Here is a 576,716-nt window from a genome sequence, read left to right as displayed (position 1 = left end):
CGTTCCACTGGAGTCCCGTCGATGGTGATGGGGGGGTGCTCACTGGTCTGCCTCCTGAAATCCACCACCAGCTCCTTGGTCTTACTGATGTTCAGAGAGAGGTTGTTGTTGTGGCACCAGTTAGCCAGGGTGTGCACCTCTTCTCTGTAGGCTGATTCATCGTCGTCGGTGATCAGACCTATCACCGTTGTGTCGTCCGCAAATTTGACAATGACGTTGGAGCTGTGCATGGCAACACAGTCATGCGTGTACAGGGAGTACAGGAGAGGGCTGAGAACGCAGCCCTGAGGGGCTCCAGTGTTGAGGGTCAGCGTGGAGGAGGTGTTGCTGCCTACTCTGACCACCTGCTGTCTGTCTGTCAGGAAGTCCAGGATCCAGCTGCACAGAGAATTGTTCAGACCTAAATCCCGGAGTTTCACTACAAGCTTAGAGGGCACTATGGTATTAAACGCTGAGCTGTAGTCAACAAACAACATTCTCACATATGTGCTCCTCTTGTCAAGATGGGAAAGGGCAGTGTGCAGGGTGAAGGCAATTGCATCATCAGTGGAGCGGTTATTGCGGTAGGCGAACTGCAGTGGGTCGAGTGATGCTCGCAATACAGAGCTGATGTGATCTCTGATAAGATTCTCAAAGCACTTACTGATGATGGGAGTCAGAGCAATAGGGCGCCAGTCATTCAAGCAAGAAGCTTTGGGTGTCTTTTGTATTGGCACAATGGTGGATGTTTTGAAACATTGTGGAACAACAGATAAAGAGAGGGAGAGGTTAAAATGTCTGTAAAGACTCCAGCTAGTTGGTGAGCGCATGTTTTAAGGACACGGCCGGAATGCCGTCTGGACCTGTGGCTGCGGATATTCACGTGCCGGGCGATCGGGTAACATCCGTTACAGACACGGAGAGTGGATGAGCCTCAGCAGTCTCGGCCGCGGGAGCACTCTGTGTGTGGGAGGAGCCGCTGACTTGAGCGGCGTGAAGGCGTTGAGCTCATCAGGAAGTGAGGTAGAGGTGTTTGTAGCAGGGTGTTTGCGATCCTTGTAGTCCGTGATGTTGTGGAGTCCTTGCCACATGTCTCTGTAGTTGGAAGTGGTGAACTGTGCTTCAATTTTTCTTTGTATTGGCGTTTTGCGGTCTTGATGGTTTTGCGGAGGGCGTAGCTGGCTTGTTTATAATCATCCGCATTACGAATTTAAGGCAGAGCTTGACGTTGAGAGCCGCGCAAACCTCGCCGTTAATCCACAGTTTCTGATTCGGGTAGGTTCTGATTGTTTTGGTCGGTACAACATCTTCTATGCACTTCCTTATGAAGCACGTGACAGTGTCTGTGTAAACCTCGATGTCGTCATCGGATGCAGCCCGGAACATATCCCAGTCGACGTAATCAAAACAGTCCTGTAACATAGAGTCCGATTGGTCCGACCAAAGCTGAATCGTCCTGAGGGTGGGTGTTTCCCGTTTCAACTTCTGCCTGTACGCAGGCAGGAGCAGAACCGAAGAGTGATCTCATTTGCCCAGAGGTGGGCGGGGGAGGGACTTGTAGGCATTCCGGAAGGGGGAGTAACAGTGGTCTAGAGTCCGTTCTCCACGTGTGTTGCATGATATGTGCTGGAAGAATTTTGGTGCGATCCTCCTAAGATCGGCTTTGTTGAAATCCCCGGTTATAATAAATGCAGCGTCAGGGTGCACAGTCTCCTGTCTGCATAAATGCCCGTACAGTTCCTTGAGTGCTACATCTGTGTCGGCTTGAGGGGGGATGTAAACAGCTGTAATGATGACCGCTGTAAATTCCCTCGGTAACCAAAATGGCCGGCACAGAAGCGTGAGGTATTCCAGGTCAGGAGAACAAAGAGATTGTATAGGATGTGCGTTCTTCCGATCACACCAAGAATTGTTGATCATGAAGCATACACCTCCTCCTTTGCTTTTCCCTGAGAGATCCGGTATTCTATCCGCGCGATGCACGGAGAAACCCGTGGGTTCGATGGCAAAGTCTGGTACCTCTCGAGACATCCAGGTTTCTGTTAGGCAAATAATGGAGCAATCCCTGATCTCACGCTGGAAAGAAATCCGTGCTCTCAGTTCACAGAGTTTATTGTCCAGGGACTGGACATTAGCTAGTAGGATACTTGGTAGCGGTGGTCGGTCTGCTCGGTGTCTTAATCTGACGAGAACGCCGGCTCTCTTTCCTCTCCTCCGGCTCCGTTTTCGACGTCGCGGTCGGGCGGCCCAAACAAAGGGCTCCGCAGTGTTGTTTGTAAACAATGGGTCGGTGTTGAAGAATTTAAAGTCCGGTTTGCGGTGAGTAACTGTAGAACCGATTTCCAGAAGTGTTTGTCTGTTGTAAACAATTAGGCAGACAACATCCAGAACAAGAAACATCCAAATTACGTACAAAACAAACAAAAAGCTGCCAGTTTGGCTCGGAGCTTGCAACACAGCTGCCATACTCGGCGCCATCTTGCATAGCAAAAATGGCAAAAATGGTGTCAGTGCAGTCAAGTCAGTAATATTGCTGAATATTAGGCGTCTTCAACCAAGCAAGACAAAAGGCAACAGTGACAAGGAACCCAAACAAGACCCGGCTCAGTCAGGAAACAGTCTCGTCTGGCCAAATGAGTGAATGTGGTGCGATTATTCCAGGCTGCATCAGAAGTCAGATTGTGGATTGATATCATTCAGAATATTTCATCCAACTTCTTCTGCATGAAGTAATATCACGCTAGCAGGTGAAGCTGGTAAAAAGGGTCTGCGCAGAGGGCTTGTCTGGTTCTCGTAGTCTTTGCTGAGGATCTGTGCTGGGGCCATCAGTGAGGTCTTCACCGGGATCTGTCATCTAGCTGACATGGTCTCCGCTGACAGTCAGGGATGTGTTGTGGTCGTTCCTGGGTGCAGGTCCACCATCTGGTCTGGATACGGCTGGATCAGCTGATTACTGTAACCTAGGGATAAGGGTGAGACAGTATATAAGCAACTAATATAAGCATTGATGTCATTCTTCTTACAAATTAACAAGTACATTAGATATTATAGGAAGTGTTGCTGCTTACCCTACTTGGTGCAGCATAAAGATCCTTTAAGAGATTTGAATTATAGAAATGTGATAGTGTGTCATGTGTATGGAAGGTTAAAGAGATGGGTCTTTTAAACTCACAGAGTGTGTCTGCCTCCTGAAGTCCTCACTTCTGATCTGCTGGAGCCACCTCTTCAGTCCCCTTGACCTCCATTTCAGCAGCATTGGCTTGAAAGTTTTTTCCAAATTGCAGCCTTGAAATATCCCTGATAGCATGTACATCTAGGAGATGTCTATTTGACCTCTGCATTTACATCTGCAAGACGTATTTTTTAGGGTGTTTGCTCATCTGCAATATGTCTATTGGACGTCTCCTTTTAGATGTCAAATAGACGTCTATTAGATGTCTCTAAGATGTTTATGATTTAGAATGTATGTAAAACAGACATCTGAAAGACGTCTGTCAGACGTTTGTAGACTGCAGATGCTTTCCAGATCAAGAGATCTTTAATAGACATCTTGCAGACGTACGTGTGCTATCTGGGTATGTATAAATATATATTGTAAGGTAATTATTTAATCTTAAGCATTACAGTTTTTTACAATCATTAGAACCAGACCCAGAGTTCGCACCTTATAAGTTTGATGAATGTTCATGCAGCAGCTCAGAATTTCTGTAAAAAAAAATAATAATAATAATGTCAGATTACATAATTTAATCTGAACACTATATATAAATTTGTTTGCTCCTAACCCAGATAGCACACGTACGTCTGCAAGATGTCTGTTAAAGATCTCTTGATCTGGAAAGCATCTGCTGTCTATAAACGTCTGACAGACGTCTGTAAGATGTCAGTTTTACATACATTCTAAATCATAAACATCTTAAAGACATCTAATAGACGTCTATTTGACATCTAAAAGGAGACGTCCTATAGACGTATTGCAGATGAGCAAACACCCTAAAAAATACGTCTTGCAGATGTAAATGCAGACATCAAATAGACGTCTCCGAGATGTACGTGTGCTATCAGGGAATAATCCCCACCACAGTAAACTAAGTATGATTTTAATCACATCACACGGCATATCTATGCTTCAAAAGTTTTCATTCACTCTACAAACTGAACCTGCTCAAGTGCAGCAGACAGATTAGGCCTCTATTGAAGAACAAAAGATGATGCACTTACATTTTACAGCGCTCTCTTACGTGTCTATAGTGTTTTTCTCTGTCAGAGCTTCCCACACGGCAGTGTTACCACAAAATAAATATTATTATTAAATTCAGATTGCACATATTGGATTGTCTTAGCAGGTGTAATGCTACAACAGCGTGCTCAGTTTGATTCACAAACAAATGACTCATTTGAATGGTTAAGTGAATCGAATCAGAGAGTCACTCGTATGATGTTTGTGGCGCCACCAGCGCAGTCCGACTCCTATGATTCAATAGCAATCGCTCGTTGAAAAAGACGAATCGAATGAATTCTAGCAAACAAAATAGAATTTAACTCATTAAAATTTAATTACCTAACCCAGCGGGCACCTTGACGTCAATTTGACATCAACAAATAGTCAAGATTTTGACCACCATGTATGACATGCATGAATATGCATATTTTCATTATATTTTGTAATAATTTTCTTGTGGTTGTAAAGAGGCCCAACAAAGGTATCAATCTGACATGTTTTTTCTGGTCCCTATATCTCAGGTCAATATCATTGACATTAAATCGATGTTGATTTGATGTCAGGAAATAAGACGTCAAATTTATGTCAAAACAATGTCTGAAAAAGTATATTTATTACTCATTGTAAATCAATGCGACTCATTTTCAACATCTTGAAAGTTGTAGGCCTAGATCTATGTATTTTGCATGTGTGTTTTTATTTATTTAAATCCTAGCATGTTTACATTTAGTTCACGTTTAAAATGACAGCAGACACTATAATTGCATATACTATAAAAGGTAAATTTAATCTGATATTGAAGCTGATTTTTTAAATAATCATCATGGACTACAAATTGACTACAAAAAGACGTCACATCCTGGCCATGTCACGCGGGAAAGTTGCAGATCTGCATAACCGCTCGCTCTCACTCACTGTCGTCTCACTGCCTAACTGCCACACAGCCCAACTGCCAGAGATTTGCAATTACAAAATTATTCATTTCCAAATCCTGGTAAGTAACCAGCTAGCATGCTATTGTTGTTTTTATGTCAATACACCATCTTATACACAGGCTACTTAATTTTAATGGGTGTAATTTTCCGAATTATGTCGAATAATTTCACAGCCATCCTTTTACCTGAGCGTGCTAACGCTAGCTAACTTAACCTGATGTTAGTGTAACGTTTACACTCCGGTATGATGGAATCGGTATGATCCTTTATATCTGCCATCGTATGATTTTAACAATGTGTGTGTGTGTGTGTGTGTGTGTGTGTGTGTGCGCGCGCGTCACGTAGCGGTCTGCTTCTGCATTCTGATTCTGATTCTGTGCAGCCAACGCGCATTTCAAAAGCAGGGAGATTACGTTCAAAAAAGTAGCTACACATAGGTCTCCTTTGTCAGTTTGCCATGTCTCTATTGGGCACAAATGCTCCCGTTGAACGGATATTTTTGCTCATGAACAGCACATGGACTGACGACCGCATGACCAAACCGAGACACGGCAGGCAAAAACATCGGGTTTTTTTTAATGGTCAATTTTTTTATTTTTGGATATTTGTCTTCAATAACATGTCTTCTTTCAGACTTGTGGTGAAAAAAAGTCCGAAATACACGTTCTAACTGCTCCGCGATCGCTGCCTGCACCGTCATCACATGCACCGCACCGCAATGCTGTCGGTTCCAAATATGGTCATTTCCTTTTTTATCAACAACCAATCGTGAAAGTAAAAGGGCTGAATGCGCAATCTAATTGGCTGATGATAAATATTAAAGCCCATTTTCTCTAAATGACTTTTCTCTCATACTCAAAGTCCGAAATCTCCACTTCAGTAGTACCTATATACACCAAACTTTCCAGTCTACAGAGGGATATTTACAAATCCTCTGTAAATGTCTTCATAATATTATATTATGAAGACATTTACAGAGGATTTGTAAATATATTATTCTAGCCTGATTTATATAACATTTTATTCCAAAAAACATGGCGGAAATCATTTTTAAGGCTATTGACAATATTCTGATTTACAGGATAACAAAAGTAGATATCCATAAATCCCTCTCATTTTTTTCCATTATAATATGTGAACACAATAGAATTTTTTTTTAACCTGGCTTTATCCAATACTCGTTTTTTTAAATGTATGCAAATTAGTGCATATTTAATTAGATATTGCCTAATTTGCTTATTTAAACATTAAATTACAGAAAATTTGTAATACATTTTTTTCTCATCTTAATGTAGGTAATCAACTGGGAAAATTTCATGGTGATATCTGCTAGTTAAAAATTTTTATTCACCTGTAGTGTCTCACCTTAACCTTAAACACTGTTTGTTGCTACCCCCCTTAATTTACTGTTCGCGGTCAAATTTGACGTGTGTGTGACTGTGTGTGTGTGTGCGTGTGCGACCATTGGTGGTTCACTTTAGTGACACGGGAACACGCTCCCCTTCAATCCTGAGCCCACGAAAATACACCCGATCAAATGTATGTTCTTGTAGTGGTAATAAAATATCCATATTATGACTAATAATACTTGAACTGTACAATTTTGTAAGAAGTATTTATTTTAATAAGGAGTTAACAAATTAACAATGATTGAATGTAAAATGATTTCCTAAGCATGTGAAATATTTTCAATTTTTTTCAGCATACAAGCACCGGAAGCTGTCACAGATTTTGCTCTTCCCAAATACAAGTAGCCAGGTGAGATGTTTGCAACTACATGACTTTTTATCAATCCAGTTGCAGTAGGTCTAATTCCAAACCACAATTGATGAACTGCCCTATTTGTGATTGTTTTTAGAGGTTTTATACCGATGCTACATAACTTTACCCATACAATGTGAATTTGCTCAGCGAGTCACTCTGGCAATCAGTAATGATGCTCATTACCCATGCCCGTGGATCCGAGCTGCTCCAATCACATCGGTGTATTTGATATAGGCGGGCCAGAAGCGTGCTTAACAGATGACGACAACACTGCAACGTCGAAGTCCGGAATCAGCCAGTAAACATTGGTCGTAGTGTTATCCAATGATATTTTCAAATGCATGCTTGGTGTGTGTACATGTGAAATACTTTTTATATATAGGCTATATTTTTGCGTTATAGCAAAATTAGGGCTGGGACAACGCTGACGTCGACGCAAAATATGCGCGTCGATTCGTCACATAGATATATACATCAATTATTAATTAATTACTATATGTAATATAGTCGCGTATTCAAGGTGTGAAATAACAGCTTAAGCAACCTAAGTCAACAAACGGTTGTAACGTTATGTCTTCATTGATTGTTGTTGTCCATTGGTCAGTGAGCATAGAGTGCGGATCGGGACGAATTTTTCTGTCCGAGCCCGGCCTGCGTCCGACAGGCATGACGATATTTATGTCCGAGACCCATTTCTCTGTTTTTACCCTTCCCCTTCGTTTTACGCCTACACCATGTCATTCTAAACAGAGTGGCAAGACATGGGGTTAAAAATATTCACCATGGAAATGAGACACCACTAGCCTTACATAGGGAAGAGCCAAGAGAATATGATGTTTTGAAAACGCTGCTCTCTGGCTTTGAATGAATGTTCACATTCTACAATTCAGTACAAAATGTGGACTGATTACTAGCAGTGAAATGAGATCCTGACATGTGACACTATTAACAGATATTAACAAAAGGTTTGATCCATTATCATATATTAGTACACATCTGCACCTCTGACTACTGCATGTGATTAGACTATAATGTGGGTTATCTTTTAGTTGTCTATATACTATTAATAATAATATAATATAATAATAAAGAGTAGCCTACTACTGATGGGTACTAAGCATTAGATATGTTAATGGACGGGGCCCATTTTAATGTTTGCTTTCTTGTTCTCTTTTACAGGCACTTGAGAGCTCTGGAAGTGTGAATCCATAGCGGCCCCACTATATTACAAAAAAATAAAATAAAAACATATCAGATCTCAAAGTATGTGTATGTTGTCAGTCATTGTACATTTAGGTTGAAATTGAGTAATGCTTGACATTGAAATATCAAAATATGTAAATAAATTTGTGATGTCAAAAATATGTCAAAAAATGTTTGATGTCACATTTATGTTGAATTGATATCGAAGCTTGATATTGAATGATATCAAAATAGCATTAAAATGACATCAACATCATGACATCCTGACATCAAATAGATGTAGAATTGACATCAAATGCCAACAAAGCATGACATCAAAATAACATCAAAATGACATCAGCAGAGGTCAAAATCTTAACATCAAATTGACATCGACACTTTGACGTCAAAATGACTTTCATTTTTGACCTATTTCGTGACGTAATTTTGACATCAATGTTTGATGTCATATTGATGTTAAATTGACATCAAATGCCCACTGGGAACATAATCGTGCACTGGATACAGCTCATCAGTTTGCAGCTGAAGATAATTCCTCTTGAGAACTGTGCCCGCCGAAATCTCCTCAGGATTAACCGCCAAATCTTTCTCTCAGCGGCTGATCTTCATTCTAGCAGCGGCCGCCGGAGACAAAACCAACTCCGGCCGAAGGAGACACACAACTACACCGAGTGCGGACTTGCCGCACGTACAACAGCTTTCAGCCGAGATCGGCCCAGAGAGAAAAAGCAGTCTGTCAGCCAGAAGTGTTTTGTAGAGTTGGCGCGGCTCTGGCCCATTATCTTCTCACCGACGTCGTGACTGAGCCGACAGTGCTGCATTTCAGCCAGAATCGGCCCGAGTGTGCTTGCTATGTGGGTATAGTTCGTCTTCGTGATGATGCCATATACAGTTTTGGGTGTTTCATTTTTAATTTTATGAAAGCTTCAAGTGCAGTTAATCATATGTACGTGCACAGACGACGGCAGTGTTGAAGCTCTTTTATTTGCCATCAAACGGTTTACGACTGCCGTGTGTGTGTCCTGTAGCAAAATGCGGCGAAAAGTCCAACACTACGGTAATAGTTTGATTAAGGTGTTTACATGTCTGTACTGCACTTCAATAATGCGACTAAAAGGGCAATACTCCACATGTCTTAATTCGATTTGTGTTTACTTCGATTATTACTTTAGCTGGATTAAGGTAATCAAATATATCTGTTTATACATGATAGACTCTTAATTGGAGTATTGTTTTAATCGCATTAAAATCGGAGTATTGATGGACGTTAGGTATACACCGGGAAATGATTTTGTTTAGGTTTATTTGACAGCTGTAACTGGGATTTGTTTAAAATGATCGAATGCTGTTGATATGTATGGTGCGTCCCAATTCTCCTATTTATACTATGCCCTAAACCAGGGCTATTCAATTAACTTCATTTGAGGGCCGGATTATCGAATTTAACATTTGAAGGGGGTGGGGGGCCGTCGCGATCTTTTTCTGGGGGGCCTATAAAATTGGAAATTAAATTTAAATGCATATTCAGCAGTAAAATTAACTAATATTACCAACAGTAGCATCTATAAAAGGTTAACATTAGTGCTGTCTGCCATTCAATAAAAAAAAATAATCACGCATTTCTGTAATTAATTTTAAAAATGTGACTAAATGTGACTAGTCATATAATTGTGTTGAACTTCCAAATTAATATAGAAACAACAAAGATGGTATATTTTAAATTGTGTTTAATGGCATCTTTTTACTAGCCTATTGTTAATGGAGAAGTATCATTGATACAAATAATGTTACTGTTATCTCTATTAAATCCATTTTTTCCCTTTTAATTTTAGCCATTATTTATAGCCATTTAATATTACAGTATAATTGAAATGTTATGATTATTTTTTAACATTTAATAGGCTTTGAAAAATATAACAACTTTTTATAAGTGAACTTAAAACAATCTTCACATAAACTATAAATTGTATGCATAAGCTATATTGATTATTCAAGCTACAAAAGTTAATCCGCAAGCAGAGCAGTCAAGTGATTTTCTTTAGTTCTTTGATTCACATCAATCACAGACTGCAGCAGGTTTCACTTTAAAAGCAGCGCTGTTTCTTTAATAAAACCTGATGCACATGACGCGGATGTGACACACATCCAATTTTCTCCCAACTCTTTACGGTCATTTAAGATTTTATAACTGATTTAAGACTCACCAAAACCATGTATTTTTACATCAGTAGGTGCGTTTACATGTACACTTTTTTGTCATTCCGATTAAAATCATTCCGATTGAAAGATTCGATGAACTGTTTACATGAGACGTTATCTAATCCGATATGGTGTTTACATGTGCCTGTGCTTTCGATTTTAGGATATGCTAATAGCCTACAGTGACAACAAAAACAAGTCACCAGAGGAAAAAACGCCCATATTTACGTTAATATTTTTAATATCTGTTTGCACTTGCTTAGAATAAACGGTTAATATTTGAATCCTTGCGTTTATTCGAGCGCTCATGGCCAGAACGCGATCATAGAAATCATATGTCCCTCTGTAATGCAGCTGAGATTAATTGTACTCTGATACTACAAAGTTGTACTGTACTTAAATGGAACAAATACACGATTTCTTACCAAGAGTTGCTGAACAATGAATCAAAGGAGCATTGCTTTATCACAATCGTGTTTCGTACAACATTCATGGCGTGAGCAAGTATAAATTCAAGCAGATCGGAAATTATGAATCTGTCATCTATACAAATACAAATGACAAAGGCAACTTTTGGTCAAGTTGTTTATTTTCATTGAGCTACTTTCACTATCATCACTGTGTTGTTTCTAAGCTGAAAAGCAGAATATTGCGCTTCATTTCAGATCTGTTTTTCACTCCGGATATGAGAGCAGATAGTCCGTCACACAGCAAGCGTTCTCCTTTCTAATGTGTTTTTAACTGTATAATGGAAATTTTAACTTTATACCTCCACTATTACCCAGTCTCTACTGTAGTGTCGGTGTCCCCAAATCACAGAATGTACCGTTGCCGACTTCACGTTCACGTTCTGACGACCCGACCTCTGGACGTGATGTAGACGCAAAGTAATCGGTTTAAAGTGTTTACATGGCAGGATTTTAATTTTGTTCGGTTTATAGAAAGGTTTATCCCACCCCCTCAAACCGATTACAATTTCATTCGGTTTGGGCATTTTTATTCCGATTGAGGTGTTTATATGGAGCATTTTCATTCGGATTGGACTTTTAAACCGATTACAGTGCTCCATGTAAACGCACCTAGTGTGTGTGGTTTTGTCCATTGAAGCTTATGAGTACAGCCAAACGTGCAGATTTTCAAACTATACTTCCTGCTTTGATAATCTTCGTCCAGTGTCGGCGCTATTTCTTGCCAGAAGTTATGACCGATAACACTGTCTTTAAACTTGTTTAAACTAACGTTAGAATTGTGGATCTCATAACCCTCACATAAACACTTGTCAAAACTGCCATGTTGCGGTCTCTGGCAGATTGTTTATTTTTGGCTGGCCCGAGCCAGAGTTGCCACCTTGTGGACAAACTAATTAGTGCAAGAACAATTCAAGGCGAATGTGCAACCTGCTTACTCTTCCTCGGGCCGGATGAAGATGATTGGCGGGCCGCATTTGGCCCGCGGGCCGCCAATTGAATAGCCCTGCCCTAAACAGTATGTATCCTTTTTGTGTAGACAATGTACATTTTTTGGTTTGTAGCAGATGATTAGGATCAGGAACACATTACATCTACACCAACCCTACACCTAAACCTACCCCTTACAGGAAACTTTCTGACCTCAATTTAGGTCCCCACCATGACAGGATTCCCCATGAGTCTGTGTGTATCAGGTCTGAACCCATGTGCTACAGATCGCCTGTATGCACTTCAGACAGGAGTATAGACCTCTCCAGGCCAGCAGACATGAGTGTGTTCAGGGCAGAGATCATTTATTACTCTGAGCTAAATACTTGTATGTATAAATACATAGTATATTAAAGATTTGAAAGCCATCTGAATAATTGTGTTTTCTTCAATTACAAGTTGCCTATATTTAGGTAGGTCACAACTACCTGTAAGTCACTTTTTGATGCCATTGGTACAAGACAATCAATACTGACAGCATACAGACAAGTTGTCCGCTGGGCCCGTGGTTTTCTGAACAGCCCTCACCTGCACGTGTTGTGTCAGCCACTAGAAGATAGTTTACAGAGGAAGGAGGTTTTGAATGGCCCCATTTTGTTGACCATCAATAAAAAAATCATCACAATCACAAATTGTCTTACTGTATAAAAACTTGTTTATGAAGTTTACATAAGATGTATATCAAGCATATCTGCATTTATGGTAAGTTCAATTCAGTTTTACTTATACAGCACTAAATCATAACAAATGTTATTTCATAGCACTATTAATATCCAACCAAAAACACAACATTGCAGCTGTTAATTAACAAATATATATATATATATATATATATATATTTATATAGATATAGATGCACAAAACATATTCTACCGAAAGAAAAATACTGAATACCAGCAGCGCGCGGCACACGACTCCCTCTCGTGACGTATTCATCTAAACTACTAAAAGAGCTGCTTCCAGAAGTCATAGATCCTCTTTTGGCTATTATTAATTCATCATTGTAATTAGGATATGTCCCCAAAACCTTCAAATTGGCTGTTATTAAGCCTCTCATTAAAAACCACAACTTGACCCCAAAGATCTAGTTAATTACAGACCGATCTCAAATCTCCCTTTTCTGTCAAAGATACTAGAAAGGTAGTATCCTCACAATTATATTCCTTCCTAGAGAAAATGATATCTGTGAGGAATTCCAGTCAGGATTTAGATCGTATCATAGTACTGAGACTGCTCTCATTAGAGTTACAAATGACCTGCTTCTATCATCTGATCGTGGTTGTATCTCTTTATTAGTTCTACTGGATCTTAGCGCTGCGTTTGACACTATCGACCACAACATTCTTTTGAATAGACTAGAAAACTTTGTTGGCATTAGTGGAAGCGCCTTAGCATGGTTCAAATCCTACTTATCTGACCGCCATCAGTTCGTAGCAGTGAATGAAGAGGTATCATATCGATCACAAGTGCAGTATGGAGTACCTCAAGGCTCAGTACTAGGGCCGTTACTTTTCACGCTTTACATGTTACCCTTAGGAGATATTATCAGGAGACATGGTGTTAGCTTTCACTGTTATGCTGGTGAAACACACCAAATTGAGAACCTAACGGAATGCATAGTCGATATAAAAAACTGGATGACGAGTAATTTTTTACTGCTAAATTCTGAAAAAGCAGAGGTGTTAATTATCGGACCTAAAAACACCACATGTAATAACTTAGAACATTATCTAACACTTGACGGCTGCTCTGTCAAGTTTTCTTCATCAGTCAGGAAACTAGGTGTGCTGTTTGATAGCAATCTTTCATTTGAAAGCCATGTTTCTAGCATCTGTAAAACTGCATTTTTTCATCTCAAAAGCATATCTAAATTGCGACCAATGCTCTCAAGGTCAAATGCAGAAATGTTAATTCATGCGTTTATGACCTCAAGGTTAGACTATTGTAATGCTTTATTGGGTGGTTGTTCTGCACGCTTGATCAACAAACTACAGTTAGTCCAAAATGCAGCAGCTAGAGTCCTTACTAGAACCAGGAAATATGACCATATTAGCCCGGTTCTGTCAACACTGCACTGGCTCCCTATCAAACATCGGATAGATTTTAAAATCTTGTTAATTACTTATAAAGCCCTGAATGGTTTAGCTCCGCAGTACTTGAGCGAGCTCTTATCACATTATAGTCCTCCACGGCCAATGCGTTCTCAAAACTCTGGCCGTTTGATAATACCTAGAATATCAAAATCGACTGCAGGCGGCAGATCCTATTCCTATTTAGCACCCAAACTCTGGAACAATCTACCTAACACTGTTCGGGAGGCAGACACACTCTGTCAGTTTAAATCAAGATTAAAGACCCATCTCTTTACACTGTAAAAAATAATACCCTATATCTACTCAATAAAATTGTGGCAACAGATTACAAGCAATGTTATTAATTAAATTCAACAACACTTAAGAATTGAGTTGGAATTAATCAAATGAGCTCCTTCCAAATCAACCATTCAAAATGAGTAACTGCAAGTAAATCACACAAAATAATTAAGTAAAATTTAAACAAAAATATTGGTTTCCTTGGACAAAAAACCCCACTATGCTAATGAATACTACTTAATGGAATTGATTTGATTTAACACAAAATTAAGTTGGTATTATCATTTTTAATGAGTGGATTAATTAAAATAATTTAATTAAATCTGATTGTAGGTATAACAGACATAGACATCAAAGATGAATTACAAACTCCTTTTATTGCCAACAAGGTCACAAAAATAGCATTTATTAGAATTATCAATGTGAACATTCACTATTCTTTACCAACAGAACTGCATCTTTTTTTCCAATTACATTAAGGCATATCAATTCAAAAAGTGCAAATTTGTCTCTTTTTAGGCACAAACTGTTCAAAATACACAATGCAGTTGCATTGTTTAAAATAAAATAAATATAAAAAACAAGGTTTCCATGTTTTCAAAACAAAAGAAAGTGTGACTTTTTCGGCAACATTGAACCACAGAAAAGATTACACTAATAATCTCATTTTAAAACAGCCTATAGATTTTATCAACTGGACTTAGTTAAACGAATAACAATCTCACCTCAAAACATTGTAGATTTGAACAACTGGAATTTAGTTAAACGAATAACATTCTCAGTTTAAAACAGCAGTGCAAACTTTTGCAATTGGACTTAAAATAAGCTTGATGCTTCAAATCTGTTTTAAGACAGCAGTTTAGATCTGAGGGACTGGACTCTGTTTGACAGCTTTGAAGCATCCAGCTCCAGGAGAAGTTTCTGAAATACCTCAAAGGTATACTTTAGATGCTTGGGATAATGGAGATTCAATGCATAGGTCAAACCAAGAAGGACACAGCAAGCCCTGGGAACACCTTCAAGGCCTTTGAGGACTTTCACGCCCTCGATAACAATTCCAGTGTCCTTTGGACTGTCACTTGAAGCTCCTGTCCTGGTCACAATTACTGCCATCACAAGCGGTTCAATTCCTGTCAGTTCTTCATTGTCCTGCAACCATAAACAGCAGTGAGACCCAAAACCTAAGAAATACTGATCAAAAGAGAAAATCTGAAACTCTATTTGTATCTTACAATACTGATCAAACAAGTTAAGTCCAATCAACAATATTATGGTTAAGTAACCAACAATAATTGATTTAAATTCACACATCTGGTATATTAAAATTAAGATGGCATACGTTGAATTCTTTGATGAGATCTCCTGCATGTTCCCCAAGGAATTCAGTCATGCAGCGGATGACCACCTCTCTTTTCATATCAACAGAACAATGCTCATCCTAAAAGAAATAAATAAATTAATGATATCTCCTCCTTGGTTTCTTTAATTTAGTGGTGTAAAATAGTGGTGCAATAATGTCAATAGGTGATTGTGAAATCTGCTTGCAAAGTGTGCATGGAATCTGTTCTGCACAATCCTCTTGTTTGTTAACATTCTTTAGTTTGAATCAGGCTTGAATTTGTTTGAAATTGATGCCATCCTTAATATTTAAATGTGACTAGAGCTTGCTGTTATGGTAAGGGACGTGACATTTACCGAACATGCTCTAATCCAGTGGTTCCCAACCACATTCCTGGAGGCCCCCCAGCAGTGCACATTTTGAATGTCTCCTCAATCAAACACACCTGATTCAGTTCATCAGCTCATTAGTAGCAACTCCAAGACCTGATGTGGGTGTGTCAGACAAAGGAGACATGCAAATTGTACACTGTTGTGGGGCCTCCAGGAACGTGCTTGGGAACCACTGCTCTAAACAGTCGCAACACACTGGGCCAGCTAACCAATCAAAATCAACCAAAACTAAACAGCGCCTTTTAGATATGTAAAATATGTGTAAAATAATGCTTTTTGGATCCCTTTAAATTTACTGAAGAAAACAAGATTGAAGGGTTAATTCACGCAAAAATGACATTTCTATCATTAAGTACTCACCCACGTCGTCCCAATTTTCGTTGCAGAGCTTCAGTGTTTACGTCCGAATGGTAGCTCAGTATTGGAGCCGGCCAATATTGAGCCCATGTTCAGACATAAACACTGAAGCTCTGCAACGAAAATAGCATAGCATATGACAGGAGACAGGAATTTGTTGAATAAAGTCATTATTTTTGTTTTGTTTTTGCGCATAAAAAGTATTCTTGTCGCTTCATAATATTAAGGTTGAACGACTATAGTCACGTCAATGGTTTTAACAATGTCTTTAGTACCTTTCTGGACCTTAAAAGGTGCAATGTCGTTGCTGCCTATGTGTGGATCAGATACCCTTGGATTTCATTAAAAATATCTTAATTTGTGTTCTGAAGACAAATGAAGGTCTCACGGGTTTGGGACGACAAGAGGGTGAGTACTTAACAGAAATTGAATTTTTGGGTGAACTAACCCTTTAACAGATTCCACGCAGCCTTACATAGAATAACTTGGAAAACAAATGGCTTACATGCTTCATTATAAACTTTACCTTCAGTAGTTCCATCTCCGTTTTCAGTCTTTGTCCAAGTACTCCTCCTTTGGCACGAAACAGTGTCAGCAGCTTGGGAGTGTGAAGATCCAATGAGGACATAAATTTAGGTTCCAGCTGCACGGTGGTTATTCTTTGAAATTCTGCAGTCACCTGAAATATGGAATGACAAATTAATTTAAGAAACAGTTTACAGAACAGACTTTAGATACATTATGTCTCTAAACATATAGCAACTCACTTGAGAAGGTTGAAACAGGGCTGGCCATCGTTCCTTTATATCTTGCACACTTGGACATTGATTAATGATTTCATGTCGTCTGTGTGCAAATGTTTTGTTCATCTTTTCCTTTATAATCTCTTCATTGTTCTTTTTTTTTAATTCTGAGACCAGCTCTTCTCTCTCTTTTTCCAAAGTCTTCTCATCTTCACCCACTGGGTAAGAAGGGAGGTAGTTGACTTCAGCTCTTCTTGGCTTTTTAACATTTTTTGCAGACTTTCTGTCATCTGGGTGTTTGTGTTTTAGAGCATTGCATGTGACCTCAGGAATGCCAAAACCTCTGAGTTTTGTACGGTAGTTAGCCATTTTGTATTTAATGCTCATCTGCCATGCATAAAGGCCTGAAAAGCTCCCTTGATCTGTCAGACATGGGTGTGCCTTTATAAGGGCTTCAGCTGCGGAAATAATCTGAAGGGAGGACGGATATGCAGTGTACGTGAAAATGGCCTGAGCTAGCTTTTCAAGTATGTCTGACTTGACATTTGGGGTAGTTAGCACTGTCCCATCTTTTCTGTAAATTTCATTGGCTCTTTCAAGAACCATTTCAGTCTCAACAGAGAACTGTGGAATGATGAATTCTTTTGGCCAGGGCTTCCTTTCTGGGCTGCTGCTTGGTGACAGGATGACCGTGCTTGCAGAGGAGTCTGTTGTGTCAGAGAAGTCCTGTATGGTAGTACACGTGGAGGTGGTCGTATCAAGGCACTGCTCTGTGATATCACCGCTTCGTTGGGTGAAAACAAAGTAAGAACTACTGGTGCGACAGTCACAACCTTTTGGTGGATTTGTGCTGAATTTGAGTTGTGGAGTGAAGAGTAAAAAAATCCTCAAAATCTGAATCCATATACTGAAGACTGATATCATCTGTAATATTTAAAGCCTGCTTGACAGCTGAGTGCAACTCCTCCAAGGACTCTGGTATTCCAGATGGCAATGTTATCTTCTCTATCCTGTGGTCAAAGATTACCCTGAGGGCTGCTGAATCCATGATTGGTTACCTGAAGAAACAAGAAAAACAAGTCACTGACACTCATATAATGCTGTGTTGGTGATTGAAATTTAAATAAGAGTTGTCTTGGACAACTGCAGTTATAAAGCAACTCACTATTATGCTAAACTGCAACAAATGTGTCTTTTCAGTGTAACCATGCGCTTTCCCTCCACAGTATAAGATGCCAGTGGATAGTGATCTTGAAGGCTATGGTGATGAACAAAAATCAATTCCCCACTGCTTTCTAACAGAAAAGACCTAAAATGCTCCAGGTACCAGGCACTGAGTTTCTTCACAATGAAGTAGAGATTGGTTTCCAAAATCACTGTCTGTAAAATCTCTACAAAATCAGGGAGTCCTCCAGTGGAACCATATGGCATGATCATTCCAGCAGAATACCGTGTCCCATAGTAAGTTACAGCATTTGACAACTGTATGCTGGTTAGTTGAGGAACAGTTCCTTAACTGACTCTTGGATTCTACCATCTAGAACTTCCAGAGGCACGGATGACACTTTGCTGACACTTAGGGCAGACATACTGGTATTTCTCTGCCAATGGTAGGCCATCATCATCTGATGCTTTGTTGAAAGTGACAACAAAACATTCTTGAAGTTACCTGTGAACCTGACTACTCGTTTAAAGAACCTATGTTTGGCCTCGAAGCGCATAGTCCATACATTAACTAGAGGACCAAAGGCTTCTATCAGAGCAGGGTAGTGCTCCAGATAGTGGTGTTTTGGTGTCAGTTTCAGGTTAGGGAAAACTTCTTGCAATCTCTGACGGTGCTCTGAAATTTTGAAATCAAGATAAGCTAGACTTTCACACGTGTGGATAGGAGTCAATGTGAGCTCTACAATGTCTTTCAATGTCATAAGTATTTGCCATGCTGGGTCATCACAGGAATCCTTGATCCAATAAGCAGTGGGAATGACCTTATGAGTGCCCAATTCTCATGAGCGTTTCCTCCTATGCTACAACGACTTGCAAAATTTTCTGGGATGGGTTGGGGACGGTCGACAACATCTGAAAACTTGAAGGGAAATTTCTTTATCAGGTCATTTAGCTCTGACAGTGTCAGATACCTATTGTTAATGAAAACAGAAAGGCAACGTGCTAATTCTGAAGGAACTATGCCTTCAAAAAGTCATGGAGTAAGTCAGGAGGATATCCTGTAACAAAATGAAAGTGATTCAGCTTTTCTGTCAATGGACAAGCTGTCTTGACACCATAACAATGTAGTAATGTGGGATTTTCTTTTATAGTCTTGACATGCAATTCATGGTCTTCTTTTGTTCTCTTTTGAAATTCTCGTCCCTGCTTTTGACAGTATTCAGAATGTGGTCCCAGGCAGAACCTGCAAATGTAAGGACCAGTAAAACTTTCGACAAGTCCACCAAGAAAATGCGCAGCGAGATTGTCAGCTGCAACACAATATACGGTTCCTTTAATGTTTTTTCCAGCACTGGGCACAAAAACTCCTTCCTGTTCTAAGACAGAAAGTTCTTTCAGAAGTGGCTCTAAAATAGCTTCATAACCAAATCTTTTAACATCCACGGCTTTGCAGAGAATGCTTAAATGTATCGCAGTTAGTGTGGAGCGCACTTCAGGTGGTGCATTTGCAAGTGCCCAGTACACTCCCGTAATCTTATGTTTCTTTCGTGACGTCCCTAACGGGTTGCAAACTTCAAAATCGTCAATATAAAGAATTAAAGAAATTCGTGGTTCTTCAGAGAAAAATTCATTGTTCTTGAAATGTGTGCCATTCTGATATGATTCATACTGAGTGGATGTGCAGGGCAGTATTTTCAAAACAGCATCTGCTAAATATTTTTTGGCCAATATATGCTGTAATGTCTGAAGAAGGGGCACATATTGAAAGCTTAGCTTTTCGTGTGAGTTGAGAATGTATTCCACAGGCTCTACAATATCAAAGTGTTCCTTTAAATATTTTTTTCTCTTAAATGAAGAACCAAAGGGCCCATTTACTCCTAGTGCACTGCTTAAAGGGTGCGACTTGCACAGTTCTTCCACCAATTCAGTAACTACATCCTCCTCAACAGCACAGCTGTACTTCTCTAAACTTCTATGAACAACTTGTTGGATAACGGGAGCAGAAGCGGTGCAAATGAAATTAAGCTCTTCTACCAGCTCGTCAATGCATTTACTAGAAACATTGTAAACACTTTCCAACTTTAAAAGAAGTGAACCAATTGTTCTAATAATTTCTTTTGAGCTCTCTGTTGATTGGTTTGGTCCGGTGTCTTCACAAGTCTGGTCACTCACGATCAAATCAGTTTCATTTGGTAAAGTTTGATGTTTCCCAATTACATCTGGCTTGAAGTCCTCAAGTGAATGAGGGTTGTGCTTACGGCTTTTGTGAGTAAAAAATGTCCCATATATATTTGTCTTAAATGCACATCCAATAAACACACACTCTGTGGTTTCGTGACTCTTCAAATGATTTCCAAGATGTTGAAAATATTCCTTTTCATTGGTATATATACTTGAGCAAAGCACACACTTAAGAGAGAGGATTACTTCTGGCTTCCTATCTTCATCTTGTGTATGATACCTTGACAGATGTGTGCGGAGAGCAGTCCACGTTTTAAAGGAGCATGGACAATCCAAATGAAGACACGCCACTGAGGTTCCAGATGGCCAATGTTGTAGTCTGTAATGCTGTAAGAGGTCACCTCTCGTTGTTGCGTTATACCTGCACACTTTACAGCTCCATTTCATTGCACCTATTAAAAAAGACACGAGTACATTTCACATTTTAATGGATACTGGAAAACATATACAGCCTAGGTAAGTATTAACTTAAAAAATGATTTAAAACTTTAAACTAGTGAAAATATGCACGGTAAAATTATATATATATATACACACACACAATGCTTATTTTCACTTCTAGTTTAAAGTATTGATTCATTTTTGAAGTTAATAATTAACTAGACTGCGCAACAAAATACATTTATGTTCAGGGATTATTAATTGTATTACATCAATGTAAGGGATTAAGTGCATGCGAGTGCTGGGAAAGGCATGCACACTATTCAACAGCAGCGCTAAATAGTTATCCACTTCAGCCATAAATCGGTGTAAAACACGATTTCCCATACTTTATGAGCAACACGTTCAAATGTACGAAGCCAGCACTACATGTGGATAATAGTAACGTTATGCAAATTAGCATTCCCCCCTCCCCTGCATGTGCTGTGCTCCGTACAAATGTGACTCAACGGCCATTTTTAAACATAATGTTGCTCGTTCCCCATTACAATTTACAGTAAAAATAGTAATCTTTAAACATATTGACGAGTTACTTTAATGTATTTAGTTGCCTTATTATTCACGAGCCCTATTAACGTTGCACTACCGTCAATATTTTTAAATGACGTTCACATTACATCATGTAGACAACTTCAACAATTTACAAGTTATTTTTATCATATAAATTAAATCTTCCTTACCTTTGTCAGGAATTTAACGTTGAAAAAGAGCACTGACGAGATTTTCCACAAGGTTGTCATCGGATAACTCCAGTGCAGGCCTCGTGAGCTGAAACTATTCGACTGGTGAATAGTTTTACAGCTGCCCTTTGACATTAAACAGTGTCTTGTATTAAGAACTAAGCAAATAAAAAAATATTGCGCAATCGGAAATCATTTGTCTGCAGCAGCATCTCCATTACATGTGTACCTCCTGTTTGAGAGCTGCTTGCTTAAGCGCACGTTTTAACAGGAAATGCTTGTAAATTGAAAACAACTCATTTGCATTAATTTGGATTCATTCAATAATCTCTCTATTTGGAATTATTCAAAAATAATAACTAAATCTTTAACAACAAAATTTAGTAGATTTTATCCCAGTCATTTTTAAATCATTTTAATGCAAAAAACTGTCGAAAAAACAAGAAATTAATTTTGTTAAATAAAGTTTACATATTAATTTTCATGAAATCTACAAACCCACAGAATTACTTTTTACAGTGTAGCCTGGCTTACACATAACACACTAATACGCTTCTATTATTCAAATCCTTTAAAGGATTGTTAGGCTGCATTAATTAGATCAACCGGAACCGGGAACACTCCCCATAACACACGATGTACTCGTTACATCGTAAGTAGAATGGCATCTACGCTAATATTTGTCTGTTTCTTTCCTAGTCTGTTTCTCAGTCTCTATGTGTTCTCTCAGTCAGATGGTGGATCAGCACCAAGAGATGATGTCTACAGCCCTGATCGTCAGCGGAGACCAGGACACCCAGATGACCCCCAGAGATATATCCCCAGTGAAAACCTCGATTGAATTCAATAAAACTAAAAAAATATAACAAAATAACTAAAATATAGTAAATTACCTAACTACATAATACTACTATTGTTAGAAATTGCAACAAAATTAAAATAGAAATATAAACTTTTGAACTGCGGGTTTCGTTTGGTCAGAGGAGAACTGGCCCCCCGACTGAGCCTGGTTTCTCCCAAGATTTTTTTTTTTCTCCATTCTGTCACAGAGGGAGTTTTGGTTCCTTGCCACTGTCGCCTCTGGCTTGCTCAGTTGGGGACACCTTAATTTCTAGCGATTATCGCCGATTTGATTGCACAGATACTATTTAAACTAAACTGAGCTAGACAATGACATCTCTGAATTCAATAATGAAATGCCTTTAACTGAAAATTGAAAATTGAGTGTTTAATCTTATCATTATACATTACTGACACTCTGTCCTCTAATTTGATACTGTTAAGTGCTTTGACACAATCTGTATTGTAAAAGCGCTATATAAATAAAGGTGACTTGACTTGACGTAATGTGACGCGATGTTGAGAAAAAAGGGCTTTTTGAGAGCTGTCAAGGAAACCGTCACTTTTTCTTTTAAATTTGTGCCCTCACGCCTTGTAAAACATTTTCAAACCCCGCAATAACGGTTCATATGACATTTTCATACAAGGTTATATGTTGCGCAGGCAAACAATCAAACGCAGAACTTTTATAACGATCAACCAATGGTGGCATAAGACCGCCTTCTTGTTAGCATGTTGAGTTGAGGAAAAATAAATACTGAACTACATTCAAAAATGAATAATCGTTTGAAAGGGGAGAAAAAAAAAACCTTTCAGTTTAGAATTTCCTTTAGCATTTTTTTTATTATTTCCCCCAACATTCATTTAATTTATTTAATTATTTATTTTCTCGCACATTTAATTATTTATATATTTATTTATACAGGAATTTGTGGATTTATGTATTTATTTGCACATTTATTTATTTATATATTTATTTATGTATTATTTTGTGGACTTATTTACGTATTTATTTATTTATTGTTTTTGCAGGTTTGGTCCTCCATATATAAGAACTTAAATCAACACAAAATGTATTGACTACTACAATCACAAAATAAAAGGGCAGCTGTTTCTTCAACAAGACCACAAAATGAGCAAATTTCATCAGTATCAAGATACTTGATAGATGAATTAAACCTGTCACTCATATCTTTTGTTGTGCTTTATAACGTCTTAGGTCACATGATAACGTCAACATAGCAGATGATATCCGAATCGCATTCATACTTAAGGCATTCAGGCTGTAGAGTATGTACTCTTTTAGCGCTCGTTAAGTAAGTACTTATTGAAGAAAGTATGTGGTTTCGGACAACATCTCGTTTTGACATCTCGCGTGGTTCTGTGTGATTTGGACAACTTCAAGTTACGCCCCTTTCTTCAAGTTACGCCTCCTTCCAGTTATGCCCCTGTTACAATATATTCAGTTCCTGAAATATTTGGTTCCACTGGGTGGCGCTTACGTGAATATTCATCAGGATAACGCCGTGGGCGGGGCCATCCAAATCCGGACGAGTGGAACTGAAATTATTAGCGTGAGCGATCGCTAATCGATTATTTCAAGCAGGTAGTAAAATTTATTTCAAAAAGGTAGTAAAAACTACTCATATGATTGTTCACATTTTGTAAATAATTAATTGTTTCTGTAACGTGTTTATTAGTACTCGGTTTACCTTCATCCTATATGATCACTATTTAGGTAGTGTTGAAATACAACTACAAAAAAAAGCATATTTCTCAGAATTTCTCCAAGATTACTTGTTGACTGTTGACGTTTTTCACGAATGTCTGAGATTAAGCGTTTTCAGTGTTTAAATAAATATTTACAAATATATTCTTGTGTTTTTATTGTCTCCCAATGTCGTCTGTGTCTAAAAATAGCCTTTAAATTATACACTGATAGCTTAAGACCACACAAGAACTTGGAATGGATGTTTGCGTGCTTGAATGTTGCTCTACACTCAACTCAACATAATTTTGATACACAACCCTCATGCTTTCTTTATCAACAGTTATCATAAATGTTAAGGTTCAGTGGCATTAACTGTTGTATTCTGTAACAATGCTTTAGAATGTTGGGCAAGTTAAGACATTTATTTCAATTGTTTTTATGTCTAACCTCTAAAGAAATTACAGCTCATCCATTTACATCATCCTTCTCATAAAATGCACTGGTGTTAATGTAATGTTATACTTATATTAGTCCAATAAGTAGGCCTAATTTTTCTAGTTGTTATTATTTGCCTTTTCTGCTGTAGTAATATTTTACTTTCCTAACCTCATTAGTAACAGCCATTTTTTGTGCCAACATGTTTACTAAATTACATAATGGGTTAGGTTTGCTTCATGAGTAATTTCAAACGGAACTGTAGCCTACATTTGATCCCATATATAGGAATTTGTGGTTGAAAAATTATTGAAAAGAGTTGAAAAAAAGAGTCTGTAAGAGATGTTCCTTGATGGCAAGCTCTGTGCATTGGACAAAAATCAAGAAGAAAAATAAAAAGCGAGCTCAAATTTGTTTAATTCAAATATGGGTGCCATTCCAAAGGTAAGTGCAAGTTGTAATAGCACAGAGACAATAGAAAATTTGTTTATTTTGTGTTTATTTTTGCACATAAAAACCACTTTCACGTTTGGCTTGTTTACACATTCCATGTGGTACCTGCCATAGCAACTGTCACATTGAATCTGAAAAAGACAGTAAAATCAATATGAAAATGTAAACTAGCAAAGTTAGAAAAAAAAAAAAAACTATATAAAGAACACCTTAAAATACCCAAGAGTCAGTGTCATCCTGAGTGTTAGGATATTTGACCCACATGACAAGCATAGACAGGTTTTCTGTGGAAACAAAGGCATTAAGGTATTGGTGTAATGATGCACATCACCACATCTTATTGGATGTTGAATATTTCACAAACTGAATGTATCATACACATATGTAACCAATTATTTCTTGGCCAGAACTGTGTACAACAGCAAATGCAAATCGCCAGGTGTGGTGTGTCAACAACATAAATAAAAATAGTGTCATTTAAAAGAAGAGGATAAAGCCATGTTTATAATATAATGTGATATACCTAATGCTATCTAAATGTCATATATACTATTTAGGCTGTTTAAATTTGATAACCATTCACAAATTTCTGTTTAAAATGTATTGAGGTTTATCAATGCATTCATTAAGTGGAAATTTCTTTAATACCAAGACAAAAGTGGCATTTTATTTATATTTATCTGTAAAAATGTTTGTCGAGAAAAATCATGGGATTAAGGACCAAATTACTACATCAAGACTAATAAAATACTTATTCAAATAAGTGTACATTTCCTTAATTTTTGTGATATACCTTTTTCTGTACCTTGTAGACCAGTATTGTTTTCGTGTTCAATTATTTACAAAAACATTACATAAGAATGATTACATAATTTAAAGGCTATTTTTAGACACAGACGACATTGAGAGACAGAAGAAAAACACAAGAATATATTTGTAAATATTTATTTAAACACTGAAAACGCTTAATCTCAGACATTCGTGAAAAACGTCAACAGTCAACAAGTAATCTTGGAGAAATATGCTTTTTTTTGTAGCTGTATTTCATACCTAAATAGTGATCAGTTCTGATATAGGATGAAGGTAAACAGAGTACTAAGAAACACGTTACAGAAACAATTAATTATTTACAAAATATGAACAATCATATGAGTAGTTGAAGCTTAACTTCGTTCAATTTTACTACCTGCTTGAAATAATCCGTAAAACAAAACGCGATCTGAGGCGCTCACGCTAATAATTTCAGTTCCACTCGTCCGGTTTTGGATGGCCCCGCCCACAGCGTTATCCTGATGAATATTCACGTAAGCGCCACCCAGTGGAACCAAATATTTCAGGAACTGAATACACTGTAACACCCCTCTCTTGCAGTCTGCAGACAGACCCTGCTCCCGACAGCACCAAGTAGTTATCGCTGCAGCCCGGAGACCTGCAAGTGGGAGGAGCCTACGCAAAGACCTGCAAGTGGGAGGAGCTTATGCCGCAAGTAGGCGGGATTTCATCTTAGATTAAAAAATGATAGAAATATAACGCATTTCCATAGTATTAAATTGAAATTTATAGTTTTGTCATCATTGTGTATCCAATATCATTCACTGTCAATACTGAAATCACATCTTTACACCTTGCCATTGTCTTGATGGTGTCATTTTAAATCCTTTAACTGTAATGTAATTCAAGCATATTTCTGGATATTACATTTTACTTCTACAATTCTTCTACAGTAGCCTACCAAGGAACATATTAAAGTGAGATGCAGTTGCACTCGAGAGGTAAATATGTGTTACATATAGAAAATGTTGCTGTTACCATCCACCTGTACTGCACATTTTTTTTTATTTTGCATATTTTTAAAAATCGAATTACAGCAAATGACAGACTAATGTTCTTCAGAACATGTTAAACAAATCCATGAATTAATTTGAAATATCAGGGTGGGTAAATGATTTTATTTCTGATTAATCCAATTATGTACAATCATTCATTCAGCACAATAGGCTTGCATAGAGTGGACACTGCAGAATCCCAGTTGAATTGCTTGAAGTGAGCCGCCACCTGGATTCTGCTGCACGTCTATTTGTGGTATTACGGTACGGAGACACGGAGCGGCCAAACAGCTGATGAAGACCTATATTTCAGCGGTTATGAATTAAATGTGCCCCAAAACACAAAAAAATAAAAGATACAATTATATTATTTTCAAATATATTATACTGTGGAGTTTTCCATAAAAATAAAGTCTGTTAAAATACATTATAGCACTGATTATTTCCTACTATTTTCTACATGCATTATTCTAATTAGTTAATACAAAAATGTCAATAAATTTTTTTTCTGAACGACCAAGTCTCTGTCTGTGTCAACTTTCCCTGGGTTTTACTGTAGAATTTGGGAGATAATGAATGGCAAAGTCTGCCACAATGCATTATAGCACTGACCATTCCTTGACATTTAGACAGGCATTATTCTAATTCCTTCAGAGTTAACATGAAATTTTCAATGCATTCTTATTCAGGACACCCAAAACTCTGTCTGTGTCAACTTTCATGAGATTTTACTGTAGAATTTGGGAGAAAATGAATGCCAGTCTGCCACAATGCATTATAGCACACCTTCACATTTAGACAGGCATTATTCAAATTCCTTCAGAGTTAACAAGAAAATTGGAATAAATTCTTCTTCAGGACACTCAAGACTCTGTCTGTGTCAAGTTTCATGAGATTTTACTGTAGAATTTGGGAGAAAATGAATGCCAGTCTGCCACAATGCATTATAGCACACCTTCACATTTAGACAGGCATTATTCAAATTCCTTCAGAGTTAACAAGAAAATTGGAATTAATTCTTCTTCAGGACACCCAAGACTCTGTCTATGTCAGCTTTCACTGGGTTTTAGTGTACAAATGTGTAATATTCAAAAAAGACAAAAAATGTGGTCCAAAACACTAAAAAACTATTAACATGCATATTAATAATGGACATTATAAAAGATACAGTTATATTATCTTCAAATATATTATACTATGGATATGGAAGATTATATGTTGTGTACTTAAATGAGATTAATGCAATCAATGCAAAAGCAACAAAATTAAAAAACAAAATTATATAACAGTCCTCTCTTCTGATCATTACTGATCACTTATAATGATTAAATGTAAAAAAAATTTTTTAAACACATTACCCTTAAAGTTTACATCAAGCGTGAAAATTCACTAGGATTCAAAACACACCATCACACTCATAAGGGTGAAAAGAAGCATTTTGCATTGTTTTTATTAGCATGTCAAATTCCTAGGTGTCTCTTTTACAGAAGCAGTCTCCACCACATATTGTTTGCTTACAAATGTTGAGGGTCTGAGTGGTCAAGCCAGTGCTCATCTACTGTCTTTACTTCTCTGACTTGTGTTGTAGATATTTTTCTCTTTAATAAAGAACACGGTCAGAGACAGAGTCTTTTGAGATTTTACTCTTGCAAGAAGGTCAGACAATACAGCAGTGAGCTCTGCAATATGTGTGACAAAAATAAGTGAACATGGTTCTCTGCTTTTATACCCCCATGTTTTCAATAGCTATCTCCCAATATGACTATATGGCTAAGCAAGCCTCATGAACACATTCGATATGATTCATTCCTCACGTCACATCTTCCCAAAAGCATCATGATATCCTGTTTTTCCTAAGCAAGCAAGAACAAGCAGGTTATTGTGACATATTCTCATGCAAGGCAGAGAAAGGCAGAAGCAGGCCTCATAGGCCCTGTGCTCAAACAGTTATATGATGTTATATGATTACTTATGATATAAAAGAATATTGGAACATGTGAATATGAAATATATATGAGTAAATATGAATAATATGCATATAGTAAATATATGTAGGCTAAATATGATAAAATTATACATTTCTCACACAATTTCCCCCTTTTAGTCATTCTTTGACAAGTTTAAGGATACATATTCATCAGAACATCGAGTGCATGTGCTCCTTTAAGGCTTTAACATACCCCTTCATTAGCTGATAAGTGAAAAAGACATCACAAGCTTAAGGCATTTTTTTTGTGAAGAAAATTATATAAATCTCCTGACACATAGCCTATCTCATCTCTTCATCTCTTCATTAACCTTCTGTTTACAGTACCTCATACCATGGATACAGACCTGCTTGTACCCCTTTCATTAAAGAAATTTCTGTTTACTCAGTCTCAGAATCAGTCAAATAAATAGTGTCATGCATAGGTGGTTTTGGTACAAAGGATGGCGCCGGATGCACAACTGCTTTCTGTGTCAGGGATGAAAAACACCGAAAACAACAAGGTAGCACACAAATCAGCAGTATTATCCCCAATGCTACAGGTAAACATGTATGAAACAGCCAATTTCCCCAACCTCCCCACAATGATGTCAACCACGCAAACCATAAATCATCTGCTTTCACTCAAAAAAATGATTTGGTCTAAATTGACATTTTATGTGATTCAATTGTTTAACAATTTTTCCATCCATTTAGATTACATAGTTTTAACATAAACAAATCAATAAACTTAATATGATTCATATCCATCAGTCATACGTGAATGAAACAGGTAAGATTTATGTAATAATTCACAGCAAAGTCCCCACACTGCTCAGTGTTCATGTGTTTCCACACTACAGAGTGTTCAAGTAGAATTGAAGCAGTGCTGGAGTTAAGAAGATAATTATGTGATGATTGATCATTAATGATGAACAGCTGCTGTTATCAAGAGGAATCACCGAAGAAAGAGAAACACAAGAACTACAACTGACTTCAGCCACAGCTGAAGATGAAATCAACTGAAATAAAAGAAGACATTAAATCTCTCAAGATCTGATTAAACAGCATCAGACTGACCAGATTGACTTTATTTCTGTCAGACTTCTAGAGAAGCTCTTACTGAGAATTAACAGAGGTTTAGATGATTTATTGTTTTGTTTGAAATCACCATCAAAGAGACCAGTGTTTTCTTTTGTTGGGCTCTGGGCTCTTGACCCTTGACATGTTGGTGTTAATATTATACTGGTTGCTTTAACTGTGTGTTTATATAGAACACACTTAGCTTAGCCAGCAAAGCTAAGAAAAAAAAAAAAAAAAAAGAGTTGTGGGCAAATGATCCACCAATCTCATTTCAAGTCCAACATTTGATTGTATGGATGTAGTACTGCTTTAGATTTTTTTATATAGCTTCAGATCTAGTAGTCTTGTAAAATCAGATAATTTAAATAATTTACAAATCACTTTGTGCACAAAAAGTTTTCATCTGTAACAATCCAAAGACCACAGACATCAAGAATCAGCGTATGAATCTCAACAATGGTGACAGTCAACAAAATGCTTCATGTTGCAATGCATGCTGGGTACCAGCATAGTATGAGACTCTCCCATGTATCCCAGCATGCATTGCAGCATGAATAAACAACGCAGCTGAATTGTCTGATTATTTTCTTTTATTCTTACTATTTTATTTTACGTATGCTGGTATAGTTGTGCCTTTTTGTAGCTTGTTTTGTGATGTTCAGAGTTTAATCTGAATATTTTCTTGACTGTCACCATTGTTGAGATCCATATACTGATTCTTGATGTCTGTGGTCTTTGTGTTGCTACAGATGAAAACTTTATGTGCACAAAGTGATTTGTAAATTATTCAAATTACCTGATATTTACAATACCGCAAGATATGAAGCTACGAAAAAATCTAAAACAGTATAATGTCTACATAATCAGAAATTGGACTTGAAATGAGGTCAGTAACAAGTGACAAGATCTACCCACAACTCTTTTTCACTTGGTTTCGCTGGTTAAGCTAAGTGTGTTTTAAATGATCACACAATTAAAGCAACCAGCGTAATATTAACACCAAAATGTCAAGGGTCAAGAGCTCAACAAAAGGAAACACTGATCTCTTTGATGGTGATTTCAAACAAAACAATAAAGCATCTAAACCTCTGTTAATTCTCAATAAGAGCTTCTCTAGAAGTCTGACAGAAATAAAGTCAGTCTGATGCTGTTTGTGAAGCTGTTTAATCAGATCTTGAGAGATTTAATTTCTTCTTTTATTTCAGTTGATTTCATCTTCAGCTGTGGCTGAAGTCAGTTGTAGTTCTTGTGTTTCTCTTTTCTTCTGTGATTCTTCTTGATAACAGCAGCTGTTCATCATTAATGATCAATCATCACATAATTATCTTCTTAACTCCAGCACTGCTTCAATTCTACTTGAACACTCTGTAGTGTGGAAACACATGAACACTGAGCAGTGTGAGGACTTCTGTGAATTATTACATAAATCTTACCCGTTTCATTCACGTATGACTGATGCATTTGACTCGCATTAAGTTTATTGATTTGTTTATGTTAAAACTATGTAATCTAAATGGATGGAAAATTGTAATGCAATTGAATTACATAAAATGTAAATTTAGACCCAATCATTTTTTGAGTGTATACATTTCAAAGGTCATAAGGTCAGGCAGTTATAGCTGAGGCAGCTTGCTGTTAAATAGAATAAATGATTAATAATGCATTATGCATATACATTTGAAATAAGTCAGAAATAATGAAATGTGCTTTTCAGTATGATGTCGGGACCACACAGATCATGGATCATTTCAGAACAACAATGAAGAGTGCACCACTTGACCTTAATGGTGATTCCAACACTTACTGCACACCAACATTTATTTCCCGTTTGACCAAATACTTCCTCCCGCATGCCGTTCTGTGGTCTGGAATAATGTAAGGTAGGTTTACGTCAAGTTAAATTGATTTAAGAGAACTATTTATTAAACAATACATCAATACACTATTTGTGTCCAGTACTTTTACAATGTTCTAATTGTCTTCAGGGGATCTAGAACGTCATGGGACAAGGCAAGCATACCAGAATTTGAGTAAGCTCTATAACAAAGTCAAACAATCAAAGAGACAGGTAAAGTGTTGCAAGAAGCATCTCATTTTTTCTAATTAAAGCATACTTTTTGATGGCCCTTATAATTTCAACAGATTACAGATGTACTTTAAATTTTCAGAACTTCACTGAAGATAACCGAACACAAGGCATCATGGAGAAGAGTCAGTGGGACCTAAAGCGAATTCGGCTCCAAAGAAGGCAGTTTACAAGACTGGATGACTTTCTTAGAGTATACCAAAAGATGCATGATGCACTGCTCCTTGAATATGGAGACATGGAAAGAAGCAGGAAGAAAGTATGGGATACTTGTTTTTAATAAAGTCACTTCAGTGGCAGTATCTAAGTACCAAATAAGATTACTGCTTTTTGCCTGATCACGTTTTAAAAACAATAAAGTACAGAGTACAGATTTTTGTTTTATTCTTTTTAATTGTGTGTAAAAGTATTTAACTTTGTATGTGTTTTCAAGTCCTTTCAAGTGGAAGAGGAAGTATGGCGAAAAACTCCCCTTTAGTGCTGGACCTGTCATTGAAAGTAATTATGAATGATTATTATTAAGAGGTTAATTATTATTAAGGGATTTATTATTATTAAGAGGTTTGAAGTGACACTGAAGTACACTTGCATTTTGTAATTTTTACTATTGCTACATCCTATTGTAGTGCTTAGAATTTTTTTAAAGCAAATGTAACTAATTGAAACTGTCACTTTTTCTTTAAACAGAAACAAAGAGAGAACTTTTCACAGCAACAGCCACAAATAGCTGAGGAACAAAATACAGTTATCATCCAAACACAGGTATGTCTATAAAAAAAAAGTATATGTCAAAACAGGAAGAAGCATATAGATTTCTCAAGTAACATGATTTCATTCTGTATTTTAACATTGTTTGCATTCAATATGTACATTATATTCATTCAATAATCAATTTATTATTTTTTGGTAAGACCACATCTGACTTCACTGAGCATCAGCAGGAGGACACAAAGAGAAGTATCACTCAAAGAACCAATGATGCTCAATCACAGGAGATTTTATTCAAAATGAAGTATTGTCATTGCACTAACAGCAGTAATTGTTTCATATCTATTTTACAGTATTATTTTTTTCCCTCACCCTCAGCTAACTGCATTGTGGGACAAAAATAACACAGAAGTGGTATTACTACAGTATTTTAACATATGCAAACTGATCCATGATCCCTGGTATGCGATAAATAGGCCCAACACCATAGTAGGAGAAACATGCCCATATCATGATGCTTGCACCACCATGCTTCACTGTCTTCACTGTGTACTGTGGCTTGAATTCAGAGTTTGGGGTTCGTCTCAAAAACTGCCTGTGGCCCTTGGACCCAAAAAGAACAATTTTACTCTCATCAGTCCACAAAATGTTCCTCCATTTCTCTTTAGGCCAGTTGATGTGTTCTTTGGCAAATTGTAACCTCTTCTGCACATGCCTTTTTTAACAGAGGGACTTTATGGGGATTCTTGAAAATAGATTAGCTTCACACAGACGTCTTCTAACTGTCACAGTACTTACAGGTAACTCCAGACTGTCTTTGATCATCCTGGAGGTGATCATTGGCTGAGCCTTTGCCATTCTGGTTATTTTTCGATCCATTTTGATGGTTGTCTTCCGTTTTCTTCCACGTTTCTCTGGTTTTGCTCTCCATTTTAAGGCATTGGAGATCATTTTAGCTGAACAGCCTATAAGTTTTTGCACCTCTTTATAGGTTTTCCCCTCTCCAATCAACTTTTTAATCGAAGTACGCTGTTCTTCTGAACAATGTCTTGAACGACCCATTTTCCTCAGGCTTTCAAATGCATGTTTAGCAAGTGCTGGCTTCATCCTTAAATAGGGGCCACCTGATTCTCACCTGTTTCTTCACAAAATTGATGACCTCAGTGATTGAATGCCACACTGCTATTTTTTTGAACACACCCCTTTCAACTAATTCAACTAATTGCCCAATTGCACAGCCTTAAGAGGGTCCATATCATGAATGCTGGGTCTTGTTTGTTTTCTGAGAATCTACTGTAACTTGTTTGCCACGTAGCAATAAAAAATATACTAAAAACCTTGATTATTCTGGTTAGTCACATTGTACTGCTATTATTTTGAACAATACTGTACATGACCAATTTACAGTTTACTTTATTCTTGAAATTTCCAAATAACAACAACAAAAAAAAACTTTTGTCGAAAATAATAAAAGTACTTCATATCTGAATGTTTTGGGAAAGTTACTGAATAGAGCTTGGATTTCAACAACCCAGCCTTGAAGAAGTTGCATTTTTTCTCTATGTATATGTGTTATTGTCTCCTGCCATTACGAATGTGCTATATAAATAAACATGTCTTGCCTGTAAAGTATTAAATAACAGAACTTTTGAACCACATTTTATGTCTTTTTTGAATATTACTCATTTGTACAGTAAAACACAGTGAAAGCTGATATAGACAGAGTCTTGGGTGTCCTGAATAAGAATGCATTGGAAATTTCATGTTAACTCTGAAGGAATTTGAATAATGCCTGTCTAAATGTGAAGGTGTGCTATAATGCATTGTGTCAGACTGGCATTAATTTTCTCCCAAATTCTACAGTAAAATCTCATGAAACTTGACACAGACAAAGTCTTGGGTGTCCTGAAGAAGAATTAATTCCAATTTTCTTGTTAACTCTGAAGGAATTTGAATAATGCCTGTCTAAATGTGAAGGTGTGTTATAATTCATTGTGGCAGACTGGCATTCATTTTCTCCCAAATTCTACAGTAAAATCTCATGAAAGTTGACACAGACAGAGTTTTGGGTGTCCTGAATAAGAATGCATTGAAAATTTCATGTTAACTCTGAAGGAATTAGAATAATGCCTGTCTAAATGTCAAGGAATGGTCAGTGCTATAATGCATTGTGGCAGACTTTGCCATTCATTATCTCCCAAATTCTACAGTAAAACCCAGGGAAAGTTGACACAGACAGAGACTTGGTCGTTCAGAAAAAAAATTTATTGACATTTTTGTATTAACTAATTAGAATAATGCATGTAGAAAATAGTAGGAAATAATCAGTGCTATAATGTATTTTAACAGACTTTATTCTTATGGAAAACTCCACAGTATAATATATTTGAACATAATATAATTGTATCTTTTATTTTTTTGTGTTTTGGGGCACATTTAATTCATAACCGCTGAAATATAGGTCTTCGTCGGCTGTTTGGCAGCTTCGTGTCTCCGTACCATAATACCACAAATAGACGTGCAGCAGAATCCAGGTGGCGGCTCACTTCACTTGACCGGGTGTTCACAGATGGCGGCTCACTTGACCGCGGTGCGCTCCGGGAGAGATCGACACAGACTGACTTCAGTTTCACACTAAAACAGCTTACAAACACCTGTATTTAGCTCTTGTTGTGTTCTTATGGGTTAATTACATGCATTCGCCGGAATATTGTAATCTAAAAGGCTCTAAAAATAAGTAAAAATGCTGTTGTTGTGAGCACGTTCGGACTGCACTCGTTGTGATCGGTGCGGTGAGAGTTCGCTCGCCTTCCACACTGTTCTCTCAAATCAAGTCAAGTCAAAGTTTATTTCTATAGCACGTTTAAAAGCAACAGAGTTGCACCAAAGTGCTGTACAACAGAAACAAATACAATACAGCAAACACAGTATATAAAAAAAAAAAACATCATATGAAAATTAAAAACATAAAACAGAATCTAAGCTAAATTGGCAACAGAGCCTTAAGTAGGCATTATTCAAATGCCAGGGAGAACAAATAAGATTTGAGAGCAGACTTAAAACTAGCTAGTGAAGAAGTGAGTCTCACATTTACAGGCAGACTATTCCAGAGTTTCGGGGCAGTAGCTGAAAAAGCCCGGCCACCCTTGGTTTTACAGCGACAACGAGGGACCGTTAAGAGAAACTGATTACTGGACCTAAGAGCTCTTTGAGGAGAGTAAGCCATCAGAAGGTCACTGATATATTTTGGTGCAAGGCCAGCTAACGCCTTGTACACAAAAACAGCTATTTTAAAATCGATTCTGAACTTTACAGGAAGCCAGTGTAAAGATGCTAAGATAGGAGAAATGTGATCCTTCTTTCTTGTTCCAGTAAGAAGCCTTGCTGCAGCATTCTGGACGATTTGTAAACGAGAAATCGCCGTTTGAGGCAGTCCACAATAAAGGGAATTACAGTAGTCCAGGCGAGATGTTATGAAAGCATGTATTACAGTCTCCAAGTCTTTATGAGGCAACAACTGTTTCAACTTAGCAATGGATCTCAGATGGAAAAAGCTGCCCTTTACCACTGTACTAATTTGTTTATCGAAGTTGAGAAACGAATCAAATGTAACCCCAAGATTTCTTACATAAGGCTGAACACTAGCGGAAAGGGACCCTAAATTAAAATCGGATGAAGTTCTAGAGTGACCTAAAATCAAAATTTCACTTTTGCTTTCGTTTAACTGTAGAAAAGTATCAGCCATCCAACCTTTTATCTCCTCAAGACAATCGTACAGCACATCCAAAGAGCCACCGCCGTCAGTTTTTGCTGGAAGATAAAACTGTGTATCGTCAGCATAACAGTGGTAGGAGATTTTATATTTCTTAAAAATGGCACCCAAAGGAAGCATGTATAATGAAAAAAGAAGAGGGCCTAAGATGGAACCTTGGGGCACGCCACTTGACAAAGGAGCCAATGAAGAAGAAAACTTCCTAATACTCACTGAGAAGGTTCTATCTTTAAGATAAGAGGCCAACCACTGCAGAGCAACACCCTGAATACCCACCAACTTTTCCAGCCGCTGTAACAGAATACTATGATCGATTGTGTCGAATGCCGCACGAAGATCCAACAAAACAAGTACTGCATAAGAACCAGTGTCAAGAACTTGCAGAAGGTCATTGCTGACTTTCAACAATGCAGTTTCAGTGCTGTGTAGTGATCTAAAACCCGACTGGAAAGTGTCTAGAACATTGGACATACTAATGTAGGAATCCAACTGACTGTAGACAACTCTCTCTAACAGTTTTGAGATAAAAGGTAATTTGGAAATAGGCCTGAAATTACTGAAAATAGAATGGTCAAGATGAGGTTTCTTTAGCAGAGGATGAACTATAGCATGTTTAAAACTAGCCGGTACAACTCCACTTTCCAAAGAGTTATTAATGATAGCTGTTACAGCCGGACTCAAGGTTGCAAACACTTCCTTAAGTAGACGAGCTGGAATGACATCAGACTCACAGGTGGACAATTTAACCTTAGAAAAAATACCAGCTAGCTGTACAGAGGAAATGGGGTGAAAACAGGTTAACAACTCTGTAGGTGAACAGCTCAATGGAGGATCAAATATTGATGGCTTAATAGAAGCTCTGATATCCTGTACTTTATTGTCAAAAAATTTAAAAAAGCTCTCACAGGTCTCCCAAGACGGGGCAGGTACGGGATTTAGTACCAAATCAAAAGTCTTAAACAGCATCCTCGGCCGGTTCACATTTTCAGTAATAAGTTTAGAAAGAAATTCAGACTTGGCCTCTTTGACTGATTTTTGGTAACTAGCTAAGCATGCTCTTAGACACTGATATGAAACTTGGAGTTTGTCCCTTTTCCATTTTCGCTCTACCTTACGACACTCCTGTCTGAGAGCACGGGTGTTAGCATTTAACCAAGGCTGAGTAATGTTGTTTCTCTTCACTTTCCTTGGCTTAAGGGGAGCAACAGAGTCAATAGAAATGGAGCAGGAATTAGTAAAAACCTCCAACATCTCTTCTGTATTTAATTTGTCGAAAAAGGCGGCATCTGCAAAGTTTGCTAGATAGTGCTCTGAAAATAAACTGGCAGTGAATGGTTGAATAAAACGAGAGTAGCTTACAGACTGAGGGCAAGTAGGGGTGGTGGAAACACAGACAGATTCAAACACAATTGGCAAATGGTCTGAAAAGGCAGCATCAATTACTCTCAGATTTGTTATTGGGAAGCCATAAGACAACACCAGATCCAATGTGTGTCCCAAATTGTGAGTAGGGCTAGACACAAATTGTGACAGATTCAAGGAATCAATAAGGTGTAAAAACTCTTTCACCAGGGGTTTGGATGGACAGCAGAGGTGAATATTAAAATCTCCTAGAATCAACAGTCTATCACAGCAAGACACGATATCAGCAAGAAACTCTGAGAATTGTTGAATGAAGTCTTTGTTGTATCTTGGAGGCCTGTAAACCAGTGCACATAACACAGGGCCCCCTATATCAATTCTCATTAACTGTACCTCAAAGCTGGAGTACACATCAGTATGCAATTTCTTGTTTTTAAAATTGCTTTTAAAAACAGTAGCGACACCACCACCATGACCAGTATGCCTTGGAGTGCTAAAAAATTCACAGTCAGGAGGAGCAAGTTCACCAAGAGATAAAAAATCATTCTGTTGCAGCCATGTCTCAGTCACAAATAAAAAAATCAAGCGACTTTGTGATGAAAAAGTCATTTAAAATAAATTATTTGTTTGATAAGGACCTCACATTTAACAAGGCCATCTTCACCGTCTGTGGCACGGCATTTACAGCATTTGACGATGATGACTTAATTGAACAGAAATTTAGTGGATTTACAAACCGGGATACCGCCTTTGATGATGAACGACGTGATGAAATTAGTACTGGGATATTGTTACTGGAGGTGAGTTGAGCACCTATGCAAATACTGCGACGAGATCCTCTGTGGACATATCGAGGACGGCGCAGAATTTCCAAGGAAGCACAAGATTTAAAAATGTCAGCGGGAAGAGGATATGAACGATTCAAATTATGCAAATCCAAGGATGAATAGAAAAGAGTCATAACTACCCAAGTATAATAACCAAAATCCGAAGAAACAAGGTAGAGAGAACTGAAAGCAGTAGCACAGATGCACCATGTTCTCTGGCCAGACCCGGCAATAATCAGATTTGTTGGTTTAGCTTGTCAGTGTGAATGAAATTTATGTATTTATTTGTATTTTTAACCGATGTAAAAGTGAAACTTATCGAGTAATTTGGCTCCGCCCGAGAGGTCTTCCGCTGCCATCTAGTGGTTATAAATAGCAATTTCTCATACAATACTGTTTTTAACCTTTATAACTATTATCGCAAAAGTAGGTCTCAGATATAGCTCAATTTTACGAAAAAAAAACGTGCATTTTAGAGAAAATCTGACCCAAGTATCGCAATGATGTTAAAATTTTGAGAGAGTGCATGGCGAACGTGGATGCACAGAGGAGAAAGCAAAACAAAACACCTGTCACAAACTTATTTAAACATCCCGAGTATTGACACGAATGCACCATTTTAATCAAAACATACAATTTACTCGATCACATGGTTTCTCTGTGCTATAAACAAAACTTGGTTCTCGTGAGATTACACGCTTCTCCCCATAGCTTACTCTTGCAAGATACAGTCTTCTTTCCAGATCTTATGTTGTGCCTTTCGTTACACCCACGTCATACGCTCGACCGCCTTGTCGTGAACGCGCCTGCTTGAGTGACCGGAAGCTGGACATTACAGTTTATAAAGTTTTAAGAATCGACATTTTTCTTAAACTAACGCATCGTTTCACTTGAGAAGGCCTTTATTAACACCCCGGAGCCATGTGGATTAGTTTTATGATGGATGTATACTTTTTTTTCGGATTCAGAAGAGTCAATTTTGGGCTAATTTTCATTTTTGGGTGAACTATCCATTTAAGTTCGTCCAATGAAAAAGCATTCACTGCATTTGTATTATTTTTACACTGCAAAAAATGTCTTGTCTTACTTAGTATTTTTGTCTTGTTTCTAGTCAAAATATCTAAAAATTCTTAAAATCAAGATACTTTTACTAGATAAGCAAAATGACTTAAGATATTTAGTCTTGTTTCGAGGGGGAAAAAACTAAATTAAGTGCATTTTGCTTAAAACAAGTAAAATGATCTGCCAGTGGGATAAGTAAAATATTCTTAAAACAAGAGTATTTTACTTATCCCACTGACAGATAATTTACTTGTTTTAAGCAAAATTGACTTAATTTTGTATGTATGAGGACCATAATTTCCTAACATTTGTTTCTGGTCCTAAAAAAACGACAAAATTTGTGCCAACTCTCTTTTTGCGTCTTTTATGACTCTTATAGCTTTTGCCCTGAGTTTCTTATATATAATTGCATGGTCTTCTATTGGATTTTTCCTCAGTTGCTGATATGCTTTATTTATAGCTCTAACAGCAAGAGCACATGCCTCATTCCACCATTTCAATCTACTGTTCTTTTGAGAGTCCAGTTTTTGGGATAAATTCATCAGCAGCCTTTATAAACATGTCAGAATTATTCGAATTATTCCACATAATATTAATTCCACATATCGAATTATTCCAACTGTCTACATCTCCTCAAAACATTAGGCACTATTTCCTAAATTCTTACTTTAAACCCATCCCACCTGGTTTTTGAGGAATTATATTTCTTAGGCCTGTGGTCTTGTTCTTTAATTAGCTTTCTTCCAAACCTACTTAAAATTGGAACATGACCACTTCCAATAGTATATTGTGGCTATATTGTGGCAGTGAATGGAGAGGTATCATACCAATCACAAGTGCAGTATGGAGTACCTCAAGGCTCAGTACTGTTACTTTTCATGCTCTACATGTTACCCTTGGGAGATATTATTAGAAAACAGTGTTAGCTTTCACTGTTATGCTGATGATACTCAGCTCTATATTTCTTCCTGGCCCGACGAAACATGCGAATTTGCAAAACTCACGGAATGCATAGTCGATATAAAAAACTGGATGACTAGTAATTTCTTACTGTTAAATTATGAAAAAAAAAAAAAAAAAACAGCTGTTAATTATAGGACCAACAACCTCCGCAAGTAATGACCTAGAACACTGTCTAATACTTGATGGCTGCTCTGTCAATTCCTCGCCATCAGTTAGGAAGCTAGGTGTGCTATTTGATAGCAGTCTTTCCTTCAAAAGCCACATTTCTAACTGTTACGGAGTGAACAGAATGAGAGATGTACGGATCCATTTACAAGCATTTAGTTCAACAAAGGCACGGTCATTAACAGGCATGGGTCAGAATCACAGCCAGAGGTGGGTAGAGTACCCAAAAACTGTACTCAAGTAAAAGTAAAAGTACTCGAAGAAATATTTACTCAAGTAAAAGTAAAAGTAATAGTCTGAATAGTTACTTGAGTAAGAGTAAAAAAGTATTGGATAAAAAAACTACTCAAGTAGTTAGTTACTAGTTACTTTGGATCATATGCTGAATGTAGTCTATTTTTATTTAGATATATAGATATTTAGATACATTTGTATACACACACACACACACACACACACACTGCCGTTCAAAATACTTTTTTTTAAAAAATTTTTTTATGTAATTTATTTCAGTGATGCAAATCAGAATTTTTATCAGCCTGATTTATTATCAATGCTGTTCTTTTTTAGCTTTCTATTCATAAAAAAATCCTGAACAAACTGTCACAGGTTCCAAAAAATAATAAGCAGCAAAACTGTTCCCTGTTGAAAAAAACAGCATATGCTGGTATGGTATGTTTTGAAGCATGGGATGCTGGTTTGAGCTACATTACTCTGAAAACTGGAGTAACAGCTGATACAAATTCTGATTTTCATCACTGAGTTAAATTAAATTATATTTTAAAGTTTAATTATGTATTATAAATGTATATAACCTCTGACACGGAGAAGAGTGAAAACTCCTCACATGACCGTTACAGAACATTTGAACATAACGAAACAAATGCACTTCTTCCGTCTGTTCTGCAAAATGTAAACAAATGTAGCCTTTATTTCTGCAAGCGTAAATATTGTGAAAATATCCATATTAATTGTGTCTAGGCAAGGCATTCCTCCTGGAACTAACGCAGGTTTGGCGGGTGTTTATTTCATACTCTGTCACAGCTTATTTAATGAATAGTTTATACATTGTATTTAATGTATAAGGTACATGTACAACAAACTGGTAATGTCATAGTGGTATCGTGTACTGTAAGCGAATCTATACCTGTGGAACCGACAGCACACGCAGTGTTCGTCTAATAAAGATCTTCATAGCTAGCAAACCATAGCCTTTGCAGATTTGCTTTCAACTGACTGTAGATCCAAATTCAGATTCTTCAACGCTCTTGATGTTACAACTCTGAGTGAGAACCGTTTCAGGCGACTCAGCGCGTGCGGCAGGGAAGTGAACGAATCATTCAAACTGATTCGCGAACTGATTCATTGGTCTGCCAACTGGTTTGATCAAGCCTTGAACAGAATTGACTCAAAAGAATGAATCATTCGCGAACGGGCATCGCTCATTCCCCAGAAAAAAAAAGTAGATGGAGCGCTTAATAAATTGAAGGATTTTTAACTTGTATGCATTAAGATAAAGTAAGGAGAGGAGCGTCGCCCACAGTAACGAAGTAAAAGTACCGTTTTTTCACTAAAAATGTACTTGAGTAAGAGTAAAAGTACCCATTTTTAAATATACTCTAAAAGTATTAGTTACCCAAAAAATTTACTCAAGTAAATGTAACGAAGTAAATGTAACTCGTTACTACCCACCTCTGATCACAGCAGACAGATATGAACATGGCAAGATGAAAGAAGACGGGCCAAAGACAAGCGTGCGTCAGCACAGCAGTGAAAGAGTATCCAGAGGGCTAGGTGAGAGAATAATCCAAACACTGGCTGGAGTCCTGGCGAAGGGCAAACAATATCCAAAACAGCAAGACAAGAGGGTAATCCAAAATTCGGGTGCTGATCGAGACATAGGAAGGCTAAGCGATAACGGGACTAGGCTAGACTTAGACACAGGCAACCAGGAAACAGGCTCCGTAATGTAGCTATCAACAAACAAGTGATATGTGCTAACGATACTTTGCAACCAGAAAGGGGAAGTGCATGGCTTATTAGCAGTGTCTGATATATTACACATGTGTGTGATCAATGCAGTGGATGATGGGAAATGTAGTCCGGGGTGTAGTGTGATGGTATGTAAAGCGTGAGAGTCCTTGTGGTGATGAATGACCTCATTTGTAACATTTGAACTAACATTTGTAAAACTGCATTTTTCCATCTCAAAAATATATCTAAATTACGACCTATTCTCTCAATGGAAAATGCGTTTCATGACCTCAAGGTTAGATTATTGTAATGCTTTATTGGGTGGTTGCTCTGCACGCTTAATAAACAAACTCCAGTTTAAACTCCAGCTGGTTCAAAATGCAGCAGCTAGAGTTCTTACTAGAACCAAGAAGTATGACCATATTAGCCCGGTTCTGTCAACACTGCACTGGCTCCCTATTAAACATTGTATACATTTTAAAATCTTGCTAATTAACTAAAACTAAAATGGCGGCGCGCACAGCGGATGCAGCGGCTTCTCTCTCTCCCGACAGAACGGTGTTTTCGTGTTTTTTGTCTTGTAAGTCGCAATGTTTTTGTACATCTTCGTCTCGTCTACCTGTCTTTAAGCGCGCATACAGTCGTGAGTTTCTGCTCGATGTCGGCAGAACCACATTTTTAGAACTACACTTTGCGCACGCCGAAGAGCTGCGGGACCTCTGTCTGCTCCGGAGGCCTACACCATCACCGACCCCCACTACTGCATCTCGCCCACAGCGGAGGCGCCACAAGCGGTGTGAGAGGAAGCAGAAGAGGGGTAAGCGCGGAGGTATCCGGGCTAGGCTAGCGGCTAACCCACACAAGCCAGCTATCCCCACCATCGTACTGGCGAACGTACGCTCTTTGGACAATAAACTGGACTACATCCGACTGCTTCGCTCTGCTCAGAGGACTGTAAGAGACTGTTGTGTTTTTGTGTTTACGGAAACATGGCTTAACAACAGCGTACCGGACTGCGCCATTCAGCTCGACCAGCTAACATGCTATCGAGCAGACAGAGCTCTCGTCGAGGGAGGTAAGAGACGCGGCGGCGGGCTCTGTGTTTACATCAATGATGTATGGTGCCGCGACGCTGTTGTGGTCTGCAAACACTGCTCACCCCTGGTGGAGTTTATGATTATCAAGTGCCGGCCGTTCTACCTACCGAGGGAATTTACAGCCATACTGCTCGTTGCTGTATACATCCCTCCCAGCTCCACCAACAACAACAGGAGTGAGGCACTAAACGATCTGTACCAGCTCATCAGTGAGCAGCAGACAGCCCACCCAGATGCTTTTCTAATCTTGGCTGGGGATTTCAACCACGCAGACTTAAGGAGCGTGTTTCCAAAAATTCACCAACACATAGACTTTCCTACAAGGGGAAAAAATACCCTGGACTTTGTTTACACCACCCAGAGAGGAGCTTACAAGGCCCTTGCCCTCCCCCACCTCGGAGCCTCAGACCACATCACTGTCATGCTAATGCCTGCATACAGACCACTCGTAAAAGCCATCAAACCAGTACACAAACAGATAAAAGTGTGGCCTGAAGGGTCGTCAGAGGCACTTCAAGACTGTTTTGACACCACTGACTGGGATATGTTTAAGCAGGCTGCCACAAACAACAATACTACAGACCTTCAAGAGTACTCGGAGACTGTCACTGCCTACATCACCAAGTGCATTGATGATGTAACGGTCACAAAGACTATCACTGTCCGGGCCAACCAGAAGCCGTGGCTGACAGGGGAGGTCTACAGACTTCTGAAGGCTCGGAACGTTGCCTTTAGAGCTGGAGACGAGGAGGGCTTGAAGACAGCTAGGGCCAACCTATCCCGCGGCATCAGAGAGGCCAAGAGACAGTACTCCAGGAGGATAGCTCATCGCTTCAGCGACAGCAGGGACACTCGGAGCCTGTGGCAGGGGATTCAGACCATTACGGACTACAAGCCCCCACCACGGACCTGTGACAACACCATCCCACTGCTGAACGAGCTGAATGCCTTCTTTGCTCGCTTTGAGGCACAAAACAGCACCACTGCACAGAGGACTCCACCTCCTCCCGGCGACCAGGTGATGACGCTGTCCCCGGACAGCGTGAGGAGATCCCTCAGCAGGATCAATGCACGCAAAGCTCCGGGTCCTGACAACATTCCTGGGCGTGTACTGAGAGACTGTGCAGTGGAACTCACTGATGTCTTCACAGACATTTTCAACATCTCGCTGAGTCAGGCTGTTGTCCCCACATGCTTCAAAGCTACCACCATCATTCCAGTCCCGAAGAAGTCATCTCCATCCTGTTTCAATGACTACCGTCCAGTAGCACTCACTCCCATTCTCATGAAGTGCTTTGAACGACTAGTCATGCAACACATCAAGTCTGTCCTCCCCCCCTCCCTGGACCCATTCCAGTTTGCATATCGGCCCAACCGCTCGACCGATGACGCCATCGCCACTGCCCTCCACCCAGCACTCACACATCTGGATACGTATGTCAGATTGCTGTTCATAGACTTCAGTTCAGCATTCAACACTATCATCCCAAATCAGCTCATTCATAAATTGGCCCAGCTGGGGCTCAGCACGTCGCTGTGCAACTGGCTGTTGGACTTTCTGACCGGGAGACCTCAGGCAGTACAGGTCGGCAGTAACACATCCAACACCATCACACTGAACACAGGGGCCCCCCCAAGGATGTGTGCTGAGCCCCCTCCTCTTCACTCTGCTGACCCACGACTGCACACCATCACACAACTCCAACCTCTTCATTAAGTTTGCGGATGACACGACTGTGGTGGGTCTCATTAGCAACAGAGATGAGGCAAATTACAGGAGTGAGGTGAGCCGCCTGGCCGGGTGGTGCAGTGACAACAATCTCTCTCTGAATGTGGAGAAGACGAAGGAGATTGTTGTTGACTTCAGGAGAATGCACTCTCTGCATGCTCCTCTGACCATCAATGGTGCGACCATGGAGAGAGTGAGCAGCACCAAGTTCCTGGGTGTACACATCACAGAGGACCTCTCCTGGACCAACAACACTGCAGCACTGGCCAAGAAAGCACAACAACGTCTCTACTTCCTCCGTAAACTCAGAAGAGCCAGAGCCCCGGCCCCCATCATGTGCACCTTCTACAGAGGCACCATCGAGAGCATCCTGACTAGCTGCATCACTGTGTGGTATGGCGCCTGCAACGCGTCCTGCCGCAAGTCCCTTCAACGGATAGTGAGAGCAGCTGAGAAGATCGTTGGTGTCTCTCTCCCCTCCCTCCAGGACATCTACAGCACCCGTCTCACCCGCAAAGCTCTCTGCATTGCAGGCGATCCCACCCACCCGACACACAGCTTCTTCAGTCTGCTGCCATCAGGGAGGAGACTGCGGAGTCTCCAGGCCAGGACCAACAGACTGAAAGACAGCTTCATCCATCAGGCTGTCAGGAAGCTGAACTCCCTCCCGTCCTTGCCCCCCCCCCCTCTTACCCCACGCACTACTGAACTCTGACCCCCCCCACCACCCACATCCACACACACACACACACACTGTGATCAGCACCAGTCACTTTGTACAAGCATTGGACTGACCTCATTCAGCTACCTCTTCTGTCAGTCTGAAAAAGAATGCTCTTCGTCACTTTAAAAAATAGTCTCAATAAGCTCTTTGCACTACCATTTATAGTCTGCACTGTTTGTTTGTTTGTCTGTCTCACTGGTTTGCACTCTATTTACCATGTGCCTTATGCCACTTTATCCATTTCATATTATTTTATTTTCATTTTTATTTTTATTCTACATGTCCTTATTTGTATATTTGTAATAATTGCATTTTGTGTTTGTGTATGTGTATATGTGTATATATATATTTGATTTGTACTTATCTGTATTTATGCGTTCTACTGTTAGTACTTAGTGTTATCTGTATGCACCAGGGAGTAAGAGAGTAACGAAATTTCAGTTCTCTGTATGTATGTACGGTACATGTGGCAGAATTGACAATAAAACATACTTTGACTTTGACTTGACTTTGACTATAAAGCCCTGAATGGTTTAGCACCTCAGTATTTGAGTGAGCTTTTATTACATTATATTCCTTCATGTCCGCTATGATCTCAAAACTCTGGCCATTTAATAATGCCTAGAATATCAAAATCAACTGCGGGTGGCAGATCCTTTTCCTATTTAGCTCCCAAACTCTGGAACAATCTACCTAACGCTGTTCGGGAGGCAGACACACTCTGTCAGTTTAAATCTACATTAAAAACCCATCTCTTTAACCTGGCTTACACATAACACACTAACACATTTCTATTATTCAAATCCGTTAAAGGATTGTTAGGCTGCATTAATTAGGTCAACTGGAACCAGGAACACTTCCCATAACACAATGTACTTGTTACATCGTTGGATGAATGGCATCTACGTTAATATTAGTCTGTTTCTTTCTTATTCCGAGGTCACCGTAGGCAACAGATCCAGTCCGTATCCAGACCAGATGGTGGATCAGCACCTAGAGATGACCTCGACACCCCTGAATGCCAGCGGAGACCAGGACAACTAGATGAGCCCCAGAGACAGATCCCCTCCGAAGACCTCATCATCTATACGGTCATCGGGACAAGACCATGGGAACCAGATGAGTCCTCTGCACAATCTGACTTTGTTGCAACCTAGAATTAAACTGCTGGTCTCGTCTGGCCAGAAGAGAACGGCACATTATTTCAACACACCACTTCCCATTTTTAATACTGTAAAGCTGCTTTGACACAATCTGCATTGTAAAAAGTGCTATATAAATAAGGGTGACTTGACTTGACTATATCAATCTGTTACATCCCATTCTCCCACTATGGCAAGTTCAGGGGAAGTAAAGGTTAAATCAATACATGAGGTTACACCCAGACTAATTTAAAACCAATTTGGCCTACCATCATTCAATACTACCAAACCATGATTGTCATCTCGAGTACTACTCCCCCAAATTTACTCGATCTGCTTTTACACTTTCATACCCTGGGATAACAAAATCTAAACAAGGTTTGAGCCAAGTCTCTTGAACACATTAAGTCAGGTTTTTCAGCAAAAGCATCAATAAATCTCTTAAACAATCCTTCATGCATATACTTGTACAACATCTCTGGTTGAATATCCTTAATCTTGAGAAATTTGTCTGCTACTGCAATCACCATGATCTTGTCATGATCTTCACTACAATTTCCACATCTGCGTTTTACTCTGCATACTGCTGCTATGCGCCCAAATCTCTGACACTTATAGCATCTCAAAGGAGGCCTTTCATACTTCCTATAACTCTGAAACACATGTAACTTTCTCTGGTATAACTTCTTCCATGAATGTCAACAGTACTGCAGAGCTTTCACTGCCTTCTACTCTTTGGTTCTTTCCCATGCAAGTAGCTTTAACCACCTTTCCTCCTTTTAAATTGATTATTAATTCTTCCTCTGAAATTTCAATGGACACATTATAGATAACTCCCTTTGCCCCATTTGATCCAGGAATGAAACCCTCTACACTCTTACCGCTCCAGATTTTCACTTTAAAAACGTGGTGCAGGCACGAAAGTTGCTCCCTATTGAAATACATTAGATTGAAAGTTGTGCTGAGTGACATGAAAAAAGGGAAATTCATGTCCGTGAACACGAATCAATTGATTCAAATTTCGTGACTATGTCACAAACTGCCGTGAGACTGGGTTGACAATTCACGTGAATGAATGCAAGAGCATGTCAGGGGAGGTAGAATAATAATGAATTATTGATTACTAATTTGAATCAGTACGTCATAAAAACAATACCTTAAAAATGAAAATAAGTCTTTTTGCGATCACAATTTTAAACCTGTAAACTCCTAGAAAGTCCAAGGATCCAGTAAGTGAATTCAAACAGTAAGTTCAAAAGAGCGCTAATGCAGAGAATTGAGATTATGTCCAGATGTCAGTAAATAGTTTTTTCAGTGTGTATTTGGCTTAAAAGCAAGAGTGTTTTATAATGCACGCTGGATGAAGGTGTTTTAGATTATGCAAGGGTATTTGATATTAAAAAAAAAAATTAGATAGCCTAAACAAGATGGGGAGTACCAGCACTTCTTTTTTTCCACTTCAAGCACTGGTTATAGATTATATTATTGTCTGTATTAGAGATTCATTTTTCACCATTTCCCAGCAGTGACTGTATGATTTTGAGATCTACTTTTTTCACAATGATGACAACTGAGGGAGAATCATATGCAACTATTACAAAAGGTTCAGATATTCACTGATGCCCAAGGAGGAGCCAGGGGTGAAAACTTTTTGAATTAAAGATCAGGGTAAACTGCACTTATTTTGTCTACTGGACTTGACTGTATATTCTTGTTAATGTATTTATTTATTTTTTTAAGTTAACATTAAACTTCTTTAATGTAGTTTTTAAAGATTTAATATAAATAATATACAAAACAAACAAACAAACAAAAACATTTAGTTTTAACACATTTAAATGTTTTGTTGACATTACCGTATTATGCATTAATACTGACAAGACACAAATTATTTGAAAACAAACTATCCTAATAATGTTGAAACATTAATCTCATCCAAAGCTGAAATGCCTCAGGGAGTGACTTTTTTGACTTTTTGAGGTCAAGGGGCATCCTAATCCAATAAGAAATGGAAATAGATTCATTGTGAAGATGAGGTGGGAAGCCCCTCATATAATTATGTGATAACAGGTGCTGTTGTTGTAGATTTCAGTGACTGTAGGAGGAGGGATCCTGCTGGAAATGAAACAGAGAGACTCTTTCATGGCATAATTTGTCATGCATTATGATCATTTAAAGAAGGGAGAGCTGGGCAGGAGAGAAATTATTTTCAAAACATCTCACATGATGTCCTTTAGTCATGCTCATGAGCCATGTGATCTTGTTTAAGAGGAGGCTATTCACAAACCTACTACTGTCTTTTAGGTTCATTCCTACATGTTGTCATCTTTGGTTTACATTGGTAAAAGAAGAAAAATTGGGAAAATGAAAATTTCCTATCAAGAAAATGTTCGTTTAACTATGAAACATTAGACTATTTACTTAATACCACATAATATGACCAGTAGACATAGAAGATGCAACAACTAAATATAAAACACAGCATAAAATAAGGACAAGACTTAAAATGAGTTGTCCAATCTAATAAGTGCATTTTCCACTACAAATATACGATCTTGTCTTCCTTAAGTAAAATGTAATTAAGAGGTTAACCAAACAACCTGACAAGTACATGTCTGCAGAGTGACAAAATAATTTTTCACATTTTTCCCTGACAGTGAAGAATAATTACACACAAAATCTACCCCTCTATTTGGCTACATGGCAGACAGATTTTGTTCACTACATAGTTGTCTCCATGTTGTTAATTATTTTAATGTCCTAATGCTGTATTTTTAAATTTACATGTGACATCGGCTTTTAGAAAAAAAAACGAAAAAAAAAAAACTTATATTAAAAGTTGCATCTGTTAACACTGTTGCACTGTGACCTAATATGAATAAATAAAAAAACAATTGTTTTTTATTTAACTAACATTATCAATGATTAGCAAATGCTGTATACAACATATTGCTCATTGTTAGTTCATGTTATAGTATTAACTAATGTTAACAGAGACTTTATTGTACATTGTTACCACAATTAACTGGAAATGGTGTAAACATGTTTTTGTTTTTATTGTCTTAAAATAAGCTTTTTGCAACACATTTAAGATTAAATAAAGTCTTACATAATAGATGGACAAAGAAATATACAAATTAGTAAAAAGAATTACAAAGAAAAAAAAAAACTAAACAGTCAGCAGGAATTATAACACAATTAAATGATTATTAAAATGTCTGAGGCCTTGAGCCATGTGGAAGATTAATCATACAACTTCTCAAGTAAATCTTGATCTTCCACTAGGCAGATGAGATAATCACAGTATAAGTTTGCAAGCATGTGCAACATTGACAAACATTGACAAATATATTATCATCAAACACATGGCCGAACCCCCTCAAAACAAACAATCAAAAAAGTATAACATCTCAAAGCTAATAGTAGTAGTAGCAGTAGTAGTAGTACTAGTAATAATAATAATAATAATAATGATAATAAAAAAATTAAAATCACAATCACATAAGAAATATACTCTATTTTAGGGTTAATGTATTTTCTGCCATAAAAGAGCTATTGAAATGAGGTTCTTGACTTGAACTATGCTGCAGGGCAACTCCATATATGTACACCAAAAACAAACCTAGCATTGTTCTTACAATCAGTTGCTTTATTGCATTTGGAAATTCCTTATATCAGGGGTTTTCAAACCAGTCCTGGAGCACCACCAGAACTGCACATTTTTTATGTCTCCCTGATCTAACACACCTAATTAAACTCTTCAGCTCATTAGTAGAGACTGAAATGCATGTGTCCAATAAGGGAGACATAAAAATGTTCAGTACTGGGGATGGTCCAGGACTGGTTTGAAAACCCCTTCTTTCAATGTACAGGGAACCACAGAGAACATGTGAAGTCACTTTCAAATTTGGTTGAATATTTCTGCTGTTGAATATTTCCGATGTTGAATCATTGTTAAATCATTCAGTTGAATTTGACTTTTTTAACCTTCCCAGAGCATCTAAAATATTATCATAATGTTAAAAACTGTGGATAGCAGTTAGGAGTTCCTAACACTACATGTATGCCAGTCAGGAGTGAATAAAAAACTGGGACTTAAAGCAGGGGCGTAGAATTAGGGGGGGGATGCAAGGGATGTGTCCCTATCAATATCCAGCGACTACCAAACTGCCCCTAGCAATAATTTTGATCAGACAAATGAATATATGTATTATGTTTTTGTAATTTCAGACGCATCTGAAAGGTCATGCCTGTGACATATACCTAAGAAGTTAAAGTAAATACGCTAGAAAACCGTGCACTTTCAAGGATGCGCATTTAAAACATGGGAGGAATGTAGTGGCACACCGGACGAGAAGCGCAGCGCCACATTTAGAACAACTCACAGTTATTGCACCCAATTCAAAACAGCAGTCTAAAACAGTAAATATAAAAGTTCAATTCAGGAATTAACAAAAGTTAATGATTTTAACGATGAGTTTGAAGTACGGTGTTTGACAAAACAGAGCAAATGGAAAGAGAAAGCGCGACCTATGGCTATTATTAGATACAGACAGAAAGACAAACGTTGTGCGGAAGGATACACAATCTTCCAGCCTAGGATAAAGTCATTATGAACATAAACAATTTAGGACAAATATAATGTGGATTTTATGGTAAACTATGTAAGTGGCACTCTGTGGTGCAGCAGGATTTGGAACATGCAAACATATTAATTTAAAAAAAAACAAAAAAAAACTCTGTATATGAATTATGAATATGTTGGCTATCATAAGCTATAAATATAGGGAGGGTGTTGGGTTTATGTCCCCACAAATGTCAAAAGCAAACCTACGCCCTTGACTTAAAGATATATCGACTTCTTTATACCTTTCATAGCACCACATTTACTTGTAATGAGTATACCTCCAGCTGACACAGAGTTAGGTTTTATGGCATTAGCTAAATGTTAAATGCAATTTGTAGGCCACCAGTACCTGTACGCAGATCAGTGCCTAAGTTGAAGTGTATTTGTTGGAGGCACGGCTATTGCTTTGTTCAGATCCTCGCTCTGTCACCTTCAGCTTCATGCAGGACTGCTTGTCATCCATTGCTAACATTTCAGGAGGGAGGCACCAGCAACACAGACATGACTGGAAGGGAAGAAATATTTGTCATGTAAACTACAGTAGGAATCAAAACATCAAGTAGATAAGCCTAATAGCTCACACTTGCAAGAAAAATAAGTTTTATGATGCCTTTAAAAGAAGGCAGTAGAATGAAAAAAAGTGTGTTCTATGTGAAGTGGCACTAAGTATTAAACATTTTTATTAATATATGAGGGAACTTTGATTTCAGTACTAAGACATAATATTAACTATTCTTGTTTTCACTGACAACATAATATAAATGGAAGCATCTATCTAGACATTATTTAGTACATAAAAAATGTGTTATTTTACTATATTTATTTTTTACATTTTTAAATCATAGCAGTCCATCATTATCTGTCAGTCTGTTCTTACTCTGAAGCAACTCTTGAAGCGCTTGCTAACCATATACAAAGCGATTGGGTTTATGCATGAGTTCACTGATGCCATGTTGATCCCGATATAATCAAGAACCAGGAAGAAACTACAGGTAAACAAACACACAAACAAACAGTTTCATTATTAGTAAGTCTGTGATTTAACAGAAAGATTTTAAGTCTGTGATTTTAACAGAAAGAGTGTTTATTTCTAGATTACACACTGGAACTCTTGTCCTTCAAGTGTCAAATTTAACAGTTTAGAGGAACACTGTGTAGTGTTTAACAAGAGAAGTCTGTGAAAATAGAGGATGTGTTCTTACCTCAGAAGCTCACAACGGTTGGGGTCCCTTTCATCATAAATGGTAAGCTTAAGAATACGACTGAGATGCAGAGGAAGCCAGCACAGTGCAAAGACTAGCACCAGACAGAACACAGTTTTAGCCACCTCACGCCTCTGTAGGGCACAATCACGTCTGTTGCTGAAATTATTTTTTTTGGACAATTTCAGTGCATTAAGACATAATGACAAGTAAACCATCTGCAGAGTATTAAAGGGGTCATGAACTGCCTTAGTTTTTAAATTTTGTACTGTTCTCTGAAGTCCACTTATATTGTTATCAAGATTTTTACGTCAAAAAAACATCATAATTTAGAAGTGCCAAACTATTTTCTGTCCTGTTTTTAACCCCCCTCATCAGAACGCTCCGTTTGAATAAGCATGGCGGATTGTAGACTCAGAAGTAAACGCCCATTGCTATGATTGATTAATAGTCGTCTATGTTTGACAGCGTACATTCCTCATAGATGGAGGCTGTTGTGATATAGGTCAAAAACGCATGAATAACTCAATACATATCAAATGATCTGTAAGAAGAGACAAAGCAATAGTGACCATGTAATGAAAACAGTTACTCACACTTGTGTTGCAACATTCCAATATAGTCGGCACAGCATCTTTTAGCTTCAATCTTTTTGAAAATCCTGTGTCGAAATTGTGCCTTGTTTGGAAACTTGTTTTTTCCATGGTAAAATGAAGTGAACAAAGGTCCAAGTTCTTACTGATGTGGTTTGGATCTTCATTAAAAATAAAGTTCATTCACTCTTAGCTAATGTTGGAATCAGAAGGAAGGCAACGCAAACACTGTTTTTCCACTTGGCACTGCACAGCATCTTGTTGTCTTCAGAGCCATCTTTATCGTTTGGTTTCTGCGTAGACCTGCACATTTGCCTCTCTTGTAAACACTTCATGCGCGAATCGATGGGCGGGACTAAACGGGCAGTGATTTCGAAGCAGGTGTTGATCTTCTTCTGCAGAGGTGGTGCTTATCCACACTATTACATCATAGAGTAGAACATTCCAAAAGCAGTCAGTTTGGCAGATTGCCTTATACAAGCTGTTTTTAGACTAACGACAAAGTTTTGAGTTCTGAAACTTGCAGGATGTTTTTATACAATGACCTCTTATATGTCAAAAGATCAAGAGAACGGGTTTCTCAGTTCATGACCCCTTTAATAAACTTTGGGTACTACACTATGTGTAGGGACTGTATGGTCTCTCTCGAAAGAAAATACAGTAAACTTTCAAAAGGACAGAGGAAGTACAGAGTGCACTGACCTGTTTTAGTTGATCGCTGAGTGCAATTTGGACCCCATTCTTCTTTCGAAGCATTTCACAGGTCATGAGAGTGTAGAAGATAGCAGTACACGTCAGCGGCATGCAGAAGTAGAAACTGAAAAGCCACCAATCTTTGGCTGACTTATAAAACTGGAATATAACAAAGATCATTATTAACATTCAGTAAGGCAACTGAAATAATCCAGTTACTATGTTTCCTGCCTAAACTTTTGTTAATCCAAACATTGTATGACATGCACAAACACAACAACATGGAGCCTCTTTACTGTACATATGCAAACTGACCTGCATGAACTTGTTTTTCTGCATAGGGTGGAGCAAGCAAATTCTAAGTTGCTCTCCTTTGTAGTCCATTGTGATCATGTCAAAGGCAATGGCCTCTGGCACTGCAAGTATAATGGACAGCACCCATATCAGAATGATTTCAATGGCTGTCCATTTAGGAATGCCGATGCCTTTGATGCGGTTCCACGATGCCACTGCTCGAAACCTTTGGGGAAAAGTCAGTGCCAGATGGCAGATTAAATGGTGTTACTAGGTACTGAGGTACTAAGAGCAAACAAATACAACAAAATACAGATACCTATCTATGCTCAGTGCACACAAACTCAGCACTGTGATGCCAACTGATGCCTTTTGTACAAAGGGAACCATTTTGCAAAGTCCAACACCAAATGGCCAATCTTCAGCCAGAAGCTGAAAGACAGGTACTTTTGGGTCAACAGGTGCCAAAATTACACAGAAACAGAACAGAAAATTACAGCAAAAAAAAAAAAAAAAAAAAAGATTCAGTCAAATTTAATCTAACCTGTTTTAGTGACACACTTATTAATAGCACCGTGTTCTAGAGGCTGAGGGATTAGAGTTTGTTTTGAAAATTGTTTTTCAGTTTCATAAGAGTCAGATCATGGATGTTCTGATGACCTGAACCGAATAATTTTCCTATCCTATGTTCTCATGTACACCCATTAACTTTATATACTTCATGAAGAGTTCAGATATTAATTAGGCCATAACCCATGAGAGAAAATATCAGTGAACCTTAAAATTATTTTTCAGTTTGATACAAAACCGATGTAATCTTTATATTAATTTATATTCGTAATTGGATCTAATTGCCACTTTTAGATTTAAAATATTTGCCTTTCAAGGCAAATAATGCTAAGTTCATGTTATGTAGCAGGCTTTGAATATCATACATAAAGATAAAAGAACAACAGAATACAGTTCACAGTGCATTGATAAATGCTAAACGATATTTAGTTGCCTTGAAAAGATTTTTTAATTAAATAGACTGTTGTCAGAAACTGCAATTAGAGTTGGACATAATTATTTGGGTTCACAAATAAAAATGTAGTGTGAATTTTTTTACATTGCGTAAGATACCCTTTTGCAGTGGCATTGTCTCAGGATTCCTGAAGTTAAATTAGAAGCATGTGTGTATTTAACTACAGCTGAAAATTGGAATGCTTATTAAATGCCAGTGAAGACCTGTTTGTCAGATTCCAAAACTGCTACTGTTAACGTTGCAGACAAGGAAAATGAAATAATGGCATACAACGTCATGTTTACTTATCGTTTATCTGTTTGTTTGTTTGTTTGTTTATTTAAGGTCATAAAAGAAAAATATACATATATGTGCTTATAAAAGTGTTATTATTATTATTAAAGATTAAATAAAAACTGTCCTGAAAATTGTGCTTACCTTATAGACGTTAATGGGAATGTCTATGACAATATGCAAAAGGTCCCCAAGCGCCAGACTTGCAATGAGGACATTAGGACCGTTCCGCATGCATTTATTTTTATAAATGATTCTGAGCAGTGTAGAGTTTCCGATTATCCCAACTACAAACACAATGCATGAAACCACGGTGTTAATATACTTGAAAGTATCTCTTATTTCTGTGGGACCCGTGCACATAGGCAGCAAAACTCTTGGTCGTAGAGGCATGGACTCATTGACCACACTGCCTTTTCCAAGTGCAGATGTCAGGGTTGGAGACACGAGTCCCGTGGCAAGTTTCCCCTTCCCTTGAGCACTTATCAAGACGAAGTGTCCAGTCAGGAGAATGAGGAAACAAACAACGCATATTGTTTCCATTATTTGTATGAAACGTTTGACGCTGTGCTAAAACGGTTTATGAGTTTAATTTAACTTTATATTGATTACCAAATATCTTCAGGCTGGAATTTCAAAATAAATCTTTGTCAATTGTCTGTTCACGGTTATATTGCTTGTAGATACAAATACCTCAAAGCGGATATTTTAACCCTTCGTTTAAGTTATTCGTATCGAGAGAAAGTCATTGATGTCTTCTGACAAGTTAGTCCATTAAAACTCCAGATGACTCAATTCGCCCACTTTTCCTTCCAAACGCAAGGATTTCTTTCACATGACCACAACGTTACGTTTAAGTGTGTTATCTGTATTTGCGGCGTTTCCTCAGGAGATGACTCCTCTTTCCCACTGGCCCTCCCCCCGACTATGGAAGCCCGTTTCCGCCACGCTTGAGAGAAGAATGGAAGAAATAATAATAATAATAATAATAATAAACTAAAAGGTCCCTGCTGAAAACAAACAAACAATAGAAGCCCAATAGAAACCATCACAGAAATTCCAATAGTTTCCATTAAAATACCATTATGAACCATTAGCTTTTTCCAGTAAAACCATTACAAAATTCCTTTTTGTAGTGTGTTATGGGCATTTTTCCAATAGGATTTAACATCCCACCAGTAGAATCCATCACATACCAGTAGACACCATTATAGTTTCCATTAAAATCAATACAATTCCCATTATACCATTAAAACCATTACATTTTCTATTGTGTTTTGGGCATGGTTCTATTGTTTTTTTTTTCAGCAGGGGTATGACTTAATACCTCACTATACTGAATAATAATAATAATAATAAACTTTCTAAAAGGTATGACTTAATACCTCACTATACTGAACAATAATAATAATAATAACAATCATCATCATCATATTCTGAAAAAATCTCTAAACAATGAGAAACCGTCTTATAATAATGAAGATTTTTTTTCTTATAATAATACTTAGTTTCTCGTAATGGTTTAAATGGGTTAACTTACTGACATACAATTATTCATTGTTGTTCATAACTTCAGATTCAACTCCTTCAGAGGATCAACTCCTCTCACTCAAGGTGTCCCTGTCCTATTCTTTACAATATGTTACCCATTGGTCACATTATTCACTGTTGCAGTCTCAGCATTATGCTGATGACCTCCACTTCCTCTTGACTCATTAAATGTTTGTATTGCTGACATCAAAATCTGGTTACATAAAAACTTTCTTGAATTTAATAATGATAAAACAGGGGTTATGTTTGGCCCATTCTAATCTCATACAGGCTAAACTTTATTTTCAAAACCACATTTTGCATCTTCACAATATTGCCCAACTATGGCCTGCCCTCTGTCTCAAAGACATTGAAACACTTGTTTATGCTTTTTATAACCTCACTCCTTGAATACTGTAAATCCCTCTATTGGGTTACCTCCTAAAACCATAACTAGATTACAATATATTCAAAATCCTACTGCCACACTGTAAAACCCAACAAATTAGGGTAACTCAAAAGTTTGAGGAAACTGATTGCCTTAAAACATTTAAGTTTTTAAAACTAACAATTATGAGTGCTCTGAACTTATTTCAGTTGAGTTCACTAAATAAGATATACATTGCAGTTAAGTAATTAAGTGATTAATTAAGTGCTGATTGAGCATTAGTGATGAACACCTGCTGTTAACAAACAGAATCACTCACAGAAAGAGAAACACAAGAACAACAACTGACTTTAGACACATGCTTAGATGAAATCAACTGAAATAAAATACATTAAATCTCAAGATCTGATTAAACAACCCCACAAACAGCATCACCAGCTCCACTTATTAATAACCAGACTGACTTTATTTCTGTCAGACATCTACAGAAGATCTTATTGAGAATTAACTAAGGTTTAGATATTGATTTATTGTTTCATTTGAAGTAACCATGTTAGAGATCAGTGTCTGCTTTAGTTGGGCTCTTGAGCCTTGACTTCTGTGTTGGTAGCTTTTTTTTGTTTTCTCTGGTTGTTGTAACCATGTGTTTTTCAAACATATTTGTTGCAACTCAAAAGCCCAGAGGAAGTGATCAGTAGTTGGTTGTTATATATTTATAATGACAATCATCTATTAGTGAGCTGATCTCATTGAGAATAAACACAACTCATTGTGTGTCTAACCTCTGGTTAAATGAATGTATTGATTATAGTAAAAGCGATTCTAGAAGCCACTGGTTCTGTGACAGTAAGCTAATATAAAGGACTTTCTAAACAGTTTGTCCACAAAAAGTTTTAAGTTACAGAAGCAATTAGACTCACACAGACATCAAGAATCAGCTTATGAACCTCAACAATGGTGACCATTAAAAAAATATAATAATAATTTTGCAATGCATGCTGGGTACTAGCATAGTACAAAACTCATCCATGGCTCCCAGCATGCATTGCTGCATGATTTTTTTTAAATTTATTTTTTAATGGTCACCATTGTTGAGGTTCACAAGCTGGTTCTTGATGTCTGTGTGAGTCCAATTGCTACCATAGATTAAAACCTTTTGTGGACAAACTGTTTGGAAAGTCCTTTATGTTAACTGACTATCACAGAAACAGTGGCTCTTAAAATCGCTTTTACGGTAATCAATATGTTCATTCAATCAGAAATTAGACACGATGAGTCTATGTTAAATCTCTATGAGATCAGCTCACTAATAGATGAATGTCATAAATATATAACAACCAACTACTGATCATTTCCTCTAGGCTTTTGAGTTATAGCAAACATGTTCGAAGAACACATGGTTACAACAACCAGAAAAAGAGAAGAAACAGAACTACTAACACAGAAGTCAAGGGTCAAGAGCCCAACTAAATCAGACACTGATCTCTAACATGGTTACTTCAATTGAAACAATAAATCAACATCTAAACCTTAGTTAATTCTCAATAAGATCTTCTGTAGATGTCAGTCTTGTTATTAATAAGTGGAGCTGGTGATGCTGTTTGTGGGGTTGTTTAATCAGATCTTGAGATTTAATGTATTTTATTTCAGTTGATTTCATCTAAGCATGTGTCTAAAGTCAGTTGTTGTTCTTGTGTTTCTCTTTCTGTGAGTGATTCTGTTTGTTAACAGCAGGTGTTCATCACTAATGCTCAATCAGCACTTAATTAATCACTTAATTACTTAACTGCAATATATCTTATTTTAGTGAACTCAACTGAAATAAGTTCAGTGCACTCATAATTGTTAGATTTAAAAACTTTAAAGTTTTAAGACAATAAGTTTCATCAAATGGTTTGAGTTATCCTTGTGCCGTCCTCGATATGTTTACTTAATATCCTGACGGCCAGCTAAACTTTTTCCCCACACCAAGACTCTGAAGATTAATTCTTAGTTCCACAGGTTTATTGGCGTTACAGAGAAAAGGTGTAACTGCAACATACAAAAAAAAACACGGACAAATTAGCGTCACGTCAACTTAATCAACCTAAATTCCACATGAATAAAGGCTAATTTGCACAATTACAGTTGCATTTCGTTTTTACTAATTTTAATACTAATATAAGAAAAGAAATACAGGTGAACAACATTCTGGTCATTAATAAACGATACACGTGAGCTAGCATACGCCTAGTCAAAGTACATTAGACCATCCCCAGATTATACTTTACAAACTTAAATTACTGTCAAAAATAATGAAGAATACCTCCAGATAATCTCACAAAATAAAGAAAGATATACATACCGACGATGCTAGGCCAGACAAGGAGACGACAGACAAGAAGAAATGAAAAGGATCTGACAGCCTTGAACAAACCACTGAAAATGCGCATGAAGTGCGCGAGTGTTTACTTCCCAACTACGGGTCGCGTAATAGGACATTTGTAATCATGCGATCTTAAAGTTAACATGACCTAAATAGAAACACATTAGGATTCTGTAATGCTGACTAAATGTAAAGCATGTTTATATTCTATAACTTTAAACTTAATGCTTAATTAAATTCTTACTCATAACAAAACACTCCCCGCCTGACGTGGACACACGTCACCCCAAAGTCCATGCACAGTCCATGTGTAACACAGTCCAAAGTTTTTTTTTTTTTTAAAACAGTCCATCACTGTGCCTCTGGAGGTAGGAGGAGAACTAGTTCATTGACTGGCCTGAGAAAAAGGCTAGTCCCGCCTGGTTTGATGATCTTCACCTCAACCTGGCGCACTTTCCCATCTTTGCCAGGGAATGCCTGTGTAATCAGTCCAAGAGGCCATTCATTCCTAGGTGCTTGGCTGTTCTTAAGGAGAACAATGCTTCCAGACTGAATGTTTGGCTGAGTGGACTGCCATTTCTTGCGGGCCTGCAGTGTTGGGAGGAATTGTTTCCTCCAGCAGTCCCAGACGGTGTTGGACAGGTGCTGAACCTGCCGCCACTGGGACTTGTAGAGGTCTGCAACTCCAAACTCACCAGCAGGAGCAGGCACAATGTTCGTCTTTTGTGTGAGAAGAGCAGCTGGCGTGAGTATGAACGAGTCATCAGGGTCCATAGTCACTGGAACAAGTGGCCTGGCGTTGATGATCGCTGCGACTTCTGCCATGAAAGTCACCAGCACTTCGTGGGTGAGCTTGTCTTTCAGCTGAAGGAACATTGCGTCCAGAATCCTCCTCGCCAGCCCTATCATTCTCTCCCATGAACCACCCCAATGAGATGCATGTGGGGGATTGAAGGACCAGATGCAGCCCTTATCTGAGAGGTAAGTCTTTACAGTAGTGTTATCAATGTTTGAGGCTATCTTCAGTTCCTTACAGGCGCCAATGAAGTTTGTGCCGCTGTCGGAACGAATGTATTTGACCGGCCCACGCACTGAAAGGAAGCGCCGTAGCGTGTTGATGAAGCTAGAGGTGTTAAGGGATTCTATGACTTCAATGTGCACAGCTCTTATGCTCATGCACGTAAAGATCACTGCCCACCTTTTACTTTGAGCGAAGCCACCTCTGGTCTTGCGTGAGGAGACGTTCCATGGGCCGAACACATCAAGACCCACGCTGGAGAATGGAGGATCTGTTGAAAGACGATCGGCTGGCAGGTTAGCCATTTTCTGGAGGCTGAGTGGAGCTCTGAGCCTTCTGCATGTTATGCATTGGTGGATGATGCTGCTTACTCTTTTCTTCCCTCCGACTATCCAAATGCCAGCTGAACGGACCGCCCCCTCCGTAAAATGACGGCCTTGATGATGGATTTGCTCGTGGTGGTGTCTGATGAGCAAAGTGGCAATGTGATGCTGGCCAGGAATAATCAGGGGACTCTTTTCACTCTGATCGAGACTTGAATGATGAAGACGGCCTCCAACTCTGAGAAAGCCATGTGTGTCAATGAACGGGTCCAGATTTCTGAGAGGGCTTGTTTTTGGCATCTTTTCCTGTTTTTGAATGCACTTTAACTCTTGGCTGTAGACTTCCTGTTGAACTGCTTGAATGATTACAGCTGATGCTTTCTCCGATTCCTCAATTGTGAATGCAGCTTTGCAGTAATGCCAGCCCTTGCATGCTCTGTTCCCTCTGTGAGCTGCCTTGAAATGACAGGCTATGTGAACGAGGCGGTGACTGCACGAGTTAATGACTTCCAGGAAGAGAACTTAGCAAAGCGTTGTGAATCCAGTTGCTTGTTTGAGGCTGTAGTGCTCAAGGCAGACACCAAAGGCGGATGTCTGAGTCTGTGCTCGGGTCAACAAGGTCATAAGTGCTCTCAGAAATGCTGGGCTCCGGCTTGGAGAGAAATTTGGGCCCACTCAGCCAGTTGGTGTGTTTTAGTTGGCCAGCAGGGACAGAACGTGTTGCGTGATCTGCAGGGTTCAGGTCTGTTGGCACGTAACGCCACTGGTCTGGTCGGCAGGATCTTAGGATGCGTAACACCCGGTTGCTGACATAGACAGTAAAGTAGTCCTGGGCTATATTTGCAATGAGACCAGGCGCTTTTATGTCTGAGTAGTAGGTTACGGCATCGAGCTGTAAGTCTAGTTCTGCTGAGACCAGGTCTGCTAACTCAACAGCAAGCACTGCTGCACAGAGTTCAAGTCTTGGCACTGTATGTTCAGGACGGGGGGCCAGCTTGGCTTTGCCCATTACAAATCCAATCTGGTTGTTGCCACTACTGTCTGTCACTTTCAGGTAGCACACAGCACCGATAGCTTTGACTGACGCATCACAGAACACGCACAGTTCTCTTCTTACCGCTGCTGACGGTGAGGCTTCTGTGTAGCGCCTTGGGATGGATAGCTCAGCAAGCTCGGACAGAGAGGCTCTCCATGATGTCCAGGCATCTTCCATGGCTGGAGGTAAGGGCGCGTCCCAGTCACCATTCTCCACCGTAAGCTCTCGCAGGATAGCCTTGCCTTGGACTGTGACGGGCGCAACGAATCCAAGTGGATCGTAGAGGCTATTGATTGTGGAGAAGACACTCCGCCGGGTGTAGGGCTTGGTCTCACTGGAGACGTTAAAAAGGAAACAGTCTGTCTTGAGATTCCAGTCAAGCCCGAGGCTGCGCTGCAATGGCAGCGCGTCTGCTTCGAGGTCAAGGTCTTTGAGGTCACTCGCGTGATCACTGGATGGAAATGCGTCCATGACCTCTTTGTTGTTCGCTGCAATCTTGTGGAGTCTCAGGTTTGACTTGGAGAGCACATCCTGTGTCCTTTTTAACAGGCTGATAGCAGCTTGAACTGTGGGCAGGGACTTCAGCCCATCATCGACATAGAAGTCATGCAACACGAAATGCTGAACATCCGGGTCGACATGGAACTCGTTGCCTTGAACAGACTTGTGTAGAGCGTGAATAGCCACTGCAGGTGAAGGGCTGTTGCCGAAGACGTGGACGTTCATGCGGTAATCCACGATGGCTTTGGAGAGGTCATTGTCCTGGAACCAGAGAAAACGCAAGTAGTCACGGTCTTCTTCTCTTACCAGGAAGCAATAGAACATCTGTTCTATGTCGGCTGTGACGGCGATGGCCTCCCTTCTGAATCGAATCAGCACTCCCAGCAGTGTGTTATTCAGGTCAGGTCCCGTTAACAGCACGTTGTTGAGTGATACGCCGTTGTATTGGGCACTGGAATCAAATACCACACAGATTTTCTTTGGTTTCTTAGGATGATACACACCGAACGTTGGTAAGTACCACTTTTCTTCACCCGGGCTGAGAGGGGGAGCTAACTCTGCATGACCGTTCCGAAACATGTTGTCCATGAAGGCGAGAAAGTGGTCTCTCATCTCAGGCCTTTTCTCAAAGTTACGCTTGAGAGACATGAGACGCCTCAGCGCCTGTGGCCTGTTGTCTGGGAGCCGTGGGCGTGGGCTCTTGAAGGGTAATGGTGCCACCCAACTGTTGTTTGAGTCCTTATGCAGTCCTTCATCCATTATCTCCATGAACATCGTATCTTGAATGGAGGGAGCCACCTGGTTGTCATCCCTGGTCCGCCTGAACACAGAGCATCCAAGGTGGTCAGTTTCACAGATAGGCTGGTCCTCAGGATACACTGGAGGCTCACTGGTGGCCTGAGTGTCGCTGAACCTTTCCTTCACATGGAACACGTTGGGGCAGGCGTCAAAGAGAGTGGGACGTTGCAGCTCGGTGGTATTTGTGTGGAATGTGCTAATTGTCAGTGGCCTATGAACATTACCTAGGCACACATTTCCAACAATAACCCAACCCAGGTCTAACTTCTGTGCATACGGCAGGTTGTGAGGGCCATTCACCTGTTAGCGGACTTTATGCACTCTGATAATATCCCGTCCTAAGAGAAGCATAATGGGGGCTTGCGGGTCAATGTCTGGAATGAGATGTGCCACTGACCTTAGATGAGCATGATGAAGAGCTACTTCGGGGGTTGGAATCTCCTCTCTGTTATTCGGTATGTCATTACATTCTATGAGGCTTGGCAACGGGATGCGAACAGTTCCATCCAGAGACTCCACTTCATAGCCACTGGCCCTTCTGCCTGCTGTTTGCTTCACTCCAGCAAATGTTCTCAGTGTGTTAGGAGCGTTTAGACTTTGGTCATTGAACATGTCAAAGAACTGCGAGCGAACCAGTGACCTATTGCTCTGCTCGTCCATGATTGCATACAGTTTCACAGCTTTTCCTCTGTGGCCGGCTGGGAACACTTTGACGAGGCATATTTTCGAGCAGGAGCGGCCTGTGAGTTCCCCTCCGCAGACTTTTGTGCATTTGTTAGTGACCTGAGACTGCAGTGAAGCTTCATCCTCCTCCCCGCCGTGCTCAGAAGCAGGGTCAGCCTCCTGCTGCCAGGGTGCGGGTCCAGGGTGAAGCGCTGTGTTGTGTCTGTCGCTCTTACATTCAAAACACTTGACTTTGAGTTTGCAATTCTTTGCTATGTGAGACGATGAAGAAAGACATTTAAAGCACACATTGTTTTCTTTAAGGAGTGTTTTGCGCTCGTCAATGGGCTTCTCTCTGAAAGCCCTGCACTTACGGATAGGGTGTGGCTTTTTATGCAACAGACACAGTTTGTCGCCGTCGTCGGATTTTGTTGGAGGCTCACCCGTGTCAGATGTGGCTCTGGGTGACACCTGTGTCTTGTGGACGGAGACTTCCCGCTGTCTGTTCGGCTTCCACGCTGTCTTCTCTGTCCTGGGGGTCATGTCTGTGTTACCGAAGAGGCTGAAGCTTGGGTCATTTGCAATGCGTGCCTGCTGGCTGACAAAATCAACAAAGAAGCCAAAGGGAGGATAGTTCACCTGGTTTTGACATTTGTAGGCTGCACCAGCTATCACCCACTTTTCCTGGAGACGAGACGGGAGTTTCTGTACGATTGGGTTGACGCCTCTCGCCGTGTCAAGGAAAGCCAGGCCTGGTAAGTCTCCTTCAGCTTTAGCGGCCTGCAGTTCCATTAGTAGATCACCCAGCTTTGTCAGCTTAGGTCCATCTCGGTTTATTATTTTTGGAAAGCTGTCAATGCGTTTGAACAGAGCATTTTCTATTGCTTCAGCTGAGCCATATGTTAGCTCGAGCCTTTCCCATGCCATGGCCAGTCCTGCTTCTGGCCGATTAATGTGTATTGCTCTTATCTGCTCAATATGTTCTGCTGACTCCTTCCCGAGCCACTTTAGCAGAAGATCCATCTCCTCACTCGGTTCCAGGTTTAGGCCTCTGATGGCAGTCAAAAAGGAACGCTTCCATGATCTGTAGTTTTGGGGTTTGTCATTGAATTGAAGCAAGCCTGTAGCCACAAGCTCACGGCGAGCTAGATACCTGACAAAGTCGTTTAAGTGTGAGCCGCCATCATTTATGTATGAGCTGCCGTCATTGGAGTCTGGCGGTACGGCATGGTGTGCGGGAGGAGGCTGGGTATTGTGATTTTGTGTTCTTAAGTGCTGTGCAGGAGAAGCATGCTCACCACTGGACTTGATGTGAGGTAGACGAACGTTTCCAGGCGTCATATTGAATGGCTTGTGGCTCTCCTCGTATGTGCTGATGTAAGGCTGCTGTGAGATGAGACGATGTGGAGCAGTATTGCTCTGCTGCAGATAGAAGGGACTGGCTTCAGGCTTTAGTGATGGAGGTGACACGTTGTGATTAGGGACCAGCGCTGTCTTTGCTTGTGTGTCACCGTTTTCACGTGACTTAAATTCTGAATCCCTTTCTTTTAGTTGATCAAGTACATACTGCTTTGTGCGTTGTGTGGCTTCAAAAGGAACAGCGTCTATGTTCAGGTCACAACTATGTTTCTCACTCTTTACATCAGCAGCAGCTTCAAATGCCTCTGCTTCGGCAATGGCTGCTGCAGCCTCTTTTTTATGTTTTAACATTTCTATTGACACTTCCAACTTAGCTTGTTGTAGCCTCAGATTAGCTTCCTCTTCAGCATAGCATAAGCATGCCTTTGCTGCTTCGGCTCTTGCTCTTGCTCTGACTGCTGCAGACCCCGCTGACGATGAACTAGACCTCACTGAACACCATACTTGCGAGCGTGTCCTTAACGATGCATGCTGTGGGTTTTCCTGTCCTGCTGTACTTCCATGTGAACTCTGCTCTGTAGCCTGTAGCTCGGTGGTGTGCACTGCTCCAGTAGCACTTGGCTGTAGAGCATGGTCTGCTGATCGTCCACTGGATGCGTGTGACGACATTTCATCTAGCTTTCAACTCGCTCTGTGTTATCTCGTTTGCTTGATAGATGTCGTTTCACTGTGCCGTCCTCGATATGTTTACTTAATATCCTGACGGCCAGCATCTGACAGCCTTGAACAAACCGCTGAAAATGCGCATGAAGTGCGCGAGTGTTTACTTCCCAACTACGGGTCGCGTAATAGGACATTTGTAATCATGCGATCTTAAAGTGAACATGACCTAAATAGAAACACATTAGGATTCTGTAATGCTGACTAAATGTAAAGCATGTTTATATTCTATAACTTTAAACTTAATGCTTAATTAAATTTTCTTGGGTTTTTAAGGCAATTGGTTTACTCAAACGGTTTGAGTTACCGTGACTTGTTGGGCATATATCTTATTTAGTGAACTCAACTGAAATAAGTTCAGAGTACTCATAACTATTAGTTTTAAAACACTTAAATATTTTAAGACAATAAGTTTCCTCAAACGGTTTGAGTTAACCTAACTTGTCAGGTTTTTAAGGCAATCGGTTTACTCAATCGGTTTGAGTTACCCTAACTGTTAGGTTTTACAGTGTGGTAGATAATTCAGAACCCAAACTCTAGAACTCACATCCACAGACTCTTTGCAACATCTCCACCACTACTTGTTTATATCTAGTGGTTATTATAGGGCCCAAGCCACTAAGGCCCCATTGATCCCCTAAGGATTATTATTATTTATTTTACATTTTTTTATTTCGACTATCAGGTTTTTGGGGGCCTTAACGTGCTCAAAAACACTTGAAAATTGGCACACACATTTGAATCTGTGGTCAGGACACTGCAGAGGCTGTCAAGTCAAGTCAAGTCACCTTTATTTATATAGCGCTTTTACAATACAGATTGTGTCAAAGCACTTAACAGTATCAAATTGGAGGATAGAGTGTCAGTAATGTATAATGATAAGATTAAACACTCAATTTTCAATTTTCAGTTAAAGGCATTTCATTATTGAATTCAGAGATGTCATTGTCTAGCTCAGTTTAGTTTAAATAGTATCTGTGCAATCAAATCGGCGATAATCGCTAGAAATTAAGTATCCCCAACTGAGCAAGCCAGAGGCGACAGTGGCAAGGAACCAAAACTCCCTCTGTGACAGAATGGAGAAAAAAAAACCTTGGGAGAAACCAGGCTCAGTCGGGGGGCCAGTTCTCCTCTGACCAGACGAAACCCGCAGTTCAAAAGTTTATATTTCTATTTTAATTTTGTTGCAATTTCTAACAATAGTAGTATTATGTAGTTAGGTATTTTATTATATTTGAGTTATTTTGTTATTTTTGGTTGATATATCTGGGGATATATCTCTGGGGGTCATCTGGGTGTCCTTGTCTCCGCTGACGATCAGGGCTGTAGACATCATCTCTTGGTGCTGATCCACCATCTGATCGGATACGGACTGAGAAACAGACTAGGAAAGAAACAGACAAATATTAGCGTAGATGCCATTCAACTTACGATGTAACGAGTACATTGTGTGTTATGGGGAGTGTTCCCGGTTCGGTTGATCTAATTAATGCAGCCTAACAATCCTTTAACGGATTTGAATAATAGAAGCGTATTAATGTGTTATGTGTAAGCCAGGCTAAAGAGATGGGTCTTTAATCTAGATTTAAACTGACAGAGTGTGTCTGCCTCCCGAACAGTGTTAGGTAGACTGTTCCAGAGTTTGGGTGCTAAATAGGAATAGGATCTGCCGCCCGCAGTCGATTTTGATATTCTAGGTATTATCAAACGGCCGGAGTTTTGAGAACGCAGCGGACGTGGAGGACTATAATGCGATAAGAGCTCGCTCAAGTACTGAGGAGCTAAACCATTCAGGGCTTTATAAGTAATTAACAAGATTTTAAAATCTATCCGATGCTTGATAGGGAGCCAGTGCAGTGTTGACAGAACCGGGCTAATGTGGTCATATTTCCTGGTTCTAGTAAGGACTCTAGCTGCTGCATTTTGGACTAACTGTAGTTTGTTGATCAAGCGTGCAGAACAACCACCCAATAAAGCATTACAATAGTCTAACCTTGAGGTCATAAACGCATGAATTAACATTTCTGCATTTGACGTTGAGAGCATTGGTCGCAATTTAGATATGCTTTTGAGATGAAAAAATGCAGTTTTACAGATGCTAGAAACATGGCTTTCAAACAGCACACCTAGTTTCCTGACTGATGAAGAAGAATTGACAGAGCAGCCGTCAAGTGTTAGATAATGTTCTAGGTTATTACATGTGGGGTTTTTAGGTCCGATAATTAACACCTCTGTTTTTTCAGAATTTAGCAGTAAAAAGTTTTTTATATCGACTATGCATTCCGTTAGTTTCTCAATTTGGTGTGTTTCACCGGGCCGCGAAGAAATATAGAGCTGAGTATCATCAGCATAACAGTGAAAGCTAACACCATGTCTCCTGATAATATCTCCCAAGGGTAAGAAATATAATGAGCCATAAATGGAAATAATCGGCTGTCTTTTTAATCTTTTTAGAATGATAAATTAGTACATAGAATAAATTAATATGTACTGTGCTGATAATATAGTTTTATATAATTATTTCACAAATGCTTATATCATTAAGATCATTTAAAAAATGTATAGATCATTAAAAGATTTGGTAACACTTTACAATAAGCTCTCTTTTTTTTATAATTTAAAAAAAAATTTTTTTTACAGTAGTTAATGCATTACCTAACATGAACTAACAATTAACAATATATTTTTTTACAGTATTTATTAGTGTTAGTTAATAAAAATGTTCATGTTAGTTCATTGTACATTAACTAATGTACATTAACTATAAATTTTAATTAATAATGTAGTAGTAAATTTTGAACGTAATATTAACTAAGATTTAGAAATGCTATATAAATATTGGGTAACACTTTAGATTACAGCCCGCAGTTTACAGCGCAAGTAAACAGAATTTAGCAATTATAGTGTACCTATTTAGTACCTCCATGTGGGTATAAGGGAATAATATGCGAAGTTTGACGAATAAGGGGTAACACCTAAAAAATTACAAATAATTTATACTGTAAGTATTTTCAAACTAAGGGGTACCTATTCTAATATTAAGTGGTATGTATGACCTACTATGCTAAACAACAATCTTATGTTTGGGTGTAACGGGGAGACAGAGGCGTGAGGCTTGCGGATCCATATGCAAGCTTTTATTAATAAACATGGTCAAAACGCAGGCAGGCTCAAACACCAGAAAACAGATATGGCATGGGCAAGACACAAGAGTAGTCCAGTGAACAGACGGGATCGATCGGCAGCGAACGTGATCCAGGGAGCAAAACAAAGAGAGACAATCCAGGTACACGATAATAGTCCAGGCAGGGGCAAACAGAGTCCAAATGACAAGACGAGAGAGAGATCTAAGGCAGGCTATAAACTTCAGGGCAGGCAGAGATCAGACAGGAAACGAGATACACAGGCTAGGATCAAGACACAAATGACTCAGGCAATAAACAGGATTAAACTAGACTTAGACTCAGAAAACTCGGAATGGATCCGTAATGTAGCTATCACTAGGAGAGCGATAAACGCTAAACAATACTCGGCAGTTTGAGAAGGGTCTGAGTGGGTGTAATATAGTGTGTGTGTGTGATTGACTGCAGGTGGAACCAATCAGTGCCATGGAACATGGGAAATGTAGTCCCCCTCAAAACAAGCTTACCTCTTTCCAGCTGTTCACATGAAAAAATACAACATGATACAACACTTGTATTTCAGTGGATGTATACTGTGATGTTTTTAGAGCAAAAAAATAAAAAATAAAAAATTATTTGGTCATCAAACAATTAAATGAAATCTAGTGCAACATTTTTCTCTGTAATTACTGTGCAAATATACGCTTGTTTAAGTCCAACTTGTTCCCCTCTTGTTCTATGTAGTTACAGGGTAAATTCAACATTTGCGGTCTGTAAATTAAAGTGGTGCTTGTTCACCTATTGTTCCATTTAGTTACAGAGTAAATACAACATTTGCGGGTTGTAAATTGAAGTGGTGCTTTTTTAACTCTTTGCTTGAGATAACCCGGTTCTATGTAGTTACAGGGTAAGTGGCTACAACAAATTGCTCCAAAATAATTGTTGCTTAGTATGTAGCCCCTGCTACAGAATTTGTTATGGTTTTATATTTCATATGCAAGTAAAGTTTGTTAATATTGCATAAAGTTATAAGTTAAAGTGTACTGAAAAAATACACTTTGAGAGAACCTAAACTGTTGGGCCTGTCAATTTTATTTATTTCTAATGTAATTGGGTGCCAATAATGACCAATCAGGTATCAGGAGATGGGAGGGGGCGGAATGAAGAACGAGGAAAGAGAAAGATACCAGCGAGAGAATAGTGATGGGAAGTTCGGATCATTTTACTGACTCGGACCTTTGAGTCTCGTTCAGCAAAATGAATGAATCTTTTTTCGAGTCATTTCGCTCAGTTCATTCATTTTAGCAAAATATAATTAAAATGTTACGTGCTACTTCCCTAACACATCTACTACTTATGCAAACGTTGATCACACTACGAACAATATAAAACTATAATGGTATAAGAAACAGAAAAAAAAAAAATTCATTGTTTACCTGGGTCTTTAGTCTATGAATAGCTCACCTCACCTCTTATCTGACAAGTCTTCAGGTTTGAGTCGTTCGTTCATCACGTGAGAGCCTCATAAGCTAAACCTATGCAGTCAGAGCCGGAAAGAGAATTGATTAGTTCATCTCCGGAGTCTTTGGGTTTGAGTTGTTCATTCATCACGTGACAGCCTCATAAACTAAACCTATGCAGTCCGAGCCGGAAAGATAACTGATTAGTTCATCTCCCGAATCTTCGGTTTGAGTCGTTCGTTCATCACGTGACGGCCCCATAAAGCTAAACCTATGCAGTCCGAGGGAAAAAGATTGTACAAAAACTTTTACTGACATAAGATTATTGTAGAGTAAAATATCATATAATACATGTTGATTACTTTTTTCTAATGCTTCGTTGATAAAATGGATGCAAAATCTTGTTCCATTGTATTTAAAATTTGGTTGTAGGACCATAAAAACATTTTCAAAATTAGTGTGTCATTTACCTCAAACCTTACCGTTTTTTTTTTGCTTGTTTTTTTTTCCAGATGCTTTGAAGAGGTGGAGCCCCAATACTACAGACTCAGACTACAGACATTGATGCAGCTATGGGGGAACACCTGAAGCATGCTCCAAGAAGAGCTGGGGGTGGTGGATATAAAAATTGAGCCATAAACAACTTTCACAGACTCTAAAAACATGTACATATGTGTTAATCATATTCCAGTATTTTTGTTGTTTACTTGTTTGATTTATGGCTGCTTAACAGTAATGCAAGACTGTTAGAAAAAAAAAAAAAAAAAAGAGTACTTCCATAGCTCTGACTTCCATGCATCAATGGTGGAACACATGAATCACACTCCTGGAAGAGCTGGTGGTTTGTGGACCAAGAAAATGAGAGTAAACATTTTGAAATTGTTTTTTGAAAGACTCTAAAAATAGTTACATATGTGTTAACTATGATCCTGTACTTTTATTTTCTTGTGTAAATAATGGCTGCTTAACATTAATGTAAAACTGTTAAAGAAAATGCCATTGCCACAGATTTAGAATTAACCACATTCTACTATTTTTATTTTCTTGTTTGGATAGTAGCCGTTTAACAAATGGAAGACATTTTTCAAAAATGTAATATTCACAATAAAATATGTTGTGCTAAATTACAACACTATTCTTCTTGCTTAAGTCCACAAATAATGTTATTGTTTGTGATGTACACGTGATTAAAACGTTTTATAGATGTTCAGGTCAGACTGGACCGATTTTGGACCTTTTTTCAACCTTTGTCAAGTTTAGATGTGTAAACCTCAAGACATAATTTAAAGGTCCCATGGCATGAACATTTCACTTTATGAGGTTTTTTAACATTAATATAAGTTCCCCTAGCCTGCCTATGGTCCCCCAGTGGCTAGAAATGGCGATATAGGTGTAAACCAAGCCCTGGGTATCCTGATTCGCCTTTGAGAAAATGAAAGCTCAGATGGCCCAATCTGGAATCTTCCCTTTATGTCGTCATACGGGGAAAGGTTACCTCCCCTTTCTCTGCTTTGCCCGCCCATGAGAAAATGAGCTACTACCGTGCGTGGTTTTTTTTCCTCGAGAGACATCATGGCTTGCAAACGAGCGAAGCATGATAGTTGCTCAGTGTTTGGATGTACAAATGAACACCAAAGTATTTTTTTAGTTCCTTCATCCGAGCCTATGGCTAGCATTAGCTACATGATAATAACTGTAACAGCATACATAAACAAACCAACTAAAGTACCATATCCAGACACAATATTTTAAACTAACCATTCGGAGACGTCCTGCTGTAGCCGCTGAGTTGCAACTTCTTCATCCGGTGCTTCTCCATCCGGATCAGATTCTGGGTCAAACTGAAAAGCTTGAATGACTGCGTGTCTTTGAGCCATTGCGATACGTCCACTGTCAACATTAGCGCATGGTAGCGCAAGCTGGTTAAGGCCACACACCCACCCTCCACCTTGCCCCACCTCTCTCGTCCTTAAAGCTACAGACACAGAAATGGCACGTCTGAAGGAAAGCTCATTGTGGGACTGGCTCATAGTGGCTGAAATTCTGCACCAAGGCTGAATTTCGGGAAACAGACTTCAGATACACAAAATAGACATCCAGAAGATGACACATTTAGACGTCCAGGGACGTGCAGAAAAGACGTGTAATTCACGGCCAGAAGACGTCAAAAACGTCGGTTCAATTTTCATTTTGGATATATTTTTCAACCACAACGGGACGTGTCGGAGGGACGTCTTTTCAACGGTCATTAAACGTCCAAATGTTTGTTGGGATAGTTCAAGAACGACCCATCACTATGAGAGAAGGGAGTTGTTGGCTAGATATCGCCCTGTATATGTGGTTTTTCGGTAGAAATTTGAGTATTGTAGTCCATCTCGAACACTGTAAAACCCAACAAGTTAGGTTAACTCAAACCGTTTGAGGCAAATGATTGCCTTATAACTGTTAGTTTTAAGAAACTTAAATGTTTTGAGTACTCTGAACTTATTTCAGTTGAGTTCACTAAATAAGATATATGCCCGACAAGTCACGGTAACTCTAACCATTTGAGTAAACCGATTGCCATAAAAACCCAAGTTAGGTTAACTCAAACCGTTTGAGGCAACTGATTGCCTTAAAACATTTAAGTTTTTAAAACTAACAATTATGAGTGCTCTGAACTTATTTCAGTTGAGTTCACTAAATAAGATATACATTGCAGTTAAGTAATTAAGTGATTAATTAAGTGCTGATTGAGCATTAGTGATGAACACCTGCTGTTAACAAACAGAATCACTGACAGAAAGAGAAACACAAGAACAACAACTGACTTTAGACACATGCTTAGATGAAATCAACTGAAATAAAATACATTAAATCTCAAGATCTGATTAAACAACCCCACAAACAGCAATTGAAAATCACAGCATCACTGGCTCTTAGAATCACTTTTACTATAATCAATACATCCATTTAATCAGAGATTAGACACACAATGAGTCTATCTATATTCACTCTCAATGAGATAAATTTACCAACAGATGATTGTCATTATAAACATATAACAACCAACTACTGATCATTTCCTCTGGGCTTTTGAGTTGTAACGAATATGCTCGAGAAACGTATGGTTACAACAGCCAGAAAAAAGAGAAAACAGCTAACACAGAAATCAAGGGTCAAGAGCCCAACTAAAGCAGACACTGATCTCTAACATGGTTACTTCAAATGAAACAAATCAACATCTAAACCTTAGTTAATTCTCAATAAGATCTTCTGTAGATGTCTGACAGAAATAAAGTCAGTCTGGTTATTAATAAGTGGAGCTGGTGATGCTGTTTGTGGGGTTGTTTAATCAGATTTTGAGAGATTTAATGTATTTTATTTCAGTTGATTTCATCTTAGGCTATGGCTGAAGTCAGTTGTAGTAGTTCTTGTGTTTCTCATCTTCAGTGATTCTGTTTGTTAACAGCAGGTGTTCATCACTAATGCTCAATCAGCACTTAATTAATCACTTAATTACTTAATTGCAAGTTTTAAAACTTACATGGTTTCAGCCAAGGGGAATTGGTTTACTCAAACGGTTTGAGTTACCCTAACTTGTTGGGTTTTACAGTGAAGACATTAGAGTGGACTTTGAGTAAATTAACTAAGCCTGCCTGCGAAGTTCCCGACTAATTAAAAGTGCGTCACGGACATTAAGAGGAGAGCTACTGGCGGCGAGACAATGCATCTCGCATAAACTGTCTAAGATCGCGCTCGTAGATAAAGAGAGTGATAAGAGGAACGATACCCAGCTAACATAAGACCAGCGGGCCACTGGCGGCAGAGTCGGTGGCCCACCGGCGGACGCCGAACCGCGGTTCACCGGTGTTTTGCTCATCGTTATTCCAGCGAACCACCAGCCACAGCTTTTCCGACAGCGGTCTGCTGACGAGCCGCTGGTTTATAATTACTGTTTGCTGGCGGTCCACGGTCGGTCCGTGGTTCATAATCAGTTCGATTACGCTAACCAAAATATCCTTGCACACAATAATGGATCAAAAACAATGTACAATGGCAATTGAAAATTTATTTTCAGTGAAAAGATTAAACATACAAATGCATACAGTATATTTATCAGATGGTTTTATCCAATGTGACTTTCAAATAGAAGCATTCAATTCACATATGTCCATACAAAAGTCAAGCACAAAATTAACCATGGTTTAACTATGATTGTTGTAGTAAATTCACAGTAACTACCATAACCATGGTCTCACTACAGCATAGTAGTAAACCTATAGTAAATACAAACTTCACCATGGTTTCAAAAACTATGGTTACCACAGTTTTACTCAAGCATTACTAAAATATTACTTTAGTAAAACCATGATATCAAAACCTTAGTTTGAGAAAAACTAAAAAACCCTGATTACTACAGTTATGGTTACTAGTTTTACCATAGTAAAAACATGGTTAACTGTTGTAAGGGTACAATGCTTTTCACAATCAAAGCAGCTTTAGAAAATTTCAAGGTTTCAAAAAAAATAAATAAAATCCTATTAACAGCCTGAGATGACTGTGACTCAATGGGGAGCATCTTCTGGCAACAAATTAATGTCTATATGTCAATAACTCTAAGATAATAAAAGTTATGTGTTCAAAGTCATGTTCAGTTAAAGGGACAACCATTAAAGGGTAGGTTCGGGGAATTTAAATCTACTTTATACTGTCACAAAGTCTGTAATATGTAAATAAACAATATTCGGATAATGCAAAATATTATTTGGCTGACAAATAAATGGGTATATCTCATGGAACTATAAAGATTAAACATTGTTCGTTCACATATATTACCATCATAGTAACAATACAAAGTGGGTTGAAAATCACTCAACGTATACTTTAAGGCAATGATTACAATACATAACATTTGTCAGGTTGGTATGTTCATCTATAGTTGCCATCATCTGGGGTCTTCATGAGTGTTGGCATCATCTGAAGTAACCACAAGTGAGGCTGGATCCAAGCTGTAGTATCACTGGGATGGGAAACCTGAAAGATAGAAACAGGAAAACAAAAGGAGAAGAATTAGCATAGATGCTGTTCATATTATTTCAGGCAAAAGATGATTGTGCATTTATTACTAGAGTACAAGGTTATGAGTTGTTATGTGAATGCTTGGCTAAAAGATGTATTTTTAATCTAGATTTAAACAGAGAGAGAGTGTGTGTCTGAGCCCCAAACATTATCAGAAGGCTATTTGAGAGTTTAAGAGTAAAATGCGAAAAAGCTCTGCCTCCTTTACTGGACTTTGATATTCTGGGTACTATACTAGTACTGGGTACTAAAGAGTTTTGTGACATTATTTAGCTTACTTTGCTATAATTTGGTCAAATCGCAATCTGATTTTATTGTATATCCCTTAGTAAGCATATAATTTGTCCTCAATATTCAGGGAACAGACACAGTCTACACTCTAAAAACTAGTTTTATAGTCCATTAAAATAAAATGTTTTAATTGGTCAAACATTTAAGACCACAGCAAGTTATGTCAATTAAAATTTAACCATTTACTCCATGTGTTTTATGTTACCTCAACTAAAATTTATTATTTGGGCATCATAAGAAATTGCGGGGGAACTAAAACATATATTTTTATAGTTTAACAAAATTATTAAAAATGATTAACTGGTGTTTATCAATCACTAAAAACACAATTTACAACACATAATAGCCATAATTTAATAACGATCTCCATTTATAACATTTGTCATACAGACTAAACATACAGGCTTAAAGAAAAAAAGTCACTTACATCTCGGATGACCTAAGCGTCAGTAAATTAACAGCAAATTTTCATTTTTGGGTGAACTATCCCTTTAAAGCTCCAGCTGACAAACATTACATCTGTAATACAACTGCAAAATTCAGTTTAACCTTTAATGAACTAAGAAAAACCTAAACAAGCTAAACAAAATGTTAGCAAACAAACATTTACAAACATTACAAACTAGAACAACTGTTCATAATTACATCTTTAAAATGATGCAGAAGTCAAAAAAAAAAAAAATGAACCAGGTGTTACAGTATATAAAATCAAGTGAAGTCACCTTTATTTATAATGCACTTTATACAATACTGATTGTGCGAAAGCAGCTTTACAGTCAAACAGGAAAATAGTTTGTTAATAATGCAAGAGGACATTAACAAGTCATTTTTCCAGTTAAAGTCAGTTCATTGATGATTCAATGAAATCATCATTCAGTTCTGCTCTTTTCCAATAGTGTCTATGCAATCAGCCAAGCGTCCCATATAAGCAAGCCAAAGGCGACAGCGGCAAGGACTCAAAACTCCATCGGTGACAGAAACTGAGTAGAAAACCTTGGGAGAAACCAGGCTCAGTCGAGGGGCAGTTCTCCTCTGGCCAGACGAAACCATCATGGCATGGTTTAATTCCTGCACAGGTCAGATTGAGCAGAGGACTTGTCTGTTTCTCGTGGTCTTGTCCCGATGGCCAACGAGGTCTTCACTGGGGATCCGTCTCTGGAGCTCATCTAGCTGACATGGTCTCCGCTGACATTCAGTGCTGTAGAGGTCATCTCTAGGTGCTGATCCACCATCTGATCTGGATACGGACTGGATCTGGGTGGCTATGGTGACCTCGGAATAAGAATGAAACAGACTAATATTAGCGGAGATGCCACTGAGAACAATAAAGCACATTTTAATTGTAGTAAACACTCTAAACATTTACACATGGAATGAAAACAATAAACTCCTATTCTTGAAGGTACACACAGCGTGTAGTTGCAGTGGAGTGGTCTGGTCTTTGGTGCCTTGGAAGAACTGACTGGGTTGCATCTGAAATCTTGCAGTGATGACAAAGCACCAATGAAACCTTTGGCCACACCCTGATGGAGAAAGAAAAGTACATTTTAAGTTAAAAAAAATTAAATGATGCCTTTTAAATCACTTACAATGTATCAATATCAGTTGATTAAGTCAATTTGTGATGAAACAGAAGTTGAAACCTCTGTTTTTTTTGTTTTGTTTTTTTTGGCATAAATCCATCCATTGCACAACAGGGAGCATTGATGCTGACTGGATTTGTAATAGAACATGTACATTTCATATTATAGGGCTAAGTTACTTTAAATAGCATGAAATAATAGCATAATATAACAGTCCTGCCTGTTGTTGATAAATACCAATGGTGACGTTTACAAATTGATTGATCAGTTGTCCCAGTGATTACTGAGCCACGGTCTTTCCCTGTGCAGGAACTATATGTAACTATATAATATATCTAGTGATTCACTAACCTAGAACTGACTGAGACGCTTTGAACGGCCTCGTGAAACGATTCAGTTGTTCATTTTCGTTCGGAACGACAAACTTCTCTTACGAAGCGCCATTCACGAGACAAGAATTCATTATAGTAACACAGCTTTTGACATTGTGTTTTATGGATTAAACAATGTGAGAGCACGTTCCCTTAACCTAAACTTCCCTCAGACATAACATATCATACAACTCTTATTCAATGTTTTTATGTTGTACGCTTGTGTATAAATATATACATTTTAAATAAAACATTTACACCTTTATAATATACGTTTTTATAAATGCAGTATAACGTTAAGTACAAATATTTATTCAGTGCCACTTGACTTACTTGATGCCTGAACTTAACATACACTGTCTTATATCCACTTTTCTTCAGATATACAACTCGTAAAACACTTTCTAAATGTCCACTCAAAAAAATTGGATATGTTGCATGATTTTCTCGTTAAATTTAGTCTAAAAAATAACATTTATTTAGTGCAACTCACCTGACTCGTGAACTTGACAAGATGGCGCCGCTGTTTCTCCTGCGAAGTCACTCAGGCTTGTGCACATGCAAGTGTTGGCTGGATTTGTTTTTATTAGTTTAGTCAACATTTAGCATTCTGAATGTTGACTGGATTTGAAAATAACCATTCATTTAATATTTTTTAAATATATTTGTGCAGACTTAATATGTCTTCTCAACTAAGCACAAGCAATAAAAAGAGTTCAACTTAAATATTTGGTAACACTTTATTTTGATAGTCCACTTTAGACATTCTACTAACAGTAAGTAACTTTGCAACTACACGTCAACTAGCAGTCATTAAGAGTATTAGTAGACTCTCTGCTTAATAACTTCTAACACTTTATTTTGATGGGTCCACAACATACAGCATACTGACTATCAGAAACTTTATAAGTATATGTCAGCTTATTCTACTAACCCTAAACCTACCCTACTGAGAGTTAGTAGACATGTAGTTGCAAATTAATGAGAATTAGTTGACACGTAGTTACAAAGTTACTTATAGTTAGTAGAATGTCTAAAGTGGACTATCAAAATAAAGTGTAACCAAATATTGTACATATGCCACAGTATTATTGAAGTGGGAGGAACATCATAACTAATTTACACAACTGTTAAAAAGTCTGGGGTCAGTAGGATTTTTACATCTTTGAAAGAAGTCTCTTATACTCACAACTCAAAAAACAGTTAAAACAATAACATTGTGAAATGATATTACAATTACAACTGTTTTTTTTTTTTTTTGAATGTGTTAAAATTGTAACGTATTGCTGTGATCAAAGCTGAATTTAACATCATTACTCCAGTCTTCAGTGTCACATGATCCTTCAAAAATAAACCTGATTTGCTGCTCAAGAAACATTTCTGATTATTAACAATATAAAAAAAGATGTGCTGATAAAAAAAGTGTAAACTTTTTCTTTTTTTTTCAGGATTCATTGTTAAATAGACTCCAGACCTTTAAATGGCATTGTACAATACTGTTCTAAAGTTTACAGTCAGTGAGGTTTTTTTAATAAATTCATTTTTATTCATTAAATTGATGAGAAGTGAGAGTAAATATTTTTGTTTCAAATAAACACTGTTCATTTTAAACTTTGTTCATTAAGGAATCCTGAATAATAAACACAAAACACAAAATAAAATACAAATCAGGAATATTTCCTGAGTGTCACAAATCGGCTGACTCCAGTGAGATGCGGAGACGAGGAACTTCCGGATGAGGAGTTTATTAACAATAATCAAAATACTACAACGAACACGTTCAACGATAAACATATACCATTAACATATAGATTGACATGTAAGACAACACCAAGACTTGACGGAACACAGGACTTAAGTACACTGGGGAAAACTAGATAATTAAAGACACAGGACTGGAGACGAATTAACTAATGATGACATAAACTAGGACACGGACAGGAACTCCAAATAAGGACACGAGAGGAGGGGAAAACACAAGACGTGGAGACACAGTCTGACACTGAGCAGCAAATCGGCATATTAGAATGATTTCTGAATAATCATCATGTAAAATTGAAGAGTAATGATGCTGAAAATTCATCTTTGATCACAGAAATAAAATACATTTTAACATCACTCACTCATGTTTGGATGTCAAACCTTCTTAAAATAACTTTAATAAAGAATTGTAAAAGATGCATGGTGATATGCATTTTGTCACTACATATTTGCATATATGAAGTGATTTAATGAGCTTTCTCATGCAGCTTACCTATGTTTCCCACATCTCTGTCAGCAGCTTCCATCAGAAATTTAGATATCTTGGAGCTTCTCTTCTGTTGTAGAACTGTTACTCCTGAAACCACAGAACAATTTTTATCAATAATTGTTTGCCATTAAATATCAAATCACGTTTTAACTAGATTCAGTTAATACATGCTCTCTTAAGTGACGTCACCAATTAACAGTAAAGTTGCAGCACATATTTTAGGCTAAATAAATTAGTCTAATTCCGATAACCCATTGACAAAACCTTTACAAATCTATTAAAATCTCCCAACTACACATAAATACGTGATGAAAAGTCAAAACTTTGATAAATCAGAGCTCAATATACAGAGTTAGCATACATCGTCTGAAAACAGTTGAGATGCTAACGGACTTTTTCGAAGACACTAAACCGTCTTATTGAAGTAAATATTCAACAGAAGCGTATCAATTACAAGAAAGAAAAGTGTCAGGAACAGTTGTATGTAATATTTGTGTGATTTTAGGGACTAAACTCACCTGAAAACGGTGAAAACAGCAGCGAGAGACACAGTGTTGCAGCTGTCAGTTGGAGAGTTGCCGCAACGTTTCCATGGTAACTCCCTCGCTGCAGCGTTTGAATGAGACTCAGGGCGCGCATCCATCAAAACACGTCACAGTCACACACCATTTAAATAAACATTATATAGAACATAAACAACAACAAAAAAAACATTATTTAATTTTGAATTTTAATCGTTTTGTAGTTATATGACCCATTCATACATAGATGTAAACTGCAACCCACACGTGATAGTGGGACAAAGTAGCACTTTTATTTTTATTTAATTTGTATAGATTTTTTTTTTCATTATATTTTGTATTGTTGTTTTTACGATCACTGTCGGCACACCATCGGCGAGCCGACCAATCTAAAAACGCTGTCGGTCAGCCGGCGTTTTTTGGGTGGCACACCACCAGCGGTTTGCCGCGGCTGGGCCTCCGTTGGTGCACCAGTGGGCAAACGGTTCTGTCCCGTGTTTCTACTGATCTCTTACATGACATCTTTGTTTTATAAATTATATATATATATATATATATATATATATATATTACATTTATGTTTTACATTACATTTTTACAGTTAAAAGGAATCTGAAGCACTGAATAAAAATAGTGAGAGTTATAATTATTAACAAAAGTTTAGTATAAAAACTGCAAGCACATTTTTAAATGAAATGAATAGTTTGAATGATCGTAAAAACAACAATACAAAATCTAATAAAGCAAAAAAAAAAAAAAAAATCTATAAAACTAAAAGTGCTACTTTGTCCCACTATCACGTGCGGGGTTGCAGTTTACACCTATGTATGAATGGGTCATATAACTACAAAACGATTAAAATTCAAAATTAAATCATTTTTTTGTTGTTGTTTATGTTCTACATAATGTTTATTTAAATGGTGCGTGACTGTGACGTGTTTTGATGGACGCGCGCCCTGAGTCTCATTCAAACGCTGCAGCTAGGGAGTTACCATGGAAACGGGGCGGCAACTCTCCAACTGACAGCTGCAACACTGCGTCTCTCGCTGCTGTTTTCACCGTTTTCAGGTGAGTTTAGTCCCTAAAATCACACAAATATTACATACAACTGTTCCTGACACTTTTCTTTCTTGTAATTGATACGCTTCTGTTGAATATTTACTTCATAAAGACGGTTTAGTGTCTTCGAAAAAGTCCGTTAGCATCTCAACTGTTTTCAGACTATGTATGCTAACTCTGTATATTGAGCTCTGATTTATCAAAGTTTTGACTTCATCACATATTTATATGTAGTTGGGAGATTTTAATAGCTTTGTAAAGGTTTTGTCAATGGGTTACTGGAATTAGACGAATTTATTTAGCCTAAAATATGTGCTGCAACTTTACTGTTAATCGGTGACGTCACTTAAAGGAGCATGTATTAGCTGAATCTAGTTAAAACGTGATTTGATATTTAATGGCAAATGGCAAAAATGCATATCGCCATACATCTTTTACAATTCTTTATTAAAGTTATTTTAAGAAGGTTTTGACATACAAACATGAGTGAGTGATGTTAAAATGTATTTTATTTCTGTGATCAAATATGAATTTTCAGCATCATTACTCTTGTTGTACATGATGATTATTCAGAAATCATTCTAATATGCTGATTTGCTGCTCAGGAAATATTCCTGATTCGTATTTTGTTTTGTGTGTATTATTCAGGATTCCTTAATGAACAAAGTTTAAAATGAAAAGTGTTTATTTGAAACAAAAATATTTACTCTAACTTCTCATCAATTTAATACATCCTTGCTGAATAAAAATTTATTTATTAAAAAACCTCACTGACTGCAAACTTTTGAACAGTATTGTACAATACCATTTAAAGGTCTGGAGTCTATTTAACAATGAATCCTGAAAAAAAAAAAAAAAAAGTTTCCACTAAAATGTTTATCAGCACATCTTTTTTAAAATATTGTTAATAATCAGAAATGTTTCTTGAGCAGCAAATCAGATTTAATTTTGAAATATCATGTGACACTGAAGACTGGAGTAATGATGTTAAATTCAGCTTTGATCACAGCAATACATTACAATTTTAACATATTCAAATAATAATAAAAAAAAAACAGTTCTCTTGAATTGTAATATCATTCCACAATGTTATTGTTTTAACTGTTTTTTGAGTTGTGAGTATAAGAGACTTCTTTCAAAGATGTAAAAAGCCACTTTAAACTGAAACTATATACTATAGGCTACTATATCTTACGATTTTTTTAAAAGCCTTTCATATAAAGCCTGATATATGTAGAACAAATTGTATTATGCACTTTCTCCGCAGCAGTTCAGTCTGTGTCGTCCCTAGATATTTTTTTCAGATGCGCTCGTATCAAACTACTTATATCTATATTAACGGTATTGCTTCATACTGTATCGCTTATAAAGATTATATCGATATATCGTACAAACTCAATATACCGCCCAGCCCTACTGAAACACCTGGTTCATTTTTTTTTGTGACTTCTGCCTCATTTTAAAGATGTAATTGTGAACAGTAGTAATATTTGTAAATGTTTGTTTGCTAACATTTTGTTTAGCTTGTTTAGGTTTTTCTTAGTTCATTAAAGTTTAAACTGAATTTTGCAGTTATATTACAGATGTAATGTTTGTCAGCTGGAGCTTTAAAGGGATAGTTCACTCAAAAATGAAAATTTGTTGTTAATTTACTGACCCTAAGGCCATCCGAGATGTAGGTGACTTTTTTTCTTTAAGCCTGTATGTTTAGTCTGTATGACAAATGTTATAAATGGAGATTGTTATTAAATAATGGTTATTATGTGTTGTAAATTGTGTGTTTTTAGTGATTGATAAACACCAGTTAATCATTTTTAATAATTTTGTTAAACTATAAAAATATATGTTTTAGTTCTCCCGCAATTTCTTATGATGCCCAAATAATAAATCTTAGTTGAGGTAACATATAAAACACGTGGAGTAAATGGTTCAATTTTAAATGACATAACTTGCTGTAGTCTTCTAAATGTTTGACCAATTAAAACATTTTATTTGAATGGACTATAAAACTACTTTTTAGAGTGTAGACTGTGTCTGTTCCCTGAATATTGAGGACAAATTATATGCTTACTAAGGGAAATACAATAAAATCAGATTGCGATTTGACCAAATTATAGCAAAGTAAGCTAAATAATGTCACAAAGTACCCAGTATAGTACCCAGAATATCAAAGTCCAGTAAAGGAGGCAGAGCTTTTCCGCATTTTACTCTTAAATTCTCAAATAGCCTTCTGATAATGTTTGGGGCTCAGACACACACTCTCTCTCTGTTTAAATCTAGATTAAAAATACATCTTTTAGCCAAGCGTTCACATAACAACTCATAACCTTGTACTCTAGTAATAAATGCACGTGATCATCTTTTGCCTGAAATAATATGAACAGCATCTATGCTAATTCTTCTCCTTTTGTTTTCCTGTTTCTATCTCTCAGGTTTCCCATCCCAGTGTTACTACAGCTTGGATCCAGCCTCACTTGTGGTTACTTCAGATGAAGACCCCAGATGATGGCAACTATAGATGAACCCAGGGGCGCAGATAGGATTTTTTAACTGGGGGGGACCAAGCTGTCAGCAAATTATTTAAACTCAATTCGTTATTTTGCGTAATTTGGGCTTTAACTAGTGCTCAAGTAGTTACTTTGCGTAATTTGGGCTAATGATTTGCACTAAAAAGCCATTGGGGGATTCTTATTTGAAATCATGGATAAACAACAATGAACAAAGGTAAACAAAGGCCTACCTGATCACCACTAGCAATTCATGATCAGACTGTTATTTGACTAGTATGCCAATCACCCACCAAAACTTCATGTCTTCAGCAAAGTATGTTTTATTTAAACATTTGCTTATCTCAGCATACAAAGTCTATCATTATGAACAAAAAAATGAGAATGTTTTTCATAGTCCATAATTTAAGAATCTATATCCTCCGATTTCCTGCTATAAGAGGATGTCAAAAGTTTATGTAGGCCTTTATTTGTTGTTTGCATAAACCTTCCACCACACAAATTTACTTATAATTATTTTTATAGTGGCTTACACGACAGTGAACATACCTCAGTCAATTTATACAGTACAATGGGTTAAATGATAAGATAAAACATTATTTCCTGACGATAAATAGTTTTTGCTGTGTTTGCTAAGTGCAAAAACATTCTTGCCATTATTGTCAGACTAGTTATTCCCCTTAACAAATCTAATCTGCCACATCTGGGAAAGTCAACAGGCATAGGATACTTACATTGTTTGTTTTTTGAAAAAACGAGGTGATTGTTTTTTGTCTCTTCATTGCCTTTATGTGGCATTTGCAGTCGATTTTTTTCAGTTCAGAAAATCACCGACTCAGCTCAGTCATAAATTGTATATGATCACTATGGTTACCGCTCATACAGGCACGAGGTCCCGCCTTTATCGCCTCTGATTGGCTAGAAGGGCTCTCTCCGATTGGCTACACTAACGCGACCCCTAAACCTACATAATAGGAGGAGACCCTTCTAGCCAATCAGAGGCGAAAAAGGCGGGACCTTCCCATACCATCCTGGGAAAAAAAGATTCGCGCCCCGGCGGCGTCACTCAGAGAGAGTGCAAACACTGGTTAATCCTCTGTTTTACCGATTTTTGTCGCCTTTCGTAGGGATAGTGAGGGCGGGGGACGGATCGGGTCACTATGAATTTGGGGGGGTCATGTCCCCCCCGTCCCTAGTGCCATCTGCGCGCCTGGATGAACCTACCAACCTGACAAATGTTATGTATTGTAATCATTGCCTTAAAGCATACGTTGAGTGATTTTCAACCCACTTTGTATTGGTACTATGATGGTAATATATGTGAACGAACAAGATTTAATCTTTCTCTGAGTTCCATGAGATATTCCCATTTATTTGTCAGCCAAATAATATTTTGCATTATCCGAATATTGTTTATTTACATATTACAGACTGTGTGGTAGTATAAAGTGGATCTAAATTCCCCGAAACTACCCTTTAATGTTTGTCTGTTTAACTGAACATGACTTTGAACACATAACTTGTATTATCTTAGAGTTATTGACATATAGACATTAATTTGTTGCCAGAAGATGCTCCCCATTGAGTCACAGTCATCTCAGGCTGTTAATAGGAATTTTTTTTTTTTTTAAACTTTGAAATTTTCTAAAGCTGCTTTGATTGTGAAAAGCAGTGTACCCTTACAACAGTTAACCATGTTTTTACTATGGTTAAACTAGTAATCATAACTGTAGTAATCAGGGGTTTTTAGTTTTTCTGAAACTAAGGTTTTGATATCATGGTTCTACTAAAGTAATATTTTAGTAATGCTTGAGTAAAACTGTGGTAACCATAGTTTTTGAAAGTATGGTGAAGTTTGTAGTTACTATAGGTTTACTACTATGCTGTAGTAAGACCATGGTTATGGTAGTTACTGTGAATTTACTACAACAATCATAGTTAAACCATGGTTAATTCTGTGCTTGACTTTTGTACGGGTACAAATATGTGAATTGAATGCTTCTATTTGAAAGTCACATTGGATAAAACTATCTGATAAATATACTGTATGCATTTGTATGTTTAATCTGTTCACTGAAAATAAATTTGTAATTGCTATACTCACAACCTGCGCAACGTCATAGAATGTCTCTGAACAGGTTCACGCCCACTTTTGGGGGAAAACAAACCGCCATACAGCATCGGATCGAGGAAGTGGACTAACCTTACAACATGCCAAAGAGTTGTTGTGTGGTTGGGTGCACCAATAATGTTTGTAAAAACCCAAATTTAGCCCAGGCTACCTGCCACCATCATCCATATCTTGCTGTTATGGAAATATTATGAATTACGGATGATGCTATCGAAAGCGAAGCCAGGCTAGTTGTATGGCTGGACAGAAAAGTGCACTCAGTACTCTAAATATAAGGACATAATATATACATTTAAAGATGTTTACTTTCAAATGAAGTAAAATCATTCACTGGTTTACCTGGTGATTAGATTAGGTATGAGTAAATGTCCGGCAAGACACCTCTGGCCACTGGGTGGGGTTGTTACACCAATTTGACGCTGGGATAATGAGTTTTTAAATTGACCAAATTAAGTTTATGGATGTATCTTTCACGCTCTATGGCAGGCAGGGTGGACATATAATTACTTGACATGATTAATCCTAGTGATTACTTAAGTTATTCACGTCTGTCGGCTGTGTATGGACGTTGCTTTTTGCCGCTATTTTGTATTGAAGCCTATGGGAAGTCTAGTTTGTTTTCCCCCAAAAAGGGGCGGTAACGAAATTGACAGTTAAGTTCCCGGATGTGCCGGTAGTGCGTATTGTACATTGTTTTTGATCCATTATTGTGTGCAAGGACATTTCGGTTAGCGTAATCGAACTGATTATGAACCACGGACCGACCGTGGGCCGCCAGTAAACAGTAATTATAAACCAGCTGCCGCTGGTGGTCCGCTTGAATAACGATGAGCAAAACGCCGGTGAACCGCGGGTGGCGTCCGCCGGTGGGCCGCCGACTCTGTCACCAGTGGCCCGCTGGTCTTATGTTAGCTGGGATTATAACTCACTATTTTTATTCAGTGCTTCAGATTCCTTTTAACTGTAAAATGTAATGTAATACATAAATGTAATATATATATATATATATATATAATTAATAAAACAAAGATGTAAGAGCTCTCATGTAAGAGCTCAGTAGAAACACAGGACAGACCCTCCACTTGCCACTGGTGTACCGACGGAGGCCCAGCCGCGGCAAACCGCTGGTGGCGTGCCACCCAAAAAACGCAGGCTGACCGACAGCATTTTTAGATTGGTCGGCTCGCCGATGGTGTGCCGACGGTGGTCCGACCGTATTAAGCTGCTGAATTTGTGCCGCCCAAAAACTGCTGGTGGACAGCCAGGTCATTGTTTGCTGGGAAACCAAACGAGGCATGAAGAAAAATATTTAGACAAAAATAGATTATATAGATATAGATTATAGGGTAGCCTATAGCCTATATAGGCCTATGCCAGCGGTGTAAAAAAAAAATGTCTGCAAAAAAAAAATACAAAGCTCGAGTTAAAATGTTTTGTCATTCATTGTTTTTAAAACTTTCATCTTCCGCTAATATTTAGAGACAGACGGATAAATATAAAATAATGAATAAAAATAAATTTTAGTTACCCGGGTACAGTTACAGACCTGTTCATAGGCGTAAATCCCGGGGGGGACGGGGGGGACAGGACCCCCCCTATCTGAGGCTTGTCCCCCCTAAAAATATCATTACAAGTGACTCTGTGTATTGAAAATAATATAATGGACATATACTTAAAATAACTGTGTGACTAGTAAAACAAAATAAACGCAAAAAAAACGTTTTAAGTTCAGAAATGTTTTGATTCCCCCCTCCCTTTCCTCACAGTGGTTTGGTCCACTGCCTGCTTTCCTTCTTTACCGATACACACACACACACACACGAGCAGTGTTGCCAACTTAGCGACTTTGTCGCTAGATTTAGCGACTTTTCAGACCCCCTAGCGACTTTTTTTCCAAAAAAGCGACTAGCGACAAATCTAGCGACTTCTTGGACAAACCTTAGCGAGTCTCTGTGATCGCTCGGACTGCCGCAACGGCGCGAGGTCAGCGCGTACACACCTCTTTCTCTGCATCTGCTCTGTTCAGCGGCGGCTGAGAGGAGCAGCGTTCAGTTAAAATAGATATTATGTTGTTTCTCTAATTTTACATGCAAATATAGCCGATATCACAGCACAGAAATTGTCTCGTCTTTTGTGTATTTGATTTAATCAGAAGACAGCTCAATTATAAATCAGGATTTTTGTGCAGATTTTGTCTTGAAAGGGAGATGTAACGTTAGTCTTAAAGGGCAGCGTTTCAGTCACTATTTCATATTTTATTCTTTTGTCTGACATCAGAAACAGTAAAATATATAAATGAAAACAGTTATTATTAATTTGGCTGCATTAAAATACAGTATGTGAGCACAGAGAGACAAACAATGTAAAAGGCAATACAACGTGATGACGTCATGAATATGCTAATTAGCGTATGACGTCATTTAGCGACTTTTCAAACTGGCTTTAGCTACTTTCCATTGAAAGAAGTTGGCAACACTGCACACGAGTCCGGCGGGAGAGAGCAAGTTAGTTATGTGTAAGTAGGCTGTCAAGGCTATTTTATTCTCTTTTAAACATCGGGTGAAATGATTCTTTTCTTTAATACAGATGATGCTGGATCATTAATAAATTAGTCATTACAAAAAAATTATGACATCCGATGTATTTTCTATGAGCGATTATAAGTTTGACAAGCTTAATACCGTAGCTTGTCACCCACTACAACTAACACTGCGATAAGCCTGTGTGTGAACTGATATTAGGCTAATATTGTAGACCTATGTGTTGGGTTTCGTTCAATATTATGTTAAGTGGCAGATCAGTGGGTTTAATGCGGTTGAATTAATGCGAAAGAGACATACTAGGTTTCAGACGAAACCTAAAATACTATGGATGAAGCAAAATAATAATTATAATATGACCGCGTGGTGAACCATGAACTCATATTTAAACACGGTCTCCATGCTATGTACACATGCTGTGTACACATATCTATCCTTATAAGTACAATTTTGGCTGTATTATTTGTGTCCCCTTCAAATATTGCTCTTGAGAAATTTTACGTTTATTGTCCCCCCCTACTGTCAGATGAAATTTACGCCCCTGGACCTGTTCCACTCTGAGAGAGTGCAGGCGCAGATCTCCGATTCCTCTGACCAAGCTTCAACCTGTATCAGACGTTATGATTTCGATCAGATGCGTCGGCTGTGTCGGTTGATAAGCCAACGTGGTTTCGACGTTGAATCGATGTTTTATTTTCGACGTATAACGTTCTGATGTACCGACCAAATAATGAACGTTGATTCAACATCGAAATTGACGATCGATACTGACCGTTACAACCAAAAATCGACGTTGATTCTATGTCAATTTGCTATCTGGGGTGCCCACGACGTTTCTGGGATGTCAGTCAAGATTCTAAAAAATGGAACTTTACCACGACGTCCTCACAATGTCGCCATAAAGCAATGTCGCGCTGACCAAAGGACGTCGAACTGGCGACGTCCTCACAACGTTCTGTGTTTGCTGGGTGTTTGGATTGAAACAATAACCTAGTGTGTTTAAAAAGTCGCCTACACAGTGTACATTTTTGCTAAATAGCTTGCAAATAAAAGATTGTTGGGGAGGGGGGTAGTTGCAGAGACAGAATAGCTGCCTTAAAGGCTTTATTTGCAACATGACATTAGAAAAACAGCATCCATTGCATCCTGGAGGGACATTTGGTCCTGTGGTCAAAGACCTTCCATCTCCAGGCTCAGAGAAACTCCTCATTGGGGTTGAGGAAAGGGGAGTAAGGGGCAAGGAAAAGAGACATCATTCTGGAATGGGTGTCAAACCAGGCTCTGACTGCACTGGGAATGGTGGAATGCCACATTGTTCCATGTGATCACATATATTGGCAAGTGGTCTCCCACTTGTCCAATGGCACCAGTCTCTGGCACCAGTCTTTGGTGCAGATCTTCTAAAATCTCACATTTATGCAAGAGTGCACTTTTCCACACAAGATCAGAACATAGAGGTCCTCTTTTACTATATATCATATGGTCATGCGATTGAAAGAACCTCAACACCTGAGTGTGTTTCCTAGATGGGAATCAGCTGTAATTTATATATTTGCATAACTTCAATCCGCTGTTTCTCATTAGCAATGGAATGAAATTAATTAATTGCATAGCCCACACAGACAGATGTTGTACTAACTGTGTTAAGAGTTTAGGAACATTGTTAAAAGCATTGAAAAAATTGTCATAGCGATCGTATAAAACTGTAATACAGCGCCATCTGTTCATGAATAAAGATCAGCATAAACATATACTATTTAAATACCAATAAATATGCTTTTATCAGTGTTTTTTGATAAACATGACTCAATATAACAGTGTGACTACAGTAAAAAAGCTCGGACAAGCCTAAATATACAAATACATTTACATTTAGTCATTTAGCAGATGCTTTTATCCAAAGCGACTTACAAATGAGGACAATGGAAGCAATCAAAATCAACAAAAGAACAATGATATGCAAGTGCTATAACAAGTCTCAGTTAGCTTAACAGTACACGTAGCAAGGTTTTTAAATTATATAATAAATAAAAAAGAAAACAGATAGAATAGAAAAAGAATAGAGCAAGCTGTTAGGGGCCTTTTTTGCTTTTGTTAATTGTATAATAAATAAAAAGAAAACAAATAGATAGAATACAAAAAGATTAGAAAAGCTAGTGTTAGTATTTTTAATATTTTTTTTAAAGAATAGAATTAGAATAGAGAGTGCTAGAGTTAGAGGGTCAAATAAAGATGGAAGAGATGTTTTAGCCGATTCTTGAAGATAGCTAAGGACTCAGCTGTTCGGATTGAGTTGGGCAGGTCATTACACCAGGAGGGAACATTTAATTTAAAAGTCTGTGAAAGTGATTTTGTGCCTCTTTGGGATGGCACAATAAAGCGACGTTCACTTGCAGAACGTAAGCTTCTAGAGGGCACATAAGTCTGAAGTAATGAATTTAGGTAAAGGGGTGCAGAGCCAGTGGTGGTTTTGTAGGCAAACATTAATTCCTTGAATTACGCGAGCAGCTATTGGTAGCCAGTGCAAATTTGTAGCGTAGCCACATAGTAGTAGGCATGCCCTTGAGAAAAATAAGTGTGCTTAATTGCAGTAAAAGTGTACTTTCTGTGTACTTCAATTATTAAAAGTATACTTTTTAAAAAGTGCACTTGCAGATGATATAATATAATTTAAATTAAAGGCCACTTAAGTGTACTTAAAGAAAGTACACTTTAATGACAATAGGTCTTAACATACTTAAGTGCACTTTTTTAAAATGCACTATATAATAATGTCTAATTAAGTATTACTTATACATTTTACATAATTATGATTTTATTGTGTTTTAAATAAGTATACTTATTTTGATATATGTACATGTAAAATAATTGATTTTAATTTCAACTTAAGTGTGTTCTCCAAAATTACATTTGTTAATATATTTTAAATGTATTTAGTCTATAATATATACTATGTGCATTAATGCACTTGAAATGTATATTTCTTCTAAACTTAAATACACTTTCTTATACAGAATACTCCATAAAACTTGTTGAAATTTTCATCACCAGCTCTTGCACTATGAACTCTATGACGTTTAATTTTCGACATAATATTTGACATACAGTGTCATTTATGAGAGCACTGTATTTGTATGTAATAGTACTGTACTTTACATCTGTGTACAGAATACTTTCAATATCATTATGTTGTTCTAAGTCACTTTAATTGCAAGCAAAAGTTTAACAGATCTAAACAAAATTCATTTGGATTCAAATACATTTTAATTAGACTAGGCTACACTGCACTGTAAAAAATGAAATTTAGTTAGGTGAATGAGTCATGGAGGAGTCTAACAATAGTCTTTGGTCTAACTACACAATGAATTAGGACAACTTGAACAGAAATGAAAAGCCTGAAATAACATGTAACCACATGTAACAGTATCTCTTTTGTTTTATGCTCATGCGCCAAAAATACCATGTCATGATGGCGCGCTACTTCAGCAGAGTTGCTGCGCGCCATGTTTCTGTAATCACGACGCGTGAGGGAGCTTTGCTGATCAAACGAGAACAAAGGAGAGGTGCGTTTGGATGATTACAGATGAGACTTATGTACTGCAGATAATGAGTCAAGTAAGTGTATCTTGATATAAGCTTTCTTTATTCTTAATTTAGTTTTACCAGTCCTGCGGCTTTCACCGGCAGTTCTTGCTATATGGACTCGGGAGGTGAATTAATCGCGTCCTATAATTTATCTATGAATGCATTCTGATATCGGAATGTTATCGCGTGCATGGACCAAGAAATTTGGCTACTGAAAATACAATATTGTATTTTAACTAAACGATTTAAAATTCAATTTAACGCTACTGAACAAAATTCAAAAGATCCAATCTTATTATAACCACCAGTATTATATACTGTATCTGTAATGAGTCATCAGAGGGAAGATCCATTTGCAGCTTTAATAAAAGTTAACAGTTGTACAGGCAGTGGTCAGTAACAGTAACAAGGATATCAGAGGAGAGACAAGAGCAGAGTAACAAGGCAGGCAAGAGGGTCAAAAGGCAGGCAGAGAACAATCCAAAACGAGAGAAACAGTCCAGAGTCCAAACACAATCCAACAGAGAAGGGTAAGAATGCTCAGAAATGTCAGCCGGGGCAATACAAGACTTCACGATGAATGTGTGTGTGTGTGTGTGTGTGTGTGTGTGAGAGACTCAAGTAGTCTCATAGATGAGCATCAGGTGGACTAGTAATCAGAGTCCTGGTACGGGGATGATTGGAAATGGAGTTCGGAGAGAGAAGTCAATACTCAGGTGATGGCGACCTTTTGGCCGGATTTGTTACAGAGCCCCCACCCTGTGAGCGGCTCCTGACGTGAGAAGGCAAACGACGCCAGGGTCTTCCACAAGGATGGGGGGCCGGTTTGTTCGGATGGGTCCTGTGAAAGTCAGTGGTAAGTGATGGGTCAAGAATGTCCTTGGCCCCAACCCAGGACCTTTCCTCCGGTCCGTACCCCTCCCAGTCAACGAGATATTGCAGAACACCTCCCGGCGCTGAGTCAAGAATCTCCTGAACCTGATATGCCTCTTCACCATCGATGATGAGGGGGCCCCTGGTTCCAGGCCTCGTCTAGGTCGTCGGCCCCTCTCGGAGCACCAGCGGCTTTGAGCAACGAGACATGAAAAGTGGGTGAGATACGATACTGAGGTGGTAAAGCTAAACGATAAGAAACAGGAGTTATTTGTTTAATGATTTTGAATGGACCCACGTACCTGGGACTCGGTTTACGACAGGGTAGTCGGAGCCGAAGGTCCCGAGTGGAGAGCCAAACCCTTGATCCCGGGACATACTCAGGGTTGGGACGTCGGCGACGGTCAGCTCGTTCTTTGTGTCTTCTGACAGCACGTTGGAGATGAGTATGAGCCTCGTTCCAGGTAATTTCACTCCTCCTTAGCCAGTCATTGACTGCAGGTAATTCTGAGGGTTCCCCCGACCATGGAAAGAGAGGCGGTTGGAATCCAAGTACGCATTGGAAGGGTGTGAGTCCAGTAGATGGCTTGCGAAGGGAATTTTGTGCATATTCTGCCCAGAAGAGATATCTGCTGCAATCAGCCTGATTACGGTGACAGTAAGATCTTAGAAAACGAGTGATCTCTTGATTGAGGCGTTCAGTTTGCCCATTAGATTCGGGATGATAGCCAGAGATCAGGCTGATGTTTACATTGAGGAACCTGAAGAAGGCTGTCCATACACGAGAGGTGAATTGGGGACCTCTGTCAGAGACAATATCGTCTGGAAGTCCATAGAAACGAAATACATAACTGCCTAAGACCTCTGCTGTTTCTAGGGCTGTGGGTAGTTTGGGTAAGGGTGTGAGACGACAGGCCTTGGAGAAGCGATCAATGACAGTGAGAATGGTGGTATTGCCTTTGGAGTTGGGAAGGTCAGTGATAAAGTCTATAGCAATGTGGGACCAGGGTCTCTGAGGAACAGGTAGTGGCTGTAGCAATCCTGCAGGCATCTGTTTAGAGGATTTGGAAGTGTTGCAAGTTACACAATTCTTGATAAATGAAATGATGTCAGTGCGAAGTGTGGACCACCAGAATTTATTTGAGAGAAGCTGGATGGATGCAGTTATTCCCGGATGTCCAGAACTGGGAAGATCATGAACCTGTTGAATGACTCGAGTCCTCAAGGAAGGAGGTACAAATGTCCTGTTGGGTGGACATTCAGTAGGTATCGGATTTGTGCCCCGTGTCTCCGCGATCTCAGTCATGACATCCCACTGCACCGGAGCTACAATGAGAGTAGTAGGTAAGATGGGATCAGGTGAAAGAGGCTGAAGTGTTGACTCAAATTGGCGAGAGAGTGCATCCGCTTTGGTGTTCTTGGAACCAGGACGATAGGTTACTGTGAACTGAAACCGTGTGAAGAAAAGAGCCCATCTTGCCTGTCTGTGATTGAGTCTCCTTGCGCTGCGAAGGTATTCCAGATTACGATGGTCAGTGAGAACGGAGAAGGGAAATCTGGATCCCTCAAGCCAGTGTCGCCACTCCTCCAAGGGTGCCTTCATTGCTAGTAACTCACGTTATCCCACATCATAGTTCTGTTCGGCTTGGTTTAGCTTGCGTGAGAAGTAGGCACAGGGGAAAAGCTTGAGTGGATTGCCATGACGCTGTGAAAGAACTGCCCCTACACCTGTGCAGGAGGCATCTATCTCTACCACAAACTCACGTTCAGGATCCGGGTGATGCAGTATGGGTGCCGTGGAGAAACGTTCCTTGAGGTGACCAAACGCTTGGTCAGCTGCTGGTGATCAGAATAGGCGACTTCCCCTCCTTTTAGTCATAGATGTTAGGGGTGCTGCGATGGAGCTGAAGTCTCTGATGAAACGTCGGTAAAAGTTAGCAAAGCCGAGGAATCTCTGCATCTCCTTGACAGTCATAGGTTTGGGCCAGTTCAAAACAGCTTGCACCTTATGGTCATACATTGCCACTCCTTCAGAGCTGACTACATATCCCAGGAACGTGGTAGAAGTCATTTCTCTGTTTTAGCATATAACTGATGGGAGATTAATCGTTGTAAAACAGCTCGGACATGGCTAACTTGTGTCTCTAGGGAGTCAGAGTAGACGAGAATGTCATCCATGTAGACGATGACCCATCTATTGAGTATGTCACGGAACACATCATTTATGAATGCTTGAAAGATTGAGGGACTGTTGACAAGCCCGAACGGCATAACCCGGTACTCGTAGTGCCCAGACGTGGTGGAGAAAGCAGTCTTCCACTCATCCCCTTCTCTGATGCGAATTAAACTGTAAGCGTTACGTAGGTCGAGTTTAGTGAAATATTTGGCTGAACGAAGCTGTTCGAGAGCTGGAGGGGCCAGAGGCAGGGGGTACCGGAATTTAACTGTTATATCATTTAACCCTCTATAATCAATACAAGGCCGAAGAGTCCCCTCTTCTTCTTGACAAAGAATCCAGCAGACGCAAGAGACATTGGAACAATGAAGCCTTTAGCGAGTTCCTCCTCAATATAGGTTTTCATGGACTCAGTTTCAGGTTGTGAGAGAGGAAAGATTCGACCTTTGGGAGGTGTGGTGCCTGGGAGTAGCTCGATGGCACAGTCACTGGACCGATGTGGGGGAAGTTGGATAGGTTTGGCCTTGCTGAATGCTTCAGCTAGATCAGCATAGTCTGAGGGAATGTCGGTTGAGTGCAAGGAATCTATCTTGACGGTAGCTGCTTCAATCAACGATGGTTCTGAAGGAGTGGATGCCGAGCTGCCATATCCTTCATATTGATATTATATATTATTTCTTGTTTGACTATTAATCAAAGTTATGGCAAGAGTGAAATGTGTAACCTTATGTGCGCTTATGAGATATTAAAGAATCCTGCTTTATGCTGTACTTCTACTCTCTAAGATGATGACTTCATAGTGTGTGTGTAACGAAGGCAAGGCAGCCTTGAAGTTCTGATAAGTGCTCTGTGTGTATGTATGTGTGCTGGTAGCTCTCTCTCTGTGTGTTAGAAGACTGTCTCTGTCAGCTGCCACCATCCTGACCAAAAATGGGTGTCCGGAAGACACCTATCTTGTATGATCCCTGATCGCTGACGTCTGCCCGATCTGAGGGAGATATGTTTGAAGAGTTTACGTCCATATGTGGAGATTGTCTAAGTTTATCTAAGTTTTAGAACCTATCAGAATTTTGATGACTTATGCATTGACGCAATTAGCAACCTCTGTTAGGGTATAATTGCTGGTGTTTTTGAATTGTACGCAGAGCGGCCTACGAACTCGATTGTGAGTCTTGAAGCTGACTTCTGCTGATGAAACTGCAAACTATCTTCAGTAAATTTTCTTCATTTTTGATCGAATCTCTTGACTTCTGGTCTTTATTCAACACACCTGGTCCGAGGGTCTTTACTGTAAATTCCCCTACAGTAATGGTGAAGGATGCGGGCAATCGTTTTTCGGTGACATCCCTGATCAATCAATGAAAGAAAGAAAGGTAGGAAAGAAAGATTTTATCTTTAAAAATTATTCTTGGTTAGGGACTGTCTGTGGCGGAGGGAGTATGGGAGAAGGGAGAGCGATACTCACTCAGACGTGAGTGAGGGACACCAGACTTTTGTATGAATTTGTTTTGGGTAAACTGGTGTCATAGAATGAGGTACACCTGTAATGCTAAGTTACCTTGTGTATGTAGAAAAGGTGTACGGGTGCACACTGATAGGTCTTAGAAGTAGACTTGGAGTTGAGAGGTGTGTACCACAATTTGAAGTACTTTCCGTGAGGGGAAAAGGTACAGTCCGGGGGGTGGACAAAACGCATTCTCTATTTGTGTGGCACTGAGAGCCGTAAAGGCCAAATAGTGCATTTTGTGGCACTGAGAGCCATAAAAGCCAGAAAGGGCATTTGTGTGAAGGTATATGAAATACAGAGAGAATGTAAGACGCTAGAAGGGGGGTTCTAGTCGTAAATCGCTCAACCAACTCTCTATTCCTTCCGTCTCAGACAGGGGCGCCCCGAGTTTAGCGATCAGGTCAGGTCAGTTGGTTAGGGAAAAGAGTAACCAAAATTAGTGTTAAAAATAATAATAGTTGAAGAATAAATACTCATATCCATATATATATATATATATATATATATATATAAGTCACGGCAAGGATTGATTGATCTGGGATGCATCAGGAACAACCCCGAAAGAGCTAAAATTTTGTTTTCATGACCCTAATTGGATTGGACGGATATATGGAAATTCTGGAGTATACTTTGCAGTTTCATCACGCAGAAGTCAAGTGCTGTTGGTAAGATCGCCGCCTCAATCTCTTGCTGCTATAATCTGTTTTGGTTTTCAACTGTGCTAGAATTATGGCTGAAAAATTAGGTAACTTGCTCAGCCCTGATAGAAATAATGAAACGGAAGAGAGCAAATGCTGTAAACAGCTCGGCTCTGAAGCTCTGGCCTTAAAAATGTTCTCTGAATTCATTGAAAGAATGATGAGTCTGGGCTTTGATTCTGATTGGAAAGTTAAAACAAAAACTTGACTGGCTTTAAACAAAGAAAGAACCAGAAAGATACAAATTTCTAAATGCATGTGCCTATCTTCAGATGTGTAAAATGGCTATTTGTTAAAAATAATCCCAGAAGTAAATGATTGATAATTTAATCTGATTCTCTAATAATATACTGAACAGAATTCTGGGTTGATTAAAAGACTGTGTAGGCACAAAAATTGGCAGTAGCATTTAGGAAAAACTTAGAAGCTTATGTTTTGCTTTAGATAATATAAGATTGCTTTTGACTGCAATGAAACAGTTGTTTTTATCTCATGCTGGCCCCCACCATGACTCTGGTTTAAGCTGTAAAAGTAACAGAGACATGTTCTGAGTGAAAAAAAATTGTAATTTCTATATTTACTGATGGTTGGGAAAAAAATAGTAATTTTACTGTCGGATTGTAAAAATTTAGCCACTCAGCATCATAGCCAAATGCCCATTTCCAGTGAAAAAAAATGATGAGCTGATAATGTTGTAAACAAGTAACATAAACGGGGGTTTCAAAGTTAACTTTGAAGAAAGCATGCTAGCATGACCCGAAGTAACATATCTGGGTCAGATAACTCCTGAAAGATTTAAAAGCATTGTTGAAATTCCAAAGCCATGGCCAGAATTAAGGGAATGAATAAAATACATGTTGATGTACAATGTACTGATAAGGACTGCAAAATAACTAACTTTGAAGAAACCTTTTAGTTGCAAAAATAAAGTTAAAATAAATGTTTATTTGGAAATGCATGTCATTTCTGACAAGCTGGTCTAGAGTAAAATGATAGTACAGTGAAATTATGTTGAAAGTTAATGAAAATGCATTGCTACCAGTCCTGAATCCCTCAGTTTTCTCTTTCTCATTCAAAGTCAGCTAAATGCTGTTATCTGAGCCTGTGTCATAAGTGATAACAAGCTATTTATAGTAAAGCACAGTGTTTGAGTTGAAAATCACTGTGATGTTAAAGGACATGAGATGTTAAAGGACATGTTACAAGAAATTCAGATTTTATACATTAAGAGGGCAATTGTTAGTTAATTGGCAATGAGTAGTTAAATGTTTCAACTGCCCACTACATTTAAGAAATAAAAGATTGTAAAAAGACTTAACAATCTAGGAGCTATTGTTGAAGAGACATGAAGCCTCTAAAATCATATTAGACCCTGAGCTATAGAAGTAACGATTTTGAATAATTAAACAGTTGTATTGCTGCTTGTTCTATGACCAGTAACTTATCTGTCTTATTTTTAGTCTCCCGAGTCCACCATCATACAGGGCCCGATGGCTGCAGCTATAGAAGTAACAGAAAATTACACTGAATGGACGGGTGTGAAAAATAAATTCACTGAGTAATCTTAGCATGATGGCTTGAAAATATCCAATTGATTTTAGTGATTAAATATTAGTATGATTAACCTGTCTCAATGTTTTAACACTAGTAGGTGCTGTCAATGGCTCTCATGGTTCTTGAGTGCACCTTTTCTAAGCTGCAGAAAATACCGGATTCTGGAAGAAAACTGTCGAGGATGTTGCAGCAGGAAAGAGCGGTTACCAGTGTGCATGAGGTGATTTCTCAATGACGGGTAAGATCCTCTTCTGGCCAATAGGGGACAACCTAAGGCAGGGGGTCACCGCCACTGGGCACCTGCCCCGAAGGGAGGTGTTATATGTGAGATGGTAGTGGAGTTGAGCGGATGCTTGATAGGCCTAGAGCATCGTTAAGAGGGGAACTGTAAGAAGTTACAGCAATCTGCCTCAAAAATGTGAGCTCCTCCAGACCTGATCACCAACAACCGCATTCCTTCATGGCTTGTTTTTCATTGTGACAAGCGTCCACAACTTGATGCAACTATGCCAGGGGATCCCACCCTGAGGAAAAGGAGCTTATTTATAAAGAGTTAATGGCAATGGGCTTTCAAGAACCATCTGAGACCATGTGATGACAGCCATTATTTTGAGACAAAATTTCTTATGAGGCTGAGATGATATTGAACTAATGTCTATATCATAGTTTTTACTCATGCATGGCATAAGATGATTACAAGACATGGTGGTGGCTAAAAATGTAGACTGCTGGTGCTGATTCAAGAGATGGTTTGGATAAAAAAAAAAAAAGGTTAAGGGAATTAAGCATTTAAGATAAAAAAATAATTTTAAGAAATGCTCCTAGCATTATGTATTTTAAACAGTCTAAATTGAGATTTGAGATATAGAAACCTTGACATTTTTAACCTATTTGAATGATTAAGGGTTATATGTTGTAATGAATTTGATATTATAGTCTAAGTTAAAGATTGGTGAAACTGTCAAATGATAATTTGCACAGTAAGAGAGAGAGACTGCTGGAGTGGAGGCAGGGACGGCGCTCTGCTTCTCTTGTCGGCCTGCTAAGCAAGAGTAACCAAAACAAAGCAATGATTTTAAGACCAAAACAACCCAGCTGATTTTTCTGAAAATAAAAATCATTAATGAACAGGCAAACTTTGAGACTAGATAAGAGACTAGCTACAAACTAGGTAAAACTGACAGAAAAATGTTAAGTTTAAATCCTTACGATTTAACACCAAAAGCAAACCTTGAATATATAAGCTGCTTCGATATTCATGTGTCTAGTATGTGCGTGCGTGAGGATGATTACTCTATATGTTGGTGGATAATTCTGTTTCTATTTTGTGTATATTGTGTCACTAACCTCTGGAATGAGTGTTTTATCATTACAGATGGGTTAAGTGAAATGGCAAACTTTACAGAAGTCGATAATTCTGATAGAATCTGATGAAAAGAGGACACAGAACGGGACGAGCTTTAACTGGATTGGTCATCCAGCTCTGTCTGCTACTGGTAATAACGACTTATTTTAGCCTTCATAATGCTGATTTGAATCACTCTCTGGATTAATAATATGTTTAAAAGTGTTTATATGATTTGGATTTGTGAAATTTAAGATTGCCGTCCATAATGGGTTAAAAATCCATGCCTAAATTCAACTGAGGGTATAAATTTAAACAAGTTAACACTTTGATATTCGAATGGTAAAGGTAAATATTTTAGACTTGACGGCAGAGAAACAGCGACACATTGGCTAAGTCACTAACTAAATTATCCAGAGAGCACCCTCACGTAAAGAAAGGCTGGTGGGAAGACAAAGGAGTGAACACAGTTGATATGATATGGGTTAAAAGCAAAGCAGCTATAAGGCTGTCTGTGTGTGTCCTCAAGGTTTGAGTGACGCAATAGTTTAGGTTATGTAGAATAGAGATAATTTAACAAAAACTTTTGGATCTGCTGGCTAACCCATTAATGGAGGAAGACAATAACAAAAGGTTTTAATCAAAGGAAATATAGCAGCTGAAGTTAATGTTTAAAATAACAAAATTGGAATAGGATCTACGGAGCTGTTTATGAACACCTGTCAAGTCAAATTAAATTAATATTATTGTGAACACTGACAGGGCTTTTTGATAATTTATACTGTTTCAAAACAGATTTATAGAAACTGAGGATGTCTCTTTAATGAATTTGACAATTTAGATCTGAGCAATAATATTGTTTAAATAGTGATAGGATTGTGAAATCAGTCGGCTATTGTTCAGTTTATAACATTTTTTGATTTGAGAAGTATCACTGCCAAAAGACATATGATTGAAGAGTTTTTAAGACTTTGATCCGCTGACCTGTAAGCATTTCTAACTGACAAGACAGTGAGAACTAAATTGACTTTACACGAGGTCTTGAGAATATGACAATAAGTGAACAAGTTAGTTGTATTTTTGAAGTTATACACTTAAAATGTCATTTCAACCAAATGTTCTTAACATTGACAAGTTTAGGTTTATATTCATTTATGTTTAATGTGGACTATAATAACTGTAAATGGATCTTATGGTGAAAGTAAAACTTAATGAAAGGGATATTAAGTAATAAAAATTAGGAACTATTCTAGGGTTTTGTGGAAATATTGATCGTTTTCTTTTTTCAAGGATGGCTTAATCTGGGTCTTACTTATTTATAGGTTATTTTAAGTTAGACTACCACTTTGTTTTGACCCCCAACATGGTTTCTAATGGGGGAATGAATGAGTGGATTTACAATCCCTCTTCTTGCACTTTATAATGGATTGGAAATAATAGTTTTTGTAAAACCAGTGTATCTATCCTGGTATTTAAGTTCTAAGCAATGTCTGTATTTGGTATCTGTGAGGTGACTGAGGGTCTGACATATGTCAGTAATGCAATAACAGTGTTTATTCATTTAGCCCCGGCTTCCAGAGAAATATATATGTTTATTGTAATACAATATGACCAAATTAACCAAAAGTCATCATAGTTGTATAAGACATGTAAAAAAAACAAAACAAGGCAAATTTATTTCTAAAGGGTCATGAAAATGAATTAGTTATTGTGCATGCAGTTTTCTTTCATAATACTTTAAGGAATTGTTAAATCTGGTTAATGAATATGCAATTTTAGTTTTAAGGCTGTTGGCTAAATGTTTTGTTTTAGAAGGTCAGTGTGAAGTAGCTGTAGTAGGAAGAGAGGTATTTACAAAGGTGTGTTGATGAAAGCATGTATGGATGGAGGACACTTTTCCAGTTAGAGGGACAAATAGAATGATTCACTGGAAAAGGCATACATTTTTATGTGAAGAAAGACTAGTGCAAGTGCAGAAATAGTGGGATTAAGTAAGTTGATGAATGTATATGGGAAGTATTTTGTACGAAATAATGTGTTTATTACTAGAAATGTTAGACAGTACCAGAAATGTTAAGTATATGCACCTGCTTAAGATGACCAACAGCCTGCGTTATTAGCATGACCTCATTTAGTAGACCAGACGTGGGATGGGACCCCACATTGGTCTAAAATGGGGGACTGAAGGAGTGGATGCCGAGCTGCCATATCCTTCATATTGATATTATATATTATTTCTTGTTTGACTATTAATCAAGTTATGGCAAGAGTGAAATGTGTAACCTTATGTGCGCTTATGAGATATTAAAGAATCCTGCTTAACGAAGGCAAGGCAGCCTTGAAGTTCTGATAAGTGCTCTGTGTGTATGTATGTGTGCTGGTAGCTCTCTCTCTGTGTGTTAGAAGACTGTCTCTGTCAGCTGCCACCATCCTGACCAAAAATGGGTGTCCGGAAGACACCTATCTTGTATGCAGTGCAAAGAAGAACAGGTCACAAGCTTCAGGACATGCAATGCCATCAATCCAAGAAAAAATTGACTCGGAGGTAAAACTATACTTGTCCCTTCCTGCAATCAGTGCTGATTCTGACCCACTGGCTTGGTGGAAGTCACATGTGGAAGAAATGCCAATGCTTTCAAAAGTGTCCAGAAAGTACCTCTGTATCCCTGCAACAAGTGTGCCCTCGGAAAGGGTGTTTAGTGCAAGTGGCCATATCCTGTCTCCTCATCGGTCAAGACTGAGCACTGAGAATGTGAACATGCTTACATTTCTGCACTATAATATGAACTGAAAGGACTGGAAATAAGTGTGCAATTTGTAAAAAGGCCCTGATGTACGTGGGTCCTGCAGCCTTTGACTCCTTGTTTTGTTCCAAAAGGATATGTATAGCTAGCTAATATTCAATTCCAGAGATGTGGACCTTGTTTCTTTTTATTTATTTTCACTGTACTGTATTATTCATTTTTCAAAAGGCAGCTATACTGTTGAAGTCAAAAGCCAGCTAGAGTTTTTTTTATTTTTCACTTTGTTTCTACTCTGGTCCAAAAAGAAAAAAATACACAAAATGAAAATACAAAACAATTTTGTAATATAGTTGATCAAAAGAGCCTTTCAGACAGAGGTCCAGCAGCCTTTGTCTACATTTGTTTTCTTTAAATGGAAATTCTTAGCTAATATGTAGCTTATATTTAATTCCAAATAGACAAAGGCTATTTTTATTTTGATTGTTATTTATTTTCAGTGTTAAAGTATTACTTATGTTTAAGTCAAAAATATTTTTTTCACTTTTCTTTAATTCCAAAGAGAGAAATGGACTTTTGTTTGTTTTATTATTATTTTGTGCTGTATTATTTATTTGCTGAGCAGCAATAAATAACACTTTAAAATATAAGTTTTCATGTGATTTTATATACAGATAGTGTTGTGAAATTAATGAATGCAAAATAATCGTAATAACCGTGAAACCGTGATTATTCCTCAGACTATATTCGTACCAACAAAATCTATAATCGTTGCATCCCTAATTACAGAAGACTTCGCCAGAGCTCGATCCAGCAGCAGTCTACAGACTGCTGAAGTCTCTGCTCAGGCCAACGTGCTGGCTGCTCATCAAAAACAGCTAGTACGCCTATTGTATCTATTGTAATTTACCAATTCAAGTCGGATTCTGATGATTGAAGTGGCTGATCGACAAGAGCAGGAGCAGGCCGTTTCTCAGTGGTAAGTGTCAAGTTTGTGGTATTATAAGATGAGATAAAACAAATTTACTCTCAAAGCATACAGCATCTCCTCGACATGATGTTAACCGCACGGAAATTTTACTGTGTTTGAGGGCGGGCAAGTTGTTAGCAAGAAAGTGGGCGGACATTATGCAAATATGTTACTTCGTGACGTATAGCCGTAACAGAATAAGATTGGAATTCCTGTTGACTTGTTTAGGGATTGCGAGCCGACTTTTTTTTTTTTTTTTGATAGACAATTACTTTATTTATCATGCACTGTCGGCTTCACAACTTTGCAGATAGTTTATGTTCACATACAGCGACATGACACACTGCATGGAAGGTAATATTCGAAAAGGCTTAATAGGGGCACTTGAATGAGTTGTTGCCTAGTCAGCTCACCCTGATCACACATGACAAGCTAAAAGTGCTATATTAAGTCACTATTGTCCTGTCTTGTAAATAAAGACTCTGGATTCGAATTGTATTTACGTGCCTTTAATGGAAACCCTGCAACCACATAACTGGATACAACTCACTGACACGTCCATGTCGCTCTCACTCCCTCTAGTGGCAGTCTATAGTTACACATCAATAACCCAACATCTCCCCTTTCTAGAGAACAAAGGGTAGACTACCTTTGTCTCAACAGATCTTAGAGGATTATTCTGCCTCTTTTGCTGGAAGATCTGCTCCTATCCAACTCCTTGAACAAACAGGTAGTTTCAACATTGGTGTTTGCATCTTGAACATTCGTCCTCAAATATTTACATTAAGTGGTAGGGAACCTGTACCCACACCACACAGTTCACAGATTCAGTCTTACTGTTTTCACTATTCGCCTCCCATACTTGGTTCTAGGGGTGGATATCAAGTCTGGAATGTCTTGCTTCTCTGACACCTGAGTGATAGGGAGTGACTCAGAGGTTGCAACAGAAAGCTGATCAGGTGTTCCGCTGTTGTCCTCCATAGCTTCTGCTTGCATTTGTACCAGATGGTGACAGTTAAGTCTCACAGTGCCCTGCTGCGTGTCCACAAGGTACGACCTCGGAGCAGAGTGACTGGCAACAACTGTCCCAGACTCTTTAGCATCAGATATCCAGACTTGATCTCCTGGCTGCAGAATGCTGAGTTTTCTGGCTCTGTGACTCCTATTGAAATGCTCTGCATCTGCATCCCTCCTTTCCTTCTATTTTGAAGAAACAGCCATGGTATCAGGGAGTACCAGATTGAGCAATGATGGCAGTGTAGGCACAGTCGTTAGGAGCCTCCTACCCATTAGAAGTTGAGCCGGACTGTACCCATTCTGTAAGGGGGTAGCTCTATAAGCCAAAAGAGCAAGGTATGGATCATTAGCTTTCTTGAGAAGAGCCTTCACCGTCTTAACCGCCCATTCGGCCTCACCGTTGCTTTGGGGAAATCTTGGGCTACTAGTTACACGAACAAATCCATATGAAGCTGCAAAGGATGCAAATGAGTACCCAGAGAATTGTGGCCCATTGTCATTAACCAGTGTCTCTGGGACTCCATGACGCGCGAATGTGGACTTCATGTGAACAATGACGTCGGTAGACCTGGTAGGTGTTAACTGAGCTATCTCCACATATCTGGAGTAGTAGTCCACCACAAGCAGGTACGTCTTACACTTACATTTACATTTAATCATTTAGCAGACGCTTTTATCCAAAGCGACGTACAAATGAGAACAATAGAAGCAATCAGACCATCAAGAGTGCAGTAGTATACAAGTGCCATGACAAGTCTCAGTTAGTCCAGCACAGTAGACATAGCTAGTTTTTTTAATTTTTTTTTTTATTAAGACAGACAGACATAATAGGTAAGTGTTAGTGTTAGTATTAGTTAGTCAGGTGCTGGCGAAAAAGATGTGTCTTTAGATGATTTTTGAAAATGGCTAAAGACTCAGCTTCACGAATTGAGATCGGGAGGTCATTCCACCAGATGGGCACAGTCCAGGAAAAGGTCCGTGAGAGGGATTTGGTACCTCTTTGTGATGGCACCACAAGGCATCGTTCACTTGCAGAACGCAAGCTTCTGGTGGGTGCATAAGTTTGAACTAGTGAGTTTAGATATATTGGTGCAGTGCTAGTTGTCGTCTTGTAGGCAAACATCAGTACCTTGAATTTGATGCAAGCGGCTATTGGTAGCCAATGCAACCTGATGAAGAGAGGGGTAATGTGAGGGGTAACGTGAGCCCACGTATCTTCCTTTGTGTTCAGCAGAACAAAGACATTCATACAGGTTTGGAACTACTTGAGGGTGAGTAAACGATGACAGAATTTTCATTTTTGGGTGAACTATCCCTTTAAATATATAAAAATTACGGTTGGTTTTTCACCAAACCATATCGTATTCCCCCAGAACACTTGGAATATATGACATGTGTCACATGTCTTGATGCTGGTCACTATCACTGCCATTATATGGACAAGCGTGAGCATTTTATTTTTTATTTTTTTATTCTCCTTTAGTGGTTCCGAAAACAAAGAAGGTTATACGGCATTAGAACAACGCCAGGTTGCGTAATATGGAAGCATGCAAAATTCAGTTTGAAATGTAACATGCAAAATGGCAATGTTTTTCTGTATTTAAATTTACATTTTCCCATACATATGTGCAATATTTAGTGCAAAATGAAAATTAAAATTCCATTATGTAATTTACATTTGCCACTTCCTACACTAGTTTTAATATACAAATTAAAAACATATTTTAACGCTTTATAAGTTGCAAAATGAAAATGTATTACCCAAATTGATTAGATAGGTCTAACATGTCCAAGCAAAAACTATAGCAAAATTATCATTTAAATGCTGTTTTTTCTAAATGCATTTAGACTTCCGGGTAGGACACTTGGGATTGCATTTTCATCATAATACCGCATGATAATTGCACACAATGCAGTGAGAGTTTCCGTATGCATTCGGAGCATGCTGAGGTGCAGCAGAAGGATAGCAAAATGGTGATTTAAATGTCTTTTATTTTTCTTAAATGCATTGACACTTGCATATAAAACGTTTCAATTGCATTTTCATTAAATACTCCATGATGAATATAGTTTAAGTCAGTGTGGAAAGCGTTTGGTTAACGATGAATATTGACCTATTTTGCATCCTGTTGCCGAGCCCTGCCTCGATATAACCTAAAGACAGGTCGGGGGTTTGTTGCATTTTCAAATGCATTTCGAATGCATTTTCAAATCCACATTGACTTTATATTCATCATGGGGTATTAAATGAAAATGCAATTGATGTGTCTTATGTGTGTCAATGCATTTAAGAAAAATAAAAGACATTTAAATCACCATTTTGCTACACCTTTGGCTCAGAATGCATTCTGAAATTCTCACTGCATTTTGCTACAATTATCATGCGGTATTATGATGAAAATGCAATCCCAAGTGTCCTACCACTAAGTCTAAATGCATTTAGGAAAAACGACATTTAAATGATAATCTAATCAATTTGGGTAATACATTTTCATTTTCATTTTGCAACTTATAAAGCATTAAAATGTTTTTAATTTGCATATTAAAACTATTGTAGAAAATGGCAAATGTAAATTATATAATTGAATTTTCATTTTCATTTTGCACTGAACTTTGCACACATGTATGGGAAAATGTACATTAAAACACAGAAATACATTGCCATTTTACATGCATTGCCATTTTGCATTTCACAAATTGAATTTGAAATTATTTCAAATTGAATTTTGCTACCCATATGCTTCCATAGCGTAAATGATGGCTTAATGTTAATTTTAGGGTGTACTAAACCTTTACTGTTTACATACCAAGAATTATAAGTTGTGTTCTCTGGCAAATGTAGAGACTGCTGGACATCAGATGGAGTGGAGAATACCTGAAACAATTTTTAAAAAGACAGACAACCATCACTAACAGAACCAACACATAAAACATGTTGCAAATAAATGTGATTTGTTGAGTAATCTCTACTTACACCTGCTTGAAGGGTAAAACCATCTAATTTCTGCAAGTGTGGGAGCAGCTGTAGGACCATGGAAGACATGGAAGCAATCAGGAATACTACATTTGAAATAAGCATTAGGAACATGACTATGGATTTTCATGTGCTGGCAAAATTATAACAAATTTAAAAAGCACGATCATAGAACTGACATTTTTTAACATGGACTACAAATGTAATACTTGTGAAGCACTTACATTAGCACCGGATCTTCATCACATTGTTCAGCCTGAAACAAACAAACGAAAAAAATAAAAATAAATCAGTTGCAGGTCATGTGAATGTGTTATGTGCGTCTTAACGAGCTAACTTAGATATAATTTAGCAAGCTAGATATAACTAGGTTATGGGCTGTAACAGAATGACATGGTCAATGTTGCCATATTATATGAAATATCAAAGTTACTTGGTAAAGAGGTGAGAATCGTTTACTCGGGGTTTAAATTAGCAAAAGTTTAACGTTCCCAAAATCAAACCATTCGTGGAAACAACAAGAAATGTGAACAAAAAAATCTTACCGTATCGATTTTCAGACGAACAATAATCCATCTTCTCATGCTCCAAAGTCCATTTATCATCGTCTCAGTCACAGGTTTGATGATTCAGATGACAGATTATCTTCGCGTCTGCTCACGCAGCGTCATCCATTGTTTGCTGCGTCACAGGCAGCTAACGCTTGAAACACGAAATGAAGCTCACAAAGTTTAAAAACTACTCACAGATTCACAAACCACTGGCTTATCTTAATAAGGCCAATAATTATTCTATTCAATTAAATCCCGCTGACGAATCTAGTTTGCCTGTAGTACACTGTTCACATCACATCACATTTGAATTGAGCCCGTAAAATAAATCTGTCCCACAATGCAATGCATTTACAGTATGATACTGTATTACAAATTTAGCAGGCTGAAAACAGAAAACTGCTGTATATTTACAGACATTCTGTAAAATATACAGCATTTTACTGTTTTATAAAAATACAGTATAATACTGTTAGTAAATGCCTGTAAATTTACAGTAAAGTTTTACAGTGAACTACATCCAAAGGAACTTGCCCTGGCCCAAGCAACGGCCTCGTCGAATACCCTAGGGTAGGTAATTTTTCCTTAAAAATCTCTCTGAACATTTCTGCCGGAATGATGGTGACATCAGCCCCTGTATCAATCTTAAATTACACTCGTTTGTGACCAATGTCTATGTCTACCATCCATGGTTCGCCAGGACCTGCGATGCTGCCCAGAAATATGGGGTCACCCTCACACACTTCACGGCACGCACAGCTTTTGATGATGCACACACTCGCTTATAATGGCCTTTCCTCCCGCAGGAGTGACATTTAACATCATTTGCTGGACAATCTCGCTTTGCATGAGCTACCACACTTATGACACTGGATGCTATTCATTTTGCCGGAAAGTAATGCATGAGGCTTCAGATTAGGGTTGTTCCCTTTCTGGGGTCTAGCTACATCACGCTTTCCTTTGAACACTCTATCAACAGAGCTAGCGTCAGCAGCCACAGTCCGATGCGCTTCTAAGTGCTGCTTGCTGTCGTTTCACCTCCTCGCTTTGTCTTGCCATTGCAATTGCTTTATCCAGCGTCAGCTCATAATCCAGCTGCATCCGTTCAGAAAGTCGTCTGTCCGCCAACCCCACAATGAGTCTGTCCCTAATCAGCTCGTCATGTAATGCTGAATAATTGCAATGTTCCGCCAGAGCATACAAAGCTGTCACAAATGAATCCACAGTCTCGTTTTCCTCCTGTTTGCGCATATTGAACCGAGCACGTCCATAAATCACATTTCTCTTTCCCACGAAGTGTGCTTCAAAGCCTGCTTTTACTGCACTATACTTTGTTTTGTCCGTGTCTGCCAGCGGTAATTCCCGGAGAATATCATCAACCTCATCTCCCATGCAGTAAATGAAAGTATTCACCTGGTTTTCATCCGAGTTTTCATGTAAGTTGCTCGCCAATCGAAATCGTTCGAACCTTCGGATCCATTTCGCCCATTCCTGTGGTTTAGAAAAGTCGAAAGGCTCAGGCGGCCGTATGCTGAATGTAGCACTCGGTCCTGCTGCTCTCGGCGCAGCGACCACATTATCTCCGCCGTCCATTTCAGCTCAAGCTTTTCTTCCCCACGTATCCGGGCTTTTATGAACTAACTAAAGCTGCTAACACGTTAAACTACAGCACTTCTGACACCATGTCGTGTCTTGTAATAAAGACTCTGGATTCAAACAGTATTTACGTGCCTTTAATGGAAACCCTGCAACCACTAACTGGATACAACTCACTGACACGTCCGTGACGCTCTCACTCCCTCTAGTGGCAGTCTATCGCAGAGTCCTGCACGGGTCCTGTTTGATAAACCCGCACCCGCCCAACAAGTTAACAGAGAGAGAGAAAGCACCATTCAACGTGTAAACAATATAAAACTATTGCGGACTAAAGCTTTTATTCAAACTGTGAATAGATTAACTACAGAAAAGCGAGCAAAGAGCGCTCCCTTTAATATAATCACTAGACCTACATTTGTCAATCAATGTCAATACAGCTGTCGATTGGCTACAGTGCTCAGTGTTTGCAAATCCCGCTGTAGAAGCTGGGTCTTCAGACAGAGCGCGCGATCACAAGCAGGGGACAATTTGAAAGGATCTGCCTATCAGTGTGTACTGGATCAGAGGTGGGTAGAGTACCCAAAAACTGTACTCAAGTAAAAGTAAAAGTACTCGAAGAAATATTTACTCAAGTAAAAGTAAAAGTAATAGTCTGAATAGTTACTTGAGTAAGAGTAAAAAAGTATTGGATAAAAAAACTACTCAAGTAGTTAGTTACTAGTTACTTTGGATCATATGCTGAATGTAGTCTATTTTTATTTAGATATATAGATATTTAGATACATTTGTATACACACACACACACACACACACACACACACTGCCGTTCAAAATACTTTTTTTAAAAAAATTTTTTATGTAATTTATTTCAGTGATGCAAATCAGAATTTTTATCAGCCTGATTTATTATCAATGCTGTTCTTTTTTAGCTTTCTATTCATAAAAAAATCCTGAACAAACTGTCACAGGTTCCAAAAAATAATAAGCAGCAAAACTGTTCCCTGTTGAAAAAAACAGCATATGCTGGTATGGTATGTTTTGAAGCATGGGATGCTGGTTTGAGCTACATTACTCTGAAAACTGGAGTAACAGCTGATACAAATTCTGATTTTCATCACTGAGTTAAATTAAATTATATTTTAAAGTTTAATTATGTATTATAAATGTATATAACCTCTGACACGGAGAAGAGTGAAAACTCCTCACATGACCGTTACAGAACATTTGAACATAACGAAACAAATGCACTTCTTCCGTCTGTTCTGCAAAATGTAAACAAATGTAGCCTTTATTTCTGCAAGCGTAAATATTGTGAAAATATCCATATTAATTGTGTCTAGGCAAGGCATTCCTCCTGGAACTAACGCAGGTTTGGCGGGTGTTTATTTCATACTCTGTCACAGCTTATTTAATGAATAGTTTATACATTGTATTTAATGTATAAGGTACATGTACAACAAACTGGTAATGTCATAGTGGTATCGTGTACTGTAAGCGAATCTATACCTGTGGAACCGACAGCACACGCGGTGTTCGTCTAATAAAGATCTTCATAGCTAGCAAACCATAGCCTTTGCAGATTTGCTTTCAACTGACTGTAGATCCAAATTCAGATTCTTCAACGCTCTTGATGTTACAACTCTGAGTGAGAACCGTTTCAGACGACTCAGCGCGTGCGGCAGGGAAGTGAACGAATCATTCAAACTGATTCGCGAACTGATTCATTGGTCTGCCAACTGGTTTGATCAAGCCTTCGAACAGAATTGACTCAAAAGAATGAATCATTCGCGAACGGGCATCGCTCATTCCCCAGAAAAAAAAAGTAGATGGAGCGCTTAATAAATTGAAGGATTTTTAACTTGTATGCATTAAGATAAAGTAAGGAGAGGAGCGTCGCCCACAGTAACGAAGTAAAAGTACCGTTTTTTCACTAAAAATGTACTTGAGTAAGAGTAAAAGTACCCATTTTTAAATATACTCTAAAAGTATTAGTTACCCAAAAAAATTTACTCAAGTAAATGTAACGAAGTAAATGTAACTCGTTACTACCCACCTCTGTACTGGATTAAGTCGAAATAGTCTTGGTTATAATTGTACAGGCAACCGGCCCGTGCCTGTCACCAGTCCGACCCGCACCCGCACCGCACCCGACACGTCAATATTATTCCACCCGTTACGTCAATTTTTGCGGTTCGGTGAAGAGGGTGTGATCAGGAAATCTGGTGTTTGTAGGAGATCTGAAGGAACATCAGCATTCTACTACGATGTTGCCCTGATGATTGAGGTAATTTACCTCTTAGGTGATTTACATGTGGTCAAAGTTTACATACACCTTGCAGAATAAACTGCTTCGTCAGATCAGAAATTGCAATTTTTAAAAAATAATTCTACCCCTCTACCCTCTTACTGCTTAAATTATTAACATTTTGCAGTATATAAACTATGGACTGAAAGTCTATTGCTTTCACTCAACTGAACCATTTATAATGACTGGATATGTTTTATAACAGTTGTTCTTCTTTCTTTCCTCAAGGAATTTTTTTCTGACTTTCCTGCCTCTTTGGAACATTTCAGTTCACAGAGACTGGAGAGATGGTGTGCAGCATCATGACATTTTAAGTTTACTGCCGATGGAGAGCTTCTGGGACACTGACAAACAGCACTTCCCAGCAAGTTCATTTGGAGTTATTTTTATTATTATTATTATTATTATTAACTAATTAATTTATTTTGTCAAACTTGCATTCACTAATGCTGGAGTAAGATTTTAGAAGAAACCTTTTGGTCCTGTTTAATGTTGGTGCTAGTAAAGGTTTGAGAATTTATGGCCTGGTTTCACAGACAGGGCTTAGATTAAGACAAGATTAGGCCATAGTTCAATTAGGACATTTAAGTCATTTTCATTAACATGCCTTAGAAAAAACATTACTGGTGTGCATCTTGAGACAAAAAGTCACTGATATTTTTAAAGATCAGTCAGTGCAAGTTTCTTTCAGTTGAAACAGCTCAGAATTACATTCAGTTCAGTTCAAATGAGCTTTATTGGCATGACTTGCACAGTATGGCCAAAGCATAATTATAGAATTACATTTTAGTCTGGGGCTGGTCTTAAGCCTTGTCTGTGAAACCGGGGGTACCATTAACACAGTTTGGTAATGTTTTACAATAAGGTCTCATTTGTTGTACATGGAATGATAATTTTCTTGATTTTTTTATTAAGTGTGTGTGTTTGTGTGTTGACCAAATGACTCCACAAGGATAGTAATACCAATAAATTTTGACCTTGTGGACATTTTTAGGTCTCCAATGAGGAAACTTATACAACATACAGAATTATGTTTTCTATGATGGCGAGATTAGCTACTTTTGTATGTAAGTATATACAGTATCTCACAGAAGTGAGTACACCCCTCACATTTTTGTAAATATTTTATTACATCTTTTCATGTGACAACACTGAAGAAATGACACTTTGCTACAATGTAAAGTAGCTAGTGTACAGTTTGTATAACAGTGTAAATTTGCTGTCCCCTCAAAACAACTCAACACACAGCCATTAATGTCTAAACCGCTGGCCACAAAAGTGAGTACACCCCTAAGTGAAAATGTCCAAATTGGGCCCAAAGTGTGGCCACCATTATTTTCCAGCACTGCCTTAACCCTCTTGGGCATGGAGTTCACCAGAGCTTCACAGGTTGCCACTGGAGTCCTCTTCCACTCCTCCATGACGACATCATAGAGCTGGTGGATGTTAGAGAGCTTGCACTCCTCCACCTTCCATTTGAGGATGCCCCACAGATGCTCAATAGGGTTTAGGTCTGGAGACATGCTTGGCCAGTCCATCACCTTTACCCTCAGCTTCTTTAGCAAGGCAGTGGTCATCTTGGAGGTGTGTTTGGGGTCGTTATCATGTTGGAATACTGCCCTGCGGCCCAGTCTCCGAAGGGAGGGGATCATGCTCTGCTTCAGTATGTCACATTACATGTTGGCATTCATGGTTCCCTCAATGAGCTGTAGCTCCCCAGTGCCGGCAGCACTCATGCAGCCCCAGACCATGACACTCCCACCACTATGCTTGACTGCAGGCAAGACACACTTGTCTTTGTACTCCTCACCTGGTTGCCGTGACACACGCTTGACACCATCTGAACCAAATAAGTTTATCTTGGTCTCATCAGACCACAGGACATAGTTCCAGTAATCCATGTCCTTAGTCTGCTTGTCTTCTGCAAACTGTTTGCGGGCTTTCTTGTGCATCATCTTTAGAAGAGGCTTCTTTCTGGGATGACAGCCATGCAGACCAATTTGATGCAGTGTGCGGCGTATGGTCTGAACACTGACAGGCTGACCCCCCACCCCTTCAACCTCTGCAGCAATGCTGCCAGCACTCATACGTCTATTTCCCAAACACAACCTCTGGATATGACACTGAGCACGTGCACTAAACTTCTTTGGTCGACCATGGCGAGTTCTGTTCTGAGTGAAACCTGTCCTGTTAAACCGCTGTATGGATTTGGCCACCGTGCTGCAGCTCAGTTTCAGGGTCTTGGCAATCTTCTTATAGCCTACACCATCTTTATGTAGAGCAACAATTCTTTTTTTCAGATCCTCAGAGAGTTCTTTGCCATGAGGTGCCATGTTGAACTTCCAGTGACCAGTATGAGAGAGTGAGTGTGATAACACCAAATTTAACACACCTGCTCCCCATTCACACCTGAGACCTTGTAACACTAACGAGTCACATGACACCGGGGAGAGAAAATGGCTAATTGGGCCCAATTTGGACATTTTCACTTAGGGGTGTACTCACTTTTGTGGCCAGCGGTTTAGACATTAATGGCTGTGTGTTTATTTTGAGGGGACAGCAAATTTACACTCTTATAGAAGCTGTACACTCACTACTTTACATTGTAGCACAGTCTCATTTCTGTGAGATACTGTAAGTGATTTTGCATTGTTCTCCAGACTCTTTCTAATAAGTGAGTTAAAGTGTTGCAACTGTGTATTGTGTTGGGTCTTGTGCATCAGCAAAAAGCGTTTTTGTGTATTTGTTTTAGAGATTGTTTTGTCGATAAATGTAGAGGGTTTTCCATTTTGTGTTTGTGTTGATTGTAACTAAGTAATTAATACATCGAAATGACATTGAAGTATATTTTAGTTCACATCAATTGCTTATTCAGAAGTAAATATTAAACCATATTTCAAAGTACATATAAAATATACTAAAGTTCCACATAAGTGGTTCAAAAATATCACTCAAAAGTTCAACTAATTGCATTTAATGTAATTTTAAACTGTAATATATTTGAAATCAATTACAAATAACATGCATTTAGGTGTGGAGAAGTGGAAGACAAGCTGAGGTCCCTCGTGCAGCAGCCGCGACAACGCCTGAGAGATTTCGCTTATGACTACCGAGCTCTCTGTCTCACGTGGAAGCCTGAGATCTCAGAGGAGGAGCTGGTGAGCCGTATACTTAACAACATCAATCCCAGGGTCACTGGCTGCCTGAGAGGGATGGTGAACACTGTGGAGCAGTTAGTAAAAGTTGGATCTATGGTGGAGAAGGACTGCCTAGGAGCTAAAGACTACTAGCAGAAGGTAGGAGGCCAGAGCAACAAAGAGAAAATTTCCTAACACTGAGCCGGGTGTTTTCTGCTAACAGGCCTGACTATGACACTGACCATCTGGAGGAACTGCAAATGCTCATCGCCACCTGGCCTCGTACCACTGCCTGCGTCCTAGGGAAAACGGATATGGTTCAGCATAAAATCATTTTGTCTGATGATATCCCTATAAAGTCAAGAGCGTACAGAGTATCTCCCTGCAAAAAACAGATCATTGAAGCTCAAGTTGACCAAATGCTCATGGACCATATCATAGAGCCATCCTTCTCTCCATGGTAATCTCCTGTTGTACTCGTCCCCAAACCTGACTGCTCCTACAGATTTTGTGTGGATTACCGGAAACTCAACAGCAAGACCATGCCTGATGCTTACCCAATGCCATTAATACACGACATCCTTGAATCCATGGAAGGCACCTCCTGGTTCAGTACATTGGATCTGCAGTCATTATACTGGCAGGTGGAAATAGAACAACAGAGTGAAGAAAAAACAGCCTTTATTACGACCAAAGGTTTATTCCAGTTCCGCTCTATGCCGTTTGGTCTTCAGAATGCCGCTGCCACGTTACAGTGGCTCATGGAAAGAGTGCTTGCTGAGCTGAGAGGGAAATTCTGTTTTGTTTACATTGACGACATCATTGTGTATTCATCATCACTTGAGCAGCATGTCCTACATCTTAATGCAATCTTTCAAAGACTCATCCAGACTAATCTCACACTTAACATAAAGAAATGTCACTTCTTCAAAAGGCAGCTGAAGTTCCTGGGACATATTGTCACTGAAAGAGGAGTGGAGGTCGATCCAGAGAAAACAAGAGCGGTTGCAGACTTTCCACCCCCTACTGACATCAAAACACTACAGCGGTTTCTGGGACTGGCTGGCTGGTACCACAAGTTCATCCCACACTTTGTGGACATCACAGCTCCTTTGAATCACCTGAAAAGGAAGGGAGTAAGATGGGAATGGACCCCTGAATGTCAATCTAGCGTGGACACCATTAAGCAGGTACTACAACACCCACCTGTCCTGGTGCAGCCCGACCTCAACCTGCCATTCCAAGTGTACACTGATGCCAGTGACATGGGCTTGGAAGCCATACTCAGCCAGCAAGCGTCCGAAGGAGAAAGAGTGGTGGCTTACACGTCCAGGGGCCGGGAAAAAAAATTCTTAATAAGTTCTCAAATATATTCTTAAGAACATCTTATTTTTTTCTTAAGAAGAAAATGACAGTCTTTATCTGAGTGAATACATGACGCACGGATAAACTCACACTTTATTGTCTTTTTGCGCTTCCTGCAGATTACCATATAATAATCATAATAAGCATGCACACTCTTTTTGTCGCGACTTTGACTGGCGCTCAGCTTCACGTTTTTAATGCGGTGTGTTTTTGAACAGCCTGTCTGTCTCAAGCTGCAGCGATCTGTTTCATTCGTTTTTGTGCTGTGTGTTTGCGCTCTCATCCGACTGAACGCTTCCGGTTTGTGTCCACGCTGCTGCAGCAAACGCGTCCTGTGTATCGGCACATTCATATGCGCTGCATACTGCCAAAGATTATGTCGTATTTATAAGCTAAAATAAAAGCGTCCAATTAAAGCTTCCTATTTGACTCGTTTTTGTAGAGTTGCTACTGAGTTTTGAAGTCAGCAAAAAGTAGCGTCACACATAGGCTAATCATGACCGATCATTGTTTACATTATCATTCATCGCTGTCACTTCAGAAAACTTGCACACACATCCCTATTAATAGTCCTACTATCTATGTATATGTAGCTAATGTTGTTGTAATGCTTAAATATAACAATTAATTTGAAATAACACAATAAATTTATTAAATAATTCTTACTGTTTGGGATTTAAGACAAGTCTGGGGCTGTTTAAGTTATTTACGACAATTTTTAAGAAAATTATTTTCAAGAATTTGAATCATAGGAAGGGGTGTCTCAATCTTAGGCCTGATGCGTTATCTAGAGCACACCAACCAGCGAAAGTGGAAGAAGCAGCCTGTTGTATTGTAACTACATCTAAACACTCATCGGACATTCCTCATACTATGGATGAAATAGCACAAGCCCAAAGCACTGTCAGCATCATCAATTATTTGCAGGCCACGAAGAAAGACCGAAAAGTTCAGGACCAGCAGATTTACTTTGAGGAGCACCAGGGGGTGGTGTACCGCAAAGTCCCTTTAAAGGGGTGTTTTACTGGTTTTTTTCTAGGCTTGATTGTGTTTATGGGGTGCAGTCTAACGTGTTCATGCTTCGTTTTTTTAAGAACGCATTATTTTTCATATAATTTACCTTTATTCCGCACGCACAGCATGGCCTCGCCCCCTTCCTTACATGTTCCAGTGGGCGGGGTTTATCTGGGTCCGTGACGTATCAGACCCGGGAAGTAGTTCATTGCAGTCCCTTACCAGCCATTTTTGTAGGCATTAACAGGGTGGCCGCGGGTCCTTAAAAAGTCTTAAAATGTATTAAATAAAATTTTGCTTAAAAAAGGCCTTAAAAAGTCTTAAAATGTCTTAAATTCAGATTCGGTGGGTCTTAAATATCTTCGGGTCTCATTACCACAAAAGTTTCATCAGCCTGACGGACCCAGGGACTGTTTACAATCATTGGACAGACAGAAGATTATTTTTTCCCCCCGTTGTAGTTACTGCGTCATCAGAGAGAATTGCGGTAGCGGAATGCAGGTCGAATACCACCAGCTCGCTGACAAGCCTCCTAGCTGCTTTAAATGGATGCAAGTTTACTGAATAATTGCTCGAGGATTTTACTTGCCCGACGGAATAGCCTGATTAAAACTTAAGTGACATTTTATTACATTCAGCGTAAACAGCGATCGATAATGGATAGTGTATTTCTGATATCAATGTTGCGCTGTTGAGGCTCATGCTGCCTGTCTCTGTGAGAGACTTATATGGAGAAATCAAATCAAATGAAAATAACGGCAAACATAAAGAAACTCACAGAACGAAAATAGTTCCAAACAAAGATCAGAAGTATTGCACATTCTCCAAGCAGCACTCGCATTTTTGTTACTGAGTGATTCAGTGCTTTGAATGAATCGGTTGAATGAATAAGTGACTTACCGCCACCTACTGGTGGTTTAGTTAGTTTAAAAATAGGCTATGCATTTTTCCACCATCATTTCTTATTTGTATATTAAATTTTTTTTTATTTAAAACATTAATCTCATAACATTATTGAGGTTGTAAATTTGTAGTGCAAATTATTTAATTTGATTGCTAACAGCCCTGTTGTGTATATTAAATTTGTTCATACATACATTTGATAAGGTTAAAAAATATTGGAGTTTATGGAGGTAAATAACAACCTGGGGTAAATATTAAAAACATGCAGATTTAAATATGTAAAAGCTGAATAGAAAACTGATGAAAATATTGCTTCATTTACACCACCAAAAATATTGCTGATGCAGAACTTTTGAGGGATATTTTGTATGGGATATTGTCTGCAGATATAAAAAGTTCTCTATATATCGTAATAATAAATAGCATTTTTGACAGCGATGATATTTTGTTTTCTTTTTAAATTTAAAAACGCATTAAATATTACATTTACATATGTAATATAATGTGTATTTCCTTCGCAGGTTTGGTCTTAAATTTTACATAAGGTGGTATTAAAAAGGTCTTAAAAAGTCTTAAATTTAACTTGTTCATATCTGAAGACACCCTGATTAAACTTCCAGAATTTTAAAAAACGTTATCTCTGTTTGCATTGAACTTTCAGCGCTGCAACTTTGCAGATATTGTTTATGCTCAAACAGCAACATTACACACTAACTAATGTTAAAAAAGTGAAATTGCAATCAACCACCTCTTTAAAAACAAAGGAGAAAAATTCCAGTTAGTGGTGCCTCAAACTCTCTGGGGGGGCATTTGGGAAAACTAAAAACACTGCTGAGACTGCTTGAAGTTGCATGGTGGCCCACGGTCCACAAAGATATATGGCAATATGTAAAGGAATGTGAATGTGGATTTTATGGGGCCTTTTCCACAAAGCAGGAAACAAAATACCTTCCTGATGGTTATTGTGGATTACTTTACCAAATGGGTAGAGTTATTTCTCTTCAGAGATGGCTGTCAGTCCTCTTTCGTGTGTGTTGTGTGTTCCCGCCTCTTGTTTCCTTATTTGGTTTGCTTCCTGTCCTTGTTTAGTGTGATTGTCTGTTATTCTGTTCAGGTGTGTGTCATTATCAGTAATTATCATGTGTATCATGTGCCTGTTTAGTTAGATTTGGTCTGTTCTACTCGTTACTCCCCGGTGTTCCTGTCTGTGTCAACCTTGCCTTGTCATGCCCTGATGTCTACATTAAAGACTATTATTTTGAGTTATATCCTCGTGTGCACCATGACAATGGCAAGACTCAAAAGGTAGTGAAAATTCTCAGGGAAGAGATATTCACTCGTTGGGGGGTTCCCAAATTCCTCATCTCCAATCGAGGTCCGCAGTTCACCTCCAGCATCCTATCAGAGCTCTGTAAAACATGGGGAGTCATTCATAAACTCACAACAAGCTACCATCCACAAACAAATTTAACTGAAAGAGTAAATTGGACATTGAAAACTATGATTGCATCCTATGTAGGACAATATCATCAGGCCTGTGACCAGTGGTTGCCTGAATTTCACTTCGCCATAAATACTGCCCCTCAGGAGACCACCGGCAAAGCACCAGCTGAGCTTATGCTGGGTAGGCAGTTATCAGGTCCACTGGAACGTCTAATCCACCATCTACCTGCACCTGACCAGGTCGCATACAACCTATTGGAAAAGCAGAACAGTATGGCAGAAGAGGTAAAATGGAAAATGGCTGATAAACAAACCAGACAAGCCAAATATTATAATGCCTGGTGAAAAGATACACAGTTTCAGCTAGGAGATCTAGTCTGGGTGAGATCCCATGCCCTCTCCTCTGCCATCAACAAAGTTTCTGCTAAGCTAGTGCCCAAGTGGGAGGGACCGGCTAAAATAATAAAGAAATTAGGGCCAATAAATTACACTGTGTGTTGGGGTAGTCTAAATATGGTTAACTTGAAGTGCTGGTACGGGCATTCTTCTCAGACGCCGTTGGCTGGGGGAGGGGTCTATGTAGCGTAGCCACATAGTAGTAGGCATGTGTATATGTTCATGTAAGTATCATTGCTGATTTGCCTACATGTTAAATGCTATTGCCTACATGTTAAATGTATTGTCTACTTCCTGTCTGGTATTACCCCATTATGATATGTGTGTGGTCTGTGTGCTCGTGCTCGCGCGATGTATCCCCGCACTCCCAGGGGTGTGCCCGGAAGCTCCTCTAAATGTTTTGATTTTTGAACTGGAAAAAGGGCGGTCGTTCGCCGTTTTAGGGAGAGCGGTGTGTGAAACGGACTCTTGAATGAGTTAGGCGATCGCCCAACGCACGTATTATTCTCTCTCCTGGCTTTTTTGGATTATTGACAAGCGATCTCACTGTGGAGTATTATTTTTTGGAGGTTTTTCCTTGTGGAATGCTTTCTGGTGAGGACAGATACCACTGATGTATGGACCGTTCATAGTCTCTCCATCGCTAGTGAGCCTGATCAGAACTTTGTATATATGAACTTTGGGACTCGTAAACACACCCAAACTCTCACATCCACACACCTACATTGATCTTTGAATTGTGAACTATTGTATTGTAACGGGAGGAAGAATCACACGACACGGAGGTACAATAAATGCCCCGAAGGGTGCGTTTATTGGGTGCGTGAATGCGTGCCGTAGTGCTCGTGAGTGAGGAAGTCGTGCTCCAGGATCCGCTCGTGTCTCTGTGCTCTGCGTGGGTGAGGGTTCAGTGACTGTGTCGTTCGTGCGTTGAGGGCTGGCCGGTTAGTCGTCGCTTTCTGTGGCAGAGAGAAAGAGAAGTTAGGAGTCATGCGCTGGAGTCATGTCTCACCCTCCTCTCCTTCTGGCTTGTTTTTATCCCCTTCTTAATTGGCTCCAGGTGCGGCCGGCCAGCCCGTGCTAATGATGTGCAGGTTGTGCAAATTGTGTCAAAGCAGGTTTACATCAGCTTGATATAAAGCTGGGTGGCTTTCTGTCCCCTCACTGAAGCTGAAGTATCCAAGCTTCTGCTCTCCAACCATCCTACAACATGTCCTCTTGACCCAATCTCCTCACACCTTCTCCAAGCAATCTCACCCACACTCTTACCTGCACTCACTCACATCATCAACACATCCCTCCTCACAGGCAACTTCCCCATTGCGTTCAAACAGGCTCGGGTAACCCCACTGCTCAAAAAACCTACATTAAACACTTCTCTTATAGAAAACTACAGACCTGTCTCTCTCCTTCCGTTCATAGCGAAAACACTTGAACGAGTTGTCTTCAACCAAGTCTCACTGTTTCTTTCACAGAACGACAAACTGGATGCTAAACAGTCAGGTTTTAGGAGGGGCCATTCAACTGAGACTGCGCTTCTCTCGGTCACTGAAGCCCTGCGAATTGCAAAAGCCCATTCCAAATCATCAGTCCTCATTCTGCTGGATCTATCTGCCGCTTTTGACACTGTCAATAATCAGATACTCCTGTCCACCCTCTCATCACTGGGCATCACTGGCATTCCACTTCGCTGGTTTGAATCCGATCTCACTGGTAGATCTTTCAGGGTGGCCTGGGGAGGGGAGGTATCCAAAGCACATACACTGGTCACTGGGGTTCCTCAGGGATCAGTTCTTGGACCCCTCCTCTTCTCCACATACACTACATCACTGGGTCCCATCATACAGGCACATGGATTCTCATACCATTGCTACGCTGATGACACACAGCTCTACCTCTCTTTTCAACCAGATGATCCAACGGTAGCTGCAAGGATCTCAGGTTGCCTGGCGGACATCTCGGCATGGATGAAAGAACATCACCTGCAGCTCAACCTGGCAAAGACTGAGCTTCTTGTCCTCCCTGCCACTCCGACTCTACAGCATGACTTCACGATCCAGTTAGGTTCATCAACAATAACCCCATCAACTTCGGTCAGAAATCTTGGTGTAATCTTTGATGATCAGCTGACCTTCAAAGACCACATTGCAAAGACTGCTCGATCTTGCAGGTTTGCACTATATAACATCAGAAAGATCAGGCCCTTTCTGACAGAGCATGCTGCACAACTTCTTGTCCAGGCCCTTGTCATTTCTAGGCTGGACTATTGCAATGCTCTTCTGGCTGGACTTCCGTCTAACACAGTCAAACCTCTACAAATGATTCAGAATGCAGCGGCACGACTGGTCTTCAACGAGCCCAAAAGAGCCCATGTTACACCTCTCTTTATCTCCCTGCACTGGCTACCAGTTGTGGTTCGCATCAAGTTCAAGACACTGATGCTTGCATATAGAACAACCACTGGCTCAGCACCCGTTTACTTGCACTCTCTATTAACAAACTACATCCCCTCCAGAAATCTGAGATCTTCTAGTGAGCGACACCTCGTGGTACCATCACAGAGAGGCTCAAAATCACTCTCCAGAACATTCTCGTTCACCATTCCTGGCTGGTGGAACGATCTTCCCACCCCTATCCGGAATGCTGGATCCCTGTCAATCTTCAAGCAACAACTGAAAACTCATCTCTTTCGACAGCACTTGACTTCATCCTAAACTTAAAAAATAAAAAATAAATTAAAAAAATTCTCTTTACTTATTCCTTCCTTTGGTAGTTTGTATTTATTTGAACAATGCCTGAGACTTGGTGTTGCAAGCACTTCGTCTGTCTGATTGCCTCTTCAAGATGAATCGCTTTATGTATTCCCCAATTGTAAGTCGCTTTGGATAAAAGCGTCTGCAAAATGACTAAATCTAAATCTAAATCTTTATATCAGCTTTACAGTATTTAGACGGGGAAATAGTGTGTCAAAATAGTGTCATTTTCCTCTGGCCAGACAAAATCAGCCATTTAAATTGCTGCCGCATTCTGGATTAATTGTAAAGGTTTGATAGAACTGGCTGGAAGACCTGCCAAGAGAGCATTGCAATAGTCCAGCCTGGACAGAACAAGAGCTTGAACAAGGAGTTGTGAAGCATGTTCTGAAAGCAAAGGCCTGATCTTCTTGATGTTGAATAAAGCAAATCTGCAGGACCGGGCAGTTTTAGCAATGTGGTGTGAGAAAGTCAGCTGATCATCAATCATAACTCCAAGGTTTCTGGCTGTTTTTGAAGGAGTTATGGTTGATGTGCCTAACAGGATGGTGAAGTTGTGATGAAACGATGGGTTTGATGGAACCACAAGCAGTTCTGTCTTGGCAAGGTTGAATTGAAGGTGATGGTCTTTCATCCAGCAAGAAATGTCTGTTAGACAAGCTGAGATGCGAGCAGCTATCGTCGGATCATCAGGATGGAAAGAGAGGTAGAGTTGAGTGTCATCAGCATAGTAGTGATATGAAAAGCCATGTTTCTGAATGAGAGAACCTACTGATGCCATGAAGACAGAGAAGAGAAGTGGTTCAAGAACCGATCCCTGAGGCACCCCAGTAGTTAGATGTTGCGACTTGGATACCTCACCTCTCCAAGGTACCTTGAAGGACCTATATGAGAGATAAGACTCAAACCACTGGAGTGCGGTTCCTGAGATGCCCTTTGCCAATAGGGTTGACAGGAGGATCTGGTGGTTAACTGTGTCAAAAGCAGCGGACAGATGCAGCAAGATAAGTATTGAAGATTTGTAATCCGCTCTTGCAAGTCTTAGGGCTTCAACAACTGAGAGCAAGACAGTCTCGGTTGAATGTCCACTTCTGAAACCAGACTGGTTGCTGTCGAGGAGGTTGTTCTGTGTGAGAAAGGCAGAGACTTGGTTGAACACAGCTCGCTCAAGTGTTTTTGCAATGAAAGGAAGAAGGGAAACCGGTCTGTAGTTCTCTAAGAGAGATAGGTTAAGGGTGGGTTTCTTAAGTAGTGGGGTTATACGAGCCTGTCTAAATGCTGAGGGAAAAACACCAGTGTGAAGAGATGTGTTAATGATGTGAGTGAGTCCAGGTACAACTGCAGGAGAAATGGCTTGAAGGAGATGAGATGGAATAGGATCAAGCAGACAAGTAGTAGGATGATTAGAAAGGATGAGTTTGGAGACTTCTGCCTCAGAGAGTGAAGAGAAGGATGTGAACGAGTGTATGTTTGCTGGTAAGATGTGCTTGACAGATTGTGGTGTGAAAAATTGTGCACTGATGGTTTTAATTTTATTAATGGCAAAGTCATCAGCTGTTAGAGTTGATGAAGGAGGGGGAGGAGGAGGACAAAGGAGCGAGGAAAATGTTTTAGAGAACATACGAGAGTTAGACGAATTGTTAATTTTGTTATGATAGTATGTCCTTTTAGCAGTAGAGACATTAGCAGAGAAGGAAGAGAGGAGTGACTGATACACATTAAGGTCAGTAGGATTTTTTTTATTTGCGCCACACCCTTTCAGCAGCCCTGAGCTTAGAACGATGTTTGCTGAGAACATCAGACAAGGGGTAGAAGGGGTGATACGGTGATACGATTTCTTTCTCAACTGTTTACGTTCACTTAAGACATAACCAATGGTTTTTTCTAGGATACTTGCCAAGACATTTTTATATAAATTTATTAATTTTTATATTAAATAGATGATTAAATAAGTACTTTTTAATTTTCATAATTCACAGTGTATGTATAGTGCCACAATCAATCAATCAATCAATCAATCAAACAATAATTAAATAAATGTTTAAGTCAAGCTGTGATACTAAACAGGACCACATGGAGATGCCAAAGACCACTAAACTAAACCTCCTGCCTTGAGCTGACTGTACTACTATATAGATCCATTCAGAATCACAAAACCTCTGGCCACCCCATAATCTAAAACACCTTCAGCCAGCGTCCATTATAAAGAGTTTTGGAAGCAAATGGCACCCTTTCAGTGGAATGGCCCGGGTAACGCTTTAGATTACAACCCGCAAAGAACTACATAAGTATACTGAATTTACGGTGTATGTTTCTGTAATTATAGTGTACCCAGGGGCTGTTACGGATCTACCAGGCTCTGTCACCAGCTAGTCACAGCGCACCCCCTCACCCGAGTTCTAATCAGCCACACCTGCACCTCATGTAATCACCAATCAACACCAGCATATAAGCACACACCTCACTACACCTCATTGTCTGGTCTCATTCATACGAAGTAGACTCCTTATGCTATCACAGCGACTTACCTGCTACTTGCCTCCTTTTGTACTTACCTCCAGTGTTCTCTCCAGCTGTGTGTCCACCGTGTACCCCAGTCTGTCTGCTTCAGTGATTGGCTTCCGAAGTCTGTTACTCCACCGGTGTGAGGTGTGTGCTCTGGCCCGCATTCGAAGAGTTCCTGTCAAGACAAAGATCCCCCATCAACCTATCTTCAGCAGTTACCTGGTCTACCTGATATCATACTCACCACCTGCAAACCATATTGCTCTGCTCAATCCTGAAATGAACGTTTGATCCATCTTACTCCTGGTCTCAGTCTGCTTCCGCAACAGAGGCGTCATGCCCATTCAGATTTTTGAGCCAAGTGGATTTTGAATGCAGCTTTCAAAAGACAAAAAATAGCCTAATAGTATTTTCTATATTTGATACAATCACACCAGCATGATTAAATCATTCAGCGCGTCATATCATCAGCTGCTAAATTCAAATCTGCGTTCACTGGCTGGCGCTGAGCCAGAGACAGATGCCTTTTTACAGCACTGCGCATTATAACCAATCACACATGATTCTGTTGAGCTTATGAATGCAATGACCAATCAGAGGTGTTCAGATGAGTCATTGCTAAAATGTCTGTGTTTTCTTCACTCGCTCGCTGACTGAATACCTCTTTCTGGCGAATTCTCTCGTCAGAAACAACAAAGTGCAGATATGTGTATGAATCTGTAAATAAGATATATTCATTTCATAGTGCAAATAGCTTCAGTGATTTTAATGGGAGTTTTTGAAAGTGCTTGAACTCTAGACTGTCAGTGAAAATGTTCTTTGATAATGTAAATGTTCTTTGCTCTCTTTCTGTACAATGAAAGTGTTATTTACATTAAAGGTGGGGTATGCATTTTTTAAAAAACGCTTTAGAAAACTGATTTGGGCCGAGTATCAAAACAAACTTGTAGCCAATCAGCAGTAAGGAGCGTGTCTACTTGTGATTTGGAGGAGAGAGAGAGCTCTCAGTGCACATGACGGACATTAGCCGAGGCGAGCGATGACAGAAAGATAGAGATGGTGGATAAAAAACAAAAAAGGAAAACATCTGTGGAACAAAAGAAGGCTTACACCATGTCTACACTGGATGTGACAAAGCGACCATTGAAAATAATTTTAAATTTGTGTCAATATATCATAAATAGAACGCGGCAGCAGTTTATTGTCGGGGATTTGTTGTGTCGCGGAGCGGCATCCAGTGTAGGCAGCATCTCTGATTATAATGAGTTCTATAGTATTTTTTCTCGCGTCACGTGTAGACACGGTGTTACGATAAGGCAAGAAGTAGGACCCGTGTAAATATCGGATCAGCTTTCCAGTGCTGGAGAGAACTGAAGGAGCGAGAAGGCCTGCGATTGGACACCGAGGTTGCTTTCTTTCTTCTCGATAGGTGAGTAACACTGGTTTTGCTTTGTTTCACAGAACTATCAGAGCTATCAAAATAGGGGTGAGACCCTTTTGGGGTAGGGGCGTGTTTGTTTTGGTGATTTCAAATGTCAACTTTGGCTACCAGAAATCACTTACCCCACCTTTAAATGACTTGAGGTAACCTCTGAAAACAGATTAAACAGATGTAGATGTTTCTCATGTTTGAAATTTCACTTTTACTTTAAGATGAGATCAATATGATGGATTCTGATAAGTGATCAGTGATCTTGATGAAAGCAATTCTGAGGATAATGTACCTGCTGGAGGTGTCTGCAGTGATTTTGGGATTCATTTTAACTATGATCTTAGGTGTTGTGTGATTACTACAGGGATTAAGTGCACTTGGGGATCCCAGAAGTTCATCATTGCCACAAACTTTAAAGATTTAACTTTTCTTTAAAATAAAGTCAGTTAAGTGTGGCAATTTCCATATTTTTGTAAGTATTTTAGTGTGTAAGTTAGCTTACACCAAAACTGATGTTAATTGTAGTACATGTGATAAATAAAATGAATAAATACTGCATGTTGCATAATTTTTTTTTTTTTACACAAGGTTTAGTCCTTCTTGTTACACACTGAATGGCACCTTACATAAAGTAAACAATTACATACAACTTTGCATAAATGTTAGGTGACCATGTTCTAGCAAGTAGAAAGTGGCATTTATTGACATTCGTCTTGTCAGTTTTTGAATGTCTTTCAGGTGCCATAGAATCAAAACCAACATATAAATATATCCTTTTTTTTATGTGAAATTATTTCCTATTTTCTACATACCTGCCCCTTTTAGGTTACACAACTGTTTTGTCATTATATAAGTGAGCTATATAACACACCAATGAGGCCTCAATCCTGACGTCACGTGCTTCTTACGTGAACGAGAGCGAGGCAGACGGTATCACACTTTCCCGTGTCAGTGCGGACCGAATGGTAACGTCGCAGATGTCTCCATTTTATTAAAACAACTGATTAATATTTACAGTTTATACTGGCTCGTATAAGAGATGGACATCCTGTAGAATGATCAGAATTAAAGGGACTCGGAGAAGGACCGTTTTAAAGGGTATTCCAAGCCAAAGAGTTCGGGAGGATTACGCAAAGTGCCGCTGCCGGAGACATTGAGTCTTACATAAAACTAATGGGTCATCTAAACGTTGGTCATGAATATGCTTCATTCGGCAGAAATCAAGAAACCCATCATCAGCACTGACGTTTGTGTGAAAATCAGCTTTCAACTTTTTCTTTCGTCGGTTGCTCACTTGTTTGGAGACTCGTGATTTCAAAACAACCCCCAACGAACTCATTCTGGTTTATTTTGAAGACATATTTAAGCGTTTGTCTGTTTTATTTTATTTTATTTTTTACATTACAACCTTACATGAAAACATTGCTAGATGTGTTATGTATTGTTTTGTAAGAGGTTAGACAGTTTATTTTATTTATTTTTTATTTTATTATTATTATTTATTTTTTTTGCTTTACCGGGAAATGAACCGTCAGTCATTTAGGTGTTTTGGTGGGCCTAGCAGTGGTGAATGGGAAACGAATAGTGTTTATAAACATTTAGCCTTTGGTCTCATGGTTATTGATTTTCGTCAGTATTCCGATCATGTTGCGTTAAAGATGGTGTTTTTGTGAAGTAACTAAAATAGGACTATATTTGGTTATTTGTAGCCTGGATTCCACCAAAGCTTTAAACCCGAGCCCTATACGTTGTACTTTTGTCCGCTTTCCTAAAAATCTTTTGCGTTTTATGCGGTGAAGCAGACAATGGATGCTGGGATTCAAAACCACGCCGAACATTATGTGCACGACCTCTCCAACCCGACCGCACCGGGATTGTGTGCGGAAATGCTCGGGGTTGCGGACGAGGCTTGCCGGGCCGGAGACTTCGAACTGGCCGCGGAGATCTATACCTCTCAGCTCGCCGAGCTCGAGCACACAGACCGTGGCCTCTGCCTGCGGAAAGCTGACGCTCTAGCCCGTGGTGGACGCATAGCCGATGCGCTGGACTCGTATTGCATCGCTGCAAACCTCCAGGCACTGAGACCTGATGAACTGCAGATTTTAGTTGAAGTTATAGCACATACGATCCGCACTAAAGAGCAGAGTGACCGTAAGACAATAAACCTGGGCTCTACCTCAGAAAGCAGATGTTTTGAGAGTGACGAGTTGGATGATGAACAGAACTTAGACTTGTTTTCATGCCGGCTTTGCAAGTGCTTATTGACGGAACCGACGTCCTTGGTGTGTGGACACACTTTCTGTAAGCGCTGTCTGGAAGATGACCTTACAAAAGAGTGCAGAAGCTGCCGTTTAAAACCCAACAAATCACCCAGACAATTTACTGTGGACGGACTCAGAGTTAATGTTATTGTCAGTGGCTTGATTGAAAAATGGTTCAATTCGGAAAGCAAAGCGAGACGATACTGGTTGGAAGGGGAAGGTCTTTGGAAAAAACAGGACGTACCCAACGCAATACTGAAGTTCAACACGGCGATTGAACTAGGTAAGAGACTGTTACATTTACGGCCTTTCACCCAATTTATCGCAGCGGGTATTTTATAAAGAACTGACCTACTTTCTAAGACTGACGAAACAGCCACAGGGGGCGACATTGTACGTCTCGTTCTCAACGATGACACCGTTTTGTAACAACGTGACCAATATCATTTACATAATCCAGTTGAATTTGGTTTGAATTGGGGTTCATTGGGCTGTCAGGTAGATGGAAGATGTGTACAATGTTTTGTTGATCACAGCAATTAGCAAACAACATAAGTTGACTTCTTGTTGATATGTTTCAAGATATTAACCCAACCCACAGCCTTCTGAACATGTAGTGCTTTCTGTCTGCACAGTTAGGCACAATATTGATTAATACTGAAGTAATGCAGAACTTTTGTGTAGACTTTGTAAATGAAGTTTGTTTAATTTTGTTTAGGTGACTGTTAGACTCTTGTTTTAGGTCATGTCTGGGCTTTTCAAAAGTAGGTCAATGCATTGGACCTGCTCATTTTTTGAAATGGAAGAAATGTATGCTGTCTCTAATTTCAAAGGCTATTACATTCCAAAGAATAATAGTCTTTGGAATAATAATAATAGTCTTTATTATAATTTTATAATGGTTATTTTTCTGAAACACAACATCGTCTGATGAGAGACACAAATGAGACGCAGCCTTATTGAAACCATTGAGCAACAAAGACTTTTAATGGATGCATGCTTTATCCATCAGCTTTGATAAGATTTTCCATATGTATGTATGTGTGTAAGTACATACAGAATGTCAAATGTAAAAGATGATAGTCCTAGTTGAGGGGTGCCCATTCCTGTTCTTGGAAAGCTACCTTCCTGCAAAATTAATCTCCAACCCTGATCAAACACAACCGAAATGGCTAATACAAATTCTGAAGTAACACTTGATGATAACCAACAGGTGAGTTTGATCAGGGCTTGGAACCAGAGATTGTGTTATTATTTGGAGATGAGAGGGTCTGTATTACTTCTCATTGGGAAAAAAACCTTCTCATTTACGTTGCACAGAAGAAGGAAAAAAAGGACACGAATTCAGTTAATTTAAAAAAGCATGATTGGGCATATATAACATACTAGTCTCTAGAAATTTAAAATATTTGTTGAAATCTGGAAGCCATAGAAAAAAATACCTTTTTAAAAAAAAAATTATATATAATATTCATTGAAAAGCTTTATATGATTATCATACGCAGCAGTCACAAGTCATTACATTTCAAGTCTATTTATTGAAACTTGGAATATTTTATTTTCATTGAACAACATGCAATACAATTATTTAAGTAGTGGTCACGTAATAGTCATTACAATTCAAGTCTAAGTTTAGGTAAAACCTAAAAAAAAAAGAAAACATCAATATTTTTAGACAATACACAATATTACATATCTTTTATTAAATATTATACTACGGGGCCGTTGAATGCTTGAATCTGATTGGCTGACGAACGTTCTAAGGCGTGCAATTATCTTCATGGAAACGCACGGCAAACATAGTTCCAGGGAACTCTTGACCGCATTACATGACCGTATCACTTCGCCAAATGATTTCTGCTATTTCAAAGGTCTTACAACAGCAAAATAACCAAAACCCACAACGACACTGGCCAAACAAATATAGTAAACGAAAGTATAAAAACGACAGATCATGTCCATGTTTTTGCCACAATTATGCTTTATTATGTACAGAAAGCACATACTCTCTCTCCCACTCTCTCTGTAACATCACAGTGTTGCCAAAGCAATACATATATTATACAGATAAATAATCTAGGGGAAATGTGTGTGTGTGTGTGTGTATATATATATATATATATATATATATATACACACACACACACACACACACACACACACACACGTCCATATTATACATGTAGGTAAAAAAAAAAAAAGATTAAATGAATACAGAGAGCAGTTATAAATGGAAAGGAGGGTTCAGCCTTTGTCCCTCATTTGATGGCAGGAGGACACATACTGCGCTTCCAGGTGGATGCACTTTTCCTTCTCTCCCAATATATACGAGAGTTTATCTGTGTTGCTGGAATTCAGGTGACATTAGCGCTATTTGTTTGAAATAGGCATCTCTAATGTTTTTATATTTGCTGCACTCCGTGAGAAAGTGAAGCTCATCCTCTGAGTCCCTCTGTGCAGTGAGAACACAGGCGGAGCTCTCTGGCTCTCTAGCTCTGCTTGTGTCGGCCCGTCTCCACACACAGATCGTGCTCACTCAGATGATACTACTTCAGCAGCTTTCTCTGACCATAGTCTTTAATACTGCTCAGGTATGGCGCTAATTTATAATCAGATTTTATAGTGTGGAAGTAAGTTAATTTCTTTACTTGATTTATTTTTTGCTGCCAATCATGAACGTATTCTTCCTGGGTTATTTTTTCAGTTTCTTTTAACTTTTGAGTGTTTACACTGAATTGTGGAATTGAGTTGATGTTTTTCCACTAAATAGTGTAAGGGGTCACTCTCTGGGTGTTTTTGCTGATAAGTGAAAGCACTGTGTTTTTTTTCTCTCTCTCTCTCTCTCAAATGGCATTATTACCAGCAAACGTGTGTCGCATTATGCAAGGAATAATTGATGTCGGACCGTTGAATTATTAGAAAAATAATGCACACCCAAGGTGTAACGGCCACTACTAAATGTTAGAAATAACATTTTTCTTAAGGTAAAATCTACATATAGTTCCAAACGAGATTCCTGAGTACAGTACCAAAATATTTGCACTTGATGAGGATGCACTAATTCCACAGATCATGCTTGACCTAATTTTGCCTGTCTAGACCTTGGATTCCAAGCTGTATATGTAAGGGGTGGTTGAATGCAGGCATAGATCCAGTAGCAGCCAGGTCACTCACAGAGACGGCATAAAAAAGCAGAAATCTGAGCTTGTCTCATATAGGGTTGTAACAGTATGAGATTTTCACGGTATGATAATCGTCTCAGAAAATATCACTGTGTATGTTAAACAATAATTCTTATCAGCAACAATGACTCTTATAAGAACAAGTTATTTGAGTGAACAAATCTTTTATTACAACAAACTTGAAACCATTTTAATGAAAGTATTGAAGTCTCCCTTCTGAAAAAAATAAATAAATTTCATTTTAAAAAAACAATTAAAAAAATAAAGCTATAGACCTTATGTATATCTATAGCACACTTTAATGTTCTTTTTAGCAACGTCATATGACTCCTTTAAAATGTTATTTTGTGTATTTGATGTAATGCAATGTGTTTGCGGTTTAAGGTTCAAAAAATAAATTTTCCACATACTTGTACGTTGTTGCTCCTCTATGCTCTGCCTTTCTGAAATGCGCCGATTTTTTTACAAAGCTCATCGTTCTGAGAAGCGAGGCATGCTCTGATTGGCTAGCTATCCAGTGTGTTGTGATTGGCCGAATAACTCAAGCGTGAGAGGGAAATGTTACGCCCCTTATCGTATTGTGATGCCGTGTTTCCCGGTGCGACGACACACAACCAATAAATCCCATTATAAACGAGGCATTTGTTGCATCCAGTGGAGACATAATTACTGATTATAATGACTTTTTAGAGTTGGGCCGATAGATGATGCCATCGTCCATCACCGATGGCTGACAGAATCGCAGTCCGTCGCATCCCAATATCATGTTTGGAAAGAAAATGACGTGTACTACGGAACCCCTAAAGGGAATAAATACGAGATGGGAGGAAAATATTGTATTGTATATAATTGCGGGCATCAGGGAGCCGATATTTTGCCTGGCATTGAAACTGCTTTTGAATGCATGATCGCTTTTTAGATTGTGTGAGTTACTCTGTTTATACTATGGAGCGGCAGTACTTACCACACATTTTACAAGATTAGATGTTTGTCAGTGGTGCTGAGGATTTGCAAACCATTCGCCATTGTCCTCAGTTATCTCTCCTTACTCGGTTTATGTGGTAAGTGAAATTTCATGTACTGTAATGTAACAGGCAATCGTTATGTGTTTCCCGTGTCTTTCTGAATATGGATTCATGCTTCGGGCACACCCCCTAACTCCCCCCTCCCTCCCGGCCCCCAATGTCATCATCCATCGCGATGTTTCGCTGTAGACCGTTTTGTCCGTTTTGCAAATCTCCCCACACCGTGACGTAGACATGTGCGGGCGTGTTTGAATGAGCCATTTTAGGTGGGCGTGGTCGAGTCTTAACTTTTATGAAGAATATCTCTTTGGTTTTGAGACTTTAGTCTTTGCAACTTCAGGGATCTTATCTATGCACAAACAGCTTGTAACACTCCAAAGAGAAAGGAAAACTTGAAATCGCATCATATGACCCCTTTATCATTTGATAACATTTTAAAACCGTAATTAATTTAACAACTTTTATTTTTGGCAAAGTTCTGCACAACAGAGTTGTTAAAAATAATGTTTAAATAAATTAATTATTATAAGAATATTATTGTTGTTGTTATAACTGTGAATTACACTGTTAATATATTTGTCATAATTTCAAGTTAAATCTAACTTTTTATTTTGACGGGTTGTAGCGGACCTTTGAGTTTCAGAGTGTATTTGACAATGGTTTTTCTCAAATAAAACTAGGAAATGTTTGTTTTCTCTGAGAGGCTCTGGTGATGTTCATGTTTATGTACGTTAGATGCTGAAAACACCATTAGCATATGTAGTAGATAAAATGGCGCCACTCAGAGACATGCAGAAACAAGCAGATTATTTATATAGCAGTCTCTTTGCGCTTCACAGATACGCATCATATCTACTTTTGATTTATCCATCCATCAGATTGTGTATTTAAGTGACATTCTCATTATACTGTAAATTCCATGTTCATGACTGCACCGGGATTCCCTCTGCATCACGGAAATCATATGGCCTTAATTTATAACTTTTTATAAATGCGACACACTTCATCTGCATGGAGGGATGGTGGAATGAGAATATGAGTGAAGATGTTTGATGTATTGCCTGCTTTTGTAGCCACTTTGCATCCACATTTTTTGCAAATTGGACAACCCCGCATTGTTTTTTTTTTTTTTTTTAAGATCTGAAGTATTCCCATGTTGCAGATTTTAACTTTTTTTTTTTTCGGCGGGGATGGAGATTGGATATAATCTCTGTCTCTGTCATTTTCTCCGCTGCACATGTGTGTAAGCAGCCAAGTGAATGCAGAGTGAAGCAGCCGAGCGGAAATAAGTTGCATATGCGAGGGTGTACCGAAGTTCTAAGCGGCCATACATTATTATAATTTTTTTCTTTCTTGTTTTCTCGTGATCACGACTTAATTTTCTCGACTTAACAAAAGTTATCTTGACATTACTGTTGCTATAGTAACGAACGCAACCTTGCTTGTCTGTACATAGGCTATTAGTAAACAAATTTTTTTATAAATTATGAGTTTAGTCTTTTAAAAACACTCTCTTAACGCATTGAGCAATGTTAAGCGTTTTGGAATACCCCCTTTGAGGCACAAATGATCGACAGATAACCATGTGCTCTTATACTGTATCTTGTGGATATAGAAATTACATCTACAGTAAAATAAATAAGCTAATCAAACACTGCTGATTTTGTCCAGAGTTAGGCTACGCTAAACATTTTATTTGTGTAATTAACATGTTTAAATCGTCCAACAACAAAGCATTTAACGCCACAAGCGCAGGTGGAGTGCCTTAGACAAATGCAGAGAAGAACTATTCTAAAAATCTTAAACCGCTTGGCTTTAAACTCACTTCATTTTCCTTGTTTGTTTAAAATTATATATAATAAACTATCATATTTATTCTAGCATTTAACATTTATAAGTTAATTAAATGTCAGTAATGAACGGCACAAATTATAGATAACCTAAGAAGGTCCTCTGTCCCAAACGCGTATAGTATGCTGATGCAGTAGGCTATACAACTCCCCAATCGTAGTTCTATACTGCCACCTGTTGGCGCAGTTGTGTAACGAGTTGTGTGTCGAGATCACGAGAAAACGAAGGAAAAAAATAATAATGCATGGTAGAACTTCCGTAAGGGTGAGGTTTTTTTTTTTTTTTTAAACCGTAGATATGCAAATGTTTATGGTATGATAACCTTGCACGTTCAAACCGTGATAAACCGTCATACCGGTATATCGTTACAACCCTAGTCTCATAGGGAGCATCACTGCTATATTTATGAATTAGAGTGTTGGCAGAAATATCTTCTGGTCTCTCACATGGTTGTATGTAGGCGTTTTGTGGGCTGCATGTTTTCTTATCTCACAATATGCTGCTTAGGCAGTTAGACAGTAAACACATATGTTGCCTGCTTGTCCAGTGCTGGCACACAGTCTGTCACAGTCTATGACTTCAGAAACACTGTTGACTCATATCAAATCCTGTTAATGCTGAGAAACATTTCTCTCAATTATTTTCTCACTGCTAAACTTCCTCCTTAATACCCGGCTGACATGAGAAATTTGAACTGATGGAACTCAAGTCTGTATGTTCTTCAGTTTACTGATGGGACTTGGTCTCTGTTTCTTGCTGTTAAAAATCCAAATGGGATTAGTATAGCACAAATACACTTTATATGAAATCAATCAAGTTAAAGGGTTCAAGTTTTCTGTAAATGGGTAAAGATCCTCCTTTATGCACTTTATATCAGAGTCCAGTATCTTTGAAAGTAATCTTTAAAAACTTATGTTTTTTGCGGGTGTGTCTCACTCATCCTTAAAAGTGAAGCTGCGGGATTTTTTGATGTTGTTTATAAGGAGTTTGTGTTTACAATTTTTACTTGTTTCTTGCCATGAATATGACTGTGGTAGCGGGTGTGGTGCTAAATTATTAACAAACAAACAAACATCTTTCTGTTAAAACATGAAATATCATTATAATTATGTGTCTGGCTTAGTTTGCTCCTAAATGTGTGAAGTGTCACCTTGGTATATTATCACGTAAGCACGAACATAAGCATGCAGGGCTCGAAATTAACTTTTTTTACTTGGTAGCACTGGTGCTCCCAAATGGACTACTTGTACAACTACTTCCGCGTTCTACTTATTACGGCTCGGGAGTTTCCGGTTAGCGTTCAGCGCACATACAAACAGACAGTTTCTCATGAGAACGCAGATTATTACTACATTTTAGGGCTGGCATTTCTTTAAAAAAACCAATCATATTCTCTGCATTAACATGAATTCTTCAACCTGCTGAAATGTTCCAATTAGGGCTGTGAAATTAATCGAAAAACATTCAACATAATTAACCGATTTCAGCCTGAAAATACAATTATGAAAATACAATAATCAAGATAAACGATTATTGCGCCCCATTCCACCTCCCTTTCCAGTGGTGCGCTTTCATTCCTCCATAAAAGACCAATTTCACGTGCAAATCAGTAAAATCATGTAACGTGGCTTTTGCAAAATGGGACGTGCTTGATTTATTGAAGTATATTAGATTTATTCATGCTTTTAAAAGCGTGAAAAATAACTTGCGCTGCTCCTCAGGAGGATTTCTGTTATGCGCTCAGAGATGGAACAGAACATAGACATGTAAAGTCAACTTTAGGTCGATTGGTGCGCCTAAACGGTCAAATACAATGTGTTAAAATGCGGCGCTTAGTGATTATTCATGATAACCTTTGTCGGTCATGTAATAAATGAACATAAATAGTTGAGAATGAAAATACATGTGTAACGGTAAATTGGATCCGTGCGCTCTTAAAGTGACAGCGGGCTATATGCTGCGACTGTGTGCTTGATATTAATCAAACAACAAAAGACAAATTCAAAATCAAGCACTGCTCTTGAGTGAAGGACTTTTGTAGCTTTAATAAGAAACAAAGAAAGTTTCATTCTTACAGTGAAGACTATGCGTTTTTATTTTACATTTTGATTATTCAATGGCTGTTAACTGCTTGAGACTTGCATAAAAAAAACCTTAAAGCACAGTTTTTCATTTGTATCTTTTTATTCTATTGTATTTGTCCTTTGCTTTTTTATTACTGACAGTTTAATTATCAATAATTGAGAACTTTTTGTTTGTTTGTTACTAATAGGTACTAGGGGTGTGACGAGTAGGGATGCAACGATTATAGATTTTGTTGGTACGATTATAGTCTGAGGAATAATCACGGTTACACGATTATTACGATTATTATGCATGTATTCATTTCACAACATAAAATCACATAAACACTCTTTAGATATTAAAGTGTTGTTGATTGCTGCCTTTTGAAACAGAAATAACACAGTAACCAATAATACAGCACAAAAAAAAAGTACATCTCTCCTACTGGAATTAAAAAACGTGACCTCTGCTCTGTAAACATCCATGTCAGTATTTCCCTTTTGAAAATAACAAATGGAAATAGATCACAAATGTATTTGGTGTTTTCATTTGTATATTCTTTCTACATTTCTTTTGGACCTGAGGTACAGAACTTGGAAAGATGGTGAAAAATAAATTGACTTATGAATAATACTATAACAGGGATGATAAATCACAATATTAATTAAGTATTATTAATATAAGACTAATATTAACTTTATCCCACAGAGGACACTGTTACTAATGAGGGAATAAACTAAACTATTATTGTAATCAACTGTCATCCATACTTATTCATTTTAATAATCTTTATTCATCTGATTTACATATGGCCTGAGAAAATATCTATTATTTTGGTTTGTGAGATCGAGATCGAGCTGCCCACAAACATTTAGGAGGACAGAAACGTGTTGTCAACGCTGCCCAGCGACTTTCATTAATAAAATAGCTTATAGAGACTGGATCGCTACATTATATTAATCAGCAAAGAGGGGGTAAAATGACTGTTTAAATAACTAAACTCAAATCTTCATTGCTTAAAGTGACGCGCAGATGCAGGTAGGCTAATTCACACGCTCTCTCTCTCTCTCTCTCACCGCACTATTTCTTCACGTCTTGCATTAAAATCGTTTATTGCATAGCGAGAACAGGTTGGCGAGCTGTGCATTATCCCTTATGTATTCGCTCTTTAGCAATTTTTACGGCACTATTTAAATGACGCCCTGGTCATTCTTGGTGTACCCGAAATGGTCCCACACTATCGACTTCAGTCATTTCTCTGGTGGAAATAAAGGATCGCTGTTTGGTTCCTCTGTCATAGTTAATCTAGTAGCCTCCATGTCTCTGATAAGCACGGCATTTTAAGATGGTGCACCGCTAGTGTAACGTTGTTTTTGTTTTGCGCAAGTTTCAACAGTTCCATTCCGTGCAACAGAAACACTCGGTGTAGCAGAGCCTTTACGATTAATTAACCGTGACGTTTTAAAGCGCGGTTAATCGTAAAACCGGTTAATCGCTGCATCCCTAGTGACGAGACACTTATCCCACGAGACGAGACTTTTAGACTTTTTAATAGAAATCCTCAATGATGAAATATATAGGGAAAAAATAGTCTTTTGAAAAGACTGAAAAACACAAAATGCAAAAAAAAATAAGGTGCATTTTGAAATCAACTTGTACTTTATGAAATTAAACTTCTATTTTAATGAATTATATGCGCCAATAAACATGTAAACTAGAGCTGCACGATTCTGGATAAATTGAGAATCATGTTTGTTTGTTTGTTTCTTTGTTTTATGAATTGGAGAACGATTCATAATACATAATAGCAATGATGCAATAATTAGTTCAAATAAAGTATCAAAAGCAAAAAAATCATATGGTTTTATTGAACAAAACTTAAAACACAAAGTATTATAAACAATAGAGCTCATGTCCATTACGCATAACAGCAAAAGCCTGCAGGAGGAATCAGGATTCTCTCATGATTCTGAAGGAAAAAAGATGAGAACTAAACAATGTAATTTACTAGTGGTTCTGACAAAATGTTCATTGCTTAAGTCTTCTTAAAAAAATGCATTAATTTGAACAAAATTAAAATAAATAAATTAAATGGAGTCAGTGTCACAACACAATTTTTTTTTTTTTTAAACGGGCAGTTGTCGCCGCCACCTGGCGGAAGAGGATAAGCGTTACAATACATACAAGTGTTAATACTTTCATTTGATACTTTCATTTGATCGCTACTGTAGAAAAATAAGTGTTTATACCCAAACTATAAACATTTATCCCAGTAGTTATGTTATTTAAATGTCTATAACACAGAAATAATGATGTGTGGTTGAAAAGACTGTTGGTCTTTCTGAATCATCAGCAGCAGTATGAATGATTTATTAATATGAGTAGCGACAAATGTGCTTCTCACGCTCCACTGACACTCGCGATGTGAAAGAGTCATAGACCTGGCTGAATCGTTGTCATTCAGGAATAAGATCGCGTGGGTGTTTGAATCGAGATTGCGATCTTTAAACGATTAATGGTGCAGCTCTAATGTAAACACTGCAAAAAAAAAAAAGTTTTGTGAGGATATCACGTTCTCGCGAGACATATTGGATCTCGTGCCACGTCACATCCCTAATAGTTACCTATACTCTGCTGTGGTGTTGAGAATTGTGAAATTTCGCTGGTCTCTACTAGGGCTGCCACTAACGACTATTTTTATTTCGATTAATCTATCGACTAATTTATCGATTAATCTAAACGATTAATTTCCCACAAAAAAAAATCAACAATTTTACTTAAGAATATTTTATTAAACCAAATGAAATCCAAATTTCTATTAAATCCTTTTTTTAAAGCAAAAGTAAAGTGCAACAGAGTGCAAGAAGCAAGTGTCCAAATCACTGAAATCAAAGTTCAGTATTATAGTGTAAGAATGACAACACATCCACATGTTCTAGTCTACTAATAACAAAATTATAAACACTTTTTAAAGGAGTATTTACCAGAAATATTATTTACCAGAATTTTAGGTGAAAAATGTAAATGTGCAATGTTTCTGAATAAAAAAAGAAAGGAAAAAAAAAAACTTTGTATATATGTTTGTTATTAAAAGATAGTATAGAGAAATGGGGAAAAAAACTGAATTTGGAAATAATTTTTTTTTTTTTTTTTTTTAACAAAACAAAAAAATAACAAAAGCCTGCACGGGGCGCCGACGGCCTGATGATTATTTTTACACATTACTGCGCGATCTAATCCTCGTTTAATATTGACCAAGAACCATTTAATTTAAATGTCCACTTAATCTTTAATATTTGGTAATTTCTTTAGGACAGAAATGCTGTAGCCACTGTAATTAACTGAATATGTGGACATCAAAACCTGTAAACTCAGAGTAAGGGTTTGAGCTTTTATCTTGAAATCGCGATGTATTCTCCTGTGTTTGTGTAGATTTATAAATGATTTACCTTACAAATCTGATGAAATGGCGCACGTTGCGTTCCCAGATGAACGTTACAATAAACCCAAACTCTCAACAACATGCAGAGATGGAGTTTGAGACGCTCCACACATGTAAATGATAACAGTTTCTATGGAGCTACTGTGAACGGAGCCGCTGTGTGACGCACGAACGGAACCGACACGCATGTAAATAATTAAAGCGCATATACTGTAGTAGAGCTGCATCGCATATAATTATTTTATTCAATCATAGCGTTTGTGAATTCACAATTATGCTTAATTATGATTTTTAAATGGGATTAGTATCTCATGCAGCCTTGGAAAATAGTCTAAATGTTTTTTTTTAAATATTTTTTATATTAAGAACATGAAAACATTACAGAAAAACAGGCTTCAAAAACGGAAGCTCCAAAGATGGTTGAAGAACAAAAAAGGAAAAAAATAAAATAAAATAAAGACATTCACAAGACGCCAAATACAGATTTGTAATATCTTACAATAGATGTAGCTTTTACATTTTTCACCTTAAGAGACTCACCTAAGTGAGTTTGTTAGAGAAAACCTTGTATAAAGGAGGAGATTTTGACAATCTACATTTATGAATGAAAAATTTGCCATTCAGGATAAAATTGACAAAATTGTGAATTTTTATCATTCTCAAAGTAACAAATAATTTCTTTCACATTCAGAGTTATCATTAGATTAATTTTAACTGAAAAAGCAGAAAAACAATCTTTCCAAAATGATTGTACACTGGCAATCAACAAACATGACACAGAGGCTTAGTTCACACTGCAGGTCTTAATGCTCAGATTGGATTTTTTGCTGAAATACAATTATTTTTTTTTTTTTTGCGTTTTTGTTCACATTGTCATTTAAATGCGACTGCCATCAGTCTCATGTGTGAACTGTATACGGCCCTGAAGTGACCCCCGCACGCAGAAGAAGTGACGTCAGACGCAGGGCACTGTGTTTGCGGAAATAAAAATGGATGCTGCGCGTGTTAATGTGCAATCGGAGCCTAAATAACGAAGTGATGAGAAGAATATTAAGGAGGAGAGCACGATTTCCTCCAGCGCAGAATTGTGACGTCTGTCGCATTTCAATGACGTAAAAATCGCATGAAACGCGACATGGACGTTCAGACTGAAGACGCATTGCAAAACATCGGATATGTATCCGATTTAGGACCGCACATGAAAGTGGCCTGGGCCTGATTTGAAAAAATCGGATTTGTGCTGTTCAGACTGTCATAAGAAAATCAGATATGGGTCACATTTGGGCAAAAAGTCGGATTTGGGTCACTTTAGCCTGCAGTGTGAACCTAGTCAAAGACTCCTCAGCTGTTACAAAAAGAGCATTCTTTCCCAATATCCATGAAATTGGAGAGCAACATGTTAGTTGGATATATTTTGTGTAAAATCTTCAGGTGAATTTCTCTTACCTTATGTTTGAAATACAAAATTTGTAAGGAAGCAGCCATGCTTTTCTCCAATTAACATCCCTTAGAGTTATTCCAAGAGGAAAATTTTATTGGAATTCTATCCTCTTTTGTTCATTAAAGACTTGTCTTATATCTTTGTTAGTACACTTTTTATCAAATACACTTTTACCATTTATAAGGAAGTCACAATCTTTATTGTCAACTTTATGAAGTCAGGTGGCTGCACATTAAATTAATAAGCCCAGAGGGAATAACTTTGATTACTGCAGAAAATTCTTTCAATTCAACTTTCCTATAAAATTTAGACAAAAAATAATCATAAAAGTAATTCTTAAAGATGAATCAAATAAATCACTCATGTATATTAACCCATGATCCAACCATTTTCTCAAAAAATAAACACTTGCCTTTAACTGTGATCAACTGTGACCAACTGTCCTGAGCTCGTTCACACAACAGCCGGCACGTGACGCGTCTTCTTGCTTTATGGCGGATCGTAGACTTAAGTGCATTACCGCCACCTATCTCTCAAATGGACCATTGACACACTATCTACAATCTCAATTAGGAGTGTCATTGGTCCATTTGAGAGAGAGGTGGCGGTAATGACATAATATTTCTACACAAATGACATTTTGGAAAATGTTAATGCAGTTTGTGCAAGTCCGGAACAGACAGTGGCTGAAATAAAACAGAAAACGGTCGGTTTCTAGTTAGCTCCCTGTCACGTCACAATGGAGTGCAGCAAAAGGGAGTGATTGATGGCTAATATAACCAATCTAAAATGCGCATTAAAGTTAAGAATGTAAAGATGAAGCTTAATTGGTTATGGAACGTTGGATAGAATGGTGGACCGGTCACTGTATCAGCTCACAGCAGGCACATACTTTGCAGTAATTCGCAAACGATTTGCAGAGAAATTGAGACAGGTCGCACCACAACAATTATTTGCACTCGCACAAATGCTCCCAAATATATTTTTGGGTCGCACAGATTACATTTCGGGAGCATATGCGACCAAAACGGTGGCATGGACATGTTAATATGGCATATGAAGGGGAAGTAGGTTAATTTTGTGAATTAGGCAAGTGATGTAGCCCTTTGGTGTTGCTCTGATGTTTATGATCTGATTCATATGTTGCTTTGACAGTTATTGAAATCCAGTAAAATAGCAGATGTATATTATCCATCTTACAGAACTTGTGAGTCACAGATGCTAGTTTAAATGACATCGTATCTACATAAAACACATCAGACTAACTACGTTCTGGTTACAGTGCAATTGTCGTTAATTAATTACTCTGTAATTAAATATACATTTACTTACTATAGGGTTTGGTTTAGGGGTATTGTATTAGGCAATATCTTATCGTTTGCGATATACCGGTAAAAATTCTCCTCATAAGAATTAGTCTTCCTGCGATAACAACAATAAAGCCTAGTTGTTGACATTTCTGTGTGCGACCGTGCAGAGCAACATGGTGGGCATGAAATTGAAAGTCAAGTCACCTTTATTTATATAGCGCTTTTAATTACAGATTGTGTCAAAGCACTTAACAGTTTCAAATTGGAGGATAGAGTCTCAGTAATGTATAATAAGATTAAACACTCAATTTTCAGTTAAAGGCATTTCATTATTGAATTCAGAGATGTCATTGTCTAGCTCAGTTTAGTTTAAATAGTATCTGTGCAATCAAATCGACGATAATCGCTAGAAATTAAGTGTCCCCAACTGAGCAAGCCAGAGGCGACAGCGGCAAGGAACCAAAACTCCCTCTGTGACAGAATGGAGAAAAAAACCTTGGGAGAAACCAGGCTCAGTCGGGGGGCCAGTTCTCCTCTGGCCAGACGAAACCCGCAGTTCAAAAGTTTATATTTCTATTTTTAATTTTGTTGCAATTTCTAACAATAGTAGTATTATGTAGTTAGGTATTTTATTATATTGAAAGAGTTTATTGTAAACGAGGAGTTCCTTCTGGAACTGGTTTGCTGTCAATCGATTTAAAAAAAAAAAACTAATCGCGCATTTTTCTGAAATTGATCACGATTAATCCCACCTAACATTAAAGTTTTTAAATATACTTTTATATCACAATTCACATTAATTCTTTGAATTAATATATAAGGACAGTATATCTTTAATATTTGTGTAATGGTATCTTTTTTTTTTTTTTTTTTTGACTGAAGGCCAGTATCACTTATACCAATACAACTGATGTCTCTATAAAATAGTTTTTCCCCCTAATATTTAATCATTGGCTATAGCCATTCAACATTACAGTATAATTGAGAGCTATCACTTTTAACATTTATTAGACTTTAAAAAATAACTTCTAATTTAAGTGAACTTAAAACAATCTTCACATAAACCCATTATAATAAATGTCATATTTACCTGTGCCCTTCAGCAGAAATATACAGAAATTGAAATTTATCAAACACTAAATTAAATATAGATGAATCCTTAAAGCTATAAAAGTTACTGATTTATTTTATTTTTTTCTTTGATTTAAAAGATTTCTTTTAAGAGCTGCCGCTGCTGAATGTGACGCGGATCTGACATGCATCGTATTTTCTCTCGTCTCTTTACCTTTTCTAACCCACTCAGAAAAGTCTTTAAAGTCTCTACTAATGAACTGACGAGTTGAATTGGGTGTGTTAGATGAGGGAGACAGTGTGCTGGGATGCTCCAGGACAGTTTTGAATACCATTTCAGAGACATGTTCTTTAAATGTGACCCATATAAAATATATTACATGCATGCACAGTTTAAAGGCAGCTTTAATCACCTTTTTGGTAACCTTTATGACTTAAACTACATGCATGCAATGTCGTGGTCAGTTATTCCGTGCGTTGATATTGTAAGGGAAACAGGTCAATTTAGTTCAATTATTTTAGATTTTTTATTATTATTTTAATTTGGACCGCATCACTGCTTTACGGCTGATCAACTGAATTGGCCAGCGATTCACTGAACGGGGCCGTACAACAACTCTGCATGGATATTAATAACCAAAGTATAGTGAAGACATTATTTATTAGCACAGTAACAAGATCGGCAGTTTAAGACATTAACTTGTAAGCACAAAACACAAGATACTTCTCTTTTCAATATAAATAAGACGTTATTGGATAAATCTAAGACGATATAAACTAATCTAACAGAAACACATTCACACAAGTTGCAGGAAGAGAAAGTGAGGAAAGAATGAGTTTAAGAGAATGAAAATGTGAAATCCCAAGTTTATGGGGGTTCCCTTTGTTGTCCTTGTTGCAGAAAGGGGGTTTCCCAAGTTTGTTGATTGGCTGGAAGTCAAGTGGTCGTTCGAAGTGGCATCTTGGGAAGCCAATAGTTGGGCATTGGCTGAAGATACGGAGTTGTGGGCTGGTTGAAGTTTTGATGCGAGCACAGTCGGAGTTGGACTTGGAGACATGGCTTTGTGGCAAAACTTAACTCGAAAACGCAAACTCTCAACGGAAAAGAAGTAGAAGCCAGAAAGAAAAGTGATGAGACTAGATGGTGCATCTCCTCAAGGTTTCAGATGAGCAGCTGGCATGTAAGCCAGAGCACGCGCAAAAAGCGGTGGCTAAAAAGCATGGTTAAAAGCAAAAAGCAAAAGCATGGCTAAAAGCAAAATTTGTTGGTGTCCTGAGTTTTTGAAGCTGTTGACACATCCCAAATGGTGTCTTGACCAACCTTAGCTCGGGGTGTTGCTATGTTTCTCCTCCCAATACATAAATCAACATGTTATCTTATCAGTCACATGGTCCGAATTTTCCCGCTCTTGCAGAGTATAATTTGGACATGATTTCTATAACAAGAATATAGTATTTTACGAAGTATTGATTCATAGAAATGTTTAAAGCAGGGGTCCCCAAACTTTTTTCTGCGAGGGCCACATAATTTTTCCTTGCTTTAATGGGGGGGCCGGGTTGGTTTATAGCAGAAAAGGACATGGGCCGGAGTGACTACTAGTATTATTGTGGAGATTTTATGATTTTAATTGTATTTATTATGCCTCCTAATGCTAGAATAGTTTTGTACAGACAAATGATCATTACCTTTCAGTGCTATTCAAAATCAAAAAATGTACTTACTTATGCATATTAATTAGTGTGAACTGTGGGCTTGCTTCTGGGTGGTGAGATGTCCAATGTCAGGTTCCATTTCTGTCACAGCCAGTCTCAAAGACTGATGCAAATGTTCATCGGTGAGTCTTGATCTCATCGGAGTTTTCATCAGTTTCATGCATGAAAAGGTTTGCTCTCAGATATATGTGCTGCCAAAAAGTGTGGACATCTTCATTGCATGCCTTTTGATGTTTAGGTATGTCTCGTTTGGGAGGGCAGCATAAAATTCAATGAGACTGTTGGGCTTAAATGCATCTTTCAGAACATCACAGTTCTGTAACTCAGCCAACTCAAACTGATAAGAAGACAAGGCTTCGTTAATGTCAGCGGTGAAGGGGTTCTGGAAAAGGCGGATTTCTTTAGCGTGGACATGTAGCTCACGCAATTGCATGTCAAACTCCGACTTCAGCATTTCCAGCGCTTCCACAGACTTTTCAGCTGGGAATGGGGCCACTGGTTTCTCAGCTGAGAGACTTTGGGTAACGGGGAGATGAGTGAAGTCTTTTGCACTTGTCCCACAAGCAGTGCTAGTTTCACCTCAAATGCTTTTATGTGGGAATACATGTCACATTAGTTTCCCCTTGCCTTGGAGCTGCAAGTTGAGGCCATTCAACATTTCTGTCACATCTGTTAAAAAGGCGAGGTCCCATTTCCATTCTGCGTCAATCAGTTCTGGGACAGTTTTGCCCTTTGTCAGAAGAAAGGCGCTGATTTCGGGTAGCAGCTCGTAAAAAACACCTCAACTCTGCCTCGGCTTAACCATCGGACTTCAGTATGGTAAAGCACATCTCCGTGAGCAGACTAGCTCGGCGAGAAAGGCTTGGAACTGCCGGTGTTTAAGTCCGTTTGCTCTGAAGTTTATACATGACACCACCACCTTCATGACCGATTCCCACTTCAAAATTTTGCAGCAGAGTGCTTGCTGGTGAATCAGGCAGTGGACTTGTAACGGGGGGCTGAGACCTCTTTCCTCCATTTCTCTATTCATGTGTCCTATAAGCCCCCTCGATGCGCCAACCATACTAGGAGCCCCGTCGGTAGTGATGCTGGCCAGCTTAGACCAGTCTAGACCCAGCTCTCCCATCGTTTGGCACACTTTACCAAAAATATCCTCCCCTGTCGTAGTGCCTTTTAGACTTTGTAGGGAGGCCAGCTCCTCGGAAACTTCAAAGTTTGAGCTAACTCCGCGAAGAAAAATTAGCAGCTGTGCCGTGTCCTGCATGTCATTGCTCTCATCCAGTGCTAATGCAAAAAATTCAAATTCTTTCACTTTCTCCTGCAGCTAGGCATATACATTATCCCCCATTTCTTCAATTCGTCTGGTGATTGTACTTGCGGACAGACTCACTGCATTTAAGACGTCTTTTTTATCGGTGCACACCTCCGCAGCAACAGCATTCATGCATTTCTTGACGAACTCACCATCACTGAATGGTCTACCACTGGTTGCAATCAGTTTAGCTACCTGAAAGCTAGCTCGAACGGATGACTGGTTCAACTGGGTTTGGCGTACAAACATATTCTGCTGAGCTGATAGTACACTTTTTAGCTTCGACACTTTGTCTGTTCTCATTTGGCCTTGCAAGCTTGCGCACTTTTCTCTGTGGCGGGTTTCATAGTGCCGGCGCAGATTGTATTCTTTGAACACAGACACTGTTTCTTGACAGATGAGACAGTCACTTCTTTGCACTGAACAAAAAAATAATCACTTGTCCACTTTTGGTTAAATACCCTGCATTCTGTATCAACCTTTCTCTTTCCCAACCGTTTCGCCATTTTGTCGTCTCTTTGAATTTTCTCACTGGCTCGCGCGCGTTACCTGTTCGATCGGGATAGCACGTTACGTTGAACGTACCATTAGGCTAGGTTAATAACTAAGGGAAATTTTAGTTTGAAAGCCAACCTTTATTATCAAATAGGCTACAGACATGATACAAGTAAAACATCTATTTAAAATTACATTTTAAAATGACAAAATATGTCTCTGGCATTGTTCTAAGGGCCGGTCCAAATGTGGGGACGGGCCGCATCCGGCCTGCGCGCCGTAGTTTGGGGACACCTGGTTTAAAGCATGAACTCATACATACCCAACATGAATATAAACCTTTTAACTACTCAATAGTTATTCAAAAGACATACACAATGAGTGATTAGGACATAGTCAAATGTGTGGGTTACATGATATGGAACATAACTTTTTTTTAAATGTTTTTTCTGGATTTTTTTGTTATTCTGTTAATCACTGTTCAAATAAACCTACCTAAATTTAGATATTATAAACTGTTTGAAGTGAAACGATAACATAAGATTTAAAAATACTTTAGAAACACCTTATTTATAGTTTAATTTGACCTATGTTGCATTTAATGCCAATCAGTTGGAGGCAGTTAATCTAGGCTATAAGTAGAGTGCGTTAAGTTGAGTTTTTACTAAATAAATAATTTACCAAATAAAAGAAAAATGAAACGAGGTGAAGTACTTTTCATTTCTAATGTATTTGAGTTATTATATAAAGTCCTTTTGGTCGATTTTCAGAATAACTACATAGCTATATTAAGGACTATGTCATATCATTTTGGTCATACCGCCCACCCCTACCACAGACGATATATACATTTAGACCACTTAACTTATTGATCGCTATCGTATCGGGATATGAAGAAACTTTCAACCAGCATAAAAAAAAAAGTTTTTGAACCAAATCACCTACCCTGCCTTTAAAATGTAGTATGTTTTGTATTATTATTCATTATTATTATTATTATCATTATTATTATTATCATTTATTTTTTTAATTTAGTGACTTCACTTGTAAGTGTTTTTAATGCTGTAAAGAGCAGTTTTAGATTGTAATGTTTTAAAGGGGTCATGGACTACCTCTGTTTATTTTTTATTTATTTTTATTTTTTTGTTCTGTTCTCCGAGGTCCACTTATGTTTTTACAGCAAAAAAACATCTTTAATTTAGAAGTAATAGGCTATTTTCTGTCCTGTTTTTGACCCCCTCGTCAAAACACTCCATTTGAATAGGGGTGGCGGATTGTAGACTCAAATTGCTCTGACTGTTATGATTGGCTTGTGTATGTTTAAGTCTACGTCCTTCACAGACTGTGATTTTTAGGTTAAAAACGCATCAATACTCATTACATATTACATATCAAACGATCTGTTTAACAGACAAAACAATAGTGATCACATAATAAATACTCACACCTGTGTGTTGTGACATAACTGTCAGATCCAATGTAGCATCGTCTGTTAGTTTCAATCTTTTTGAAAATCCCGCGTCGAATTGTTCCTTGTTTGTAAACGAATCTGTGGTAAAATAAAATGAACAAGACACTGTTCTTACTGACGCAGTCTGGAACTTCGTTAAAAAATAGTTCATTCACTGCCTTCCTTCTGATCCCAACGTTAGGAATGAATGCAAATCCGTTTTTTTTTTTTTTCTCTTTCTTTCCTCCACAACTTGGCACTGCACAGAGTCTTTTGTCTTCAGAGCCATCTTTATTGTTTGGTTTCTGTGTAGACCTGTGCGTTCACCTCGCGTGAATCGGTGGACGTGGCTAAACAGACAGTAATGTCGATCTTGTGCATAGGTGGTGCTATCCACACTATTTCATCATAGAGTAGAACATTGCCTTGTTTTTGAAACAAAAAATTGAGGGAGAGAAATTAGTGCAAGAGAGAGGACACGGAAATATATAGAGAAAATTAACAGGGATCCACCAGAAGGGAGGAGATCCTAAGAGAACAATGCAGAAAGTAAATACAATTAAAATGCCTTAAAAAGCTTAGCCATATAGTTTTAAAAAATTCATTCACATCTTAATGAATATAGTTTGAATGTCAATCATATTTAGCTGTGTCTCACATGCAGCGGAGGGCTAGAAGAGTTAGTCAATCAGTGTGGTACTGAAAGAGACTGAATTTTGTTGATAAATTTTATTTAAAATGCATGTTGATATTGTTTGTATCAAAATTAAACTTTATTTCTCCTTTGACATGTTCAAAATTAAATATAAATAATTTAATAACTACCATTTCTGTCCTTTAGTGTGACGTAATGTCCTATGGTGTGAAGCACATAAAATAACCACAGATTTGTTTTCATCTCAAAATCTTAAAAAAAAAAACAATTGAGTATTGCAATAGGGGAGATGGAAATATCACTCAACTTAAAATAGTATAATTTTTTAGCAGTTTTGAACGAATGACAGCAAAGTTTGTCTTGTCAAAGTTAGTCTTAATTGTCCAACAAGTCATGGGGGAAAAAAATGATGTTAATTATAATTTCATATTAAATAGCACTATATGAAAATAAGCGTCTAACAATGAAGATAAATCTCTCTCTTGCTATTTATGTATTAAGCGGGGTTTTTTAATTGCATCTCAATAAATTAGAATGTCATGGAAAAGTTCATTTATTTCAGTAATTCAACTCAAATTGTGAAACTCGTGTATTAAATAAATTCAGTGCACACAGACTGAAGTAGTTTTAAGTCTTTGGTTCTTTTAATTGTGGTGATTTTGGCTCACATTTAACAAAAACCTACCAATTCACCATCTCAACAAATTAGAATACTTCACAAGACCGATTTAAAAAAAAAAAAAAAAAATTTTTAATGAATTGTTGGCCTTCTGGGAAGTATGTTCATTTACTGTATATGTACTCAATACTTGGTAGGGGCTCCTTTTGCTTGAATTACTGCCTCAATTTGGCGTGGCATGGAAGTGATCAGTTTGTGGCACTGCTGAGGTGGTATGGAAGCCCAGGTTGCTTTGATGGCAGCCTTCAGGTCATCTGCATTGTTGGGTCTGGTGTCTCTCATCTTCCTCTTGACAATGCCCCATAGATTCTCTATGGGGTTCAGGTCAGGCGAGTTTGCTGGCCAATCAAGCACAGCAACACCATGGTCATTGAACCAGCTTATGGTACCTTTGGCAGTGTGGGCAGGTGCCAAGTCCTGCTGGAAAATGAAATCAGCATCTCCATAAAGCTTGTCAGCAGAAGGAAGCATGAAGTGCTCTAAAATTTTCTGGTAGATGGCTGCGTTGACTGTGGACTTCAGAAAACACAGTGGACCAACACCAGCAGATGACATGGCACCCCAAATCATCACAGACTGTGGAAACTTCACACTGGACTTCAAGCAACATGGATTCTGTGCCTCTCCACTCTTCCTCCAGACTCTGGGATCTTGATTTCCAAATGAAATGCAAAATTTACTTTCATCTGAAAAGAGGACTTTGGACCACTGAGCAACAGTCCAGTTCTTTTTCTCCACAGCCCAGGTAAGATGCTTCTGACATTGTCTCTGGTTCAGAAGTGGCTTGGTAGCCCTTTTCCTGAAGACGTCTGAGCGTGGTGACTCTCGATGCACTGACTCCAGCTTCAGTCCACTCCTTGTGAAGCTTTCACAAGTGTTTGAATCAGCTTTGCTTGACAGTATTCTCAAGCTTGCAGTCATCCCTGTTGCTTGTGCACCTTTTCCTACCCAAATTCTTCCTTCCAGTCAACTTTGCATTTAATATGCTTTGATACAGCACTCTGTAAACAGCCACACCTTTCAGTAATGACCCTCTGTGACTTACCCTCTTTGTAGAGGGCATCAATATGCGTCTTCTGGATCATTGCCAAGTCAGCAGTCTTCTCCATTATTGTGGTTTCAAAGAACAAGATACCCGGAATTTATACTGTAGGGATGGTCATTAATTGAAACTCAAATGTAAATATTCTAATATTTTGAGATGCTGATTTTTGACTTTGGGCCGTAAGCTCTAATCATCAAAATTAAAACTAAAAAACTTTTGAAATGTTTTACTTTACATGCAATGAACCTACAATATATGAGAGTTTCAATTTTTGAAATAACTTGCAAGAAAAATAACTTTCACGACATTCTAATTTATTGTGATGCACCTGTACTTGAGTCTCGGGGTCAGAAAACGTAAAAAATAAATAACACAACACACACAACATTATAACGAGAACATTATTAGAATAAAACGCTGTGAATTTTTTGAGTTTAGTTGCGGTGTTTCTGCACGTTGCGTGAAGAACGCGTCCACAAAAGGAGTTCATTCAGAGCCGCGCAGACACGTTCATGCATTCGAGGCATTTTGTGCAGATAGCATACAAGTCGTGATATTAACGTTATGTTGTATAAATAACGAAGCGTATTCTATATGAGATAAATGGGTTAAATCCCATTGATTTAAAAACCTGCCATCATATGCTTCACTCTACTGGTCATCTTCAGCGCGCGCAGCTCAAAACAGAAATGCAGAACATTAACTACTGTCATACATAATGTTATAATGAGAGCACTATTGTAAAAACTGTTGAGAGTTCTTAGGGTTTCGCTGACGTTTAATGTTAACTATCTTTTAATAAAAACATTATTTACCCCGTTTGTATCTGCAAGGCGTCCGTTAGGCTATTTTCCGTATATGTGTTAACGACAGTAATTATGACTGTCGTCGAATGTCTGACTTGACTCTTGGTATTTTGCCCCGCCCCCAAACATATGATTCGACTATCGGTCAACTATTGGCAAGATTCGAAAATCCCGATTCGACTATGAAAATCCTTAGGTAAGCAGACAATATATACACATTAGGGGTGTCCCTGACTATGTTTTTAGAATCTGTACAGCACATTGGTCAACTTGTTGTTTTTAATTGTGCTTTAGAAATAAATTGCCTTGCCTTGCCCTTAACACAATGCCAAGGAGGTAAGACATCAGCAATGATCTTAGAGAAGCAATTGTTGCTGCCATCAATCTGGGAAGAGTAATACGGCCATTTCCAAACAATTTGAAGTCCATCATTCTACAATGAGGACGATTATTCACAAGTGGAAGACATTCAAAACAGACACCAATCAAAATAATGACACGGTGTGATGTCATGTGATATCGTTCATCTGAGGCTTTATTTCCAAATTTGAAGACTTTACAAGGACCAGATAATTTTTTTTTTTTTATTATCTCCTGATACAGAAAACCATGGAATTCAATAGGGTGTCCTAACTTTTTCACATGATTGTACATGCACTCGAGTTGGCCTATGTTTATCGTGTTTGTATTATTTTGCATATTGATCATGAGAAAAAACATAATATCCACATACTCAGGTGAAAGTTGGCTCCTCGGCCTGGTAGCAATAAGAAAGTGATGAAAATATAACAATAAGAATGCGCGCCAACACTGACGTTCCAGAGACACTAAGATAACTGTGTGCAAAGCAAAGTTTCTTTCAGCGCTTTGTTTTCTGTTCTTAAACCACTCTCCCTCATGAAAACTTAAAGGAAGCATATGTCTCAAGATCATTTTGCTATCGGATAAGCTCTTTTCTCGACTCACTCAGAGAACAGCTGCGCTTGCCTGCAGTCGTGAATGCAGTGATGGACAGCTGTCTTTCCTCAGTCGACTTATGTTTGGATTTCTTGTGATTTCCTATTGTGGTGGTGATATTATAACTCAGTTTTACTGATTCATTTGATCAAAAGTAATTCCATTTTGTAACAATTTAGCAAGATCATTTTGATCAAAATAATTCTAGACTTCGCAAGGCAGACAACAACATTCTGTGAACAAATACAATCAACTTAACACGCCCCACAGTGACACCCAGTGCATTTAGTTATAACTGACTTTTGATGTGTGCTTAGGATTTATCACTACACAACATCAGAAAGATCAGGCCCTTTCTGACAGAGCATGCTGCACAACTTCTTGTCCAGGCCCTTGTCACTTCTAGGCTGGACTACTGCAATGCTCTTCTGACTGGACTTCCATCAAACACAATCAAACCTCTACAAATGATTCAGAATGCAGCGGCACGACTGGTCTTCAACGAGCCCAAAAGAGCCCATGTTACACCTGTCTTTATCTCCTTGCACTGGCTACCGGTTGCAGCTTGCATCAAGTTCAGAACATTGATGCTTGCATATAGAACAACCACAGGCTCAGCACCCGCCTACTTCCGCTCACTATTACGAATCTACATCCCCTCCAGAAGTCTGAGATCTGCTAGTGAGCGATGCCTCGTGGTACCATCACAGAGAGGCTCAAAATCACTCTCCAGAACATTCTCGTTCACCATTCCTGGCTGGTGAAATGATCTTCCCACCCCTATCCAGAATGCTGGATCCCTGTCAATCTTCAAGCAACATCTGAAAACTTTCGACACTACTTGACTTTATCCTAAACTTTAAAAAGAAAAAAAAGAAAACTTGATCTTTCTCATTTTTTCCTTCCCTTGCTAGCTTGTACTTATTTGAACAATGCCTGAGACTTGGTGTTGCAAGCACTTCCTCTGTCTGATTGCCTCTTCAAGATGAATCGCTTTATGTATTCCCCAGTTGTAAGTCGCTTTGGATAAAAGCTTCTGCAAAATGACTAAATGTAAATGTTTCCTTGCATTTACAGCCAGCAAAGCAAAACGTAGTAATGTTCAAATAGTGTTTATATTGTTCTGATAGAATATTTGACTATTTGTGCACACGCCCTTGTTTGAGTCAGTGGTAATATCATTGTGTTCCTATTGGTTAGTGTTAGAGGCAAGGTTATTATAGTTTAGCATTTTTAAATTCATTTTATTTTAATTTTTTTTTTCAAATTTGCAATAAAATTTAGTTTAACAAAATTAATGAAACCAATAAAAACTACCTTAGTGACGCAAACGTCTAGCGAGTAGCGACACAAAATTAAAGTATGCTGAGATTGATTAGATGGTAAAAGTATACAAATATATGCCAAAATGAAGCAGTCATGCCTTTTTACTCCATAAATCTGCACAAGTTGCGCTTGCGTTATCATATTTAAACGTAACTTTTCAAGAAACTTAGGAAAATATAAACTGAATGAAATGTCTTTGAAACTGAAAAAAATAAATCACAGGCAAAATCTCTAACTTCGTTTTTTAATACACTGCATGTTTTGCTAACTGTGTTCTCCTCTTTCTTTCGCTGATCTGTACTTACAAATGTGCTTCCAGAGTTTTCGTTTATGCTTCTGAAGTTTTCATTTACACTCCTGAGTTTTCGTTTGCCATTCTGGCACAAATCTCTCATGGGGCGGGGCTAGCAGCGGTGCATTCTCTTTGGCTACAGAGTTTTTGATCGACAGCTTCTTGACCTGGAAGTGAAGACGTCAGTTAACATTATCATCTAACATTTAAAATTGGAAATACATTTTTTTTTTTTTTTTAAACAATCAACAACTCTTAATTGTGACTTTTATAAACCAGTTGAATGAATGTAATTGAAAATATGAATTAATTCAAGTAAATTTACATTCTTTTATTGTTACTACAGCACATAAACGAGTATCAATGTGAAAGTCTTGGATGCAATTATGTTGTGACAGGAAAGATCAGAACCCAAAAAAAAAAAAAGCACACTGCATAGTATACAACTTATGCATAGTATTCTCATAATATACATTACTATACAAAATGCACAAGTGCATAATATACAGAATGTTTAACGTACATAATGTTCATGTATGTTTTAAATTATGCAATGATCCTTTGAACAGTTCCTGTTACAGTATAAGTAACAAAACGGTGAATGAGTATGTTATGTAATGAAGTACAATGTCAGTCTTTACAGGGATAGTCCACCCAAAAATGAAAATTATCTCATAATTTACTCACCTTCATGCCATTACAGATGTAGAAGACATCTTTCTTCACATAAACATAAACAAACAAAGATTTTAAAGAAAATAATCCATATTTGTGAATAACGATATCAATGACGATAATTCAGGGTATCTTATGCATCCACTAAGAGACAAACTTTACATTTAGCATTAGCCAACACTCTTAAATTTTCCGGTAAACATTGGACTATGGTGGCTGGTGTCTCCGTTTTCACATTCCATACAATAGAATCGCCAATAACAAGTTATGCACTTCATTAATTATAATCAAAGTGAAGTGGTCATTAAAGTGGTCTTTAATCCATTTTATATGTAATGCAATAATACATTAGTCTATTAATATGTTTTAGCCACAACTATCTAGCTTACAACCTCCTCAAAATTACCTAGTTAAATTCCTGTTCTATCTATTTCTTTTTAAAACCCCTTCTCCTCTCCACAGAGCCCTATATATGTCGGCTCCTGACTCGGCGGGCAGAGCTACTTATGGAAATGAAGAATTTTGGCCAAGCCATCAAGGATGGGGACACCATGTGCCGACTCCGTCCCCAGTGGCCAAAGGTAGGAATCTGTGAGGAGACACACATACACAAACCATGGCTTTAAAATCCCTTTAAGACCCTTTCCCACCATTTAGGGTGTAATGATATCATATCATATATCATGGGGTTGGTAAGCAGGCAGACTGCAAATCTAAATGAAAAACAAGATATGTGATCCTGGACCACAAAACCAGTCATAAGTGTCAATTTTTCGAAATTCAGATGTATACATCATCTGAATGCTGAATAAATAAGCTTTCCATTTGATGTATGGTTTGTTAGGATAGGACAATATTTGGCTGAGATACAACTATTTACTGTAGGACTCATCTGGTTCCTGTGGTCTTGTCCCGATGGCCGTCTAGAAGACGGGGTCTTCACTGGGGATCAGTCTCTGGGGCTCATCTAGTTGTCCTCGTCTCCGCTGACGTTCAGGGCTGTAGAGGTCATCTCTGGGTGCTGATCCACCATCTGATCTGGATATGGACTGGATCCGGGTGGCTGCAGTGACCATCTGATCTGGATACAGTCTGGATCTGGGTGGCTATGGTGACCTCAGAATAAGAAAGAAACAGACTAATATTAGCATATATGCCATTCTTCTAACCAGAATCGGGAACACTCCCCATAACACACGATGTACTCGTTACATCATAGACAAATGTTAGCGTAGATGCCATTCTTCTTGTTTCTTTCTTATTCTGTTTCTCAGTCCGTATCCGATCAGATGGTGGATCAGCACCAAGAGATGATGTCTGCAGCCCTGATCGTCAGCGGAGAGCCCCTGAGACATAAATTGTAAATTTATAATAAATGTATATTATACACCGAGAAACAATAAATGCATTAAACTATACATTACAATTATAGCAAATGAATAAATCATATAAATGAAACTTCAAATAATGAATAAAACACAAATATAACACCTACATTAAATTATAAATTAAAATGCTCCATCGGGACAAGACCACGGGAATCAGATAAGCCCTTTACACAATCTGACATAGCTGCAGTTGGAATTGAACTGCGGGTTCGTCTGGCCAGAGGAGAACTGGCCCCCCGACTGAGCCTGGTTTCTCCCAAGGTTTTTTTCTCCATTCTGTCACAGAGGGAGTTTTGGTTCCTTCCTTCCTTTGGAGTGTCACTTCTGGCTTGCTCAGTTGGGGACACTTAATTTCTAGCGATTATCGTCGATTTGGTTGCACAGATACTATTTAAACTAAACTGAGCTAGACAATGACATCTGAATTCAATAATGAATTGCCTTTAACTGAAAATTGAGAAAATTGAGTGTTTAATCTTATTATACATTACTGACACTCTATCCTCCAATTTGATACTGTTAAGTGCTTTGACACAATCTGTATTGTTAAAAGTGCTATATAAATAAAGATGACTTGACTTGACTTTCCGTGCACGCATTTCGGGTGCATGAGTACTGCACTGAGCTAGTACTTTTCAAGCTTAATTGTGCTGCTTAACTAATTTTAACATCAAGCAAGTCCCGCACTTTATTTTCTCATTTATGCATGTTTATTATTCAAGCCCCGTTAACACCGTTAGCGACAAAGTGACAAGATCCCATTCATTTTCAGTGGAGAGCTGGTGACTTCCGGCGACAGTGATCGCTGGCAACAGAATGTGGGCGTGTCAAGCGACAAAAGTTACGAATTGTTAAACTTTATGCAAATGAACAGCGAATTTCACTAGCAAAAACCAGTAGGAGTGAAGAATCTGTCAGTGGTGCTCACACGTCACCATCTCGAGTGCAGTTCCGGAGCGATTTCACTGTTTTATATGATTTGACTAACGACATACATGGATATAAAAAAATGTATGCATAGAAAAGAAACTGTTGGCTGTCTAATGCCAAGTTCACACTGCACGATTTTAGCCCGATTTTTCACTCGCCGACAGGTTTTGATAAATCGCCAACAAATGCCCGAAATCGGAGACAAATCGGTGCTCGTTCACGCGAGTGACAATCACGCAGTGTGAATTTATCAAAGACGTGATCTGAGAGAATCGCCGATGCATCGCCGATGCCCGTGAAATATTTGGCATGCTAAATATCTGGAGTTGTCGGCGATTCAAAAATCATGCTGTGTGAATGAGTTCTGACTGAAAAATGCGATGACCTGCAGCCAATGAGAGCGCAAGATACAGGGCAGCGGGAAGTTCGGGGAGAAACTTTTTCTTTTTTCTTTTCTTTTTTTTTAACCCAGAAATTAAATACGGAAAATGTGTTTTCTTCTTTTAATGGTTCAAACACTGATGAATAGAATAAGCAGGCACAAACTAATTTTCATTATTCAAAATTCCTATTTCATTAAATTATATAGAGCTTGTTTTTTAATGTATATCAATTCTAAATTTTATTTCTACCTTTTTTTTTAGCATTTCTATACAGACACTAGCGCCCTCTCGCGCTACTGACGTGGCTACAATAACTGCTTTATGAAAACCTTTAGCTTCGATATTTTTATGATTTTAATTTTTCACGCTTAAAACATGTATGAAATGCTCATTAGATGGCCCATTTCTTTTCAAATAACTGTATCCTGGGCAAGTTCTACGGGAGTGCTAGAGGGAACGAAACGAAAGCAAGAGAAACAAAGACTTTAGTTAAAGCTAGAAATAGGATAAACTATTTTCTGTTGACTTCTTGAGTGGCCATGCTTTTAAGTTAGAACCAACTCCAAACCACAGTTTTGTTCAGTGCTGCATGATTGGGAGACTCTCATTATAACAAACAAAGTGTAACATGATGTAAATAAGAGAATCATTGTGCAGTGTAGAGCTTCATTGATTATAATGTATTTTTGTGAGATTGCGATAAACTGAAATGAATGACAGCTTTATAATAATTATAGGGAGCGCTGAGCTGTTTTGACATGGGGGTGGAGTCAGGGGATGGGGGCGTGTCCAACAGGCCTGGGCATGCCTCCCTGGAAGTGACAGATCACAGCTGATCCAGGCACCGTCATTAAGCAGAGGCATGCGGGTGGATCGTTTCCTTTTATTCACTAGCTTTAAAACATGCATGTTTTCATTTTATTAACAAATGTATATGTGTATTAGCAGTGTTTGCTCAAGTTAAAGAAGTTGTTAATATGAACATCTGCTGTTTATTTCTCTCAATGTGTGCACACTTTAGCACTAAAATGTGTATGGTTTCATTTGGTTAACTAAATGTGCATTAATAGTGCTTGTTTAAAATCTCTTAACCTGTGCACAGCGTTCTTTGTTTACATTAGTTCAGAGTTACTGCTAGTTTTAATGTAAAAGAATGCAATTAACTGTTCATAAACTACACATCATTAAAAAGGTCTAAGACTCAAGCTTCATATCCATCTCGACTTCGTTTTTCATTTACATAACTCCTGGCATAAATTAAGAAATGACTGTCACTGGAAGTTTAAAAAAAGATTAAAGTCTTTTTGGTTTAGTTTTGTCGTGGCCACGAGATATTAAGTCGTGGGAACGTGATAATACTGTATGTTGTGGCCATGAGTTTAATCATGCATAAACAAACCCGCGTGACCATAGCAACCTGGGATTATCAGAGACTGATCAAATATATTTATCCATCCCACAGTCCGTTGATCGTGTCTTTTTATGTAATATATGTGTATATTAGGCTATTATTATTATTATTATTATTATTATTATTATTATTATTATTATTATTATACAGCCCTGAACATTAAGAGATCGAAATGAAGGGAAAATAAATCAAATAGCCTACATTAACAACGAATATAAAAATATTACCAATACTAATAAAATACATGGACTTACAAGACTTGTGGGATGGATAAAAATGTTTTCTTGTCGGCCTATTTTATTATACTTTGTAACATTTATTCATAATAAACTTAATTCGAATGCTGTCTACATGTGTGCAATACAGTCCGGTACGTAGCCTATGGTTAACACTTCAACCACCAGAGGTCACTGTATACCTAAAAGCGCCAGCGGGTCAAATTTACCCATGCCATGACTACTGTTTTGATATGGCTAAAAACGTAGTATGTCACTGTATTATGTCATTTCTTAATTTATGCCAGGAGTTATGTAAATGAAAAACGAAGTCGAGATGGATATGAAGCTTGAGTCTTAAACCTTTTTAATGATGTGTAGTTTGTGAAGTTAATTGCATTCTTTTACATTAAAACTAGCAGTAACTCTGAACTAATGTAAACAAAGAGCGCTGTGCACAGGTTAAGAGATTTTAAACAAGCACTATTAATGCACATTTAGTTAACCAAATGAAACAATACACATTTTAATGCTATAAAAGTGTGCACACATTGAGAGAAATAAACAGCAGATGTTCATATTAACAACTTCTTTAACTTGAGCAAACGCTGCTAATACACACATACATTTGTTAATAAAATGAAAACATGCATGTTTTAAAGCTAGTGAATAAAAGGAAACGATCCACCCGCATGCCTCTGCTTAATGACGGTGCCTGGATCAGCTGTGATCTGTCACTTCCAGGGAGGCATGCCCAGGCCTGTTGGACATGCCCCCGTCCCCTGACTCCACCCCCATGTCAAAACAGCGCCACAAAGTGAGACGCGCAGAAACGTGAAGCGCAAAGGGGAAAACGGTAGCGCAAGCTCAAACTTGACTGAAACGCAAAATAAAAGCTGCATTGCAAATAAATTAGTAGATATGGCCATGGAAAATATGTATTGCAAAATCATTGCTTTTGCTCTGTTTTATTTATATTTTGCAATTCTTTATTTTTGTTTGCAATACTTCATTTTCTTTTGCAAAACTTTATTTTCTTTTGCATATATATGCGGCATTAAATTGACTCCATACTATTGGACCAGTGATAGCTGCACGCTGCAAAGTTTTGGGAGTGACATCTGTATATAAATGCGGCATTTAGTGCTATGCGGATGCCACTATAAATGAACAGGGCAAAAATGTAAAAATGTATATTAAGGCTAGACCACCCTCACTGATTTCAGCACCCTCAGTGATTTGATTTAAGGAACCGGGCCTGCCTGTATCTGGAGATTATAACTTTAATATATGGGGTAAATATAGAAATATATAAACCGCGTGTAGCGCTCTAACACGATGTACTGTACGTGCTTTGAAAGACCATGCATGGTCCCGTGACCCAGATAGCACACAAAATTGACAATTATATCCCAGTATTTTAAAAATCATATGTATTAAGTCTCTGCATTGTTCCAAAGACTCTTGCATTACTAAATTTGGTCAAAGAAAACCTGTTAATCAACATTTTTCTACATTAATTTGTGTATTTTTCAAATGTTTATTGAAAGTGAAAAAAAATCATTAACACACATCTGAAGAGTCAATATTTTACTTTGTCAGGTAACATTGTGTGTATGGTTCTAATTTCAATTTTGGTTTTCAGCATAGCATTTAAAAATACAATAACAGTTCTTTTTTCATTTTTTTCCGTCATGGTTGAAAAACGAATGGATGCAAGAGTAAACGAACCTAGCTTCTCTCTTTTTTCTGGGTATGGTTCAATGTTCAGGTAATGGCATGATCAAACTAGTTAAACTAATAGGACTTTGGTGGGTAAATACACTCTGGCACCATTCAGTTGGGCTAGTGTGAATTCTCAAACGCAGCCATTGGGCTCACGCTGTCTATGAGTCCGTTTTACACTCTCTAAATGTTTTAGATTTTAACCCCTCAATTGGTATCTATTTTGTTCCTGCATTGTGGCTGAATTTTATTAAAAAAAAAAAAAAACTTTGCTCTGTTATGGTTATACCAGTTGATGTGTGTTTTGCACTTTTTTTTTTTTCTTTTCTTTTAGACTTTAACACATTCATTGCCATGTACTTTTATTCTGCATCATGGCCGATTAGTAGATGGCTACCTCCCCACTCTTCCTCAAAAATAGGTCCCTTTAGACCCTTAAGAATACATGCGACTCTTTTTAGGACCGATTTTGCCTTCACCATTCGTGTCCAATATTTCTTTGTATGTACACATAGCAAATTCTAAAGAAGTAAAACATAAACCTAGCCAAAGACTACCCACTGCACTTTGTTTATCCTGAAGCTGTGGGGTGGTGGTGGCACTGTACTTGGGTCATCATTGCTGCTTGCAGCTATATTTTAAATATTGCCATTGTGTGAAAACAAATTTGGACATTTTTACCCGTCTAGTCAGTTTTAATTTAACGATAGCTGGGCTTTAGTTATTTTTACCTAATTTTTTATTTTTTTTCCCTCTTTCCAGGCTCACTACATTAAGGCTACAGCGTTTAGGAGTGCTGGTCGCAATGAGGAGGCTCTACAAGAGTATTTCTACTGTTTGGCTCTGAAATCTGACTGGATCGCTGTAAAACTGGAGGCCCAAAAGGTACATTAAAATTTGTTTATTTGCAAATGTCAGCCTTTGTGTGGTAGATGGTTGGTCTTCTAATTTTGATGTTAATTTTAAAGTTTAAACCCTTAGGTTCTTTGATTTCATGAAGTTGTCATTATTACTGTGTATCTACAGATCCTGAGTCACATGTTCTCTTCGGTCTTTGCAAATGATGGTCTGGCCACGTCCATGCAGCCCCTTCCTGCTGGACCCTCCTCTCGTGTCAAACCTTCATCCCTCCTCAGCTCTCTTCACTCCTCTCTTCCTAGAGATGGAGCCAAAGCAGGCTGCTCCAAGGTTACTGTGCTCAGATACAACTGATTTAAACAACTGCACAGATTTGCTGCAATGGAGATATTGTCACACTGAATATTTCAAAATTTAATTTTGCTTTGCAGATTCATGGCATAGATCATAGCACCATCAAATCTAAAACTGTTTTGTTTGTGTGTGTGTGTTAGGAATCAACACTCAGTTGCAGCAAGTTCAAAGATGGGAACTCTTCTGTTTTACAAAGATCTGAAAATGCAAACTCTGTTGGCTTCTGTTCACTTTTTGTTCAACCAGTCCTAAAAAGGAAATGGACAGAAGATGCTAAGGCCTTTGAGCCACCCAGCAAACAGCTTAAAGAAGGTATGTGGTTTAAATCCATGATTATTTATTTTGAAAATAAATTACTTGCAACAAATATTGTGAAGGAATAATTAATATCTGACTAAGCTCTATGGCTGGTTGTACAAACACTATCTCTCTCTCTCGCTCTCTCTCTTTCTCTTTCTTTCTTTCTCTTTCTGTCTACTTGCTTCTTTCCCAGATAAGGCATCTTCATGTAAAACTCTCCCTACGTTTTCTTGGGGGAGGCAAGTTCAATCACAGCTTTTGGACAGTGCAGACTTTGAATGTTCTCTCTGCATGAGGTGATTAAAAAAATTCTCTCTTTGAAAATAACACCTAAAAGAATAGTTCACTCCAGAATTAAAATTTCCTGATAATTTACTCGCCCCCATGTCGTTCAGGATGTTCATGTCTGTCTTTCTTTCTTCAGTCAAAAATAAATGTAAGGTTTTTGAGGAAAACATTCCAGGATTTTTCTACATACATCAACTTCAACGGGTACCAATGGGTTGAAGGTCAAAATTGCATTTTCAATGCAGCTTCAAAGGGCTCTTATCTAGCGACACGATCTGTCATTTTCTAAAAATAAAATACAAATTTATATATTTTTTTAACCACTAATGCTCGTCTTACACTAGCTCGGAGATGTGCCAAACTGTAATTTGGACCTTCAACCCGTTGGTCGCCGTTGAAGAAAAACCTTAATTTCTTTTTGACTGAAAACAGAAATACATGAACATCTTGGATGACATGGGGGTGAGTAAATTGTCAGGAAATTTTGATTCTGGAGTGAACTAATCCTTTAAAGATATCTAAATCCTCCTCGCTAATGTATTATTCCAGACTGTTTTATGAGCCTGTCACCACACCCTGTGGACACACATTCTGCCTCAAGTGTTTGGAGCGCTGTTTGGACCACAACCCTAACTGTCCCCTGTGCAAGGAGAACCTCTCCGAGGTAAATATCAATATACTTGCAATGTAGTCTACACACAGATATAAGGGCCAATTAATTATCAATTTTTTTTCTTTTATTTATTTTTACTATTTATCAATTAATTTGTTGGACCATGGGGCATTTAAATATATCCTGAGTTTAATATAATTAGTTTTCAAAGAAATCTGTGAAAATGTTAAAAAGAACAGCCCAGGAATTTTTTTTTTTCTTTCTGGTTAGCCTTTCTGTGCAAGTTTGTAAAAAACCCTTAATCTGCAAGTTTCCACCCATGGTGCCGCCATTGTGTTTTTCGAATGCGGCAACGATATACCAGTTCTAATGCCATGGCGAACGTTCGAGCAAAGCATGCTACAGTAACCGTTCTGTCTTTGGCTGCACTGACGAGCACAGAACACTATTTAGAGTCCCAGCCTCAGGGGTAGACAAGAGCAGTGGATTTATTGATTTAATTACTGTTACACTGTTGCCAAACAGACATAAACATGCGATTTCTTTCCCGGCTGTTTACCTTCACAGACATAACTAACTGTTTTTGTAACTCGTGTGTTTTTAACAAACTTGTGTGTATTTGACAGTTTAAGTGCAATAAGACATGAAAGAGAACATAGTTTACTACTTGCATGCTATGTGACAGCCGCTTTCTGTGTGCATGCTTTGGATGTGTATGTGCTCAGAAAACGTATATCGGAAGTTTAAACTAATATGGTTTAAAACGCATGATTTCAGTATGATAGACATGAAAATCAAAACCAAACGGATGTTTTTTAGCACAGTATCTGAGGTACGAGCTATAAAGCCACAGCCCTATTCTGGAAAAGGGGGCAGGGAGAAGCAGTTGGTGCCACGTGTTTTTGCTTCCACTCAAAATAGGCATTTTCAAAATAATATAATAAATGATATGTGGGGTATTTTGAGCTGAAACTTCACAGACACATTTTGGGGACACCTGAGACTTATATTACATTTAAAAAGTAGCATAATATGTTGTCTTTAAAATGAAATTGAAAATACATTTGTAGTGTTGGGCAATATGGTTATCTCCAGCCTGTGAGATCGCCGATACACAATATTATCATGCGTGGGTGGGGGCAAGAGAGAGACTCTATTTCATAACTATTTGGTGGCATAGGCTATTTCATAACTATTTGGTGATTTTTAAACTGCACGTGTGTGAGAGAGAGAGCCTGGAAGCATCAATTAGCGACACTCAAATATACTGAAAAACTGAAAAATGTTAAATATAAAAATATTGAAAACAGCTAGTACATATATTCAGATACAGCAGTCATACATCGCTATTAGGACCGCGCGTCCTACTGTGACAAGTTGGCCGCATCGGCGTGGAAGTTATCAGTCTAAAAATCAATCAAGGAGAAAATCAAAAGTAGACTTATTTTAAAGACCAACAGTTTAACACTAAATATTGGACATAAACGAACACGTTAAAGATAAAAGTATTTTCAGTTAAGTTCATATTTTTGGAGTAAAGTTAAATTAAACTGATACATCAGTCATACAGCTCTCCGGACTGCGCGCCACATGACGAGCCCTGTTTTAGACTGATAACTTATTAAATGCATATTTTTTTTAATAACGACGATGAAGAATAAGCATCGTTTTTTGTTAATGTGCTGTAAAGAAAAAGAAATGCTGCCGGTGCAGTTTCGTCATGTTCATTAGTTCATAGCTGTTCAAGAAGATGCCTAAAAGATGTCTTTTTTTTTTGCACTCTTGACATAGCCTAATTTGTAAATAAAGGTTTATCACCCTGCAGTTAAATTTTGATGTGGGCTTAGTTTTAGAGTCCATTTTTAAATCATTTCCAATGAGGAGAAGCCTAATCCTCAGTTGCGCGTGTGTGAAGTGCGGCACAGAGGTGAAATAGCGGGGCAATTTGATAATAGCCCAATAATAATAGGCCGCATAATAATAATAATAATAATATTATTATTATTATTAATAATAGTAATAATAATAATAGTTTTATACAGTAATAGGAGAATGAGCCTAATATCGTCTTGACTATTGACAAAGACATCTGTTATCGTCGATACACGATACTATCGTCTATCGGCACAACCCTACACATTTGTCAAGTTTTCTAGACCTGCCTGAATATATTGTTGTCCAGTGACACTGAACAAAATTATAAACGCAACACTTGTTTTGCCTCCATTTTTCATGAGCTGTCAGCATGCCAATTGCACGCTCCCTCAAAACTTGCGACATCATCTGTGGCATTGTGCTGTGTGATAAAACTGCACATTTTAGAGTGGCCTTTTATTGTGGCCAGCCTAAGGCACACCTGTGTAATAATCATGCTTTCTAATCAGCATCTTGATATGCCACACCTGTGAGGTGGATGGATTATCTCGGCAAAAGAGAAGTGCTCACTAACACAAATTTAGACAGATTTGTGAACAATATTTGAGAGAAATAGGCCTTTTGTGTACATAGAAAAAGTCTTAGATCTTTGAGTTCAGCTCATGAAAAATGGGGGCAAAAACAAAAGTGTTGCATTTATAATTTTGTTCAGTGTAAAAAGATACAATATTATTTGTCTCTTAATACATCAAATAACACTTTTATAAAAAGACACCCAGAGTTTCATATTATATATTAGGAAAAAAATACAGCTGCCATATATCACTGTATTGTCTGCATAATCTGTTGGTGCTTTGACCGTGATAATTGTGGATGTGGTTGTTATAGATTTATATACTCGAGAGAGATTATTTTTAAAGGAAATCTTTTATCCATTATAGGTTTAAAACCATGTAATTTTGTGTCTGTTGTTGTTTGGGGCAAGCTTGTCCAGCCATGAAGTGACATTTGTCCTGGAACTTTGAGTGGATTTTTTAAAAAAGATGTTGATTCTCAATTAGAAATGTAGATATTCGTTTATTTATTACACACCTGCAATAATGTTGTTTTAACATGTAATAATGTTACTCTACGGCCCTGACCTCTATGCATAACACATTCTCCTCTCCTCAAAGAAATATATGCATAAATGTATCATTTGACTTTGCAGTTTATGAGAAAACTAACAGTTTAATTCGATGTTAGGCATTGAGGAGATGCTTCCTCATCTAAAGTGAACATATCTTTCTTTTCTGCAGTATCTGGCCACTAGAGCGTACAACAAAACTCTTCTAATAGAAAAATTATTGCAGCGCTTCTTTTGTGATGAGCTAGCGGAAAGGCGAAAAGTACATGAAGAAGAGATGAAAGAATTGTCAAAGTAAGTTGGCTATGAATATAATGGTTTTCCTAACTCTTTTCTGGTCTTTATGCTGTCAATGTGACATTATTATTGTATCTTGTTCATGTGTACATATCGACACTTTTTATTTTTATTTTCTTGTTTCAGCTTGAATCAGGAAGTGCCCATCTTTGTTTGCACTATGGCATTTCCTACTATTCCCTGCCCTCTGCATGTTTTTGAGCCTCGATACAGGCTTATGATTCGCAGATCTATGGAAACGGGAACCAAACAGTTTGGCATGTGCATTGCTGATGAACTAAAAGGGTAAGAGGCCTTGAATTAATTTAAAGTGTGGGTCTACATCGATTTTCTTAAGGGAAATCTGTTCTGTTTTGCATTTCAAAAGGTTAATACATAAGTAACTGTTATGTTTCTCTTTTTTTTTTCTTTTTTTTTTAATTCCAAGTTCTCTACTGCAGTTGGAGTTTTGTTGTTGCATTTTATTTTATTTTTTAAATATTAGAGAAAAATAGAAGCTTAATGCAGAGAAGGTCTTGATTAGGTTAAAACCAAAACCAAGCCATTCACACAGAATGCAAGTTCTGCATTTTTTCGAGATGGACAACTTGTTTCACTCGCATCTTGCACGATATGCATACAAAGCCATGTAAAATTAAAAGAGGTTCAACTTTTAGAAAACATTTCTTGAATTTGTAGGGTTTTATTCCACTCCACTGCGTCTCATATGTTTTTAAATGCAATCTGTGTGATCGTTGCTTCGGCTTTTTGCATTAAGCTATGCATAAATACCTGTTGTTTTGTTCATAATTGTTCATAATGTTTATGCAATTTACAAAATTATATATGATTTATATATGCTAGTTTAGACAGCCATTTTTTCATTGCATTGAATAAACAATTTAATGCGGTGCATTATTTAGCTTATTGTATGGAGTTTTGTGCTAATATTCATCAAACAAATCCAGCGTTTTGCAAATAAACACAATCTGCTTTGCAAAGAAGAACTCGACTTTCAAACAAACGCAAAGTGATTTTGCAAATACAAAACTCATAGTGAAAAGGCAGGGGTATGGACAAATATGTGTATTGTGTGTTACATCTGTGAGACTCATTTGCCTTTTTATGAGGAAACTTGGCTTGATTTTCTCACAAATGCATGTTGGCAGATCTTCTCGCAAATACAATTGAGCAACTTCCTTTTCCAAAAACAGCAGATGGCGCTGTTGGTCAATTTACGCTAGTCTCTCGAGACGCCCGTTTACCTTTTCAGGGAATACAGCAGACCAACATGAGTGGTATATAATTAACCATTTAGATGTTTCCACAAAGCGACCCTACTACAATGTCAGTAAAATTCACAATAAGTGCTGTAAAGTTCTTAACATGATTGATTAGTTCAAAAATCAGTAGTGACATGGCTAAACATTTAACTAGGCAGTCTTTCCCTATAAAAACGATCCATTCTCCGTACCTCTTATACTCTGGATCGCGGGATATAGAATATATAGGCTACATATGTTGATACAATTGTTCAACATTCAAAACAACGGGAGGGGTATAACAATATATTGTAATACTAAAATGCAAATGTTTTGTGGATAGCGACAACTGTGTACCAAAAATGAAAGTGTTTTTAATTTGAATTTTATTTTTATGTTAGGTCAAGTAAGATTTATTGTCATTCTGCTATATATGTTGAGACATAGCCTACAGTGGAGAGAAATGTTGTAGGCTACCTCTGCAGTAAAAGTTTATAAACGAATATAAAACTACACATAGACAACCTACTGAAAGGAGTAGGCTAATCTAATTATATAAATAGGCTACTATAATCAAACTAGTTGAAGTTCAGGTGAGCTTTATTGTGATTCAGCTATATAAATGTACCAAAATATAATCTAAACATTAAAATTCCCTTACGAAAATTAACCATGGTTTTACTAAATAAATTCCATGGTATTTGTAGTAAAGCTGCCGTTATAGAAATGGTAACCTGCAAAAAAACACTGTTACCATTTTAATATAGTAAAACCAACTTTAATTTTCATAAGGGATAGGATATCATAGTTTATCATTTGTTTATATATAGCATAGTTTATATTCAGCATAGTTTATATACATGCCTTGTACAACATTTAAAACTAAAAGTGGCCTGTAAGGAGATATTTCATATTTCAACCAATATTTTACTCTGAATACCGGCAGATTTTAGAATTTGGAAGTTTGGAAAAATCCATCTAAAAATATGTAGCCGAGCAACGTTTTAACTCATGAAGTTAAGAATAAAAGGCTGCTGTAAGGAATTATATTAGTGGCTTTTCAAAATGTAAACATTCGTCATCTGAGTCACAACGAGAAGAGTCCTCGCTGTCACCCGTGTAGCGCGCCATCATCCAATGCGCAGAAAAAGTAGGTTAAATTCTATGATTAAGCTTGACGTTTTGATGCCATTTTTTGGGGGCATCTACATGTTTACCTGGCTGACCTCAGATCATTAACATGTGAACTGTGAGGCGGGATCACATTAGCGATAATGAGGTGAGACAGGAGAAACTGTACCTCTCCTTACTTTCATATGGATCATCAGAGAATAATTGTTTTCAATTTTAATTTGTTTATTTAAAAGTAGGCATTTCAAGCATTCTATACATATGTATTACGTATGTGAGGCACACATTCACTGAGATTCAGGTTGTTTTATTCATGTGCCTGTGAAGAAAGTTCCCGGAGACCGAAATGGCAGAGAGCGCACCCTGTTTGTTTTCTTTATTTTACAAAAGCACATTGTTTTGTTATGAATATATACAAAGTAGACCCTTTGCAGTTTCAAACAATGCCATACTCGTATCTGTATTTTCTTTTCATGGTCATCAAGAAAACGTGACACAACACGCCAGGGCAGTCTTCGACCCCAAAGATTATTTTCTAATTACATTACATTGTTAAACTCATTCTGAAATACTGGTAAACCACTGTTTATTAAAATGCTGAATTTAGTATTATATCAGCGTTAACTTGATCCTTCTCCCCAATTCACAGGACAAGAGTTACACCAGAAGAGAAAGTCATCATATTGCTTAGCTAAAAAATACATAATTATTTTATACACAAATGATTGCACAGTGTTACAACATTTAAAAAATGTTGTAAATAATGTGATTAGTTTTACATTTTTTGTTAATAGTTAATGACCTCTTGGGTGATATTACTATATCTGATACTAAATTAAATTGTCTAAGCTTTCATTTTTGGTACGCAATATTGTCGCTATCCATAATACATTTGCATTTTAGTATTACAATATATTGTGGCAAGATATATTGTTATACCCCTGCGTTGTTTTGAATGTTGAACAATTGTATCAACATATGTAGCCTATATATTCTATATCCCGCGATCCAACAGAGTATAAGAGGTACGTACGGAGAATGGATCGGTTTTTATAGGGAAAGACTGCCTAGTTCAGGGGTCGGAAACCTACGGCACGCGTGCCAACAGTGGCACACAGAGAGATAATCGCGACCGCTGCACGTACTAGGCGCTTCAGAGCAAAGCCTCAGCGAGTGCTTGTCAATGTCAAAATGACTGAGATAGCCAATCAAATCAAAGTAGGCAGGGTTTACTGTTAAAGGAATAGTTCACCCAAAAATGAAAATTTGATGTTTATCTGCTTACCCCCAGGGCATCCAAGATGTAGGTGACTTTGTTTCATCAGTAGAACACAAATGAAGATTTTTTAACTCAAACCGTTGCAGTCTGTCAGTCATATAATGCCCGTCAATGGGGACAGAATCTTTGGGAGGAAAAAAAAACATGCACGGACAAATCCATATTAAACCTTACAGCTCGTGACGATACACTGATGTCCTAAGACACGAAATGATCGGTTTGTGCGAGAAACTGAAACCGATTTATCTCATTTTTTTACCTCCGATAAACCTCAATGTCCGACTGTCACAACATCCGGCACGTGACTCGTCAACCTGCTCTGGCATATATATATACAGTGAGGAAAATAAGTATTTGAACACTCTGCTATTTTGCAAGTTCTCCCACTTAGAAATCATGGAGGGGTCTGAAATTGTCATCGTAGGTGCATGTCCACTGTGAGAGACATAATCTAAAAAAAAAAAATCCAGAAATCACAATGTATGATTTTTTTAACTATTTATTTGTATGATACAGCTGCAAATAAGTATTTGAACACCTGAGAAAATCAATGTTAATATTTGGTACAGTAGCCTTTGTTTGCAATTACAGAGGTCACACGTTTCCTGTAGTTTTTCACCAGGTTTGCACACACTGAAGGAGGGATTTTGGCCCACCTCCACACAGATCTTCTCTAGATCAGTCAGGTTTCTGGCCTGTCGCTGAGAAACACGGAGTTTGAGCTCCTCCAAAGATTCTCTATTGGATTTAGGTCTGGAGACTGGCTAGGCCACGCCAGAACCTTGATATGCTTCTTACAGAGCCACTCCTTGGTTATCCTGGCTGTGTGCTTCGGTCATTGTCATGTTGGAAGACCCAGCCTCGACCCATCTTCAATGCTCTAACTGAGGGAAGGAGGTTGTTCCCCAAAATCTCGCAATACATGGCCCCGGTCATCCTCTCCTTAATACAGTGCAGTCGCCTGTCCCATGTGCAGAAAAACACCCCAAAGATGATGCTACCACCCCATGCTTCACATTAGGGATGGTGTTCTTGGGATGGTACTCATTATTCTTCTTCCTCCAAACACGTTTAGTGGAATTATGACCAAAAGTTCTATTTTGGTCTCATCTGACCACATGACTTTCTCCCATGACTCCTCTGGATCATCCAAATGGTCATTGGCAAACTTAAGTCGGGCCTGGACATGTGCTGGTTTAAGCAGGGGAACCTTCCGTGCCATGCATGATTTCAAACCATGACGTCTTAGTGTATTACCAACAGTAACCTTGGAAACGGTGGTCCCAGCTCTTTTCAGGTCATTGACCAGCTCCTCCCGTGTAGTTCTGGGCTGATTTCTCACCTTTCTTAGGATCATTGAGACCCCACGAGGTGAGATCTTGCATGGAGCCCCAGTCCGAGGGAGATTGACAGTCATGTTTAGCTTCTTCCATTTTCTAATGATTGCTCCAACAGTGGACCTTTTTTCACCAAGCTGCTTGGCAATTTCCCGTAGCCCTTTCCAGCCTTGTGGAGGTGTACAATTTTGTCTCTAGTGTCTTTGGACAGCTCTTTGGTCTTGGCCATGTTAGTAGTTGGATTCTTACTGATTGTATGGGGTGGACAGGTGTCTTTATGCAGCTAACGACCTCAAACAGGTGCATCTAATTTAGGATAATAAATGGAGTGGAGGTGGACATTTTAAAGGCAGACTAACAGGTCTTTGAGGGTCAGAATTCTAGCTGATAGACAGGTGTTCAAATACTTATTTGCAGCTGTATCATACAAATAAATAGTTAAAAAATCATACATTGTGATTTCTGGATTTTTTTTTTTTTAGATTATGTCTCTCACACTGGACATGCACCTACGATGACAATTTCAGACCCCTCCATGATTTCTAAGTGGGAGAACTTGCAAAATAGCAGGGTGTTCAAATACTTATTTTCCTCACTGTATATATAGATATAGATGCCTCATTAGCGACGGTTTCTATGGGCCGCGATCTACGTATATATATATATGTGTATATATATATATATATGTATGTGTTCCAGAGCCGTTGACGCGTCACACGCCGGATGTTGTGGATGAGCTCAGGATGGTTGGACATTGTGGTGTATCAGAGGTAAAAAATTATATAAATACTGTTCGGTTTCTCGCAACAAACCGATTGTTTCGTGTCTTAGGACATCAGTGTATAGTCACGAGCCGCAAAGTTTAATTTGAATTTGTGTGTGCATGTTTTTTTTTTTCTCTCAGAGATTGTGCCCATTGACTGGCATTATAGGACTAACAGACTGCAACGGTTTGAGTTAAAAATCTTCGAAATTTTAATTGACTGACAGCTATATCCAGTGATGCAAACTACTCTAACTTTTTTTTCTCACAAATATGGCCATTTTGAGAGAGAGAGATGTGTGAATTGTCTGTCTCTCTACAAACAATGAAGCTGAGTTTAGTTACTTAAACAGCGATTTTACCCCCCTTAATATAGAACGGTGATTTAAACTGAACAGTTTTAATGCATTGGCCTTGTCACACACATACAGTGGTGTTCAGTACGGTCATACTGTATATCTGTTATTCAAGAAACTTTTGAAAAGCTTAAACAATTTATGAAAACATCTTAAGAAACTATTTGCATGAATTTTTTTTTTTTAATAGTATTATTTAAAAATGTTTATGTACTGTATAAATACAGAATGCATTAAAAAGGGGGTGGGGGTATTGGCACAGTGGTTAACCAGAAAAATTAAAAATGGCATGTAATGCCGAAAAGGTTGCTGACCCTTGGCCTAGTTAAATGTTTAGCCATGTCACTACTGATTTTTGCACTTATTGTGACTTTTACTGACATTGTAGTAGGGTCGCTTTGTGAAAATATCTAAATGGTTAATTATAGATATAGTAAGACAGAAACTCACCTGTTCCCCACTCATGTTGGTCTGCTGTATTCCCTGAAAAGGTAAACGGGCGTTTCGGGTCTCGGGAGACTAGCATAAATTGACCGACAGCGCCATTTGCTGTTTTTGGAAAAGGAAGTTGCTCAATTGCATTTGTGAGAAAATCTGCCAGCACACATTTGTGAGAAAATCTGCCAGCACACATTTGTGAGAAAATATTCCAGTACGCATTTGTAAGAAAATCAAGCCAAGTTTCCTCATAAAAAGGCAAATGAGTCACACAGTTGTAGCACAATACATATATTTGTCCATACCTCTGCATTTTCTCTCAAATAGAGTTTTGTATTTGCAAATCACTGTTTGTTTGAAAGTAGAGTTTTTCTTTGCAAAGCAGATTGTTTATTTGCAAAACGCTGGATTTGTTTAATGACTATTGGCACAAAATTCGCTCCATATTATTGCGCCCTCCTGTGGACTCAGGAAACAAGCCAAAAGTTTTCTTAAAACTAATCTGCATATAAAATATAAGATTTTTTATTTATTTATTTGAGTGTTAAAACAGTTTGTTGTTAAAATTTTGTAGTTTGTCTTAAACTGGGTAAAATAAAAAAAGTGGTTAAATTTAAACCTTTTTTCCCCCCTATAGCTCTTTTGTTTAAAAAAGGTTTAAAGTCCGTGTAAAGAGAATTCTGAGAATTGTTTCCAAACACATTACAAATGTTAGAAATGTATTGCTGAAACACATTACAAAGACTCTGAACTATGTAGTACTGAATTGTGGAGTTAAACAGTTTTTCACCAATTCTGTGTTCAGGATTTTTTGGGCGGGACTAAAACGGTGGCTCGATGATGCAATGGAGCCACCGAGCTTGGCCCCGCCCCTAACACTATAATAATTATGTTGTGAGATCAAGTTCTTAGTTTGTCTTTTTGAATGTCTGTGATGTTAGATATACAGATTATAGGCAGGGACGGTTCTAGGGTGGATACCCGGGTCTTAGCCCAGAGACATCAATATGTGGCAGAATACATACAATTTAAAAACATGGAGCGTTCACAATTCGCATCTAAAAATACATGGAAACGCGAGCTTTACCGCTTTCTCTTCTTTCAAAGCGCACCGGAGCTTGCGCCCTCGTGGTGTTTGCCGTTGCTAAGCAACCATGAGCCTTGCACGCCTTGAAGACGAGAAGGTTTCTTTTTTTTAGTCTATGGTTTCAACTCACTGCAGCGCTGACGCGCGCTTGTCTACAATTAAATAACGAACTTGCACGCTCAAACATGTATGGCTGTATAGAGGTAGCATTAGTAGCATCCATTCAGGTTGTAGCGGTATTTGACAGTTGAGAGGGACGGCCGCTTTCCCGCGAGTAGGCGTGGTTTCAGCGCCGACAGCGGACACGCCCCCAGCGTTTGAGAGCAGTCAAACTTATAAATAAGAGTCCTGCTTATTTTTCAAAGATTCTGATAACTTATTTGTTATTTGGCGGGTTTTTTTATCATTCAAATTTAGCTGGGTGGTTAATAACACATTTTTCTGTTGTGTGACAAACTCAGAACACGTATTTTAATATCACTTTACACAGACTTTAAAAAAAAAATTCAATAATTACTGATACTGAATATGGAACATTATATTGTGATATATTTTTAGCTATATCACCCAGCCTTATTGACGCACACAATTGATGAATAAGATTTTTCAACTATTTGCATAAAATAGTCTACAATGTTAAAATTAATCATTTTAATAGTTTGTGTGCTTGGCCTGATAAATACTCCATGCAGCTGCTATTATTTATTATTATTATTATTATTATTATTATTATTATTATTATTATTATTATTAGATATAATATGTTAGCATTTCCCATGTGTTCAATTGCTTGGAGACGTGTCTGTAATGCCTCCTAATGTTACGGTGTCTGTGGTAGATCCTTGCAGACACCAGACTCATACAGTAACAAGGTCACGCTTATAGCACAAAAATACTTGCAAGAGCTTGATTACAAGTGATTTTAAAATTTTTGTTTTTGCATTTCATATTTGGACATTAAAGTGTACATCCACAGAAGTGAATCACTCGCTCTCTTGGTTATTAGCGGATTAAAGGGATAGTTTTTACTCACCCGCCCTGTATTTTGTATGACCACCTTACTGCCTAGGAACACAAAAGGAGAATTAAAAAATAATAATAATAATTACTTCAGTAAATGACCACCTTTTAAAAAAACATTCAAAATTCTCGTAAATTTATCCCATAGCACATTTTCGGTTTTAAGTTTTTGGAAGCATTAGGGGTATAGCGGCACACGCATTCATATGTGCTTTTTGGTTTGGTACGCATATGTACACAAGGAATACAGCGTTGTATGGTAAGAGTCATAGGCTGTGTCCGAAATCGCCCCCATACTACTAAATAGGGTACTATCTTTGGGGACAGCCATTTTATAGTGGTGTCTGAAACTATAGTGGAAGTTGAGTGTACTCATTCAATCACCACAGTAACAACCGATTTACACTCACAGGCTAGAGAATACCCATAATGCACTTAAAGGGTTGTGCCAAATTTATTCCTGCATTTCGCCAAGGTTTATACATGCTAGTTTAGAGCTGAGCCATTTTGCTAAGTTACAAATGATTATTAAACAGCAAGCACAAACTATGCAAAATTGGCAGCGCTTTTGGTGCACCCAGTGCCTGAATTCACTCACTCATTTTCATTCACTCCTTCAACTACACTATACTAGTGCACTAATGTAGGGAAGGGTGTAGGGTATAATGAGGGTATGGGGGTGATTGTGAACACAGCAATAGCCTCATCTTTCAAATTCTGTCCATTTTATCACAAAATTCAAACACATAATGTTTTTCCATACCGAAATGCAACTTCAAAGCTGAGGTATGTACCTTTTGCTTTTGTGTACCATTACAACCCTTGAAGGTAAATGATAGGATTTAGAAAAACCAAACCAAATATTACTGACAAGTATTTATTTATTTTTACTCAGACAAGTGAATGAATAATTTTAATCCCTGCTTAATGTTGATCCCTGGACATTCTCATAAAATTATTAATGGATTATACCCAAATTGCTCTAAATTCCTGTGTTCTAGAATACATATAATCACTGCTAAATGTGCTTCAACTAAGCGCATAAAGGCCTCAATATACTTGAAGTTAAATTTGAAGTCTTTCATTTGGAAATCTTTTCAGGTAAACCTAACTCCATTACTTTAGTCAAAAGGTGCTAAGAAGCTCAAAAATACCCAAAAAGGCTACCAAAAAAAATCAAAAATCCTTTGAATTCTTTAAAGCTTGTTGTAAGTGACACTTCATGTTGCTAGTTGGCAGCCTTATGATTGTTACTCGCAATAAGTCACATCCATGCCTCCATCAAACATACAGCTCAAATTTGAACTTCATCAGTCAACATGTGCGAAAACTATAACATGCTTTTTATTTCCTTTTTTTGGCGAAAGTTCACTACCTTGCCTCGGCCAAACCATTCAGTATCATAAATCCATTCACATTTTAGCATCCTCAGTGTCTTGGCATTGTGTTGACTGAATTTGGTGGCGATCGCATTAATTCTCTAGGAGGAGTATGTAAAGTTTCAGAGTGGCTGACTTCTGTTGAGCAGAGCATATGACATGCAGCACAAAAGTTGTTCATCTTGATGAGTCCTATACGTGTATTGGGTTTAGTGCATATACTTTCACAGCTTTGGGCCCTAATCAGAAAGAAGTGTTAATGAAGTGCATAACATCTTGACATGGAGTTAAATATCTGAGGTGTGTGGTTAACAGGTTTGCAGACCACGGCTGTATGCTGGAGGTGAGGGATGTCAAGTTTTTTCCTGATGGACGCTCTGTGGTGGACACCATAGGCATTGCTCGTTTCAGAGTGCTCAGTCACGGCCAGAGAGATGGATACCATACAGCCAAGATTGAATATTTGGAGGATAAAAAGGTATAGAGAGATTTTTGCAGTTTATGAGCACAAAAGTCTAAATCCAAAAATGGTATATTGTGTGGGTTTGTGGGTGAGAGAGAGAAAATGACAAAATCATCAGTCTTCCACACTGACCATATATGTGCATGTGTGTTCAGGTTGAAGGAGAGGAGTTGATGGAGCTCCTGAAGTTGCATGACTCTGTGTATGATCAGGCCTTGGGCTGGTTCACCTCCCTTAAAGATGATATGAAGAACCAAATCATCAGCCACTTTGGGCAGCTGCCTGTCAAAGACTCTGACCCACAGGTGAATGTTTGGATCAAATCATTCTCACATTTGTTCTAAATCATTGTTCATTGTAATTTTACCTCTAAACTGTCTGCTGCGTCACACCAGTATTTAATTTTTATTTTAAAATTCTTGTAGTTTGCCTTTATTGGCAGGTTAATGTTGCCATTTTTAAAATGGCAGGCTCATCTAATACATTCAGTGATCATGTTTGACTGTGGTCTTTTTTTCTTTTTCTTTTCTTTCTTCTCAGGATAATCCCAGTGGTCCTGCATGGTGTTGGTGGCTATTGGCTGTGCTGCCGCTGGAAAACAAAGCCCAGCTGACCATCCTCGCTATGAACGCTCTTAAGGATCGGCTGATCGCCATCCGCAGGGTCCTCATTTTTGTAACTCGCAAGCGCCCTCGATGATAAATGAGGTCTTGGTCTAAATGAGATTATCAACATCAACCCATAGTTTGGGAATACTGATTCAGGCTGGGGTTACTGAGGTTTCTTCCAGCGGCCATCTTGGTCCGTCATTGCAGCACGCAACCCTCACCAGTTAGTCACCTGTGACATTGTTCAATGAAAAAATAAATTGCATCTAAATATGTTAATTAGGCTCATCAGTTAGCAGTGGTGAGCTAAATTGTAGTCATGCTATGAGAGAGATAGTCACTAATGGCCTACATTAGGAAGTTCTCATTTAGTTCAGGTGCAGTCAAACTTTTTACCAGTTTAACAGTAGCATCAAACATGAAAACAGTGGGCAGTTTGTTTTTTAAGCACTTTCAGTCCTTTGAAAATAACACCTCTGTTTTGTGCCTAGATAGTGTGTACGACTGACCAAATGCTTCCCATGGGCTTGCAAATATCAAAACTGGCCTTATTGTGTGTTAGTTAAAAAAGAAAATACATGTGCTTCAGTTTGGAAATGAGCAGTCACCTTATTTCCATATTGTAAAAGATAATTAAAAGAAAAACCAATTTTACTTAATTTAATATTACATGTACTGTAACCCTGCTTTATCTGTATCTTTGTTTCTTCTACACATTCAGATGTCTAGTTCATTCACAAACCATAAACTCTGTCAGAAATTACAACATTCTACTGACATCCATTTAATTTTCCCCCATGGGTTTAAAAGGCCGCACACTCCTACCTTGAATACAGCCTTAATGATATTTAGTAACAACAACAGGTGTTGTTTTTTATATTTCAAGAGTCTGTTTGTGATTTTTGTCATGAAGTGAATATTAATTGGAAAAAAAAAATGTAAACATTCAGAATGAGTAAATTGTAACCTGGAGCCAAATTGTGTGAAGTCCTACTATAAATCATGTTTGAACAAGCACCATTTTTATGCGTGACGTGTAATATACATTTAGAGTGCAATGTGTGGATGGGTGGCTTATGTCTATATAATAATCTTTATAGACTATAAGAGGCCTTCGAGCATTCACACTCATTTTCTTCTCATTGTTCTTTTCTCTGTGATGTGCATGTCTTGTGTATGTCCATTATCTACCTTTTTCTGTGCAAATTACTACTTAAATGCTGCATTTTTGATGTAAATTTGTAAATCAATATGAAATAAATCCTATTTTATATTTTAAAGCAAAAAATGTTCTGTTTCTATGTGCCTTTTCAAAGCCATGAATTGAAGTCTGGGACAGTCATTATAATGTTTGCTAAAGGAAGTATAACTTTACGTGCTGTGATGTTACTCATACATGTCCCTGTCATTTATGTCTTAATAGATTGCATAAATATTACATGAAATGTTAATAATTGAAATCATATTAGTTTTCTTTTGTTTTCATCTTCATCTTTCATTTCAATTCAATTTTGTCATGAATACTACGGACAGATAGATAGATAGATGGATAGGTAGATAGATAAAATTAAGGCAGGCTAGTTGTCAATCCCTCATTGGACAATGTCTACCTCTAACTTATTTCCATAATGTTAATTTTATTCTCAATGTGTAAACAATTAAGTGCCTGAGCTTGACCAGATCATATTTTAGAAAGTATGCCCTGGTAGACCCTTTTATGTAAATACTACAGTACATTATAGCACAGGCGTATTTATTTTTTAAGCTACAGGTGATATATACCAGACTGTATACATACATTTAAGATATAGCACAACAGATATGAATAGCCACTTCACTGAGGCGCGTCAGTGGTTTAAAAAAAAAAAAACCTTTTATGAATGCTACAGATCTTTAACCATTAACATGACATAGAAACTCCATGTAGACATGGTTGGCAATAATGCCAACATGAGTTCTTGTGCTCTTGTACCAAGGCAGTATCGTAGAGTAAGTTTATATCAACATCTGCTAAATAAAGTCTACCGTAGCTTACACTTTTCTAATTGGATGATCTTTTTAACCCTCGTGTTGTGTTCCAGTCATTTTGACCTGGAGAGGGTTTTCCTAAAATTGCTAGTTAATGTTATTGCATTGGACTAAGAGGTCCATAAGCTCAAATCAATCAATTACAAAAATAAATACAATTTTTTTAAAAAAAGGCTAATCATTTTTGACCAGGAAAACCAATTTAGGTAAAGGATTTTCAGCACAGTACAATGGTTTAAGTTTTTAGCAGCATGATACATTATTTTGATTCTCACTTTCTTCTTATTCAAGACAACAGATATGTCTGCATTGACTGACCGCTGTTGACCACAGTGATGTGTTGCCATTTTCAAAGAAGTTCATAACATGCAGTCGGTGTCTTACAGTTTTAAAGAAAGGTGTGTTTGGAGAATGATTCAGAAATGATGCAAGAATTAATTTTCATGCTTGTGAATGTTCACATTCAAGTTTTACTCTTTCTTATAAAGGAAGCATTACCAAGAGCTTGTTTCATAAACATTTCCCAAAACAAAACCTTTACGAATTTAACAAATGAGAATGAATGCCTTTTAACAGCCATTTATTTCTCAGCAGTTAATAAACATCTGAGCCAGTATTTACAACTGGTGAGAAAACAATATGAAGAAATTTGAAAATTTCAAAGTATAATTTAAAATAAGAATAAGGACTAAGCCCAACCCACCTCTTGACCTACAAAGCATAAAAAGTAGATGGAAAAAGCAGCAATTTCTGCTTGTTGTCCATTGCTCTACAGATTTTAATTTGCCCGATGGCCATCTGGGAACTGGATCAGCATTAATGCTGACTATGCTTACTAACAAATTGCCTTGCTAAGGGCTCAGTGATCAGCTCAACTGCATAGGAACTGATCAGAAAGAATGAAATGGGTGTGACCTGGAAGGACTCTATACCCCCACTGACTGTGCTGCATTCCACTTCACTTGTAAACATACTCTCATGAACTTCCCTAAGCACTTCCCTCTGGGGATTGCCCACCATTATTTTGAAGTACGATTCACTTGTCAAATGGAGGAGGAAAAATTATATGGACAGTCCCTTAATCTCTCGATTTTGACTGAGGGAGCGAATTGACTCATATGTCACAGAAGATCACACTTAACTCCACCCCACACAACTCTAATTTATATGAATTCATTTGAAATTAACCACATAACATGTGCAGCTACTGAAGGGGTGGATTTACAATCCATTCCTGTTGTATTATGTCAGACGTGCAAATCCAGAGTGTGTAAACTAAGCCATCTGGCTAACTGGTATCTGTATGCTATGCTAGTACGTAAGCTAACTACAACAGACAATAATGGTCATTATAAAATAGTTTAAACAACATATATTATAACGTGATTGTGTAGGAATTGTGGGACTAGATTTCTCATGACAGCTGGTTGACTGATTCACAGCAAAGGGCAGGGCAAACTGAGAAAACAAACCTTAATAAGGATTTCTTAGAAGAGTCACAGTTTAGATAGCCATTTTAGAATGACTGTTGGTGCTTTATTCAAGTTTATCACCCAGTACAAAGACGATGTGAACACTGATAATTAAAATTAAGCTCTGCAACAGAGCTCCTTCAAAGTCAACACAGCCACATTTACTGAGTGTCATTTTGAAGGCTGCACCCTCCGTAGGTTGCATTTGTTGGCCACATATGAGGGTTTCTAAAAAATGTAATCATTATAAAACTGTATGTTATTCCTTGTGAGGCGTTTTAATCATGATTTCTTCCTTACTTTGGAAAGTAATGGTTACTTTTCTGAAATGAGACTGCCTCAGTGATGTATGTGCATTCCTCAGATACCAAATACAGTCATTGTCTGTAACATTATTTCAAGAACAGAAAACTGATTACCCTACATATATTCTCAACAATCTTGTAATTACGTATTTAGTTAAATTATTATTAATTTATTATAATTAAATTATTATTTGGTTCATTATTGTTATTAACATTTTATCAAGTGAAAAAAATAATAATATTGTTTTATATAGTTTTAAATAATATTGTTTGTTTGTGTGTACTTTGTGTAATTAGTTGATTTCGACTCGATTTCGAGGGAGGACCTGATTTCTCACGACACCGACTTCCTGTGTTTAGCTCTAGAAAGTAAGATTCACTTCAGTGAATCAACGAATCGGTTCGCTCATGTGACATTTTAAAAAACAGTTCACAATCTGACCCACCTATTCTTTTGAGCTATCAAAAGTGAGAGCGTATGGCATTTTACTTTCATTTTGATGTTACGGTTGAGTCCAAGGTTGTGTTGTTTATTTTTCTAGACACGATTGTTAACAACTGTTAGCAGTATTGATCCCATTATTATTAATAAAGTAGGCCTACACATCAGTAATGTTGAATATGAACACTATTAATTTAAATTATTATAAATATAAAGAAAATGGTTCCCACGTCACAGTTTAACTACAAAACAAATTAATGTAAGCTAGATTTCAGTGGGGTGATTTAGAAACGGCTTGCGATCGGTTCCACCGAGTCCTAAAAAAAGAACCGTTTAAAATGATTCACTGGCGAATCGGACATTTTTGCAGGGTACAGGGAGCTACTGCTCCAATCCCGTCCAACTCAACATGAATTAACAGCGTGTGTCCTGCACTAGAGAAATGTTGCTATAGTAAACAAAACGGACACAGGTGTGTAGTTACGGCCGACAGTGTGAAGAGTGGGAGTGAAGAGTATTGTTACAGCAAATATTATACAAATGAAAGATGGCGAACGACTCTCCAGCGAAAAGTCTAGTAGACATAGACCTTTCTTCACTACGGGTGAGTAGCCTGTACCGACTACATTAGCTTGTTTTCATTGTCTTTTGCAGTAGATACCGATTATTTCAGAATCCACGAACGTATCGTAGTCTTTGTTTAAACGAGAGAAAGTGTTAAAACCATAATATTCATTTACGTTATGTGGAATGGCCATCGTTTAAAGAGTTTCGATCTTTCCTTTGTTTGAACTCCACTAGCATGCGTGTTAAATACATAGCATGGAGAGCTTTATTTGTTAAATCCTTTGTTTGTTTTGTTTTAATTTACATTGACATAGTTTCTCAGTTTTTATTCTTACCTTTTGTTTTACTCTAGGACCCAGCCGGGATTTTTGAACTGGTCGAAGTGGTTGGAAATGGTACATATGGTCAAGTTTACAAGGTTGGTTTTTAAATCTAACTTTAAATGAATGTTTTTAAAAGGTGTTATTATATCGAAAAGGAACGATACAATGTGTTCTTCAAAGCTAAGGGCTGGTTTAAGAACATAGTATGGAGTGGTATCGAGCACACTTGTGGAAGCTGTAACTTCTTTGTCCATAATTTTGCTTTGCAGTTGTGTTTGTGATCAGAGGTTTTCAGGGTCCACGCGGGTCTTTAAAAATCTTCAATTCCATTTCAAATTAAAATAACTTAAAGTAATAAGAGTCTTCAGTATCTTAAATGGTATAAGTTCCAAAAATCATAAAGAGATCTTAATTTTGGGGCTGAAAAACAGGAATCGTGATACAGCCTAATATGACTTAAACTTCAAAAGGTTATGATTTAATTAAATTTAATATAAGTACTGCACGTTTAAATTCAAAACGCGGCGCTGTTGCAAGTTCTACGGCAGGGGTGTCCAAACTAGGTCCCGGAGGGCCGGTGTCCTGCAGAGTTTAGCTCCAACTTACCTCAACACACCTGCCTGGAAGTTTCTAGTATGCCTAGTAAGACTTTGATTAGCTAGTTCAGGTGTGTTTAATTAGAGTTGGAGCTAAACTCTGCAGGACAGTGGCCCTCCAGGACCGAGTTTGGACACCCCTGTTCTATGGTCTCGTGGTAGTCTCCCACAGCCAGACCTTCAGACCAAGGTCTGCTTTCATTGGCCAAGGCCCGCCCATGAGTCCGTTTGGCCGACATGTCAAACAACCAATCACAGTTCGTTTCGTTCAGCGGAACTTTTCGGGGCGTGGAAATGTCGCCACAATAACAGATCGGTGTGTAAAACTCTTGGACGTATTTTAAAGAAAACGTAGTACTTTAGTCTGATGTTCCCTGCTCTGTGAAGTAACGTGAGGGAGGAAAATAGTTGACGTTAGGTAGTTAATTAGCCATGTTATCTGCCTCGGTAGCAAGCCAAGTAGTATTTATTTCAACACTGAAACAACCGGCGGGTGGGTGGGCCTCTGTCTTGATCGAGGGTGAAATGAAGATGACACAGATATATCGTTTGTGTACAACCTGGAAGTATTTATTTAGCGATCGGCGCCAAAACGTCATCTGTATGGAACGTCATTGTGTACGGAACATTAGTCTAAGTTACCCGAAAAATTCCCATACGGCAGACCGTCTTTTTCGATGGGGGCCATCATCCTACACACAGGTTACGTTACTCTTGACTGCTCGCCAGGGGCGGTTCTAGACCACAGTAACTGGGGGGGCCAGACAGGGGCCACTTGTGCTTTTAGGGGGCACAATTTAAAAATTCATCCTAACCTACGTTAAGTATTATTCATTCAGTCATTTTTCACCATGTCATGTATCATTGCAATCTCCAGAAGTAATCTATATCAATTTTAACTAAAATGAATATTTCATCATGTTTCATTTGGGGGGGCTCATGCTTGTCATATGACACACAGCCACAATACCACTGTATAACTGATATAGGCTTATTTATTATTATTTTTTTATTCAAAATATTCCCAAAATATATCATGAAATATCTCGATTCTCAAATATGCGTAAGTAAATGCATTTTGTACCTTTATAGATTGTTAGTTGATCTATAATGGGCGATAGGCAAAGTAGCCTAATAGTGTAATATTAACTTTGCATAAAAATCCGTCTTTTTACTTAAGTACCAGATGTCATACCATAACACGAGTGTCATACCATAAACATATAATACGACTGACTTTGTATTTTATGTGGATTTAATAAAAACATTGTAAGTTACTAATTAGCCCATAACACTTTCATTATACAAATAGAGCAAAGAACGTTTACATTATCAAAGAACATTTTCACTTCAGTCCAGCGAGTTCAAGCACTCTCAAAAACTCCCATAATAATCTCTAAAGCTGTTTACACTGTGCAATTAATATCTTACTTGCATTCGTACATCTTCACTTTGTTGTTTCTCAGAAGTGAATTCAGTCAGAGAGCGAGTGTGGTGACAAAATAGTGGCTCTTCGGCAATGACTTATCATCTGAACGCTTCTGATTGGTCCTTGCATCATAAGCTCAACAGAATCGTATGTGATTGGTTATAATGCGCAGTGCTTTAAAAACGTGTGTCTCTGGCTCTGTGCCAGCCAGCGAATGCAGATTTGAATTTAACAGCGGTTTTTCTTTTTATATAGTTTACAGGACAAACTGCGCATTTCACCCAAAATTGTCTGGTGTGATATGATTCCAAATTTAGGGGGGCCAAAGGGGGGGCCAAGCTTGTTGACAGGGGGGCACTGGCCCCCTGGCCCCCAGAACCGCCCCTGCTGCTCGCATCAACCTTCACTGCTCACAACTGAGGGAGTCCTGCACTTTCCGTCTTTGACAACATGTTAAAAAACTGCGCATACCGCAGGAACGGTATAACGGAAAATTTTAGTGGTTTTGAAACTGTGAATTTTTCGGTATACCTTGAAACCGGTTATCATCCCATGCCTAACATCCAATATTTTTTTAACTGTTTATGTTTATTTAAGACGTAACCGACTGCGTTTACATGAATACTTCGGCGTGCATACAAGACGCAATGATTAGGTTTAGGGGTGTGGGAAACAGAAAATCGTGCCATTGAAACGCACTTTCATGAGACCAAGCTGGTATGCTGTCCGTGCAGTGCCTCTCAGTGCTTTTTTAGTGCGCTTCATTCAAATGTATCCATCACAGCGCACGAGTACCACATTGAGATCGATAAATGAGCGAGAATGATAAACTTTCTTGAGGAAGCAGCACTGGCCTGATCGTTCAGATAGCTGATTATAGTTTTAGGGGGGCTGAGACGATAAATAGGGGGGTTGAAGCCCACCTAAAAAGGGTCTAGAAACGCCCCTGCTAGGGATGTAATGATATCAAAATCTCATAATACAATATTTATTGCGATATTTAAAAAGACAAATGAAGAATTGGAAAAAAATTAAAATTTTGTACATTTTAAAGTTAAATTATTCTATCTAATGCACTTTGAGAGTTCAAAATTAAGAGCTCCAACACATGTTTCTTAACTAAGAAAACTTAAGTCAGGAAAAAGTCAGAGAATTGACTTGTACCGGAACTTTAAAGAGGACTCAAGCCTCTTTTTATTTGTGATGTACTGTCTCAGTCTAAATTACATTCACAGTGGCATAGGGGTGTCCCCTGCTAAGGATTTTCATAGTCGAATTGGGATTTTCGAATCTTGCCAATAGTCGAATCATATGTTTGGGGGCGGGGCAAAATACCAAGAGTCAAGTCAGACATTCGACAGTCAGAATTGCTGTCGTTAACACATACGGAAAATAGCCCAACAGACGCCTCGCAGATACAAAAGGGGTAAATAATGTTTTGTTTTGATTTAAAAGATAGTTAACATTAAATGTCAGCGAAACCCTAAAAATTCACAACGGTTTTTGCAATAGTGCTCTCATTATAACGTTATGTATATGACAGTAGTTATTAATGTTCTGCATTTCTTTTTTGAGCTGCGCGTGCTGAATTTGACCAGTAGAGTTAAGCATATGATGGCAGGTTTTTAATCAATGGGATTTAACCAATTTATCTCATATAGAATACGCTTCGATATTTATACAACATAACGTTAATATCACGACTTATATGCTATCTGCACAAAATGCCTCGAATGCACGAACGTGTCTGCACGGCTCTAAATGAACCCCTTTTGTGGACGCGTTCTTCACGCAACAACGTGCAGAAACACCGCAACTAAATTCTAAAAATTCACAGTTTTATTGTAATAGTGTTCTCATTATAATGTTGTGTGTATATGACAGTCCCAGTCATAGTCATTAATATTATGCATTGTTGTTTGTCCTGCTCGCGCTGCGCGCAGGAGAGATGACGTTAATCACGGTAGTACTTCAATGAAGCGCTTTACTGCAGTGTAACTCAACGAAATGCATCTTATGAAATGTTTTGAAATCACTTGAACCCTACCTGATCGAAAAAAATAAACAGTCTTTCACTCTAACTGTTTCAGTTTGAGTCTTGCTAAAGATTTAAATCCTTTCCTTGCCACCAATATGCTCCTCTGTCGGTCACGGATTATGGAAATTGAAACTTAAATCTATAGGGGTGGTTGGATTTATTCACGCACGTTAAAATATTTATTTAAAGCTTCTTTCTTTTCAGATTCTTATTTACAGCATTATCATAATAGGCTGCATATTAACTTATTTGGAGAAAAATGGTAGTTCTGTGTGAAATCAGACATTTGAGCACCCCCATATAGTCAAAATGGCATGATCATTACACCCCGTGAATATTCGACTGTGAGATTGGGAGTCGAATCAGGCTCCTCCTATCGAAGCATCAAATCGTCGACTATTCGGGGTCACCCCTACGAGTGGTGTTTTAGGAAGCCAAACATATTAGAATAGAATAATAAAAATAACAACAATGACAGCAGTAGCCATATATTTTAAAACAATTGCACTGTAAAATAAATGAAAATGAGTATTTCATAGTATTTATTTTGACGGAAAACTCCAGCTTCAGTGAAAACAGGCTTACAAAAACGTGTCTCGCTACAAATCTAGTAAGTAATAAAGCATAACCGGTGGCCGTTGCGTTCCCAAACGCGCACTAAACTCACAGTGTGTGCAATAAACGAGTTCACTGCATTCATTCACTGTAAACGGAGCCACTCTGAGATGCAGAAAACACCAGATCACAAGCTGATCACATGAACAATGTATGCATTTCGTTTTAAAACATGCAGCAAAAACAGACTTGATGAAGGGATTAAGCCATATTGTGCTTTCGGCTTTAGTTTGTTTGACAGATACTGTGCCAAAGCATAATGGCCCAAAACAAATATATTTTAAAAACCACACTCATCGTTTCATATCGTCATGTGACGATAATATCAAGAATGTTTTGCTATTGCGAAATTGATAATATTATTATATCCCTACAATTGACCCTTCGCAAAAACCCACCCTCCTTATTTTTGCTATGTCCAACAAGTTATGCCACTCTGACACTACACGCAGTGAAAAATACATTGCGGAGCAAAGAGGAAACTGACAACACGACGACAGAGCAGGTTATTTCTCAGCTCTCAAATTTTGTCATTTTGTAAGAAATTCAAACAATAGTTTACAAACAATTTTACTTTTCAATCCGATCGAGTGTTTACATGCACTCTCGATCATAGAAATTTTTAATCTGATAGAAATTTCATTCAGATCCAGCTCAATCGGATCGATTAAGGTGTTTACATGAAGGCTTTCACTAACGGATTATTTGTTTGCATGTAAAAGTAGCCACTACTGTGACTTCACAATATCCGGAAGAAGTGTGCTGTTGTCCGATCGAGTTGTTTGTTGTAGTTTATGAAAAAACTTTGACCTTTGTAAACAACATTACACAATAACTAAAGTTGAAAAAGTATAATAGGACCCCTTTAAAACCATTAAACACTCAAGCATATGGCTGGATAATATTGAATATTACTTTTAAAATTCAACTTGTAATTAACTTGTAATAGTTTTTTGAGCGCAAAACTTAAAAACTGTGTAAACTTAAAAACTTACATTTCATCGTTCAACATGACACTATTTACGCTGAAAATCAATATCCTTGTTTTTTGGTGTTACCGCTAACAAATTGTGAGCAAGAACGAGATACAACACTAGAGGTCTTCTCGCATCCTAAAATCCATACCTGATCTGGATCACTTCTTACCCGAACCCGACGTGCATAAATAATTTTTTTAAAAGAAAGACCCGACCCGAGACCGATCCAATGAAATTAGACCCCTGTCCGACCCGACCCGATAGCATTTATTTTCGAACCCGACTGGACCCGAACATAAACAGCATTGTTGCAGTATGGAAAATTCCCGCTGTTCTGCAGACTGATTTGGCCACCGCTCCATTACTTTCATTTATTTATTTACTTATTTATTATTACTTTATGGTTACTTTATATTTCTGTCTGTCTGATGGATACATGGTATTTCTGAATTTCTGGTTTGAAAAATAAACATAGTAGCTTGATAAGAAGCAAATCGATAGCCTAATAAATCATGGATTTAACAATGTTATGTACCAAGTCTCCGGTGAAGAACTTCTACACACAAAAAAGAAAAGCCCTGCATGAACACGCAGCATAATGAAGCAAGTGGATTTTCCTGATCTCATATGGATTTTGAGGTTACAAACGTAGGCTATGTACCTTTTTTATGTGCGTTCCTCAAATGAACTTAACACGAACGCTCAAGTTCGTATCTGGGATAATGTAAAAGAATTCGGGTCTTATCAGGTCCATTTAAAAAAAAAAAAAAAAGCAAATTTATTTTAACCCTCTGGTTGTGTTCGGATTCCTGTCACACTTGTGGTGTTCCCGGTCAAAAATGACCAGACTCCAAACAATTGCTTATAAATCTGTCATTATGCTATATTATCACCAAATATTGGATTCATTCTTTTTGTCAACTTGTTTTCTTTCATTTAGGACTGGTTTTGTGTTTCTATTTGCATCTGATTAATTGTAGGCCTCATTTATCCGAAAGTAGGCACCTCATTTTTTGAGTGAAAAAAGAATTTTTGTGTCATTATTTTCACAATATGAGATAAAAAATTATGAAAATTTGCAGTGTTTCTCACACTAGTGTGCTTTAAATGTTTAATCAGGAAGTTTGCTTTGAAATGCTTTTATTTTATACAAAATTGCACAGTCACACTTGTCAAAAATGGCCGGCCATTGAAAGTGAATAGGGAAGAATGAAAGTAAGAGAAACAACTAGTGTTCAGGAGCATGTTGTGCTTGCAGACATAAAGGCCTTGGACCTGTGCGTGTGTGGATGCCTGTATACTCACGCTATCACACGCGCGCACACACACACACACACACACACACACACACACATCTATGCATACAAACTATTGTGAGTATTACACCTATTTCATCCTACCCTGAACTGCATGCAATACGCTTTTATGAATCTGATGTTATAACTCTCTCTCTCTCTCACACACACACACACACACATGCTCAAACTGCCTTGTCTTTGGCCTGCATTGACTTCAAAATAATATTTTTTTTCCATCCTTCGACCAGAACGTTACATCAACTTCAGCTGGTCCCTCAAAATCAGAAGACTGCTCCTCTTCAGTTGTTGCAAGGTTTTCAGCTTGTTCAGTGATGTTTTCCTCTTCCAATATATCTTGCAATGCATCTTCACTGTAAGATTCATCTTCAGTTGTCCCTTCTTCCCAGTTGTGAATGACAAGCAAGGCACTGTGAGGCATTTGTATGCTCTAGCATTTATTTGTAAACTTTCGTCTACTCTGAGAACACGAAAGCCTCAAAACCTACTGTCATAATTTTTTGTCTAGAATGTGGTGAAAGAAAAGATTCTTTTGAAGTCAGTGCAGGCAAAAGACAAGGCAGCTTGAGCATGTGTGTGTGTGTGTGTGTGTGTGTGTGTGTGTGTGAGAGAGAGAGAGTTATAATATCAGATTCATAAAAGCATATTGCATACAGTTCAGGTAGGATGAAATAAGTGTTACTAGGTGAAATAAAACCCACTAAAAATTACGAAAATTCAAAAAAAATTTATGAGAAGTACTTATACCCTATGTGAACAAAGTCAGTAAGTTTGAGTCCAATGCGATAAAGTTAACTAGTATTTTCAGGAAAAAGAAAATCTTCTTCGGGTCAAATTGACCCGAACACAACCAGAGGGTTTTAAAGTACCCGAGATCCGAGGCTGCTAATACCGAACCCGACCCATGAGGAACTCTTAGACGTTTTGGACCCGAACCCTCTCGGGTCAGACCTCGGGTTTTCAGATTTAAGTGGACCCGTGAAGTAGGGCTGCACGATTAATCGAATGTGAATGCCATGTGCATTTTGTCAGTAAAGCCGGTTCTGTAATCAGCAGTAAATCTCCATCACCTGCTTTCAGATGGAGCAGCATTTACTACACAGAGCTGTAGTTCACTGACAAGTCATGCAAAAAAATCGCAGTCGATATTATTGCACGATTATGAAATCGAAGAAATCGTTTGCTATAATGACATGATAATGATGTTTGCGTAGCTTCTCGGTGAACTACGGCTCTGTGTAGTAAATGCTGCTCTATCTGAAAGCATGTGAAAATACCACATTTAATAACATGTTTTTACTCCAAACTCACTTCATAACATCAGTCGAGTGTTTGAAATAAATCCTTCTTTGAGATGATGTGGCTTCTTACTCAGAATAAGGCACACAACATATTTCATAGTATTTTAAGCAGTGATAAAGGCATTGCATTATAAATGTACTTTATTATAATGAAAATTATAATAATAAGAACTCAGATAAACCATATATTGTTGTAGTCGTGTGTTTATTAGTCACATCAATAAAAGCAGTTAAATCTTCTGTTTATCCAGCTACCGCTACCAGTTACCCATTTCCTGGGTTTCTTCTGCGAGGCGTATTTGGAGTTTCCGCGTGCGAGCGCCCTCTGGCCTTCGGATGGAGATATACTACTGATCACAGAACCGTGCTTCACTGAAAGATACGCATGACAATCGCAGCTTCTGTCTAATCGCGATTCCGATTTCATTTCGATTAATTGTGCAGCCCTACCGTGAAGACCTCTACAACACTCATTAATTTAACCAATCAAAGACCTCTGGAAGGTTGTACCAGCCCACTTGGAGCTGAAGTCCAACCCATTTGGAACTGGCTCTGACCCCCATTTATTTATTTATTTTTTCAGAACCGTTTGCAATCATTGAAAACCCAAGCGATTGCTTATGATAAATTACTTTGGTGTTGTTGTTTAGTTAACCTGACCCACATGGGTGGTGACTGTTAATTAGGGTCACGTACCCATTAAGCACACTACCGTTTTTTAACTCTGATTATAAAAAGAAAAAATAATGTATTATCCTACTTGATGTCTTAAACAATTGAGGTGTTTGTTACTACATACCTCCTGTAATTTCAAGTCAATCAGGCCACAGTGTTCACACTGTCTGGCGGCCATTTTGAAAGCTGTCTGAAAACTTTCACCAAAGAGAAGCCCCTTAAAGGGTTAGTTCACCCAGTAATGAAAATTAGCCTGTCTTTTACTCACCCTCGAGGAATCCTAGGTGTTATATTAAAAATTGTCCTGGCTATTAGGGATGTAACGATTAACCGCGAGCCGGTTGAAAATCGATTCAAATATGTGACGATTCAAATCGGTTGAGATGCGAAACAAATCGCGATTCAATTAGGGTAGTTTATATGAATGCATGTCTGAGGGGAACTTACTGTCTTTAGAAAAGTTTAGATGGTATTTTTCTTCTCATCTTGCCTCTGTATAATGCATATTAAAGTTCATAAGTGCAGCGCTGCTTTGTTTACAGCGGAAACCAAGGAAACGCTTAAAGCGCCACCTGCTGGCAGAGAGTGAATCTGCGTCTCATTCAGCTCGTCTGCTGTTTCTATGTATAATTTCTCAAAACTGAAGTCATACCATTCTGTTTTTGCTTCAAATTTCGAAATTATACAGTCTAATTTAGGTTAAAACTGCTCCTGCTGCATGTATGCAGCATCTTTGTTTGGATCATGATTAAAATGCAGTGGTTGCCTCTAATTTTAAATGGAAAGAGCACAGACAAAGCCTTATTTCGTTTTTATGAAGAGATTTCTTTTATTTACATTACTTATTTATTTGATTTGGGGCTTGTTTTAAAATTTCAGTTTAGTTGTTATTTACATTTACATTATATTTACATTTTGTTATTTAGCAGACGCTTTTATCCAAAGTGACTTACAAATGAGGACAATAGAAGCAATCAAAACCAACAAAAGAGCAATAATATGCAAGTGCTATATTAGTATATTATTATAGTGTTATATTTCAATTTCACAAAGAAACGTGCAGCATTTTGTCCAAGCAATAATAAAAGAACATATTTAATTTATAATTTGTCTTAAATCTCATTTTCTTAAAAAAAATCATGAATCGTGAATCGAATCGAATCATGAAATCAAAATCGCAAATCGAATCGAATCGTGAGTTGAGTGAATCGTTACATCCCTACTGGCTATTCTAAGCGTTATCATTGCAGTGGGCGGGTGTTTCTGTTGAACAGTCCAAAAGACGTCAAATAAAGTGTGCGCATCCATAATAAAACGTGCCTCACATGGCTCCCGGGCATGAATAAAGGCCTCCTGTAGTGAATCCATGCATTTTTGTAAGAAAAATATCCATATTTCAAACGTAATAAACACTTCTCTCTAGGGATGCACCGATACTGAGCTCCTGTACTCTTACTCATACTCGTTAAAATGCCCCGATACCAAGCACCGATACCTCACAGCATGTGATAAGTGCCATATTCAGACAAGGAAACAGTACAACATGCAGCAGAATGGAGTTATTAGAGATTAAGGATGTCTACGAAGCAGATGTATGCAATGAATAATGTTAAACATTCAGTATTAATGCCTTTATAGCTGATGTGCACAAACTGAAAAGCAAAGCGCTGAGTGGATTGAGCGGGCGCCGGCGCAGATGCGCGAGCTTGTCGAGTGAATATACTTTTCTCACAGACATCACTGGAACGTTTGTAGTTCGGTCGGATATGTCAAAAACAAGTAAGCAAAACAATGCACAAGTTGCTTAACGGGAGGGAGGGAGGGAGGGAGGGAGGAGAGAGAGAGATAGAGCGCGCGCGTACTTTTGTGATCTTTATTGATGTTCGCTCACATAGCATGCATCACTTGGATTAAAACTGGATTATCAGGCGAAAGTGAAACTAGCAGCCTGTGTGAAATGCGCTAGGCTGTACTGTCCCTCTCATTCTGCACCAGTACAAATACGTGCTCGCGTTGTGCATGTTTTGCTTGCTTCATGAGTGTTTCTGCATTAGAAAGAAAAGCAAAGAAAAACGCGACTTCTATTTCTGAAAATATCACAGTTAGGAGATTTATAACAAGTGGTTCCCTGCATTATTACAGCAAAACGCGTGATTTTAGCAGCTCTAATGCAATTGAATTAAAGATGATGTACCATAGAGCAAAAAAAAAAAAATGAACAGTGAAAGTAACAAAAACTTGTAAAATACATTTTAATGTGCATAATTAAGTGTGAAAATAACCGAAGGATATACAGTCAAGCCAAAAATTATTCACAGACCAAATATAATTCTTGATATTTTTTACTAGTGGGTGCAGGACACTATAGTTCATTTATGTAAGTGAGGATAGCAAAATAAAGTAAACTGTGACATATTATATCCAAAAATTCTTCATACAGTGGACTACCAATAAAATTTATACAAATTTGGAACCAAAAATTATTCAGACCGAGTCTGGGAAAAAAACAGAAGTTCAGGTTTGCATGCTCCTGGTTTACAGCATGCCCAGGAGACTACAGGCTGTCATTAAGGATAAGGGTGGCCTGACAAAGTATTGATAGTTGTGTGAATATTGTCATACTAACAGCTGTCTGAATAATTTTGGTTGATTGTAATCCATCACATACCTTTCTATCAAAGTTATCTGATATTATCGAGCTGAATTTGTTCTGACACAGTTTAACTCTGAGTTCTTGTCATATTTTACTACCATAAACTATAGCGAATAAACTGTGATAATGTGAGAAATGTTGAAGGTGTCTGAATAAATTTTGGTTTGACTGTATCTATTTGATAAATTAAGTTAACCAACTAACATTATACATACTCTTTTGGTTTCTGTACCCAATATTTAAAAAATGTACAAATGCAATGAAAATATCGGTATCTGTACTCGGTACCGACAAGTACCAAAAATAAAAGTATTGGGCGAGTACTGAAAAAAGTGGTATCGGTGCATCCCTACTTCTCTCTCACTTCATCTAACTGTCATAAGCTGAAGCTGTTCCGGCGGATGACATAGGACGTCGGTGTAGCATGATTAGTGACGAATGCGGAGAGAGAACAAAACAAAACACTGGTCACAAATTAGAAGTATAAACTGAGGATTTGTAAAGAAAAATGTCAGAGGATTTTGATATAAGCCAAGAGGAGATTGGTTTTCCTTTGCTAAAGTAAGGAAACTTTGCTTCCATTGCTCCTGTAAACAAACTCGCGAGACTAGCATATCTCAGAGGCGTGCGCTGCACATATGTCCTACGTTAGGGGTGGGCGATATGACCAAAATATCTGATTGTCATATCGTGATATGACCTTATATCATGATATGACTAATTTTATATTACAATAACGATATATATCACGATACAGTATTTTTTTTTTTCTTTTAAAAAGGTTTTTATGATATTAAAATCTTTGATGCCATAGAATTTTCATAATCCTTGTCACCAATGTCAATATCAAACTAATACAAGCCTAAAAATAGACATAAAAAAAAAAAACAGTGATGAAATAAGTATAAGAAACTAATTGCAAGCAATAGGACAAAAAACTACAATAAATAAGAAACGCTACATTGTGTAAATTAATTAGTCTTCACTGTGTTAATTATATATCTATCTATCTATGATAGATATAATTAACACGTGTATTATGTATAGTTTCTATACATATATATATCATTATTTTTTATTATTATTTCTTCTTATTAAAGTTACAAAAGTGATTTAGTCAAGAGCAGTGAGAGATTTTCTAGCAATGTGCTATGATTAATATGAATGGCAGACAGAACGAATATTGGACAGCTTCCCCTTTAAGACCGAAGTCCGGATCCAATATACTGTTAACTGTTACATATGCTTTTTCTCTTTTAGCGGTTTCCTCTCTAAGACCTAAATCGCTGTCTTCATGAGGATACTTGCCAAGACGGGGATTCTGATGCATATAAGTGTGTTTATGTAATCGTTCAAAGTCAATAAAGTGGCAAAAAACTGTTTTAAAACTGCAGTGCTTAAAAACGCGTGCTCATGCTACAGATGCAGTCCCTCGTTTAGGAACGAGCTCCTTGTTTTGTTCTGGTTCTGTCTCCCCTTCACGCCCCGTGGTGGCGTGTAAAGATCGCACTTATCCAAATGATTAAAAAGTATTACCGTAAACAATGTATTTTGCGACACCACGAAATAAACGATAGAACATATGAAAAGATAGACTTTTTATTTCACCCATCTGATATATATCGTCATATCGCACAGCCCTATCCTACGTCATCTGCTGGAACGGCTTCCGCTTATGACAGTTAGATGAAGTGAGAGAAAAGTGTTTTTTACGTTTGAAATATGGATATTTTTCTTACAAAAACTCATGGATTCACTACAGGAGGCCTTTATTCATGCCCCGGAGCCATGTGAGGCACGTTTTATTATGAATGCGCGCACCTTATTTGGTGTGTTTTGGGTTGTTGAACAGAAAGACCTGCCCACTGCAATGATAACGCTTGGAATAGCCAGGACAATTTTTAATACAACTCTGATTGGATTCGTCTGAAAGAAGAAAGTCATATACACCTAGGATTAGGGATGCAACGATTCCATTTTTTCAGATCCGATCCGATCCAATTTGATCCAGAAAATTCTGAATTTCGGTCAATTCCAATCCGATCCGATACAGCACAGTTTTTTTATTTATTTATTTTTTAATTTATTTTTTTAATCAATGTAGAATTTCTATACTTCTGTGTGTCACTCTTTTGTGTGTTAATCACAATCTACTAAATATAGACAACTTAATTTTTATGAAAAATAACATGAAAAAAATATATCATAATCTATGACAAAAATAATATTATAAACCAGGTTAGTGGATAATTTAGCAGCAAAAGTTATTCTAGAAAAATCATGAGTGCACAATTTTATGAAATCTAAATATTTAGTGAAATAACATTATTTAGTGGGGAACAAATAAAAGTGAATACGGGAAGGACTAAATCTGGTAAAATGTTACACATTGCTCTTTGTATTGTTGTAAAATACATTAATGAAAACAAGTAAATGTATTTATTTATAAATATAAACTATAAAATTAAAAGACATTTCTTTTAAATGTATAGCACAGTAATGAAGGCAACATATGATAGATAGGAGGCCTATCTGTCATATGTTGCTGCCTCCATTACTGTGCTATACATTAGATTATTAATAGCCTTCCTTTTTCCTATCATAGGACAGAACAAGAAACGCTATAAATAATCGTTCATTTGCGCAAAAGCATTATAATACAAAAAGCTCCAATACAGAGCGGCACAAAGCACTTATGTGCATCCCGTGCGCAGCATGATGCGCTTGAAGCAGCACTGACAGCGCACTGCACTCCGTATAGAGAAGTTCAAAGCACAAAGGAAAGAGATATTGATGCATAGTTTATTACATTTGTGTGATAGTTTGAGCCTTTTCTTTTAAAAATTAGAAATTTCAGTTATTGTGCACTCTTGAAGAGAGTTTCATCATCTTCACTGTCGTAACCCGAACGTGACACACAGTTTGAATGATGAATGGAGGATGACAGACAGCCGCAGCGAAGAGAAGAGTTCACATGAACTTGAATTTAACGACTTCAAGACATCTCTACCTCACATTAAACTATGGAATGGCTTCAAAACACTTGGACTTTGACTTTATGGTGCTTTATAATGTTTTTATGGTGTTTTATGTATGTTTTTGTGCTTTCATGGGGCTTAACAATAACACAGAATAGTATACACACAATATTGACCGATACCCGATCTGCGGAAAATGACCGTATCGGAACCGATACCGATCCTGAGTATCAGATCGATGCAATCTTACCTAGGATGCCTCGATGGTTAGTAAAACACAGGCTAATTTTCATTATTGGGTGAACTAACCCTTTAAATGTGAATGTTTTATTTTGGGTAAATTTCACTACTTACTGCAAAATTAAGAGATTAATGTTTAGACTTTTGCCTATTATAAACTGGAACTTGGATGTGGGAAATAATTACAGTTAGATCCAAAAGATAGTTTTAACAACATAACGCAGATGCTACAGAACACAGTTGACTAGCTGTTAGGGTTAGGTTAATTCCGGGAGGACCACAGCTCTGCACAGTTTAAATCTCCAACCCTAATCAAACACACCTGATCCAGCTAATCAAGGTCTTCAGGATGACTAGAAACTTCCAAGCAGGTGTGGGTTAGAGCAGGTTGTAGCTAAACTCTGCAGAGCTGCGGCCCTCCAGGAATTGAGTTTGAGACCTCTGGCTTAAAGTGGAAATGAAGCAGTCAGTCAAGTTTACATTATTTAGGAAAATAACTTCCATTTTAATTAAAAAATATATAACAAACATGTTTAATGTAACCATTTTAAAGAAAAAAGGTTGTTTTGTTATAGCTTTTGGAGCAAGGGCGCTGCCATCTTGCTGTACCACAGCGTGTGACGTCACGGGGTTGATTCGCTCTGATGGCCGGTATAGTAATATAAGCATTTCTGTACATTTTGAACACACGCTTGTTTTGAAATGGAGGAAGATGATCTTGAAAGCACTGTTGAGTCCATAATAAGTGCAATTAACTTATCGGTAAGCCCCACCCCCCTTAGTTACTGTTGCTCCCTCGGACAAACAAAGGGAGTTGCTCACTGTCTTTCAATGACAGCTACAGTGTGAAAACATTGTCCCACAATGTTTTTGCACAATTTTGGACACAGAAGGCCACCAAATGGGAATTAAATATTCCATGGAGGGGTTTATAAAATATTTAAAAGTAAATACGGTGGGTAACTCGTTACAGATCACGATGTAAGCGGGAGAAGTCTCATATTACAGTCGGTTATCACGATCTCGGATGACAACATGCAGGATCAACACTGTTCATGTATCGCAGGCTATGATTAAATTAATGTACATTTAACCAGTTTAATATGGAGAAGCACTGAAATGTAGACCTTCGTTTGTGTTTTTGACCTACACTGTACAAGACGCGAGAACAGTCCGCTATTTAGGTTTGTACATTAGCATGGACTCACTAACTTTAATGTTAGCTAGTTTTAGCCAGAGATACCTTGCTAAAGCACAAGATAACATTAATGTTCTGCTTGAGCAGATGAAAATTGTAATTTAATGTATGACAACCAGAAAATGAATGTTTTTGTCTTCATTTGTATTGGGGGTGAATACTTGGGGACATTTTGCTCTGTTTTGTTTGGATTAAGGAAATGTAATAAAATAAATTATATTGCCCATCCTCTCAGGATACCTGGAATCAGTGTTACAAGTACACCAGGCACATCGTTTTTCCATTTTTGAAGCATAAACCCCATAAAACTGATGCGAGCTTCGGATCTTCCAATGTTTCTCTATGGTGCTGAAACCTAAAGATGTCTGAGTTCCGCTCCCCGTGCAACTGATACTCGACTGCCGTTGGCTAGTCTGCGTTCGAGGGGAGGGGCTTACCGATAGGTCAATTGCCTATGCATTTGAGTCGATACGGCGATGGGACCGAGCATAAAACCAACTTTACCCCGGTGCAGTATTAGGGGTTGGAGAAGTCGTGAACCTGCCGGTTTGGGGTAAAGTGTGGATCGTAAACAATACTCGTTTACGTGGATACTCCTCAAGACTGTCATTCCGATGTGCTTTTGTGTGCATTTGCTGATGAAGGCGCGAAAGAAAGCTCAATTTGGTACTTGAGCCTAGCCGAGTGTGTGTGTGTGTGCGGCGCCACCGGCACAAACAGAAATGATCGATCACAACATCTCTTTCAGAAAAGGTCTATCACAGCGTGTAAGTACCGCATTGAAATCTGTTTCGTGCTGTCTCATGCTTGAATGGCTTAAAACACTTCAATATTTAAACTGACAAGGCATAAAAAACGTGAGAATGATAAACTTTGAGGAAGCAGCACTGGCCCAATCGTTCAGAATTGTATTCGAATTGTATTCATCTCTAATTGTATTTGCAGGTGAACATAAAATATGATACATACAACTGGTGAACCAGTCATTGTGTAATGCATGTCTGAATGGTCTGAATAAAAATAAAATGCGACATGAATGATACTGTATGAAGCGTTGTTTGTTTACATCAAGTTGCGCCTCGCATTATCAAAACAATGTTTGGGATACCACGATCAAAACATAGCATATAGACAGTTTGATGTTGAATATTCATCCAAATGATGGTGAAAACCGAATAATTTGTGTGTTCAAAATGTAAAGAAATGCTTATATTAATATACTGGCCATCGGCGTGAACCAACCCTGTGACGTCACACGCTGTGGTACTGCAAGGTGGTGGCGCCCTTGCTCCAAAAGCTATAACAAAACAAAATGGTTTAAAATGGTTACATTAATCATGTTTGTTATATATTTTTTAATCAAAGTGGAAATCACTTTACTAAATAATGTAAACTTAACTGACTGCTTCACTTCCACTTTAAAGGGTGCACAACTATGAAAATCGCACAGCTTCAGTGTGAAATCAGTAAGAAAAAGTATAATTTCATAGATATTGTTAAAGCTGCAGTCCGTAAGTTTTGCCTCTTTGTCGCCATCTCTGTTTGAAAACCTGGAATTGCCAGCTGGGTGCGTGGGGTTGTGCTCCGGCATGACTCCAGCGTGGATGAATCTAATGTTTTGAGGAGTATGTGTGGCAGTCTGTCAGTCACCGCACCGGTGTGCATACTGTACTTAGGAATCACAGATTTTAGCCTACGTCTTGGAATATATGACCCAAATAAGAATTTTCACCGTACATTGCCATCTGAACAAGTAATGCCCAGTTCACACTGCACGATTTTAGCCCGATTTTTCACTCGCCGACAGGTATTTTTTTAATACTTCCAGTCTCGCTGGAGAACAATGGGCTGATGCACGCAGGTTCTCACGTTATTTCCTTATCACTTCTCGCGTGTGTTTTGTTGTGAAACGTAGTTTGCGGATCAGACAGAGTTGTTGGTGATTCTTCCTGTTGTGAAATCGTGCAATGTGAAAGCCCCTGTCGCCGATCCATCGTGCAATGTGAACACAGCAGCGACTGACTGCTACCCCAGATAGTCACGCAGTGTGAAAACAACAGCGATCCGATGAGTTTCAAAATCGTGCAGTGTGAACTCTGCATAAGTCTGCCACCTTTGTTCTGACCAACTGAGGAAAAAAGCATTACAATAAATCTCGCTACCAATGTAATTAAATCTAACGATCGGTTAGCTCATATCACATCAAACCGTGCAAATTATTATTATTGTTATACTTTATTCTCAAATTATTAATGTTAACAACATCAGTATTGCGTGACAATGAGTATAGTGTGTATTAGCGTGTAGATTTAAATTTCTGTACAGTCTAATCTAATTATGCCATTTCGAATTTCATATTAAGAAATTCTTTTAACCCAAAAAGCAAACTATGCTCCCTTTGAACCGGTTGTCTTTAAAATCTGTAATCCCAGGCTGTCTGTAATCAGAAGCACATTTAAAACTGGTATATAATTTAATTTTAGTCACATGTGTTTCATAAACCCATAATGCTTTCTGGATTACAATCCGCCATCAAAATGATACATTTAATTATTCTAGCTGCTGTGAGAAAAGGCTAAACGATCCGTCACCTGCAGGATCCTCACATACGATAGCCTACTAGCCTTGTTTACAGACGTGACGTAATGACGCAGTGCCATGCTCAAATTTCCCGCAAAAACCTACCCGTACCACTCAAATTAGAAAACATTATTATAAGCGAACTATTGTGAATCGGGCTAAAGTAAGGTGATAGTTTTGAACACTGGCTGGTTATGTACTTGCTCAAATATTTATTTCGGATAATTTTTAACCCAAAAATGTTACGGACTGCAGCTTTAATAATATTTGTTCATATTAAAATATGTATAAACTTAATACATGACCTAGATTATTTATTTTGCAAAATCTTGTCATTTTAATGAATATTACATGAAAAAAGAGACTAAAAATGAATCTACGGAGATTTTGGTGAGCTTAATAGGTATGTTTTCCCTATGTGTTACTTAGCTGAACGTGGACTACAGATACAACACTAAAAAAATCAGGTGCATGTGAAAGACCCTTTCAAATTCTGAGGAGTTCATACATATTTATGGTTTGAGGTGTTTTAAAGGTACTCATCTGTCAGATGTTGCAATATGTTTGACTGACACTTTTGAATGACACTGTGAATATACTATAGGCTAACTGATCAAATTGAGTGCCTTGTTGCTTTATTTTAGTGTTTTCTTTTTTCTTTTTTTTGTGATTGACTTTGTACCTTAACTGTCACCGTCCCATATACGGGACGCCTAAGTTTACTTCACTATATTACAATTAAATCCTATTGTAATCATGACAAACTATATATCATATTTCACCTGCGTGTTCTAGACGGGCTGTCAGTCAGTGCAGTTTCATTGTTGCGCCACAAGGTGGCGTCAAGGGACTGTCTTTGAGTGAGTCTTTAAACCGTTCATTCAACTACACGTTCAAAAACGCTGATTAATTCAAAGAGAGATGCAATGAAACATGCTGTTGAAATCATTTTAACTTTGAGCGCCACTTTTAAAGACTCAGCTGACCAGCAGAGCGTCGATGCTCAGACAGAGATTTCACTTTCCTTGGACATGACAACCTATTTTCACAAATATACATGACTCAGCCTGAAGGACAGACGCAGGTAATTGCACGCGCTCAGTCGATCTCTCTCTCTCTCTCTCTCTCATTCGCAGTCTGTTTAGGCTTGTTAAGTGCAAATCTACTGAGCCTTTGTACAAATCAGCATGGTACACATTATGTTATCATTACTAACTTATTTAATATTAAGTACACATGCACAAAGTGTAAAACGAGAAGGGCATAACCTTACGATAAAAGAAAACATGCAAATATCGCGGTTGCTGCGGTTGTTGCATTCCTCTGCGGTTATGATCGTCAATAGCGCGGTATTGCGATATTGCGGTTATCGCGACAGCCCTAGTATCCCGTGGCAGAAACAGAGAAACAAATAGAGCGTAGCTGATTAGCGTAGCTGCTGTTCCATCCAAGCAAATATGATATTTTCAACCCAAGCTAAAGAATAATAATGTGCGTTTGATCAGATATAACTGCAGTACAAGATTATAAGATGCATTATGTGAATGCTTGACTAAAGAGATGAGTCTTTAATCTAGATTTAAACAGAGAGAGCGTATCTGAACCCCGAACGTTATCAGGAAGGCTATTCCAGAGTTTGGGAGTCAAATGTGAAATTGCTCTACCTCCTTTAGTGGACTTTGCTGTCCTAGGTACTACCAAAAGTCCAGAGTTTTGCGACCTTAGGGAGTGGGTTGGATTGTAGCGTGGTAGAAGACTAGTTAGGTACGCAGGAGCTAAACCATTTAGGGCCTTATAGGCAAGTAATAATATTTTGTAACTGATATGGAACTTAATAGGTAGCCAGTGCAGAGACTGTAAAATTGGGGTAATATGATCATATTTTCTTGACCTGGTAAGGACTCTAGCCGCTGCATTTTGGACTATCTGTAGCTTGTTTATTGAAGGACAACCAGCTAGCAGTGCATTACAATAGTCCAGTCTAGAGGTCATGAATGCATGAATTAGCTTTTCTGCATCGGAAATAGGTAACGTTTCGTAGCTTGGCAATGTTTCTAAGATGGAAGAAATGCTGTTTTTGTAACATTGGAAATATGATTTTCAAAAGACTTGCTGTCTAATATAACACCCAGATTTTTGCCTGTAGAGGAAGTAACAGTACATCCGTCTAGTTGCAAAAAAGAGACTAAAAATGAATCTACGGAGATTTTGGTGAGCTTAATAGGTATGTTTTCCCTATGTGTTACTTAGCTGAACGTGGACTACAGATACAACACTAAAAAAATCAGGTGCATGTGAAAGACCCTTTCAAATTCTGAGGAGTTCATACATATTTATGGTTTGAGGTGTTTTAAAGGTACTCATCTGTCAGATGTTGCAATATGTTTGACTGACACTTTTGAATGACACTGTGAATATACTATAGGCTAACTGATCAAATTGAGTGCCTTGTTGCTTTATTTTAGTGTTTTCTTTTTTCTTTTTTTTGTGATTGACTTTGTACCTTAACTGTCACCGTCCCATATACGGGACGCCTAAGTTTACTTCACTATATTACAATTAAATCCTATTGTAATCATGACAAACTATATATCATTGGAAAGGTCAAAGACTCCTAAATATATATTTTACCCTTTTTTGTTGTTACATATTATGTAGTAACAGTAATAGATTAATTTATGACAAGAGTGCACCAAGAGTCTATGATAAATCTACATCAGTTCTGACCTTTGTCACAAAAAGGCTTTATTTCCTTGCCTTTTTCCCTATCACATCTTAAAATTCATCCTGTGCAAACCATTTTGAAATGGAACATTGCGTTACCATAGAAATTGTACCTCAAAATGTTTTAGCGGTCTCCTCCCCCTTAGCGGGGGTGTCATATTACAAAATGTATTATGATCTTTTAGAATCAAAAGTTTTTATAATCTTGACAAAATACATATTGTTGGAAAGGTCTGAGTCTCAAGATGTATTTTGGTATAGATGTAATATTGAGAGAGAAATTGATAGATTTATGACAGAAATGCATCAAAACAAAATTCAATGGAGTTTGGATGGCACCCGGTGGCTGTTTTTGGTATAACGCCTAAACAAAATTGCATATGAACCTCAATTGTTTTAATATCAACTTCAAATTAGGAACACAATTTATGTAGACATATGGCTTTCATTTTATAGCAATTTTGGATTTTTAACTTTTTTTTTTAATATTTATTGTATATAAAATAAAAATAGTATAATACATTTTCTTTACAGTAGATTTAAACTTCTATAACTTTTTAATATTTTAATTTTATTAAATGATTTCACTTCTGTAATCTGCTAATTGTTGTCTTTACAAAGAGAGCAACCTTCGGTCTGTATTCAAAAGCGTTCTTGAATTATAATAATTTAAGTTTGGATAGTGCACTTTCTCGTGAATTTTCAAAAATGGGGATGACAGTTAAGGGGTTAAAATAAAACATTTTTCAATTATTCTTTAAAAAGTTGCATAAATAAACAAGATTTTTTAATAAAACATGATGTGAGCTTGTTGGGAACAGGGGTGTGCTTAAAGGGTACAAAAACATACCCATTAAGCACAGCCAGACTTTTTGCATTTAATGATGTACATCTTAATTGAAATCCTTTTGTCATTTAAAATAAAAATAAAATATTAAGTGAAAGATTAATATTTTATTTTAACATAACTTCTTGTACTGAAAGCGATATCTTGTGCACTAAAAAAGTCTCAGTGTAGATTTTGGTGAGATTAATAGGTACATTTACCCTACTACTTGCATTTTCAATTAATTGTTCAGCTGATTCAGTTAATCATCTGATGTCTCTGATTTGTGCCTTGATCTAAGTGTTTGTTAACCATTGTTGTAATCTTTAGCACTGAGGATAGTCTAGCAAGGACTGAAACGTTTGCTTTTTATGTGCGCGCGCACAGTCACTTTTTTTTGTAAGTGCACTTTAGTTTGATGTAAATCTCCAGGAAATTTGTACAGAGTTTTTGTTCTTAATCCTGTTCCTCACGTCCCCCTCCTCTGCACATGCAATCTCTAAATTTCCCTCTCTCACCTGATTCAGATCATCAGCTCGTCAACTCCATCAATAAAGTGTGTTCCAATTGTATGCTTTGTGTATTGACAGACAGATATTTTTCACATAGCTACAAGAAGCATTAAACATGGTTGCCGTGGTAGTGAGCACTAGGCAGTTTAGCGAATCACAGCACACTGGGCCAGTTAACCAATCTGAGCCAATTGCATATTTCTGAGGGAGGGGCTTCATAAAACCAGGAAATCATCAGATAGCTCATAAGACAAGGGACAAAACGGTGTAGAATTTAGGTAAATTATGTGAAAAATAATGGTTTTTTTTTGTATTTTTTAAACAAAGCATTAACATGTTAGACTGCACCCCATAAACACAATCAAGCCTAGAAAAAAAAAAAAACACTTTACCACCCCTTTAAAAGTAAATTTTTTTTTAGGGTGGTTGCCTCAGGGGTCTAACAGCACAGTCAATGTCAATATGATTGAGGTGGTCTGTCAAATCAAATTAGGTGGGGTTTACTGTTCACAGAGGTAAAGCACGAATTTCATTGCAAATGAAACTGAAAGAAGTAAGGTCAGATGGAAGCAGTTAATCGTTTAATATTTAACGACTCTTTCATGATAGAAATGACAGACAGTAACATATTCAGTGATGCAAACTACTCCCCTTTTTTGTTAAATATGTCTGATTTGAATTGAAAATATGGTATCATTATGTGATTTGTTTTTTTTTCTTAGAATGTCTTGTGTGATTTAAAAAAAAAAAATGACGAAAAATGACCTTCATTAAAGTCATAACTGCACATGTGCATTGGCTGGTCTAGCCTCAGGTTTTTATGGGAACTGGAGCTTCTAAATGGCCGCTGCACTGACGCAATGACTTTACCAATCAGCGATTGGCTCGTTCAATTAGATGGTGGGTCTATTCCACCATATTGCGCATTGCAGTTTCTCCCATTCATAAGTATAGGAGTGAACTGTCTTTTGTATTTCTATAGTCTTTGATGTCCTTCAGGAAGCACCCTTAAAAAGCTTGAAGGTTTGACAGTTTTAAGTTTAAGTAGTTTTAAAAGCTCAAAGTATTAAGTGTTGTCTGAGACATTTCTGTGTACTTGCTAAGGTTTTCTGTGTGTCTGCAACAATGTTGCTAGGTAATCAACTGTTGTCCATGCAGTAAAAGTCAGTGGGTTTCAAAATAACTTTGAATCCCCATTGTATTTCATTGAATGGATTTAAAAAATAAAATCTTTTCCACTTTCCTGTTACACAAAAAACAACCAGTGATTTAAGAAAGTCTCTATAAAATATGAGAAATATATCTCAATCTTGGGTGGAACTGTCAACTGTCACGCATTCCTACTGTACTACTTGACCAGGTAAGATTATTTTCCCTTATGTGAGGCTGTTGACTAATCCTTTGTTTTCATTTACAGGGTCGACATGTCAAAACAGGACAGCTGGCGGCAATCAAAGTCATGGATGTCACAGAGGTAAAAAAAAAAAAAACTATATTTTGAAATTTCATTATATTGCCCTATATTACTGATCTTTTGCAACTATAAAAGTGGTTTGTATGAGAGTTTGGGCATAGGAAACTGGGCCTAGATTAACACAAGGCCAGGCTCTACTGCAGTGGTTTTCAATCCTGGTCCTAGGGACCCACCGCTCTGTACATTTTGTGTGTCTCCCTTATTCAGGTCAACTGCTCATTAGGAGAGAGCTCTGTGCACTGAAATGAGTATGTCAGATAAGAGAGAGATGCACAATGTGCAGAGCAGTGGGTCCCCAGGACCAGGATTGAAAACCACCACTCTACTGAACTGAAGGATCAGAAATGGATCCAGTGGGAACCATGTAGTTTGTAGTCAAAATGGCGCAGGTTAACCCCTGTCTTGTCTTGGTCCTGGCACCCCCATTCACTGTACATAAATACAATATTAAATGACCATATTAAAACAAACTACTAAATTACCATAACAAATTAACATGCCCAAGTACTGTTCCAATATGTCTAAAAGCCAGTCCTCTAATCCTGCTCCTGAAGGGCCAACGTCCTGCAGAGTTTAGCACCAACCATCTCCAACACATTTGCCTGGAAGTTTCCAGTGAGTCTGGAGACTTTGGGTGAAACATTTAGAAATTTGTTACTCAATTTCCAGGCAGCATGATTACGTACAATGACAACATACAACATTGTAGAACATCACCACTGTTATTAATCAGCAACAGACGGGAACTATGTCTTTTTTTTAATAACATTTTTTATGCACTTTAAACACATTGTTCCGTTACATAGAACATTTAAGCCAAATATTAATTGATATTAATTCTAAAGAAATGTCTTTTTATAACCTTTTGTAAATTGTATACCTTGTATAATTAATTCAGAGATCGCCATGAAAATAGCCTTGATGCTGGCATGGCGATTTAAAAAGTGAATAAATAAATAAATATTAATTCTAAATGTTTACTAGATGTCTAGCAATGTGTTTATGCTGAAATAATAATAATAATAATAATAAAAAGGTGGTTTGTCTTTTCAAATTGCATGTCATCATATTTGTTGAATTGGCTCGTGCGTTTTATGTTTTGTGCTTCAGAAATGTGACGTACAGTAGCATAGTGAGCATTAATGCTTCCTTGTTTTGCGATGCATTGTTGGATTTTTTTTTTAGAGAGAAAACATTCTCTGGAAGGATTTTGCAATTGAGACAGCCCCTAAAATGACTCCCTGATTAGTCCCCTGACATTTGAACTAGTGAGATGAATGCGATTTACCCCTTGATTAGCTGATTCAGGTGTGTTTAATTAGGGCTGGAACTGAACTCTGCAGGACAGTGGCCCTCCAGGAACAGGGTTGGACACCCATGCCAAAAACGAAATGCCTCTTCAGCCCTGCTCCTGGAGTGCTACCTATCTGCAGACTTCCAACCCTGTTCCAAGTTAACACACCTGTCTGCCAGGGTTGCAATGCACTTTAAAGGGGTCATCGGATGCGACATGCACTTTTACAAGTTGTTTAAATTAAAATATATGTTGGCATATAGGTGCGTTTACATGGAGCATTGTAAAGGGTTTAAAAGTCCAATCCGAATGAAAATGCTTCATATAAACACCTCAATCGGAAATAAAAATGCCCAAACCGAATGAAATTGTAATCGGTTTGAGAGGGGTGGGATAAATCTTTCTATAAACCGAACAAAATTAAAACTCTGCCATGTAAACTCGTTAAACCGATTACTCTGCGTCTACGTCATCACGTCAAGAGGTCGGGTCGTCAGATGTGAACGTGATGTCGGCAACACAGTACTTTCTATTGACGAGCATAACCGCAGCGGAATGAAACAACCGCAGCAACCGCGATATTTCAGTGTTTTCTTTTTCGTAAGATTACGCCCTTCTTGTTTTACACTTCGCGCATGTGTACTGAATATTAGTAATGATAACAATGTGTATCATGCTGATTTGTACAGAGGCTCAATAAATTTGCACTTAACAAGCCTAAACAGACAGCGAATGAGAGAGAGATCGACTGATCGCGTGCGATTACCTGCGTCTGTCCTTCAGGCCAAGTCATATGTGAAAACAGGTTGTCATGTCCAAGGAAAGCGAAATCTGTCTTAGCATCGACGCTCTGCTGGTCAGCTGAGCCTTTAAAAGTGGCACTCAAAGTTAAAATGATTTAAACAGCGTGTTTCATTACAAATCATTGAATGAATCAGCGTTTTTGAACGTGTAGTTGAATGAACAGTTTAAAGGCTCACTCAAAGACAGTCTCTTGCCGCCACCTTGAGGCGAAACAATGAAACTGCACTGACTGACAGCCCATCTAGAACACGCAGGTGAAATATCAACCGAAAAAGTCTAACAATATACTAATGATCTTATTGTCAGGTTTAAGTTTTATGTGGACCGTTATTTTGTCATTCTCTTCTGTTTACTTCACTTCCTGTTTCAACGCGATTTAGTTTCGGTTTTATTGGTTTCTGAATGTGACCTCCTTACATTGTAACACATACACACACAGATTATATATATATATATATATATATGCGGTAATACCGCATACCGCGCTATTGAGCCACTCAAAATTACCGCAAGGGAAATTCCTTAACCGCGACAGCACTAGCTGTTATTGTATCCCTTGTTTTAACATTAAGAAATTAGGGCGATATGATATGTGTTGATCAACCGGCTGAGATCAAGCTATATTGTGTTTTTTATTGCGTTTATTATTTTATCTGGTAGATCTGTGCAACTTAGTTATTAGAAACAAGAAATCAATTTGGTTCTGTGCGATACGATAGAAGACGGCCGTATGGTTTCTATGAGCGTGTATGTGATTGTGTTCTGGCCACACGGCTGAGCGCTCGAATGAACGCAAGGGATTCAAATATTAGTCCGTTTATTCTAAGCAAGTGCAAGCAGCTATTAAAAATATTAACGCAAATACGGGCGTTTTTTCTCTGGTGATTTTTGTTTTTGTTGTCATTGTAGGCTACTTGGCGTGTCCCAAAATTGAAAGCACCGGCACATGTAAACACCATATCGGATTAGATAACGTCTCATGTAAACAGTCCACCGAATCTTTCAATCGGAATGATTTTAATCGGAATTACAAAAAAGTGTACATGTAAACGTGGCTAGTGTGTGTACACAACCACCATATAATGATAAAGATCCACCCAGTGTTTTTTTTTTTTTAGTCTTGTTAAATCATTTCCCCTTTGTCATATCAAGCCGTTCTCAGATGCCGTTCTCAGACGTCACACAGACCCAGGCCCCTCCCAGGATTGTTGATTGACACTAGAATTTTACCTTAGACCCGCCCTGAGTGAGCTGTCATCAGTCTGCCATTAGGCTTGTTTGAGATGCCTCGCCTTGCCTCGCCTGAAATCTAGGCGAGAGTAGGCGGCTGCAGTGAGGGGAGGAGTGAAATAAGCGCAGACAAAATGGACAGTTCTGACCTCTCGAAGTGGAAGATAACTACGAGATCAAAGGAGGATATTGCGTTATTCTCATTCATGTGCTGTGCTGCTAATAAACATGATATCATTTCAGTTCTGTTGCTTTTATATGAAAATAAATATGATGAACAAGACACTCAAAGTGCTTGTTATTTAATTCAATATGAAATGCGTATTTATCATCCATTTCTACGTTAATACAAACATGTATTTTACATTTTTATAGAAATATGACAATCACATCTCACACAGAGATCGCACTGACATAGTATTTGGAAATATTCATGCATAATTTAAATACATAATCGCATGAAATCAGATTAAAAAAAAACATATTTTAGAAGAGAACGCAGAAATCACAGCATTAAGCTGTCGTCAGTCAGTCGTTTCCCATCATGCTTTTGATCAGCACAGTCGGTGGAGAGCAACTGCGCACGACTGCACAATCTGACACAGCCGCCTCGCCGTCGCAAGAGTTTTTTGGCACACGTCAGCATGACATCAGAGCAAGGCGGACATAAGTCAGACTTTTTTGTAACCGGCATGCATCTCGCGGTGATCACCGGTGATCTGCGAATCCTGGCCTGACTTTTCTCTCCAGTGCATTTTTCTTCATACACCGTTTTCATACACGTTTTGCATGTGCAATAAATATAATTAAATTAAGAGTGTAGAATTGGTTTGCTGCATTTAGACATGGTTTGAAGAGATTTGAATCTCTTAAAGGGAGTGCTCCTAATCTCAGCTTGTTCCCTGTATAAAAGACAACCTGTCCACAGAAGCAATCAATCAATCAGATTCCAAACTCTCCACCATGGCCAAGACCAAAGAGCTGTCCAAGGATGTTGCCAAATGTCAGTCGCGAAACATTAATGACTTTGAGAGGATCTGCTATGAGGAGTGGGACAAAATCCCTCCTGAGATGTGTGCAAACCTGGTGGCCAACTACAAGAAATGTCTGACCTCTGTGATTGCCAACAAGGGTTTTGCCACCAAGTACTAAGTCATGTGTTGTGAAGGGGTCAAATACTTATTTCACTCATTAAAATGCACATCAATTTATAACTTTTTTAAAATGTTTTTTTTTTGTTTGTTTTTTTTGTTCTGTCTCTCACTGTTCAAATAAACCTACCATTAAAATGATAGACTGATCATTTCTTTGTCAGTGGGCAAACGTACAAAATCAGCAGGGGATCAAATACATTTTTTCCCCACTGTACATAGCCTGGAATGAGGGAATTAAAGAAAATCCCCTGCTCCTGTCAATTTATATTTATATACAGGTGCATCTCAATAAATTAGAATGTCGTGGAAAAGTTAATTTTATTTCAGTAATTCAACTCAAATTGTGAAACTCATGTATTAAATAAATTAAATGCGCACAGACTGAAGTAGTTTAAGTTTTTGGTTCTTTTAATTGTGATGATTTTGGCTCACATTTAACAAAAACCCACCAATTCACTATCTCAACAAATTAGAATATGGTGACATGCCAATCAGCTAATCAATTCAAAACACCTGCAAAGGTTTCCTGAGCCTTCAAAATGGTCTCTCAGTTTGGTTCACTAGGCTACACAATCATGGGGAAGACTGCTGATCTGACAGTTGTCCAGAAAACAATCACTGACACCCTTCACAAGGAGGGTAAGCCAAAACATTCATTGCCAAAGAAGCTGGCTGTTCACAGAGTGCTGTATCCAAGCATGTTAACAGAAAGTTGAGTGGAAGGAAAAAGTGTAGAAGAAAAAGATGCACAACCAACCGAGAGAACCGCAGCCTTATGAGGATCGTCAAGCAAAATCGATTCAATAATTTGGGTGAACTTCACAAGGAATGGACTGAGGCTGGGGTCAAGGCATCGAGCCACCACACACAGACGTGTCAAGGAATTTGGCTACAGTTGTCGTATTCCTCTTGTTAAGCCACTCCTGAACCACAGACAACGTCAGAGGCGTCTTACCTGGGCTAAGGAGAAGAAGAACTGGACTGTTGCCCAGTGGTCCAAAGTCCTCTTTTCAGATGAGAGCAAGTTTTGTATTTCATTTGGAAACCAAGGTCCTAGAGTCTGGAGGAAGGGTGGAGAAGCTCATAGCCCAAGCTGCTTGAAGTCCAGTGTTAAGTTTTCACAGTCTGTGATGATTTGCGGTGCAATGTCATCTGCTGGTGTTGGTCCATTGTGTGTTTTTGAAAACCGAAGTCACTGCACCCGTTTACCAAGACATTTTGGAGCACTTCATGCTTCCCTCTGCTGACCAGCTTTTTAAAGATGCCGATTTCATTTTCCAGCAGGATTTGGCACCTGCCCACACTGCCAAAAGCACCAAAATTTGGTTAAATGACCATGGTGTTGGACCGCAAACTCACCAGACCTGAACCCCATAGAGAATCTATGGGGTATTGTCAAGAGGAAAATGAGAAACAAGAGACCAAAAAATGCAGATGAAACGAAGGCCACTGTCAAAGAAACCTGGGCGTCCATACCACCTCAGCAGTGCTACAAACTGATCACCTCCATGCCACGCCGAATTGAGACAGTAATTAAAGCAAAAGGAGCCCCTACCAAGTATTGAGTACATATACAGTAAATGAACATACTTTCCAGAAGGCCAACAATTCACTAAAATTTTTTTTATTGTTCTTATGAAGTATTCTAATTGGTTGAGATCGTGAATTAGTGGGTTTTTGTTAAATGTGAGCCAAAATCATCACAATTAAAAGATCCAAAGACTTAAACTACTTCAGTCTGTGTGCATTTGATTTAGTTGATTTAATACACGAGTTTCACAATTTGAGCTGAATTACTGAAATAAATGAACTTTTCCATGACATTCTAATTTGAGATGCACCTGTGTGTATGTGTATATATATATATATTTAGTCATTTAGCAGATGCTTTTATCCAAAGCGACTTACAAATGAGGACAACAGAAGCAATCAGTTGTAGTATTAAAGCAACTAAAAACAGATCCAAAACTAAAAGCTAGAACTTTATAAATACTACATATACACATTTTAAAAATAAAGAAAAATTTAATAAAAATGACAAATGCATACAACAAAATTTCAAAACTTAACATTTAAATGAAAAAAAAAAATAAAGCTAAAAACAATTCAAAATATTAAAGAACAAAAGGTATGAGTATAATGATTATAACACAAAACTAAGCCAAACACCAAAAAAACAACTATATATACATATACTATTTATATATTGTACATGAAGCAAAAAAAAAAAAAAGTGTTTGCCTCCTTTGACCGCCTATCTGAACTAAACAGAACTGGAAGTAACAGATCTCTTTGGTGTTTTGTGGTTCATCAAATTTTGTATGTGTCTTTCTGTTGATGTGTTTGGTTTAGGATGAGGAGGATGAGATTAAACTTGAGATTAACATGCTGAAGAAATACTCCCACCACAGAAACATTGCCACATACTATGGTGCTTTTATCAAGAAGAGTCCTCCAGGACATGATGATCAGCTGTGGGTGGGTATCTGAACATCTATCATGTTTTTCACAGCTTTACTGTCTATTTAAATAAAGTGCATTTCACTGATGTACTGTAGAATTCTAAATTCAAAATTGTTTGTCAAGACAAAAAAGCCTGACCAGAAACTTTGAAGCAGTTTTAAAAGCTTGAAGGTTTAAGTCCTTGAGTTTATAGGATGATATTGAGACTGTTTGCCAGTTTGAATCAAAAGAGCCCATACCCATGATTCTCCAATGTTCTTATGTTCAGAGATGGCCGGCTCATTTTCCTATAAGGATGCTAAATTTGTACAGAAGCAGCAGCAACATATGAGATAAAACTTAATAATAAGAAATTTAAATACATATTTAAAATTTTTTTCCCCTTTGATTTTTCTGTCTGTGCAGTTGGTCATGGAGTTTTGTGGTGCTGGCTCTATAACGGACCTTGTTAAGAACACCAAAGGCAACAGTTTGAAAGAAGACTGGATTGCATACATCTCCAGAGAGATTCTGAGAGTGAGTGACAACAGCAGCTCTTTATTACACACTTTCTCAGGACTTTCCATTTTCATAGAAACATCTCCAGTCTTTTGAATCTATTTCACCTTTCTCTTCACTGAATTCTTTTACTCAGTGTTTGTCCTCAAGGGTGGAAATTTGTGTAATTTCCATAAATTTTACATCTGAAGTTTAATGTAGAGTTACTTTTTATTCTCAGGGTCTGGCCCATTTGCATGCCCACCATGTCATCCATCGTGACATCAAGGGTCAGAATGTGCTGTTAACAGAGAATGCCGAGGTGAAACTGGGTGAGTCACATTGTCTTTTATTTGCTTTTAATAAATTTAATACTTTTGAACTTTATTGCATCACTGTTACTTTACATCAAAAACTGCCATACTTTTAGAAATTGTTTGTCAAAAAAATATGAAAATTTGATTTCAGAAATGAATGACCCCTTTACCTTAGATGAGCAACATCAACCAATTTGGGTCTAATTAGAGCTTTCAAGGGTTTGCAAGCACAGCTACAGATGTTAGTTTTTGTGTATGTAATTGAAAAATTGCTATAATCTTGATGCTTGGCGTTTCATTCCTGTTTTAATCACGTCACTGTGTCCTTTTTTTGCAGTTGACTTTGGTGTGAGTGCTCAGTTGGACAGGACAGTTGGCAGGAGAAACACTTTCATTGGCACTCCTTATTGGATGGCGCCAGAGGTCATTGCCTGTGATGAGAACCCAGAAGCGACATATGACTATAGAGTAAGAGCCTGTCTTGAACATCTCAAGGTCGTTTCACACTGGGTGCGATGCGAAAAAACGAGGCGACTCGCCGACGAACGTTGCTTTCACACCGAGCGTGAAACTACTCATCTGCTAATTCATGCCTGGACGCTAGGTGGCGCCGGCCAACAATGGATTTAACATCGTCTACTGCTCAATATACAGCATTGAATTAATATAGCTAAATAAAGTTTGGTTCTACGCCAGAAACACAAACTATCTATAATGTGTTATAAAAAACTTCTTGAAATATAAATAGAATACGCATCAATTAGCATCAAGCCACATTTGAAAATGTATGTGATTGATTTAATGTTTTTGCTTAAAACCAACCTTAAACCATCATCGAGTGCTTGTAATAACTTCCGATTGTGATCTATAGTTGATTTTGATTCTGTAATAGGCAGACATACACTCTGTATGTTTAATAACTAGGCTTGCTGCGATAGATGGTGTTGGCGGTGATACCGGTGTTAAGCTGCAACACCAGTATGTCACTTGCCCACCGCGGCACCGTCCCCCTCCCCCTCCGTCGTTTAGATTTTTTTTTATAGTAATAAAAATCATTTAGTTCAGTTAGAGAACAGACACTACAATTAACTGAACGTGGCAGCTCAATACAGCATGCCGAACGACAGTCGCATCATAGATTAGATTTCATTCACGTGAGGAGAGTGAGTCGAGCTGACTGACAAGAAGAGTGGAGTGAGACAGACAAGATGATAGAGGAAGATTTAGTTTCAAAACAAAATGCAAAAGCGCATGTTTGGCGATATTTTGAAAAGCCTGTTGACTTTTGCCGTTTATCTAAGGTGATTTTGGAAATTTTTTGTAAACATTTGTTTCTTATTTAATTGGTTCCACAGTGTTTGCTGATTTTCAGTTTTGTATAGGCCTACCCAGGCTATTTAAACTTTGTAAATTATTTGTTATTTTATATTTGGCATAGCCTATAGATTGGTGTATTTTGATTAGTTTTGTTAATAAAAGTTCTATGATTTATATATAGGCTAAGTTGAGTTTGAAGTTGTATTTTGTTGATGCTTGAATTAATGCGAATTGCCACTAGTTCGAAAGTAAAATGCGCACATCGCTTTTAAGCTGTTTACAAGCGAAGGAAAGTGAGGAAAAGAGGGAAAACACAAACGAACTAACAACGAACACGTACTTTACGCCGAATTGCCACAAATTTTGAAAGTGAAAGTAAAATGCGCACCCCACTTTTACAAGCTATTTAAAAGCAAAGGAAAGCGTGAAAAAGAGGGGAACCCCTTCCCCCCCCCAACCACCCCCATGGTGATACCGGTACTACTGGTGTTGTTACACATCGATTAACCGGTGGGGAAATTTCCTCACCATCACAACCCTATTAATAACGCCACGCTGCATAGTCATAAACATCCTTTCTTGTTACAAAAATACCATGAGCTGCATGCAAAACACATACAGAAAATATATTGTCATAATCATGTCTATTTGCTTTCATATTTCATGTGTAGAAAAATGTTTCACTAGATTTTATTTAATATGGAAGATCTAATGTTAGAGAGTAAACGCGCTCTGACTCATAACATTTGCGCACGTGGGAGAAAACGGACACTCCAGATCACATACAGTGAGGAAAATAAGTATTTGAACACCCTGCTATTTTGCAAGTTCTCCCACTTAGAAATCATGGAGGGGTCTGAAATTGTCATCGTAGGTGCATGTCCACTGTGAGAGACATAATCTAAAAAAAAAAATCCAGAAATCACAATGTATGATTTTTTTTAACTATTTATTTGTATGATACAGCTGCAAATAAGTATTTGAACACCTGAGAAAATCAATGTTAATATTTGGTATAGTTGCCTTTGTTTGCAATTACAGAGGTCAAACGTTTCCTGTAGTTTTTCACCAGGTTTGCACACACTGCAGGGGGGATTTTGGCCCACTCCTCCACCCAGATCTTCTCTAGATCAGTCAGGTTTCTGGCCTGTCGCTGAGAAACACGGAGTTTGAGCTCCCTCCAAAGATTCTCTATTGGGTTTAGGTCTGGAGACTGGCTAGGCCACGCCAGAACCTTGATATGCTTCTTACAGAGCCACTCCTTGGTTATCCTGGCTGTGTGCTTCGGGTCATTGTCATGTTGGAAGACCCAGCCTCGACCCATCTTCGACCCATCTTCAATGCTCTAACTGAGGGAAGGAGGTTGTTCCCCAAAATCTCGCAATACATGGCCCCGGTCATCCTCTCCTTAATACAGTGCAGTCGCCCTGTCCCATGTGCAGAAAAACACCCCCAAAGCATGATGCTACCACCCCCATGCTTCACAGTAGGGATGGTGTTCTTGGGATGGTACTCATCATTCTTCCTCCTCCAAACACGTTTAGTGGAATTATGACCAAAAAGTTTTATTTTGGTCTCATCTGACCACATGACTTTCTCCCATGACTCCTCTGGATCATCCAAATGGTCATTGGCAAACTTAAGTCGGGCCTGGACATGTGCTGGTTTAAGCAGGGGAACCTTCCGTGCCATGCATGATTTCAAACCATGACGTCGTAGTGTATTACCAACAGTAACCTTGGAAACGGTGGTCCCAGCTCTTTTCAGGTCATTGACCAGCTCCTCCCGTGTAGTTCTGGGCTGATTTCTCACCTTTCTTAGGATCATTGAGACCTCACGAGGTGAAATCTTGCATGGAGCCCCAGTCCGAGGGAGATTAACAGTCATGTTTAGCTTCTTCCATTTTCTAATGATTGCTCCAACAGTGGACCTTTTTTCACCAAGCTGCTTGGCAATTTCCTCGTAGCCCTTTCCAGCCTTGTGGAGGTGTACAATTTTGTCTCTAGTGTCTTTGGACAGCTCTTTGGTCTTGGCCATGTTAGTAGTTGGATTCTTACTGATTGTGTGGGGTGGACAGGTGTCTTTATGCAGCTAACGACCTCAAACAGGTGCATCTAATTTAGGATAATAAATGGAGTGGAGGTGGACATTTTAAAGGCAGACTAACAGGTCTTTGACGGTCAGAATTCTAGCTGATAGACAGGTGTTCAAATACTTATTTGCAGCTGTATCATACAAATAAATAGTTAAAAAATCATACATTGTGATTTCTGGATTTTTTTTTTTAGATTGTCTCTCACAGTGGACATGCACCTACGATGACAATTTCAGACCCCTCCATGATTTCTAAGTGGGAGAACTTGCAAAATAGCAGGGTGTTCAAATACTTATTTTCCTCACTGTAATTCAGTGGAGAATTAATAGAAATTATATTAAGAACATGTGAGAATAAATTTGTTCTCAGATACCAAAGATAACAAGAACTCGGCATCCACTCTCTCATCTCTCGGAATACTCTTCTTCTGTGTTTGTTTACACTGGTTTTCGAAACAGCGCCACCACTCTTACCTTTTTGTGCAACAGCAGCTTCTCCAGGCACGTGATCTTCAGTCAAATCTGAACGGATGGCCCGTTTCTTTGCGGAGCGACTGGGGATAAAAATCGACACAGGACGAAAAAAAAAATCCTTGTTTTTTCGCGCCACAAATGATTGCGCCTGGTGTGAATAGCTCCATAGGGATCTATTGTTTCGATTCAAAAGCGTCATCACGCCGAATTTTTGCGTTCAGTGTGAAAAGCCCTTTATTCTGTTGTAATATAGTACTTTTCAGATCTTTCTGTAGAAATCTTTCTCTGCCCCATACATCTGTGTCCCCAACATTGTAGACACTATATCAGGGGTGGCGAACTCCGATCCTGGAGAGCCGCAGACCTTCAGAGTTCAGCTCCAACCCTAATTAAAGCTCACCTGCCTGTAGCTTTCTAGTAACCCTTCAGACCTTGCTTGTTCAGGTGTGTTTGATTAGGGTTGAAGAAAAACTATGCAGGGCTGCGGCTCATCAGGACCGCACTATATTAAACAAGAAGAGAGAGAGTTACAGGGAATAAGAGTGGTTTAACACACCTGGGGCCATATTCACAAAACAACTTAAGGCTAAAAGTAGCTCCTAACTTGCTGATTTAGGAGAAACTAATGAAAAAATAATGGGTGTGTCATTCCTAATTTTAGGACTCCTAGATTAAGTATTTAACAAAGCATTTTAGTGCTGAAATCAGCTCCTAAATCTGTTAGGGTTAGTCAAGAGGACTAAGTCAGAAAAACCAAATCACAAACAATCCTAAAGGTGTGGCTGTTGCTGGAAATTAGCCTTCATGTACAAGTTGGGTAAGAAGTTACAGCTGTTGAGGTGCTTCTAGTTTGGTTTTGGTTTTCCTTTGCATTTGCAAAATATCTTACTGTCAGCCATGATTGTTCTAGTCTCTTAATTAAAAGGCCGCTTATATGCATAGCTGCTAGTTGTTTTACAAGATGCAGAAATGTAAGAGGCTGACAATCAGCTGAGCATATACTTGTTTAATTAGTGACACTTAGGCCTAATCCCATTTCAACCCCTTATACTTACTTTCACTTTCACATGAAGGGATAGGGGTGTCTCGATTCTCTTTCCGTTGGAGGGGCAGGGGGAAGGGCCAGATATCCCTTTAAACGAAGATTTTTCGGGACCACACTTTAAACGAAGGGATATGAGAATTATCAGCAAAAACCATCTACAGTGGCAACATGGTTGCTCGAGCGAATAAAAAGACCCATACATTTAAAGGGGTCATATAATGCCATTTTTGTACAAGCTAATATGATTCTTTAGGGTCTAAATTGAAAGTTTGTAATATACTTTAATTAAAAATTCTCATTAGTATTGTAAGAAAACACTCATTTTACCTGCTCAAAAACAGCTCTGTTTTCAGCACACCGTTTTAGTGCGTGGGTTTTTAAATGCTAGTGAGCTTTGCTCGCCCGCCCCTCTGTTCTGTGGGCGTTTTGACACAACACACGTGGAGTGTTGCCTTGACAACAGTTGAGGGTATATTTTGAAGAATGGCAGCGGAGTCTCTGAGGATACTGTGCAACCGTAACGTTTTGTTCATTATAAACGTGGGATTATTCATTATATTGAGAACGTCAGAATAGAAAACATGCATGTACCCTGAATGTAAACATTAGCCACATACATCGTGAAGCGTGCTAGCGATTTGCAAAGATTAATATAAAGATTAATATAAAGGTTAATTAAACGTTACACTCACTTCTTCTGGAGGTTCAGCAGGAACACGAATAGTTGGTACCGATTCTTTTTTCAGGAGCAGCTTCTTAGCAAAACCAGCTTTATACTGATTTATATCATTTATAAAGCAGTCTGGTGAAAAATGATTCGCGCAAACATGAAAACATTGACGTTGCTCGTGGGGAATATTCCCTTCAAAAGCGAAACTCAGCCACTGTGTCTTCAGCGGTTCGGACTTAGGAACATCAAAATGACTGCTGTGTTCATTATTGCACCCGAGAACAGAACACCACAATCACTTAGACGCCATTCTGCTCATAGACAGCTCCAGCGTATATCAACAATGACGCGCGGACTATGATTGACAGCTCGCTCACGAGCAAGGGCGGGTCTGTGTTGAAACACTGCTGTCAATCAACCATCGTGGGAGGGGCGTCCGACCGTGTGGCGTCACACGGTCGAACGGCTTGATTTGAGACAGGGTAAAACAAATAAGGAGATTAAAAAAAAAACACTGGATGGATTTTTATCATTTTATGATGGTTGTGTACAGGCACTGCTAACACACATTTCAGTACAATCAACTTGTAAAAGTGCATGTACCATTATATGACCCCTTTAAGCATTTTTGGCATTTAATAATGATTTTAATTAAAAGTAATAATTTTTTTTAAATGTTACATTAAATTGTGTGTTCATATTTACAGTCATGTTATTTAAAGAAATATTTGCAAAAAAATCGTTAAAGTTTGCTAACATCATATCATTACTGACTACACAATAGTGCCACAACATATTTTCATATCTGATCATGGAGATGACCACCATAGACATTGAGGGGGGGGCCCCCGATAATTAGAAATCGCTAAAACCCTTTTCTCAAATATTGCCAATTCAAGAGAGAGAGAGAGAGCATCTGTGCGTCTCCCTTTACAATGAGTGAGTTTACTGCAAAAACAGCAATTTTATTCTCTCGTTGCTAGAAAATATAATGTAGCGATTCAGTATTTAAACTGTTATAATAAAAGTCGTGGGGCATTGTTGAGAAGTTACTTTGCTCCTGGATGTGTGAGATGCGCAATCTCTGATGTGTGTGTCAGTAAGCAGCGCATTAATATAGAACGGTAATTAAAGGCTCTAATGCACACCAGTATAGGTGTGTGTATTGTAGGAGCTAGATGATGTGTAATGGTAGTGGTGTCTCATTTCTTAGGGGAATATTTTCACCACTTCCCCTTGACACTGTTTCAAGGGACAAGGGGAAGGGGTAAGTGATGGGGTATAAAATAGAATTGGGATTGGGCCTTAGTCTACATTTTAATTTGAATATGGCAGTGGTTCTCAAACTTTTTAGGCAATCTGAGCTGTGCCTGAGCATGTTTGTATAATTAGGTGTAAAATGGGTCTGTTTGTCTCCTTACTGATGAAAAGCAATTGTAGTTCAGGTTCAGAATATAAAGCGTTACAAAACTACAAACATGGTGCATGTGTGCGACCATCGGTTAAGTAGAGAGGGGTTTGATTTACTAATGATCAACATTTAACCTGGTAAAAAATATTTAATGCTATCTGGTTTATATTTCATCTGCAACAACGTTAACTTCTATAAACATCTGTTTGGCTTTTAACTTTTAAATGCATCATTATGTAAAAAAATATGAGCAGAGATCTCCACATAAAGACCCACGGCTGGCAGATTAACAAGCAAGATTAACAATACTGTAGGAAGTTAAATTAAATGAAATATGGATGATGTTAACAAGATGATTGACAGGCCAGTTTACAGTGTCTGTATGTGTGTAACTATGCAAAAGAGCGTCTGTTAAAGTTGTATGGTGTGACGGTATGTCCACTCAAAAGTGTGTACTTTTTCTTCACCAAAAGAGTACGTACTTTAAGTGCATCATATAAGAAGGCAAATTGGATTTATTGTTGTTTGTTGTTGAATTTAAGTTTTTAAAAATTAAAAAAACAAAAAATTAGAAAAACACAGAAGCATTCTCAAAATGTGACTGTGGCTTGAAGCTGCAAATTCCTCCATCAACTTCATCTGCCTCCATAATAATGTACTGATACTTGCAGCACAATTACAGTGGTGTGAAAAAGTTTTTGCCCCTTCCTGTTTTTTTTTTTTTTTTTTTGCGTATTTGTCACACTTGAATGATTCAGATCATCAAACAAATTGTAATATTACACAAAGATAACCCGAGTAAATGCAAAAATGCAGTTTTGAAATAATGATTTCATTTATTAAGGGAAAAAAGCTGTCCAAACCTGCCTGGCCCTACGTGAAAAAGTAATTGCCCCCTAAATCTTGTAATTGGTTGTGCCTCCCTTTGCAGCAACAACTGCAATCAAGCCTTTGCGATAACTGGCAATCAGTCTTTCACATCGCTGTGGAGGAAATTTGGCCCACTCTTCTTTGCAGAATTGTTTTAATTCAGCCACATTGGAGGGTTTTCGAGCATGAATGGAATGTTTAAGGTCATGCCACAGCATCTCAAACGGATTTAAGTCCGGACTTTGACTTGGCCACTCCAAAACCTTAATTTTGTTTTTCTTGAGCCATTCAGAGGTGGACTTGCTGGTGTGTTTGTGATCATTGTCCTGCTGCATATGAAGCTCTTCCAAAATGTTCAACTTTTGTCTCATCAGTCCACCGAATATTTGCCCAAAAGTCTTGGGGATAATCAAGATATGTTTTGGCAAATGTGAGATGAGCCTCTGTGTTCCTCGCGTTTCACTTGTAGCTGAGAGATGACGTGACTAACTCCAAAACCTGCCCATAAACAAACAGTACTGAGATTAGAGAACATATTTTAACATCAAATTACGTTACACTCAGTATTATAATGAATAAAATCCATTTATGTTATGCAAGGCAAAGGTGTTTCCAGTGTGAAACTAACATCTCGTCCTTATGTTACGTTGCGTAAAATAATATAATTTACACCACATTAAAGACTTAATAAATGAAATAGAATGTATACAAACCTTTATTTCCTGGAAAGAGTGCACCAAATCGGCGGTGGCTGTGCTTAGAACCGCTCTCTCCTGTAGAGGACTCAAAAAGCCCATGCTCTTACTGTAACTCAGCAGCTGCGTTTTCATCAGAGACAGGCTCAACCCAGCGGTTAGGTAGAAAAAAATAACCCAGTGCTAAAAATGACCCAGCATCTGGGAAAAAATAACCCAACAGGCTGAACCCAGCATTTGGGTTTAAAAAAAATAACTCAACATTTTTTAGAGTGTATTAGTGAAAACGCCTTTCTTCCTGTTTTCTTCATGCGCTGGCCCGGATTGATTAAGTGCAATGTATTTGCAGGCCAGTGGGGAGGGGAGGACAATCACGTTCAAGCTCGGAACAAGGCAGTCACGCCTAGTGTGAGTTAGGGCTGGGCGATATGACGATATTATCGTATATCAACGATGTCTTGTAAGTATCGCAATGTCATATTTATTTGATCCAAAGTACAGCAAAAACAGTACATTATATTTATTATAATATATAGGCCTACATATTGTTACTATTCAAAATAAATAAAGCACCCCCACTAAAATTAATAAATAAATTAGTGAGCATAGTCTTATCAGGAGCAACTATATTATTACATTAGCAATCACCAATATTGCCCACGTGATTTTATAACATAGATGCACACATGCTTTGCATGTATTATCATACAATACAAAAACAACATTTTATAACTGAGAAACTAAATTATTATTGTTAAGCTTATTATAAACATGTTTGAGCAGGTATTTGCAAACAGAGTAGGCTACTTCACAGTAAAGATTGGTCTAAACTTTCTTAGACATTACTTTTATATCATTGTTTATAGAACATATAACTATCCTCACGTCGTGCAATATTTAAATGCAATGAAAGGTTGCCTATCATATTTCAAAATGTTGCACTTTTATTCTGGAGTTTATTCTGGACCTAGTAAATGCGTTCAACTTTGTCACAACAACACATTATCGAATGCCAATAAGAAACATTACTTACTCGGTATAAAATATCTCCTCCTCCGCCAGCTCCAGCTGCGCTCACGTTCTGTTTGTGAGGTAAACAAAGCTTTTTCCTCTCAGCGCGTTTCTGAGGTAAATACAAGGCTTATTCCTCACAGCGTGTTCTTCCAAAACTGAAAAGTATCTGAGATGAACGCGTTGCTGCTTTGTTTACGGTGGTGTGGGTGTTTACATGCCGCATGGCTCGCGTGGAGATTTGTAATAACAAAAGCGCGAGCAGCGCGTGGGCTTGACCTAATTAGAGATAATGAGACCAGACGGAAAAACTGGACATGTCCTTGGTTTCATATGGATTACTTTATCACCTAATATTTGTTTTCGGTAAGACTTACTTAACAGTTCTATTTAACTTCTATTTAACAGTAGACATGGCAAGCTTTCTATAGGTATATTTCTCATGTCTCTGTGTGAAGTATTTGCTGAGTTACAGTTCATTTTAGTGACATGTTTCAAAAAGCAGTTCGCGGCGACGGAGAAGACGGAGAGCGCACCCTGTTTGTTTTCTATATTCTTCAAAAGCACAAAGTTTAGTTGTTATTATGAGTGTATACAAATAAAAGTAGACCCCTTACAGATTCAAATGGTGTATTGCTCTTATCTGTACGATAAAAAATGGCAGAGTAATTCAAGCTCATTTCGGCCTTATCAGGAAAATCTGCCTCAAAACGCGTATATGCGTTTGTCGACCCCAGAGGGTTAAAGTTACAGAAAAAAGACAAATAGTAGCCCTGGATGTGTTTCTGAATATTTATTTAAACAGACTGTACAATGATGAAAAACCACAAACATGACAGTTATAATTAAAATATGCAAATTCCTTCACATCCTATTCATACAGCGCCCTATTTTTACAGATTTTTAAAATAGTGTGTACAGTTTAATTGTTTAATTATGCTAAGATATAACACTATAAATTCTTAATTCATTTGCAACAAAACTATAAAGTTTTGTTTCAAACGGGTGAAGACATTATAGTACTAGGCCTATATCTCTGCTCACCCCTCAACATGCACGCGCGTGTTCAGGGTTTCGGCAGCTCAACACTGAATATTATATTGTGGGCGTTGTATTTTGATTAATAAAATTAAAAATTTTAATTCAAAAATGAAATTTAAATGGTCCCTACTTCTAAATATATAAAGCAGTTATTTTTATTTTGTTAAAAATGGGCCAAAAGAGACTGCCGAACTAGGCTACCAGAAAGAAAACAAAAACATTAATGTTTTGCTTTTAATCCCTGCATGATTTAAGTCATACATGATAAATATCAAATAGCCTACGTTATAGCTTGACTACAAGCTTAAAAACAGCGCTACAATTGTTATAATCAAGGAAATTAAACTTACCATCATGAAATACAGGTGCTGGTCATATAATTAGAATATCATCAAAAAGTTGATTTATTTCACTAATTCCATTCAAAAAGTGAAACTTGTGTATTATATTCATTCATTACACACAGACTGATATATTTCAAATGTTTATTTCTTTTAATTTTGATGATTATAACTGACAACTAAGGAAAATCCCAAATTCAGTATCTCAGAAAATTAGAATATTGTGAAAAGGTTCAATATTGAAGACACCTGGTGCCACACTCTAATCAGCTAATTAACTCAAAACACCTGCAAAGGCCTTTAAATGGTCTCTCAGTCTAGTTCTGTAGGCTACACAATCATGGGGAAGACTGCTGACTTGACAGTTGTCCAAAAGACGACCATTGACACGTTGCACAAGGAGGACAAGACACAAAAGGTCATTGCAAAAGAGGCTGGCTGTTCACAGAGCACATGAACAGCACATTAATAGAGAGGCGAAGGGAAGGAAAAGATGTGGTAGAAAAAAAGTGTACAAGCAATAGGGATAACCGCACCCTGGAGAGGATTGTGAAACAAAACCCATTCAAAAATGTGGGGGAGATTCACAAAGAGTGGACTGCAGCTGGAGTCAGTGCTTCAAGAACCACTACGCACAGACGTATGCAAGACATGGGTTTCAGCTGTCGCATTCCTTGTGTCAAGCCACTCTTGAACAACAGACAGCGTCAGAAGCGTCTCGCCTGGGCTAAAGACAAAAAGGACTGGACTGCTGCTGAGTGGTCCAAAGCTATGTTCTCTGATGAAAGTAAATTTTGCATTTCCTTTGGAAATCAGGGTCCCAGAGTCTGGAGGAAGAGAGGAGAGGCACACAATCCACGTTGCTTGAGGTCCAGTGTAAAGTTTCCACAGTCAGTGATGGTTTGGGGTGCCATGTCATCTGCTGGTGTTGGTCCACTGTGTTTTCTGATGTCCAAGGTCAACGCAGCCGTATACCAGGAAGTTTTAGAGCACTTCATGCTTCCTGCTGCTGACCAACTTTATGGAGATGCAGATTTCATTTTCCAACAGGACTTGGCACCTGCACACAGTGCCAAAGCAACCAGTATCTAGTTTAAGGACCATGGTATCCCTGTTCTTAATTGGCCAGCAAACTCGCCTGACCTCAACCCCATAGAAAATCTATGGGGTATTGTGAAGAGGAAGATGCGATATGCCAGACCCAACAATGCAGAAGAGCTGAAGGCCACTATCAGAGCAACCTGGGCTCTCATAACACCTGAGCAGTGCCACAGACTGATCGACTCCATGCCACGCCACATTGCTGCAGTAATTCAGGCAAAAGGAGCCCCAACTAAGTATTGAGTGCTATACATGCTCATACTTTTCATGTTCATACTTTTCATGTTCATACTTTTCAGTTGGCCAAGATTTCTAAAAATCCTTTCTTTGTATTGGTCTTAAGTAATATTCTAATTTTCTGAGATACTGAATTTCGGATTTTCCTTAGTTGTCAGTTATAATCATCAAAATTAAAAGAAATAAACATTTGAAATATATCAGTCTGTGTGTAATGAATGAATATAATATACAAGTTTCCCTTTTTGAATGGAATTAGTGAAATAAATCAACTTTTTGATGAGATTCTAATTATATGACCAGCACCTGTATGTCTACACAGGCGATAATGCCAAAAAGAAAGGGAAACATCAGAAAATGGGCATATTTTATTCAAGACATATAATTATAGTAATAATAATAATAATTTGTTACATTTATATAGCTATAGCATTTATATAGTGTTGGTCTGAATGAAAATGCAGATTCATTCTTTGCCACTAGGTGCTGCTTTTGGAGCAGTAAAATAGCTTCTCCGGAAACGCTGTACAAAAAGCAAGGCTCGCAAAATTTCAAAATCCCTGGTAGCTTATTTAATTTTTATTTTTTTTTAATAGAAAATCAGATAGGTGTCTAAATGTCAATCAAAAACTTCTTCAATACACAAATATCAAGGAAGGAATTTTATTTAATTATTTACAGGGTATCTGCAGAATTTTTTTAAATCTATTTAAGGCAATTTATGACCCCTTTTTAAGAGGTGCACAAGTAAAAGCAACACCGTATGAGTGGGGTTGGACAATGTCTATCTATGGTATCATATTAAGCCATAAAATGACATAATTTACAGTTCAGATACAGGTTTTCACAAAAACAAAAATCTTAAAATGGTATTTTAGCCTTTAAATAATTTTTATGAAAAGGGTTAAGTTAAACACACAAATTATATCAATTTAAAACTTATAAATAATTACGATCTTAGTTGTTTAGATTTTTAGTAGGCACATAAACTTCTTTCACATTTTTGGACATGCAAATTCATTTTCTGCCACGAGGTGGCGCTTTAGGAGCGGCTGGAATATAGCGGATTCCCCAGCAAGGGCTGTACACAAAGAAGCACCGTGCTCATAAACGCTGCACCATGAGGCATTTTATAGGCAAGATTAAATGAAAATGCCAACGACGTATTTCTGAGGACAGTTGGTTCCCTTCATAGACACATTTACATAAAAACATCCGCGCTGCATTTTGGCTTTGGAACGTGCAGTGCTCATATTTATTCAATGACATCATTGCCTTTTGAAGTTTAATCCAGCCCTTTCACGATTCTTCTCTTCAGTCCCCAACTGTAAGATCTCTTGAAATTATAATTAAGACTTTTCTTATACCATTTAACGTATTTACAATTTTTAACAGCGAATCGTTTGGGAGTCGTTGAGCAAGTAAGGTACAGTATTTGCATGCATGTCAACCTGTTGTTGGGGACTCCCAAAACCAAAATATGAACCTTTCATTACCCGTAATAGTGGCACTTTAATCTTTTTTTTTTTTTTTCTTTACTGTCTATGGTTTTAATAAATTATTTATTGAATCATTCAAATCAAACGATTTGTTCAAAACGGCTGATTCAATTAGAAACGAGGGCCGTTGAATCACTGGCTCACTTGATTCGTTCAAAAACAGATTAATTCAAGGAACGAAACACTGTGTTGCTCTACACTGTTGTGTAAAATTAGGCAAGGTAAGGCAAATTTTATTTATAGAGCACACGCTTAACACAACCGTAGTTGATCCAAAGTGCTTTACAATAAAAAATAACTGAATTTAAAAGAGAAAGGAGGGGGAGACAACAGAAATTAAAACGAGTATCAAAAACAATTAAAATGTAATTTCATAAAACACAAATTTAACACCAATTAAACTATTCAAAGTATATACACAGCATCTCTCAAATGCTAAAAAGTAAAAATAAGTCTTTAAGATAGATTTAAAAGCATGCAATGATGGGGTAGCTCTGATGTTCAAAGGTAGACTGTTCCACAGCTTTGGGGTCACTACTGAGAAGGCTCAATCACCTTTTGTTTTACAATGTGAACAGGGGACAGATAAAAGTAACTGATCACTAGATCTTAATGACCTAGAGGCTGTATATGGCCTAATGAGATCACAAATATAATCCGGGGCAGAATTATGCAATGCCTTGTATGCAAAAAGAAGGATCTTAAAGTCGACTCTAAGTTTTATCGGGAGCCAGTGCAATGAGGCAAGGACAGGGGAGATATGATTCCTTTACTTAGTTCCTGTTAAGAATCTGGCTGATGCATTTTGAACCATCTGTAATCGAGACAGTGTAGATCGAGGTAGGCCAATGTACAAAGAGTTACAGTAATCCAAACAAGAAGAAATTAGTGCATGATTTTCATAGTAGTGCACCCTTTAAGCTCACCTTAAAATAATATGAAATCTTTAAAAATTACAGCACTGTAAAACGACAGACCAGCAATAAACTGTCAATTTATAATATTATGGATGTAAAAGTACAAGCCAATAATGCCTGTGCAGTAATATGTTAGCGTAGCACACAATCTTATACAGCTATTCAGTTAACTGTGTTCTGTAGCATCTGAGATCAAAACTATCTTTTGGATCTAATGTAATTATTTCCCACATCCAAGTTCCAGGTTATAATATGCAAAAGTCTGAACATTAATCTCTTAATTTTACAATAAGTAGTGAAACTTACCCAAAATAAAGGCTTAAACATCTAGAAAATGCACATTTAAGGGGCTCCTCTTTTGGTGAAAGTTTTTAGACAGCTTTCAAAATGGCCGCCAGACAGTGTGAACACACGGAGACCCATACCTCAGTGTGCAATGATCTGATTGACTTGAAATTATAGGAGGAATATAGTAACAAACACATCAATTGGTTATGACATCAGGTAGGATAATAAATTATTTTTTCTTTTTATAAGCTTATCTCAAAAATGGAAGTGTGCTTAATGGGTATGTGAGCTTATTAGGTATGTTTACCCTATACCCATGTGACTTACGACTGGTTTTATGGTCCAGGGTCACATTTGCTTTTACACGCCAATGGAGGAGAATGTAAGAGTTTTACCCAGGACACACATTTATCACCTATCCCAAATTGTTTTAATGTATAGAATAAATAGTCCCACTCAACACGATCAAATGCCTTCTCTGCATCAAGAGAGACTAAGGCCTCAGGCACAAATGTCAGACGAAGTGTAAATTGTTTATCAACCACCTTAAAAAAAAAAAAAAAAGAAGCCCTGTCTATTTAAAAAAAAAAAAAAAAAAAGCCGGTTTGGTCTGGATTAATGATGTCTTGAATAACAGTTTCTAACCTAAGAGAGAGAACTTTTGCCAGAATTTTTACATCTACGTTAAGAAGTGAAATTGAACAGTATGACCACACTTCAATGGAATTATTTCGGGTTTTAGAAGAATAGAGATTGATGCCTGGTGCAAAGAAAGAGGGAGAGCACCATTATTTAGAGCAGTATTTCCCAACCTTTTTTCTGACGCGGCACAGTTTTGATATGTAAAATATGTAAAAAAAAAAGAAAGAAAGGGGAAAAGGTTTTTTTTTTTTTTCAATAATTAAACAATGCGTCGTCAGAGTTGGTATTTCACTTTATATATGATCAGACACTTGCACTTAACATTTTCTGAAAATCATACTCAAATGGAGTTGACAAGGTTTTTGATGACCGAATGACGGAGATCTGTGTTTTGTCCATCATTAGAATGGCCGCAACTGTGGCAATAAATTAATCGCATTACGTATATCAATTTGCAGGTTATAACGTTTATTGTAGCTATATGGGTGCTCAGTTTGTCTTGTTGATTAATACATTTGTCAAAAATCCCATGATAAAAAAGACGAACCGCTATGCACAGGATATTTGAAATGTACAAAAGTGTATTGGCTACAAAGACGACAAAGACTCTTCTCTTCTCTTCAAACACATAAAAACATTAGCCTTTATAGACTGTGTTTCTTGGGTAAAGAAAACACTGTACTTATTCAAACATCAGTTCTTTATTTACCCTTGCATTGCGAAGAAGTAGACGTCTGTCTTCAAACTGCGTGTCGCGGCACTTCGTTCTGAATGGAGACAGGGTAGAGTTATGAGGTTTGACTGACAATTTGAGGATCCAATGGCGTTACGAGGTCACAAGTCACAAGCTCTTTTGAATGCTTTTCATTGGTTAAATATTTGTAAAAGCCACAAACCGACATAACGATGACCAATAGCACTGATTTAAAATAATTATAATAGTATAATAGTGTTAAGGAAGTTTTTTTTATCATTTTCAACGGCACACATGACAACCTGTCATGGCACACTAGTGTTCTGCGGCACAGTGGTTGGGAAACACTGATTTAGAGATTCTTCAAAGACCGAGAGAGGCAGTAGGGACAGCTGAGGGGAAAACTTAAAAAAAAAAAAAAATTAAAAACTCTGTGGGAAACCCGGAGATTTTCCGCTATGCATTTGTGCAATGGAAAAAAAATACTGATAACATTAGGATCTTTAAGGCATTCTGACTTATACAGTGCGGAGTAAAATGATTTAAATTCATTATTAATTTTTTGGGGTCTGATACAATATTGCCGCCTTGGTGTCACAATCGTCAGCTGGAGTGCCCATGAGCTCCCCTAGAGGGCACTCCATCCCATACCTTTGCCAGTCATTCCGGACTCCATCTCCCATAAGCCCTGCCTAGGAACTAATCATCAGACTCCACCTGTTTCCTATCAGGAGGACTATTTAAGTTGGACACTCTCACCAGTGTTGCCAAGTCTGCGGTTTTCCTGTGAAATTGGGCTACTTTGACACTGTTGCCGCCAATGTTCCCTCTAATTTTTTTCTTGCTGAGCAAAACTTTTCTCTATTAGGCGGACATTTCGGCCACCTGAGCAAAAACATTCTTTATACTAGACCTGTACAGCGCGCGCACAAAAAAAAAAAAAAAATGTGACTTCTAACTTTAATGTGCAATTTGTATTTGATTTGACCTTTGATGTAACTAAATGATGTACATTTTAGGTTACCTGAGAAAACTTTTTTTTTTTACAGTGTATATATACTGTAATACACTGCCGTTCAAAAGTTTGGTATTAGTAAAGGTTTTTTTTTAAAATAAGTTTCTTACGCTCATTGAGGCTGTACCTATTTGATAAAAAATACTGAGCATTATTTCACAAAATAATATTGTGAAATATTATTGCAATTTAATATAAAAGTTTTCAATTTTAATGTACTTTACAATATAATTTATTCCTGTGAAGCTGAATTCCCAGCATCATTACTCCAGTCTTCAGAGTCGCATGGTCCTTCAGAAATCATTCTAATATGCGGATTTATAATCAATGTTGGAAACAGTTGTGCTGCTTAATATTTTTTGGGACCTGTCATACTTTTTTCAGGATTCTTTGATAAATAAAAAGTTAAAAAGAACAGTGTTTATTCAAAATAGAAATTTTGTTACAATATCCTATACTATTCAAAAGTTTGGGGTCAGTAAATTTTATTTATTTAATTTTTTTAAAGTAATGAAAACTTTTATTCAGCAAGGATGTGTTAAATGGATAAACAGTGATAGTAAAGACTTATATTGTTAGAAAGGATTTCTATTTTTAATAAATGCTGTTCTTTTTATTCATCAAAGAATCAAAGAAAATATCAAAGGTTCCAAAAAAATAAAAAATAAATAAATATGCACAACAGTTTCAACTGTAAATCAGTAGAATGATTTCTGAAGGATCATGTGACACTGAAGACTGGAGTAATGATGCCTAGAATTCAGCTTTGCTTCACAGGAATAAATTATATTTTAAAGTATATTAAAATAGAAAACCAATATTAGAAATTGCAGTAATATTTCACAATATTACAATTTTGTCTGTATTTTTGATCGAATAAATACAGCCTTGATGAGCATAAGAGAAAATCTTACTGATCCCAAACTTTTGAATGGTAGTGTATAATATCATATAATATAATATTTAAAAAATGAAGCAGTTCTTGCTCATGAATTCACTTTTTGAGGTAAATTATTTATTGGGTTAATAATATAGGCCTAACATAACATAACATATATAACATATAACATAACATAATTAGGGTTGGGTACCGAACTCGGTACTTTTAAGGGTACAGACCGAATTGTGTCGGTACTACCGAGTATCGATTCACATTAAATCATTCGGTACCAAATTTCGGTACCTGAGAATGCATTTGGGCGCATACGACAGAGACCGAGAGAGAGAGACCCTGTGACTTGTCACCCCTGCAACTCTTTAAAACACAACACAGAGGGCAAACCGAAATGTTCTGAAGTGTGCTTACATTTCTAGGGTCATATGGTTTCCGCGAAAACGCGGACAGGATGGCAGAGTCCATTCATATAAACGGAATTTACTTTATAGCGCGGAATGCCATGGAATTCGGCAAGTTTTGGATGAATAAAAGAATGTCTGTCACTTAATTCGAATCGCGATATGAACTAGTGTATGTGAATATTAAAAAGACGGTTTAAATATGAATCCTGCATGTTCCGTTAGCCTCGGTATGTATGAATGGCGGAGACGCGGTTTTGTTTAGTAAACAAATACTGAAGCACACGTGAACTCGCGGTGATTTTCGGCCTCTGCATCTCACTACATAAACACATGAACCTACAGGCTGTGAGTCACTTCATGAGAATTTTACCATTTCATTTGAGAAAACCAGCATCATATCATACTGTATACACACAGAAACTTCACACAACCTGTCAAAATAAAAGTGCGGTTTAACATGTAACAGAAATATATTACTCTTGTATTACTTTTGTACAGTATAATGTACGTCTTTATATATTCCATTTACTGACAAATTTAAATAAAACAATTAAATTATAAAAATAATTATTACAACCACATTAACAACTTAATTGTAGAAAAAAATAAAATTATTATTATAACTTTTTTAAAGGTATATTCACAATTTTTCTACCATGTATTAATTTTAACAGTAAACCGCTGTTTGTTTGCCAAAAAAATAAAAGGGTTTCATTTTGATTTGATTAAAAATAAATAAATGTTTCATGCCTTCATTTGATTATCAGAAAAAAAATAAAACACAAGAATTTCTGGAAGGAAAAAAAAGAAAAACAATTGTAGGGTCCTATTGTTCAAAATGTTGAAAATGAGAGTTTTGGACTTATTTTTTCACTGAAATAAATGTTTTGAAAAGTACCGAAAAAAAGTACCGTTGGGTACCGGTACCGAATTTCAGATACCGGTTCAAATGTGAACGGTACCCAACCCTTAATATATAATATAATATAATATAATATAATAATATAATATAATATAATATAATATAATATAATATAATATAATATAATATAATATAATATAATATAATCAAAACAAACTGAAGCATTTAAACTGAAAGAATAGAAAACAAACTGAAGCATTTAAACAGATCTGTAAGCTAAATATTTTCAAAGAAAGTGAATTCTTGTATAGTTTTTGTTTTCGATTTGAATTATTTCGTTTTAAAGTAGTAAATTAAAGCTTTATATATATATATATATATATATATATATATATATATATATATATATATATATATATATATATATATTTATATTTTAGTTCAGTTTCGTTCATCATTGTGAAGTGCTCCTATTCAAGACGAGACGGCAAGCGCATCCTCTGTTTTCCTATTTATTTTAATAAAAGCACAAAGTTTTGTTGATATTGTGAATGCACACAAATAAAAGTAGACCCTTTACAGTTCCGAATGATGTATTACTCTTACCTTTTATAAGCAAAAATTAAGGCATATTTGAAGTTGTTTCCACTATCAAGAAAAAATGCAAGTGACCGCTCTGGCGCCTCCATGCAAAGTGCGCTTCAGCTTCCACTCTTCACACAAACGATTAGATATGCATCTAGCGCACATTTATATAGTTCAAACATTTAAACTACCATTGTGATGCTTGAACTGTTTCTATATATTTTATTTTAGGCAAGTCATGGTGCTTAGAGAAGGCTAAATTGGTCAAACATAGGCTATGATCAGCTCACTGTCTGCCGCTGGCCGCTTGGTGGTTACTTAAAAAACTAAAAAACCTTACATTTAACGAACAAAAAGTGCTCCAAACGTTTTTGTATTAGCTTTATAAAAAACGAAACGAAATATAATCACTTTACCATTACAGATATGACCTCATTTGTTTCTATTTCTCCTCGAGAGAGGCAGCGCAGCCTTGTTAGAGTCATTACATTATGCACTATCGATCGCCATTTAGACTAAATGATGAAGAATCATTATCGCGCTTTGGTGATTGTTATTGGCGTTTTAATCAGGCTAGGCTACTTGTCCGGTCGGGCAAGTAAAATTCTCTTTCAGTTGGCCTTTTAAAAAATCCACTTGTACCGGGGTAAGCGGACAAGCGTTGATGTCGAGCCCTGCGATGTGTGTTTAGACTACTTCAGTAGGCTAGGTCCAATCTTTACGACTCCTCTGTCTGTTGTATTGCGTCAGTGGAGTGGTACGTCAATTCTTCCTCGTTTTTTGTCCATTTAATTCATAATTAATGATATTATGCATTGCAATGAAGTTGATCTCATTTGTGCCCCCCTGAAAAAAAAAAAAAAAAAAATGAAATGCCCGTCCGTGAATTTGTGTCTGGCGCCGGGTCTGGGTGAGATACAAAGATGTGTGCACAATAAGGAGAGCGCGAGTGTGTCTCACTCTCACTCACACTCACACACACACACACACACACACACACACACACACACACACACACACACACACACACACACACACACACACACACACACACACACACACACACACACACACACACACACACACACACACACACACACACACACACACGGTCTCTCTCCGTATAATACTCAATAGTGATGGGAAGTTCGGATCATTTTACTGACTCGGACCTTTGAGTCTCGTTCAGCAAAATGAATGAATCTTTTTTTCGAGTCATTTCGTTCATTTTAGCAAAATATAATTAAAATGTTACGTGCTACTTCCCTAACACATCTACTACTTATGCAAACGTTGATCACACTACAAACAATACAAAACTATAATGCTATAAGAAACAGAAAAGATTAATTAATTGTTTACCTGGGTCTTTAGTCTATGATTAGCTCACCTCACCTCTTATCTGACAAGTATTTGGGTTTGAGTCGTTCGTTCATCACGTGACAGCCTCATAATCTAAACCTATGCAGTCAGAGCCGGAAAGAGAATTGATTAGTTCGTCTCGAGTCTTTTGAGTCGTTCGTTCTTTTGTCATGTGACGTGACAGCATTGGGCAGATAAATTAGTAAATTTACAATCTTCCTTACAAACAGGTGCATAGTTGTTGTTATTATTATTATTATTTACTCTTACAATTACGTGATGCGTTTCTGGTCTCAAATTGTAGCTTTTTAATTACAGTTTATAAATGTGAATTTCTGTCATGATGGTTCTTTTCCATAACACTGAATGTGGTAACAAAGGTAATAAACTAAAGAGTTGGTTATTATTATTATTATTAACAAGTCTTTTTCCCTCAGACTGAATAGGTTTAGCTTATGAGGCTGTCACGTGATGAACGAACAACTCAAACCTGAAGACTCGAAACAGGTGAACTAATTCAGTGCAGAACCTATAGGATGTTGCGCATTGGACGACTAAACGAATCACTCTCCGAGACGACTCGTTCTTCCCGACTCGCATTAAAGATTCGTTCAAAAAGAACGAATCGTTCAAGAACAACCCATCACTAATACTCAAACAGCGGCAAAGACACCTGAGCCAGCAGCTTGTTTCTTTTTTAAATGACGTGATTTTGAACAGATTAAATTATAGACATGATACCAGCTAAATTTATTGTACTAAATCGCAGAAACGTAGTACTTTAGTCTGATATTCCCCGCTCTGTGAAGTAATGTGAGGGAGGAAACTAGTTGAGGTTAGCTAGCTAATTAGCCATGTTATCTGCATCGGTAGCAAGCCAAATAGTATTTATTTCAACACTGAAACAACCTGCGAATGGGTCTCTGTCTTGATTGAGGGTGAAAGAGGGAGAAATGAAGACGACACAGATATATTGTTTGTGTACGACCTGGAAGTATTTATTTAGTGATCGGTGCCAAAACGTCATCTGTATGGAACATCGTTGTGTACGGAACATTAGTCTACGTTACTAGAAAAATTCCCATACGGCAGACTTCGTCTTTTTCAACTGGGGAAAAAGTTCCAGGGATTCACCTCATTCGGCCATCATCCTACACACAGGCTTCTCTCACTGACCGCTATCCGGAGGGGGAGGGGTCGTGTGACTCGTTATTCTCTTCACTGCTCACAACTTATCAGGGTTATCACCCTGATCAGACATGAAAATATGTTGTGGCACTATCGTGCAGTCAGTAATGATATGACGTTAGCAAACTTTATCAATATTTTTGCAAACATTTCTTTGAATAGCATGACCGTAAATATGAACAAACGATTGAATGTAACATTAAAAAAAAATATTACTTTTCATAAAAAATTTTATTAATGCCAAAAATGCTTACATTTTATACATCTTTTTGTTCTCTCGGTCAGCCATGTTGCCGCTGTAGCCGGTTTATTCTGATAATTTTCATACCCCTTCGTTTGAAGTATGGTACCGAAAAATTTAGTTTGAAGGGCCATCTGGCCCTTTCCCTTACCCCTACTCCTCCAACCAAAAGAGAATCGAGACAGGTAAGGTGTAGAAATGGTATTGGGCCTAAGTTTCAATATGAGTTCTTAGGTTTGGTAATGGTGGAGCCGGACAATTCAGTAAAAAACGAAATCAGGAAAGCATCCGGACTTTAGCCCTCCAATTCTTCTGGTATTTCAGTGATCTTAGGTTTTGCTTCTGCGAACGGTTCTCTACATCATCCAACTTAAATTTTAGGCTGCTGTTCTCTGCTTTCAGCGCATTGCACAACGTCTTAACTGCAGTCAAATAGTCATTAAGCACCGTTTCAGTGTCCACAATCTTCTGAGCTTGGGTTGTTTGTAACTCATCCTCCGCTTGGGCTGGAGCACTAGCTGCCTGCTCGTTCCCTTTTTCAGCCAGCATTTCTGCAATGTTTCATCCCAATTTTCCCGATTTTGTTATTTTTCCTTGTAGATATGTTATAGTCACTTGCTTTATGAATATGTAGCAGAAATAACTAAAACTGCTGAAAAAATAGATGAATGTTCATGGAGCGACTTCCACCTGTGTCTAGTCACCACGAGGCATACTGGAAGTCCTGGCGACATTTTTATTTTAAAATCTTTATTTGAATATGGCAACATGATACCTTGTTCTACAATATTTCTACAATATTTATATCTATAAATCACTGACAGAGACCCATGCCCTATCAGCCAATCACTGTGAGCATAGTTAAGCATAGTGCTTCAACAGTAATTTTGCGAAGCTACGAGAATACTTATTGTGCACAAAGAAGAAAAAAAAAAAAAAAAATTTTATTCAACAGTTCTTCTCATCCGCGTCACCGTCCTCCACCATTATAGAGAGTACCACGACGCGTGCAAGTGCTACTGCTGACATCGAACATGCATGCGCTGCGCCTTGTTTACGAGCAGAGGAAGGCACACGCATGCATCGTGGAACTCTTGATAAGGGATGGTGACACAGAAGAGAAGAATTGTTAAAGTTGTCTTTTTTTCTTTGTGCACAAAAAGCGTTCTCGTAGCTTTGTAAAATTATGGATGAACCACTGATGTCACATGGACTATTTTATTGATGTTCTTACTACGTTTCTGGGTCTGGAAACATTTCAGTTACAGTACATCGCTGTCTATGGAGAGTCAGAAAGCACTTGAATTCATCAAAAATATCTTAATTTGTGTTCCGAAGATGAACGAATGTCTTGCGGGTTTTGAATGACATGAGGGTAAGTAATTAAAGGGATAGTTCACCCAAAAATTAAAATTTGATGTTTATCTGCTTACCCCCAGGGCATCAAAGATGTAGGTGACTTTTTTTCTTCAGTAGAACACAAACAAAGATTTTTAACTCAAACCGTTGCAGTCTGTCAGTCATATAGTGGCAGTCAATGGGTTTTGAGAGAAAAAAAAAAAAACCATACACAGACAATACCAAATTAAACCCTGTGGCTCGTGGCGATACATTGAGGTCTTTAGACACGAAACGATCTGTCTGAGCAAGAAACGGAACAGTATTTATATCATTTTTTACCTCTGATACACGCAATGTCCAACTGTCCTGAGCTCATTCACAACATCTGGCGCATGACGCATCATGAATGAGCTCAGGACAGTTGCATGTATTAGAGACTCTCAAAGCTTTGGAACGTTTGGAACCCACTGACTGCCATTATATGACTGACAGACTTAAACGGTTTGAGTTAAAAATCTTAGTTTGTGTTCTACTGAAGAAACAAAGTCACCTATATCTTGGATGCCCTGGGGGTAAGCAGATAAACATCAAATTTTCATTTTTGGGTGAACTATCCCTTTAAGATTTCTCCCCATTCTCAGCAGCTTTGTGAAGCTCTGTGAAGAAGAAACTCTTACCAAAAACATTAAGTAGTAAGATTAAATGTTTTGTAAATACGGCCCCTGGATTTCTACTGAAGAACTTTCTAGCTCTGAATTGACCTTTTGATGGAAAAACACATGTGGGTGCACAGGCTGCTAGACTGCTTCTCACAATAACCAGTTTCTGGTGTGCATATAAATGTTGTGATTGTGTGCTGAAATATTGAGAGACCTTCTTTCTTTGTCTCTCTCTCTCTTTCTCCAGAGTGACCTGTGGTCGTGTGGTATCACTGCTATAGAAATGGGTGAAGGAGCTCCTCGTAAGTATCCACACATTTCCTGGTCTAGTCTGTCCTCTAGGTCATTGACTTGGTCATTGAATTCCAGTACAAATGACTAATTACTCACTAAGATATCAGTCGACTAATAGTATAAATGGTATTACATATAGTATAATGTTGTAATTTAACAGGCCGATTAGGGCTGGGCAGTATGATTCTATATATCGTGACAATGGTATAAAGGGCCTATTGTTAGAGATTTTGCTATATTGTTTATTTTTGCTTTGTAAATATATCCACATAGCACAGTACTACTTAAAGAATACATAATGAATACATAAACATGCGTGAAAGATAAAATAAAAGAGCGAGACGTGCTTGATTTTAAATAGATAGCACAATAAGCTATGAAAAAAAACTCAAGACGCAATTGATGTGGAGCCTGCACTGACCATCACACCTGTGAAGTACGTGCACAGAAAGCCACCTCTCTCGATCAGACAACTTGCAGTTGTGAATTAAGTTGTCTTTCATGTCTTATTGTGCTTGAATGGTCAAATACACAGAAAGGTATGTCAAGATGCCTTGTAGAGTATTCACAGTCTCTGAACATGTAGAGTATTCACAGTCTCTGATGGGGAGGGCCTCTCTCTCCCTCAGTTAACACATGCACTATCACAGCAGTCATTTACTTTACTCATAAATCACTGATCAAAAAAGGCTTTGGCGGGACAAAAATTTACTTTGGTGGCCACAAAAAAAATTTCAGTGCAGGAAAAACCCTGCCCTCCATGTTTACAGACACAACACCAGGAAGTGTTTGGTTCCCCCCTCCGTACAGATCACGTTCCGGTAGAACCCACCTCGGTAGAAATCGCGATCGCGTTCCCGGTAGAGCCCTGCACGGGCCTCAAGTTTAGGTCCTAGCCCGGCACGTGTCCGACAGTTTAACAGAATTACTGGCCCGAGTCGAGCCCGTCTTTTTTTCCCCTTCTCCCAAATCAGATTATAATACTGTTTCAGCTATTAAAATAGTTCAGTTTTGTATGTAATGGTAAAGTGATTATATTTTGTTTAGTTTTTTTTGTTCGTTAAATACGTTTTTCTTTCTTAAAGTAACTACCAAGCGGCCAGCTACATACCGGCAGGCTGATCATAGCCTATGCTTGATAAGTTTAGCCTTCTCAAATCATCACGACTTGCCTAAAATAAAATCTATAGATATACTAAAACAGTTCAAGCATATAACAATGTTTAAACATTAAACCTAGATAAATGTGCGCTGCATCCAATAGTTTGTGCGGAGAGTGAAAGCTAAAGCGCAGGACATGGAGACACCAGCGCAATCAATTGCATTTTTTCAATGGAAACACCTTACGCCGTAATTTTGCTCATAAAGGTAAGAGTAATACATCATTCGGAACTGTAAAGGGTCTACTTTTATTTGTGTGCACTCACAAATCAACAAGACGTCATGCTTTTAAGAAAACGATGCGCTTTCTGCCGTCAAGTCTTGAACAGAAGCACTTTACAAAAATGAACCGAAAGTCAGCGAATACATGCCTCACAGACATGATATCACAGACAATATATCTATAGAGAGCTTTAAATGACTACTTAACGAAATCAATCAAATCGATAACAAAAACTCTTTCATTATAATCCGTGAAGATGCACTTCTCTCTAAAGGCGCATCTAATGAGCAGACGGCGAGTCAGGATAATCATCTTCATCTTTGCGACACTGACACAGAAAACACTAGTTTATTAGTAAATAATTCACAGGGTGGCCGCGGGTCCTTAAAAAGTCTTAAAATGTATTAAATAAAATTTTGCTTAAAAAAGGCCTTAAAAAGTCTTAAAATGTCTTAAATTCAGATTCGGTGGGTCTTAAATATCTTCGGGTCTCATTACCACAAAAGTTTCATCAGCCTGACGGACCCAGGGACTGTTTACAATCATTGGACAGACGGAAGATTATTTTTTCCCCCCGTTGTAGTTACTGCGTCATCAGAGAGAATTGCGGTAGCAGAATGCAGCTCGAATACCACCAGCTCGCTGACAAGCCTCCTAGCTGCTTTAAATGGATGCAAGTTTACTGAATAATTGCTTGAGGATTTTACTTGCCCGACGGAATAGCCTGATTAAAACTTAAGTGACATTTTATTACATTCAGCTTAAACAGCGATCGATAATGGATAGTGTATTTCTGATATCAATGTTGCGCTGTTGAGGCTCATGCTGCCTGTCTCTGTGAGAGACTTATATGGAGAAATCAAATCAAATGAAAATAACGGCAAACATAAAGAAACTCACAGAACGAAAATAGTTCCAAACAAAGATCAGAAGTATTGCACATTCTCCAAGCAGCACTCGCATTTTTGTTACTGAATGATTCAGTGCTTTGAATGAATCGGTTGAATGAATAAGTGACTTACCGCCACCTACTGGTGGTTTAGTTAGTTTAAAAATAGGCTATGCATTTTTCCACCATCATTTCTTATTTGTATATTAAACATTTTTTTATTTAAAACATTAATCTCATAACATTATTGAGGTTGTAAATTTGTAGTGCAAATTATTTAATTGCTAACAGCCCTGTTGTGTATATTAAATTTCTTCATACATACATTTGATAAGGTTAAAAAATATTGGAGTTTATGGAGGTAAATAACAACCTGGGGTAAATATTAAAAACATGCAGATTTAAATATGTAAAAGCTGAATAGAAAACTGAAATATAGCTTCATTTACACCACCAAAAATATTGCTGATGCAGAACTTTTGAGGGATATTTTGTATGGGATATTGTCTGCAGATATGAAAAGCTCTAGCGTTCCCCTCGGTAGAAATCACGTTTCCCCCTCGGGGGCCCCCCTCCCATCGTAGGGCCCTTAGAATCGTCCTAACTTTCCCTTTGATCATAGTCCGTGTGTGCAAATCGAAAGATTCAGCTTTTCACATCAGAGCTGCGAGCGTAAATTTCAACTTACAAATACGAATATTAATATGACAAGTTCTCACATTCAACAAGCTCTCGAGTTTTGCTACTGTTTTACCTTCATACTTTGGCTGGATGTCTTTGCCTATATTAGGGATTTCCTGGAAGGTCATCATTTCTACTACTTTTGTGGCGTTTATGTGGAGTTTCTGCGTGAGGGCAGTATGAATGGAACAGATATTAAATGTGTTTGTAGCACATCATGGCCAATCCATCTTATTTTGAGTAAAAATAGGAAAAACAATACTTCTCAAAAGAAGTATTGTTCTTTTGAGAAAAAGAACAATACTTCTTTTCCTGCCGCCGCCTTTATTTTGTAGTAAGTAAGGAATATGCTTCAGGGAACTGTATCGGAGTAAAATTAGGAAATATAGTGCAGTAAAAGTGAAAGTTGACAAATATAAAAACTAAAGTACAGATTCTCTCAAAAAATACTTAAGTACTATAATAAACTTTTATTACTTTGTTACATTACACCACTGCTTTGAAGACTATGCCGTGTTTTAGTTTAACACTTGATTATTAAATTTCTGTAGTATGTTTTTTAACATGAGCCAAAAACTCTTTACCAAACACCAATAGCTTGTACATACACTATATGGACAAACGTATTGGGACACCCCCTTCTTTAGAACAGAAAAAGGCGCTTCCAAAACTGTGGCAACAAAGATGGAAACATAATTTGTGTATTTAAAAATTGTATTTCCATCTCTGTTGCAACAGTTTTGGAAGTGTCTAAAATGACTGTACCCATATGTACAAGTCATTGGTGTTTGGTAAAGAGTTTTTGGCTCAAGATCTGCATTTAAAGTCACACCAGAGTTGTTCAGCTTGGATTAGGACTTGGCTTTCTGTAGACCAGTCAAGTTCTTCCACACTGACTAAATCAATAATTTCTACCTTATGCACAGAGGCATTGTCGTGTTAGAATGGAAAAGGGTCCTGTCCAAACTGTTGCTTTAAAATTAGAAGCACACAATTCCCTAGAATATCATTATATGCTTAAACATTAAGATTTGTACTCATGGAAATTACTAAAGTAGTCAAACCTGTTCATTAGAAGGGGGTGACCCAATACTTTTGGCAATATAGTGTATGTCATTATTGTAAACTTTTTTTTTTTTAATACTCTGAAATTTGATATTGTTCATATAGCCCACCCCTAATACTGACTGTTCAGATGACGAAACGTCTCTCTGAGAAGTTACAGTAGACAGACACTCCATAAAACAGTTTTGAAAGTTGCTATGAAAATGACATGATCTAGGACATTTATGCAGTGTGTGGAATTGTAAATACTTTAAGTCTATCCTTCACAGTCACGTTTGCATCCTCATATTCAATATGGTGCCTAACCTGACTAAGGTTTATAAGAACATAAAGTTGGTTTTATCTATCTATCTATCTATATATATATATATTTTTTTTTTTTTTTTTTGTTTGTCACCGTCTTTCATACAACTGTCAGTTCACTCTATTTCAACATGTTTCAGTGAGAGTAGCAGCAGAATGGAGATCAGCCACGGATAAAGTGGTGTGTGCGAAAAAAAATGGATGTTATCTGTCTAGTGATCTTATTTTTACAAAAAAGTATATTGTTACGTCTTTATTAAATGTGTCTGTTACAGTTACCTTTTTTTGTATCCTGTATGCTCTGTTTCAAGTTTTCTGTTTCTCCCCAAGAGTGTTTATTTTTGTTGTGCTGATGGGCAATTTTTTTGTCTTTTCCCCTGTCTCTTTCTGCAGCTCTGTGTGACATGCATCCAATGCGAGCCCTTTTCCTTATTCCCAGAAATCCTCCTCCACGGCTCAAATCAAAGAAGTGGTGAGATGATCCCCTGTGATTTTATTTTATTTATTTATTTATTTTTTTCCTCCTCGTATTTGTATTTTTTAAACTATTTTTAAATGATAAATTACTCGTAACAGAACAGCCACATTGGTGATGTCAGATGTTACCAAGATTTTTTCTGTCACAGAAAACCCCTCTCACTTTTATAATCATGAAGCTCATTCTTTACTTTCAATGTGAAATTTCCTGTTAGTGACGCTAAAAGAGCAGATGAATGTGAATCTGTCAGTGTTTTATTGCACTGGTTGTTGTACATATCTGGCTGGTCAGAAATAAATATCTGGTGAGTGGCGCTAAAACAATAATGCTCTATTGAATTTGAAAATAGCCCACCACCTACACTAAACCCTACCCTAAACCTGACCAGGCAATAACAAAAGCATACATTAGATAAAAACACATTTAAGTCATTTCAATTCTTTGAGCTCTTTTATCAAGACTAATGTTTCTCAGGAAGTTTACAAATGAGCAAGTTTACTATGTCAGCCTTACACGAGGAGCTAATGATATGCCAACATCAAAATGTGTAGTATGTTAAAAGTATTTTGAGGCCATAGCTTTGTATTGTACAAGGTACCTCACAAAAATTAGCCTTTATTAATTGATAATCTCTGTATCCTTTTGGTTGTTTTGGTATCCGGCAAACTTTTGCATGTAACATTTAAAGGATTTTCAATCAGCTTTGGATTTTTCCAATGTCAGTAGTGTAAGTAAATGAGCAATGTGTATTATTTTTCTTTGTTGCCTCCACCTAGACATTCCTGTTTATTTGTCAAGAAAATTCTGCCTGGATGTAAAATGCTATGTCCAGTGGACTTTTGAAAGTTACTGGGCTTTTGTTGAAGCTACAGAGTTTACTTCTGCATTTTTGTGTCCCTGGACACAGACAGTCTGATTGAGTCCAGTGTATTATGAGTGCTGGAGTTTTCCTACCTATTTTCACCACAGCCCTCAGTTTTCTCTAGTTGTGTAGCAGTTGTGTAGCACCTTTTTACTGCATAGACAGCATATTTTAATTAAAAACCCAAGTTTGCCAATGGTGAATTACCCCTTTAACAGACCAGACTTTGCTTTTCTCTCTAAGCTTCTGTTCCCATTTTCCAAAGGTCCAAGAAGTTCTTCAGCTTTATTGAAACCTGCCTGGTGAAGAATTACAACCATCGCCCCTCTACAGAGCAACTGTTGAAACATCCTTTCATTAGAGACCAACCTAACGAGAGACATGTTCGCATCCAGCTCAAAGACCATATCGACCGCACTCGTAAGAAGAGAGGAGAGAGAGGTTAGACACTTTAATACAGGAATTCTTAACAGGACTTGTTTTTTAAATAATAAAACTGATTATAGTGCTGTGAAAGAGTTTGTCCTGTCTGATTTTGTCTGGATTTTCATTAGGCCATTGTATAATTTAAATGATCAGCAATCATTTCTCAGTCATGTAGCAGGTTTTATTTGGTCCTGAAGCCAAATTCCTTTTCCTGTGGCACGGAAGAACCATTCACACAATTCAGTGCATAGAACATATCAATTTGGGCAACCCCACACTTTCAGTGAACAGATGAGAAACACAGAAAAACATGCATCTGTGGATCAGACCAAGTAAACCTTGCTTATTAGCATTAGTTGTAAAACACAGACAATACCAATACCACTGCATATAATGTAGTACAAATACATATAAAAGTTGCCAACTCCCTGTGTAATTCTGTTATCTGATTTTTGTAGTGTTTTATTTCACATTGTAAAGCTGAGTTGAAGTATTTTGCATGAATTCTTTTTTTAAAGCAAATTAGATTTTTGATTAATTTCTTTCTCCTTTCAGATGAGACGGAATATGAGTACAGTGGAAGTGAAGAAGAGGAAGAAGAAGCACAAGAACAGGAAGGAGAACCCAGGTATCACAAAACTTGCCAAACTTTTTTTCTTTTTTTGTTCCAAAGTAACACATACTTAGCTTCAGATGTATCTTGAAACTTTCAGTGTATTCCTGGGTGGTTTGTTGCAAGTCTTACTGATGTATCCCCTTAGTTCTATAGTGAACGTGCCTGGTGAATCTACTCTGCGACGTGACTTCATTCGTCTGCAGCAAGAGAATAAGGAGCGATCAGAGGCACTAAGGAGACAACAGCTACTCCAGGAACAGCAACTCAGAGAACAGGAGGAATATAAGCGGCAATTGTTGGCTGAGAGACAGAAACGCATTGAACAGCAGAAGGAGCAAAGAAGACGACTTGAGGAGGTTGGGTTTCAATATAAATATTGTAATTATTGTCTTAAGGCCCGTTCACACCAAGCACGATAACTATAAAGATAGCGATAAAGATATAGTTCTAAAAATCGTTCTCAATATTAAAGAATAGCAGAGTCCACACCACAACTGTAACGATAAAGGCACAGAGAAACGATATCGTTGGAATCACTTTCAGAACGATTTCTTTTTACAGCTGATAAACGATACAAACATTGACAGCCAATCAGAATCCATCCTGCTGTCACAAGCTCGAGAATTTAAAGCGGCAGATGAGTACGCGCTTAGAATAAACAGACGATATCATCCGATGGTGTGGACGCTAATATCGTTATCTTTATGGTTATCGTTCTTGGTGTGAACGGGGCTTTAATCTTGCTTATACTTGTTCTGCATGAACATACGTGTGTGTGTTTGTGTGATTTTGGAAAAAATGGAATTGTGAGTGGTTGCTGTGGCAACAAACAACAGTACCTTTATGTATTGTATGACGTTAACAAACTTTTTTTGGAGGAATTCTGTTTATAATATTGAGTTTGTCCTTTGTTGTCCTGTGCTGCCTATTAATTGAGTTAATTTTAATATGTCTGTATTGGCTAATGTTGGTTAAGTGAATGCTTTAATTTAAATGTATATGTATAAATGTAGCACATGTAGTGAATTTGCTTAGTGTGGTTATGGGTACTCATGTCACCAATGACGTTATGGTTTTTGGATCACGTGTCACTTAAGGTGCAGTTATGAGTACATCACATAAGAAAGATTGGTGGGTTACCTAACTTGTAGAACCTCTTTCTGTATCATCAACACAAGGAAGTGCAATCAAATTAATTTTATTAACAAAAGATAGACAAGAGTAATCACAACTTCTAAGTGAATACCATGAATGGAAAAGGAATAAAGTGCATAAGATGCATAAAATGCAAGTGATTATGTTGGATGTTGCTATGTCAGAGCTACGTTATCTGGAAAGATAAGCTCTTGCTACTCTGAAACAAATAAGGTGAAGAACCTTATTATGCATCAAATAAATACGTGAAATATTATTTATCAATGGCAGTCAGCTAAATAATATCTAATGTAAATTAGAAAAATCTTATACTGACAATATAAAACAATGTCAAGGTCTCTGGAAGAGGTTTGGATAAGTGATATTTACGCTCTCTGTGGTTGATTGAGAAGTACGGTGGCAGTGACTTCATCCACTGGTTGTTCTGGTAAAAATGCAGTGGGGAAAGGAGCAGGAATCCTTGAATATGAAGCGCTGTAGGATGCTAATCTCCTGGAGCACCAAAGGGTTCGAAGATCTGAAACAAGAATGCCTGTTTCTGTCTCTCTGGATGGGAGACTCAGAACGGTTTATCGGTTATTGTCTTTTTGGCAATGTTACGAACATTAAGTCCATACATGATGGAAAAGAATGAACTGTCATACATGCATTCATTTGTCCATTAACAGTTGAGTTTGTGTAAGATGTTTTGCACTACACATCACTGTCACAGAATACTTATTTCTTTGAATAAGTATAAGATGTGTATGTTGTAGTTTTGCATCAGTTTAAGGTTTTGCTTATGTTAGTCCACCAAGATCCAATCAGCAAACCTTAAATGTAGCAAACCTTCGTACACTATTGTGGTCAGAGAGGGGCTCCGCCATAAACTGGGCCCTGGAATGTGCTGTCCACTACACACATTACGTGTATAGGACATTTTTAGCAGCATTCAGTATGGGATTTGACTGTTTGATGCATAGATTTCAAATACAGTATTCAGCATTTGAAGTGGATCAAAAAAGTTAAGATCAAAAGTCTCTCGACTTTGACAGCAACAGCGACGGGAGCGTGAGATGAGACGGCAGCAAGAGCGAGAGCAAAGACGCAAGGAGCAGGAGGACAAAAGACACAAGGAGGAAATGGAACTTAGGCGTAAAGAGGAAGAAGAGCGCAGGAGAGTCGAAGAGGAAAAGAGAAGGATTGACCTTGAACAGGTGACTTAATATATTTCTCACATTTATAATGACATGGAACTTAAGCTAAACGCTGACTCTGTTTGTTTGACAGGAGTTTATCCACCGGCAGCTCGAGGAGGAGCAAAGACATCTTGAAATCCTTCAGCAACAGCTGCTGCAGGAGCAGGCCAAACTACTGGTATAAAAAAAACCTTTGTTTCAGTTGTGTCATTGTTTCAGTCCTTCAGGATAAAACTGTATGTGTTTTATGCTTTAATAATGTTTTGTTCTTCAAATTATAGTGATTGTTGGTTTGTGTAATATAAGATTTAGCTGTACATTAAGGTGTCACACACCGGACATGCAGTGTTGGGGAGTAGCTAGCTACAAGTAGCGACGTAACTAACGTAACTACATTTTTCAGTAGCGTGACAGTAGCTTAGCTACTTTTAAAACAGTGTAGCTTTTCCAGTAGCTAACTACTTTTTCCTGCAAGTAGTGGTGTAGTGCGACCAAATGCTACATTCCGTTTTGTGGTCTGACGAGTCACGAGCCTGTAATGCATTGAAGCAGCGCAGAGTCGTCTTCTGACTAGATCACAAACTAAATTTGTTCATTACCGCCATCTGTTGTGATATCACGCGTCTCGTGGCTTTACAGTCTTTCCACCAAGAGATCGTCTGATGATTTTGCAAAGGATGTACTGGGGTGGATATTTCACATGAATCAACTGTAATTAATGCAAAACGAAAATTAAAATACGGTCTACTTCGTAGACTTAAAGCACATACAGGAGGTGAATAATAGCCTTTTAAAACCGATTAATTTTCCTGCTATATTGCACTCTATATCAAATGTCTATTTTACAATAATGAACCGTCATAATATAATCTGTCCCCCCACAGTTTTGTAAGGAACACTAATCGAACAGAAAATAAAATCGCGATATAGCAGTGTGCTTATCATTTGGCAAAGGATGATTCTACACAAAGTGCAGTGTTCACGCACACAGCTAATGATTGTATCAGAGCGGCTCCATTCACAGTCAGTAAATACCGCATGTGCTGTGAGTTTAACCTACTTATTTTACAACTCCTGCATTTGCAGTTTAAGTTGCATATATTTTGTTCTTGCATTGATGTTACGTTTGTAGCAATTTTGCACTTTGACAGTCAGTTTGAGATATAATAACTATTATTGTGTGTATTGGATAGTTCACAAAATCAAACGATTTGGACACTTTTTGTCAATGACTACGTTTACATGGACATCAATACTCCGATTTTAATACGATTAAGACAATATTCTTGATTAATTCTTTATCTTTATCCAACTAACCAATTCCTTGAGATACAAAGATGATCTCTTTGAATTTTGTGTTTTTTGTGGAATGGATGTTGAGTCTGTTTTGCATCTTTTTTTCGAATGTATGTATGTGAAATATTTTTGGATTGATGTTGAATGTTTGTTTACTATGTTGAGTGGTTCTAAAATTAATATAAGGAAAAGAGGTGTTAATTGTTAATGATTCATTGTTAAAGGTATAGTTTACCCAAAAATGAAAATTTGATGTTTATCTGCTTACCCCCAGGGTATCCAAGATGTAGGTGACTTTGTTTCTTCAGTAGAACACAAACGAAGATTTTTAACTCAAACCGTTGCAGTCTGTTAGTCCTATAATGCCAGTCACCGCAATGTCCAACCACCTGAGCTCATCCACAACATCCGGCGCACCTTCAACATCAAGACTAGCAATGTGCGCTAGTAAAGTAAATAGTCAATTTTGATTTCATGTGGACTTTAATCATAATATTGTCTTATTCAGAATAAGGTAAATAATTAGATTACTGATGTCAATGTAAACGTAGTCATTGAAATGACTCCCACCCCCACCCCCCATTGAAATTAATTCACCCCACTCTTTGAAATCATGATTGCATTACAATTTGTTGTTTTAAACCCCAAATATTTTACTTATAACTTCATTATAATTCTTCATTAACACTTATTCAGTTATTTGTGATGTTAATTCAAAATAATAATAATAATAATAAATTGAAAGTAGTTTCAATGGGGCTAGCTACTTTTTGATAGTAACTTCTAGTGAAGCTAGCTACATTTTCAGAAGGGTAGCTTGAATTTAGCTTAACTACTTTAATTTACGAGTAGTTTGTAGCTGGTTAAGCTACAGTTTTAAGGCCCCGATATACTTTAAACGAAATCGAAGAACGAACTGATATGATGACATTTCGAACAAAATTCGTTTTGGCAGTTCGAAACAGCTCACCAAAGCAAACTTTCTGGGGAAGTTCGTTTTGGCTCCTAAACACCTTTGAGCTACCATTGGTCTGTGGCGATTACGCAATCGGTGGGTGTGTTCTGGAACTCCGTCGTCTTTGACGTGCGATTTTTTTTTTTGTTTTGTTTTGTTTTTTTTTTTGTTTGTTTGTTTTGTTTTGTTTTGTTTTTGTTTTTACCCCGGTTCCAGTTCGTTTCTCATTCAACAAAGGTCAGCAGGAGAACATCTCCAAGTCACTAGCAATATAAATACACTGTGTCGAATAGCCGAGCTGCCACAAATATATCCGCACCTGTACAATTGCTCGTAGGGAGACTTTAAAGATTCAGAGAAAGCATTTAATTCCTAGAAAGAAATTGCAACGAAGCTTGGTGTCGACGACCCAGAGTTATGTAAAAAGCGACGTAGAGAAACATCAGATGCAAGTTTTCCAAAGCCATGAAAGGAAAGAGTAAAGATATAAGGTAGCAAGTACCAAATACATGTTTCAAATAAATGTTACACCATACTGCTGCTGCTGTTGTTGTTCTTTCAATAAGCAAATTTAAATGGTATACAATAAATGAAATGCCAAAAGAACATACAATAATCATGACACCACAAAATATAAAAATGTGTAATAATTTTTCCAGTTTAATAAAAGACCTAGATACACCATCATTGCATCGTTGTTGTGTTTAGGACATTCGTGCGAGCGTCGCGACACATGTTTACATTAATCTACACCCCGCCTCCAGCAGCAGACTTTTCGAACTTCTTTTTGCCCCCAAACGAAGAACGAAAACGAACTTCGCTTGAAGTATATCGGGGTCTTTAGAGTAGCTTCCCCAACACTGCGGACATGACAAGTGGATAAGATCAAAGAGTCAAAAAGCCATTGTTTTCAATAAATTTGTGCACACCATGGCCGCATATTCAGGTATTGTTCCACATTATCAAATATTGCAATTAAGAGGCTATAATGTAGTCTAGAGGATACACTGTGTATAGCCAATAGTAAAATAAGTTTGTCCTGTTGTGGTTTGACATCTTTGAGAAAAAAAAAAAAAGCCTTGGCAGCTTGGTCTGAATTTTTAAATACTCCTCCAGGGGATTCGTGCAAATTGCACCAAATTTACCAACATTATACTAATATACTGATATAATAAAATCTCTAATGGTCTTACCATGGTGAGGAATTAATCAATTACAAAAAATGAAAACCGGAAGAGGCTCATATAAGTTTGTGAGATTTGGATCAAATTTCAGTCTGAATGCATGGGTGTGTCATTGTCATAACGCTGCTAGCTGGCAGCAGGAAAGTGTCGATTGCAATAGACGTTATGTATACATTCAACCTACACATACATTGATGAAATTCGGTATTGAGCTATACCATTAACCTAACAGGAAGTCAATCATTTTGATATATCTCTGCAAATGTTGTGCTATTTTAAAGTTATAAGGTCCAATCTGCACCGGACATCACGTTTGATGAGTCCTGCCCCCAAAGACATTCATACATTCACCCATCCATTCTTTAAACGCCATATCCTCTGTAGGGTTATGAGAGGCCTGAACACACATTTTTTTGTTTGCTTAGTTTCATTCACAAGGGGCTTTTCTTTTTATAGACTAATGAAATGAAAGAATTAGAAAATGCTCTTTCCATGAACTGAACCATGACCTCTTATGAAGAATAGTATTGTGCCGTGTCTTGGCAAGCTCTTTTTATTATGTATTATCTTTTGTAGTTGTATTTATCCTGAAACCTTTAAATTTATTTAAGTTTTATTAAAACTTATTAAAACGGTTTAGTAAAGTTTATAATAAAGTTATTTAAAATTAATATGTTGATGGCATGTATAGTGTTAGATTATGTGCTATACCTACACAGATTTGTTATAATATAGCTTCCTCTGTTGTATTATTCCCACTTATCCATTCTGTCTCAGTCAGGCTGTCAAATATTAGCATGATGTCATGAGGAGCATATCCTGACTGTTGTCTTGATACCTGCTGATCCTACTTTGTTACCCTGTTTGTCCATCTCTCAGGCTGATGAGAGGTATCGTAAGAATCTTCAGGGCACCCCTCAAGCTGCTCCACCCAAACAGCCTCCTTTGCCGCAAGGATCTGAACCGTACACCAATGAAAACTCCTCCACTGAGTCTTCAGGCATGCACAGGCCTATGGAACCACAAGTAACCTGAGAGAACTCACTCCTGTTTTTCCTATTTCTCCTCCCATCTCTGTCTCTGTTTAACAGTTGTAAGAAGGTTATTCGCATTGTTTAAATCTAAACGTGTAAATCTCAACTCATAAGGGGTACCATTTTAATACCTTTGTATCTGTTCAGTTACTTTGTGTATTTGTTTTGTACAGCATGTCTTTTTCTTAGGTGTAAACACATCGTAATAGTTAGGGGTGGGAATCTTTAGACACCTCACAATCTTATTCAATTCTGACTCTAGAATCAATTCGATTTTATGATTGATTTTTTTTTTATCTGCAATTTGAATCTGAAACGTGAAACTGATTACCCCTTGCCTAACTGCTAGTTGATCAAACCAGTTGTTAAGACACAGCATAGTGGCTGTTTTTATACAACTGGCCTCTGTTCTGCATCTGGGTGTTAGTTTACGTTGGCACCTAGTTTTATCACTGGGTGAGAGAACTGTTGGATTATTCATTAAATAAAAAAAAAAAAGTTGTTTCTAGCGCTCACAAGTGCCATAGCACAAACAATAAGCTCAGAAACATTAAAGAGAGAATCACAATTCATATAATCTTTTTTTTTTTTTTCTCCCACTCCTAGTAATGCTTACTGTGTCACCTAAGACTCATGATGAAACACGTGACAGACATCATGTGAATGAAACTGAACTGTTAAAAGGTTCTGGATGACATAATTCTTCTGTCATCTGTGAATTAATAGTCTCTCTCATATTTCACAGTTGCTCACTCATTGACTGCTCAGTGTGCCTACCCTCCATGTCACTCTTACCTGTTGTTCTCTCCCCCTCCTTGAAAGGTCCAGTGGTCTCACTTAGCTGCTCTAAAGTGCAACTCATCTGCACCCCATGTGTCTCGCTCCCAGTCCTTCAGTGATCCTGTTCCTAGTTTTGCACATCTTCATCTTCGCTCTCAGGACTCCTCTCACCAGCACCACCCAGTGCACCCTTCATACCCTGACCACCCACAACCTCCTCAATCCAGGGGCCATGAAGCCCCTGAGCAGACTATTGATGAAGAGGTGCCCCCGAGGGTAAGAAAAGGGACCATGGATTCATTTTTAGAGACGTCTGTATGGCACTAAGTGGCACTATGTTGAGTACATTTACCTTTTCACCCATAACTCTTCAATCGTATAGGCTAAAATCTTGTTTTAATACTTTTAAATAGATAGTGCACCCCCCTCAAAAAAAAAAAATGCTGTGATCAGTTATTCACCTTCATGTCATTCCAAACCCAAAGATTCTTTTTCCTTTTTAAAAGTCAATGTTTTCATGAAACCTGAGAGATTTCGGTCTCTCCATTCAAAGTCTATTCAACTAAAACTTTAAAGCTTCAAAAAGTTCATAAAGACAGTGTAAGGTCCGCCCACTGGTCCAACGACGGCAGCCAATGACACGGCAGAAGGATTCTTGTGTGATGCTGTCTTTCCTTTTATGTAGCGCAATAACATTAAAATAAATAAATTTTCTCATATGTATTACCTCTTTAATTAATCTGACTCCAAAATTAATAAGGTTTTAGTAATACTCAAGAATTTATTAAATTTAGATATAAATGTTTGGAAGTTCTTGATTTAACCCTTTACTTATTAATTCGTTCATTCAGATGCTCATGTTGCTCAGGGATATCGCATCGGCCGCTAGCGTATCCCACGATCACATACTCACCAGTCTTGATTATTAGACAGAGGTAATTGACTAATACTTTAGATGGCCGCTCCTATGCTTGCTCATTCTAACAGTACTTTTATTTAGTCCCCTTAGATTTGTATACACTTGAATAGAACAACATTATCTCTAGTCAGAGGTCATGACCACTACTAAGATATAAGCCGACCAACGTTAGCCCGATCTCTAAAAACACGGTTGGTGTGTCCTATACTCCATCTCAACTGAATTTTTAGTCTGTTACTAACCTGATGCAGAAATGCGGTAACAAGGATACAACGTAATCTACTAGAATTAATAATTTCAGAGCAATCAGAATAAATCCAAACATAACAATTTATTAATCAGGTAATCAAGATAATCACTCAAAGTTCAATTCAAACATTATAAACACAGTGATCACACATATAAAACATTCAATAATACCAAATAAGAGAATCTAGAGATATTACCTGATAACGAAAGACTACACACAGCAAGTATGTGGGAGATCTGTCTACAGATTCCCTGAGCTCTGTCACTCTCCCTATTATATCCAAAAGAAACCCCGGAATTCCCAAATGGCATTGTTTGTTTATTGCAGGGGTTTAGCATATCACCTTTTGGGGTTTCAGGTGAATAACTTTGCATTTACTTACAGGGGTAACTTGTGTGAAAGACCTGGGAGTAGTCTGTCTTTTTCTATTATTAAGAGGATGAGACCCTTTTACCAGACACACCCGGAGACCTTTCAAATGACTTCAAACATGAATTGTTGCATTATCATAAACTCTGATTACGAAAGGTGGTTTCAGTGATCTCTGTAGTGTCCTGTATTTAGATGGAAATGAGGGGAGAGAGAGTAAAGGAAGTGGAGGTGGAGGGCCATGTATAAGGTGTGGAACATTTGCCTCTCTCAGTTGGGTGTGTCATCTTGAGCTTGCGAGACCGAGTTCAGGTGTTGATTTTCGCAAAAGTTCTTTTCTCAGACTGTGGTCTCCTCCTGGCAAATGGTATTAATAATCTTACAACAGCATAAAAGAATGAATATGAATTGAGTGCTTTAATTCAAGTCTGCTAAAAAGACATGATCACTCAGTATGATGAACACATTTTATTTAGGCTTTTATTCACATATAAATAATGGAAGCTCAAATGTGCTTGAAGCATGAGAGCCACCAAGGTTTGTTCAAGTGTGGTTGATCTGCCATTGACCATATTTAAAGTTATCGTATGTGTATTGATTAATGTTTACATGTGAAAAAACGATTTACTTTCATGGTCTGCTTACCATGAAATCTGGAAACCAAATATAATTTTAGAATTTTTTAACAAAAATAGGTTGTAAAAGCCTGATATAGGCCCTATTTACACTAGTGCGTTTTCATTTTAAAGCAAAAATGATCCTCCTCTACACTGGTGCTTTCACTGCGAATCAGAAACAATCTCCGTCCACAACAACCCGCGGCAACAGTGTTAAAGTAGCCCAAATCCGCGGACTTGGCAACACTGCACAGATGAATACTGGCACGTATGAGATGGTCCTCCTTATGCCACATTCCAGACAAGGTTGGAAGTGTGAACATCCGAGTTGAAATGACCAGTCAATCACACGTCACGTTAACATATTGACCTCATGATGTCGGCGTGACATGAGAGCATTTTATGTTTTCATGTCAATTAGGCCAAAAACAGTTAAAAAAAAAAAATACCATAAAATGTCATTCGTTTTGAAAACAACTGACGAAGAGCAAAAATTAAGGTATTATTTTATAAACTTAATGTGTAATGTTTTTAAGTTTGACACAGCTCCAAACTATGCTCGTTGGAAGCAGTGATGTCAAATGACACATCTTGTTGAAGTCGAGATTGATCGATCTCCCTCAAGTTCAGAGGCCGGATGTCTGACTTCAAGCAGTGTTCTAGACATTATTTCCAAGAAGGAGGTGGGAAAAATCGGAATTTCGAGTTGTCTGGTACGCAGCATTATGCTATTGCAACATACAACCTTAACAAATTTGGTATACATTAACAAATTTAAGGACAAATTTAATATGAAGGGTATGGTGTGTGTTGGGTGCAACAACAAGGACCTAAAACACTGTTTAACTGTGTGTTAACATTTATCACCAACACAACATCAAGACTGGTTCTTTTAAATTTGCCATGTTTGGTAATTTTCTCCACTTTTTAAAACTGCTTGATCCCTCAAAATGCTGCTTTTTGTTAAACAAGTAATCATTTGTGCTAATTGCTTCAAAATCAAATGTAATATAATATGCATGTAATATTTACAAGATCCTCTTCTTACTTTCCTGCAAGGTGCCAATAAGAACAACATCCAGATCTCCTGTGTTGTCCCGTCAAGATTCTCCACTACAACCTGGGCTGCATAACAACCAGGCTGGACAGAGGAATGCTGGAATGTGTGATATTTAACATAATTTCTATGCAGAATATTCACCTCTGACATTACATGTACAAGTTTATATTTCTCAGGAAAATGTCTGTAATTTTGTCTTTTGACCTCTTATCCCCTTAGTAACGTGGAGCCACGGCTGCTGTGGGAGCGAGTTGAACAGCTCTCATCTAGACCAGGTAGTGGGAGTTCCTCTGGCTCTAGTAACTCCAGCTCTCAGACTGGATCACAGGCTACCTCAGGGGAGAAGTTCAGGGTCCGTTGTGAGTAGTTTTTTTTTTTTTTTAATTACACACTCGCATACAAACTAATTCAACACTTTAATGCAGGGGTGTCCAAACCTTTTTCTGTAGGGTCACTGTCCTGCAGTGTTGAGCTCCAACCCTAATTAAACACACCTGAACCAAAGTAATCAAGGTTTTCAGACTCACTCCCTGTGTCTGAAATTGCCCCCATATCCTTAAATAGGGCACTATTTGAGGGGACAGCCATTTTTAGTGCTGCCAGAAACCTTAGTAGACATTGAGTGCACTCATTTAATTCCAAAATGCACAAAAATAATGTGTACAACTGATGTATGCTCAAAGGCTAGAGAATACCTATAATGCACTGTGAGAGTCACGTGCCGAATGAATTGCTGCGTCTTGCCAGAAGATGGTGCCTGCAGCTGAATCATCCATCCATTAATTTTACAAAGAATTTGTACAGGTATGAATTCATTGTAAATTGATTATTAAATTGTTTAATTAGGGTTTATGCATAATTTCCATGACAGAGTTCAACGTAAATCCTTTCATCTTGCTACTAGAGCTGCCAGTTTGCCAGTTTCAAATGATTATTAAATAGCAAGCACAAACTATACAAAAGCGGCAGCCTTTCTGGTACACTCAGTGTCCGAATTCACTCACTCGTTTTCATTCACTCCTTCAATCTTTCATTTTTAATACTGTAATCCCAAATTGGTGCTTTTTGTATAGTGGAATTTAATCATTGATGGTTAACAGCAAAATTGTAAATTGGTAAATGCATTGTCATTTGCAGTGGCTATAAGGCAGTCTGAGCGGGGGTTTTATTTTATAATGTTTGTTGAGGTGCACCCATAATACTAGTAGGAATTTAGATCAAAAACTGTCATAATTTACAAGTAAAAGGCCAATTTCTCACCTAAATTTAGTCCCTTTGATTTAAACGCTGTTTAAAGGGCTGTGTCTCCTTTAAGACCTTCATGTAAACGCCCACTTCTCAAGTCTCAATTTATTTATAAAGCACAATTAAAAACAACTACAGTTGACCAATGTGCTGTACAATGTTGTAAAAGACTTATAAAAACATGTATACAAACCAAACAAAATATCAGACAACAAACAACATCACAAGTCATAGGCTTTAGTGAAGAGATACGTTTTTAACTTTGATTTTAAAATATGTAATGTTGGTGCAGTTCTAATATGGATTGGTAACGTGTTCCAAAGTTTAGGTGTGGCTATGGCAAAAGCTCGATCACCCCTAGATTTTAATTTTGACTTTGGAACAGTCAGCAAACTCTGGTTGGCATACCTAAGAGTTCTTTCCGGATGATATTCACACAAGAAGTCAGAGAGATAAGGGGGAGCGAGGCCATTTAAGCATTTAAAAACAAGCAGAAGCACTTTAAAATCAATTCTAAAGCGTACTGGGAGCCAATGTAAAGACATTAACACAGGAGTAATATCTTTGTATTTATGAACACCGGTTAAAAGACGTGCAGCTGCATTTTGGACCATTTGTAATCTAGATATTGAAGAATGCTTATTCCCAGATACAGCGAATTACAATAATCAATTCTAGAAGAAATAAAAGCATGAATTGCAGTTTCAAAGTTCTTAAAAGAAAGGAAAGTCTTCACTTTAACCAATGTTCTTAATTGATGATAACTTGATTTAACAACTAAATTTATTTGGATTCAATCAAATTTCAGTGCATTATTGAAAAAGACACCCAAGTTTTTTACACCTGTTTTAACTGAAGGAGATAGAACACCAGAATTTACATGAGAAATATTTGGGACTTCAGAAGAGCCAAACACAATAATCTTTTTTTTATGTTTTACTCTCATTTAGATTTAAAAATTCAAAGACAACCAAGCTTTGACATCAGAAAGACAGGCACAGAGGGAGTCTACACTATTTTTGTGCTTCAGGGGCAAATAAAGTTGAGTATCGTCTGCATAACAGTGATAGTACAAGCCATGCTTTTCAAAAATAGAGGCTAAAGGAAGCATACTATAAAGAAAACAATAAAGGGGCCAAAATAGAGCCTTGGGGGACCCCACAAGTCAGGGGGACCACCCCAGAATAATATCGTCCAATATTGATTGAGAAGCTTCTATTTTTAAGATATGACTGAAACCAACTCAATGGAGTTCCTCTGATGCCCACAACTTGCTCTAGCCGAGCAAGCAAGACCTCATGGTCAACTGTATCAAATGCCACACTTAAATCTAATAGAACCAGTACAACAGAGTCACCTGAGTAAGTGGTCATTTAAAACATAATTTAAAACTTTTACAAGTGCTGTCTCTGTAGAGTGAAACTTTCTAAAACCTGATTGGAAAACATCAAAAATCTTATTGTCATTCAAAAATCTCTGCAGCTGGTGAAAAACCACTTTCTCCAAAATCTTTGATAAAAAATAAATATTAGAGATGGGCCTAAAGTTAGATAAAACTGTTGGTTCCAAATTAGGACTTTTTAAAAGAGGTTTAACAATTGCAAGCTTTAAACAGTCAGGAACAATTCCTGATTCTAGACAGTTATTAATAAAAACTAGAAAAACGGGGCCAACCACATCAAAAACTTCTTTAAAAAGATGAGCAGAGATGACATCACGAAGAGACCCAGACGGCTTTAGCTGATTAACAATCTCATGTAGGAAAGAAAAGGAAACAGAACTAAACTGGCTAAAGGTAGCACTGTGATTTGAATGTACAGCAGGATCATAAGTAGCATGCCTGATACTCTAATTTTCCTAATCTTCTCTACAAAAAAGTGACAAAAACTTTCATACATATAAGGTATTTACAAATAGGTGGATTCACAACCGCATTTATAGTACTGAAGAGCATTCTTGGTCTATGAACATTCTTATCAATGAACTCAGATAAATACATAGACTTAGCCGATTTTACGGCTTTCTGATATTGAGATAAAGAAGACCTTAAGATTTCATAAGAAATCTGGAGCTTATCTTTCTTCCACCTGCTTTCAGCTCTTCTGCAAGTCTAAGAGCACGTGTAGCATCATTTAACCAGGGTACAGACTTAGGTTTGTATTTTGTAAGCTGCAGAGGAGCTACAGAGTCCAAAATATTTGTGCAAACATCATTAAAACAATGTATAAGCTCTTCGGCACTTTGATCAGATGGAAAGGAGACTAGAGATTGAAAAAACTCCTTGAACATTGATGAGAAAGTATCACTAGTGGTGGAAGATGATATACGAGTCATACAGGCAGGTGTACATGATTTGACAACAGATGACGACAAAGGAACAGTAAATAAAATAGGTTTATGATCTGAGAAACTGTAATCGCCTAATTCAATGTCCAGCACAGAAAAACCACGGGACAGCACAAGGTCAAGTGTATGACCATGTGAATGAGTGGGACTTTTCACCAGTTGAACTAGATCAAATGAGTCTATAAGGCTAATGAAGTCCTTGGCCAATAGATTAGAGGGACAGCACACATGAACATTAAAGTCTCCAAGGATTAAAAACCTATCAAAATTAGGAATAATACCACTTAAAAACGAAGTGAAAAATCAGCCAGAAAGTCTTTATGAAGTCTTGGGGGTCGATAAATCAATGCAATGACCAACGGATTTACAGAGCCCAAAGCCAAAAGTTGAAGTTCAAAGCTGTTATACGCATCCGTCTTTAAAGCCCGACAAGAAAAATTCTCTTTAAAAATAGTTGCCAATCCTCCTCCCTTTCTCACAGTTCGCGAGGAATTTAAAAATGTACAGTTGCCAGGTAACAGTTCAGAAAACGGACTCACATCCCCAGCAGTGAACCAGGTTTCCATAACAAATAGAAAATCCAGAGAATGCGAAGTGAAAAAGTCACTGAGGATAAAAGTCTTATTCACAGCTGATCTTGCATTGGCCAAAGCCATTTTTACCCGCACCGGGCCGTCCGCTGCCTGTGTGGTCCGACACAGCGAGCAGAGATTGTGTACACACGCACCGCCACGACGAAGACGAGGCGAACGGGGCTGGTGTAGCTGATCAAAGGCAGTTGGTAGAGCTGGAATAATCCAAGAACAGATGGGATCCGATGGACGCCATATGACAAAATGTCTAAGATCCACATCATGATTTGGGATGACCAAACAAGGTCTGAACTCTCATTTTGCTATCAGCAAGAGTTTGACCTTGACGGCTATGCTTCCTGGTTTCCCCCGTCTTTTCCGGCGTCTTTTCACAGGTAAGGGGCACGGAGTTCACCGTAGACATGCAGGTAGAGACGACAGCCAGGGAGGTGGGGAATGAAATGGGCCTCTCTGAACTTGGTTAAACAAGGCATCCGTAGAGATTTGCAAATTTAAAAGCATTTGACAGCTTGAAATAAAGAAAACCAAAAACACAGTAAAATAAACAAACTAAGAGACACAGAAGGGAACAGACGGCAAGCCACACACAACGGCGCCATCACTTCTAGCGTTTCACACTTGTTGTTGCTGTCATCGCCATATCTTTCAGTAACTGCGACTGGATTACCACAGTATTCACAGTGAAATGGACCTTCACTGACATTCACATAGACATTCACTTTCACTTACCAAACAATAGGATCCTTTAGAAAGTAATGTTATTTTTAGTCCAGTCAACCCGGTAGTTCTTTTTCTGTCTGTTCTTATCTATCGTGCCAGTGAACGAGGAAATTATGAGGTTGTCTGTGTCTGTGCAGGCTGTCGTTTGGTTCCAATAAAAGCAGTTTCAAAACGGACATTTTGAGTTCTGAAAAATGTTTTTATATTACCTCTTATGTCAAAAGATAAAATGTGATTTCTCAATTCATGACCCCTTTTAAATTAAAAATCTCCAAAACTTATTAAATTACTATTTAAACAGGAAATTTAGTGCCTATTTGTTGAAGGAGTTGTCTTTAATTCTTGCTGACCCAGTCAAGTGATCAAATGACATTTATTTTCATAACTTTATTCTTTCATCTGCCACTGTCAGTTCTGGGATTCTGTATATCAGTCTAAAATTTCATGAATCAGTATCTGATTTTGATAATGTTGGTAACATTTTCATTGTGAGTACCTGAGTTCTAATGTGCCATCATTTAACTTTGTATTTTAATAAAACAAATTTTGTCAGGACCACTATCATCAAAGATGATTGGCAGTTAGCATACAGTTTGGATTGGCAGTATGGTTCTGTTCTGGGCAAGAGCTCCCTGTGCATCCATGCAGCCTAGCATGGATGAGAGCAGGGAGAGCAACGATAACCCCCTTAGGGTAAACAGAACAGAACCAACATAAATGTATTGCGGATACTATTTGTGTTCAATAATTTAATGTAAACATTTTAGAAATGAGTCTGAATCAAAGGGGAATCAGGAGACCAAATCCTACCTGGACGAGAGGAGTTGGGGATGGAGGAGGGTAATTAGCTATTGAGCAACGCAAAAGCTGCTGATAATACTAAAGGACCTTAAATATGGGTGCTGTGATGGGTGTTGTATCCCTATAGGTAGATGGGGATCAGCTGAGAGTCAGCTGATGCAAGCTTGACTAACGTGACCTGCCAGAACTAACGCTATGCTTGATTTTTATAGGTGTATATTAGTTGATGTATATTAAAAGATTTAGAGTGCCAAACATTAGATTGCCACTCATAAACCCACACAAATGAAATCAAAACTTGAATGAAAAATGAATCGCTACAAAACTTGTAGTGAATCTTCCCTTGTATAAGGCATTTCTGTCATGAGCTTCTTCAACAAGCAGCTTTGGCAAAAAGTGATCTTTACGTGTCCCACCCATCTACCTGCAAATAAATCTTGTGCTCTTTCACTCTCTCTGCAGCCTCTTCAAAGTCTGAGGGCTCACCAATGCAGCGGCCAGAGATTGCTGGGAAGAAGTCAGAAAAGAAGAAAGACTTTGTAAGACCAGCTAGACATGCTGTAAGTAACTGCTGTCCTGAATGTCAAATCATCTGATTTGTTGGTGTGCAGACATGTCAAAAGGCCTCATATTCAAACAGATTGTTTCTATTGAACTAAATGATAGACACATTCACACTGAACATTTTTACTCTGGGTGTAGCTCTCTCTTCCTCTACTCCTTTTGCATTATTTTATGTTTTGGAATTTTTTGTACTGTCCATGGTGTTCTTCACCATGATCATCTTCACCATTAATCAATCAATCAATCAATCCCATTGACAATTTAAACTAGGTAGTGTGGTGAGTTGGATGCCATGTCTGCACATATTGTATTGTGATATTTGATTTTACTGCACTTGGATCTTTTTGAATAGCTGTACATTTTCTGTTTAAGTGAACACCACTATGGAATGATTTTTCGGACTATTTTCAAAAGCAATTGCAAATTGTATTTTCAATTGCGTTTTCCACATGTGGACACATAAATTGACATAATCCAAATGCAATTGCAAATCTTGCATTACCGTTTGCATTTTCGCGAACTCTCTTTCTCTGCGTCGCGCATGTAACCTGCCAAAACTCAAATGAAATCGCAATTCCTTTTGCATTTGAATTTCCGATGTCTACACGGAAAGCTGTCAATCAATGTGAGGGGGCGGGATTATACTAGGGGGCGTTTTTGTATTGGGAAGTGACGTCACTCACAAAAGGAATAGAGATTTCAGTTTTGGCAGGTTACATGCGCGACGCAGAGAAAGTGAAAAACCAAATGGTAATTAATATTGCTATTTAAATATGACAGGCTCATAACTCTTAAGACATGGAAAATACAATTGCAAATGGACTTTGCCTTTTCATTTGAAATGTGGCAGTCACTGTGCGTTTGCGAAAATGCAAACGGTAATGCAAGATTTGCAATTGCATTTGGATTTTGTCCCAATTTATGCGCCCACATGTGGAAAACGCAATTGAAAATACAATTTGCAATTGCTTTTGAAAATAGTCCGGAAAATCCTTCATATATAGGCAGACTGTGCACTCCTTATACTTACCCGCCTTCTAAATGAGAGAGCCAATCGTTGATTAGTAAAGTTATCGCGTCACTGCAGCTGTTTTTGCCCGAGAGGTGTTTCAAAGATGGCCACCGAGTGAAATGACTTGCCTTAAAGGGATTTGGGATTTGCTGCGTTATTTTAAATGTTTTTTATTTTTATTTTGAATGTTACACTACAGGGCTCTAGACTCATTCTTCCCACTGGTCGCACTTTTACAACTGGTCGCACGAGCACATAATTTGGTCGCAATGTTTTTTTGTTTTTTGTTTTGTTTTTGCTACAACATTTGATCAATGTTGATCAGTGCATAATGATGAACTTTTATCATAGTTTATAGTCATATAGTAACGAAAGTGTTCAACATTCAACCAGTTCTTTTTCATCAGTATTATTTGTGATTTTTAAATTTTGTGAACAGGAATTCCTTTTTTCGTGCGCTTTCACTTTTACTATAGCGATCTTGGTGTCACGTTTTACAAGAAAAGATACTTGTCTGTTTTGCTTATATCTATACACCTTTCACTTTTTAAGACTAAAACAAAAGATGGATTCATTGTTATTCTTAATTAAAAAGCACAACAATAAAACAGTACGTTACAATTACAGACTAGCTTACATAACATTTATTAACAAAAACTAATAAGACGAAGCATGGCATAGGACACATCACATGCTGTACTATATACCGACTAATAAATTACAGAATGTTTAGCAAACACTGAGGAATCAAATAAATAATAATATTAAAATTAAATTAAGAAAAGCCTCCATAGCGTAAACGTGAGGTAAACAGCAAAGATAACAAGCTTTTCAAAACAAAAACAAAAAGAAAAGTAAAACTAAACTGACTGTCGCTGGCAGGACTTGCATGTTTTGTTTTTGTTTTTTCTACAAGAATACCAACATGTTCACCTTCTCTGGTTTAAGAAGCGGTCTTTTACTTTAGTTTGAAAACCAAATCCTCCACGCTCGTGCTGATGCAGCGAGTATAAACCAGGCTCTACCCACGAAGCGCTCTCCTGAAAGCGCCTCTCTTCACGTGATCAGTGAAATCTGACTCCTGCTGCAATGTGCCGCGGCTCTGCAGCGCGTGCTCTATGAAGCAGACGCTTTGGACCAGCGCAGACCATGCACTTGCACAAGTGCGACCACATCAAATCTTTACTTGCACATTCTCAAAATATAGTCGCAGTCTAGAGCCCTGCACTTAATCATTCATTCAGTTGATTCGTTCGAATGTCTGATTCATTCAGGAATGAAGCAGGTGACTGTCTTTATGAATGGGTAATCATGAATCACTGACTCACTAGATTCGTTCAAAAACATGATTGAATGAAACACCGCTGTGTTTGCTTGGAGATGCGCAGCGGCTGAGCGGTTACTTTATTTGGAACTATTTTCCTTGATGAAATGGAGCAAAATCAGGCAGTAGTGTTATAGCCAGACAATGTAAGTCACTTAATATTATCTTCTTGTTTACTGAACTGTTATTAAATCAATATCACATTTGCAAACTCCCTTAATAATTATTAAAAGCTGTCACTCCCCTTAGTTCATCGCGATCTGTGGAGGCAGAGAGCACATGTGAGTTCTCTTTCACTTTAAGCAAGACTCAAAAGCACGTGCAAATGATACATTCCGTCATCTGTCATGCATTATTAGAACAGAACCTGTGGGAATGAGTAGAATTATTATTAACAGCCGCAATCCCGCGCCGAAATTCAAGTTCTGCTTGGTGTTCTCTGCTAATTACCTGACTGTGAATGATGCGAGCGGCGTCACTATGATGCCACTGAGAAGTTGCAGCCGAGGCGGGGGTGATTTTTGGTGTGGCGGCCCGCCACGGCAGAATGAATGTAACGGAAACACTGTTCATTATTACGTCCAACAAAAACACACCTCAATCGTTTAATAGAAGACATTCTTGTCTTCCCTTGTGAGTCAACACAATGGCGAACAGCTCTCAGCTCACTCAGGGCGGGTCTAAGGGAAGACGGCCTTGTCAATCAACTATCATGGGATGTATGTGCAGAACTATGTCATTCTGACAGGAATCTCAGAACAGCCTGATTTGAGAGAGGGGATTTTAAAAAAAAAACACTGGGTGGATTTTTATCATTATAGGATGGATGTGTACACACTTCCAACACACATTTATGTTCAAACACCTTGTAAAGTGAATTTTGCATCCGATGACCCCTTTAAGAAAATGAGTTGCGTTCGCATCCTGGACTTATCTGCTTGTCTGAACACAGTATAATTTATTAATAATGTGTTTACTGAGTTTGGTGTTTTACACTCTCTTAACGCATTGAGCCACGTTAAGCATTAAGAATGTCCCCTTTGAGGCGCTTCTGATCGACAGATAACCATGTGCTTTTATGCTGTTTCTTGTGGATATTTCAGCAAATGTTGCTTCAAATAACGTCTACAATAAATAAAATAAATATAGGCTAATCAAACACTGCTTATTTTTCCAGAGTTAAGCTACGCTAAACATTTTATTTGTGTAATTAACAAGCTGCTTGGATTCAACTCACTTTATTTTCCTCATGCATTTGCAATAAAATTATATATAATAATATTATATTATAATAATTTGTTTGTGATTTTTATTAGTCATGTAGGATGGGCTGTGATATCATGTGCGATACAAGCTTGGGATGCTGTTTGAGAAGAGTGTTTATGTGTGATTGTGTGTGTGTTTTCCTTAGAAAATACAAATGATTAGGCTACAAGACTGTAGGCCAGGGTTCCTCAATAGGCGGCCTGAGAGAAAAATGTTTGGCCCGCGCTAATTTCAAATAATGTGGCATGAAAATTCAAACTTAGCATCAGAAAGCGACATTAATTTACATCGTGTCTACACCGGACGCGAGCGGCGCGTTGAAACGCAACAAAATACAATAGAATTTATTATAATCAGTGATGCTGTCTACACTGGATGCGGCGCGGCGCGACAAATCCCCGACAGTAAACTGATGACTCGTTCTATTTATGACGTACTGACACAAAGTTGAAATGATTTGCAATGCTTTGCCGCATCCAGTGTAGATACTATGTGACAGCAAAAACATGGCAAGTGTGAAGTAAAGAAAAGTGGACACAGAAAATAGATGATTCAAATGTGAATGGACTGAACATTTTTGAGTGAGTGAGTGAGAGATACCATCTTTATATGGATGTTGGTTCGCAGTGAGTTCACAGTTTTAACGTAAGTTTGCTTTAATTTATTTATTTTCAAGATCTGAGGTAAAATATCTATTGTTCCTTTCACTATGGCTATAAACCTCACGCAAAATAATTTTCAAACTCACATTGGACACTTTTAACATTGAATAAAGCATATAATCATTACCTGAGATCATCACTGTCATATTTTGTATGTTTTTCCTGCCGCGCCGTCGCAGAAAATAAAAAACATTCCATGGAAAAGATACTTTTTATCGCATCACGTCTGGTTGGGACACATGGTGTTACAGTTTGATCCCCCCCTAAAAAATCTAAGTGTAAAAATATTAATGCTGACAGATCTAATAATTGAATCTGCAATTTGGGGAAAGTGGAGAGAAGAGATCCAGTCTGGAGATGAGCAGGAACAGTTGCATGGCAGACATGGAGATCCAGATTTTTTGTTTGTTAAATTAGTTTTTAATATTCAACAGGAAAAGTTCTTCTGTATCTAAATGCAAATATGTTCATAATTGTTTGAATAAAACAGACTACTGGGGGAAAAAATCTGAATATTTATCTTGTGACCATCTTGTGACTATTTTAACAAAAGCAACAGTAATAGTAATATAATAATTGTAATAAGAATAATGGTAACACTTTAGAATAGGGAACACTAATTCACTATTAACTACGACTTTTCCCTCAATAAATTCCTTATTTGCTGCTTATTAATAGTTAGTAAGGTGGTTGTTAAGTTTAGGTATTGGGTAGGATTAGGGATGTAGAATAAGGTCATGTAGAATAAGGCATTAATATGTGCTTAATTACTACTAATAAATGGCTAATATTCTAGTAATATGCATGCTAATAAGCAACTAATTAAGAGACCCTAAAATTAAGTGTTACCAGAATAATGTTTTATATATATATAGGTCAGTGGCCCTTGGCTTGGTGTTTTTGGCAGAATTCGGCCCTCGGTGAAAACTAATTTAGGAACCCTGCTGTAGGCTATAAAATCACTGAACTAAATGATACACATGTCTGATCAATATACATTTATTATCAATAAAGATTACAAATAAGAACACAGATTACAAATATGTCATTGTAAATGTGAAACTGTGATGAGACGTGCAGCAGTAATAACGTAACAATAACAGATACACTTTCAAGCAAAATTATCATATTCAAGCGTTTAACATTTAGTAATGTCAGTAATAAACTGACTGCACTAAACTGCACAAATTATAGCTATCATGAAGAAGGTCCTCTGCAGTTGTGTAACTTAGAACAAATTATGTCGAGATCATGAGAAAAATGAAGTCGTGATCACAAAAAAACAACTCTTATGTCGTGATCACGAGAAAATTAGGTTGTGATAACGAGAAAACAATTCTTATGTCGAGATCCAGGGGCGTAAATTTCATCTGGCAGTAGGGGGGGACAATAAACGTAAAATTTCTCAAGAGCAATTTTGAAGGGGACACAAATAATAAAGCCAAAATTTTACTTGTAAGGATAGATATGTGTACATAGCATGGAGACCGTGTTTAAATATGAGTTCATGGTTCACCACGCGGTCATATTATAATTATTATTTTGCGTCATCCATAGTATTTTAGGTTTCGTCTGAAACCTAGAATGTCTCTTTCGCATTAATTCAACCGCATTAAACCCACTGATCTGCAACTTAACATCATATTGAACGAAACCCAACACGTAGGTCTACAATATTAGCCTAATATCAGTTCACACACAGGCTTATTGCCATGTTAGTTGTAGTGGGTGACAAGCTACATATTAAGCTTGTTAACCTTATAATCGCTCATAGAAAATACATCGGATGTCATAATTTTTTGTCATGACTAATTTATTAATGATCCAGCATCATCTGTATTAAAGAGAAAGAATCATTTCACCCGATGTTTAAAGAGAATAAAACAGCCTTGACAGCCTACTTACACATAACTAACTTGCTCTCTCCCGCCGGACTCGTGTGTGTGTGTATCGGTAAAGAAGGAAAGCAGGCAGTGGACCAAACCACTGTGAGGAAAGGGAGGGGGGAATCAAAACATTTCTGAACTTAAAACGTTTTTTTGCGTTTATTTTGTTTTACTAATCACACAATTATTTTAAGTATATGTCCATTATATTATTTTCAATACACAGAGTCGCTTGTAATGATATTTTTAGGGGGGACAAGCCTCAGATAGGGGGGGTCCTGTCCCCCTCGTCCTCCCTGGGATTTACGCCTATGTCGAGATCATGAGAAAATGGCCTCTTAGAACTTCCGTACTGATGCATCTTTAGGCCCTATCAACATTCCTGAATTGCCACAAGCTTGCACTGTTATTGACTGGCTGAGTAATCTACAAATTATTATTGGGTCATTTCGTGTCCACGGCTCAAATTTTTGATTTTGCTAATATTTTTTCTGAAGAAAGATAGACATGTAATGATGAAAGCCAAAATATTAAATGTCATGGATGAATATTTACGGAGTAATCCACTATTTTGTGGAGGGAGGTTAAAATGGCAGTTTTTACCTGAGATTCAATGCCAAATTTCAAGGGGGTAAAAATGATTTCAGAAAGATGGCAGCATCATAATGTTATTTTTACACAGAGATTGGTAGTTCTATTAGTAAAATCTGTTGACTTCAGCAATCTTTGTTACAATATGTGCTAATGATGACCATTCAAAAATGGGAAACAGCACTTTTCAAGTTTTTACTCCAAAGTTTGCATGCCTGTAACTCAAGAAGTATTAAAGATATCTTAATGTCCTTTTAGAAATTGGGTCTCAACAAACTTTCCCTTTGGCATCTTCATTTTTATGGCCCTATATGGTTCGGTTCCAGAGATATTGGAATTTCAATATGGCTCCAGGGGTAAATCGTTAAATTGTACACATTTTCAATGGTCAAAAACCCAATGTGGGTCAATTTGCAAAAATATAATGCTGCTTTTCTTTTAAAGAGGAATGTCTGAAAAACAAATAATGTTGAAACTAGAAATGTATCTCGTTTCCTTCCGTTGAAACAACTGCATTAAACATACCTGTCTGAATGCCATAAATGTTATTTTTCCAGTTTGCATGCCTATAACGCATGTGATATATCGCACAGCCCTACAAAGTAACGAAGTTTCTGAAATTTGTTTGATTTGACACTGAATGACCCTATTGCAATAAGTACAACTTTTCAGTGTGAAAGAAAGAGAGGAATCAATTTAAGAGTGCTGCTGACAAAGACTCTTACATGTAAACTTTTCCCACACCTCCAGGATCTCACTGCTCTAGCCAAGGAGCTACGTGCAGTGGAAGATGTGCGACCTCATCATAAGGTGACAGATTACTCCTCATCGAGTGATGATTTAGATTCAGATGTAGATGATGATGTGGTGGAGCAGGAGCAGGGTGATGAATCCACTTCAGGAGCAGAGGACTCAAGGACATGGTATGTGTGACAGTCCCATTAATTAAAACACTACTCTGGAAACCACAAATCTTAGGATGAATTGTTTTTCCTCTCCAGCTCATCAAAGCTGAGTAATGGTGAAACAGAGTCAGTGAAAACCATGCTTGTTCATGATGAATCAGAGAATGATCCAGCTACCACACCTAGCAATGATGTAACTTTAATCGTTAGACAGGTACTGTAACAATAATTTTCTCAATTCAACTCAATTTCATTATATCATATCATATATCATATTACATATTTTGTCTTCATGTGTCCCATATTTTTCCCATCATTTCTGTGCTGATTTTTTATTTTGGGTTATGTTTTGTCAAAAAAAAAAAAAAAAAAGGTACTATTTAGAGCAAAGCAAGATTAGACACAAACGAGTCAAATACAGTGTTTAAGCTGATGACTTCTGCAGAATACAGCATTCCTTCCCTCAGACCCTCATTCTCTTTTTAGCTGAGTTCAGACTGAACTGTCCCTGTTCTTGGTTCCAGAGCATATCTGAGAGAAAGCAGTTGCGTCCCATTCCCGGGCCCAGTCTGGGTCCAGGTTTGAGCCCTTCACACAGTCAAAGCCACCAGGAGAGAAACTGCTATGCAGGCCGCATTCACCTGCTGCCTGATCTCATCCAACAGAGTCATCACTCCCCTTCATCCTCCCCCTCATCCAGTCATGCCAGCCCATCCATGTCCCCCCAGATTCCCATGGACATGCTGATAGTCAGTGAGGTATGTCCCCTGCCCTTGGCACTGAATTCTGCTGCTGTCTTCATGTGGTCTCTACTATTCTAACTGCTTCAAACAAAACCATAATTTTTTATAAGTCCTTTTCCCGCCAAACACAAGAAATCACAAGCGATGGGTCTGTTCATAGCAAGAGCAAAATGAATATCTGTCAGACTGAAAGAATAGCTTTTCATACAGTAGATCAGGGTTCCTCAGTAGGCGGGCCGCGGGTCACATCCGGCCCACGAGAGAAAAATGTTTGGCCCACGCTAATTTCTAATAATGTGGCATGAAAATTCAAACACAGCATCAGAAAGCAACATTAATTTACATCGTGTCTACACCGGATGCGCGCGACGCCACGCAACAAAATACAATAGAACTTATTATAATCGGTGATACTGTCTACACTGGATGCGGCGTAGCGTGGCGCGACAAATGCCCGACAGTAAACTGCTGCCGCGTTCTATTTATGATGTACTGGCATAAAGTTCAAATGATTTGCAATGTTTTGTCGCGTCCGGTGTAGATATTATGTGACAGCAAAAACATGGCAAGTGTGAAGTAAACAAAAGTGGACACGGAAAATACTTGATTCAAATGTGAATGGACTTAACTTTTTTTTTTGAGTGAGTGAGTGAGTGATACCATCTTTATGGATGTTGGTTCGCTGCGAGTTCACAGTTTTAACGTAAGTTTGTTTAATTTATTTTCAAGATCTGAGATAAAATATCTAATGTTGCTTTCACTATGGCTGTAAACCTCACGCAAAATAATATTCAAACTCACATTAGACGCTTTTAACATTGAATAAAGCACATAATCATTACCTGAAATTATCACCGTCATATTTTGTATGTTGTTCCTGCCGCGACGTCGTAGAAAATAAAAAAACATTTCTAAAATAGAATTCCTTGTCATTTATTGTCACGTGTCGTTGTCGCGGGTGGTTAGGATAAAAATTACATGGAAAAGATACTTTTTGTCATGTCATGTCTGGTTAGGACACACAGTGTTACAGTTTGATCCTCCCCAAAAAATGTCAGTGGCCCTTGGCTTGGTATTGTTGGCAGAATTCGGCCCTCGGCGAAAACTAATTGAGGAACCCTGCAGTAGATGGTACAGTACGCAACAGACCTTTCATCTGTGTATGTCTCTAGCATTTTTTTTTTTTAGCTTATTTCAGGACACGAGCTTCACTTGGTAATCAGAGGGAATCTGTGAATGTAGAGAAGAACAGTTGTCTTAAGTGGAACAGTAGTTGGTTGCCAAAGAGTCTGATGTGAGTTTAACATTTTCCAAATTTAATTTTTAGTCATTTAAGTGACTATGTTGATATTGTGAAATATACAGTTTGACTTTGATTTCAATTAGTAACATCTCTGATTTCAGGCAGTTCAATGTTGTTCTTTGGTGTGGTTGAAAGTTACTTATTGTGCAGTAAAGATTATGGTCGAAACTTACTTATATTGTGGTAAAGATGAGCAGATGAATTTGAAGCACTGCCTTTGGGATGCTAAGAGGGTCCCAGATTCTGGAACACACAGATGAGGCCCTGCAGTGGCTTGTTAAGCAGCGTGAAACCCTAAAACACATTTTTTGAAATGTTAACAGACAGTGCTGGGCGGTATACCAGTTCATACCGAATACCGGTGTTTATTTTTCTTATGATATTAATTTTAAACATTTAACAAAATATGTCGTTTAAACAACATTCGGAACGCGACACTGTTTGAGAGGGGTTTCTTTTCACTGTTGCACTGTGGTGAGGGCACAGCTGTATGTGTTACTAAGCGTGAAAGTTCCGAAACTGAAGCTGTAGAACTACTAGAACGTGAACTCAGCCACAAATATCCACCGCCCCCTGCCATCAGCTATGGTTCAATTGGAAGATGTCGCCAGTACTGCCCCGCGAGCACGAGGTCTGACTGTCCCGGCACATTGTCGCCTCTCTCGGTGTCTGTTCGTGCAGTGAGTGGCAGAGAAGCATCGCTTTCAGCTGTCCATACCGCTGCAGATCATCAGTATATGAGTACATAGTTCGTTTGTTAATATTATGCGCTTATTTTTTTTTAGTTTTTTTTTTTAGTTTGTTACTCACTCAGACGCAGGCAATGCGCTGCATGAGACAAAAAGTAATATAGCCAAAACCACCACATAGCCGCTCTTTAGTGTAGATGTTGATTTTATCAGATGATGTCGCGATTATAAGAGAGTGACTCCTGGTTAACATGTACAGTGGGTACGGAAAGTATTCAGACCCCCTTATATTTTTCGCTCTTTGTTATATTGCAGCCATTTGCTAAAATCATTTAAGTTCATTTTTTTTCCTTATTAATGTACACACAGCACCCCATATTGACAGAAAAACACAGAATTGTTGACATTTTTGCAGATTTATTAAAAAAGAAAAACTGAAATATCACATGGTCCTAAGTATTCAGACCCTTTGCTGTGACACTCATATATTTAACTCAGGTGCTGTCCATTTCTTCTGATCATCCTTGAGATGGTTCTACACCTTCATTTGAGTCCAGCTGTGTTTGATTATACTGATTGGACTTGATTAGGAAAGCCACACACCTGTCTATATAAGACCTTACAGCTCACAGTGCATGTCAGAGCAAATGAGAATCATGAGGTCAAAGGAACTGCCTGAAGAGCTCAGAGACAGAATTGTGGCAAGGCACAGATCTGGCCAAGGTTACAAAAAAATTTCTGCTGCACTTAAGGTTCCTAAGAGCACAGTGGCCTCCATAATCCTTAAATGGAAGACGTTTGGGACGACCAGAACCCTTCCTAGAGCTGGCCGTCCAGCCAAACTGAGCTATCGGGGGAGTCTTCTCGTGAGAGAGGTAAAGAAGAACCCAAAGATCACTGTGGCTGAGCTCCAGAGATGCAGTCAGGAGATGGGAGAAAGTTGTAGAAAGTCAACCATCACTGCAACCCTCCACCAGTTGGGGCTTTATGGCAGAGTGGCCCGACGGAAGCCTCTCCTCAGTGCAAGACACATGAAAGCCCGCATGGAGTTTGCTAAAAAACACCTGAATAAGATTCTCTGGTCTGATGAGACCAAGATAGAACTTTTTGGCCTTAATTCTAAGCGGTATGTGTGGAGAAAACCAGGCACTGCTCATCACCTGTCCAATACAGTCCCAACAGTGAAGCATGGTGGTGGCAGCATCGTGCTGTGGGGGTGTTTTTCAGCTGCAGGGACAGGACGACTGGTTGCAATCGAGGGAAAGATGAATTACAGGGAATTACAAGTACAGGGACATCCTGGACGAAAACCTTCTCCAGAGTGCTCAGGACCTCAGACTGGGCCGAAGGTTTACCTTCCAACAAGACAATGACCCTAAAGCACACAGCTAAAATAACAAAGGAGTGGCTTCACAACAACTCCGTGACTGTTCTTGAATGGCCCAGCCGGAGCCCTGACTTAAACCCAATTGAGCATCTCTGGAGAGACCTAAAAATGGCTGTCCACCAACGTTTACCATCCAACCTGACAGAACTGGAGAGGATCTGCAAGGAGGAATGGCAGAGGATCCCCAAATCCAGGTGTGAAAAACTTGTTGCATCTTTCCCAAAAAGACTCATGGCTGTATTAGATCAAAAGGGTGCTTCTACTAAATACTGAGCAAAGGGTCTGAATACTTAGGACCATGTGATATTTCAGTTTTTCTTTTTTAATAAATCTGCAAAAATGTCAACAATTCTGTGTTTTCTGTCAATATGGGGTGCTGTGTGTATATTAATGAGGAAAAAAAATGAACTTAAATTATTTTAGCAAATGGCTGCAATATAACAAAGAGTGAAAAATTTAAAGGGGTCTGAATACTTTCCGTACCCACTGTATTAATGGGTCGTGTTTAGTCACTATTTAGTTTGGAACTTTTCTACAATATTCACTCATAATGACATTCTGACAAGTCAATCTACTGTAGTATTTCCTCTCTCAGTAAGTAGAAAATGTGGTTAACACCCAGTCAAAAAAAAAAAAAAACGTCATATATTGTGAAACCGGTATCATTTTGAAAAATACTGTGATATATAATACCGGGGCGTATGGGCAGGGCATGGCCATAATGGAGATAATGAAAATATCTGAAGACTGTTTTGAAAATGAATGTTAAAAATAAAAATGACATGAAAACATGTTTATGAAAACATGAACACATGATTAGAACACTGTTAGATTATGATTGATGCAGCAATGTTATTAAAAAAGAAGCATCTAAAAAAGAATAGCTGCCTAAGGTGAAGCTGACTTTATGCCAATAAACTGAAACCCGTTCTATGACACTTCCTATGATATTAATCAGATAACTTAGATACATAACATAAACGTAACATTACAACTTATATCTGCACAAAAGGATGCATATGCCAAAACACGGGTTAGGACGGAATTTACTATAGATTTCACATCCTATAAAGTTCTCATTATAATGCTATGTTTATGAAATTCCAGTGAACTTTAAGTTACGCGCTATAGGAAGAGAGGGAGAAATAAAAAATAAAATGATCCCAAACATAACTGCGGCGCATGTTTCTGTGCTGTGCGGTCAGAGAACCACTTCCAGAAATAAATTATATAGCCTAATAATTATCTCTCCAGCTCGTGTCCTGCAGCCCTGTCAAAGCGCAGAGCCTGATATGAAACAATTATTTGGGGAAATTATAATTAAACATGACTTAGTCATTAGAGTAAAGTACAAAATAACTTTGTATTGTTTCTGTTTTTATGTACTTTTAGGGTTTGGATCACATTAAAAACGTAATTTTATGTGATTGAATTATTTTCACGAAAGATCAAGCCCCGTCACCATCACTCACAACCGCTTGCACATGTTTTGCGCATGAGCCGCACACACCCCAAAATGAAACTGCTTAATCGACCATCGATAGATTTAATCAATTGCATCTCTTACCAACAATTAATTGAACGCCAATTAATCGTTGACATCCCTAGTTTACATCATGTGTTTCTGAGTGTTTCTGTTAAAATAAGTTAAAAACATGCTAGCAACATGTTAAAACATGCTAGGAATGTGCTAAAACATGTTAGCAAAATATTAGCCAAGTGTTAAAGGGATCATGAACTGCTTTTTTAAATATAAATTTTATACTGTTCTCTGAGGTCCACCTATAATGTTTTTTTTTCCATATTGCTTTTTATTAGTTTTATAACAACAACATTTAACAACAACATACCAAGAACACAAAACAAAGTACATAAAAAAAAATAAATAATAATAATAATAATAATAATAAAAAAAATAAAAATAAAAAAATGTAAAAAAAGGGCAGGCTACATTACAAATTACATAAGTGCCTAGAATAGTTACAAAGGAGAAAGATAAAACACAGAGGGGGAAAAAAAACAAAAGGGGAGATGAAATCCGCATGGAAACCACTATATCACAAATATATAAAAAAAAAAATAATAAAAATTACAAAAAATTAAGTACTACTGTTATTTAGCTGTAGGAGGAAGGGACCCCAGATCTTAGAAAACTTTATAAGAGACTTTGATTCATTAAACCGTAATTTCTCAAGGTGTATGACAGAGGCCATCTCCGCAAGCCACCTCTGAAAACATGGGGGAGCAGTGGATTTCCACTCCCTCAATATGATTCTCTTGGCCACCACCATGCCCAACATTAGTGCCAACTGCAAATAAGACAAAGATGAAACTGTGTCAGAGTAACCAAAGATGGGCAATTCCACTTCAGGCAAGAAAGCCTGGTTATATGCCGCAGAGTACCAAGAAAATATATCCTGCCAATACCTATGAAGTTTAGGGCAGAACCAAAAAGAATGAGACAACGTTCCCTCTGCGCCCTGACATCGATCACAAACTGGAGACACTGCTGGGTATATCTTGTGGAGTTTGACTTTAGAATAGTGCAGCTTGTGTACAATTTTAAACTGAATTAATTGAAGTCTTGCATTGATAGAGCAGCTATGAATTCTCTGCAGGATTTCAGATCAGAGGTCGCTAGATAGGTTGATGCCAGCATCCCTTTCCCAAGCTACCTTAAAATAATCAGAAGAAATGTTTAACTGCGATGAGAAGAGGGAAACAAATTGCGAAACCATATGCCTAGTATCCGGTGCTTGTCGCACTAGTTTATAGAACCGGTGTTCTTCATGCTGGATCCTGTAATCGGAAAAAGCTTGCTGAACATAATGCCGAGTCTGCAAGTAGCGATAAAAATGAGAGTGAGAAAGACCATATTTACTTAGAAGGTGATCGAAAGAGGCAAAGCGACCATCAGTGTATAGTTCGTTAAATGAAGAAAGACCCTTATTATTCCACAATTGAAAGATTCTGTCGCTCAGAGCAGGTGTAAAATTGTGATTCTTACAGATGGGGGAGAATAGAGAAGGCTGTGTAATACCAAGAAATTTCATAATTTGTTTCAATATTCTTAAAGAGCTATGTACTACAAAATTTTTAGAAATGCTCTTTAAAGGGGCGTTTAAACTGGCAAGTAATAAGGCAGGGAGAGAGCTCTTGTTTACAGAATGAGATTCCATGTGAATCCATGTAGGAAAATCTGAATTCCCATTCAAACTGGGCGAATCAATACTCCAGTACATCAAAGCCCTTATGTTTGCGGCCCAATAATAATGTTGAAAAACTGGCATTGCCAGCCCCCCCATCTCTTTAGATTTTTGTAAGTGTGCCTTAGAGATACGATGAGTCTTAAAACTCCAAATAAAAGGGAAAATAATAGAATCTAGATTTTTAAAAAATGATTTCGTAAGATAAATGGGTAGATTCTGAAAGAGATATAAAAACCTTGGAAGGACCACCATCTTTATAGCATTAACACGGCCGATTAAAGATAAAGGCAAAAGCTTCCATTTTTCAATGGTGGATTTAAGGCTCTTTATTGCAGCACTAAAATTAAGTTTAAATATATCTTTTGGATCTAAGGGAATAACCAATCCTAAGTATGTGAAATGGTCACGAACAATTTTAAAAGGGAGGGACTCTAAAAAATTTGTTGAAAAATGATTGCCAAGGGGAACAAATATACTTTTATTCCAGTTAATTGAATACCCAGAAAAAGAACCAAATGTTTTTATCAAATCCATTAAAGGAGGTAAAGAGTCGACAGCATCTTTTAAGAATATAAGCAAATCATCTGCATATAGAGAGAGCCTAGTTTCTACCGTCCCAATTGTAATGCCACTAATAGAGGCATGGTGCCGAATACTTATAGCCAGTGGCTCCAGAGCCAAATTAAATAGCAAGGGACTAAGGCAACATCCCTGCCTAGTCCCACGATAAAGTGGAACATAGTCAGATTTGTCCAAATTAGTGAGTACAGCAGATTTTGGGTTTGCATAAAGCATCTCTATATATGTACGAAAATTTTTTCCAAACCCAAACTTATTTAACACTAAGTATAGATATTGCCACTCAATCTGGTCGAAGGCCTTCTCGGCATCTAGAGAAATTACAGCTGACACAGAAAGCTTAACCACCATCGTAAGCGGACTATGATCAGAAATTATAATATTATTATACTTGGTCTGTGTTACGTTCGAAATGAGTTTAGAATCAATAAGAAAATAATCGATTCTAGAATATGATTTGTGCACAGGCGAAAAGGAGTAGTCTCTGTCGGATGGATGTTGTAATCTCCAAATATCGATTAAGTTGAAAGACTTGCATAAATTGTTTAAAGTACTGACTGAACGTAAAATGTGAGGGGCCTGTGTGGAGGAGCGGTCCAAATAAGCATCAAGATAGCAGTTAAAATCACCACCAATGATTAAATTAGTAGAACTGGGGTCAGAAAGCAAGTCAAAAATTTTCCTAAAGAAGTTAGGATCATCAAAATTTGGACCATATAAATTTACACATGTAATTGGGAATGCATTTATATGACCAGATACTAAAATATATCTTCCAGAAGGATCAGAGATGACAGTAGACAAACGAAATGGGACAGTTTTACGAAATAGGATGGCAACACCCCTGGCCTTTGAGGAAAAAGAAGACTGATATACTTGCGAGATCCAGTTAGATCTAAGGCGTCTCTGCTCTGTTGGTCTAATGTGCGTCTATAATATCAGCAGAGAGAGACTTGAGATGAGCAAATACTTTGCCTCTTTTAATCTGGTGCCCCATACCTCTAACATTCCAAGATACAAATGTGACATTGGTCCCCCCAACAGAACTATAAGCATCAACCTTTGTCATTGAACTTAAATATCACCAGTAACAAATCAAAGAAGGCAGTTATAAAAATAGCCCTGTACACCCCATCAAAACTCACCCCCCACCCACCACCGTTTCCCCAACTGAAACGGCAAAACTCACCCATCACCAGGAAGGGACTTACTCAGTAAGCTGTAGAGAAAAAAAAAGTCTCAATCGCCCTCCCCTACTGCTGACAAAATTCCAAACATAGAAACAAGTACCGTCAAACTCCGATAGAATCGAGGATGAACTTGAATAACTTGACTATCCGCCCAAATCAGGCCAATGCAACAACACAATAAATCAGATTCACTAAAGAGAAATCATTTGTTAGAAAGAGAATCCGCATATTTTCGTGCATCTTCTGGTGAATCGACAAATCGTTATGGAGTCCTTGAATTTCACTCGCAATTTTGCAGGAAAGCGAAGAGAACAAGACACCCCCGCTTCCTTCAAAACTTTCAGCACTGGTCTGAATGCTCGACATTTGGAGGCCACCTCCGCTGTATAGTCCGGAAAGATGTGGACCTGTTTCCCCTTGTAATACAGCGGAGCTTTGTCGCGGCTCAGACGAAGGATCAGTTCTTTGTCGCGGTCATGATGCAGCTTCGCAATAATAGGACGCGGCCTCTCGTCATCTGTAGGCTTCGGTTGTAGCGACCTGTGGGCGCGATCCACTTTGACAGGTTTCGGGAACTTGTCTTGGCCGAATAGCGCAGAAATCAGCCCGGTAACAAACTCCGTGGGATGACCTTGCTCCGCTCCTTCTTTTATCCCCACAAATTTCAAATTAAGCCGACGTGAACGGCCCTCCAGGTCATTTACTTTAGCACGAAGAAATCTGTTATCCGAGATTCTCTCTACTTCGTCCAGGCGCGAATCACAACTGGTCATGGCTAATTCCAAATCCTCAACTTTTTTCTTAACACCCGACTGCTCGGACTGTAGATTCGCCAGCACGGCATCCACCGCATCAAGGCGAGTGTTGATTGACAATTTAGTGTCCTCAATGAGCCGCTTTAAATCGTTTCCTTGCGTCTCGATGGCTGAAAGTATGGTACTGGCGGAGGCTGAGGAGAGGGAATCAGCGTCGCCATCTTTGCCCTGCTGCGCAGCCTTCGATAGCTTCTTGGAAGTCATTATTACGTTAAATGTAAAGAAAGTAAGGACTTTGCAATCTGCAACAATTAAGGAAGAAACAGTGACATCAAACTTTGGGCGAACTGGTATATTGAAGGAAATATTAAACAAAAACAGGAGTCAACTCTGAGGAGACTTAGAAAGTGCGTCTACTCCATTTGCCGCGCGCCTTCTCCATGTATAGGTCCACTTATAATGTTAACGTGATTTGTACATCAAAAAACGTAATTTAGAAGTAATAGGTCCTGTTTTTGAAACTGTGATTGGCTAACAGTTGCTAATTTAGGTTGTAGGCATAGCCATTAGCCTATAACACACAATTGAAAAATTACAGTACAATGACTCGGCACAAAAAACAACAAATACAATATTTGGGACACTACACATCTTCATAGGCACATTTATGTAAACCTTTGCTTATAAGATTAGGTCACTAGGTTCGAAAGGACAGCGCTGTGCCCACCGATGTAAAATTCTGCATGTATGTTTGACAGCCCCCACCTTATCTAATTTAACTCGCAAAGGTTGTCATCAAACTTTACTCATATTTGTTTCACTGCAATTAATTCGTTTTTATAAATGTTAACGTCTGAAGAAAAATTGCTTTAAACATCCTTGACCACAAAAAATCAAAAGAAAAGGTGCTTGTGAGTCTGAAAATTTCCCAGACTCTTTAAGTTCTGAACTGTTATCAGTTGCTTTTACTTTTTCATCTTTAACCTTCTAACTTTTATGCCATCTGTACTTCCCATTTAGTTACCAGAGTATCATGCTTGGTTTTGAATTGGCATAACTTGCATCAGTTACATTTTATTTCATGTTAAGTGTAGATATGAGGGACTTTAAGTAAATCATTTAGAGACTAGATTTTAGCTTATTTCATGAGTAGCCAGTTTCAACAAGTTAAATGAGAAGCTTAAACGCGTCGCCTTAAATTATTCTACCCTGTTTCTTGTCTCATTTTTTCCGTACTATTCATTCCAGACACAATCTTCCAGCAACACACTGCAAAAACACAAGTCTTCTTCCTCTTTTACCCCATTTATTGACCCACGTCTTCTACAGATTTCTCCTTCCAGTGGCAGTTCCCTCAACAACATGGGTAAGTCATTCTGAAGTCATGGACAAGTATTTCTTCAAGACCTAAGACTTGTTATGTGACAATATACACTCACTGGCCACTTTATTAGGTACACCTTGCTAGTACCGGGTTGGACCCTCTTTTGCCTTCATTACCTTAATTGCCTTAATTCTTCGTGACATAGATTCAACAAGGTGTTGGAAACATTCCTCAGAGATTTTGGTCCATATTGACATGATAGCATCACACAGTTGCTGCAGATTTGTCAGCTGCACATCCATGATGCGAAACTCCCATTCCACCACATCCCAAAGGTGCTCTATTGGATTGAGATCTGGTGACTGTGGAGGCCATTTGAGTAAAGTGAACTCATTGTCATGTTCAAGAAACCAGTCTGAGGTGATTTGAGCTTTGTGACATGGTGCATTATCCTGCTGGAAGTAGCCATCAGAAGATGGGTACACTGTAGTCATAGAGGGATGGACATGGTCAGCAACAATACTCAGGTAGGCTGTGGCGTTTAAACGATGCTCAATTGGTACTAAGGGGCCCAAAGTGTGCCAAGAAAAAAAAAAACACACTATTACACCACCACCAGCAGCCTGAACCGTTGAGACAAGGCAGGATGGGTCCATGCTTTCATGTTCTTTACGCCAAATTCTAACCGTACCATCTGAATGTCACAGCAGAAATCGAGACTCAGACCAGGCAACATTTTTCCAATCATCTATTGTCCAATTTTGGTGAGCCTGTGCGACTTGTAGCCTCCATTTTCTGTTCTTAGCTGACAGGAGCGGCACCCGGTGTGGTCTTGTGCTGCTGTAGCCCATTTCTTCCCCATTCTGATGCTCGGTTTGAACTTCAGCAAGTCGTCTTCACCACATCTAGATGCCTAAATGCATTGACTTGCTGCCATGTAATTGGCTAATTAGCAATTTGTGTTACCAAGCAATTGAACAGGTGTACCTAATAAAGTGGCCGGTGAGTGTATGTTGTGGTGACAATATAAAATGTCTATCGATAGACATTCTGCTATATTGAATATACTGCGGTATGCAAATATATAAAATCAGACATCACTACTCCTGAGTCTTACGTGGAGTGGAAATGAGAAAGGAGAGGCACAGTTTGCTGTTAAATGAAGTGTCATGTGACCAAAATCCAGTATACTGCCCTGTGAGGACCACTACAGATTATTCAATTTCTCTATTATTTTACTTGAATGGTACTATTACTATAGACCTACTATACCTGGAAAATATAAAGCACTGTTTTTCATTTGTATCTTTATTCTTATTTTTTAATAACAAAGATAAAATAACAAAAATCATTATATTGTGATATATAAAACTACTTGGTCATATCGCTAATCATGTGTATTTATCATTTAGAGCCAGTGTTTATAGTGTTTTAATGAAAAATCTATGCGTTTTTTTTTTTTCTTTAAGTACATTTTAAAACATTTAAACATGTGAAATATGTTTAAAGTATTAATGAATATATTTTAGCTAAATACATTTAAATCACAAGCTGATCGTATGAGTATGTTTTCTCAACAGGCTTTAGTAATGATGGACGTCTGCAGGACCCATCCCGTAAGGGCTCTGTGGTGAATGTAAACCCAGTAAACACTCGCCCACAGAGTGACACACCTGAAATCCGCAAATACAAAAAGAGATTCAATTCTGAGATTCTCTGTGCTGCACTTTGGGGTATGTAGTACACAGTAATATCCCACTGGACATAGGACATGTGGATACAGAAAATAAACAGCTTATTGTGTATTATTCCCTTTCCCTTATTTCCCTGTGTAGGAGTAAATCTGTTGGTAGGAACTGAAAGTGGCCTCATGCTTCTTGATCGCAGTGGGCAGGGGAAAGTTTATCCACTTATTAACAGACGCCGTTTTCAACAAATGGATGTTCTTGAAGGCCTTAATATTCTAGTGACAATATCAGGTTGGAAAATATGAGACAAACTTGTCAGAGCATGTTTAAATACTTGTAAATTCCTTTAGTGAATATTTGAAATGTTATTCATAATCGTACAGGAAAGAAGAACAAACTGCGAGTTTATTATCTCTCATGGCTGAGGAACAAGATTCTGCATAATGACCCTGAGGTGGAAAAGAAACAGGGTTGGACTACAGTGGGGGAGCTGGAGGGATGTGTGCACTACAAAGTCGGTAAGTAAGTTTCCAGCTGTCAGGCATGGTTAGTACAACTGGAATCTGTAGGATATGATGATAAAATTTCTTTTTCTGTCACATTCTAGTTAAATATGAAAGAATCAAGTTCTTGGTTATTGCCTTGAAAAGTTTAGTGGAAGTGTATGCATGGGCACCAAAGCCGTACCACAAGTTTATGGCCTTTAAGGTGAGTGCAATACCTGACATATTTAAGTCACACCACTTTTCCACCTAATTCAGATTTGATGTATTATTATGTTTAGGCTGAATACAAAATTTTGGAATAATTTCAGTCCACAGATCTGACTTGTGATGCAGCACTATAATTCACAATAGCCGCTTTTCCACTATCGGGCCAAGCGGTTCTAAGAACGGTCAGCTGTTTTTCCACGTGAGCCTGGTACGGTGCGGCACGATTACAAACCGTTCTCGGGCACGGTTAGACAACTGTGCTGAGCCGTGCTGGTAGAGTGCGTGTGCGTGACGTCGCCACTCAGGATCTGTCGCTTGTCTGTTTCCTGGCTGCTAGTTTCTCAGTAGCTTGCCAAGTGCGCTATTTTGAGCAATGTAAACACAAATTAGTAATAAAATCTAAAGAAATTTCTGATCATCCTCCATAACGCGGTGGTTATTTACACCTCATATCATATGTAAACACTTGTTACCGTGGCAATGACTGACGCATTTGAATTGCATTCCAAAGAGATCCGTTGTCAGTCCCACAGTGGAAAACGAAACCGTATCCGTGCTGACTGGCCCGGGTCGGCACGGAACGGAACGGTTAAGCAAAGAGAACCGTTCGACCCGATAGTGGAAAAGCGGTTAATGTTTGTTGATTTAGACCAGAAGAGTCCTGGTCCCCCATTGAGCCTGGTTTCTCTTGAGGTTTTCTGTCACCTAATGCAGTTTGGGTTTCTTTGGCTTATTAATTTGGGGTCTGAAAACAATTAATATTCCGTAATACTCCACTGACACTTATCGGATGAGGACAAAACCTTAAAGGTGACCTATTATGCCCATTTTTACAAGATGTAAAATAAGTTTCTGATGTCCCCACATTGTGTATGTGAATGCTATGTTTTAGCTCAAAATACCCCACAGATAATTTTTTATAGCTTGTTGAAGTTGCCACTTTTATGGTATGAGCCAAAACGTGCCATTTTTGTGTTTGTCCCTTTAAATGCAAATGAGCTGGTGCTCTTTTCAGAAGAGGGCGGAGCTTTAAGAGCTCATGCTCTGTCATACCAGTGTTCTGTCGATTTGTGCTACCCTGTCAGATTTTGCTATCTCCCACTAAAACAGTAGATAGTTCAATTCGACAATGAAAAATGCTACCTGTCAAATTATGGTTTATTAATGTCTACACCTACATCAACCCTAAACGTACCCTTACAGTAATGTAAATACAGTAATTATGTGTTGTTCAGGGTTGTGGCCAGAAGGGATACACCTATGGCCGGAAACCAACAATAAATTTCTGCCTATTAGATAGTGTTTTATTAACATCTACACCTACCCCAACCCTAAACCTACCCCTTACAGTAATGCAAATACAGTAATTATTGTTGTTCAGCGTGAGAAAAATTACGTAATATTGATGTGCGCATGTGCAGTAAGACCTGGTAGGACAATCTGACGGGTAGGATAAAATGCCAGGACACCGGCAACAACAAACAATCTCACACACTGAAAATGTCAGAAATTCTCAAGCAGTCGACATCACATTGCTTTCATATGCAATTTTTTATCTACCACATTCCTATTTACAATTATTCTGGTAGAACGTGAAGGCAGCATCAGTGAAAACAGGCAGAGACAATGGTAGCTTTAGCAACATTAGCCTTACAGAGTGCCAAGAAGCTCTTTCAGAAAGCCAAAGGCAAAGTTTATTTATATAGCACATTACATACACATTGGTAATTCAAAGTGCTTTACATATAAAAGGATTTAAAATAATCATAAAAAATATAATCACAACAATAAAACAAGGAATTTAAAATGATTTAAAATGAAAATGATTTAAAATGAATTAAAACAGTTAAGAATAAAAATGATTATACATAAAATACACTGCAATCGATTCAAGAAAGGCAGGTTGGAAAACAAAATATGACGTGCTTTGTCTGGAGCTAATGTTCACGTACGAAGTGTTGGTATCGATCCCTCTTTCAGAATCAACTTTTGCGAAAATCCAGCGTTGAAATGACCCTCATTTGTGAGGCAGTCTGGCATAAAATGATTAGCACAATCATATAGGACACAATCAATAGGACGATTTTTTCCCAGTACATTTCCTTCGAAAATGAAACTTAACCACAGTGTCCTCAGCGGCTCAGATGGAGGGAGTCTTTGGAGACTCCTGTGTTTGTTGGTGCTTCTCACTCAGGGCTGTGTCTATGTTAAATAGGGCAGAGAGTGTCACAAATGGGCAGGACTTTTTCCCTACGATGACATGTGCGTAGGGAGAATCTGGAATCGCTTGTTCTGAGAGACTGTTTATGATTTATTGGGATTATAAAAAAAATGAGTGGGTGGATTTTACCAGGAGTAGTGGTTTTACCATTGTAGGCTGGTTGTTTTCACACACTGTGGCCACATAACTGTGTTCAGACAACTTATAAAAATGATTTTTGCATAATAGGTCCTCTTTAACTGAAATGTTCTGAGTAGTGACGCTATTGTTTACAAGCGGAATCAGATTTGTTCATAAATTGGTGAATTTTGAACTGATTGAATCAACATTTGAACTGAATTTAGCTGAACAACAGCATTATTGTATTTTTAGAGCTGCTTCGCATTAGAATTGAATTAGTTTTTTTAACTGACAACATTGCACCATTGCACCACTGCTGTCATTTCATAAGTGAAGAATTTTACAACCCTAACACTATATTTCTGTGAAGCTGCTTTCAACAAACAGTCTGTATTGTATATAGCGCTATGAATATAATGGTGACTTGACATTGAATTGCAGGTTGTAGTAATAAAAAATGTAAAGTTTTTAAAAATCGGAGTGGTGGTTGTATCTCTTAACTGATATTGCCATCTTGTTTTGTAGTCGTTTGGAGACCTGGTCCACAAGCCTCTCTTAGTTGATCTCACTGTGGAAGAGGGTCAAAGATTAAAGGTCATCTATGGCTCCTGCTCTGGTTTTCATGCTGTAGATGTGGATTCAGGGGCAGTTTATGACATCTACCTTCCCACACATGTAAGCTCTTTTAGGACTTTGACTACTGAATTAAGTATTGTCAGATGCTCTTTTTTTATTCCAGCTTTTATCATTGTGATCTTTACTGTTTTAAATTATTGAAGGACCAGTCATGCTTTCTATAATCACTTTAATCAAATACTTTGCACTTTTCTTTTTCTCAGATTCAAATGAGTATCCAGACCCATGCCATCATCATCCTCCCAAACTCAGAAGGCATTGAGCTGTTGGTGTGCTATGAGGATGAAGGTGTGTATGTAAACACTTATGGAAGGATCACCAAAGACGTGGTGCTGCAGTGGGGTGAGATGCCCACTTCTGTGGGTAAGCTGAACATTTGTTCCACTTCTTATTGCAGAAAACATGCAATGTTTCCTAGTGGGAAACAAGAGTCCAGTGATGGATGAAGTACATAAATAATTTGCTTGAGTACAGCTAATGAAATATTAAATAGAAACTTTGCACACCATCAGTCAAATCCTCTTCATGCTCAAAATCATATTTCTCCCACATTTAGGCTCATTACTTGGCTCGTTAACTGGAGACTTACTCCATCTGAAACATTGAATCAATGAGTTGTGACAGCATACAGATACCTGTTCTGTTCACAGTTTCTGTCATAATCCATATGCTTGACTCGGCTGACAATAGGACAAATGGGAGAGTAACGTTTTTAGTAATGTGGCTTTGATGAATCCAATTTAAATAGCTTGTTTGCTTCTCAGTACAGCCTTCAGAAGGATCCCAGCATCAGGAACAAGTGGATTGTTTATTTTTAATAGTTCCCAGGTTGACGGCAGGTCACCACAATATATGTGTGTGTACTTGTTTTAACTATACTTGTGAGGACCAAATGTCCTCACTTATATTTTGAAATACTTTGACAACCCACTAGTGAGCACATTTTACTGGTCCTCACTAGTCAAAGGGCTTATAAATCAGCCAAAAGGTGTTTTTATTTAAATCTAATGTTCTTCACATGTTTCTTTGTTGGTGAGTTTAGGGGTAGGGGTTGGGTTAGGTGATAGAAAATATCATTAACCTGATAGAAAATTAATGAAAGTCTATGCAATGTCCTCACTAAGATAGCGAAACAAACATCTGGTGTGTGTGTGTGTGTGTATATTTCCTTTTTCTGATTTTGATTTATGTCAGGAATATATCAGTTAATTGAACTTTAATTGTGATTATGAACTCTTCTGCATCTTTTTGTAGCTTACATCAGATCGAACCAGATCATGGGCTGGGGGGAGAAAGCTATTGAGATCCGTTCTGTTGAGACTGGTCACCTGGATGGTGTGTTCATGCACAAGAGGGCACAACGGTTGAAGTTTCTCTGTGAAAGAAATGACAAGGTTAGACATCCACACGATTACCGATTACAGTGCACATGACGTCACACACTCTGTAACAAGTATAAAATACAAAGTTTGCAGTTTGCAATAGAATTCGCTATTTATAACGTATATCATTTAGCTGTAAATTGTTTTTAGACTATAAGAACTTTAATTCACAAATTACCTCAAACATCGTACATGGCATTTCCTTTACACCGTGTCTACACCACACGTGAGAAGCACGGCACAACAAAATACTATAGAACCCATTATAATCAGTGATGCTGTCTACACTGGATGTGGCGTGGCACAACAAATCCCCAACAGTAAACTGATGCATCATCCTATTTGTACGTACTGACACAAAGTTCAAATGGTTTTTAACGGTCCTTTTGTCGCGTCCAATGTAGACAGACTTTAGCTGTTGCGGCTCGGTGCGTTAAGTGTTAAAAGGGAGAACACTTCCAATCTCAAGAACTATCTCCAGTCGCTATTTGCAATTGATGCCAGCGATGACCCTCTTGCTTGGTGGCAGAACAATGAGGCAATACCCTCTCTTGGCCACGGTTGCTAAGAATGCTTTTGTGCAACAAGCACACCATCTGAACACGTGTTCAGTGCGGCTGGAAACATCGTAACACCAGTGAGGTCCTCCCTTAAACCGGACAGTGTCAACCTCTAGTTTTTCTGTCAAAGAATTTAAAATCTGTATAGAAAAGCCAAGGCAGGCTTAAAGCATATGTTTGCGTTCTAATTGTTGTCAGACCAACGCAGATTTTCCAGCATGATGAAAATTACAGGCCTCTCTCATCTTTTTAAGTGGGAGAACTTGCACAATTGGTGGCTGACTAAATACTTTTTTGCCCCACTGTATATATGTGTATATATATATATATATCCATTACCACCGCGTTGGTAAAAATCTACCACAGTCACAGCCCTGAAGTCAAGTCATCTTTATTTATATAGCACTTTATACAATTCAGATTGTCAAAGCAGCTTTACAATATTAAACAGGAAAATAGTGTCAATAATGCAAGAGGATGATAGTAAACACTCAATTTTCCAGTTAATCAGTCAGTTCATCATTGATTCTGTAATGATATTGTCCAGCTCAGTTCAGTTCAAATAGTATGTGTGCAATCAAGGCGACAATGTTTCCAGAAATTAAGTGTCCCCAACTAAACAAGCCCCAAAAGTGACCGTGGCAAGGGGGGACAAAATGTGAAAAGAGAAACTTTCTCCTAATTTCATGTCATTCCAAACCTGTATGACTGACTGTCTTACATGGAGTGCAGAAAGAGAGGAATATCTGCTACAGATACAGATACTATTTCTATACTGTTGCCGCATTAAAAAAAGCAAGCGTTACATTATTTTCCTGACAGATAAAAATAGGCCTTAATTGAAAATGTACAGCTCACTTAAACTGGCTGATAAAGATTATTTGTAGCTCAGCCTTTTTAATTCCACAGAACATTTTTTAGCCAAACTGTGATGCTTCATTCAGACATTTTGAAAGATGATATTTTTGGCCATTTAAAAACATCAGTCAAACCAGTACAATGCTGCTGGCTGAAGTGATCATCTGTGTAATTCCCTGATTTTAATAATTAAATTAATGTAATTAATTCACTAGGTGTTCTATATTCTATAGATGTTTTATGCACCCCACAGTAAGATGAATAAAAGATGCCATATATATTTTAATAAGTGAATAAGCCCGATTCGGACGGTAATTGTTTCTCATATGGACGTCTGTAAAAATAAATTTACATATCACCTCAGTGATAAAACTAATGGATTCGGATGGCGATTTATTCACAGTGAAGGAGTGAGTTCTTGATCCTACAAACCCGGGAACGTGCTGCTCACGTGGCCAGTCAGATGTTTGTCTGCTGTAAATAAAATTAATTTTATTTACGAATGTATTCTTATTATTGTGTAAAATGTATTAAAAATACTTATGTACAATGTATTCTTATTATTCAAAGCATATTTTATAATATGTAATCCTATTTATTTGATTATTTAAATCTCCTGTTTATAAATAGGAAAATAGAGGCGCTATTGTTGTATATAATTATACGCGGTATAGTTATGTACGTATCTGTTTATAATACACATTTTAAAATTGTGTTGCATACCTGGTGCGGCCATTATAAAGACCCATTTAGAATGTTTACGTGCTTTTCTTCTCTTTTTGCTCCTAGTCGCTGTGGTGGAGCAGTTATGAAGTATTGTTCTTTTAAATACTTTCCAGCATTTCAGAAATAAATATGTATACAAATTACACCGAAGTACAACAGTTACTGTACGGTGTTCGGGAGTGCTCAAAAAGGGTTTAAACACTGAATTTTGAATCGACTTCTTCTCGTAAACTCAGAGATGTGGATTCAGACGGCAATTAAATTACCACACGACCTTGGTGTTTGTCAAAAAACAGTAGGTACTTCTGCCGGGGATTTTTACGGGGGTTGTAACAGATAAACACCGACATCCTGGATTCAGACAGCAATTAAATCACCGACTACCCCCTGTAAATGGTGAAAATCACTTACGTCCCCCTGAGATATGGAATTAGATTTGTGCCAAATAAAATGAATGTAATTTTTCAAGAAACTTATGAAAATATCAAGTGAAACTGAATAAAATGTCTTTGAAACTAAAAAATAAATAAATTACAGGCAAAATCTTTGACCTCATTTATAATACACTGCAGGTTTTGCAACTGTTTTCTCATCTTTCATTCGTTGATCTGTACTTACAAATGCACTTCCAGAGTTTTCATTTACGCTTCTAAAGTTTTCATTTACGCTTCTAAAGTTTTCGTTTACGATTCTGAAGATTTCATTTACGCTTCTGAAGTTTTCGTTCGCCATTCTGGCACAAAGCTCTCGTGGGGGCGGGGTTAACAGCGGTGTGTTCTCATTGGCTACTGAGTTTTTGATTGACAGATTCTTGACCTGGAAGTGAAGGCGTCAGTATCGTTGCGCCTGTGTGGATGTGAGCGTCTGTTAGCGGCTTCCTATTTCATTTTAATGATATAAAGTTAGGAGTTTTGTTTTTGAATTCAATCTGTATTCATCTGTTGCTACTACTCTGTCAACATAAGCTTTTAGGAGCATGAGAAAACGCGAGAGAAAAAGATCATATTGAGGTTTAATTATTAAAGTACTGTAATACTGGAAATATTGTATAATGTCCAGTGTTCTCTTATTATATGTGTTTATTGCTCTTGATTCTTTTGCATTATAGGGTCTAATTAGGTTGAGCTGTTACATTTGATATACAATACTATACTGTGATATTCAGACGTCAAGAAAGTCTCACTCCAACCAGGCAATCAAACTCATTTTATTACATATCCCACACAAACAATGTTCTTGCTGCCAATTGTTTTTATCATGCTGATCATTTTGTTTAGTTATTTTATTTAGTTAACATCATCATCTAACATTTAAAATTGGAAATACATTTTTAACAATCATCAACTCTTTCAAGTGTGACTTTTATAAACCAGTTGAATGAATGTAAATGAAAATATGAATGAATTCAAATAAATTGACATTCTTTATTGTCACTATAGCATATACACAAGTATCAAAGTGAAAGTCTTGGATGCAATTATGTTGTGACAGGAAAGACCAGAATCCACAAAACACTAACTGCATATATACATAATGCACAGTATTATTATAATTTACATTACCACACAAAATGCACAAGAACATAACATACAGAATGTTTAAAATTCATATGTTTTAAACACTGCAATGATCCTTTCAACAGTTCCTGTTACAGTATAAGTTACAAAACAGTGAATGAGTATGTAATGTACTGGAGTGCAATATCAGTCTTTACGGGGATAGTCCACGCCAAAAAAAGAAAATTCTTTCATTTACTCACCTTCATGCTATTCCAGATGTATATAACTTTCTTTCTTGACACAAAGATTTTTAAGAAAATAATCCATCTCTGAGAATCCACATAACACAAGTGAACTGTAACCCACGCACATTCGACAGTTGAGTGGAAGCGATTATTAATAGTCAAAAGTTTATATTATTAGTGTTTTTCTTATCTGTTGTTTCAATTCAAAAGATACTGATTTAAAAACTAAGGTCAGATGGATTACGGTCACGGTCGCTGTGTGTGGTTTTTAAAGCATCTTTAAGACTCACAGAGATTAATTATTTGCCTAAAAATCTTAACTTGTGTTTACCTGTCCAGTAGAAAGAAAGTACAGTAATATGCATTTGAGACAGCATGAGGGTGAGTAAAATTAAAAATATATATATTTTTATTTTTGAACTATCCCCTTAACAATCATATGCTGTTGGTATGCCAATTCGAGATCAGCAAAGACTAATAAGAATAAAGTGCAACCTCTTGTGTACTTGTGAACAGTGTTTGTTTTATCTAGAGCTCCAAATAAGTAAAAATATTTGCATAATATCAGGTGCCTGAAGATGAAGATCCCAGTCATTCAAAGGTGATGTGTCTGAACACAATAAGATTCTTGTCTGATGAGGGCAGTGGATCTCTGGTGCGATCACTACATCCTCTGGGTCAGCATCAGAAGTTTATGGAAGAGTTGCTCTTCTCTCTGGAAACAGAGAAAGGACATGTATCATAGTCTAACAATACAAACTGCTTTGAACTCCCATGGCACATTTCAAACTTAAAATATTTCAAACAAATAAATACACAATATAATTATTTAATATATATATTAGTATTAACTTGGTACTAAAATACCTCAAAGTTATGTACCATTAATCATCTGTAATACCGCTGTGTAACCATTAGATGGCTCTGTATAGCCCTATACAATCATGACTGTGTATACCCTAGTTGCTGGAAACTGTTTTCAGTCATAATTATTTGCATGTATTAGGTTTTGCATTTGGATATATATTTAGGCATTATTTGTCAAAGTTTGTTTGTCCCCGAAATGTTCATCTGAAGTGAGTATTTTTTCATTAACAGAAAAAGCATGGTAAAAAGGCTTACATTGCTAAAGCTGACAGCGCAGTGATTGACAGCGCGCTTGTAAAATAGCATTGGTTATTGTCAGATACAGTAAATTTAGTACTGTACACTCTATGTGCTGGGGGAAAATATGAACTAATCGAAGCAAATATGATCTAATTGAAGACTGTAACTGTGTGTAGATAACCAGGTCCTGTGATTGGACTAAATCAAGACAACTTACCGTCAGTATCCTGATAACAACGATGATTGATGATCATGATGATTATATCATTCATCTGTGCTATTCCTAAGAAATCATCTCATCAATGTAGTGTAGCAGCAGAAAAATACTGATAAAATAATAATAAAAAATCTTTATATATCATTTTATATCATTAAAATGAAATAGGAAGCCGCTAACAGACGCTCACATCCACACAGGCGCAACGATACTGACGCCTTCACTTCCAGGTCAAGAAGCTGTCAATCAAAAACTCAGTAGCCAATGAGAACACACCGCTGTTAACCCCGCCCCCACGAGAGCTTTGTGCCAGAATGGCGAACGAAAACTTCGGAAGCGTAAATGAAATCTTCAGAATCGTAAACGAAAACTTTAGAAGCGTAAATGAAAACTCTGGAAGTGCATTTGTAAGTACAGATCAACGAATGAAAGATGAGAAAACAGTTGCAAAACCTGCAGTGTATTAAAAACGAGGTCAAAGATTTTGCCTGTAATTTATTTATTTTTTAGTTTCAAAGACATTTTCTTCAGGTTCACTTGATATTTTCATAAGTTTCTTTAAAAATTACATTCATTTTATTTGGCACAAATCTAATTCCATACTGAGAAAAAATTACCGTCCGTATAGGGCTTTAGTCTAAGTAATACTGCTAAAAAAAACTGTTAATAATAACAGTACCACCATAACACCAAGTCAGTTAAACTTCAGGGATATCAGTCTGTCAAGTTAGTAAGCTTAAGTGATTGTGAATCAGTGTCGCCTGCTTTGGTGCAATTCAAAGTGACAACAGGTGCACTGGAGAGGCAACAGCAAGACAACGCCCATGAAGGGAATGGTTTTTCATGTAGTGGCCATAGACGATTGCTTTATCCTTATCCTTTCTGACAGATTTGTATCTAGTTTTGTGTTTTGTTAGGGTCAGTGCTTGTAGCATGGGGCAGTACCTGTAACCCAGTCAGGTTGCACAGGTAGTCCAGCTTCTTCCAGGATGACAATGCCGTTGGTGTGTCTTCCAGCGCAGTCTAAAGTGCATGAAGAAGACACTGAGCCTGGCTCAGTTTCTGGATGAGAAAGGCACTGATCCCATTGACTGGCCCTCACATTCCCCAGATCTGAATCCAATTGAGAACCTATGCAGTAGGTAGCAGCACCACAGACTGTCCAGAAGCTCACTGATGCTCTGATCTAGTTCTGGCAGGAGATCTCCCAGGAAAACCTTCCGCTCATTTCGTCTCATTAGGAGCATGCCTAGATGCTGTCAGGAGTGCATACAGACATGTGGGAGTCATACATGCTAGTGACTTGCACTATGATTTGCTTTGATAAAAATTCATGCAAGTTCAATCAGCCTGTAATTTAAATTGTTTACTTTCATTTTTGGTGTGCTGTTGAATCCAGGGTTGATGATTTTGGTTTCCATTGACCAATGTCACATCATTTTATTCTCAACGAATTACTGTTTTGAATATTTTGTTCATCGAGATCCAATGTGTGATTTAAGTGTTCCCTTAATTTTTTGTGCAGTGTATTAGCTTGTACTTACTATAGAGTTAGGATTAGGGATTGGTTTTGGGGTTAGTTGCATGCAATTATGCGTAATTTACTGTTATTATAATATTAAGTACATGTAGTGTGGAACAAAGATACCATAAAATAGTGTTGCTATTTTTGTCCTGTTGATAAAACACTCATTAATTTTTTATGCAATTACAAATAAAGATCCCATTGACTTTAATTGTATGTACACACTGAGACATTTTTCCTGTCCTCTATTGTGAAGAAGAAAAGCATACAGGTTTGGAATGAGGGCTGAATAAACACTGACATTTTTTTGAGGAGGGGTAAACCCTTTATTGATTGTAAATTATATGGCTGTGTCATCTTAACATCTGCAGTCACTTTGTTTCTTTAGGTGTTCTTCGCCTCTGTGCGCTCTGGAGGGGTGAGCCAAGTTTATTTCATGACACTCGGACGGAGCAACCTACTTAACTGGTGATGAGGATGCTTTCCTCTAATGAAACTACCAACAGACTGTCTTTCAGAACTCTGTGGACCCAGCATGACAAATATTAATGCTAAATTGAATTCTATTCTATTCAAGAGTCTTGTGCTATCCTAAACACCTGCACTGTTGTGGGGAAAACAGAGAATCTTAAGAATGTAAACATAAAAGACATTCTGAAAGGGAGTAGGAGCTTTATGTGGAAGGGTATTATGCCATTTGTTATGTCCACAGCTCTACTATCGGTGATCTGCTGTATCTCTAATGGTTTTTTTGTTTTGTTTTTTGTTGTTGTTGAATCTTACACCTTTGAACATTTATTATTATTCAGGGCTTTGTTTGCTCAGTCTTTGTTATATCAAGGAATTGATGGGCTGAGAATTAATACTCTAGTGTATGTAAGTGTATTTCCAAGGACTGGCCATCTGTGATGATATCTCTCTGTTGTCTTTTTTTTTTTTTTTTCTTTCTGGGAAACTGTCAATTCCCCAAAGACATGGGACACACAGTATCATTGTACTAGTGACGGTTAATATAGGGATGCAGTTTCTTTTCTTTTTCTTTAATAATATTAACTATACATTTCATGAGTGTCCTTGTTATTTTATAGGTATTGCACTTGTTAAATAAATTCCAAAGTATATTCCCATTGATTTGCAGAATGGATGGTTTGAGTGAAGGAACATTACCAAGCAAATTACCATGCATCTTTGTAGGCATGATACTATATTTGCTGACCGTATTTGTGTATGGCTTATGGTCATAATATGGACAAATAGATAAAACGCATTCAGACTGTCACAAGTTGTTTACAGGCAAAAATAGAGAGGATCAATTCAGTGGTATATATTGATAAAACAATCGAGGAGCACCAACCTAACAAAGACAAGAATGGACAAATAACAGTGAAACTGAGGGCTATACTGTATATACACACAGACTAAATGAAGACTTAAACAAGACACAGGTGAACATAATCAGTTACCACAGAAACAAAAGAGAAAATGCATAGAAACAAAGGAATGAAACAATATCAATATTGTTTGTCTGGTTTTAAATAAACATTAAAAATGAAGAAATTTTAATTTTGGCACAATTTTGTCCTCTCAATAGTGTTAATATGGCGACTAGTAAATACCCTAAGATTTGTCATTCTAGAATGTATGAAATGTCTGTGCCCTGCTCTCCTCTCTACAGCCCAAGTTCAGTGGATTTTGAGGTTAATCTACACTCTCCCTACAAACACAGGAACATTTATGTTTGGTCAGTACAGACCTCTAAATCCAACTGCATAAAAGGTCAGGGCAGTGTGAATTGGTATTTAAAGCATGATTTAATTTTTTTATTTATTTTTTATAAATCTCATGTGGTCCTCCAGATTTACATAATATCTTTTAAGAATACATTATTAAACTAAAATTAAGTGCACTTTTTTTTATTAGCATTCAAGAGTAAAATTACATCAAAGAGCTGCCTTAGAAATGTAAAATATAGCCCATAGCCTTCAGCAGTTGGTCTCATGCAGACACCTGTTTACTTTTGTCCACAAAGCAGATGGTTGTCAGTTGGCTGATCCTGAGGGACGGAGGGGGGGGGAGAGTCGGCAGCTAAAGATCAATTAGAGAGTCAGCATAAGTCATTAGCATGTCCAGTGGCCCTGGACACTTTTGGTGGCATTTATCCTTTTGTTCAGTCATGTTAATTGTATGACTGATGGCTAAAAACACTTTTTTGCATTATGTACTAACCGGTAGGCAACGGACATGTTCAATTCAATATTTTGAGGCCTCCTTTCTCCGCTGACATCAGAATCTGCAGATTCATGTAATTGACACACATGAAACTTGCATGATTTCAGTTAAACTTCAAAGTGCAAGCTGCTAATTACATGAATGTCCCGAATACATTCTGAAAGCTGTTAGTGTCCTAGCAGCCGAGGTAAGTAGATGACATTTATTAGCCTTTCTGATCTCTTACTGACCTTTCATACAAGACAAACAATACTGTAAGCACAGTAAGCTGCATACTTGTGACGTCGCACCAGCGCGGGAAAAAGGCATATGCCAAATGTGTGGGATTTGATTTTATTCTAGTGATTAAGCAATAACTGCAATTTTCTGGTCAGCCGCTATAGAGCTATTTTTCGCTGTAGAGTTAAAACCGGTTTAGGGGTTTAGAAAGAGAATGAGGAGTCTGTGCAGGAATACCCCATGGTAGCTGTTCAGAAAAACTTAGTAGGGCTGGCAACGCAGACACGAGAAGGACGGCAAGTTTTAAAGAAGTGTGGCTTGATCAAGTGTCGGAAATAACGGACGACTTGCGCAGCACAGTAACAAAAAAACTAATTTACAAACTCATCATACCTCCGTTAAAATACGTGTGTGTGTGGGTCTTTCAGCGATGTTTAAATGACTAAAGCGTTTCTTTGAATTATTTAATCGAACTTAAATTAAATGCTTGAATTTGCATTTTATTTTATACACCCTTGATACAGAAATCTTGCAACTTAATGTGCAGTAGATTAACATTTAATTTTGAGACTTTTCAACCATAGACATAATATAGGTATGTTATGTCTATGGTTTCAACGGCAACATAAACAAACGTTACTGCCCATGCGCGCTTTTGTCAAGTCAAGTCACCTTTATTTATATAGCGCTTTTAACAATACAGATTGTGACCAGAACAACCACCCAATAAAGCATTACAATAGTCTAACCTTGAGGTCATAAACGCATGAATTAACATTTCTGCATTTGACGTTGAGAGCATAGGGTCGCAATTTAGATATGCTTTTGACATGAAAAAACGCAGTTTTACAGATGCTAGAAACATGGCTTTCAAATGAAAGATTGCTATCGAACAACACACCTAGGTTCCTGACTTTTGTGGCCCTAACTTAACTTCCGGTAGACATTCGAATAGAATCAATAACAACTAAATCCCTCTAGATTAGATTATTTTTTGATAACGAGCAAAATATGTTTGCTGCGTAAATCAGACGGACTTATTAACCCTCTGGCCCTCTTCGTTTTGGAGTCACACTTGACTTGCCTCCTTCGCCTTGAAATGTAACTTTCTTTTTTTTTTTTTTTTCAGGAGAATCAATGTAATATATTTTTGTTCAATATTTTTATTATTATTTATGATTTTGAAGGAATTTTATGATACTATGCAATATTTATACAATTTTAATGAGCAATTTTACAATTTTAATTAATTTTCCCCAATAGAATATATATATATATATATATATATATATATATATATATATATATATATATTTCTTTATTTACAATTAAAAAAAAAAAACTTGTGTAATGTTGCGTAACCTCTTGCACCCTATATAGATATATACAGAGGCTTTTGGATTCCCGTTGTTTTTATAGACATAATTTCTTAATTTGTTTAGGTTTTGCTATTAGATGTATCTAAACATTCTAAAAGACTGCTTTTTGTCAAGGTTTAGATATTTTTGGTTAGATAAGTATCAGGTTTTACATTATGATTACAGTCAAACATTAAAATCTTGTTAGAAAGGGAACACATAGAAAGCATTTTTGTTACTCAGTATTTGATCATTCAACAACAAAATAAGGAATAGATAGTGACAATTCAAAACACTTTATTCAAACATTTTGTAATTAATTGATATTTTATTCAATGTAATTGAATTAATGTTAACATATTTTCAAAATTTGCTCTGTTGCAGTCTTACCAGTTCATTTCTGTGTATATATATGTATGTGTGTGCGTGTGGGTGTCTATTTTGCACTCCTGGTATTCTAGGGTGTTTCTCAAACGGAAGGCTGCATCCTACAAAGGTTGCATATCTCGGCTGCCACGTAATCAAACGTCGCTGAAGGTCATCTCAATCGGAAGGATCCTCGGAAGACAGCCTTCGTTTCGCGTCCTTCTTTCAGCTGAATTTGAAGGATGCATGGGATGTATCCTCCGCAACCTTCAATCACCCACAATCCTTTGTACCCATTCCATTTCATGAAAATAAACTGACGAAAAACGAGTCAGTACTGAGCTTGTCTGAATTTATTATGAAATCTAAGACAAAAATAATGTTTTCGGACATGAAAGGATAGATGTTATCTTTTGTTTTGGTGTAAATTACTTACTAAACGCTAAACTGCCAACCATTTATGCCTCAGAGAGATCATAGATGGCGGTTTTTCATTGTATTGCATTAATAGAAAGCCAAATAATATAAAGATTTGTAATACAAAGGTTTTTTTTTTCCAAAACTAAGTTTTATTAGTGTTTTTGTGCCGTGACGGTAAGGGCGGGAACATATGTGACGTAGCCACGCGCACTTACTAGAGCGTCTCATTCTAGCGTTTATATGCCGATGAGGAATCTAGCCTACAGGACTCTGAAGGACTGAACTAGGAAGGACGCAGCCTCGTTTGAGAAACACCCCTAGAGAGTCACCCCTTGATTGCTGCACACTTTTTTTTTTCTGACCAGTGGCTGATTTGTAGTTTGTACCACCAAAAGATTCACTGAGTTTTCATATTTCCCATTCATTTCCTATGTCGGTAATTTTTGACCGCGAAAAAGTCGTGACTTTTTTTTTTTTTTTGACCCTTTAACATATCCGAATCATGTTCATGATTTTTTTGTGTGTTCATATTGCTAATGTGACAAAAGTCACCAACTGTCATCTCATTCCGATGAAGCTTTTAAAAATGTCAAAATATCAACAAATCCTACAAACCCATTCTCTGCCAGCAGGAGGCGCTTTAAAGCGGGAGAACTAGAGGTTTCCCCGGTAACGGCTGTAGACAAAGCAGCGCTGAGGTTACAAACGCTGCTTTATCAGGTATTACGGGTATTACCATAGCCGCGGGAACATATTTTATCTGGGGGGTGCTGAGGGGCGGGGCTTGATGAGGCAGGGCGGGGCCTTTGACAAAATCCTATAAACAGCCCAAACTCTTATAGATTAACATACAAATTAAGATGTAGCCTATATGCGAACCAATGTATTTGTGCTTTTGTGATTTTTATTTCAAGAATTTTTTTCTTTAATATTTCTATTATTTAAAGGGATTTTATTAAATATTAACATCTCTGATATGCAAAAGTTTTGGTCAGTGCACTTTATCGAATTCTCTCATCAGAAACGCAGATGTAGCCTACCTACGTGCGATGTAAGAGATTAATTCATCATACACTGCAGACAACATCACTGATTATAGCTTATAGTTTTTATTTTTTTAAGAGTGCTTACACTCAAGCTTCAGTATTCTTTGACAATGTAAATGTTCTTTGTTCGCTGTATCTGTTCGTTGTTTGAATAATAGTGGCGTTATAATTAAACTTAAAATGTCTTTTTATTAAACTTGATCAGGTTAAATTCAAATTCAGTCTTATTAAAATATTTTGTCATAATATGGATAGCCTACTTGCCTAAAACGTTATGATGTGCGTAGTTAATAGATTACATTAGGCTACAGATTAGACTACAGTGGTTGAGCGCGTTTGACCAGAGACTAGAGCGCATTAAAGAGCAGTGCTTATTGACGGTGGCCGTTTTGAGATAGCTTCGGAAAACAGCTCATAAAAGGACGAGGACGTGATTGGTTTTTACAAGTCGGAATGTAAAATTACGGTAATATCACGTGAAATTCTGTCAGTGTGAGGGAGAGATGTATAGGACGCGCGTCGCGAGGCGCGCAAGAAAAATACAGCCGCACTAGGCTATATATTTCTGGTCAGTTTAATAAATAATCACAACAATTAAGTATCTTGGGGATGATCGAGGGGCAAAAGGAAAATCTCAGACCCGGCCCTGCGGCGGGGGGTGCTGTAGCACCCTCAGCACCCCTAGTTCCCGCGGCCATGGGTATTACATGCAAGATTAAATGAAAATGGCATCGAACATTTTCTAAAGACAGTCTTCCTTCAGAAATACAGTTATATAAAAACACTCGCGCCTCGTTTTGATTTTTTAAACGTGCATTACGTGCTCATGCTCATTCAACAAAGCCTTTTAGGAAATCGGTCAGTTTTGATATCGTGGCGGGTCGCGACAAATAAACAAATGTATGGGAAACACATCACAACAACCTGAGCCCAACTTCAGTCTACTCATCACTTTAACTTTCAGTGCGTTTGTAGCTGGCGCCACTAACCAGACCGATACACAAGCACAGACCGTAAGTTAACTTCGGTCCAGGCGCGTGCGCCTGATGAAACCGTCTACACACACACACACACACACACACACACACACGTATGTTGTTATTTTGAAAAGTGGGGACATCCCATAGGCGTAATGGTTTTTATACTGTACAAACTGTATGTGCTATTGCCCTACACCTAAACCTACCACTTACAGGAAACTTTGTGCTATTTCACATTTTCAATACACTCCATTCTGTGTGATTTATAAGCGTTTTGAAAAGTGGGGACATGAGGTAATGTCCTGAAAAGTCACCTTCTCCTTGTAATACCTATGGCATACCTTTGTCATTATACAAATTTATGCCCTCATTTGTCACAAAAGCGCGCGCGCACACACACACACACACACACACACACAGACAAACAAACAAATACATAATCCCACCGGGCACACACACACACACACACATTATCCCATATAATCCCACTGGTCACAATAGTGACTGTAAAAAAGTTTTTCATTACACATGGTTAGTGCAAACTGTCACATGACCAGAGCAGTTTATTTCCTGTTTGCACCTTGAGATGATGATGGTGGCATCAAAGGCTAGAAAATTATTAACATAAAGAAGATATGACAAAAAATTTTGGTACACAATATCTTTAGGGTGTCTAGTATCAATATATGAATTCACATATATTCAGTTTTGTTGAGGGTGGTCATAGAATGAGTAAACATATTGATGGTCACAGTAACCAGTGGGATAACAGTGAACTTGGGTATACAATATAAATCCAATTGCAGTTGTTAGTGAAAACTGCACTAAAATGTTGCAATGACAAAATATTGCACTAAATTAAAAATTCAAATGTAAGAAATAAATTACAAAATTGATGTTGTGATACTGGTAGCACTAATATAATAAAATTATAATATATGTTACAAAAAAGTAATAATTTTGAAATATGTTGATGGTTGTATTTTTTTTATTCCTATCAATGTTGTATAAGGTTTTTTGTTAATGCATAATAGTAACCCTAGAATGTGATCAAACAGTTTAAAATAGCTGGGCTAAGATATATAATAATTTTTATGACTGCAGAAATATGTTAATTCAGTACACACTTTATCCCACCGGTCACAATTGTGACAACACAATTTTTCACAATCTTAAAAAAAAAAAATCAAAAAAAAATTATTGATTATTTCAAAGGGTTACTAATGACACATTTGGATATTTTCATGTCTGGGAAAAAAATGGGATTAAATGGGTTAAAGTCATAACAAACCATCTCAGTTTAATTTCATCAATTTGTTTTTTTTTTATAATATATTTTATTATTTATATTATATATCATGTACTAAGTTACATCAAAGGTCTAATAAATTAGACACAGCACCCTAAAATAACAAGCTGCAACTGCATGATAGCCACGTTTGTGTGTACACTGTACAGGTCTCGTACTGTATAAAGGATGTTTTTGCTCAGGTAAGTGAACTGTCTGAGCAGTTTTGCTTAGAAAGAAAAAAATAATAGAGGTAACAAGTTTAATGTGAATTGTTAATTGTTTAAAATAAGTTTTTTTCTATTTTATTTTTTATTTTTATTGTGTACAGTTGATGTCAATCAACAATATTCATTTAATCAAATTTATTTTGTTCTCTCTTCTTTTGCACTGAGGTTGACAGAGGTTGACATTTTCTTTATTAGTGTATCCTAATAACGGTAACAACAAAAAAACCTCCAGTGCATATAAGATAATGCTAATGTCATACGTAAAATTTTACCCCACAAGCATGTCCATTGTTTTAAATACGAACTGAGTTTTTAGTCTGTCTTAGCTGTTTTTATGCTTGCGAATGGTTAGGCTTATGCTAAAACATTGACCCTAGGATCTATATTTGAAGAGCTGTTAATTCGGACTAAAAGCCAGTTCGACTTCTCTTGCTTTAAGATTGAGTTTTTTTGGTTAAGTATGCATTGATAAAGGTTAGGTTATTCAGGTTCGGAGTCAGACAAAGATACTTGGTATTGTTTCTGTGCACAGATTTTATGGAATCACATGCTTTCCTTGCCTCCTTTTTTCAAGACTTTCATAACCTAAAATGACAACAACCTAGATCTTAAGGCTTGGCCTCTTGTTTTATCTGTCCTCTCTAAAAAGCCATTTTGTGGAAGTGTGGCACAACAATGAAGACGTCTTTTTTTCCTACAAACTTATTGTGTGTAGATTTCTGGACCTGGCCCCCCTCTGACACACAACTACCCATCTAACCCTTTGCCCTCTCTCTCACACACTAGCACCCTCATCCTCCCTTTCACCCAGCCCTTTTTTTAAAGACACACGCAATGCTTTTAACATAATTCAGCCCATTGTTTGTATCCGAACCAGACCCCCATCCCCCCAGTCAAATAAACAAAGAAGCGAGAGCTGCTGTAGTCCCTAAGCGAGCCAGGTGTTTTCCACTGCCAGCCTGCTCCCTAATGACTAAGGCCTCGTGCTGCAGCTGCCTGCTAAGGCCTCTTTTGTGTGGCTCCATTGTTGACCGCGCACCCCTCGTTTATTCATGAACCGCGTGGGGGAAGACCTTTTGGACAGCCACTAGCTTATCCCCACACTCCCTTAGAATATCAACTGTGTGTGTGCATCAGAGAAAGCGAGTGAGAGTGTGTGTCAGTATTTACACTCAATTGTGAGCACTTTGTGCTCTCATTGGTCCACGCACAGCGACTAGCCTATCAGGGAATGGTAGACATTGTAGCTCCATCTGCTCAAGCTCTCATTGTCTTCTGACAGAACACAATCTACGGCACAGAGTGTCACTTCTTCAAACTTTTTGGGTTTTGGGGCCCTTCATCTGCTCGACTGGGTTTGTGCATCCCTACTTGGTTTCTGCTTCTTGGTTCTGAGTTGGAGTGCAACGAGGAACATATATATTTTGTGCATGGCAGTTAGCCAGTGCTGAACTGAGAAGAGGTACTTTAATTAACCGCAAGAACTTTTGGGTTGGATATTCCTGGACTTATGGTAAGTCTGTTTTGTTGTTTTTAGTGCATCAAGTTTCTATGTAACAGATCTTTTATTTTTCTTATGTAACATTTATTGAATGCACATATTTCCTCCATGTTGAATGAATATTTCATTTCATGTTTTTTGCTCACTAGTTAGTAGTAACTGTGACTTAAAGTCACTTGCCTTTGCTTGGTTTGTGGGATACGGAGGCTCTTGTAAAAACAGGTGTCAGAATATCTTAAGGACAGCTGTCATAGAGATTCTGCTGCATATTCGTGCTGATTTCCACTTTATTTGAAAAGGAAAATTAGAAGGACATCAATGCAGAGATCTTTTAGAGAATGGAGTTTTGGCTTGCTTTGCCTCTCTTTAGAGTTTTGCAAAGGAACTGGAGGCCCTCTCCCTTTACCGTCCCTTTTTTAATAACTGGGTTGGTTGATGTATGATGTGCTTCAGGTTATGTGGGGCTGAAGGATAAGCGGAAGCCATTTCAGAAACTGAAGTGGTCATCAAGAATCCCAGAAGGAGGGTGTTTGCAATTCAGAATTAAGACAAGCTTTCCATTTGTGTCACATGACCCCAGACAGTTAAGAAAATGCAGTGGCTGACTCTTTTGGGTGCTGGAAAGGAGAATACCAGTTTTTGTTCCCCAGTGGCCTCAGTAGACATCTGTTGCCCTGCTGGCAGGGCCCCCCCAGTCCTCACTTGGCGACAGCCCTCGCTTTTGTCTGCACAGGGCTGAGTAGACGGCTTAGACGACGTTCTTCATAACCTCAATAACTTCCAAGGCCCTCCAACACACACACACACACACACACACACACACACACTGTCTTTTAGGAACCCTACTCATTCTCTTAAACATCATACACACTCTCTCACATACATGCATACACATTCCGTTAAATCAAACAGCATGTGTAACATAGTCATTACTCATTAATGACAAATGGTCCAGGCCTGGCTTGCTCACTGGCAAGATTTGAAAAATGCCAACAAATCAAAAGTGATGCTACTGGCAAACTCATGTAGGCAGGCATTGGTCCGTTTTGATTTTCAAAAACTTTAATCCATCAGATGCTCATTGTCATGAGGGAATAATGTTTTATATTTTTCTCCCCCGTCCCTCCCCCATTCCCACCCTCTGAGAGCGAGTGATGCACAGATTGGTCTGGTGAACTCTTTTTTTTTTTTTTTGGTAGACAAGTCAGACACATGGGGCACCTTTGTACAGCAGCTGCAGCCTAGCAACAATTGGATACTTGACAGTTTCAATAGCTTTTCATCTGTGGAGCACAAAAGATGATATTTTAAAGAATGTTTCAGCTGACCATACAGTGAAAGTCAACAGGGTCCAGAACTTTGAAGCTCCAAAAAGAAGGTGAAAGTTAAATTGGATTTTTCCGAGGTAAAACAAAGAAAGGTGAGCTTTGGAATTATTCTTCTGACTCTGGATGACGGGTGAGGCCACAATGTTGGGGGGCTATACTTGCTGACTGAGAAAGTGCTCTGAATCTGTCAGGGCCTCCAGGAATTTCTGTTTGGTCCATTCCTTTGATGTTACTTGGTTTTTCCCTATACACTTGGGGAGTTTATGGCCCTAGGTGGCATGATGCAACTTTTGGTCTCATCAGACTCTACGTAAGGAAGTAAATGATGACAGAATTGATTTATTTTTAATTTTAGGGATAGAGTTCTAGACACTATCATTAGCTAAAATCACAATGCATATGCCAAAACATTCGATAAATAAACATGCTAAGGCAAACTGTAGAACTTTGTGAATGATGGATGTTCTGCCGAAAATTGGGGTTTCTAAGAATGCAGTGTCTGTTGGGGCTAGTTATCACCTAGCCTGCTTGCATTTCAACATCCTAAAACAAGTCATACTGAAGTCTTGTTGAAATGCAACAGGACCCTTTTAACAATTGCAGAATCATCTATAATTTAATAAGTGCATATTTAGACTTATTAATTTAGCAGATGCTTTTATCCAAAGGAACATTTTGAGCAATTTGTCAAGAGAGCCAACAATATAGTGTACAATGGCAAGCCTATAGTAGCTAGATTAGTACGCAAGATAGAGTAAAAATGGAACTTCAGAATGAACATTGTTCTATAGCCTACCATCTTAAAATTCTTTAGTGCTAAGATTATATTGTGTGCAAAATGCTTTATTCTGGCATATTTATCTTGTTTTATCTTGTATTTTAACCATTATCAGTGTTCGTATCTTTCTTTCTTTTTTCACCATTATTTATATGGCGCTTTTTACGATGCAGATTGTGTCAAAGCAGCTTTATAGTATTAAAAGGGGAAATAGTGTGCCGTTCTCCCCTGGCCAGACGAAACCAGCAGTTCAATTCTAGGCTGCAACAAAGTCAGATATAGTGTAGAGGACTCTGGTTCTCTTGGTCTTGTCCCAATGGCTGTCTAGGTCTTCGGAGGGGATCTATCTATTGGGCTCCTCTAGTTGACATGGTCTCCGCTGACATTCAGGGCTGTAAGATCGCATATTAAATATATTAAAGTGGCAGTAGCCTAGTTCATCTGTCCTTTAAAAAAAAATTGTCATTGTTTACTCACCATCAAGTTGTTCCAAACCTGTATGATTTAGTTTCTCCTGTGAAACATAAAGTTATATATTTTGTATTGCTGTCAAAATTAGCGCGTTAAGGCAGGCGATTAATTTTTTCAGTTTAAGGCGTTAAAATTATTTAACGCCGTTAACGCAGGGGCGGGGTTAGGGTTGGACACCCCACTCATAGCTGCTACTTCTGTCTCTTTTTTTGTTGACAAGGAGTGCATTTATTCAGTCGCAGAATGTTTTTACGACCACATCAAACTGGAGACGTTCCAGACGCTAGTCACGCGCTTCCACTTCACTTCAGCGCCAGGCGCGAGACGAACGAGCGCGGAAACGGTACTGTGCTCGTAGAGCGTGCTCTTGCACGCACAAATACGCCAGAGCGCGCTGTAGCCTTTATCATTTCATATCAAAGCGCGAAATAAACTACGAGCATGCAATGTCGTGGTCAGTTAAGATATGAAGTTACCATAAAGGCTATAAAGCTGCCTTAAAATTATGCATGCGTGTAATATGTTATATGAGTCACATTTAAAAACATGTCTCTGAAATGGTTTTCAAAACTGTCCTGGAGCAGCCCAGCACTGTCTCCCTCATCTAACACACCCGATTCAACTAGTCAGTTCATTAGTAGAGACTGAAATGGGTCCGAACTGAAATGGGTCAGAAAAGGTAAAGAAAGTTGAGAGAAAATGTTCAGCAGCAACAGCTCTTAAATAAATAGCAGCCAAAACAATCTAATAACCAGCTGCTGTGATGTCTGTTGATCAAAGAAAAAAAGAGGAAATCAATAACTTTTATAGCTTCAAGTATTCATCTGTATTTAGTTTAGAATTTAGTGTTTGATAACAATTTCTTTATATTTATGCTGAGGGGAGCTAAATATGACATTTATTATAATGGGTTTATGTGAAGATTGTTTTAAGTTCACTTTAATTAGAAGTTATTTTTAAAGTCAAATAAATGTTCAAATTGATAGCTCTTAAGTATACTGTAATGTTGAATGGCTATAGCCAATGGTTAAATATTAGGGGGGGGATTTTTTTTATAGGGAAATCAGTATTAATTGGTATCAGTGATACTGGCCATCAGTCATAAAAAAGATGACATTAAACAAATATTAAAAATATACTTTATGTTGTTTGTACATTAATTTGAAGATCGAATGTGAAATTATTGCAATATAAAAGTATATTTAAAAACTTTAATGTTAGGTGGGATTAATCACGATTAATTTCAGAAAAAAAGTGTGATTAATTAATTTTTTTTAATCGATTGACAGCACTAATATTTTGATAAATGTCTTTTTGTCCATACAAAAAAAAAAAAAATTATAGAATTTTTTTTTTTTAATTTGAATGGTGGGAGGGTAGAGGAAAGTAAAAGGGAAGTGGGGAGCCAACAGCAACAATACCACAACTCCTACAGAGATGAGCGGATATTAAAATGTGAGTAGAAACAAAGCCAAAAGTGCTGGGGATAACCTTGCTGTTTCATTCATGGGACTGATGTGTGAACAGGTGGAGAGTGAAGACAATAGAACTTTCTGTCTCTCTCATTTCTCTCACTACTGATGTCATGTTTTTTAGTGGGGCTGTTAACCCCATCTGCTTCAAGCATGCTTTAGCAGTTCAGCAACTTAGACACCTCTCATTGTTCCCTGGATTACTATGGAGTCTCTTAAAGTATCCCTCTCTCCTTCTCCAGGTTTACCTCCGAAAGGCGATCTGAGGGCTGAATAACAGGTGGCAGGGGTCAGCAAGACTCTCAGTCAGAACAGCATTGGATGTTTGTTGCAGATTCATGGGCCTGAAAGACCATCTGGATGATGGAACAGGCCACATCCTCCAACTGGGGCTGGATCTAGACTACCTTCATGTGAAGGCTACAGACCAGCATACTGGCGCTGATGCCGGACTTATCATGGACAGTGGTTCATCCGACACAGGTGACGTTGTGGCCCCCTGCACTAGGAGATGCGGTTCTTCTCCACAAGATGACTCAGAGGAAAGTGCAGGGTCAGACAGTGAGCCTGCACATAGCAACAGTCATCCTCTTGTCGATACGCTTGGTGATGGGTCCATCCATGCAGTCCACCCACCACACTGTTGGTCTCCAAGTCTGGATATGGATTCACTGGTTCTGGATATGGTACACCAAGAGCCAGGCCCTGTGGATACACTCAGGGAATACCAGACAAAGATGGAGTTTGCCCTTAAACTCGGCTATGCAGAAGACTTAGTTCGGCTGGTTCTGAACAAGCTCGGGTCAGATGCACTGATCAATGATGTTCTTGGGGAGCTGGTAAAACTGGGCAGTAAGCCAGAGAATGAGGGTGGGATACAGACTCTCTCCCAATCCACTTCCACATCATCATCATCCTCTGGCACGTCTTCTTTCTGCAGTTTCTCTGACTCACTTGACTCTCGCCGGTCAGAGTCCCCTTCTGTGGAAGATAAGGATAACCTCCGCCCAATTGTTATTGATGGCAGCAATGTGGCCATGAGGTGAGAATCCAAAAACTAAAAAGCACATACAATTGTGTGGTTTAATATAATGTTTATCCTTGATAAATCATTAAACAATCCATTTATACGACATGACCTGAAGTAGCAGGGGTTATGCCTGTGGTAATTGTAATGATCACAAATATTGCTGCAAGTGGCAATTTAAGGGGCCAGGCATGACAGAAGCAAAATGAGGAGCTTTAGCAAGCATGGCAGAGAGCATCAGGCCAACTACAAAAAGGAGTAATTAGATAACATTTGTTGATAATTTTAGACAAACATTTTGAAAACCCATAAATACAATCAATCAATTTAATTCTTTATAACTTTTGATTAATAGGTGGTGCTGTCAACAAATGATGTGGTGTGATCAGTGTGGGGTAATAATAACAGATGTGGTGCAAGTTTGCAAAACCATTGCAAAAATACACCATCAGATCCAGTTTGGCATTAACTTTGTTGTTGTGGTAAACAAAAACTGTTTAGTCTAGTCTGCATGATATCTGTTAATGAAATTGGCTAATCAATACTAATCAATCAATAGCTATTAGCAATTTTTTTTTTTTACATTTCATTAGGAATGAAAAAAAAAGTGGTGCTGACTCTAAACATTTTGAGTACCTTCAGGACCTGGTGACAATGATGCATACTGACTTTTTAACGAAACACCAATGCATTCATGAAACATTATATGAAAAAATTCAAAATGTCTAAAACCCCAAAATGATAAATTGGGTAAAACAGACAGATGTTGATTAGTACACCCCTGCCACACTGATTTTTATTATATATATTATGTACATATACTGCAATATAAAACTACTACTTTGCAGGTCTGCAACAGGGCTTCAGGTCCTTCTGAGTTGGTGTCAAGGTATATGAGAATGTGCCATCTGTATGATTACTTACAGTATATGCTTGCAGTTTAGAATATACGTGTTTGTTTTATTCTTCATACAACAGTACTTAATGTGAAATACTATACTATATTATCTCATCCTTCATTTTAAATGGACAGCAGCTTTTTAATGTCTGGCAACTTGACAAATAATTGTTTCAATAATGAATGTGTTATATATTATACATAAATTAACATAAAATGATCTATAAGCAAATTACAGATTTACTTTAATTCTATAAAACAACATTGACAGTGCACTATATAAACTGCTTTTTTAATTCAAACTAATGTAAACTGATAGAAAAAGATTAGTCTCAAAAGATTTCAGCACTCACTGGGCCTCATTCATGAAACATAAGCAGAACTAATTTTTGTGTAAATCGTTTGTAAAGCTGTTCTGACATAAATTTTTATGAAAGTGATCGTATTTTCAAAATGTTAGTTGGTATGAAAGAAATGTACACCTGCTCCTTACCACGTGTAAATGGTGCGTAAAACGTTCAGTGTTCTTTTTGGCAAATGAATGACACTGAATTTTGATGCACTGCCATTATAATATTTTACAAGGTCATTTGCCCGTTTTTTATTTATTTATTTATTTTATTTTTTTGCAGCTGAGCGTTGATAAACTGTAAAACGCTTTGGGTAAAACACAGCGCTTGCCACTGTCACTTTTTACCCATCTGTCCAATCAATGGAGGAGGGGCGGGACAAATACTGCACCGACCAATCATCCTACTTGTACAACAACTGAACAACTATAGAGAAGTTAATATTGCTGGTTACTGCATTTTTATATTCAGTAATATTCTTCAAAATGAGATACTAGTAATACGTTACTGCCGTGGATATTCCTAATCATAGCAACCAAAGCGTCTCAGCTGGAAAAACGCTGTGCCACCAAAGCATTCTCAAGCGCCACTAGCTGGCCGTTTTCAGGAGAGCACCTGTCATTTTTCAGCTGGCTAAAAACACGTTAATTGAATATTTATTGTTAGGCATATGGCCTATTATTCTTTTTTGCATTTATGCAATATACTGGAGCCAAACCTGAGAAAATAGACCAGAATATTCCACTGCGTTCAGTCCAAAATAGCTGATTTCCTGTTGGTCAGACCTAATTAAGCTTTCCTGTAGCTCAAATAGTAGTGCATGGCGCTAGCAATGCCAAGATCATGGGTTTGATTCCCAGGGAAAGCAAAATGTAAAACTGTAACTTGAATGCAATGTAAGTTGCTTTGGATAAAAGCGTCTGCTAAATGCATAAATGTAAATGTAATTACTTTTATGATTCTGGCCTCTAGAACCTCCCTCATGTGCTACTGTAGCCTTACAGGTGGAGCCCAAAAAAAGGTTTTTCTTTCTTTTCTACTTGAAACAGCTCAGGAATTCCTGAGGTGGGAGAAACTTTGTATTCCTTACCTGAGCATATCCACCACTACTGGTGAGATACAACCTTGATTCCTGAATGAAAGGCTGTAGATCAAGAAAGGCAAATGTAATTAGTTTGCAGCTAATTCTTGCATACTATAATCTCCCCAAGCCTCAGAGGAGCTACATCTCTGACTACTTACCCTAACAAAAATTTGGAAAGCTCATGCCCTGCTTCCTATGAGATGGGAGCAAGTAGGCCTGCTTTAATACCTGATACTATCGGGGAGGGAAATCTCGTTCAAACCTCAGACTAACACCGTGTCTAAACCGGACTCGACAGTTGTTGTGTCGTGCCGCAGCAGCTGAAGTCCATCTACACTGGATGCGACAAAGTGACGATTAAATATGATTTGAACTTTGTGTCAGTACATCATAAATAGAACGAGGCATCAGTAGGCTATACTTTCAGGGATTTTTGCGCCGCACCGCATCCAGTGTAGACGGCATCACTGAATATTTACACAGCCACTTGCGCCCTGTGTTAGGGACAGCTTAACAAAGGATACCTTTCTCGAACAGGTACTATCATTCATAAAACCTCCTTAATAGAGAACCTTGAAAAGAGGCTCGACTTTAAGGAAAAAGAAAAACCATAGGGGGGCGCCTAAAGGCTGCCTGGAGGCTGCCCAGACCTTGTTTCCCTGAGGACAAAATGGGAACAAGGAACTGTACTTATGTGTTCATTTCATTCAGAGAGGGACATTTTGCTCGGACCTAAAGCCAAGGGGCAACTTATCAAAGGGAACTGTCCTCAAACAGCTACCAAATGAAACTCAAACTCTGATGAAGCTGCTACAGTACCTCAACATGGAACATCAAAGAGAGCCTCGACCTAAAGGAAAGTTGCAGGTGGACCGCCAAACTTAAACCTTTACAGGTTCAGGGGGAGCAGAATAAACCTAATTTACTGTAAACAAAGAGGAGCGAGGAACCCTACTTTCATGCCTGTTCCATTTGGGGAGGGACATTTCACTGAACCCAAAAGGCCGAGGTATACTTCATTCCGTTCGTCTCATGCACAGTCGTGTCCACACAGCTTTCAAAGTATACTCAAATGTGGATGAGCGAGCATTATAGTTGGACACTTGCACAGTACCACCTAGTAGATTCGTTGTGTCTCAACAGGTGTGTTCGACTTGAAGCGGTGGTGTGCAAACTGATGACATCAAAGTACCGCGCAAGTGATTCTAAAGCATATGGAGCCATCTGCTGTCTATAGCTCTCTATTGCCATCAGCATTAAGTCTGAGGGCTATGTAACACTTAATTGTGAAGAAATTACTGCTATTTAAATGTTTTAATTCAAAATACTCAACTGTTGATTATATATTTTCATATATTTTGCTCATTAATATTGGCATGCTTTTTGGTAACTGATTAACCAGACTTGCTAAAACATCTTCAAATAGCCATAATGTAATAAGAAATTGCTTTGTGTAATAATAAGAAATTCTTTTATGTAATAAGAAATTGCTCAATTGTGAAGAAAGCTTCAAAGGGGGTGTACTCATTTATAATTACGTACATAAACACATACAGTATGTGAAAATTGTGTGTGTGTGTGTGTGTAAATGTGTACAAACTGACTATTTGCTTTGCTAAATTTTGAATAAAAAAAACAACACTGTGAATACACCTTATTTAAAGGTTATTATGTATTTACAGTTACAGTTGTTTATTTTTAATTATAACTTTCTAATTTTTACAGCCATGGTAATAAGGAGATGTTCTCCTGTCAAGGCATTCAGCTCGCAGTTGACTGGTTTCTTGAACGTGGCCATCGAGACATTACAGTTTTTGTCCCAGCCTGGAGGAAAGAACAGTCCCGTCCTGATGCTCTTATCACAGGTGAAAAGATTTGCCATCAGGCCATCAGCTGAACAAATGTTATTTAAACTTGTCTGTGAATCTTTTCTTTATTAGGTTATATTATGTAAAATACTTTTAATGGTATTTGATCTTTTTTTTTCATTAGTTATTTTTTTTTTTTAGTGCAGTTAATTAAAAAAAAGGTATCACAGCCTGTGACTAACTATATCTACCAATCAAACAATCCCCCACCCTACAGATCAGGAGATTTTGAGACGTCTGGAAAAGGATAAGATTCTTGTATTTACACCGTCACGTCGTGTCCAGGGCCGCAGAGTAGTCTGCTATGATGACAGGTTTATTGTTAAGCTAGCTTATGAATCAGATGGCATTATTGTCTCCAATGACAACTACAGAGACTTGGCTGTTGAGAAACCGGAATGGAAAAAATTTATTGATGAACGCCTTCTGATGTACTCCTTTGTAAATGATAAGTAAGTCTATTGAATCTGGTATTATGAGGTATATGAATGTTGAACAGAAATCTTAATTTCAGTGTTTTCAGTATACTTCAATTTGCTCTTTTTCCTCTTTATGAAAATAATAATCTGGGAAAAAAATCTCTTAGGTTTATGCCTCCTGATGATCCATTGGGTCGACATGGGCCAAGTCTGGAGAATTTTCTTAGAAAAAGACCCATCATTCCAGAGCATAAGAAACAGCCCTGTCCATATGGTAAGTGTTTTTAATGCTGTTGTACAGTTGCCTAAGATGCAAGCAGCTAAACATTTCATGATGACATGTTTATTAAATTATTTTCTGACTATGATATGAATGTTACAAGACTGGCAGGAACACTGACTTTTGTAGTCAAATTTCACTTTAAATTTCATTTTTTTAATTGAAAATATATTATTTACCTGAATGTGAGTAGCTTACTATTATTTTCAACTGCCACAATATTTATATCACACAAATTATTTGAAATTGAGGCCTGTAAGCTCGAGTAAATGGCATATGTTATTTTAAACACGTGTTAAGTATGCATTCTGGGACCTGCAGCCGCCTTTGTATTCCTGCACCTTCCAATTTACAAATTAAGCACTCCCTCCCCTTATTTCCATTAGGAAAGAAATGCACCTACGGGCACAAGTGTAAGTTTTACCATCCAGAGCGTGGTACACAGCCACAGCGAGCGGTAGCAGATGAGCTCCGTGCCAGTGCCAAGAACTCCACAGTTAAAAGTGTGGGAGAGACGGGTCCTGTGAAAAGCCACAGTGAGCCTGGAGGCTCCCGTAATGATAAAGCTGGTGACGGTAAACGATCTCTGCCAAAGAGGCAATTGGACCCCAGTATCCGTGCCCTCTCTTACAGTGATGTGGAGGATAAACTGTGTTCCAAAACTAAAGCAGACCTGTATAAGAGCAACCTAGCTCTTTCTCCAGCTCCAGGAGGTCCTCCTTCCTTTCATGGGTATAGCCAGGACCCGAAAGATCACAAGCAGACTCAAGCAGAACCACACACTAACTGTGAATCTCCCGATCTTTATTACTCCATGGTTAGGGCATATTCTGGCCTAAGCCTGCCCTCTCAGAGCAGTCCAGAGCGTCACTTCCTGTCTGATGCTGATCCACGGACCAGCTCAGTGACATCAGATTGCAGCAGCGATGGCAGCATGAGCTCTGATTCTTATGGCATGGCAACCCACAATGAGCATTCTTGCATGAGTTCTCCTGATTTGTTGCTGGATGAAGGAATCAAGTGTCATCACCATCATCATCGTAGAAATTATCAGTTACCCTCTGTTATTCCTCCAGGGTTCATTCTCTCTCCTGCTACATCTAATCACCCAGGATTCCACCACAGCATACCTCGTGTTCATAGTTTTGCTCCAGAAGACCAACAAGACCCCCATTTCCAGCACTCTGTCTCCTACATGTCTCCACAACGCCAGCATCAAGTGGTAGGCTCCTGCTCAAGCTATCCTGGAGACTATCCTCCTCTCTGCCAGAGCAACACTCACTCCCAGAACTCTCCACTGGGTCGTGGCCTTGCCTCAACACGTGTGGACAGCGTGTCAGACTCCAGGCTTTATGAACACTCTCCATTGCTGCCTAGAAAACCCTACGTATCCCAAGAGCGAAAGACCAGCTGGGATCCATATTACAGACAGCACCCACAACAATGCTATGAGCCCTTCAGTTTCCAGGATCTTTCAAAGAACCGTGAACAGATGTGGCGTTTACCCTGGGGCTGTCCTTCTGCTCCTCCTCCCCCCCATCTGCCCCATGCTTTATCACACCAGCACCAGGAGCCACTTACCTTGAGTCGTTACCAGGAAGTACGAGAGAAAGTGTTTACCAACCTGTGCAACATTTTTCCCACAGAGCTAGTGCAGTTGGTCATGGGGCGGTACCCTCATGTGACTGACGCCCAACAGCTGGCAGCAGCCATCTTGGCAGAAAAGAACCATGCTGGATACTAAGCGCTGAGGTAAAATGAAAATACCCTCATCATTTACTCACCCTCACATTTTCACAAATGTGTGAGTTTCTTTCTTCAGATGAACACAAACAGAGAATGAAAAAAAAAAAAAAATATATATATATATATATATATATTAATCTCTGGGGAGACCATAAATATATGGGACCCCCAAAGATGATGCTTCAAAAGCCACACGAAACACAATGGTAATCCATACTACTCCAGTTGATGAATCAGTGTTTTCTGAGGTGAAACGATAAGTGTGTGTGAGAAAAATACTATTATATTAACTTTTTAAAATATAATCCATCTTCTGGCCAACTGTCAAAGGTGTGTTCACCTGATGTAAACATCAGCATGTTGTGAAATGTGATGCAAGTGCATTGTGAAGTTTGTGAAGTACAGAGGCTTGTCACTTAAGAACATAAATCTCACAAATCTTGTGTTCATCTGAAAAAAGAAAGTTATATACATTGTGGTATGGCATGGTGGTGAGTAAATAATGAGAGACTCTTTTTTTTAAATTGGAGTATCCCTTTAACAGTGACCCGCTCTCTGTGGCAGCTTCTTGCACCCTAATGAAATTGAGGCATCTGGTGAGGATGACCCAGTCTATTTATGTAAAACATTCCATTAAAAGTATCAGATTTAAATTCTCAGATTTAATTCTCAGAAAGTTATGACCTTGTAAACATGGACACCATAATATTAAGCATTTTTTTTTTATTTCTTGTTGGCTCACCTATGAGGAGAATATAGCTATAAAAGACATTTTATAGACTAGAAGTGTGAATGTTGTGATGTGTGTGTGATATTTATTATTTTGCTATTTATTTTCTGAAATGTTTTACTTTATGTTCATGATTATGTTCAGGTGAGCATGTAATGAATCACAAGGCACTTTCTATTGCTGTTTATCAAATTCAGTGCAGTTTGGTAACTTATGGCAATCAGCAAGAGGAGATAGAAGGCCAGAGTATTTGTAGGTGTAGATGGTCTACAATGGAATCTGTTAGGACAGCTTGGCTATTATATCTGTAGGTATATTTAGGTATATTTGTATAGCGCTTTGAAACAAAGCGCTATACAAATATATTTGACTTGAGAAAACAGATGTTTAAAGCATTGCATTCATCTGTGCCAACAGATCAAGCCTCACTTATATGAAATCAGTGTAAAGGGCAGGACCCTCTTCGCTTTGCTAGAATATGACAAACTTTTTTGGCTGAAAAAAATATTTCAGGAATATTTTTATATACGTTTGTTCATTTCTGAAAGATAATCACTTTCAAATTCAGAGGTGCTATCATGAAAATAGCTTTATATTTTTATATAGCCATAATCCTGCAGGTCTTTGGCTTTTCCTCCTCTTTGTGATGTAATGCCAACTCTCACTTGAATTATTTGTTTGTGGTTTTTTTTTTTTTTTTTGTGCTTATTTCTTCTTAATCACATTCTCCATACTCTAGTTACATTTAAATTTGGTTCTTTATATGCAAAAGTGGAGTAACTTGCCTATCACTGACTGCTTATGTTGCCATTTTACTTATGATTTTGTGATGTTTTATTCTTTTAAATATAGAGATAAATGTGTCAGGGTGTGCTTGCTTGTAATTTGGGAATGGGTTTAGGTATTCTGTTGTTCTGTCAGTGTTATCATAGGATAAATGGTCTGAATGTAGCCACAGGTGTAGTGTAGTGAAGACAGCTCTGTCTGTGTACCTTAGTTTTAGTAAGGGACATCTCTGGCTAAACTTATGGGTGCATGATACTGTATCCCGCTCTTGTTGAAAGCAACTAAGTTTGGGACCTGATTAGGTGCAAATTTCTTTAATGTTTTGCAAACTTTTGTTATCAGGCATGAATTATTCCAGAATTGTTTTCATAACATGTGACTTATGGTAGCCAGAGAATACCTGTCCTTGTTGATACAAATTGTATCTTTTTAACTTAAATTCAGAGATGTTTATATACATATGATCTATGAAAAGTATATTCACTCACAAAGTTATGTACAATAGGTAGTACATGTATAAATTAAGAAATATTTTGGGCAACATTTTATGAAGATAATTGGTTCAGGTTTTTGAGGGAGAGGAAGAGCATTCTAAAGCTTCTAAAATGAAGAAGGGACAGTAATTAACGAGTTAATTTATTTTATTTTAAAGCAAAAGTATTTACGATCTTATTTCTTACATTAAAAAAAAGTAGGGTTATTGGAGTAAATGGGGACAGGATTTGAGCAACTTAAATAGTGATCTTTTTTTAACCCTTCTGTTGCGTTGGGGTCAATTTAACCCACAGCTTGAAATACTGGTTAAACAATTTACTTCTTGGGATTATTTAGGGTAAATGAATGTGCATGCAAAGTTTCGACACAGATATTTTGGAAAGGCTGTACAAAAAAAAAAAACAACCTTCGTGACCATGATTGGCAAACTTACCCCAACTGGTTTTCATGCAAACCTTTACCAAAAATCAGAATCAAAGTTTAAGACTCAAGATTCAAATGTTTGAAATGTTGAAATTGAGACTCACATTCTGATTAATCTAAAGAAAATTCACTGTTTCTTCATAGAGTTTCGCAGTCAAAAAATCTGTCAAAGGATGTTTCTGGTCAAGTTTTTGATGTCAATTACTAGACTGTTGCAGCACTGAATAGAAGCAGAACAAACCCATTTTACCCTTACAAGGGTTTGAGAAAAAGACAACAAAAAAGCAGTGGAGGAAAAAATTGCAATAAATACTAGGTACAAATAATGTTAGATACTATTTACACTTGTTATTTGCACCTCACTGTACAAATGGTCACTTCAAGTTGCCATGACCAAAACATACATACGTATTTTTACAGTTATTTTGGACATAAAAATAAGTTGGTGAATTTTGACCCCCCCAACACAGAAGTCATACCTAGTTCTTGAACACAACAGGAGGTTCGGATCATTTACATACTATTAATTCTGGCCTTGTTCTGTTAAACATTTTTACATCTGAAATCTAACTTCAAATAGACTTTTTCCGAAAACTATGAAGACAGATGTAATTTTTGATGCATTTAAGAGGGCTTAGTTTAAGGGCAAGGAATGAGCTGTTAAGCTGTGGTGGTAAAAATACTGCCTGAAATGTTTATGGAACACCTTTTATTTTGAAACAAGAAGAGCCTTCCCTTTGGCCTTGTGGCACTGTGTGCCATTCTTGGCGGTGGTGTGGGCATAGAGTATTTGCCTCTACATGGCATTGTGCTTAAAACACATCTGAATAATCTGAACCATGTTCAGCCAACCGTTTTCAATTAGATAAGATGTTAACAGTTTATTTTTTTGTTTGTTTGTTTTTTTGTTTACCATCAATGTACTTGGTGTCACAAATGCTTCAGAGTACGTTATGTTACCTTTAGTATTGACTAATATGTTTAAGTGTGGATAATGTTCTATAACAGCATGTAGTTCAACAGACTGATTGTATTTTTGGTCTTTATCATTGAAAAACACATTTGGTAGGGATGCTTTATAAAGCTGGACAAGTGTTCATTACAAGTTGTTTGATGTGCATTCATCACTGATAATTGTTTTCTGCAATATTGTAATGCTACAACCTTTAACTATATCAACAATTAGACTGCCAAGGTCACTCTGTAGAAATCATTGCAGTCTGTGAGCTCGTGATGCGCACAAAATAATGGAAAGTAGTATTTCCTGCTGACTGAGATTACTGCAGGCATTAATTACTGAGTATTAAGGTCTCAGTAATATTTGATGTGTCAGTGGGCTTTATGCTTAAGGACCAAAGGAAGCAGTGAGTTTGGTAACAATTTTAATGGTCACTGCCAATGATGCTTTAGTTGTTCAAAGCATTGTTTTACAAAGAGTAATAAATATGTGGTGGTAAATATGTGACTTGTTCAATATGTTATGGATTTTGTATTTGCTGTCATCTCCAAATATGTATCTTTTTAGCAAAATTAAAGCTACACCGAAAAACTTAATTTGCCCATTTCTTATAAACCATATTGTCCTTTTGACGCATATTTTTGTTTAAAGTTGCTGAAAGCAAGAAATATTTCATCTATACAAGTCAACCTTTCATCGCTTACTATGGTTTAAAATCTCAGATGCATTATGCAAAGTATGCATCAAAACTACAGTGAATAATTGGGTCATAGTACAAAGAGTACAATGTTTAACAGGAAAAAACAAAAAATGAATGGCACGAAAATAAGCAGAAAATAAATATTCAATCTTTATTTTCAACCAAATATTTGTCACAGGCAACATGTTATTCCTATGTAACAGAAAGCTATATGAACAAAAAGAGAGAGGGGAAAAAAATAAACTGTAACCCACCTCCCCCCCAAAAAACAACATAAAACAAAAACATTCAAATGAAAAAGCAAACAAATACACATCGTGACCTTTAGTGTTTTTCTCTCCCTTTTAGTAGATGCAAATGCTGGTGGTTTTGTTTCAGAAATCTTTAGAAGAAAAAAAAAAAAAAAAAAAAAAATGGAAGCACAACATTTATCTTGCTATGGCAAATACATCCGCTCATGGACACCTGCCTCGGAAAAAAAGAAGCAGCAGGACGAAACAAGTGCTTTTGAACTTTCCTGAACATTCTGGTATGAAGGTAAGGTTCAAACATTTCCCCAGCTGTCTTCGTTAGCATAAAAACACTAAATGAACAGTGACATCTTTGCACATTAGTGCAAAATAAAAGTCCAGTTATTAATCAAAAATAAAAAGGAAACTATTTTATTGGCCTACATATCTGTATATGCTAAAGATATTTTACCATGCAAAAAAAAAAAAAAAAAGACATACAGGCCATGAATACTGAGGATTACTGGGTTTCTACTGCAATACAGCACACATACCAGCTGAGCAGAGAAAATATTGCATGGTGAAAAAAGCCTGGAGGAGTCCATAGGTCCAAGACCTGTTAACAATTTTGAAAAGGTTCGGGGTGGGTAAAATCTTGAGAGAAGGCTCATCAAGAATGGGGAAAAACGCAGAACATTCTTAAAAGACTTCATTATGGAACAGTCAACACACTGCAGTAGGACCAGATACCACTGTTATAACTGTTGTTATGACTCCACATGCTGAATAAGAATAAAATACTGACAAGATAGCTTTGGTATTAAATTGCAGTTTTTCTTGAGGATAAATTATCAGCCACTTATCTATCTTAGTGCTGCTAAATAAAACAATTTCATATGACCCTAACCAGCCAGAGCATCATTGTGAGAGTACATCTACCTACGGTAAACTTCTCAAGAGATACTCAAAAACAACAAGCACAAACGGCAATATTATGATCTGGGTGACACAAACTTAAAAAGAAGAAAATGACAACATTTGCCTCTCTGCCGTACACCAAGTGTTTGACTAACCAGTCACCATGTTTGACAGTAATGAGGTAGCGATTCGTCCTGAGAACAGGACTGATGTTTTCATATGCTCCCCAGCCAGAAAGGCCACAGGTATTGCAAAACAACCACATGTGCATGCAGGTGTACTAATACATTCACACCAAAATGAAGGGGAAAAAAACAGAGATGAACAGAGAGACAAAGTGTGCACAACTTTCCATCGATTCCGCAAATGCATTTCTTCAAGCAGTTTTCCCATAATATTGCAATTAAATCAAAACAAAACAAAAAACAAGCAGTTTGTCTGTCTGTCCATCTGTTAGCCCTGGCCTTTGTGAGCCGGCAGGCAGGGAAAACCATCGGTATGGAGACTGGACAAGAAACACTGGGTGTTTGGGAGAATTCTACTGTCAAGATCAACGGACCCAACACAAGCGCTCCGTCACAGGGCCTCCATCACATTCTGTCGGCTCAGAGCTACATCTTTTGAACCTTAAATCAAACAACATCTTGCACTGAAGAAATAAAACTACTGTGGATTTAGACTGGACAAGACCTTCGTTACTAATTACAGATGTATGCACGGTTTGCACGTGGCTAGCAAGAGTGATAGCCTCCCTTTGGTTATCCATAGTTTTGGTTATGGTTCACATTCATTCAAACGATAGGTGCCTCTGTTTCTACATTCTTCACTTGACTTCGGTGGCTCTGAATTTGATTTGATGTCAGGGTTTTGGTGTGGAGGTGCGCTATTTGTGCTCTTCAGGGTATGTAGATGTGGCACTGCGATTCTTAAGTTGCACACAACTTTCACATGACCTTGAAAAATACTTTTCTTCCAAACCTTGACTTGCTAACCCAATTAACTACAACAGAGTAAAACAAAATGGATGAAAGAAGAAAAATGCTGTTTTCCACATTGTGAGCATATAGCTGTAGCCAAAAAAACAAACAAACAAAAAAATCAAATGGCCGTTTCATAAAAACTAATTCTGCTTAAACTCATCTCAGGCTCTTCTAAAATACATATTTCCAAGCATTTAGTAAATCAAAATCATCATTCAAGAGTTCAGTTGCTCCTAACTGGACGATTCTGGAGTAGGGCTATGAGGAGCTCAATACGTGGAAACAGCCTGATGGGCTGTTCACAGGCAGAGAGAGCTTTGGCAAAGCTTGAGGGAGGGGCAGCCATGTCCCTCAAGCCTCTCTGAAGGGGGTCAAAGGTCAAGGATCATTGGTCTATAGGAGAAGTATGGGCAGGTAAAAGCTGTGCTTGTAAGCCAGCCATGAAGGCATTAGGGCTACAGGGTGGAAAGTGGGGCGATCAAAGAGGATGTACAACCATCACATGGACTCAAATTCATCAATACGCTGCTTGGTGTTGCCCTGGCGGATCTGGCGTAGGGTCTTGTATTTATCCCGGCCGGCCTTCACATTCTCTGCATGCAAAACATCATTTTGGGTCTTCTTGGAATCATCACGGGCCTGGGCCAGTTCTGAGCTCAAGGCCTGCAATGAAGACAATATGTAAGCCATGCAGGCATATAATGTTTTTATTGACACAATAGCATAATTCTGTTAGCACAGAGTTCTCCAACCTTTTTTTACACCATGGACCAGTTACGTTTTGAAAAAAAAATAAAACAATATTTTATATATATATATATATATATATATATATATATATATATATATATATATATATATATACACATATATACACACACACATACATACATACATACATACATATATACACACACACACACACACACAGGTGCTGGTCATATAATTAGAATATCATCAAAAAGTTGATTTATTTCACTAATTCCATTCAAAAAGTGAAACTTGTATATTATGTTCATTCATTACACACAGACTGATATATTTCAAATGTTTATTTCTTTTGATTAGAGCTTACAGCTCATGAAAGTCAAAAATCAGTATCTCAAAATATTAGAATATTTACATTTGAGTTTGAATAAATGACCATCCCTACAGTATAAATTCTGGGTATCTCTTGTTCTTTGAAACCACAATAATGGGGAAGACTGCTGACTTGGCAATGATCCAGAAGACGAACATTGACGCCCTCCACAAAGACGGTAAGTCATAGAAGGTCATTACTGAAAGGTGTGGCTGTTTACAGAGTGCTGTATCAAAGCATATTAAATGCAAAGTTGACTGGAAGGATGGAAGGAAGAATTTGGGTAGGAAAAGGTGCACAAGCAACAGGGATGACCGCAAGCTTGAGAATACAGTCAAGCAAAGCCGATTCAAACACTTGGGAGAGCTTCACAAGGAGAGAACTGAAGCTGGAGTCAGTGCATCAAGAGTCACCACACTCAGACGTCTTCAGGAAAAGGGCTACCAAGCCACTTCTGAACCAGAGACAACGTCAGAAGCATCTTACCTGGGCTGTGGAGAAAAAGAACTGGACTGTTGCTCAGTGATCCAAAGTCCTCTTTTCAGATGAAAGTAAATTTTACATTTAATTTGGAAATCAAGGTCCCAGAGTCTGGAGGAAGAGTGGAGAGACACAGAATCCATGTTGCTTGAAGTCCAGTGTGAAGTTTCCACAGTCTGTGATGATTTGGGGTGCCATGTCATCTGCTGGTGTTGGTCCACTGTGTTTTCTGAAGTCCTCAGTCAACGCAGCCATCTACCAGGACATTTTAGAGCACTTCAGGCTTCCTTCTGTTGACAAGCTTTATGGAGATGCTGATTTCATTTTCCAGCAGGACTTGGCACCTGCCCACACTGCCAAAGGTACCAAAAGCTGGTTCAATGACCATAGTGTTACTGTGCTTGATTGGCCTGCAAACTCGCCTGACCTGAATCCCATAGAGAATCTATGGGGTATTGTCAAGAGGAAGATGAGAGACACCAGACCCAGCAATGCAGATGAGCTGAAGGCCACTATCAGAGCAACCTGGGCTCTCATAACACCTGAGTGCCACAGACTGATCGAATCCATGCCACGCCGCATTGCTGCAGTAATTCAGGCAAAAGGAGCCCCAACTAAGTATTGAGTGCTGTACATGCTCATACTTTTCATTTTCATACTTTTCAGTTGGCCAAGATTTCTAAAAATCCTTTCTTTGTATTGGTCTTAAGTAATATTCTAATATTTTGAGATACTGATTTTTGACTTTCATGAGCTGTAAGCTCTAATCATCAAAATTAAAAGAAATAAACATTTGAAATATATCAGTCTGTGTGTAATGAATGAATATAATATACAAGTTCCACTTTTTGAATGGAATTAGTGAAATAAATCAACTTTTTGATGATATTCTAATTATATGACCAGCACCTGTATACACACACACACACACACACACACGCACACACATATACATATATACACACACACAATGGTTCAATGGATCATATTGTGGTTTTTGAGTCACGGATCGTATAATTTTTCAGATAAGAAAAAAAAAAAAAAAAATGACTTATGCAGATTTATATATTTATAATCTATACATTTATATATTTACAGATAAATGTATTTATAATTATATACAGAGAATGAGAATGGCGATACGTTTTTTTTATACAATTTATGCGTATGTATCAAACGCAAGGAGACGTGAAAGAGGAATCTACTACTGAAGCACGTCTCTATGCTTGTGCGCGCTTTGGGTGTGTGTGAGAACAGTGCACGAGTAACGAATTGAGTTCTCTTTCATTCTTGTGGTTTAAAATTGCTTGTGAACGTGTAAATTGTCAAATTAATCTGCAAATCACATGCGTGCCGAACGGTGGGGTTTGGTCCATATGCATCACAGATCAACTGCAATCTGTTTAACCTCTAATAAATATATGTCAGATCAGAGCACTCTTTCATTTACTAATTGAACATTTAATTGACATGAAATCGTCAAATTGCTACTCCATAGTAATCGCATACAACAAAAATACAGAATAATTAGAACAATTATTAATACGCAATAAATAACTGTGTTATATCTGTACACATTTTTCCCAGAATGTTCTTGCGACCTGATAGCAACTCTTCCTCGGCCCAGTATTGGGTCGTGACCTGGTGGTTGGAGACCTTTGTGTTAGCAGATGGTCTAACCTGTAGCTGTTTTTTGACACGTTCGTTCTTCTGGGTCTCTGTGAGCCGTTCTTCCTCACTTCGCTGGTGAGCAACTCCATCATTAGAGAGCTCAGCACTGGCTTCTGCACTGCTCTCGTCATGCTCGTCATGTTCGTTCTCTGATGCACCACCTGCTGTAGCTGACATCACAGACTTCAGCTCCTCTTTAGTCTTTTCCAGATCTTCCTGAGCGGACAATGCCTACAACAAGGATAAGTGATGAAAAATGCATCAATAAGCAAACATACAGCTTCAACTGGCCAGACATGGTGGTAAGCAAGTGCTAAACTTGACAGAGAATCAGAGAATGAGAAATGGAGGCAGCCTACGTTACAGCCTTTTGACATGTTAGGAATACTGGCTCTTTACACAACAGGCAGACAGAGCCTTAATGACAGTTTTTACCAGGCAAAATACAATGCTAAAAGAAGAGTTCACCCTCAGAGTTTTTGTTCTTCATTGGAAAAGATTTTAAGAAATTTAGCATTACATCACTTTCTAACTAATGGATCTTCTGCAGTGAATCGGTGCCGTCAGAATGCCTTGATGAATTTCTGTCTTACAAACATGCATCTTTTCACTTCACAAGACATTAACTGATGGACTGGAGTCATGTGGATTACTTGAAGATTATTGTTATGTTTTTATCAGCTGTTTGGACCCATTCACTGCAGAGGATCCATTGGTGAGTAAGTGATGTAGACAGAGGTTGCGTTAGACTTTAATATTATCCGTCATTTTGACGGACAGGGTCGTAAACAATTCTGTCATAATCTATTATTACCCGTCATTTTAATTTTCGTATTTTAATTATAATAACCCATTTAATTGCTTTTATTTTTGTTCACGTTTTCATTTTTAATAATGAACCTAAAGGACAAGCATATTGGCTTATGCATTTATTTCTTTATGAAGAGAACAGAGACTGCGTCAGTGACAGCGGAGGACACTTAAAACAACAAAATATGCTAGTGCTGGATAAAAAAATAAATAAAATAAAATAAAACCGATTTCTCTGTTTTAATAGATTCTTATTTTTATGAACCAATATCGTTTCTTAACTCCTAATCGATGCTGTTTTCATTTGATGAATGCACAGTAACGTTAGACAATCGTCTAAAACTTTGTGCGTTGTTACTTTTGAAATTAAATGCAGTCTCAGGTTTCAAATTCTGTCCATTTTATTAGGAAATTCAAGCAATAAATACCGTTTTGGCTTTAATGTGGCATGATAGATCGCTGTAGACACCTCAGATCAAGCGATTCGCTTTACTATACTCGCCTGTGAGTAATCAAAGACATAGCAAAAGACCTTTATTTTTGTTCTGGAGACGATCGCGCGCTCTGCTGCCTCACTGGAGCGCACTCGCCACCAACTGGACAGGGCTGGGAATTACAGTTATAAACTACAATAGATCACCCTCAGTGTGTGTAATCTGCCAAAGTGACGGACGGCCTTCAGATTTTTCCGTCACTGCTAAAAAATTCCGTCAATGACGGAGAATTTTCGGTTAACGCGACCTCTGGATGTAGATCAAATAATGTTATCAGGCAACAGTTACTCCTAACTGGTTGTGGGTATCACATAAACCCCGCTGACAGGTTTTTAATATTGGGCAAGTAAAATAAAAGATGAAAAGTAAAATAAAAGGTTAAAGAAAAAAGTATACATGTCTTTCTCCAGACTGAGGCAGTCATATACAGTGCAAGTATTACAAGAATTTGCTGTGTGGTGTGACTTCTATTTCTTCTGTAATGCATAAGTGGATTTTCAGCGCAAGGGCGCCCTCAGGCATCCAATATAAATGAAACAGGCATTTGTGATGTGTTTATAGCACAAAATAATGGCCAATCCATAAAAATAATACTCCTCTCAAAATAAATTTGAAGGAGACATATGATAATCCATGTTTTTCTACAGTATACAGAAGTTTTAATTAAAGTGTACTGGAGTTTTTTTTTTAATTACATTTAAATATAGCAATAAAAAGAACTATACTGAAAACTGTTGCATTCCTACTGTTTACTCTAAAATACTGTATAACAGGAATATCACAAACTGAGTGCAGAACCTGAGTACTAACCTATGAAAAATATTTAACATTCAATCTTGTGCCCCCAAGAACCAATTTAGTGGTCAGATCTGGATTGTAAATCCCCTAAATTGCTGACCTTTGCAATAGTTTTACAGCAGAACTTCATGAAAAATTATTTCACCACGTGGACAATTTGCATCATGTATATGATGTACGTATAAAAAGAGTATATGTATCTTACTTTATGCTGCCATTCTGTTGCCTCCTCTTCCTTTTTCCTCTTGGCATCCTCCAGCAGGGCGATTTTGGCAGTAAATTCTCCCAACTCAGCTGCCTGCAAAAACCAAGCAGAGCACCGTTACAGCACCCACACGCACAGTACACCCACAATTGCTTACCATTTCATTACAAGACCCATGTACCACCAATATTAACCACATGTGTCTGTCTCTATGTGTGGTAAATACAATTAATAAATAAACATTAAATACATGAAATTAATAAAACAACATCTAAATACATTGACATAAGAAATGTCATACTTTATCAATATTGATAATGTGCATTAAAGATGTCAATAATGAGATAATAATGGTTGCTGTAACAATAGTTTTTTTGTGTGATTTAATATCTATTGCAGTTGTGCAGTTTTTACTCGGTAAATTAAAATTACTCGAGTAACTTTTTTTCTTTTTTAGTTAATGTAAAGAAGATTAATCATTAGTTTCTCCAGCACATAGATTTCATAAATTAGTCCAAAACAGCTACTAATTTGTGGTGTTTCAGGCTGTACCCATTTTTTGGTGATAGTTTTTTGTTTGATTGTTTGTTTACATTCTCAGAAGAATAAACATGAAGTACGCATCAAATTTATTTTCAAATTTTATAAAAAAAAAAAAAAAAAAAAAAAGGTTAGATTTAGGTTTCTAAAAACATTATAAAGGAATTAGGGTGATGAATTCGAATGGTTTAGTCCACGTCTTGGAAAGAGATACAATCTGCTTAATATGATGATTAGATTTAATTTAAAGGGGTGGTTGACTGCTTTTAAGCCTTTTTTCTAGGCTTGATTGTGTTTATGGGATGCAGACTAACATGTGTTAATGCTTCGTTTAAAAAAAAATATATATATATTTTTCACATAATTTACCTTTGGTCTACATCGCTTTGTCCCTTCTCTTAAGAATGCACTGATGATTTCCTGGTTTTATGAAGCCCCTCCCTCACAAATACACAATGGGCTCAGATTGGTTAGCTGGCCCAGTGTGTTATGATTCGCTAAACTGCCTAGTGCACGTCCAGAAACCTCACGTCCTTCACCTGAGAATGTGCTCCGGTTATATTGTAAACAATGGCGCCGTCAATATTGCTTATCAATTTGAGTCCGATTGAGACCCAGAGAATATTAGTAAAGAGGATCGGTATGTTTTTTTGTTTGTTGTCTCACACTTTTAGGTACGCTGTTATTTGTAAATGCTACTGTTTATGTTAGCTTTTAATATATGGTTTTATCCTGATTAAAGCTTTAATACAGCAGAATACATTATTGCGTTGTAGCATTTTTGTAAAGTAATTGTACATTTTGTAACAGTAAGAAGTGTTTGCCAGCAACTATTGCTCGCTACCACGGCCATGTTTAACGCTTCTCGTAGCTTTAGAAAAATATCTGTCTGTCTATACACAGTGTATAATTGGAACACAGTTAATTGATGGAGTTGACGAGCTGATGATTGAATGAGAGAGAGAGAGAGAGAGAGAGAGAGAGAGAGCGAGCTGCAGAACGTGTGCAGAGCAGGGGGACGTGAGGAACAGGATTAAGAACCGCTGCTTTAGAACATTGATTTTGAAACTTGTGAATCCATTAGAATCATTAGAAGACAGAATCGCGATTCCTATATAAATAGATTTCTTCTAGTTTCACCCCTAGTTTTAACGGCATGGAAACAACTCTTCCTCTTTTCTAAAGCTGGCCACACACTAGATGATTTTAAAACCATGGGAGACCATAGACACGAAGACAGTTTCAACCAATATTAGCCTTATAATCCTCTGAACGTGCACACTAGACGATTAGACCAGAATGCGAGACCACACACTTGTCGATTGTAGGGACGATTTCACAGTGACACGAGATCTCACGGAGACTCGCAAGATCAAACGTGACTAGAGAAGAAAACAAATGTGACGCTTGCTCACTCTCATTGGCTATCGCGGGTATCAATCTTTACCAGGGGTATTGACAGTTTTTAATCTCTTTATTTATGCATTTATTTCCATTTAATTGTCAACTATTTTTATTAGCTATCTTACTGATTAGTTCAGTTAGTTCTTGATTGTTCATACAAAAAAGGCCAAGGAGATTTACCAATTGTTCCTGGTTCTTCATCTGGTCAGCTGCTTGTTTGGCCAGTGCTGACTTGGCCTCCTCGGCTGCCTGTTTCTCTTTCTCCAGCCTCTCTGCCTCTTCCTTTGCTCTTTTTCGTTCTTGTTCAAGCTCTAGAGCTTTGCGTGTTTGCTCCTCCAATTCTACACAAACACAGACACACATAGAGTATAACACGTATTGGTTATATTAATCGGAATGTAGCAGAAAGCAGCATTATTTAACTTCCTGATGTAGATGTTGGAGAATTAAGGGAGGTGCCATTAATTCTCTAACATCTACATCAGTACACTGATCAGGAAGGCAAATTCTATGAGGACAACTTCAACAGGCAACCACATGAGACATCATAAACACTGGCATGATACTACAAAATGCCTGTGTAGCTGGAGATTGTTTTTTAGATCCCTCAGATCTTTCCTATGCCAAACACAGACAAATGAGCAACCAACCCAAAAACCGCAACAAATCTAACTAATGGGAAACATGGGAACTCAAGAGGAGGATGTGAAAGGAAACAAATCTTTTTTTTTTTCTTTTTTTTCAAAGTGTTTTTTTCTGGTTTAAGAAAGTTACCTTCCTCAGAAGACAGCCCTACAAGAGGCGAGAGATTTAGGTTTAGTTAGTATGACACTCCACTAATGTGGAGAAAGTCATTTAGCCTCTGACATCACTTATTTTTATAGCTGCTCTCAGCTTGGAATAGAACACATTTTTACATTTCTAAGTCCTAATTTCTGAATCTCTACAAGACACAAATAATAACTAACAACACAACAAAATAATGGATAGGAAAATAAATAGGATAAAAACTTTAAAAAAAAAAAAAAAAAAAAAAAAATTGATGTTCACGTCAAGGTTGTCAAAAATTAACTATGTTGGTACAAATTCAACTTGGCAATATGGCTAGTACAATGTTTGTTCCACTTTCTAGGCTTGCAAATCACATTTTTTCTTGTAAATGCTCAATATGTATTTATAAAAGTTTTCTGTAATTTTTTACATTTTCTCATTTTGTCAAGTCCATGCAGTTTACTGTTATTAAGAAAGACGTGGTTTATTATTGTGCAATAACAATTTTGGTATTGTACAAAATTTGAGTCCTGAAGTAAAACCATTTGAGAACTTCCTGGCATTAGAGGGAGGGATCAACTCGCACAGTGAAGTCCAGATAGGTTTGTACCTTTCTGTGCTTTTATCGTCTGTTCCTCAATCTGTCTCAGTCTTTCGATTAACTCATCCTTTTCTCGCTCTATTCTCTCCTTCTCCTTTTCTGCATGCTCTCGTTTCTTCTTCTCGTTCTCAAGCTGAGCTCTGGAGACAGGAGGATAAAGTAAATTTGATTTATGCAGCAAAACTTCAAAGTTACTTTGTCTAAAGCCTAGAGTAATCACTTTCGAGAAAAGAGAAATAGAAAAAAAAAAGTTGCAAGCAACTGAAAGTCCACATAACTAAAATGATCAAACTTAAAAAAACTCAAGTAGACTAAGATTATAAAGCTAAATTCATATAGATTATTTTTTTACAATGTTCTTATGAACTTCTTGAAGCTTGAAAACTTTGACTGCATGGACTTTCAATGGCCAGACAAAAATCTTGAGAGAATATTGAAAATGTGTTTATTTGTTTTCCTAAGTTAAACCAAAGTCTTTCTGGAACAACATGAGACTGAGTAAATGATGGCAATTTAAATTTTTAGGTGAACTATACCTTTAATACCAATACACAGAGGCATAGTAACCATTGCAACTTTCAGAAATGTAAGTTCATTCAACTTTTTGTAATAATGATTTTAAGTGCATCTTCATCTGTCATCAAGGTAAACATCTGAAACATTTGATTTAGTTAATCAGCAAGCTCCAATAGGTAAAAATTCATAGTCTATAACTTATATAAACAGTGATTAAGCATAATTAAGCATATTTAATAATAGTAACAATTTAATAATAATTATATTTTTTTAAACAGTAAGAATACACTAATAATATTCATGACTCTCTCAAAACCATAGAGCTTTTTTTGGGCAGAAAACCACAGGGAGACCTAGAAGCTTCCTTTTGGTGACAACAGCTTTAGAAATTATTTAGAATTTTTTGACTATCATATGAATTTTGAGAATAATTACTTCCATTAAGTAAACCAAGTATAAATAAAAACATATAAAAGATAAAAATGTAAAGAAAAGAAAGTTTATGTAAATTATGTCATGTAAAGTGTTCATTGTCACCTCTCTATCTGTTTCTGGTGTTTTTCTTCTCTGGCCTGAGCCTTCATCTGCTGCACCTCAATGGTGTCAGGTTTCCTCCTCCTCATGTACAGCTCATGGTTGCCCATACACAAAGCCAGGATGCGCTTGTTGATTCGCAGTCGTGGTGCATAGAAAACAAAGTCCTGCCATCACAATTGAAAAGATTCAGAAATATGTTCATATTTGATCTCTGCATGCTATGATTGATATGATATGATATGATATCACAAATGATCTAGGCATTTTAGTCATAATGAACAACTCCAACAAATTTGTCAGATTGTATCTGCTAAATTTAATGGATCAAAATTCTTTTGATAAGTTTTTTCCCCTTTTTTTCCTGAATATTAGAATGGCAGATAACAAATAATGAAATATACTGTACATGTGTTAGGGTTTAAAGCATTTAAAGTGTTCAGTAGAAACAAGAAATTTGATACTATCATGTATGGTTGATGAGTTATTAGCGAAGTTGCTTATTATAGTGTCACCCAACTTCACCTCATTTCACGAAACCGGTGCCTTTTCCACTTGGAAAAATTAAAAAAATAAAATAAGTCTAAATCAACATTTTTTTTAAATATCCATGAAATGAAGACACCTTCAAATGACAAGAAATTGTATTGTGCCATCTCAGGCTATGTAGTTTATTATTTTATGACTATTTTTCTGCCTCGTGTTTTAGTATTTTTGTCAACCCTGTTACCAACACAAGCGTTATTAGATACTATAGTTTAAAGGTGGGTCCAATGCTGTTTCGAGCATGTTGAGTTATTTACACTGTTAAAGAGTTGGATTCTCATGCTAAACATGGCCAAAGTTTCAAAAAACGATTTGGACATATTTCTGTGCCAAATACACACTTCCGGGTTTCTTTCGATCAAGGTTCTTCATGACGTAATGAAGGGTGGAACTCCTTATATGGGCATTTCTCCCAGAAGAGCACGCCCGCACACACATAAACCAGCGTGAGAGCAACAGCGCACCCATCAAAGCGCTTCGTTAGGCAGCACTGCACGGGTCTCGCTCGGGAAGAATGTCTCTAAAAAAGTGTTTTTGGTTGTAAGGGAAAGACAACCTTGTTCAGCTTCCTCAAGAACCCAGCGTTACGTAAACAGTGGTAGCATTTTGTTTTTCCGGGGCAGCAACGGAGTTTTGCAAGTGTGTTTGTTGTCAAACGTTTTATAAAAACCAGGCTCAGTTCGACGCTGGATTTGATACTGAAATATGGAGCGGTCCCCAGCTATAAAAGATTCCGGTCATGATTCAGAACAGCAGACGGTAAGTAAAACGGCATCGAATGTCTGTTTTGTGTTGGTAATCGGCGCTCAAGTGCTCGTCACTCTTTAGCTCCACCCACAGTGCGCCTCCAGGAGCTCGGCTGTTTTCGGAAAGAATCGTAATGCTGTCTCTTTCTTTTAGAAATGTGATAAAACTAAAGACTTTTTGGAGATATGAAGGATGCAGTACTACTCTATAGGTACTCAAGATTAACTTGAGATTGGGTGAAACTGTGTGTGTTATGCCCCCTTTAATTAGAACTATGTGATAGTTTTCACATATGAGCAGCATTTTAGTCCCTCTTTTCACTGGGATTGTTTCAAAATTTTGATTTTTTAATTTACTTTAATTTTTTTTAAATGTATTTGTCATTCAGATGACCAAGACCATCCTAATTTTGGAGGATGTTTAAATTTATTTATTTATTTTTTAAAAAAGGGCTTTGTCCAAAATAAAAGTTAAAGTTACAATGGAAAAAATTGGAAGGCTGTATCAAATATAATTTTTTACATTTTTTTTATGAAATTAATGACAGTAACAGGATTGATGTCATTGTCACAGGACTGACCAGAGTAACAGGGATGACAGGGCACACATTCCTCTGCACACTGCACATATTTGTTTACATAACACTATAAAGTTTTAAGATTTTAAATTGCATTGTTTTGCGCTTACTTGGCATAGTTGTATGACAATAGTAAACAATACATTTTTCAGTTAAAGTCAGTTCATTGTCGATTTAGCACATTACATTTTTAAGAGATCTAATGTTTTAAGAGTATTGTAATTAGATAATGCGTTCCACCTCTTTGTCTGTGTCCCCTCACAGAACAGTCTGTGTCTCTTCACAGAACTTAAAATATACTGATCTGGTTCAATTATTAGGCAAGGAAGATGATCAGATCTGGTCTTTCTCTGATCTTCTGAAACTAAACTAAGATGCTGAAACCAAGACCTTGATGCTGAAATTTGTTTTCACTTTCTTGAACACTGCAAGTCTGGGGTGAGAGTCTGCAGTCACCTTGCTGCTCTTGTTTGTAATTGAATTTACATGGATGCATTATTGACAATGAGTTATGGAAAAGAAAAAGAGAAAAGTTTTATTGGGACTGATCATCCTATCCTATCATTAACAACAATAGTAATAGTAACAATTCCAACAATACTAACTAAAAATGTAACTGATGCTCATATGCTACTGAATGATATAGGCATTATCTCAATAATATCAGCTGTATCAAATATAATTTTTAAAACTTTTTATGAAATTAATGACAGTAACAGGATTGATGTCATTGTCACAGGACTGACCAGAGTAAGAGGGATGACAGGGCACACATTCCTCTGCACACTGCACATATTTGTTTACATAACACTGTAAAGTTTTAAGATTTTAAATTGCATTATATTGTTTTGTATAAATAATAAACAATGACCTTTAACATGTTTGAATTGTACACAATTTTTAAAAACAGCGTGACACCTAATCTGTGTCATCCCAGTTACCCACGTCAAAACCTGCTACCCTGAAAAGTAACAGGGATGACAGTAACAGGTTTGACGATTTCAAACTAATTCGCTAATTGCTAGCTAATAGTCAAGTTCACAAAAGCACGTTGTACACTTTGAAAGGATTTTACTTGTAGATACTGATTATATTAAATGTAATAAATAATTGTTTGGTAACACTTTACAATAAGGTTCATTAGTTAACTACATTAGTTAACATTAACTAATAATAAACTGCACTTATACAGCGTTTATTAATCTTTGTTAATGTTAATTTCAACATTTACTAATACATTATTAAAATCTTGTTAACATTAGTTAATGCACTGTGAACTAACATGAACTAACAATGAACATCTGTATTTTTATTAACTAACGTTAGCGAAGATTAGTAAATACAGTAACAAATGTATTACTCATGGTTAGTTCATGTTAGTTAATACATTAACTAATGTTTAACTAATGAACCTTATTGTAAAGTGTTACCAATTGTTTAAATTTATATTTTAAAAATGGCAACAGTATTGACACTGCATTATGCCCCATACCCCCCCTCCCCTCCCCTCAGTCAAGCCTCATAAAATCATCAAAAATAGAACATTATAGAGGAGTGAGAGAAACATGCTTGTGTTTTAAGTGTTGGAATCCTGGTTGAGAGATGTAACCTCCTAGAAGTAGTGACACTTGAATGTACATAATTTTACAAGGGTTTTTTGATGAGAGTAACAGGGCTGACATGAAATCAGAGGACACCACTAAAATGATTCATATTTTATAGAATAAATTAACGCTTATGGCAAAAATACTGCTTAACAATAAGATTTTTTTATATCATTTTGAAAATTAAAAGTCCTGCTGAAAAAGAAAAATCATAGTGAGGGACAGGCCAGAAACCTTACCCTTATCAGCATAAATGGTATTTACATTATTTAAAATAATATTTAATTGACTTTATATTGATGAAAGAATACATAGTATTCTTATGTCTTTAAATAGCAAATTAATTTGTTATATTAAATCTATGTTTGATTATTTCTTAGGGACGCAAAAGCACCGATTTCGTGGAATTACCGCTTCACAAAATGTTTTACTCATTTTCACACAATGTACGAATGTGTCAATAATTATAGATGACTCATACCAATTTACAACTGTATGGTTAGAGCATTATTATAGATTTTCGTTCGCAAACATCACATAAACATCTTAGCGCAAATAAGGCTTAACCAGAATATGGACCTTACCACAAAATGATGTGCATGTAAATACGGTCCAAATTGTGCTTAACTTCTGTAGTTCAAACTGACAGAATAATCATAAATAATAATCAAAATACTTACGGGTGCTTTTTTATCAATAGGCTTGATGACAAACTTCTTATCGTTGAAAGAAATGTTTCGGATCTCACTCCATGGGAACCCAATCTTTGGAGTGAGCCTTAAAGAAAAACAAGAAAGAGGTGAACAAATTTGAAAATGTATGTACATTTTATTAACATTATTCAGAAAATCATGTCAAAAACAGCCAGCAGTGGGCAGCAGAGGAAAACACTGACAGACACTGCTGACAGACAATCAAATCAGCTGACCTCTTAGAATCTAATATGAAAGTAATTTTTGTGGAGTTGACTGACATGCATTGACCTGGGCATGGGCACTATGACCCTACATATACATAATATCCTGATTATGAAATGGTCCCACACTGTAAACAGGAATCAAGGCTGAATTTCCCTTCACCCAGGGGCAAAAGGCCAAAACAACATGCGCTGTGACTCACCCTGTTCTAATGTCTGCCCTATAAGGCAGGGAATGGATGGGTGCTGAAGCAGGAGGTAGAGGTTAACTCTAATAATACAAATAATACTCACAAGATAACGTATTTACCATCATGCATTGTGTGTCAATTATTGCTTAGATGTAAATAAAAGCCTAAATTTACAACCCTTTTAGTTCGTTTAAGTTTTGGTTGCCTGAACATTCAATGAAGGGAGAAACCTCTCAGGTTTCATTAAAAACCTATTAATTAGTATCTTATGGGCTTGAAACAAAATGAGGGTGAGAAAATTATGGCGATTCCAATTTTTAAATGAACTACCCTTTAATAAATTCTTCCAAAGAATGTACTGGAATTAGCAATCATACGTTTCTGAAACTCCAAATGTATATGCTAACATCCTAAACCATAAAATGGCCATAGAAACGATTATTTAAACTACAGTTCAAAACAAACAAGCAAACAAACAAAAACAAACAAACAAACAATAATGTTTCATCTATTAAACCATTTGAAAAAACTAATAATTGAAAAAATATATATTTTAGGAATAAAACTGATCCAAAGTGACAGTATATACTTTTATATTGTTCCAAAAAAATTCTACTACAATTAAATGCTATTCTTTTAAATTCATCAAAGCAAGCCTGAACAAAATGCATCACGGTTTCCATAAAAATATGAAGCAGCACATCTGTTTTTAACATTGATAATTATATGAAATGTTTCTTGAGCTGCAAAACAGCTGAAATTCAGCTTTGCATCACAGTAATAAATCACATTTTAAACTATATTCAGTTTATACATAAAGCAAGTGTGAGACATTTCAGTGTAAGACTTACTTGTCTTCATGTTCATAAATGTTGAGACCAAGAGCATCCACTCCCAGCCAGAGCTCTGTTCCCTTCTTATTTTTGATCTCAAAGTAATTCACACCATACATCTCCAGATCCTGAGCGATCTTCAGATACTCCATCATAGAATCCTCTCTGTAAACATACAATCATGCTGGGAATATAAATACTGCTATTAAGCATTGTGAACTTCACAGTGTGTGTAGTTGGGGACTGAAAACACCATTGCCCCAAGTACGCTCTTGTATTATAATCTGTGTGTACTCTGTGCATGTGTTTGTGTGTCAAGCCTTACCTCAGCATACCCCTGTGTTCCTCGTGCCATGTCTGTATTCTGTCCTCCCACTGTTCTTTAGTCAGTTTATGTTGCTCCAAAACTCTACATAATAATATTCACAACACATGATGAATCAGTCTGGTATCAAAGTAGGGGGTCAGAAAATGGACTAAATAATCATCATTGTTGTGTAAAAATATATTACACAAACACATAAAAGATTATGACCTGAAATTCCTGAAGGCAGGGGAAGTCTTACAAAAGTGCTGTTTGCATTGGTTTCATTGTATGGGGTTAGATTTGTTTCATACTTCCAGATAAATGGATTCCGATTCCCCAAATTAATATACTACTGTTCCTACTGTTATACTTGATTTGTAGATAAAGGTCTATGGTTTTACATTAAAGGACTTCATCTTGCTGAAGTTTATTGCTGTTTTTCAACCATGTTACATGGTTGTAGAAAAGTCTATGAATTGTTCTTCACACACAGAGTAACTGAAATTTAAAACACTCAAACTGTCACGTAGATATAATACACTACGCATCAATATCACTTCCATTTATGCTTTGAACCTTTCACTGTGAAGAGCTGCATGCGGTGACTCAATGTTGCTACAACAGAATGCATCATTCTGCGTACGGGATGTGCATAAGCGATTTGTGCCGCTCTGTATTAGAGCCTTTAATATTATAATACTTGATCGATATTGTCCGAATTTTTGCTGCATTTTCAGCTGGCTAAAAAGGCTTTGGTTGACACATGGCCCAAGAGCATGCAAAGGATCTCCAAAAAAAAAGCCTCTTTATAAGCAATTTTTCTAAAAACAAATTAGAAAAAAGCTGCAGAAACTAGTCAAACTCAATAATGACCTAGTCAAGTATCTTGACCAATCCTATCATATCCACATCCTTATCATATTCCACTGTTTCAACTGTCTGTAAGTCACTGTGCTTTGCAAGGTGATTCAACAAGAGGCCATTAAAGGCTTGCCAAGGCACAGGGACATTTAATTATAGCCTGCTATGACGCATTGGGTTCAGTTTTACACTGTGTACTGAAGCATGAGAGTATCAGAAGTATAAAAAAAAAAAATAATAAAAAATTCTACCCTGAAATCCTCATCTTCTGAATCTGAAAGTAGCTTATATTTGTGTACCATTTTGAACTACAAATCTGAAATAAATCATAGCAGAGAAAGAGAGATTATTACATTTGCAACAATAATCGAGCTACTGACGTGGGGGACATCCAACTTTTGTACTACTGTGTTGAGAAGACTGGCTCACCTCTGTGGTAGCAGCCTGTCATTGGTGAGGTAACCGGGCTTGTGGATGTCTCTGCTGTAGTCGGCGTACTTGGCCTGAACAGAGTAAGATGCCAGTAGGACTGCTGTCTCCGGAGGGCAGTAAATCTCATCATTCAAAATGGCTTCCTTCACCTAGACAGCACAAACAGTTTAATTATGCCATGTCTGATCTGGGCCCATTTCCTCTTTTGAGAATTTGTTATCTAGAAATGACAATTCAACACGATCCTGGATTGTTCCATTCCTCGAAACTCATCTTGAAAAAAAATTGTTGTCATAGCAACAGTTCAATAACCACAAACCTACTCGGGAGTATTTAAAGTAAACAGGATTAGATCAGCAGTGGGGCTGTTAACAAAAGTCGGAGTCCTGCCATTTCTCCATACTTACAGCTTGTTTGCCATGTTAATAATTGTGCTCAATCTTTCAATTCAACTGTAAAGGGTTTTACATGATATAAATATAAGTAGGCTTGGAACGAGTATGATGGTTTATCACGGTTTCAACGTGCACGGTTATCATACCGTAAACATTTGCATATAATATTATATATATATACACACAATTTTTTAAATGAACAAAATTTCCGCTCTGCTGCAGTCTGGGAATACTTTGGGGGGGGGATTAAAAAAAAAGCCAACGTGGGGTTGTCCTTGAGGACGGATCCAATTTGAAAAAAATGTGGACGCAAAGTGGCTGCAAAAGCAGGCAATACATCCTTAGCTCATATTCGCGGACACCATCCTTCCGCGCAGATAAAGGTGTGTCGCATTTATTAAAAGTTATAAATTAAGGCCGTATGATTTCCGTGATGCAGAGGGAATCCCGGTGCAGTCGTGAACATGGACTATTACAGTATAACGAGGCTGTCACGTAAAACGTGCAATCTGATGGATGGATAAATCAAAAGTAGATATGATGTGTGTCTGTGAAGCACGAAGAGACTGCTATATAAATAATTTGCTTGTTTCTGCATGTCTCTGAGTAGCGCCGTTTTATCTACTACATACTGAAGTACACGTGACACTAATGGTGTTTTCAGCATCTACATAAACATCACCAAAGCTGCTCTGAGAGAAAACTTGGTTACACTTTACTTGAAGGGGTGTGCATAAGACTGACATGACACCTTCATAATCATGACATGACACAACACTGATTTTAACAATAAGCTAAATAAATGTAGAATGTCTCATTTTCAAATGGAGAAAATAAATAGGACAGGAGTCATAACTTCATTTTAAACTACAATTTTAAGTTTATAAGCTGTTTAATAGGCTAAAGAGTAAAGAATAATTCACTGGATAATGTTAATTCACTGAATAATATTCTCTGGAGTATTGAAATATAATTATATAATTATTATTGCATTTCTCAACTGGTATGTTATATCAGAATTATTAATATTTTTTTGTCATTCTAGATCATGAAATGCCTGCTGACAGTGCAGTTTATCTATGCATTTACACAGAACTATAGCCTACTCAAATTGCAATCGTTTGCGGAGATCATAAATAATTTCCATAGCGATGTATTTATTTAGATGTTTATTAACGAAATAATGGTTATATAGTAAATGTTAATATAATTTAGCGTGTTTTAAACAAGTGAATCTTGTTAAAAGTTACATGCGGTGGCCGTGCTGGAGCATTTTCTGAGCATCAACCGCTGAGTGAACGGTGAGCATAGACAACAGAGAGAGAATTAAATTCAGCACTTTTATTTCCAAAATGCGCTCATTCATGGCTACATATTATTTAATTCAGGCAAAAGTCTTTATTGGGACAGACTGACGGATTATCTTATGTGACTCTGTGAGTTCGTTTCTATTTCTTAGAGCCAAGCTGTATAAACTGCATATCAGGCATTTATGTAGTACATCTAATTTGATGGCTGTTATGTTAAATAAAGTTTACTAACTACAGCAAATCAAGTAGGCAACCTGTGCACACCGTTGTTGTCTTGTCTCCCCTCAGACGTGCTGCAATGACGATCCTGCACGCAATTCTCAAAACACCCACAAGAAGTGTTTATCGGTGAATCCGATATTACAAAACCGATATCCAATTATGGTAAAATGCTTAAATATCGGGAAAAATATCGATAAATCAATATATCGGTCGATCTCTACTTCAGACTGGCCATAATGGCTGATTATTCCAAGGTGTGTGCAAATTTTCAAGAGTTTTTGAACAAATTTAGGGCCCCAAAACTTGACGGAAAATAATACGAATAATCCTAATCCCTAGAATAATCCCTAGGGGCTAGGGCCCTACGTGTTGTCTAATCAAGCACTGTCAATGCTATGCATTTTTAACATGCTTTTTTCTTTGTTTAAAATGCATATCTCATTATTTTACTTCCATATATACATGATCAGTGAAATTGTGGTAGTAATAATCATTTGGCACTGTTCTGTAAGAAAAAAAAAGATTTACTCTCAATATAAAGATTGCCCTTCCTTAAAATCAAGTATGCTAAATGGTAGAATTCTGTTTTTTCAAGACTTAAAAATTACAATGACGACATATTGTTTTCGGTTCAGCACCACTGAAATTACTCCATATCCATCCTAACAATATATTATAGTCATTTTCTAAACTAAATGCATGCAATTTGATGGCAAGTGTGTGGAGACTAGGTTTCCCAATACCTGTAAGAAGAAGAGACGTTGTGTTATCTCTTGGATCAGCTCTTCAGAAACATCTTCTGGAAAAAACTTTGCCCGGAACTTGAACTGTAGAGGGTTTTCTTTTCTAACATCCTGTTGAGTCACCTGCCAAGTTTTCACAGAAACACATTAAATGTTGATTTAGGAAATTTGGCAAATACTTTTATCCAAAACGACATACACTGCATGCAAGGTATACATTTCAGTTCATGCATTTGCTGAGAAATGAGATTTGAACCCATGTCCTTGGCATTGCTAGCACCACACTCTGTTTGAGCTACTGGAATGCCATATAAAACCTAAATCAAGTATCCAAGCTACTACTTCGACGCGTGTTCACAAGAGTACCACAACGCACGCGTGTAGTGCTGCTGACCCAGGAGCTGGCATTCGTGAATGCGAGTCGAAGACTGACACGGAAGAGAAGAAATTGTTGAATGAAGTCGTTATTTTTGTTTTCTTTGCACAAAAAAATATTCCTGTAGCTTCATAAAATCAAGGTTGAACCAATGATGTCACATGGACTATTTTAACAATGTCCTTTTTTTTTTTCTGCTGTTGAACAGGAAGCCAGTTAAAACTGCACATCTGAGGTGTAGTGGAATTGTGGCTTAATAAGAACAGCAGTACCAGCAAGAGACATAGAAAAGTGGGATGGAAAGCCTTACCTTTTTATTCAGCTTCAGCCACGTTGTGTAGCCTTTACTGTCCACATACTGCAGACCGAAAAACCAGACCTCTCGCAGACCTACCGTCTTCACCACCTGCAGGATGACCATGAACAAATGAATTTTATTCAACAATCAACATATGAAACAGACTTTTTTTTTTAACATCGAAGTTACCATTTCTAAATGAATTCAACTACACAATATTAAAGGGATAGTTCAACCAAAAATGAAAATTCTGTCATTAATTACTCACCCTCATGTCGTTCCAAACCTGTGAGAACTTCGTTCATCTTCGGAACACAAATTAAGATATTTTTGATTCATTCTGAGAGCTCTCTGACCCTCCTATACTGCCCTACAAAGGCAAAAGACCTTTGAATCTTTGAGTGTGAAACTGAGAAAAATGACTTTAAAGTTTTGTATTTGTCCAGCCAAATTAATTATAGGTAGGACACTGGAAATTTGGCAATTGGATGATTTAGTAATGAAAATAATCTACATTAAAAAAAATTGTGGACTCAGACTAGATTTTTACCCCTATTTTGAAGTTATTGTACTCTGCTTTTGCATTGTCTGCAAAAAGTGAGAAGTCACATCAAGGCAAAAGGCAGTAACTTCCACATTATCAATATTTGCTGATCACCATTTACAAAATCGTTACAGTAACACCTGCATAAAATCTAGTGATCATGGGCTATCTCATATAGGCTATTGCATATAGTAATGTGACTGTATTAATGGTTGTTGTTTTTTGACCGTAACAAGCAGACTAAAAGTAGGCTAAAACATGTGACCGTTTTGCAACCAATTTATTTGCTATGCTCAGTAACGTAAAAGAATGCTAGACATAGGGATGTAACAGTATGAACATTTCTTATCACGAGTATAGTGACCAAAATGATCATGGTTACCAGTATTATCACGGTATTGTTAAAATGTGCTGAAGATGTTCAAAAAGTACAGACACATAAATCACTTCAAGTTTTATATTTAAAAATCAACAAACAACAAATAAAATGACTTTGTTTGCATAATCACTAAAACAATAACATCACCAATGATGTTCGGATTTTAAATGACAACTTGACTAACAACAGTTTAATAGCATGTTCAAATATCTAATGTAAATTTTCAAATAAATCTTTGAAAAAGTTTTATAAAAAGGTAAACCTCACATTTCAGCCTTTAAATAAAGAAAAGTTAAGTCAGACCGATGATTGATTAATAAATGATTATATGTATTTTATCTGCTCCATAAATAATTCTAGATAACTTATCTGAATTGTTTAAATGTGCAGAATCCACATAAGTTTGTTTTTCATCAACCGGTCAAAATTTACAGCAGAGCATAAAAATTGGGTCCGTTTTTGGCTAGACAGAAAATGCACACAGGCTGAATGTAAATATAAGTCTCTGTAAATCCACTCTCTGACAGCAGGTGGCGCTTATGGAAACTCGTAAACTCCATGGAAAAAGCAGCATTGCGATTAAGAACACTTCTTTTAGGTATTACATGGAGTGAAAATAAAAACAAAATGCCATCCAATCGTTTCTGAAGGCAGTCAGAACCTTCAGATGTACATTCATATAATTAATTAAATTAATATATTCATTTATATTTCCCTTAGCACTCTTTTAAAACCTCCCTGCTTTTCCGCCCTGTTTTCACTCAAAACGAAACTACTCTGCGGGCTGTATGCACATGAGACTGTTACTGAAAACTGTGCTTTATGCTGGACAGATTGCAATTTAAATGTGGCAGACTTTAAATGGACAGTAAAAAAAAAATAAATAAAAAAAATAAAAATATGCAGAACACCGTATAACTACAAGCTGTAACCATAACTTCACTTTAACGTGCAGTTCAACGAAGGCAGAACGCCGTAACTCAGTTTGAACGTTCCAAACAACGCGAAAGCGCGGTAACGTGTTATACAGTGTTCTGCCTTGGTTTCTCGGGGGCTTTTCAAAGTTATAGTTGAGACCACCCATTATTTTCTCAGAAAAACAATGAAATTGACTCAAGATACTTATGCACATGGTAAAGGATGTCTTGAATGTCCCAAAAATATCAATAACTCATTTTCGACCAAAATCGAAGTTACGGTCTTTTGCCTTTGCACGGCATTATAGACAGCAATGTAATTACCACGATCAAGGTCCAGAAACGTAGCAAGGAGATCGGTAAAATAATCCATGTGACATCAGGGGTTGAACTGTAATTTTACGAGGCTACGAGATTACATTTTTGCACGTAAAGAAAACAAAAATAACAACTATTCAACAATTCGTCTCCTCCGCATCACCCTAGCGACATTTTGGAGAGTATCCACTGAACGTAAACAGTGTACGCAATTCTGTCTCAGCTGCGTTACTAAAGTCGTTACTTTAGTTTTTTTTTGCGTACAAAAAGTAATCTTGTAGCTTCGTAAAATTACGGTTGAACCCCTGATGTCACATGGATTATTTTACTGATTTCCTTGCTACTTTCTGGACGTTGATCGTGTTAATTACATTGCTGTCTATAGGAGGGTCAGATAACGCTCAGAATGCATCAAAAATATCTTAATTTGTGTTCCGAAGATGAACGGAGGTCGTACAGGTTTAGAACAACATGAGGGTGAGTAATTAATGACAGAACTTTCATTTTTGGGTGAACTATCCCTTTAAGGATACACACATACATATATACACATATACACACACACACACACACACACACACACACACACATAGGGTAAACGTACCTATTAAGCACACTTACATTTTTTAGATCAGATAACAAAAAACAACAAATAATGTATTATCATACTTGATGTCTTAACCAATTGATGTGTTTGTTACTATATTCCTCCTATAATTTCAAGTCAATCAGATCATTGCACACTGAGATATGGGTCTCCATATGTTCACACAGTATGGTGGCCATTTTGAAAGCGGTCTAAAAACTTTCACCAAAAGAGTAGCCCCTTAAATGTGCATTTTTTTTAGATGTTTAAGCCTTTATTTTGGGTAAGTTTCACTACTTATTGTAAAATTAAGAGATTAATGTTCATTCTTTTGCATATTATAACCTGGAACTTGGATGTGGGAAATAATTACATTAGATCCAAAAGATAGTTTTAGCAACACAGCGGGCTCCAAATGACGTCATTTACTCAAGATGGCATACGGCCATACTGAGATGTATTCGCTTCACTTTTCTATAGTGGAAGGAAGCGGAGACGCGTCATCCATCTTTTTTTACAGTCTATGATTGATACCCCTAAAAAATTCTTATGATTGACGTATATTCCTATTCATATTTGCAGCGCAGATGCTACAGAACACAGTTAGCTGACTAGCTGTATAAGATTGTGTGCTACGCTAACATATTACTGCACAGGCATTACTGGCTTGTACTTTTACATCCATAATATTATAAATTGACAGTTTATTACTGGTCTATCGTTTTACAGTGCTGTAATTTTTAAAGACTTCATGTTATTTTAAGGTGAGCTTAAAGGGTACACGACTATGAAAATCACACAGCTTCAGTGTGACATCAATAAGAAAAAGTATAATTTCATAGATATTGTTAATAATAGTTGTTCATATTAAAATATGTATGAACTTAATACATGACCTAGACTATTTATTTAGCAAAATCCTGTCATTTTAATAAATATTACATTACAATATTACATTAAAAATTGTTGCTGCTCCAATTAAGCTCAGTGTGCTCTCTTTAAGCTCTTCCACATTGAACTTCTATGTAATTACTTCATAAACAAACTGATGGTTGTCACTTTAAGTTAAGTTAATCGATTTTCTATGGAATCAGTCGACTCAAATCTACAGACTGGCTCTGATCTTTGGCAACTAGCATCAACTTCTCCAGACTGTAAATCTGTGGAAAATCGGGGGAAAAATCGTGTAGTGTATTCCAGCCATAAGAGACTAGAGATAAGTTGACATCTATTTAAAAAGAAGTTTCATAATGAGACTAGTTTCTATGTTCATCCCCATGAATTAAATGTTTTATTGGTTTGTTCTATTTGATTTTTGAATGTGTTACTTAGCTGAACGTGGACTAGTATAGATGTTGCAATGTGCTTAGATGACACTTCACGATGAATATATAACTGACTTGAATGCCTTGTTGCTTGACTTTAGTGTTCTGTTTTTTTTTGTGTGTGTGATTGACTTTGTACCTTCAAAAAATATATATATTTTTACAATTATTCTTTAAAAAAAATTCCTTAAAATAAACAAGAATTCTTTTAATAAAACATGTGAGCTTAATGGGAACAGGGGTGTGCTTAAAGGGTACAAAAATGTACCCATTAAGCACAGCCAGACTTTTTGAATTAAATGACGTACATCTTAATTGAAATGCTTTTGTTATTTAAAATAAAATTAAATATTTTTGTGAGAGAGATATATTTTTTATTTTAACAACTTTTGCACTGAAACCATTATCTTGTGCACTAAAAATGTCTCAATGTAGATTTTGGTGAGCTTAATAAGTACGTTTACCCTATATACATACAAATACACACAAACAAATATATATACACACACACATAAACATAAACATAAATATACACAGATATACATATACACACATACATGCATATACATACAGTTGCGCTCAAAATTATTCATACCCTTGGTAAATATGATCAAAGGAGGCTGTGAAAATAAATCTGTATAAATTCTTTTGATCTTTTATTTTAAAATTTACAAAAATGTAGCCTTTCATTGGAGAATAAGAATTTAAAATGGGAGAGAAATCTTATTATGAAATAAATGTTTTTCTCTAAAACACATTGACCACAATTAATCATACCCTTTTATTCAATACTTTTTGCAACCTCCTTTTTCCAAGATATCAGCTCTTGAGTCTTCACCTATAATGCTTGATGAATTTGGAGAACATCTGACAAGAGATCAGAGACCATTCCTTCATCCAGAATCACTCCAGACCCTGTAGATTCCCAGCTCCATGTTGGTGCTTCTTCTCTTCAGTTCACCCCACTCATTTTCTATAGGGTTCAGGTCAGAGGACTGGGATGGCCAGCAGAAGCTTGGTTTTGTTCTCAGTGTCATTTTTGGTTTGATTTTGTTGTTTGTTTGTGGATCGTTGTCCTGTTCGAGGATCCAACCGCAGCCCATTGTAAGATTTCTAGCATGGACAGTCAGTTTTTAATTTTTTATCTGTTGGTATTTGATAGAATCCTTGATGCCATGATGCCAACAAGATATCCAGGATCTCTGGCAGAAAAATAGGCCCACAACATTAAAGATACAGCAGTATATTTCATTGTACACACGGGATACTTTTTTATCCCTGTGTTCACCAAACCCATCTTGAGTGTTTGCTGCTAAAAAGTTCATTTTTTAGTTTCATCTGACAATAGAGCCCAGTCCCGTTTGAAGTTCCAGTAGTGTCTAGCAAATGAATATGCTGGAGTTTGTTTTTGGATGAAAGTGTTTTCTTTTCTAGAATTTTTCTTGAAACCCTCCTAAACAACATGTAGTGATGTAGGTGCTGTTTGATCATTTTTTTGATAAATCTTTTTGACCCCAAGACTCAACTGTTTTCTGCAATTCTTCAGCTGTGATCATTGGAGCGTCTTTGGCCATTCAAACTATCCTCCTCACCTTGCTTTAAGACAAAATAGACTTACGTCCTCTTCCAGGCAGATTTGTAACATTTTCTATTGATTGGAAAATTTTAATTATTGCCCTGATGGTGGAAATGGGAAATTTTAATGCTTTAGCTCTTTTCTTACCGCCACTTTCTAATTTGTGAAACTTAATCTTTTGCTGCACAACAGAAATACATTCTTTGATTTTACTCATTGTGATCAATGATTAAGGGAATTTGGCCTTTGTTTCCCCTCATATTTATATTCCTAGATAATTTCATGTTCCTAGTCACCCTGGTGTGATAAAAAAATGCAAATATGAATAGGAATATACGTCAATCATAAGAATTTTTTAGGGGTATCAATCATAGACTGTAAAAAAAGATGGATGACGCGTCTCCGCTTCCTTCCACTATAGAAAAGTGAAGCGAATACATCTCAGTATGGCCGTATGCCATCTTGAGTAAATGACGTCATTTGGAGCCCGTGTCTGCGCAGCAGAGATTCATTTGGAGCCAGAGCCAGAGGTGGAGCCTCGGAATCAAACTCCCGCAGATCCAATCAACCATAATGACACGCCCCGTTTTTATAGCATCAAATTACTAGCTAAAATCAAATGCATCACAAAAACGAACAATTGAACATATCAGCGTGATAACAACTACCTTAAATGACCAAAACATTTCGGAAAATTGTATTGGGAGTGTAATTTATTTATTTATTTTGACTGAAATCCCATTCCTTTACATGGAGAGGGCGGGGTTTATGACCTGTACTTCAGCCAGCCACCAGGGGGCGATCATAGAGCCCGCAGCTTCACTTTTAAGGACGAGTGAGACACACCTGGTATCAATAATTGTGGCCATTGTGTACTAGAGGAAAATATTCATTTCATAATGTAATTTTCCCCCATTTTTGTTTTTTGCTTAAATTAAAGGTTTGATTTTTTTAAACACTTTTGAATGACAGATCAAATAGATAAATAGATAAAATAGATAAATGTGGCGTTATTTTCACAACCTTATATTTACCAAGAGTATGAATAATTTTGAGCACAAATGTATATACACATACATACATTTTGAGTACTTCAAAATGAAGATAAATAAGAATAAAATAATGAACATGTAAGAACCAAATGCTACTCTAAACAGGCAACAGTCATTCAACACGTATAGTGGGAAAGGTCTCTTCAGAAAGCCCTGTTCACATCAGTCAATAAGGTCAGGAAGCTTTTTGAGGTGAGGTCATTTTCCCCCCTCAAAATACATTCAAAGCACAAGTTAAGAAACTCCCCTCTGGGAGACTGAATTGCACATTGTGCAAGACCCTCGGTCAGGTTAAGTACTCTTTATTTCTAATAGCACTTTATACAATACAGATTATTTCAAAGCTTTTTTTTAGAATTAAAAAGGAAAATACCAGAATGAATAATGCAAAAATTAAAAAATGAGGCAGCTGTAGCAAGACAACCGTGTCATTATTCAGCTGCAGTCAGTTTTGGTTCAGTTCAGCTCAGTAAGTGTTGTGAAGCTCTGAAATGTTTTTGAGCGCATAAATATTGTTGCATTTCAAATAATTCCTCATTATATGGTGGTGCGATCAGGGAAATGCTTGAATGAGTAAATATTTCATTTAAATGAACCAGGAGCTGGTTAACATGAACCACCTGGTGAAACATTTAAATGCTAGCTCTCAAAAGTCAGCGGTCTGAGCGGCCTAATAAAGTACAAAGAAGCTTTCCATTGTGTTCTGTCTGATGTTTGTTTTTACTGTTATATTTGAAAAAAGCAACAACAACAACAAAAAACGCATTTGTTAAAAGAGCAACAGAAACAATGACATTTCTGAAATATGCAAAATAAGACACATTTGAAAACAAAACATTTGTTTGAGGAGGAACACAAAGCAAGGTCCTGGCTGGTAAATTAGCATTAAACTCAAAACAGTGGAGTTTAAATGTAGACACTTACCTGATCAAAGAGCTGTTTGCCAGTGGTGTTGGGTTGGATGGCAAATTCCAGTTCCGCATCCATAGTAGTCACACGCACATTAATCTGGACACAAGAATAAAAAAAAATATATATATTATAAATTATCCTGATTGTTCATTTTCATTTTACACCAATTACGGACCAATTAAGACTGATTAGTATACTGATACTCATGAAATATCACACTCCTGGAAGACTCTCTAGGCCAATCAGATTCCAGGATCTTAAAAGAATTAACTATATACACGCAGACACACACATACACACACACACACACATTTATTATCACCACAATAAGCCATGTCACTAGTAGGCTTCTGTTTTGATTAAGCAGTCCCAATTACTTCTCAGGGTTTATGTTGTAGCAACAGTATTTTTTTTTAAATGTCTTTTTTTTCTGATTAATTGTGCGGACAATAAATGTAAGTATCTATCATTCTCTCCACCTCATACAAACATGCACATAAGAGAAAGGTGATCCAATGAGCCGTCCTACTGGGATTGAGTTACAACAGAGTTTTCAGTGGCTCTGTCTGCCATATACTGCAGCTTGGCCTTCCTTTCTCCCCTCTCATCCCCACTGTCATTAATTTCTAATGAAAGCTCTAGGATGCATCACATAGTATACCATGAATACAGACATACTGTATGATCCTCCTATGGACAGATGAATCCAAAGCCAATGCTATGTTTCATAAGAAGAACCTCACACCAACCGCCAAGTACAATAATGGTAGTGTGACAATTTAAGGATGTTTTGCGGCATCATGGACCTGGACACCTTGCCATTATTGAAAGAAAGGGACTATGATGAAAAAATAAATAAATATGATAAAAAAATCCAGAAGAAGCCATCTATCTATGCACTGAAGCACAGAGAGACAATGATCTGGAGCCTACAAATGTCAGAGCTTAGGCAGTATTTTCTTCCACGTTAGTGTGAAACATATATAAATAAGTACAGGGAGTGGAGTTGCAGTTATTTCTAATAATGGTGTTGTAGCCAGTTATTGGATAAGGGGCAATCACTTTTTAGTGTAAAAACATTCAAAAAGAATCAGACACTGAATCAAAAAAAAAAAAAAAAAAAAAGAGCGTACATGTTGTCACTGTAGTATTTTTAGTCACAAGTTTAATAATTATCAAATATTATTTCAATGACTGAATAGTTCAAAGACTTGTCAGATGCTTTGTTTAGTGTTGCAGGACCTCATTTCTGGAGTAATACCTATATTGTGCTAAAAAGAAAGTAAACTGGGTGAAAAAAATAAATAAATCTCTAGACATCCACAAAACCCAGGTCTTTGCAAATTGCTTGTTGGGAGGTCTGGGTTATTTTGGGGAAATCTATCCATGACAGGGTTTAAAATACAATAAGTAAGAAAATCTGATATGTGCAAGAGGGTTGATGATCGGTGATTGTGCAAGCATCCATGGTAGATTGTTCAGCCTCAACTGGTCTTTTTTCCCCCCTCATTTTCCTGGAACATGTTGGTTTTGCAAAATAATTTTCTCACTCATTCTCAAAAAAGAAATCAGCCCTTTTGACAAATCCACTAAAGAGGATATTTGAACGAATATTATCAGAGCTCACTTCGGTTGTGTCAGAACTCAACGGTGCCATCTTTCCTCCAAACTCAGTGTATGCATCGCATTGGTGATTTTTTTCTTCTTTTAAAAACACAGAATTCAACTTGTCAAGAATTGTTTTCACACCGTCATCCTTTTTCAAATCACCTGTGGACATTTCTAGAGCGTCATCTTTTGCTCTCCTGTTTGTGATAAAGTGACAACCATGGTGAAAGCTTGTTTCTTTATTTCCAGTTCAGTAATGCACATCCACATTTGAATTAAACTGAGGTGGAACCTTGTAGTTTACAACAACAATCCTCTTCTACCAATGTTAATCATGAATGGCGACAGACAAAAATCTTCTATTCGAAGCACCACAGTCATCACCGTCTGCTTCGTCCACACCAAGCTCCACCCTAACAACAGAGGAAAAGGAAAACCACCACACCAAACATATTCTCTTCCACAAAGAGAAGTGCCCCTACATGAACTAGTTACCAAAACTTGTTGAATACTTCATTGCATTCTTCTTGTAACATTATTACACTATAGGGTACAACAGGGGTATAGGGTATAACTTTCGTTATTTAAACACTGTTGCTTTAATTATCTCAAGCAAAACTGAAAATCATAAAGAAGACCTTTGTCTCAAAATATATGCATTCATTTTAGCGATTCTCATTTGCTACTTAAATCTACAACATTTTAAAAAACGAAATATTACATCAAGCAAGCACAGAATCAACTTTGTGCTGCTGCACACGATTGCGTCAAAGATCAGACAAATCTGCACGTGCATCTTGAAAAGCGAATGTTTTGGAAAGTGCTAAGCCATGTTTTTGTGCCATCTAGTGGTTTAGATGAAAATAATACCAAAGGCGCCTTTTACCCTGGGGGCGCCTTTAGCTCCATTGTACCCTACATTGTTTCTATACATCTATTGAAAGGTCGCATGTCAAAACAAATCAAGGTTCAACGATCACAAAAAGCAAATATGTATATGTAAATTTATATAAGCAAGTAAACTGCAGAAATGATCTTTTAAATCTCCTTAAATTAAAAGAAAATCAAAATGGAGTTACAATAGCAGGCTCACACTGGCCTGAGCACATGGAAGCATTTAGCAGGCTGTGAGAGTTTAGGAGGTGAATTGCATGTTCAGCTGAATGGAGCTGAATAATTCACAGCAGGAACAAGAGCTGATCTCCCACTCACACCATTTACACCAGCTATTTCAGTCTCTGGTTGACGGTCATGTCAACAGCTAAAGTAAAATAAGCAGGACATGGTGTGTGGAAAACAGGACCACTATTACGGACCATATGAATTACTTGTATCTGATGCTGCAGAGGCTGTTGAATTCAGATTTTCAGTTAAGTAATACCAAAGTCCCTTTAAGGCAAGTCATGTCACTCGGCGGCCATCTTTGAATCGCCTCTCGGGCATGCAAGTGCAATTCCTATCTCTTTGAATGGGGAAACACCAAATTCTCCAAAACTGTTCACTAAGCTTACGATTAAATTTCATATTTTAAATCACCAAAGAAATCTGACAACAACTGTGCAACATAAATGTTGTATATTTTGCTCAAATAACGTAAAAAAAAAAAAAAGAAGCTTGCGCAGGTCTCAGAACGCCGACTGTTTCTATAGCAACCAGGACTTCTAATGGCAGCTGCAGTGACGTGCTGACTTTACAGATTAGCAATTGTCTCTTTCATTCAGAAGGCGGGGCTTCATGCGATTGAGCGGTCATATTGAGCGTTGTGTTTTTCCCCATTCAAAACTATACAAGTGACACGTCTTGGGTATTCTATAGTCTTTGGTAATACTCAGGTTTAAAAATGGAAAATGTGCTGCCTTACATGACAGACGATTCAAAATAACCATTTGGCTGATTCCTGAGCGGTCCTCAAAGAAACTCAGAACTCCAGGGCCCTGTAGCACAATAGACTGCGGTCTCAGAGGACAACAGAATCTTCTGCTACTAAAACCTGCTCACCTAAAACAGAAGAGCCTAGTCTACTGTCCACCAGCACAAACATGTGCATACACTCATAGACTGAGTAAAAGCAATGAGCAAGAAAGGTAGAGAGTTTAATTGGCTATCTAAGAGATAATCTTTAGATGTCCATTCGTCTGTGCGTGCCTGCCTGAAACAAAACAAAACATAGCAGAAAGAGGGGAGATTAGATAAGCGATTTACTTGTTTAAGATAACTCAATCTCTGATTTTTTTCTCCCCCACTGTATATGCTTCCACTAGTGGACATTATCAGAAAATATGGAATCAGTTTCCACTGTTATGCTTATGATAATCAGCTTTATATTTCCCCAAGACCTTACAAGGTGCGTTAAGCCTTGTTCAGACTGTCAGTCCAAATCTGATTTTTGTGCATATCCAATTGACCCTTCGCAAAGAGCCTGATGGACAGGCGATCTGACCAATCATAATGCCACATTTGTCATCTTATCTGGCAAACAAATCAGACAGCAGAGTAGCCTAGATTTAGGTGGACTTAAACTTGACAAAATCGTGTGTATTGACATTTTTCCACGGTTGAAATAAAATACGATATAAATGTTCATTCATGTTTATTTCATGTTTTAAGTAAATATGAAAAGACAATCGTTTCACATGCCGCTTGAACTGAGGCACTACAGTGATCTGTCACGACACATTAAAGAGCCACAAAATGGTATTTATTGTTTGAAAAATTTGAAAGCTGAGACCTTGTTTCATACCAGAAGTAACCTGCTGTCAGTTTCCTCTTTGCTCTGCGATGTATTTTTCACTGCATGAAAACATGTGCAATGTGAGAGCGGCATGGCTTGTTAGACATGGCAACAGTACAAAAAAGTTTTTGGAAATGTATCTGAAATTCTCTGCCCCTTTGCAACGCTAACTAAACACACCTGAACCAGCTAATCAAGGTGTTCAGGGTTACTTGATAATTACAAGCAGGTGTATTGGAGTAGGTCTGCAAAATTGTAGCTCTCCAGAACCAGGGTTGGAGATCCCTTCACTAAAAGGATTCTAGAAAATAATCTCTCTCTTTTTGTTATCAACGACTCCCAAACGATTCGCTCAATGATTCATTTTTCCAAACCCCTCCTTTGTGTGATGCTAATCTGCGGTGATTGGTCTGATTGGTCGATTTCATTTCCATTTCCAAAGCAGCATTTGTGAGTGTGCTGCTTTGTGTACAGCGTTACCAGGAAACCGCTATTTTTAACTCTCCAAAAGCAGCACCTAGTGGCAAAGAATGAATTTGCATTTTCAGTCAGACCAACATGAAAATCAAGTTTTCCCAGGTCTGCGCGCGCAAAAAGTGGGCAGGCAATATGAAACGGCTTGGGATTCATTTTAAAAACGACTCATTTTAATGATTCAGAGTCTACTCTTTCTTTTGAGAGACAATAACTTTATACACGGTGCACTTTCAGATTTAAAACTTTGCAGGATGTTTTCATTCACTGCATGAATGTTACACACTGCATGAAAGGTAATTTTCAAAAATCCATAATAGGGATTAAAAACATGACAAAACATTTGGGGACATATTCTCAAATTTTAAAGCTCAAAGTAGCTCCTAACATGGACATTTAGGAGCAACTTTTACTCTTAAAAATTAGGGGCGTCACTCCTAATTTCAGGAAATTTTCATCTAAGATTAATTCACAAAGCATTTAATGCAAAAAGCAGCTCCTAAACCCCTTTTAAATCACTAGAGTGTTATTCACATTGTAAAAACATGGCTTCTGCTCTCAATACACATGAAACAAGTATTTTTATGACATTTACAGTTATCAGGTATAGCCTGCCTGAATAATTAAGTCATTGTATATTAATATAATATTCTAAAATAAAGATTCACACTGCCTGAATCATTCATGTTCTGTCTGTCTATTAGGGCTGCACGATATTGGAAAAAAAACTCACATTACAATATTTTTTTTTTCTGCGATATATATTGCGATATGGAGGAAAAAAAAAAAAAAAAAATCACCTTGAATAGTTCTATGGCATTGATTTTGCTTAAAGAAAAGCGGATTTGCTCTGGAATTTTTACAGAAGCAGTGCGAGAAAACAAACTTGTCAGATTCGGACAGGATTCATTTGAAAACAAATTTCTCTAAACTCCTATAGAAATCTAGAGAGGGGCGCATCTTATGCACGCGCACAAATGTCAGTCAACGTGATCGTTTTATTTTCATCAGCATGGGTTTGAAAATCATATTTCACTGGTTCGGACTCATGCCAACGAGAATTCGATATGAATATTTAAAATGCTGGAATGCTGCGGTGAACTTGTGGTGAAAAGTAGCAGCAGTCGTCCAGAAGGGAGCAGAGGAAAAAGGTACTCCTCTCAGAAAATGAACAAATAAAGATCATTTTAGATGTTTGATTACTATTTGGAGAATTGGAATCACTAGAAGGCATCTTAATGAACTCATTTTTGTGAAAACCTCACAATTCAACCAAAAGCGACATTTTTCACTTCTTTTGCCTGTAGCTCAAAATTAGACCGTGCACATTCCAGCTCATTTTGCCAGCACGGGTCACATATGATTTATAAATGGTTCTCATGATTTAAAGATTTATGATGAATGCATATCATCTTTTGGCATCTTTGATTCTATAGCTGTGTGATTGAGGAATTTTTGACCACAAAGAACAAAAATGCAATAACCTTTTACAAACAGGCAGCGAGGCTTGGAGTGACCGAAATAGCAATAAGCGGACATGGTATATCTGGGCGAGAGACGAACATGTGATAGATGGCGTCTGGGGTCTTGTTACACATTTAGATTTAGAAATATCTTTGCAAGTTTAGCCTTAGAAAAGTGTAGCCGGTGAAGCACTTTGGACTGTATTTAAGTCCCCATGTAGTGAAAATCAAGTTTATGTTGTTTATTTGTTTTTTAATATGCTTTTAGACAAAATGTGCCAATCCATTAAATCAACACCATTGCTGAGTATTTTCTCCTTAAAACTGTGCTTTCCCAATGGCAGTCCTAGAAACACGGTTTGAAACAGCCCTTTTTTTGCTATGTCACAAAAATCAATAACCAATCACGTCAAAGGATCCTGTGATTAGCATATCATTAACTGTACTGTATAGCAGGGGCTCTAGTGAGAAGGTAGCCAGGTCAATCTGGTATTTTTTCTGTAGATGTTTTGCTAGCTGTTGATATTTTTGACTATTTTCATGATGGCATGTACTATTAGTGCTTATTTATTTGTATTTAGAACCGCTAACTTGAATAATAACCTCCGCGGGTTATATATATTTTACAACAGTGTAAAAGTAGCCCGGAGTCAGACCCACCTCTCCCGCATTGGCGTCCATTCTTGGCGTTCGCGGGCGCGAACTGGAATCACAAACTTGGCTACATTCGAGTCTTCAACGAATGTTACAGTATCCACTGTAGTTGTCCGCTAGTAAAAACAGTTTTATCAGTCATCATCCGTGGATCAGGAGACCTTGGCTGGTGTGACTGAGTGGAGGCGGGGCTAATTTGTGTATTCATAGATACGTGTATAGTAAATGAGGCAAGGGTGTAGAGTTACATTCAAACTATTTTAAGGCATGAGAAAGTTATTTTCAAAAGAAAAACATTTAAATAATTCATTTTGATGATCAAAGATGAGTTTTAAGGGACAAAAATTGTGACTACAGGGGGACTTTAAAGGGATAGTTCACCCAAAAATGAAAATTTGATGTTTATCTGCTTACCCCCAGGGCATCCAAGATGTAGGTGACTTTGTTTCTTCAGTAGAACATAAACGAAGATTTTTAATTCAAACCGTTGCAGTCTGTCAGTCATATAATGGCCGTCAATGGGCACCCAATCTTTGGGAGAAAAAAAAACATGCACACACAAATCCAAATTAAACCTTGCGGCTCGTGACGATACACTGATGTCCTAAGACACGAAACGATCAGTTTGTGTGAGAAACTGAACAGTATTTATATAATTTTTTACCTCTGATAAACCTCAATGTCCGACTGTCACAACATCCGGCGCGTGACGCATCAACCTGCTCTGGCACATAGATATATATACATAGATGCCTCATTAGCGACGGTTTCTATGGGCCGCGATAAGCAAGGCTCTACGTATATATCTATGTATATATAAATCTATGTTCCAGAGCCGTTGACGCGTCACATGCCGGATGTTGTGGATGAGCTCAGGAGAGTTGGACATTGCCGTGTATCATTGAGGTAAAAAATGATATAAATACTGTTCAGTTTCTCACACAAACCGATCGTTTCGTGTCTTAGTACATCAGTGTATCGTCACGAGCCACAAGGTTTAATTTGGATGCGTGTGTGCATGTTTTTTTTTTCTCTCAAAGATTGTGTGCCCATTGACTGGCATTATAGGACTAACAGACTGCAACAGTTTGAGTTAAAAATCTTCGTTTGAGTTCTACTGGAGAAACAAAGTCACCTACATCTTGGATGCCCTGAGGGTAAGCAGATAAACATCAAATTTTCAGTTTTGGGTGAACTATCCCTTTAAGGCATGTCTTGAGCATATGGACGAGGACTGTTGCAGATATCTTAAAGTGCTGAATATCAATGGCCAATATAAAGCCATATCACATTTTCACAGCTAAAGAGCAGGCAATGTTAAAGGTGCAATAGGACATTGTTTTCAGAACAATTTTTGTTATGCTGGTTGAGAGTCTCTTCACATCCCGATAGCAGTCATTAAGTTAAGTGGTCTAAATGTATTTATATATTCTGTGGAAGGCGTAAGACCAAGAAATGTCCTTCCAATCAAAATGTTCAGTCCGAACACTATGAGAGGCTTTTCTACCTGCCTGTCAACATATGTATTTGTATACATATGTTCGCGCAGACAGGATACATCATCAGCGCGTTCACGTACGATGTGCAGACAGAGCGAGAATGGCAGGCAAACATCAACAACCAGACCTTCCATCCTGGTATTGTAGTACTGTTACTAACTATACTATACAGTTCTCTCACCAGTGAATGACATATGTATTGTAGTAATGATGTCTCTGGTCGTCTGGTCTGTGTACGTTCATGCGTTCAGGAGGCGTGGCTTTGGACGGCGATTTGCAGGGAGGGTGGGACGTATGATTTCAGTGCTATCAGGCTAAAGTCCTACTCTACTGCACCTTTAATTTCACATTCAGCACACAGTGATTGTGACATGATTATGACACAGCGCCAACTAGATATAGCACAGAATAGTTTTAAATCAAGGATTTAAGGTTTGTCAGAAGGAGAAAAAAAAAAAAAAAAAGTACACTTATGCAGGATACAAATTAACACAAAGGTTGGGTTTGGAAAGTTTGCAAAGTTTGTGGAAAACTTCAATATTCAAAGACTTGTAAAGTGATTTAATTTGTATTTGCTGAATGCCAACAGTATATGAAAACGTATTATAATGTTTATAAAATTTTTTTCATATACAAATATGTATTATTTTTTTATTTTTTATATCCACTTATATTTTATTAATATATTTCACATTTATTTTAATATTTCTGTCTAATAATTTATTGTTTACTGTCTTTGTTTAACAGTTCTGTCTAATGACGAGGGAGAATGTGAGCTTGTGTGCATTTGTGCTGAAGCGGTTGCGTTTTTTTAATGGATGTCTATATATGCCAATTTTTGTAAAACAAGTTATCCATTTATTCAAAATTGGAAATCTTATATGTTCGTTCCTTATATTTTATCATTTTGGTAAATTCCCATCTGTTTCCTGGAATTACCTAGTTAGCATGCATTTGTTTTCCATCAGTAGTATACAGTTAATAGGGCATTATTGCTTTTCATTTACAATTATGGTGGAAAGCAGCAGTTGTAGACAGTAGGAAAGACACATTCACAACAGTGTAAACAGGTGTGTGCATCTCCACATAGTCCAAACTAAAAGAGCATGTGTGTTTATCCCCTTTCTAAAATGCTCCCTCTTAATTGAATGTGCAGCTGTTGGATAGTAAGCCGTTTATAGAGGCTTTGCTGAAGGAAGCTTCAACTGCCGACATACTCCCTTCCCCCTGTTCTGAACTCCAAATCCCCTCTGCTGCACCTGAAGGCAACAATGTCCCTGTGAGCTAAGAGCTGGGCTGAACAACGATGTTTCAATTCAGTTCACAAACACAGTCTGCAAGCAAAAAGGGAAAGCAACTGCTCTGCTAATGCGGTTCATTTTAATAAGTGTGAACACTGCCTTTAAGTTGTCTACACTGCATATTAAATATTTTATTTACATCACACTTACACACTGATAGTTAGATTTACATTTAGTCATTTAGCAGATTCTTTTATCCAAAGCGACTTACAAATGAGGACAATGGAAGCAATCAAACTAAAAAGAGCAATGATATGCAAGTGTTATGAATAGTCTCAGTTAGCCTAACGCAGAATAGAAAAAGAATAGAGCAAGCTAGTGTTAGAGGCCTTTTTTTTGCTGATTGTATAATAAATAAAAAAACAAAACAAATAAATAGAATTGACAGAATACAAAAAGAATATATAGTTATAATAAAAAAGGCTTCACAAGCATGTAGAACAGTCAGTAAAGTTCATTGAATGAAAACTCCAGCATTTTGAGTGGATGCACCACATGCGCTTACGGTCTTCTTCAATAAGCTAAACTTAACATTAAATCGCAGTATACACAGTATTCCCCAATTTTATATCATCAGCAAAAATAGTGATATCGCTAATATTCAATGTACTGCCAAGCCCTAACACACATATTTATAAAGAACAAAGAAATTCTCAGGGCCTATGTAAATGTTGCCAGAACAAGATAAACAAAACTACAGACAGAAAACAGTACAAAAACAGTGGAAAAAAAAGTCCTGAAGTCTTGAGCCCTGAAGAAGAGCTGCACGATTATGTCAAGGCTGATAGCTGCATTTGGTGACTGGCTTTACAACTTAATGACAGTAATTGCAATGTAGGCAATGTAGTTTTAAACCTGTGACAGGCATGGGGGATTAAGTGTCTATGGGCAAGTCTGCGCTCTTAAGGACAAAAACAGATCAAGGAATCATAAAGCTTTACCATCTGGTCCTCAAGAAAGACCAGTGTACTCAAACACACCTTTTAATCCTTTCACGCGCAAGTTTACAATATTTTATCTGAGCCCCCATTGCGAGTTTAAGGAAACTGTTTTAGAATGTATTAAGGGTGTAGTTTTGGAGGAATTCTCCTCTTAGGTGACTCTTGTGGAGGGGACATTTTTAAAAAATACATAATTATTTCACCTAAATGTTTAAAGTTACAGTGCATTTTTGTTTTTACAATGGGGAAAGTGTTGCACAATAGCTTACACACAGCACAATTCTGATATTGTGAGCAGTATGTGAGGCGGCCTTAAGCCCAAAGCTCAGAGTACGTCACTTCTTCGTACCCACTGTTGGTGCGAATGCAACCCTTTAAATGATACTGGGAAATAGTTAGCGCAAAATCGTCCCAGTACTTTAGTACTGTACTTTTAGTTCTGGAACTAAAGCGGTGCGAAAGGGGCTATTTACATGTGTGGAGTGACTCAAACTCCATCTCTGCATGTTGTTGTGAGTTTGGGTTTATTGTAACGTTCATCTGGGAATGCAATGTGCGCCATTTCATCAGATTTGTAAGGTAAATAATTTATAAATCTACACAAACACAGGAGAATACATCTCGATTTCAAATAAAAGCTCAAACCCTTACTCTGAGTTTACAGGTTTTGATGTCCACATATTCAATTAATTAAAGTGGCTAGCATTTCTGACCTAAAGAAATGGCCAAATATTAAAGATTAAGTGGACATTTAAATTAAATGGTTCTTGGTCAATATTAAACAAGGATTAGATCTCGCAGTAATGTGTAAAAATAATCATCAGGCCGTCAGCGCCCCGTGCAGGCCTTTGTTGTTATACGTAATGTACATTAGCTCTATTGTTTATAATACTTAATGTATTTTAACCGTTTTGTTGAATAAAACCATATGATTTCTTGCTTTTGATAGTTTATTTGAACAAATTAATATTGCATCATTAATCATATAAGTTGATGCGATGTTTACACAGTATGTGTTTACACAGCGTTTTAAATCATGGCGGGTGAGGGCGTTTTCGTACACGTTTAGCCAATCACCTGTATATGTATTTTAAGTCATTTTAAAAGCTATTGTTCACTTAAATCTATTTTTATTACCACAAAAAAAAAAAAATAAAATAATAATTATAGGGCCCTTTGAAATCCGTTTTATTTCCAAATTCAGTTTCTTTTTCCCCCATTTTCATTTTTCTATACTCTCTCTTTTAATAAATCAAAAGCATCTCCAATTAATTGATTTTATATTAAAGTATTATTATTATTATTTTTTTTTTTTCCAGAAATACTGCACATTTACATTTTTCACCTAAATAAATTCTGGTAAATAAAATTTCTGGTAAATACTCCTTTAAAAAGGGTTTATAATTTTATTAGTAGTAGACTAGAAGACGTGGATATGTTGTCATTCTTACACTATAATACTGAACTTTGATTTCAGTGATTTGGACTATGAGATGGACACTTGCTTCTTGCACTCTGTTGCACTTTACTTTTGCTTTAAAAAAGGATTCAATAGAATTTTGGATTTCATTTGGTTTAATAAAATATTCTTAAGTAAAATTGTTGACCTTTTTTGTGGGAAATTAATCGATAAATTAATCGACAGATTAATCTAAATACAAATAGCCATTAGTGGCAGCCCTTCTTCTCAGACAACATGCAAGCCCAGAATTGTGTCTTCTTGCACTTGAACAAACAAATACATAAATTAATGTCAAAATACCATCTTGACAGGAATCCTCAAAAACAGTCTGTTATGTCTTCAGTGAACAAGAAATCAGATGGGTATCATATTGGATTCATATGTCTTTAAAGGGTCATGAAACCCCAGACTACTTTTTCTGAGATTTTAGCAGAAGTGTTTGTGTTGTATATCATAGAAGGCCATGTTAGCATCTGATCATTTTAACTTTTGGAGAAAACTGGTTAATTTTAAGCTTGTTTGTGCTATTTTCATCTTCCGGGGTTTAAAATCTATATCGTGTTGACGTCACGTGGCAATGGACTATAGTACATCGATAACGCATCGGTGTCTATTTAATTATTCATGAGACTGTGTGTTCTTATCCAATGAGAAGACGCTTCGCTTAATTATTCACAACAGCATGTGTTGAATTGCTATGACAGAGGCTTCAGACTGTGAGATCACGCACACTAACAGAGAAACGTTCATGATCAAAGGAGAGCGTTTGTTTTTGCTTTGCAATAAGAGTTCGGTACAAACGCGATTCATTCACTTTAGTAAGTGTAACCGTTTTTACAGCTCCGTGACACAACCCATCAAAAGGCTTATATAAACGAAGCAGAATAAGCCTAAAAAGTTATCAGAGGTGCAACAGCCCGTTCATATACATGTTTTCGTTGGAAAGCAAATGGCTGTGCATTTATTAGTGTTTTTAACTCGATGGGAGCGAAATGAAAGTGTCTGAACCCAAAGCTGTGTGTGTAGTCTGTCTCCCCTCTTCCCCCTCCGCTCCACAGATCACCACGCCCACTTTTTTTTTTTTTTTTTAAAGGGGTCATATAATGCCCATTTTCCACAAGTTGATATTATTCTTTAGGGTCTTAATGAAAGGTCTGTAACATAGTTTGGTTAACATTTCTCATTGGTAGTGTAAAAAACACCTTTTTCACCCTGTCAAAACAGCTCTTGTCAGAGCAAGCGGTATTGTGTCATTCTCCTTTAAATGTTAATGAGCTCTGCTGACTCCGCCCCTCTCTTCTAGCCGCTCTGAGGGACTGTTTACTTTAGCCGCATTCATTGTGAAACTTGCTAATTAGCACATTATTAGGAAAGGCCATTTGCCAAGATTCATTTAAAAAAACCTTGTACTCACTTTTTCTGGAGGTGAAGCTGGATCACGAATGATTCACGCGAACATAGACGCATTTAGGTAGATGGAGGGCGCATTCCCTTCAGAACAAAACCTAATCCTCTTCAGATGACGGGAGTAAATGACTACTGCTATGTTCATTATTACATCCAACAACAAAACACTTTAACAAAACACTCGCTTAGGAGTCATTTTTGTCTACATCTGCTCCGGCGGTGAAACAACTGATGACAGCTCACTCAGGGTGGGTCTGAGGTAAGACACCAGTGCAGTCTGTGCTGAAAAGCTGCTGTCAATCAACAATCGTGGGAGGGGCCTCCGTCCGTGTGACGTCACACGGACAGACGGCTCGATTTGAGAAAGGGGTAAAGATTTAACGGGATTACAAAAAAAAAAAAACACTGGGTGGATTTTTATCATTATAGGGTGGTTGTGTACACACACTGCCAACACACATTTCAGTTCAAACAACTTGTAAAAGTACATGTAGCATTATATGACCCCTTTAAAACTGTGGTGAGAACTAACCAGTGCTGAAACAGGAGGTTTCACGACCCTTTAAAGTTAATCCCACAAAAGGACAGAGAGAAAATCAGCTCTTCAAAACAAAATTGACAATATATGTATATATAGGTTCATTATACAATTGCAAGGGAATGTGAATAAGAGGTAAGGTAAGCCAAATAAATAAGTATAAATACTGTTGTCTATTGCACATGATTATTGCACAATGGGGACATTTAACTGTTCAATAAGTAGATGGCCTGAAGAAAAGAATCTTTGTGCTTGGCTGTTATGGTGCCGCAATGCTCTGTAGCGCCAACCAGATGGCAACAGTTCAAAGAGAAAGTGACCTGGATGTGAGGGGTCCAGAGTGATTTTACCAGCCTTTTTACTCACTCTGGATACGTACATTTCCTGGAGAGTTGGAAGGGGTGTGCCAATGATTCTCCCAGCAGTCTGGACTATCTGCTGCAGTCTTCTGAGGCCTGATTTGGCTAGTAGTTTTTGTTGTGATATCGAAATTGTTGTTGAGAATTGTGAAATTTAACAAAAATTTTAGTGTCATAAGCTTTAGTAGAATACAATATAATGGGTCAAAAACAATAATCATTTTATACAACAATAATAGCAAGCACTTTGTGGTGGGGCCAATGAAAATGTTGACAGGGCAAGTAAAGATTTTGTGTTTTTAAAGCCTTTATAATGATTATGCTATTTAATTGATTTGTAGGCACCACAATGTTAGTTTACAATGCATCACAAACAGGGAATCTCTCAGCTTTACAACATGCAAATTTATCCACTTCTACCAAAATACGTGAAACCGAGAAGCTGGTGGACTGGGAAAAGAATATAGTCATTTGAAAAAGATAACTTTATACTTCCTTACACAATACATGCTGGATGAGAAAAACAAGTGTTTAAAAGCTTTTTTGTTTTTTTTACACTTCTGTGTATTTTTACAAACTATACATGTTTTGCATGTGTGTATTTGTTTAAAACATTAAATTGTTGTTGAAAACACTGCTCAGTTGTGATACACGCTCTTATCACACCAGTACGAACATAAGTGTTATAAAAAGCAAAAAAAAAAAAAAAACACGCACACAGCAACAACGAAACACACACAACAAACAAGACATTCCCAAATTTCCAGGTGATCTATTTCACCATTGCACCATTCCACCAGAGGAAACAAAAACACAAGGCTGCTTGTGGGGCCTCATTCTAGGAGGTCTATTAGGTCATAATCACCCCATGCAGGGCAGGATTGTAGGTTTAGAAGAGTGACAGGACCTTCCCTGTTGCTCACATGAATAATACATTTCACCCTCACACACTCCCACTGCTCTAGTCACAGTGGTGGATTCACTAGGAGACCAGGCAAGAATGTCAGAGTTACATAACCAGATGACTGAGGGAGGCAGAGGTTAAAGTGGTCCACTTGTTTGCCTGCTCTTGTAGTGCTGTGAAAGTTCATAGTTGTTTTTTTTTTTGTTTTTTTTATTGTATGGTATTTAGTGTAATAGCATTTACAAAAAATTACAATGAATGAATTTTACGATTCCGATACTAGTATCGGAAATTCCACCGATACCACAAAAATTCTGGTATCGGCGAGTACCTGAACCCATGTACTGATCCGAAACCATTTTCTTAAACAAGACCTAGTTATGCCGCTAGTTTTGCTTAATGCTGCAAATCGGAAATCAATTTATCTTGAAGAAATACAAACGTGGTAGCACATTGCCAGTAAATCACTCGCATATGCGACTAAATCTTCACCCTGGGCAACTAAATGATGTCTAATATTAGCCACTGGCTAATAAATGCTCAGATTTTACTCGCCAGTGTGTGAGTTGGAGGCTATATTATAAGTTTTACACAAATATATTTTCACTCGCCGAACACTCTGACTGAACGCTTCAAAGTTTCACTCTCCGTCAATCGATCGGTGCTATTTTTCAGATCATCTGAATGGATGCGCAGCGCACATCTATTTGATGTACTGTAAGCTCTAGTGTGAAGCGCACCACTTGCCGTCGCTTTTATTTTTTCACACACGCAAAGAGAGAGAGCGAGAGAGTCTTACATGTAGCGCATCAATTCTGTATGGTATGTAAACAATATTCTTTGTTGTTCACTAACAAGGACCACGCATCAACCATGCAGATAATACTTTATTACGATGAAGACAGGATGAAAGGAATTGGAAGGGATGGGGTGTAATGATTCTCTGAACTGGCTGATCAGGGAAGTCTTGTTGAGAGAGACTTAGAGTGGGGGCTTCGTCTCTGTAGATAATATGTTGGGTTATTAGAAGACCCCCTTTGATGCAGCCTGTGGAAGAGATGCGGGATGTTTAAAGATATAAGGAGAGGAGGGAGGGGGGAGGAAGTGGGATGAATGGATGGATTAGAGGGGAAGGGTGGGTGGGAACAAGAAACTGAGACAAACAGTTCAGAGAAGGTCAGGTTTGCATAAGTAGATGACGGGTAGCGAGCTGATTGGTTGAGGTGTGGCCCTGCTCCCGAACTTTAGTTAACTCATTAACTCCATTTCACTAACAAGGACCACACATCAACCATGCAGATAATACTTTATTACGATGAAGACAGGATGAAAGGAATTGGAAGGGATGGGGTGGGGTGTAATTATTCTCTGAACTGGCTGATCAGGGAAGTCTTGTTGAGAGAGACTTAGAGTGGGGGCTTCGTCTCTGTAGATAATACGTTGGGTTATTAGAAGACCCCCAAAGGTTTGAACGAGCTGATGTGGGCCTGAGCCTGAAGGAGATCGTTAAGATTGTTATGGATATAGAGACGGTATGCTTTGGATGACCAGCGACCCATGACTCTTATGGTTTTGTCCGAGATGCCTGCGCTGGCGGCCGTAGTGGCTGCTCCAATCCGGAAGGAATGTATGGAGTAGTGTTTAGAAGATATGCCGGAGGCGCTGAGAACCTTTTGAAAGTGCTTGTTAAACCAGGATCTCGTGGCCATTTTCCCATGTTCTGTAAGAAAGAGAGGATCTTGAGGAGAGGAATTATTGGCATGTCTGGAATGAGCATACTCCGAAAGTGGCTCGTAGGGGCCGAGGAAGGAGTTGAAGTGAAATATATAAATGGGAGTTGACTCTCCGAATTGGTCGGTTTTGCTTTTCTTCAGAGTGTAAATGAGCGAATCTGGAGTATGAGCAGAGATGTCAGAGAGGCTAGGATGGATGACAGGATTGAAAGTGGAAGTCGAAGGGGCAAATTCTGAGCACCTCAAGAAGCCGAAGAATGCGAGAAGAAACATGCATTCTAACTTTCGGTCTATCGAGGGGCTCATGTAGCCTGAGCGTAATGTGTGAATACACTGGCTCAGAAGATCAGAAGTTAATGGTAAGCGTCTAGTTATGGTGGCTGGTTCTTGTTTCCGTAGGCCTTTGATAAGCATGGAAACATGGGAATGGGAAATTGAGTGGCATCGCTCCCCAGTTGCAAGTTTGTAAATGAAGTTGATTCCGGCTAAGTAAGTCTGGATGGTGGAGGCTCGGATGTTTTGATTACAATGGGCATGTGTGACAAAATTGCAGATGGACCAAGCATCCATTAGGGGAAACGGAAGTTGGTAATAAAAGTGGTAAGCCTTAAAACAGTTCCAACCAGTTAGGTAAGATGAGAGGGTGCTACGGGCAAGACCGCTGAGGATAGCTTCGCGAGAAGCATTCGAGAGGTCTTCCAGATGTGAATTTAGTTGAAGATGGTAGCAGAAAACGGTGGAACCGGCGTGGGATGGATGTCTGATTCTGGAGCTAAGATCCTGAACTTCTGAAAAGAAAGACGAGACAAAGAATCAGCTATGCTATTAAGGTAGCCCGGAATGTGAGAGGCTCGGATGAGGAACTGGTGTTGGGCAGATATTAGCGTCAGTCTGCGAACTAATTGCATGGCGGCTGGGGAACGAGATCTGCCTTTATTTATGATTTCAACCACTGCGGAGTTGTCCGAGTGTATAAGTATGGAATGTTTGGACCATTCGTGCCCCCAAAGGATGGCTGCTATAATAACTGGATACATTTCGTAAAGAGCGGATGGGGGCGAGTCTGATTGCTGAACGAAATGGCTAAACTCCGGTGGCCATTCGGAAGCGAACCAACGGCCACTGGAGTATCCGCCAAAGCCAGTGGAAGGTGCTGCATCTGTATACAGCTGAATGTCTTCTGGATGTGTGACATAGTCATTATAAAAGAAGGATATGCCGTTCCATGAAGACAAAAACTGCTGCCAGAGGTGCATCTCCATCTTAAAGCCTTCGTCCAGATTGACTTTGTCATGAAGGGAGGTGATTGTTGTAACTTTTGATAGTAGGTAGGAAAGGAAAGATTTCCCTTGGGGAATTATTCTGATGGCGTAGTTAAAACTGTTAAAAAGAAAATGCTCAATAAACTACCTCACAGATTTAATACACTACGCATCAATATGTCTTCCCTTTGTACTTGAACTTTTCTATGCGGACTTGGAGGGCTGCGCAGCCTGCGTGCTGTGACTCTGTGTTGTTTCAAGCACATCATTCTGCACACGGGATGCGCATAAGCACTTTGTGCTGCTCTGTATTGGAGCCTTTCGTATTATAATTTTCTGTGCAATGAAAGATTATTAATAGTCTTTCTTGTTCTGTCCTATCTATCATATGTTGCTGCCTTCATTACTGTGCTATACATTTAAAAGAAATGTCTTAATTTTATAGTATACATTTTTACACAAATGTATTTACTTGTTTTTTCATGAATGTATTTAGTCCTCCATTTATTCACTTTTAAAATAAAAATGTTTCACTAGATTTTATAAAATTGTGCACCCGTGATTTTTCTAGAGTATCTTTTGCTGCTGAATTATCCACTAACCTAGTTTATAATAGTATTTTTGTCATCGATTATGATTATGTATTTTTTTTTTTCATTTGTTATTTTTCATTAAAATTAAGTCTATATGTAGTAGATTATGTTTAACACACAAAAGAGTGATGATCAGGTCAATACATAAGTAAAGAAATTCCACATTGATTTAAAAAAAAAAAACTGCGCTGATGTTGGATTGGTATCGGATCGGTTCTGAAAAAAGGTATCGTTGCATCCCTAAGGCAATGGGCAAACGACAATCTCATTGGCTGCCGCTCACCTATTATCGTCCCTGCTTTGATTTCAGCAAATCAGTTCGAGCCAATGCAGACAACGTAATTAATATTCATGAATCCAGCAGCTCGTTAATCCTTAGTGTGTTTTATATTGTTCTTAGTAGAATTCATAGTATGATTATTATCTTATCAGTATTATTGATAGTTTTCCCCCCATTTTTTTTTGCAGAAACACTGAATGACCAAAAAGGCACCACCACCAGTCCTAAATTCAGTTAAAATGACTAATATGCATTCATACATGGTTACCAAGTTTTAATTCTAATTATTAAATTCTTAAATAATTAAATTGTTAAATAATACTTGATTATCATAATATATTTATAATGCTTGACTGACTGATGTCAAGAGTGTACTTTTAGATATTTAAAAAGCTGTGCCATTTTCCAAACATTATGTATTTTTAGTTTACTCGCCAGACTATTATAATAGCATAAAATAATTTTGTGTAGTACACACCGCTGTATAACCAGATACACACCCAGGTATCGGATCAGTACTCTGTATCGGCCGATACCCTGAGCCTAGGTATCGGAAAGGGGAAAAAGGGTATCGAAACATCTCTACAGTTAATGTTGTAATAGAGTATCCAATTAATGATATCGTTATATAAGCTTAAGTAAACAGATGTAGGTACAATTACAAATTAGTGTCTTTTGGGTCTAAATTAGGGCTGCAGCGATTCCTCGACGTCATCGATTAAGTAGAGTATGAAAATACGTCGATTAGCATGGAATGTAATTAGTCTAAATTAATAAAAAGAAAGTTTACATTTAAAATCTTTAGTGTTATCAAATGCTCAAAAACGCTATCAGCGTTTATCAACACCAACTGTCAACACTTTATCTTTATGATCCGTTATCTGACTTTTATTTCCCCATTTATTATTTTGAACTTTAAGCATAGGCAAATATTGTCTATTGCTAAAGTAAACAAACTGCATCCAGCCATATGCATCTAAGAATGGGCACACATACCCGAGTACGCCGATGTGACACCACTTCATTTTCATAATTAACACAATTATTAAAGGGGTCATGACATGGATTTTTTTAATATATGTTCTTTTGAGGTTTACTTTTGTTAAAGTGTTTTGCATAAAAAAAATAAATGTGGTTTTTAAGGGGCGGGTCCTTTAAGGCTTCTCTCAGGATCAGCCAATCATAACAGTGGCTAACGTCATTGAATCGGAAACAATATCAACGCCCCCTCGCTATTGCATGTTTTGAGTGTTTTGACAACATAATCCAAATAAAACGGTAATTTCCAGCCAAAGCATTATGAAATCATTTATTAACAATGTGATGCAGCTGCAGTCAGATCTAGCACCACTTCATCTTTCAACAAATGTTTCTTTGTGAACCCTCCATGACACTGTGCCTCGTTTACAAAGCAAAATGCTCCGATCAATCCTCAGATATGGTCCGGGGTGCCATTAAAAATAAACAATCCACTTGTTTCTTACGCTGGGATCCTTCTGATATCTGTACAAAGACGCGAACAAGCTGTTTAAACCAAACACGCCAGAGTGAATGTTATTTCACTCCATTTGTCCTTTAACAACAATCCAAGCAAACAGTGACTTTAATATTGATTAAACAGATAATTTCACAAGAAAGCACGCTGTTATTTTATAAAGTCAGCAGCTGAAATCTCAGTGTATTCCCAATTGTTTGTCAAGAAGTTTCTCTAGCTCTTTGAAAACACATGGCAACTCAAGGATTTTGGGTTCGCTTTAAATCCATTTTTGAACATATGAAAAACAACAGCTCTTTTCCAAGCTATGGGTATTTCAGCTGAAAAAAAAAGAAGAAGATTTTAACATTTTAAATTTTGGGGGGCTGCAATGATAGGTGCAGAAACATTCAAGACAATAACAGGTCAGGAACATGATTCACCTGGATTCAAGTTTCAAGTTCAAGTTCAACCCAAAAAAAATCGGAATCATATATCGGGCATCGGCTGCCCCGATTTAAAAAAATAAATAAAAATCAGCATCAGCCAGAGAAAAACCCATATCTGTCGACCTCTAGCTAAAATCTTTCATTACAGAACAGTTTCTTTCATAGGACTGTGGAGTTTCAGTGATTAAATCAAAGTTGCTGGAGTCTCTGAGATGTTGGTCAAAGCATTCCCACTTGGCCATCCTATCCAGCGATGTAAGGCAGCAAATTACTATCTGCACTCCCACTGTTAGTTATAGCATTGCATCACTGCTCACTGCACAGTGAAAAGCTGAAGCTCAATTTTGTTGCATCATCAACAGTTGCTGTCCCTCATAATCGCTGATATTGGCAACTCTTACTGCAAAAGAATGACTACTGGACGTACTGTTGCTGCAAATTGCTGTCAGTGCAAAACACCCTTTTATGTCATGGATGGATGGGTAAAAACAGTGGTGGTCAAATATAAGGCTTGATTTAAAAAAAAAAAAAAAAAAAAATGCTTACTGAAGAGCTCTGCCAAAATTCCTTTGTGTATCACAACAATGCTGTTGGAAGTCAAGAGATAATGTGACTATTTTCTTAATCTCCCCAGACTTGTCATTATTTATTATACTGACCTTCATTCATTTCATGCTCCTGTGACATTTTATAACATTAAATAAAAAGACTGCACACATAAAACAAGTAATAAATAACGATATGCAGCAAATGTCCACTTTATTATAAGAAAACCACCTTATTTACCCCTTTTTGCATCCGTTACACATTTTTTCTGTGATAATGTCAATATTTCTGACTGTCGAATGTCCAACGACTTGACACTTGTTTTGGAGGGTGGGGCACCCACCAGCAGAAACAAAAATCGGCACCTATGAACGCAAGCTAACAGACTCTTAAGTATAAAAAAAATAAATAAATAAATAAATAAATTAAAAAAGTATATACTTACTGGTTTCGGCATCTTGTCTCCTCTCCTCCCTTCCCACGTAATCAAGAAAAGAAGAAAATCTTGTCCTCTATAACAGGATTGTAGGCCCCTAAAAAAAGGAGGGGATAAACTGAATAAGAACACTCCTACATTCTTCTATATTTCTACCAGACAAAAGTTGGCATCTTGATTAAGCTTCATTCACAACAGTTCTCTATGAGGACAAGTATTAAAATATTTAAAACGGATATTTGTCTCAGTAGAGAGGAGCAGTATTCATGTAAATATATCTGCATAGCACAGCACTATGTTAATGAAACTTTAGACTGATAAAGAAACATCCATGAATGAGAAAATAAAGAGTAGGACATGTCATTCGTGATAAGTTAAGCGCAATATGCAGTCAAAAAAAGGACTCAGTGTTGTGCTCGCGCTGACTGACAATCATAATCTGCTTGCAATGTGTATGCAGTCTGTGAGTGGTATGTATGTGGTGCAGCAGCACAGGCTCATTGTGCTTTCATGTTTGCAGCTATGTACAACAAACACAACGGTTACCGAAAACGCTTTTTTCAGCATTGTGATTCATTTAAAGGCAATGTATTATTCAATGTATTTTACTACACTATATAGATAGAAATCTCCCAGAATTAAAACTTTTAAAGAACTTTGTTGTTCTACCTCCATGAATGCCATCCATTATGTCGCCTTGTTTATTCAAAATGTACTTTTCCTTGCTTTACCCATAGCCAAGAAGTCATGTATTGACTTTGAAACACAGCAGACTTTAATTGTATGAATTTAATGTCAAATTACTACATTTTTGTGTCAATCCAAGTTAATTTGGTTACATTTTACTTGAAGGGGTGTGCATAAGACTGACATGACACCTTCATAATCATGACATGAATACGAAGGGTTTTTATGCATGTTTATGACAACTGTCATTAAGTGTCATTCGCTCAGTTAATGCAAAGATGACATTGTTTGAGATGTCTTTGTTATGGGCTAGGGGTAGGGTTAGGTCAAATAATGTCATCTTTGCATTAAAAATGACATAACTGAGCAAATGACACTTAATGACAGTTGTCAAACATGCATAAAACCTTCATATTCATGACGCGCGTCATGTCATGATTATGAAGGTGTCATGTCAGTCTTATGCACACCCCTTCAAGTAAAGTGTTACCTTTAATTTTTACTGTGAAAAAATGCGCTGTCACTTTAATTCAAAGCATACAGCACAGCAAAAATGAGATGGACTCATGGCTGCAGCCTGAAGAATGGTGCAAAACAAAATGTAGCCCTGCCCTTACTCTGATTGGCTCCGTCGTTTTTTACAGGCATACATAAGAAATGTGTTTGGAGTCATCTTCACCATAATGAACAGAAAATAACATTAGCCTACATCCTGCAATGGCAAGAGAAATTAATTATGACATGTTTGTTTGTGGTGGTAAAGAAACGAGAATAAATATTACACCAATAAAAGATAAGTTTCTAATGTGACAAATAGTTTAGAGCTCAGTCTGACATTTTTATGAATAATTAGTAGCATACTTGATTGGAGAATATCATATTATGCCCGGATCTTGGCTAATTTGTGTGGGTCAAGACCAATTCGGGTGTTCACTGTTCACTGCAGCAAGTCTATATATATACTTATACTTATATAAGTACTTATACTTTGTACTTATATAATGGCTATTGTTCATTAAAACTGACATTTAACAAAAAGAGGCAGAGTTGTGCTTATTGTCGCGCTTTATCGCCGTTCGCTACTTTCCGGCATACACCACGCCTTCCAAGTAAGGGTACTATTGGCAGTGGAAACGCAAACCTGATCAGGGTTACCCGTACCAAATCGTACTGTACTGAACTGTACTGTACCATACCGCTCAGTGGAAACAAGCCGTTGGTGTCCGTGTATCGATACAATATTGCAGCAGAAATATCGCAATACTCTGCTAAGGGCACTTTCACACTAGCACGTTTGGTGCGCACCCGGGTTCCATTGACGTCAGAGTTTGGTACGTTTGGCTAGTGTGAAAGCTGTCATGCAAACGCGGGTGTGCACCGGGGTACCGAATCCAAGACTACCTGAAGGAGGTGGTCACTTGTTCAGGAAGTAAAGTAACCTGCGCATGCGCGACAACATCATTGTTTGAGCAGTACGCGAGCATCATGGATATATGATGAATTACACCATGCAATGAGCATAAACGAAGTTGCCGTTCACTATGCGGTTCATAGTAGCACCAAAATAACAAAAACATTATGCTGACTCGCGTTGTGTTCTCCATGCATTCTCCGCGTGCGTTGGTGATGATGTAAGATGACCGCAAATGCACCACGGTTCGATAGAATCTAGAGAGTGTAAAACCAGACCAATGCTGTGGGGGGCGCCGGGAACAAGCGCGCCCAGGCTTGGACCGCAGCAAACGAGCCCAGTGTGAAAGCACCCTAAGTGTGCCTTGCCATGTTATTTAAGTTAAAATGATACAGACACATTTTTCATTTCACGATGATAAATCATGAATAATTTAATTCACAATTCCTCTACCTGAAGACCAGACCCTCCTGCTGTGGATGATCAACCAACACATTTTTGTTTAGTCTAAATGTTGTAGGGTTGTTTGTGCATTATCCTAAAGACTAGCAAAAAAAAAAAGTCAGGGACATTTTTTTCTTCCATCCATTATAATAAAGGCTTTGTAAAACTGCACAGCTTTTTTCAGTTCACACAGATTTGAACAACATATACTACACTACTCTGTCCATATGAACACATTTGCTAGCATGTATGCCTATGAAAGACAATCAAGCCAATCAGGGGTGTGTTTGCCAGATTGAGGACACACGACGAGCCTTGCACTGTAAGCTGATGAGTTGATTTACTGTGTTTTAATGTTCCTCTGCTCATAGAGCATTGTGCAGTATGTAATACTGCCAGCTAGCAGTTGAATGGGTACAGCAAAAACCCAGGCATTCTGTCCCGGAACGCACATTTCAGAGTAGAATTACTGGCTATAGCATTATTTTTCAGAGAAACAGCTATTTAAACGTTACATGTTTCCTTAATATCTACAACATGTTACATTTTAGCTTTAGAAGAGTCAAAAAAATTACAGCACCTTTAAACTGACAGCAGCCTAATTTACCTGCTGCTGTCTGTGTCAATATTGATAAAACAACAAAAGAAAAAGAGAAAATCATTCACTACTCTTGACTAAATCACTTTCTTATCTTTAATAAGGATCAAATTATTTACCCGTTTTTACAATTTACATTATTTACCTGTAATTTATATAGTGAATACTTAGCCTACATTTGATTATTCAATTTAAACTGTCATATCCCCAACCCCTAATCCCCTTGAGAGAGAGACCCCCTTAAAGGAAGCTATATATTTTCAAGTATAACATATAAAGTAGGCTATAAAGACCATTTTAAGAGCAGCACAGCAATTTGTAATTTGAATGTGCAAGGCTTTCAGTGTCATTCGCTTCCAGTTATTTTAGCTGTACAAAAACAGTCTGTTATCCTGCTTGATACTGCAAACTTGTACTTCTATCATTTGAAAGTATTGTTGTAATCATAAACACAATGGTTTGTAGCGCAAATAGTTTTACCATTTACTGCACTCTCTTATTCCTCTAGTTATTTACCTATAGTGGCTGATGAATGGGAAGTCTCACACATTAACAGAAAATAGCTTAATTCCATGTTGCTAAATAGGGTGGATATAGCGAAAACAAGAATACTGAAAACGTGTAAAATATTGCCTGGAGAGTGAATATAGTTTCTATTATGTTGACTCCGAATCTTTCTCTTCTATAAACCTGAAGAGAAAACAAAAGGTTGACTGGGCAACCCCTGGGCTATCGTCACATTGAACATGGGTGTTTAATTGTGTCATTAACAAATGGTGGCAAGAAGTCATTTGACACCGTTGTCTTCAGCAGCAGGGCTATAGCTATACTGCAAGGCAACTGAATATGAGTTCAGCGGTCTCTTACAGGTCCTGGAACTAACATTATAGCATCAAATGTTCATCAAAGAGTAAAACAAAAACGCGTAAATGGAAGATTAGAATGACCCACAGATTCCATCTGACAGATGTAGGCCTAAATCATGTTAATCTGAATTTTCTTCTTTACACTTAAACACAGACTGAGAATGTTAGCCTATTTTAGTTGTTACATATTTTTCTTATAAAATTTAAAAAAAAAAAAAAAAAAAAACACAGGCATTTAATTTAGACATTGATGGCAGGTGTACAAAAGCATGCAGTTAATTTCCTACAAATTATATAGCCTATAAGAGAATAAATTAATTTATGTTAAGTCAGCTAGTCTCGAACAAATAGCATGTATTTGTACAGTAACACTTCAATCACATCTGTTGTGACCTACAGTGACTCACACTTGAGATCTTCTAAAAATAATAAATCTTCTGATCTTTACAAAACTTTACAGTCTCTGTGAAATGCATTCAATTGTTAAACCCATTTTGAATTAATATATATATATATATATATATATATATATATATATGAAATTATTCAGCCTTTGACATTAGATAATCTAGCATAAACTGTAGCCTAGACTGATTAGTTCACATTGACATGAGATTAAGTAGAGGAGGTTTTAAGATCTACCAGAATTTAACCATCGGGTATCAGGCTTAAATTTCACCACTGCCCAATGCAGCACACACTCCTCTTCTCACTTCGTTGGATGAACTAGGGTACGTCTGCAGTCCTCTGAAATCTGCATGCATGAACAAATTTACGCAATGTCACTAACCCCACGCTCTCGTTAGCTACACACGCTGAGGAATTTGCGTAGCGACGACGTCTGATACATGAATGCGCTTCCTTGCTAAATATATACCAAATGCAGTCCCTGCTGACAACGACAGGTTTCAATAAGGCGTTTTAGAATGTCTCGTAAATTGTGGGCTATCCTGTGTCCCTATTAGAATTAAGGCATCGTGAGTTAAGTAAAACAAGTCAGAATTGTCTCAGCCCTTTTACTTAACCTTAATTATTGACATTTCCACAGGCAATCTAGTAACACTATTACGAGATTAGGCTCTATGTAAATTAGCTGGTAGTATTTCGCCTTCTTCGACCGAATGTCAGCGCTTTTCTTAACGTTCTGGGGCCTCTAAAATAGCACATAAAAAGCATCTAGTCAGCTTGAGATGTAACCCTTATCAGAGACACGGCTGTGAGGGGGAAAGTTCAGTTGAGACAAGTAGCCTGATACCCAACAATCTGCCTTTACAGTGGCCAGTTATACTCAAGGGGGGCTGCCTGTTGCCAATAATGTTTTTAAAACATTAAAATTACGTTGCGACAGTGTGTCCATGACACGTGCCGCAATCAGATTTGAATAGAGGTCACTGACAATTTCATAATAACTGATTTTCCTTCCACTCCAAACCTGTCAAGCGCAGATTAGGCCATTCGTATTAAAAGCTTGATTTACATTATCCTTTGAAATGTTATTGGTATCTATTGGACTTGTGCACACAAGCTGTTCTTCTTAAAATGGCTTAGTGGACCGTCCATACAAACCAGCAAACGCTGTTTTTCTTTCTGCGGAGGTGGCGACAATGAGGCGGCTTAAAGGCAGGAGACACCTTAAAAGAAAGCGTATGCAGAACGTGGTCAAGACAAGATACTCAAAAAGAATTAAAAAAAACCTCACCTCAGGAATGCACTGCGTTTTCTACAATAATGAAAATGTACCCCAAGATGTAGTCACAGTCCAGATAAATGCGAACTGTTATTTCCAAGTCGCGATCGCCTTACATCCAATGGCACGCTGTTATAACGGTGATGATTACAGAAGCTCTACAACCTACCGCAAAGAGATTAGCTAAAATAGTCAATATGGCCGGCGTTAGAAGGCAGCGCGAGGCGTGGTTCGCTGATAGAGGAGAAGGGGCGACTTGCGCCCCTCCATGTTAGGATAGTGTTAGTTTGAATTTAGAGGGGTCACCAGCGGAAATCCACCAACATTTACAACGCTCTGTGATTATTCTATGATAAACTCCGGTTTGAGTGCCTAGGAAACAACACCCTAAGCCCATGTCCAAGTCACAGTTCACATGAAGCATGCTTCATATCTTTTACGTATTTTTCTGGGTTTTGTTGGTTTGTTTTGGTGCGCTGGATCTCCCACGGACTCTTGCTGACAATGATAAATAGTTTTTTTTTTTTTTTTTTTTTTAATTAACATTACCAACAGTGGTTAATAGCTCTATATGAAAAATAGGCTAGTAACTTTGTTAATATATCTTATGTTTGAAAAGCAAGTAAAAAATGTGCTCTTACTAAAACAGTAGCCTATTAGAAAAGCTCCTATGTGGTGCCATCTAGTGAACAATAATTATTGTGCACTAAGTAGTCCGCTGAGGGTCGTTTCTGTTCTCTGTTATTTGCTCTTGGTAAGTTCAACATTTTTATGCATCTTTATGCATTTTTACTGAATGAAGTATGATACCCCTCAACTGGAATGCTTTCCTTAAGTATGCACATACCTATCACTAAAAATGTACATTGAAGCGAATTTTGATAATTAGGCTACTCATGATAAGATTAATTTAGGACACTTTAAATTTCTGCCTATTATTTGTATCATATAGTATATATTGTGTATAATTTTGTTTGTATCATCTGTTGAATCCTATTTTTGTCTTTTGTCTATTTAGTGTCAATTTGTCCTAAAGTGTTGCTGTGATGGTGAAACTACTTAAATGTATATGTAGCACCATCGTCCTGTATGACATGACATTTTGTTCCTTTGTAAGTCTACATATAGTGGAATGACAATAAAGCTCACTTGAACTTGAACAGTTGAAATGTGTGCAGAACTGCATCCTGTTTTTTAGTATGGATGTAATATTGTTCCACTACAAGCCATGAATTTTCAAAAAAAGACAGACATTCTTAAACAGAGCTTTCCCTTTTCTGTTTCCCATATAATGTACTCTCAGACTGGCCTAAGATGAGTTAAAAGTTTTTTAAGGAGATCTGTGAAAAACCTCTGGGGCAATTTTTATTTAGACATTGCACCTCAATGAGGTTTACCAGGTTCTTAAAGATGAAAGATGCCTCCTAAAAATATTTGTCAGTTTTTGTTGTAGGCCAGATTTAACTTCTGCAAAGCCACCAAACCGCTGACGGCCCATTCTACACTTGTGTATTATATAGAATTTTAAGGTTGGACAGCTGAGAGAAATCTTCATTGTTTATCTTCTGTATAACACAAAGTGTCCAAATATGTAGCTTTGTCTATAATATTCACTGGTTCCAAATTGAGCAAGCTTTTATTGCAGAACACATTTATGTTTTGTGCACATTTCAAAGAAAATGGTACAATTCTTAACTGAGTATGATCTATTCATGAGATCTATGAATACACAACAGTAAAGCAGGAATGACACACAATCACAGAAATGCTTAGATATTTTGAGATTAACTCTGTTATATCTTTGTTAAAACATCCAGTTGGAATTCTCTTTATTTTCATTACTTTCCTTCAGTTTTCCTACACCAGAGAACACCAGTCTAAGTGCAGTATTAAAGGTGTTATACTGTTATGCTGCAAATGTAATATTGATGCATTGGGAAAATAGCATATCTAAAATTCTCAAAATTTTCAGGAACTTGTAACGTTGTTGGGTTTTGTTTAAAGTGTTTGTCTTTTATTTTGTATTCATGTTCACAGTCTTAGTTCCTGGTTTGTCTTGTGATTATCCGTGTTTGCCATGGTTCCTTTTTGTATTGTGTTTCTGCACCGCTGTTGTTGAATCTTTTGTGTTCATGTTTGTTTATTTTCTAGTCAAGTCCAAGTTAAATTAGTCAAGTCAACATGTTGTTTACATTTTATATTCCTAATAAATTGGGTTCTTCACTTCAGCTCTGGGTTAAAGGTTATTCTGTTTTTTATTTTTTATTTTTAGTGTATTTATTTGTTTGTTTATTTATTAGTTTTATTGTTATTTATTTGCTCTAAATCAATTTCTTTTAGATGTGTCTCTTGCTAAGATCTTAGTTACTGTATGTTTGATCATGTAACATCTGACATCTGCTTGACCCTGCAAATGACCTGTTTTTAATTAAACCTTCAAAGTTTGGTTCAAAATTCCAATATGAACCTGTGTTAAAAAAGATTTTCCTCGCCTATTTAAAAGTAATGTAATGTAATACTATATGGATTGCACATGCTCTCACTAATAGGCCTATCACACAAAACAATTAGAAAGTATAATAATCAGACAATATGAGCTATTTTCAGCTTTATCTAGTTTAGATGATATTGTTTAAACTGTGAAGGAGGCAGACGTCATACATTATCTCAACAGGTGGTACTTAACCAAAACAGCACTGACGGACTCTTATATAAATAAACATAGCTAAAATACGTTACTTGTGGGAAAGCATGCAGTTATAAATTGTATTAAAGTTATAAAGTTGACATACTTTTAAAACTTATCTTTAGTGGTCTACAGTTAAATACATTTGTTTGTGATTGTTTCATTGCCTGGTTTGTGAATCTTGTGACCTTTCTCAGTTCAGAGAGTTGCTTGACATCCAATGGTATTCACTTCTTTGATGTAATATGTTTTGGCTAGAGATGTTGTGTAAGCATGGAACATACATGGATGTAATCTGACAAATAGATTTACTGTACTGAATAGGCTTTAAATGGTCTTTGTTGTCTTATTTCTCGATTCTTCAATTTAAATTGATATTACAAAATTTGTTGTCTTTGGAACATTTTTAAACTATTATTCTCTAATTGGAAGATGATTCAATTGTGTGTAATTGTTTTAAGTGTTTTTAGTCTGTTTTTGTTCTGTAAATCTGTGATGAAACTGATTGAAACTGATCTTGGTTAAATAAAGGTTAATATAATGTTTTTTGTTTTGTTTTGTTTTTTAAACTGAAATGAAAAATGTGTTATCTTTGAAAACAATCATGCAAAAACAATATGCCATAATGCCCGTAAATCTTGTTACTGTACAAATACCTAGGACAATAAATATATGCCAGACAAGTGTCATTTTATTAGTACAAGAAATGCATCAAAATCATTAAGCAGCTTGTGACAATGACTGATTATCAGAAACCCCTCTGCTTTCTATTTTGTATACCGATGATTGTAGGTCAACTCAACCCAATTGCCATTTAATAAAGTTTGCTCACAACAGCATGGCCTAGTTCTTCAAGAATTTGTTGAGTGGTGTGATAACTCCAGTTTGGAATTACATGTGAGGTAGTCTAAAGAGATGGTAGTAACCTTTTCTAATAAGCAGAGGCAGAAGGTTTTGGCAGCCAAAGCCTATTGAGATTGTTGAGACGTACAAGTACCTCGGTACAATTTTTGACAATCTGTTGAAATTGAGGAGATATTGAGGAAATGCCAGCAGCGACAGTACCTTTTGAGGAAGCTCAACTCCTTTGGTGTCAGTAAGAAGACTCTCATTATGTTCTACTATTCTTACATAGAAAGTGTCATCACATTCTCCATTGTCTGCTGGTTCCATTCTATCAGTCTTCAAAATAGAAATCGTTTGGATCTTACAGTTAAAGTTTGCAAAAAATTATTGGACTTCCTGTCAGGACTCTTTCTGTGAGTGAACAGCAAATGCTGAGGTTAGCTGGCAGGATCATACAAGGATCATACCTTCACATGTCCTGTTTTCTGTTTTTGAGTGGCTCCCCTCAGGATGATGGCTTAACTGTCCAGGGTGCAGAACACAAAGGAGGAAGGCAACCTTTGTCCCTTAAGAGGTGCAGCTTTTAAACCTCCAACCATCTCTGATCCCCGTTTACTACGCAGTGACTTTCCTCTTTAATTTATTTTATTTGCACATTGTTGTATACACATACATTTATTTATTTCTTTTTATATATATATTGCTTATGTTACTCCATGTGACCTTGTGAATTGCCCCTAAGCGATAAATAAAGTGTTGACTTGACTTGAATTGAATTGACTTTAATTGACTTTAATCGAATTTAATCAAATTGAATTGAAGCTCTTTTCTTGCCTTGCTTTTATTTTTCACAGCCAAATTTTTCTGGAGAGATCATTTGAGGTGGAGGTTTGATCTTGCCCATAGCTAGAATCATTGGGCTTTGATATGAATAGTATTCTGGGCCAATAAACACCTTTACACCATCAGCATCACAGAAGCCAGCATCAATTTTGGGGAAGGGAATAGGTCTCTCCATTTTAACAGCTCGAGGGGTGGCATCAAGATCAATGTCATACATCTTTTGACCTGAGGAGGAGAATGAAGCAATCGTAAGGAAACTGAGAGAAACATATTCAATATTCTCAAAAATAATATTTTAAAAGCCTACTGAAAACATACAATATATTACATTTTTTCTTTCATACACATTATTTGGCAATATGCTTGAGCAAACTAAGTGAAAATACATGAGGGTTTTTATTGTTCCATTTGTTTTACCCATGCTTGACACATTTTGCATGGTTTGCATGTGTTACATATATATTTGTCAGAATATATATGACAAAACCAGAAAATAGGTTTAAATGCATCCGCTTGTCAGGGAAAGTATTAACAGCAGTACAAACTGATGGCAATATTCTTGTACTTTTAAGGTAATCAGCTAACTTAGCTAGTCATTTTTTATTGTTGGCATTTTATTCCATTTTAATTCCTCAATGTTGGTGAGAAGAAGAAAAATAAAAAAACATTTAGATATCAATCAATCTTAATATGTGATGGACATCGGTTATGCTCATCATTGGTATCCTCTTTGAACGCATGTTGCAACAGTTTGGCCAACCCTTACGCCTTTCTACCTCTAGAGCAGAGGTCTTCAACCCTACTCCTGGGGACCCACTGTCCTGCAAAGTTTATTTCCAACCTGCTTCAGCACACCTGCCTTTGTATTTTCAAGCAATCTTGAGGAGGTTGATTAGGGTTGTAGCTAATTACTGTGCAGGACAGTGGGTCCCCAGAACACAGGTGTCAAACTCCGGTCCTGAAGGGCCACAGCGCTGCAGAGTTTAGTTGCAACCCTAATTAAACACACTTGATCCAGCTAATCACTAGGCTTGTTCGAGATGATACTAGCCTGCTGGCTGGCGAGAATAGCCGCTTACAGTTGGGGCGGAATTTCGACGTCAAGCCGGACACTTTCTGCTCCCGGTAGTGATGCTCTCGCGGTGTTTGCATACTCTTATCACAGATAAAGTGAATTAAATGCAATATTTGTCAAATACACAGAAACGTAATTACACTCTCAGAAATAAAAAAGTACAAAAGCTGTCACTGGGGCGGTACCTTTTCAAAAGGTACACTTTTTTACCTATTAGGTTCAAATATGTACATTTTAAGTACTAATATGTACCTTTAAGGTACCAAAATGGACCCTTTAGGTACCGCCCCAGTGACAGCTTTTGTACCTTTATTTCTGAGAGTGTATGAGCAACAGATACACTTTTTATATACTGCTTAATACAGCGTCATCTGTTCAAGAATAAAGTTCAGCATAAACATATAGGCTACTAAATACCGATAAAGTGGGGGTAGCATTTATATTCTTTTATCAGTATTTTTGATAAAAATGACTCAAGATAACAGTGCGACTACACTAAAAGAGCTTTTACTGTTATAAAAACACAGATTTGTGAGCATTATTGGAATTGAATTGTTAGAATAAACACGCAACACACCTCGTGCTTGTCATCACAGAATCTGACCAATGAGAATAAAGTGTGTCGTCATCAAGGCTCTCGCAGCCGATTTTGAGCAACTGCAGCACCTGACCTAGGCGGCTGGTCTCGTTTGGCTTTCGCGGTACGTTGATGGCACATGTGACCGTAAGGCAGCTGCAGCGCCGATCAAAGTCAGATAAATATAACCAGAATGCATTGCTTTTGTCAGGCAGCAGCCAAACTTTGCAGCGCCGCATGAAGTCGAACAAGCCTAATTCCTTCATCTTATTTGAAAACTACATGGTTTGTGTTGGAATTAAACTCTGCAGGGCTGCGGCCGTCCAGGAACTAAGTTTGACACCCCTGCTCTAGAGGATTAAAGGGAGTTTTACCCTACCTTAAATCACAGAAGGAGTAGCAGATGTGTGTTAGCAAAAGCAGGGAGCTAGCTTTAGCTCTTCTTTGCCATGTCTGCAAATGTCCTAATTTACAGAATACTGAACGATACACTAAATAGGGTTCAAGGGTTCATGAGACAAGATATCTCATGGATTGGAATGGGATTTACTGTATAATTTGACTTTGTTTGGACTGCCCTTACTTCTGGGATTTAGGGGAGCGCGGGGCACAAAGTAACGCGGGGTTAGTTGTAACACACGTTTTTTAAATATTTCCACACATTCTAGCATAACCAAATTCACAGTATTTACTAGTTACCATATCAACATTATATAGAGAAAAAAAGTGCGCCAAAATTCAAAAGTATTTTGAAGATATCGCTGAACATTTATTTTACCATAGTAAAATGAAATTTCTGGCTTAAGTAAATTTTTCATCTCAGTTTTTATTACTAATTTATCAGTTTAGATAGTTTTTTAATGCCTCGATAACTAGCAGAAGACACTAACCGGTTTTAAATTAAAGTTGCACAGATGGGGTAAGTTGTAACACTGCGTTACAATCTGCCCTGCCGTGCTATTCTATGACATTAGCGATGTAATTCACACTATTTACTTTAATACATTTTAATGAGAAATGACAAGAAACAGGTGAATAAAAACTGACAATTATTGGTTAATGTTCAGAAATGATTATTTCAAAACATGTAAAGCATTTTGGCTCATTTATGTTGGCTGTCCCAGGCATGGTTGCAATATTTTCATTGTCAAACTCAAAAATCAGATTACTTTTAATTATTAAAAAACGCCATTATTTTATTTAAAATAAATAGTAATTTTTTTTATTGACAAAATATTTCAGTTTGTCTTGTATATTTTTTTCATAAGATCAGATAACATTTTAGGGTGTCATATGGTCATGTTACAACGTGCCCCTCAGCTGTTACAATGTACCCCACCTATGGGGCATGTTGTCACATTCCACTTCCAATTTTTGAGGGTAAATAAAGAAAAACGTATACACTGTATTTATGAAACAAAGCGACATATTTGTACTAGACAAGTGTGAAATTACTGTGGATAAAAAAAATACTCTGAACACGAAGTGGATTTACACAATTTGAGAAAGTCAAAAAGTGTTACTTTGTGCCCCGCTCTCCCCCTATGCTCTTTATGGACTACTGTGGATTATTACAGAGGATTTGTGGCTGTTCAAACCCAAACTGAACCACAAAGAGATGTTCTAAAGCCCTAAACACACTGCACGATTTTCGGCTGTCCCAGACAAAAGATTGGCATCGTGAAACAATCGTGGCCAATCAGAAATCGCCGCGATTCACGATTGTTGCACGAAAATCATGCAGTGTGTTTCGGGCTTTAGGCAGGGATTGTTAACTCTGGCCTTCAAGGTCCACTTTTCTGCAGAGATTACCTCCAACCTTGATCAAACTCACCTGTCAGTAACTAGTAATCATGAAGACTAGGCCTGCGTCCCAATGTGCATACTATCCATCCATCCTAAATTCTATGTGATATTAGTAATTTTCCATACTATTTAGGGCAGACAGGGTGGATAGTATGCACACTGGGACGCAGGGACGATGAAGATTTGATTAGCTTGTTCAGGTGAGCTTGATTAGGGTTGGAGCTAAACTGTGCAGGTAAGTGGACCTTGAGGGCCAGAGTTAAGAACCCCCGTTCAAAGGTCAGTGGTTCCCAACTGCATTTTTGAAGCCCCCCCACATTGCACACTTTGCATCTCTCCTTTGTCTGATACGCTTATTTCAGGTCTTGGAGTCTCTACTAATGAGCTGATGATCTGAATCAGGTGTGTTTGATGAGACATGGAAAACATGCAGTGTTGAAGGGGCTCCAGGAATGTGGTTGGGAACCCCTGTTTTAAGGTCTGGTGTACTGACCTGCCAAAAGAAGAATGACTGTTGTTGGGTACATGTGATAAAAGATTATGCAAGCCACATGCTTTTTCTTTTGAGAATTTCCTTTTACTTAAGGTGCGTTCCGACTGACAGGGTCCCTACGCAGTGTTCACTGCTCCCTACTCCCTAAGCACGGAATATCTGTTGTAGAAGTGGACTTCGCTGACAATAATCGATCATTTGGAATGCTCTGGAATGTCATCAATGAAACACGCACACACACACACACACACATATATATATGATAAAAATCACATATTGTTCCTACCTTGAATAATGTTTACTATGTGCTGATTTGGACACAAAAATGCTGCATCCACGGGACCATCGATGCCCAGCTCTTCCTTCAGAGGTTTAGGGTAGCCCTCTATGAGCGTGTAATGTGCTACTGACTTGTAGATATAGACTTGATCACCCTACTCGTGCAAAAAAAAAAAAAATAAATTGATTAAATAAAAATAAAAATGCAAAAAAAATTGTACAAATGAGAGAAGAGATTCTTTAGAAATTACAAACCTCAACCCTGTATCTATCTATCTATCTATTGATTGATTTTACCTGGATAATGTACATATTATCTCCATAATTATAAACAGCATCCACCACACCAGAAATTTCCTTCCATGACCTCGAAATAGGGAAATGGTGGCTGCCATCACGGTGTGTGTCCAAACGCATGTACATTGCATCTGTAAGTATAGTAAAATCTAAGTTGTATAATAATGTAAGTTTTGTCAGTTAAGTTTTGCATAATAATAACAATTCATTAATAAAAGTTATATTACCCTGGAATGCATATGATCTCCCTTTATCATCTGAGGTGATAGCATTCAGCTTGACCTCACTGCAGCGTTGTCTTCTTGCACCACTTCCATGATCTAAGGAATAATTTCAACTAGACATTAGGTAAAAACTAAATTCAAGATAAAATTTAATTTTTTAAAAGCAGGAGATATAATAGAGGTATACTTTGTGAGTAACATTAAGTGACTCACCAAATCCTTCACCACACCTCATAAAGTATTTTCGAGCATCTTTTGGGTATGTTCCCGTCACATCCCCAGAAACAGGATGGAATCTAGTGAAGTTGTAACCATGGAAACAGTAATAATGCTCTTGCCAGCGAAAGGCAGATGTGCAGTTTGGCAAGTGTGCCCACACCTTCTTCTTAACCGACTTTGTCTTGATGTCAAAGCTATAAATTTCATTTCCTAAAAAAGGGTTATTGTGATATATTAATATGCAAATCACACTACATATTATACAAGCAAAATGACAAATTCCGAGCACACAATGCCAAGGAATACCCATGATATGTGTATAATAGCTGAATAAAAGACACCCAATTTCTAAAAATTTTAATTGTCATTGGTGATGTGAATGTAGAGTAAATATGATTCAATAACCTTTGAAGAACAGCACTGAATCAGTGATGCATTCTCCTTTGGGACACTCAACAGCAGCATCTGGATGGCTGGGGACACCAGGAAAGTCCTGCTGGATTTCCATAGGGTAGCCTTGCTCAAGGGTGTAATTGTAATAGCTAAAGACTTTGTCACCCTTAATAAAAAATAGAAAATACTCATCAGCACTGAGTTGCATGTCTGTGGTTGTAATATTATAGACTGTAGGCTTGGGTTTGCACAATGTAAACAAATATTTGATAGGTTCTTGGTTCTTATGCAAAGAAAAATTGTTGATTTGAAAAAAAGTTGATTTTAAATAATTTTGATACTCTCTGTATAGAAGCAGACTAGATGTAACTTGTAAAAAAGCACCAGAAAAAAGTAGATGTGGTCATGAACATTGAGATCATCTTGATGGTGCATGCGGAAGGCTGCATCTACATGGCCCAGGTGATGAAAGTCATCCAGTTCTTTGAACGTGCTGTTTGAGAGCTCAGCTGGTCCTGAGAAACCTTTCCATAAATGGTCACCTGAAAAGAAAAAAAAAAAATAAAGAATAAAGAAATGGCTATAGCTTAACTTTGAATCTCCACTTGACCTGGCAATGCCATGTAAACTATACTGCAAAATAACAAAAATTATTATAGTAGACCTTTGAAAAAGAAAGTGTTTCCTTTTTCATCTGGAGTGATGGCATCAAACTCGATGCCTTTACACCGATCAAGTTTGGCATCATGGTGGTCCTCTCCTTTAGGATGTGAATGGTCCTCAGGGGCATCTATGACGATATCATTACATGAATTTGTCATTCATGAAATCTAGAGCATGCAGTAGATCAAGAGTGAATATAGTGCCACTTAACATCCAGTTGATAGTCAAACGTAACAAATTTAACCCTTAAAATACCATCAACATAAAAATATGGTATTAGTAAAAGCCTTTAGAATTGTGGCAGGAAGAATTTGGCAATTTTTTCACACCAAGAATGTCAGAATCTCTGAAAAATTGCAGCGATAGATTTTTCAAACCTACCTTTTATCATGACATCATCGTGACTGAAATAAAGAAAACAATTGAAATGTAAATGTAAATTTCAATGCCATACTCTGTCCTGGAGGGCTAGTGTCCTGCAGAATTTAGCTCCAACTTGCCTCAACACACCTGCCTGGAAGTTTCAAATATACCTAGTAAGACCTTGATTAGCTTGTTAAGGTATGTTTGATTACGGTTGGAGCTAAATTCTGCAGGACACCGGCCCTCCAGGACAGAGTATGGTGACCCCTGCTTTAAACTTTGAGAAATTTTTCGGTTAAATGACTGCAAAAACAAACCCAAACAACTTGCAGCTTAATTACACGCTTTAGCAAATTGCTGGCTACTGATCAAACATGAAGTTATTGTGCATGGGCTGTGAACTGAAGGCAGCAACATGAATAAAAAAAATGCTGATGTGGACTTTAACCAGTCAGTATCTATGTTATTGATTTTTCTCTGTAGTGTTCTGCAACATCACAAACAACGATAGACCAAATTTAAACATACAAGTAAACAGAGGATTATGCAAACACACTGGTCAAATATCAATTTAAGTATTTTTCATAATCCCATTTATTCCACAGAAAGCAAAGTATATGCAAATGTTGTACTACACGTAATAACACGGATAAAACACTACATGTAAATCATGCATAAAAACATAAACCCCTTAGGCTACAGTACAAGAGTGTTGTGATTAAACTACTGCTTGCTATTTTTGCATCATTGCATTTAAGGATCTTGAAAAAGCTATGAAGAAAGGCTGTTTTGGAACTCTTTGCAGTCCTTTAGATGGAAAGTGATATTGTATCAAATACTCACACTGGAGCCGCATTGCTCAGAGCTAAAGCCAAGCATGCATACAGGGAAAGTAACACCGCAGTCATAATGAGCTGTTCACTTGATCCAGGTTAGCTGAACTAAGCCAAGTGCACTGAAGCGGGGACTGCCATGGCCCTTTATACTGGTGCTCTAGGTGGGTGGATGCAATGAATGTTTGAGTGTGTGCAGTAATCTTTCGGTAAACATGACACAATTATTGACAGAGCTGTCCAGAAACGGGGAGAAGATTCCATTATTACAAAATCCTCACTTTAGATAATTAATCATTAACCGTATTAAGTAATAAATAAAAAAATTCAAACATGCATGCGACCCAGTAGCAAGAATCTTATTCCATTAATGGTAAGATTTTCCAAGGAACTTTCTGTTTTTGTTTGATGCAACCATCGCTACAACCCTACAACTAAACCTTTAGTCTTTGAACTAGCAGTCCAAATTCTTGTGTAATATACAAAAGCTTTATTTATTTTAGGATTATAAGAAACTTGACCCCTTGTCTGCCAATAAAAATCCTTTGAATGCTTCTGTCACTAATGGTCCGATAAACATGTATTTTTTATGTCTTTGGTTTTTGTATTTCTTTAGAGCTCTCTCTCACACTCATACAATTGCAATCGAAATTCCCTGGAGACTAAATTAATTTACAAACACAAGCTTTTCTGTAAGATCCAGAGGGGGTTTTAATTGCATCTACAACAGTTTAGTGGCAAATTAAAAGTGATAATGTCAATATATAATGTTCAATATAGCTGTCAATCATACAACTCCTGCTGTTTTTAAGTCATTTATTTGTCAGAATACAATTAAGCCTTTGGGAACTCTATAACAAAACTGAATTAGCTTGAACTCTTATACACACATACATACATCTGGAGGTTCTAAAGATTCTGCACAAAATTAGACGTTTGGGTGTTAAATACATGAATATTTAGAACCAAATTGTTTTTTCATCTACTTCATGTTCTCAGAAGCACTTTAAACGTGTAAACTTTCTATAATAGTTTACTGATGTTGTTGAACTCTTTTTATAAAAATTATGTTCTTGTCAGCAAAATGTCAAGGGGGTTGAATAATTTTGATTGCAACAGTTCGGAATCAAATCTTTCATCCTTCATTCCGCTACTAAAGATAAGGATTGAGAAACACTATATTGTTGTTCAGTTTGTTGTTTGTTGTTCTGCATGAGGAAGAGGCTTGACTCAGTGTCTTATATAATATGAAGACAACGGTTTTGAACATGGTGTTTAGTTTATTTTAAGCTAAAAGTTTTTTACTGCTAAGCACAGACAAATCAAGATAAAGACAAAAACAAAATCTTCAAACACATGACTAAATAGAGATCTTAAAGGTAATGCACAACCCCCGCATAGAATAGTGCATAAGTACGCAAAATGGGACGCATCTGTAGTTATCCCATAGATAGCACATTCATTTATTGTACACTTTATGCCATTACATTTTTAAAATGATCAAACATATAGTTTTTTTTATATAAAATATGCTTTTACTAAATCTAAAAGTCAAACAAATAGATCTAGAAATCTAGAAAGGCATACCTTTTTCCAAAATAAATGATATATTATCTGATCTATGAAGGACTGAATTTCTAGCTAGGATTTAACATTCTTAACACTACTACTTAGGTCATATGAGGTATTTAATAGAATAGATTAATCAAGCAGAGGTCAAGCAAACCCAATCCACCCATTTTTGTAAAGAACTGACATTAGAAGGTTACTGACAGAATGTATACTTCACTTGTAGCGATAAATCTTAATGCAGTGGTTCAGGCTGTCTGATACTACAAGGTGGCCATCAGGCAGCACAGCAAGGCCTCTAGGGCTGCTTAGACCTTGACTCACAATAGACCGACCAACACCTACAGAAGGATAAAGCACAATACAGTGCTGCTTTCCCCAGTCTGCAACCAGCACATCTCCATCTGCATCAATACAAATGCCCCAAGGATTCAAAAGGACATGACCCATGCCAGAACAGATACCCAAGATACGAATGGTGTTCCACCCAGGTTCTAGCACCTTTATACAAGGTGCCCGTCCAGTTTCATTGCCCCTCTCAGAGACAGCTATCAAACCAGATGTCAAGCAAGTTGCCACCAGGTAAGGCCTATGGAAGCCTGTAACAATTGTGCGCTCCATCTTAGCTCCTGTCTTAGGATCCAGCTTCAAGGCTGTTAAGGTTCCACGACGGATATCTGCCACCAAAAACTCATCTTGCTGTGTCACAGTGACTCCTCTTGGAGCTTCCAGATCTTGCTGAGCACCTGCTGATCCTGATCCTCCGAAGGTCTGCAGAAGGCGGCCATGGCGGCTAAACACCAGGAGTACACGTTCAGCAGCACAAGTAAGGGCTATTAAGCCCTTACTATTACCAGCGACATCAAAGAAGTTACGGCAATGTCTGGAAGTGCCCTCACATGCTGGAGGAGAGATTTGTTGCACAACATTTCTTTGTAGATCGGTTATTTGCACACGGACATTTCCACAGTCCACCACAAACAGCTGCCCTTGAGGAGTGGCATGAACTCCACTGGGTAAGGTGAAATCGGTGCGTCCTGATCCTTGCTTGCCAATTTTTTTGACCAGATGTCCAACTTTTAAAGTATTCTTCTCCTCCTCAACCATAAATAGCCCCACGTTTGGTCTCTCTCCACTTCTTTTATCTTTCTTCTGCTCACATCTGGTTTGCTGCATAGTTTTTCCCTCTATAGCAGACAAAGACAAAGATCTGCAAATTCTACTAGAAGCCTCAGAGCAGCCTGCTGTTGAATGGTCTTTTGATTCCCAGTTTTCAGAAACTTTAGGGCCTTGTTTTGAATTAGTACAGGGAGGACTCTCTGACAGGCAGCGGTTCATCTTTCTTTTTACGTTCTCTCCTTTTCCGTTAATCAAAGGACGGCCCCTGGCAGAAAGGTCGGCTGTAGAGATAGACCGTTTTTTTTCTCCTTTTATAGACTCACTACGACTGCTTCCTGACCTGACAATGAAGGTGTAGTTTGAATCCATGCTATCTGCTGGAGAGGAAGGTCGTCTCAGTTCACTAGAGCACTGACTTAACTGTGTTGCTTCCTTAGATGAAAGATCTAAATAGCTGTGATAGCTTGATTTAGCACCCCTGTAATCAGACTTAGTAGGTGGCATATTAACATTAACATAATGTAACATTCCTCCTTTGAATCCTTGACTTCCTTTAAAGTGTTTGAGCCCATTATCCTCAGGGGGACAGGAAGGTTCTTTGCTAGAGACTGGGAGCAGGGTCCTTTGATTTCTGTAGTCTTTGGAGTATTTTCTGACTCCATTTTGTCCAGTTACTGGCCACTTGTCTTCTGACTCTCCTTGGCTTGACACTGGATGGATAGCCAAAAACAGGTCATCTCCACGGATGTCAGAACCGGGCGATTCCAGCTCTTCATCCTGGGATGATTCAGAATTGTCCCGTTTGCAACCAAAAAAATGTTGTGGTTTTGGGCTTGGCAGTTTTGCATCCTCTCCCAATGCATTTTCTTCAGTTGTTGATATACGAATCTTCCTGACAACACGAGAGGTTCCGGTATTTGTCCTGGATGATTCTTTGTCCATTCCACCTACAGCTCCCTTACATGGAGTATGCAGTTGTTCAGATACAGCCACATGGTTCTCATGTGGCAAATCTCCAGAATGGATAGCACACTTGTGGCCCTGTGGTCCACACACACCAACTGGAAAACTCAGGTTGTTCTCTTGCACAACAACCTCCCCAAAAGGTATGTTACTTGGCTGTTGGCAAGGCTGGAAATATACGTTTTTTAGAGAAAGAGAGATTTCCCACGGTTGTATTAGCTCCCGAACACTTCTCAGTAACTGACTTTTATTGGTCCCACTGGGATATCTACCCCACATGTGGATCTGTTCTCTCAGTTGGCCCACCTTTCTCAGCTGCCTGTCTACCAGAGACTGTCCTACCCGAACTGCAGCTGCATTCTCTCTTTTTATCTGTTGCATCTGTTGCTGGGTATCCCTATGTATTTGTTCCACTCTCTCCAGTAGGTAGCATTCCACTTTCTGAGCTCCAAGAATAGCAGAATCCAAATCCTGGTTTACTTTGTCCACTTCTGCAGTTTGCCATTCCCTTAGCTGCTGGAGTTCCTGTTCACTCTGTGATAGGTCACATAGTGCTTGTGTTATCCAGGTAGGAAAGGAGCTGAGAGACTGTGAGGAGACCTCATGTTTCTCAAAGACTGAACTGGAAAGACGCACAGGGATGCTGGACACTGGTTGAGATACAGTTGCTGGAAAGGGTCTCCTGTTGAAGTGTGACCCAAGCAGCATCATTCTAAAACGGGGGGCTTTCTGAATTTCAGTTTCACTGATGATACCTGTTGGGAAAATTGTAAAATTCTTGTTACAAAATACCACACACATACTGTGTACAATTAATACATACAAACAAGATTTATTGGATTTTTGCATATTTGTCACACTTACATTTTAATATTACACAAAGATAATGCAAGTAAATACAAAATGCAGTCTTTAAATGATGATTTCATTTATTAAGGGAAAAAAGCTGTCCAAACCTACCTGGCCCTATGGGAAAAATTAATTTCACCCTCCTGTTAAATCATGACAAAACTGTGATTAAACAAATTATTTTAGAAAGCTGAGTTAAATTTCACTAGCCAAACCCAAGCCTGATTACTGCCAGACCTGTTGATTCAAGAAATCACTTAAATAAAACTTGTCTGACAAAGTGAAGCATGCTTAAAGAGCAACACATCATGCCGTGATCTAAAGATTTTCAAGAATAGATGAGAAACAAAATTGGAATGACTTGCCATAATTGATGGAACCATAAATTCTGCTCTATCAGAAAATACTGAAGGAGAATGTCCGGCCATCAGTTTGTGACTGTTTGCACACTTGGGTTATGCAGCAGGACAATGATCCCAAACACACCACCAAGTAATCCTCTGACTGGCTGAACAAAATTAAGGTTTTGGAGTGGCCAAGTTAAAGTCCGGACTTAAATTCGTTTGAGATGCTGTGGCATGACCTTAAACAGTCCTTTCATGCTTGAAAAGTTTTTCAATGGAAACCCTCCAATGTGGCTAAATTAAAACAATTTTGCAAAGAAGAGTGGGCCAAAATTCCTCCACAGCGATGTGAAAGACTCATTGCCAGTTATCGCAAACGCTTGATTGCAGTTGTTGCTGCAAAGGGTGCAACCTGTTATTAGATTTAGGAGGCGAATACTTTTTCACGTAGGGCCAGGCAAGTTGGGACAGCTTTTTCCCTTAATAAATGAAATCATTATTTCAAAACTGCGTGTGACAAATATGCAATAAATAAATAAATAAAAATAAAAACAGCAGGAAGGGGTAAAACCTTTTTCACACCACTGTATGTCTGAAAAACGCACTCGGTTACTATCGAAACCTCGGTTCCCTGAGATACGGAACGAGTACTGCATCTTGATAAAGACGCATATGGGAAAAAGCCTTTTTTCTCCTGAACTGAACTCTTATTCAATCACGCAGTGAAACTGCACGACTATTGGTTCATGCAGTGTGTAAAAAACAAATCAATGTGTCGGCAGCAGAGCTGCACGGGCCTATGGCGACGAAGCCCGCCAAAGCCCGCCAAAGCCCGCCAGAATGGGCGGGGCCATCTGGCTATATAAGCGGCTGTTTCGCCATAGGATCCTCAGGTTACTTCGACTGAAGCGATGACTGAGTCGTGTAGCTACCTGGCACGGCAAAGTACGCAGTACGCGTTCCGTATCTCAGGGCATCGAGGTTACAACAGTAACTGAGTACGTTCCCTGTCGATACTCCACTCGTACTGCGTCTTGATAAAGACACATATGGGAACTCAATTCAATCACGCCGTGCTATGGTAGAGGAACGACTGCATAATATACCTCCATAAGCATTCAATTGCCCATAGGGAAGTGCAATAGTATACTCCGGCCTAAGCGAGGTAACTCATAGAGGTTATACTCGGCCTGGGTGATCGTTTCATATGACTCTTACATACTCAGTACTTCTAGGACCCAGGTATGCAAGGAACCCACCAGAGAGCTTGAGCGCATCGTGGTCAAGAATTCTCCATCAGAATTGTTCCCATAATGCAGTGCATGTGCGCTCATCTAAGCAGAGAGGACCCTGGCCTGTAAGGTTGGTATGCCCAGGTTATAAAACCTAGCAAATGTGGACGGTGAGGCCCAGCCGGCCGCCGCACAAATCTCTGTAATAGACACACCGCTAGACCACACCCATGACGAGGCAATGCCTCTGGTGGAATGGGCTTGTACTCCAATGGGGCAATGTAGGCCCAAAGAAGAGTATGCAAGTGTAACAGCATCATCTATCCACTTAGGCTGCATTTACACTGCAAGTCTTGATGACCAATTCCGTTATTGTGACTATATCCGATTTTTTGGACGACGTGCTTACATTTCTTTTAAAAGTGGCCTGTATCCGATGTGTGCATTTTACACTGCACTTGGTGAAACAAGCCAAAAATAGCATATGACATCACAAATCAATTTGAATAGTACATTGAGTTTAATTTGTTGACATGGAATTCATATAGAAACGTTTTTAATGCAATGATCTATACATCAAAATAATTATATAGCCTAGAACAAATTCTTCAGGACAGTGATGTACGCAGCTCCGCTGAAAGCTTGCGAGTGAAATAATACTCAGGTGGTAGATAATGTTAAACATGTCACATCAACTGTGTTTTTTAGTAATTAAAACCAAATGCGTTCATCAGTGATTGTATATCAAAGACAGGGACATATTTGTGTGCATTTATTTTGTGGTTTCAATGGAACGAACGGGACTGAAGTGTCACTGAAAACAGCAGCAACGAGCACTCAGCATGATTTCAAAAGCAATACATTCAGCGTCAGATCGCCTTTTATTTAACACAAAAGAACGAAATTAATACTCTGCTACTCAACTAGAGTTGTTTCATTTGTTACAGGTATGTCTGTACCATGAAATGTTTAAAAAAAACTCACTTTTCAATGACGTAGGTGTCGCATTTACAGGGGAATATCCGATCTGGCCGCTTACACAGCAGGCGCAAATGCACGTATCTGATTCATATCTGATTTATTTCCACATATGAATGAGTCCTGAAACCGATAGGAGCATATCGGAATCCATGCGATTTTTTCCTGCTTACACGGTCGTGGGCCATATCCGATCTGTGCCACATGGGAGGAAAAAAATCGGAATTGGGTCACTTGGACCATGCAGTGTAAATGCGGCCTTAGAGAGCCTCTGCTTCATGGTCGGATGCCCTTTGGCGCGGTTACCGAAGCTAACAAAGAGCTGTTCCGTACGCCTAAAGGAGGAGGAACACTCAAAGTAGATCCTCAAAGCTCTGACAGGGCATAGCAAGGATAACTCCCGGTCCTCCTCAGAAGGAGGAAGCGCGGAGAGCGTGATGACCTGAGCTCTGAATGGAGTTGAAAGTACCTTACCATGCCTCGGTTTCAGGATGACCTTGGAGTCTTTGAGCCTGAATTCCAGGCAGGCAGGGCTAATGGAGAGCACCTGTAGGTCTCCTACTCAGTTAACTGATGCTAGTGCTAGAAGCAGAGCAGTTTTTAGCGACAGTGACCGAAGGTTCGTAGACTGTAGCGGCTCGAAGGGAGGGCCCTTCATGGCCCTCAATACAGTGGGCAGGTCCCATGTAGGGACGGTAAGGGGCCGAAGCGGATTCAGCCTCTTGGCTCCTCTCAGTCTCTGCCCACCGATTGGCCTGCTATAGGGGCGTAGAAGGCCTGCTACGAACACCTTGAGTGTGGAAGGGGAACGTCCCTTATCCAGCAGCTCCTGCAGGAAGGACATAACCACCGCTAACTCAGAGGTAGATGGGTTTTCCCCGCAGTCTAGGCACCAAGTGGAGAAAACAGACCACTTAAGGGCATAGAGGCATCTCGTAGACGGGGCTCTGGCCTCAGAAATGGTGTTTAACACTTGCTCTGGAAGGCTGGTAGGCTCCACAGCTCGGGTCGAGGGTGCCATATCGTCCCGTTCACCTGGGAGAGGAGATCCCGTCTCAGGGGCACGGGCCAGGGGCTGCTGTCAGCAGCTGAGTCAGCTCCGACAACCAAGGTTGGTTTTCCCACAAGGGGGCCACCAATAGAACCTTGTGTTCTTGTTCCCTGATTTGCCTGATGACCTGCGGAATCAGGGCGATCGGGGGGAATGCATAAAGGAGGCAGTTGGGCCAATCGTGGGCTAACGCGTCCCTGACCTTCGAATAATAAGTCGAGCAGTGAGAGCTGTCTTTGGAGGCAAAAAGATCTACTTCGGCCTTGCCAAAGATCTTCCAGATCTTCTGAACCGTCTGCGGATGGAGCATCTACACCTCTGAGGGGACACTGCTCCGAGATAACATATCCGCTCCCTGGTTCAATTTGCCCGGTAAATGTGCTGCTCTCAGCGAGCGCAGGTTGCACTGAGCCCACTCTAGAAGGCGCTCTACCAGAACGAAGAGGCGCTTCGAGGAGAGACCTCCCTGATGGTTTATATAGGACATCATGGACATGTTGTCTGAGCGGATCAGCACATGGCGTCCTATTAGGTCTGGCAGGAAAAACTGGCAGGCCCAACATACTGCTAGAATCTCTAAGCAGTTGATGTGGAAGCCTTTCTCTGCTTTCAACCAATGGCCGAGGGTCGGTTTGCCTTCGCACAGCGCCCCCCAACCTGTGTTGGAGGCGTCTGATGTTACAATTTTCCTGTTGCAGACCATTCCCATGGCCACGCCCTTCTTCATCCATCGAGGGTTCTTCCAGGGGGCCAGGGCTGTCACATAGGACTGTCTTACTCTGATATGTAGGCGTCCGTGACGCCATGCATGGGGTAGAACCCGTGGTTTCAACCAGCGTTGGAGGGGCCGCATGCGAAGCAGGCCCAGCTGTAGCACTGGTGATGCTGGGCCTTCTTCATTCTCTGAAACAGTTTGATGGGGCGACCGGAGCCGCTCTTGAAGGAGGCCACGAGTTTTTGTATCGCGAGTTCTCATCTGAGTTGAGTCTAGAACTGTTCCCAGGAACGATACCCGTTGGCTGGGGGACAGTGCACTTTTGGCAAAATTGACCCTGAGCCCCAGGCGCTCTAAGTGGCTGAGGAGGAGGGTCCTGTGCGACAGTAGTTCCACCTCTGACTTGGCCAGAATGAGTCAGTCGTTGAGGTAGTTGAGAATGCAGATTCCCGTCTAACTTAGATGGGAAAGAGCCGCGTCCATGCACTTTGTAAGAGTGCGGGGGGCCAGGGATAGTCCAAAGGGAAGGACCGTGTACTGATAAGCCACTCCCTCGAAGGCGAATCTCAAGAATCGTCTTTGATGGGGGGCTATCTGGATGTGAAAGTATGCGTCTTTCAGGTCCAGAGAACAGAACCAGTCCCCTGTGCAAATCTGTGAGAGGATCTGCTTCATCGTGATCATCCTGAAAGACCTCCTCATGAGGGCATGATTCAGTCGTCTGAGATCGAGGATGGGCCGGAGGCCGCCATCCTTTTTGGGGACGAGGAAGTAACGGCTGTAGAAGCCTGACTCGCTCTGAGCTGGAGGAACCCTTTTTCCAACAGTGTCATCACCTCTGAGCGTAGAACGTGAGCACGTGCAAGGTGGAGACCACTCCGCTGAAACACGGGGGTCTTCGAGCGAATTGGAGTGAGTAACCTCATTTTATTATCCCCATAACCCACTCTGACACTCCGGGGATGGCCTGCCAGGCCTCAGCCCGCATGGCAAGGGGTTGGATAAACTCGAGTGACCGACTGCACGGAGGCAGGGCACTCATGAGGGACGGAAGAGGAAATTTGCTCTCTTTTTGAGAATGTTTGTTTTATTTTTCCCACTATCACAGCGGGTGGTTGCTTGGGCGCTTGTACGGGCCCCGTATTTGCAACAAACACAATTCCCCTTGTACCCGGAAATGAACGGGGTGAGAAGAGGTTTAAGAGAGGCTGTTTGGTCTTGGCGCCCCGGCAGGAACCACTCGTCTAGACAGTTGCGAGAAGGCTCCTCTGGTGGTGACCACTCCAGTCCCAGCTCTTCAACCGCTTTCGAGAGGACACGGAGAAGTTCGGCATCCATCCCGGCTTTGGCGGCGCTGGGCACGGACGAAGGTGGGGGGGCGGAGTCAGCCACCGAGCCCGACAGCTCCTCAGCGTCCGAAGCTGCCAATGACATGCTGTCATCGGCCAGCTCTTCATCACTTCCCCCGAACGAGACCAGATTGATCGCGCTTGCAGAGGGACGCTTGGTCAGGTTGGGAAAAAAGGACGGGAGAAAACTCTCTGAGTGGCGAGAGCGAGGCACGCGGGATCTGAGCCGACGTGAGCTCGCTCTCAGTCAGGCGCTGAGATCCTCTGCCCCGCTGTTTTTTCCTCACGGGTCCCTGGGAGGAAGAAAACGGGAGGGCACGAGGGGCGGGAGCGATCCGCGAGCGCAGAGAGGTGAGACTGATGTTCTCGCAGTGAGAACAATCAGAGCCAGGGAGCACGGCATCTGCATGGGATTTCCCCAAACAGGAACGCACTCGCCTGTGACTGCCATCAGCGTGCAGAGGAGACCTGCACGAGCCGCAGTAACGGCGCGGCATTTGTAACAACGCCGATTTGCTATGGTGAAACGGCCGCTTATATAGCCAGATGGCCCCGCCCATTCTGTCGGGTTTTGGCGGCTTCGTCTCCATAGGCTCGTGAAGCTCCGCTGCTGACACATTGGTTCGTTTTTTACACACTGCACGAACCAATAGTCGTGCAGTTTCACTGCGTGATTGAATAAGACTTCAGATCAGGAGAAAAAAGGCTTTTTCCCATATGCGTCTTTATCAAGCCGCAGTAAGATTGGAGTATCGACAGCGAACCTGAATTATGTTGTTCTGGGTACATTTCACTGCACTTTTCATGATATGCCCACAAGAGGCACTATAAGCTACAGTTGTGGTCAAAACGCATATCTGCAAAATGTTAATTATTTTGCCAAAATAAGAGGGATCATACAAAATGCATGTTGTTTTTATTTAGTACTGATCTAAAGATATTTCACATAAAAGACGTATGAAATATCGTCCACAAGAGAAAAAAATAGTTACATTTATAAAAATGACCTGTTCAAAAGTTTGTTGTTAATACTGTGTTGTTACCTGGATGATATTTGTTTTTTGGCTTTGTTTGTGATAGTTGTTCATGAGTCCCTTGTTTGTTCTGAACCGTTAAACTGGCTGCTGTTCCTCAGAAAAATCCTTCAGGTCCAACAAATTCTTTGGTTTTTCAGCATCTTTTGAGCCTGTATTTGAACGCTTTCCAAAAATGACTGTATAATTTTGAGATCCATCTTTTCACACTGAGTTCAACTGTGGGACTTACATGCAACTATTACAAAAAGTTCAAATGTTCACTGATGCTCCAGAAGGAAACATGATGCGTTAAAAGCCTGAAGGTGGAATTTACTTTTTGAATTTCCAGGTAAGAAATTATTTTTGAATTTGAAGATCATGGTAAATTGAACTTATTTTGTCTCCTGGGAAATATGTAACTATCTTCTGTAGCTTCTGAAGGGCAGTACTAAATGAAAAACAAAAAACAAAAAAAAACGTATATATGCCCTTATAGAGCATCAGTGACCATTTGAACCTTTTGTAATAGTTGCGTATGAGTCCCTCAGTTGTCCTGAAAAGATGGATCTCAAAATCATACAGTCATTCATTGTTGAAAAGGGAATTTGTGACCAAAGAATTTGTGGGACCTATTTTTGTGGAAGTATTTTTCTGAATAATAAAGGGCAGTTTAACTGTTCAGGACAAACAAGGGACTCATGAACAACTATCACAAAAACCCCCCAAAACAAAACAGCTGTAGATGATCCAGGTAACAACACAGTATTAAGAATGAAGCGTATATAAACTTTTGAACAAGGTCATTTTAAAAAATTCAACTATTAATTTATCTTGTGGACTATACAGGTGCATCTCAATAAATTAGAATGTCGTGGAAAAGTTCATTTATTTCAGTAATTCAACTCAAATTGTGAAACTCGTGTATTAAATAAATTCAATGCACACAGACTGAAGTAGTTTAAGTCTTTAGTTCTTTTAATTGTGATGATTTTGGCTCGCATTTAACAAAAACCCACCAATTCACTATCTCAACAAATTAGAATACTTCATAAGACCAATAAAAAAAACATTTTTAGTGAATTGTTGGCCTTCCGGAAAGTATGTTCATTTACTGTATATGTACGTAATACTTGGTAGGGGCTCCTTTTGCTTTAATTACTGCCTCAATTCGGCGTGGCATGGAAGTGATCAGTTTGTGGCACTGCTGAGGTGGTATGGAAGCCCAGGTTGCTCTGATAGTGGCCTTCAGCTCATCTGCATTGTTGGGTCTGGTGTCTCTCATCTTCCTCTTGACAATACCCCATAGATTCTCTATGGGGTTCAAGTCTGGTGACTTTGCCGGCCAATCAAGCACAGTAACACTATGGTCATTGAACCAGCTTTTGGTACCTTTGGCAGTGTGGGCAGCTGCCAAGTCCTGCTGGAAAATGAAATCAGCATCTCCATAAAGCTTGTCAGCAGAAGGAAGCATGAAGTGCTCTAAAATTTCCTGGTTGACTGTGGACTTCAGAAAACAGTGGACCAACACCAGCAGATGACATGGCAACCCAAATCATCACTGACTGTGGAAACTTCACACTGGACTTCAAGCAACATGGATTCTGTGCCTCTCCACTCTTCCTCCAGACTCTGGGACCTTGATTTCCAAATGAAATGCAAAATTTACTTTCATCTGAAAAGAGGACTTTGGACCACTGAGCAACAGTCCAGTTCTTTTTCTCCACAGCCCAGTTAAGACGCTTCTGACGTTGTCTCCGGTTCAGAAGTGGCTTGGTAGCCCTTTTCCTGAAGACGTCTGAGCGTGGTGACTCTTGATGCACTGACTCCAGCTTCAGTTCTCTCCTTGTGAAGCTCTCACAAGTGTTTGAATCGGCTTTGCTTGACTGTATTCTCAAGCTTGCGGTCATCCCTGTTGCTTGTGCACCTTTTCCTACCCAAATTCTTCCTTCCAGTCAACTTTGCATTTAATATGCTTTGATACAGCACTCTGTAAACAGCCACACCTTTCAGTAATGACCTTCTGTGACTTACCCTCTTTGTGGAGGGTGTCAATGTTCGTCTTCTGGATCATTGCCAAGTCAGCAGTCTTCCCCATTATTGTGGTTTCAAAGAACAAGATATATCCAGAATTTATACTGTATGGATGGTCATTTATTGAAACTCAAATGTAAATATTCTAATATTTTGAGATACTGATTTTTGACTTTCATGAGCTGTAAGCTCTAATCATCAAAATTAAAACAAAAAAAACTTTTGAAATGTTTTACTTTACATGTAATGAATCTAAAATATATGAAAGTTTCACTTTTTGAAATAAGCTACAAGAAAAAATGAACTTTTTCACGACATTCTAATTTATTGAGATGCACCTGTATGTAAATTTATTTTATGTGAAATATCTTATTCAGGTCAGTACAAAATAAAACAATAACATGCATTTTGTAGGATCCCTCTTATTTTGGTAAAATAATTAACATTTTGCAGATGCTGCAAAGTGTATGTAAAATTTTGACCACGACTGCATATCATTTATTCTCCTTTGCAGATGTGGGTTTATTACACAACACAGCATCATCATGTTAGTACAAAATAGTTGCAAAATGATACTGCATTGCTTGTAATGTTTCACGTGCAAATTTACTACATCAGAAAAGCTATATGACATGTGTTATGTGATACAGAAATCAAAATGTGCTTACAAATCATGCACTATGGTAAAGAGTATTTTGAGCTCATAACATACAGTAGTACTGTGCCAGGAACCGTGCAAAAATATGACTTTATTTTTTGATAATGTGCCCTATAATCACAATTTGTGGAAACAGAAATAAAGGTATTTGGTGTTTTACTGCCACTAGTGTTTATTTCAACTGGAAACTGCAGTGAAATGTTTCTTTAGGCACATTTTGCAATTTTGTAATCCTCTTATAGCGATACAGATAAGTTATTGTATGCATTGGTTGCTTCGTTCCTTGCTGGAGAGGTCATCACTTTGTAATACAGTCCTTTGTAGTGTCTTTTTTAGCAGAACACTAGTCTTCTGTTGAGTCACATTTTACTGATAACCACTGGGGGCAACTGAGAACTAGGACAGTCTCACAAAAGCCTTTAGCCTCCTGAGTTTGACAACTGATACCACGGGCATTGACTGACATGGTAACATTTTGTGTGTTTATGGTCTGTACAATGTCTTAGAAATTTGAATGCAGGACTTCCAGATATAATTTATGTTAATGGTCATGGAATCTCACACATTATCAGCCTGGTGCATTTACCCTGTCTGGCAAAAACAGGAGTATTTCAGCAATGAAAGGTGAAAAGTATCGAATTTATCATTGGCATTTTAGCAAAAAAAAAAAATCTTCATGGAAATTTCTGACCCCAGTAACCGAATGAAGGACTATCATAAAATGAACTAAATATTATTTTATGTTTTATCTATGTGTAATCTAGAACAGATTAGATGTATAACATAAACAAATTAAACGATCAAGGTGATACTCAGGTCACAACAATCAACAATAACAAAAACACATAGGAACAAAATTGCTTGATTATTGACCAGTGCAATAAAGGACAAAAGAGACCTAAAAATCCAAATTATTTGTGTGTGTGTGTGTGTGTGTGTGTGTGTGTGGTCACTTGGGCCCTATCATGTTCATTCACATTAAAGATGAATGAGGGCTCAGGTTGCTAACCTACTAAAGCTGTTGCATAGCATTAGTGACCAGAAATGTGAAATAAACATTTATTTGTATAATTTAAAAAAAGAAATCTGATTTTGAAAAGAGACTAGTGGATTTAAAATGAATAAATGTTTGAAGAAAACAAACAAAATAGGTTATGTTTGCAAAGATGCTAACTGCTGTGCATTATACAATTTTTTTTGTTTTTGCTTTTAAGTTGTATCGAAAAAGGCTTTACATCATTGTACATATACACCATCTATGTTTTAAACATTCTTAATCCAAAAAGAGAAATAGATTATTTTTTTCAATACATAAATTCATTAATAAACAGGCAATAATATAACAATATATACAATTGTTTTTATCAAAAGTATCTTCATGTTTTTATTATTATAATTTTTTTTAAAAGATGCAGTAAGAAAAAGAGATCAACATCCTACCTGAGTACAGGTGTCTCATGTTCTGTGTTTACACAGAGAGCCCCGCCTTCATTTTTTCCAATCTCCCTTTTTCCATTGGCTCATGCACTCTCCTCCCACATTCCTGTGAAGACTTCTCTGCATGTAGCCTACCCCTGAAGCAGGTCGTTTCCTCAGAGGGGGCAAGGGAGGAAATGCCTCTTTAAAAAAAATTAAATAATAAAAAATTAACACACATATTATGAAATTTGACATTTAAAAATAGTGTATAAATAATTTTCTACATGTGACACTGTCCAACAGCAACGCCAGAGTAACTCTTGCTGCCCCGAACCCATTGAGTTTTAACACAGACCCCCTAAACTGTGGGGTGGCTTTGGTGGAGGGTAATGTGTTCAACTTCAGCTACAGTTGGATGTAACTGATCAGCAAGGTTTGCCAGTTGCAGTTGAAGGAGGAGTTATACAACGGTCCCATAGTGACGCCTGTGCCGTGTTTGCATACTTAGATAAAGTGGAATAGATGCAATATTTGTAAGATTTTGGGTGGATATTTATAGTTCAATTATTTTTGATATGCCTATATAATATTCCAATGAAAGTAATAACAACAAGAAGAAGGAAAAGAATACAACGACAACAACAATTGTACTTTTCTTGTACATCGTTTTATTATCATTTAGGGAAAATTTCACATAAAAGAAACTGTCAGAAGTTGTCATATAAGAAACGGTTAGGATTCAAACCAAATTTCATTTATTTTCTTCAGGACATTTGGAGTATTGGCAATAAAGTATTGGAGTACTGGAGAATTGATAATGAGAGACTTGTAATGCTTTTGAATTAATGGTTGAATGGTTGAATCAATGGTTTGTGTATCAGTCTGTATATTGTATACAGCAACAGAAACACTTTCTGTTCATTAATTTACTTCTTAATACAGCCCATGCATATAAAAGAACAAAGTACAAAGTTTAACATAGGCCAGTTCTATTAAAAGAAAGTGATGTCTATATATACTGTATATATAGTTTTATTTTGATAAATATGACAATATAATATTACAGTTTTTTTTTTAGCTAACAAGCGTTTACCAATACTTAAAGTACTTTTTCTAAACTCTTAACACAGCAACACACCTACATCACACAGTTAACCAAATAGTTCATTTTCTGTCCAAAACCACATTTTGTTAAATAAATACAAACTCTACCTTTCAAAATGCTTGAATACCTTTTTCTTCATATACTAACTCTATCAAAACACAGCAAGCCCGATTCAAAATCGAGTCATTCGGTCAAAACACTGGTTTTCTATCCAACAGGAACATGTAGTCAATTATAGTGCATAGACTGTCAAAATGCTAACAATTAATGGCATTACAAAAACTGCATTATCATGTCTCAGTTCGACCTGTATAGAGCATACAATATGAGATCCATTAAAAAATATAACAACAACAACAACAACAATAATAATAATTCAGCCAGCATCTTCATTTTTGTGTGTGTGAGTGGATTCATTTTAGATAGTATGTGTACAACATAGTGAAGGGAGTCATCAGTACTTTATGGAATGTAAAAGAAAAGTGACAGAATTGCAGCAGTAAAGGAATTACTGGCTAAATGAAATTGCATTTTACAAAACAGTTCAAAGAGAGAGTGGGCAGGGTGTGTGGGGTCCAAAGTGATTTTCTTAGCCCTTTTCCTCACTCCGGAGATGTAAAAATCTTGGAGGTTGGGCAGGGAGGCACAAATATTCCTCTCAGCAGCTCTGACTGTCTGCTGTAGTCTCTTGATGTCTGATTTGGTAGCTGAACCAAACCAGACAGTCCTGGTCCAACTACTCCTCTCCCTGGTCCAACCAGTCCTTTTCCTCGTCCCAACTATTCCTCTCCCTGGTCCAACTCTCCCTCCTCCAAATATTTTCTTTCTTTTTATGCTTCTCTTTGTTGTTCTGTATTGTTTTGAACAAAACCAATCAAGAGACTGCCTTTTTATTGTGCATGGCCATGTATGGAAAGACTTGGAATTATTCATTAATATTGGAATCAGCTATTTCTCAATTACAGTTTTTCTCAATTGCTAAAACACTAAACCCTATTGTCTGAACCAAATGCTCAGTTGCCTGAACCCACTGATTGAATCAATCACTCTTTTGGCAAAACCATAAGCACTTTTCACCTGTTTAGACACAACTTGCCAACACATTTTCATTGTGATGCACCCGTGCTGCATAATGGTGAGCACAGGTGACAAAAGTCAAACACAATTAAAGCACAGGTGTCACCACTTGAACAACTCAAAATTGATCACACTTGTGGCTAATGATGTGAGGGAACATATACAGTAAGCCAGGTCAGAGAGCGCTGGTTTGTGAGGCCCTACAATGGATAGAAATCTGAGAGGAAGAGTTTGTGTGAGAGGAGGTCAAGGTGGTCAGCGAAGACAAAGAACAGTAAAATCTGATGAAATCAGAGCTACTGTGATTGACCATGTTCTTGTCCATGGTATAAGCATGAGGGAGGATGGACAAAGGGTACAACCAAACATCAGTAGATTCACTGTGTCCACCATAATCCGAAGATTTAGAGAAGAGAACAGGTAATTACCTTTTTTTGACATTATAGTACAGTATGTAAATGTTGACAGCAATTACTGTATGACATACTATATACTGTACCATAGTATACTGTAAGTAAATATGTTTCAGTACATCACTGTACCAATGTACTGTAGTATTGTAATGGAGGGTTGGTCTAACTGTTTGTAGGCCTAGTATTCCATGTATATTTTTTGTAACTCCACTCCACATGGGGGTGGGAGGACAGGTATGTTCTCCCCACACCAAGAGACGTAATTGTTGATATGGTCCGTGAGAACAATGCCATTAAACTGAGTGAAATTCAGCAGAAGATCATTGAGGACCGTGTAAATTTTGAGGGTATCGACAGTGTCAGCCTCTCTACTGTTGATCGTGTCCTCAAGTGCAACAGACTGCACATGAAACAGCTATACAGAGTGCCCTTTGATCGCAACTCAGACAGGGTCAAAGAGCAAAGATTCCAGTATGTACAGGTTGGCATATATCCAGACACATTCAATGTTGATTACTCTAAGTAGCGATTTACTGTAGTGGCCTAAATCACTTTTTCCGTATCACTTACAAAACTATATCTATTTCTACAGAGGGTTTTTGAACTGGATGCAATGGAAAGACCCCATGAATACATGTACATGGATGAAGCTGGGTTTAATCTCACCAAAAGGAGAAGGAGAGGCCGTAATGTGATTGGCCATCGGGCCATTGTTGGTGTTCCTGGGCAGCGTGGCGGCAATGTCACATTACGTGCTGCCATCAGCAATCATGGGGTTGTCCACCATCATGCCAACCTGGGGCCCTACAACACGCACCAGCTCCTCAATTTCCTCAGTCACATGCGAGATGCTCTGATTGGGCAGCAGGATGAGCATCCCATCTATGTTGTTGTTTGGGACAATGTGAGTTTTCACAGAGCCCTCCAGGTTAGAGAGTGGTTCAATATGAACCAAGGTTTTATCAATATTTGCCTTCCACCGTACTCCCCTTTCCTAAACCCCATTGAGGAATTCTTCTCCTCATGGCGGTGGAAGGTATATACCCTTACACCAAGGTAAATCTCCTGCAAGCCATGGGACTTGCCTGTGGTGACATAGGTGTGGAGACATGCCAAGCCTGGATACGGCATGCCAGGGGTTTTTTCCCCCATTGCCTGGCCAGACAAAATGTGGCCTGTGATGTGGATGAAGTCCTGTGGCCTGACCCAGTGCGGAGACATGATGCTGTGGCTGAGTAATGCACTTATTTGTATATTTTTGTACTTTATTTTTACATGGGCTTACTGTACACAAGTGGCAAACGCGTAAGATTTCTGTTTGTTTTTACAAGTGCTACGTGTAAATGCACAAGATTTCTGTTTTGTCTTTTTGTACAAGTGCTAAATGCACAGGTTTTTTTTGTTTTGCAACATGCATTTAGCCTACAGAGGACATGAAGCTGGAGAAATAATTGTTTGTTCAGAGCATTGTGTTTTCTATTTTTCTACGTAGTGTTTAGTGACTGTTCCGTAGTGTTTTTAATTTTGATTGACTCGGGGCACGATTTGACAACATGGTTCAGTTTTGAGCACAGATTGAACTGTTTTGAGGTGAAAGTTTGGTTTTGCAAGAAGAGTCTGAGGTTTTGTGAATGTAGCTTGAAAATTGGGTTTTGTGTTCACAGTTTAGAGAAAAGGAGAGCAGCTTTCAAGAAATGTGTCTTAGCAATCGAGAAAAACTGTATTAGTAATTAAAATAATTCTTATCAGCTCTTGTAAGCTGCTTTTGTAGCAGAAGTAGAGGCTTTACACTATATTTAAAGTTTGGAGCATTAGGTCTTCATTTCTGTCATGCTGTGTTTATGCATTTGTAAAAAAGATAAGAAAGATCCATGATTTTTGGTATGGGGTAAGCTTGTGTGAAAAGAACATTTTAAGCATTTTAGAAACGTGTTAATTGACTGAATATTGTGTGAAAACAACATGACTTGTGTTAATGGTATGGTCACAACAGACGGATATTGTGCTAATTGTGTTTAGAGTTTTGAAAATGTGAGTACAGATTGGACAAAGGGATGTTAGCAATTGAAAAAAACTGTAAGATTGCATGAAATTATTTGTTGCTGTTATAAAAGCACATTTTTGTGAGTAAACACGAATATGGAAGGCAGACAGGGCCAAAAGTTATTAAACAGAACGCATGAAATTTGACCATGTCTACACACATTGTTCATCCATGTTACAGTTTTTCTCAATTGCTTTGGTGCATTTCTCTGATCAGAAATCAAATTCTCAAAACTACTTGTTCAACCTCCACATCATCTAGTCACTTGTGCACATCACAAAAGCAGTTTCTCATTCTTTTGAACAAATTGCGATTGCTTTGGTACATTCATGCAACTGATTATGTACATTTGTCTGCGGTTTCCTACATTTTCAGTTGCTAATATCATGTTGCTCAAAATGTATATAGTTCTCTGTGCCCTCAAAACATCTAGTCATTAGTTCATCGTATAAGTAATTAAATGCAAAATGGTTGATCTAGTTATCATAAACTGTCAAGCATATTTTCTACACATTTCTATTAGAATTTTTGTAAATTTGCCATGAATTGTGCAAGTCAATCTTGACTTTCACTAATGAAGAGAATGTAGATCAACCAATTATAAATCAGTTCTCTGAAATAACTCAAAGGTGCATCTCATGAATCTTCAATTGGAAAGCATATATAGACAGAGGACAACACAAGAGTTACAAATTCTGATGATAGATGAACATCCAGAAAACAATCAGGGTCAACAGCAAGAGGAAGAAGAGGAGAAAGGATGCTTGGTGGAAGGGTACAGAGGCAAAACAGAGGAAGAGGCAGAAGAGGCCAAGGACAGAGACACATATCAGATTAAATAAGGGCCACTGTTGTCAATCATGGCCTTACAATGGCTGAAGGGTGCAGCTAAATATTGGGAGATCAACCATATCCTCAATTATTCAAACATTTTGAAAATTTGTATATTTGAAAGGACATATGGCATACATAAGAAGCACAGCCTTCTGCATTTCAGTACAGTAACTGTCATCCAAACTGTTGTCATAGTTTACAGCAGGTAATACTAACTGAGTGCACTGTTATATTGACAACATGACTAACTTTTTAACTATCTTGTTTGTGAACAATGATACGAGGACTTTTCATTCTGATGGCACTGAAATGTTCATTGACATAAATACTTACTTTTGAGAGATGAACTAAAGATTTTGAGTAAGTTACAAGCTTTTGCAGGTAATCCATTGTGTGGTGCTGTTTGTATGAATTGTTTTGAGAAATGCATATACTTCTTTGCAAATATTAAGGACGATTCGAGAAATGCACCAAAGCAACTGAGAAAAACTGTAATGAGACAACGCACAGCAGCCAATGAAATTGCTGTATTTGAGACTATATTTGCATTTCAGATGTCATGTTTATTCATGAAGGATGTTGTTAATGGTACTCCGCTGTGCACATATGCAAACATCAGATGTTATAGGCCTATTTGTTCATGAGGGATAATGCATTAGTATGTTGTGTGTGATGTCAGTCTTATGTCATGATTTGTTTTGTCCTTTTTAGTTGTTTTTCTCAATGTTCTTTCTCAGATAGAAAAGTCTTAATTTACATTGTAACATTACAGTTTTTCTCAGTCGCTTTGGTGCATTTCTCGAATCGTCCTTACAGTTTTTCTCGATTGCTAACACACTATAACTGATTCAATTTTCCAAACCATTCATACAGTTCTTGAAACAAAGACATTTCTCAAAACTTTTAACACATTTCACCTGTTTTCACACATGCTCCAATTTGCTCAGTGTTTTCTGCAAAACTCTACACAAGAACGGCATCATTTTGCACAGGTTTAACCATGTTCTCATTTAGAAAACACAAACACACAATATAACTACCTCAAGAATAATATAGCACACATTTACCCATGTGTAAACTTTCAGTAGCAAACCTGATGGCACAGCAGTCAGAATCTCAGGATGATATGAACAAGAGCACAGGTGATTATGTGTTTTGGAAAATGAATCCTGGTAATGGGAGACAAAGAGGAATAGGAGGAGAAGAGAAAAATGAAGGGGACTAGGTCAAAAGTCATTTGTATGATTTGTAGCCAAGTACTTCTTACTGTAAATGTATTTGTGCAGAACTGAAAGACGACTGTCTAGGGGAGGCAGAGAAAGTATTTTCTCAGAAGACTAAGAAACTGCTATAGTATAACAAATAAGGATATTACCAATACTGTAACTTGCAACTTGGTAGAGGATGCTGAATTTATTTATTTATTTATGTACAGTAACTGACAGTACATTCCAATGTGTGTTTACTGTATATTCAGTTGTTTGGTCTTTGAATTTTTCTCTTCTAGTGATTTTCATCTACTGTAGGGTCACTTTACAGTAGCGTAATGAAAGTAAACTTTTCTTACAGTTTATTGCTGAATTTCACTGTATCTGCACCGCTCTATTTATGCTGCATACTGTAACAGTTATTGCAGGATTCCTGTTTCCCAAAAGGAGGTTTTTGTAACAGTGTTTGGAATTGATCTCACTAGTGTTCTCTAGTCAGGAAAATAGTCTGAGTATTTGACAGCTTTGTGTGTCATCTGAGGCCAAAGATTAGATTCTGACAAAAGAGAATGTTTTTGACTAAAATGTTTGACTTTGACCTGAAAGTATGAAGTTTGCACAAGTTGGTGTGTAGTTTTGAGATTGCGTTTATAGGTGTGAGAAAATGGTGAATTGTTTCATGAATTGTGTGTTTGCAATCGAGAAAAAATTTAATATTTGCAAAGAAGTATGTGCATTTCTCAAAACAAAACAGCACCACATAATGATTTCCTGCAAAAACTACAGGCTTACTCAAAATAAGCTAAATAAACTTACTCAAAATCTTTAGTTCATCTCTCAAAAGTAAGTATTTATGTCAATGAACATATCAGTGCCATCAGAATGAAAAGTCCTTGTGTCATTGTTCACAAATATAAATAATGAAATGCCTTTAACTGAAAATTGAAAATTGAGTGTTTAATCTTATCATTAGACATTACTGACACTCTATCCTCTAATTTGATACTTTTAAGTGCTTTGACACAATCTGTATTGTTAAAAGCGCTATATAAATAAAGGTGACTTGACTTGACTTGACAAACTAGATAGTCAAAATGCTTAGTCATGTTGTCAATATAACAGTGCACTCAGTTAGTATTACCTGCTGTAAACTATGGCAATTTGGATGACAGTTTCTGTACTGAAATGCAGAAGGCTGCACTTTTTATGTGTGCCATATATAAGTACAAATTTACACATTACTGTATGTGGGATATTGATTGAAAGAGACTGTTTCGAAATGTTTGAATTATCAAGGATATGGTTGATCTCTCAATATTTAGCTGCACCCTTCAGCCATTGTAAGGCCATGATTGACAACAGTGGCCCTTATTTCATCTGATATGTGTCTCTGTCCTTGGCCTCTTCTGCCTCTTCCTCTGTTTTGCCTCTGTACCCTTCCACCAAGCATCCTTTCTCCTCTTCTTCCTCTTGCTGTTGACCCTGATTGTTTTCTGGATGTTCATCTATCATCAGAATTTGTAACTCTTGTGTTGTCCTCTGTCTATATATGCTTTCCAATTGAAGATTCATGAGATGCACCTTTGAGTTATTTCAGAGAACTGATTTATAATTGGTTGATCTACATTCTCTTTATTAGTGAAAGTCAAGATTGACTTGCACAATTCATGGCAAATTTACAAAAAGTCTAATAGAAATGTGTAGAAAATATGCTTGACAGTTTATGATAACTAGATCAACCATTTTGCATTTAATTACTTATACGATGAACTAATGACTAGATGTTTTGAGGGGTAAGACTATAGCACAGAGAACTGTATACATTTTGAGCAACATGATATTAGCAACTGAAAATATAGGAAACCGCAGACAAATGTACATAATCAGTTGCATGAATGTACCAAAGCAATCGCAATTTGTTCAAAAGAATGAGAAACTGCTTTTGTGATGTGCACAAGTGACTAGATGATGTGGAGGTTGAACAAGTAGTTTTTAAAATTTGATTTCTGATCAGAGAAATGCACCAAAGCGACTGAGAAAAACTGTAATTAATTTACTATAGCACAGTAGATATAAGTAAAGCAATAATGAACTAAAAAAACAATACAGTATGTGGGTAAATCTAGAGGTCAAAATTAATTTGTTACTTTTAAAGGCAAAACACACACTTGTCAGCAGTAAATTCAGCCAATCATGAAACAGATCATAGATAGATAGACAGACAGACAGATAGATAGATAAATGCTATACCAACTTTTGCTTTTTCAAATGGCGGCTTTTTTTTGTTTGTTTGTTTGTTTGTTTTTTAAATAATTGATACAAAAAAATATATATTTATCCTCTCGATGTGTCATGGTGTGTGGTCAATATGTTACCGTGAGGTGACTGACTGGAACTGACTGGGGTTGGAAGTGGAACATTTCAGTTTGGATATTGGTTGTTGTTATGCTTCTTTATATTGTTAGTAGGGTAAGATGCCCCACGGCAGGATGATCCACTCTCCCCCACCTTAATCACAAAATCTCATCTCAAGCACTTTTGATGAATGCTTACATGATTTTTAATTTTGTTATTTCATCTTCAACATATGTGACATTTAGTCAGTCCATATTTTAATATTCAATCTTCAATTAAAATATGGGTCATTAAACATGTAAATATTCATATGCCTGTATACAAGTCATAGAATATTTTTACCATTCAGGTGATTCTATTTCGTCTGTAATTCGTTTTTCTATAATAACACATTGGCTGATGCATCGTCATCATGCATATGCTAAACTTACATCTATATATTTTACCATTTAAAAGTAAATCTACATTGTTTACTGGGGACATCTTCCCCCATCGTACTCGAAAGTGTATTTATTTAACCTGAAAAATGTGTTAAGGTAAAGTGTAACGGGAACACGAGTTTAAATAAAAAAATAAAATAAATTAAAATAAATAGAACACCACCAAATTTCACAACTGTACGCCACTGAAACACCAGCGGAATCCTGCAGCAGATGGCAAATATATATTTGCGATTTTAAATATTCACCACTAGATGTCATCAAAGGACAAACCATATTATAATTTCGTCAGCTAATCTATACCATCATTCAAGAAAATTTCCGATAATGAGTTATTCTGTAACTGTAGGGAAAGGAGATGGAACTTTTAAACACATGTCTGTTAAATTCATTTAAAAAGTCTGCATTCTGAAAAGTAGGTCTATACAATACGTTTAATCAGTTCGAATAAAAAAACAAAACAACGGGCTTTAATGGATTTTACTCTTAGCTAAATGAATAACGACTAATCATGAAAAAACTGCAGCTCTCTGTCACATCCACCAAGTAAAAATTATTTTTCAAAGCTGAAACAAAGATTAGTGGAGTACAAGAAGATACAATAGGCTACTACAAAATTTGACGTTTAATTCTGTTACAGTGTGTTTCTTTGTAATTGTGTATGAATTTAGACTATTTAGGCTATCAGTGAGTGAAAATTGATAATTTTGTTCTTTTTTTTTCAACGTGAATGCTTATCGCGGATCCTCAAGTATGCGCATATGACAAGTTGCTTTAAGAAACCAGTTTTACGTTCGCTCTTTTTTTCTTTCTTTCTTTTTTAATTACTTAAAAATGATCTTTTACTGTTTAATAAATACAGAGTCTATGTGATTTATTGATATTAAGACAATTTCCGATACATTATTTAGCTTATTTATTTGAAATAATTTCGACAGGACATTAAATTACCTTTTTTTTTTTTTTTTTGACATAAATAAATTCTGCTAACACATTGAGCATATACTTTATTTTATTTATAGGCCTACGAGGTTAGGCTACATGGCACTGTTAGTTTTTACAACAAAACAGTCAAATAAAATAAAATAAAATCAAAGCAAACTAAACTAAATTAATAAATCTCCAGCACCAACATTGCCATTTATGGCAACAAACACTAAACAAATAAAAAATTTGAAAAAAAAAAAAAAAAGTTTAAAAGCAGGATCCTGGTGCAGAGTTTTTATTTGACCATATAAATACATATCTTTTAGATGATTGTAGGTAGCTGACTTATATTGACACATTAGCACACAGTTGAAAACAGTAAATGTTCTCATTTTAATTTTCAAATCAAATCAACCGCTTCCTGCTCTTATGGAACCATTTAAAGTAAATATGACACTCTTCAACTTAAATTGCCTATTCAGAAATATGTTTAAATATCATCCTTGCCTTTTGTTATCGTCTTGTACGGGAAGCAGCGTTTTCAGAGAAGCTGTGTCATCTCTGCTGTTAGTGGCTGTCACAGCCTGTCATTTAAATCAGAACACTGCATTTTTAGAAGTAACCAATACTTCAAACAAACAATAGTTACATTTATATTACCTGCATGGTTTATATTTATATCAGTAATTAAAATGCAATTTAAACTTTATTACTTACTTATCATTTTAAATGTAAAACTATCATATGACACTGTAAAACCTTCACTGATAATGACTAACCTAATTTCAAAGGAAATAATTATTTTATTAATATTGAATGTCATTATCCAGATTCTGCAGGAGACGTCAGGTTTATGAAGCTGAAAAGTGGATTCTCTGACACAGAAAAAGTCATGTCCTGCACTAAATGACATTCTTGATAGTGATTCGAAATTGAAAAATTCAGTCTCCTTGTGTAGATGCAGTGTGATAAAACCTCTGCCTCAAACAGGGCTATATAAGATGAACAGACCTGACAGTCAATTCACTCTGCATAAAACCACACTGAGGCCGCTATATATCTAGCCAACCTATCAGAGCAGACACTTACCCCTTTTTGTGGTCCTCAGCCCCTACCCTCTCCTCCTCTACATCTGTCCATCATGCTTCTCCCTCCTTCCATCTTCTCCTCTCTGTTCATCCATTCTGTCTATGGGACATCAGGGGCTTTTCTCAAAACGAGCTTGTTCATTTTCTGCTGAAATATGAACACAGTTGTAACAGAAGTTCTACCTTAGTGCTGTTAGAGGACATTACCTGTTATTTCTTTCACATGAGTAATTGCTGTTATTATTTGCATGCCATGGCTAATTTCATGTATTGTTTTCTATAGTGCTGTCCTGTTGCTAGAATCTGTCCTGTTTCAAATAATCTTTTCCAAGCACCTGCACTGCAAACAATTTAATAAACATGTTTTATTGCCCTGTGTCTGTTTGACAATGAACAATGAGGTGAGAGGGAGAACAAATATTGCAAAAAATGCCAAGGGGCTTTATACGGGATGAATTGTAGTACAAGTGCTGATCGAAGGATGTTTCCAAAAATATTCAGTACTTTACTAACAACCTAAATCTGCAGGTTTGTTAGTCTTTTCTCTTACTGTCTTTTCTTCATCTCCACTCCAACAGAAAAGTTGTAATATCCAGATTAAACGCATCATCTTCATGGGAAATTTTACATACTCACTAATTCTTTCATTCAGCATGCATAATATTATAGGAACAATCGTAGAAACAAAACGAGCTGGAGCTACCAAGATGGGAACAGATGGCCCATAATTGCCTCGTAGAGGAAGCCAGGGAGTCAATTTTTACAGGTCTCGAGGGAGTGGCAGATGCAAAAAGTGCAGGTGCATTTGTTTTGATCGGAGATGGCCTAAAGGAGCGATCTGAAAAAAATGCATCTCACACATTAGTGCAGAATTTAACAAAGCACGATTGCTTCGTCTCGGCAAGACCGTGATAAGGCAGGGCGTTTTCATTAGGGGCCAACGAGGTAAACATGGGAACGCTCGCTCATGACAGGCGTGTGAAACTGCAACAGATGCGGCACAAATTAAAGCCGCATCATCGTGCAGCGATAAATCAGGAGCACATCAATAGGGTAGTAAAAAAGCATGGCACATTTGCAATTTCACATTTGAAGAACTCATCCTGCAACAACAAACAATTTTGTACTTTAAAGTGTATTAAAAAGCAGAGTAGAAAGAAGAATTGATAATAAAGGCCTGTAACATTTATTTGATTTTTTGAAAATTGCGAAAGCAAAAAATTGAATAAAAATCACACATGCATATACAAAATAGATTATCCAGTATCATATATTAAGAGATCTGTTGATAAACTATAAGCAATAATTTACCACCAATGAGTATTCTTTTCCTCAAAATTGACCAGAATCAACATACTGAGCTCTGATCCCTTAGCACTATGCCATATGATGCATCAAGCATAGCCCAAGATTTCATTTTTATCAGTCTCTTTCGATTGTATATCACATCTGAACATCATAAGTGCTCCTAAAATACAACCCGCATCCTGAATACGCTTTGTTCCAACCACTACCCCTTTATAATCTCAAACTTGAGCTGCCTGGCAATATCAAACTAATAAATTACATCCTGCCTCCTCTATAACTCGCTAATAAATAAAAAAAGAAGCTCCACTTTCCTCGTACAGCTGTGACCCAGGGTTACCTAGCAACAGGTCATGCCCAGATAAAAAGCACAAGGTAGTGATTCACCTATGAGGAGATGGAGAGACGGGGGCATCTTCACTCTCTGACCCTTGACAGATGGAAAACGCACTCAGAGGAAACGGTTCTTTGATTGACAGGGCAGTTCTGAGTATGCCTGCATCACTCCTTCACTCCTTCAAAATTGTATTAACACAGCAAGCAAAGTATGCTTGTGAGATATGTCTCATCTTTTGCTGTTCCTCACTAGCATTAAAATACAGAAGAAAATTGCAAAATGCTCATCAATTTCTCTGCTCTTTTCCCACCAAATGCAACAATAACCCTTATATTGACAACATTGAGACGTCATGTGTACGTCATCCCTCTAGAAGCTTTAATGACATACTGAAGAAATTTAACATTCAGACCGCATATTTAAAGCAGACTGACCTTTCACAAATGTCTATCCTCCCTTCAATCCAAATAAACAAGACATAGTAAACAAAGATGCACAGATGTCAAGATTTAAATGGATAGTTGAGCCAAAAATGAATTTTATGTCATCATTTAATTTCCCTCATGTTGAAGTCTTTCGGTCTTCTGTGAATATTCAAAATAAAACAACTGTGAACCCAGTGGAGTTCCTTTGTCATAAAAACAGGACATTAAAAAAAAAAAAAAAGTCATACAGGTTTGGACATGAGGGTGAGCTGATGACAGTATTTTCAATTCGGAGTGACTAATGCAATTACCATCATATTATGAAAAGCAGCTTTAGCCATTCTCTTTAGAAACCAGAAATAACTGAATCTTACAGTTTTTCTCGATTGCTAACACACTGTAACTGATTCATTTGGCACAATTTTCCAAACCATTCATACAGTTCTTGAAACAAAGACACGTTTCTCAAAACTTTTAACACATTTCACCTGTTTTCACACATGCTCCAATTTGCTCAGTGTTTTCTGCAAAACTCTACACAAGAACAGCACCATTTTGCACAGGTTTAACCATGTTCTCATTTAGAAAACTCAAAACACACAATATAACTACCTCAAGAATCACAAAATGAACACAAATAGCACACATTTATCTATGTGTGAACTTTCAGAAGCAAACCTGATGGCACAGCAGTCAGAATCTCAGGATGATATGAACAAGAGCACAGGTGATTATGTGTTTTGGAAAATGAATCCTGGTAATGGGAGACAAAGAGGAATAGGAGGAGAAGAGAAAAATGAAGGAGACGAGGTGAAAGGTAATTTGTTGCTGATGAAATATAAAGCACTATAGTTGAGCATCTTCTTTTGCATGGAATGAGCATAAGGAAAGCTGCCTGCAGAATCATCTACACAGGGTTTTACACTACTCACACATTACAATTACAGTACATAGTAGTACTTCAGATGAGAGAACTTTCACTGTTCTTTGTACTGTAAATACTGTAGCACACACCCTCAAACTCATAACTGTTGAATTGATTTGTAGCCAAGTCAGGAAAATAGTCTGAGTATTTGACAGCTTTGTGTGTCATCTGAGGCCAAAGATTAGATTCTGACAAAAGAGAATATGTTTTTGACTAAAATGTTTAACTTTGACGTGAAAATCTGAAGTTTGCACGGTGTGTAGTTTTGAGATTGTGTTTATAGTTGTGAGAAAATGGTGAATTGTTTCATGAATTGTGTATTAGCAATCGAGAAAAACTGTAAGAAACTGCTATAGTATAACAAATAAGGTATTACCAATACTGTAATGCAACTTGGAAGAGGATGCAGTATTTATTTATTTGTTTGTTTGTTTGTTTGTTTATTGCGCTACAGTAACTGACAGTATATTCCAATGTGTTTACTGTATATTGTGTTGTTTGGTTTTTGTACTTTTTTCTTCTAGTGCTTTTCATCTACTCTAAGATAACTTTACAGTAGTATAATGAAAGTAAACGTTTCTTAATGTTTATTGCTGAATTTTACTGTATCTGTATACTGTAACAGACACTGACTAGCAAAAGGATTCCTGTTTCCCAAAAGCAGGTTTTTGTAACAGTGTTTTGAACTGATCTCAGTAGTGTTCTCTAGTCAGTGAAGTAGTGTGTGTATTTGACAGCTTTGTGTGTCATCTGAGGCCAAAGATTAGATTCTGACAAAAGAGAACGTGTTTTCGACTAAAATGTTTGAAAAGTTGATTGTGTTTATAGTTGTGAGAAAATGGTAAATTGTTTCATGAATTGTGTGTTAGCAATCGAGAAAAACTGTAATGATATTCAAAATTGTTCACATTAAGGCTAATATTTCTAAAGCAATTAGAGATTTTATGCACTCCCTAAATTAGTGGTACATAAAAAAGTTATAATTCGGTGTACAAAATAGCTAAAGGAAAATCAGTCATGTGAGAATTATTATTATTATTAATATTAATTTATTTGTTTAATAGTTTGTATAAGTCTGAATGATCACTGCACTATATGCAACTGTTGTAATTGCCACCAAGGACTACAGTTTTTACAATTTAACTTTAAGCTAAGACTGTTACATTTTATATATTGTGAATTGTCCCTGTACAAACAAACAAAAGCAAACAAATAAATAAATAAGTTAGGGAGTCTCAATACTTTAGGATGGATTCTCTTATTTATCGATGCCTAATGATATTTTACATCTCTTGTTTATCGTTTGTATTTAACCACACATCAAGCCATCTGATTTCAACAGCTTTGCACTCAGTCAGTGCCTCTGTTGGCTATTCTCTGTCCCTCAGGGGAGCCACACAGCTGTGTGAGTTTAGCTCACGGTTGAGGTGAGGCCACACACAGTTGAAAAAAAAACATACACTGCTTTTTATGCTTAAACACACACTACGAAAGCTTTAACATGCAGCTAGGCCTACATTTCAGCTACATTATTGACAACATAATACAGCGTGAAGCTGCCATCTCATAAGAATTGTATTGTGTATTTCTCATCATAGCGAAATGGGACTGAAGTTACAGTATATGAATAATAAGCATCAGCAGTGGGAGGCGAAGATAACAGCAGGCCCTTCAGGGGCTAATGGACATGGCAATGAAAATGAATTCTGTCTACATAGAGGCCAGTTTAATGCTCACTGCTGGCAACATGTAAGTTGAAGTTTGAAGAAAACACAGAAGCCTCACCTACCCCAGGGGAGTAAAGAATTGATGACCTGCACTTTGACTTCTTACTACTTATTTTCTGCTTGTATGTGTATGTTTAGATAAAGGATAGATCAGAAAGCCAGAATCTTAAAATGACTGTGGCAAGTATTTCCACGAGCACCTGTGACGCAGAAATAACTATGTCTATTTTACTATTACATTTTGATAATCATATTTGATATATATACTATACACACAAGGAGACTCTCATAAGAGTTGAGGAGCCAACAGTAATAACAGATAAAGGCTTATGGAGCAGAGAAAATGGGTATTGTGTTGTGCCCTGGGGCCTGACTGTTAAACCTTACACAGGACCACAACAGTCACATGACAAACAATGCTTCCACAAGAATTTCATCTGTAACTTATTCCTTCAAACCTGATTAGGAAAAGAAAGAACAACCTGAACTCCTGAACAAGGAAAGGGAACAACCTGAAACTGAACAAGAAAAGGGCATTTTTAGCGCGCAAATTGATTAGTAGGTTAACTAGAATAAAAAACTAAGCATGCTTGTCAAACCTTAAAGGAAATGTCTAGGTAAAAATGTAAATGTCCTCACCCTTAGGTCATCCAAGTTTTAGATGAGTTTGTTTCTTCATCAGATTTTGAGAATTGTAACATTACATCACTTGTTCATCAATGGATCCTCTGCAGTGAATGGGTGCCGTCAGAATCAGAGTCCAAACAGCTGATAAAAAACCTCACAATAATCCACCACAAGTAATCCACATGAACAAAAAGCTACATGTTTATAAAAAAAAAAATTATAAAAAAAAATCCATCAAGATGTTTAAACTTTAAACTGTAGCTTCTGACCAAAATAGTCCATAATCCATAATAATGCTTCCTGCACTGAAAAAGTACATCTCTCACATCAATTTCAGTTTAGATGGTGCTTGATCTGTGCATATTTTTCACCTGATTCAGACTAGATGACTTTTTCACTGGAAAAATTAAGTATTATGGATTCAGGACTTGTATTAATGTATGCAGGCTGTAGAACTTGATAATGCGTAATCTGAATATATACAATTTGTATGAATGAATCAGGGCCTACAGACCATACACTTTACTTTGTAGCATGGCTGTTAGTCTCTAGGCTGAGTCAGAACAAAGCATTTCAGTTTGGCACTCACGTTGTCAAAGACAATGTTCTTCTTTACACCCCACAAGGCAGGATGCAGAGCCCACAGGTGAGGGTCTACAATGTTACCTGTGTATCATGTGTTCGGTCAAACACAGGAACATCTGTATAAAGTGTTTTGGCAACCATGATAACAGAACCCCCCTTCTCTCCACGGCCAGTTTTAGTCAATGGGCATCCATCACTGATGCTAACAGCTCTGATTAAAAATACATCAACTGCAACTGGCCTCCTGATGGCAGCGCTTCATAGCGAGCATAATTAGGGAATGGGGAACTGTGATGATGAAGGGCAATGCACACCTGCTCTCCGTTAAATCACGCTTCTGTTGGTGAAGCTTGCATATTTCACCCCCGCAAATTAATTAATACCAAATTATGGATGGGACACCTTATTTATTTATGGTCGGAGTTGTCTAAAGTCAGCAAACATACCCCTCGTTTCCTTTCTCCTCACTTTCCTGGTTGTTCTCGTATCAACTTGTGAAGGGTCGGTTGCGCTTTAATAAATACAACATATTACATTTAACAGGTTGAACTTAAAATTAAGGTAAAAAAAAAAAAAAAAACAACAACTGCATTTCATTACCTGAAATAATGTTAATATATCAAATTACTAAAATTGGTTTTACCCTTATAATATACTGACAACCACTTTAAAAACATGATGATGATAAAGAGAAAGCCACATGATGCATCGAACATCACAAGTAGCTTTTCCACAAACTGAGGTAAATACTAATATATATAATATACACACACACACACACATAGTACATTGCAGCCTATTTTTACAGACTTCTCTTAGAGGGTAGAGACAGTTTCTTCATGCCTCAGGTAGTATCCGGTCATGTTTTTTTTTTTTGTTTGTTTTTGTTTTTTTAATTATGCACTGCATGTTTTAGGATTAAAGAAAATATCCGTAAACCTGACGGATGGCAGAAAATTACCAGTGTCCATATGCATGTTTCTACAAAGATTTTTTTTTTTCTTACAGTGTATAGGCTACGTGAAACAGAACAGCTTTTTTAGGCTACTGATAAGATTGGAGTTTTCATGGAATTTCATGGCATTTAAGTGTAATACATTTTTCAAAAGTGTTTTTTTTTTTTTTTTGTAACGAACAAGACCGCATGCGTCTTGAGCTCCCGCAAGATTCTCTCACAAACACATGCGCACGTTTTTTCTCCCTTGTGTGTACGACAACTTGCTGATGTAGAAAATTCACTGAACTAACACTCACGGTGTTGCGTCCAGCCTCACCCAATTTGCACCTTTGCCTCTCCTGTCAGCGCCAATGCGTTCCCTTTGGCGACAGCACCATGTCAACTGCCAACTCCCCACGAACCAACTGAGACGAAGCGGTCTACAAGATGCCACAAACAACAGCGCGCGCGCGCACACGCACACACACACACACACACACACACAGACAGATGTGATCTTTAGATTTTAAATTCGAAAGAATCAAATCTCGTAAACATCTCGAAAGCCAATACAACATGGATAATATCAAGTCGGTTAAAAGTCCTAATCGTTGAGGTCTGTTTGTCTAAATATCTTAACGAGAGGCAGTTGAAGTGTTTGGTAGTCACGGTTAATTGAAGCGGATGGGGGTTTTAATAAAGCATGCAGCGATTACAGCTGACAAACAGGTCTGTTGGCTTTTTAGGGGCATTGCACTTAATAGTATCAGAACTCATTGCATTACATTTGTTTTCCTATTCACGCTTACCTAAGTCGTTAGGCTTTTTTCCACTTGAGTTTTAATTATTTTTCATTGGCTGAATTACATGGGGAATAAGGGACAGTCTGTCAGATGAGCTGGAGAGAGATTCATTATGACAAACTGCCTTGACATTATTGTGCACAGTAAGTGTCATGTCTTAAAATATTAGACAAACTCCACAGGGTTTGAAAATTGGCTGCAGAGTTATATACACTGTAAAAAGCAACCTGCAATTGTTTATTTATACCTGTACTATTATTTATACCTGATATGACACATAAAACATAATTTTGATGGTATAAATTAAGCCTATATTTTGATTCCGTGATGATAAATAAATACAAATTTGGGCTTGAATTAAACCAGTTTATTTAGATGTTACCATTCTTATGTTAGCATTTTTATTTTTTTCAGTGTACAAAGCTGTTTGAACTTGGCACAGCCTGTTTCTCTTCAATATATTTTATATCAACTGATTTCCTAAAGTATTTCCAGTGATGTGTACATATCAGTGTCAGAAATTAACCAGGGCTCTGGGCCAAAATGCTAAATCATCCATATATTTAAAATATGGGGACGAAAATTCTTATTTGAGATCTATTATCTAACATTCAACATGAGCAATATCACACTTGTAACCGTGCACTCGTCAGCCATAGGTATAATCACAGCCGTGCTGATATGGAGTGATCTACACATCATACACCATAATGACAAAGAAAATAAATAATAATTTTGCTAATATATTTAAAATTTAAAAAATAAAGAAAAAAGAAAAACCTGAAATAATTACATTGCATAAGTATTCATAGCCTTTTCTAGGACACTTGATATTTAGCCCAGGAGTATTCCAGTTTCGGTGGAACATCTTTGAGATGTTTCTGCCCTTTGATTGGCGTTAACCTGTGGCAAATTCAATTGATTGAACATTATGGAAAGGCACACACCTGGTATATAGGGCCTAACAGCTTAAAATGCATATCTAAGCAAAAACCAAGCCATGAGGTCAAAGGAATGGCCTGCAGAGCTGAGAGGCAGAATTATGTTGAGAAACAGATCAGGGGAAGACTACAAAAATGTCTGCCGCATTAAAGGTTTACAGGAGCATGTGGCCTTCATAATCCTTAATGGAAGAAGTTTGGAACAACCTCTTATAAGAGCTGGCTTCCTGGCCAAACTGAGCAATTGGAAGAGAAGCTTTGGTTAAAGTGGTGATCTAGAAGCTTATGGTCACTCTGGTTGAGCTCCATGACCATCAGATGGGAGAAACTTACAGAAGGACAAACATCACTGCAACACTCAACCAATCTAGGCTTTATGGCAGATTGACCAGCCTCTGCTCAGAGTGCTCAGAACCACAAACTAGGCAGAAGATTCACCTTCCAACAGAACAACGACCCTAAGCAAACAGTTAAGAGAATGCGAGAGTGGCTTATAAACAACTCTGTAAATGTCCTTGGATGGCCCAGCCAGAGCTCGGACCCAATCAATCTTTTCTGGAGAAACCTGAAAATGAACTTGAGAGGATCTGCAGAGACAAATGGCAGAAAATCCTCAAATGCAGATATGCAAAGTTTGTCGCATCATACCCAAAAAGACTTGAGCCTGTAACCACTGCCAAAGGTGCTTCAAATAAGTACTGTGTTAAGGGTGTAAATACTTGTACTTATTTCAGTTTCTCCCTTTTAATAAGTTTGAGAAGTTATCATAGATTATTTTTATTATTTGTCATTATAGTGTATGAAGTGGAAAAGCTTTTTTTTTTTTAAAGCAGTTTAATATAAGGCTGCAACAAAACAAAATGTAAAAAAATGAAGAGGTATGAATACTTTTACAAGGCACTGTATGTGCTATGGTCGGTACAAGGCTACAGTGATTAAAAGCCTTAGGCACAGGCTTATATCTTTTGTCATAGCTATCTCACTCAGTAAAACAATCAATAAGACTCATAATTCATGTATCTGGAACTCCCTTGAGCCATTTAAAGTAGAGACCATGGCAATTGGAGCATTTCATTCATTCATTGGATATGAAGAAAGACATTAAAAGATGGAAAGGAATAGTAAGAAAACGAATAAGGAAACAGAATAAGAAAAGCAGAGGAAGAACGTTGGGACAGCTTCACTGTCTGCCGGGTGACTGTCACTCTTTATTAGAGGGTGGAGAAAAGTGTAGCTCGCAGGTACAGTGGGAGGGAATGAAGGATAGCAAGAGGAAGGGGTGGCAGCTGTGGAACAATGACAGGGTCTGTGTCCAAGGCTCCTCAGGCAAAACACCAGTTTTCCTACTGCTGTGAATTCATCTCACTCTCTCCTGTGGATAGAGAGAGAGATTGAGAGGTGGAGGTCACTGCCAATCATACGTGCTGTCCATCACACTGGATGTTGTGTTCACAGAGGCAATTAAATGTACTTTGGCACTGCCACATATTTATTTACTCACTATGAATTAAACTGTGTATTCAGTTATGTATGTGAAAAGCATGTAATTACTTCAGTTTACATAAAACAGTTTTCAGTACATAGATTCAGTCTGTCCTAAACAAACTGATACAACTAAGGGGCTTGTGATTGAAAAACTAAAAACTGCTTCTCTATACAATTTGTTTTTCCATTTTCCATCTAATTCTCTGCAGTTCACAGAGGCCAAAATTATTAGAACACTAGTATTTTCAGCAGCTAAAAAAATGGTTTAAGTCAGTTATTTCTATCTTTTGCTGCACTGTAAAAACTTTCAAGCTGTTTCAACTAATTCTTATTTAGTAACTATTTCCACAGAAATTTTACGTTCACTCAATTTCTCTTTTAAATAATTTTTAACATAATAATATCAGTTAATTTAATTTGTGATGAAACAGAAGTTGCAACCTTTTTTTTTTTTGGCACACACAAAAAAAATCTCATAATCCATCGCACAGCACAGGTAGCACTGATGTTGACTGTGTTCATTTGTTGCAAGGATTTAACAGAACATGTACATTTCATATTATAGGTCTAAATTAAACAGCATAAAAATCATATCAAAATATAACGGTCCTGCCTTGTTGATAAATACCAGTGTTTTACAAATTGATTGATCAGTTGTCCCAAATCCGATGTTTACTGAGCCACAGTCTTTCCCAGTGCACCAACTCGTGTGCACAGCATACTGATTCTTTACCTATAGACTGACTGTGAGGCCTTGATAATGGCCTTGTGAAAGAATTCACCGAAGTGCCATTAACGAGACCAGAAATGTTGGAATTCACCCCGTTTGAAAAGAGTGTTATTTCAGCGTGGCTGGTTGTTTTTCAGCGTGGCCGGTTGTTAGTCATGTTTAATGTCATCTTTTAACTTCACAGGACAATTGCAAAAGTTTGCACATGCTATTTTATGTTCTTACTTTATTTCTTGGGGTCTTTCTGATCCTAAGACTCAAGTAATCTCTACAATTCTCCAGCTGTGATCCTTGGAGAGTCTTTGGCCACTCAAACTCTCCTCCTCACCGTGCATTAGGATGATATAGACACATGTTCTCTTCCAGGCAGATTTGTAACATCTTTAGCTGATTTGAACCTTTTAATTATTGCCCTGATGGTAGAAATGGGGATTTTCAATGATTTATAGCTCTTTTCTTACAGCCAATTTCTATTTTGTGAAGCTCAACACTGCACATCAGAACTATATTATTTTTTACTCCTTGTGATGGATGATTAAGGGAATTTGGCCTTTGTGTGTATAATCCTGTGTAACAGGAAGTCATGGCTGGACAATTTCATGCTCCTAGTCACCCTGATCTGCTAAAAAAAAAAAATAATAATAATAATAATTAAATATGAATGGTAATATGCTTCAGAGATATTTTACTCATAGGAATTTCTAGGGCTGCCAATAATTGTGGCCAACATGCATTGGAGAAAAACATATATTTCGTCATGAGATTTTCTCCCCACTTTTAAGTTTTACTTCAATGAAAGGTTAGAATTTTTGTTAATTTTTTGAATGAAAGATCAAAAAGATCAACGAAAGAGGAGCCATTGAAAATTATATGTAATATATACAGTACGTGTGTGTGTGTGTGTGTGTGTGTGTTATCTTTCCATTAGGAACAAAATGCTGTGTTTATGTAGTGACTTGTATAGTTTAATCAAATAAACACCAGTGTGGCTTCTGCTACACAAACACAACTCACACACACTTTATTGGTCAGGTCAAACACAATCACAGCTCAGCCACACGGGGTTGGCTAATTATGGGTGGCAGCTGGCAGTGAGGGCTTCCTTTAGGGGCCGGGTCCATGCATGAGTTTTGTATGTGTTCAAACACCATGGATGAAGTATAAATCTTGCTCTACTGTCTAGTATGAGCTGTGTGACAGCCCCTAATTTCAGGACAGTTGAAGATGGAAATGCAGAGTTGAATTAACAAGGGGAATGAGGCATTAAATGAACCTGATGTAACTCGGCTGCTCTCGACATGCAGGGATGAACCAGTGATGCAGTTGCGTGTGCCTACATGGTGTATGTCTTGCTTATGATTCTAGTTTTGAAATATGTTTCACATAGTTTGTTTAGAAATGTATCCACTATGAAGCCCCTCTTGGTGTCAATTTATTTGATGGAAAATTCAATGACTTAGAAAAGAGAATATTTCAGCCACACACTGGATGTTCTGTAAATTGGACAGCACAACGACAAAAAGTAATTTCCATGAAAATCAATATTAATATCTGTCTGTGAGGCAAGAACATTACACTGTCACCCATAACCTACTGTTGGTGGAATATGAAAGGGAGGAACGCTCGGAGAAATAAAGGAAACATTCATCAGACTAATTTTGTCTGCGAGCAAACAGCATCCTTTTCATCGACTGAAAAATCTAAAGAAAGAGAAAATGCATTCAATCTGGCAGATCTAAATGGGATATATCCAACGAGTAGGCCTACATTTTGAAACCCGCTGATATAACAGAATGAGAAGCTCAGAGGTGTGAAGCTTGGGAAGAGAAGTAACATTTCCTGAAGCAGTTATAGTAATAAATAAATAAATAAATGGGTGTTTAAAATAAGTGAAATATCACCCTGTTATTTCCACCACCGAGTCCGACGGGATATATACAAAGTAGGCAATTTGCTCATGTCAAATGATGTCTCTTTGCTCGGTTTGCCGTTTGAATGCTCGCGCTAAGGTGAGACGGGCGTGCGCTGACATATGCAGGCTAGTTTAAACGCATCTGATATGCTCGTTGGATTATCGATCCACTTCATCCTAGCAGAATGAGATGCAAGCAGCCTCGTCCCCATCTGTAGTACCCATAATCATGATATAATCGTTTTTTCCAGCCTTAATATCTGATTTGGATATGATGACATAATTCGTACGATGTCTCATTACACTTTTACTTTATAAAAGTCTGTATCAAATATGCCAGATACGAGACTTAAAAATATACCTTTTAAAAAAAATAAATCTTACAAAAAAAAAGAAAAAAAAAAAATTCCCTAAATGAGTTTAACTTTTTTTTCTCCGAATTTCAGCACCCTGGACAGCACTCTTGTACAGCAGAAAAGGATGTAGAAGTTGTATTGCTTTATGACGACAAATGCACTACTAGCCTACTGTACTTGTGCTTGTGTGTGAGTCCACACAAAACCAGATCAAAGAAATCTTAATATGACTTTAAAAATGTCAAAGGGTGAACTAAAAACCCTCTTCAGCAGCCACTGAGTCAGGCTGGTTGGCTGATTGGTTAAGGATGGTGGATGTGGGCCAGGTCACAGAGGCTCAGTGGCTGTTTGCCTGCAGGACTCTAGTCTCTGATGAGAGGGACATGTCACATGTTGTTTCTTCATCTGGCCGAGAGGCCACAAATTTATTTGAACACAGACTGAGAGCCAGTCAGAGATGTTCCCAGCTGTCTTAGTCAACAAGCCTGTGCAGAGCAACACATCTGAGCCTATGTATTTATAGAACAAAAACGGATGCTACTTGTATAAGCACTGTGTATTAATAAGAGATACAGATTTTATATGCAGAATATCTGATTTCTAGGTATTTAAGAAGACATGACCAAAAGCGCTGACCAATTCGCACTCAAAAAAAAAAAAAAAAAAAAAGATAACCTGCACATGATTTACCCATATAAAGTAGCTTTGGCGATTAGGTCAATAGAGCGATATTAAATCAGATTTTGCCCTAAATAAAACCAGTTCATTTGGATGTTACCATTTTTTTTTTTAAGTGCAATACCAAATAAGCTGTTTTCAACTGTTTTCAACGAAGCATATTACCATGGAATTCTTTTTGTCTTTTTGTGTGTTTTGTTTACTCTGTGTGGCAAAAATAAAAAAATAAAATCTAGAACTATTAAAGAACATCCATATGTATACAACAAAACAAGTAGCACATGCAATATGCTGGTGAAAAACTGTATTTTCTTTTCTCTATGTGTATATCAGTACTAAGAGTAATGAGAATAAAGTGAAACTTGAACTTGAAAAGATACTACTCTCCCAAATATCTCCTAAAATGTCCTAAATATAAATTGATTTTATTTATTATAAATTGATTATTTAAATATAAATTGTTTTATTAATTTATTAAGTCAAAAATATTATTAACATTTCAGAATGTATCTAAATACATGAGGTTACACCAACAAAATGACATTTAAGGGTTAGATCAAGTATGCAGTACCAATTTCAGGTTACCAGGTTTTTATAGTGTTATAGACATATAGTGGAGGACACTGTAAGGTTTTGTGTAAAGCACATTAGAAGTCATAGGGCACTTTGGCAAGTCAAATAAGAGAGGGCAACAGCATCAGAATAGAAAATAAATTTAAAAAACAAACAATAGACATATAAGAATTGCAGTCACAAACACACTGGAGTGCTAAAGAGGAGTGATTACACAAAATGGTGTGAATAAAATTAAATGAAGTGAAGGGAAAATTAGAATGAGAGGAAAAAGGAGAGAAAATGTTATTAGAGAAAAAACAGATGGCCAAATTCAGCATACCCTGGGGAATACAGGGGACAATTCACTGCACCTACGGTTATGAGTGCCAGGGAGGTTTTTATTAAGTGTGTGCATGTGTACGTGTATGTGGGGCTACATTATGTCGTAGTCTAAGACAAAGACATTCCAGAAAGTGAGCTCACGCTACATGAATGATGATGTCATAAAAAGGTTGAAAGATAACACCAATGAATGCTTACTGTCCTACCAAGGTATACACATCGCACACACAGAGCACTCTCAGATGACAGGCAGTGAGTGGAAATGAAGGATTTGGGGTTCCATCCCGTTACATTATGCAGCAGATGGCGTGTAGGCCGAGCCAGGCCGGGGCAGTCCCAGAGGTAACACGCACACACATAGACGCACTCACAGGATGGGGAGGGGAGGGGCAAAAAGCAGTATTGCCCCTGTCCAATGCTGTCCTTCTCTCTTGCTCTCATAGAGCTTGCTTTATTCCTGTGTCTGGTTCAAGGCATCAGGCAGGCCTCTAAAACCTTCTTATCTTCTTGAATCCTTTTGAATACTGTGTTGTTGAGCTTTCTGAATCAGTGGTTCCAAGGGTTCTGATAGGGTCATGGTTAGCAGAAAAAAAAATAATAATAACTAACTGTATAACTGTGCGTTCTACACTTATGAATGCAATATAAAAAGGAACATTTAACTATATTGTTTGGCCTTTGCAGTTCATGGTTATTTCTGACATTTTCTATCACTCGTTCAAAGACAGACTGTCAGTCTGTTTCCAGTAATTGCTTCTGGAGTTTGGATTAATAAAAAGATGATTAATCAAAAACCCAGATTAATTCAGGAACACCATTGTTGAGTGTTGCTCAGAAATATGCCAAAGTTAATTCTGCTTTGGCTTCATTTAGAACTGTTTTTGTTGAGCAGAAGAGACAATAATACTGGCAATAAAAGTATAAGTTATTAAAAATGAACTTTTTGTTTATTAAACTGTTGCACTGCAATATCACATGCATAATCATGCTTTTTGTCTGAACATCAGCACAATTGTAAGCCATTTTGCCACTTGATGTCCATTGTAAACTCTGGGTCCTGAAGCAGTGCTAGTTAGAAGATTCTCTTTCTGTCCTTCCCTTTCTTTCCACTCAGCTGGAGCTGCACCTGAGGACCACTGCAGAGGGCCATGACCCTGACCAACATGGAAAAGTGTGTGTGTGTGTGTGTGTGTGTGCGTGAAAGGGAGATCACATGAACAAGGTGTGTGGGTTTGAAAAATGAAAACAGCAAGTGTATTCATGGGAGAGGGAGACATTTATAATTGCAGTCACCATCAGTATGGTTCTGGTTGCTAGTTTTAGTATTATGTTGATTAGTGTCGTTATGTTTATGATCATATTCGCTGTGCAAGTTCATTAGTGTTGCTTGGCTGATTATGGACCTCCTGTACCTGAGTCACATGTTCACACAAACATAATGGACACACATTTCAGTCTTACTTTCAGATGGGCTCATGTGGAGATATGTCTTTATTTGTGTGGATTCACAGCATAAGAAACTGAAGACGTGTTCCATAATGCTGCACAATAGGAATTTATTTCAGTTAAACCACATTATTGTAGCTGTCATTTGTCATCAGAAGATGATCTGTTTATTTTAGGCTAAACTTAAGCAGTACTATTACAACACTGTAATTACAGCAGCAGGCATAATTAGAACCGGTCTGGTCTTATTACACAGACAGAGTGAAAGACCTCTATTCTGTCACATAAGTTTGCTGGATTCCCTGGCATTCCAACAGTGTGAAAAACACCTTCAGCTTCCTCATGTGCAAAGATGCTTTCAAGTGAACTCATTTTCAAAGCACAAACACAGAACACAACACACAGGGAAACTCTTTAAAGATTTATGTGACCATTTGTAAGGTAGTTCCATTTCGGTAGTGTAAATGTCATGGTATTATAAATTACTTTACTCATTTACCACAAAGCCAGCTTCACACTCAGTAACCTATAATCAGTGCCAAGAGTCTGGATAGATCTTTCTAAATTAGGAGCTGATGAAAGAGCCAATTCACAAACAAGTTCATTAAAGCAAGAGAACCAAATCAAAACCCATCCAAAATGTCCTTCCCACTTTGCACACTACCATGTGGTCATCTTGCCCCCTTGTCCCAGTAGAAAAATAGATGCCAAGGGAGCAGCAAGCCACCCCTCCCCAAACTACACAGACACTCTTGCTCACATGCCCCTTTGATTTAACCGAACCATCATGGAGGTTTGGCATGGCGATGAGTTTAATGAACCCATCAGCCAGCTGGAGCAAAAGGACAAGAGTCGGTTAAAGAGGAGTGAAGAGAGAGAGAAAGGGGTGACCCATTCTGCTACATGCATCTCAAGCCAAAGGGCCAGAACGATAAGAGGGGAGGAAAGCCAAGGGCAGGAGAGCGAGAGCAAGGGCATGACAAAAGGAAAATGAATCTTTTGAGAAGCTACATGTAGTGAAATGGGCCAAGAGTCAAGAATAGGAAGGAGACAGACTTGGTAAAACAGGGCATACAAAGATATAAATTAGAGAAATGTGACATAAACTAAAGGGCAATGCTAAAGAGGGGCTGTTCAAAATAGGAAGTGAGAAATGAGAAATCATGGATTGTTGCATCCAGATGTTTAGACATCTGCACCCACCTGAATCACTAGCTGACTAACGGGGCCTCCAGACTGCAACACATATCCCATGCTTTGTATCTGAGATTTCTCCCCACTGATTCTGTTGGCTTTATTGTATGTGTAAATTGGTCATACTGTTGACTCAAACTTCACAATTAATCCAAATGTTTGGCAAACAACAATGAGCAGTTGTCTTGTAAAAAGCTGTCAACTAAGTAAATGAGGATGATGTGGCACACAGGCGCTAGAGACCCTTGTGGATGTTAATATACCTCACGGTGCCTCTCTCTTTGTGCATTGCACTTTGTGTGCATTTGTGTGTGTGTGTGTGTGTGGGCTCCCTGCTGAGACTACAGATGGTAGAAGGGGCTGGCTAGGGCCACGGTGATGGTCACATTCTCACATGGGACCACAGGCCCCCTGTTCTCACACCTACACCTCCTGTTCGCTACTGGCCAGCTCCACTGTCATTACCACAGCCTGCTGCCCCTGTAAACACCAAGCCAGAAGCGGTGAATACGGCAAAGGATGTGCCAATCTATTATAACACACATGCACAACACATGGTTGTGTGGCTTGAATTACAACTATAGTTGCCATATAAGAGCCTCCCTTTAGATGCAGTGTGGAAGTGCATTAGAAACCTCAGTTTTAAATACATTTTCAAGTTTAGTGGGTTGAAATTCATTACAGTGTACTAATCATTTGAACAGGATAACACATTCTCAGTACAGTGAATTCAAAACTTTTCCGAATCAGATTTGGGATGTACTGTATCTCATTGACCTCATGTGACACCCAAGCACATGAATGTGGAAACCATTTATAGTTGAAATACCTTATCCTCTGATGTATCTGTAGATGGTTAACTTAACGGTATAGTTCAACCAAAAATGAAAATTCGGTAGCACTTTATTTTACAGTACACGTACTTCTCTGGTACATACATGATAAATATCTTGTACCTACAGGCAAGTGAGTGGTAACACAAGGTACTTACCTAAACTGTATGTACATGGTAACAAATAAGAAACACGGCTGTACTTAACAGTCTTGCATGCATGGTAATTAGTTTGTACATACAGACAAGTGTGGGTAAGAACGGTCACTCACGGGTAGTGCCTGTACATGGTGACTAATTAGCTTGGTAAGTCCTAACCTTACCTAATAAAAAGAGGCCTGTTTTTCAAATGCTTGTGTAGGACTTTTTCCTGCTCTCCACAACAGTGCTTACAAAGTTTGAAGAACTGGTAATTCCTGTGTAATATTTATGTAAATGGTGCACTTTATTTTACAGTCCTATTTCCATATACTTCCTATGTACGTACTGGTGTATGTACCTATTAGTTAATGTACAGAATAAGTTATGCGGTACTCAAGTTGGGGGGTATAAAGATTAAGCACTGTTGTGGAGAGCAGGAACAGTCCTACACAAGCATTTGAAAAACAGTCCTTTTTATAAGGTAAGGACTTACCAAACATACCGTATATTCCAAGTACAGTGTGTGTCTTGTTTGTTACCACACAATACCACATTTTTCCATAGGTGCTACACATTTACCATGTACATATCATTAGTATGTACAGTAATGTGTCTTATTAGTTACCAAATACGGATAATGTAAGGACGTGCCTGTTTGTACCCACTTGTCCGTAAGTACTACATATTTACCATGTATATACATTAGTAAGTACAGTAAAGTATCTAATTAGTTACCATGTACAGGCACTACCTATATGTGACCATTCTTACCCACACTTGTCTGTATGTACAAACTAATTACCATGCATGTATGACTGTTAAGTACAGCCGTGTTTCTTATTTGTTACCATGTACATACACTTCAGATAAGTACCTTGTGTTACCCCTCTTTTGCCTGTAGGTACAAGATATTTACCATGTATGTACCAAAGAAGTACAAGTACTGTAAAATAAAGTGCTACCGAAAATTCTGTTATAATTTACTCACCCTCAAGTATAGTTCTAAACCTGCGTGAGCTTCATTCTTTTTCTGAACATAAAGGAAAACATTTTAATGAATGTGGGAAACCAAACAGTAAATTTACTTCGGTAACACTTTAGAATAGGGAACACTTATTCACTATTAACTACGACTTTTCCCTCAATAAATTCCTAATTTGCTGCTTATTAATAGTTAGTAAGGTAGTTGTTAAGTTTAGCTATTGGGTAGGATTAGGGATGTAGAATAAGGTCATGTAGAATAAGGCATTAATATGTGCTTAATTAGTACTAATAAATGGCTAATATTCTAATAATATTCATGCTAATAAGCAACTAATTAAGAAATCCTAAAATAAAGTGTTACCTTTACTTCCATAATATTTTTTCCAGATAATGGAAGTCAGTGGCTACCAGCAACTGTTTGGTTATCCACATTCTTCAAAATATCTTTATTTATGTTCAACAAAAGAAAGAAAGAACTTGAGGGTGAGTAAATGATAACACAATTTTTGGTGAACAGTATGCCTTTAATGTAAACCCATTTGCAAATGTAATACATGTAAATATACTGCATTTTCATATGTCATCATAAAAGTAAAACATATATAAAACCTATTAGAAACAATTTAATATACAACATATATATCTAAACCATGCAATTATGTATGTTTATGTATGTGTAATACATTTTTGAACATGTCATATACATGTATATCTATCCCAAAAACCCATATACACGTTGATATTATACAATATAAAAGATTGACACGGTTAAATATTATTTGCCTTGTAGATTGATTTCTGAACTCTGTAACTCTGTCTCTTCATAGCACTCCATTGTCATCCATTTGATACAAAAGTTATATGTGATGTTTCAAAGTACTTTTCAAGGTTTATGGCTCTCCATTGGCCATTCAGTAATTTCAAAGAAAAGTTTACAAAGGTCCTCAGATAACTTTTTGTGCACAGTTGTTTGGACTGTCTTGGTTTAGTTTCAACCCATTCTCACTCCCAAGGCGTCAAAAACTGAAGCATGGTCAAACGCCTTTCGCGTCACTATGAAGACGCCAAAAGTGCCCCTAGGCGTCAGTTTATGACAAAATAGGATCTCCATTGCTTTCAATTGCTTGCTTTATGCGTCAGGTCAAGACGCTTATGGAAAATGACAACACGTTCTCCGCCGTTGTTTTGTTTGTCTTAGTTTAATGGTTTGCATGCATTTGTAAAAAATATAAATAATTTTATATACATTTATACTTTTATTGGAGCACCTAACCCACCCCTACCCTAAACCTACCCACTTCTGAACAATATAAAACACGTAACAGGCAAATGTAAGTGCAGTCACCGGTATTTATTGCAAAAACTGCCCATAAACAAGCAGTATAAAAGCATTACAAACAAGTCGTGCTGCATTCTAGGTTTTCTGAAGCCATACGAAGTCTTTATGAGAAGAAGAGAGCAAAACATAAGGTTGTAATCGCTGAAAATGATCCCGCTCCGTTAACGCGCTCACATCTCATTCAAAAAGATACTCCCGTCCCGTAGCATGACGCAATTGGTCACGAGACACAGAAGAGCCAATAGCCTGTCAGAACAGCATAACGCAATCGGTCACGAGACACACAAGAGCCAATAACATTTCACAACCAAGGCTTCTTCTGGCGGCATTTTTTGAATTCGCGCACAGACTGCAGCATACGGGATGAGCTTAACGGCGGACGGAGACGGCGATCGCGTCTACTCCTCTCACAAATCAAATGTTTTGCCTCGGAAGACTTGGAATATTAATATTTTTTGAATAAATTATGACGGTAGTTGTATCTGCCTGTTATATCTTGTGTTTTATTGACAAATGGTAGGTTTAGGGGCAGGAGTTGGGTTATGTGCTCATAATGTGTAAATAATGTAATATAAATAAAACAGTTGTGGCTGTTTACATTGAAAAATCACACCCCAACATATATGCAATAATGGCAATGGTATTACCCAATATATAATTTAATTATGACGATACAATTCCCAGTATGGCGTCGGCATATTGACGCTAAGGGTTTCCTATTTAAAGCAACGGAGGACCCTGCAAGTCAAAAAATGACGCTAAGGGGTACCTTCAGCGTCAAAAAGCGACGCCAAGTGGTCCTGACCAAGCTTCAATATGTGACGAGTTGGGTGTGAGAATGGGTTGTTAGTTTATGTAAGATTTAAATGAACTCTAGATATGTTATAAACTTATATCTTCATCTACCCAGTACATGAAAATGATATATCACCTCATTGGTAACATATATGTCAATTTCACTCTTGATATAGGGCAGGGGTAGGCAACATCAGTCCTGGAGTGCCGCTGTCCTGCAGACTTTAGCTCCAACCCTAATCAAACACACCTAAACAAGCTAATCAAGGTCTTCAGAATTACTAGGGCTACAGGCAGGTGAGGTTTTTTCAGGGTTGGATCTAAACTCAGCAGGACATCGGCACTCCAGGACCGACGTTGCCTATCCCTGATATAGGGCAATATATGTCATATATTACAATTCCGTATGGAAAGATATGTCCAAAAGAAAACACACACTGGTGAACATGAAAAGGGGTACCATAGCGAGTACAAGTGAACTTACTATCTTAGATCAAAGGTCAGTGCACCAGTGGTGACTCTAGTGCTGCATGGCTGAAAGTGATTCAGCTGGTCTTAAGCTGTTTGTGTTCTGTAATTGCTCTTGTCTGACACAGATCTCTGTGAGTTGTAGTTGCAGGACAAGAGGTCTCTGTCTGCCCCTCTGACCCACTGCAATTAGACTGACTCCTTGTGTGCTTCCTGTCAGTATAGCCATTCCGTTGTCATATGACATGCCTCTGATACACACATGCACAAAGACACAGACACAAAAGTCGTATCAACTTGGACACAAGGCTTAAGGCCACTTGTCTATCACAGTACTCCCACCCACCCCCCACACCGTTCTTCCATTGCCAGCACCAGCTCTTTGTCTCCATACTTCATGGCAATATGAAGCAAGTTGCAACTAGCCCTTGTCTCCCCACCCTCCCTTCTGTGGCTCAGGGCCACAGCAAGTCAGTGGAGCCTCCCTCATCATTTTAATCAGCTTGTTAGGCATGGTCGGTCACCACAACACACAGATGCCTGATCAACAAACACACATACTTCTTTGATCCTTCTTTGTGATCTGGGAATAGTGTGCACATAATCTCACTATTGCGAGGAAAATATTGATGCTGAAAAGCTTTGGGAAAATTGCAATTTACTTTGACAAGATGGGGTTTTAACAAAAGTTGGCTGTTGGGGGAATTGTTCATTGTACATTTGGGAATTGTGCAAATCATACATACCATCTGAACTTGCCTGTTTGATTCCCCCATAGCCACAAATCCAGCAGGGTCTCCTCAGCATCATCTGGACCCACCAACTGGCCCCCAGTCCCTACTGCCCACTTTGTCCCCAACTCTTGCTATGATTGGCATTTTGCTTCAATTCCAACAGTCAGCTTCTGTGGACTCTCCGTTGGCCATTCTGAAATTTGAAAGAAAAGTTCAGGTCCACAGATAACCTCTTCTCTGGACTGTCTTGGTTTAGTTCATGCTGGTTCATGAAGATTTAAATGTAACTTTTAACGTTAATCAAATTCATACGTTTAAAAAATGTTTAATGTGAATTTGAGTCGTCCCTTATATTCCACAATTAACAAAATAATGACTGTTTTTACGTGTCATATTTTGAAAATACATTTTTTCCCCCTGTGTCTTTCTTACTATCTTATCTATGTTAAGATTATGAAGGAGCATGTATCACGTCTTTTCAGCCCTGTGCGATGTTATTCCTTCAGTCAATATACAGTGTGTGTGTGTGTGTGTGCGTGTGTGTGTGTGTCTGTTTTCCAGCGGTCTGACATTTCTGCTCGTGGACCTAGATGATGTGTGGAGAGGGGCAAGAGGAAGGTATGATGCGAAGGGGCGGTGTTAGACAATACCACCTCACAAATATATCCCAACCCTCTGTCATTCTGAAGAGCTTTTACTAAGAACTATTCTCTCATACCCTGATCCGTTATAGCCCGATCAGGCAACGGAGCTCCAGCGAAATAGAAGAGAAGACAGGATTTACCGGAGATGGTTTTCGAGTCGAGGGCTGTTTTTGTATCGCCAGTTCATTCCAAATAATCGCAGTCTCGCCCAAGAGGACTGACAACATTTCAGTACTTTTTCTACAATCTTATCGACATTGCCATCTCTATTGTCTAGAGTCTGGGGTCACGAGGCATCACCTCAAAATTTTTATCTCAAGATAAAAGGCACCAGCCATCCATTCTTTTTACAGACGAATAACAGTGAAAGGCAGAATTGCTCAGCATTACAATTTTGACAGAGACAGATTTTACTCAATTTGTTTTCGGGGGATTTCAAAGTACTAAATGAAGAAATATTTAATACGGTGAGATGCTCCATGAAAGAAATTACAGAAAGACACGCGGATAGAGTAAAGAGTTGGACAGCTTGTAAAGGACAAGAATCTTCTTTCTGGAGCTGTCAAGTGCATAACACGGTTTGTTGAATTATTCGTGTAAATTATATTTAACTGCTTTATAATAAGTGTTTGTATCTGCTTGTATGTTTTCAAAGGTAGCAGTGTAACATTTATTATAGCCTAGTTTGTAAAGATGTTAATCAGTAGGTTTCAATATTCGTGTAGGTTTAGACATTTAGTTTGTTTTAGGCTACAATTATTTTGAAAAGTGTTCGCGAAATTGCTTTGTACAACTGTTGCTTTACACTTTTTCTTCTATTTAACAGTCATTCAAGTCTTTTTCAAAACTAACAAAAATCTAAAATAATGCAGGCCTATTTAAATAAATGAGACATGTAGATGTTGCAAATATTTAGGAAACATGTTGCATATAATAATTGTGGCTGTCCATTATCAATTGTGAGAGAGAAATTATTCTGATCTAAAAGCAGAGTTCCCACAACAGATGTTAACCTTTTGAACCATTTATTATTCTGGTTCCGTTTTGTCCTGTCACGCAGCACGCGCCAAGCGTTATAGTGTGACAGATGGGTGGCTTTAATTGCAGAACGTGACTCCAGAATTATCATATTTGTACTTAATATTGTTTATAGGAAGGACAACAAAAGAGGGTGTACATTTTCTATTCGTCCATTTTAAACTGATTTTGTGTGTGTCCTATTAGCACTGTATAGTACACATACTGTTATTAGCAATGCTAAAACTGTTTTTAACAATTACATTTTCGTCTCTTTTTATTTTATTTTTAATCGAAAAATGGAAATATGCATTTCCCCCAGTAGCTATAGTAGTAGCCTAGTATAAAATGCTTTAAAAATGTAGCCTACCACGATGTTTGCTCTGCATATTTTGCAAATGTCATGTACAATGAATTTAGTGTGAGAGCTGTTATTGTTAGTATTGTCTTGCAAATATCTTCGTATAGTGTGCAAAGAGTATAAAAATATGTATATATTTTGGGGAGCATGAACATGGAAACAAAACAACAACAACAGATAACTACAAAACTGTGCAAAACTAAAATTCGTTTGTTTTCTTTAGTAACCCAACTGTAATTGGGTAGTTGACGTATCAGTGTGTCCTATGGTGTGACGGAAAAATGTAAAAAGCAAAAAAAAACTCTAACATTGAAGATAAACCTCTCTCATGCCATTTGTAACTCTAAGAATGAAGATACATTTTTCTCATGTTATTTGTATGTTAAGTTTTTTTTGTTTTTGTTTTTTCACCATAGGACACAGTCCGATTTTTATTTGTCAACAACCCAATTATGAAATATTTGTGTTTCAGGACTTGTGACATTTCTAAGTCGAAACTGAAAATGATGCTGAGTCCAGAACAAACTGATTCAGATCTACCGTGGAGCCAGTCAGACGCTGAAACAATGCTGAACGATATCAAGGTTGGCTGCATCACGGACGAGCCCATGGAGGGAGAGGGCAAGACGAAGTCTCTGGCCCCTCAAACCCTCAGCAGGGAGGAAAAGAGGAGGCGCAGGCGCGCCACAGCAAAATACCGTTCAGCCCACGCCACCCGCGAGAGAATCCGCGTCGAAGCCTTCAACGTTGCCTTTGCCGAACTGAGGAAGCTGTTGCCTACACTGCCCCCTGACAAAAAACTGTCCAAGATTGAAATTCTGAGACTAGCTATTTGTTATATTTCATATCTAAATCATGTGTTGGATGTTTAGCACAGGTCCCTCTTTATAATGAGTAACTCCAAGGACACATGAGGGCCTGTCTACAGCAAACAACACGGTATCCTAATTTTGCAGTTTGCAGCTCTTTGCGCTACCTACATTGGAAGTGCAATTGGAAGAGATTGAAACCACAAAAGATGGCTATCACCCAAGTGTTCATTAGACTTTAGACAGGTATTAATACATTTTAATGAGATATTAGGCTAGCTTAGAGCGAAGAGAATACCCTCTTCTACCAAAAATGGTGATTGCTCAAAGAGTCGTGAACCATTTAAAAGACTGTGGTCCCTGCTTTAAGCTATACACAGAATAAATGATGCAATAAGGTCGAGAGGGACTTAAAACAAATCGAATAACCTATGTTGTTATTTGTGTATATGGACACACCAGTGTAGAGCGTTTTTATAGCAGGTCAAAGTACAGAGAAAACCCGTTGCATCACTCTGTAGAACAGTGAAGAATAAACCAGCCCCTCTCCTCCTCTAATAGCTGCTCGGTAGATCTAGTTAGTAGTTGTTTAATCAGGAGGAAATGACGTATAAGTGCCACTCGAATTATGACATCGTTACCATTTAAATATTTATTTGTTATTTATTATATACTTGTTGAATATATTTTAATATGATTCATGTCATTTTTTATTTGTTGAAAGATTGTTGTTTAGATTAATGTACGTTGGTTGTATGTAGCTTAAAGAAAAGTTACCTTGTGTGTTAGACCTTGTCATTCAGTAATGATGAGATGAAAATGTTAAGCATCAACTTGCACCTTTAGTGTTAATTGATTTAATATATCTATATATTTTGTGATGCAATTAGTTAGATAAATTGGCTGTTTTTGCTCATCAGTTTGTCATGCATTAGAACAACAAATTCATTACAAAGAAATCTTTTTAAATAACAGATATTTAAATCAATGGTCTATTAATGTCATTTGAATTGTAGACCTATGATTTATGAGACAATAGACTGGCAATTTATTGTATGACCAAAAATTACATCGTAAATTTTACATTTACTTTTTTTGAGTGTTCACGTGCCGATGTCTGAGATGTTTATGTTCATAACCCCACTACAACTTGTGATACAATGAGTTATATTAAGTTATAGTGAGTTAATTTTTTAGTGAAAAACATATCTGCTATCCAAAGATCTATCTTGTATTTTTCAGGGTCGTGCCCTTTATTGCTTTATGCACATATTTTGTAGTAAAGTTGCTGTGACAGCTTTTTTAAATCAAAGTATTTTGTTTTTCATATTTTGATGTCGATTCGTTTTTTCTTTTCTTTCTTTTTTTTTTTTAAATAAAATAACAATAAAACATTTTGACTCTTTAATCACAGATGCCGAATAATAAAATAATATTGTCTTATGTAAAGATTAAATAGGTCGCTTTACAGATTACATTTGCGCTTCTGAATGCGCATACGTCATGTCAATTTTATTCTTTATTAGCAGTGACATATTTTTGTACTTGTTTGTGACGTAATTTGCTTTAGGATATTCCGATTAATTGACGTAGTCTACCAAGAGATGTGAATTAAGTCAGAAGCGCAGAGAAAATGATGGAGAGCGGTCAGTCGCGGTAAGCGTTGTCGTGTAGGTTTTGCTCTCCGTGTGTTTGCTCCTCGTTCTCCCTCTTGGCTGAAAGGCCGTTTCCCTAGAGAGGGGGCAGGTGTTACTCCAGACGAGCCAAGACAACCAAATTACTGGCCGTCTGGCACCTCCCGTGGGAAACAGAGAGAGAGAGAGAGAGTGAGTGAGTGAGAAACAGAGAGAGAAAGAGAGAGATTTATTCTTACATACCATTTGTACATATATAATCATATTATACATTTAGGCTACATATACATGACGCTTCTATATACCATATATGTTATAAGTAAAAACATGCAAGGGTTAACTTACTTTGTTCAGTCTGCCCTTATCGATGATCACTCAGCGTCTTTAATAAAATTTTGAAAAGCACAATTGTTTGTGTGTTATTAGTCTGGCCAGACTGATACTGACTTCTATGAAGATCAAAGAGTTCACAAACTTCTTCTTGCCACTGTACATATAAAACTAACTGAATTCCCACATCCAAAAGAATCAGCAAGCTAATAGTTGCCTACAGCAGCTTCTCAAGCATACCACTATGCATGTGTGATTATGTCTTATTCAAAATCTCAGTTGTCTCAGACCAGGGTTTTTACCCTTGTAAGTTCACAGTCTGTGTTTTCAGAAGAACCACTTTTCTTGATCAAATGTTTTTATTTAATATCTATTTAATCTGAATTTCTCTTCACTTGCTGGCAATAAAAGAACATTTTACACTTACACAACAGCACTCAAATTCAAACACTGGCTCAGTGATTGAAAGATAATGGATAATGCGACTTTGTAATGTCCTGAGACCACCAGAAAAGATTTGAAAGAGCTTCTCTTGTAATCCATGACTTAACATGCGTTTTCCAGACGATAATTAACTGTGTCTATTATAGGCTGATGTCCCTAAAAGGATTTGACAGTACAAGTTGTAGTGCATTATAACATAAATACTGTCCTATAGCCAACAAAACACCACTTTCATCTTCAAAATCATGTAAAGAGCAGCATGTTTCTTGACTCTGGAGGGAGGCAGTGACCTTATAGCCATGAAGCACTCAAGTACGTGAGTATGATTTTTAGGTAAAAAATTTATAGTTTAATAGTTTTAGAATTATAATCTTTTCTACCGATTGGTTTGGGATGGTTTTTTTCTTTACCAGGAATTTCTATTATTTGTTAAATTGGTTATTGAATTTCATGTGTTTAAAAATGTTTTATCCTCTGACAGTTTAATTCACTGGCATTGTTTATTAGCCTACCTGTTCATTTATAATGTACCCTAATGTTGATTTCAGAAGCAAAGAATAAAATCATCATACTTTCCAATGCCAGAAAGATCAGGCACTATAATGATTCACTTTCTGTCAAAATTGTTGTTAATGCATTTATTATTATTCAGTGGGGTTCTGGTGTTTTAAATGTGACTGAAATTAAAATGAATGAAACTCAAACACTCTAAATTTAAACCAAATAGATCACATGGACAAATGCATCACCAAGTGATAATAGTTTTTACATTATTGAGGAGTATTTATGCTACAAGGTGGTATCTGTCCATTCACTTTATTTTTGTCCTTGCTGCAGCTCCAAAACAAACCCTAATTTAAAGCTGTCAGCTGTAGTCCTGTTTTGAGTGGGTAACAGACTGTGAATGCAGCCAGCACATGTGTGTTTGTGTATGAGAAAAAGCCATATTGCCTCTCTGTTCACCATGGATTATGTAATGGCAAAGACCTACAAGTGACCATATGTCAGGAAGTGTACAGACGGCCCAGAATCCTATTCACTATAGTCCTCTTTGTGGGTTCTCCCACCATCATTATTCAGGTACACATTTCTAGAATCAAAAGTGGGACAATATAGGCAGGAACACATTCCCATTTGTTCCAAATAGAGCTTCTTGTTTTTCCAACTAGAGAAACACAAGAAAAATCAGCCATATGTTCACAGGTCTTACACAGCATTTAAAAGCCAGAAGGGAGTGTTTGCATCTTTCCTCTCCTTCCATTACAATTGTGCTCATCTTCAATGCCTAGAGCCCATCTCCTTTTGCACCTTCAACCTACCCCTTTCACTCATTCCCTTGATATCCATCAAAGGTGTGTGTTGTAGAGTGAGTGTTGCACTAGCAGTGAGGTACAAAGGCAGATCCATGTGTTGAAATGTGGCCCCTGGGATGGGCCACATTATGCTTGCCCACTTCACCAGCAGGGACCCAGGCTGGAGCTGGCTCATGGCCCTTTGTCTCCAAACAGATGGAAATACACTAGAGTAGAGAGAGTGGGAGAGAAGGAGAGAAAAGAAGAAAGGGGATACAGAAAAAAGAAGTCAGTCTGTTCTCATTACCTCACATATTGAGAGCGACACGCTCACAATACGTCAGTGTCGAATAGGCTCTGTCTTATTCAAGCTCATGCTCAGGCCATCTGTACACACAACACACATGCATTTACACATGCACAGGAGTCAACTACATATATTTAAGTACCTTTATTGCTAAATCAGTAAAATAAGTGACCATTTTAAAAGTATGCTTACTGTGTTTGTCTGTTAGTACTGTTTGTATTTCTTTTTTATTTATTTTTTTTTTTTGTAGAGGTTTAATGTAGTTTATTTTTCAACAAGAGCATAATATTGAATGAAGAGGTTCTAAGTCCTCTAACACATTTTTGCTAAACAGTATAAAAACTTAAGGTGAACACAGGCTCTCTCAGACTCCAAACTGAATGATCTCAGGGGCCCAAACAGGCATGCTGAATAGCAGCCATCTGCACAATGACTTCTTAAAGCACATATGTTTTAGACCCCCTGCACATCCTTTCAGAAAACCAAAAACCAAAAAAGAATGTTGTTTACATTCAAAGATTATTTAAACGTTGTTCTTGCACTATATTGCCATATTTGTCACTTCAAGGATCTAAAAACTAATTAAGACATAGATCTTTCTGAAATTGCATCGCCCTCTGTCGGTCACTTTTAGTTGTTGCATATTCAAGCGCTATCTGAAAATAGACGTGCACTACATGCATTTGTCCACAAGATAGTGATCTTTGCTTATGAAAGTGAGAGACGTTTCTTCACATATGTGATACGTGTGTATTTCCAATATTTCTTATGTTCACTAACAGATTGATGCTAGCACGTACATTGTCTTCAGAAAAGAAAGAAAGAAAGAAAGAAAGAAAGAAAGAAAGAAAGAAAGAAAGAAAGAAAGAAAGAAAGAAAGAAAGAAAAAAAAAAAAAGGATACACTACATAAAACTGAATCACAAAATTGCAAATTAACCTGAATGGTTGAAACTGCTGTAACTCTGCTTCAATTCAGTTACCATTTATATTTATTTATATGTCTGCAGCCTCAAGAAGATTGCCAGAGACTTGGCATGAATAATGTAATAGCTGTAATGCAACTGGTCTCGTGTAGCCCTAGGGAGCTGGAAAAAGGTCTAAGTCAGAGGTCTTGAACTCAGCATGACCCCAGGACATCCTAAATCTTTAGTGTTATACATGAAATGAGTAAAAAAAAATGACACTGAGCAAAAAACATCTGAATGCTAGCGTCAGTGATTAACATTATGATAGAAATGTGACCACGAGCCTTAAGTGTTATCATTAAAGCCATTATTTGTTGCATTTGTTATCATATGTTGATTTATGCCCACAGTGAAATTAAGTCAAGTCACCCTCATTTTAATAGTGCTTTGTGCCATACTGATTGTGTCAAAGCAGCTTCACAGAAATAAACAGGAAATAGCAGAAGCAATTATAAAAGCTCTTCTAGCTTAAACTACGGAGACAGTTCTGCTGTAAAACAACTCTAAAAACAATAGTGTCATTCTTATCTTAGGTTAGTTCCAATAACAGTGTAAATCTATCGGTTACAGGCAGTTCAACAATGAGCAGCAATGTTGTTGTTCAGTTCGAGTCAGAATTCAGTGTTGATTTAATGCAGTTCTATATTAGTGTTGATGTTGCGAGATGTGATTCAGCTAAAGCAGCTCTACAAAAAACAATATTGCCATCATCCAGCTTAATTCAGTTCAAGTTCCCATAGTTTTAATCAATGCTGTCATATCGGATATATTACAAAAAATAACTTTACTTTTTATTTATTTATTTAGCATTTATTAGTTTCGTCTACTCCATGCCTTTAATTTATTTTACATATCCTTACATTTACAAACGTTTGTTTGAACATGGGAATAGAATCCTGCTGTTGTATATTGTGTACATTGTTTTTGTTCGTTCCATAATGAATTCTATTCTATTCTATTCTATACAAGAATTCCTAGCCTACCTACAGTAGGCGTTATTAATACTAGTCGGCCACTGTTGTTCCCCTAGCGTGTCATGTTCGTACTGCACTTCTAAAGGAAGCACTGCCCCTCAGCAAATCCCAATGTATCGAGCTGACTCTATCACAGGAAATTCGGTCACTTTAAGTCTCGGAAATACCCATGGATTATATATAAAATAAATTCGTTGTTCCGTGCTTTCCATCAGAATTCAACGACTCGGTAAAGGTGAGTTTGCTATATCGACGGACTGCGATAAAACATTCTGCCGCTGTGAGCTTAGCTTGCTATAGAACTGCTGTGACACTTGTGAATTCTCAACCTTGCATTGTTTCAATATCTTCTCTTCAACTGACTATCAAATATTGTCCGTAGGCTACTGTTTTATTTATTTAGTCTTACCCTGTGGGTATACACAGAATTCACTTTGACAATTGTCTCATTCTGTTGGCCACCAGCTAGACAGCAGAACACGACTAGATGCCATACATGTAGGTACAGTGATTTTTACTGGACTGAAAATGACACTTTATTTGCAGCGAGTTCCCACAGTCACAGAGGAAAACGCCTTGGAAAGTGTGTTTGAAACAGCTTTGGAGAAGCATGCTTTAGGACCAGCAGTGCTTTAGGACCAGTGTGGAAACACATGTCGGGCTGGATACATGGGCACATAGAAACATGGGCTCAATGGGAAAAAACTGCGTTGTTACATTAATAGGGGGGTGGAGGGGGGCATAGGTGTCGTTGACACACTTCTTACGTGACAAGCTGAATATCGCTTCTTCTCTTCCAAACTTAATTCTCTCCTGCTCGGGAAGAGTTTTATTGTTTTGCATCGGTCTTTTCCCTGTCCGGGTCGGTTAGTCGTGAGGTATAGGCTAACTAATGTGATTTATGGTTAATGGATTAAGGCAAGACGCTTCAGGCCTTGAACAGACCGGGGTTTTTCCTACAGCGTCCGCCATTTATTTGAGTTGCAGGAGGCTACAGGTACAATTGGGAGTTGGCAAACAAACAGTTATGGGGTTTTCGACATTGAATAAAACAAAGGCTTCACTTGACCAGTGTAAACTGTACTTCAGTAAAAAGCCAATGTTGAAACTGAGCTGACAGAGTCGGGGAAAAGGTGGTCGGTTGTAAAACTCAATGTAAACAACACCATAACACATTCTCATGATAAGAATCCATCTAAAGCAATTTTAATTTGAGCAAACTAGTTAGTACAATTTTTAATATCTGTCTTTTGTCATTTTTTAGTCTTTTATGCTTCACTGAACAGCATGGACTTGACGCTTGTATTGTTTATCTGCAGAATAATCTGTCATCTTTGTCAGCTCTGAATATCCAAAACATTCCAGCAGTCATTTCCTGAAGCTCAGTTCTTTGTAGTTTGTCATACAGAAATATGCGGTGTGATGATGTGTCTTTTTTGTTAGAAAACATGCACAATCTGCCACCAAAGAGAAAACCATTTAGCAACTTGGAGATTCCCACCATCCTACGAATTATTCAACACTGTCAGTTATATAGATTATATCTGTGTCTAAACCTCTGATGACTGGAAATTTCATGATTATTATCTGTACAGTTTACACAGGACTGTGAAATTGTCTACTACATACCTGTCATGCAGCTACAATTTCAAAGCCATTTAATAATTGCTACACCCTTTTTTGAAAAACAGCAATGAAATGGCTCTTTAAACGGTAGGCCTCTCTCTCATAGTTGTTGAATGTACACAGTGCAGTATTATTCAGCCTCAATCCAAACAAAAAACAACATGATGATTTTACTGTTTAATGAACATTTAATCAACACCAATAGATGTTTTTTTTTTTTTTTTTTTAAACTATCGGTTATCTAAAAATATCAAGGCTGAGAGTTGTCAATAGTTTTTTTTCTTTTCCTCTGTAGCCAGCGCTAGAGTGTGTTACAGTATAACAGTGTAAGGGAACGTTGACACACAATGCACAATTTCGCTTCATTGCTTTTCAGCCGTTTTTCTAAAGTTTTCTTAAGTTCAACATTAAAAAAAAAAAAAAAAATCTACTAGTTTTTCTCATTCCACTGCAGCGCCTCTCATTTTTAAATGCAAAAATGTATTATGTGTGAATGGCCTCTAACATGAGAAAACAAAGTGTTAGCATACTAAGTGAACATATACAGGAACAGCCTATTTCCCATTTTATAGTTTTTTTCCCCATTTTAAAGTCTTCCAGACTGTTCAATAATTCTGTCTACTCACCATAATTATCAGTATTGCCAAAATTCAGTCTTCCTGTAGCTCAAACAGTACAACATGGCACTAACAACGCCAAGGTCATGGGTTTGATTCTTGAGGCATAAATGCATTAATAGAAAATCTCTAATATTCACAGTAGTTTGCAGAAGAGCAAAGTGGGGATGTGGTTGACATGTCTGATGTTTGTTGTGTTAAAGCAACTTTTTTTTTTAAGTTTCAACTGACGGGGAAGCACACAGTAAGAATGTTGCCATTGTCATGTGAGCGATCAGCATCAGTTGCATCTCCACTGCCATTCACACATGTTCTCCCTTGGCCATATGGGATAGTAAAGTCTCCGACAGTTGCACACTTCTTGATCATTTTGAATACTTAATTATGAATAATTCGAATATACTATTCTTTTCACAAACTGTTTTTCACCTGCTATATAGTAAGGATCTATGCATATTCAATCATTTTTAAATTAAATTTGTGTGGCTTCTGGTGTTGTTTACTTCAAGTTATTTAAAGTGACTTAAAAGTGACAGCAATCTAATACTTGCTGCTGTCTTTGTCCTTAATATAAATCAATCAAAAGTAAATAAAAATCACTCTCAGCGTTTGACTGAATAACATAAGTAGTTTTAATAAGGTAATCAGTATTTAGCTAATTTATAGTGAAACCTTTTTTTTTTTGCTTTTAATTTTGAATATACAATTTATGTATTATTTCTAGGGCTGCCCCCTAATAGTCGACCAGAAGAGACTTGGTCGACCAAAATTTTATTTGCTTAATCGCAGAAAAAAAAAAGTCACATAGTCAATGACGAACAGACTGTTAACAGCCGGTCTATGTGGTAATACAGTACTCAGGCAGGACATCCAAACGCTCGCCTATCATTCATCGACCTCAAATAAGACTTATCATCATGAAATATGTTAGTAGCAGCAACTTTACATGGCCGCTCAATCTAATATTAACCTAGAGAAATGTGCGCTATTGAAGTGTCTGTGTGGAGTGTGGAAGCTGAACAGTAGTGCGCTCACTGCAGGATAGATAGAGGCGCCGGTGCGCTCACTTGCTCTTAGTGGGCAGGTTTGTTTGTATTCCCTTGTTCATTTACCTCTCTTTCTTTTCTCTCATGTGTTTCATATTTTTGAAATCCCAGAGCTAACTACTTGAGTGTCTGCGTTGGCACTCAAAAGGTTTGTAAGAGTGAATAAATAGGGTTAAGGGTGTTTACTTTAATGTGAAACTAGTGGTTATAGGATATTGTAATACATTTTATTCCTGATTTTTTCCTGAACAATTTTTTTCAGTAGTTGTGCCTACTGATAATGAAAGGATGTTAAGAAGAGGAGTAAACACTCAAAGAAAATTCTGTAGAAAAACAGATAATGTACATTTTCCATTAAAGTTACAGGAATCATGCATTTTAAAGCCATATCAGTTTAAACTTCTTATAGGCTTCTATACGGTTTTCTGAGCGCACACGTCTGAAGCACGCACACTGAAAGCGGCTGTCACATCGCATGTGAGTACTAAACAAAGTTCTATTTCATGTCTTTTTGCACTTAAACTAGGGCTGGGCGATATGGCAAAAATGAAAATCTGAGTTTTTTCAGAACTGATTCTCAATTTATTTTTTTTAATGATTTTTAAGTAGTCAACTTGAAAATGTAACCCCAACATAATTCAAGTAACTTTTTCTTTATTAACCCTCTAGTGAAAATTCTATTCCAAGTGCTCCACAAATGTTGTCAACATGATGTAAATGTTAACCAAAAACTTGTTAAATATCTTTGCAAAAAAGATGCATGAACTATAACTACATCTTGTACAAACTTGTCTTATACATATTATATGTTCAGAAATAATACAAGGAAAATGGTTTAAAAAAAATCTCATAAATCAAGGTAGTAATTCAAATTCAAAATGACAGAAGGTATAGCACCAATTATCAACTATAAATGTTCTGTAAAAACAACAGCAGCTTTCAGCCTGTCACCATGATGCAAACATGAAATATCAGACATGCAGTAGGAGTTACAGGTTTTTTATTCGATTGCACTTCTTTTCCTTGTTTCCTTTTCTTCTATGTAAACATGGATGTGTTTGACTGTTGCACTCGTGTCTCTTGCAGTGTCTTGTGCATGAAATGGCATTATAAAAACGCGACGCTCAAGTTAAAAGAAGTTCACTCCCATCTTCTTGCACGTTTTTCCTTTTCCACTGCCCGTGGGCCCATTCTTCGTACATTGCTAACTCAGTTAGTTGGATTTGATTGTTGACGATTTTGCTTGATCTTGGATTGGTTGGTTCTTCATAACTCATCCCGGAGTTGCTGTCATAGCAACAGGTCCGTAAGCTTGAACCTGCTCGGGAGCAGGCTTATTTAATGTAAACAGGATTAGATTGCATCTTTTTAAGCAGAATTGATACTTAAAATCTGTCCCAGCCACTGCTACTTTATAAGAAAAGTACCCTACTGATCCAGGGACAGTAATTTAAAACAATAATAATTGAAAAATAATATAATAATGTTGCGTAGCCTATAATACTATAGACACAGCCAGTTTTACTCATTGAAAGATTTATTAGTGATGAAATAATTACTTTATAATTGTATTGGAGTCTTACACACATGCTATACAGTTAATCTGAGCTGTGCATTAATTTGAGTGGTGAGTGGACTATTATGGGAGTGGCTTGATGGAGCGCAGGAGATGCAGATAACTTGATCTTGACCCTTAAGAAACTTTAATTAATGCTGTCATGTAACAAATCTGTTTCAAAGATAAAATTAAATGAATTGCTAATTACAACATTAAAATAAAAATGCAAAGCCTGTACAAATACTAGAAATCGTGAATATAAATAATTGGAAATGATGTAAAAATGTTTTAAATTAAAAAAAAAAAAAAACAGTGCACATTTCATTTATCTATTATAACATTTATGTAGTTTTGTTTGCTTGGCTGTTTCCTTATAAAAGTCCAGAAATGTAAGTTTTTCATCAGGTGTCTTTTTTAATTTTATGATGTCATTACGTTGCTGTCTAGCCTCCAGCCAATCGCTGTATTGCTGATCGTGGTTTCGAGTATCGATACATCTGCCCTTTTCGGGGGAACACGAGAATGCACAGTTATCTTAGACCACTTAATCCAGATATTTTAATCAAATCCGCAAATTCGTTTGAAGAACCAAATTATCCAGAGATCAGTTATCAGAATTAGAAGATCTGGCATCTTTCAAATAATCTCAGATGTATTAAGCAAGGTATGAAGAACGGGCCCCGTGTCGCATCTTTGTCAACACAAATGTGCATTCTGTGTGAATGGCGCCTAGCAATATGAGTGCTTCACATGTGAGCGGTTAATCAAGTGGTGCCACTGATCTATATCTGACTATATATCATAGATCAGTGGGTGGTGCTTATGGAACAACAATAATATCGCGTTTCCTTGGTAACCACTGTAAACACAGCAGTGCTGCACAAATTAACACTATTTTAAATTGATTATACGGAGGCAAGATGAAAAGACAACGCCAGGTGAACTTTTCTGAAAACAGTCAGTTCCCCTCATAAACACATTCATATGAATTTAATATTTAGTATTTTCTTCCTATATTTCGCGCATTGTGAACAGTGATCTTGTTCTTCCTACAGTATTTTCTCCTCTTTGCTTCCGTCTTCAGTGTCTCTGGTCTCTGTCCATGGCCATTTACAGACTAATTAACCCCTTAACTGTCACTCACAGTTTTGAACAGAGACATTATAGTGCACTATCCAAACTTATTTTTTTATAATTCATGAATGAAAACATTTTCCAATGTGATTTTGATGTACCATTTCCATGGTAATGCAATGTCTGATTTTAAAATGGGTTTCAAAGGATGAATTTTGAGATTTAAAGTTTTCAACTGATATATAATTTCTTATGATTTCTAAAGCGTGATAGAGAAAAAGGCAACTAAGGAGACTTTCTGTGACAAAGGTCAGAACTCCTGTTATGATGTAGATTTTTTAGGGCCACTTTTGTCATAAATTAATCTATTACTTTTCCTGCATAATTTTTTAACAAAAAAAGTGGTAAACTACCTATTTAGGAGTCTTAGACCTTTCCAACGATATATAGTTTGTCATGATTAGATTAGGATTTAATTGTGAAATAGTGAAGTAAACGTAGGTGTCCCACAGGGTGGACGGTGACAGTTAAGAGGTTAAGACACATTTTTACAGACTAATGTCAGAGATGCGGCTGTACACACAGAACAGAACATCGCATGCGAGTACTGAATAGAGTTGTCTTTCACGCCTGAATGCTTTTTAATTGCTTGAATTTATAAATTAGCAAGGCTTAAAAAGACATGCAAATGATAAACTTTCGTGACGACGCAGCAGTGGCCCGATCGGGCAAGTGACAAATCCATCAAGAGTGTCTTTCATGCTGGCCCGGGCCAAGGGGCACTCCTTATTGTCAAGCCCTGTTTAATAAGAAGACATTTCTTATAAGGATGCACGTCTCCAATACTGGCATTTTCTGCCGGATCGGGTATCGGTCAGACGAGACCGATCCAAATATACAATCCTAAGTTATTGTTAAGCCCCACGAAAGGCAAAGAGAAAAAACAAAGCACCGCAAAGTTCTTGTGCACTTCATTCCAGGTCTGCATTCCCATCTGCATTGGCACAGCAATTGCCTCGAGTTGCTTACAGTACGTCTTGCGCTGGGCCGCTTCAAAACGCTGCTACAAGGCAAGCACGTACTGGTTCATACGGACAACACTCCGACCGTTGCATACATCAACCACCAAGGTGGTCTACGCTCCCATCGTATGTAGCAACTTGCCCGCCATCTCCTCCTATGGAGTCAGGAGCATCTGAGGTTGCTTCGTGCCATTTACATTCCGGGCCTGCTCAATCGTGCAGCCGACGAGCTTTCATCGCAGCAAGCGCTTCCGGAAGAATGGAGACTCCATCCCCGAGCGATGCAGCTGATATGGAGATGATATGGAGACACTTCGGAGCCGCACCGGTAGACCTGTTTGCCTCTCCAGACACATCCTATTGCCAGCTGTTTTACTCCCTGACCGGGGGAACCCTTGGCATGGATACACTGGCACACAGCTGGCCCCAGGGTCTACGCAAGTATGTGTTTCCCCCAGTGAGCCTACTTGCTAGACGTTGTGCAAAGTCAGGGAGGACGAGGAGCAGCTCCTGCTAGTTGCACCTTACTGGCCCAACTGGACCTGGTTCCCGGAACTGATGCTCCTCGCGACAGCCCCTCCCTGGCGCATTCCTCTGAGGAAAGATCTGCTTTCTCAGAGACGGGGCACCCTCTGGCACCCGCGTCCAGATCTGTGGAACCTCCACGTGTGTTCCATAGACGGGATGTGGAGGTCCTAGGTGATCTACCCCAGGCGGAGGTAGAGACCATCACTCTACGAGGCGTGCCTATACCTTGAAGTGGAACCTGTTCATTGAATGGTGCTCTTCTCACCGGGAAGACCCCCGGAGATGCCCAATCAGAGCGGTGTTTTCCTTCCTCCAGGAGGGGTTGGAGCGAAGGCTGTCTCTCTCCACCCTCTCTCAAAGTGTATGTTGCCACAATTGCCGCACATCATGATCCTGTAGACCAGTGCTTCTCAAAGTCCGGACTCCGGTCCGGATCCGGACCCGCCTCCATTTCGTATTTCAAGAGCATTATATTTCGTACTTTGATAAAACGTATGTTAAACTTGTAAATCATTTTGTTTGGTTTTTGTCTTTTTGGAAATGGTCCGAAATGAAAACATTGAGATATTGAAACTTTTCCTTCATGACATTTGTTATGACATCCAGTGAGCGTATTCATGACATTTGACATAATCTGGCGACATTTCACTGCTAATATGAGTATTTTAAAAATAATTTTTTATCACTACTTAGATTATGGCCATTTGACTTATAGCAGTGTCCAGTGTTGCCCATACATTGAGTTATATGTGGTGGCTCGTCACAATATCAAAACTGACCGCCACAAATAGATTTTCCAAAAGGCTTATACTTGGTTGAATAAACTGCATGTTTAAAAATTAAAATGGGGGTGTTTTATATGAATGCATCTTTGAAAAGAACCGACCGTCTGCAGAAAAGCTTCGATTTTATTTTCATTTCGTCTTTCCTGTAATGTCTGAGAAAGTAGTGTTTATGAGAGCAGGCTAGGCTTATTTGATTACAGCCGTTACCGGGGAAACCGCTATATCTCCCGCTCCAAGTCTGCAAGTCTGTGGGAAACTCTGGTGTCTGTCAGCAAACATTAAACAAAAAGCATGATTCAGAACTGTTTTGAGAAGTTGCTTAAGTTTTGACCTATGTATTATTACTATGAATTAGGCTACTACTACCACTATTACCATCTTGTGCCCTGCAATAAACTTCTACTCTACTATCTTTTATGAGATGAAGGGAAAAAAAAGCAAATCAGCCAAACATATTGGCCAAAAAAATCTGCATCATATATCGGCCATCGGCTGCCCTAATGTCTAAATATCGGCATCGGCCAGAGAAAAACCCTTAACGGTCGACATCTATTGCTTACACTTATATTAATTGATTTGCCACTTTTGCAATTGTTATTAATGTATTTTGAATTCAAAGGGCACTTTATTTTTTCCAAATATTTATGTTTATTTGTTATGCATGTTTTGTATGTTTATTAAAAAAAAGTTTTGTAATAACCAATTGTTCCGGACCTTTGACACTGAAAATTCAGATTCGGACCTTTGAATGTAGACTTTGAGAGAACCCCTGCTGTAGACGGTGAGTCTTTGGGGAAGCATGACCTGATCATCAGGATCCTGTGGGACCTGAACCCCGTACCCTCTTGGGATCTCCAAGAGGTGCTTACGGCATTGCAGAGGGCCCCTTTTGAGCCTTTGCAGTCTGCAGAGCTGAGAACTCTGTCAATAAAGACAGTGCTCTTAACTGCGCTGGCTTCCATCAAGAGGGTAGGGGACCTGCATGCATTTTCAGTCAACGAATCATGCCTGAAATTTGGGTTGGCCGACTCTCACATTATCCTGAGACCCTGGCCCAGATATGTGCCCAAGGTTCCCACCAAGCCTTTCAGGGATCAGGTGGTGAACCTGCAAGCGCTGCCCTCGGAGGAGGCAGACCCAGTCCTAGCTTTGCTCTGTCCCGTTCACGCTCTACGCATATATGTGGACCGTACGCAGACCTTTAGGACCTCAGAGCAGCTCTTCGTCTGTTACGGAGGCCAGCAAAAGAGAAAGGCTGTCTCCAAGCAGAGGTTGGCCCACTGGATAGTGGATGCCATCGTCTTGGCTTATCAAACCCAAGGCGTGCCTTGCTCCCTCGGGTTGAGAACACACTCGACAAGGAATGTTGCTTCTTCCTGGACGTTGGCGCAAGGCGCCTCACTGACAGATATATGTAGAGCTGCGGGTTGGGCGACGCCAAACACATTTGCTAGATTTTATAGCCTTTGTGTAGAGCCAATGTCCTTTCGTGTACTCGCCTTGAGTAGCCAGTAAAACCAGAGGAATTGCTCGGTGTGTCGCTTGCTGCGCCATTCCCCTCTACGGACAGGATATGTGCGCTTATCCTGCTCTTCTGCCCTGTTGGAGTTCCTCCATCACCCTCGGCAGCTGGATGAGGCAGAGCGTCCGGCGCCAGGCCTAACACTTGTAAGTACGCCTGTTGGTTGACCCCTGTGCTAGGCTAGGTGTCCATATGTTGTGATCTCCACGGTGATCCCATGTGTGTATTCTTCCATGGTAAGGGTCCCCTCTTGGTGATCCCTTGGCAGACTCTGCTCTGCTGTCCCTGCCGGTGTTGCCTCCCTCCTAACTGGGCCGGAGCCACCTCAGAAACATTCCATATGTTGTACTGCCCTGTTACAGTTTGACTCCCAACTGAAACAAAAGAAGGCTATCACAAATGAATAAGTTTAAAAAAAATGTATTTATTATAAATCTCTAGGGTAAAAACGAAAGAAAATAAAGAAAACAATCAAAACACAGAAGTTCTCAACATGGCCACAGAAGAAATCAGTGAGGATCTGGTGGAGGAGAAGTTCTAGGCCAAGGACTCCTGCCACCCGTGCCCATTCCTGCAAAAGCAAGGAAAAACAACAGAACAACTCCACACCACACAGCTAGTTAGCAAAACAGACATTTAAATATCTGCAGCCCAACTATACCAGGTGTTCCCAATCACAAGCAGACAACTGCTAATGACAAACAGGAAACAAGACAAATACCAAAACACGTCAAGACCATGACACCTCCCCTAAAAAGAAAGGAGGACCTTAACTAAGGGCCGTATCTATTAACCCATTTCAGGTCAGACTACAAAGTTAAACAAATAACATTGTACATAAATTCAATCCCACCACCAGCACATAATTTCAGCAACCACTTAGTACTCAGCCAGAATCATCTCTTTGTCTCACTTTTAGCATCTCCCTCTCCAGCAATTCTTGGCGCCTAAGAAAAGTTTAATATTTAAAGGTGAAAGAGACACAGAAAGAACAAAGACATTAAGTTGTTAGTCACCACAAGGAGCACAGGACTAGGTGTCAGCCAGGATATTATCCACGCCCCCGTATATGGCGAATATCTAAAGAGTAGGGCTGTAAGAATAGAGACCATCGAACCAGGCGTTGGTTTGGGCTCTGTAAAGAATGTAAAAAGGTCAGTGGATTATGGTCAGAGAATACCACAATAGAGCTAATGTCTCTTTCTCAATTGTTGAATAATGTACTTGATGAGAATTAAATTTATGAGAAAAATAACTGACTGGATGGTCTACACCAGGGTTCCTCAATAGGTGGCCCGCGGGCCGGAGAGAAAAATGTTTGGCCCACGCTAATTTCAAATAATGTGGCATGAAAATTCAAACGCAGCATCAGAAAGCAACATTAACTTACATCGTGTCTACACCGGACGCGAGCGGCGCGACGCAACAAAATACAATAGAACTTACTATAATCAGTGATGCTGTCACTGCGCTGCGTGACAAATCCCCGACAAAAAACTGATGACTCGTTCTATTTATAACGTACTGACACAACCTTCAAATGATTTGCAATGCATTGTCCAGTGTAGATAGCCTACTATGAATTGCCTCAGCTACCACTGAACGATTATAAAATGGTTTTAATAGATTAGCATGGCACAACTGAGTCCGTCTTTTGCATTCAGGTGTAGAAATCAAGTAATTCTGATCAGATACTTGACAAACCACAGTATAAGGACCAGAAAACTTAGTACGGAAAGGGGACTCAGGCAGTGGTAACAAAGCTAAAACTTGGGGTGCTTTTACACCTGCCTCATTTAGTTCGGTTGAATCGTACTAGAGTTCGTTTTCCCTCTTGGTATGGTTCGTTTGGGCAGGTGAGAATGCAGCGGGTGCGCAACAATAGCGGACCAAACAAGCGTACCGAGACCCAGCTGAAGAGGTGGTCTCGGTCCGCTTCCAAACGAACTCTGGTACGGTTCGTTTAAGGTGTGAATATGAACCGGCCTTGATCCGATTCAATTGCAAAAGCACGCTCAGAAAACACACAGCTCGCGCATATAGCGCTGTTGTTTGCATTTCAATCGCTTAAATCACTTGTTTTCAAACCGCAATGCTTAAAAACACGTGCAAATTATGAGTTTTCGTGATCATAGCGCCCACAGCAACGTGACATGAGTGCACTAAATAGGCTAAAGCTTGCCGCAAAGCCCCGGCAAAAGTTACAATGAATGTGTCTGGGGGGAATAGTAAGGAGATATTTGAATTATTTATTAATAAACTAGTGTTTTCTGAGTTAGTGATTTTTAGTAAGTTAAAAATCCTGACTCGCCATCTCCTCATTGGACGCTTCTTTAGAAAGAAATGCATCTTTACGGATTATAATGACAGAGTTTTTGTTTTGGATATGATTTATTTCGTTCTGTAGTAATTCAAAGCTTTCTATAGATATATTCATCATGTCTGTACGTTTTTTGACGGGAAGCGCATCCTATTCGTTTTCTTTATTTTAGAAGAGCGCGTTTTCTTGATATTGTGAGTGCACAAATAAAAATATACCCTTTACAGTTCCGAACGATGTATTATTATTACCTTTATGAGCAACAATTACAGCGTATTTGTATGATGTTCTGAAGCGCGCTTCAGCTTCCACTCTTGCAAATTCATTCTCTGCCACGAGGTGGCATTAGGAGGCATTAGGCTTTAGGAGCGGCTTAATATAGCAGTTTCCCTCAGGGAAATTCCCTGTTAGCGGCTGTACACAAAGCAGAAAGGGAAAAGACATCCTTTGAGAAACAAACATCTAACCACGCTACCAAAACAATTTAACCAATTTGCGACCAAGGAAATAACTGCTATAAATGATCTCACGGCTTATTACCGAATTAACAAGATTAATTAATTCACATTCAACTCAGAAAATTACTTACCTAAATTTCCTTTTCTTTTCACAAAAGAATACGACAAACTTGTTAAATTTTGCAGCAAATAATCCGAGTTTGCAGTTACAAAGCGAAAGCACTCGCACACCGACAAAGCACGCACCCAGGTGATTCTAATAGGTTTAATCAAATTCCGTGCGCACCATGCGGGTTTATTTATTTATTTATTTATTATGTTTTAACAACTGAAAAAACTAAACAAAAGAAGGCTATCACAAATGAATAAGTTTAGAAAAATATATTTATTATAAATCTCTAGGGGATTTAAATATACGCAGCCCAACTATACTGTTCCCAATCACAAGCAGACAACTGCTAATGACAAACAGGAAACTAGACAAATATCAAAACACGGCAAGACCATGACAGCCCTTAATGCCCAGTCCATATGTGTAATCTCCACATGATACCTCTCTGCGGGCAGGATGTGGATTCCGCAGCATCCCTGGAAAGGGTACGCTTTCCCAGTGTTATCCAATAAGTCTTACTGTATGGGTCTAGTGGAACAACAGTAATAGACTCTCTCCACGTAAGCCCTGTCCTATCTTCCGCCCCAGTTGCTGCGGGGGGACCAGGTGGCTTACTAGGGGCACTGGAAGGCGCAGCAATAGTGGTGCTTTTTTAGGGATCCCAATTCATCGGACACCGACGTAACTCGGAGTGACCGACTGAAAGGGAACATCTCGGTTACGTATGTAACCCTCATTCCCTGAAGGAGGGAACAGAGACGTCACGTCCCGTTGCCACAGTTGCTGTACCACCACGGGGCTCCGGGTCACTGGCTTGGCTCCTCAGTGAAAACCTGAATATGTGTTACACCTGCTGCCTACTTATGCTTGTGCCGTGACAAGCAGCAGCTGGATGCAATTATCATTGTGCATTGGCTCGTTTAGTTTACACTCAAAGATGATAGGGCTCTCAGGCGAGATTCCAATCCGATGTTCACCGACGTGACGTCCCCATTCCCTCCTTCAGGGAACGAGGGTTACATATGTAACCGAGACGTTTTTAGATTGTTTTCACTGTCCTCAGCCTTGCTTCTCATTCATAAAGCTCTCGCAAGTGTTAACTGGTAGGAGACTCTGGTTTCTGTAATTATAATAGCTGCTGCAATGAGAGAGAAAGCTGTGCTAAATTTGTGATGCCAGGCACAGATTGCTCTCTCATTACTACATCCCTTTACCATGCCCATAAAACATGATTGAGTCAGAGTCTCTGAGTTTAAATTTTGGGATTGAATTATTCATGATAGAAGGCGCTTTTTAATCTCTCTGGGCCAGCTTGATGTTAATGAATACAGAATTTGCATAATCCCTTAAAGCGATGGAATGGAGAGAGGGACATGAATGGACTGCATACAGAGAAAGCATGAGTGTGTAAGTCTGACTAGCATAGCTCAAGTTAAGCATCATGATGGATTTGATGTAAAACTTTGTAGTGGGAAGGTGCTAGTCAGCTAATCAGTCTGGTGTAATTTTGATTTATTCGACTTATTCCAGTATCGGTTCATCAAGGCAGTCATCTTGTTAATAAAGGCTTGGCCATTGCACTTGAGCATTTCTGCTGACATCTCATCAATGCCGGGTACACGCCACTTCGGAGGGCCATAACTGCTGCTTCCGTCTCCCCGTTGAGATTGGTCTGTCTTCCACAGGTAGATGAACCGCGGGCAAGAATAACTCATCGCAAACTCTGACACCGTTGCAGGCTGGTTGAGGAGTTTTTCAAAGTGTTCCACCCAACGTCTCTCTTATGCTTTGGATGTCAGCAGTGAATGACCATCTTTATCTCTGATCGGTACTTACCGCAACCATACTTCCTCAATCATTGTCTCATGATCTTCCATTCCTGCCAATATTTTGATTTGGTTCTGAAGTTTGAGTTTGATCTTTTTCAAGCAGTGGGCGATCCTTAAACTTAGCAAGCGTCAGAGTCTGCATTTAGCGACAAGCAAATGATGATCTGATCCCACATCAGCACCGCTTTGGCTTCTAACATCGAGAAAGGATAACAGTCAGCGTTTATCGATACAGATATTGTCAATTTCATTCTCATACAGTCCACCAGGCAATCGCCAGATTCGCCACGTCATCTTGTGTCGCTGCTTAAGTTGAAAGTATGTATTTACAATACGCACACTATTCGCAGTGCAGAACAAACATAGTAGATCGGCATTGTCATTTCGGTGCGATTGCCATTCAGCTGGGTGTTATAGTCACCGATCAGTAGGAGGACATCGTGACAAGGGACGCTAGCAAATTCCTCTTTGAGTAGGTTGTAGAAAGCCTCTTTCACAGTGTTATTTTGTAAATTAATCCAAATAAGTGAACAAATCAAACTAATAATTTTGTCTTTCTACGAGCCTGTAAATAATAATTCACAAAACATTTCTTCAATCCACAAATGGCATTACGATGCATCTACACTGCAGCATGACTCTCAACTTGAGTCTGAATAACAATTAATTGGCTCTTCAAATGTAAATAATGTCTTCCCTCAAGCCTTTTGTTGGAATATGTTTACCACCATATGGTTATACACAGTACAAACAACCACGTGAAATGCTGCCATTGTGAGATGGTCTAATGAGAGAATGTGACAACAGTGACAGATGTACTGTAATGTATGAGTAGTAAGGCATGGGAGGAGATCATGTAAGCACATGGTATGGATTATATCAGATACAGAGAAAAAGCTCAGTTAATTCTGTCAGCTGTAGATCTGAAGGTCTGTGTATGGCATTAGTAAGTGTTTTGGGGATTTGGGGTAAAAATGTTCATTTTGAAGCCCAGACCTATTTTTTTGCTTCCAATTCAAACCACCCCCCACTCTGAATGCCAGCATAACCAGACAGGTTACGATTACTGTACTATTAGTTCTTTGACCAGAATCCATGATTTCAAGGCTTCCTGCAAGTGCAACACTGCGTTAAAGAAAGCATTGTAAAATTTTCCCAACAAAGGCATTTGGGATGTGCACCATTTCCCAGTGTTCTGCTCCTGATGAAAACAGTTATATTCTCAAAGGAGCCTGCCTTATATTGCCTTGCCCAACATGCACAAAATGTGTGAAAATTGAATGTGGTAAGAAAAGAGAAATATAATAATTGATAATTAATGGATATGCAACTTCTCAAAGAGCATGTTTGCATAATGTTGCTTGGTTCTGACAATTTACATTTATGCATTTGGCAGACGCTTTTATCCAAAGTGACCTACTTTGCATTCAAGGTACATATTTTTCCTATTCTTGCTTTCCCTGGAAATCAAACCCATGACGTTGGCATTGCTTGTGCCATGATACTGTTTGAGCTACAAGAAGGCAAGTGTTGGGATGGCATTCACCCAGACAGCAACAAACGAATTGACCTCATAACATTAATTTCAATTAAGAGTTACTGATTTCCTACAATAGGAGCAACAGCCATCATTGACAATTCAACATAGTTAAACAAAGCTCTACTTCATGCAAATAACATAAAACCACCAGATGCTGGTTCTTAGTACTGCAAGGGAGCAAACGCTTCTCTTTTAATTCATGTAGCTACACCCAACAAATCCACAAATTCGCTCACACACCTATGTGTTTAGACAAGGCTCAGCTTGTTACTTTCAGTCTTAAACATGTCATTGTGCACTTTAGTTTTTCATCCACCCAGCTTTAGAGATTGTATTGAAAAAAACAAACAAAAAAAACATGTCTGTCTGAAGAAGAGTCTCACAATGATGTGATTCCGAAATAAGTATGTCTGGAGTTCCTCTCCTTCTCCGTTTTACCTCAGAGATCATCTTTGAAAAATTGGCCATAAATATGGCCATAATGAGAAAACACACCATGCATAGATTATGGAAATATATTTTTGTCACTTTAGGCCACAGAACTGTATTGGAAAAATTGCCTATTGGGTCTAATGTTTTTTTTTTTATTATTTCCTAACAAACAACAGCAAAATAATATTATATACACTGTATCCTTCTTAGCAAATTATCAGGCCTTTAATGCCACTTTTGCTAATAAGTTTTGATAATAACTCTTCCATTCATCTGCAATGATATACTGGCTGCTGATGTATCTGGCATGTCTATTTAAAACCTCTGTAGCAGTCTAAAGTAGTTGATTGAGAGGTGAGTAGGCAGACTGTTGTTGTTCAGGATGCAAACAAGATAAATGTTGTGCACTGTAGAAAGCTATATTGATTGTTAAAGGGGGCCTATTATGCCACTTTATGCAAGATTTCATATAAGTCTCAGGTGTCCCCAGAATGTGTCTGTGAAGTTTTAGCTCAAAATGCTCCACAGATCATTTATTATAACTGTAAATGGCTTTCTTGTGTGGAAACAAAAGCATGCAGTTTTTGTGTGTGCAAATAAGCTGCTGCTCTGAGCCCCTTTTCCAGAAGAGGGCCGTGCCTTTACAGCTCGTGCTTTGGATACTACAGAAGAACCGATATGACTTGACGCTGTAAATACCGGTTTTAAGCTCTATATGTATGAATCAGAGTCAGAGAAACAGGATGAATTTTTCAGCCACTTTGCAATGATGGATGAACAACACACACACACACACATGTTTTTTTAGTGGTTTACGGGGACTCTCCATAGGCGTAATGGTTTTTATACTGTACAAACTGTATGTGCTATTGCCCTACACCAACCCTACACCTAAACCTACCCCTTACAGGAGACTGTCTGCATTTTTAGATTTACCAAAACACCATTTAGTATGTTTTTTAAGCCTTTTGTTTTACGGGGACATAGGCATTGTCCTCATAAACCACCTTCAAATTGTAATACCTCTGTCATACCCATGTTATTATACAAATTTTGTCTCCGTAAACCACAAAAACCAGTACACAAATACTGAAATATATCGAGACATGAGATTTTGGGGGGTACAAGTCTCTAATATTTTTGGAAAGCATATACCGTTCGAAAAAAGACAATCATCAAACTGTACTGTACATAATAATTTGCGGTTATGAATTATACCAACAGTAAGCATTTTCAGGTTAAAAATAAAAATGATGACAGTTCTAATTTATGTGAATGCAATAAGAGACAATGGTTTCTTTAGCTGCATGAAACTTGCTAACAAACAAATTTAGGTAGGTGATTTGAAAACATTGACAAAATATAAAGTGCGACGCTTATGTCTTTTGGGTGTGTAGTTGGATCCTCCCCAGCTCACTCAGGGGAGGAGGATATTATGCTGATAGGGCAGAGGCTGTCACCAGTTGTGGCCAGTGCCTGTTTCAATGTGATGTTACAATGTAGTAAAAATGCAAATGACTAATTTTTAGGCACTATTTATGAGTTTTAGGAATATAAAGAAAGGAGTAGATTGGCAGCGATAGCCTTGTGGGCAGTGTGCCAACATACAGCACCATAGCACTATGGACATCCTGAGTTCGAATCCTGGTCACATGTTATTGCCAATTGCAAATACTGCCTGAGTAGCTTTATGTAGTTTGGTTTGATAAATCAGATCACAAAACGCCCATTTGGAGCCCGTTTACACCTGTATTTAATGTGGTTCAATTGTGAACAGAGACACACAGAACAGAGACACGCATTTAGACACCAGAAACAGGGAAACAGATAGGAATCTGGGGGAAAAAAGAGATCTCTTGCTCTTGAGGGAAGGCTCTTTTGACTTTATTAATCCCACAACTAAAAATCAAACTCTGTCTTTTCAGAATGAACCCTGCTGGTGTAGAGCCCCCAGGCACACATCCAGGATTGAGAGCTGACAGATTACTCTCATTGTTCATCTGCTGAGTAAGCTCCTTCAGACAAGACTCTCTAAAAACATCTGCCTGCCCTTCATCCTGTCAGCATCAAAAAAGCCCTCAGCCGTTTGCTGGGGCAAAACAGCGTCACCATGGATACAGAGTCCACCTACTCTGGCTACTCCTACTACTCCGGCCGGTCGAGGGGATCTCACAGACACGGGTAAGAGTTTCGATGAGGGTCTGTTTCTCTTTCTGCTTCCTTTTTGCCTGTCAGTTGTTGAGTGGCAAGTTTTAAAGACACTGCAGTGTGATATGCAGCAGGTCACTGGATACTGTCTCCCCTCTGTCTGCCTGTCATTTATTATGAGATCATTGTCACTTTTTTCTTTTTGCCCTCCCTTTCATTTTCCCTTTCTCGGTTAAATTTCTTATTTATCAAATTGATTTATCAGCCCAACATCTGGTTACTTATTCTAAGGTTCACTCAGGGTCTTCTATACCCAATTTCCTTTAGACATGGCATGTAGTCCAATGTGTCCCTGCAGCTGCACTCTCTCATTTCTCTGTTTCTATCTCGCAATCATTCTTCATTGGTGTCACTGCACTGAAAGATAAACTTGGAGAAAATGAAGGTAACCTTCGCGAATCCTTTTGAGTTTAATCAACTTCAATTCTATCCTGCTATTTTTTCCTTACAATTGGTTTGTATTACAATAATGCAATGCATTTAACTCAAAAATAATAATGGATTTACATATACTGTAGATCTAAGTTCAGTAAGCTTGCATTTTGAAGTTTAGTTGACCATAAATATTGACACAAATGAAGTTGAAATATTTCTAACATAAGATGTCCAGATTGCACATGTTTGGCAGCATTTTCACACTGGATGAAAGTTTCAACCTTAGTTCAGCACCTTTAAACCTGACAGCGATCTTTATGTTGGTTTGGGAAACAGCAATACAACAATAATTGAGATGATCTTGAAAGCGTAATTTGCAAAGTTATAGGGAAACACTAGTGATTTACTTATACAAGTAGTGAAGTACTTACACAATGTCAATCCATGCTAAAATTAGAAATATGTAATGATAATAGCTTTTCTGCAGTACTAGTTTTGCCAAGTAATGACTCAGTGTGGTACCCGTGTACTGTCTGACTGACAGATGACTGTTTTCAAATGCTGATATGCTATGAAGAACACCTGCATTTTGCGGTATATGGCTGTGTATGAATGCATATGTCTGACAGATCAGCTACTTGGTCAAAATGCCCACCTTGCCATGTATTAGCCTAATGCAAATAAAGTTGGTTATTTGTATGAATGTAAACAGATGGGACAAAAATGCATGTCAAATTTTTGACAAGTCAGGTCTGTGCCTGTGCTTCAGGCCTTTCCATGTAAATGTGGCCTAATAATCCTGCCATTGTCTGTTATGTCTTTTAATAATAATGATAATCAAGCAATATTAACAATCAAAAACAGAAAAAAACACTCACTGCTCTTGGTTGGATAATTTAAATGCGTTCTCGATAATTAGAAACTGAAAAACTCTTTGTTCTGTTGCTGTATTACTTTGTATTATTGGCAATGGCAACATTTTATTTAAATTTTCATTTTGAATTTTATTTTATTATTAATATAGAAATGTATTAAAAGAGTAATGGAATATATTACAGTATTTTTTTGTGATTCAGCTATAGCGTTTGTGCATTTATACTAAATGTATTTAGACAAATATATTTAGACTCAAGCTACTACTACTGTCAACTCATGCTACTCTCAAATGTGCCTTTCTAAGAGACAAAAAATTTAATAGTAATATTGCAGCATGCACTGCAAACTGCTGAAGATATGTGTCAAAGTCAGGCAACACAAACCTGTTTCATGACTTGAAACGATATCACTCATTAGAACATGCAGAAACTAAGAAATACATTTTTCTATTAAAAGATTTAAGATATTTAGATATTTTGTTAAGGAAAAATGGCTGGTAAAGTGTCAAGAATTCAAAAACATGAAGTGTTTGTCATGCTCTGGCCATAAAGAGTAGTCTAAAATCACAATTTCTACAACTTTCACTTAGGAGCAAAAATCTGCCTTTAAACTTGAAAGAAATAAAGATTTGAAATTTATTGTGATAATTATCAATATTCAGTGATATGAAAAATTTTATCGTGATGATTTATTTTAGCCATATTGCCCAGGCCTAAGGGGAATGAAGCATCTTCTTCACTCTGTTCCGCCATGCTGCTCATGCGTGTTGGGCTTGTTTACAAAAAATAGTGTATTTTATCATTTTTATAAAATACAAAAAAAAGTGTATTTTATATTTTCATGCACATACACACAGACAATGTTGCGCTTTCTTCTTCCCGTGAGAATGGCATCGATCAAGTAAGGGTACTGTTGGCAGTGGAAACGGATCAGGGTGTACTGTCCCGAATCGTACCACACTGTACTGACCCATACTGCTCATTGGAAATGAGCCATAAATTGCATCTTAGAACATTTTAATTTAACTTGGGGAAATATTGCTCAAAGACAAAGGTATCTGTGATAATCACATAGGAAATGATTGTCGCAAATGAATTCCTCATTGCTAAGCATCAGTTATCAAAACAAGCAAGCTTAGTAGTCTGACAGTTCTTCACTACCAAACTGTGGTTTGATCCAGCTGTTTAAATGTTGCTTATGCTAAATGACATAAAAATATGATTTATTTGATATATTTAAGCTAGATTTTTTTTTTCAGTGCACACAAACAATGGTACACTGGTTAAATGCACTTTAAGTTGTAGTTCAGTGTGCTTGGCTATAAACAGAGAGAAAGTGCATGCTGCAAATCATGAAGTGCACTGATAATCTATTGGCCATACTAGGTTAGGTGAGAGTAGAAGTGCATTGCATGTGAAACATGAAACTGGTTATCCTGGTTTCACCTTCGTCACCCTGCCAAGCTTTGATTTACGGTCACCAGCATCTGGAGAAACCATAATTTACTGTCAAACCCAGTAATGCATGCTGTCAGATTCCACACACACACACGCTCAGTTACAAACACTGCACATGTGCAGTGCAACACAGTAAGAATTATTGACTGGCTCCACATATTGTTGCATGAATGTTTCGACTGAGCAGCATCACATTCAATTATTACCAACCAGTTGTAATTATTATAGATAATTTGCCTTTGGATTTTTTAGATGGTTAGATTTTACTCATTTATTGCTTATATGGCAGTTTTCCAGAAATCAGACCTCACAGCATGTTACAGTTGATTTAATATCATATTTTAAAAAGTTCTGAAATTTTTTTTTAAGTATGTTAACTATGATCTGTCAGCAAAACAATGGCTGGATGGTTGGGTTGGGCTCATTTTGTTCCAGCCTGGATTCCAATATTCCTTGAGATCTAGAAAGCTCTAGATCTTACATTAAGACTAATGCCAAGTTCACACTGCACAATTTTAGCCCGATTTTTCACTCGCCGACAGGTTTTGATAAATCGCCGACAAATGCCTGAAATCGGAGGCAAATCGGTGCTCGTTCACGCGAGTGACAATTGCGCAGTGTGAATTATCAAAGACGCGATCTGAGGGAATGAAATATTTGGCATGCTAAATATCTGGAGCTTCTGGCGATTCAAAATCATGCTGTGTGAATGAGTTCTGACTGAAAAATACATCGGTGATGACCTACAGCCAATGAGAGAGCAAGATGGCAGCGGGAAATTCGGGGAGGACTTTTTATTTTTATTTATACATTTTTTTTACAAAGCGTTTAGCCATTTACAAACAACGTGCCTACATTTTTGCATTAGAATATACAGAACAGGTAGGCTACATGAAGATGAAGAAGGGGATAGGGTTTTCCTGTAAGTAATAGGCTATTCTTCTATAACGGACAACATATTTATTGCATTTTTCTTTTTCATCACTTTGAGGGCTTTTATAGGCTATGAGAAATGAACTCATTATAAAATGCACAATACGTTGGTTTCACTTTCAAGTAGGCTACTTAGATTTGTGTACATAAAAAATTTCCCAGCAGAAGTATGTTTGTTAACAAGGCATCTTTGTTAATTATTGTGTGTTCGGGGAGAACTTATAGACCATAATATCAGCTTGATCTTGCGTTATTTCCTTATCACTTCTCGTGTGTGTTTGGCTGTAGTTTGCGGACATCTGACAGAGTTGTCGGCGATTCTTCCTGTTGTAAAGTCATGCAGTGTGTAACCTCCTGTCGCCGATCTATCGTGCAGTGTGAACACCGCAGCGACTGACTGCTACCCCAGATAGTCGTGCAGTGTGAAAACAACGGTGATCCAATGACTTTGAAAATTGTGCAGTGTGAACTCGGCATTACTCATGTAGAAAATTGAGCTTTTTGATTCAGCTAATTCTAATTATATGGTACAGCACACTGATAATGATATGGGGAACTGAATGAAATTAAAAATTCAAGCCCTAATCTGCAGTACACTGTGATTTGTATGGTCCCAGTAAGAGTTTCCCCATGTTAATTTGGATTAGGACTGATTTCCAAAGACTTCCAAAGGCAGACAAAAGTTGCAAGAGTGAACTCTGTCATTAGTTTGTAGTTTGCCACATTTATGTTTGAGTTTCCACACTTTCCTGTTATGTGTTTGTTATTCTCTTTTGTCACCAATAATAGCTGTGTTATCACCTGGTAAGCCAGTTCTTGCAAACAATAAGATGATAACTGTTTGTCAACTTTAGTTTAGCTTCTTGTTCCCGTCTTAAATAAGCAGAGCAGGAAATGGGCAGGACATATGGAAGCTGATGAGAATGGGAGGCGTTTAACATGCTGTGCTGGTTTTGACAAGATTAAGCCTGCTTTCAGTGAGAGAATTGCTATTTAGAATAAACCTGTACAGTATTTTACACTGACTTGGATATGACAACAGTTGTTTTCCATAGTCTGTTGTAGCATCACACTATGTTCAGCCAAAAATGAACAGCTTGATAACCATTTAAAGGAATGAAGGAGTCATAAACTGAAATCAATGAAATGATTTCTTGAAATGAAATCAAAACTCCCTTGATCTTTTGATATGTGACCCTGGACGACAAAACCAGTCTTAAGTATCAATTTTTCGAAATTGAGATTTATACATCATCTGAAAGCTGACTAAATAATCTTTCCATTGATGTATGGTTTGTTAGGATCTGACAATATTTGTCTGAGATACAACTATTTGAAAATCTGGAATCTGAGGGTGCAAAAAAATCTAAATATTGAGAAAATCACCTTTAAAGTTGTCCAAATGAAGTTCTTAGCAATGCATATTACTAATCAAAAATTAAGTTTTGATACATTTACGGTAAGAAATGTTCAAAATATCTTCATGGAACATGATCTTTACTTAATGTCCTAATGATTTTTGGCATAAAAGAAAAATTTATAATTTTGACTCATACAATGTATTTTTGGCTATTACTACAAATATACCCCAGTGACTTAAGACTGGTTTTGTGGTCCAGGGTCACATATAAGTCATTGTGCTATAAAAGCATTCTGAACTCAAAATGTTCTTGTTTGTCTAAAAACAGCTAAAATGACAGTTTGTGGAATGTGCCACTTTATGACATAATAGTGTGGCTAAACACTGCCTCCACTGAAGAAGATCAATGCCTGCTTCTACATCACTGCCTGTTTAGCCCCACCCTCCGGTTCGTGAACATAGTAGGTACATGACAAGAGTGGCAAACGCAGGTCTACGCAGAAACCAAATGATAAACTTAATTTGATTAACTTCATTTTAATGAAGTTCCAGACTGCGTCAGTACAAACTCGGTCCTGTTTTTCAAATAATTTTACTGCGGAATTGTTTATAAATAAAGAACAATTAGAAACAGGATTTTCAGAAAGATTGACACTAAAAGACGATGCTGTGACGACTATATTGGATACGATGTAGCACCACACAGGTGTGAGTAACTGTTTTCATTACGTGATCACTATTGCTTTGTTTGTTATTACAGATCGTTTGATATGTACTAAGTATTTATGCGTTTTAACCTAAAACACAGCAGCGTTCATCTGCTCACAGCATATCTTAAGTTCACTTAATTAACTTTTTTTTTAATGTGTTTTAGTTGTTTAGTTGTTTAGCTGCATGCCAAATACCTGTTTCATTTAGTATCATGTTTGGGAAGCCAAAACACTCAATGGACAAATGCTGAATGCATTTTTACATGTGTGAATTATAGTGAAGCTGTACTACATTTGACATACACAAAATACATATCATCTGGCAAAATAAATTTTAAAACATAGCTAATGTAACACAAGAAGGATCTGAGAATGAATTTCATCTTTAGTAAGGTAGGAAAATTGCCATACATTTTTTTTCATAATTTTCATCTCTGAAATTGGTCTGTCTTTGATTTTGCCTCAAGTGCCTTGTGCCTTTTAACATTACATCATATATAACTGGGTTGTTATAGCATACCCAGTTAAGTCACCGCTCACTGTTACTAGATGAAAGTGCTAGTTATGTATTTAGAGAGGCGTGGAGTGTTCATATGCACAAGATCACAACACCACAAGCCTTGCTTTTCCCTTTACAGTCAAAACAACAGGATTTTCTGTTGCTGCTATATTCACATCCAGTACTTTATTTGACTATCCATAGTTTATATTAGGCTAGACCTGAAATGGTTTAGAATCAAGGGGATTTCATGATCTGATGTACAACACAGTTTGTGGAACATTTATTTCAGTTAGTATATGAAATTTACATTTTAACTGAATACATTTTGTGATGCACACGTTTTGCCACTTTGACAAACTATATTCTTTTTTTTTAGTTTGAGTTTGAGTTTGTTGGGTCTCGTCAATGTTACATAGTAGTAGTAGTAGTAGTAGTAGTAGTAGTAGTAGTAGTAGCAGTAGTAGTAGTAAGTAGTAGACCAACAAGCCATCGCTGAAAGGAGCGACAGAGCTGAGGACCGACCTGGAGCCAGAGCCTCACTATGCCGTCTGACCAGGTGCATGAGCCAGCAACATGGCACACGACGGTGGATGTGGCAGTGGGGCATGAAAACCCCGCCTCTGCGCCCCTGGTGTTGGGAGTTGCGATCTGGTGTGTGTGAGCACTCCTATTTCGAGATGTTTCACTTATACTTGACCATACCGTAAGCCAGTCCAGCTTGTTCTAAATCCTTTTCCCACACTACCTCAATTGACAATTGTTTGCACTGTGTTTTTAAAAGAGAGTTATAAATTTGTGAAACCAGGCCTCTAGACTCTTTTGCAGGATCAAAAATTCCTGCCATTGGGTGCGAAGGTAGTGGACACAAACTGTATTGTCTAAAACAGCTAAAATGACAGTTTGTGGAATGTGCCACTTTATGACATAATAGTGTGGCTAAACACTGCCTCCACTGAAGAAGATCAATGCCTGCTTCTACATCACTGCCTGTTTAGCCCCACCCTCCGGTTCGTGAACATAGTAGGTACATGACAAGAGTGGCAAACGCAGGTCTCACGCAGAAACCAAATGATAAACTTAATTTGATTAACTTCATTTTAATGAAGTTCCAGACTGCGTCAGTACAAACTCGGTCCTGTTTTTCAAATAATTTTACTGCGGAATTGTTTATAAATAAAGAACAATTAGAAACAGGATTTTCAGAAAGATTGACACTAAAAGACGATGCTGTGACGACTATATTGGATACGATGTAGCACCACACAGGTGTGAGTAACTGTTTTCATTACGTGATCACTATTGCTTTGTTTGTTATTACAGATCGTTTGATATGTACTAAGTATTTATGCGTTTTAACCTAAAACACAGCAGCGTTCATCTGCTCACAGCATATCTTAAGTTCACTTAATTAACTTTTTTTTTAATGTGTTTTAGTTGTTTAGTTGTTTAGCTGCATGCCAAATACCTGTTTCATTTAGTATCATGTTTGGGAAGCCAAAACACTCAATGGACAAATGCTGAATGCATTTTTACATGTGTGAATTATAGTGAAGCTGTACTACATTTGACATACACAAAATACATATCATCTGGCAAAATAAATTTTAAAACATAGCTAATGTAACACAAGAAGGATCTGAGAATGAATTTCATCTTTAGTAAGGTAGGAAAATTGCCATACATTTTTTTTCATAATTTTCATCTCTGAAATTGGTCTGTCTTTGATTTTGCCTCAAGTGCCTTGTGCCTTTTAACATTACATCATATATAACTGGGTTGTTATAGCATACCCAGTTAAGTCACCGCTCACTGTTACTAGATGAAAGTGCTAGTTATGTATTTAGAGAGGCGTGGAGTGTTCATATGCACAAGATCACAACACCACAAGCCTTGCTTTTCCCTTTACAGTCAAAACAACAGGATTTTCTGTTGCTGCTATATTCACATCCAGTACTTTATTTGACTATCCATAGTTTATATTAGGCTAGACCTGAAATGGTTTAGAATCAAGGGATTTCATGATCTGATGTACAACACAGTTTGTGGAACATTTATTTCAGTTAGTATATGAAATTTACATTTTAACTGAATACATTTTGTGATGCACACGTTTTGCCACTTTGACAAACTATATTCTTTTTTTTTAGTTTGAGTTTGAGTTTGTTGGGTCTCGTCAATGTTACATAGTAGTAGTAGTAGTAGTAGTAGTAGTAGTAGTAGTAGTAGTAGTAGTAGTAGTAAGTAGTAGACCAACAAGCCATCGCTGAAAGGAGCGACAGAGCTGAGGACCGACCTGGAGCCAGAGCCTCACTATGCCGTCTGACCAGGTGCATGAGCCGGCAACATGGCACACGACGGTGGATGTGGCAGTGGGGCATGAAAACCCCGCCTCTGCGCCCCTGGTGTTGGGAGTTGCGATCTGGTGTGTGTGAGCACTCCTATTTCGAGATGTTTCACTTATACTTGACCATACCGTAAGCCAGTCCAGCTTGTTCTAAATCCTTTTCCCACACTACCTCAATTGACAATTGTTTGCACTGTGTTTTTAAAAGAGAGTTATAAATTTGTGAAACCAGGCCTCTAGACTCTTTTGCAGGATCAAAAATTCCTGCCATTGGGTGCGAAGGTAGTGGACACAAACTGTATTGTATAAAACACTATAAAAATAAAGGTGACTTAACTTATGTTTTTATAAGCACACAATATGGCAGGACCACAAGGACCCTGTACAGTGGAAAGATGCAGGAACCTAAGCTTTGCATATCTTCAGATGCTTTGAGGTGGATTGTTGTTTAACAGAAGATACATTGGGATATTTAGATTAGTAATGGCAGATATAAACCTTTTCATAGCTTTGAATCAGTTGAACCAATTGACTATTGCCTCAGTTCAAGTGGCACGTGAACCGATCGTCTTTTCATATTTAGCCTGCTTAAAGCAAGAAATAAACATGAATGAACATCTCTAAAAGAGATTGGTTAAGGGTGGGTTTCTTAAGTATTATATTCGGGACAATACGGTATTAATTAACCAATCATTATTGCCTCATTGTTTTATATGATGCATTTTAAGTAATTTTAAAGGCTGTTGTTGGCTTAGGTCTGTTTTTACAACCACAAAATAATACTTATTTTGTGTCTTAATGCTTCTTTGTAAACTATTATTTGAAGTAACAAAACCATCGTTAATTTGTGGTTACCATTCATGGCTACAAGAACCGTGATTTTTGGTTTTATTTGTAGTAAAACCATGGCTAATTTTCGTGAGGGAACATGGAAAGTCAGAGAGAATATTAGATGCGTTGTTGGTGGTTAAATTATTACCGACATTAAAACAGGTTATTAACGTCAACAACCAAAAAAGTTTCACATGGTTATGAATGTACCTTAAAGTGATGCATGGGCTTCATCTTTTTTTCTTTTTCTTTTCTCTGTGCTGGACTGCTGATGACTTTTCACGGGCATAGTAGTCATCAATTATGATCATTTGCATTCAGCCACAAACATGAGGTGTGAATGAATGAAATTGGGAATGCGGGAATTAAATGTTTTTTTTTTTTTTTTAAGCAACTGTAATGGTGCCCTATGGAAGCCCGTTTCCACCACTGAATAAATTTTTTTTAAAAAGGTTATTGCGACTTTTTATCTCAAAATTCGGCCTTTTTTTCACAAAATTGCGAGATATAAACTCACAATTCTGACCTTTTTTCTCAGAATTGCGAGATATAAAGGGGAATTGATATGTTCTCAGAATTGCGAGTTTATATCTCACAATTCTGACTTTATAACTCGCAATTGCATGTTATAAAGTCAGAATTGCGAGATATAAACTCACAATTCGGAGAAAAAAAGTCAGTCATTTCTCAGAATTGCGACTTTGTCTCGCAATTGCGAGTTTATATCACACAATTCGGAGAAAAAAAGTCAATTACCTTTTTTATTTTTTATTCAGTGGCAGAAACGGGCTTCCATAGTGCCCCCCTATCTAATTATAGTATATGTATTTGTGATTAAGCTATAGCATGTGTGCATTTATTCTGAATGTTTTTAGACTACTGTTTTTGATGTTTTTAAGATGAAACCATAGCAGATAGCTGGGAGGGTGAGAGTGAGCGTAACGCATCTAATTCTTCCACAAAGTTAGCTAGTGTTCCTTGGGGTCAATAAACAACTACAAAATGGATTTTATGAGGGTGGGTAATAGTAACTGAATGTGATTCAAAGGAGCTGTTGATACCCAGAGATGGTAAAAGGATTACATTTCCAATCATTAGAGATAAGCAGACCAGTACCTCCACCTCCTTCCGGTCAAGAAAAAACATGGGATTTTTAGTGACCACAGAGAGTCAGGACGTTGTTTTGGTGTCTTATCCAAAGGATGGGTGATAGCAGCTTTCGATGTTCTGTCACGATTACATTTTGTGTAGTTTTTTTGTGTGCTGAGGTGGGAGTGTGCGTGCAAAACGTGAAGATTAGAACATGACTGCCTGTGTCTGCTCTCGGCATATGGTGACTGGGGGTATGAAGACAGCACAGCTAAAAGTTGTTTCAGATTAATGTTTTTCCAGAGCGCAGTGGTTTAGTCTGGGCAGACATGAGGTTTGGGGGCTGGGTGGTCTGGCTTATGACTGCATAATGGGCTGAGACGTGGTGATGCTTAGTGAATTAGAGGGAGGAGGGATGATTTTATGGATAGTTCAGTGTTGGAGTAGGAATTTATCAGACCGATAGAAAAAAGACTGACCACTTTGGCAGTGCATTATGAAAAAGAGTGCATTTACTGAAGACTTGGTCACTTCATGTGTTTTTTTGGTAGATGGGATAGCTGTCTGATTGGGTGTGCATGTTCTTTTTACACTTGGCCACATTAATTTGTCTACACCAAATTCTGTCCACTATATATAACAGAATTCACTTCCGTGACAGATCTAACCAGTGTCATTTTGGATGAATTACTCCTGAAAGGACAAATTAATCTCCTTGACATACTTCTTTCTCTCTATCAGAAGGACCTATACCTAACTTTACTGTTGTGCCCATGTTTCTCAGAGAGCGTAGCCGGGACCGCCACAAATCCCGCAGTAAGGAGAGCAGTCGCTCGGAGAAGTCTGTCACTATCAACGCTCCCCCAGCAGAGCCATTGTTAGGAGACCAGTCAGTGCGAGAAGAAGAGGTTCAGGTGAGAGAGGTTTTCTGTTATTTATAGGACTATATGGTGTGAATCACGGGTTAACTTTTTAATTTGTAATTAGTTTTAACTTTAATATTATTACTAACTTTAATAAAACATTAATTAAAAGTTTAATCTATTTTTTGTTTATGAATATTGATAAATGTGAATATTTTTTGACACAATGCAACGACGTGCTGTGGTGTTCTTAAAAGAGAATGCAAATTCCTCACTTTGTTTTTCAATCCAATGTAAATTAATATACCAGTTACATGAATGTTAAGACATTTTTGACTAATGTTCACTTAGTGTTTTTACAGAAATAATTTGTTGTATTTGCTAGCTTTCTTCTTTTTCTTTTTCTTCTTCTTTTTCTTCTTCTTCTTCTCCTTCTCCTTCGGCGCTGCTGCTCTTTAGTCTATGGCATCCCATAGAACCACTTGTGGGAAAGTAATGAAATTTGGCACATGGGTAGAGGACAGTCTAATAACTAATAACTTTTTAACTGTAATCTCTAGGAGTGTGACAATACACTTAGCTCACGAGACAATACTCGATACTGGGTTCATGAGAATGAGACAATACAATATTTTAACACTGTTTTTAAAAAACTTCTATCATGAGATATATGACTGGTCGTTTGTTGGACTGAAAGTAACAAAATGCAAAAAATGTAGGTGCATTTTGCATTGTTTTAATTTGTCATTATCATATACAGTAAAAGACAGAACAAAGCACTGTAAAGGGTTTGCCACAATCTCAGCTAACTGGATGCACTCTTGTACGATTTCACATTAGTCTCTTCAGACCTTATAACTGTGCATGAACTATGCATGAGCACATATAAGAATTATTTATTTATTTATTTTGTTGACTAATAACTTGATATATCAAATCAGTGTTAGGTTAGTGGAGAAACATAAAACAAAAAAGGTTGGGAAACATTGGCATACTGATGATGCAGTTTGGCCTACTTTTGTTGCTTCTTGCTCTCAGAACACTATGATTGTCATACTTGAGTCACAAAAAATTAGACCTGACTCAGACTTTAATTTAAATGTGCCACAAGAGTCAAACTGCTCACTTCTTTTTGTTTGTTTGTTTGTTTGTTTGTTTTTATCCAGTGAAAAATCGTTAGTTTCATATAATGTTGAAAAAGATTTATCCTTAATTTCACCAAATTGAGTGCTCACTAAAAACTGCCCCACTTACAGATCTATATTTTAAGTTATGGCTGTCACAATATAAAATTTTTGCTACACAATTATCATGATTTTTGAATTTTTCTTTCTTTCTTTCTTTTTTTGGCCAGTGTATCACACTCAGAAGAGTGCGTCTCTCTTTCGTCTGTCATGCCTTCCAACTAGATTTTGTGCAGCACTATAGCTACACTATAGCTATCATCTTCTTTTTTTCTGCTTTATGGCAGAGGACAAGCAGCTTTAAGGTGCAAATCCACCATCTACTATGTTGGACTGTCAACCAGTCAATTCCACATGGTGCTAAACCATAAAATATCCACCTCTGACATCCCAAACACTCTTTCATTTTTCTTTTCTTACCCTCTCCCTCTCTGACCTACTTGGCTGCAGTGTTTTAATGGTCAGGTTTTGATGTTTGACTAGTGCCAAGAGAATCAGATTCTGTAATATTAATGTGTAGAGCTGTTGTTCCTAAAGCCTTTAAGGCACAACACAAGATTATTTTTAGCTGTCCTCCATAAATTTAAGAATTGGTGTTGACTTCCCAGTACACTTTACACTGGTCCTTTGTGTGAAGATATTTTTTTGGAACAAAGATCCTGTTACAGTACATTTAAATAAAAAAAAAAAGTGCAGTTGTGGTTGCCAGAAATTCACCTACAGTCATGGCCAAAAATATCGGCACCCTTGGTAAATATGATCAAAGAAGGCTGTGAAAATTAATCTGCATTGTTAATCGTTTTGATCTTTTATTTAAAAAAATCACAAAAATCTAACCTTTCATTGGATAATAAGAATTTAAAAATGGGGGGAAATATCATTATGAAATAAATGTTTTCTCTAATACACATTGGCCACAATTAACGGCACTCTTTTATTCAATACTTTTTGAAACCTTCATTTGCCAGTTTAACAGCTCTAAATTTTCTCCTATAACGTCTGATGAGGTTAGAGACACCTGACAAGAGATCAGAGACCCTTCCTTCATCCAGAATCACTCCAGACCCTTTAGATTCACAGCTCCATGTTGGTGCTTCTTCTCTTCAGTTCACCACTCATTTTCTATAGGGTTCAGGTCAGAGGACTGGAATGGCCAGCAGAAGCTTGGTTTTGTGCTCAGTGACCCATTGTTGTGTTGTTTTTGAGGTTTGTGTTTGGATTATTGTACTGTTGGAAGATCCAAACATGGCCCATTAAAAGATTTCTAACAGTCAGTCACTTACTGATTTTTTTATCTGTTGGTATTTGATAGAATCCATGATGCCATGTGTCTAAACAAGATGTCCAGGACCTCCAGCAGAAATATAGGCCCACAACATCAAAAATACAGCAGTATATTTCATTGTACACATGGGGTACTTTTTATGCCTGTGTTCACCAAACCCATCTTGAGTGTTTGCTGCTAAAAAGCTCATTTTTTAGTTTCATCTGACCATAGAAGCCAGTCCCATTTGAAGTTCCAGTCGTGTCTGATAACTGAATATGCTGGAGATTGTTTTTGGATGAGCTACCAGAATTTTTCTTGAAACCCTCCCAAACAACATGTGGTGATGTAGGTGCTGTTTGACAATTTTTTTTTTTTAAGGTTTTCTGACCCGAGACTCAACTATTTTCTGCAATTCTCCAGCTGTGGTCCTTGGAGAGTCTTCAGCCACTCAAACTCTCCTTCTCACCATGCATTAGGACGATATAGACACACGTCCTCTTCCAGTTTCGTAACATTTTATGTTGATTGGAAATTCTTAATTATTGCCCTGATGGTGGAAATGGGAATTTTCACTGCTCTAGCTCTCTTCTTAAATCCACTTCACTAATTTGTGAAGCTCAATTATCTTTTGCTGCACATCAGAAATATATTCTTTGGTTTTTCTCATTGTGATGGATGATTAAGGGAATTTGGGCTTTGTTTTCTCTCCTATTTATATTTCTGTGAAACAGGAAGCCATGGCTGGATAATTTCATGTTCATAATCACCCTGGAGTGCTCAAAATTGTGAATATGAATGGGAATATACTTCAGAGATATTTTACTCATAAGAATTTTATATTTTACTCAAAAGATTAATTTTCACAGCCTCCTTTGATCATATTTACCAAGGGTGCCAATATTTTTGGCCATGACTGTATTTGAATAAAATGTATTTCCTTTGTAACCTAATTTGTTAAGCAGGGCTCCAGACAAAAAAAATTAAAAATCAATTTATGAGCTATTGGCTCCTATAAGAAACAAATTAGGTGCCAAATTATTTATTTAGGTGCCACAGAATAAATGGTTTTTTTGGGGGGGGGGGGTTAACACTTTAACATTTTACTGTCATGTGTTCACAGACATCAACATCACAGACCATAACTGTCAGCATCACTTGGCCACGGAGTGTAGTTTGGGCTCCTCCTCAATGCATCCTATAAATATTGTCATATATCTTGCACACATCCAGTCTGATTTTCTTCATTAGTAACATGCAATTTATATTTAATTTGATCTCTATAGCTCCTTGCATTGTTTCTTATTATGTAGACAACAGATTAAGTAAAAATATACAATATAGTACATAAATTTAGCAAAATGCACCTCTTTATAGTTATTTTTTTCTAGCTGACTGATGAGCTTATGGATGCTGAATGGCTATTCTGAGTTAAATGTATTGTTCAAGTTGTTCATTCAATGTTCATTTTGTAGTAAAGTAGTAAAGAGAAAGATATGATGGGTTTCATGTGCCGCTTGAACTGAGGCGCTAAAATGGTCGCTCATGCCACATTAAAGAGGGCGGAAACGTATTTAGTATTTATTGTTTGAATTTTATGAATTCAGCAGAATTTTAAAGCTGATACTTTGTTTATTAAAATGCAACAGAGTAAAAAGCTTATTGCGATGAGGCTATTGGACGGCAAGTGCGCAACAAATAATAAGTTCACGCATTAACAGAAAAAGTAAAGATCTTGATAACAATAATTCATAGTACCGATTATGAATGAGAATAGTTAACGATATTGCCAATATCCACACAGCTAACAGCTTTACCTGTTGTAGTTTGTTCAAGTTGTGCACTAAGTAGACACTGCTTTTCTGTACTCTTACTTTGCACGTCTCCGTCATTTTCAATCTCTCTCATGCTGCACAACTCAAGCTGCTGTTAGCAGGTTTGTCCTCAATGCTGGCATTCGGCAGAGATGAGGACTATGATGTGCATCATCTTAGTTTATTACATCAAGATAACAAAAGATGTGATCGCAAAACAATCCGGAAAAAAGGCATTACATGTAAATTTTTATTTATGCAAAATCTATATTTATAAAGTCACCAGTGGCAATCTCAGCAAAAATCTAATTCCTAAATTAATATTTATGGTCGCAAATGTGACCATTTTAGTAACAGTCTGGAGCCCTGTAAGGTTGATATAGTAATATTAAATTATACTTTTTGATATTAGTAATTTTTTTATTTGTTACCTGGAAAAAAAGTCATTCACTGTCATTTTGTCATTGGTTGTGGTAATCACATGAAGTCAAAGGTACAAGCAAACAGTCTTTCAATAAACACTAAGATAATGCAAAGATAAGTCCAGGTACAGATACAGGGTAACACAACCAAGACGAGACAGGACCAACTGAACTGAAACAAGGAAAACTTAAATACACCGAGCAAACAAAGTTAATTAATGATGAACACCTGAACAGAATGACACAATCAGCTCAATAACCATGACAACTAAAGATTGTCAGGAACTAGAACAAAGGAACTGAAGAAACTAATTAGAAACACGCTAAAAGTCAGAAATGAAACTCAAACAAACACATGACTCTCAATACATGACACATTCATTGTTTCCAGCAATTGTAATTCACATATAAATACTATTTATATGTACACACTTCATATGCTAGATTTCTCTGTGTGAAGAAATGCTAATTCATTTTATTAAGTACAGATAAGTACAGAAAATGCACAATAGTGAAACCAATATAGAATAAAACGTATGATTCTTAACTCATTTAAGAATAAAACTGATTATATTTGCCCCAAAATTCATTGTTTTACAAGGGAAATAAAACATGAGGTGAAATATGGTGTCATGCCCATTCAAAGTGAGGGGGCATGCGGCCCCTCAGATTTTTGAGCGAAGTGGATTTTGAAGGCAGCTTCCAAAAAACAAAAAAAATAGCCGATTAACATTTTCTATATTTAATACAATCACACCAGCGTGATTAGAACATTCAGTGCGGCACAGCATCAGCTGCTAAATTCAAATCTGCGTTCGCTGGCTGGCGCTGAGCCAGAGTCAGACGCGTTTTTACAGCACTGCACATTATATAACCAATCGCACACTATGTTGTCGAGCTTATGACGGTGTTTTCTTAATTCGCTCGCTGACTGAATACCTCTTTCTGGCAAATTCTCTCGTCAGAATCAACAAAGTGCAAATGTGTGTATGAATCTGTAAGATATTAATTTCATAGTGTAAACAGCTTCAGTGATTGAACTAGACTGTCAGTGAAAATGTTCTTTTTGATCTCTTTTTGTACAATGAAAATGTTATGATTAGTAGCCTAACTTGTAATGTTTTTATTCACATTAACTTTCAATGTTAAATTCACATTAAATATAAAATCAGTCTTATTAAAAATATGTTAAGGCATGACACCCATATCTGTTAATTAAGTAAACAGACAGGTTTTTATGCATAGTTAATAGATGACATTATTAGGTTACTTTGACCATCGGCCACTATAGAACATAATCTATGAAGGTGAGAATCAAGATATTTCATGATAAAGTTAATGCGTTTGGAAATGTTTCGAATAAAAAACTCGTGCCCCCCCAACTCGTGCCCCCTCAAAAATAATGAGTGCATGACACCCCTGCTTATGAGTTTGGCTTTTCAAATTTAGAACAATCCTCCCATGAACATGCAGTATGATTAAAACAATTAAACTTAAGTCTGCATACTAGTAAGGTGGAGGAAATCTTGAAGGCAAATTTGAAATAAACAAATGCTTGTAAGGCAATGGTGGTGAGTCTCTTCTAAATAAGAATGTGAGCACAATAAGAAACATAGGACTCCTGCCTTTTTGTTATATTAAAGCCAAGTCACATTGCTGCGACAGACGCCAACAAATGTGGAGGAACACTAGGTTATAATATGTCACTTTTCAGGCATTCCACTACACATCAGGTGCCAGTTCAGCATGTTCAATTGGCGAAAACGGACACTAACATGGTTAACAAACTAATGTGACAAAACCCAACAAAATGTATTTTGCTGTCTGTCAGTGCGTTGTAAATAAGCCTTTACAGAAGGGTAAGTACAGCCACTAGTAGTATCTGTATTTTTTTTTTAAATAACTATATTCATATAGTTTGCAGTACATTACAGCAGTACAGTATATTATGGAAATGTTCTGTATGCACAGAATACTCAAATGACAATTTGCTGAAACGTGCAGACAGTACAACATAGCATGGGATATGTAGAACCCATATCCCTCAGTGCAGTACACCCAACTTCCCCTCAGTAGAGATGAGAATCATGCCTCCCTTCGTAAATGGTTCCTGCAGACATTGAATACATGCACATATCATTTACCCTCTCTTAAGTCCTCCATTCATTCACTCCCCACTGACTGCTCTCTTCACTTTCAATTCATCACCAAGTGAATTATTACAAGAGCTTGAATCACTGTGACTTCAATAGGAAAAAGCCCCTGTAGGCTGAAAGTCTTATTGGCTGTGAGTACAGTGTGTGAGTGTGAGCATGTTGGAGTATTTTTAATCTTTACGCTGTTTCCTAACCAAATGCGACATGATTCTAATAACAAGCGATTTGTCTATCATCTCTACAATGAGAAGCGTGTGTGGGCGGGCTGTCTCTGGAAGCGCACTGCACTCCCATCAAAATCGATAAGTTTATAATTCAGAAATATTAAACCTTTTAACATTATTAAAGGGTGTGGTTGATTGTGGTTTCACTTTTTTAACTTTAGTTAGTGTGTAATGTTACTGTTTGAGCTTAAACAATATCTGCAAAGTTTCGACACTGAAAGTTCAGTGCAAACAGAGATATTGATATTGTCTTTTAAAATAATGGCAGTTTAATGCCTACAGTTATGGCTGGTAGGGACTACAACAAGTGTCTTCCTGGGTTGGTGACATCACAAACCCTGAAATTTACATAAACCCCGCCCCCAGGAACATGCAACAAAGGGGGCGAGGCCATGTTGCACTGCTTTAGTGAAGAGGAAGTTGTTGTTGCCATGCTGTCAAAACTAGGGGTGCAACAATGGCACTTTAGAGCTTGCACAGCAGGCGTATAACACCTTAATGGGGCATCCTGTTAAAGAACTGTATAGCTGTACTGTACGTATTGTTTTTATAAATCGTTTTGGATTCACCAGCAAAGCATGTCACGCCTCTGTATATTTGACAGGGGCTGGAGCACGTTGGGCTTGTTATATTGAGATTTCCGTTTAAAGGCAAGGGGTTAGTTATGGAACAAGAGAAAAGAATTCTGATGCAGTAGCACCTTCTGTATTTTTGTCTTTCAGCTTTGTCTTGCTGCACAGTGGAACAGTCAAAGCACAAAGACAACTAGTGATTTCAATGCCCACAATAGGCAGGGAATCCGAGATAGGAATACGAAAGTGGGTACTTTACTGTCGACCCGTCTAAAATACTGCCAGTGTATACAGTCGCTAGTGTAAGCAACACAACACACCCATATGAAAAACACACAAAGTGGCACAGTTGGTGCCTATCATAGAAAGGCAAAGAACGATGGCAGCACCAGCATATATAGCATGTATGGAGCTTTCTGCTTATATCGTATGAATGAGTGACCAGAGGTTTTTGTGTTCTGTACGTGGCAGACCACTGCTCTGACACAGGGGACTGCTTATATCATGTGAACGAGTGAGCGGCCAAAGCTTTTTGTGCTCTGTATACAGCAGATCGGTGCCCTGAGGCAATGGGCTGGTTATACCACATGAATGTGTTTTGTACACACGAGTTTACAGCCTTTTTTTAGTAAACATGGACGTTTACTCTAATTAAAAAGGCTTATTTCTGCTACTGTAGACTCATTACAGTCTCATATCATGTAAAAAAAAAAATATTTAAATTTTACAAAAAAAACCGCAAACTGGGTGCTTAATGCAAATGTAAATTCAGACACATTTCAGACATTTACGTCATTACGATCAGCCACGATTCATAAAAATGCCATTACAGATTTTTTTTCTCACCCTGCTAAACAACTGTATTAAAATGCAAGACTGAATCTGAAATTTTGATGTCTGACAACGTGATAACCATTAGCAATGAACAAGTGTAATAGACCAGTCACATGTTCTGTTACTTGTAATGTAATTTATTACTTTCATTTGATTTTTTTAATGTTTACATTAAGTTTACATAATTGAACAATATTTGAAAGCTACATGCTAATGTTTTGATGTAATGAGTTGTGTACCTAAACATTTTGTAAATGTGTGTAACGTTTGAATGTAATCAAGATGTTCGATCAGGTTTTAGGCATCTTAAACTTTACCTCCTTCCTTGTTGTGACGAAATTACAGATGCATGTCTAACGTCCACCTCTGGTTCAAAGAACGTTATCACCTCTGCTATCTTCTTCAACGCTAGCAGGAACTGCCGTCAACTTTCTCTTTGAGCTTCAAAGAGATTCCGGGTGGGAAGGAACTATTCCCCCATCCCTACGAGGAGCCACTACCCGTGGCCCAGACACACTCAAAAGCCACAATACACATAGGAAAAGACATTGGCTCCATTTATCCACGATCAAACTGTTCCAAAATGTATATAGTGTATTCCTGTGTTGCATGCATGTTCCTAGGTTATAGTAGCTTAGTTATAACTCTGTAGTACTGTGGTGAAGCTCCAGTTACTTGGATCTAGACATATGAATGTATCACTGCCTTAATGTTTTTCCAAACCCTGGCATGTTAGGTATCAAAATGACCGTCTTCCGATTCCTGGATTAATGGTGTATATTATCTTACCATAACTTGCACCATACTCTTTTTACCATACTTTGACTTAATATTGGACAAATCCTCCAGACCACCATAAACCATGCAAATAAGGTGTTGCGTGAGACAGAGGAACCTCTACATTGGTCAATCTGCCAAAGATGGGTGTGACCATGGACCGTTAAAAGGCCCTAACCCAAACCCATCATCGCTCAATCCCTTTGAGACACACTCTCCAAGACTCATCACCCTTGAGTCGGACCTTCCGGCAGTTTTTAATCTTCAAGTAACTTTGTCGATTCACTGTGAACTCTCCGATCTTCAGAAGAACTCGAAGAAAGCCTCCAGCTCACTCCTACTGAACTCATCAAGAACCTCTGTTGTCTACCGCATCTGGACTCTTGTTCAGCAGAAAAGCAAAGTTTCCAACTAGTTAGATGCATGTCCAAGTTTTGGCCCCTTTGTTAAGGTGATTTTTGATTCTTTGATGATTCTCATTAGGTTATGGTTAATTGATGTGAAATACTGCCGTTCTTTGTTCTTCTCTCTCTCTTTCCTTACTTTCCTTAATTCTGTATATATGTGTTTTGCTTAGTCTAGTTGTATGTTAGCTGTAGTTTCATTTATTAAATTCATTATATTCACAATTGATTGCCTCTGTGTGCTGCTCACAATTCGAAGTCACTGAATGTTGATCTTGCTACATGCTAAGTTAATGCTAATACTGTATGAAGTAGGAAAGTTATTCTTTCTTGGCCAGGAAAATAATCTTTCCTAGAATTGATAAATGATTATACTGTCGGTGGACGAACAGATTAATATTGATTCTGCTACAGTTAACTCTAAGATCTGATCTAAATATTCATAATTAATTATAACCAGTTATTATTAATTCTAAATATTTCCCTTTTGAGCTAATTTGTGTAATATTGTTTGTGAAAATGTTTATTTTTATTTTTTTTGTAATCTATAATTTTTAGGTGTGTTATTTTTACTTAATGTTGTTTAGTGTATAAATAAAAGACATCAAGAAGTCAAGTCTCTCTCACTCACACCACACACATATCCTTTCTCATTCAAGCCTGCAGACTAAAACAGTATGTAATATTAGTAATATGATATGTGTGAGAAATAAAATGACTCGGAAGAAATTGAAAGGAACATAACAGACAACAGTAAGTAATGAACAGAGAGATATAAAGATGTTGTCTAAACATCAACAAGACTTGCAAGCAATATTTTCTAAGAGAGAGAGTTGAATGTAACTGGAAGTATTACAACGGGCGTCTACACAGCCCCTAATTGGTCGATTATGTTGTTTGCCATCTCTCCCTGGTGAGTGGAATTGTTTATTTAATGGACTGATGACCTCCCTCCTCCTCCTTCCTTGCTTCTCTTTCCTCTCCTTGGATATCACATGTGACATACCCTCCCTCATCTCTTGGACTCTTCCAAAGCCTTTTATTTAACCTCAGCACATGGGCATGAAACAGCTTAGATTGCATGACGGGTAATTTTTTGCAAAAAGACAAAAGCAAGTCAGTGAGCAGTGACCGGATTTCGAGTGGAGAGATTGCTTTACTTGCTGCCTCAGAGAGTGAAAAACCACAATTGCAAATATAAGTTCCATTGCAATGGCAGAATCGGGGCAGGCTGAGATCAGTATGGAAGAACTGGCATTAGACAGTGAACCTTCAGAACAGCACAGATCACTGCCTGCACAACCTCGTCAGGTAGGACAACTATTACCTTGTAGCACTTTAATCTCAGAAGAAATAGTATCCTGTCCAGGTGCCTGCTATGAAATCTCTCGACTGCTTGAGGTTTGCCAACAATTATTGTTACTTTTATAGAGCAGTGTAAGTCACTGTTGAGTGTGTATTTTTTCTACATGACCCTGACGTCAGGTATGGTGAAATGTACATTTATTGGGATCCAATAGAATGATGTGTGTTAGGACAAGCACAAATGTAAGAACACTATAGGCTATTGCTTCTCTGAAACTGTCGGGGAAAAAAAGCTTAAAGTTATGGAGGACTTCTTGCATAGCTTTTTTTCTCCTTTGGCTAACACATGTAATGGCATTGCCTTGAATCATATGACTCATGCATGTCAAAATTCACAATGGGTGAATTTTGTGTGGAAACAGACTGTCCTTATTTTTTTTCTTTTTGTGCTATATATAAGTCAATATCTTTCCATCTGAGAGCATCTACATTCTCTCTCTCTCTCTCTCTCTCTCTCTCTCTCTCCCTCTCTTATGCCTCTAAAGTGCACCTCTGAACAAAGCTTTAAACAAAAAGCCCAATCAGATTGAGGTTCATCACATCCCTTGTGTAGGCCTGATGTTATTCTTTATATATAGTGCTTAGAGCATCTGTACACTTCAGAGCTGCAGGGTAGTAATAGGGTCAGTGCTACAGTCAGACCTGTGTTACTATATAAGTGATTTATGTGTTTTTCTGTGAGAAAATAATATATATATATATATATATATATATATATATATATATATATAATATAATATAATATAATAATGAGAAAATAATTCACAGTACAAGAATAAAACCTAAATTACAAAATATGAGATCAAGTAGTATGTATTTTTTTCAATATTGTAAAATTACAATGGAATATATATTGAAAAAAAAAAATGAGTGACTGAAATGTAATAATTGTGACTTCCAAACTAATAAATACAAAATTCCGAAGTAAACCACTCATTTACTCAGATATCACCGTTTTCGTTCATGTCTCAATCAGTATGAACCTGAAGTGACATTTGAATGAGTGACTGAATAATGACCTATGAGTGCACAGTTTTAGCTCTAATAGGACCTTTGTTTGTTTGATCACAGTTTGGAGTTTGATACAAATAGGGTGTCCCACATCCGCGTATTGAGATTGCTGATGACTGTAGTTGTGTTGAAACTGAGCATTAGTTACCAACAGAGTCAAACTATGTCAAACTATTGCCCCTACTCTGTTCTTTTATTATTATTTGTACAATCCTGCACATCATAAGTGGAAATTTGCCCCAGGAAGATAAAATTATGTGTAGAACAATGTGTAGATTCAGTCCCTTAGCGTTCCTCCCAGAGGAGAACCTGCAATGTATTCTTGAAAAGAGTAAAAGCAACTTGTCCTGGCCCTATATTAAAGATATTACTATTAAAAAGAACTACATCTTCTATGGGCCTTCACCCACCAAAAAACTTCTATAAATTCAGCAATCCATGCTGACTATCAGACCTGCAAATGTAGATACAGTTTTATATGCAATACTATATCTAGTATATAGTACTTGTATACTACAGTATGTGTATATATATATATATGTGTGTGTGTGTGTATATATATTATATTATATTATATACTATATCTGTCCTTAAAAGTCAACATTGATATTGAAAAATACAAAGCTTTAATGCTCTCAGTCCATATGCTCCCAGTGGTCTAGTCAGGATACTCTGCAGGTCTTGTGGAAACCATGTTAATGTGTCTCTCAACCCCAGACACACTATATAGTTTCCTCTCCAAGGGATCCAGTCATTTAATGCATGTCTTGTGTTACAGTACTCTAGTTATAGATGTTATATTAATACACATTTTATCTCAAATTTCTCAAGCGTGGCACTCTTTCTCCCTCCCCATATCTTATCTTTCTATATCACTTCATCCCTTCATGGAATCCTGCTTTATACATCAACTCTATCTATTATCGAGTGTACTCATTCAATCCCACCATGCATCTCAATAATGAGTATATAACCAGTGTATACTCAACAGCTAGCCACAAGGAAATACCCATGCACTGTGAGCGATGCACCAAATGAATTCCTGCATCTCTCGTCAAAAGATTTCATCCACTGCACTTCCCAGTTTGTTGTCCTGGAAAACAGTTTTGCCATAGTGTCCCTCAGGGATCTGTCTTGTGATTTTTAGTATTTTTATGCTTCCTCTAGGGCAAATTGTTAAGAAATATGATTTAGGGTATCACTTTTATGCTGATGATTTACATCATTTACTACACTTACATCAGCTCATCAAATTTATATCAGGCTGTGGAAATGCACTTCCTTGTACTGTTAGATATGCTCCCTTACACATCTTTTTAAAATAGTTAAGATCTATAGTAGATAAACAGATAATTCATTAAACAATTATAGAAAGATAATAAAGCTAAATTGATTAGCTGTTCAATAGGGTGTTGACTTATTTATCGTTTGTTTTTACAGTATTATACTCTGTTATCCTGTTACTCACCCATGCATTCTACAAAACCTTAAATAAAGTCCTTTTAATTGGTTGTCGTCTGTCTGCTGCCTTACCTGACAGTAATGGATTTTCCATCACATCCATTCATTCTCAAAACCTCTCGTCCTACGTAGTCATAGATCATGAATTTTATATCATTCATTCTGAATTATATAGCTCTCCTCAGACTAATTAAACCAACATGGTAATTTCAGATCTCTCCGTCTGAGCATATTTGAATACACAGACAACCATTTTTAGTTTCCCTTGCACTCCTGTATTCACCGCACCGCTATCACTTTAGCCTGAGGCGCTGAATGCTTCAGTGACTCTTCCTGGGTTCAGCGTGTGCTGATGTGATCTCATAAATGTAGGCTGTTTATATTATACTCAGTGAGGAGGAAAAGTAAACAAAGCTATGATCCAGTAGCTAAGCTAGAACAAGATTCTGTTACATTTGTCAATGTTTTTGCATCTAGAAGCAGTTTGATTATAGTGCTTTTATCTTTTTTGTTTCATTTGATGATATCTTTTGAATGTCAAAGAATGCAGCAAATTTTGCATTAACAAATTAATCAAATTTAAATCCTAAAATGAACTAGTTTCTGTTAATACTGAAGCACAAAAAGACTGCTACGTAAATCTGAAGCATGTTGTGTGTCTCAGTATCAAGCATGTGTGATGCTCGTCTGTCATCCCACCATATGAGGGCATGAACACATGAACTTCATCTCCAGAGCTGCTCTGAGAGTCACTTCACCAGCATTTCACCATTTCACTTGAGGAAATTATTGTCAGATACTCACAAAAACTCAGGGGTGTGTTCTCCTGGAGGGCCACCCTACAATTTAGCTCCAACACACTTGCTTAGAAGTTTTTGGTAATCCTGAAGATCACTGCTTATGTTGCATGAGTGCTTTACTATTGGCAGAAGCAGTTCAATGGGTTTAAATATTGTGACCATATTACTTTGATTTTGGGAAACAGTCTTGACTAGTTAATTTCTCCAACAGTGCATCACAGTGGTTTAAGCAGAGTGTTACGACGTTGTACAGGATACGCACCCCAGCTCAGTTTTGCAGTGCTCATAGTGCTTGAGCGTTTGGCTTCATGCACAGCTTAAAACAGACTATGTGATGGTTAAGGATTGCTGCAAAAACTAATTCAATACGTCAGAGTCTCTTCAACTTAGGACACTTTTTTAATGCCCCAGAAGTAAATTTTTATTAACTTTTTCCTATATAAAGAGTATGTTAAAATGACTGGAAATGGTATTTTGGGCAAATGTACCTAAAGTCCACAAGGCCAAAAGTACCTATAGTTGAAAGAGGCTTCACATTGTTTAATAATCTCTCTCACTCTTATCTGTCATGTCCTATCGGTCTATTGGTTACCCCCTCCTTATGCGCTAATGATGCTGAACTATGCTGTAGAATTGAGTCTAATCTCTCTCTTATTTCCCCATGCCCTCATCCCTCTTTCTTTCCAGGATGATAACTGGGGTGAGACTACGACAGCTGTCACTGGAACCTCAGAACACTCTCTATCTCAGGAGGACATTGTTCGCATCAGCAAAGACCTCGACGACAGCGTGGGCCTGGACTGCAAACGTTATCTAAATGTGGCTCTGTCTGTCATCCTGGCACTCGTGGTTTTTCTGACTCCACTCGCCTTCCTTATCCTGCCTCACCTCCTCTGGCCTGATAGACTGAGAGCCTGTGGAACGGCCTGTGAAGGTCTCTTTATATCTGTGGCATTTAAACTGCTGATTTTATTGTTGGCAGTGTGGGCTCTATTCTTTAGGCCACCCAGGGCTGGTTTGCCAAGAATCTTCGTCTTTCGAGCCTTACTAGCCACATTAGTGCTACTGTTTGTGCTTTCCTATTGGTTGTTTTATGGAGTACGCATCCTGGACCCACAGGTGAGGCTAAAAGTGTGCCTACTTGCCTACTTATTCCAAAAAATGAAAATTCTGTAATCATTTACTCATCCTCCTGTCTTTCAAACCTTTATGAAACCTTTATATTCTTCTGCACAACCAAAAGTAAGATATTTTGAAAAATGTTTTAATTCAGCCGTTTTGTCCATACAAAGTCAGGACAAAAAATATTTTATTTATTTATTTTAATATTTCCTTATTTATTCCACATGCATACAGGTTTGGAATTACATGTCAGTGAGTAGATGATGAGAATTTTCATTTTGGGGTAAACTTTTCAGTATAAAACTGAAGTGTACATTGAAGTGTGCAGTTTCAAACTGTCTGAAAAGTGCCAGTTATTAGTGTAGCCCACACTAAATACAGACTAACCCTAACACTAACTTCGGAATCATATTTGTGACTAAGTGAGGATTACGCTTAAATCTAGATTAAATCAAGGTTTGTCTCTACAATTATGTTGCACCAAATTTAAGTTTGTTTAAAATAAGGCAGACTTGCATTTAAACTATCATTTTTAACCTGGATATAAATTGCACTTTAGATATATTATCTTTAATCCTGTTGCTCCATTACTTTAAACGTTGATATAAAAATTAGTCAGGGATGAACTTTAAATATAAGGAGATGAGGAGGTTTAAATAATAATAAAATCACCTACAGTTAAAATATGTGGCTAACTAAACAAAGACAAGCAGTGTAGCTGCTTTTACATGTAAAAACCAAAGTGTACTTTTGGCTTAACTGTACCAACACTAAAAATATTAAGCTAACGCATGGCCCATTCTTTAAAAACATCTATGTGTGAGTACTAGTTCCAATTTCCTCTTCTTTGTAACTTTAAAATATCAACATGTTAACATATCACAGAGAAACATTTCCAGTAATGTTATGTACCAGCTAATTCTCATATTACCCTATTTTATGTAACAGTCACTGACAGTCTCTCTATCTGTTCCAGGATGAGGACTACCAAGGGATTGTGCAGTATGCGGTTTCACTAGTGGACGCTCTTCTCTTTATCCACTACCTGGCCATCGTGCTGCTGGAGCTCAGACAGTTACAGCCATTCTTCTCTCTCTGTGTCACACGCTCCACGGATGGAGCAACACAACACTATAACTTGGGTCAACTCAGGTTAGAACTGTCAACAAACTGCCAGATTTATGTAGTTATGAAAAATTCATTTTGAAATGTATTATGCAAAATGGCAATGCAATATGTAAAATGGCAATCTATTTCTGTATTTAAATTTACATTTTCCCAAACATATGTGCAATGTTTAGTGCAAATTGAAAATGAAAATTCAATTATATGATTTACATTTTCTAATTCCTACACTAGTTTTAATATGCAAATTAAAAACATATTTTAACGCTTTATACGCTACCAGTCAAAAGTTTTTGAACAGTAAGATTTTTTAAGAATTCTCTTCTGCATTTATTTGATCCAAATACAGCAAAAGCAGTAATATTGTGAAATATTTGTACTATTTAAAATAACTGCTGTCTATTTGTATATATTTTAAAATGTAATTTATTCCTGTGATTTCAAAGCTGAATTTTTAGCATCATTACTCCAATACAACAATCAACAATACAAAAAAAATGCCCTGAAAATGTTGTCTTGAAAAGCATATTAGAATGATTTCTTAAGGATCATGTGTCACTGAAGACTGAAGTAATGATGCTGAAAATTGGCTTTGATCATAGGAATAAATTCCTTTCTTGTATCCCATAATGGAGCACGCGTCATGTGGCACGCATACCTCAAGATTTCTCATTGTTTACACTCCAATTGATGCATACAGAAAATTCTGCTACTGCTACTCTGCTTGCCCCAGATGACACTTAACCAGTCAGGTCTAGGCGCAGCTTCACAGAATATGCCACAGCCAAGGTGAAATAACCTAATATTAAAAATCACGGGCATCAATCGCGGTGTCCGGTGACTGTCAACAGTGAGAGATCTTGTGGCAGGCGCATGACATTTAGGTGACATTTGACATTTGGCTTGACATTTAACACTTGCTATATTACTGTCACGGGCTTGTGGTTTTAGCAAACATAAAATAAAAGATTTGGAGAACGAAATAAACTTAAACACACTTTTCCATTTATTTGACGTTAAGACGAGACAAATACAAGGGGAAAACTGAGGACTTATAAATGGAAGAGAACAAAAGAGCAAACAACATAATTCAAATCAGGTGGGGACAATGAACGATAATTAACTGACAAGAACAGGAACTAAACCAAATAAGGAAAAACAGGAACTCAGATGGGTCGACACGTGACGGTACCTCCCCCTCCCGGAAGGTGCGTCCCGCGCCGTAACACTACCACCGGGGAGGGGGGGTGGTCACCCTGGAAGCCGGTGCAGGACAGGGATACTGGGGAGGCTTCCAGGGCGGAACAGGAGACTCTTGTAGGCCATAGCGGATCAGGGGACTCCGGCGGCCATGGCAGGTCAGGGAGCTTGGGAGGCCATGGCGGAGCAGGGAGCTTGAGAGGCCATGGCGGATCCGGGGACTCCGGCGGCCTTGGCGGAGCAGGGAGCTTGAGCGCCCAAGACGGAGCAGGGAGCTTGGGCTCCCAAGACGGAGCAGGATTCTCAGGGGTATAGCCCCCCCCCCAAAAAAATTTTAATGCTGAAATTGGGACCTTTTCGCCTCTGGAAGGAATCTGGTGGGCGTTCTGGAGGGCGTTCTGGAGGGACAGGCTCTAGGGGGCGCTTAGGCAGCGCAGATTCTCGGGGGCGCTCTGGCAGCGCGGAGCTGGACGAAACCAGCGGAGATTCTTGAGGGCACTCTGGCAGCGCGGACTCTTGGGGGCGCTCTGGCAGCGCGGAGTTGGACGGAACCAGCGGAGACACAGGAGGGGATGACGACTGACGAGGGGGAGCCACGGCTGACGGGTTGGTTCCGGCTCGGGCTCGGACGCTTCCCAGACACCGAAAAACAGCCTCTCTCCAACACAATCCCGTGGTGTCTGGGAGGTCAACGGGACGGTGGAGATTGGCTCCGAGCCGGAACAATTCCATAATGGTGGCATCATCCCACGTCGTTGCCGCGGCGAGCTGGCAGAATTCCCCGGCGTAATCATAAAAAGGAAGATTCCGGAGGGCTAGGGCGGCGAAACATTTCTGCAAACTCCATACTTTGGTCAGTCTCGTCTTCTGTCACGGGCTTGTGGTTTTAGCAAACATAAAATAAAAGACTTGGAGAACGAAATAAACTTAAACACACTTTTCCATTTATTTGACGTTAAGACGAGACAAATACAAGGGGAAAACGGAGGACTTATAAATGGAAGAGAACAAAAGAGCAAACAACATAATTCAAATCAGGTGGAGACAATGAACGATAATTAACTGACAAGAACAGGAACTAAACCAAATAAAGAAAAACAGGAACTCAGATGGGTCGACACATGACGGAACCTCCCCCTCCCAGAAGGCGCGTCCCGCGCCGTAACACTACGAATGGGGAGGGGGGGTGGGCGCCCTGGAAGCCGGTGCAGGACAGGGATACTGGGGAGGCTTCCAGGGCGGAACAGGAGACTCTTGTCGGCCATAGCAGATCAGGGGACTCCGGCGGCCATGGCGGGTCAGGGAGCTTGGGAGGCCATGGCAGAGCCGGGAGTTTGGGTGACCATGGTGGAGCAGGGAGCTTGAGAGGCCATGGCGGATCTGGGGACTCGGGCGGCCTTGGCGGATCCGGGAGCTTGGGTGACCATGGCGGAGCAGGGAGCTTGAGCGCCCAAGACGGAGCAGGGAGCTTGGGCTCCCAAGACGGAGCAGGATTCTCAGGGGTATAGCCCCCCCCCCCACCATTTTTTAATGGTGAAATTGGGACCTTTTCGCCTCTGGAAGGAATCTGGTGGGCGTTCTGGAGGGCGTTCTGGAGGGACAGGCTCTAGGGGGCGCTTAGGCAGCGCAGATTCTCGGGGGCGCTCTGGCAGCGCGGAGCTGGACGAAACCAGCGGAGATTCTTGAGGGCACTCTGGCAGCGCGGACTCTTGGGGCGGATTCTCAGGGGTATAGCACCCCCCCCCCACCATTTTTTAATGGTGAAATTGGGACCTTTTCGCCTCTGGAAGGAATCTGGTGGGCATTCTGGAGGGACAGGCTCTAGGGGGCACTTAGGCAGCGCAGATTCTCGGGGGCGCTCTGGCAGCGCGGAGCTGGACGAAACCAGCGGAGATTCTTGAGGGCACTCTGGCAGCGTGGACTCTTGGCGGCGCTCTGGCATGTGACAAGTGACAATTACAGATTAAAAGAGAGGAATAAAATATAAGGTAAGGTCATAAATAAATGTAGAATTACGCTGTCTGCTAGCCTGAATCACTCAGCGTGCAAACAGTGAGATGTTGAGGCAGGTGCGACACTTAGGTGCCTCGGGACGCGCAATCTATTATGGATTAAAAGAGAAGAATTAAAAATATAAGGTATGGTGGCAATTAGGTAAATAAGTGTAGAATTGCACTGTCTGTTTGATCTTGTACGGAGACGCGATTAGTCAGCAGAAGAGATGGCAGTGCGTGAATGTTTTGCTTAATACTTTGTTACTGGATCTGTTGTTTAAATTATTACTTGCTGCTAGGAAGGAATTTTTCATTTTCTACCTATTTCTACTTTACTTTTTTGTTGTATTTTGTATTTTTGATTGCACTTGTTATTATAATAACAGCTGTCGGCTTAGAAGGAGCCTATGTTATTTGCATTGCTCCCTTCCTGCACTTAAGTGCGAATTGTAGTTTTGTTTTGAGCAATTGCTCTGCTATAGGCTGTTGGGTGTGCTAATTAGAAGGCAACCACAGCGAATGTAGACTATTTAAACTTCTTGGTCACTGTCATAACTTGGGAGATGCGATTAGTCAGCAGAAGAGACAGCAGTGTGTGAATGTTTTGCTTAATACTTTGTTATTGGATCTGTTGTTATTTTTGATTGCACTTATTTGTTATTATAATAACAGCCATCGGCTTAGAAGGAGCCTGTATTATTTGCATTGCTCCCTTCTGGCACACAGGCTCAGGTAACCCCACTGCTCAAAAAAACCTACATTAAACACTTATAGATAGCTACAGACCTGTTTCTCTCCTTCCATTCATAGCGAAAACCCTCGAACGAGTTGTTTTCAATCAGGTATCATTGTTTCTTTCACACAACAACAAACTGGACGCTAACCAGTCAGCTTTCAGGAGTGGCCATTCAACTGAGACTGCGCTACTGTCAGTCACTGAAGCCTTGCGGATTGCAAAAGCTGATTCCAAATCATCAATTCTTATTCTGCTAGACCTATCTGCTGCTTTTGACACTGTCAATCATCAGATCCTCCTGTCCACCCTCTCATCACTGGGCATCACAGGGATTCCACTTCGCTGGTTTGAATCCTATCTCACTGGTAGGTTGTTCAGGCTGGCCTGGAGAGGGGAGGTATCCAAAGCACATCAACTGGTCACTGGGGTTCCACAGGGATCAGTTCTTGGACCTCTCCTCTTCTCCATATACACTACATCACTGGGTCCCATCATACAGGCACATTGCTTCTCCTACCATTTCTATGCTGATCACACAGCTTTATCTCTCATTTCAACCAGATGGTTTAACAGTAGCTCCATGGATCTCAGGCTGCCTGGCGGACATCTTGGTATGGATGAAAGAACATCACCTCCAGCTCAACCTGGCAAAGACTGAGCTTCTTGTTTTCCCTGCCACTCCAACTCTACAGTATGATTTCACCATCCAGCTAAGTTCTTCTACAATTACCCCATCAAGTTCAGTCAGAAATCTTGGTGTAATCTTTGATGACCAGCTGATTTTCAAAGACCACATTGCAAAGAATGCTCGATCTTGCAGGTTTGCATTGCACAACATCAGAAAGATCAGGCCCTTTCTAACGGAGCATGCTGCACAACTTCTTGTCCAGGCATTTCTAGGCTGGACTACTGCAATGCTTTTCTGGCTGGTCTTACAAATGATTCAGAATGAAGCGGCACGACTGGTCTTCAACGAGCCCAAAAGAGCCCATGTTACACCTCTCTTTATCTCCTTTCACTGGCTACCGGTTGCGGCTTGCATCAAGTTCAAGACATTGATGCTTGCATGTAGAACAACCACAGGCCCTGTACCCGTATACTTCCACTCACTATTACGAATCTGCATCCCCTCCAGAAGTCTGAGATCCACTAGTGAGCGACGCCTCCCACCCCAATCCGGAATGCTGATTCGCTGACAATTTTCAAGCGACAGCTGAAAACTCATCTCTTTCAACACTATTTTACTTCATCCTAAAAAAAAAAAAAAACTTTGTCTTTCTCTTTATTTATTCCTTCCCTTTCTAGCTTGTACTTGTTTGGAACAATGCCTGAAACTTGGTATTACGAGCACTTCCTGTATCTGTTTACCTCTTTAAGATGAATCGCTTTGTGTATTCCCCAATTGTAAGTCGCTTTGGATAAAAGCGTCTACAAAATGACTAAATGTAAATGTAAATCAATCGTATTGTAGACAGTAAGAGATCTTGTGGCAAGTGAAAAACGTTTGGTTCTTGGTGAATATTGACCTATTGTGCGTCCTGTTGCCTAACCCTGCCTTGATGTAACAATTGACTTAAATTACATTTATCGCGGGTATTTAATGAAAATGCAATTTAAAAGTCTTAAGTGTCAATGCATTTAAGAAAAATAAAAGACGTTTAAATCAGCATTTTTCTACCCTTTTGCTGCACCTTTGGCTCAGAATGCGTTTTGAAATTCTCACTGCATTTTGCTAAAATTGTCATGTGGTATTATGATGAAAATGTAATCCCAAGTGTCCTAACCGTTAGTCTAAATGCATTTAGGAAAAACAGCATTTTAAGAATAACTTTGCTACATTTTTTGCTTGGACACATTAAAGATATCTAATCAATTTGGGTAATACATTTTAATTTTAATTTTGCTACTTATAAACCATTAAAATATGTCTTTGATTTACATATTAAAACTAGTGTAGGAAATGGCAAGTGTAAATTATATAAAATGTTCAATAAGAGTTGGAAACAGACAGAAACAGCTTCTACAAAGAGAGACTTTTTGGATCCATATGCTCTGGGTGACTAAGTCCCCAGGAACTAAATTTTTGTAATTTGTACTATTGATGATGTATAATTTGATATTTGCATTGTTATATGTATAAAAGGTTGTTTTTTTGTTAGGTTTTTTTGGACTAAGACACTGGTATTAGCCACACCTACATATTAACCAGCTGTCTTGAATGATTCAGTAATTAACACTAGTTTAAGAACACCTGTTTGAGCAATTGATGTGTGTCCTGAAGAAGGCTTTGTGCCCAAACGCGTAGATCTACTTTTAACTATTTGTAATGATTTAAGCCCAGCACATTAAAGGCTTTTTATCTTACCACGTGAGTGCCTTGGAAGTATTTTGTCTAAATAATATGGGAAAATGTACATTTAAATACAGAAATACATTGCCATCTTACATATTGCACTGTCATTTTGCATATTACATTTCAAAATGAATTTTGCTACCCATATACTTCCATAGATTTGGGTTTTAGAATATATTTTATTTTGTTACTCTTTTGTAATTTTTTTTTAGTGTGTGTTTGTGTTTCAGTTAGTCCTTTAAGACATGGCCACATGGCCAAATCAGACATAAGGACTGTTTTGAGAAAGCCCATGAAAGAGACAATGACCATAGACAGCTTGCTGCTGTGGGAGTGTTTTGAGTATTGTATACATGATGTCATCAAGCTCAGGCTAATATGGCAAGCTCAGGCTAGTTTGACCTAATAATCCTGACCAAATATTTCACATTCTTGGAAATTTGTCCACCCTGTTACATGACATTTTTATAATGCAGTTAAACAGGGTGGACATTTTAAGCTAATGAAGCCCATTACTAGTCAGGAACGAACATCATGCCAGCAGATTAACATTTAGGAAGATAATTAATAGATGTATAAAATCTTTTATATATATATATATATATATATATATATATATATATATATATATATATATATATGACCAGTGGCACAATACCCGCAATTCTTTTCGAAAATTTCCCCCTTCAACTTAATGCTTTATTTTTGACTTGTCACGGAAGTTAATGCCAGTGTTTTTAAGTCTTGTCAGTACAAGCATTCAAATTATTTTAATGTGTTCAAGACCAAAAGATAACTTTATTCAGCACTCGCGCATTGTTTTCTGTGCACTCACACCCCAAGCTAGATTCAGTCATTGCTCCAGGTTATGACAGACACTCAAATGCCACTCGTTTCCATTGTAATCTCTCTCTATTATGTAGTGGGGTCATTGAGGGTCAAAATATTTGAGAAATATGTGCAGAAATTTGGAAAAAAGCAAAAAATCAAACTTATGTGCATTTCTTTCTTCTGTGGAGCACAAAAGATGATGAATGGTCTCAGTTTTATTCTCCATAAAATGAAAGTCTGTTGTGCAAAATATTTTGTTTTGTGAAAGAAATGCTTACAAGTTTGGAACAACATGAGGTTGAGTAGATGACAGAATTTTCATTTTTAGGGTTAACTGTTTATAATATTCTGAAACCATATGGACATGGATTCAGTGGTGCATTTTATTTTTGATTGATTGTTGAAACATTTATTTTGTGCTTTGCATTTTCAGTTTTGTGTCTCCCTATTTCTTTTCATATTCTCATCCTGTATTCCCCCTCCTTTTTCTTGTCTGCAAATATGATAGCTAATCATTTCCAACTCCAATACATCTATGCCAAATACAGCAATCAGACAGATCCTTTCAGATTTACACATCCTTTCCTTTTCCCTCTAATGTTATTAAATTGAAGCTCTCCCTGGTGTTTCTGTTCTGCTCTACTTTGTCACCATTATAAGAGCTGGAGCTCAGGCATCTGTGTCTCTTGTTAGGCGTCTGGCATGGATGCTGTCATGTTTTTATAATTACACACTCAGTGGCTTGTTTATATTCATACTGACATCCTGAAAACATTGCAACCCTAGTCTCAGATCAGCTGCAAAAAACGTGATCCTAAAACACTTAGCAAGTGCCAATGGCACAAAAACCTGTTTCTGAAAAGAAGTAGGCCACCTCTCCCTTTTATTTTCTCTCTTTCTGAGTGTCTATTGTGTGGTGAGGTGTCTACTCATCCTCAGGGTGGACAGTAGAGCATCTGTAGCATGCATGTAAATAGGAAGCACATGCCGTGATCACGCACAAGCTCACTACAATCAGGTTAGCATGGCTTAACAAATCACACAAGCTTCTGGCTGAGACATCTGGCCCCAGTATAACTGACGCCGTGTTGAGTGACCCAAGCACACTCATACTTAGCAGCTGGTGGAGTCTGTTATCCGGAGGCCAAGTGTGTCATTTTCTCTTCTGTCTGGGAGACATGAACAACACTGTATTACTATGTTTCCCTCTGGCATAAACCCAAAGCACACATGATTTCCAGTAAAGCAGCATTGCATTTGTGTAACGTCTAGTTTGAAAAGTCTGTTTTGTTTGACTAATTTTTCTGAATGACATACTAAACCCTTAGAGACCCACAGCAGCAAAACTCAAACACACATTACTGCACTCTAAAAACCATTGGGTTGAAAGTAACCCAATTTGGGTTGTTTTGCACCCCACAGATAAGTCATATATGGATGAACCCACCCTGGGTTATTTTCATTTAACTCATAATAATGGGTTGATTTATGCTATTCGTTATACTAGCTTAGTTTTATCTCATGCATAGGTTTATATTTCCAGACAAACATAAATCCTGTAAAAAATGTAGTAAAATACACTATATAATCACTGTGTTTACATGATTTACTTTATTTGGATGAATACAGTTCTTAATACAGCATATTTTATACAGCTTTTATTAAAGTGGTCATCGGATGCAAAATTCACTTTTACATGTTGTTTGAACTGAAATGTGTGTTGGCAGTGTGTACACAACGACCCTATAATGATAAAAATCCACCCAGTGTTTTTTTTTTTTTTAAATCCCCAAAAATCATAACCCCTTTCTCAGATCAAGCCGTTCTCAGATTCTTGGATGTGAGACGTCACACAGACCCAGATCCCTTCCCCGACTGTTGACTGACACTGGTGTTTTACCTTAGATTCACCCTGAGTGAGCTGTACACAGTCCGACATTGTTTCGACAGCGGAGCAGGGGCAAGAATGGCTCCTAAGCGATTGAGGTGTTTTGTTGTTGGATGTAATAATGAACATAGCAGTCGTCGTTTACTCCCGACATCTGAGCCGATGAAGACGCAGTGGATTAACGTTACTTTTGTTTTTGAAGGGAATGCGCCCCCCGATCTACCTGAATGCATTTATGTTCGTGCGAGTCATTCATGATCCTGCTTCACATACAGAAGAAGTGATTATAAGGTTTTTTTTATGAATCTTTGCAAATCGCCTTTCCTAATAATGCTAGTTAGCAAGTTTCACAATGAATGTGGCTAAAGTTTACAGTCTTGTGAGAACGGCTCATCACCCCATGGAAGAGAGGGGCGGGGTGACCAGTAGCTCATTAGCATTTAAAGTTAAAAAGGGTGTTGTTTTACACTACCACTGAGAAATTTAGACCCTAAAGAATCTTATCAACTTGTGGAAAATGGGCACCACTTTAATGTATACAAAATTTTAAGTAATTATTATTATTATTTTTTTATTAAACTCCAAACATTTTAGAAATAAACATTTAAAATTTATGACATTTTATTTCAAGTGTAATCAACTGTTCTGTTATCATTTTTCAATTATAACCCGAAATATGATCCTATAGACTCAACAATAAATTAAGAAATCAATATAAATCAGATAACTTTCAACAACAACTCTCAGATGATAAAACAAAATAAAACTATAAATCACAGATAAAGTACTCTAGAAAGGAAAACTATTGGTACCTGGATACTCAGTTATAACAGTGGTGAAATTTTGCAACATTAAAGCACAGCATTTCAGTTTTGTGAGAACCAATACAACCCCAAAACAAAGTGTTCATAAATACCATGTTTTTATTCCTAAAAACACAACAGTATCAGTGCTTGGATCTCTGTGGGTGAAAATCACTGACGTTGTCATTAAATCAGAGATTTAGATGTTGGTTTGCACATAGATTAGATGTTCACTTAGATTAACACTCATTGTAGGATAACTATATTTTTTCATAAAAACAAGGTAGCGTTATGAAGTTGTCCTCTATGGGAACATATAATTCCTCATGCAAAATCATTTTGATAATATACAGCCACTATTAACCCCACACTATTCTTTTTTTTTAGACAATTATTGAACAAATCTGAATCAACACTGAACTGACCACAGTCGAACATTGAAACTATTTTTCTTCTTCCATTTTTTTTTTTTTTAGAGCTGCTTAACAGCAGAATTAATCTCTGTTTGCTTCAAATCATTATTGTCCTATTTATTCCTGTAAAGCTGCTTTGAAACCATCTGTATTGTATAAAGCGCAATATAAATAGGTGACTTTTCTTCTTCTGGTCTTATTCATGTGTAGCATCCAGAGGGCAGCAGTGGTTATCCTAGAGAACTACTACAAAGACTTCCCTGTCCATAACCCTGCGATGCTAACAGCTTCCAAGTCCCGTGCCGCCAAACACCTGGCAGGCCTTAAAGTCTACAATGTGGATGGTGAGTTCACAACCACTCGAGCATACAGGAATCATTTCCATTTGCTTAGAAATGTGTTTCTCCTCTCAAATGCTTTTCCAGTTCAGTCATTTTAACTCAGACCTCAGAGCTTTGTTGACTGTACCAGTCGTAAGTGATGTTGTGATAAATTCTTTGTGACCACTGACGATCATGCTGTTGTTAACATTTATCTTCTCTGGTTTTGTGTCCCTGCCTAAAAGTCTTTAAAATGAAACTGAAAGCTTACCTTTTGGACAGTAAGTGGATCATTAAACTGTATTGTCCCTTTATTTTGACCCTGAACACTTTGTTGCTGCACAGTAATCACTGATGAATGGGCACATGTTTTTTGGGCACCAAAGTGGAAGTTTTGTAAGAATTTGGTTCACATATTTGGGTAGTCTGCACCAGTGAAGCCACATATTTCCCTAAAAACTGCACAGAATGCATAATAGTTATTTCAGATCCCCCAGGTTTCAGATATACTATGGTAAGGAAGTCACCAATAGCAGCTGATGCTTTAAAAGATTGTGTACATATATGTCTGCACCTCTACAGTTGGATGTTTAGATGGACTTCACTTTGTGAGTGACTTTGTAACAGCTGCATTTTTAAATTTCATACTCTGGGAGTCATGAATATAATTAAGTTAGTGTTTGTAATCTACCTCAGAAAAAAAGATCATTAAAGAATGGTGGCGAAGATTTTATATATGTGAAACAGTTCCAGCGTAGAATGTGATTGGGGTTTGACTGAGGCAATCAAATATATGTGCTGAATAATTTACCACTTTAGCGCGATCTGTTCTCCTTTTTGTGATTTTGGCTGCTATGTTTTTAGATGCCCTCTCACACTGGTTTCCATGATAAATGCAAAAACTACATTTTTTTGTGTGATTTCCAGCACATTTCACTCCATACACTTTTCCACAATTCTTTTTTACTTTGATCTGTATGTCTTCCTGCCTGTCTCGTTGTACTTGACCAGAAACACATTCCAACATGCCCATAAACAATTGACCTATTGGTAAGCCCCACCCCCTTAGTTACTGTTGCTCCCTCGGACAAACAAACGGAGTTGCTCACTGTCTTTCAATGACAGCTACAGTGTGAAAACATTGTCCCACGATGTTTTTGCACAATTTTGGACACAGAAGGCCACCAAATGGGAATTAAATATTCCATGGAGGGGTTTATAAAATATTTAAAAATAAATACAGTGGGTAACTAGAAGCGAGGTTTACAGATCACAATGTAAGCGGGAGATGTCTCATATTACGGTCGGTTATCACGATCTCGGATGACAACATGCAGGATCAACACTGTTCATGTATCGCAGGGTACGATTAAATTAATGTACATTTAACCAGTTTAATATGGAGAAGCACTGAAATGTAGACCTTCGTTTACGTGTTTTTGGCCTACACTGTACAAGACGCGAGAACAGTCTGCTATTTAGGTTTGTACATTAGCATGGACTCACTAACTTTAACTTATCTAGTTGTAGCCAGAGATACCTTGCTAAAGCACAATATAACATTAACGTTCTACTTGAGCAGATGAAAATTGTAACTTAATGAGTGTATGACAACCAGAAAATGAACGTTTTTGTCTTCATTTGTATTGGGGTTGAATACTTAGGGACATTTTTCTCTGTTTTGTTTGGATTAAGGAAATGTAATAAAATAAATTATATTGCCCATCCTCTCAGGATACCTGGAATCAGTGTTACAAGTACACCAAGCACATCGATTTTCCATTTTTGAAGCATAAACCCCATAAAACCGATGCGAGCTTTGGATCTTCCAATGTTTCTCTATGGCGCTGAAACCTAAAGACCTGAGTTCCGCTCCCCGTGCAACTGATACTCGACTGCCATTGGCTAGTCTGCGTTCGAGGGGAGGGGCTTACCGATAGGTCAATTCCACTCTGTCCTGCATTGGAAATGGTTGGGTTGTGGGTAGTTTGCAGGGTTGTTCATGGTAACAGGCATTTAGTGAAACTTCATCCTGGTATCTGATAAAGACCGTGACATACCAAGCCAGCAGTCAGCTGTCATAGAGTGTTTGTCAGCTCAGTTTTTACAGTGAATTTCAAACCGTCAGCACAAGTCTGACCCCTGTGGGGTTTCTGGCCAATTGAGCATGGTTGAATTGGCATTGAGTAATCAGTGATTGAGATCACTCTGATTGGCTGCTCGGTTAGCGAACCATTGCATGAGAAGAAAAACAAAAGTAATAAAAGCAAGCAAATAAAGTCAGGAGGATGCACACAGAAGCATCTGCAGTACATCTGCAGTCCTAGTTTCGCTTTTTCTTTTTGTCTGTGCTAGTTGGCCCTTGGCTATAGTCTTTGCAGTGTGTTTAAACACAATTTTTTATCCCAAACGCATATGGTATTTTATCGCCTCCAGTTCTTTGTTGTCGGTTTGGTGTGTCACAGTCTTAAGAACTCCCTAGACACCTTATGGCCCATCACATCAATCTTTCAAATGCTTTCTGCTTCATTGAATCAATAATCTAACTGCTTTGATGTTATAGTTTAGAGAAGAACATGGGATAAAGACATTCCATCTGCACTGAAGGGTCTCTCTCTCTCCTGTCCATGTATGCAGAGATTGCTCAGGGAGACTAAAATACATCACAGAATATCAGATATAAGTCTGTCCATTTAGGAAGCCTAAGTGATTATGAATCAGTTTCACCTGCTTTGGTGCAAATCAAAGTGACAGGTGCACTGGAGAGGCAACAGCAAGACAATGCCCAAAAGGGTTTTGCAGGTGATGGCCACAGACAATTGCTCTCTCTTTATCCTTCTGACTGATTTTTCCCTAGTTTTGATGTTTTGTTATGGTCTTGCAGGCTACTAGTGTGCATGTTTCTGACCAACCTGTCAGAAACAGACTCCATGAGGGTAGGATGAGGGCCTAATGTTCTGTAGTGAGACCTGTGCTCACAGCCCAGCACCATACAGCTTGACTGGCATTTACCAGAGAACACCACAATTGGTTCCAACTAGCATGACCATTTTGGGGGTGAGTCAGTGATGGTCTGGGGAAGAATATGCTTGGAGCAGGGGTGCCTAATCCTGCTCCTGGCGATCGACTGTCCTGCAAAGTTCAGCTCCAAGTCTAATCAAACACACCTGCCTTTAAGTTTCAGGCGATCCTGAAGACCTTAATTAGTTGCTCCAGGTGTGTTTGATTAGAGTTGGAGCTGAACCTTGCAGGACAGTCGATCGCCAGGAGCAGGATTGGGCACCCCTGCCTTGGAGGGTCACACAGTCCTCCATGTGCTCTGCTTTTCTAGCTGCTCTTGCGAGACACTGCAGGTGAATAGGGTAAACATTTTTACTAATAGTTATCACCTTACTTACCTAGTTGATTCATTACATTCATAATTGCAAACATTTTTTGTATTACAAGTTTTCTAAAATGTTAGGTTTAAATATGCAAATGAGGCATTATTTAATGAAATATGCACTAATTTGCATACATTTCTACTACAAAAATCTAAACACTGGATGAAGTCAGTTTCAAAATTCTTGTTACATTTTTTTGACATATTACAGTCAAAAGTTTTTACAGAGGGAATTTTGGGTATCTCATTTTGTCACTCCATAATTCAGAAAATACTTAGAACAGACAGAAAACACTATATTTTGACAATTTTGGGGGGATTAAAATGTTGTATATAATCAAGCAAATTATATATGAACAAATCCCTCTGTAACAACCTTCAGGATATAGACAGGAATAAAAATGTAAAGTTCGGTGTGTGTAAGTGCTACTGAAGTGGAGATTTATGGCTCAGTGTAGGAGAAAAAATTCATTTTGAGAAAACGGCCTTTAAAAATATGTATTGTAATTGAAATCTATTAACACAAATAGATAAAGTGCTATAAAAGAAACACTTAACAGTGTCTTTTGGATGTTTTCGTTCTACTAGTCTGAAAAAACACTTTATGAAAAACCAAAAAGCCCAAAATCTCAAAATTGACCGGTGCATGAAAAAACTGTGTTTTTGCCTGCAGTGTCTCCCCTTAAAGCAGGAGCAGCAGTTTCTCGAGGGCCACACTAGTGGATTTCTGCAACTGGCATGCCACACTTAACTACCCAGATTCATTTAAATTTTCGTTACATAAAATAAAATTCAAAGTTTAAAATCAAATCTAAGCATATATCAAATTGAAATTCAATTCAAAAATCAGTGTTTAATCAAATCATGACCCCAAGAATAGATTTGAATTGAATCATGAGATTCCAAAAGATTTCCACCAATAATATGATTTGGAAGAGAATGCTACCCAGAATCTCCTGTCCCCGCTAGTCTCGGCCAGCTCCAAATCTCCTGTATTTCCACTGGTTCGGTCCAGCTCAAAAAATCCTGAGTCTCCAGAGATCCTTCTCCCGCCTCCTCCAAAGTCAGCCAGTCCATCAGCCACGCCTATGCTGGTTCCCTCCACCTCTTTGGATGTTCCTTCATTTACTCCACCATGCTGCATGGATGCACCTTGGTTCTCATGGTCTCCAGCTTCGTTCTGGAAAAAGGATCCTCTGGACTCCACCTCAGCCCTCCGACCCTTCGGCTCCACCGGGCTCCGTCAGTCCTCTCACTGTGCTGTGCTCCTCCTTTTCTCTGGTTCTACCTTGGTCCTCACTCCCACTGATTCTGCTACAGCCTGCCAAGCCTGAACTTGTTTCCACCTCGGTCCTGTGAGTCTGTAGTGGCGCCTCAGCCTTCCAGGCCTCGGTATCACCCCAGGTTTCAGTGTCCTCAGCTCTGCCTGGGTCCCCACCTCTATCGTCTCCGTCTCCAGCCATTGTCCCCCTGGTTTCATCAGCCAAGTTGCTACTATGGCTCCTGTTTCCTGGGTATTCCAGAGTGTTTGTTATTAAAGATTGTTCTGTTTGGATTCTCATTGTGCACTTCTTTACACCCACCATGATCTAACAATAATATTGTATACAAACATTAATTTTTCCTTTTGAAATAAACAAAAATAGTTTTTCTTGCATGGATTTTAAGTGTGTGTGTGTATATATATATATATATATATATATACACAGTGGGTACGGAAAGTATTCAGACCCCCTTAAATTTTTCACTCTTTTTTTATATTGCAGCCATTTGCTAAAATCATTTAAGTAAATTTTTTTCCCTCATTAATGTACACACAGCACCCCATATTGACAGAAAAACACAGAATTGTTGACATTTTTGCAGATTTATTAAAAAAGAAAAACTGAAATATCACATGGTCCTAAGTATTCAGACCCTTTGCTCAGTATTTAGTAGAAGCACCCTTTTGATCTAATACAGCCATGAGTCTTTTTGGGAAAGATGCAACAAGTTTTTCACACCTGGATTTGGGGATCCTCTGCCATTCCTCCTTGCAGATCCTCTCCAGTTCTGTCAGGTTGGATGGTAAAGCGTTGGTGGACAGCCATTTTAGGTCTCTCAGAGATGCTCAATTGGGTTTAAGTCAGGGCTCTGGCTGGGCCATTCAAGAACAGTCACGGAGTTGTTGTGAAGCCACTCCTTCGTTATTTTAGCTGTGTGCTTAGGGTCATTGTCTTGTTGGAAGGTAAACCTTCGCCCAGTCTGAGGTCCTGAGCACTCTGGAGAAGGTTTTCGTCCAGGATATCCCTGTACTTGGCCGCATTCATCTTTCCCTCGATTGCAACCAGTCGTCCTGTCCCTGCAGCTGAAAAACACCCCACAGCATGATGCTGCCACCACCATGCTTCACTGTTGGGACTGTATTGGACAGGTGATGAGCAGTGCCTGGTTTTCCACACATACCGCTTAGAATTAAGGCCAAAGTTCTATCTTGGTCTCATCAGACCAGAGAATCTTATTTCTCACCATCTTGGAGTCCTTCAGGTGTTTTATGCAGGCTTTCATGTGTCTTGCACTGAGGAGAGGCTTCCGTCGGGCCACTCTGCCATAAAGCCCCGACTGGTGGAGGGCTGCAGTGATGGTTGACTTTCTACAACTTTCTCCCATCTCCTGACTGCATCTCTGGAGCTCAGCCACAGTGATCTTTGGGTTCTTCTTTACCTCTCTCACCAAGGCTCTTCTCCCCTGATAGTTCAGTTTGGCCGGACGGCCAGCTCTAGGAAGGGTTCTGGTCGTCCCAAACGTCTTCCATTTAAGGATTATGGAGGCCACTGTGCTCTTAGGAACCTTAAGTGCAGCAGAAATTTTTTGTAACCTTGGCCAGATCTGTGCCTTGCCACAATTCTGTCTCTGAGCTCTTCAGGCAGTTCCTTTGACCTCATGATTCTCATTTGCTCTGACATGCACTGTGAGCTGTAAGGTCTTATGAAGACAGGTGTGTGGCTTTCCTAATCAAGTCTAATCAGTATAATCAAACACAGCTGGACTCAAATGAAGGTGTAGAACCATCTCAAGGATGATCAGAACAAATGGATTTAAATATATGAGTGTCACAGCAAAGGGTCTGAATACTTAGGACCATGTGATATTTCAGTTTATCTTTTTTAATAAATCTGCAAAAATGTCAACAATTCTGTGTTTTTCTGTCAATATGGCGTGCTGTGTGTACATTAATGAGGAAAAAAAATGAACAAATGATTTTAGCAAATGGCTGCAATATAACAAAGAGTGAAAAATTTAAGGGGCTCTGAATACTTTCCGTACCCACTTCATTTTCAGAGATGAATAGAGAAACTGATGAGTTCTGAACTTCCTCATCACTTATTCACCATCCACACACCATCAACACACATTAACAGCAGCTCCTCGTAGACACAGATTCTGCTGCATATTAACCAGCTGCATATTTATTACATGCACAAAAAATAATCTTTGAAGTTTCCATAGATGAATATGGGAACAGACTTTTGACATCTAGACACAAGAGAGGCTGGATTTGAATACCTTAAAAATAGTGGGTGAAGGAATTTTGAAGGCATAGTTCATCCCAAAATGAAACTCATATTTATTCACTGTTATGTCATTCCAAATCTGCATGATTTTCTTTCTTCTGTGGAATACAAAGGAAGAAGTTTACTGGTAGAATGTTTTTTCATGCAGTTACAAAGCTTTCAAGCTTTAACAACTACACAAAAGCAGTGTAAAGTAATCCATCATTCATACAAGTTTTGGCAATCAAAAGCATCTCAAAAGCATTGAAACTTAAGAAAAAGAAATAGGAGAAACATGTCAATGACTTGCTGGAAGGCTTGAAAACAGGCCATATATTACAACCCAAAACATCTTTTCAGTCAGACCACCACTTGATTGGTAAATGTCTCCACTTCTTCAATCTGTACTTATCAATACTGACACAATCCTTGTTACTCGGTATCAGTATTGCTAGAATCAGTGCACTGAAAAAAAGTGAAATGACCGTGTCATTTATTTCAAGTGCATTTTTATATTGTTCTAATAAAAAATCATGGTTTCTGGTTTAAACTTTTGTTCCTTTTGGCTGAAAGCAAATAACATTTCTTATAGAACAAAATTTAAACGATTTTGTTTAAATAGCACTTTTACTTGACACCAGAGTGTTGATGTGCACAACAAGAAAGTCATGTAACTATATTGGGCAAGAGTAAAAGATGACTTAATTTTTAGGTGAACTGTTCCTTTTAAATTTCATGCAGTGTATCTCAGATGTTTCTCTCATTACTCATTTTTTGGATCATAATCTCATCTATTATGATGAGTTAAGTTACACCCAGTATACACACCTCTACACAGTACACACTTCTCATACAGACATGGTTCGTCTGTTGACTCTGTTTTTGAACTGAGCTGAATCAACATTGAACTGACAAAAGTTAAATAACGATATTGCTGCCTTTTGTAAAATTCACAAATTCACACTGTTATTGATTTGAACTGAACCAATGGCTAAACTGACTTGTTATGAGTAATGACACTGTTATCTTTTAGAACTGCTTTACAGCAGTTTCCATGGTTGAGTTTCCATAATTGATTCTGCTATTTTTCCCATCATGATCAGGTCCAGGAGGGAATAATGCAGCTGCTGGTATAGCCCAGTCTCAGTCTCGAGCAATGATTGCTGCTGCTGCCCGCCGCAGAGACAGCAGTCATAACGAACTCTACTACGAAGAGGCCGAGCATGAGAGACGTGTCCGCAAACGCAGGGCTAGGTGAGAGAACATTGGTGTAGAGATTTAGAAAGACATTTGGCAAATCATTTTACTTATAAGGAATAAATGATGAAAAGATGGAGAGATAAGCTTAGAGACTTCCAATATGCTTTTTTAACAGCGATAGTGCCAGCTTTTGATATTCAGTATGATTGAATCATAATAGAAATAGATTCTCAGCATGAAATGGGATCATTTCTAATAGTGATTAAGCGATTAAAACAGACAAAAGATTGCATTACTCAGTCTCTAGTGCAAAGGTTCTCATATGTTTGGTAACTCTGCTTTTTAAAGTAGCAGAGCAGTACATTTTTGTCCCCCTATTCGAATCTGACGCACGTGAGAATGTGAGTTTACATAAGCACATAACATAACAGGAAGAAGATAGAGAAGAATAAACTGCACACAAACCTCAATCGTTCTCACATATATTGTCAACACTGTAGATTTAAAGGGATAGTTCACCCAAAAATGAAAATTCTGTCTTTAATTACTCACCCTCATGTCGCTCCAAACCCGTAAGACCTCCGTTCATCTTCGGAACATAAATTAAGATATTTTTGATGAATTTCGAAAGCTCTCTGACCCTCCCATAGACAGCAAGGATACTACCACGGTCAAGGTCCAGAAACGTAGCTAGGACATCATTAAAATAATTGTTGAACCGCTGATGTCACATGGATTATTTTAATTATTCATATTTTAATTTGTGTTCTGAAGATGAACGGAGGTCTTACGGGTTTGGAATGACATGAAGTTGAGTAATTAATGACAGAATTTTTATTTTTGGGTGAACTATCCCTTTAAATGTGAACATGATTTGAGAACTACAGTAAAAATTTGATGTAGGATTTACTTTGCGATCATTTTAATTCAGAAATTTCACAAATAATTGCAAAGAAACAACTTCGAATCCTCTTTTTTATACAGTGTACTTAAAGTCTACTGCATTCCCCAGTTTACAATGCCTCACACTTTGGGAATCACTGCTCTAGACAACAACAGATTGTGAAACTGAACTTGAGAAACTTGAGACTGTGTGACGACACACTTTTCTTTTTCAGGCTGGTGGTGGCAGTGGAGGAGGCGTTTACACACATTCGTCGCATGCAAGAGGAGGAGCAGAAGAAGGCACCTAGTGACGTGATGGACCCACGTGAAGCGGCTCAAGCCATCTTCCCTTCCATGGCCCGAGCACTGCAGAAATACCTCCGCACCACCAGACAACAGCACCTCCACAGCATGGAGAGCATACAGCAGCACTTGGCCTTCTGCGTCACAAACAACATGACACCCAAGGTGAGGCCACTGACAGTGAGAATCCCAGTCAGGTGGTTTTTATCACAAAATAATCCCAGACAGGGTGATCATGGATAATCTTGAAAGGGTTCATTTTACAATAAAACTGGCAGCATATGGCGATTGGAAGGCAGCCAGGCCTGTCTGAATCCAATGATCATGTCATATACTGTCGGCTGAGAGGCTTTCAACTGATCAATTTTTGAAGGCAGCATTAATGTTTCCTTCGCTGCCTTTGATATCCCACAATCCTGCACGTTCCATTCCGTGACAGTTGATCTTAAAAATAAAGATGGTGCCTGAGAGTTGTCACCAAACCTATACTGTTTTGTTGTAAATCATTAAACTATAATGCTGCCTCTAACATCTGAGGCACCTTCATGTGCAAACACTGCCTGCAAAGTCATTGTCTGATAGGGAACAAGTCAACTTCCTAAGCTTTTAGATGCAGCTATAGACATAGTGTATTTAAATAAAAATATACAGTTTTGCTCTCAGTAGTATGCCATAATTGAGCAGAATCTAGGATGCCTTATGTATGGATCAAGACTGATACAATGTGCCAGTCAGTGGAACTTTTAAGGCCCGTTCACAACAAAGGACGATAACTATAAAGATAACAATAAAGATATAGCTCTAAAAATCGTTCTCAATATTAAAGAATAGCAGTCCACACCACAGCTATAACGATAAAGGCACAGAGAAACGATATCGTGGGAATCACTTTCAGAACGATTTTTTCCAGCCGATGAACGATACAAACATTGACAGCCAATCAGAATCCATCCTGCTATAACGAGCTGGAGAATTGAAAGCGACAGACGCGTGTGCGCTTAGAATAAACAGACGATATCTTCCGCTGGTGTGAGCGCTAATATCTTTATCTTTATAGTTGTCGTTCTTGGTGTGAACGGGGCTTTAGTGGAGTAAAAGATAGGATTGCTCAAGCTCTCATCGACTTGTGTCTAATGTTAGTTGGCTGTAATGATGAAGTGTGTTTTTGTTTTTCAGGCATTTCTGGAGAGTTATCTGACCACAGGCCCTACACTGCAGTATGGAAAGGACCGCTGGCTTGCCAGGCAGTGGACCCTTATCAGCGAAGCCTCAGTTACCAGTGGTCTGAAAGATGGGGCCGTTTTTCTGCTCAAATGCATTGACTTCAGCCTAGTAGTCACTACCAAAAAGATACCTTATATTCAGCTTGCTGAAGAATTCATCGACCCAAAGTCACACAAGTTTGTGCTTCGACTGCAGTCTGAGACTTCAGTTTAGAGTTTTTTTCTCGTTTATTTTTAATTTTTTTCAGCAAAAACTGATTTTCTTCTGGGATGTATTTTTATTTGACTTTCAAGTAATATATATGTATATCAAATATTTCAATATATTCCTTTTTCTTTTACGAGTTTGTTTTGTTCGTGCTTACATGTTCATCGGAATGCAGTCGACACCTTTGCAGTCAAACCAAACAAAATCATATCAGATAAAACTGTTATGGAGGTTGAATATAATTTCTGAAGACTACTTATTAATGTTTGTAAAATACAGAAACAGTAAAGGATGGAGGATAGTGGGTGCAGTCAAATACTTTTTCAATGGACCACAGAGAGATGGATGGACTCAAATGGGCACATTTTCTCTGCCTCACTACTCTTTATAAAAACACTCTGGGAATATGATCTGCAGACTTTCTGCAAGATCCACAATATCCACAATAGTGCAGTTGGAGCTGCACAGAGAAACATTGGCCAATTCCTGTATCGTTATAGCAACAGGTTTTTCCTTCATAAGGTTCACAAGCACATCATCTCAGCCACATGACCTTCTACTACTGTAAATGCACATCAAAAATTTCCAATGCACATTTTTAACACACTTGTTTCTGCTGATAGGACATGTGTCTTTGTTTAAATATATGCACGTTGTATACCAATGAGAGGTATTGGAGTGTGTGTGTGTGTGTGTGTGTGTGTGTGTGAGAGAGAGATAAAGAGAGACATTGGCAGTCAATACAATATTACACATTTTGTTCAAATTTCTTGATCAGATCTAATGCTTTTACTAATCATTTCTCTCATTAGTAAATTTTTGACTTGTAAAGATTGTATAGTTTTGGATTAAGCATGAGAGGTGACAAATTAAAAAAAAAAAAAAAAAAACAATCTGTTCTCAAGCATTAAGGCAAACGTTCAAGCCAGACACATTTTATAGCACGCTACAACATTACACATGTTGAAAAGTTTAAAATTATGAAAAAAGTATGTCATCATTTTGATTTATATCACTGACTTTTTAATCTTATAATTGTGATTTAAATCAAAACTGAAATAATTTTTAATTATGAGATAAAAGTTTATAATTATGAGATTAAAAATAATTTATGAGATAAATGAAGTAAGCCAGAATTTTGACAAGTCAAAATTCTAATTATGACACGAAAAGCTGATATTGAGACGAAAGGTCTTGGTAAGCTACAGTATATATATATATATATATATACAGTATATGGATGCGAATACAGTAAAGCTAAAGGTGCTGAAGGACACTGTCATGACTTTTAAGAAATTAACAGAGAACATGTAACTATTTTGCTTTGTGGCACAATTCTTCTTTTTTCCTCATGACAATTAGAACTATGATCACTAAAACCATATGCTTAAATCCCAGATCTCTGGGAATAAAGAGGTGCTTGGCCTGTACCCTGTATGTCATGTATTTTAAGAGGTGCTCTTTACGGCAGACTGTAGGGAGTTGTAATTGGACATGGACTCGATTTGAGCTGTTCAGATGAGTAGAGATGACGTGTGATCTCTAGTGTCCTGTCCTGTTTCTTGTTCTATGCCTCACAGCAGTGTAGCTATAAAAACTGTCACAAACGGCTCATGAGAATGTCATCTAGGTCTATGAAATTAAAGAATGTCCCCCAGAGAACTGGAATGTTTTGTCTGCCAATGTTGAGATACTGCTGAGAAACAACTGATTGGTCATGACCACTGGTCATTTTACCTTCGTTTAGAATGTTGTTGCTGTCAGCCCTTGTTAAGGAGAGCTAAATTGGTTTTAAGCAAAATTGAGTGGGTAATTTTAAAAGGATTATCACAAGTGTTCAAATATCTATGCATAATATACAATTTAATGTTCTTTTTATTTAGAAACTTAAGACCGCTTGAAATGTATATCAATTAAAGGGATAATTTACCCAACAATTTAAATTTCTTCTGAGGAACACGCGCACACACACTCAAAAGGACTTTTGAAGCATTGTTTGTAACCAAACAGTTTTGGTTGCCATTGACACTGACATAGGCAAAACAAACACCGAGACATTTCTTACAATATCTCCTTTTGTGTTCCACAGAAGAAAGTCTGTTCATACAAGTTTGAAGACAGAATTTTATTTTTCCATCACTTTACGTTTTTCTGTCATTGGATGAATTAACCATCACAGCACCCTCTTGAGGGGAAACATGGATGTGTTAACATTGTCATTGGCCTGTTTTTGCACATAGATTGGCATTTTAGGTTACACTTTTTATTATGGGTTTTTATCATGGGTTATTATTCTTCTTCACTTGTCCCTCATTCTCTTCTATATTCTAATGTTATCAAATGCTATTTTTTGCTAAAACTTTTATATTAAGACATTTTTTAAGACAGTGATGGTGTGGACTGTGTTACTTTATATAAACCACTCATAATGTGACTGTGCCTCTGCTTTTACACAGCGTGTGTGTGTATGTGTGTGTTAAGTCATTCGCATCTCACTTGCCGAAGGCCGCTGTTTGTATGCCTGATTTTGTTACAACAAATGCTTCAAAGCTCATATCATACATTTGAATAAAACAGACATTTTTAATAACACTGAAATTCATCTGTAACCTTTCTTACTTCCAAGTATATGTACTTGAACTGTAGGCATGTTTTACAAATGTACTTTGATCTTTTGTTCGGAATTAGTTCATAAGCTCATTGCTCATATAGGTCAGATTATAAATATTCATTCCTTCTGATTGCGAATAACGAAAGTGTAAACAAATCAGCAATGTCACACTCTAAGTTTAGAGTGTACTTTTAACCCTGTGAGACACTGTACTGTATGTGCAAATACATGCCGTGGCAGTAAATCACTCAAGAAGCCTTTCTGTGATTCAGTACAAAGGTGAAACTGCAGTTTTAAACTTGCCACACTGGATTTTCACCTCAACTTTGCTAGAGATTGGCTGCCCTCAAAGGTCGCGTCGGTCATGTGGTTGATCTAATTCATATGGGCGAGTCATATGGGTATGAGTCATATGGGCGGCATCTGGATTATGTAATAAATCTCGAGCATCCATATGAAGTTGAGGGTAACTGAGGCTGAGGGTAAGTGCTCTGCATTCCAGTTTAATCACTTAGTCTGGTGGTGCACAGATGTAGTCTCTACTGAATTAAATTACTTTGTGGCTCCATCTGTAGATGTTCCTCCACTGCTTTATATGCATACTGCTGAGCTAATGATGTTAGATTTTAAAGGTTCTGCTCTCAAGTTCATTAGAAACCCAAACACCTTTACATACAGTAGCTATCTACACTACCAGTCAAAAGTTTTTGAACAGTAAGATTTTTAATGTTTGTTAAAGAAGTCTCTTCTGCTCACCAAGCCTGCATTTATTTGATTCAAGGTACAGCAAAAACAGCAAAATTTTGAAATATTTTTACTATTTAAAATAACTGTTTTCTATTTGAATATATTTTAAAATGTAATTTATTCCTGTGATTTCAAAGCTGAATTTTATGCATCATTCCAGTCACATGATCCTTCAGAAATCATTCTAATATTCTGATTTGCTGCTCGGAAAACATTATTATTATTATGTTGAAAATATTTCTTTGATGAATAGAAAGTTCGAAAGTAACATTATAAATGTCTTTATCATCACTTTTTATCAATTTAAAGCATCCTTGCTAAATAAAAAGTGTATATATATATATATATATATATATATATAATAATTATACTAACTACAAGCTTTTGAATGGTATATAGTGTATAATGTTACAAAAGCTTTTTATTTAAGATAAATGCTGATCTTTGGATCTTTCTATTCAAAGAATCATAAAAAAAATGTACTCAACTGTTTTAAATATTGATGATGATAATAATAATAAATGTTTATTGAACAGCAAATCAGCATATTAAAGTAATTTCTGAAGGATCATGTGACACTGAAGAATGGAGTAATGATGCTGAAAATTTAGCTTTGAACACAGGAATAAATTACATTTTAAAATATATTCAAATAGAAAGCAGTTATTTTAAATAGTAAAAATATTTCACAATATTACTACTTTTTCTGTATTTTGGATCAAATAAATGCAGGCTTGGTGAGCAGAAGAGACTTCAAAAACATTAAAAATCTTACTGTTCAAAAACTTTTAAATAGGGACAGTCCATAGACTTCTGATATTTTTATACACAGCTAGTTATAAATACTATAACCTAATCCAAATAGAAAACTTTTTTTATGTAGTGTTTTTACAAATTAGGGTATTGCTAGATGCAGCCAAAAGGAAGTTTAATCAGATCTAGCTCACTTCTACAAATTTGTCCCCCAAACATGATTAAGTATAGGTACATATACCAATATTAGTACAAACAAATTATATATCTGAATAATATTTTCTGTTCTTTATTGAACATGTTGATACATCTCAAACGTCCCATGAAATTCACAAGTAATACTACAGAACACCCTATTTCTTGTAGCCATATTACAGTTCCAGATGGATAAGCAGCACCAGAATTATAATGTCATTATATGTTTTTACGTTTTGCATTATCAAATGTCTCTTGCTGGCAATGCAGACAGTTCTATAATAAATCAAGTCAACTCTGTAATTAATAAACCATCAGTCATTAAAATAAACAGAACCAATACAATCTGCGGAAAGATTATTACAGAACTCTGTGGTTATAGTTATTCTATATACCACTTAATCATCATCATCATCACCATAATGGTCTTCATCGCTACTATCATCATCATCGTCGTCATCGTCATCATCATCATCATCGTCATCGTCGTCATCATCGTCATCATCCTCAGTGTTGACCTTTCCAGAGAGAACATCCTCTATCCAGTCCTCCAGCTCCTCCGCTGACGGTAAAGCTTCATCATTAGGCATGTTCAACCACACACTGTCAGCCTGGTCAACACACACACACACACACACACACACAAGTAAAAGATGATAAGAATACAGAATATTTACCTTATTTTGCCACATGGAAGTAAGCTGTTTTCTGTGATCGTGTGAGACTTCTGATTCAGTAGGTAAATAAATAGAAGAGTAAAAAAAGTGCTGTAAACTTAAACTATTTGTGCTACAAACCAGTTTGTTTATAATTATCATAATACTTCAACATGTTAAGAAACAACAGTTTGCAATATCAAGCAGCATAATGGACTATTTTTTTTATTTATTTTTTTTTTACATAAAATAACTAGAAGCGAATGAGGAATGACTACTTTTCGAATTGAAATGAGACTTTTTTAACTGACTTTAAAAAAATTGGTCAAGCAATTTATGCAGCTGACCACTGGTCCTATGTTAAAAATCAGGCGGATTTGTTTATTTGCTGCGTGTGAACGTATAAATAAATAAATTAATTAATTAGTTAAATACGAAGCATGTGCTCTTCAAATTTGTGCAGCAGTGTTATTCTGTATATTATTTTATTGTAAAAGTAAAATATTTCAGCAGTTGTTACACCTGTAAAATGTGTGATTATATGGTTTATTGTGTTGTAGATCATGAATATGTAATGTGAAGCTTTCCCTCAAGGAGTATGATGTGTCATACATCACAATATAGGATGAAGAGACGTCTTTAAATGAAAGTATTACTTACATCAGTCACATTCACCACACCAATCTGGGGTCTGAAAAGGTCCACCTTAAAGGTTTTTTCCCAGTATGTAGTTAACTGAAGACAAATGAACCATTACAACATGGTCACAATGTTTCAGTTCAAGCAGTGAAACACTGTGTAGAAATGGATGGAATATCGTCTCACCAAAGGAAATTCATCAGGATCAATCCAAACTATGCTGAGATCTGGGTTTTTAGTATTGTCCCTTGCAACCTCCTTTAGAATTTCCAGGAATTCATAACCATCTATGAAATGAAAAGAAATAAGCACAAATGAAATGTTAAATGCTATAAAGACAATCATTCTGTGCTACTAAATCTAGTCTTGGTGATGGCAGTAAGAAATTTTCAGCTTGTTGTTCTCTGTTCTAAGGAACTGAAGACCTGGATCCTCCTCCTCAGCAAAGGCAACGATGTGGATTCCATCCATGTCATCTTCCTGTTGATTGAGCAGAGACAGATCACTTCAAGTAAAGACAGTTAACATTTAACAGGCCTACAGTCACTCCCACAATCCAGTCTCGCTCACCCAAGTCTCAAACATGTCCTCAGCACGAAGCTTTCTCAGAGTAGGCCTGAGTGAAGATCAAACACTGTGTTTTTAGAATGAAAATTCATATTTTAGACAATCTTAGGATGTCACTGATATCACCTTCTGTGTTGATTGACAAAATCTACTATCTCCTCCTCTGTGTTGGGTTTGCCAGGAATGGTGACAGGCTCATCCATGAAGGGCTCATAGAAATCGATTTCATTCATTTTTAGTGTCAGTTGTTTAGCCACCTGCAGCATGAAACAGTTCCAAATGAAGCCAATACATAATCCTTTTTCCTCAAAGATGGAGGACACACACGTATCCTCTCCTTCTTGTGGTTATAAATACACATTCTTCTATACCAGTATAACACAACTCATGGTTTCATTCTTGTTATAGTAAAGGAATGGACTGTACGCACCCCTTTGTCAAAGGTGGCAAAAAACTTCACATATGGTTGGAACTTCTCTGCAGTCACCTGAAAGGCCTTATAATCTGTGAAATAAAAAGAAAGTAAGAAAAATATAAACACAAATCTAAAAAACTGTAATAACATGTGGCAGTGCTGAAGCACCACACAGCTACTGCTCTCACAGCATAACCAGAGGTCACAGCACAGTCTTCCCAGCTAAAATGGGATATTTAATAAATGCTGAATAGCAGTCATGTAAAGAAAATAAACCCTTTTGCCGTTTTCTCTCCTGTGCCTTTTTGGGGAATCAACTGTGTTGATCTCTTTGACCACTTTAAGGCAGCATTTAATAGTCTGTGGGGTTATCATAGTCCCTGTTTTTTGTTGTTGTTGTTTTTCTTCCCCAATGAAATGAATGTATCATATGTTAGATTGATAATGTTTTTCATTTAATATTTTGTATTTGGGGGGATTTTATGGTAATAAATACTTTTATGGAATAGTGATCGATTTATTACTTGTTTGTTACCTTTTTGAGCACATAGACTTGAAAATGAAATTTCCAACTTAAACTGTAGTAAATCTTGAATGCTTTGGAGCACAGTCTTAAGTGTTGTCTCTTTTTAAAGAAGACACTTTTAGTGAAAAAGCTATAAAAGTTTATTATGAAAAATGCACAAAAATACATTTTTTATATCAAATATATATTTTTCCGAAACATATTTTACTCTAAAACTGCAAGAAAACCAAAGTCATAAATCTAAACAATTTGTTTTCCAAATGTGAGGTATCTCAAAGAATTTGCGTTCAGTAAGATTTTGTTTGGAAAAGGTTTAACAAAGCTGTGGCCATAATTCATAACACCTAATTTAACATACTTTGTTAAAAATGTCCTAAAAACACTCATGTATGCTGAATGACATTAAAGCCTTTGTTCCATCTTTGTTCGTATTTTGCTGGTTGTTCTGTTCATGTGTTTTGATGTTAGAGAATCCTGAGTAACTTTATTATTTTTGAGTGTTTGAATAAATTGAGACTGCTGCAATTAAATCCGGTTCTGCTACAACCATGCCGTGACAGAAAGATACAGATACAGAAAGATATGGATCTAGAGCTTCTTCTCTCCTGGGGAGATCACTCCCTCGAAGAGTACAAACTGAGTTTTTTGGTCATTGCTCATCTCACTCGTAATGACGACAGACTCTGTGTGCAGGGGGCAGGAATGCAAAAGACATGCCTGCCCGGAAATTCTCCTCAAGAGACGTTTGTGGAATATGTGAACTGGTCCTTCTCCAATGTGGACCCCCTTCACCATCAGCAAGAGAGAGGAAGATCTTTACCAACCCACAGTCCAGCCCACCCAGCAAATCATCGAGCCCTCCATGGAAATTGAACCAGAGCCCACCGCAGACCCAGAGCCAGAGCTGATGCCCGCCACGGACCATGTGCCAGCTTATGCCCTCTATGGAGCCAAAGCCTACAGACACATCTGTCCCAGAGGACAAAGGTGGCCTACCAGTCTGACCAGGTGCGTGAGCCAGCAACACTGTGTGTTCCAGTGGACATGCTTATGGAGTTTGCCTCTTGTTCTGCCGGGCTCCTCCTTCCCTCCGGCTCCACCTCACTGCCTCCAGCTCTTGCCTGGCCTGCTGAGCCCGTCTCCTCCACGACCCTGTGAGCCTGAGCCTCTATCTTGGCCCTCAGGGCCTCAGGAGTCTCCCTGGGTCTTTGACTCATTAGTTAGTATATGCCTGGGCTCGTCTCCACCTCAGTTGGTCGGGCTCCTGACTACACCATGTCTCCTCCCTCCTTCGGTTCTGCCATGGTATTGCATGCTAGTGGCCCTGTTGGGGGTCACTTCCTGACTCCTCTTGACATCTACTCCTTGGCTTCTCCTGCCATCATCTCCTTCCTGGCTCCTCCCTTGACCTTGGAGTCTCTTCTGCCAGCTCCACAATCTCTTCCTAAGCCCCCTCCCTTCCTCCTTTTTTGCACGAATGTTAAGGCGAAAGACATGCCTTTTAGAAGCAGGGTACTGTCACAGTGGATCAAATTTTGGTTTGAGTTTGAGTTGCTTTTTAACACTTTCTTTTTTTCTTTGTTAGATTTTTATCGAGGTCCCCTTTGATAGAATTCATGTTCCGGGGGGCCTGCTTGGACCACAGGGCCTCATGCAATTGTGTGGTGCCTAAACACTCTACTGATTAGAGCATAGCCGCAAAATCATAATTTTACATGCAGAGTTTATTGGTAAGCAAAAAAGCCACTCACGTTCAGAGTCTTCACCCTTAAAGTATCCGATAAGGCGTATGTCTTCATCCATTCGCTCAAAGGCACGTTGTTCCATGGGATTACTGATCAACTCCACTGCGTCCTCCAGCAGCTGAAGAATGATGTGAAACACACAGCACTTGAAATTAACTGAAAAATTAAGTCAGAAGAATTATTTATATGTAAAAAAAAAATTTTTTAAAAAGTGAAATAAACAATATAAATATATTTTATATTGCTTAATCAACTTTAATACATTAATTTATACCACCAAAACTACTTTATATACTGTAGGATAAATATATAGAAATGAAATTGCAGTTTACTACTTTTGCAGTTAGAGAGCCATGTTAGCAGAATCCATAATCTTAAAGTTGTTTAAACAGTAAAACATACCAAAAAGAACAGCTACAGTATATGCACAAATTTCACTCACATCTAGCAGGAATTCAACCAGTGTATCTGCAGAGAGCTCTCCATCAAACTCGATCACTCTTTCATCCTTAAACACATAGATGCTTCCTTCCTCCTCCAGACCTAATGGACAAAGATCGCATGATTCAGTGAGGATTCTGTGTGTCAAACCTCAACAATGCCAAGACATATTATGTTTTTGTTACTGAAACGGTGAAGTAAGAATACTTAATTATCTAAAAAGCAATGTAATTAGCACATTGACTCATTGCAAAGTCTCTCACCAAGCTTTTTGGCAACCTTAGCATCTTTATGTGAGTCTACCAATCCAAAACCAATATCCTTGTCTTCGAGAACTTGAGCAGCAAGCTGGTGATGCATGGAAGAGACACATCAATACATTCATAGTGTGACAATTACATACACAACTGTTGTCTATAATAGCAATTTAGTCTGGAGCAACACTTTCACAGTATATAAGGAGTCTTAAACCTGGATAGTTTTTGTGTAATGTATGGCTGATATCTGCATATAGTCGAATCTATACTTCATTAACTTCGTTATCATAAGTAGACCCAGCATTGGTGTTTGTGGAGCCGTTGTTAGCCTCCAAATCAGGTCAGTCCTTACACTAAATTGCACATCAGGTACTGTCTAGACACAGAAAGCAGATGTACAGTCTGACACCCTGGTGCAGTCAATTGTTACTCTATGATACATTTTATATGGAGCATCTGAAACCATTTTTGATATTCAGGTTTATATAGTTCTTCACTCAGCTGCTTATCCTGAAAAGCCTCAGATCTAGTATTGTCAAGCATATTTTCTAAGTCAGTGATTTCCAACCAGGGGTACTAATGCATGTTCCACGGATCGCTTAGGTTAAAAAATTGGGTTAAAAAAAAATGAAACGGGAAACTGTGTCAATGACAAATGGTTAGTGTTAAAAAAAAAAAATCTTTAAAAATGTACTTAAAATGAATGTGCCAAGTTGGTATAAATGCAATCTTTGCATCATAACTCATACCAAAAACTTAAATGTAATTTAGTTACATTTCAAAAAGGTACCTTACATGACCATCCAATAAAAACTGATACATATTTTTCATACACCTTGAAAACAAATGAGTGTACATTTTAACCATTCTAATTAGGTTTTGCAATATATATTTAAAAAGGTAAAAAAATATCTTACAACCTGAACTAACCTTGTCATGTCAGAAAATTTTAAACTACAAGATATTTTAAGAGACTTTTGACTTTGACACAAAGGTTATTCAGGGGTCTTCTCTGATATAATTTCCTGTTTTATATATTAAATTAAACTGAATTATTAAAGCTAAACTGTTTATTTTTGAAAATTTATTTAGAATTAATAATAAAAAAATTCTGCCAGTTTCCACATGTTGTGTGTACCATGTGAGACCTCCTCCCACCCAAATAAAAGTTCATCATAACACTAATGATGGTCATTCAATATATCTGTCCTTCTTCATCCACCAAATTCCTCAGTCGCCTCTTTCTCTCAATAATGTCTTACCTCCAAAACCATCTCCCTCATGTGGAACTGCTGCTGGAGCTCCTTATCTGAAGGCAAGGGTTCGTGATATAGCAAACACATCATGTCATACTTCTTTAATGCTTTCTTATAGTTCCTCTCATTGACATTAAGAACTCTGTCCTTGCCATCAAAACTGGGATACTCCAGACCCTCCTCTGCAGAAGAGTACAGGAGAAAATCCATGCAGGAAACCAAGACAAGCCAGACAGACAGCATAGTAGCAATGATTGAACAGGTGAATGAAAAGAAGAGACTGATGGAAAGAGTCCAGGTAAGATCCTGCAGGACAGTGAGGCTGACCAACAAAATGAGACTCAATGTGTAGTTCTTCAGCACTAAAAAACATCTTATGCTCTCTTCCTCCCTCTGCCACCTCACCTCTTCCCAACAATTAGGCAAAGACATGATAGGATGAGATATTTGATAGACGTGCCAATGATTATTCCCCTGGTGAATTTAGGCCTCTTTTAGTGACCCAGTCATTTAAAAGCTAAAAATAAATCATGATCTGAAGAAAAAGAGGACAGACATGAGTACCACAGGGAATGACAGAAAGTCTCTCAACGTGTAGATGATAATCATTATAAAATCAAAAAAAATCAAAATGGGTCACCTGAACACATGACAAAGAGTCCTATGTACCTACAGTTAGGGTACACTAGAAAAAAAAGGTACAAAAGCTGTCACTGGAGCAGTACCCTTTCAAAAGGTACACATTTGTGCCTTATTTACCCTAAAGTGGGCATAAGTGCCTTAAAGGTACACATTAGTACCTAAAATGTACATGTTAGTACCTTAATGGTACATATTTGTACCTTTTGAAAAGGTGACAGCTTTTATCGAGGTTTTTTTGTTGTTATTGTTGTTTTTTTCTGAGAGTGTAATAGCAATATATAGGGTTAACACTAGACATCTTAAATGAAATATTACAAAGATTATACTGTATAGCATTCAAATAAAAATAAAAGAGAAGAAACCATAACCTAAAGATTTTGGCTCATTTTAGGAGGGAAAGATGGGAGAAGAAGCCCCCTTAAGAACAATCATAGCTGTCCTTTGGGCGGCACATTTACATAAGTTTAGCATGAAGAGGATCATTAAGCATCACCCAACAGTCTATTATGGGAAACAAATTGAAACAGTTAACAGTTTAGTTGTAATGGCACACAAATTAAAAATATGAAAGGGAGCCATCTTGCCCCAACACTGGGACAAAAATGACCCCCTACCTGGGGCAAGATGCCCCCAGGGGTATCTGACCTTTACAGAACATTTTATCTAAAGGCCAAATTAATCCTAATCATTTTATTTTCAGGAAATAAATGCCATTAACTTAACTGGTAAAATTGTGCATCTTGTCAATGTAATTTGAATGCGTTTACTTAAATGGAATGTTTCTTTATGACAAATAAAATACAGAAGTATAGTTACAGAGAGAGGTATCTGAAAGGCAATTACATTCAACACTTAAACCTGAAAACATGTCACAATATAGTAACAGTTACAATGCTATGAGGCTGCACTATTCCACTCACTTTTAGGTTGTAATGACCTTTTAAGTTTACAGTATTGTTCTTAGGCTGTGGAATTATTAAATAACAACGCACACACACACACACACACACAAACAAACATTTACTTGGCTAATTAAATGTGGACATTTAGAAGACTAATGTTTTTATACTGAGCTAATTATAAATACTATAACCTACTTTTTTGTTGTTGTTGTTCAATTGTTTTGTTGTTGTTGTGTCAGTTATTGCGTTATTATTTCAGTCAAAACTATAAAACCCTTTGTTACCCCAAACTACATAGGCCTATAAAAGCCTGATCAGTGACATAAAAGTAATCAGCTAATGCAGCTTGTTCTTTTATTAATCATTAATGCGTGAACTGCCCTGTATATGTATGACGCTGATGGAGGGTTTTTTTTTTTTTTTTTTTTGGAAGCAAATTAATTGATTCAGTAGCATTTCGACACTTCCGGCTGCGTTAAATTTGACAAAGCGGTTTAATGAATTAGCGAATTTTACTACACAAATATTTTTTAATTGGCTGTAAAAGTTTTATATGGGAATATTATGAAACGTGATTTCTCGACTGCCACAAATACTGCCTAAACAAAATACTGATTTTGTGCACTTTTTATGTACCAATATTTTAAATTGGCCTTTTAACTTGCATGGCAAAAAAAGCCTTACCTTGCCAAAACACTGACAGAACCCATTGATCTAATGGCATTGTTGAGCGCTCCAAATACAAATGCAAACTTTGCATTCAACAATCAGAGGCAACACAGGCATCGCCAGAATGACAGTACTCAAGCCCATGGTGTTGGGGGGATCCAGTGGGGGCGGCAATCATATTTCAGGGAGTCCGTGGCATCCTTGTTAAAATGTAGTGGCAGCATAGAGTGGCAGTACGTGCGCTCATTGGCGGCCCTCCAGCTCGTGGCTTGCCTATGCCTAGAAACGGTTCTGGTGTCAGGTTTCAGAAATTCAGAAAGATTTTGTGTGTAAGCGGTTGAAAAAAAACCCTGTAAATGAAGCCCAAGTGCCACCTACAGGCCTATGTGAAGTGTTGGGGCAAGAAAGAACAAGCGAGATCAGGACATGAAAGGACAACTTTTATGTTAATAATGCAACAATAGTAATTAGGCTATACACTATAGTAACTAGGCTAAATTGTAATTTGAGCCCCTGAGGAACTCTCTGCGCGTCCCTGGAAAGTGTCCACCACTAAGGGCAGCATGATTACTTTACTAAAATTCCCTAGTTATTCCAATGTTTAGAGATCCACTAAAATACTATATTATGTTTAATAGCCTTTATGTCAAAGTGAGGACTTCCTAATCTAGTTTCAGACATTACTAGTACATTCATCGGGTTCTTCTCAAATCGAGCCAGTCAAGCTTAATTGATGCAGAAAAATGGAGCTGCCATGGCTGCTCATGCCGTCTTTTATTCTTTTGCTGAATGGAGTTGAATTGTGTCTTTCAGATCACGGTGAGAACTTATAGAATTTTGGTTTGATGCTGACAATTATCTATCTTTGGTCGGTCGCGTTTTAATTTGTTTATTTTCACTTCTGAATCTTAATACTGTAGACTTCTGTAACGTTACCTGTGTCTTTAGCATTAGCGGAGTTTACACCCAGCAAATCTGATGTTTTTGGAAGTCTTAAATTCATAAAGTCATAGCATTAAATGTTTTATGTATTACCAAAAAAATCATAGCTTCCTCGGTATTTTTGTCTTGTTTTGCAATATAATATCCAAACATCCTTAAGTGAACATACATTTACTTGTGATGTGAATCAATCATATGAAGTCTCGTTTTCTGAGAACAAAATGCCAGTTTATACTTAAAACAAATGTCTTTTGATGGGGAAATTAAACTTGTCCCCCCCACCCCCCTTTGAATTAGGTTGATTTTACTGAGACCGCTGGCATATGTGTTTTTGTTTAATTATAAACTCACTGACTTGATAAAACTTGATCATTTTGATGAATTTCTCAGAAAACAAGACTTTTGCTTCTCAAGAAAATGTGTCATGATTTAGACATTTTCACTGGAAAACATGACAAAAATACTGAGGAAGAGCATTGCTTTTTGCAGTGTGATCAGAGGGTAGAGGGTTTTTTTTTTTTTTTTTGGAAGCAAATTAATTGATTCAGTAGCATTTCGACACTTCCGGCTGCGTTAAATTTGACAAAGCGGTTTAATGAATTAGCGAATTTTACTACACAAATATTTTTTAATTGGCTGTAAAAGTTTTATATGGGAATATTATGAAACGTGATTTCTCGACTGCCACAAATACTGCCTAAACAAAATACTGATTTTGTGCACTTTTTATGTACCAATATTTTAAATTGGCCTTTTAACTTGCATGGCAAAAAAAGCCTTACCTTGCCAAAACACTGACAGAACCCATTGATCTAATGGCATTGTTGAGCGCTCCAAATACAAATGCAAACTTTGCATTCAACAATCAGAGGCAACACAGGCATCGTCAGAATGACAGTACTCAAGCCCATGGTGTTGGGGGGATCCAGTGGGGGCGGCAATCATATTTCAGGGAGTCCGTGGCATCCTTGTTAAAATGTAGTGGCAGCATAGAGTGGCAGTACGTGCGCTCATTGGCAGCCCTCCAGCTCGTGGCTTGCCTATGCCTAGAAACGGTTCTGGTGTCAGGTTTCAGAAATTCAGAAAGATTTTGTGTGTAAGCGGTTGAAAAACCCTGTAAATGAAGCCCAAGTGCCACCTACAGGCCTATGTGAAGTGTTGGGGCAAGAAAGAACAAGCGAGATCAGGACATGAAAGGACAACTTTTATGTTAATAATGCAACAATAGTAATTAGGCTATACACTATAGTAACTAGGCTAAATTGTAATTTGAGCCCTGAGGAACTCTCTGCGCGTCCCTGGAAAGTGTCCACCACTAAGGGCAGCATGATTACTTTACTAAAATTCCCTAGTTATTCCAATGTTTAGAGATCCACTAAAATACTATATTATGTTTAATAGCCTTTATGTCAAAGTGAGGACTTCCTAATCTAGTTTCAGACATTACTAGTACATTCATCGGGTTCTTCTCAAATCGAGCCAGTCAAGCTTAATTGATGCAGAAAAATGGAGCTGCCATGGCTGCTCATGCCGTCTTTTATTCTTTTGCTGAATGGAGTTGAATTGTGTCTTTCAGATCACGGTGAGAACTTATAGAATTTTGGTTTGATGCTGACAATTATCTATCTTTGGTCGGTCGCGTTTTAATTTGTTTATTTTCACTTCTGAATCTTAATACTGTAGACTTCTGTAACGTTACCTGTGTCTTTAGCATTAGCGGAGTTTACACCCAGCAAATCTGATGTTTTTGGAAGTCTTAAATTCATAAAGTCATAGCATTAAATGTTTTATGTATTACCAAAAAAATCATAGCTTCCTCGGTATTTTTGTCTTGTTTTGCAATATAATATCCAAACATCCTTAAGTGAACATACATTTACTTGTGATGTGAATCAATCATATGAAGTCTCGTTTTCTGAGAACAAAATGCCAGTTTATACTTAAAACAAATGTCTTTTGATGGGGAAATTAAACTTGTCCCCCCCCCCCTTTGAATTAGGTTGATTTTACTGAGACCGCTGGCATATGTGTTTTTGTTTAATTATAAACTCACTGACTTGATAAAACTTGATCATTTTGATGAATTTCTCAGAAAACAAGACTTTTGCTTCTCAAGAAAATGTGTCATGATTTAGACATTTTCACTGGAAAACATGACAAAAATACTGAGGAAGAGCATTGCTTTTTGCAGTGTGATCAGAGGGTAGAGGGTTTTTTGTTAAATGAATTAAAAAGTAATGGAGATCAGTTGCAAATTGCATTTTTAAACTTTCATGGATTGCTTTACATTTAGAGACCCTATTGATGTATTGTGTTCCATTTAATTTACTCCTTTGTCTTAAATTTACCTTCATAAAACCTAAAAAAAAATACAGCATGTCTTACTATTACAGTCAACAATCTGTGTGTTTAGAAAAAATATTGAATGAACAGAGATTGTTTTTGGAAAGACTTTTTTCCTCCCTCTGTTTCCATCAGCCAAACGCTGGCAGTCATTCATCAGGAAGATCACAGAAGCCACAAATAATTACCAGCCGTGCAGTCAGGAGAATTGCAGCTGTCATCTCAGGTCAACTTATAAAGTAGCCCTTGTTCATAGCATATCTTCCCAAAGAATGCACACACTGCAGATGCATGCAGGTGTATAATGTAGACTTTCCTCCATTGCTCTTTTGATTGCAGTGTCCTGAAAGATGACCTTAGGCCATTTAAAAATGGCATATCTGAGGGGTTAATGGCAGACACAGTCCACAGAGGTGTTGGTACGCACTACCAGATCATCGGGAACAAGTTGTACAGAGAACAAAGCTGCATGTTTCCAGCAAGGTTGGTGAAGTGTATATCAATAGAACCATTATTCTATTGTTTGTGTATGTGCGGATGTTCAATATCAGGCATTTATCCTTTCTTTGCAGATGCAGTGGTGTCGAGCACTTCATCCTAAAAGTGGTTAACCGGTTGCCAGATTTGGAGGTGGTGATTAATGTGCGTGACTATCCACAGGTTCCTGGATGGGTTCAGCCGGTCTTGCCTGTACTTTCTTTCAGTAAGGTGTGTACAACCACACCCCAGTATAGTGCCACTGAACAATGTAATAATTGGATTTTAGGGTATATCAGTAGTATATGGTATATCCTGCTTAATTATATTAAGGCAATTTACATTATTGTGCCTCTGCCTTCAGATTACTAACACTGACTGACCCCATAGCTTTTTTATTAATGCATAAATAAATGTATGTCTTTTTTTGTAAAAGAATATGCATAAATAGAAAATTTTCAACATTCAAAATTAGTGTTTGGTTTCTACAACAAAATTAATATTAGTAGGGCTCTAATTGAATTAATGTCTATTAACAATATAGTTATACTTTTGTTCATTGTTTAGACGGCAGACTACCAGGACATCATGTATCCTGCATGGACGTTTTGGGAGGGAGGTCCTGCTGTATGGCCCATTTACCCCACTGGACTGGGCCGATGGGATCTCATGAGGGATGACCTGAAAAAGTGGGTAGCAAAGATTTAAGAATGCTTGAGAGTATACAGAGGGTTAACTGCATTAGTCAATTTCAAGCCATTATATATATTCTAATGTTTAGTTCACACTCTTCAGATCAGCTGCTCGGTGGCCCTGGAAGAAAAAAAATCCAAAAGGATTCTTTAGAGGCTCTAGGTCAGTTGTGTCTGCAACATACAGTTAAAAGCAGTGTTCTTTTCATCGTACGCTGATCAATTTTGCCAATATTTGTAGGACCAGTTCAGAAAGGGACCCTCTGATCCTTCTCTCAAGAGAAGCCCCTGACCTTGTGGATGCCGAGTACACCAAGAACCAGGCCTGGAAGTCAGAGAAGGTTTGTTTATCCTTATTTAACATATAAAAGGCATCCTTCATCAGTATCACACCATTCATTCGCTTAGGCTGCCGAACTGTTCCCCTGACTGAGTCTGGTTTCTGGCATCACTTTTTTCATTTCCATTTCTGTCACCTAATGGAGTTGCCTGCTGTTGCTGCTGTTGCCTTTGTCTTGCTTAGTTGGGGCCTGAAAGACAGAAATGTATCGATATGATCACACTGACTGACACCATCAGATGAGAACAAAACGTGAACTGAATTAACCTGGATAATAGCGGTATTCCAACAGGGAAACCCCTTTGGTCTACTGTCTTGGCCTTGGGAATCAGTTTTATATGTATCGTATTGCTTGGATTTTGAGGTGCATACAAGGACAGGCTTGACAAACACTAATCTAGTCTATGCTAGAGGGGTGCTTTAATATTTTCAGCATACTTAAAATCTGTTTGTTTTATCTGTCTGCTTAATGACTTTGTCATTTCAGAACTACTATTTTTTGTTTTGTTGTTTTTCCTCAGGACACTCTGGGTAGACCCCCAGCCAAAGAAATCCCTCTAGTTGACCACTGTGAATACAAGTAAGACCTGTCTCAATTCTGCTTTTACTTGAGCTAAAGCACTGAAACAGATGTCCTTCACTGAACCAGAATTAAGATATTTTGTTATAGATTGTCTGTTCTCTTTATCTCTCAGATACCTTTTTAACTTCAGAGGTGTAGCTGCTAGCTTCCGTTTGAAGCATCTGTTCCTGTGTGGATCGCTGGTTTTTCACGTCGGCGAGGACTGGCTTGAGTTCTTCTACCCTCAGCTCAAGCCCTGGGTTCACTACATTCCTGTCAAACAGGACTTGTCTGATCTGAGGTAACTTAAACATTTTCCTCTGGCTAGCTTATATCCACCCTTTTCCCCTGTGTAACCTGTTGTGATTTTATGGTTAAAGTGTTTTACATTCTGTGCTTTTAATTATGTTAGCTGTTGGAGGTGAAGTTTGTTGTTTTTGCAGAATAAACCTATAAATGATTCACTAAATTGGAACATTTGTCTTTGTTTTTAGGTATTATCTCCATTCACACTTTTGCGAAGCTTTATCAATGGGCCTAGTAACAATGACAAAGGCTTCAAATATAAGTTTGTGCTCAAAATCATTTGCATTTCACAAAAGTATGTCACATTTGTATTTCTATATCAAATGTCATGGCCATGAGCAATCAAAGTGCCAATTTCAGTCTTGCATTAACGACAAAATGGGAAATGTTAACAATTAGGCGATACATTGTAAATGTAATCTGTGTAACATCTTCAGCTGAAATGTTCTCTGTTTACTCACCTTCATATTGTTCCAGACCTGTTAAAGTAATTATCATCAAACAAGTGAGATGTGTTCATAGAAATGTTAATGAGAACAGCAGCAGAGAACTGCATCTAAACTGTTTTTCTTTCTGTTGTTAGAGAGCTGCTTCAGTTTGTAAAAGAAAATGATGCTGTTACAGAAGAAATTGCTATAAGGTAACAAATTGTTCATTATTTTAATGAGTTTATCCTTTATTCTAGTTCGTCAGGTATACAGTATTGTTCAAAATAATAGCAGTACAATGTGACTAACCAGAATAATCAAGGTTTTTAGTATACGTGGCAAACAAGTTACCAGTAGGTGCAGTAGATTCTCAGAAAACAAACAAGACCCAGCATTCTTGATATGGACCCTCTTAAGGCTGTGCAATTGGGCAATTAGTTGAATTAGTTGAAAGGGGTGTGTTCAAAAAAATAGCAGTGTGGCATTCAATCACTGAGGTCATCAATTTTGTGAAGAAACAGGTGAGAATCAGGTGGCCCCTATTTAAGGATGAAGCCAGCACTTGCTAAACATGCATTTGAAAGCCTGAGGAAAATGGGTCGTTCAAGACATTGTTCAGAAGAACAGCGTACTTTGATTAAAAAGTTGATTGGAGAGGGGAAAACCTATAAAGAGGTGCAAAAACTTATAGGCTGTTCAGCTAAAATGATCTCCAATGCCTTAAAATGGAGAGCAAAACCAGAGAAACGTGGAAGAAAACGGAAGACAACCATCAAAATGGATTGAAGAATAACCAGAATGGCAAAGGCTCAGCCAATGATCACCTCCAGGATGATCAAAGACAGTCTGGAGTTACCTGTAAGTACTGTGACAGTTAGAAGACGTCTGTGTGAAGCTAATCTATTTTCAAGAATCCCCAAAGTCCCTCTGTTAAAAAAGGCATGTGCAGAAGAGGTTACAATTTGCCAAAGAACACATCAACTGGCCTAAAGAGAAATGGAGGAACATTTTGTGGACTGATGAGAGTAAAATTGTTCTTTTTGGGTCCAAGGGCCACAGGCAGTTTGTGAGACGACCCCCAAACTCTGAATTCAAGCCACAGTACACAGTGAAGACAGTGAAGCATGGTGGTGCAAGCATCATGATATGGGCATGTTTCTCCTACTATGGTGTTGGGCCTATTTATCGCATACCAGGGATCATGGATCAGTTTGCATATGTTAAAATACTTGAAGAGGTCATGTTGCCCTATGCTGAAGAGGACATGCCCTTGAAATGATTGTTTCAACAAGACAATGACCCCAAACACACTAGTAAACGAGCAAAACGTGTTTTGGTTCCAAACCAACAAAATTAATGTTATGGAGTGGCCAGCCCAATCTCCGGACCTTAATCCAATCGAGAACTTGTGGGGTGATATCAAAAATTCTGTTTCTGAAGCAAAACCAAGAAATGTGAATGAATTGTGGAATGTTGTTAAAGAATCATGGAGTGGAATAACAGCTGAGAGATGCCACAAGTTGGTTGACTCCATGCCACACAGATGTGAAGCAGTTTTAAAAAACTGTGGTCATACAACTAAATATTAGTTTAGTGATTCACAGGATTGCTAAATCCTAGAAACAAAAACGTTTGTACAAAATAGTTTTGAGTTTGTACAGTCAAAGGCAGACACTGCTATTTTTTTGAACACACCCCTTTCAACTAATTGCCCGATTGCACAGCCTTAAGAGAGTGCATATCATGAATGCTGGGTCTTGTTTGTTTTCTGAGAATCTACTGCACCTACTGGTAACTTGTTTGCCACGTAGCAATAAAAAATATACTAAAAACCTTGATTATTCTGGTTAGTCACATTGTACTGCTATTATTTTGAACAATACTGTATACAGCTTATATGAGATTCATCAAAATGTCAAAAAATTACATTTCTGTCATGGTTCACTCACCCTCATGTTGTTCCAAACCTGTATGACTTTTTTTCTCTGGAATATAAAAAGATATGTGTTTTAGTGTTTTCTTGTTCATATAATGGAAGTCAATGGTAAACCAAACTGTTTGGTTACCAGTATTGTTCAGAATAGCTTCTTTTGTCTTCTGCAGAAGAAAAAAGGTGCTTATAGTTTTGGAACAACATAGATATGAGTAAATGATCATAGAATTTCTATTTTTGGCTAAACTATCCCTTTAAGACATTGTCTGTGCTAATACTAATATTTATGGTTGTGTACTTCTTTAGGGGCCAGAACTTTATTCTGAATCATCTCCGTATGGAGGATGTGTCTTGTTACTGGGAGAGGCTCCTCACCGACTTCAGCAAGCTGCTCAAATACAAACCCAAGAGAAAATCTAATTACAATCAGATCATCCACAGAGCCAGCAGATCTGAACTCTGACCTGAGGAAATCATAATGTGGGAGACCATCCTCCTTTCTGTTTGCCTTTATTCTTGCTCTTCGTTCTGTTGCTCTTTAAACTGATCTTAACAAGCTGAAAAGGGCGTTTAAAGGCAGCTCTGTGTGGTTATTGCAGTGAATCCTGCCAAATGTCTTTTAAGACTGTCTATATCGCTTCAAAGGTTGACACTCAAGGAATGTTTTAAAATCAGTTAAGTTAAAATATAGTGATCTGCCTTATTAAAAAAGGCCTGTCCAGACCCTCATCCTCTGGATGTCAGAAATACTACACAGCTAAAATATGCTTGGTGTCTTCATAGCATTCATCAGTCTCAACACAAATTCTTAAGGTCATAAGAAGTCAGTTTGAAGTGTGGTGTTAAATCTGATGCAGGTGAAGCACAATGCAAAAATAATTTATTGTGTAACAAAACAACATAACAGACAACGACCTGCCAAATATTGTTCCTTAAAACTGTATGGTTTCATCATGGTCTTAGTGGAGTTGTTACTGTTTAAGCAACACTTTTTTTTTTCTCCTGTTGGAAGTTATGTAGACATTTTTCCATTGCAGATTTATGGGGTTATTTCAGTTGAATAGTTAGGACTAGTTATTTAAAATGTCAAAACTGAAGCCAGTTCAAAGAAATCCTGTCATCTAGGCCATATGACCACGTTCAATACATTTGTTACTTGAAATAGTGTCAGTAGATTACTTTGATCAAGTGCAGAATGACTTTTTGTAGTAAAAAATAATCTCTGGATCTGAATGATGATTAGTGATTTGGGATGAACATGTCTTCTATGTCACTATCAATGGAACAATACCAGCAAAACCTCAGTAAAACAGTGTTAGTAGTAAAGTATTGATGATGTTAATTTTGATTCCACACTTAAGTGCCACTTGAGGATAATTTGAATGTAAGCATAGCTGAACTGATGCTGAGATGTTGAATATGTTCTAGTATTCCAGTAGATAATTGTCACTGTGTCTGTAGATTTAAAATTTTCTCACAGTCATTTTTATGACCTCAAACTAGTCAGTTGTTTCAATAAAGGTAATCATGAACAATAAAAGCTGTTTTTTTAAAACACTGAAAATGTTTCTTCGTTATTTCTTATTTAAGAATACATTTCAAATCGCTTGTTTGAGCAAAACTCGCCAATTAGTCGGGTCCTCCACCACTGGATGGCGCAACTGGACCATTGTGTGTAAGGAAGTGAACATGTTGACATTGTAATGGTCGCTGAAAGAGCATTGAATGAAAGCAGGTGAGATATGTCGCGTTTTATGAGAATTAGTCCACACTGATTTATACTACAATTTGCTCCTGTGTATGTATTGTCATTCACAGTGAGAAAATCTACTTTTTTTCCGGCATTTTACAAAATATCCTAAATTGTTAAGCAATGTCATTTGCCTATACTTAGGCTACTGTAAAATATATGCAGTACTTCAGAGTAACGTACGCAAGACTATATCATTTTGTGCCTCGTTAAACATGCTTCTCTGCACTTGTTTAAAATATATTGAATTCTACTTTGTGTTTGACTATTTTTCCTCCAAAGCAGCATTACCTTTGGTTTAATTATGATTTGATATCATTGTGGGGTGTCTTCGCATGTACGACTGGGTTTTTATCATAAGAGCTGAGATAGAAAAAAACGTATGCCATAATTTAATAGTTTTACTTTATACTAAGTATACTTAAAATCCATTCGCATATTTACTGACATACCACTTAAGACATACCGATGTCAAATTGTAATTAAACATTATTTGAACTTTTCTTTATTGCACAATGCACATATATTAATGTCTTAACGAATCATTTGCCTAAAATGTGTTTTAATATAACTGTTAATAAGGTCTAAAGTGTACCTGAAGTATACTTGCAATAGTTCCACTTCAGTAGAATCAAATATTCTTAAGTATATCTTTAGTTGGACCTCAGCACTACTTCTGCACAATTAAAGTGCATTTAGCACAAGGTTAGTTGTTTTAATTTAGCAGACTTTAACCCCCGGTTTCACAGATAAGGCTTAAGCCTAGTCCTAGACTAAAATGTAAATCTGGGCTGTTTTAAACTGAAAGAAATTTGCACTGACTGATCTGAAAATATATCAGTGCCTTTGTTTTGTTTTGTTTTGTTTTGCACACCAGTAATGTTTTTTTTTTTTTCTAAGCACGTTTATAAAAATCACTTAAATGTCCTAATTCAACTATGGCCTAATCCTGGTTTAGTCTAAGCCCTGTCTGTGAAACCGGGCCTAAGTATACTAGTATACCAAAAGTATAATTGCAGGGTATTTTATTAAGCATGTAAATGTATTTGTAGTTTACTCAGCACAAAATCAATGTATTTCAAATACATTTTAGTATATTGCTTTTCACCAGGGAGGTTACAATTTCCTACAATAAATTATACAGCATATATAATTTTATTTTAAAAAGTAGACTCTGAATTCTGAGGGAAAAGGGCAGAATTATTAGTTTATTAGTTAGAATTATTATTTAACTTACATTTTCTTCTCAGAATTACGAGAAATAAAGTCTGAATTGTGATATAAAAAGTGGCAGTTAGTTTTGGTTTTTTTATCCCGTGGCGGAAACAAGCTTCCATAATGTATTCCTCTGTGATGCAGAAACTCTTTTTGACAGCTGTGTTGCTTCAGGTGTTAAATGCAGCCTGTCTGTATGATTCTGTCGTCTAACCATAGGGCATGTGTGTCAGTGTGAATGAACATGCATAAACACGCTCTTATACCTCTGGCCTTGTGTTTCTGTGATTGAACAGCTTGTTGATGCGTGCTGCAGGCCGGCAGAATTCATCCCCCACATGTGGGGGGACAGATGCACATGGACTTGAGGGCTCACATCTGAGTCTTCCGGGGTTCAGTCTTCCTAGTGTCCATGCGTCTGATAGTACCTCCACACAGACCTTACCACAGCACCTAAGTAAACCAGAGTTCCCTGACACAGGATGGGATCGTATCAAAGTTCTTTTCTACAGAGGGTAAGTATCAGTTATGTGTCCACAATACATAACACACTTTTATGTTGCTCTGCCGTTGTAATAGGACTTTAAATGTGTAGTTCTTTGCCTTTCACTGGCCTTGTTTGAAAAATGTGATGAGATTTTATTCACAATTAATTAAGCACAGCCAGATGATATGCCATAGTTGTAACACACAGTATCAGAGATACTTTTATGGAACATTTGTGGGCATGGTGCATTTTCCTCTCTTTGACTCTGTTCTGCTTTCCACACAGCGAGGGTCAGATGTACTCAGAGGAGTTAAGGAATATAGTAAAGAGTGGCATTGCTGCAGCTGTGGTTGGGATGGTCTATGGAGGCCTACCAGGAGCAAGACATGCCCGTGAGAGATTCATCCAGCTCAGCCAGGCTGAAATTTACCAAAACAGAGTGGATGCAGTGGTAAGACAAAAAGAACAGAGGCTAAAAACATATGTATCAAATGTATCTGTTTTGTAACAACAGATTTTCATTCCCACTGACGTCTGCTCTCATTGTCCATTAATGCCTCAGTATACTTGAGTACTGTAAAATATGTTTTTTGATGTTTGAATTGCTTTGTTTTTATATTTTGTTCAGCTGAGAAAAGCACATTATTATTTTATGGGGCTGAAATGTGCATACAGTGATGTTTTGTGTATATATTTGTGTCTCTCCAGCGTTCAGCCCATAATGCAGCTATTCGTGGGTTTGTGCGCTTTGGCTGGAGGTGGAGCTGGAGGGTAGCAGCTTTTGTGACCATGTTTAAGTAAGTTTAGATATGTTTAGGTTTAATTTGTGAAACATTTAATTACAGTACATGATTGAATGAACTTGTCAAGTCAAGTCACCTTTATTTATATAGCGCTTTTACAATACAGATTGTGTCAAAGATCTTAACAGTATCAAATTGGAGGATAGAGTGTCAGTAATGTATAATGATAAGATTAAACACTCAATTTTCAGTTAAAGGCATTTCATTATTGAATTCAGAGATGTCATTGTCTAGCTCAGTTTAGTTTAAATAGTATCTGTGCAATCAAATCGGCGATAATCGCTAGAAATTAAGTGTCCCCAACTGAGCAAGCCAGAGGCAACAGCGGCAAGGAACCAAAACTCCCTCTGTGACAGAATGGAGAAAAAAAAACCTTGGGAGAAACCAGGCTCAGTCGGGGGGCCAGTTCTCCTCTGACCAGACGAAACCCGCAGTTCAAAAGTTTATATTTCTATTTTAATTTTGTTGCAATTTCTAACAATAGTAGTATTATGTAGTTAGGTATTTTATTATATTTTAGTTATTTTGTTATTTTTGGTTGTCTGACATAAAGATATAGGCCTAGTTCACCTAAAAATGAACATACTCACCCTCGGACAATTCAAGATGTAGATGAGATTGTTTCTTCATCAGAACAGATTTGGAGATTTTTAGCATTATATCATAAGCTTGCCAATGCATCCACTGCAATGAATGGATGACGTTAGAATGAGAGTCCAAACAACTGATGAAAAACACTACAGTAATCCACGTAACTCCAGTCCATCAATTAACATCTTGTGTGTAAAGTAGTGCTGTCAAACGAATAATCGCATCCAAAATAAAAGTTTTTGTTTACATAATGTATGTGTGTGTACTGTGTATATTTATTATGTATATATAAATACACACACATGCATGTATATATTTAAGAAAAATATGTAATGTTTATATATTAAATGTATTTATATATGATATAAATTATATGAATATAAATATATACACGTAAATACATGTCAATATTTTCAAAATATATGTTGTATGTGTGTGTATTTATATATACATAATAAATAAACACAATATATATATTATGTAAACAAAAACTTTTTTTGGATTTTGGATGTGATTAATCGTTTGACAGCACTAGTGAAAATCTGAATGTTTGTATGAAACAAATCCATCATTAAGACTTTTTAACTTCAAACCATCGCTTCTGGCTAAAATACAACCCCATAATTCATAATACTTCTTCCAGTGGAAAAAGTCCATCCCCTGTTGTTCTCTCACATCAAAATCCACCCATATACAGTCAAACCAAAAATTCTTCAGTCACCAGATATAACTTTTGATATTTTTTTACTAGTCGGTGCAGGACACTATAGTTAATTTACAGTGGTGTGAAAAAGTGTTGGCCCCTTTCCTGATTTTTTATTTTTTTGTATGTTTGTCACACTTTAATGTTTCAGATCATCAAACAAATTAAAATATTAATCAAAGATCACACAAGTAAACACAACATGCTGTTTTTAAATTAAGTTTTTTACTATGAAGGGAAAACAAAATCCAAACCCACATGGCCCTGTGTGAAAAAGTGCTTGCCCCCTAAATCTAATAACTGGTTGTACCACCCTTAGCAGCAACAACTGCAATCAAGCGTTTGCGATAACATGCAATGAGTCTTTCACATCGCTGTGGTGGAATTTTGGCCCACTCTTCTTTGCAGAATTGTTTTAATTCAGCCACATTGGAGGGTTGTCGAGCATGAATGGACTGTTTAAGGTCATGCCACAGCATTTCAATTGGATTTAAGTCCGGACTTTGACTTGGCCACTCCAAAACCTTAATTTTGTTTTTCTTCAGCCATTCAGAGCTGGACTTGCTGCTGTGTTTTGGATCATTGTCCTGCTGCATAACCCAAGTTCACTTCAGCTTGAGGTCACAAACTGATGGCCGGACATTCTCCTTCAGGATTTTTTGATAGAGTGCAGAATTCATGGTTCCATCAATTATGGCAAGTCATCCAGGTTCTGAAGCTGCAAAGCAGCCTCAGACCATCACACTACCACCACCATGTTTGACTGTTGGTATGATGTTCTTTTTATGAAATGCTGTGTTGGTTTTACGGCAGATGTAACGGGACACACACCTTCCAAAAAGTTCAACTTTTGTCGCATCAGTCCACAGAATATTTGCCCAAAAGTCTTGGGGATAATCAAGATATTTTTTGGCAAATGTGAGACGAGCCTTTGTGTTCTTTTTGGTCAGCAATGGCTTTTGCCTTGAAACTCTCCCATGCTGCTGTTTTTGCCCAGTCTCTTTCTTATCGTTGAATCATGAACACTGACCTTAATTGAGGCAAGTGAGGCCTGCAGTTCTTTAGATGTTGTTCTAGGTTCTTTTATGACCTCCTGGATGAGTCGTCTTTGTGCTCTTGGAGTAATTTTGGTAGGCCAGCCACTCCTGCGAAGGTTCACCACTGTTACAAGTTTTCTCCATTTGTGGATAATGGCTCTGACCATGGTTTTCTGGAGTCCCAAAGCCTTAGAAATGGCTTTATAACCCTTTCCAGACTGATACGTGTCAACTATTTTGTTTCTCATCTGTTTATGAATTTCTTAAGATCGCGGCATGATGTGTTGCTCTTTAAGCATGCTTCACTTTGTCAGAGAGGTTCTATTTAAGTGATTTCTTGAATCAACAGGTCTGGCAGTAATCAGGCTTGGGTTTGGCTAGTGAAATTTAACTCAGCTTTCTAAAATAATGTGGTTAATCACTGTTCTTTCATGATTTAACAGAAGGGGGCAATTAATTTTTCACGTAGGGCCAGGTAGGTTTGGACAGCTTTTTTCCCTTAATAAATGAAATCATCATTTAAAAACTGCATTTTGTATTTACTTGCATTATCTTTGTGTAATATTACGATTTGTTTGATTATCTGAATCTTTTAAGTGTGACAAATATGCAAAAAATAAAAAAATCAGGAAGGGGGCCAACACTTTTTCACACCACTGTATGTAAGTGAGGATAGCAAAATAAAGTAAACTGTGACATATTATACCCCAGAATTCTTCATACAGTGGACCAGTACCAGTAAAATTGATAAAGATTTGGGACCAAAAACTTGATTTGACACTTTGACCTGACCATATTTTGTTACATACCTTTCTATCAAAGTTATCTGACATTATCCAGATTAATTTGTTCTGACACAGTTACTGAGTTCATGTCATATTTTATTACCATTTTCTAAACTATATTTTGGTTTGACTCTTTGTTTAGAACTGTTTTGTCTTATATAATCCATAATATTGCTTTCTCCAGTGAAAAAGTTATCTTGTCTGAATGAGGAGAGAAATATGCACAGATCAAGCTCGGTCAAGCCAAAACAGTTCTAAAGAAATAGGTTTTGATGTGAGAGGACAACAGAGGATGGAATTTTTCACTAGAGAAAAAGTTTTTATAGATTCTGATTCGGAAGTGACATCTTGATGGATTTGTTTCTTACAAACATGCAGCTTTTCACTTCACAAGACGTTATTTGAAGGACCGTGATATAAGTCGTGTGACTTGTGGATTATTGTGATGTTTTTAACAGCTGTTTGTTCTCTGATGGCACCAATTCACTGCAGAGGATCCATTAATGAGCAAGTGATTTAATGCTAAATTTCCTTTAAAGAAACAAACTCAACTACGTTGTGGCCTGAGAGTGTGGACATTCTCAGCAAATGTTCATTTTTGGGGGAATTATTTCTTTCATTTTACAATTGATGTTTTATGGACCAGTTTCACAGACTGTGATGACGTGTTTTAACGGTCATCAGCATTGCAAATCCTGCGAAGTTTTAAAATATTTAAATAAATTTAAAAAATGTATGTACATTTACAACACTTTATATTATATTACTTTTGCATAAAATTACAAAAAAAAGTTAACGCTGCTTATGAGTGTGTTTTCTAATATAGTGTTTATGGGAGTGGCGGTAAAATAAATTCTCCATTCAGCCGCTATCAGTCTCTCTCTCTTATTTTTTTTATCTCTCTTTTTGAAAATTGTGAAAGCATTACTGATTTAATGGTGTGATATTGGGGAAGGCTGAAAAGGGTGGTAGGACTGTTTGGGGAAACCTATTTGAAAACAGTCATTATTTTAAATTGTTCTTTATGCACTACTAGTTAGTTTTAAAACTACACCATTCCAATGAGCAGCATTATTTCAACAGCACATTTGAGTTTTAGAAGTATATACAGCATGTGTTTGAAAACAGTAGAATAGGTTTAGAACTACTGTACTAGGATTGTTGCTGCAGGAAAATGAATTGCCTGTCAGTCTCTGCAATTATGAAAAACGGTTTTTTTTTTCTTCTTTTTTTTTACAGCACTGTAAGTACTGGATTGATAGTGTACAGAGACAAAAATGCTCTGAGCCATTTTGCTGTTGCAGGTGGTAAGTTCACAAACTCCTCATTCTCTGGGTCTCTGGGTGATGGTACTTTAGTAGCCCTGTGTCTGTGCCTCAAGTGATTTTAAAAGCATTTTTGCTGAACATACTAAGATGACAGGATAGAATGACAGTATTCGCATGTGTTTGTGTTCAGCTCTCACAGGAGGAGTGTTCCGGCTGAATCTGGGACTTAGAGGGCTGCTGGCTGGTACGGCCATAGGAGCTGTACTGGGGTGAGTAGAACAGAGAGAGAGAGAGAGATTGCGTGTGTGTGTGTGTGTGTGTGTGTGTGTGTGTGCGCACATCTCAGCGCTGTTGCTCTCCCTGGAGAAATGTGTCTACCCTGGAGCAACACTGCACTCTTTGCCCCCTCACACTACCATCTCCCTCCCTCTCTGAGGGCGTTCTGTCAGTCAGCTGTGGCCTTCCCTGTAACCCTCTGTCTTACATCTGCATCCCCCAGCCACAACAACTCCCTTCCCCCCTTTTGCTCCTCCAGTCCTCCTCTTTTCATTCTTCATTTCTCATTACCAGAGGTACCCATTTGCTAAACAGAAGTCTTTGATCTTAAGAACTATCAGCTGTGCTGTGCTCTTTTTTACTTATTTTTTCAATATTCCTGTTATAGTTCTTTTTGTTTGAGGTTCATTACTACTTTCTCACTCTTTCCCCTCATTAGCAGAGATGCTTAAGTTAGAAGCAGCTGTTTAACACACACCTGGAGCACACAGTGTGCCGGCAGACAGACCTTAATGCCTCAGTCAGGTGCAACAAAGTGAAAAAAGGCTATACATAGTACATTATGCTCTACAAAGTGTGAAGACCGTTACACGCTAGTTACACGCTAACATGCTCACTATTATTGGACTTGGAAATGGTTCAGTGAAAGATCATGGAGCATTTCATCAGTTATTGTTGTCAACGAAAACTAAAATGAAAAAAAAAAAAAAATACAAACAAACTGAAGACATACTTTAAAATTACATTTGAATGATTCCAAAACTACTACTGGCTGCACGTTAATTTTATTTTGGCTAGTTTTTGAAGTTTTTGTACACAACATATACAATACTACCAAAACTACTAGTACTGCTACTACTACTAATAATAATAATGAGCCATATTGAATTTGTATTTACAACAGTAAGTTTATGTCTGCTTTAAGTTAAAGTACAGATACGCAGTTAAAAGTACAAGTATCTGGCCAAAAACAGAAAATAAGTCAAAATGCCCATATCCTTGTAAGCACATTCTTAATAATAAGTATTAAATCAGCATGAACAGCTGGAAGAAAATATGTGATATATGCATTTGGTCTTTAAAGCTGCTGTCTTGAGTCATTAATGTTAATTAAGGAACAAAAGTAAAAGAGAAAGTCACTGGTTAAATCTGCTCTACACTGAATAACTTACCTAGCTTTAATAAGGATTAATTATATAAGGATTACGTATATTAAATGTATACATTATATTCTGTACGTTGAATACTGTTAGACCTACCTGAAAAACTTGAAGCACTGTGTGTACTTAACATGAACATTTGTTCTGTTGTATATATTTATGGTAATACTTGGAATTTGTTTATTTGTTCTTATTTTATTACTGACTGTTTACTAACTTGTTTCATGGTGGGGCCAGTGAAATTTTGGCAGGACAAGTAACATAACAAACAAAGATGGGGTATTGTTCTTTTCACACATTTTGTTACACATTACGCATAATTTTACACTTCTGTCAACAAACATTTGGATTTATATATTTTGCTCACTTGAGATATGCAACTGAAAAAAAATCTTAGCATATAGTTTCCCGAAAAATTGTCCTTTGGGTTGTTTTATTGTTGATAATCCATTGCAAATTAAAATAACATGTTGTAACTGAAATGAAAATTGACTATTATTTAGCACTAAATATTGTTCTAAATATCAGCATGGCCGTGATTACCTGCACACCTTTGACAAACATGTGATGTTATAACAGGCTGCCAGCTGGAGTTGTAATCATTGGTCTGCAGAAGTTGGGGGGTGAGACCATGCATGACAAGAGACAACGGGAAAGACGAGAGCTACATGACCTGAGAGTCGCTGAATGGTTAGTCATTTTTTCGTACTTGGACAGAATTGATAAACTAGTCACTTTGGCCCGAAAACTGAGCTGATGTCTCCATTACAGGAATGCTCGTCTCAAGCTTACAGATGATCTCATTGGGGAAATGAAGTGTGAGAAACATCAGGACAGTGATAATGACCTTCAACGAATAGAGGAGCTCCTCAGTCAACCTAGGAATGAGAAAGGTGCAAAGAGCTCTGACAGCCAGTAACATCAGAGACTGGAAATTTCATTAACCAAAACTCTCTGCTGAACATTATGACTATGATCTTTCTAGGATGTTCTACTAAATTCCTGGTACCTGCTCCCAGTATCTGTGTCAATCACCATCATTATCGATGTAATACTTACCTTCAAATGCAAATGTTATTTGCTGCACTTATGTGCAGATTCCCTATTTATTTTAAAACCTGCAGAAACTTGATGAAGCTGATGCAGTTGCGTAAAGTATTTGGATTAGACACATTTACAAGTAACAAATGTTTTGTGTGTTGTTATTGTAATTGATGGGTCTAACCAATGTAAAATATCAGTGCCAAATAAACTCAGAAAAAAAAAGAAACATCTCTTTTTCAGAATACTATAGTTTAAAGAACATTTGTAAAATCCAAATAAGTTTACAAAACAATATTTTCTGACTCTGAAAAAACAAAAAAACAGAAGAAAGATGGCCAGGGTCCCTGCTCACCTGCGTGAACATGCCATAGAAGGTATGAGGACTGCAAACGTGTTAAGAAATTTTCTGGAAATAAAAGCAGTTGAAAGTGAGAGAATGTTTCTTTTTTGCTGAGTTTATATACAGATAAAACTATGATAAACTGATTTTTATTTTCTCTGAGCTGTTAAAAAATGAAGTAAGGAATATTATATATAGCATCCTTATATAACATTTTTAAAGCGAAATAACAGTATGCTATAACCAGGGGTAAAATTAAGATCCTTTTAAGACCATAATATAAGGAATAAATTGAAAGGGAAGACAATATAACATCATGGTCTCTAAATGTAATATAGGGAGCAAGACATTAGTTGTTTGAAAATACAACTTCCTAAAGATCTTCATTACTTTTTAATAGCTTAAGACTTGGATAGCTCTGCTCTCAAACAATATGAAAATAACTACCTTCTGATCTCACTTCAAAAAGAAGTTTCTTAAATCAAGATACATTTACTTGTATAGCAAAATAACATTAAATAAGTCTTGTTTTATGAGAGATTTATCAAAATTAGAACAGGTTAGAAGTACGTTTGTGATTAATAAGAACCAGTCTTAAGTGTCAATTTTTCAAAATTTAGATTTATAGATCATCTAAAAGCTGAATGAATAAGCTTTCCATTGATGTATGGTTTGTTAGGATCAGACAATATTTGTCTGAGATACAACTATTTGAAAATCTGGAATCTGAGGGTGCAAAAAAATCGAAATATTGAGAAAATCGCCTTTAAAGTTGTCCAAATGAAGTTCTTAGCAAAGCACATTACTAATCAAAAATTAAGTTTTGATACATTTACGGTAAGAAATTTACTAAATATCTTCATGGAATATGATCTTTACTTAATATCCTAATGATTTTTGGCATAAAAGAAAAATTGATAATTTTGACCCATACAATGTATTTTTGGCTATTGCTACAAACATACCCCAGTGACTTAAGACTGGTTTTGTGGTCCAGGGTCACATATATCTGCAAATAGGGTCAGAAAAATCTACTTCATTCAACGGGAAAACAAGTTTGCATTCTCCATGGACAGATGTTTGTTCTTGTTTTAAGCATAAGCTCGGTTTTTTTCAGTTTCTCAGAAAACAAGACTTCACATCTTCATTTTGCATCTCAAGTAAATGTATCTTGATTCAAGGACCTTTGGATATTTGTATTGGAAGGCAAAATCACAGAGCAAGATTTTTTGCAATGCATCTTTCTGCTCTGATTTAAGATCCTTATAAGACTTTAATTGGTGGAAGCACAAATTAAGACTCTTTCAGCCCTGCAAAATAAATAAATCAATACAAATTATAATAATAAAACCTGTATAACTCCTCACTGAGGTTTGATGTTGTCATGAGGACGATAGTTATATGTCAAAATTACTCTTTGACAATACAGCATATTGAGCAGGGATGATGCCTTGAGCTCGTCAGCTGCTGGGTTAGATCTCCTCTGTAAACAAGATGTGATAACAGCTGGGTCTCTCTCAGATTTACAGTAATGCCTAAAACAGTCTGGAATTTATGACAGATTTAAAGGACCAAGAGACAGTAATAGACAGCCTACTGTTCCTGATTTCCAGATAAGGTAGTTAACATTTGGCAAACAGCAGGTAAGAAAGAATTAACCCAGTATTAAAATGACTTTGAATAATGTATACACATTTAAAAGACAGATTTATGTGAAATACTTAATGAAGTTTACAACCAAATTTGATACACCAGTAAGTTTTTCATTACTGGCTAAAGCAAATAACGTTTGATTTGATTAAGCAGTGCAGTGCAGTTACATATTCAAGTGGATATTAGATGGATTTATGCAGCCATTTGATTGACTGGAAAAGTTGAATGCTTGTGAAATATGCTACTCATGTTACCCATTATTCCAGTCAAACTGAATCATTTCAGTGAGAACATGCCCAGCAGCACTACTTGTAATTGTTATAAAAAGTCACATTGACAGCACAGACAAGACTCCTCAGTGCTCCATGTGCCTCTATCTCTGGAATGTGGAAGACCAATAGCAACACCATGAGTACAAATTGTGAATTGCACCTTTTTGCACAAAAAAACCTTGGCAGGATGTCAAGTTTGTTTCATTCTCATTTGAGGGAATTAAATACTGTACCCAGTTCACAAATGTCAGAAACAAAAAGAGTAATTGGATCCCACTATGAGAAGGTACTTATGTTGTCATTGACAACATGGATGGAAGAGAATCCCTTAAATCCAACATCAGAATCAGCTGATGGACAAAAATTTGAAACCTGTTGTTGCTCTGCTTTCTGAAGGCAAGAATCAAGCTGATAACAACAACCAACTCCCTATGACCTCTCAATAGTCCAGTCAAATTAGCTTATGTTTTCACTTCAGAATGCGGCAACACTACTGGTCTTTAATTAGTCAATGAGAACCCAAGTCACATCCCTTCTGATTTAACTCCAGTGGCTCCCAGTTGTGACCAGAATTAAAATAAATAAAGTTTAGACACTGTCTATTAGGACTGCCCCTGGAACAGCACCTCCCTACCTCAGTTCACTACTTCAAGTGTATTCTTCTTCTTGTGAGCTCAGGTCTCTGAACTCTTTATGTTCCTTCACGGTGAGGCAAAAAGTGACTTTTCAAAACCTTCAATGTCTCTGTTACTCTCTGGTGGAATGGTCTGCCAACCTCCACTCAACTACAGCTGAAGTAAAGCACCTTTATATAGCGCTTTATACAATACAGATTGTGTCAAAGCAGGTTTACAGTGTTACATACAAGACAATAGTGTCAAAATGCAAGCAAAATTCAGTTCTGCTGTAGAGCAGCTCTAAAAAGAGGAAAATAGTAAACAGTTAGTTTTTCAGTTGAAGTCAGTTCATTGTTGATTACGTGATGTCATTGTCCAGATCAGTTCAGTTCTGGTCTGACCCCACATTAAGCTTTACTTGTAAATATGAAGATAGGCCTACAGTTCTATATAGCTTTGACCTAATTTTGAATTGTAATTTTAGTCTTCCCTAAAACGGGCTGATAAATGTGCAAAGGCGGACATTTACTTGAGTATTGTACTTAAGTACACGTTTTGAGTATCTGTACTTTACTTGAGTATTATTTTTTCTGGAAACTTGTGACTTTAACTTCACTACATTCGAGTATACTATAGTATTGTACTTTTCACTCTATTCTCACTACATTTCTATCAAGGTCCTTGAAGTAGACAGTCGTTATTAAGTAGCAGCTTTGAAAGTCAGTGGGTGATTTTTTTCTTCTCCAAAATGTGACTTTCTTTTTTTCAGACAGTTTATCTGTAATCACTCTTGTAGGGCTACATGAAGTGATTTCCCAGCATTTTTTGAACACTGACCAGTTACAAATGTGATATTTATTTGCAACAATTCAATAATAAGAAGTTAATATTGTGGCATATATTAGACACAATACTGTCTGATTTTGCTACATTGCGTACCTAAAAATATTACCTATAAAGCCACAGCAGAACTGTTGTGTGTCTCCTAATAAAACACAATAGGTGTTGGACTTGAAGCAGCACTGCACAGACCGTTCTGTGTGTGACATCAAAGTACCGCGAGAGCGATTAGATGGCGATTAAAATTAACGGAGTAATATTTGACCTGCAGTATCTGTAATGGAGTTGTGTACTTTGTCTGCCTCTGTAAATGTGATTTATTCCTCAAACCAGGGGTGCATTTCCCAAAAGCATTAGTTGGCTGACTATTGTTCTGATCTACCGTAAGTTCTGAACTTGCAGGCATAGTTGCTTTTGGGAAACACATCTCAGTCATGTATAAAGTCTGAAGTCTCTGCTGAACAAAAGTGGGCGTTTCTAAATTTGTGGGCGTTTTCAAGCTGGTGGATGTTTCCAAATTATGCATTGAAAATGTGCCCCTTACCAACCTAGGGGTTGTGCGTAACTGTTTTAGGTGAAAAAAATAATGAGTGTGAAGTTGTTCATTAATATACAGTAGCAACAGCTGATTCCCAGTGCGTTTTCTTTCAGAATCATTGTTTCAAATTATTATTAATAATAAATTATGTTGCACCAATAATACTACAACATAATTTTTTTTTTAAATGATACCAAATTTAGAATCATGTGCAAATGGTAATGTATAAAACATTGCATTACTAATCACAAAACCATAATCCCAATCATAATATCACATTACATAATACTCTGTGTAGTTTTATTACAAACTTTATTACATTTCTCTATAATAAAAAGTTTAAACTCCAAAGTTTAGATTCCAACATGTGATACCTTCGGTAAATAGTGTATGCTATACTGATGTTCATTAGCAGAGATGCAAACAGGTCAGGGGGGAAATCGGGGGCATGCTCCACACGGAGTTTCTTTTAAAGATATTTGCTTTAGCTACATGCTCATTTGTAGTTACTTTAAGGTATTTTTTAAATATATATATTTTATTGCCTTATTTGTCCAAAATTGTAATTTTTCACTAAAAAACAAACAAACAAAAACATTTTTAACATCTTGTTTCAACATTTTATAAAAATCAAGATTGAATATATTTGGTCAAAATCCCATGTTAAAAACATGAAGTGCAATGCAAACTATTTAAGTCAATATTGGCTCATTAGACGGCAATGCTGACCTAAAATGCAAAATGTTTGACCTCCCTCTCTTCACTGTTCCCACATGTCATAAAATATTACCCTTTTTAGACATAGTTTTTGAAGTAAAGAGTAAAGAGAATACTATACAAAACTTATTGAAACAACCAGTGGCCAGTTGCTTGCATAAACTTAGCCACCATGTTAAGACTGTCTTAACCCTGCTAAAAAAAAAAAAAAAAAAATAGAAGCCCAATAGAAACCATCACAGAATTTCCAATGGTTTCCATTAAAATACCATTATGAACCATTAGCTTTTTCCAGTAAAACCATTACAAAATTCCTTTTTGTAGTGTGTTTTGGGCATTTTTACAATAGGATTTAACATCCCACCAATAGAATACATCACCATTATAGTTTCCATTAAAACCAATACAATTCCCATTATAACCATTAAATCCATTACATTTTCTATTGTGTTTTGGGCAGGGCTCTATTGGGGTTTTTTTCAGCAGGGAAGAACTAATTTGACCAACTACCAGTTGCCAAGGGGTAATCAGTCTTACTTTCCAATACAAATAAGACCAATCTATCTTTTCATAACTGAATTTAAAAAAGTTATGACCAGTCTTGAAAAAAAAAATGGATGACTGACTTTTTAAGACTAAACCGTTTATGCAGTACGGTACCCTTGTGAGGAGCTGCTGAGGAGTCTGCATCTGGGAAAACCCCCCTACTGCAATGGGCAAGTATAGGTCTCTGCAGCTAAGTAATGGGAGTTACCAGATCGGGGCGTTTTTCGACCATGTTACCTGATTGGCTGAAGTCATAGTGACGGTAGGTTTAGGGGTGGGGTTAGGTCAAGGGGATCATTTTGATTGCATGATTTAGAAACACCCAGCAGTTTGAAAACGCCCAGCAATTCAGAAACACCCAATTTTGCTCTGCAGAGACCTCAATCTCGCAATGGGGCGTGTGTTTACGTCATCACGTGCGGCGGCGCGTACTCGCAGACGTCAGGGCGGAGCGCGGAGCGCGGAGCTGTGAGGCCAGCGTCCAGCCTTATATTCCTGGTTGCTGTGGTCACTCACTGATTCAATGAACGGCACAATGGCTGCATCGTCGAACAGGATCATGCTGGGCCCCCTTGTTGCCGCTATCGACCAAGGCACGAGTTCCACACGCTTTCTGGTAAGTCTCATACTGAGGACTGTCATCGTGTTGTGGTGGAGCCCAAGTGGCTCGCATACAGACCGAGATTGGAGAGTCCTCAGTGCCCTTGCCAACATGTGCGGGTAAATATTTCGGAGCCGGTTCAGCTGGACTTGTATCATGCCAGTTAACGTACTCACGTGGATTGCATCTACATTAGTTTCTGAATCTGCTCATTAGCACAATGCCAATCCTTCTAGTTAGTCTTCTGTTTGCTCAGTGCTTGTGTCTCAGAGTCTGTGAAATTCATCTTGCTAATAATCTTCGTTTTACGCAGTTACACAATGTTTGGATTTGAGCAGCATTACGAAGTTCAAATGTTTGCTTAAAACACACTTTAATTCCCACAATAATGACAGCAGTAATCAAGGTGTTTTTATTTGAACATCCGAACTTTTTAAATGACAGTTTCTCCATAAAGTCTATAAGATGCTGTCTGGGGCGTAACGTTAGGTGTTTTGATTCCATTCGTGTCTAAACAAGTTTTAATTCGCCATTCCACAAATTAAACAAACAAATAAATTTTTGTTCTTGCTTAGTATTTAATTTTTTTTTTTTTTTTTTGCAATGTGATCAGAATTTCCAGTAAAGTTATTTCCATATTATAGTATTTGGCATCAGAGCTATTCAATTTTTTTTTGTTTTTATAAAATGATTTAAAAAGCAGTGGAGATCTTTTGGAACTCATTGTGTTCCTTACATTTTCTTAAGAAAGTCTTAAGTTTACCTCCAGAAACCCTGCTTGTGGTGCTCTGTTAGAAATGTCACTGTTGGCTATTGTGGGCTGTAAGTGTTAGATCTGACAAGGTTGTGGCATTAAAAGTGGACGACGCAATTCAGTATCTTTTCTTTGTGTGTCCAATAGGAAGACGTTTGTGTGCTTGTAATTCCAGAACATGACAAAGAAACATTCCTCATATTGTTAAAATGTTGTGGCCAGAATTGTTACTCAACAGAAAAGCTCAGAATGAGGTCAAACGCTGTGATTAATGCCATTGTAATTAATTGCTGGAAATTCCAGTTTTCAACATCACTGAAAATCACTGCAATACCACGCTGCATTGCAGCAGGTACAAGTCAGAGAAACACAACTCTGGTGTTTCTTTCTGAAATATTGAGTTTTTATGCCTGTGATTTGTGTCTTTCTAATACTGAACGTTGAACTGGGGCAGATTGGACTCTTATATTATCAAAAATGGACTCTCATATTACCAAAAACATAAAAGCTTTTAATAACTTAAGTTCTTTGTTCTTTTAATTGTAGGTTTTCAATGCAAAAACAGCAGAGCTTCTCAGTCACCATCAGGTTGAGATTAAACAGAGCTTTCCTAAAGAGGGGTGAGTATCGTGTCCTTTGTGTTGACACACACTGGTTCAATGGGGCAATGGATTATGCAATATAGTAAGAGTACAACTTGTGATTCAAATCATAAGTTCACTATTGGCTCATACTGTTATTCTAGATGAGCTGAATGGGATTTCTTCCATTCACATTGATAGCAAAGACGTCAGCTGTGTCATGCCCAGTGTGCTATATTTAAGAATCATGCAAATTTCATGTGGCTGGTTGGAGTGAGAACCAGGGTTATTTTAGTATCATTGAGATTCTATTATAGTTTTTAATCTTATTTTCTTTGTTCATTTTAGTTTTAAATGGAGTTGTAGTCATTTTATGTCACATTTCTTAGTGTTTTTTTTAAAGTGCCCCTATTATGGATTTTTGAAAATTACCTTTCACATTTCTCAGGCGAGGTGAGGTGCATCTTAAACAAGCCTAGTGTCTCTCAAAAGAAAGAGTCGACTCTGAATTATTGAAATGAGTCGTTTTTGAAACGAATCCCAAGCCATTTCATGTTGACGAAACATTAGTATACAGATGTGAAAATGCAAATTCATTCTTTGCCACTAGGTGCTGCTTTTGGAGTGTTAAAAATAGCTGTTTCCCCGGTAACGGCTGTACACAAAGCAGCACTGTGCTCACCACTGATCTTTATGCCATGGTCTGTCTGAATACTCGATTCTGATTGGCTGGCAGGTGTTGATTAAATTCGTTGAACTGCACAGTTAGTTCCAGGTCAGTTTAATCACGTTCTATATTAATGCGCTTCCTATAAACATTGGTAGCCATAGTAACATACAGTTACAGTTGAATAGTAATACAGGGCGAAAATAACAGTCATTTTTATCGTTCCGGTCAAATATTGCAGCGCAAATATTGTTAACCTCTTTAATATGTGAATGCTGGCAAATGACCATGACATAAACGGGATAATCAACGGCTAGCTGTGCTCCACTGCGCGTCGGGTGGTTCTTCGCCTCCACGTCGTGCATTCAAATCATTTAATGCACAGCTAGCCGTTGATTATCCCTTGTTGGCTCCCTTCCTGATTTTTACATGTTTTGCATATGTCACACTTAAAATATTCAGATCATCAAACAAATTTGAATATTACACAAAAATAATGCAAGTAAATACAAAATGCAGTTTTTAAATGATGATTTCATTTATTAAGGGAAAAAAGCTGTCCAAACCTACCTGGCCCTACGTGAAAAATTATTTGCCCCCTCCTATTAAATCATGAAAGAACAGTGATTAACCACATTATTTTAGAAAGCTGAGTTAAATTTCACTAGCTAAACCTGATTACTGTCAGACCTGTTGAATCAAGAAATCACTTAAATAGAACCTGTCTGACAAAGTGAAGCATGCTTAAAGAGCAACACATCATTCCGCAAACTTAAGAAATTCATAAATGGATGAGAAACAAAATAGTTGACACGTATCAGTCTGGAAAGGGTTATAAAGCCATTTCTAAGGCTTTGGGACTCCAGCAAACCATGGTCAGAGCCATTATCCACAAATGGAGAAAACTTGTAACAGTGGTGAACCTTCGCAGGAGTGGCTGGCCTACCAAAATTACTCCAAGAGCACAAAGACGACTCATCCAGGAGGTCATAAAAGAACCTAGAACAACATCTAAAGAACTGCAGGCCTCACTTGCCTCAATTAAGGTCAGTGTTCATGATTCAACGATAAGAAAGAGACTGGGCAAAAACAGCAGCATGGGAGAGTTTCAAGGCAAAAGCCATTGCTGACCAAAAAGAACACAAAGGCTCGTCTCACATTTGCCGAAAAATATCTTGATTATCCCCAAGACTTCTGGGCAAATATTCTGTGGACTGATGCGATAAAAGTTTAACTTTTTGGAAGGTGTGTGTCTCGTTACATCTGCCGTAAAACCAACACAGCATTTCATAATAAGAGCATCATACCAACAGTCAAACATGGTGGTGGTAGTGTGATGGTCTGAGGCTGCTTTGCAGCTTCAGAACCTGGATGACTTGCCATAATTGATGGAACCATGAATTCTGCACTCTATCAAAAAATCCTGAAGGAGAATGTCCGGCCATCAGTTTGTGACCTCAAGCTGAAGTGAACTTGGGTTATGCAGCAGGACAATGATCCAAAACACAGCAGCAAGTCCACCTCTGAATGGCTGAAGAAAAACAAAATGAAGACTTTGGAGTGGCCTAGTCAAAGTCCTGACCTGAATCCTATTGAGATGCTGTGGCATGACCTTAAAAAGGCGGTTCATGCTCGAAAACCCTCCAATGTGGCTGAATTACAACAATTCTGCAAAGATGAGTGGGCCAAAATTCAGTAACAGACTCATTGCATGTTATCGCAAACGCTTGATTGCAGTTGTTGCTGTTAAGGGTGGCACAACCAGTTATTAGGTTTAGGGGGCAAGCACTTTTTCACACTGGGCCATGTGGGTTTGGATTTTGTTTTCCCTTCATAATAAAAAAACTTCATTTAAAAACTGCATGTTGTGTTTACTTGTTATCTTTGATATTTAAATTCTGAAACATTAAAGTGTGACAAACATGCAAAAAAAAAAAAAAAATCAGGAAGGGGGCCAACACTTTTTCACACCACTGTATATAATGACTATCAGTGGTGCTCACAAACACTGCTTTAAATGAATTCGACCAATCACCGCAGATTAGCGTCACGCAAACGAGGGGTTTGGAAAAATGAATTGAGCAAATAAGGTAAAAATAAATGCATATTATAAGAAAATGAAAGTGTTTTTTGACCTTGCATGCATGTCAACCTGTTGTTGGGGACTCCCAAAACCAAAATACGAACCTTTCATAACCCATAATAGGGGCACTTTAATGTCTATAATGTATGTCTAAAACTGAAATAAAATGTAATAAAAACTATATAGACTCTATATAGTTTGTATTAAATTTTATTTTAGTTTTAGTTATTTTAGTCAAGTCAAGTCACCTTTATTTATATAGCGCTTTTACAATGCAGATTGTGTCAAAGCACTTAACAGTATCAAATTGGAGGTTTGGAGATTTTAGTGGAACAAGTATAAATGAAACTAAAGGAAAATAAGAAAATTGTATAAAAAAATTTATGTATTTCTTATTTTGTTTCACTTAAAGTTTATTTATTTCAAATAACAAAACTGTTTATGGTTTTAGTTTTAGTTAACTATAATAACCTGTTAAAAATGATTTATTGTCTTCCCTCAGCTGGGTGGAGGAAGATCCAAAAGAGATTCTTCAGTCTGTGTATGAGTGCATGGACAGAACCTGTGAGAAACTGACCCAGCTCAACATTGACATCTCGAACATAAAAGGTAACAAGACTACTTGTTATTTCTCCATTCACCTGCTATTACGTGCTCATGGTTGTTTATTTTTATTTCTTCACATTTTAATCTGTCTGCAGCTATTGGTGTGACCAATCAGAGGGAAACCACCCTTGTTTGGGACAAGGAAACCGGAGAACCACTTTATAATGCTATAGGTAAATATTATTACCATCATATTATACATGCCCAGGGGTAGCCTGGCCATCTGGAGCACTGGGAGTTTTCCCGGTGGGCCACTGAACAATGTTCCTGCACGGCCCACTTGAGTCGAAATTATTAATCTATTTAGCGTGCTCAGGCTCAGTGTAACAGTGCTCGTCAATGACAAAATGATTGAAATGGCCAATCAGATCAAAGAAGGTTGGATTGATATTGTTCATATAAGCTGAGCAGGCATTCATGCACAACACTGTTGAACACTTGAAGAATGTACAGGTGCTTACATCTTACTTCTCAATGTTATTTATGTTATATATAATTGTCACACGATGTAATTCCTCATTGTGTGTAACGAGCAATGACAAGGAATCATAGCCATTTTCAGCATATCAGACATTGTGAATGTTACTTGGCTTTTGTGGTAGCCTTTTGGTGATTTCACTTGTCTAAGAAAATGATTCATAGAACTCAAAGTAGGAGAGTTATCATCTTTAGAGTTGGCTTTCACTCAAGTGTGTCGTTGTTTGGACTGTCATATATTAAAATAAAAATATTTTTTGTTTACAATTAGTTCACATGCATTGTTTTATTGGAAATAAGTGTTCTTATTTCTCTCTCTTGGACAAGACAAATTCAAGTGTCATCTTTGAGAAAAGACCAGGGTTCATGAACTGCAGCCATTTGATTTTGGGTTTGTCCTTTTTTAGGTCTGTGCTTTAAAGGAAGCATCCAGTTAAAGGGTTAATTTGCCTAAAAATGATCAATCTGTCATCATTTACTCACCCTTACATCATTTCAAACCCATGTGGCCATTCAAACCCATTTTTCATAAAATTTAAAAATAATTTTTACACACTGTTCCACAGGGGATTAGCACCATAAGCAAGCACCAGTTCACAAGAAAAGCACCATAAAGACAGTCCACATGACTTCTGCACTATATTCATATAATCTTTTTGTTACATGGGCTGATTTTACGGTGTAATTCAACTTTAGAGACGAGTGAAAATTCTTCTGTTTGCCATGTACATCAGAAAAGAATAGGCAAATTTTAATTTAAAGATGTCAGTCATTCATGTTAATGATAAGCACAAAAAATTATTTTTATTTCAATTAAAACATTTTAGTAAGTGGTGTTAAAAAATTGCTCTGCGCATGAGCTGGTGTGTTGGGGATCAGGTGTGGTGGGCCGCTCTATGCCAGAAAGTCCAGGGAAACTTTTTAGTCCAAGTCCACCCCTCTATATGACCATTGTTTAGTATATGAGTAATCATATCTTCTGCTTTACAGTCCAGAATTAAATAACCAAATAATTCCTGATTTGTTTCGATGTTTAGTTTGGCTTGATCTGCGGACCCAGTCAACGGTAGAAAGGCTCATAAACAAAACTCCAGGCAGAAACAAAAACCATCTTAAGGTGAGAGTGCCCGTGTGTCCTTGTAAATAAGACTGAAATTATCTTGAACATTTGCATCCACAATCCATTATTATGTTTAACAGTTTTCAATGTCAGATAGGAAGGTTTTTTTTTTTTTAAATCCCCAGGAAATGAAAATTGAAGTTTTAGCTGAAGTCTGGCTATTTTAGCTCTGTCCCACCCTGATTTCTTGTTTCAAACAGAAATATATCAAATCATTGGAGGCAAAGTTGCACTTATCAAGCCACTTCAAACTATACTCAGGTTATTTTTTTTATTTCTGTTATTGTACACAAAGTTGGCAAAACTGAATAAATATTTGTACTTCTCTTGCCTCATACAGCACAAGACTGGCCTACCCATCAGCACATACTTCAGCGCAGTGAAGCTACGCTGGATGATGGATAATGTTGAAAAGGTCCATGAAGCTGTGCTCTCTCACAGGGCCATGTTTGGAACAGTGGACTCCTGGCTTATCTGGGTAAGAGCAGTGGCAGTGAGTTTTCTCTTCTGTATCTCTATAATGTTTGTGTATATGTTTTTTGAATTTTAATGGTAAAAGAAGAAATCAGTGCATAGCTTAGGAGCAATCCAAGGTTTTTAGACTGCTTAAAATAAAGTCAAGCACTTGGTCTTGGATTGAATTCAGATGCTGTAATCCAGTGGTTCTCGACCACATTTCTGAATACATTTTGTATGTCCTCTTAATCAGCTCATACATTTCAGGTCTTTTAAGAGTTTCTACTAATGTGTTAGACAAAAATGACATTAGAAATGTGCAGTGTTGAGGGGGCTCCAGGAACATTGTTGGGAACCACTGCTCTAATCAGTATGAAGTGATCATGATGTAAATATTTGAACTTGTTTAAATAATCTGTGATAACCCCTAACTTTCAGTGCCTGACGGGAGGGAAGAAGGGAGGTGTTCATTGCACAGATGTAACCAATGCCAGCCGGACAATGCTCTTCAACATTCACACAATGGACTGGGATCCAGAGCTCTGCAAGTAAGTACAAATTTGCATACATACAGTTTTATATACATTTTTCTTGCCCAAAGCTTATTTGCATATGCAAATGTCAAAAAGAATGTTGGATACTCCACCCAAAAAATGAAAATTCTATCATCATTTACTAACCCTCATGCCATCCTAGATGTTAATCAGCGTGTTCTGAAACAAACCTATAGGTATTTTTTTTTTTTTTTTAAACGTTTTAAAATCGTTTTTCGCTTCTGAACACACCTGGGTTCGCTCGGCATAAATGTCAGCACGTTTGTGAAGCGTAATGCCTGCATGTTGTGAAATTCCACTGAAAAGTGATGGCTTTCATGTCACTTCTCACATCAGCTTGAAAACACATTTACGTCACTCTTCACAATACTCTCCTGAACCTGTGTGTGACCGTTGGCTGGAAGCAATGGTAAAAAACTTTTAAAATATGCTATTTTTCTTTCACGCACCTTTTGAGTAAGAAGATTTTTGTTCATAGACTTGGGTCATATGGATTACCATCATGTTTGTTTTGTGTGGTTTATGAAGCGTAAACTTTGAGGGTTCAATTCACTTGTTTGAGTTCATCTGAAGAATTCATACATTTGGAATGACATGATAGTGAGAGAATTTATGAGAGGATTTTCATTTTGCATTTGGAGTATCCCTTTAAGACTGGGATACACTACATGACTTTTAAAATCTACCCTACACATTACACACTTGACAATTTGTGAATGGTTACAGAGAAAAACTGACCATCATACACTGAATGACAGACTGTCACACACTACCAAATTTTGAAGTTATTTCAAACACAACAAACTCACTAAGAAACATGCACCTCATTCATTGCTAGGAGACAAATGAAAACAATATTGTTCTAAAATCGGCATCCTTAGACATCCTCTGAGTCTGTGCCCATCATACACTGTGATTTTTATTGATTATTTATTATTTTATCTCTTTATAAAATCTGTCAGCTCTGCCTAAAATATGCAGACTGGTGACCAAACTGCTAATCGGGGCAAAAGTCGTGTAGTGTATTCCAGCCTTTACCGTTGTTAAAGATTTATTCATAACGTATATTTCTTACATGTATAACAGATATTTTGATATACCAATGGAAATTCTGCCAAAAGTGAGAAGTTCTTCAGAGATTTATGGTTTAATGGTAAGTGTTTGACCCCAAAGAGAATTTCTTTCTGTACTTCTGTTACATAATGCATTGGTCGGTTTCTGTTGTGATAAATTGACAAGAGAAATGATCTTTGCTCCAGAGCAGTGTCTGTCAAACAGTAACTGTACATAAACAATCCGCAACTCCAATAACAACTTTCCATCCAAAGTTGAATTTTGCTGTAAAGCAGTCATTTAACCCTTAGGAGATTTTAGTGTGTCCCTCTTTATCATGATTATATTTTGTGTCCTATGATCTCTTTGGGCTGACTGATAGAAAATCAGCTCTAATCTGGTGAGTATCTCTAGCTGTCATGTCTGGGAAAACTTTGCTGTCATGTTGTCGTCACAGAAGTTGGTGCATTTCCAATATGGAGCAAACATTCTTTTCATATTTTTGTTGTAAGTGCATTTTATATATTCCTGAGTTAAGGTCTTATTGGAAATGTACCGGATGGTGATCTTGTCACTGTTTTTCATTGTGTTTTGGCTTGACGCTCAATGCACTGCCTGTCCTTCCCAACAGCTCTTGGAGTCATGTGAATTTTCTCATTTAGTTCTCTGGCTATGGTCCTCTTCTTTGTTGCCTTTTTTCTTCTTTATTCATTCACTATGGCTGAAGCCACACCATCTTGAGTTGCAGTGATGAAAAGCTTTTAACACGCTTCGAGTCACTGATTCTTCTTTTTTGTGGAGTATGTTTAGAGCAGATACTTGCAGCACACCGCAGCAGATGATTTGCCAAAGATTCTCGTGTCCACTAAAGTATTAGAATTGATAATTATTAATCTGACTCAAGTGTTTGAGTTCTGGCTTTAAGCAGGGGGCTGTATAATGCATGTTAATTATTACATTCTTTTGTATATTATTAAATTCTTCCCCCAATGTTTTACTTTTTAATATTCTTTTTTTTTTCTTACAGAAATCTGGCCCTTTAACTGGTGTCCCCATATCAGGGGTAAGATTAGATTATTTTTTAGAAAGATTACTTTGTCTTTCTGTCTTGCTCCCTAAGTTGTGTATGTGTAAATATAATTATTTTGTTGAGTTGGACAATTAAATCATAATGCATATAAAGTAGAGTGTCTTCAGATCCTCAAAAATAATACAGAAAATAACAAATACTTTCTGATGTCCTTTTAAAGTGACTTTACTTCTGTTTACAGTGTCTTGGTGACCAGTCTGCTGCGCTGGTGGGACAGATGTGTTTCAAGGACGGACAAGCCAAAAATACGTATGATTTTGTTTTGTTAATCTGTCTTCTCAGTTCCTCATAGCCTAATTTGTCAACATGCAAAAATGTGCACTTTGACTAAATGAAAATGTTGTGATTTTGTACATTTGATCACAATGTGTAACTTATTTAAGTTTTTTATTTACAGTTATGGGACTGGTTGTTTCCTGCTGAAAAACGTAGGAACAAAGGTATTCAACATACTTAAAGCTTCAAAAATATATATTTTTAACATTTAATCTACATTGGATTTTTTTTTTATATCTTGAAGCCTGTAATGTCGGACCATGGACTCCTGACAACGGTCGCATATAAACTAGGGCGTGACAAGCCGGCCTGCTATGCACTAGAGGTAATGTTGTTGAATGTTGACATTGTTTATTACGTTATTATGTTCCTGGCAGATTATTTCTCACTAAAGCAATGTACATGTTTTGTTTAGCTATTTCATTCCACTTTCAAAAACATGAAAAGCCTATTAATTTCTCATAATTACTTTGTGATTTAGAGTACCCAATACTTTACTCTTGCTCAACTGGAGTTTTTCTTTTCTAGGGTTCAGTTGCCATTGCAGGGGCAGTTGTGCGTTGGCTACAGGATAATCTCGGAATTATCCAAACCTCTACAGAGCTAGGTGTGTTTGTGTAAAGGTTATATTTATACCTGATGGAAGAGCATTTAAGCCAGTTTTGGAATATTTCATTTTAAACATTTCACTTTTCACCCCAGAGAAACTAGCTGCTGACGTTGGCACATCATATGGCTGTTATTTTGTCCCTGCGTTCTCTGGATTATATGCGCCATACTGGGAACCAAGCGCTAGAGGGTTAGTGACTGATACATCCATTTGAAAGATCATTTTCAGTTGATGTAAGCAATGTAGAAACACTAAAGCCTGAGGAGAATGAGCATTGCATTAAAATCCTATTGTGAATTTCATAGTGAGTTTATTATTTGAAGCCCAGTTGTTATTACATGTGAAATGTACAACATTGAACCTCTTGTTTTTTTTTGCTTACAACAGAATCATCTGTGGTCTAACGCAGTTCACCAATAGGAGTCATTTGGCTTTTGCAGCACTTGAAGCTGTCTGCTTCCAGACACGAGAGGTATCCCTTCATGAATTGGCCTCTGCATGATTATACGTTCTTATTACATGGCTGTCTAAAATAATTGATTCTGAATATTAACTGTTGTCAAAGGACTTTTGTGTTCTATGCAAATTAATAAATGATTTCAATTCAAATCTTTATTTCATATTAATTTATTTTATAAATAGCTAAATGTATATTATACTGCTTATTACACATCTATCCAATTCGTTTCCTTATCACCCTGTTGAGGTTATTTTACAGGGTCAGTTTGCTGTATATAATTATTTTTACAGTCTTAAGGATAGAGGTGCTTTTTTGAGTATGTCACAAATAAATTAGTGACTATTTAAAAAAAAAAAAAAAATTTTTAGGATGCTAAAGGATGCTCAAATTTGTTTCAGATTCTGGATGCAATGAACCAGGATAGTGGTATTCATCTGTCACAGCTCCAGGTTGATGGAGGCATGACGTCCAACCGGTTACTGATGCAGCTGCAGGCCGACATACTGTGTATCCCAGTCGGTAAGATGCACATTTTCATCTTGTCAGTCTTTATATGAGGATGTACATAAACACTGGTGTAAATGGATTTTTACTGGTGTTTGCAGATGGGCAGATATGTGATGTAATTTGTATTTATTTACAGTAAAGCCATCCATGCCTGAGACCACAGCTCTGGGTGCTGCCATGGCAGCAGGAGCAGCTGAGGGGGTCAGTGTGTGGAGCCTAAATCCAGAAGATCTCACTGAGGTCACTTCAGAAAAATTCGAACCTCAGATCAACCCAGAGGGTAATGGAATCTAAAGTGCACCACACACCAATTCATAATTAATGTAAATTGTATGAACCATATGCATTTTTTGTTGCATGCCACTTGCTGAGATTATTAAATTTGCAACATGGTTCAGTGTAATACTGAAAAACTTTATGGATTCTTGCAGGCCATAACATTGTGTTCATGATTAAAGGAATAGTTCACCCAAAAATTAAAATTCTGCCATTAATTACTCGCCCTCATGTCGTTACAAACCTGTAAGACCTTCGTTTATCTTTGGAACACAAATTGAGATATTTTTGATAAAATCAGAGAGTTCTCTGACCCTCCCATAGACAGCAAGGATACTACCACGATCAAGGCACAGAAACGTAGTAAGGACATCTGTAAAATAGTCCATGTGACATCAGCGGTTCAACCATAATTTTACAAAGCAGCAAGAATTATTTTTGTGCGCAAAGAAAACAGTAATAACATAATTTATTCAACAATTCTTCTCCCCGAGGTACCGACTTCTGCCATTTTGGAGAGTACCCCAGAACATAATCAATGTAATGTGCGTTGTTCACGTTCAGTAGATAGCGCTCGCATGCTGAACGTAAACAACGCTGATGTTTTGTGCTCACCGAGCTTTGGATGGCATCGTTCACAGCGTTTGTTTTAATCAAGCAAAACCTGCTAAGTGTGAACACACCCTAAATAAAGTTGCAGATGAAACTTGAGTTTTTTGTTTTCCTCTGCACAGAGAGTGAACTGCGATATGCTCGCTGGAAGAAAGCTGTTCAGAGGGCTATGAACTGGGAAACCACAGAACCAGTCAACAATGGAAATGGTGTGTTTATTTATTTATTTATTTATTTATTAAATTAATTTTTTGGATTTAACTCAATTAACCAATCAATCAACTAATCAGAGAAACACCTTATACAAATGCAAATAATAAAAACAGAAAATGGTTTAATTATGTTCTTATTTTATATTTAAATTGGTAAAAAAAAAAAAAATTAATCATGCATGGGTTTTTATTTTTATTTTTTAAAATCTGAACCTTTTTGCTCATGTGTGTTCCATTAACAAAAAAACCCCGAACAAACAAGACAAAAAAACAAAAACAAAAAAACAACAATTTCAACCAGGCCCACAAAAGTTGTCAAAGACTGATGTAGGTTAGTAGTAATTAATAACCAGAGGTATTGACCCAGAATGTCCAAAGTCAGGGGGAATGGATGTTTTGCAAGTGTATATATATGTAATTTTTTTTTTTTTGGCTTAGAGAGGTACAAAGTCCTGTTTCTGTTTCTTTTTTTTCTGCAAAGTTATTGATTATCTGGTTCAGGTAGAACTAAACTCTAAAGTAAATTAAATCTCCAGGAGAAGGAAATGTTTTTTTTTGGTTTGACAATCAGTAGTTACTTAATTGTCCCACTTGTTTTCTCTTTCTTTCCACTGTCTTGCGTAACATGGACCTGTGTTCTGGACAACCAACAGAGGAGACTAGTATCTTCAGTAGTGTTCCCTTGGGCTTTTACATTCTGGGTAGCATGTTTATGTTAATTGGAGCAAAGTACATTGCAGGTCAGTGTGAGAGCGAGTGAATGAGAGATGACGAAAGAGACAGATGCATGTTTTGTATGTGTGTCCTTTAAGTCCATTGGCCTGAGAGAGAGTGGTGAACATGAGCATGTGTATAACAACCACTCATTAGTTTTCTTGTAGTAGTGTGAATGAATGGCGTAGAATAGCATTTGATGTGAGTCTGTAAGGAGGAAATTATGGAACAGGTCCCGTGCGTGATGGGATTTACTCGAAAAACAAATATCTACAGTTACCAATTTTTGATCAATTGGAGAGTGCTGTGTTACTGATGGCTATAAACATACGGCTTGGTTTGGTGAAATTGGTGGGGAAAAAAGGTACCTGTTCTAAGAATCTCCCTGTCTGTCTCAAACTTATTTTTGCTGTCACTTCTATTCAGTGTTGGTTTTGCCCTTTTCACAGTCTCCTCTTCTCTTCTCTTCTCATCCAGTGTCACACTATATCAAACATTTGTGTGCTTGCTGAAAACGTCTCTGCTCATCAGTTGAGCAAACATATTGTAGTTTTTGCTGTTTTAACATTCCTTTTTTTTTTTTTCCCCTCTTACTACAGCAGGGCAGAAGTAGACTTGAACCTTACTGCATTTCAGAAGATGGAAGATGAAGTCATTAGAAGGTCCATGGCTTACCCCTTCACAATCAAGATGTGCTGTAGTGGCCTTGGCACAAGACATTCCAACTGAAAGAGTTGTTAATGCTTTCTGCAGAAATGGTACCTCAAAATGATAAATTAAGACCTTTCTGGCCACGTAGCAGGAAGTTTATTGACCATATCTGGTATGATGAAATCATTATTTCTCATGTCCTCATTATTGTAGTTTCCCCACACTATTCTCTAGAAGCAGCTCCTTACTTTAACGCTGAAGCTGCTGTGGCTTGGTGTTTCTGGTATTTTTCATGTACAGTACATTCTAATGGAATTGTCAATCTCTTGGCTGTGCAAATCAGTCATTGTCAAATTTTCTATATTTTTTTTAATGGCACTAACAGTCACAGATGTCAACAGATGTGTGTCTGTGTATGGTGGTTTTAGTTTGAAGTTTGAAAGAGCAAGACGTACTATTAGTACAATTTAGTTACTTCTCAAACCTATTCAGGAGAGTTTTAGTGCACTTTATAATGTATTATGCTGTTGTGTAACAGCAAGGGAACTGTACAATCTCATGTACATAATGTGGTGTTTTTCCTCCTCTTCTACAATTTCATATGCCTGTTGGAAACGTTTGCCATTTTGTTGACAAAAATACTGTGCGTAGAAATCAAGTTAACCTGTCCAAAACACTGTGGCCCTGCTTATAGAAGTCGCACTACTGCATAGCTTCTGCCTCATATAAGAGACCATTAAACAGGATGTCACTTGAGCAGTATGGAATCAACATCTGAACAATTACTGACGAGGTCTGCGTAACTATATTTGAACAAACATACTGTTTTGTTATCAATTGTTTTGTCTTATATTGGGTCAAGTCACTGTAATTTAATCTCTGAAATTGTGCATGTAAATTACATTAATGTGCAGCTCAAGGGAGCAAAGATGTTCAAATATAAAATTAATTTGACCTAAGTATTTCCTTTCAGTTCCAGCAACTGGTTTCTGTTTAGATATGTAACCTGAACTTGAAACGAAATAGTTGACACCTGATTTTTCTATCATACTTAATGTCTGTGTAACGAAATATCACAAGTTCCATGACAATGAAGAATTTATGAACAGATGTAAACACATAAACAGAAGCGTTTTTTTTATTGTTATTTGCTAAATTTAATAATACAGTTGCCAATTTAGTGGTTTTAAAAAGCCAATCTGTTTTGTGATAAGCACTTGTATAATGTACTCTGAATGGTACTTCCTTAATTTGTCTTTGATTTGCATCCATGAATACTTGAAATGTGAAATAATGTTTAAAAACTTGATTTACAAAAAGTAGCCAGTATTAAACTTAAGTAATTTATTTTCTTCATTGTATGTGACTTTGATGGTTGGATGTGTTATGCTTACTTACACGAGTTAAATCTGGGTTGTAAAAGTTAGTGAGTGATGCTGTGCTGTTCATTACAACATCATCTTGCATTTCAGTTCTTTCCCCAGGATTTCAAGTAAAATTTTCATCATTCAATTTTCCGTTTCTTCAGTTTTAGTGTACTTCACTGTCTTGAAACTGCTTCCGGGGATTAAAACAAAAGTATGTTTAGTCTGTCAACATGCCAGACATTGTATATCGTCCAGTTAAATTCAAGAAACAATTATGTTTACTTTAAGATAAGATGGACAAAGGTGGACTTGGCCTACTAGCAACTTTATATCAGTATATTTCGGTTTCACGTGATTATGTTGCGCAGGTCTGGAAACCACATTTGCGCTTTCGCTGTTCTAGTGAGGACAGTATTACTTTGCTCTTACAGTATCTGCAGCAGTCGTTTATTTTAAGTTATATACATGCCATACGTGTTGTAATTATGAGTGAATTCACGACCTTCACTGAGGGAGAGTTCTATGAGGGGCATTTTGACTCCCGAGCTTATGTGAAGAGTTTTTATTCCTGCTCCAGTGGTCACGCTGACGAGAAGAATTACCTTACTTTCGTTTTGAGATGCCTCAGCAGAGTTTTCTCGGCGGGTAAGCGGTCCCTATCAATCGAGTCGCTAAGTCTGACTGTTCTATTTTTCCTAAATAATTTTGACACAGATGTTTGTTTTAAAGGAGAACATAAAGGCAAGCGGCTGATAGATGTGGGCAGTGGACCATCTATCCACAGCGTCTTGAGTGCGTGCGAACATTATGATGAGATTGTGCTGTCCGATTTTGCAAATAACAATCGTAGAGAAATTGAAAAATGGCTGAAAAATCAAGAAGGGAGTTTAGATTGGAAACCTATATTGCAGTACGTTTGTGAACTGGAGGGGAAAAGGTAATTATATTTCTATATTGTATATTGGGTGTTTCTTATGGTAGGCTATTTCCGCCACGGAAAGAAAATAAATTTTAAAAGGGTAAATTAATTGCGCATTTGTCTTCCCTCAGAATTTACATCTTGCATTTTTTTACGGTTTTCCCCTCCCCTTTCTGAAATCTGAGTTTACAGTTTTACTCACATTTACATATTGCAGTTTACATTACAACTTAACTTTCTCTGCTTATTGTAGAGTTTATATCATTTATTGTTTATATTTATATAAAAGTTTCTCAGAATTACAAAAAGTCGCAATTACGCTTTTTTTCGTGGCGGAAATGGGCTTCCATACTTGACTTTAGAAAAACACTCTCAGGTATAATTGCTTAGTAGCATTGTATGACAAAGGAAAGTTGCCCTTTTTTTCCAGAGCAGTGTCATTTTTCCATTAGCCTACATATCAAACTATATTACATTCCTCTGGTAGAATGAAATGTGCAAATTACATTACTTTGAATTAAAATGCAAGCGCTTGGTAAAACTGTAAAGTTAAAGAAACACCCATTTATAAATATGACGGAGCGTACATTTTTATACACTTAAGACCCTAAAACATTTATTTGCATTTTGTTCTAAATTGTTTATATTTCAATTAATCTTTGTTTGAACTATGGCAGCCTGTCTGATTTGGAGGCCACACTGAAGCAACGAGTCAAGAAAGTTTTAAAATGTGATGTCCGGTTGGAGAATCCATTTTATCCACACACACTGGAACCAGCTGACTGTGTCATTACATCTCTGTGTCTGGAAGCAGCGTGTAAAGACATTCAAACATACTGTCGTGCTTTACATGGGCTGACCGAACTTCTGCGTCCTGGTGGACTTTTGGTCATGATAGGTGTTCTGGGTGAGAGCTTCTACAAGGTGGATGAACAACTCTTTTCTTGTCTTAGACTGAGTCGGGATGGTATTGAGGAAGCGCTCAGAGGTTTAGGCCTCTCAATCCAGGAGTTTAATATACTGCCTGCAGAAGACAGAGAGAACAACTCTGTGTCTGACTTTGAGGCCATTTTTCATCTTGTAGCTAGAAAACCCTCTGAGTGAAAGCTAATGCACACCAAAATAATCCCTTTTTATAGCCCAGGATTTTTCTGCTTATTAATAAATCCACTGTAGAAGATTTGGCATTTTAGATGAGCATGGAATGCATAACTCTTGAAACTTTAAATGTGTTTCATAATGTAAGGATTTTTTAAAAAAAGGTTATTTTGGTTCAAATGTTCACTTTTTTAAAATACGATTTTTGAATTAATAAACATTACTATGAAATCTATTTCATTATTTCCATTCTTTACACAAAAAATACAAAAGAGAGTTTTGTCTGTGCACTTGGGGAATATTTCATCCAAACATTCCTCACTATGAACCATTTTAATATCTGCAAAGCCACACAACATATACGTGAAACAAAAGAAATAAACCAAGACCAAGCTTGTATAGTATTGTACAGTATGACTCCATGTCATGAAATCTGTTTTATATCGAAGTAAGTGTTTCAAATGGAAAATTAAAACAAATGAACTGCAAATGATTGGTTCTTGCTCTGTAGCACAAATCTGTGACTCTCATAAGACTTCCACACAAATGCTTAGTCATTCATTGATTATAATACTTTATGGCCTGCTTGTCCCCATGATATATTACAGATTAACCGATTGCTGTTTGTTTTAATTTAGTTTTAGAGCAAGTTTTTTTTCCTCAAGATTAAACGATTGCTGTTCATTTTAATTTAGTTTTATTTTGATGTATATTCTTATTTAAGGCTAGTTTTGTGGATCAAACGATTCACTAAAAAGATCCAACTTAATCACTACTTCTCTCATGAACAGAAGTCATTTTCAGTAAGCTTCAATATCTGTCTGTTCCTCATAGAATATGGCTTTGGAAACTTGAATTTTTTGAGCCCAAGTCCTTATTCAGTTTAAAAATATTGAAACAGGTGGCCAAGACATTGTTCAAAAGCTCACATTTGTGTTCCATATGGGCATATTTAGAACAGAATAAGGGTAAGTAAATAATGACATATTCATTTTTGGGTGAACTATCCCTTTAAGCAGACTTGTGAAGTCATTCAAAAGTCACTGAACATTCAATATAAAATACTAAAACATCTTTACATTCTGATAGTTTGATATCACAGATAAATAAGGTGGTAGTTCATACAGTAGGCTAAATACAGAAACCTGCTGAACGTTTGTGTATGCAAAAGAGATCCTATATCAAATTTTTGGGACAGATTCAAACATTCTACTATGAATTGACTACTTAATTTCACTATATCTTGAATTAAATGCACTGTTTAATTTTTGTGATACAAGTGAGTGGGGTAAGATGTGTGTAATAGATTAACGGGGTGAGTCTATTTGTCATGTGACCATATATTCACAAAGGGCTAATCATATACAGCTGTTTGCATTTTTCACAGTGTAAAGTTTAACACTTGTTGGTGAAATGCCTATGCATAAGATCATGAAGATTATTAATTGAATCCTTTCTCCCTGTATGCTTTGGGGTTAGCTGTTTAATCTCTCTATGACTAGTGGGACAACTTACCCCGCTCTTCCCTACTTGTGCAGCCCTTATAGAACACTAATGTAGAAAGACCCACTGATAAGAGACTCAGTAATCCTCAGGAATGTGAGATGGTTATGGAAACGATTGATGTTTCAAGCACCATCCTGTTACACAGCAAATTTAAAGAATACATTATGCA

The 576,716-nt window shown here is 37.8% G+C and overlaps 15 protein-coding genes and 3 long non-coding RNA genes across 40 annotated transcripts; 10 read left to right on the top strand and 8 right to left on the bottom strand.

The window, feature by feature from the left end:
* The first annotated feature begins 5,126 nt into the window (after window positions 1–5,126).
* Window positions 5,127–8,155, top strand: LOC131540647 (uncharacterized). Its single transcript, XR_009271327.1, has 3 exons — window positions 5,127–5,195; window positions 6,839–6,894; window positions 8,080–8,155. It is a non-coding gene; the product is annotated as an uncharacterized LOC131540647 (long non-coding RNA).
* Window positions 8,156–14,331: 6,176 nt separating this feature from the next.
* Window positions 14,332–17,727, bottom strand: LOC131540543 (sterile alpha motif domain-containing protein 3-like). Its single transcript, XM_058775534.1, has 4 exons — window positions 16,987–17,727; window positions 16,746–16,898; window positions 15,471–15,569; window positions 14,332–15,280 (listed from the first exon to the last, which is right to left on the bottom strand). Exons 1-4 carry the CDS (start codon window positions 17,566–17,568, stop codon window positions 14,978–14,980), a joined length of 1,137 nt encoding a protein of 378 aa, XP_058631517.1. The 5' UTR covers window positions 17,569–17,727; the 3' UTR covers window positions 14,332–14,977.
* Window positions 17,728–18,455: 728 nt separating this feature from the next.
* LOC131543945 (uncharacterized) lies at window positions 18,456–21,705 on the bottom strand. The gene is made up of 3 exons (XM_058781778.1): window positions 21,489–21,705; window positions 19,479–20,759; window positions 18,456–18,802 (listed from the first exon to the last, which is right to left on the bottom strand). The coding sequence occupies exons 2-3, from the start codon at window positions 20,752–20,754 to the stop codon at window positions 18,456–18,458; spliced, it is 1,623 nt and encodes a 540-aa protein (XP_058637761.1). The 5' UTR covers window positions 20,755–20,759; window positions 21,489–21,705.
* Window positions 21,706–50,372: 28,667 nt separating this feature from the next.
* Window positions 50,373–61,967, bottom strand: ednrba (endothelin receptor Ba). 6 transcript variants are annotated; one of them, XM_058775439.1, is made up of 8 exons: window positions 60,382–61,935; window positions 56,264–56,406; window positions 55,142–55,254; window positions 54,844–55,048; window positions 54,538–54,687; window positions 53,243–53,376; window positions 52,918–53,026; window positions 50,373–52,545 (listed from the first exon to the last, which is right to left on the bottom strand). In XM_058775439.1, exons 1-8 carry the CDS (start codon window positions 60,467–60,469, stop codon window positions 52,408–52,410), a joined length of 1,080 nt encoding a protein of 359 aa, XP_058631422.1. In that variant the 5' UTR covers window positions 60,470–61,935; the 3' UTR covers window positions 50,373–52,407. The 6 variants fall into 6 exon arrangements, 5 of the variants coding, with proteins under 5 accessions (XP_058631422.1, XP_058631405.1, XP_058631443.1 ...); XM_058775422.1 differs by lacking the exon at window positions 60,382–61,935 and having other exon boundaries at window positions 50,373–50,694; window positions 52,390–52,545; window positions 56,264–57,298; XM_058775460.1 differs by lacking the exon at window positions 56,264–56,406 and having other exon boundaries at window positions 60,382–60,507.
* Window positions 61,968–75,550: 13,583 nt separating this feature from the next.
* On the bottom strand, window positions 75,551–81,567 carry LOC131540639 (uncharacterized). The gene is made up of 3 exons (XR_009271325.1): window positions 81,478–81,567; window positions 80,963–81,046; window positions 75,551–76,418 (listed from the first exon to the last, which is right to left on the bottom strand). It is a non-coding gene; the product is annotated as an uncharacterized LOC131540639 (long non-coding RNA).
* A 24,002-nt stretch (window positions 81,568–105,569) lies between these two features.
* Window positions 105,570–111,492, bottom strand: LOC131540631 (uncharacterized). Of its 3 annotated transcripts, XR_009271324.1 has the most exons (6): window positions 111,122–111,492; window positions 109,703–109,859; window positions 109,382–109,413; window positions 109,158–109,205; window positions 108,991–109,058; window positions 105,570–107,352 (listed from the first exon to the last, which is right to left on the bottom strand). It is a non-coding gene; the product is annotated as an uncharacterized LOC131540631 (long non-coding RNA). The 3 variants fall into 3 exon arrangements; XR_009271323.1 differs by having other exon boundaries at window positions 109,158–109,243; window positions 109,703–111,492; XR_009271322.1 differs by having other exon boundaries at window positions 109,703–111,492.
* Window positions 111,493–129,449: 17,957 nt separating this feature from the next.
* Window positions 129,450–181,762, top strand: lonrf2 (LON peptidase N-terminal domain and ring finger 2). Its single transcript, XM_058769253.1, has 12 exons — window positions 129,450–131,101; window positions 158,072–158,190; window positions 164,424–164,546; window positions 164,688–164,849; window positions 165,014–165,185; window positions 165,367–165,469; window positions 166,011–166,125; window positions 169,248–169,369; window positions 169,499–169,657; window positions 179,719–179,881; window positions 180,022–180,171; window positions 180,407–181,762. Exons 1-12 carry the CDS (start codon window positions 130,363–130,365, stop codon window positions 180,563–180,565), a joined length of 2,286 nt encoding a protein of 761 aa, XP_058625236.1. The 5' UTR covers window positions 129,450–130,362; the 3' UTR covers window positions 180,566–181,762.
* Window positions 181,763–185,058: 3,296 nt separating this feature from the next.
* LOC131536340 (mitogen-activated protein kinase kinase kinase kinase 4-like) lies at window positions 185,059–300,321 on the top strand. Of its 6 annotated transcripts, none has more exons than XM_058769227.1 (31): window positions 185,061–185,325; window positions 185,641–185,706; window positions 209,687–209,743; window positions 216,578–216,703; window positions 217,094–217,204; window positions 217,407–217,497; window positions 217,820–217,950; window positions 242,629–242,683; window positions 247,391–247,469; window positions 248,603–248,778; window positions 249,319–249,391; window positions 249,525–249,735; window positions 251,569–251,730; window positions 251,804–251,890; window positions 256,027–256,173; window positions 257,004–257,237; window positions 260,176–260,279; window positions 260,396–260,535; window positions 266,344–266,441; window positions 273,937–274,109; window positions 274,188–274,305; window positions 274,616–274,849; window positions 285,276–285,312; window positions 286,851–287,003; window positions 287,106–287,249; window positions 287,342–287,476; window positions 287,566–287,666; window positions 290,538–290,687; window positions 290,852–291,011; window positions 291,903–292,042; window positions 299,156–300,320. In XM_058769227.1, exons 1-31 carry the CDS (start codon window positions 185,269–185,271, stop codon window positions 299,237–299,239), a joined length of 3,834 nt encoding a protein of 1,277 aa, XP_058625210.1. In that variant the 5' UTR covers window positions 185,061–185,268; the 3' UTR covers window positions 299,240–300,320. The 6 variants fall into 6 exon arrangements, 4 of the variants coding, with proteins under 4 accessions (XP_058625210.1, XP_058625191.1, XP_058625201.1 ...); XM_058769208.1 differs by having other exon boundaries at window positions 285,195–285,312; window positions 299,156–300,319; XM_058769218.1 differs by lacking the exon at window positions 299,156–300,320 and adding an exon at window positions 294,238–294,600 and having other exon boundaries at window positions 285,195–285,312.
* Window positions 300,322–301,065: 744 nt separating this feature from the next.
* LOC131542268 (probable ribonuclease ZC3H12C) lies at window positions 301,066–324,007 on the top strand. 2 transcript variants are annotated; one of them, XM_058778784.1, is made up of 6 exons: window positions 301,066–301,183; window positions 312,696–313,495; window positions 317,538–317,677; window positions 317,898–318,132; window positions 318,267–318,373; window positions 318,766–324,007. In XM_058778784.1, exons 2-6 carry the CDS (start codon window positions 312,792–312,794, stop codon window positions 320,121–320,123), a joined length of 2,544 nt encoding a protein of 847 aa, XP_058634767.1. In that variant the 5' UTR covers window positions 301,066–301,183; window positions 312,696–312,791; the 3' UTR covers window positions 320,124–324,007. The 2 variants fall into 2 exon arrangements, with proteins under 2 accessions (XP_058634767.1, XP_058634775.1); XM_058778792.1 differs by lacking the exon at window positions 301,066–301,183 and adding an exon at window positions 304,797–304,871.
* Window positions 324,008–324,379: 372 nt separating this feature from the next.
* On the bottom strand, window positions 324,380–382,477 carry LOC131539333 (radixin). Of its 2 annotated transcripts, XM_058773866.1 has the most exons (16): window positions 382,078–382,477; window positions 381,904–381,968; window positions 376,341–376,428; window positions 354,230–354,313; window positions 346,621–346,716; window positions 345,935–346,057; window positions 343,262–343,413; window positions 341,990–342,073; window positions 341,683–341,829; window positions 340,405–340,501; window positions 336,254–336,417; window positions 335,210–335,340; window positions 334,009–334,169; window positions 331,885–331,977; window positions 329,587–329,808; window positions 324,380–327,008 (listed from the first exon to the last, which is right to left on the bottom strand). In XM_058773866.1, exons 3-16 carry the CDS (start codon window positions 376,350–376,352, stop codon window positions 326,844–326,846), a joined length of 1,731 nt encoding a protein of 576 aa, XP_058629849.1. In that variant the 5' UTR covers window positions 376,353–376,428; window positions 381,904–381,968; window positions 382,078–382,477; the 3' UTR covers window positions 324,380–326,843. The 2 variants fall into 2 exon arrangements, with proteins under 2 accessions (XP_058629849.1, XP_058629841.1); XM_058773858.1 differs by lacking the exon at window positions 381,904–381,968 and having other exon boundaries at window positions 382,037–382,476.
* A 2,904-nt stretch (window positions 382,478–385,381) lies between these two features.
* On the bottom strand, window positions 385,382–393,763 carry hpxb (hemopexin b). Its single transcript, XM_058792604.1, has 10 exons — window positions 393,632–393,763; window positions 392,807–392,829; window positions 392,427–392,552; window positions 392,147–392,304; window positions 391,775–391,928; window positions 391,364–391,579; window positions 391,154–391,246; window positions 390,927–391,057; window positions 390,637–390,784; window positions 385,382–386,624 (listed from the first exon to the last, which is right to left on the bottom strand). Exons 1-10 carry the CDS (start codon window positions 393,694–393,696, stop codon window positions 386,398–386,400), a joined length of 1,341 nt encoding a protein of 446 aa, XP_058648587.1. The 5' UTR covers window positions 393,697–393,763; the 3' UTR covers window positions 385,382–386,397.
* A 49,870-nt stretch (window positions 393,764–443,633) lies between these two features.
* On the top strand, window positions 443,634–447,279 carry LOC131550491 (helix-loop-helix protein 2-like). The gene is made up of 2 exons (XM_058792605.1): window positions 443,634–444,230; window positions 445,503–447,279. Exon 2 carries the CDS (start codon window positions 445,534–445,536, stop codon window positions 445,900–445,902), a length of 369 nt encoding a protein of 122 aa, XP_058648588.1. The 5' UTR covers window positions 443,634–444,230; window positions 445,503–445,533; the 3' UTR covers window positions 445,903–447,279.
* Window positions 447,280–451,857: 4,578 nt separating this feature from the next.
* LOC131550413 (vang-like protein 1) lies at window positions 451,858–520,829 on the top strand. 2 transcript variants are annotated; one of them, XM_058792598.1, is made up of 10 exons: window positions 451,858–452,022; window positions 470,182–470,437; window positions 481,726–481,855; window positions 496,780–497,211; window positions 498,191–498,366; window positions 508,768–508,901; window positions 509,123–509,158; window positions 516,896–517,046; window positions 518,111–518,345; window positions 519,357–520,829. In XM_058792598.1, exons 2-10 carry the CDS (start codon window positions 470,367–470,369, stop codon window positions 519,615–519,617), a joined length of 1,626 nt encoding a protein of 541 aa, XP_058648581.1. In that variant the 5' UTR covers window positions 451,858–452,022; window positions 470,182–470,366; the 3' UTR covers window positions 519,618–520,829. The 2 variants fall into 2 exon arrangements, with proteins under 2 accessions (XP_058648581.1, XP_058648583.1); XM_058792600.1 differs by lacking the exon at window positions 509,123–509,158.
* A 3,166-nt stretch (window positions 520,830–523,995) lies between these two features.
* Window positions 523,996–533,444, bottom strand: LOC131550439 (calsequestrin-2-like). Of its 3 annotated transcripts, none has more exons than XM_058792601.1 (12): window positions 532,648–533,444; window positions 530,426–530,826; window positions 529,170–529,254; window positions 528,908–529,008; window positions 528,472–528,583; window positions 526,210–526,283; window positions 525,906–526,036; window positions 525,783–525,828; window positions 525,638–525,692; window positions 525,399–525,499; window positions 525,234–525,308; window positions 523,996–524,528 (listed from the first exon to the last, which is right to left on the bottom strand). In XM_058792601.1, exons 1-12 carry the CDS (start codon window positions 532,721–532,723, stop codon window positions 524,316–524,318), a joined length of 1,470 nt encoding a protein of 489 aa, XP_058648584.1. In that variant the 5' UTR covers window positions 532,724–533,444; the 3' UTR covers window positions 523,996–524,315. The 3 variants fall into 3 exon arrangements, with proteins under 3 accessions (XP_058648584.1, XP_058648586.1, XP_058648585.1); XM_058792603.1 differs by having other exon boundaries at window positions 530,426–530,601; window positions 532,648–533,441; XM_058792602.1 differs by lacking the exon at window positions 532,648–533,444 and having other exon boundaries at window positions 530,426–530,918.
* A 1,318-nt stretch (window positions 533,445–534,762) lies between these two features.
* poglut1 (protein O-glucosyltransferase 1) lies at window positions 534,763–542,210 on the top strand. Its single transcript, XM_058785352.1, has 11 exons — window positions 534,763–535,156; window positions 536,053–536,143; window positions 536,257–536,400; window positions 536,490–536,625; window positions 536,962–537,083; window positions 537,190–537,249; window positions 537,328–537,427; window positions 537,948–538,006; window positions 538,122–538,289; window positions 538,878–538,934; window positions 540,962–542,210. Exons 1-11 carry the CDS (start codon window positions 535,081–535,083, stop codon window positions 541,116–541,118), a joined length of 1,170 nt encoding a protein of 389 aa, XP_058641335.1. The 5' UTR covers window positions 534,763–535,080; the 3' UTR covers window positions 541,119–542,210.
* Window positions 542,211–542,278: 68 nt separating this feature from the next.
* timmdc1 (translocase of inner mitochondrial membrane domain containing 1) lies at window positions 542,279–553,480 on the top strand. Its single transcript, XM_058785364.1, has 8 exons — window positions 542,279–542,390; window positions 543,917–544,135; window positions 544,393–544,558; window positions 544,816–544,904; window positions 549,266–549,333; window positions 549,485–549,563; window positions 551,310–551,420; window positions 551,502–553,480. Exons 1-8 carry the CDS (start codon window positions 542,359–542,361, stop codon window positions 551,647–551,649), a joined length of 912 nt encoding a protein of 303 aa, XP_058641347.1. The 5' UTR covers window positions 542,279–542,358; the 3' UTR covers window positions 551,650–553,480.
* A 4,256-nt stretch (window positions 553,481–557,736) lies between these two features.
* On the top strand, window positions 557,737–573,009 carry gk (glycerol kinase). Of its 5 annotated transcripts, none has more exons than XM_058782373.1 (21): window positions 557,737–557,913; window positions 559,199–559,272; window positions 562,486–562,592; window positions 562,685–562,762; window positions 564,104–564,183; window positions 564,527–564,664; window positions 565,081–565,190; window positions 566,283–566,349; window positions 566,632–566,649; window positions 567,277–567,312; window positions 567,521–567,588; window positions 567,737–567,779; window positions 567,860–567,940; window positions 568,144–568,222; window positions 568,318–568,414; window positions 568,613–568,697; window positions 569,084–569,204; window positions 569,329–569,472; window positions 570,203–570,289; window positions 570,946–571,032; window positions 571,609–573,009. In XM_058782373.1, the coding sequence occupies exons 1-21, from the start codon at window positions 557,821–557,823 to the stop codon at window positions 571,617–571,619; spliced, it is 1,704 nt and encodes a 567-aa protein (XP_058638356.1). In that variant the 5' UTR covers window positions 557,737–557,820; the 3' UTR covers window positions 571,620–573,009. The 5 variants fall into 5 exon arrangements, with proteins under 5 accessions (XP_058638356.1, XP_058638347.1, XP_058638366.1 ...); XM_058782364.1 differs by having other exon boundaries at window positions 571,606–573,009; XM_058782383.1 differs by lacking the exon at window positions 566,632–566,649 and having other exon boundaries at window positions 571,606–573,009.
* A 132-nt stretch (window positions 573,010–573,141) lies between these two features.
* On the top strand, window positions 573,142–575,639 carry zgc:64002 (uncharacterized protein LOC393330 homolog). 2 transcript variants are annotated; one of them, XM_058782423.1, is made up of 3 exons: window positions 573,142–573,669; window positions 573,754–573,961; window positions 574,621–575,637. In XM_058782423.1, the coding sequence occupies exons 1-3, from the start codon at window positions 573,318–573,320 to the stop codon at window positions 575,045–575,047; spliced, it is 987 nt and encodes a 328-aa protein (XP_058638406.1). In that variant the 5' UTR covers window positions 573,142–573,317; the 3' UTR covers window positions 575,048–575,637. The 2 variants fall into 2 exon arrangements, with proteins under 2 accessions (XP_058638406.1, XP_058638396.1); XM_058782413.1 differs by having other exon boundaries at window positions 573,142–573,961; window positions 574,621–575,639.
* The last annotated feature ends 1,077 nt before the right edge of the window (window positions 575,640–576,716 follow it).

Source organism: Onychostoma macrolepis, chromosome 01 (assembly GCF_012432095.1).
Source record: "Onychostoma macrolepis isolate SWU-2019 chromosome 01, ASM1243209v1, whole genome shotgun sequence".
Lineage (NCBI taxonomy): Eukaryota > Metazoa > Chordata > Actinopteri > Cypriniformes > Cyprinidae > Onychostoma > Onychostoma macrolepis.
The sequence above is the reverse complement of the archived record's forward strand: the minus strand, read 5'-3'. Positions and strand labels throughout refer to the sequence as shown.

Bases quoted from the DNA above. Each gene is read 5' to 3' on its own strand.
- LOC131542268 (XM_058778784.1), top strand. From the start codon at position 312,792: ATGGGCCTGAAAGACCATCTGGATGATGGAACAGGCCACATCCTCCAA. The intron at 313,496-317,537 runs GTGAGAATCCAA...TAATTTTTACAG, and splicing joins GGCAGCAATGTGGCCATGAG to CCATGGTAATAAGGAGATGT. The intron at 317,678-317,897 runs GTGAAAAGATTT...CCCACCCTACAG, and splicing joins TCCTGATGCTCTTATCACAG to ATCAGGAGATTTTGAGACGT.
- gk (XM_058782364.1), top strand. From the start codon at position 557,821: ATGAACGGCACAATGGCTGCATCGTCGAACAGGATCATGCTGGGCCCC. The intron at 567,589-567,736 runs GTATGATTTTGT...TTTTATTTACAG, and splicing joins GACGGACAAGCCAAAAATAC to TTATGGGACTGGTTGTTTCC. The intron at 568,223-568,317 runs GTGTGTTTGTGT...TTTTCACCCCAG, and splicing joins CCAAACCTCTACAGAGCTAG to AGAAACTAGCTGCTGACGTT.
- ednrba (XM_058775422.1), bottom strand. From the start codon at position 56,662: ATGGAAACAATATGCGTTGTTTGTTTCCTCATTCTCCTGACTGGACAC. The intron at 55,049-55,141 runs GTATCTGTATTT...TTTTCCCCAAAG, and splicing joins TGTGCACTGAGCATAGATAG to GTTTCGAGCAGTGGCATCGT. The intron at 53,027-53,242 runs GTAAGAACACAT...GTTTACCTGTAG, and splicing joins AACCGTTGTGAGCTTCTGAG to TTTCTTCCTGGTTCTTGATT.
- timmdc1 (XM_058785364.1), top strand. From the start codon at position 542,359: ATGGTCGCTGAAAGAGCATTGAATGAAAGCAG. The intron at 544,136-544,392 runs GTAAGTATCAGT...CTTTCCACACAG, and splicing joins AAAGTTCTTTTCTACAGAGG to CGAGGGTCAGATGTACTCAG. The intron at 544,905-549,265 runs GTAAGTTTAGAT...TTTTTTTTACAG, and splicing joins GCTTTTGTGACCATGTTTAA to CACTGTAAGTACTGGATTGA.
- LOC131550439 (XM_058792601.1), bottom strand. From the start codon at position 532,723: ATGCAAAGTTTGCATTTGTATTTGGAGCGCTCAACAATGCCATTAGAT. The intron at 528,584-528,907 runs GTGAGTGAAATT...ATCATTCTTCAG, and splicing joins TGGTTGAATTCCTGCTAGAT to CTGCTGGAGGACGCAGTGGA. The intron at 525,309-525,398 runs GTGAGACGATAT...ATTTGTCTTCAG, and splicing joins ATCCTGATGAATTTCCTTTG to TTAACTACATACTGGGAAAA.
- LOC131536340 (XM_058769208.1), top strand. From the start codon at position 185,269: ATGGCGAACGACTCTCCAGCGAAAAGTCTAGTAGACATAGACCTTTCT. The intron at 217,205-217,406 runs GTGAGTGACAAC...TTTTATTCTCAG, and splicing joins TCTCCAGAGAGATTCTGAGA to GGTCTGGCCCATTTGCATGC. The intron at 287,667-290,537 runs GTGAGTGCAATA...CTTGTTTTGTAG, and splicing joins ACAAGTTTATGGCCTTTAAG to TCGTTTGGAGACCTGGTCCA.
- LOC131539333 (XM_058773866.1), bottom strand. The intron at 346,058-346,620 runs GTAAGGCTTTCC...AAAACTTGGCAG, and splicing joins GGCTGAAGCTGAATAAAAAG to GTGACTCAACAGGATGTTAG. The intron at 336,418-340,404 runs GTAAGTATTTTG...TTGTGATGGCAG, and splicing joins CTATTGATAAAAAAGCACCC to GACTTTGTTTTCTATGCACC.
- LOC131543945 (XM_058781778.1), bottom strand. From the start codon at position 20,754: ATGAAATGGAGCTGTAAAGTGTGCAGGTATAACGCAACAACGAGAGGT. The intron at 18,803-19,478 runs GTGCTGGAAAAA...TCAAAATTTCAG, and splicing joins GGAAGGAGTTTTTGTGCCCA to AGCACCGTCAGAGATTGCAA.
- poglut1 (XM_058785352.1), top strand. From the start codon at position 535,081: ATGGAGCTGCCATGGCTGCTCATGCCGTCTTTTATTCTTTTGCTGAAT. The intron at 537,428-537,947 runs GTTTGTTTATCC...GTTTTTCCTCAG, and splicing joins AGGCCTGGAAGTCAGAGAAG to GACACTCTGGGTAGACCCCC. The intron at 538,007-538,121 runs GTAAGACCTGTC...TTTATCTCTCAG, and splicing joins GTTGACCACTGTGAATACAA to ATACCTTTTTAACTTCAGAG.
- LOC131540543 (XM_058775534.1), bottom strand. From the start codon at position 17,568: ATGGTTCTTGAAAGAGCCAATGAAATTTACAGAAAAGATGGGACAGTG. The intron at 16,899-16,986 runs GTGAGTTGCTAT...TCCATATTTCAG, and splicing joins CCCTGTTTCAACCTTCTCAA to GTGACTGCAGAATTTCAAAG. The intron at 15,281-15,470 runs GTATGCCATCTT...TTATGGTTGCAG, and splicing joins ATCTCATCAAAGAATTCAAC to GACAATGAAGAACTGACAGG.
- LOC131550491 (XM_058792605.1), top strand. From the start codon at position 445,534: ATGATGCTGAGTCCAGAACAAACTGATTCAGATCTACCGTGGAGCCAG.
- lonrf2 (XM_058769253.1), top strand. From the start codon at position 130,363: ATGGATGCTGGGATTCAAAACCACGCCGAACATTATGTGCACGACCTC. The intron at 164,547-164,687 runs GTACATTAAAAT...GTGTATCTACAG, and splicing joins TAAAACTGGAGGCCCAAAAG to ATCCTGAGTCACATGTTCTC. The intron at 164,850-165,013 runs GTTACTGTGCTC...TGTGTGTGTTAG, and splicing joins CCAAAGCAGGCTGCTCCAAG to GAATCAACACTCAGTTGCAG.
- LOC131550413 (XM_058792598.1), top strand. From the start codon at position 470,367: ATGGATACAGAGTCCACCTACTCTGGCTACTCCTACTACTCCGGCCGG. The intron at 498,367-508,767 runs GTTAGAACTGTC...ATTCATGTGTAG, and splicing joins TATAACTTGGGTCAACTCAG to CATCCAGAGGGCAGCAGTGG. The intron at 508,902-509,122 runs GTGAGTTCACAA...CCTGCCTAAAAG, and splicing joins TAAAGTCTACAATGTGGATG to TCTTTAAAATGAAACTGAAA.
- zgc:64002 (XM_058782413.1), top strand. From the start codon at position 573,318: ATGGACAAAGGTGGACTTGGCCTACTAGCAACTTTATATCAGTATATT. The intron at 573,962-574,620 runs GTAATTATATTT...GAACTATGGCAG, and splicing joins TGTGAACTGGAGGGGAAAAG to CCTGTCTGATTTGGAGGCCA.
- hpxb (XM_058792604.1), bottom strand. From the start codon at position 393,696: ATGACTGCGGTGTTACTTTCCCTGTATGCATGCTTGGCTTTAGCTCTG. The intron at 391,929-392,146 runs GTGCTTTTTTAC...TTTTTTATTAAG, and splicing joins ACCACATCTACTTTTTTCTG to GGTGACAAAGTCTTTAGCTA. The intron at 390,785-390,926 runs GTAAAATCAATC...TTGCACGAGTAG, and splicing joins ATAATATGTACATTATCCAG to GGTGATCAAGTCTATATCTA.